Source organism: Melopsittacus undulatus, chromosome 5 (genome assembly GCF_012275295.1).
Source record: "Melopsittacus undulatus isolate bMelUnd1 chromosome 5, bMelUnd1.mat.Z, whole genome shotgun sequence".
NCBI lineage: Eukaryota > Metazoa > Chordata > Aves > Psittaciformes > Psittaculidae > Melopsittacus > Melopsittacus undulatus.
This window is the reverse complement of record NC_047531.1, coordinates 35,315,397-35,888,836: the sequence shown is the minus strand read 5'-3', so window position 1 is coordinate 35,888,836 and position 573,440 is coordinate 35,315,397. Positions and strand designations below refer to the sequence as shown.

Sequence of the window (573,440 nt, the reverse complement as noted above, 5' to 3'; positions counted from 1 at the left end):
GAAAGCGATACTCTCCATTCATACCTGTATGCAAAACCAGGATAAAGAAATGAAGGCCCCTGGGGCAAACCAGGAGTGTGGGACATTGATGTACTGGGGGTTCTATGGGCCTCAGTTCATTTTAAGAGATACTTTTCTTGCGGCAGAGTGACCAGACAGGCCCAGCTGGCTCTATGCTGTCACTGAAGCTGCCTCGTGATAAAAAAACCTCCAGCCTTGAAAAGAAGCCCAACCACATGCCAGGCTGTGTTAGGGAGGAGCAGCCAGAAGAGAGAGATCTGAGTGCCCCAACACTAAAAGTGGATGCAAGTCATTAAACTCGATTGATTTGACAGAAACCACCACCACAATTAGCACTGATGGTGAATCAAGATGGTGTTGCTGAAGCTACCCCCAAAGGGTTAAGCAAAGTCACATTGGAAATAAAATGCTGAACATGCATTCTCAGGGCCATCATTAAGATTAAACTGAGGAGTAAGCTGATAAATCAGCCCTCTTCCCCAACCAGGAAATGTTCCGCCTGCAGGGTTGTTTCTCCAGCTACAAAGTTGCCTGTGTATGTACAAAAATGAGCAGGAAGATACACAGCTTCTCTCATAATAACTTAGAAAGGTTTGGGTTTTAGCTACATTAAGCATCTTCCTTCTTAGGTACTGCTGAAATCTTAATTGAGAGCATCTTGCCCCACTGCCACAAATGAGCTTTCCTTGGATTTTATAACCACTTTGAGGAAAAAATAAACCTTCAGCCCTTTCTCCCTCTGCACTCACTAGTTTGGGTTTATTAACTTCCAAGTAAAATCAGCTCTGTGGAAACTTAATACCCTTCCACAATAAACACACTACTGCCAGTTGTTCCGGGCAGAGCGTGTGTAGTGGTGTCTTGGGCCATCACATGCCACTCTCTTGGCCAGCTGCACTCACCCAACCATTTCACATCATTTCATTTCCCCCAACCCGCTTGCTGCCCGGTTTTCTTCCCTCCAAAAACAAAGTACATGTGGGACAGGAGTGCAGGCCCAACTTTTCTCCTTTTAGTCTCATTTCCAATGCAAAACCATGTTGCAGAGCCTGTTTGGTGAGGTGACAGCTTATACTCTGTGTGGGCACCACTCACTACCACATGGATTACAAATGGCTGGTAATAAAAAGCTCATGCATCTGGATTGTGGGCACATGTGACCTAAAGCAATACTTCCTTGACCTCCCATTACCAGCAACCAGAGTGGCAATCAGAGCAGATCCGTATGCTCATTAGGATTCTTACTCTGCATCCACACAGCCACATCATAGAATCAGCTGGGTTGGAAAAGACCTTTAAGATTATCAAGTCCAACCAATCCACTTATTCTGTAATCAGTTCCTAGTTAAGACTTTGATGGTGTTCAGCAGCTAAAGAAATGTCTGCAGCTGGTCTCCTACCTTTTGGAAAACCTGATGTCTCATTTGCTCCAGAGCCATGAAGATCACGGGGTGGAAGAACACAGTGTTTCCCTTCCCAGTGACAATGTGAACCCTGAGACTCATCATAATCCAGCAGCCCATGGAGAAATTTGATTGGCAGACTCCAGAAACCAAGGAAGAGTGGAAACAGGTCAGTAAAATTAGAACAGTTTCTCAGTGTAGAAGAGATACAAAGGAGGTTACTAATTTTCTTCCATGAAGGTAGTACTCTCGACATACCCAATGAAGAGTCTGCTTCTTCGCCTGCAAGTCTTGCTAATCAGTTGTAAAGAGTCACTTATAAAGAACCAGAGTCGTCCACTCTGCTTCCTGGATCATCTTTGCACATCTCACAGAAGGCTCAGCTTCCCCAGTTGCACCTCATAGCATCACAGAATGGTTTGGGTTAGAAGGGACCTTAAAGCTCCTCCAGTTCCAACCCCTGCCACAGGCAGGGACACCTTCCACTAGAGCAGGTTGCTCCAAGCCCCTGTGTCCAACTTGGCCTTGAGCACTGCCAGGGATGGGGCAGCCACAGCTTCTCTGGACAATCATATCATACACACATAGGATAAGACTGTGCTGCTCTATCTCCCACTTTGGATAGCTGTGAGGGGCAACTTATGCATCCCTGGCTGCACAACAAGGTTGTCCCTCTATTATGGTCCAGGAGAACACAATATGGTCCTCAGCCTAGAAAGAGATCAGTGCAAGTTCTGATGTATGGCGTGTTGAGAACTCAGGTTATCTGGAGAACAGGGAATGTGGGCGGCTGCACTGAAAAGACTTTATACACTTTAGATGTGATACAGCATTGCCCTGGGGGCATTACCTTGGTAATGTATCCCATGAGCTGCTCCAAAGCTGCAGGTGAAGCACTGGCTCTCAGTTCCGAGGCCAAATGAGTTTAGATCTCACTTTATGGCGCAGTGAGGCCCCAGACATGGTTCTTGGGTCTGCAGCTGTTCTGCAGAGTGGTTGGGAATGGCATGAACAAACTGAATGAGAACTCAGTGTAGCCTGTGTCTGCGCAGAAGGTGAACACCTCAGAGTAGGAGCAGTGCAGGTCTGAGCTCTGCTGAACTGCAGAATGTGATGAAGAGTCAAATGCAGGCTGTAAAAACTGTGGTTAATTAAACTTCCTCCCCCCATTCCACTTGTATGAAGTAAGACTTTGATTTGCAGCACCAGAAGCCAAAGCCAGGATTCAAAATCCTTCCTTTGGCACCTATTCAAGTGTCTTCCCATCAAAGCGCTGAGCTTGCAACCACTGTCAGCAAGGTCAGGAGTCAGCCTGGATTTGACATCTCTGAACTGTTAGTTTGCAAAACAGCACAAAAACTCCAAACAAAGGATCTCCTCTGTATTTATGGTCTTTTACCAAGCTCCAGGAAGAGCTTGTTTTCAACACATGTGAAATGTCAAGCCTAAAGAATGTGTCTTAAACAATGGGGTTCCATGCACGTGCAGAGGCTAAATAAGCAGCTGAATGTGGGGGCTCATGGTTTCATGTGTATTTTTGGAACCTGCATACTGCTTATTAAAAACAAAATATTTGAGGGACAGCTAACATGGTGCAGAGACCTGAACTGGAGAAACATACCTGCACAACCTGCTCTACTGGGAGATGTCCCTGCCCATGGCAGGGCATTGGAACTGGATGAGCTTTAAGGTCCCTTCCAACCCAAACCAGTCTGTCATTCTATGGTTAAATTAGTTGTAAAGAATGTTTTAGGTGTAACACGTGTTTAGATATAACAGCACTTCAGTTTAGGAGGCACATACGCACCTCCCAGTGTGTGAGCCTGAACATCTATTGCAAACCAAACAGTAAGAAATGTTTAGCCCCATCGAACCAGGGCTAAACTAAACCATACTGTGCCCAAAATGACTTCAGATGTGTTCAGATTTGCATTCAAATTCAAGCAACTTTTGTAAAAGGGTAGGTGCTGCTTCAGTTAAATGTGCAGCATTTGGGCATACCAACAACTTCTGTATGTCTGTATCCCTGGAGCTCTGCTTACCAGGATCTGGAAGTTTATTTATCAGCATCATCTACATGGCCATTATGCTTGGCCCTGTGAAGCATTCAACAGCTTTGAGGATCTGCAGAGGAAAAAGCAATAGGAAAGAAAATGTGATTTATGCAACACATTGCAAGTAAAAAGAGCTTGCTCATGAGGGTGGACCTACTATCAGCAGTTCTAACCAGAGTAAAAGCCAAGCACAGGCAAACCACCTATAGGTGCTGTCATAGGAGTGGTGCTCACCACAAAGTCCCTTGTCTGATGGAAATAGCTTGATACTTTGGGACTGTAATAATCACTGAGGGATGGGCAGTGGTTTTGTGTTCCTGCACTTGCTCTCCATGGGGCTGCAGTGCGCTGGGTAGGTTTCCCCTCAGAGAACCAATAAAGTGACCTGGTGAATCATTGCTTTTCCCCTCCTCTCCTGCACGCTGCCATGGTGGCAATTCAAAGAGGGAGTCTGAACCTGAAGGCTGATGTGACCTTGCAGCTTTCCTGTGGCCACAGCTCCCTCTGCAGTCACCTGCCTGACATAGAATCACAAAATGGTTGGAAAGGACCTCAAGATCATCCGCTTCCAACCCCTGCCATGGGCAGGGACACTTCATACTAAACCATGTAGCCCAAGGCTCTGTCCAGCCTGGCCTTGAATACTGCCAGAGATGGAGCCTTTACCGCTTCTCACCTGCACCGAGCTGCAGCAAACCAAACCCTAAGAGATACACAGTTATGGTCTGGGGTTTTGCCTGCAAAGCCAAGGGCTGGAGGCTGAGATGAGTTTCTAGCTGTGAATTCCCACTGGTGGGACATGTGCTTTGGAAACCTGTGACTGCAGGATCTCTGCTGGCTGGGATGGGTGGGAACAGGGACAAGAAAGCACTTACCAGGTAGATCCTTTACATGTCCATTTACATGGACTGATGAAGCATCTTTGGACTCCATCCCTTACTCAAATATCCTGTGCAGAAGTGCTTGTAGATCCTTGCTGTCTCAGGGACACAGTCCTGCACCAATGAACAAGTGGCTTTACTGACAAGCAGCCAAAAAGCTGCTGGATCTGGCTCTGCCCACGGTCATCTAAGAGAGAAGGGATCAGGCTCCTTGGCATTGCACACAGTTGAGAGGAGCTTGCCCAAGCTTAATCCTCTCCAGGCTCTGGAGTACCTTGACCTGTTGTTACAGGAGGGAGTGAAGACTTGAGTCTCCCATCAGGTGGGACAACTGCTGAGTTTTGATATTCTGTGAGGTCTTTGATGGGTTTGTTCTTCTGGAAGTGGAAATTTAAGCCTAAATCCATAGGTGGAGTTGCACAGACTTCTAAAACAAAGGTAAAGTCCTTCCTTTCCTTCCCTCCCCCTGCCACAGTAAGCGAATCACAGAAGCACAGAATCAACTAGGTTGGGAAAGACCTTTGAGATCACAAAGTCCAGCCATAATGCAGCCTGGAAGCTGTGCATCTGACGGACACACATAGCTCTTCTCTGTGGTCACAGCTCCCTCTGCAGTCAACTCAGCTGCACCGGATAACATCAGGCAGTGAAGTCTCCACAAACCCCGTGTTGTGAACCAGACAGGACACTAGTCCTCAGAACTCCCGAGAGCACCAGCTGGGCTGTGAGCTCAGCAAAGGCAGCAGAAGAGCCTCCAACCCACTGTAAACCATTCACTTAAGCCTATGCAGCAAGCAGAGACCAGACTGAGAAGCTCTGAATCTGGAGGGGCATCATGGCACATCCCACAGTTATATAGAGGGCATATGGCAAGGGATGCAGGAACCAGGATACTTGAGATCACTCAGTGAGCAGGGCTCTGGGGGCCTGTTCTAAAGTCTCCCCCTCATCAGACTTCTCACTGTTGGGGTCAAACCAGAGGCTACTAAGAGACTGTGTCTGTTTCCAGGTGGGGACCACAGCCCAGACACCTCACCCCCATCACCAAGGGGCTAAGACCAACACAAGAGAACAGAAGGAGCCTTGAGAGCCCATCAGTGCAGCCATTGGTGCTGGTTTGGCACCTTCTTCAGGTGAAAGGGGTAGTGTAAAAGATGATGAGGGTTTACATTTTGCACTGGGGTATTCAATGACGCACCCACTGAGCAGCAGAGATGACACAACACAACCTTGGATCAAGGTTTGCTCTGATTTAATCTGCATTTCAGAAAACAGATTCTGAAAGCAAAAGAATCTTTCAGAAAGCAAGAAAAAACATTGTAAAAGGTGAGAGGATCACATCAGTGTGCACCGCCCCACCCCAAATCCAGCGCATCCCAAGCAGTATCTAACCACCTCCACAACCTGGCAGCACCAAAAGGCACCTTTTCCCAGGCTCAAAGGACTTCCCCCTCATTTCCACAGCTTGGGATTCATTGTAAGGCCAACAAGAGGCTGGTTTGCTGGTCCAGTAACTCCCAGCCCTGTCAGTCACATGCTTCACTTGTGCCAGCACTGCTTGGTAAGAGGCAATGCCAACACCACGTCATATCTGAGGAACCCTAACAGCAACCAAGCTCCAGCCCATCAATCCCATTTTTCTGTGTGAGTGGTTGCTGCTTCCCCTTTATCCAGTTCCTTATGTGGTTGATTCTGCTGGTACAAATACACCCATGTCCATCAGCTGTACCAATACCTTCCCACGTGAGCTCATACTGAGGGCTTGTATGAAACTGACTCATTTTATTTCTTTTGCATAGAAAATGAAGTTGGAAATGCTGGAAATTTTTGCATAAAATCTTACGTTAATCTAGCATCATTCCACAGGGATGTCAGTGAGAAACTTCTAAAAATGAGAATAAACCCATCAAGGAAATCAAGGTGCTATTTCAAGACCTTAATTCTTTGATTTTCTAAGACATAAACAGCAAATCCAGTTTTCTAGGTTAGTTTCCCTTGACACCAGCTCTTCAACCTCAGTGCAATTACTTCATATTAGCATACAATGATTTTGTGATGCAGCTTTTGGCTAAGTTACCAATCCAGAGGTCAACAAAGCACAGGCAGGGTCTGCACCCTCCAATCAGAGAAGCTCATTCTCAGGCACATGGTTTGATCCTGCTCTTCAGGGGTTGTTCTATAGGTTAATTCTTTCCCCTTGTACAAGCCGTGCTCGGAAGTTCCAAATATCCTTTAAAACAAAAATGGGACAAAGCAGAAAACCTTAAGGGCCAGCAGAAATGATGACCAGGATTCCAGTTTACAGACATGGAAATAGATACATATAGATATAGCTGCCTATCCATAGAAACATACCAGAACATTCACTGAATAGCATTCCAAATCCTGAGTATCAAGAACAAAAACACAGTAAGGAAGAGGTGCAACCTCAACCCCAAAGAGACAGCTTGTTTGCAAGGTTGTTGGATGGCAAAATGCCCATGATTCAATTCTGGAGGGGGTCAGAAGAGGAAACATGAGCAACACAGAGAACATCACCCTTGCAGAAGTCACAGAGCCTTCCTTGTGTGCTGTTAGGAGGTCAGAAAAGCTCCCAGCTGACTACACCTTGCATACTGCTGCCCATGAGCAAGAGACAGTCCTTGTGCAGCAGGAACCAAGTAATGGGTATGAATGCAAGTCCTCAGATAGAAGTCAGGTGCTGGGCAGGCATTGCTGTAAAGCAGAGACCACTGCTAGTTGCTTCACAGTGATAAACGTTGGGCAAGCTCCTACCTCAGTTTCTCTGGGTGAGGTTAGTTCTTATCATTAGCCTTTTGAAGGTGAAATGTAAGAGCTATGGAGCTCTCCTCTGGGAGAAAGCTCCACCTGTGGTTAAAAGGTTGAAGCTACACGAACACAGACTCATCTGAGGCTTGAATGGGCACAATGGCATTTCTACTCATGAGAAGGCAGGAGCCTCACTGCGCTCACTTTGGGTTTCACTGCATACCCAAATAGCTCCAGGAATCCAAAGCCAAGCAATGTGTAAAGAACAGGGTTGCAAAACACAGCTGGACACCCCACCAGACCCAGGCACAGCATGGGGAAAACCAAAACACAGCAATCCCCAAAGGAGAGTCTCCCCCAGAATGCTCTTGATATTGGAATAGCTGTAAAATATGTACATTCAAAAGGAAAATCACTGCCTATCCTATCACTTCCAGACTTCACTGCCTCAATACCAGCTGTGCCTGTGTTTGGGAACTGCTGCGGATTAAGAAACCTAGCACATTTCCCCTCCAGTAACAAAGTTTATTGTTCTTCAGTGGCCAAATCCCTGAAGAATTGAGCTTTGCTCTCCATTTCACACAGTGGTTTCAGTTTTTCACCACAAGTCCATTACCCCACATTTAGTTTTCTTTTGAGGCAGATGAATGTTGCTGCCAACATACCTGCTGTAGCCTCCAGTGTAAACAACTGATGGGGGAAGATGTTGAACCAAACTAATGTGGTCTGCTATTGCAGTCAGATGTGGCTGCTTGATTTAAAGGGAAACGCTGCTATTTGGAGGGGAAACCATAAGAACTGTGGCCATAGAAGCTGTGGATGAGCACTGAACTTATTGCACCTTCTTATACTTGAAATTTCAGGGCAAGAGATGACCACATCTTCCTATTTATATCGTGCAGTCCAAATATAATTGCAGAGAGCACTGGTTCAGACAACTGTGAACAAGGAGATGCAGTGAAGGGCAAAGCTTGCATGGACTTCACCTTATTCCTGCCTTGCCATTTTAGCCCACCCCATTGCACAGGAAGAAAGCCAGACCCCCTCCAATGCTCTAAGAAGGGCACCTGAGGAGCATCAGAGCTGAGCCATCACAAGAGCAGTCTGCAGCTCCTCCTCGCTTACACTGCAACATCAATCTCAGCCACATAACAAAGTGCTGATCTCAACTCCACCAGCTCAGCCAGCACTGGAAGGGATCCAGGCATGCTCATAAACCCCACTGTGACAAGCAGAGCTGGAGGAGGAACTTCTAGAGCTCAATGGATGTGAAGGTGCTGCCCAGAGAGCAAGGCCACTTCTCCATCATAGCAAGAAGCAGCCCTATGAACAGAAAGGCCTCCAGAAAGCCTATTGGCTATCCTGTGAACATTAGGTCTTTCATTCTGCCAAACCCCTCTGCATCAAACAGCTTGATGTGTAAAGTGAGCATAGTAAAAAGCACAAACCTGTCACACATGGGATTCTCCCTTAGGAAAGGGAATGGACCTGGATTGTAACAAAGGACATAAAGCCAAGTCTTACCCTGAGCTCCGCGGAAGTCATGTTGTACTTCTTGCGAACCATTTCTGCCAGTTCTTTCTCCAGGTGCTCTTGGGTTGTGTTCTTGACATCAATGTAGTAGCACTCGGAGCTGGCGAAGTGGCAGCTTATGCTCTGTGTGAGGAAACTGAGCATCACTCACTACCACATCAGTTGTGAATGACTGGTGGAAGCAAACCTCATGCATCCCAGAACATGGACACCTCACCCTTTATCATGTCAGCAAATTCCTCCCTTCTGAGCACTGTTGCACTCCTGAGGGTTTCCCCTTGGAGAAATACTCTTGTTGGGTAAATAATCCTGCTTACTGACATGCTCTTCTTCTTTTCCTTCTCTCCCAAACATTCCTTCAGCATGAACTGTACTACTTGATCCAAGGGTGTGCATTGATAGAACAAGGGAGAATGGCTTTAAACTAACAAAGGGAAGATTGAGATTAGATATATGGAAGAAGCTCTTCCCTGTGAGGGTGCTGAGGCGCTGGCAAAGGGTGCCCAGAGAAGCTGTGGCTGCCCCATCCCTGGCAGTGTTCAAGGCCAGGTTGGACACAGGGGCTTGGAGCAACCTGCTCTAGTGGAAGGTGTCCCTGCCCATGGCAGGGGGCTGGAACTGGAGGAGCTTTAACGTCCTTTCCAACCCAAACCAGTCTGGGATGCTATGAGTATCACAGCAGCTAGAGTCAGGGCTGGAGCAGATCTGTGTGTGCCCAGTGAGGGTGCTTACTTTCTGCACCCAGACAATTACTTCAACCACTTCATTTTGCAATCAGTTCTTGCTTAAGCAGAGTCCGGAGGAAATAAACAGAAATGGCCCACTGGAAAAGCTCTCATTGCATGAGCTGTGCCAGCTGCAGGTGAGATCATGCCAGATCTCAGAGGGAGCTGGACCATAACCTGGCTCAGAGAGCTCCAGGGTACTCACGGATTCGCCCCAGAGGCAGATAAATGTTGGGATTTGGCACAGTTATGAGGAAACTCTTGTGTTTCTGCAGGATATTAAACAGGACTATTGCTCCCCTGGCTGAGAAAGAGCCAGCAGATGAGACTCCGTACCTGATGCTCTCTTTTCTTGCAGTATTGCAGGAAGAAGGAATTCCACACAAGCAAACTTCTACAGGGGCTAAAGGAATGGGCCACCTAAGCAGTCAATGTGGGCAAAACCAAAAAACAGAGCAGCCAATGTTGCAGTTCAGGGGCTCGGGGGGAAACGTCTGCATTGCTTCTAGTGGCTGCAGTAGAGGCTACAGTTTCCTAACGTGCCTGGATGAACCCACTTCTGATTAAGGATCAGGCCTCCAAAGGAGGGCATTTTTGCCTGTTTCAGTTAAATGATCATAATGCAATACAAATAGATGGTGTGGGATCAAATCTTACATAGGAAAATGGATTGTGTTATCATATAAACCAGTATTATATATTGGATGATGGAGGGTCCTGCTATCCAGAGAGGAGATACCAAGCAGGCAGGGGTAATAAAGTCAGAGAAGCTCCTGATATTTGGGACAACTAAAAGGGAACTATTGGAAAAGCAAATACAGGCAGCCAGGCTTCAAACACAGATTCTACATCCAATTTCTACTCGTCCTGTTTTTCTCAAGCAGAACCGCAGCATGTGCTTATCCCAAAAGACAAAGATGTTTAAACACAGAGTGTGTAAAAGTGTATCAGTAAGATAAAAACTCATCTAAAAATCATCCACATACTAATGAGCTTATTAAAAATCAGAAATATCCCAAGCTCTATCAAGAGATGTTTTCCTACCTTTCGGAAACCTGTTGTCTTGTTTACCCCAGAGCCATGGATGAGCAGGGGGTGGAAGAACACCGTGTCTCCCTTCTCCATGACAAGGTGAACCCTGGGAATCTTCTCATCCTCATCAAGCAGCCCATGGAAAAGTTTGTTGCCTGCACCCTAGAAAAGAAGGCTGAGTTGAAATCACAATGAGTGCCAGTTCTCAGTGTAAGGGGTGGCCACTACTCTGCCTTTGCCTGGGCAGTGCTCACCTAAGAGCCTGCCAACTTGCTTACAAAGTCTTCCTACTTCAAGCCTGAGCTCCAGCAGAACAACTTCTCTATGTTCTGAAGCTGGATTCGGACAACTAAGAGCATTTTTTTTGGCTGGAGAGAACAAAGAAGAATGCCATAAATGCGGCCTGATATCATCACTGGTCTGCAGCCCTCTGCTCCCAGTATAACCATCACCAACATCAGGCCAGGTTAGGAAATATCCATTCTTAGGAGGAAGATCATAGAATAGTTGCAAAGAATCAAAATGCTGCTTTGCATGTAATTGCATCCAGTTGTTCACTACCCAATTTTTCCTCTTTAGGATCATGCACATGCTCACCAGGCAGCAGTTCACAGGAGGATAGAGTCCTCAGACTTGTGTGTGTCTATGCCATTATACCGTGACACACACAAAGGTGGGAGCAGAAGCAAATCTACCCAGGTTACATGGAGTGATGCCAACCAAGCAACTTGCTCCCAAAGCTTCAAGTCAGTGTTTGCATAAAGAGAAGATCCATCACTGAAAACCCCAGCTGTGACCACCACCCCTCCATGGTGAGCTCTCCCATTCCCTCATGCACACCTTCTTCCCCAAGCCCCCCATGCTGCTCTACCTGCTTTGGATAGCCATGAGGCTTCAGGGGCATCTTGTGTGTCCCTGGCTGCACGACCAGGCAGCCGTTGTTCTGGTCAGCCCTCTCCATGGCAGTCCAGGAGCACACGATGCGGGCTGCAGGCCGGAAGGGGAAGTAGTGCAAGTCCTGATGCATGGGGTGGAGAAAAGTCTGTTTATCTGCAACACAGGTTCAAAACCTTTAACCCCATCAAACATGACACAGCCTTTTCCTTCCCATTAAACCATTGTTGTAATGTGTCCTAAGAAGCTGCTGCTTGACACTGGAGAGACTTTGTGTACACAGTGTCTGCACCAGCACACCATGGAAACAAATGCATTAGCTTAAACCCAACCTAAGGACAAGGAGCACAGTAGCAGCTCTTGGGACAGCAACGAGGACATAGTGAATGCCAGGAGGCTGCATGATCCCACAGAAGACTCCTCTTGCTGGCCATCACCACCATCCCCTGCCAGGTTTTCACCATTCCCTTTGGCTGCTCCCCAGCTGTGTGAACTTTAACCAGCACAGCATTGCACAAACCTTTCCAGTACAAAGACTTACAAAGAGCCGTTGCTGTTTGCAGTCACTTGATCTATGGCTGTGTTGCAAGCGGAACCAGCCCAGTCTTTGCTGCACCCAACACATATTTATTTAGCCTTCATTTAAGAAAATAAATCTCAATTTATAGACTGCAGCCTCCCCAGACAGTCTATCAGCAATCCATTAGCCTTTGCTCTAGAGGCTTTGCTCCCTAAAGTCTAAACAAACATAAATATTTGTGAAGGTCTTTTTGTTACTTCTTTTCCCTCTATGGAAATGGAAACATCATCCACACCAAAACAGCCTTTTACAGCTATTATTCATGTATTTATTTTGCCATTTAGTTTGCTGCTCAAATAGATAAAGTGAGGATGTTTCCAACGGCCTTATTTGCCTCAAAAACTCTCCTGAGATCTGCACCTCTCCTAAAGTACTCCTCGAAGATACTGGATGGAGACCCTGCAAATATGGAGCAGCTTCCCTTCTCTTGTCCATTAATTCTTTGCTTTTATGCTAAAAATCTTCTGTTGAATTTCCAAGCCAAAATGCTAGAACTTTATGTGAGGCATTTAAGATGCCAAGTGGAGATGATGTGAACAAGTCACTGTTTTAATAACTTAAGCATTATGTATCTGCTCAGAAGCTGCACACATGAGAGGAAGAAACACCTTAAGAATAACAACCCGAGGCTCAGGTCTCAACTTTGCTAAACCAAAGCAGCATATGTAGAGTCAAAGCTCCTTTGAAGAACACGGTCAGTCCAGTTCTCTTCCTCGCCCTGCCCCGTACCCCTGCATAAATGATGATCTGTTTTCAGGAGCATGAGCTTGGCTTCAAATTCCTTTGTTTGGCACCTGTTCAGGTATCTTCCTATTGAAGTGCTGAGCTTGCACCCACTGTCAGTGAGATCAGGAGTTTACAACTCCAAGCAAAGGATGATCACTGTAGTTATCTCTATTTACCAAGGTCCACAGGAGCTCTCATTTTCAACACATTTGAAAATGTTAATGAAAAGCTAATGATAATAAGTTCATAAGCTTAAAAAACCATGCCATGTTTTAAAACCTGAGCCAGGTGTGCTTGCATAAAGGACAACAGGGATCTTGCCTGCTCACTTTGAACATGTGAGTGTTTAAAGACATCCAAGACAACCACCATCTTCTGCAAACATCCACTGAACATTGAGAGACAAGAAACTTCATCTCATTAACCCATGGTTAAAAGAAAACAATTAACAAAGTGGGTTCATAAATATTCAGTTACTTGGGTTTGATTTGTCTCACTTATTTTTTCAAACAGCTTTTCTAAACCACTAAGTTAAAGCTTAGCAGGGCAGACAGCACAGCAGCGTCTCTATTTTCCTCTTATCCAAGTTTCCCTTACCAGAATCTGGAAGTTTATTTATCAGCATGGTGTGCATTGCCATGATGTTTGGCCCTGTGAAGCACTCAACATATTTGAGGACCTACAAGGAAGAAAACATTAAAAATATAAATATTAGAAGCATGAAGACACGAGGAAAGATTGCTGAGGAAGCACTGGGACCCAGGATGTTTAAGGACTAGGGTACAGGAGGAGGAAGATGGGATGGAGGGATGCAGGACAGGAGGCAGGATCTGGCATAGCACCCAAACAGGCATGCTGGTAGGAGATGGTGTAGTAGGCTGCTGAGTGGGGGCTTGAAGAGATGGGAAGGGTCATACTTCTGCAAAGCTACTGTGGCTGTCTGCCACAACATGAGCATTGGCTGCAAAGCTGGACCTGCCCAGAGAGCCGGTGCTTTGCCTGAATAAGACATTCAGAAAGTGCTGCTGGTCTGTCCATAGACCAGCATGGTTTGGGCTGTCACACTCCTGACTGGCTCTGTACCGTATGAACTGAGGAGCACTGCTTTAAATATGCCCTGACCATAATCCATCCATCTCGTGCTCATGCAGAACACTCTTAAAAGATAGAATGATATTCCTTCCTTAGGAGTGACATAAAGGGGCTGTAAGGGATAAAGGATATAGCTTTAGCGGAACCAAAATCAGCTTCTTCACACAGGCATTAGAACATAGATACATCCATATAGGCTCTTCCACCACCACTCCCCTTTTAGTGATTACTTTTTCGTTTTACCTCTGGCAGAGTACAGTATCTGAACAACTCTTCGTCCTCCTGGAAGTCTTGCACTTTATTAACCACTTTTTCAGACTGACCAAACTGGGATCTCAAGGACTCATCTTTCATAATCATAGCTCCTGGTGGATTTACCTCCCTTCTACAAATCCTCAAGAACTCCTTCCTGCAAAGCAGAGGGAATGTCCATGGTGGGAGAATCCAGCTTCTTTCAGCTTCCCAGAGCTACCTTGGGGTGCTGCTGCACACAGAAACCTGCAGCACCTTCGGTGAGGGCCCCGTACCTGAAGCGTTCAATGTCATCATCAGAAACGAGCTTCTTAATGAGCAGATACCCATTGTCTTCATAGAACTGCCTCTGCTCTGTGGTGAGGACATCATTGTCCAGGGTATAGCTGAGACACAGAGGAGAAATACATTAGTAAGGCAGAACAGGAGCAACACTGGTGAGACCTGGCAGAAAGATGGTGACATGTGGGGGATTAGAAGCTGCTGGGGAGAATCAGGGGGAAACTCTTCACATCTTCATGTCCATCTCAGCTCTACAGACCTGCAGCATTCTCCATGCTCTGGCATGGTGTGCAGCATTTCTGCACACAGCCTCCTGCCACATCTGTGACAGGATTCAAAGCATCCCCTGTGTGCCCTCCCAAAGCTGGGCTCGGTCCTCAGCAGCCTTTACCCTCAACAGAGATTCTGAACCACATGTGAACAGCCTCTGGAGTCACACTGTCCATGCAGACATTTTCAAGATGAATGGTTGAGCTTCTTTATTAAACAAAGGAGATGATACCCTTGCAAGATATAAAAGGCTACACAATGTCTGGTGATCAACATGTGTGCTGGCATGGAAAAAAAGGATTGAGTTCTGCAGTTTATATTTCTTTTTAATCTCTACAAAGGAAGATTCAGCTTACCAAAACCTCCCTGGTTCAGTAACTGCACTCACTTGGGCTGAAGTAGGAACGCTTGTCTGGGATGGAAATTAAGGAATATACATTCAAGCACTATAGAGTAGAAAAAGAGCTACACACGCATCCTGAATCCTGCAGTGCATTAAGATGAGTGCTGTGCTGGACATGCAATTCATGCTCTTGTTTATATTACTTTGAAAACAGTCTTTCCCACCTTTGGAGTAGCAGGTCTAGCAGAGGAGCATAAAGTAGCAACATAGAAGTCTTGTCCACACATAAAGAAAAGTCAGTATAAAATGCCTGAGACTCCAGAGTACTCCACATGCCTTGATTCATCACTTACAATGCCAAGACACCCAATGAGATGTTCAGTGGAGATGTTTCCTTGCCCAATTCCCCTCCCTATGCTCCAGAGAGCAGTCAGACCTACCCAAAACCTCCACTGCCTGCCTCTGCATCTCTCCCCTCCTAACATCAGAGCCAGACGCCACGTAGGGTGAACTTGGGACTTCACATTCCCATGGGGTGGTGCAAAACCTCACCTTCACTTACCGCAGAGATTAGGTCCCTCCCAGACTTGACATGGACAGCACCAAGAGGAGAGCTATGGGCTTGTCATCCCCCTCAATTAATTTCAACAGGTTTTAAATACACACAAGTGTGTTCTCCTATGCAAAGAGAGGTGTTCTCATTGACAGAGCAATTAAATCCCACTTGTTAATGGAGCCTCACAAGAGGTTTGTGAATGGCGTTGAAGCATCACCCAGGGACAAGGACAAAAAAAGAGCATTTTCATGTATGTGCATCTTTGGAGCCCCCTGTGCTTCGGGTTTTATGAAATCATAGAATAGTTAGAGTTGGAAAGGACCTCAAGATCATCCAGTTTCAACCCCCCTGCCATAGGCAGGGACACCTCAAACTAAACCATGACACCCAAGGCTTCATCCAACCTGGCCTTGAACACTGCCAGGGATGGAGCATTCACAACCTCCCTGGGCAACCCATTCCAGTGCCTCACCATCCTAACAGTAAAGAACTTCCTCCTTATATCCAATCTAAACTTCCCCTGTTTAAGTTTTAACCCATTGCCCCTTGTTCTGTCACTACAGTCCCTAATGAAGAGTCCATGCCCAGCATCCCTATAGGCCCCCTTCAAATACTGGAAGGCTGCTATGAGGTCAAAGACTTTACTGCTCACCACTACCTTTTAAATGTGCCATAAATCAGGCATGCCTCTGGAATAAGAAATAGGTTTCATCACAACAGTTGTGTTTATGGTTCCTACCCCAGGAAGCTGAAGCATTGGCTGGTCAGGAGTCACATACAGTGGGAGAAGAAACACAACATGTGTAGCAAAAATGATGAGCCAGAGGCAGGAAAAACTGCTGACAACTAGATGGAAGAGAGTAGGGTGGAAGAGGACATGGGGAGACAAGGTGGAAACCACCACAGCGAGTCCCAGAGCAAGAGATTCCACAACTGAGGGCACTGCTGCTCCACACACCATATTCCGTGTCAAATTTCACACAAATGGAACAGCTGGCCTGGCCTGGGACTCATGGGATTCAGGCTCCTAAATGTCCACAGGCAGCAGATGGAGACACAGGCACTGGTTGAACCCCAGCTGTGGTTCAACCTCCACCTTCCTGGAGAGGGATACAACAGACAAGTCCACCAAGGGCTGGACTCCACTGAACACCTTCCTCCTGGGCTTTGCAGCACCTCTTCCTCTCACTGGTTTTGCTCTTGCCATCTTACAACACTCAAAGGGTAAGCTTGGGTTGCTTGGACAACTGAAAACAAGAGGTACACAGGCTGGGAAGGAGCTGCCACCTCTGGTAGCTCATTTTGGTAAAGGCAAAACCAGTGCCCTGATGTAACTTATATCATAGAATCATAGAATGGTTTGTGTTGGAAAGGACCTTAAGATAATCCAGTTCCAACCCCCCTGCCATGGGCAGGGACACCTCACACTAAACCATATCACCCAAGGCTCTGTCCAGCCTGGCCTTGAACACTGCCAGGGATGGAACATTCACAACTTCCCTGGGCAACACATTCCAGTGCCTCACCACCCTCACAGGAAAGAACTCCCTCCTTATATCCAATCTAAACTTGCCCTGTTTTAAGCTATACCAAATAAACCTATTCTTATTAGATTCTGTCATTTACTTTATCCACATGCCTTTCTTGCTCCAGCCTAGCTTAGTCCTGGTTTTGTCCAGATCTCTTTACATCAGGACCACTGCAGCTGGATTTAAAACCAAAACAGTGCAGTGCCTCTCCTTCTTTACAACAGGGCTGTCTGGTACTTAGCTCGCAGCTGGGGTTAAACCATAACATTTTCCTTCATTTATTTCTGATGTTATGCTCCTACTTGCACCTTTTCCTTACAGCAGTCTGAGTCACTGCCATCCGTCTTCTTAGTTTTCAATAGATCTGAGGACTCCTACATCCTGTTTGATCACATCCTCTTTGCCCGTTTACTGTTAATTCAGATGAAACGTGTCAGCACTCAGCTCTGAGAATCCGCAGCATTTAAACATATTTTCTATTTAAAAAAAGCAAGATTTGAGGCAACAACTTTAAAAACACCACCTGCACTCAGCCCTCAAACGTTTAACTTGTGGACACGTGGGACAGATCAACATGAAAACTTGTTTCTTCCCGGTTTCCTTTCTCTGGTCTATCATAAAGCTGCCAGTCTCCAACACTTCCACCCCATTTCCCACTCACAAAGCAAACCCTGATGTTTGTCCTGCTGTTGGGGCTAAGCCCCTACCTCCCAACCGAGTCTTGCTGCTCGGTTGCTCAGCCTTGCAGACTCTATCACCCCCAGGCCTCCAGAAGAACCCTCTGCAGGAAACCCCTTTGCTCCGTGCTGGCAGAGATGTGCCATGGAGGGGTTCATCACATGCAATTCCCAGCACCCAGCCGGTTGCAGGGCTGAAGCTCAGAGAGAAAGAGGAGGTTTTTGGGGTGGGATGAGTGCTGAACGCAAAGCACCTGTCAGGGGTGCTGGGGAAGCGCTGCCCTAGTGCATCCCTGCTTGCTGAGGGGCTGTGTGGTACACGGCCCCCCCGCAAATCACCATCCTATAGCGATAGGGATAAGTGGCGTCTCCTTCCCAGGCAGCTGCCCTGGAAGGACAAACCACCACAGAACCCCTCTCCGCACACACAAGCAAGGTGCTGGGAGTCACTGGGCCTGTGGACGTAAAGCCCTGACCCCCACAGGCCCACCATCCCCCCCGCCCCGCTCCCACATCATAAAGGATACAGGAGCAGGGGCTGCTCCCACCCGCGGGGAGAGGTGCCGGAGGATAGCATCCAGCCGAGCCGCCGCCCGCTTCCCGACCTGCTCCATCGCCAGCTCTCCGCCCACCCCGACCTTCCGAGCGCAGCCGGGCAGCAGCAGGACCCCGCTGGCGTCCTTAGCCCCTGCTGCACATGCGCGGCCGGCGTGCATGCTCAGAGCTGCACGGGAAGCCAGCAGGGCTGGCAGGGATTGCGGATGGGAGAGCCTGTGGAGCCTGGGAGTACGTGGGGAGAGCTCAGCGCATGCTCTGACACCGCCCAGCCCTGCCCGTGTTGTTCCCGTTCTGTGCCAGTAGCGCCGGGGGTGGCAGGTTTTCATCAGCCTTGTGTGAAGGCGCTCTCATGAGCACAGACCACGGCCGAGGCTCACATCCCGTATCTCTTTATCTCCTGTCTCTAAGGAGACTGTCAGAGCTTGCCTCATCCATCCATTAATCACTGTGGGCAGTTCTTTATGGCCCCACTGTCACCTTAATAGGGTGTCAGAGTGTGTTTTGCATTGATGGAGATCTGAAATTAAATCCACAAGCAGGGTGTTGTGCTAGGTGGCATTTCTGCCCAGCCTTCTGGGACAGCTCTGGTGCTTTCCGGTGAGAAGGAGCAAAAGGACTTAGGAGTCACAGTGCACTGGGGAGGAAGAAAAAATCTCAGGTGTGGAAAACCTGGTGTAAGGAGAATGGGAAGCAGCATAAAAATAGGGAGCTACAAATAGGCATTGGAAAGAACAAACTGTATAGAGGCTTGGTACTCCTCTGAAGCTGGAATACACTTACAAGGGGCATTTTCAGCATACACTGTCCTTAGCACACTCTCACCTGCTTTAATTAACTCTATGGGTGCATTGACTGACACATGGAAGGAGAAGAATACTACGGGACTGGACACAGCCCCAGGGCCTGCAGCACAGTTCAGAAAATGGATTTCATCATCTCTGCATGTGTCCCTGTTGCTGCTGCACCACAGAGCCTCACACCTTCCGCAAAGTGGACTTCAGGCCCCCTGTGTCATGGTTCAGGCTGCCTTGTCCCATTGTTGTGATGGTCAATTCATCCCCTCCAGCCCTGTGCAAAGCAGATGCTGCTGGAGATAGGGTATCTCCTGATGGAATTTGCAGTCCTGGCCAAGGGGATTCATCTCGGAGCAGGACAGAGCAGGGAGGCGGGGACAGAGGTTAACAGCTCTAAAGAGGGTGAAGGTGGGAGGAAGACATCGTGCTGCCTCCTCCACATCCAGCCTTGCAGGCTGCTCTCCCAGGAGATGGAGAAGTTGGGGATCTGCATGAGAGTAGTGGTAAACTGAAGGCAGCAAATCCAGTAACAAATACCCTATAGTAAGCTGGAGAGCAGTATCAGGACTAGAGGTGAGTTATGCTGAGAATCTGCATTATTTTGCCAACCCAGTATATGCACATAGATCCTCATGGTTTGTTCATAAACCTCTTGCCCCTGAGTGATCCAGCCAGGCCCTGCTTCCAAAGATGCACCACAAAGAGCATATGCCCTGTTGCTCCAGGCGGTCTGATGGTTACAGGGTGTGCACCAGATCTTTACAGCATAGATACTTCAGGAAGCTTAACTGCATTTTGCAGCAGGTTCTTCTGGAACCCAAGGCGACATGTTGATGTCAGCTGTCAATATACTAAGCTTCATGTTGATGCTATAGATAAACAGAAGCCAAGGCATGGATAGAATTGCTTCTGAACTTAACCTGTATCTTAAGAGCTGATTTCCTTTAAAACTCAGTGGCAAAATTCCCAATGATTTAAGTAAAGATGTACCAGAGCAGGCTTACCTACTCCATTTTTGGCAGCTGCCTGGACTGGGGTATGTTCATATTTATGGCTCCCATAGGCAGCAGTTCCATGTATGCTCAGTGGAGTCTCATCCTTAGGGGCTACAACAAAACATGGTCTGTTCACAAGAGTAGGACAAACAAGGTGAGGAACCCAGACAAAAACCTCTCAAACCCATTCTGTATACTCAGAAGTAGGAGCAGTGGCAGCACCCAGCCCTTCATTGCCAACAAGATCAGACCTTTGACTCCAGAGCTATAAGAAAACTCTTAGTCACAGGTAAACAAAGTTATTAAAAGTCAAGTCAAATGCAAGTGAGGGGGGAGCAATCCGAATAAGTTTTATTACCAAAGTCCTAATTAGAACTGCACTGAAAGGTCTCTTTGTAATTCAGATATATGCTGCAATTGGCTTCACAATCCAAACTGAAAGAGAAACCTCAATAAATCTTCATCTGTTTCAAAAGCCAGGTAAGATTTCCATTCAAAAGATAAAGCAAAACGTTACACACACCAGTTCTGACACCAGCCTGTTTGCAATGTAGATATTTCTTCCACTGGTACATGTTTGACAGCATCTTATGCAAAGGTGTCTTTGATACCTGGGAAAAATAAACAAGAAGTGCTTAGTGACTCTGCTGTCCTGATTTAGGAGTCTGAGAACTAAGATGGTTTTATACATACATAATACACATTTACATAGACATATATATACATTTTCAAACAAGAGTGGCCTCAGAAAGCTAATCTCTCTGTGCACTGAATACAATTACTCCTTTTTACTTACTGCTGCTCTGGTAATCTTGATAATACTGCTGGTAAGACCTGGTAATACTGGCTTGTGCAGTGTCAGTGGACCACCATGTCACATCAAACCGCCAAATGATACAGGATACCTCCTCCACCTTGGCATGGAGGAGTGGGTGATTAAGGTGCCCTCACATTCATAAGGACCATGACCAGACTTCAATACAACAAAAGATTATGTCAGGTCTTGCTGGCATCACTCGAGGCTGCAGAGCTAAGAACCACACAGTAGCATCAGCTGCACGACGGCTGGTTGTGATGTAGCCATGTACTCTAAACAGACAAGTGTGTGGACCCAAACCAGTCCAGAGCAATTTTCCAGTCCATTGACAAGCTTCACTCAAGTGCAGACTGAATCTTGAAAAGAAACAAAGAAGAGATTTTCTTCATTAAGAAAACTGATGGTGGCATTCATCCTTTTATTAAAATTGATGGCATTGAAGAGGGGCTGTGCCTCTGCAAAGTATTTTTACAGCTATGTCTGTCGGTTTCCTGAATTTTATGGAACATTTTTATACAGCTGCTTTGCATTTGGCTTTTAATGTTTTCTGTTCATTAAATCACAAAACTAATAAAACCTAAATGATTGAGATTTCTCCAGCAGTACAGGAATGGTCCTAATGCACAGTGTTATAATTTAATAAGCATCTCAATTGACTATTAAAACCCACATTATGATCAGAACTGTAATTCCAAAGATGAGGCCTTTGGAAAGCTTAATTTACTGTGGTGGGAAGTGGCAGCTGCTCCAACCCAGCAAAATTAGCTTTTTCAACTCAGATGCCAGCAAAAACAGATGTAGATGAGACAATAACAAGAACAACAACAAAATCCACCACCAACGCACAGGTTCACTTCTCATCACCAGAAGATTCAAGAAGGACTACTACAGATACATTAACAGCTAAGAAGAGGCAAAGGAATGTGCAGACACAATGAAGAACAAAACGGGGATGTTGGGACAAAGGACATGGGAAAGGTCAATGGTCTCGATGGCTTCTCTGCCTTGGGCTGTGCTGGCCTGGTCTTTTATTTGGCTTCCCTGTGCCGAGCAGCAGGATTTGGGCCACAGAGCATCACCCACACTGCAGCAGACTAAGCTAGAGACCACTAAAGCAGGCTGGGCATTCTCAAGCCCATGGGACCATGTGGGCTTTATCTGTAGGAGCCAATGTGACTGCAAAGCTGCTCTGTCTTCCTTGGTACCAGGAAAGGTTTCTAATGACTGGGAAGAGGCAAATGTCATACCTGTTTTCACAAAAGGGAAAAAGAAGGATCTTTCTTGACCTGTCTCCTAAAAGACAGGCCCAGTAAACCCTCCTGGATTTACTGTGTCCATGTTAACCAAGGACAACATGATTTGGAACAGCCAGCACAGATTTACCAAAGCAAATTGGGCCTGGCCAATCTCCTCACCTTCTGCGATGGAATGACTCTGCGGATTAGAGTAGGGCAACAAGCAGCCTGCATCTTGACCTTGGGAAGACTTCTACCTTCTTGGGACAGAAAGGGCTGTGATGAGCAGTATGAAGTGCACTTGGTTACTAGTTGCATCTCTCAGCAGAACTGAGCTGGTTTACCTCTCTGTTACTGACCTGGGCAAGAATGAATCCTCAGGAAGCTGGGGGAGCCATTCTGATGGCTGGAGGGACCTCAGCAGGAACCCCTGGAAGTTCAGCAGAGTGCTGTACCTGGCATGGAATAACTGTGCTGCAGGACAAGCTGGGTCCCGCCTGCATCCAAAGCTGTTTTGCAAGAAAGGACTCGATGGACAAGTTGAAAATGAGCAAGTGGTGTGTGCTTGTGATGAAAAGGGCTGGCTGTGTGTTGGGCTGCATGGACAAGAGTGTGGTCAGTGTCAAGGGAAGTGGTTCTTCCCTCCTATATGGCAGGTTTTGTGATTACATATGGTCTAGTTTTGGGCTCCCCAGCACAGACACTGACATCCTATAGTGAGTTCAGTGGAAAGCCCTAAAATGAGGGGGCTGAAGCACATGGTACTCAAGGAAAGGCTGAGAAAATAGCTCAGCTTGAAGAGGAGGCTCTAGGGAGATCCTACAGCTGCCTGCTACTACCTGATGGATAGAGATAGAGAAGACAGCCACAGTCTTCTTCAAAGCTTACAGCAAAATTGAGAGACAATGTGCACAAACTGCAGCAAGAAAATACCCTGATATAAATCCTGCAGAAATGGGAAGGCCAGCACTGAAACAAGGGGTGCAGAGAGATTGAAATTCCTGTCTTTGGAGGTATTCAAAGCCTGACAGCACACAGGCCTGACCAACCTAATTTCACTTCAGGATTGTCCCTGCTTTGGACCAGGAGACTGCAAGACATCTGTTCCAAGTCAAATTGTTCTGTGAGTTCAGTTACAGTGGTAGGAGCATCCCCCATGTGACCTACTACATAAGGAATGTGCATCTGAACACAAATCTGTTTTTACCTTGGGAGTCTCAAGACCATTCTTCTGTTGTTATGATTTTGCCCTCTGATGGCTGGAGATGTGGGGCTGCAGCTTTTTCATGCCTCAGAAAGATACAACAGAAAATACGTAAACATTGTAAGCAAAGGCACAAAACAGCACTGGATGTAATATAAGCATTAGCTTAAATATGTCTGGAGCAGCAAAGCCTGTGCTGAAGCCTAAATGCTGCTGCTGGAAGCAAAGCAAGCTTGATTAAAGCCAGTTGAGGCATTGCAAGTGGAGGACACATGGATGTGTTGAGAGACAAGTCAAGCAGCACTGCTTTTCACAAAAGCAAAGTCCTACCTCTAGTTCCTGGCCTCTTCTGAATCTCAGGGTTTGGACAACCCCTGTGCAGCTCCTGAGATACTGCAGCCTGGCTTCCATCTCCCCTGCATGGGAAATGGGGTCTTAGGGCTACAGTGGTCCCTCACCTCTGATCTGTGGGTCCAACATACTCCTATGGACACAGCCTCAGAAGTGCCAGAGATGGCTGGAGCAATCACAGCCAGCTCTGAGCATCAAAAGCTCAAAAATACCCAAGTTTGTTGTTAGTGGTTTGGTCTTGCAATGCCAGCTTAGAGACCTAATATGTGGAAGTCTCCTTCACAGAGATGTTGCTCTGTTGAGGTCCTGAAGCTCCCAGAAGGGATCCCCTTCTCATAAAATCCCAGGCTGGTTTGTGTTGGAAGGGACCTTAAAGCTCCTCCAGTTCCAACCCCTGCCCCAGGCAGGGACACCTTCCACTAGAGCAGGTTGCTCCAAGCCCCTGTGTCCAACCTGGCCTTGAACACTGCCAGGGATGGGGCAGCCACAGCTTCTCTGGGCACCCTGTGCCAGCGCCTCAGCACCCTCACAGGGAAGAACTTCTAATTTAATCTAATCTAATTTAAACTAATCTAATCTAAGTCCTCTCCTCTTTCAGTTTAAAGTCATTCCCCCTTGTCCTGTCACTACCTGCCCTTGCAGAAAGTCCCTCTCCAGGTTTCTCGTAGGCCTCCCTTTAGGTATTTACCCTCCTGACCACCAGCCTTGGAAAAATGCCTGTCCAAAAGCCAAGTAAGAAGGTATTTTATTACCTTTCTCCTCTTCACAGAATCACAGAATCCCAAGGGCTGGAAGGGACCTCGAAAGATCATCTAGTCCAACCCCCCTGCAAGAACAGGGTAACCTAGAGTACATCACACAGGAACTTGTCCAGGTGGGCCTTGAATATCTCCAACGTAGGAGACTCCACAACCCCCCTGGGCAACCTGTTCCAGTGCTCTGTCACTCTTACAGTAAAGAAGTTCTTCCTGATGTTAACATGGAACCTCCTATGCTCCAGTTTACACCCATTGCCCCTTGTCCTATCACTGGATATCACTGAAAAAAGCCTAGATCCATCATCCTGACACCCACCCTTTACATATTTGTAAACTCTTCAGCCTGTCCAGGTCTCGCTGAATGGCAACACAGCCTTCTGGTGTGTCAGCCACTCCTCCCAATTTAGTGTCGTCAGTGAACCTGCTGAGGGTACACTCAGTTCCCTCATCCAGGTTGTTGATGAAAATATTAAACACAGTGGTCCCAGCATCGACCCCTGAGGGACTCCACTAGTCACAGACCTCCAGCTAGATTCTGTGCCATTCACCACAACTCTCTGCCTTCTTCCTTTCAACCAGTTCTTGATCCGCCTCACTACCTGATCATCAAGCCCACATTTCCTTAGCTTATCTATGAGGATGCTGTGGGAGACAGTATCAAATGCCTTACTGAAATCAAGAAAAACCACATCTACCGCTCTACCATCATCCCTCCACATAGTCACTTCCTCATAGAAGGCTGTAAGGTTGGTCAAACATGACTTCCCCTCATAAAACCATGTTGCTGTTCTTAATAAGCCCCTCATCCTTGATATGCGTAGAGATGGAGTCAAGAATAAGTTGTTCCGTCACCTTTCCAGGGAAAAGGTGTTTCCATCACCTTTCAAGCACCAGCCAGAGGTTCTCAATCATATCCTGTGGTCAGAGTGCAGATGCACACCAGGAAGTCTCTTCCTGCCTGTTTACCAGATATTCAGTAACAAATCAGTACAGCACAGGTTGGCCACGGTGCCCATCTGTCCCCCTCACCCACTCAGATTTGCTGCCCTCTCATTGCAGCATTCACAGTAGTTTTTGTATCATTAAGAAGAAAAGGGTCAGTCCTGAATTTGTAGCCAAACATGAGCTCAAAATAACATCTATAAAAGAAAGGCTAAAACTCCTTGGACTTTATATACTGCAACAGATAGTTTTAAAGTGTTTTTCTTTCCTGATGCAAGGGGAAAAGCAAAAGGCAGAGGAAACCACCATATTCGAATCATAGAATTGTTTGGGTTGGAAGAGACCTTCAAGTCCAACCACCCCCCCTGCAGTGGGCAGGGCCATCTTCAACTAGATCAGATTAGAACAGATACTGGCTTTTCAAGTACATCTGCTACTTATTAAACTTGTGATTAGGCTTGTGGATATTCCAATTGTTAAAAGTCTTTAATCTCCACTATCCTCACAGCTTCAATGCAGTTTTGCAAGCAGTCTCCTCATATTGAGGGATAGAAGCTGGTGCAGAGGTACCTGTGTGAGCAAACAACAGTACATGACATTTGTGTCAATGACTGAAGAGAGGTCAAACAACTCTTCCCTGCTGCTCTTATGGCTTTTTGATGCCAGAATCTTAAATAACTGTTTTAAAGGAAATCTTTTAAGAGCCTTTCTTAAACATACACAACTTTGGACCTGGTAGCCCAAGCTGTGCCTTCCTACAGCTTATACAAATGACCACACTCCTGAACAGCTGAGGTGATGCTAACAGAGGGCTTCCCAACTCAATTATCACCAGCCTGCCAAGCCAGGAAGGACTTTGGGATGTAAATTCCAGCCATCAGGAAACATCAGGAGAGGCTTCCACAATCAGCTCACCTGATAGGGGCTTTGCTCATAGCTGACTCCAGCCGCTGCAAATGGAAGTGTTCCTTTGGAAGTCCAAATAGCTCCTGCTAGAAAGGTTGGTGCCAAGGCTGTGAATTTCCATTCACCTTGCTGAAAAAGCAGCCTTCCTTCCTCCCAGCGATGAACCTTCCACCAATGAAGGCCCATGTGGGGAAGGAGTGGTGTTGGTTTCACATCTGGGTGATAAACTAAGCAAGATATGTGAGAAAAAACATTAATATCCACCAACTAGTGTGATTTTCTGCTGAGGGTGAACTTGCAGCTAGCACCAGTTTAAAATATAACAGGTTAGTAACAAGCACTTTCAAACCTAAGTACTCAACTGTTTTGCTTTTTTACTCTAATAAAATAACCTGTGTACTAACACGAAGAAAATAAACAGAAAGCAGCTCCACTATTTTGTATCACGATACAGAACACATTTCAAAAATGGGAGAAAAAAGGCATTAAAATCAGTATCTTTTGCACAGACAACTGGTTTGTGATGCTTTATTTTCAGAACTGCTGTGAAAAAACTTTCTCCAAAGCAAAGGCAAAAACTCAGTTACTGCTTTGAGGTTGTGTGGTGAACACGTAACTCTCAGTTGTCTTCTTCAGGAGCATGAGGCTCTGTGTGGTTTAGGCTACTCACAAAGTAGGGAAGAATGAAATGAACTCTAGTTTTGCAAGGGATACCTGCTGAGAACACGAGTGGAAGAGAAATGAGCCATGGTTGCCAGTTGTCACAGGAGTAAGCCTGGAGCTGTGAACTTTGCTCAGTGTCTGGACTGGTTCATCTCTAGTGACTCACTTTTCACAAACAGAAGCCCCTGTAACTTGCTGGTACCAGTAACCATTATCTAAGATCCTCTTGCTGTTGGGGAAAGCTGGGTTTCAGCATCTGTTCCACTCCCAGGGCTGCTCTCAACCCCTTGTCTGGCAGAACAATTCAGAACCGCTGCATGCTTTACGCTGATAAGTAAAATAAACCAAATAAAATGGATAACATACTTGAAGATAACCTGCCTGCCCCCAGCTCTGGCATGCAGGAGGGAGATACTCCAGATTACCACTGGTCATCACAGCTTGCAGATGTGATCAAAGGAGAAACAACAACTATCAATATAATTACACTTGCAATCAAATAAACCCCCTAAGGAACTCTCCTCTTTCCAGTCCATCATTCAGGTAGGAAGCAAAAAAGTTGATGCACTTCTACAAGAGCAATAAAAAAAATTAAATATTTATTTTGAATAACAAGCTAAAGTCCAAGCTGCAATGTTGGCAATGTAGATTTTAAACACAGATCACAAAAAGCGTGCAGAAAAATGTATCTGAGCAAAGAATAAAATAATACTAAGGAATTATACTAAACCACCGCTGATTTTAAAGGAAGAACAAAAAAAGAAGGCTGGTAATCACTATACAAAATATAAAATGTATTAAACACTACCATCCACAGAACAGAGGTTTATTTTAGTTTGATTATATTTAAAAATTATTTGTGTAGTTATTTATATAGTGACTTGTAAATGAATATTATACAGGAACCTCCTTTTGGTCTGCAAAAACCTTTGTTGCACTATAGCACATCCAATCACATTGCAAAAGAAAGAAAGAATTCTTTTTTCCTTACTCTCAAGAAAGAAAACAAAATCATTGATAATACAGTAAATATTGTCAGGTCTACAAATAATAAAGTTAGAAACTGACTCCTTCTACTCTGAAGTGCTATCCATGCAAAGTCAGCACGTGCTGGTTTAAAGAGAGTGCACTACCAAGCAATGTCCAGGGTTGTGGATGCTCTTGGTAAGACTAAACCTTAAGGAACAACACCAACAAAACCCAAAAGAAATAGAAATAAAAATCAAAGATTGAATGTAATCATGCAACCCTCCTTCTACTGGGTATACCCATGGTGTCGCTTCTCAATTTATTGCCTTTCTGGAATATCACTCAAGGCATCAAAATTAGACTTATGATAAATATACATATAATGAAAGGACACAAACTGCTATTTGACACTACTACCGGTAATGTCTGTGCTACGTGAAAGCACCTTTAAAAAGAGCCTATGCGGCAAGAGATAAGTGTCTAAAGATTCAAAATGAATCAACAGTATTGGATAACAATATAATTCTCAACTCAGAAGCTGCCTCAAGATTAGGTGCATCTTCAGTTAATGTAACAGGAAAAAAAGGCAATGGATTTTATTTCATTAATTGTATCCACTCATAAACTGACCAAAGGCCACCAGATGTGCAGACACAAGTTTTCTTTTCTCTTTACAGTTCTTTAAATTGTAGGATGATAAAGGAATAGATCTATTTAAAAACAAAACAGCCATTTCATCTACATTAAGAGGTGGCACCAGGTGTGGGGTTCACGTTCTGAGTGGCCACCTGAGGCGCAACTTCAATGATCCGAGGCTTGTCGATGATCCGCGCCGTGCGGTTGCCCTTCTCTACAATGCCGATGATCCATGCTTGGTGGCCTTCGCCGTACTTTGGGGACTTGATCTCTGCACAGAAACGTGCTGCCTGTTCTCGTGGTAAACAGATGAGGAGGCCTCCTGTGAAGGTAAACAAGAGTATTAAGTAGTCTGATTGCAAAGTATTTTAACCTTGACCTGCCAGATCCCTCTTTTGACAAGCACCTGGGTGACTTCAGTCTGTCAGACTCCAAGAAAAGACAATGGTGGAAGTCTGAGCTCCTGCTTTACAGAAAGAGGTTTGTGCCTGGATTCACTTTTAGTGGCTATGTAAATGAAGCCAAACACACACAAAAGATGTTGGCAAAAGGACACCCTACTGGTGCCAACAAATGACATACTGAAACAACATCAGCATTGTGAACTTCCAACAGAGGCACTGCAAAGTGCTTCTGCACAGAAGCATTTTGGGTAAAGGTCATCTTCAGACACCTATAGGCACATATTGGTAGCAGCTGATTCTGCAAGCAATGCTCTTGCGCACAGTGAAACTATTCAGCAGAGTAGGGACTATTACCAGAGAAGGCAAGAAAGAGAAAATGAAACGCAGGCTTGATCCAGAGCTCCCTTTTGACCCCTTTGAGACTTTTCTAACCTTTTTTAGCCTTTCCCATAAGATTTTTTCCTCTGAGACAACTGAATAATATTTGATTTCCTACTGAATGTTTTTCAGAAGCAGCACAATAACCAAAGAGCAAGCTCCTCATTCAGTTGTTAAACCTAACAATGCTTCTATTCCAAAACCCAAGAGCACTGAAACAGGCAGCTTGGCAAGTGCATTTACTAGACAGAATGAGTTTCACTGGCAGCTCTGGCACAGACTTGCAGGAGGCTCTGACCACATCATTAAGTGTTTTGGTGCTGCCCTTTATTACAACAGAATCCTGCTTTTCTCCATCCCTTTTTTACATTTATGGTATGTTGCAAACATGTGAAAAACTGAAATGCAGAGCAGTGATCTCATCTGCAGATGCCTAATTAGAGTTTAACTTGAACTGAAAGAAGAGAGATTCAGATTAGATTTTAGGAAGAAGCTCTTCCCTGTGAGGGTGCTGAGGCGCTGGCACAGGGTGCCCAGAGCTGTGGCTGCCCCATCCCTGGCAGTGTTCAAGGCCAGGTTGGACACAGGGGCTTGGAGCAACCTGCTCTAGTGGAAGGTGTCCCTGCTCATGACAGGGGTTGGAGCTGGATGATCTTAAGATCGTTTCCAACCCAAACCAGTCTGTAACTCTAAAGCTCAAAGCATAGCACAGCACATGTCTATACACTGCTATATTCTGACAGACAGTAGCCTCTTGTAAGGGATGTTAAACTACCCTCTTCAATTGTAAAACACTGAAGAACTTGGACAAGAGAGAACATTTACACAAACAGGAATTTGGGCACATGCTGACCCTTGCTTACTCTTAAGGAGTTATTTGACCCCAAGTCTTCTGGTCAGGGCAAAGGGCAGATGGGCATCAGCCAGCAACACGAACAGTGCCACTGGCTCTGAGCCAATCCTGGGGGTGAAAGGGCACCTGCTGAGCCAGCCACCTTAAGCTGGGTGCCACCTCCTCCTCTGTGGCCCCTGGACAGCTTATCATCACCTTGGGCACCTTTATTTTGCTTTTCCAAGCAAACAGTCCTCTCGGTAGACACTGTGAGGAATAAGCAGTTACTGAACATGAGAATTATATACGAGGGTGTGTGGAGCTGTGACAGTTATTTTTCAGGTTCTATATGAAGCAAATGGCTGTGCCAACCAGAAAAAAAAAGCCTCTCTCTTGGAAGACAATATTTAAGGTACTCCAGGTGCAACAGACAAACTGATTGCAAAGGAATTATGTACCACTGCCATGGAAGGCTCTAAATCAAATTGAAGGTAAACTTGTGGTGCAAGTGAATCAGGGAAGAGGTTTACAAGTGGTAGTGCAGAGAAGGTACTAACTAGCCAGAAGAGAGGAACAGAAGTATGGTGAAAAAGGAAGCAAGAAAGAACACAAGAGTAACCTTCACTCCATTATGTTTTCACCACATGTGCTTTTCCTGCTGATCTGCATCACTTGTACACATACCCTGTTAACATTCTTTGGCAAGGTCAGAAAAAATGCACAAAATCCCAGTTTTCAATCAAGAATCACTTCCCACGTGCTGACTGCATCCCACAGTTTGGCCAATAACCCTTATTAAAGGATATGGGCTACTCTCAATGGGCAATAGGATTCCTGTATGTAGGGATTCTAATTATTTTTCTGCTAAATTGACCAGTCTCTTTAACACTTCGGGTAAGTCCTTAAGGTATTGCACTATGTAGTCTAGCCTACATTACCGGTGTTCCCAGCTGCCCTGGGTTTTGTCCTATGGACAACTACAAGAAGTCTTCACTAGTGCAAGGTCAAACCCATCGGGAGTTTGTTACCTTTGGAAAATGAAGCCTCAGTGGCACTTGCACTGAAGCAAGCAGCAGTTCATGGTGCCACGTTTCGAAGGTCTGCATCAGCCACTGCTGAAGACAAAGCACATGAGCTGTAGACTGAACACATGAATGGCTGTGGCAATTTGAGAGCTGGCTGCATGTTGCCTTTGGGGGCTGGAAGGATGCAGGTATTTGGTGTCTGCACTCATTTACCTTACTTTTAAAAATGAAAGTTTTTTTTGGGTAAGAGGCTTTGAACACTGCTGGTTTAACAGCAAGCAGGGGAGTGGACACTGATGACTTCAAAAACAACATACAATTGAAACCAAGTATCCTTGCTCTTACTAAGGGCTTCCTCCCACAGTGGCTTATGAAAGGATGAGATAATTCCTTGCCTCTTGTCAGGCACTACCACAGCCCTTCTTTTCTACCCATCTGCCTATTTCCACAAAATTGGCACAAACACCAAGTTGCTGAGATACTTCTACTACACTAAAAAAGGTGGCTGACACCATTCAACAGCTTCTGAAGTTATCAGGACTGACAAAAATACACACATGCATAAATACCCCACACAGTAACTCTAACTTGTTTCTGCAAATTAGTCAGAACTAATTCTTCTGAAACAAACTGCCTGACCGCAGCTTTAGCCATTGCCAGAGAATTACCTAAAAGAGAGTGTAAAATCATGTAAAATGGCAATCTGAAGAAAATATCATAAGCAAGAGTGTCTGAAGGATGGAACAGATCATAGATCTTTCCAACACTGACTTTTGTCAACAGGTGCCCAGCAAATGTGCACTGGGAAAAAAAACACACAAGAGTCTTAACATCCAAACTGTTTTCCAGTAAATTTCTCATTGCCTTCCCACTGCTGAAAAACATCTGTTCCCAGATACAGAAGCCACAGACAACATTTCTGGAAGTTTAAGCCAATAGAGAAAGAGTATACGTGTACTGTGGTATGAGCAGCCCTGAGCAGCTCCCCCAGAAGGCATCCTCACAACTGAGTATACAGGCACAGCGAGGCAGATGCTTCATGTAAATCAACCCCAGGACATGAAGTGTGTTAACAGCCCAGGTCTGAGTGCTAAGGAGCCATCCCAGCACACTGTGCCCAAACTAACACATTGCTGCAATGTGTCAGGCTATCCAGCATAAGCTGAAAGCCTATGGGAATGCACTTACAGAGCTTTCAGAGCAGAGCTATTGCATCCACGTGGCTATGGATCTGTCTAACACTTGGCAGACACTGCCCTGTAACAAATCCCTCCAGCCACCTCTAATGCGAGAAATGCAGCACTGTGATGAAATCAAATATACATGTTTTGAGGCACCCAAAGTTCACAAATAACCAGATATGTCCTGGTTTTCCCATCAGCATCTATGTTGAAACCTGTCAGCATTTCAAAGACACCTCCTGCTCAGTCCCAGAAGAAATTCTGAAGTCAACTGTTTTCCACTTCCAAGTATTCTGCCAGCAGTGCAGACATCCACGCTGCTTTATATTCCTTCAGTGGAAAGACAGAACTGGATATCCCCAGGGTGCAGGATGGGCAGCTCTGAAGACTCCAGCATTCCATAACCATTCCCATACAAACCTCTGCCACAGCCACTCATCTGGAAAGAGCATCTTGCAATCCCAGGTCTGTGCCCATGCTATGCTTTGGACTCCTTGCAACAAATACCAAATGCTACTAGCACTCTGGTTGTGTAGGCTCCTGGGTAGTAAGAATCTGTCTAGTACTACCAACTGTACTGACACAGCTTGCCAAAGTGCCACCAGATATTTCTGGTCCCTGCTGACTGACACTGGATTTGAACTGTTGAAAGGGTTCACATCCCATATCCTATTACATATCATCTGAGCCACACTGTCTCTGTAGGACTGAATGCCTGTTTAAACACAGATGGCTAAGGAACAGTTCAGCAGATCCTGGTAAGTTGTGTATTCACTGGGGGGAAGTTTATGGCTCTCACTGTGATGCTTCTTTCCAGATCTTCAGACTGTTTTGCTTCAAGGGGCCCCCTCAGTTGTGAGCTGCAGAGAACTTGGATAATACTTTTGGAGAGCAGGAAGAGGGTGGGGAACTGAGATAAGAGAAAAAGACAGATTTGTTGCTACATTGCCTCCATTTCCCCAAAAGAAGCGAGATTAAACAAGAAAAAAAAATAATAGGACAAAAGATTCAAGGGAAAGTATAGACGCTTCCAGGAGAAGACAGTCATCAAGCCAGACAGCAAAGTGGCCTACACTAATAGGGCAACCTCTAACCCACCAGAAGTTCTTACCACCTGATGGTGGCTTAACTGTTTGTCCATAGCCCGATTCTCAGTGTTGTATTCATTGTCACAGAATCAGGTTGTGAGTGGCAACACTTTTAAATGGAGAACTCAAGTGAAATGAGTAGATCAGAGAACAAATTATTTCTCTTTTCTTTGCTGCCAGTCACAGTCCCTTAATGTCAGATTTCATAAATATAAGGGAGAAAAATCTATATTCTTGGGTGTCTGTATGCTGCGAACAGAAGCCCTCAGTCACAAAGACTGGTCCATTCAGCACTAAACTTCACACATTTTCATAATGAGAACCAAACCCATACTCATCTGGCTGCAGGTGGCTTTACCATGGAAAAAAGCCTGTCAGCTGTGCTGGGAATTTCAACTATTTGTTGTTCTGGAGTTAACAGCTAATATAAAAATCAGGTTTTAAAAGAATTCAGAATCATCACTAACCTCTAACTGCCAAATATTCTAGATACAGCAAGAGTCTGTGTAATAGTGTTTCACAAGGAAGCAGAAGGCATTCAGAATAGAATGGTTGTTTGGAAGTTAGACTGAACAAATGCATTGTGGAGAGTTGTGTGGCTAATAATGCTCATTAGCTTGGCTGTATGCCAAACCAACTGTGGTTTTGAATGCAAAACACATGGTTTGTACTTTGTAAAGTTACTAAATTCTAATGTGGAGGTGTAGGGAAGGAAGAGGGTAGTACAAGTGTCACCTACCTGAAGTCTCTGGACAAGTCCCGTGCATGAGGCCAAACATATTTCCACAAGCCTTACTGACAGCAGCCATCTTAGCAAGAACAGGAAGGTTGTGAATAACGAAGGACACCTCATTTCGCTGCTGCTTGGCAAGGTTCTGTGCATGTCCAAGGATTCCAAACCCTGTGATGTCTGTAGCTGCGTGTGCATTGAAAGTGTGCATGAGTCCAGCAGCTACAAGAGAGGGAGAGGAAAAACAAAACCAAATGAGAAAGTTATCAGGCAAAGCAATGCTTCAACAACTTTATGCAGTTTCAATGAAGTTGCGTACCTTTAATTCAAACTGGGTTACTGTTTAAATTAATAAAGTAAGAAATCATGGTTGAAGGGAACTGTAGTTCACCAATACTGATTTAACCCATAAAAAAAAATCTATTTGTATTTGAGGTATTAAATCATACTGAAAATCCAGCACTGCAGTTATATTTATGAGCATGCTCCTTTAGACATGTGCTACTAATATGTATTAGCACATAGAACCAGGGGTTTGCTGCAGATTCAGAGCTGAAAGCCAGCAAGATTCTGAGCTCAGCTTTGCTTCAGTAAGGGCAAGGACCAGGTTTATTCCTGATTCAGCTCTCTCACATCTCTTCCCCTGCCACTTCATAAAACCATCACATCAGAACTTAAGTTCTGAACACTTGAGTTTAAAGCTTAAGATCAAATTCTGCAGGTTCTGAGAGAAGGGCCCCAGCTTCCCATCTATGCATTCATGGAATTCCTAGGCATTTGAAGCTACAGAGCCCTGGGTGGGAGAAGAGCACCTCTGCATAAAGGACAATGGCTCCAGTTTAAAATGTTTAAGTGTTGTTAAAGGTGCCTGACAAGAGTAAGTGGACAAAACAAAACCAATAATGTTTTGCCCTTCTTTGCTGCTTTTGTATATGTGAGTAGGACCCCAGTTCTTTTCTACAAGACAATCCTGGTCATTTATTTGTCCTAGGAGACTTAGAGAAAGAATGAAAAACCAGTGGCATGACAACAAATGCCAAATGAAAACTGAATAAAATGGGAGAAGAGCTATTTCACTATCCCTGTTCCTCCAACTGAGAAGTAAGGAAACGCCTAGTTCAATTCTCCACTCCTCCAAGGATACTTTGAACAAAGAAGGAAAATCCTGGATTAAAATTTCCAGGATAAAAGCAAACTTAAAAGAAACAAACACACAAACAGAACAACACAAATACCTACAAAAACAGAAGAGAAAAACTCCAAAACCCACCAACAACCGTGTGCTACATATTCCACACTTTGGGAAGCACATGACATAATAAAATTAAAAAGCAGTAATTTAAATTGAAGTGTACAAAACTGAAAAGCTTTGCCTTTTTTATTCTGAATTTTTCCAATCAGGCCTCACAAGATCTCCAGGCTCAGAAAATAAGGAACAAATCCAATATACTGCCCTTTAAAACATCCTCTAACTCACTGGGATGTTACTTGCAGCACTCACATGAGTCATAATCATCTCCAGCAGCACTTGTGGTTTTGCTGTGTAATTAAAAGAGGGTGTTTGATTTTAAATTGCTTGCTTCACAAACACTAAACAGAACGATGGGGCAGAGGGGATGAAGTGGCTGTGTCACACTTCCCTGTGCCAGTGAAATGGAATTAAGTCTGGAACTGAATAAACCCATCTCCCATTTGCCTCCCCAACACACACCTCTCTTCTTACCTGTTCTGTTCAGTCGTGCCATATTCATCATCGCCTCCTGGTATGCTAGTTCTACATCTTCTTGCGTTACCACTAGTTTGATTTTATTCCACTTTTCTGGCTAATGGACGAAATAAAGATTATTCTTTTAGATTTGCAGATATGTATTTTAAAATACACCTTTACCACTTAAAAAAATATCCCTTCAGCCAAAATGTACTTTTTTTTTTACTCAGCTAAATGTTTGGGGTTTTTTTAACTCAAAGAGGGGCAAAGGTTCATCAGTCAGAGGTGGTGCTTTACTCTGCTGTTCCTAAGCAAAGTGAATTGAAAGGTCAATTAGGCACTAAGCTTTCAGCAGCAGAGAGGAGTTGAATACCCTACCCCAGGGCAAAGAACTTCTTCAAAGCAACTTTCTGGCAGCCAAGTGAACAGAACTTTGTGGCCGATGTTCAGACCTGTAATCTTTGGCTTCTTGGGCTTTTAAGGAAAAATTCTTGATCTCCCATCTGGATCAAGAAAGGCCACTGACATCCACAAGTCCAGGTCTGAGGAATGCATGCTAAGGCAGGATGTAATTGCTCTAGTGAATTAGGACTAAGGGAGTTTCATAAGCTTCCTTTACAGTTTAATACCAGGATCTCCTTCCACCTGTTCTCTGGTGTCTTGTATGGATTCAAGCCTCCATCAAGCTTTTCATCCCAAAAGGGTCTCAGAGCAATTTAGGAATAGGTACCTTTATAAAGGACAGTTGTTTCACTGGACCCTGAAGTAATCTCAGATTCAGAACAAAACAAAGTAACCATTTAACTGTTAGAAGCAATACTACAAACTTGTTTAATTTGCTTTTTCTTTTGCAATGGAAATAAAGTAAGAGAGAGCTAGAGGTAAGTAAGAATAGGATGTTTGAAGCCACAAGGCCATTCCATAGATATCACAAATGAGGTTGAAGCAGAACTGAAGGTGGAGGCTGGTAAGATACAAATTACAACTCCTCTCCACTATAGCAATTACATTCTTGGGTTAGTAAAAAGAAAACAAAGGCAGAAAAGTTCATGAAAATCCCTAAACAACTTGTAAAAGCAAGCTTAGATTTCCAAAGGAGAAGGGTCTGTAGAACCCTTTCTGAAGGGGCACAGCACAGCAAGCACTATCTTGCTTTTTAGCAGAAAGAGGAAAAGGCAAATGGATGCCAGTTCCCATCTGTGGCCCAGCTGAATCAATCCAGATCATCAGCCTGGCAGCTGAAACCACAGTGAACAGCTCCATCACCTCCAGCACATCCCTAACCCAGCCCTCAATGGGGCCCAGCTCTCTGCATACTCTTTGCAGTCTCTTCCTTTGCACCCTACAGCTGCTGCCAGGAACACAGCTGGGGCCTGACTGCAGTAATGCTGGCAGCCACCAAGCAAGGAGGGTAAGTTTTGCTTCCTTATGGATCTTCCTTGCACTTGTTACCGGGAACTCATTCGCTACTGCTCTGGTTAAAAACCTCAGCTTTTAGGTCATTTTGGTGTTTGTTTTTTGTGTTGCAGCCACATCTCTCTACACTCCAGTTTTTCTTTCTTGCCTATACAAAAACTTGCTGTATTATGGACCTTCTCCCACATACTTTTTGATACCATGTCAAATTCCCTATCAAAACCTGATTTATGGGTGAATTTGTGATGGGTAATTCTAGTTTAACTTTCCCTACTCTTTCACAGAACAAAGCCAAAGAAAAGGCAGCACAGCTACTCAGAGATTTTCCTACCACAATCAAAGATATATTCTGTTTACATGTAATAAGAAGATTGATTTCCTTGTCCTCATTTTTCAGACCAGAAGGTGATTCTGGTTGACAGTCAAGGAAATTAAAAGTACTTGAAATATGTGGAAATTCAGAATGTCCTTAATTTGCAAGTCTCTTTGTCAGCACAATAACACATATGTTAAGAAGATTATGGCCAGAAAACATACTGTAAAATTGGTGTCTTGTTCTTTCACTTCATTTTCATATCAAGATTATCTGAGGCCCTGATCTTTATATCTGATAGGAAAATGCAGGATTCTGCTGAGGTCAGAATTGCCAGGCTAGGCCCTATGGAGAAGGAGAAAAAGACTTTTTCTTGTTGCTCACACTTCAGACTTCAATGAGAGTTTAAGCTGGTTCTTTCCCACTTTTGCCAACACAAGCTGTGTAATTAGAATTCATACGACAATGTAGTGGCTGACTGCCAAAACTAGATTCCAGCTCACTCCTCTGCCAGTCTATTGGCTCAGTAGTCCCAAAAGTAGAAAAGATGGATCTTTTTAAAGTGTAAACTGAGCAGTTCTCATCCTGGAGACACATAACTGGGAGCCAGACAACATAAGCAGATGCCAATTTTGCAGTCACTTTTCAGTTCAGTAGTTACATTTTTGCCTGAAGTAACAGATGGAAGTATGTCTATATACATAATGCTGCTAGAAATATTCTTACTGAATGCACAGGGTAATACATGTGAAACATAGATACATTTCCACATACAGAGGCAGAAAGCCCATGAACACAGACAGCAATCTTGGCCTAATTGCCATAAATAAGCTTTTGCCAATTACTTTAGCAGGTGAAGGAGGGCATAATTTTACCCAGGGTGCCAGTCTGTTGTTCTGTTGATAAACAATGTTGTTTATTACAGCAATGCTTGAGAACTAAGAATTAGATGCAATTAAGACTGGCTCACTAAGCACAAAACAACAAACTGCCTTGATTCCAAAGGAACTTTGTATATAAGCAGGTCAGGCTGAGACATTGAGGAGGAAGGAGGAGAAAGACGTGGTAGATCACTCCCCCTCAGTGTACTTATTACACTGCTGAACTTTGCCATTTTGAGGGACTGATGAAGGTCACCCTTAACTCACACCCCTCTTCCCTAGTTCTTTTTTTACAGTGTACTCACAATATCTAGCCACTGGTGGACAGCTACAGCCACTTGTGTTCCCAGGGGTTTAGTTAATACAAGCACATCTCCTGGCACTGCATTGTCTGGCCTGAAAACAAAGAATTCATGTATCAATTACATAGTGAGATTCATACACGTTATTAGGAATAAGTGCTGATAGTTATGTTTTCACAGACCCATGTATCTTGTTGCACAGATAAACTGACTAATGGCAGGATTACCCTTTGCGATTCATTGCCATGCACATTATTAAGCAAAATGCTGCAAACAAGTGCTAATCTTTCTTGGAATACAACGTTTGCAGTCAGACACATGACATTACATCTTTTCTTTCAGTTTACTGGAGATTTAAGATAGGATAGGGAAAAAGATTGACCTTACTTGGGGCATAAGATAACCAGCACTAGCATCATGAACAAACTCATTTGTATAGTGTAACATGTCACAGTGGGACATTCAAAATCAGCTACTGTTAACAGGACACAAAGCTGTAAAGACAGCAATTCTAGTTCTCTGCAGCCATTAACAGGGTAACTGGGAGATGGTTTAAGATGGATGTATAAGTATGACAGAAATTTATGTCCAAAAATAGCCTTCAGTGCCTTTAAAGGTCAGAAGCATAACTCTCCTGTCAAAAGGAGAATAGGATCAAAAGATACTGGGGGATAGGGAAAAGTAAAAGGACATCCTGTTTAAGAAAGCAAATATGTACACGAGATGTGGTATCTCTTGAGTGCCACGGACAAATGCAAGCAGAAGGGACTGCTTTATTCATCAGGAGACAGATCACAAGATCACAACATAGTATTTAAAGGATTTTTACTGTATCCCTTCAGGCCAGTGCCTTTGATTGTTAGTGATTTAACTTACATTATAAATTCATTAGGCTGACAGACTGTCGTGGCCACTCCTCCTAAAACAATCCAGGGATTTAACACTGTTTGGCCACCAGTAACAGATGTTCCTGCCTCTTCTGCTGCATCCTTGAAACCCTGGATAATTAGAGGCATCACTTTGTCTCTTTCCTAGAGATCAAAACAGAAGTCAGAGTTCCATACACAGCAGTACTAGTCATTTCAAGACTGGTTGAGGGCTTTAATCACTGCAGCCAAATAACTCATGACAGAAAGAGACAAGAAGAGGCTGGCCTCCTGAAAATGGCCATTTTAACCCCCAGAGCTATGGTTTTACAGCTCTATGTAATAGAAATGAGCAGACACTCTCACTGAAGAAACATTCTCCAAAAAGTCACATACAAGTAAAGAAATCAGTTCTGGAAATTCAGAACAACTATCCTGCTGTTGTAACCAGGTACAGCCACAGCAGTGCAGTGCAATGCAATAAGGCAAAGCTGAAACAAGCTGCATTTAGCCTCCACTAACCAGTGAAGTATCAACTTACATCTAAGACTAAACATCCCTTTTTTCTAGAGCAAAACATATGCATGTAACTTCCATGAGGAAGGAGAAAGCAATTTCTTTTTTCCTTTTTTTATTTCAGTTTTTTCTGCTTCAGAGTGATGTTACAGACCAGAAGTGTCTATCTAAATTGATAGAGGAATTGGTAATCAAATGCTGCACTGGAACAATATTGTCCTGAATTGACAATGGAGGCAGACACCCCATTTTGGTGGACATGAAGGTATTAGCAGCAGCATATTAAAATGCCACAAAAAAACAAGCCTTTAGCAAGTGACCTCAGAATGTTTATGAGACAAGACCCAAGCTATGAACTGAAACATTCAATAAAACCATCTCTCCTTTAAGAATTTTCAAATTTTTCAAATTTTGAGGAGAAAATACACAGAAGGTAAAGACATTCTAAGATGTTCAGTTGTCTGGGACTTCCTGCAAAAGAAAGTAGTGAAAATCTTACCCTATCTGTCATTTTATTGCTGATTCCAAGCAGCATCAACATGTTGTCGCATTCCGTGACCCCCATGGCATAAAGGTCACTTAGGACATTGGCACATGCTATCCGTCCCTGGAGAAAAATAAAGACAAAATAAACCTGCAGGAATCTTTGTGGATGTTCAAACACCTGCCAAGAACAACACTCCCAGCATAAGTTTGCACCCTGAGACAGCTGCTTATTCTACACGCTCCCACATTAAGAAACCCAGCCAAGGATGTGGCGTATGGTGCATTTTGTGCAATGCGCACACCTAGAAGTGCAGATATTGGTTTCCTTTACAGGTAAGGAGAGAATTCACCCCATGTCTTGGTCAACATAACCTGGGAATCCCACGCTGAGTTTAGGCTGGCTGCCTGATTTGAGAAGCTGAAGTTAAGCTTGACAAAGCCTAGTTGTGATAACAAACTCAGTTTACTTAATCTGATGTTTCTATTAATTTTATTCCAGCACAGTGGAATTTTATTGAATAGTACACACTGAAGATAATCATTGTATACCATTCACAACTGCTAGGGAGCTAATCCAAAAAGCATACATTGTCATACCTCTTCTGCATTGGAATACTTAGAAGACAGGGAACTTGAAGGGAAAGCTGTTTGCTCCTCTGCACTACCCTGGAGGCAATGTCTACACTCATGGTTCTAGGAGAGTACTCTTCTTCCTGGAGGATACAGCTGTGCCGCAGCACAGAGCCACACTGGGGTGTTTTATCTGTCAGGACATCAGTTAAGAAGCTGCCTGCAAAGAGAGCAAGTGCCGGGGATTGAGGAGCTGAGGGCTCCTGGGAACTGGCCTTGTCACCATGCAGGAGCAAATACAGCTACTGAGTGAGTGACCATATCCATCCCCCACCACTTGTACAGTGAGGGAAACCCGTCTATTCTGTCACTTGCTCAAGTGACAAGATAAGGCTGAATCTTGCTACAGCATATACATTTTTGTTCACTTTTCATAGCATCACAGAATTGCTTGGGTTGGAAGGGACTTTAAAGCTCATCTAGTTCCAGTCCCCTGCCATGGGCAGGGACACCTTCCACTAGAGCAGGTTGCTCCAAGTCCCTGTGTCCAACCTGGCCTTGAACACTAAAGGAATGGGGCAGCCACAGCTTCTCTGGGCAACCTGTGCCAGCGCCTCAGCACCCTCACAGGGAAGAGCTTCTTAATATCTAATCTAAATCTCCCCTCTTTCAGTTTAAAGCCATTCCCCCTCATCCTCTCACTACATGCCCTTGTAAAATGCTCCTCCCCAGATTTCCTATAGCCTCCCTTTAGGCACTGGGGGCTGATCTAATGTCTTCCCGGAGCCTTCTCTTCTCCAGGCTGAACAACCCCAGCTCTCTCTGCCTGTCTCCATAGCAGAGGTGCTCTAGCACCTTTCCTCTCTTTGTATGTGTGTAAGCATCACCCCTAAGAAAAATTGGGCCAAGAGACAGAACTGGTGTGCTGAAGATTCCTCTAAGAAGTCATGATGAAGCTGACAGGACTGAGAAGGCATCACTTGTATCACATGAGCTCAGCTACTCTAATTTTACAGCATTAATGGAGCTGAGTCAGGGTTCACTGGGGTGCAAACCCAATACAGACAAGATACCAAGTTTCCTGATGAAGATAAAGAACTTTCTGGTACAGAATGAGCCCTAGGGCATGGCAAGATAATTTTAAAATACAGGACAAATTCTGTTGTGTTATTCTGGAAAACTCCATACACTTTTAGTAAAACTGGTTTAGGTTTACAGCTGCACAACTGGAACCAACATGTGGTATTACCATTATAAATCTGTGCTTTCATGAAGTTCAGAAGCAAAAGAACCTTGATAACAAACACACATTCATTTGACACAGTTTGGCTTACAGAAAGATGCTTTACTTGGATAGACAAATGGTGGGGTTTGAATCAAAACACATTTCCACCCTCTCCAAAACCCTACAGTCTAATCACACATCCAGGAGTTTTGCAAAGAGATTGGTATTTTCAGGCAGTTACCTCACTTGCTGATGACATGAAATAACACCTGCAAATCACAGATATAATCCATATTTCTTTTATAAATTCAATAGCTTCCAGTGGCATCAGGAGAATCCCTTCCTTTTGTAACTGCAGTATGTTTTAATCGTTTAAATCTTAAGCTATTAAGACAAGAGAGCTGTGTACTGCATGGTTTGATGGATATTGGCTGTTAAACTCTAGATGTTTAAGAACACTAAAGCCTGGCACTTCCCTTTTCTGGAAGGGGACTATCAAACTGTTCTCAGCTATCTGCAGTATTTACCAAGCAAACTGCTGGTTTATGCCCTCTTAGGAATGACAGATAAGTTTTTAAAACCACACTGACAACAGTGCTCCGTTCCAGTAGTCAGAGGTCAGCCTAACACTGCTTTTGCCAACTGGCAAAACCACTATGGAAACAAATCCAGAGAGTGCAAGTCTCGAGGCTGAAGAAGCAGAGGGAACAATGTACAGCTATTGAGCAGTGATAAACAGAACAGGATTCACAAACAGGGGTCAGCCTGGCTGGATCCTGCACACTACTGCTTGCTTGGTCCCCTTGGAACACAAGTATTTATGTGCAATACTAAGAACTAAGGGCAAAGGATGAAGTATGAGAAATCCACCCCCAGTTGGGAGCGGAGCTTCTTCTTAAAAGAGCATCAAGAAGGCTCCTGGAATGGAGGGGGAAGTCCACTCTCAAGGTTTCCTGCTCCTGTACTCTGAAGGTGTCTCTGAGGTGCCACAACAGAGGTCAGTGCCGGTCCTATTACCAGAGGCTTGATACTTCCTATGAAACCTATTTTCAGTTGCTTTTCATTTTTCCAGTATCAACCCATTTCAGCTGAACAGTCCTATGCTGGATAAAGATTTTAAAGTGAATATCCTAGAGATACTTAGCACAACATGGATTGAGTGTTTTCAAGAACAAAGCCAAAGAGAAAGAGCAAAAGAAGGAAGAGGTTTTTGCACATAACTGCAGAACTTTGTTTTAGAACAGGCAATGAGAGAGAGAGGACTGTTTTCTGAAGTAGAAACCTGAAGCTCAGCAGAGTCCACAAGCAGTTCTACCCTCCTCAGCCACAGCACCCTTCTGCCACAGCTTAAGAGTCCAGAAAGTGGACTTTTGGTATTCCCTCCTTGACTCCTCATCCCCCAGCTAGAAAGATGGATCAGATAGGGAGCTACAGTTAAAGACAATGTGCACAGAGAAAGGAAGAGACTCTAAACCAGGGAACAGCCTAAGGTTTACTAGGTAAGGAAATAGAGTAGAAGAGCAAGGAGCAGCATGTGGACTGCATAGAGTGATAACGAGAACAAGAGAGTGGTAACAACAAGCATGGGTCAGGAGGCATCTAGACTGAAAACAGGGAAACCAGGAGCTGGAGGAGCACAGCAGCAGCAGTCTTGTTTTGAAGCGAGGGCTCCAGAGCACACCCTTTATACAGCCTGGACAGAAACTCAAAATTCACAAATCTCACCATTCCTCTGCTCTCAACAATCCCTAAACCCCATGGCAAACTGTATTTGACTGATGTTGGTCCACCCAAGAAAATGACGATCTACGTTGCCACCATGTACTCTAGTCCCTAAGACAGAGAAGTCCAAGTAGAGGATCCAGCAGCTCCAACCCTGCTGGATCATCACTGCAGCTGTCATCAAGCTTTGTGACAGAATCTCTTCTCAGCTAGCTTTTAAGAAGCAATACACATCTACAAGAAGATTAGGAAAGGACAAGCCACCACACTAAAATGAATGTTGACAAGAATGAAAAGTGGGACTTGAGAGCTAGAAAATACCAAAGTTACAGCTGCTGGTGCATGTGGATCACAGTATAGTCTGTAACTTTATTGCAACTACTAAAACTGGACTAAAGCCAAACTTACATTCCACTCTAGCCACACTGCCCTAAACCTCATCTGGACACAGGCTCATTTATCTACTCCTGGGGCATCTCAAACGCTTTGCATCTCCAAACAAAACAGCCCTCCCCCTTCACCACAGCTTTCTCACACTGTCCCACACAAGTTTTTGTTACAAGGTGAGAAAAGAGTTTCTCAGATGATGGATTTGAACAAAGCTCTCCAACAACATATCTATTTATTATTTTCCAGACAAGTTCCCACATGATATTAAAGCAAGCCACTTGAATCAGGTTTCTCAGGTGAGCTCAAAAACTCTGTACTAGAGGCCAGCCTGAGATCTTGTCTGCTCAGTTTGCTGTAAGAGAGCTCCTCTGGGACAGAAACCCAAGGAGCCAGGCTCACATATGTGTGCAACACCTGGGCAAGCATACTTAAGAAATAAAGTCACTCCTGATCTTAAACTGCATGTCTAAAACCTACCCAATGGGTCTCACGGAACAACTAACTACAGCAAATAAAGCATGCAATCACATAAGCAGCAGTAAAAGCATGCCTTAAAGCAAGAGTTGCATCCAAACCACAGGAAGCATGAGTTACAGCATTTCTTAATTTTCATTTAACAACTCCTTTAGAATTCTTTACAGCTTTACTAAGTCCTTCCTTTAAAGTTCACTTGCTTCATCATGACCTTCTGTTCAAGTCAATACTGATCGCCACCACACATACCATCAAAGAGGAATCTTTACTGAGGCCAACTACATGAAACAGAGACACAAAAGGAACCAAAGTCCAAGTGCACACAACTTCCAACAAGTTCTTTCAACTTTTTACCATCTGCAGACAGAGGTAAAATGATGTTCACAAAACACCCTGAAGTTGCCAGGTGTTACTGCCAACTACTGTCATTTAGGCATTTCCAGTTCTAACATGTTGCCTGGTTGTTTCAGAACCTCAGAAAAAGCCATTTACAATGTGGTTCTGCTCATAAGCAGAGTTTACTGTCTGCTGCTTCACAGACAGCTCCTTTTCCCCTTTCCGGGCTTTTTCAAGCCAAATCCCACAGAACAACAGATGGAGGGAAATTTGAATTAAAAGTGGCAGTTCTCCCAGCTTTCAACATATAGAAAGCAGCACTGCAGCATTCCTGGCCAACATGGAAAAGATTACAGGATGAAACTATGCCTTTCCTTCTTCATGTGTATTTAGGAAAGTCTCAGACTGCAGTTAATCGATTAGAATCACAGACTGGTTTGGGCTGGAAGGGACCTTCAAGCTCACCCAACTCCAACCACCTGCCATGGGCCGGGACACCTTTTACTACACCAGGTTGCTCCAAGCCCCATCAAACCTGCCCTTGAACACTTCAGGGAAGCACTGCACATCTAGAAGAAATGGTCAAAACTGCCATAAGACTGGTAAGTGAGAAGCACAAATCAACTCAGCCATATCGGTAACAACTAAGTTTAGCCAACTTACCATCATATAAGGATCATCCACAATAGGATAAATATAATCTGTCGTCTGCACCAACGACAAACCTCCATGCCTTAATGGAATAACGCAGGTGTCCATCCCAATTCCTGCAAGACAGAAATCCAGCAGTGAGGTTAAGTCTGCTCTTAACTACAAGTTCTCTTGTTAGGAGCAACAGATAAAACATGTCTGTGAAACAGAACTCTCAATACTGCCTAAACAGACATGGCAAATTCCTTTCTTAGTGAGCACATAGCACAAATAAAGTGGAAAACCAAGCAAAAAATGACAACTCCTGACTTGAATAGAACTGCAAATGGCTGAACTACAGTGTTCTGATTTTTCTGCGGCATAATAATAGTGCATTAAGAACATCTGTGCTTGAATGTATGTACATTTAAAGTTAAGAGGAACTACATACATTGATACTGTCAAAAGCAAATAGGTTTTCCTGTCACTCAATAGGTGTTCTCAACAAAATCACAGTGACAGTTTTAAAAGGACATAACCTCTCCTAACCGGCATTTCCTTACTTCAGCAGGAACAAAAAGAATGGCCCAAGTCACAGCTGAAGTCCCCAGTGAAAGATGATTCACCCACTTGGACCTTTTGCAACTTGGCTAAGCTCCAAGCCTTACTTCTGTGAGGCTGAGAGGCTGTGAGATGACCTGCTGGGTAGGAAAACTCCTTTGGGAAAGCCACACCATGAAGCACAGCCTCTACCCTGCTGCTGGATAGTTCAAACAGAATAAGCAATATTAAAACCATGTGGCATCTGCTGCGACGCAAGAGCCTGCACAAAAGGTGACAAATTACAACATGCGACCTGAGCTGGGCTCCCTGTCGATATCCCTGTGGCAAGAGCAGGTAGCTTCCCTCCTCCCTGGGCTGGCAGCAAGCTGTGAATACCTCACAGGGCAAAGGTCTTAAACCAGCCAGTTTTCAGGGAGCAGATGCCACACAGTCATTTTTCCCCATGGATTAATAGAACACACTACCTAGCAAAAGCTATAAGCTTTGGTGGTATGCTGTACAGTGATGGAGTGAGCTGCTCCATCAAGTCCTACTGAGGACACAGAGCAGGTCTGCCAGAGAGCAGGTATGTAGGTCTAGAGGATCTCGCCTCTCCTGCCTATGGAAGAGGAGATCTAGCCTAGGAAGAGAAAGGATACTGACAGAAGCTTGTAAGCAGTAATTTAGGGTTGCACACCCTCCATAGAAGCTATCAAGCCACATTACACACTGATGCAGTGTCTCCAGAGAAGTGCATGTAAGGAGTTACAGAGAAGTGGCTTGTGTATAGGAGCCGTTTTCCTTTAGTTAACCTATTCATGACAAACGCTGCAAGACTGATGTCACTGGGAGGTTTTCACAATGACAGCAGAAGTGCTGTCTGACACAGGCCAAGGGACTGTGACAGTCCTTCTGAGGCTACATTTCTGTCCCACCAAGAAAGGACTAAATAAGTTAATCTATTTAGAGAGGTGACTGAAAACAGTGATTTCAAGGTCCATAACAGTTCTGAGAATTAATATCAAGCTCAGTTTCCTACTGACAGATATACTCACAGCAATATTTAAGATTGCTCTGGGTAACACTTGCAGAACTAGCAGAAGTGAGCTTGAGTTTGCTACTGGCCATTTCCCTCTTGACTGCATCTCAAAAGCATTGTGCATATGCACAGGCTGCAGTTACCTGTCTATACCTGATGCACAAGGCATCAGAGGCAAATCACACCAAACTTGTCCAAAGACACATCTGTTAAGAGAATACTCACCACAAGAGCATATTTTTTAAGAGAACTGAACTCTTCACTTGCTATTACTAATAGATTTCCTGTTACATAATATCACACCTATGTATTGATGGCATTAGTCTGCTTTTTACCTTTTTGTATACCTGGAAAAAAATCTATTAGCAGTTCCTTTACTGTTTAGATCCTGTATGTTTGTAAAAGAAAAAAACAAACAGCTAGATAAATTAATCTAAAACAAACTATTACCAATTTTAATAACATGCCAAACTGAAATGCTGTTGTGAACAACTTCATTTAGCAAAAACCTTTAAATAGCAATCTGGGGATAAAAGAAGCTGGAAGTGTCCTTCATTGGGAATATTAAATTATAATGCCACTCCAGCTCCACACACAATTGCTGCTTAGATATTTCATACAAAGATCCCTATTGTTTAAGCAGGAACATGGGCTCCTTACTAATCTCTCAATGAATTCAATCTCTACCAGAGTAATGGGTTGCAACCTGTTAGCCTGCTAATAAGACTATTAGCAATATTAAAATAATTTAAAATAAGATTATTGGACACTAAGTTGATAATTAAATAACTCAGAATAAATGTTACATTGACATTCCTAAATTGAGGAAAAAACAATCATTCTGGGCTGCAAAGCAGAGATTGAATACGTAGGGCTGAGTAAATAGAATTGAAAGTGTCATTAAACACATCTACATTAATTTATCTTTATCAATATGAGGTACAATAACTGGTATCAAAATGCCTCCATTTGCCTTGTTCCCTGTGTAGGTGGCTTGTGCAGGTTGTTTTCCCTTACTGCTTCCATCATTGTTCAAATATCAAAGAGAAACTGAAGCTGTCAAGCACAGAGAGGTCTTGGAAAGACAGCCTTTCCCAGGCATCTTCTACAGGTGAAGCAAAAAGAGTGGGGAACAAGGAAAGGACTGAAAGGGAAAATAGCAACTGGGAAACAATGTGCTCCCAGTCAGCTGAAGCGAGATTTTTCTCTTGCTCACTTTCTCTGACCCAGGAACAGCAGGGAGGAAAGTGAGAGGGGAACTTCACCTGTGAGTCATCTAATAGCTTAAAATTTATTGCATTCATTGCATAAATTTCCAAAGGCAATGTATTAATAGAAAAGTCCAGAAATTAAATGACAGAATTCCAGTTTGCAAAGCATATGCTGGGGAAAGGGAAGAAGAGACAAATGCTTAAGCATGTGCCTATCACAATGGTCACTCCTGACTGATTTGTCTTTGTAGTCGAACATACTGCAAGATGTTAAATAATTAAGCTAATATTCGTGTATCCCAGATGCCAACAAATGACAACACGAGACTTACTCTTCAGACTTCTGGATGCTGTGCATACATCATATAACACACACTTTTCAAACTGATTAAACAAACTGCAAATGAGATCATGTCACCAAGCTGACCCAACATGTCTAGAGAAGCAATTACTTACCCAACCTAGGCATAACTGCCCCCAGGAACTGTTCATCTTCCTGAAAATGGTTTTCTTGTAGAGATTCGAGCAGTTTCTGTAAGACATCCTGTGGCACTTTGCAGCCCGTGCCTTTCAGTTCAGTGAATCGGGTCAGCCGAAAGTTCTTGTCCAGTTCGTAACTTTCTGGGTTAAACGACTCCCGCACAGACATGGTTCTCTCGCACACGCTGCTGGCCTTTTCCACCCCAGAGCTACGGGATCAGTTTGTCTGCTGATCAGTCTAATTAGAAATAGAAATAAGAATTGGGAATGTTAGAAATTCCTAGGATCTCCAAGACAACACATTTTCCACATGGAGCAAAGTTTAAAAGAAAGAGAAAGCACTCAGTGTCATTGTTCACATGTGAAGACAGGTGGGCACATCTCACACAACTCGTTTCTCTAAGACTACAAAGGAACGACTCCTCTTCATACCTTCCAACATTTGAAACTCTGCCTATGCCAGGAGGATCAGAGTGGATTTCTTTTCCAGATACGCCGCATAAGTTTTTCATTTTAAAAAGAATTTAACACACTTAGTGCCCTCATTTAACACAGAGGTAATGAAAGAAGTTATAGTTCCCAGAGCACCAAGGCCAATTTCCAAAAGGCAACCTGGACCCTGATCCTGCAACACACTCAGCAGAGACATCTGTTTGTACTCAGCTCAGTGCAAGGTCATAATTTTAGACATTAACATATTAATTTCAAAAATAAGATGATTTTCAAATCATGGCTTGGCTTCAGTCCTGATGCAAGAAGCTAAAACTCCGTAACACACCTGTTCTCTTTGGGGGAAAACACAATCCCAGTGTTCTGTTAATACAGGTAATGGAAGAACAAAGAAGCTGTATTTAAGCAGACTCGTTTACCTACAAATATGCCAGTTCACCTCTTAGCACAGTTGCAGACATTAAAATGTTGAAAAGTTTCTTGATTCTCGAGCCCTTTTTTTAGGGCTGAGAATAGAGAATTGCCCATTAAAATGTTAATGTAAAAAGACACTGATGCAACTCATTTAATAAAATTCTTAACAATGCATGGCTAATTTTAGAACGTTTTTCCACTCTGACTCACATACACCACACTCCAAAACTAATAAGAAGCCTAACCAAGCCACTGACTCCTAAACAGGGATGGCTGTGATAAAAACCAAGTCGTCTTTCCCAGAAAAGTTTTCAGGAATTACTAAAAACAACCTGCCTGTAGGAGTTTCTTAGAAAGCAGGGTCCTGCCTAACAACAAGCACAGGGCTCAGCAGCATCGCTGACAAAGTCTGATGCTGATGGTCACATCGTTATGAGGTTAAGCTGAAAAGGAAAAGAAATGAATACAAGTGACTGGTATTCACTGAATTCAACTGCTTTATATGTAAGAAAATGTTCACACTGTGCAAGTGATTTCCACTGTACATCACTTGTAACACGTACATCTGTCCCATAAACCTTTAAGTCTACTGATTTATTGAATACACTTTGTCGGGATCGAAGTTTTAAGCTCCCTTAGAGCTTCTGATGTGGAGCTCAACTCCCCTTTACGGTGCTTTCCCTCCTTCTCTGGGAGGTGTGGTGCTTATTTAAAACCAATCTTCCAAAGCCCAGGCGCGGGCAGTAATCCAAACTCTAGCTAGAAGAACGTGTCTTGGATGAGCAATGAATTCAGTTCGTTGCTGTTGTCTTCCAGTGCAAGACACTAAACACTTGCAATAAAAGAAAAGAAGATAGGGTCTGGAAAACAACCTGTCAACAGAAAAGGGAGACAAAAGCTGTTCAAGGAGGGGGATTTCCCACCCTACCCCCTCTTCATTGTTTTTTAACACTTCATTTCAATTAATTCCAGAAATATATAAAAAGCTGCTTGCCCCACAAGGGAAACATTTTCCCCTCATCTAACTACTAATTGCAATATGCTTAGCACCCCCTACCTACTTACATAGGAAAGGATTCAGAGGCCACAGCCTACCAAGAACTTTTTGCAGCCTTGAGGACTGTAAAGAGACAATTTCCCCCCTTGAAAACAAATACTGAAACAAACAAGACGAATTTATTTAATGGAAAACATCCACAAGCGCACAATAACTTTTCAATGAAGACGTGAATAAACCTGCATGCAACTGTGTATTCGGGGGCTGCCATGGGAGCAACCTTCCTCAGAAGACCAAGCTCCTTGTAACTCCTGTCAGTGTGCAAGCATGCAATTTCTGCGCGTTAGGCATCCCCCCAACACCTCGTAACCCAGATGTTTCTTACTTTAAAAGAACGACATGATAAATATTAAAATCTAAAGCTTAACCCTTGCCTCCCTAAAGAGCAGAGAGAAGAAAGCACAGGGGGAAGAACGAGGAAGAACCGGAGCCCGGTACCTACCCAAAACAAACCCTAAAGCAAGCAACAGCAACACAACCACCTGAGACCTACATGGCGAGGAACTGTAACGTCCATTTACCCACGGCATGCGGCGAGGAGGGCTGCGGGGAGGCATGGCTCAGGGACACCTTAAATTCCCAGCCGCTGCCTTTAAAGGCAACCCAGGGCCTTCACTCCACTGTTGCTCTTTGTGCAGCCGGCAAGGAGGAGGAGGAGGCGGCGGCGGAGGGGGGGGGGTGGGTTAGGAGGAAGCAACGCAACCGGCTCCCAGCGCAGAGCAGGTCCCGCACAGCTTCCCCGTCCTCACCCGGGCGGGGGTCGAACCCGCAGCCCCCGGCGCGGGGCGCACGTGCGCGCAGGTACAGTGTCACCGGGGCGGGGTTAACCCTTCGCGGGGCGGGTTAGGACGGGTTCAAGCACGCGGGGGCGGCTCGGGACGCCGGGCCCAGGCCTATTCCTCCCCCTTCCCCGCTTTCCCGCCGCTCTGAGGGAAAAGGGAAAGGGGAGGGGGGAGGGAAGGAGGGAGGGAAAAGAAAAATGTCGGCGGACGAAAAATTTAACCCGCCCGCTGCCGGCGCTGTATTCTTTTAAAGCGGCCGCAGCGCTCCGAAACGCACCCCCCCACACAGACTCTTCCCCCGCCCTTTCCCCGGGGACGGGCTGAGGGAGGGCGGCGGGGCCCGCGGCCAGCCTTCACCCCGTGCAGCGCCACCGCACCACCGCCGCCCCCCGCGCCCGGCCTGGCGTTAACGGCGGAGGCGAATTCCCCTTTAAATCTCCCCGCCTTGCACCCCCCTCCCTCCTCAGGTCTCCCTCTTACCGGCTCGCCTCCTCGCCCTCCGCCTCCTCCCGCGAACGGGACTCCCAGCCCAGTCCCACAATGCACCGGGCGCGACAGGCTCCCTCAGCGCCGCCTGAATAGAAATGCCGCCGCCGCGGCCGCCGCCGGGCACGAAGGGGTTAACCCCCCCCCCCCTCCCGCCGCTCCCCTCCGGTACCCGCCCCCTCCCTCTCACCGGCCGCGCGCACCGCTCTGCTCCCGTTCCCCCTCCGCTCCCGCCGGCTTCCCCGCGCGTTCCCGCGCAGCGGCGGCGCGCGTCTGTGTCCGTCCCCCGCCCCCCCCCCCCCAGGCACCGGGGGTTTATGGCGGCGCAAAACGCGTTTTTAAAGGGGGTTTAAGCGCGGTCTCAATGTTAACGTGTCCTCTGTGGGACTCGGGGGTGGCCTGCAGGAAGGAAAGCGTTGGGTCTGGGAGCTTTTCGGGCGGGAAATCACAGCCGGAGCTGAGGGGAGCCTGAGCAGTTCACACCGGGTGCTGCGTCCGTGTGGAATGTTACCGGAGCTGGGCAGAAAGTTCCGTTTAACATCATGAGATCAAGCAGGCTGGAAAAGACCTTCAGGATGGTCAAGTCCAACCGTTAACCCAAACACTGCCAAGCTCACCACTAAACCATGTCACTGAGGGCCTCATGTCCGTGGTTTTCAGCACCTTGGGGATGGTGACTCCACCACTGCCTTGGGCAGCCTGTTCCAGTGCTTGACAACCCTTGTGGTAAAGAAATTCTTAATACTGAGACAGGAGGCACAAAATCACAAAATGTAATCAGTTCTAAGTAATGTTAAGTGTGATGGCTTTGGAATGGAAAGTAACTGCGGTACTTGAAGGTAGTTGACATAGTTTCAGGTCCTTAGGACCTTAAGACAAAAGGTTTAAGAAAAGCAGAATAGAAAAGCCGGGCCTGGGGATGTGGAATAGCGGGACTAGCAGATGCCCAGGATGGGCACACTTAAACTGGTAAGTAGAAGGACAGGATGATTGCTGTGATTGTGGTGTTAATAAACCCATTAAGCTGGTGTAAACATCTACTGGGGAGTATTGGGGACTAGTTGATGTTCAGGATGGGAGCAGTTAAACTAATAAATAGAAGGACAGGATGATTGCTATGTCTGTAATGCTAATTAAGCTAGTTATGAAGATTGTTGGGGAAAGTAAACGACCCTTAAAGACCACCATCTCATTTCTGTATGCATGCAGGAAACTTCCTGGAAAACGATGTAATATTCCCAGTGACCATAAGGATGGCCTGTATAGCAATGCGGGGACACATGTTAGGAGTCTCCCGGCGCCGCAATAAAGAATACCTGCTTGTCAGCTTGAAACTCTGTTGGTGAGTTTGTTCCTGGAGTTTTCCCCGAATCAATAACCACTCTAAACCTGCCCTGGTGCAGCTTGAGGCCGTTCCCTCTTGTCCCATTCCTTGTTCCTTGGGAGCAGAGCCCAGCCCCCTCCTGGCTCCATCCTCCTGTCAGGCAGTTGTAGGGAGCCATCAGGTCCCCCCTGAGCCTTCTCTTCTCCAGCCTGAACCCCCCAGGTCCCTCAGCCTTTCCCCATCATGCTCCAGGCCCTGCACCAGCTCCGTTGCCCTTCTCTGGTATAGTTTGAACCATATTGTGAACAAAAGATTGGCAAGAAGGACCCCAAGGGGCACAGGCTGACTTGATGGTGGGTAAAATTTGGCCAGTGTTCAATTTTTCTGGATGCAGAGACAGAAGCGCAGAGACAGAGGAGCCCTCAGGTACTACAGAAACATAGAATCAAGGCCAGAGGAGACCACGAGGATAATCAGGGGACTGGAGCACCTCCCATATGAAGACAGGCTGAGAAAGTTGGGGCTGTTCAGCCTGGAGAAGAGAAGGCTGCGTGGAGACCTCATAGCAGCCTTCCAGTATCTGAAGGAGGCCTACAGGGATGCTGGGGAGGGACTCTTCATTAGGGACTGTAGTGGTAGGACAAGGGGTAACGGCTTCAAACTTAAACAGAGGAAGTTTAGATTGGATATTTATGGATATTTAGATTGGATAACCCTTTACTGTTAGGGTGGTGAGGCACTGGAATGGGTTGCCCAAGGAGGTTGTGAATGCTTCATCCGTGGTGGTCTTCAAGGCCAGGTTGGACAGAGCTTTGGGTGACATGGTTTAGTGTGAGGTGTCCCTGCCCATGGCAGGGGATTGGAACTGGATGATCTTATGGTTCTTTCCAACCCAAGCCATTCTGTGAGTCTATGATTTCAGAGTTACAGATATCATGAGGCCCGTTTTACACTTGTAATAGATAAAAAAGGCACTTTGCTTCTTGTAATTTGCAGTTAATTACCTAATTAAATAATTGCTGTTAATTCAAAGCCTACCTTCTCTTTGAAAAACCCTGTCTAAAAACAAACAGAAAGAGAAGAAATTAAAATGTTGCTTTTTTGCCTAATTTTAATTACTCTTTTTATCTGCAAGCAAGCACAGCACCCCTGGCCTGTGGTGCAGAGGACCAGAGGTGCATGGAAGCTCTCAGCACCTTTAGGAAGTCACTAATTATTTTTATAATTAATTGATTTTCAGGCTCTCTGTGTTGATTTCCTGAAGTATTTCAAGCTCGACACACAGGACTTGTTTCTCCATGAGCAGCTGTGGAGCATTGGACTGATGGTTTTGACAGTACAGGTGAATCAAGGATGTGGTGCTGCAGTCCTGACCTAGGATTTGAGCTCTTCTTCAGTGCCTCTGCCTCCTCTCAGAGAGAGGGGGCAGAAGACCTCAACATCTTCTGATTGCCATCGATCCAAGCTGATTTGCTGAGTGTTGGCTTTGTGTTGTAGAATCATAGAATAGTTAGGGTTGGGAATGACCTTAAGATCATGTCTGCATGCTCCTTGGTAGAGGATTTTAATCTGAAAATAAACCCTTAAGTACCTTGAGAGGTGGTAATGAGATGCTCTGATCTAACATTTCTCCAGTATTTAGCCATTGCTTCTACCACCAGTGTCTTAATGTCTCCACGCAGTCTTCTCTTCTCCAGGCTGAACAGCCCCAACTTTCTCAGGCTGTCTTCATATGGGAGGTGCTGCAGCCCCTGATCATCCTCCTGACCTCCTCTGGACTTGTTCCAACAGTTCCACGTCCTTTTTATGTTGAGGACACCAGAACTGCACACAATACTCCAAGTGAGGTCTCACAAGAGCAGAGCAGAGGAGCAGGATCACCTCCTTCAACCTGCTGGTCATGCTCCTTTTGATGCAGCCCAGGATACAGTTGGCTTTCTGGACTGCAAGCACACACTGCAGCTGGCTCATGTTCATTTTCTCACTGACCAACACCCCCAAGTCCTTCTCCGCAGGACTGCTCTGAATCTCTTCTCTGCCCAACCTGGAGCTGTGCCTGGGATTGCTCCGACCCAGGTGCAGGACCTTGCACTTGTCATGGTTAAACCTCATGAGGTTGGCATCAGCCCACCTGACAAGCGTGTCAAGGTCCCTCTGAATGGCATTCCTTCCCTCTAGCGTATCAACAGAACCACACAGCTTGGTGTCATCAGCAAACTTGCTGAGGGCACACTCAATTCCATTGTCCATGTCACTGACAGAGATGTTAAACAAGACCGGTCCCAACACCAATCCCTGAGGGACACCACTCGTTACTGGTCTCCAGCCAGACATTGAACCGTTGACCACAACTCTTTGAGTGCAGCCATCCAGCCAGTTCTTTATCCACCGAGTGGTCCACCTATCAAATTGATGACACTCCAATTTAGAGACAAGGATGTCATGTGGGACAGTGTCGAACGCTTTGCACAAGTCCAGGTAGATGACATCAACTGCTCCACCCCTGTCCATCAGTTCTGTAGCCCTATCATAGCAGGCCACCAAATTGGTCAGGCAGGATTTCCCGTTAGTGAAGCCATGCTGGCTGTCACCAAGCACATTTCTCTTTTTCATGTGCCCTAGCATGCCTTCCAAGATAATCTGCTCCAAGATTTTGCCAGGCACAGAGATGAGACTGACTGGTCTGTAATTCCCTGGGTCATCCATTTTCCCCTTCTTGAAAATGGGGGTTATATTTCCCTTTTTCCAGTTGTTGGGAACTTCACCTGACAGCCATGATTTTTCAAATATGATGGCCAGTGTCTTTGCAACTTCATTCGCCAGCTCCTTCAGGACCCGCTGATGGATTTCATCGGGTCCCATGGACTTGTGTACATTCAGGTTCTTAAGATGGTCTCAAACCAGATCCTCTCCTACAATGAGCCCAAAGTCTTCATTCTCACAGTCCCTGTGTCTGCCTTCCAAGACTTGGGTGCTGCAGTCAGAGCCTTTGCCAGTGAAGACTGAGGCAAAGAAGTCATTCAGACCCTCAGCCTTCTCCAAATCCAGGGTAGCCAGTTCTCATAACAGCTTCCAGAGGGGCCCGTGTTGTCCCTAGTCTGTCTTTTATTTGCAATGTACCTATAGAATCCCTTCCTGTTATCCTTAACATCCCTAGCCAAGTTTAATTCTAACTGGGCCTTAGCTTTCCTAACCTGGTCCCTAACTTCCCGGACAACATCCCTGTATTCATCCCAGGCCACCTGTCCTTGCTTTTACCTTTTATAAGCCTCTTTTTTCCTGTGAATTTTTCTCAGCACCTTATCCATCCATGGAGGTGTCTTGGCCCTCCTGCTGCACATCCTTCTGGTCGGGATGCAACACTCCTGAGCTTGTAGCAGGTGATCCTTGAATATTAACCAAGAGTCTTGGGCCTCCCTGCCCTCTAGGGCTATATCCCCTGGAGCCTTGCTAAGCAGGTTCCTGAAGAGCCCAAAGTCTGCTGTCTTGAAGTCCAGGGCAGTGAGCTTACTGCACACTCTTCTCACTGTCTTGAGGACCTCAAATTCGACCATCTCGTGATCACTGCATCCAAGGCTGCCCTGGAGCATCACATTTCCAACGAGCCCTTCCCTGTTGGTGAGCACGAGGTCAAGCAGGGCACCTCTCCTTGTCGGCTCCTCTGTTACTTGCAGAAGGAAGTTGTCTTCCACACAATAGAGGAACCTCCTAGATTGCTTGTGCCAGGCCATAAAAACACATCCTTTTGATGCAGGATTGTAAGCAGAACCCTAAAAGAGTAGTGATGGATCCAGCAGTCCTGGGGAGAGCTGACACTGCTGGAACCACCTGGTTTATCTGACATTTTCCTGGAGTTAAATAATGGTTTTCTAAAGTTAAAAAATTCTCAAATGGCAGCACTTCCTTCCTTCCTTCCTTCCTTCCTTCCTTCCTTCCTTCCTTCCTTCCTTCCTTCCTTCCTTCCTTCCTTCCTTCCTTCCTTCCTTCCTTCCTTCCTTCCTTCCTTCCTTCCTTCCTTCCTTCCTTCCTTCCTTCCTTCCTTCCTTCCTTCCTTCCTTCCTTCCTTCCTTCCTTCCTTCCTTCCTTCCTTCCTTCCTTCCTTCCTTCCTTCCTTCCTTCCTTCCTTCCTTCCTTCCTTCCTTCCTTCCTTCCTTCCTTCCTTCCTTCCTTCCTTCCTTCCTTCCTTCCTTCCTTCCTTCCTTCCTTCCTTCCTTCCTTCCTTCCTTCCTTCCTTCCTTCCTTCCTTCCTTCCTTCCTTCCTTCCTTCCTTCCTTCCTTCCTTCCTTCCTTCCTTCCTTCCTTCCTTCCTTCCTTCCTTCCTTCCTTCCTTCCTTCCTTCCTTCCTTCCTTCCTTCCTTCCTTCCTTCCTTCCTTCCTTCCTTCCTTCCTTCCTTCCTTCCTTCCTTCCTTCCTTCCTTCCTTCCTTCCTTCCTTCCTTCCTTCCTTCCTTCCTTCCTTCCTTCCTTCCTTCCTTCCTTCCTTCCTTCCTTCCTTCCTTCCTTCCTTCCTTCCTTCCTTCCTTCCTTCCTTCCTTCCTTCCTTCCTTCCTTCCTTCCTTCCTTCCTTCCTTCCTTCCTTCCTTCCTTCCTTCCTTCCTTCCTTCCTTCCTTCCTTCCTTCCTTCCTTCCTTCCTTCCTTCCTTCCTTCCTTCCTTCCTTCCTTCCTTCCTTCCTTCCTTCCTTCCTTCCTTCCTTCCTTCCTTCCTTCCTTCCTTCCTTCCTTCCTTCCTTCCTTCCTTCCTTCCTTCCTTCCTTCCTTCCTTCCTTCCTTCCTTCCTTCCTTCCTTCCTTCCTTCCTTCCTTCCTTCCTTCCTTCCTTCCTTCCTTCCTTCCTTCCTTCCTTCCTTCCTTCCTTCCTTCCTTCCTTCCTTCCTTCCTTCCTTCCTTCCTTCCTTCCTTCCTTCCTTCCTTCCTTCCTTCCTTCCTTCCTTCCTTCCTTCCTTCCTTCCTTCCTTCCTTCCTTCCTTCCTTCCTTCCTTCCTTCCTTCCTTCCTTCCTTCCTTCCTTCCTTCCTTCCTTCCTTCCTTCCTTCCTTCCTTCCTTTTTTCCCAAGGGCTTTTATCACCATCTGTGTGCAAAATCTCCAGCAGGAATTCCGTGATCTGGAGAGATTTGGTCTGATGTCACGAGAAGGTCTGCTCTGCACACCTCAGGAAGTGCAAAGAGGGAAAGACAAGATGGATCCCTCCTGATCTCTCAGTCTTATCAGAGCCACTGACTCCTGTGCTGACATGAGGAACACAACCCATGTCCTTCACCTTTACAGGTGCAGGGTCTGCATTTCTTCAGTCTTTTTCCCTTGGATGACTCAGAGCATGGATTATTAACAGCTCAGATTTCCTTGGCCAAAGTGCTTTGTTGTGATACATCCAGGTTAAATCTAAGCAGTGTTTCTGATTTGTGTAAGCTTTTGACTTGGTTCTGCATCTTTGGTGTGTACAAAATACTCAAGGTTTGAACTCTGCCTTCTCTGTTTCTTAAATGTCAGCAGAAACTTTTGCGTTTAAACAAAACAATGCAGCCTCCCCCTGCAATGTTTGTAACCAAGGAGCTGTGGCACCACAAGAGCATGAGAAAATCTTGCTGATTAAAACCAGGGTAAGAACTGACAGCGAAAGTGATCTTTGTGTTTTTCCTCATTGCAGGATTCACAATGAAGTGGCTGGTAAAATGGGAGCAGCTGGCTCAGCCCTGCTTGAACACCGGATTTAATGCACTGAAACAGCTTCTACTGGTGTGTGGGGCTGGGCATGTGTTTTTGATGCAAAAGCTTTAACTTTGGTGTGATATTTCTCATGTTAAAACACATCTCTCAGCATAGCTTTCCCCCCACCTCTCACTGCTTTGACAAAGCAAAGTGAGTTTGTGTTATTATCAGCTTCCCTTGCCTCATTTTTCTCTTCTTCTTGCTTCTCATTAATACACAAGTGGTATTAAATAAATAATAATGATGCCAGCAGTGGCCTCTGCTGTGCCTCGGCGTTTGCTCCTTTTTGCGTCGAGGAGCAGATGTTCCCTGTCTGTTTTCTGTTGCCAAACGGGGACTTTGCCCCTTTAACCTTTGATAAGGTGCTTTAATAGCCTCTGACGTGAGATTTTATCAAAAGCCTTGGCAAAAGCAAAATAAATTATAACTGCCTCACAGCTTAGATTAGATGTTTCCATCGTGGTTTACAGCAGTTTAAGGCAGGGCAGTTTCCTCTGTGTTTTTGCAGGGTCTATTTATCCAGTGCTCCCTTTGCCTGGGTGCCCTTTCCCCAGCCCTGGTGGGCTCAGGCTGGGCTGAACCCCCTGCACCCAGGTTAGCATCTACCATGGAAAGAGCACCTATGGGAGGGTGTCTGCAGTTGTGGGTGCTGCTCCAGCACCAGCCCCTAACCCACCTGCACTGTGTACTGGTCCAATGAGGTGATGCTGCCTACAAATGGTCGATGGGTTCCAACTAGGCTTGCTTGGACCTCATTTTCCAATGACTGCTGATGTTGGATGGGGAGGGAGGTGTGTACACAAATGCTGCTGGGGTATTGGTGCTTGTTCTCCTCTGTGGGCTGGGCCAGGGGCTGCTGTCTGCTTTTGCACCAGCAGTTAAACACCATTGTGCTTTAAAGCTGCTCTGACTCTAGAGACACCTTCACAATATCCATCTCTTCTTCGTCCCTTTTGCAGTGTTTCCTACTTTGCTTCTGCACTCAGCCATCCCAAAAGCCCCAATAGAAAGTCCACATCCCAGTTTCTATCTGCTTATTTGCCCAGACATCCACCTGGCTCATAGGAACAGCCACCAGCTCTGGGCAGGTGTGGTGAGGGCTCTCCACGGGGTGGGCAGGCTGAGCTGTGCCTCATGTAGAAGTGAGCCTCCTCCATGAAGCCTTGTGAGCAGTTTGGGAAGTTGGTAATTCGTGCCTAGGTGCTCTCCATGCAGAGCTGCTCTTGGTTACTGCCCATTTGGTCACCACATGGGAAGCAAACCAGGCACACGGGGCTGGGCGATGCTCCTCTGCCACACTCCCTGCAGCGCTGCTGCTCACCCTACAGTGAGCCACCTCCTTCCCCTCCAGCCCCACGCTGATGACATCTGCTTTAATAGGCGAGCCTCATGCCTTGCATTGCTCACTACATGCTGCTTGTGTCCTTCACCCTTTGTAAGGCTTCTTTCTCACAAGTCTCATCCCACCATGCTGAGCCTGGGCATTCCCCCATGCCAAAAAAGCTTTGGCAGAGACATGCCCTGAGGAGAGCTGTTTCTGCAACACAGATGGCACTAGCCCAACCGTGTGATCACCATCAGGAGGCTGCTTTGCTCCCGTGCACAGCCCGTACACCCTGTGCTTTCCTGCACCAAGACCTTTTCCAAGGCTTGAGCCTATAAATAATCAAGGAGCTGCTCCTCCTGCCTGGCTTTGTGAGCTGCTCCCTTCTTTGTTTCAGATAGGGCTTGCCAACCTGCCAGCCAGACCTGCAGCCACCCGATACAGGCTCCCTTGGGATGAGCCTTGACTTCCCACATTACCGTCTGGAGCGATGGGTGCAGCCAAACTGAGCCAGCTATCCTATTCCAGCTGCTGGCACTCACTGGAACATCTGCCTCGCCTGCACTGTGCTTGTTGATGGAGCTGTGAGCTCCCAGCATGTCATTTGGGAATATAAATTGAGTTCCTCCGAGCTGGAACCACCTGCTTCAGATAATTTCTTTGGCAAGGAGTCTTCTTACTTACTCTTCATCCAGGATTTTTCTGCCTCCCACTGCTGCCAGCTCGACCGAGTAGCTGGGGGGGGTCGGTGCTGATGGGTGGGAGTTCAGGTGGACCCATGGGAGAAATGCTGTCCTGCTGCCAAAGCACAGCAGAAGGGAAACATGCTGTTTAAACCATGGAATTGTAGAATCACGGAATGGGTTGGAAAGGACTTTTAAAGATTGTCTAGTTCCAATCCTCTGCCATGGGCAGGGACACCTTCCACTAGAGCAGGTTGCTCCAAGTCCTGTCCAGCCTGGCCTTGAGCACTGCCAGGGATGAGGCATCCACAGCTTCTCTGGGTGACCTATTCCTGTGTTCCACCACCCTCATTATTAAAAACTTATTTCTTATCTAATCCAAATAATCTATCCAATTTAAATCTACCCTCTTTCATCTTAAAAGACCTCTCAGACCTTCCAGCAGGACTGGTGCAGAGGGGCTGGGGCTTCATCCAGAAGAGTTTGCTCAAGTCCCATCAAGATGCAGGTGGGATGTGCACCACTTCACCACCACCGATGGCCTCAGCTTGAACTCCGTCTTGCTTTGGGTGCTTTGTTTTTTGAGGTTCCAGGCACTTGCTGATGCTGAACTGAGGTTGGTTGGATGTGGGAGCAAAGCAAGCAGCTCCCAGGGAGAAAAGGAACTGTTCAAAGAGTAAAACAACCTCAGCAACCCTGATTGCTTTGCCTGCTGAGAACCAGAGGGTGGTGATGAGTGCTGCTGCACCAGCTTCCTTTTCCCCTCCACAGGGTGACACACAGCCCTGCAGGTCTGTCCCTGCCTCTGCTCCTTCTGCCCCAGGAATATCCACTGATGAATGTCTAATAAGGATCCATTTAACACGTCTGAATTATTGGTTGCTGAAGTAGAGCTGAATCTCACCCTGGGATCACACAACTGGTCACCCAGAACTTCCGCTAACAGGGAATAGAGGTTTATACCCCCAATTCCTCCTTTGGGAAACAGGCACAATGTCAGCAAAGTGCTTTCAGGGCTGCGGGTGAGGTGCCCTGGAAGAGGCCACATGTGTCCGATGCAACCACTTGTCTCTGCAGGGATCACTGCTGTACAGTGGTGTATTTTTCCCTTTGGAAAGGTAAAAACAAAACAAATCCCTGAGCAGGGGTTCAGTGGTTTGCTCTCCTTGAGGGGCTGAATGTGAGCTTGTTACCATAATAGTCTCACAGGGACCATCAGTGGAGCTGCCAGGAGGTGAGATCTCTCTGGTGGGGCTGGATCTCCCACCATGATGGGACATGTGGATGGATGGATGGATGGATGGATGAGGCACTGGGGCTCCCTGCAGCCTCTGCACCCCAATATGCAGCCCTACACTCTGCAGGCATGCCTGTATCAGTGGGGAGTGCTGCAGCGTGGTGGTGCACATCCTCTTTAAGGGCTTTCTTTTTTCCAGCATTTAGAAGAAAACAACCCACCAAAACACACAGGGAAAGCAATGATCATGCTATTAAATCTTCCCATTTATCCATCCCCTGCATCCCACTGCTTTCCCATCCCTGCTGTAGCCAATTCCAAATGTTTTTTCCCCAGGACTGGCATAAAATAAACTTGCCTTTGCAGGACCTCATGCTTGGGCAGCAGCATAAGCCCATGGACAGAGGCAAACACCCAGGGGCAGCGTGGGGGTCCCTGTGGATGGATATCCCTCCAGGTGGAGCATTGTCCTATGCAGATGGGAAGGCAAAGCTGGCTGTGGGGCAGTGCTTGGGGGAAAGCAGCAAAGCAAAACCCAGCAAACAGCCCCAGTGCCAAGCTGCTTTGATTTCCAGAAATGCAATTAACACCCGCACTGATGCAACTCTGTGCCTGAGAGCAAAGCAGCAGGAAAGAGCTGCTCTTCCCAAATGCAAAGCATTGCCCCAAGCCCCATCCACCGCTTGCTCGAGTGATGCCTGTGGAGTCCAAGGAGTCACTGCAGAGCCAAGTCTGAGCACTGTTTTTAACTAAGTTATTGCATTTAATCCAAGCTGTAGAGCCAAACCTTGCTATGACTAATGTTCTTAGCACTATTTGTGTCTATGGTGCAACTGATGGGTCAGGGAATAGATGTGGGCTCCAAATAAATGGGTTCTCTGCCCTTTTTGGAGGTTGATTTAATTTAGGTGGTTCTGCAAAAGGTGCTGTGGAAGTTGGAGAGTGGGGATCAGCTGTGGGATGGGTGTATTGCAACAAAGAAACATAGGGGGCTGCTGGCAGGTCTGCTTGTGCCACCTAAACTGCCACCAGCCACCACTGAAGCTGCCACCAGACATCAGCCTCATCTGCACCTCCTGATACTCATCAGATAGCACTAGAGACAAAGTAGTGAACCCAACACAAGTTTACCAGTTTGGACAAAGACTGTAAGCACTGGAATGGCTCTTGCTTATAGAATCACAGAATGGTTTGGGTTGGAAGGGACCTTTCAATCTCATCTAGTCCAACAGGGACATCTTCAAAGACATGAGGTTGCTCAGAGCCTGCTCCAACCTGGCCTTGAGTGTTTCCAGTGATGGGGCATCTACCAACTCCTTGGGCAACCTCTTCTGCTGTTTCACCACCCTCATCATAGAACATTAATTCCTTAAATCTAGTCTATCATGCATGTCGTGGTTTAAAGCAAATCCGCACAGTTCGTTCACTTACTCCCCCCCTTTGCTCCCCCAACTCCCGGAGAGTTAGGAAGGAGAATCCAAAGAATGTAGCCCCCACAGATTGAGATAAACACAGTTTAATAGCTAAGGCACAACACAATCACTACTGCCATTACTACTACAGATAATAATGATAAAGCCAATAAAAAGTGAAGAGAATACAACACCTCACCAGCCACCGACCCATAACTCACCCCACCCTGCCCAACCGAGCACCGACTGATACCTCCTCCATCCCCCCAGAGCTCCAGCCCTTCTGGGTTTCTCCCGGTTACACCCTGGGTATGACGTGCTATGGTATGGAATACCTCTTTGGCTAGCCTGGGTCAGGTGTCCTGTCTCTCCTTCCTCCCGGCCTCCCCTCCTCCCTGGCAGAGCATGAGCTCAGAAAAGGCCTTGGACAAACCAAACACCTGAGCAGTAACTCAAAACATACTTGCTATCAGCAAGCATTCTCAGCCCAAAAGTCAAAACACAGCACTGCACCAGCGACCAAGAAGGAGAAAAAATGACTGCTACTGCTCAAACCAGGACAATGCCCATGATGATCTTGGTGGTACGTAACACAGGCAGGTCAGGGTAGTCCTGCACAACTGGTGGTGCTGTCCTGTACTGCATCCCCAGCGTCCCACCCAGGGGCACCATTGGCATGACTGGGATGGGCAGGGTTTGCTCCAAGTGACTCTCCACTGCCCACAGACCCTGCAATGCTCACAACATAGAGTCCAAATATCCTTGTTGCGTGAGTTGACCGCTATTAGAAGCAAAGATAATACTTTAGAGGTGATCTCCTTGAACAGGCAACAATATTCCAGTGAGTTCTAGACCGAGGAGGCAGAGTTCAGGGTAGAAAATTGCTTTTAAATTCAGCCATTTAAGATATCAGTATTAGTTTTGCTTCTAAAACTTCCCGAGTGTGAGCAAGAATCACCTCGGCCACCCACATCCGCTAAATATTTAGTCATTTTTAACAAGTTAAACAAAGCCCTTTGATTGGATTTATGCTAATGGCTCCTCCGTAGGCATTTCTGATTCATTTCCATTTCATTTTCAAATTGCCTGTGTACACTGCTGATTCTCACCAACACCATTAGCAGATAAAAGGAACACGTAACGGGTCACAGGCGCCACAAGATGGCAATAGTTGAAGAGCAATTTGTTTCTGGAGGAAGAGATCTGGCATTCACCAGCACACCCGGCTCTGGAAGGGCACGACGCTGCCTGTGCATTAACCTTTGCTCTTGCAGAGGGGTCTGTGTCGGACGAAAGCAAAGTAGTTTGTGGGTGGGTTCATATTCCCCCCAGAGACAGGGATAGAGGAGTATGGAGATGACGGAGTTGTTCGAGGTCGGCCCAGCAGTGCTCCTGTTTCTTGGAGTAAAACTTGCAGCCTGAAACACAGCCCGGAGATGGATCTTCTGAGTCCTGGCTGTGGGTGCAAAGATTGGGTTTTCCTGGGACTGAGCCTCTTGCAAGGCAGGTGTGATGCTGCATGCACCTACCAACACCTGATGTGTGGGGTCAGAGATCTCAGCCCCACAGTGCCCCTAGACCCAACACGGAGTGGGTTGCAGTGGATTGAAGCATCTCTGATTCTGTGTCAGGGATAGACAGGGAAAGACAGGTTGCTACCTGATGGCTCTTCAAACAGTGTTAGATCCTACAAACTGCAGTGATGGGGTTCAGGACTTCTGTAAGGCCTCTGATACAGTCAACCCCCCAACACTTCTGCTTCTAAATTGGAGAGAGATGGGTTTGATGGGTGAGCTGTTAGATACATGAAAAATCAGCTGGGTGGCCAGATCCAAAGAGTTGTAGTCAACATTTCAATGTCCAGGTGGAAATCTGTGACAAGTGGTGACCTTCCAGGATTTGTACGGAGACCAGCACTGTTTAATATCTTCATCAACGGCATAGACAGTGGGATTGATTACACCTTCAGCAAGTTTTCAGATGACACCAGCTGAGAGGTGCAGTTGATTTCCTAGAGGGAACAGATGCCATCCAGAGAGACCTTGACACACTTGAGGAGTGCACATGATGTGAACCTGAAGTTCAATACGGCCAAGTGCAAGGTCCTGCAGCTGAGTCATGACAATCCCCAGTATCAATGCTGATTCGGGGAAAACTCCATGAACAAACTCGCCAACAGAGTTTCAAGCTGACAAGCAGGTATTCTTTATTGCGGTGCCGGGAGACACGGGGGATAGCTCCTCCTAACGTGTGTCCCCGCATTGCTATACAGGCCATCCTTATATGGTCACCGGGCATATTACATCATTTCCAGAAAGTTTCCCGCATTCATACAAAAATGTGGTGGTGGTCTTTAAGGATCGTTTACTTTTCCCAGCTTAATTAACATTACAGACATAGCAATCATCCTGTCCTTCTACTTATCAGCTAGTTTAAGTGCTTCCATCCTGGCCATCAGCTAGTCCCAGATACTCCCCACCCCCAGGTCCTGTTCTTCCATTCTGCTTTTCTCACACCTTTTGTACTAATGTTCTGAGGACCTGAAACTAAGTCAACTACCTTCAGGCACCACGGTTATTTTCCATTACAAAACCATCAAACTTATCATTACTTAGAACTTACTACGTTTTGTGCTTTTGTGACTCCTTGTATCAATGCAAACAGGGGGATGAATGGATTGAGAGCAGCCCTGCAGAGAAGGGCTTGGGGAGGGATGGGCAAAAAACTGGATGTGAGCTGCCTCACCACCCTCACAGGGAAGAATTTCTTCCTTATATCTGACCTGAACTTCCTCTGTTTAGGTTTGAACCCATTACCCCTTGTCCTGTCACTACAGTCCCTAATGAAGAGTCCCTCCCCAGCATCCCTGTAGGCCCCCTTCAGATACTTGAAGGCTGCTATGAGGTCTTCACACAGCCTTCTCTTCTCCAGGCTGAACAGCCCCAACTTTCTCAGCGTGTCTTCATATGGGAGGTGCTCCAGTCCCTGATCATCCTCGTGGCTTCCTCTGGACTTGTTTCAACAGTTCCATGTCCTTTTTATGTTGAGGACACCAGAACTGCACACAGTACTCCAAATGAGGTCTCACAAGAGCAGAGTAGAGGAGTAGGATCACCTCCTTTGACCTGCTGGTCACACTCCTTTTGATGCAGCACAGGACATCATCATCCTTGCTGCAAGTCCATCACACCTGCAGATACAGCTTCAGCCTGGGCTTTTCCCTGCCACCCCAAAGGGGCAGCCCTTCTGCTGTGGGGATGGATGGGGAAAGGAAGAATGTTACCAAAGAGCAGGAGATGGCAATAAAAACCAAGGGAGAGGGGAGACAGCCAGTGGAAGGAGGAGGACCTCACTGCCTGGCCCTGGCCATGGGGCTGGATGGACCATCCCAGGAATGCCACCCCACTGGGATGGGTGTTGGGAGACCTGTGGTTGAAGCAGGAGTTTACACTGCTCTAAGGCTTCTCCAAAGGGACATTAAATGAGAAGGGGGAGTGATCCATCACACTCAGTGAAGGGCAGTGAAGGAGCCACGCAGGAGCTCACAGCTGTGATAAACTTTAAATGCAAAATCTATGTTAATGCACTGGGGTTGGCACAATTTATGCTCCCCAAGTGATGAAGGTGGGAAGGTGATGCTCTGGTGAGCAGAGGAGCCAGGAAATGGAGGAGGTCTTGCAGCAGTACCCAACACTCCATCCCTGTGGGATGCAGAACATCCACTACCATGTCCTGGCTCCCCTCCTGGGGACTGGCAGCACCTGGGTTATTCAAGGCAGCCATGGGCCATTCACCAGCCTCTGCCTGTGTCCCCTTAGCTTAGGGGGAAGGAGCGAAGGACAACATCCCTGAATAGAGCATCTTCCCATGGTGTTGGATCACATGTGTTACCTTGAATCAGAGGGACAGAAAGGACACATGCCTTGTGAGTCAGCTGGTGTCACCAATGCTGTCCTGTTGCCTGGCCAGACCGTGGTGGTTGGGTGTATTTTATGCAGGCAAAGGGTGTTTCTAACCTGAAGATAAACCCCATTCCCTGCAGTGTCCAGCCCAGCATGGCTGCCTGTGGATCTCTCCACAGCATCAGTAAAGGCAGGGAGGATGGAGATGCAGAATGTGCATACTCCACCAGCATCAGGCAGGACAACGTGTGCTGCAGTGAGGTGGAGAGGTCTGCAGGCTTTAGGCACTGAGCCATTACCAAGCAAGAAGTCAGGAAGACCAAGGGTGGATGGTGTCCCCATTCTCACCAGCCAAACAGTGGGTTGGATGCTGCAGGCAGGACGCAACATCACTGTGTGCAGCTGGGGTCTGAGCACACATGTAGGAGCTCAGGGAAAGGGAAAGCAGAAGGGAACAGAGGTCCAGCTAAGAGCAGAGCAGTGCACACATGTGCCCTGTGCCATAGTGAATGGAGACATGAGATCCAGTTGGTGAATCCTGAAATCTCTTGGGATTAAATGATTACATTAATCTTTGCTTTCCCTAAGCTGTGGTAACGGCTATAGCCACATGCTGGGTCCTGTCCAGGTCCCTCTCTGCTAACTTCATGTTGGGAAGCTGGCATGGGTTCACAGTGTCCTGTCACATGAATGTCCCCCTCATCCCCTTCCAGCCCAAATTTGCTGTCACCTGGTGCCTCCAGGACAATGCTGGGCATGGGGCGAAAGCAGAGCAGCGATGCTGTGGGATGGAAACATTGCTTCCAATGAGATGCTTTGGGCTGATTTCCTTTGCTGGATCACAGGACCACCTCCCAGTGTGTGCATGGGCTGTCTGTTTGATGATCCACCCCAGGGCAGAGAAGGTCTTTGAGGCCACCTGAGTGTCTGTGGATGCCCTGACCTGTCCAGGCATCACCTGAAGGTGATATTTCTCTTGGCTGTGGGTGATGGACACAACTAGGGGCATCCCTGGCCACGGTGGTGGTTGCCACCTCAAGCTGCCTCCATGGCCAAGCTCCGGCAGGAGCCATGGGCCACTGTGGTCCTCCAGCAGTAATGGCTCTTGCTTGGCAGAGGTAGATAAAGGTCTTCTCCCCAGTCTGGTTGGTATCTTAAGGGGCACTGTGGCATTGTGAACACTTTAACACAAAGATGTGCTGGGATGAGCTGCATGGGATGAGCTGCATGGGAGAGCAGCCATCAGTGGACCATTCACCTCCCCAGACCTTCATGAAAGATTATGGACCAATTTGGCAACACTGTCTGCCACACTGGTTCTAATCCTTGACAAAGATCCCTCCAGGGGATCTCACAGGGCAGGGGTGACCCAAAGCAGCTCCTTCTTGGCCTAGGCCCAGTGTTTCCAGCCACAGGGCCTTGATGGCTGAACTTGCTCTCCAGGTGATCCTATTGCCATTTGTCAGTTGCACCCTCCCTGCTCTGCTGCAGTGAGGACATCCAGCGCTGGAGAGCCACAGGGTCAGCTTGAGGTGGGCTTGGACACCCCGTGGGCATTTGAGGGCAGTTCTGGGGCAAAACAGCTCATCTGAGGGCAGCTGGACAGGTCAGATGGGTGCAATGTAGGGCAGGCTTGATGTCTGCATCCACTTGAGGGAGTGAGAGGAGCAAACGGGAGAATGCAGCCTCTTCTCCTCTTACACCCATCCCTCTGGTCAACAGTTACTTGCAATTACAAGCCAGAGTAACATCTTAATTCCTAATTAGCTGCCTTGCTTATCCTGATTCCCCTGTATCTCTGAGAATCGGGGTGGAGGAAGGAGCCTGTGCAAACACACAAGAAATGTGTCTCCCTGGTTTCTGAGTAACCTCAGTGTTAGCTGTTTTCTGCTCCTGTTGGCAGCAATGGCATCTGCATGGAGAGGAGGGGAAGAAGCTGATGGGATTATTTCATATTTTAAAAGCCCAGAGTCAATGTTTACCCACTGGAGCTAAATTATTTATACACATAATGTTATAGGTTTCACTCTGGTGGCTTTTATTAGCATTCAACGGGTGAGAAATCACACCTGACCCACTTGTACCAAGCCCTCTCCCACCCCAGTGTGGTGGGAAGGATGAAGGTGCTTACTCCAGCCCTGCTGTGGGGATGCTGGAGCAGTGGGAGAGGCAGTGGAGGGAAAGGGATGTCTCAGCACCTCCTATGAGGCATTTTGCTGCTTTAGACTGGGGAGGAACATGCACAGGGGGTTTATTTACCTCTGTCTCCCTATGTGCAGAATGTGGCCCCATAGGTTTCTCCTAGGACCATCCCTAGTGAAGGAGGGATGCGCTTCCCAGTGAGGCATCACGACCTCCACACAAGGTAGGGTTTGGGGGAGAAGGTTTCTCTCCAGGAGGAGGTGGCTGTGTCAGGACACCTATCCCCATCCTTTTGTTTCCCCCAGGAGACTCAGCCATCCCTCCCTAAACCAACATGTCACAGGCACTCGAGATGACTTTCTTCTTGTCTCACAATTAATGCATCTTTTATAAAGCGCAGGATCCAGTTTCCTTTCATGTTGCAGCAGGATATCCTTTTTCCTCTGAAGCTTCAGAAGGGTTCTTTTTCACCCAAAGCATTAATCTCTAGTGTCCTGTGCACAGCACAGAGGGATGAATGGCCCCGTGAGGATGCTGGAGCTCAGCTGGAGCCCACATGTAGGTGCAGGTGGTGTATAAACCTGTCTCCTGTTTTAAAACCCAAGCCAAACAGAGCCACACTTTTGGGGAGGACTTGCAGTGCAGAGCAGGTGAGTCAAAATACTTGTTTAGTAAAGGATGGATTTGTTCCATCCAGCTGGAAGATCCCTCATTGTGTAATGGGCTACATTCAAATCTCAAGCCAGTCTGTAGGCACGTAGAAGGCACTGGCAATCACTGTTGACCTTGGGAGGCTGAGGGAGCAAGCCCACATGAAACTCATGAGGTTCAACAAGGCCAAGTGCAACGTCCTACATCCCTGTATCAGTAAAGGCTGGGGGTGAATGGATTGGGAGCAGCCCTGTTGAGATGGCCAGGTAGCCAAGAAGGCCAAGAGCATCCTGGCCTGTATCAGCACCAGTGCAGCAGCAGGGCCAGGGCAGTGACTGTGCCCCTGCACTGGGCACTGGTGAGGCCGCACCTCGAATCCTGTGTTCTGCTCTGGGCCCCTCACTGCAAGAGAGACATTGAGGTGCTGGAGCGGGGCCAGAGAAGGGCAGCGGAGCTGGTGCAGGGCCTGGAGCACGATGGGGAACGGCTGAGGGACCTGGGGGGTTCAGGCTGGAGAAGGCTCAGGGGAGACCTGATGGCTCCCTGCAACTGCCTACAATCTGGTCTAGTGTGAGGTGTCCCTGCCTGTGGCAGGGGGTTGGAACTTGATGAGCTTTAAGCTCCTTTCAAACCCAAGCCATTCTATGATCTATGTGTTACTAGCTCTTCCAGTACTCCCCAGTGACGATGGCTGTGCTGACTCAGGCCATGTCACACCAATACAAGATGTTCAATTGGCTTCAGTAGATCCATGCAGCCACCACACCGTAAGAGAAACTCTCAGTAGACATTTTACCAGCCATTTATCCCTGGTGCTCTTTACACAGAGCACAGAGGTGTGCTGAGCTGCTCTCACACTTCACTGGCTCCTTGTAATTGATGGAAGATTACCAGGAACATGTTTTTTTGAGGAAGTATTTTCCAGGGCTAAACAGTGTTGGATAAGGGTGTGATAATAAATTACCACACATCCCTCCATGCAGCTATTCCAAATTATGAGTATTGGTTTGTCCTTCCTCTGTGTTGTTTCCATAGAAGCAGAGCTTAACCTTTTAAGTGCAGATTATAAAGGCGCCTAATTCAATTAAAATTAGACTACGAGCATATCAGCACTTAATACTCGAGAGTTATTATGCAATTGGATATAGACGTTGCTGTGATTGGCAGGTGGCATGGTTTCCCTCTGAGCCAGCTGGGAAAGTAGTGTTGTGGTGGTAAAGGTTTAGGGTTTTCCACCCACTAATGGGTGCATAATTCCTCTGGAATAGGGGAATGCAGCACAAAACACAGGAACACACGTGCAATTAAAGTTATTTATTGTAGTTTCCTTTTCTTGAACTGACAAAGAGGGTTTCCCAGAGATCCATACCACGCCACAACGTTATACACCATGTCACAACTAGTCCCTTGTCGCTTTATTAAGAACATAGTAATTTAAAAATAGCTAAATATTTACATATTAATAAAACATATATACAGAAGATTGAGACGTTTTTACCTAAATATGGAATGATTCTTCTTTTTCTCTAATAAACCCTATAAAAAGATTTCTGAAGAAAGTCTCAACAGTAGTCACAGGAAGGAAACACAAACGCAATCTTCCAAAGGTACAAAACGCTGACTCCTTTGCTGAAAAGTTACGATACGGACACAACGAAGCAGTGCCCCCTGCCCAAGACAGGCAACTCCAAGCCACGAAGGAAGAAAAGACTCAAATCTTAAGGTTTGCAGTGCACATTCAATCTATTCCACAGCTTCAGAGAGAACACAGGCATTCCAAAGAGTCCACAGGAGGTGTGTGGGGAAGGGCTGGGAGCCTGGTTTCTCAGGTGCCAAGAGACCAAAGCACTCCTGTTGGCTTCAGTGTTATTTGTGGGCACTGGGTGACATCTGAGAAACAGGCTTTAGGATTGCTAAAGAAATTCAATATTTTGACAACCATCCCACTCTGTAATAGCACTTCTGTTGAGACACTCAAAGGCCAAACAGTTTGAAACCCAAAAAAGATGCAGCTAAAATATCCACAGGGAAATGGAGCACAACGGTGAAGGCTCTAGCAGCTCTCCCTTGAATTCCAGGAAACACGCTCAGACTACCTGGTGATGGATGATGCAGGTCAAGACCTGCCAGACTTTTTCTCAACATCTTTAAAGTGAATTTAGTGCTGATGAAGGTGCAGAAGTGAAGGTTTGCATGGAGGACACATACGATTTTACCTTAGCCCCAGCCTGAAAGGACTGACCCTTTCAACGTCTAAGAGGATAGTGCAATGTCTTGATCGATTCACTCATCTTTACTGCTGAGGTATCAATCGAGTGCCAGGGAAAAGGTGACTTGAGCTTCAAAAATGGTTGAACATTGTCGCCAAGGGCAGTGGCTGAAAAATCACAGTGTGCAGACCCTCTTCCTGGAAACCAGCAAACTGATACGGTTTGAGATTGAAGTGCAGGCGAGTGAGGGGGGAATGACCAGCCATTGGCACTGCAAAGATGCTCAAGAGCCATCCCAATAGGACCACACAGGAGAAGTTGTCTGAGGAATAGCTTCTCCTTGCTACAATTAGGACACTGGGCACTGCTGGGAGGAATCCTGGTCACTGGTAACACAACAGCCAGGAGAGGAAAAGCGGGTCTGCAAAGAGCAAGTCAAATGCTCATCGAGCCCCTGGGGCTCCTGATGGAGAGAGATGCCTGGAGACAGGAAGAGTCACGTGGCTGTGTGTATGGAACACTGCTGGCAAGTGTTACAACCACATGGAAAAAGACAATCATGGAGGAGAAACAAAGGCAAGAGGATGTCTTCAGAGTGGATGCCCTGCTAATTAAATAGTGCATTGGATGCAGAGGGAAATCATCTTTAATTAAGATGAAGAAGAGTGAAGTGATCCGGTAGCTTTGTGATTTGAGGTTACATGGAAAATGCATGAAATGACACAAACTTGAGATGAAAGCAATTGGATTGTCCATGTCTTGTGGTACACGGAAGCTCTTGCGCCGATCTGGTGGGAATGTTATCCAAAGGAGAGGATGCCTTTATCCACTACAAACACTGATGCGGGATGTGAAATTCAAGGGGAAAAATCCAGGTTTGTGTCTATCAGATGGTCTGTTGTGGTGTCGAAAAGGCTACCTGAGGGGAGAAACAGTGAGGAAATCAGTTGAAAATACCAAAAATTCAAGAAATCAGTCAATTATCCCCCTAAAGGGAAAAATTAAACTGATGGAAATTACATATTTGAGTCCTAACATGTGCTGGGGCTGAGCAGCTGGTGTGTACACAGGCAGTGGCTGCTGAATCCCATTTAGAGTAGGGCTCAGTTGGCTGAAGAAAACCAAATTGGATAGTTTTTTGAATCCGTATTTGCCAGCCAAGCTCCTCACACAACATCCAGTGCCCTCACTTCAGGTGTCAAGTGCTGCATTAGAGTCCAGAACAAACTGCTCTGCAATGCTCACCCCTTTGAAGTTAGGTTCTGAAGAAGGGAAAAGGCACCACATGAATTTTAAACCTTGAGTATGTACTTTGGGATCTTCTTTGCAGCAGTCTAAATGTACATGGGAGAATACATATATATAAATACCTATCTATATTATATAGAGATATGAAAAGGTGCACGGTATGATTATATCCCATCTTTTTTAAAGCACTTTAAGAATGTGCTTTTTGTAAACAGAACAATGAAAGATGGACAGAAGAATTACAAGGAGCGCGCTAAGAACATAGGGCAAATAGGAGACAGACATCAATCAGCCTGAGAGGCAAATGCAACCCAATGAAAAGGGAAGACTCATACAGTCATGCACTGAAAGGATAAAGATTTATATTACAATAAAGGATTTGTATTTAAGGTTTCGAAAAGGTTTTCTCATTGTTTGAAGTTTCATTTTCTTGATATTGTATTTCAAGAGAAAAGCAGACAACCTGTATAGAATTGCCTCGTTGCTATTTTCTTATCTGGTTCTTTACCAGGAGATTGCTCTCATCTTCTCACAAAACTGTGTCACCCCTGGCCCTGAGGATTGGGATGACAGTGTTGTGCTTTCTTTTAGGGATATCAGAATTCTCTCATCAGAAATTAACCCCAGGGTGGAGAAACTACACAAGCTCTCAGCACAGCTGTGGCCCAAAGCAGGGGTATAAGGAGAGATCTCGCATGGTCCTGGGCTGCATATAACTTACAAGTCCAATATTCAAGATGAGGATGCAAGAACAGGGTGGTGCAGCTGCCTTGCATCTGTTTCCACATGCAGAACTTAAGGGTTACACATTACACCTTCCTGTTGTTTCTCTTTTAAAACACAAGATCCAGGTGCTTTCTGTAAACTGCAGACCAAAGTATGATGAGCCTTTTTGCAATATCAGCTTCTATAGAAAAGACTCTAAAAGCTGCCACATCTGTGAGATAAAGACCTATCTCCCTATCTCACACCTTGCAGGTGCCTGTATCATAAAACCACAGGATGGTTTAGGTTGGAAAGGACCTTAAGATCATCAGGTTCCAACCCCCTACCATGGGCATCGAGAAACTAATCAGTCTTTCTACTTAGTGAATGGTATTAACCCCTGGAGCTGTCTGACCCATTTCAGCCCTGCTCTGGACACAGCCTTCAGCTTCTGGCAGGTGCTGTGGAATACCTGAGCTTTGATAACATTTGTTAGAGACAATTCTAGTATTTTCTTAAGATTTATCTGTTGATGCAAGTTTAACTGCCACAGTGCTTCCAATTTCCTTTAAACACGTTTCAATCAATGGCTTTTAAAGCAAAGGCCCTCCCAGCATTGATGGTGATTTTAAAACAGGAGCATGATTTTGGCTCACGAGTACTAAAATCTAATTGGGAAAAAATGTCTCCCTTAAGTTTTATGGGGATGAACCAGCTCAAAATGTTTTACAAGGCTTTAGAGTTCCAGAAGAGGGTTTAGAAAACAAAACAGCCCCTGTGCTCCTCGAAGCCCAGCACTTTGCTCTCAGTAAGCAGGTTCAGACCCAGCTGTAGGCACCTATTACTGCTCACAGAGCCCAGCCCTGCTGGCACCTCCAAACATGACCTGAGCAGACCTGACCTTCTCTTTGGAAGCAGCCCTCTTCCCACCAGTGATGAAGAGCGCAAGAGCAACCACACTTCTGAGTAAGGTGTCTCCAGTGAAGTGTCAGACAGAGTCTGTGATCCAAAAACACAAGGGTTGAGGCATCGCTAGTCCACATATAGCCAGATCTTGTGAACACTGTCACCAGTGTCACAGGCAGCACTGACTGAGCAGCAAAGGCTGATTAAAGGCATCCTTCTTTTTAGGCACCAGCACTTACCATTGATTCAGATCATCCAATTTGGGTGCTTTTGCTTCACAAGTTTGTTCAATTCTTGAAAACTAAGAGAGCAACCATCTGATGTCTGCCATAGACAGCTTCTGTACCCCTCCTTCTTTCCCCCCCCATCCAGTCTCCTGCAAGACCCACCTCCATCAAGCAACCCAATTTAGTGTGGTTTTATTCTATCAATACACCAGGTTAATCACTGATCATGGAATTATGAATCATATAGGTTGGAAAAGACCTTTAAATCAAGTCCAATCCAGCACTGCCAAGTACACCACTAGACCATGTCCCTAAGGGCACATCTGCTTGTCTTTTAAACACCTGCAGGGACGGTGCCTCCACCACTTCCCTGGGCAGCCTGTTCCAATGCCTGACAACCTGTTCAGCAAAGCAATTTCTCCTAAAAGCCAATCTAAACTTTCCCTGGTACAACTTGAGGTTGTGATTTATTTGCTATTAGCTATCACCTGCAACCAACGCCCATTGCACCAGGCACTGTACAAACACAGTCAGAGACTCTTCCCCAAAGATTCTTCAAGCTAAACAAAGAAGACAGCTGAATAAACGACACAAAGGCTCTCTTTAAAGAACTTTCCAGTGACCACCCCTTTACAAAACCAGCTATGCTGACAGGGAGAGACCACTGTAAAAGTTATGTTCCACCTCTTTTGCTATAGTCCTTGACAAAAAGCATCTGTATTTTAGCTCTCTATCATAATTACTGTAATTACACTGTCTGAATATCACTTTAAATCACTTGCTTCCAAGAACAGTATGATATTACATGGATACGTGCTATAAAGAGGCACTTGCACACATATAATAACGGGTGGGAACCAAACTTTTGGCTTACAGCCGGTGAGCATCACCTCCCCCAGCAGTGTGTACTGCAGAGTGGTTTATTTAGGTGTTCTTCCATGGACAGTATGAAATATACATTGCAAGGAAGTATGTCAGCCCAAAAACTGCATGCATGGATGCTCAGAGGCATACAGGCAAGCAGAACACAGTGGTGATCTATTGTGAAGTGGAAAGGGAGCTGTCTTCACTACCACAACCACCTCAGAACACCATTAGATGTACAACGCGAGTAGTAACTACAGACACTGTGCTCGAACAGCACAACAACCCGATAATTCTCCTTAACACAATCACCAGAGCAATGAAAAAATGCTGCGTCGCATCAGCAACCTTTATTAGGGTCCTCTTGCACGAGAACCTCTTTCCTCCCTGATAAAAGCAACGAACAGGATGTCACTTGGAAGAGACCTTTCAAACCAGAGCTTCCTGCATCTATTATCACAGCCATGCCCTGAAACGCTATTCAGCGCCTGGCCAAGAAAGCAGCACGACAGCTCCCAGTCAGCGCGTGCTCCCAGCCCCCCCTGGGCCCATGCCAGAACCACACTATAGCTGCTTGTCCTCCCAACTGCTTCGCTGGTCCTATTCCTTAGTAACTGCACGTGCTCCGACAGCGGGATTGCAACCGGCAGCGCTCCATGGCTGGCAGCTGCTGCTCAGGCACACAGCAGCAGAGTGTGAGAGCTCCTTCTCTCCACCCCCTATGTAAGAGAGGTTAGGAGGCCCTTGCACAAGATGCTGTGATAGTATTATTACGCTCCTGTCCATCCCCGTAGCCTCCAGGTAGCATGGCCTGAGCTCAGCAATGCTGTCCTGTTCTTCACAGCAAGAGCACTGCTAACTCCAACCACCCTTTGTTGTTATACCTTAGAAACATGATAAGAATGCACCATAATCCATGATATTGTCTGTGCAAGATTCCCCCTCCTTTTAATTTAGCTTTGGGGATAACATCACAGGGAAATGACTTTGCAGTGCAGGGAAATTCCCCACTCATTCTCCCCACGCTCTGGCTCCACTGTATCTTCAGAGGATGGCAGCTCAGCTCCTACCATCAGGGCACCTGTTGATAGACTGACTCTTTAATGAGAGGGTGCTTCAAATTTCAGTCTCAGCCCATCTTGATTTCAACACCATGTGCAACAGCGTGCAAAAACCTTCTTTCCCAGCCCACCCAGCTGCCCAGCTAAGCTGCTGTGCAGCTGCTGTCAGGCTTTTGATGGTGGCTGTACTTCAAGGAAAAGCAACCCACACTTAACTAGCACATAACCATCTCTGCAATCCTTCTGTGAACCCAACATGATTGCTAATACCTTGGACAGCTGAGCACATGCTACAGATGATTGTGTTTGTCCCTAGCAAAAACCTCCCAGAAATACCAGGGGTGAGCACAAGTCTGGCGTAAGAAGGGTAACTTGTTAGCTTAGCTGCTACTACCATGAACCTTGAGGTTTTATGGATATGAAATAGAGGGGGAAATGGTAACATTCTGATGCATTTGTTTTTTAACACAGGCCATTGAAAACTTAAAGATAGCTGGGTCCTGTGTGCAATTACCTGCCTGTATGTGCCATGCCAGGAGCATTGAAAACTGCTTCTGTGCCATAAATAAACCAATACATTGGAAGCTAATAAAAATGTGAATGCACTTTACCTGTTTGTAGGAGAGAAATGTCCAGCTTCTCATCACAGTCAGGTGCCTCTGCTGATTGCAAATATAAACAAGAAATCTCATTACTTTGACTGAATACGAGAAGGCGATTAAAAAGCTGCATATTCTAAAAGTGGTTTTGCATTTTCTATCTACTTTCCTCCACTGCAATTTGCTATTGCTCTGTTTAAAACGTCACTGCTTGCTTGGAGGAAAAGGTCATATAATAAAAATGCAAACTTACAAGAGGGGAGCTGGGTATTCAGAAGCAGTTGTGCCAGCAATAGGATGGAGAAATGCTTGTTCTTGTTAAGGTTTCCGGATATCCAGATGACAAAAGGACTTGGGATCATTTGATAAAGTCATGTCAGGAATGTGACCAGTGGTCCTTGGAAGGTTGGATCTCCACCCTCTGACAGCTGCCATCATGGGGAAAGGCTGAACACCCCCGACACCATGACCACAGATGAGCTCATTTTATGGGGCACGGATTTATAAGGGCAAAATGTCTTCAAAGATGCAGTGATTAAAAATGTACATAACCAGCTGGGAACAAGAGCAGTTACAGTGTGTGTATACACACGTGTGCAAGATCATTTGACTTCATTTAGCTCACAGTGAAGGAAGGCTAAAAGCCTAATTTGTTCGTCTCATATTTGCCACAGGCAAAGGGTATGCATAAAGATAACTGATTTGGCTCAGTGGATGTGCAGCGACTTGTTAGACTGTAGTACCCTGGAGTGTGCATGTAAACCCTGCATAAGCTATAGGCGTGTAACAGGAAATCAGTGCCTAACCTACACAAGCCTCATTCAGAATCCTGTTATCTTTGTCTTCTGGCATTTCAGCAATAGTATTTAAGGCCTATAAAACACAATGAGATCTTTGAAAGCACTTCAGCAAACTAGGTGTGGTTATAAAGGACCAGCCCTTTACATGGTACATGGTCAGTGTGATGGATATACACCTACTTACATCCATTTGTTGCACAATATCCACAGGGATCTAATCTGACCAAGACTACAGATGCACTGAGCAACTTAGTTCAGCTCCCACTTCGAACAAAGCTAACTGTCCTGGTCATCTTTATCATGGCTCTACACATGAGGATGTTGAGTTGTTGCCTTTATGATGATATTGTAAGGACTAAACCAGCTCCTGATCTACATTAATTTCCTAATGTAGACCCATCAACCCTCAGCTATCCATCCCTGGACCAAGAGGCTGCTCTCTCTTCCACAGGCATGGATGTCAGTTGAGTTTTTACCTGTCTGCTCCCTACTCAGTTCAATTAAATGAACTAAAGAAAACAGAAACAACGTAAAACTCCTGATATTAAGCAGCTTTCCTCCCACAGAAGGTTTAAATGGAGAGCACTGAAAAGTACAAGGCACAGACCTGCAAGTGACCTTGTGCCTTGCATCGATACCTGTTTCTGCTTTCTTTGAGAAGGTGTCATGCTGGGCAGAAATAAATCAGGTGCTTGGTACAGCTTACTGTGAAAATATTGAATATTGGAAGGAATGGGTGGCTCAATAAATAGGAAGAGTTTACCTAGGCTGGTTTGGATGTGGACTGGACTTCCAGTGATGGAAGGACTGGATGTGCAAGGGAGGAGACAGCACAGTGAAACAAACAGCTGAGAAACAGCCAACAGGACAGACACAGCTTTAAAACTGACAGTCTGAGGCCAACTTCTATGTTATGAAGAACCTGCACCAAGTCATTCTGCGGCACAGCTATACAGCAGAGGCAAAGATGTAACTGTTCCCTTGGGTTAAAGAGACCCAAGCTATGCAAATGGAGAAGCCAGATCTGAGTGCTTGCAGTGGGCTGAAAAGTCTCCCCTCTATCAATACCAGGGTTGGAACTAACCAGGCTGTCCACTCAAGTGATAGTTCTCTGCAGCAACCCTTGAAGTAGCTCTAGAGATGGAGTTACCTTTCTCCCTAACTGCTCTTCTGACATATACTGAACTCAGAGAAAAGCAGTGATTCAGAAAGAAACAAACAGAAGCTAAGAAAGAAGATAAGACTTGAGCCTCCAACTCTGCAGGACCAGCTTTGTGCCATTTTAATGTGGCACAAGGCTGACAGGTGAGGTCCAGCTCCCCACCAACTGTTCCAGTCCTGTTCCTCATGCCAGCACAAACGTTTATATGGTCACTAAGATCAGATCTCATTAAAAACTGACAACATCACCATGTGAATGCTTGTGCCAGCACCAGAATGGGAGTGGGAACACAGCAGATGCCCAGAGAAACTACTCACTCTTCTCAATAGCTGCCTGAATTTGTTTTATGAACCTGGATGTGTAACTGCAGCTCCAGGTGAAGTATGACACAAAGGCATGACAAACACCTCGACCTCCCAACATGGATGTAAACCACCACCTTTCCATATGTCATTCTAAGCAGGAAAGAAGGTTTGCCTTTGACAACCGCACCCAGAGACTGCCAGCCAAGCTTTGCTTGTCTTGGGCCAACTTGCAAGACAAGGCAAGCAGGAATAGAGCTTGCTGTGAGAATCTGGGGCCTCTTTTCTGTCCTTTGCTTAGATGGAGCTCAGCTCTTACAAAACAATCCCAATAGTAATTTCCTTAGAACCTTCCCCAAAACAATAGGAAAAATAACAGTTTAGCTTCTGATGTACATGTTTATTAAGCATAGAGCTGCTGGTTTGCTCCTTGCTCCGTATCTCAGGGCTGGGAAGATGAATGCAGCAGTCACTCAGTTTAATACTGCTGGTTTTGTCTAAGATATCAGCCACAAAAGCACTGTAGCACATGTTGGACTTGTATCCTCCATCATTCCTGGCCCTCTGTGTACTACTAAGCAAAAAAAACATCAGCTTGATCTCTTCAACATGTAGATATTGTATTGAAGACACAAACCAGGGAAATCAGAAAGATAAAGAAAAAGCCCCTCATACAAAACAATGGAAGGAGCACTTTGAACAAGGATGTGCTTATTTCCAGAAAAGATGGTAAGCATCTTTTCTTCCATCATTCCCACTGTTTTACACTGCAACAAGATGATGTTAATTTTAACCAACAATTCAAGGATGAAGTGCCACAGCATGTAATTTATTTAAATTAATCCTGCCTGGAAAATGTCAGCATGTTTTCTAACATTGCCATATTTTCCTTTACAGACTAGGACAATCAAAAGCTTCCAGGTTATGCACAGGGTAATCATTCTGCATGAATAGCTCTTACACTTTGTACTTTGGGCATACTACTCACACAATATCAGTTTTCCTGTCTATGCAATGGACTACTACTGCTGAGTAATGGCTTAGAGGCTCTTCAGAACATAAAAAGGGAGGAAGAACTTACTGTGAGAGACGTGTGGCCCCTGACCTCCTGCTTATTAATGGATGGAGAGTTTAGTAATCAAAAGGCTTGGATGCTATGTCTGGCACAGAGGTGACTGGAACAGACAGTCATTTCCTTCTGACTGTACCTTGTTTAAGATCTCTATGCTAATGGTCGACTGTCTCCCTCTGTGGTGCCACTGGCAAGGCCACAAGCCACCTACCCATGTACTCTTCTGCAGGGTGAAAAGACCACACCATGGGAAACCCACTGCTGTAAATCCCAAGGCAATCTACATTGTAATTCATGCTGCTTTAAGAGAGGAAACCTTTGCACATGCCTCTGACTCCTCTTCCAGGGCCACTTTGCATCCCATCCCAGCAGCCACAAAGGTTTGGCTTCTCTGCTGGGAGAAGACAAGATCTGGCACTATGAAGCCATGCCCTATACCTTGTGCTGTTGGCATGACTTGGGACCAGTAGTCAAGGCTGAATATTATCACCCTCTTTAAGCATAACATCTGTTTGTAACATTAACCTACAGTCTCTTCCCCCCTTTGTGACAGCCAACTTGTGAAATTCTGAAGAGACTGAACAAGGCCAATAAAAATTTAATGGCAGTGACAGCTTTATATTCTCAGATCTAACAAATAAAAACCCTTACCCTAGTCTCAGATCTCAGGCAAAGAACTAACAAAAAACCCCAAAGCAAAATAAAGAAATGAAGAAAAATATTTCCAGCCATGAAAAATATTGTCACTGATTTGGAAGTTAAAGGAGTTTCTATTTAGCTTAGGATAACATTTCCCAATCTGCACAGGGGAACTATTTGCTAGAAAGCAGCATTCTTTTGATTAGCTTTCAAGTAGGGAGCTTTTCTGTCCTTAATTCTAGGAGATGAGGCAAACATCACAAATAAGGTTGAAGCTGGGCAGCATCTATGTCCAGCGATCATGATTTCATTTAACCTGGAAACAGTCTGTTGAGTACACCCTATACAAAGGGGTGCAAGAAGCAGATCCACCCCACTCACTAGAATTATCTGAAATTATGAGTATCACTGAAAGCAAGAGCAGGATTTATGTTATCAGTCTGAAATAATGTTTCACAGGATAAAGCAGAGAGGGCTGCTCATGAATGCAGTGTCTTACTGCCTGATTTGAGATGAAACACTAGTCAGAGGATGTGCTAAGTAGCTCAGCGGAGACAAACAGGATGGAAAACCTGCCCCTCCTCTCTTAAATACTTCTGCTGTTACAATTTAGCCCAGCTCAGTGGTGGCTAAAATGTTGTCTTGTGGCTTTGGTAAAATAAATTGAGCTCATATTTGTTCTTTGGGCACCTCAGTCTATACCCACAAACTGAGCCAGCACATTTCAGTGAGCAAGGGGAGACAAAACTAAAAGAGAATGACCTTCAAGTATGGACACGAGGACACTTGTTCAGGAGGGCTCAGCCTCTGCCCCACAGTCCACACACAGACTGGAAGAGCTCAGCTGGAAGCATGCTGAATCCCACATCTCAGTGGCTGCAATTCCCATGGTTTTCAGATTCTCAGAAGCTAAGTTTTGTAACCTGGGATCCTGGGACACCGTCTCCCCATAGCGGATCAAACCTCGCTCCATGCCTGCCCTCCCTTTCTGTTTTGGTCTCTAAGTTACACACAGCTGTAACAATTTTGGTACGGTTTCACAGTGAATAGTTAAAATGTGCATAGTTCCCACACCACCACTTTTATATCAGGATAAAGCTGCTGTGGGTTGTGAGTCTGTGCTAGCAAACATTCCAACATGCTTCCCTTGGTCCTATAGACTGCCCCAGGCATCTGCTAACATCCATGGCTGGAAACAAAATATGGGACTAAATGGATCTGTCGCTCCATCAGCTCTACATCCCTCATATCAGAAGCTCAGGGTTGTAACAGAAGTACTAACAAATCCTATTTCAACAAGATGAAGATGTTACTGTCTGCTCCTGCCTTCCTCTGCTATCACATAGGCTGGGGAAGCCTCTCATTTGCTTCAGTGCAAGGGCAGGTTGGGTTGGCTTTGACCACACACTGGTGGCAGTGGAGGGTAAGGTGCAAATGGCCACTGAGGTGCATTCAATCACTCCTGCACCACCAAAAAGGGCATGTATGCCTGTGGCCTATGTCGGAGAGAAACCAATGCACTTCAAGAAATGGCCAATAAACTAAACACGAAAAAGAGATTTTCTACCAATCCAGGTACTATGTACTTTTCAAATAAATAATTATAATTATATAATACTATTATGTATTTTATATCTATTATATAATAGGTAATATATATATTACATTATTTATTTATAAATTATTTACTAATTCAAATAAATAAACCCAAGGGCTCATTGCTGCTCACCCCTCCTCCACGCACAGTTTGTGTAGGCAGAGACAGGTATTGGAGCCTATCTTATTCAGTCACTCTATACTCAGCTTCACTTATTTCTTCCTAGTCTTGCTAGCTTAGAATATCCTCTGCTTAACTCTCCCACCCCGAGAAAGGACCAGAGATGGAGATGGCCCTGTTTGAAAGGCAAAAGCTGAACATCATTGTCATTTTAATTAATATCCTGCAGAGGCACCAAGAAAAGCAAATAAAAGGGGAGGAAGGAAAATAAAAATCAAAATAAAATTAGGTCAATCCTCTTTCCCGAGAGATCTTCTGCAGTCAGCCCAAGGACCCTCTGCTCCCCACATCTCACACTGCACTTGCACCTTACTGAAGCCTGGCATCCCGCATCCACCCTCCTGCCCTGGGGGAACAGCCAGCCTTGGAAGGAGAAGAACTCAGTCCTGTTGTACAACACCAGTAATCTGACACTGTCTTTAAAGAGATTATCTCCTATCCCTCTCTCCTCCCTCCCCCTACACATAAGAAACCCTTTTCAAGGCTAGTGCTGGTTCACTTCTACACAGGGAAGCTTATGTTACTGAATAATGTGTGCTTTTTTTCTCCCCTGTGTTATTTCTGTCTCTGTGTGTTCTCATTTTCCTCATTCTTATGCTTTTTCCTCCTGGCATTAATAACATGTAGAATGATTTCAGATGCTGGTCTGTGTGTTTCAGAGGCACAGCTTTGGACAGAAAGCATCATCTCTCTGAGACAGGGAGATGGAGAGGACATCTCCTGTGATCCTGCTCAGCCACCCCATAGCCACAGGAACCAGCAGCATTCCCTGTGGAGCCATCAGGTTCATCATCCCAACAGCCTGTGGGTGCTAACAGGCACTTAATTGTGGTGACGGGCAGAAGGGAAGAGGGGAAAAGGCAGGCAGTTTTTATATGGTAACAGAGAAGGACTGTGTTTAAGGACATTGGCACACATGATGTACCACAGACAACAGTGTCAGATGCTCAAGGGAGGGATGGGCAAGAAATACAACCACAAGACAGCATTAAGAAAACAGTAGGATAAGATAGGGTAAGTGAAGCTTCATATGAAGAAAGTCCCTTGTAGGACAGATGAGAAGATAGGAATGGACTAGTTAAGGTTTATAAAGTAATTACATGTCTCTTAATCAGTGATACTGCTTTCCCATGAATACTACCAGGGTTTCGAGGCTGCACGTTGCTGTTTGTTGCTGGAGCTGTGTCCTGTTGGGGTGAAAGCTTAGTGCAAAGCCCTCACCGCCCTCAAGCATGCAGGTTATCCCAGCCCAACTTGAGTAGCTCTGCTGCAGCCTCCTACCTACATTACCTGTTACTGCTGGCAAGCTCCTTCCTGTGTATTACAGAACCTTGCTGGCACAACCAGGGTGGGCATTTGTGGGTGTTTTTTGCTAGTGATGTTGTTTCACAAGGAATGTGTGAAAACTCATCCATCCTTCCAGACACACACAGTTTAAAGGGAAAGGGCATTTGGGTTATGTCTTAACAGTACAGTGAAGGACTTGTCATACCAAACAGCACAGAATTAAAGACTTCTACTTGCAAACCTGACTGGATCAGCTAGTTTAGCATTCAGATTTCATGAACACCGGGAAGAAGAGTTTGGGTGCTAATGGAAATGGGTTAGAGACAACATTTGAGAAAGACTCAGCGTTAACTTGGCTGCAAAGACAGTTCCTAAACTTCCTACTATCCCAAACATGAGGAAACACAGACTTTACACAGAAACCTGCTCAAATCTTTGAGGTCTTATTTTCATAGAGTGAACATGTGCAACTCCACAGCCAACAAGAAAACACTTGTGTGGGTACAAAGGCTCTAAGCTTTTAACCTTACACTCACATGTTGCTCTGTATATTTTTACATACCTGAGCCTCTTTTTAACCGTCTTCTTGCAAGTTTAATTTGATCCTGAAGAATCTGGACCCAGTCCCTAGGACCAGGCAGTTTATCCACATGGTTAGCAGTGCAGTATTTTTCTGTAAAGACTGAAATAAAAAGATACCATTTTTTTGAAGTGTTCCGCCAGGATGGACAAAAAGAGACTGGAGAGGATATGAAACAAAATACATCAAATTAACCACTCATCAAAAAGCGTTTAAATGGCCAAATCTGGGATTGAAAGAATCAACTCCAACTCAGCGTTTCATTAGTTCATCATTCAGATGTCATTTGTGTGTATAAATATCACAATAATACCATAGTTACTCCTTACAAAAGCCTATTCCAGAGAAACAGGCTACACCTGAGCTCTTCCATTCATGAGTTTCACACAAAAACATCATACAAGAATAGCAGTGTACTTTGAAAAGAGTCTCCAGATGTGGCAGGCACTTGTAAATGCTGCCTCCCATATGGTACGAGGGAAGATCTACTCATTCAATGGCCTCTTGGTCACGTTCCTAAGGCTTCAGGCAAACAGATGATAGACAGAAAACCTACCTCTGTGCAAACCTTTACAGTTTTCATACTGTCAAACTAACATAATTTTTGTAAAGCTACTAAAAAAGCCTTTTTGGGGAAAAAAGATGCATCCTACAGGTCCAATGTCATATTTGGTAAAAATGCTAAACAGGGGGTCAACATTATAGAATCATAGAATCACAGAATGGTTTGGGTTGGAAAGGACCTTAAGATCATCCAGTTCCAACCCCCCTGCCATGGGCAGGGACACCTCACACTAAACCATATCACCCAAGGCTCTGTCCAGCCTGGACTTGAACACTGCCAGGGATGGAGCATTCACAACTTCCTTGGGCAACTCATTCCAGTGCCTCACCACCCTTACAGTAAAGAACTTCTTCCTTGTATCCAACCTGAATATCCCCTGTTTAAGTTTGAACCCATTATCTTTAATTCTTATGGCAGCTTCAGCAATGTTATACCCAAAATACAGGATTATAAATGGAATGAAACTGATGCAATTGATTTTCATCACACAACTGAGAGCTGTGCAAAAACTATATAAGAGAAGAAATGGAAAAATAATGCATTATTTCTGTTGGCATTGCTATTGTAGTCCTGGTCAGAGGTCTCAGAGCGCAGTGTCCCAATATGGCTGGGAAACAAAGAGAGAAAAGTGGTCCCACATGAAGGAATGTGTAAACCTTGAGGATGAATGTCACACAAATGGGATGCGGAAGCATGAAACAACAAAAAAGACAATTTCAGTATTTTACACACACCCTCTGAAGCAGTGCCAGCTGGTCAGTGTAAGGGGACTGAAAGTTATCCCACCCTCCAAACTCTGTGCATGTTAGCAGCTTCACAAAACCACTGCATGAAAGGCAATAACAATACTTTCCTCTGTAGACTGATCAGTAAGAATGTCAGACCAAATATAAGAGCTTCCAGAGAAGTCAATGCAGCTCCACACATTGCCAGTGTCTGATTTGCAACAATTATGGTCTCTCTGAAAGCAGAAATAATACTTCCCTTTTGAATCCATATGGTATCTGACACAACAGGAACCTGATCGAGGACTTAAAGACCCCTACTTACTTCAGACATGCAACTGCAGTTCCTGCTTGTGACCAGGGCATGAGGACAATCTGTGACACTAGGCTGCACCCAGGGCTGCAAGTGCCTACAGTGGGAACTACACTACTGCTCACTGTTGCCTGCATAGGAAGCCAGAGTCTGGCCATGTTGGAGATCCAATGTTAACTTGCTTCTCTAACTTGCTTCTTCTTCTGAATGAAAGTCAAAATATTGCTCACAATGTGGTTAGGAAATACCAAGGTAAGCAAAAAGGAATGGGAATGAACTAGGAAGGAGGCAGGAGAAGTGAAACCTCCACCTTCTAGTCCACCTGAGCTAACAATCCCTCTATCATAGAATCCCAGACTGGTTTGTGTTGGAAGGGACTTTTAAAGCTCCTCCAGTTCCAACCCGCTGCCATGGACAGGGACACCTTCCACTAGAGCAGTTTGCTCTCAATCCTTTCATCCCCCTGTCTGCATTGATACTGGGGAATGTTCCGATCCAGCAGTAGGACCCTGCACGTGGCCTGTGGAATTCCAGGTTCACATTACGTGCACTCTTCAAGCCTGTTGAGGTCCCTCTGAATGGCACCCCTTCCTTCTAGCAAATCAGCTGCAACACTCAGCTTGGTGTCATCTGCAAACTTGCTGAATGTGCACTAGAAACCACTGTCTGTGTCACTGATGAAGATACTAAATTGTATTGGTATGGATCCCTGAGGGCCACATCACACTTATATTTGAACACAGCTTACTGAGCTCTGCAGAGAGGGACTTCACTACCTGGCTTTCCAGTCAACCACATAAAGGAAAAATAACAGCTTCTGTTTTTTTTTCCATCTTTCTCACCCCCCCCCCCCCCCCCGTGAAAGATTGATGCAACTCACAAGGGGACCTGACTGCTTGGGAGAAACACTGCAACTGATTCAACAAGTGCCACTGCATCCCCAAGGTCAGAAAAGGATTTCTCCCTGGCTAATCAGCCTGTTGCAGGAGCCTTAAATTACTTGTAAGGGCAGCAGTTAAAATGTTTTCAGACGGGAAGAGTGATTTCCAAGCAAATAGATCCCTCCTTTAAGTTCTCTGTTAGATTTTGGCATGAATGTAGCCTTTTGTATCACTGTCATGGAAAAGGACTTAAAGTGCCACTAAAGGATATCTGGGCACGTGGCAGAGGAATGTCCTAATGATAATAATACAAACAAGATGATGTTGTTCTTGTGGAGATTTCATACTGGCTCAGTCATTTACTGGAATAAATGAACCCACAGTGTCCTATAGGCCAGCTCTTGGGAGGGAAGAAGGGTTCTATTGGAACCAGGCTGAGGAGAGATCCACAGGACGTCAGCCCTTGGCATGTTACTCCATCACAGATTTCAGGGATGGGCTCCTGTCAGGAATCAGGCACTAGTACTTGGGCAATACTGTAAATACCAATAAAGATCACTGTCACTAAAGTGGTACCTAGTAGTACCATCAGAGATGAAATTTATCTGTTGGAACTATAACTCCTCTCTTTCTTCTTCCAAACTCAAAGGAAGAGGTTAAACCAAGCCTCAGAATTTGCTCCATCACAAGCTTAGCTCCTGAGAAACATTGATCTCTGCAGTGGGTGATGATGCTATTTTAACAGTGCTGCAGCATCTACTGAAAAACATTGCTTTTATGACAGTGCTGCTCAAATTAGTTTGTTGGGGTTTTTTTTCCTAAGCAATTTTGAACTCCTTTTCCTTCCATTGAACTTATTAATGAAAGCTTTTAAGGAAGAATGAGATACAGACAGAGGGAATTCATCTTCAGATTTCTGAAGATTATTGAGCTCAAGAAAGGAAAGTATAAGAAAGTGTTTGTGATTTAAACCTAATGATAACTGTAAGAAAGTCTGCCAGCAACTCTGTGTTAGGACTACGACATAGCCACACTATAGACTTTATCACACAACTGCAAAAGTTGAAAGGATAGTCTGGTGGTCTCCATCTCCAGCCTGTTGCTCAGAGCATGGCCAACTAGATCACAATGCTCTGGACTTGGAATATTTCCAAGGATGGAGATCCTGCAGCCCTGTTCAACCACCCTTACGCTGAAAAACCTTTTCCTTCTATCATGTGGAAATTTTCCATGTGTCCAGTGCTTCTTGTGCCTCTGAGAAGAGTCTCCATCTTCTCTACACCATCTATCATCTTCCCTAGGTAGTTGTAGACAGCCGTAAGGTTCCTCCTGAATCATCTTCTCTTCCAGTTCCCTCTGCCTTTCCTCACACTTCATGTAAGTAAGTACTTCATGACTTATCTGCTTCAATACCACAAGACTTGGTAGCTCACAACTGGACTCAAGCCAGTATGTCAGTGTTTTTCTTGCATGGTGAGAGGGGGCCACAGAGGTGGTTGCAAAAGGTTCCCTTCCTCCTTTTGCTGTCAATAGACTTACTGAAGCTCTTCTCATTGCTAAGGCAATCCTATATTGGCAATCTGTATCTCAGGACAAGTCACAGGCTGTCTTTTGATAATATGGGTATTTTCCCTGCTATCTCAGATTTCAACAACAGAATCCAGTTCAGAACCTCTGGCCTAATACTAGTTCTTTGTATGTTGTGATCGGAGAGTTTGAAGGTACCTGTGTTCTTCTGGAAGCTCTGACTGCCAAGAATTCCACCCAGCACAGCGTCCTCACACAAGAGAAGGACCATGACCATTCTTATAAGCACCAAACTCATCTCAGTCCCAGTGTTATCTTCCTGCATCTCTCCCCAGTCCAGCCATCAACAGCTCAACTATTTACAGAGCAGACACAATCAGATGCAGAGCAAGCCTGAGAGTTTTGGCTGAAGATGATCAGTTACACTGTCATTATGTTTTCAAGAGTTCTTTGCATCTCTGCTATCCGGAAAAGAAAAATAATTACCTTATAGGAATATTGAGTTTCCAGCCTTAGAGCCTGACTTCACAAACTGGGATCACTGGCTTAAAATTAACACAAGCTCTCCCCGTAGAAGCTATTTTTAACAAGTGAATGAAAGGGAATAAAAATAAGACTGCATATTTTAATAGATTTAACACACGTCAGAAATTCTAATCCCCTTACACTCTCTGTAGCTGAGAATATGTTCTAATTCCCCATATGAAAGAAAGCAAAACCCATACCTTTTATTGCACCCACAATATTTTGGTCTAGTCCTTTCCGGTTGTCATTGAGCCCTCTTTTCCTTTTGCCGTTTGGTAAAGAGTTAGCCAAAGTCTTGTCATCAAAAAATGCACAGACCAGCTTCCTAAAGAGCAGACTTCCTGAGCGAGTATAGTTTGACAATATAGAGTCCAGCTGAGATTTCGGCATGAAGACGTCAAAGCCTTCTGCAAGTTGCACTTCTGGCTACCAAAAGAATACAAATGTTTTAATTAAAGAGGCATTCAAAGACATTATTTTACTTCAATCATGCACTGGTGAGACTTCACAATCATTTAATCAAACCCTGAAGCTTTCGCCAACTATTCAGTACCACAGCAGCCTACTTCATTGAAATCAAACCCCATCAGTGAATAAGCACCTTAAAAGGCAAATCAAATAATCATACTCATGTCTAGCCACTGTAATAGGTAACAATTACTGACATTATTTCTAAGCATGCAGCTAACAAAAAGAACAGAGATACCTTTCAATATTGGATAATAATGACAAACCCGAGGATCATCCCAGAGCAATAATCCTATGCAATGATTTTTGGATATTTATCTAACCATTTTATGGACTTGTTTCACTGTCAAATGACGGGAAAAAAGTGGGCTGTGGGGCAGCCAGGCACTTCCAAGAAGCACAAATGCAGGGTTACTGACTGTTCCACATGGGCTTCCAGCACAGATACAGCCCATAGGAGTAGATGATGAGTTTGAGGTTGCTTTTGGAGTCAGCACATGCTGATCATTCATGTTTCCCTCCTTTCCACATTCCCAAAATGCAACCTTAGAAAAGAACGATGTTAGGTAGACAGCTTATTTCAGCACAGTGGGCAATCACAGGGATTTACACAACCGCTAGAAAACAAGATGGAAGGGACAAAGAGGAAACAAAACCATCCTGTATTTCACAAGTCTCAAGGCAGTGTGGGCCAAAGCAGAGGAAGTCCGTCAAGGAAGTCGCCTTATTAAGAGTCTTTTTGCTGCCCCTGCCTGTACATACCAGAAATTACACAATCAATATCTGCAGTATTCTGTGACTACACAAGATGTCTGTCTGAAGTAATTACGTATCTAGAATGGAGATACATCATGAATAAACTACACTTTTTAAGGTATTATGTGGAAGTTGGGGGGAAGAGGATAACAGTGGTCATGATGTGAGGAAATAAGCTTGCTCCTAATAACTTGCTCCTTTTTTCCCCTTCATGAAAATATATCCATCAGTAGTGGTGTGTTGTCAAAGCTGTTTACAGAGCAAGAGCAAATGCCATCTCCCATCAAATCACCTGCAAATGTCTTGAGTCTAGACAGAAGAAAGGGCTGCCAATCTCTGGAGGATTTGGCTGTGTAACTCTTTTCCCATGGATGTTTAAAACCCAGTATCAAGAGAGTTACAGCAAGCAGCATCTTTTCACAGCATGTTCTATGACTGGCTAGGATTCTATGATATGCATGTGTATTTTGCAATAAAACTGGAGATTACAATGCTTCGGGAAGCCAGGATGAAAGGTTTTTAAATATTCAGATAGCAATTAAAATCTAAAAAGCGTATTTCTCAGCTTGTTCTAGTTGAGAACATTCAAAATTCTAGATCTAGCAAAACAGAGTTACTCTATTTGATATTTGACAGTCTTCTGATGTAGGTGGGTTTTTAACATATTACTTTTGAAGTTTCTAGTGACAGGAACGATTTTCAGAAGTAAAAAACATGGGCCAAGTTTACAACTTGGGAAAGATTCTACTTCATAGTAATCAAAACAAAGAGTGTAGTTGTCATGGTGATGAAGGTATCCTGTCCTATTCTGCTGTTTGGGTCTTGTGTCTCATTATAGTGATTTAAGATAACCTCTATTGTACAAGATGCCTTGGGCAGAAAAACCATCTTCACTAGTCATAGAAACACAGAATCATAGAATTGTTTAGGTTTAAAAGACCTTTTAAGTCCAACCATTAACACAACATTGCCAAGTCCATGTCCCTGATCACCACATCTACATGTCTTTTAAACATCTTCAGGGAGGGTGACTCCACCACTGCCCTGGGCAGCCTGTTCCAAAGCCTGAGCACCCTGTGGGGAAGGAATTGTTCCTCAGCTCCATCTAAACCTGCCCTGGTGCAGCTTGAGGCCGTTTCCTCTTGTCCCATCCCTTGTTCCTTGGGAGCAGAGCCCAGTCCCTCCTGGCTCCATCCTCCTGTCAGGCAGTTGTAGGGAGCCATCAGGTCTCCCCTGAGCCTTCTCCAGCCTGAACCCCCCAGGTCCCTCAGCCGTTCCCCATCGTGCTCCAGGCCCTGCACCAGCTCCGTTGCCCTTCTCTGGCCCCGCTCCAGCACCTCAATGTCTCTCTTGCAGTGAGGGGCCGAGAGCAGAACACAGGATTCGAGGTGCGGCCTCACCAGTGCCCAGTGCAGGGGCACAGTCACTGCCCTGGCCCTGCTGCCACCCTGGTGCTGATACCACTGTGGTAACTTTTCTGAGACCTCCTGCTTAAAACCCCAAAGCCAGGAGGATCACGAGGCCCTGCTCTCATGGTCTGTGTTTTACCATTATGCTCCATGGGAGGTTTCCTTCCTCCCCGAGTTCACCTTAGGAGATCTGTGTTATGCTTTGAAGAGGTGTAACCCCCCACTAATACAACTGTAAAACACACTTCAGACCTTACCAGTGAACCAGCACGGAGGAGTCAATATTATTTCAGCTTTGACTATTTTGTTCTTAATATAGGAATCAATTTATATACCAGTGAAATAATTTGAAGGGAAAACACTGATTTATTCGTGCTTTCCTTTAGTAGTAAACTGTTTTTCAATCAAAGACTGAACTTTATGATCACTTTGAATGCAATTTCTCAAAAGAAAAAGCATTTGTTAGCAGATAATGATCATGGCATAAGGAACTGGTGGGTGAACTATTCATGTATAATAAAATAAATAAGATCTGAATGCCAAAGGCTTTTGCTGTGCTAAAATTAAGAGGCAGTGAATTAGATTTAATCCTAGACATTTTAGTACGTTCTACTACCTAGATTAGAAACAATTAAGTTTTAAGTGAAATACTATAACAGTAAAACAAACACAAGTAAGTTTAAGTAAGAGTAACAGATCATTACATCTAAAAAGCAGGTTCCATGATTCATGGCCCAGAGCAAGAGTTGATCTCACAAAGACTTTTTACACCTCTGTAAGTAGCAGTATTTCATCTCAGCATCCGAACCGGCTGCTTTGGTTTCGGTAGCCTCAGTTTTACACCCATTAAACAGAGATTTTTCTTAAAGTTCAATAAATGTTTTCAAAACAACAGCAGTGCCAGTGCTGGCATGTGACACAGCACACACTAGAGACAACCCGTGCAATATTCTCAAGGGAACATTTAGTTATGGTGCTGTGTAAAATGCCTTTCAGTTTTTTTCAGACACGCTGGTCGTGAGCACACTAGAGATGCCTCTGAATAAATAGGAAAGATAATACTGCCATTCATTGTGAAAGAAGAAGTGACTTTTCTCAGGCTTCTCTCAGTGTTTAAGGTCACATTTTATTTTCACTGTTAAATATATCTATTTTCAGAACACAACTGTTTTCTTTCCAAAGATGAAACAAAATCAATTTGTTCGTCTCGGGCTTCTGGCTCTGTAAATTCAGTCAAACAACTGCTGTGGCAAGCAGGGGCCAAAGCATGGGAGGGCAGATGAGGACCTGATTTATGAGCCACACGTTTTCTCTTTTTTTTTTCCTTAGGTCAAATTGGCACCTTCAAAGAATTGTGTCCAGCAATAGAACGCATTCATAAAGCCAAATTACATTCCATTGCAAGCACAAAACTCTTTTCAAACCTATGTTTCAAGCTGAAAAGAGTGCCACAAGCAAGGAAAAATTATAAGCACAAATTGTGTACTGGAGATAAATTACCAGGCCCTCCCCAGACCATTCCCTCAAACATTATGAAGCATGATACTACAAAAGGAAAACCTCTGAAAAAGCCTCAGACTAGTTACTCAGTATCACTACACAGACTCTATGGCATGAGACTGCAATCTAATTAGTGGTGTGGCTTGCATCTGTATAACTGAATTAGCATGACTGCTCTTTTTCATTATTAGTTCCCTTTTCCAGAAAGGTAGAATATTATCTGCTGCATTGTTTTCATTTACTCTTATTGATAATGAATTTAATTATGTTTTTCTAGCTCATCGTACTTGGGAAATTGGAAACTGCCTGCTCAAAATTAAAAATATATTAGAGAAATTAATGATCGGCTTACTCAACCAGTGAACTGGTTCAGATGGCATCACTCTGGCCATTAAACTAAGCCGATCAGCCACCGGATATATGAAATTTCTATCAATGTGCATGTATTATATGAACCAAGAGAATATGCTTATTGCAATTTTACATGTAAAAGGTACATATTTTTTAGAGGGGCAAATGTTGGACCCTCTAATCACAATGACATCACCAACAAAGTCAAGGCCCTCGTCCAGCATCCACAGCAATGGAGACCAAATAACCGTATTGAGCAAAGAAAGACTGGAGTATGAACTTTATAGAGGTGAGGAATGCCCTGAAGCCAGTGGGACCAGCCAGGCATGAGACACAGCACATAAATACACCTTGGCAGGATAAAGGCATACGTGTAGACTACATGCACCCATCAACAAATGACAGGGCTGTGAATGGTTTATACACAAAGCACTTTTCACAGCTCCTGATCTCATGGTGGCTCTTGGCATTAAGAGGCATGAAGAACAAGTTCCCACTGCAAGCTCAAACAACAGGCAGCCTTGAACTCAAGGGAGAACTACACACTCATGAAAGCAGAAAAACAAACCCCAAACCTTTGTAATCAGCACTTCTCAAGTCAAACCCTACTGTCTAACCCTACCCAAGATTTGCTTGTTTAACAAAAAGCAGGAACATCAACCTGCCTTGAGTACTCATTCTCCTGAATGAGTTTTAAAATCCTGTGATCCCACTTATTAAAATATTAACTTACATCTGATGAAGCTGATTCAAGGATAATGCCAAATCCTGAAACAGGGGTTTCTGGTTTTAAGGGGGTTTCAACTGCTTGTAGACTCGATTGTTCCAAGTTTGCTGATAGTTTCTTTTCGTTCTCTGCAGGGTTGGGTTTCTTATTCATGGTAATTGTCTCAACAGTTTTGAGGGGCAGTTTTTTCTTTTTATTTCTCTTTCTTGCTATTGTTGACTTCTGTGCACAAATCAGAGGAGCAGGAGGCTGCTGTCTGTTTTGAGTCCCAACTGAATGAAAGAAAGCAATGAATTAAACTTATAGGCAAAAGCACACGTACAAGCACACAGACACATCATTAAACTACTGACATACTGAACTTATCCTCTGGATACGTGATATGGTTTTCAGGGCTGTTTGTGCATGTGAAACAGTTACATTTTATCACCTTTGCATAATTTTCTGATCTGTACAATGGCGAGAATGACACTGAGCTCCACTGTGAGGTTTTCCAAGACATGCTGATGAATAGCACATTAGAAAAACTAGGAATACCTGGTTCTTTTTTCAAGTGACCAACCTAGGGTTGGACACAAAGGACCTGAGCAATGATTAATTTGTGTACCTTCTTGAATGACTGAGAATCTCACTGTCTTTGAGCATCTCTTCCTGATAACGTCAAATAATACAAGTGCCAATGCAATTACAGTTATTCTTCTGAATGCAGTTACCAAGTTAATTAGCTTAGCAAGAACATTTCAAGTACCATTATGTCAAGAACAAGTGAAAACACTATTAAATAGTTTAATTTCTAGGGAAAAAAAAGTAACCCAAAGTTGCATCAGTTTGTTTCACTCAGACACAGAAACTGACAGGTCATGTGCTACCTCTGCAATCTAAGAGAGCAGACTTTATCAGTATCTTCCATTTTCCACAATCATTTGTACAAATGAAGGCACCAATCCTGAACAAGTACCAATGCAAACAAGTCCACCAGCAGAATGATCTGCAGATACAATTATCTATCTGGATGAATCAGGAAGATGTAGGTCAAAATAAAACTGACCAAAAGTGCTACACATGCTAATCAAACTCACTCGAGCTAGGAGTGAACTACAATAATCCTCATCTATAAAGCTTGAGGAGAAACCCAACCCTTAGAATACTGCTTATTAAAAGATTTCTGGGATATTTCATTTCTGGCAAGGATTGACAAGACTGTAATTTGTAGTTTATCATTTAGACAGAAGGGTGTTTGAATACTAAAATAAGTGATTACACTTTCACTTATATGTTTGCATTTTAGGGTTTTTTGCTTTTAGCAACACATGTGCCAAACCGTGTTTTTCTCTCTACAAAACCATCATTTCATGCCTACCAGAAAATATGAATCAGAAGATCCACTAATTAACAAGGTATTTACACTCTAGCTACTTAATAAATAAGAAATGTTCCTGCTATTGAGGAGCCAGCTTTTCTGGCATAACCCCCAGTTCTGTACCTCTCACCCCTATGCTATTTTTAATCATGTTCATGATTTCAATGAAATCAGTGCAACTGTGTAAAGAATTCCTTGTCCCAGCAAAGATTGCAAAACATGTGCTTCTTTGCAAATCAGTGACTTTTAGAAAAGCATTTTTATGCATGTCAACTGCTATTACAAAACCTGTCTGATCCTTCCTGTCACTCACTGAAACACTATACACCATGTAGACAAGGAGTTTAGTCAGCCCTTCACTCCACCCATCTGCAGTTAATTACTCAACACTCCCTTTTCTTAGAGGTCTTATCCAGCACTCTTAAGAGAAAAACCACCAGGGCTCCACTCTGCATCACTCACGCTAAAAATCTCCAATGTCTCCAACTTCTCATTAGCATTAACACTAATGTTTAGGAAGCCTGTGAAGACCTACCTAACTCCTAGCTGCCATGCTCTTGTTATCTCGTCATCTCTAGTGCTCTGTGCTGTTCCGTTTCAGCTCCTAACCTAGCAGAAAACTTGGACTTAATAGTTTTTCCCAATGAACACATTATTGCTGGTTCAGCCAGTAGAAGGAACTGGTAAACCAGCCTGAAGAAGGGTGGAGGCAGCAACATGCAGCAGCTAGCTCAGTTGAGGCTACCACAGAGCTGTAACTTGAAAGATCTTTGAAGTGTTATACAATAACTTTAAGTGGCCTTCCCAGTTTCTTTCCTTACCCTTAAGTTTAATGAACTGGTAAGCAGCTAACAGGTAAAGTAGCATTTTGCACCCCTGTACAAATACACACTGAGAACAAACTGGGGATAACTGTCACATATTGACGTACCCACCCAGCTCCCATTAGGAATAAATTTATTCTCATTAGCAAAAAATCACATTACATTTATTTATTTATTTTAGCCTTAAAAGATTCCTACAGGTAATATCCCATGTTACAGGTAAGGATCTGAGAAGTAAAAATGACATTCCAAGAAGCTTGTGAAAATTTGACTTCGAACAATGTGTCAAGAGAGCAGGAAACAGCTCAGGTTTTCCTGAGTCTCCACATAAAGTTCTGTCTTACTAGACCATTCCTCCTAACAAAAAAAGATCATGGAATCATAGAACAGTTTGGGCTGGAAGGGACCTCCAAAGATCATCTAGTCCAAGCCCCCTGCAATGAGCAGGGTTATCTTCATTTGAGATGCTTGTCATGGATAGGCACATCTGGGACCGGCCATTGTACCTGCTTGAATCTGAATCAATTTTCGCATGGTCTTGAGCTCCTGAAGGATAGCCTGCAGGGTTGACTGGCAATTACAGGTACAGCAGTTTGGTCCAATTGATGAATTCATCATTGGGATTTCTCCTGAAAGAAAGTGGAAAGAAACGGGGGAGAGAGGATGTAACCCACAAAAACCACCCAATGATTATGAGCAGGCATTTGAGACTATTATCAATACACCAGATCATGAAAGTAGATCCAAAGCAAGAAGCAAATAATTTTCAGCATGGTGCCTTTTAAGAAGAAGGGACCACTAGTTTTTATCCAATTACTAATATGTGCATTTATATACAGTAGGGAATGCAATGTTACATGGGCTGAAGAAGACTGAGCATGAATACAATGCACTCTTCACAGCAGGGCTCTCTATTGTCAGGCTAGTTCATCTTGAATAACAGTAGCACCAAACCTCATTATAAACATACTCACTTTATCACACACACACAAAAAACCCATCTCCTGGAACAGCCTTACAAAGAATGAAGACAGACGGCATAATAAAGGTTTACGCTGTACATTAAATGAGGGCCTAAGAATTTTAAGCTCCTTGAATGTTACATGTGATACTTTATCATGTGAAGAATTGAGAATGAAAATGAAACACCCTATTCCAAGGGAAAAATACCCACCAAAAACCCAACAACACCCTCTCAAAACAAACAGAATGGAAAAGAACCACAGCAAGAAAACCTTTCAAATCTGCTCTTCTCCCTCCTAGGCTGGGATTGTAGTCTATGTCATGTTTTCCAGCACTGTGACCTACAAGATGGGCTTTCCATAGTTTCCCTTTGAAAACGAATAGATTCAACAGGTACTTCTTTTCCAGTAATCCTTACAGTGTTTATCTGAATTTACGTACTTCTAGTTCTACCCCTTAGCAATGCTTTTATTACTGCCTTGCTTCCCTTCCAAAGCTTTGCATTGTAGGTCCTGAATTAGGACAAGCTGTAACAGCTGGGAGATTTCAAGCTTTACTTGAACAGTTGTATCCTGCATGTTAGTTTAAAATAGTTATATCCTTAGCTTTACTGCTGCAAATAAAACATTCAATATTCAACAGAACACCTAGCAGTATCTGCCTGAATCTGAGGCCAGTTGGGATGCACTCCCCTTCATTTCAAAATGTGCTTAGTCATTTAAATTGATGGCTGTTTTACTGCTCATCAAAGCATGCAAGAGGAGGGATGATCATTTTATGAAGATAGGTACAAATGAATCTAACAAAAATAATCTTGCTTGGTGTCTCATGTGGTGGACTTCAGAGTGTATTTCCCTTTTTTTCCCATAGCCTGACACTTATCAGGTACCCTTTAATCATTACCTAGCTAAATTTAATACCAGGCAACTCATTTAATCTTCGTTCATAAATCCTCCCATTTTTCATTTGCTTTCCTCTGAAGCCAAACCAGTTTATTAATACCTTTTTAGGTCTGGTCTGTGTTCTTTCTGATGTCACACCCACACAGATCCCCTGACTTCAAACCCCATTTGAAATGGATGAAATATGGCCACTGCTAAATTGCTCTCTTTCCTAGTTCTTCCAGTGTCTTTCCTCCATCCTCAAATCTCTCTTCCCAGGCAGATGTTTTCTATGTCTTTCCATTCAGTCCTTCAGCTTTGAAAAAACATCTATCAGACTTGAGCAAACTGGTGGTTGTTCTCCCAAAAGTAAGCTACTTGTGAAGCCAGAATGATGCATTACTTGAAGACTATTGGAATTTTCTGGGTGTCTCCTCCTTTCCTGACAGACGTAGACTGTCCACACTACTACAACTACACATTTTAGTATTTTAAAATAGAACCCATAGACAAAACCTGTTAATACTGCACTAAGATAAATGGAGTAGTTTAAGAATCTCTGCAAGTCTATCAAATATGAATACAATAGTTCCATTTGGGGCTTTTCACCAAGGTTTCAGTTGTAAATAAAACAACTTTTTCAAAGTAAAAAGTGATCTAGAAAACAGGCTGAGTCTCAAATTAAAACAAAAAGAGGTTACTGACTCAGCAGGACTCTGCCCCGTTTGATCTCACCCTTCCTTTGTGCACTGCCTATTCACTGTAAGTTCCTTGAGGCATGGATGGGATTTTATCTTTTCAATGGTCCATAAAGTGTTCAGCCCATTGTTACAGGTACAGAGGGAAACAAAATATATGTTATCTTTAGCTTTGCAGCAGATTACTCAGAATCCCTCAACTTGGCTCCACCAAAACCCTTTACCCTAAAAGGTAAGACAGACTTTAAGGGTTAAAGGTAAGGTAGACTTTAAGGTAGAGGTTAAGGGTGCTAAAGGTAGACTTTTAGGTAGATGGGGTTCAAGGCTACTTGGAATTTAACAGCATCAGCATAACCCTGTACCTGTCAGTAGTCAAACAGGCACCCCAGAAATGGGGTCCTAGGGAATTAGGAGAGTTTTATTAATAGAAGACAAATACATAGTAAGAACAGCCTTTCTCTGCTTTTTCAGTTGGTTTAGACTAATAAGATCCTCAGGATAAAGCCTGTTCTCTCTCTTGATCAGAATCCAATATTCTAGTGGGCTTTTGGAAATGCTATCTGAAAGAGTACAGCAGGAGACAGGGCTGGTGGGCTTTTGTTTCCTTCTTAATGAAGACTTCACATAGGGCTGAATTGCATCTGAAAACTCAGACAAGTTGTATCAGTAAATACCTGTACATCTTTCCTGTTGCAATATAACATGTTCCTAATGAAAGTACCCAGGCATACAGGCTCCTGATGGAAAACCAAAGGGTCTATTTTCCCATTGAGGCATAGGGGATTTACATTATAATCCCCATTAGCATTGATAAAAATTACCCATGTAAATCTATCATAGGTACTGGAAATGGGAAAAGAGACCACCAGTATTTCATATCAAAGCAGGATTCTACTGACTTCATACATATGTATGAGGGTTTTTTATTTTCTTCCCTCCTCTGATCAGTTATTGTGTTATAAGAAACATCTTGTAGAGTGTTCTCAGTCATTGTTCCAAGCACTATCTTTATCATTTTTAGAGGACAAAAGCAACCCTTTTCAACTTGTTATAAATCATTTTTTAATTTTAAAAGGAGAACAGACTTTTTATTTTTATGAAGGGGTCTTTAAAGAGCCATCTCCTCTTTGGAAGCTAGCCAGCAGGCAAATTTGATACCAGCATCTATAGTTGAGAAGGAGATGACACAAGTGCAGTAGTTGCTTCCCCAGTGTGAGCAGCAAGTAGCCCAGGACAGTGGCTCTTACAGCTGGGTCTGCTGAGAGTGAGTTTACCTAGTGTAACGTTGCTACCATGATTTTATATTTGAAAAGCATGCAAGCACAATCCATTGACATAACCTGACATAACTAAAAAGCAATTCAGCTGCTGCATCACTGCCAGATTTGTTACAAAACATAAACTCAAATGCAGTAGACAGGATCTATGAGTTTGTTGTGTCTTAACAGGGCAGACATGCTACCCACTGGTAGTCGCTCCAAGAGGCTTCCACTAAATGCAAAAGGTCACAGGCTTCTAAGTGATGACTTGTGGAACCATTGCCTTAAATCTGGTTCAGAATAAATCACTTTGCTTTCCAAGTATGTTCCTACTCTTCCCTCTGTTGCAGCAATGCCCAGGTCCCCCCATTCGTCCTTTTCCTCTCTATTTTTGACAATATCTTTTCATAGCTGCTTTCTAAACCAACACCTATTAAACATCCATTCCAGCCTCTCCTTGAACCACCTTTACCATGTGAGTAGATAACCAGTTAGACGGACTTGGCATGCTTGTTACAATCAAATTTGAGTAATTCAGACAGCCTAAACCATATATCTTGGCTTCCTATATTGTATCTATCCACAGTGGACAGAATCTGGACTCATCCATCTGCTAATGCCTGGACATCTACCAGTGATGATTTAGACCTGACAGCCCTACATAATAAGCTTACACCCCACCTGAACAGTTTTGTTCTGATGAGTTTAAACACCATGGTAAGTACCAAGGAATAGTATCTTCCTTGAAGTACTGTTCAGCATTTCTACACCCAGCTTTTAAGGACTTTGTCAATCCTCTGAATAACATCTAAAATACCCAGTTAGATGCTCATGCTTCCAATGCAAGGGATGGGGGAATGGCCATCCAGAAGAGCTACGTGCTGGGTGAGGAGCAGTTTCAGAGCTTGCCCATGGCCCAGAAACACATCAAATGTTTTTCATTTCCAGGGACCAGACTTTGGAGCCAAAGCAGCAGAAGTGCCTGGCAGGATGACAACACTGCACTGGAGGCAGACACCTCTAACCAAAGAGCCTTGCAGATCATCTTTTCAAAGGTGGCCAGAGGAGAGGGCTCACACCCATCTTTATGTAACAACCTAAAAGACTGCATTCCTTTCTGTAGCAGGACAGCTGCAGAGGGAGGGGTGGAAGGTGCCTCCTGGTGCACTCCCCCAAGAGATGGGAGCCTGGGCATTCTTCCTCTCCAGCCCAGGGGTCACTCAATCCAACCCTTCTCCTTGTCTCTCACAGACCATTCTAACATGTAAGAGATCATAGATGAGCCGAACCCTTCCTCTTTGTATGAAAAATCAAAGCACTGACATTTTCTTGCATATGTGGCCAAATCCTGTCAACATATTTTAGTTCACATGCTGAATCAGACCCCTGAGGGGACAGAGGTGCTGCTCCACCTACTTTCTGGATGCGAGAACTAGGCATGTGCAGGCTTGGGCACTTCTGTGCATGCAGAGAACTCTCCCTGCCAGTGCCCAGAGACTCTCAGGACAAAAGAGAGAGATGTGTGATGAATTTTGGGTCCTTCCACACTTTCGGAAGGACCTAAAATGAGTGGGATTTTGAAAGCACAGCTTTTTATTCTGGCAGTAAACCCTACATACTGGGGAACTTTAAACAACAAGAGAAATGCATTTTAATGACACACTTGCCATCTACTTCAGGGCAGAATCCTCTGCGAGCAGAAGATGGACCATGCTCTATACACATTGCTCATAGGTAGACTCCATCATCTCTTTTCTCCAATAGTCCCATTGGAATAAAAGCCTAAGGCTGTGATGAGACTTTGTACTTGTTTTAAGGCTGATGCCATCCCCTTCTGAAAGTCAGTAGAATCCTGCTCCACAAGTGGTGTCACAACAGCGCTACATTACTCATTGCAAAGAGGAGTGGTAGAGGTTGACATTTAATTAGCTATGAATATAACAACAATGGCAAAAGCTGTTTTAGTAAGTACTGTATAGAAATTAAGCCTACAACAGCATTGAGTAATTTTGTCCTATCACCAGGAATCCATTTTAAAAGCTAAGACAGATGGTAGCAGAATGCACCGTGCCCACTTTCGCACCTTTTCAAAGTGATAACTATGTGCTCATTTGGTAGACTCTGAACTATAAAACTGCTCTCAGTGCAGCGGTACAATATATCATCACAACAAAGGCAGAAAGTTAGTACAGTACAAGGAGAGAGAGGGAAAATAAAAGTAGCATTCTCAGTAACTAATGCAGATCATACCATTGGATGCCACGGTTCGTGTTTGATTTTGGAACGTTTTGGATCGAGTTCCATATTGCCCTGAAAAATGGCTGCCTTGGGGTGATAATTCATTCCATGAACCGCTCTGTGAAGAATGAAGGCTCGCCTGGGACTCTGCAGGGGAATTCAGGCGCTGGGCCCAGGCTAAGTCTAAATCTTGGGGCTCCTCCTTTAGTTTTTCTCCTTCTTTGCCAACTCGTTGATAGATTCTTCCAGTGCTGTCATTCAGTAATCTTCTCATCCCTGTAATTTGTTTTTTAATTTCCCGGCTTTCATCTCCTAATGAAAACAGAGCCACAATTATCACTGTAAATTAGCAGAAAGGGTAATGGGTAGAGATTAGAGATTTTAGATGCCAATAAGACTTGGAGTATAAAAAGAAATAAAGATGAGACAGAAAAAGATGGTTGGGTGGCTGCTGGTATGTACCAGGCTATGCTTTAACACAGCGATGGTTGACATCTCCCACAATTGAAAGACCTGCTGAACTTGGCTGTCTTGATGCTGTTTCTAAAGCTTTGATGAGTAAGATTATTTTTTCTGCAGAAGGAAATACTAATAGCTACCGCAGTTTCAAATAAACCATCCTTTTAAGAGACTGATCCTATTCAGCTGTCGACATCCGTGGCTATTTTCCCCAAGTAAAGCCTAAAGGATCAGATCTTTTATATATCAGTTTGCTAGATGCAGAAGGTTAGGTCCTACTACAGAAAAATAAATCACAAAAAGCATCATGCCACACAGACACACAGAACAACACTGCATCTATTGATTTTAGTGAGCAGGATCAGTTCCATAGGCCACAGAACTGAACAATACTGGATTATACAGGAATAAATTAAAAGGCAGCTAATACACATATAACCATATACAGCCTAGCATATACTGCTGGAGGTCTTAAAACTGTAGATTATGAAAAAAAAATGAAACTTTAAACAGAAAAATTTGCCTGTTCCAAGTAAATTCAGGGCATTTAAATAATAACAATTACATACTTTAATATTCCTGGCACCATTTAAGTATTAATTTTACATATGAAACTGCTGATAGCACAATGAATATATGTGCTTTGGGCAGATAGCAGCTATTTTGCTTGTTAAAGCATACCTTACATTTCACTAGTAATAGAGAACTGATCACAGCCCCTTCTGAAATAGGAAGTTTCTATTTTTTTACTGGTAATAGAAAAATCAAACATCCTAAGAAAATGGAATAAGTGGAAGAAATTGATGAATCAACCTTTCTTTATAATGCAGTTTATACAGTAATACTGGCTATCCTCTACTGAGTTTACATTTGCATGTCCCAAAGTAAACTTATTTTTGGCAAAGCAATATTGGAAAGGAAACTTCAGAAGGAAACACCAACCACCCAAACCCCAAGATGCAACTTGCATCACAGACTCATGCAATGGTTTGGATCGCAAGAGACATTAAAGCTCATATAGTTCTAACCCCATAACACTTTCTACTAAAGCAGGTTGCTCCAAGTCCTGTCCAGCTCTGGTTCAACAAGACATTTGACAGTGTGTTGATGCCAGGCATATGAGCAATTTTATCAACTCAACAGCACTATTCAGTTGTCTAAACCCAGGAGCACGCTTAGGTAGAATGTCTGAATCAGACAGCTAAAGAGCAGCAACCCCCTCCACAACACAGGCCAAGCTCAATGTGTCTGGGAATTGCTGTGCAAGCCCAGCATACCCAGGGAGGCACCTTAAAGAGGGAGGTTTTGCTGTAGGAGGTGAAGCAGCAGAAGGGGACACAAGCTGTACAATCTGCTCCAGCCTCTGCTGAATCAGAGCATCTCCTGCCTGACCCGGTGCACTGGTTCCCTGGGCCAGAGCCAGCTGGCTCCAGCCCACCCTCATCCAGCGGGAAAGTGGGTGGTTTGCAAGAAAGCTTCTAGTACAAGCTTAGAGAAATATGTGTCAACCCTGCACACGATACTCCAGCACCGCTTCCACTCCAGCTACAGCAGTGAGAAAACCCTTCCTTTGCACGGAAGTTCTGCATTGTGTTTACTTTGTCAGTTTGCCTGTGGATTTGTGTGTGGGTGTGATTTAATTAACAAATCACAGCACCAACTCCTCTAAAATGACACTTTCTGGCCCTGACCCAACTAAGGGTTGACTCTTTGTAGTTCCCAACCTCAAAAGGCCACAGAGTACCACCAGACTCCAATTATTGAGACACTTTACACTGCCTTTCCCCTGTACGTGGCTGTATCTGCCCATATCCATGCTCCAAATGCTGTTTGCTAGAGCAAAGCATGAAGCAATCCCTCACCATCACATCATATCATTTAGTAGTACACCAAGTTTTATGTTGGCAATTTGGATTTGTATTCAACAGCAAAATGTATCTGAATATCAAACAAGCTTCCCACCCACCTCCTCCTGTCGGGTATAGTGACTGTGTGCTACGTGGCTGGTCAGGTGACACGTTGTTGGAAAGATTAAATTTCCCTTTCCCAATTACATAAAATATTAATGTTAATTGAGCTTGTTCAGCCTTGATTCTGCTCCCTTGTTCCTCCATACAGAAGTCTTCCCACTGATGAGCACACTTACCTCTAAATAGAAAAAACCCCTACATTTATGTCACAACAAACCCTAAGCGTGCATCCTACATAAGCATGTCTTTGTGTTTAGGTAGCTCCCTACTTAAAACAGGGAGATTTAACCTTTGTGAACTTATTTGTTAGGGTTTTTTTGCTGTGGTTTTTGGCTTTAGGGATTTTTCTGCTTGGGGTTTTTGGTGGTGGTTTTTTTCGTTTGAGTTTTGGGGTTTGTTTTGGGTTTTTTAAAAGTGTTCTGTTTTGTAAGGAAGGACATAAAAAACGTGCAGGCTATAACTATAACCTTGACTTAGTCTTCAATGCAAGTTTACAATCCCTCTCTCCCAATTATGACTTTTAATCTGTAACTGGCCAGTGACAGCAGGATCCTTCCCGACACTGTCTAAATCTGCAGGCAGGTAGGTAGGAGTAACAGATTTAACTTCATGCCTCCTGGTTCTCTCATCTGGCTATTAGCTCTAAAGCCCAATGATAGCATTTTGTCATCAGCTGTCATCAGCTGATGACTTTCACACATAATAATCATGTAATTTAAGAAATAAATACATAGAAAAGAAGGAAGACGGGGCACAGAAAAAAACAGAGCTCAAGATACTGTGTGTTACAGAGGAACCAGCCTTGCTGTTTAAATGCTGAATAGGATAATCATATAGTTTAATACAGAAAAATCTGCATTACCTATCTCTAAAAGCCCTCCTGAGATGGATGTTGAGGCCTGAGAAGAGTGGTACTTATTTCAGCTTCTCCCTGTGCCAGGGGTTCTCACCACTTCTAAGGGAATGGGGACACCTCTGAAGGGCAGGCTACATAATTTGCTGTTTGGATCCCCCATGTAAACACTTTGATTTTATCTGAAGCTAATGCAATTACTTGCAACACACTAAAAGACTTAAAAACTACCACCCAAAATAGATAAGCTTGGCAAATGACAGCCTTATTTAGGAATTTATATGTAAAGATTATAATGGTCATAACAAAAACATATGAACCATGTTTTAAAATGACTATTACAGTTGCTTCTATGATGGCTCCTTATATACAAACTGTTTCTTCCACATGAAGAAGTGCTTCCACATGCTTCTAAAACAAATAAAAGCAAAACAAAGCCCTTTCGTAAATACTATGTTAAATCCTCATAAAAAGCCATTTCCCTAAAATTCATTTCATTCGCTTTCCTTACTGAAAGGGATAAAAACTTCCAGCTTTGGAAGCTGCAAATATGTTTAAAGTTACAAATGCACAACTGTAAACCAGAACTGCCCTAGGATGAAGTAGCATCCACAGGCTAAGTGTGCACCAGTCTGAAGCAACAGACCTGCAAACAGCTCCACTTAACAACATGTTCTTGAGAATTCATTAATTCCATGCTTTGGCCCTATGTGCCTGACCATATTTTCACTATCATGCTTATTAAGTTTGATACAAATGAAGCACACTGCCTGCAAACAAGTCGTTCTACTTTTGCCAAATAATCTGTCAAGTTACCACAGTGCTACAAAGAATTAGCAAACTATATGCAATCATAACAATATGGTAAATATTGATTTTATCCCAGTATTAGAGAGTGGTAACCACATCGTATTTAATGTGTGTTGTTTTAAGTGTATAAATGAGCGCATAGGGCTAAGGTTGGACTATTGTATAAGTTTGAGGTCTTCTTCCTTTGACTTACATAAACAAATATGTTTATATGTTCTCCTGGCCCAATATTAGGAAACAAGTTCTTTATCTTTTAGCATTTATGTTTCTCATATGTTTTGGGAAATATTAGTAAGTAGTTGACTTTTTTAATGCAGTTTGATTGTCTATGAATTAGTGTCTTAATTTTCTGCTGCGTTTGGGCAAATGAAACTCATGCAGAAAGTTTTCCTTTCTTGGTTATACAAACAAGGCTTTTTCCTCCCTCAGGCTGCCTATGGAAGATCCTTTCTATCTCAGAGATCTGTGTCAAACTTAGCTGAAATCAGTGGATGAGATGAGAAGCTATGGGGAGGGTAGGAACAGCAACAGACAGCTAGACAAGCACCTGTGAAGCAACAACACTAGCTTGGTTTGTAAGGAAACAAGAAACTGAGGTGAGAAACAGTGGAAGTTGAATGCAGAATGCTTGAAAGCTCAACAGAAAATAAATAATGGCAATGGGTTATATAATCAAAGATATTAAATGCCAGTTTATTAGACGCCACTTGAATGCTGCCCTTCCTGGATGAGGGCCAGCAAAACTTGGCTGCTGTGTTTGAAGATTTTATAAGGGCTAATTCAGACCAGCTCCAGGAACCAGGAGGCACATGCATGCAGGGCCCATGTCTCTGCTGCACAGCCAGGCTGAACTCACCAAAAACACCTTTCTGAATGTTACACACTGGATGAAGACACGCTGAGAAAGTTGGGGCTGTTCAGCCTGGAGAAGAGAAGGCTGCGTGGAGACCTCATAGCAGCCTTCCAGTATCTGAAGGGGGCCTATAGGGATGCTGGTGAGGGACTCTTCATTAGGGACTATAGTGATAGGACAAGGGGTGATGGCTTTAAACTGAAACTGGGGAAGTTCAGGTTAGATATAAGGAAGAAATTCTTCCCTGTGAGGGTGGTGAGGCATTGGCACAGGTTGCCCAAAGAAGTGGTAAATGCTCCATCCCTGGTGTTGTTCAAGGCCAGTCTGTACAGAGCCTTGGGTGACGTGGTCTAGTGTGAGGTGTTCCTGCCCATGGCAGGGGGTTGGAACTGGATAATCTTAAGGTCTTTTCCAACACTATTCTATGATTCTATGGTATTCAAGTATTTCCTTCAAAGACAGTTATCCCAGAAGGGAGCTACGCATCCATTCTCAGCCAAAACTATACCCACACCAAACTGGAACTTGCAAAGCTCAAGATATTTTTGCCACTGTCATCATGTATTGCAAGTGGTCCTGAAATAGAAAATTGTGAAGGTCAGTGTGGGGAAAATAGAGGAGCCATGTGCATGATTCCTTATCGGATCAAAGGTTTCCTAAATCAGACAGAAACTTGTGACTGCTCTGTGGATAATTTGAATCTGGCATCTGTGTATCTAAATCGGTGGGGTAAGCACACATTTCTCAAATAAAGGATGCCCAGTCCTTGCTGGCGGTCAATCCTGTCAACCTGTATTGTTCAAATAACACAGGCAACAACATGCTTTGCAAATTAAAACCCCAAGTCAGCAAGGAGAGCAGTGGAACAATGTCACAGAATCACACAAGCAACATGAGTTACACGCTGGGGACTTTGAGTAGCCCAAGCTGATATATAGGGGTATTTAAGCTGTCTTTGTTAAGGCATCTTAGCAGTGCACTAAAACACCGTTTAAAAGCACATACCCATCCCCACAGTCACCACACAAAGCACTAAGATTGTATCTGCAGGAACACTGGATTACCCTCAAATTAGACCCCCTACTCCCAAACCAAGCATGGAAGTACACAGGTTGATTGACACCCCTGCCTATGGAGAGACAGGAAGTTAATAAGCATCACAAGCACTAATGTAAGCAAAGCAGAATCAGACCCTGGGAACACTGTGGCTCTGGGAGGGGGCTCTGGGAAGCTGGATCAGCCCATGTGGTCTGGCCACTACCACTACAAAGTAACTGTTGTGAAGAGCTTGGTGACACAGCTTCAAAACACGCAACAAGAGCAGATACATATGTTACACAGCTTCACACAACGCTGAAACAGGTAAATCACTCAGGAATGGACAAGTGAGCAACTGTTCAATAAATGTATATATTAATGGGGTCATATAATTGAAAAACTAGTAGTAGGTATGCAACAACTTCCCCCAGTTCTCAGAAATATCCCAGGTCAAGATCATGCTTCAGCCCCAAAGGGAAGGTTCACAAAGTGAGATCACTAGAGAGCACAGATACATAAAACAACCTTTTATGCAGTCTTAATTACAAAAGCTATAGTCCAACAGTCTGACTTGGGATACAATTCTATTAAAAGTAACAAGTAGCTTCAGAGACTTGCATTAAGTCAACTTTTTCTCTGTGAATAACTTGCAAAGGCTGTTATTTCTGGGACAGAATAAATTCTTGATATTAGTGAGTAACTTATGCATCGCTCCTCTGCTCCAAGAAGACATTATTTATTTTTACCATAACATAGAGAAGTTATTAATCTGCTGCCTTCCATTGCAACAATGCGAAGTGCTGTAAAATGCACAGACACCTGCATTACAGTACATTTCAGTTCCACTTTATATCAGTCATAAACATCTCTGCTTTGGACATCTCTTCAAAACAAATGCTCCAAGTACACTGTGTGTAGCATTGGGTTTTATGAAACTATAAAAGTTCTTCACTGTTAATTACACAACAAATGTCTCATCACACGTTTGATTACCAGGATAACATAATTAGTTTTCTACATTAACCTTTCCAACATAGAGCCTGAATTTCAAGTTGAAAGCATTGTAAAAACACTCAGGCTGGGGGTATATTATATTTCTGCTTTTTTGTGATGATAATAAAATACTAACACTGGGAAAAAAATACCCCTAACCCAGTGTGGTGTATGCAAAAGATAGATATATACACACAACCTAGGTTTGATCAGCACTGTCCACAAGACATGGGTGTACAGTACCCTCATGGGCTACCAGCCTTGTGACAGAAGGTTTATGCTGATAATTGGTAAAGGCTGAAGTCGGGTCTGCTTTAAATCTTGCCTGTACTTGAGGTTTAATCACTTCACTCTGGGCTGCTTCCTCCTTTTCAGGTTGAGCAGTCTCTCTTGCAATCAGACAACTAAGCCCTTCCCTTCCAAACAAAAGAGATGCCAGTCCTCATTTGCAAAATACAGCAGTGACATTCCTCCCACCCAAAGGCTGTGTTTAGGATGTCCTTTGTCTAGAAAGAAGTAAGTTCTTGTTTATCTTCTTATCAGAACAGAGGACTGGAGGAAAGGACAAGCTACGGCATCTCCCAGTCCAACAATGCACCACATGAGTAGACTTCACAAGCTTACCAAGCTCCATTCATCACAACCATCAGTATCTTGTATCTAGTATCTTGTCCACTAATTGTGCTGAAGCTTCCTCCAACCTTCAGCCTACAAAGTTGTATTCTGCCCATCTATGCTGGTGCAAAAAAGGCCATCTAGGTTCAAGAGGTCTTTTCTGATATTTAAACTTTGTTTAACATGCAGATAAATTAAATGGATTCTTCTTACTTGCTCATTTACCCTAGGAGCTCCCTTCTTCTCAACAGTTCAATTTGAATTCATCCTTCTTAACTGTGAAACCAAAACATGCACATCCCACTCCTGATAGAGCTTCACTCGTTTATATACTGGCATTAACATTTCACCTTTTCTAAAGCTAATAGTTTCAGTGATGTATCTCAGCATCCATCCACATACTAAAGGCTGCATCAGACTGAGGTTTCAGCAGCTGACCCCATGAGCCAGTTAGAGAACAAACCTATACTGGAGAACAAACTGAATTCAAAATCAGCAAATTCGAGTGAACACCCTTCTGGGATGAATTTTGGCATAAACCAGTGAAAACAAGTGAAGAAGCAATTATACCCTGAAGCCCCTTATTAGTGGACAGGACACTGAGCTGGGGAAAGTGTTGTAATGCCACCATCCCTGAAGCACAACAAAATACTACTCCACACACTGACTTTTTTTAAAGGAAAGCTGGAATGCCAAACACCACTCATCCCAGATCCCCACTGAAAGGTGGGAACCCAGATTTTAAGTGGTTTCAGCTGAGTTTAGTCCCTGCCACTGCTTTCCCTGCGTTTCAGATCAGTGTCTTTGTCACTAGGAATCTGGATGAAAGTGGACACCAAAGTAACCTACTGAAGACAAAGTGAGAAGATTATGTGAGCTCTGAGTAAGTTACTGAATTGAACCCAATCCCCAAGGATGGGGAGAGAAATGTCTAGTCTACAAATCTCACACAGTCATTTGTCATTCAGCTTTGTCAAAACCAGCATGCTTTGAGGAAACCTGAAAGTTGGACACTTAGAATATTGCCAGGAAATAGCACCTTTTCATAGCAGCTGAAGGTGGGCCCCCAAGACTGCAACATCACGCTTCAGTACCTGATAAGGAAGATCCTTGATAGGACTTACATTCTTAAAGGTTAAATTCTGACTGGCTCTTGAAATAGGTGAACTTTAGGCACTTAAATGCCACAGCACATTCAGTTGCAATGAAAAGCTGGGCATACTCAAAACAAACCCCAAACAAAATCCAAAGACAACACAGCCAGACCAAAATCAAACTCAATTGGTCTAACTCACAGTACAGATGTCAAAACACAGACTCCTGCAGATTCTTAGAAGCATCCTGGCTTAAGCAGCTAGATGCCTAACTCCTGCCAAAGCTTTATCATGACTTAGGGTTGGAAGACAAAGCATTCAAGGTAAACCTCTGGTGGAGCTCACTCCATCAGGTTTATCAAAGCCCACCAAAAGTGCTTATCAGACCTCACCAAAAGCGCTTACAGAACACGAAATCCAAACACAAAGCACAACAGCCACATTTGCTGCTCTCTGGCAATGGGTGCAGGAAAAAATGTTTGCTCAAAATCATAATGGTGAGAAGCTGAGAATTTAACACAACTCTCAACCTCATGGAAATACTCCAGCCATCACAAGATTCCACACTGCCCAGGACATGCTCCTGTTCTCTCCCATTTACTTCTGACCTCTAGAAAAGGTTGTGGCACTATGAATTAAGGAGACAAAGGCATTTTGCATGCAATGAAGACTGACTTCAGGTGCTGATTCACACACTCCAATGCTTCTTCTTGGCTCCTGGAGGCAACAGACAAAGATTACAGAAACTTTAAATCACTCTTCAAAACGTTTAGGCTCCTGGTGCACTTAAGGAGAGACAGACACCCCTGGATTCCTTGCTGCAAAGGCACCTGCCTTCTCCAAAGCCTGAGCAAAGTGCCCAAGAATTTGCTTTATGCAACAAGAGTCATTATGGTAGCTCTAAAATCTGGCTCTTGCTCCTCTGAATTTGGCCTGCCAAATTTTTGCCAGGAGGTGCTTTACCCAGGTCAGATCCTACATGAGAGGAGGGGGCTGGAAGCAGGGAAGAAAGACGCACTCTGCAGCTGGGATAAAAAGGACGCAGACAGGAAAGATAAAGGCTTGCTGATGACCAGTCCTACCATGCTGGAGTATATATCTTTGGTATATACACTGTGCAAAGCATATACACTTTGTACACTGTATACTACTACTTTGTTGTCTTTACGCATTTTTAACTGTTGATTTAATTTCATTTTGCCATGGCAGGATTAGCAGGCAAGCTACAGAGGTGAAAGGACATTATTACATTAAGACAGCACATTAATCCTTTATCCCACCCAAGACAGAAGCAAAACCAAACAAATAGCAGCTTCCTGGAAATTGAATTTCTGTTATCCAGATGTCAAAGATGTAATACCCCAATTACACAAACTATTGCCAGTGAACCATGCCAGTGAATATGCAATGTAAATGGGGTGAGCACAGAGCTGCAAAACTGCAGAGTCAGCATCTGGCTCTCTGAGTGAGTGATAATTAGCACTGTGTGTAGACACTAATAAACATTTATGTCTGAAATTACAACTTTTAGCAGTGTTAATAAAGGATATATTGGCAATTCGTAGAATAAAAGGGTCTTGAAAAAAATGTCATATTAAACAATGGCAGGTTCTTCCTGTGCTTGCACAGGGAGTTTTTTCCTCCCTAATTGCAAATGGCCACGCTATGTTGCTCAGAAATTAATCAACACAAGCACATACCTAAAAAAAATGGTTGTGTTTCTTTGGTCTCCCCATTAACATCATTGCTGTAGTCAGAGATCTTATATATCTCAGGGTGGTAATCTGGAATGAAAAACGATAAAAAAAATTAGAACTCAAGTGATCTGGAAAAAATGAACACTGAACACATTGCTACAGTTTTACTACATAATTTATCAATATCTCTGCAGCTGATTTCATGTACATCAAATTAACCACAGAAAATGTGCTCTGTATCAGCACCTCCTAAAAAAAAACTTTGCTCACACTGGAGAGACTCAGCTCCGATATTTCACAGATTTTAGGGAATAGCTACGCCTGCCCTAAATTACTGTGTTCATTTTCACAGCAAATTATCCCACCAGATGCCAATTATCTGGCTTCTTGCTTTACAGATGGAAAGCAGATTTATAACGAAAACTTTACCTTCCCAGAGACCAAGGGGAACTTCCAAACTTCAACTCAATCAGAAAATCAGCAGCATACGTTAGGGCTGCGTCATTCAGCTACACTGATGTGCATTTGTGCCACTAGCCTCTGAGTTCTGAGGATGGGAGGATCAGGGACACCTTAGGATATTCACCTAGAGAAACTAAGGATGGCCCTAAGAATAAACACCAGCACCTCTTATTCAGAGATATTACAGGATTAAATAATAATAATAAACTAAAAATTTCACCCTTGGATTTCTATTTCAAATTAAAACGGAGTATTTTGCTGTGAAAGTGTCCGCTGTAAACCCAGGCAGGTGTTCCGTAAAACCAGAGCTGTGTTTACATGTGTGTACAGAGGGAATAGTAAGTCCAAGGAACAAACCATGTCTAAAGGCAGCTCTCCTGGACGCTATTTCTGCCTCTGCTACTGGCACACACTTTGTCCTTCGGCAAATCACTCAAGACTGAACTATCTATCTGGTGTCTTGAAACAGCCACCTCCCCACCTCACTCCTTTAAGGCCCTCTGAGTTCCCAACGCTCTCAGCTACTCCCTCTGTAAACTGGTTTTTATGTTTACCTGCCTCACAAAAAGCAAGGCAGAGATGAACTCATGGAAGAGCACTTTGGGGGATTCACTTAAAAGGCACAACAGAAACACAGGGTGGCAGAAGCAGCTCCTCCTCCTGCAAGCAGCACACCTGCACCGCAGAGAAAACAGCTACAGGATCAGAAAGGTCTCCTGGAAGCCAAACCTTTTTGTTAGGTGCTGTTTATTTGTACAGCACGACTGTCTCGAGGGTGCAAGAGGAGGATCAACCCAGTAGGTAAACGAGAATAGAGCCTAACACAGTAATGCAAAAACAGAAAAGGGCCTGGAAAGAAAATGAGGGTGGAAAAAAACCAACAGAGTTGGAGAGGTTAGCAATGAGGTGCCACACAAAGGGTTCTTCTGCCTGCTGAGCACACCCAGCAAAGTCAAACGGGTAAAGGTGAAGTTTGAGATATGACACCAAGGAGTAAAGGCTCCTTTCGTAAGGCTGAAACTATGGGATTTATGCTGACTGCCTTCCATGGTCCTGTTGAGGAGGGGGAGCAGCTTGGTGGGTACCTGGTGACTAGCCAGGTCAAACTGCCACATTCAGCATTTTCATCCTCTCAAAGGCCTCCAAGATCTGTTGGGAACCAGTGCGTGAGAACTAGGAATTAAAAGACTTACAGACTCATGAGCCTTAGATCTATAGAGTACACGTGGTTTCTTCTCTAGCACTTCCCTCTGTACAACCAGCTGCTCACAATATTCTTCTGATCTACAGCTTCTACCTTTAAGTCACCACATTTCACTCAGAAACAGCTGCAATTCAGTGCAGGAATAGATTTCCTCTCAATCTGGTCATTATTGATCATCTGGATAAGGTGCTCTAAAGTTTTTTTTGGGGCCAGAATAAGCACTATAGGGCTGCACATCGTTAACAGATGGTGTATTACCAGCGAACTGACACAGCATACCCTATTCTCTTTGGTTTTCTTCTGCCTCGGATGTCACACTCCAGGCGCTGAGAAATCTGTATCAATTTCACAACAGTAAACACTAAACTGTGACATTACAGAATGACTCCTGCAAGCAGCAAAGGCCAATTACTAGAGACAACTATTTATACATAATTATCTTTATAATCAACTGTGATAGAAAAAGAATATGTGAGTACAAACTCACATGCAAAACGTGATTTTTATCTCCTCCATTCTCAAAGTACAAAGGCGTAATTTTCTCTCTAGGATATGTTTTTAGTAGAGATTTCTATAAGCCTTTCTACATCCAAAAAGAGACCCCAGATACAATGAGAATTACTAACAATCTACCATCATAACTGAACTTACCTATTAAAACAATGTTAAATAGATTGCCCTATTCACTGAGGCATATCTAAACCTGTAACAAGTGGCAACTGAGAACTGGCAAAATAGTTACCAGTTTCTGATAGTGCACTTATTCTTTTTACAGGTCTATTAGGGCAGAAATAAAACCATGTCTTCAATTTCAGTTTTGCTTTTCCACAGATTTCACTTTCATCCCCCCCAGCTCCTGCGCTAATTCTGCCTCTGAGTCAGGAGCAAGTTTGATATGAAAACCCCACAAACCAAACCTGTTCTCCATAGAAATCAAACCCTAGATAGGTTTGCTAATGCACACAGACCTCCAATACCTTTCAAACAAGTCTGACAGGTCGCTGACCTTCTAGTTTTAACAGGGAGTAAGTGCAGTGCTCCAGACCCCACTATGAGGATATGACAGTCATTATTTACTATTCCTGCCAAGTGAGCCTATTTCCTTCTTTAAATTTCTTTGCATCAGACATTGATTATGCCAAGCTCCTGCAAAGACACTGCTCTTCAGACAGCAAGTCTGGACACTCGCATGTGTGTGTATCCCCCTTCCCAAGTGTGACATTAAACCCAAGCAGTCACCTGCCTTGAACTTGGCATGCAGGACACACACAGCCGTTTCATGGAGATATCCTCATCCAATACTTGGAAACACAAAAGGAAAAACAAGATCTCAAGTCAAATGCATCAGGGCAAAAAAGATCTCATTGGCCAGAAAAGAGATGAATCCCCAACCAAAATAAATCCCTAGGGCTGGGAAGTCCACCTGTTAAAATGCCCACCAGCGGCTGCATCTTCTCCTGTTACTATCATAAGAAACCCCCAACCAAACAACAAGACTGAAAACAGAGCTGTGCTCCTTCCCTGACATGAATCCAAGTTCCCCCCCGCGATGCCTTTTCAAGTAGCTCCTTTTCCAAAAGCAAACACACCCCGAGTGAACAAGTTACACACCAGCGGCTCTCCCTTGCCCACGTACGATCAATTACCTGCGTGGATTGTTAATAAAGCAACCTCTATTCGGCTTTTCTTTGAAACACGCGGATGTACACAGTCGAGGGGAGGAAAAAACCCACCCCAAACACAATAAATCCACAGGAGTTGAATACTAAGAAGGTCCGTTGCTGCTCAAGTGTCATTATTTTTCTGCTCGCTTCCTGATTTTACCTTTCCTCCTCCCCCCCCCCCCCCCCCCCCCCCCCCCCCCCCCCCACCCCCCATTCCAAAAGCAGGATTTACCACAAAACACGATCCAACTTTATTTTGTGCGAGGAAAAAAAAAAACACGTCCACCTTTCTGGGGTGGTTGGGGGTGTTGCAACAACACGGAACACACATGCAGAAAACCCGGTTAAAATAAGGAAAAGGGGGTTAAAAGCAAAGAAAATACACGGCGTGCAATGGTTTCGGGGAGTTGAGGCACAGGATTGCGGAGTTAAATAACAGAGCCGGGGAAGGGGGGAGCGGCGACTCGGGGCGCGGAGCTCGGGCGTTTCATAACGCCCCGCTCCCCCCGGTGCAAAACTCCGTCTGCCCCCGGCGAAGGAACAAAGCCCCGGCCGCCCCCGGCCTCCGCCTTACCTTCGTTGATCAGTTTAAAGCTTTGGGATTTCCTGCTTCTCTTCCTCTGCGTGAACTCCATGGTGCGGGCAGGAAGGAGCGGGGCGGCCGGGCGGCCACCCGCCGGTGGTAGCAGGACCGAGGTCCGTGTCTTTTAATCAGCAAAAAACACGCGGGGGTTGGGAGACAGCGGCTCCGGCGGTGAATAAAGGGCTCCGGGACAAGTTGGCTCCGCTCTTTCCCCTCACACCCCCTTTACCTCCCGCCCTAAACTTTGAGGCAAAGCGGGGTGCGGCGGGGGCAGCCCCGAGGGGGCGATGCCGGGCACCGCCGCCGCCTTCACCCCCCCCCGCCGGCTGCGCGGCCGCGGCCCGGCGGCGAAGGGCGGCCCGCAATGGCTCGCCGCCGGCTCCGGGACCCCGGTGCCACCTGCTGGGGGAAGGCGGCGCGCAGCCCGGCGCTCCCCGCGGCGGTTCCGCCAGCCCCGGCCGTAAGCCGCCACCCCGAGGCTGGCCCGCCGGCACACGCCGCACGCCGTGGGGGGAAAGGCGGCCCGTGCCGCCGGGCCCCGCCGCGGGGGTGGCGGGGAGAGGGGCTGGGGGGCAGCGCCATTTTGTGTGCCCCCTCCCGCCGCCTCCACACCTCCCCATCCCCACACACCCCATCCCCTCCCGGGCACTTTCGGGCTCCCCCTGCCGTGCCCCGCCGCCGCCACAGCTTCCCCCGCCGCGGCCCCAGCGAGGCTCCGCGGCGGGCAGCCGGGGTGCCCGGCCGTGAGGGAGCGGCGGCCTCTCGGTGCGGCCTTGCGCTGCCGCCGGGCGCTCGGGGCCGCGCCGCTGGCCGCGGGCCCCGGCCGTGGCGGTGGGTTCCCTGCGGGGCTGAAGGGGGAAGTGTCTGTGTTTAGTGGAGCCGTTCCTGGGACAAGGTCCGGAGGGGATGGGGCTGCGCAAAGTAGGTAAAGCCGAGAAACGGGGCTCGGCTGACGCCAGCAGCGGCTCGTTACCGGGCTTTATGGTCATTATCGCAGCGGTGTGCCCGCTCGCCTCGCGGACCGAGGCCTGGAAGAGCACGCCGGGTTGGCGAGTTAAACGTGGATCGCTGTGCCAAGAGGGAAAGAGTCTCGGTCCTCCGGAGGAGTGAGATTCAGTGCCTCTCCGATGGTCACCGGGAGGTCACCGCAGCCATACGGATGGCCCAGAGGCTGCCTGGATTTATTCACCACTTGACACTTCCAGTTCTAAATTCGTTTCTGGTTAGTGTGTTTGTTCTTACAGTCAAGTATACTTCTGCTTGTTGCCTATAGTAGAGGAAGGACCCAGGCTTTTACAGTTATGACTACCGATAACTGAAAACACAGCTCCCGATCATCATCTTGTGTTTTACGTGCAGTCAGGCTGTGTTGTGACAAGCAGAAGAGTATGTGATACTTGCAAACGCCTACCCGAACAGATGTAATTGCAGATCTTCCCTTGGTCTCGTCAGAGTACCCAGGAGAATCCCATTGGCTCCAGTAATAGTGACTGACCGTAACACTCGGAGTAACAACATAAAATTAGTGTGAGGAAAGCAATTTGAATATTAGCAATAGTGATTTGTATCCTGACTGCATGTGTGGACACAGCCAGACCTCAATTCTCTTGTGCAAAGTGCTGTCCGAACACCACAGACAGAGCATACCTGGGTCTGAAAAGCAAGGTAGGGAAATAGGTTTAATGGTGAAGCAATGTAAGAAAATACGCCTAATGGTGAAATTTATTAGACTCTGGAAAATTAAATTCATGAGGGAGGTTATTGAAACCTCACAGATTGGGTAAGGGTGTAATTTTCTATTAAATTGCTAAGTGGAAAATCCCAGAGGCAATCAATATGCTACTTTTGGAATTTTCCTAAACTTCGCTGTAAGTCTTTGTGAAAGGAAACTGGGCTAACGTACTATTTAAAATCCTGCTTTATATATTTTTGGGGAAGATGCTGAAGCAGCAAAGGTAGATGGATGTCATAAGCTGTTTGCTAAATTGTGTGGGGCCAGTTCATCTCACAGTGAAGCCGGGTCTGAAATGCAGCAGCAGTGTGCCTATATTTTGTCTACAGAAAAAGTATTTTTTTTCCCTCCCCAAGCAGTCTGCTGATTCCTGTCTGCTAACTTTATTTGCAAGACTTAAAGCATTGCTGAAACTGCTGTGTTTGACTCTCACTCATCCTTGCTGGGACAATAGGAGAATTTGCATAAAGCATAAGGCCTTCATTTGCTGTTGGACTCACAAGATGGGCTTTACCATGCATTTGCCAAAGGAATGTGCCACAGAAAGAAAAAGGTCCTTTCTGTTTTGCTCTGTTTTCTTCAATTTTGTGAAACATTTTGGGGTCTAATTTATGAAAAAGCAATGGCACTGTTCTACCAGCTGCTCTCTCCCTTTAGTTCTTCTCTGCATTTTTTTTTTTGCGTAATGGGACACTCATGACACGAAATGACTTTTCATTCTGAACACTGGACATTGCAGTTTCCAGTAGGGGTTTATGAGAGTTAGCACATCCCCTTTCATTAGTATTTTTCATTTTGCTTCTTGTGAATTAGATTCATTCTTTTCTACATGCAGAATAAACTTGATCCCTCCAAGCAAACCTAATGATGGTTACTTGAGTACATCTTGGGATTTTCATTTATGAAAGTATCAGCCAGTTTGGATACCTCGGTCCTGATCCTGTTATCTCATCTGCATAAAAGTGAATTAGAAACTGGGACAAGGTGACTTTAGGTCAAAATCTTCTAGTTATCCACATGACATGTAGGAGGACCCGGTGGCTGAAAATCAAGCTTTCCGTCCTGTACTGCTGCAGCTTCTCAGCCACTTAGAAATGACCACTTCCAGCACTCAAGGCTCCCATGTACAGTAATTCATGAGCCTGCTGTGGGGCATTTTGGGGTCATCTGCCTATTTGTCACAGGCCACTGTTGCATTGTTTTACCTGGGGACACCCAGAAATGAAACTTGTCTTTATCCCATTGGAACAGCTTGCTTTATGTCACCCTGGATAGTCATTGGCTGCATCACTGTGGCAGCTGAGGGGCTTAGGATAAAGTGCACTGGCTCCAAGAGGCAGTTAGCTTCTAATTTCACGTGTCTCAGTATCCCATTGTTATTATTACGTATTAAGAACCCACAGTTCCTTTTTTTCTGGTGAAAATACGGACAACTCCGAGCATTTTGTATATATTCATGAAGAGTCACAAAGAATTTCCTCAATCAGACCATTAATTGAATAATTGTGTTTTTCGAAATGCCATGAAATTAGCCAACTAAATAAGGGCTTTATCTTGCAACATACCCTAAGTCATTATGATTATCCCTGACTATTTCCTAGTTACCATTTTATTATGCTGCAAGTTACTTTCAATACATCCCCTCCCCATTCTAACTGATTTTCATTTTCCCAACAATCTTCTGGTGTGCAAAATGCTTCTTTTTTTTTCTTCCATTTCAGCTGCTAGATCCCAAACTAACCAATTAAATATAATTAACCCAGTAATGCCTCAGGATTAACAGCAGCAGTACTCTTCGCATCAGGATGTTCCAGACTTTTTCTTTGCTTCCAGAGTCACAGATGTGCCCAGTTAATCGCAGTATTTTGATTATTAGTCAGAAAGTAGATGGTGCGGGATAAAGAAGACTGAAGAATCCTGGAGCTGAGGAGAATTATACTGGAAAAAGTCCACAGACTAGATGATTTGATCTGAGGCTTTATGTCTAATGTCAAGGAATCCACGCAAGGTCAGATGAAGTAAGAGGAGGCTTCTGGCTGTCACATTAATAGCACCATGATTACTACTCATCTTGGGGCCTGGAGAGGTTCAGTGTTAGGAGGCAGAAGGAAGCTGAAGAGGTAAATTGGAGATCGGGAGCTGCCCAGGTGACAGGTTAATTGGTTAGCTATTTTGGTTAGTTATGTGTAGTGAATGTCATTGAGGATTTAGGTGCTAACTGTGGTAGCGCTTTTCCCTTGCAGGTTTCCAGTGCTGGTTTTGTGGTTACATAAAATACATAGGCAGTGTTTTTCTCAGCTCCCAGCATGAAAATAGGTGATGCTGATGCTGTGTCTTACTACAAACCTTACCTTCTGGGAGGCTTTCATGTTGGCATATCCAAGGACTGGTTCATTACAGAGGTGGGTTTCCAGATGTCCTGAAGCAGTCTGAAGCTAGGAGTGCAGTTTAACTTTTCTGACCCCACTTAAGTTTTTCCTGTACCATTACAGTTACAGTGCTCAATGTCCTTCCAGTACCTAAAGCGGGGCTGCAAGAAAGCTGGAGAGGGCATGTACAAGGGCATGTAGTGACAGGACAAGGGGGAGTGGCTTTAAACTAAAAAGAGGGTAGATTGAGATTAGATATGAGGAAGTTTTTCCCTGTGAGGGTGCTGAGGCACTGGCACAGGGTTCCCAGAGAAGCTGTGGCTGCCCCATCCCTGGCAGTGTTCAAGGCCAGGTTGGATGGGGCTTGGAGCAACCTGCTCTAGTGGAAGGTGTCCCTGCCCATGGCAGGGGATTGGAACTGGATAAGCTTTCAGTTTTTTTCCAACTCAAACCATTCTATAATCTTATTATGTCTCTATAGTTACTCTCTTTTTCCTTCAGGACACTGTTTTGAAATGGCTTCTTGTCCATTCTGCTGCTCATTAATCTTCCCCATATAAATTTAAAAGAAAAAAACCCTACAGGACAATGTTTTCATCTGTTTGCCAGCTCAGGGAGACCAAAACATTCCAGAACTGTTTCAATAATAAAAAATATAACTGACTCTATGTACAAAGTGTTCTTTGTGTGTGTGGTTACAAACCCTCTGTATATTTCTGTATCGGAATGCAAACCTCGCTGTAAGTCTGGGCTTTTCCTCCCATCTGTCTTTTTATGTGTGGCCTGGACTAAGACTGCAAGGAGGGGCAGCGTAGTCTAAAGGTCAAAGTTTGCTCTGATCAAATACTTGTAGGATAACTGGATATTAAAGTATTAATTCTTCCCTAGGACAAACCAGTTTTCAGATTTGAATTCTGGGATGAGTGGGTAACGAGGCTGAGCTCTAAGCAGCAGATGTGGTTGGAGGATAAAGAAGAAAAGGACTCTCTACGCTTTTATGAAAGCTAATGTGGAAGAGTAAATGAAGTCCACTCATATACATGCATGCCCTGTGCTTCTCCGCAATATGGAAAAGTCATAAGCTGCACAAATTTTGCCTTGCCTCCCACTTACAAGGCAATGTGCTTCAAGGGAACTGAGGGCAATGTGGGTAGGGCTTATTATTTTGCTTGCAACACTGTTTTTCTGTGCTTTATAAAGAGTAATAGCGCTTAAAATTTTAGTCTGGATGTGTCTTTGCACCACTACCACCTCTATCTAAAGAGATGAAGTGTAAAGCCAGGCTGGCATTCCAGGAAGGGGCATGTTTGAGCTGTGGGTAGTTCAGGAGTTAATCACAGTGGCTTGAGCACAGCTAGGGTAAGCAATCCCATTTCTGATGAATTCTACAGGCACACATTGCAGCAAGCTCAGCTCACGGCCCAGCAGCCCAGTGAGTCCCCAGCTAGGATGAGTTCAAAGAGGGTTATGCTACTAATCATACCTACATTTTTGTGTCAGTTTGCTTCAGTCACAGCAGCTGAAGGCAGATGTAAAAGTGCAGCAGTAGAAAGAGTCAATCACTGGAGCTACAGATGGAAAATGAATGCAGAATCATCTTCAGGAACAATAGCATTTAGCAATGTTAGACAGCTCCTTGAGGCTGCAGGATGAAGAAGCCCAGACAACAGCCATACTCATTTAAGTCCTGACTGAGACTGATGTGGGGACTGTCCCCAGCACAGCCTTCTTGCTGTTCCCACAGTCTCTGTGTCTCAATTCTGCCTTGATCCTTTTCCATTTCTCTTGCCACACATTAGTAAATGCACTTGCACTAAAATCAATGGGAGTTTGAAAACTAAAAGTAATGCGTGCTTTGGTATGCTACTAATCCACTTATTTGGATCCTCTTACTGCTCCTCTGGGCTGCCCTGATCCTCTCTATCAGCCCACCCAGCTGCTCTGATCTGCTCTCTAAACTTCTGCTGTGGCTATATTAGCATCCCTGTCAACTCACAGGGCTGCTGCCTCTATGCCTTCAATCCTCTCTCCCAATGAGAGTCTCTCTACTAAATTATAATCCTTGTAGCTCAGAATACTGAGGTAAGCTAAAATAAATTTATGAAAAGTTGCTACAGCTCCTACTAAGATGTTCTATTTCCCTAAATGTTTTCAAACAGTCCTTACATTTCAGGCTGCAGAAATAGCTTAAGACACATTCATAACCACCTGCCTGCTCTTCAGGTCTAAAAAAACATGAAATCTCATTGCAAGGTACAGTGTAGTTCAAAATCTACTCACACATGCACTTTTTAAAGAGAGATTATGTGAATTTAATATCTGTGTCAGGCTGGAGACTGACAACATCTGAAAATGCTTCTTTTATTCAGCAGTAAGATATATGCAGCAGCATTTTTATTAATGTTCCCACCCCCGATTTCCCCTCAGAGATGTGTAGATACTGAAGACTCCATCACCCATTCAAACCTTGACCTCTCTGCTGAGGCAGAATGGGTATTTTCTCTGAGATGGACACATCCTGCAAGAATCAAACTGACAACACAAAGTATGATCATTTAGTAACATCTTTGAGAGATTTCTTGCCTGAGTTGAATAGAAGCTAATGAACTCTAACTTAGAAATACAATACTTTATACTCGACCATTTATCTTCTGTACACATAAAATTGAAGAATGATAGATGTTTTAATGAGCTTTTCTACCATCCAGTGAGATCTGTTTGGCATTGGGGTGGAGTGGGGTGGGTGTCTCTGTTATGTTTATTCTCCTATAATTTGAATACAGCTAAAGCGTCTCAAACCTGATGTTTCTGAAGTGCAGACCTTGCTTTGGGGAAGGCTGGGAAGGGAGACAACTGTATGGATCTAAAACTCGGTGCACAGAATCTGACAAACCTGTGTGCGTTTGCAGGGATCCTCTGTTGTAACTAGAAGTTCAATCATCTCCCACAAATCCCAGTAAGCCTCTTTTTCTCACCTGGAACATCCTAAATGGTGCATGACCAATTAATGATGCTCAGATTGAATTTTTTTCCTTTATATTTATTTATTTTTTTACAGTGTAGACAATCTTAAAACATAAAAGGCTAGGATGTTTTACAGGTCTCTTACTCACTCTTTGACCCTTCAGGGTAGTCTTGTCAGTACTATGGGATTTTATTCCAAGTTTTTTCAATCTTTCAAGTCTTTCTAAAGTTATTTTATCAGTATTCTTCGCTCCCCTCAAATTCTTCTTTCCAAAGGAAATGATCTTGACTCATCTGAATCTTGGGTATGATTATTAAATTAATGCAGAAACATCTTGATAGGATGATTTGGATCTGCGGGACCTTTAGTCTTGTTCAACAGGAGAAGGCTATTGGACTGGTATTTGGTAATGGACAAGGGAAAGAATGACCCTAATACATTTCACTGTCAGCTGTAAAAAAGTTGGACAAACGGTTTTGTCATCTTGCAGGGATTACTCCTGTATCCTTCTGGGAAAGTTTGCTGCTTGGATAACTGTAGTGCAGGCTGATGCTGAGAGTATGTTCATTGCTTAATGTGAACCTACTGCTGCAGTGCTAAAAAGAACAGCAACAGAAACATCAATAACAACAAAAAGCAGCACGATCATTTTCCTGCAAGGTGTTTTGATTTCTTTAACAGTCACAAATGGCCACTGCTGTCAAAAGAGCACTGCCTCCCTAGTGATGGCTTGGGACAGATTCATTGGGTGCTCTAATGACACAGTGCCGTAGGCTGAGTTACCAATGCAACAGAATTTTCCTAAGGTATATCCTGTAGCAGCCAGTTTGGTCATAATTAGCTCTTCTTAAATGTAAAGCTTTTTAGCAGCAATAGTGAGGTTTTTATCCCACTGCAATTTTACAGATAATAAAGCTGCTGGGATAGGAATTGATCCATGCATCCTATAGACAAGCTAAACAATTCACCTAAACATTCCTTTATCAAAACCTGGTCTAGTGGAAGGAGTCCCTGCCCATGGCAGTGGGTTAGAAATGGATGAGCTTTAAGGTCCCTTCCAACCCAAACCATTCTGTGATTCGATGATTTTATGAAAACCAGAGGATAATTATAATTCAAATTGTTACTTCAAGCATGTTTCTAAAAGCCACACTAGCCTTACTAACCAGTAACATCCATATGGATGTCACTACTTTCCTAAGTCTTTTAATGGTGCATTACAGAGGTCTGTCCTGGCAGACAGGAACTGTAGGGGCCAACTTCCCATAAGAACTAACCAAGCAACACTTTAAAAGGCAAAACACACTGAATTACAATGCCACCTGCTCCTTTCACCCCTAACAGTACACAGATGTCACATACCCTTTTGAAGACTCCTGTTAGAAATCTCAGGAACTTTTTTCTGCCATTGCTTCCCCTGTGAGCATTTCTTGTCTTTGCCAGTGGCTTTTGGACACCCACGGTGGAGTGCTACCTGCTACTTCTTCCTCGGTCTTCCCTCTGGCTGGGTTTTTCTCAGCCTGTGACCAGCAGATTGTGTGTTACTGTTTATGAAGCTCTGAAATTTGTGGGTGACACAAAGCTGGGTGGGAGTGTTGATCTGCTGGAGGATAGGGAGGCTCTGCAGAGGAATCTGGACAGGCTGGATCTATGGGCTGAGGACAATAGTATGAGGTTCAACAAATGCTGGCTACTGCACTTGGGTCACAACAGCCCAATGAGATGTTACAGGCTTGGAGAAGAGTGGCTGGAAAGCTGCCTGGCAGAAAAGGATCTGGAGGTGCTGACTGATGGAGCTGAACATGAGCAGCTCGTGCCCAGGCAGCCAAGAAGGCCAAGAGCATCCTGGCCTGTATCAGCAGCAGTGCGGCAGCAGGGCCAGGGCAGTGACTGTGCCCCTGCACTGGGCACTGGTGAGGCCGCACCTCGAATCCTGTGTTCTGCTCTCGGCCCCTCACTGCAAGAGAGACATTGAGGTGCTGGAGCGGGGCCAGAGATGGGCAACGGAGCTGGTGCAGGGCCTGGAGCACGATGGGGAACGGCTGAGGGACCTGGGGGGTTCAGGCTGGAGAAGAGAAGGCTCAGGAGAGACCTGATGGCTCCCTACAACTGCCTGACAGGAGGATGGAGCCAGGAGGCGGCTGGGCTCTGCTCCCAAGGAACAAGGGATGGGACAAGAGGAAATGGCCTCAAGCTGCACCAGAGCAGGTTTAGATTTGATATTAAGAAGAATTTCTTCACTGAGAAGGCAGTCAGGCACTGGAACAGGCTGCTCATGGCAGTGATGGAGTCATCATAGAATAGTTAGGATTGGAAAGGACCTCAAGATCATCTAGTTCCAACCCCTCGTCCCTGGAAGCGTCCAAAAATGTGTAGATGAGGCCCTCAGTGACATGCTTTAGTGGTGGTTCTGGCAGTCCTGGGGTAATGGTTGGACTTGATGATCTTGAGGGTCTTTTCCAACCTAGCTGATTCTATGATTCTATGAAAGGTAATAAGAAATAGCAAGCCTAGTATGAGAGGCTTAAAACCCTAAATGGAGGAGAAGGGCATGTGCCCAATGCAAGCATTATAGGAAAGTGCAATTTGTAAACCTCAGAAAAAGTGCTACCATGCCTGCTTAGAGCAAACTTTCATGCATGTGGAGGTGACCTGAGGATGTAACAAGCCATATACCTGTAAACAAAGTAAATGTGGGGAAAAAGAATGAGAAACTGGATGGATTAACAACTGCCTTAATAAATGAAGAGTGAGATTGGATGTGGAGCTCCCTTTGCCAGAAGCAGACACATTTAGTCATAGTATGAAGGCAATTTTATCAAATATCTTTCTTTTTATAGTATTTTGAAGATGAATAAAAGGACCCATGTACCTATCTGAAGAAAGGTTTCCAGGAGTGATCTGTGCCCTGCATTACCTAAAATGAGTTCTTCTACATTCTCAGTCAGCTGTAAGGCATCAGTTCTGCCTCCTGTGTACGAGTGAAGGCATACCCTGGCTGAGCTGGGGTTTTCCCCTGTTTTAATATCAAGTAGAAAAGTGAAACTGGATATACATAAAGTATTGAATACAACCTGAAAACAGCTAAATATAAACTGAATGCAACTGAGCATAACCAAAATAATTCTGACAGCTTTACCACTTGGGCAAATATATGACATCTGGGTTGTTTGACTGAGAAGGTGTATTTCTAAGCTGCCTTGAATAAGCTTCCTGTTAGTTGACAACTGGTTTGCTGCATATAAAGCTGAGCAATCACTTAATCATCAGGAAACTGGAATGAAACACTTCATGTATGTTTTAAGTTTGCATTTCTATTACATACATGGCTCTTATGAATGTTTCAAGATTTTGAGTAACTTCTAGATTTCCCTTTTCAGTCTTGGTTTCATATGGAATGTTGTGAAATGAATTACTTCGAAGTATCTTTGTGGTTAACTCTGTGGGGTTGTTCCAGAGGTCTGTGGAAACCTGGATCTAGGAAAAACATGGGTAACACTATTGCTTCCAGACCCAAGCTCAGTTGCAGTGTGCTCTGAAGACTCTGCAAGTGGTTTTGGGAGAGCTTAACAGCCCTAACAGCAACTATAACATTTATGAATCACATGTGAGACAGAAATACGCCAACCAATAACAAACCAGCAGTATAGCCCTGAAAAGCAAGACAGAAGCAGTGGAAAACAAGCTAAGGACTTATAGCAGTGATCTAATTTACTCTAATGAATAGAGTAATGCCATTTATGATAAACTGATAGTTTGAAATACAGCTTGAAAAAGCACCCATTTTACTCATTAAAAATATCTTGTGCATTGATATCAGCAAAAGCATCATTGCATGGATGAGGGACTGGCACAGGGAAGGAATTGCCTGCTTTCGTAACACACTGCTAAGCAGTTTCCACAGTCTAAGGGCTCCTTGGAGCAATGGAGACTCAGAGTAACCCTATTACGGTGTGGATGAACAGTTTCCATGGCGTGGTCCATGGAGCACAGCTCATAGTGTGAGCTTTTGTGTGCACCATGAATTTGTCCACCAAGTGGTGCTCCAGATAACACCCTACAACCAAGAAGTGTGTATGAATGGAGACAGTTAAAGGATGAGATCCATGACAAAGAAGGCAGGGACCATAATGAATTGCCAATATATATATATACCCTCAGAAATATGTTCTGAGGAACAGAGGATCTTTTGAGTCCAGCTGAGACCTGACCCAACCATCTCAATTCTTGTCCCTCAGAAAATGTTGCCCTGAGCCCAGGGCGAAGAGGACTCACACAGATTTGCCAACCTGGAAACCACAGAAGGGGACCTCCTCATGAGTTGTCAGTGAAAGAAAAGGAAAGTACAACCACTTCTTTTACTTCTTTTGTCTTCAAAATCTTGAGGATGGATAATGCCAAAGGTTTGTGTTGTTTTGTTTTGTTTTTTTTTTCCCCTTTTCCCTCTTCAGGGAGATACTGGTGAATACCCTGAGGAAAACCAGAGCAAACATATATATTTTCATACATTAGCTCCTTTGGGAGATGTTGTACATTATAGATTGCCACTTTTCTTCTACAGGACAAGACAACTGTCTTGATTACAGAGGGGATTTACATTAAAGGATGCTTTGATTTGGAGGAGAGAGAGCACAGGGCCAGGAGTACGGGGCACTAAACCGATCATGGAAGGTTTTGTCATTGTTAGTGAACTTTTAGACACCTTCTAGAGCTACAGCATGAATTTCAAACCTAGCCAAAGTTGATTTACCAACATAAACTTTTAATCTGCTTTCCTTGTCCATTCACCCCTTCCTGCCACATTGCTGGTGTTTGCTTTGATTGTCATAAACTAGGAGGTCTTTGGTCTAGGTGTTACCTCAGAGTAACTGCATCATTCTGGTGAATACTGTGGATGAGCTGGCTTTCCTCCTTCATTTTGTACTGTCTCTAATTGAGATATAATGTATGTTGTGGTTTAACCCCAGTTGGCGAATAAGCCCCATGAAGCTGCTTGCTCATTTCTCCCCTGGTGGGATGGGGGAGAGAACTGGAAGAGTAAAAGTGAGAAAACTCATGGGTTGCGATAAAGACAGTTTAATGGGACACAAAAGGAAGGAAATTATAATAATGATAATGGTAATAATAATGGAATTAGAATATACAAAACAAGTGATGCACAATACAATTGCTCACCACCTGCTGACTGATGCCCAGCCACTTCCCAAGCAGTGGCCCTCAGCCAGCTTCCTCCCTAGTTTATATACTGCCATATGGTATGGAATATCTCTTTGGTCAGTCTGGATCAGCTGTTCTGGCTGTGTCCCCTCCCGGCTTCTTGTGCACCCTCAGCCTCCTCGCTGGCAGCCATGAGAAGCTGAAAAGTCCTTGACTTAGTATAAACACTGCTTAGCAACAACTGAAAACATCGGTAAAAACACCTGAACCCGATGATCTAAAAGGTCTTTTCCAACCTAAGCGATTCTATGATACTATGATTTCCCTTGGGGCCCTTCCCTCTCATGGCCAGGCCGTGTACTCCTTGGGTACTCCTTGGGGCCAGAGATCAGTATAATGGAATCATTTAGGTTGGACAAGACCTTTAATATCACTGAATTCAACTGTTAACCTGGGCAGCACTGCCAAGTTCACCACCAAACCATGTCCCTAAGTGCACATCTACACATCTTTTAAATACCTTAACATTCGCTTCCTTGAATATACCTCTGGGCCACAGAGTAAGGACATGAAGGGTATGGCCATTCTGTGAGATGAAAAGCAAGCTCAAGAAGGGGTAAACACAATCTCTACACCACTTATCACTCTTATTACCAGCAGCTGGTAAGCTACAGCTGTAGTTCCAGGCATCCACCCTTAGCTTTATGGAAAGCTGAGTTCTGGTACCTGTGATGGATTCAGCAGCATGGTCCCATGTCTGTCCACAGCAACACTGAGAGCTACAGCTCCACGCTAAAGCTCTGCCCCACACACAGCTCTGGAGCTCTACATCTGATCCCTTTTTAATATAAAAACTCCATAGTGTGTTTCTAGCTGGGCTGAAAAGAAGTGTATAGGTGATCTAGGGTGTCTTCTGTGGGGTGGCATAAAGCCAGTGTCATTTTAGGTAGGGAAAGATCTTTAAGATCAATGAGTCCAGTCATTAGCCCAGCACTGCCAAGTCTGCCACTAAACCATGCCCCTGAGCACCACACCTTTTAAACACCTCCAGGGATGGTGATTCCACCACTGCTCTGGGCAGCCTGTGCAGTGTTTGACAACCCTTGTGGTGAAAGCATTTTTCCCAGCATCAAGTGTAAACCTCCCCTGGTCCAACCTTAGGCCGTTTCCCCTGCTCCTATCACTTGTTCCTGAGAGAAGATCCTGACATCCTAACGCCATCCCTGGGTGCAGCGGCCACCGCTGATGACTCCCCTGTCCCAGTGACCAGCCCCATTCTCTCCCTGGCCCCAGAACACCCACACCCCTCCTCGGAGCATTGCTCGGCCGTGCACACAAACACCGTCGCCATGTCGCTCCCTGTCGCATCCTATTACTTACCCCCCCCAGCGCTCCTCCCAGCCACCAGGGGGCGTTGCGCACGGCCTTGCGGCCCACCCGGAAGCGACGCTGTTGTTTTGCTCCGACAGTTCCGGTGGTGGCGGTGGTGGTGGTTGGGCCGCCATGGATATCCTGAAGGGGGAGATCAGCCGGAAGCGGCAGCAGCTGGAGGAGAAGGAGCTCCTGGGGGTGAGAGGGCCGCCAGCAGCAGCTGCTCGGGGTGGGGAGGGCGGAGGGACCGGCCTGAGGTGGAAGCTCGGGGACGGTGAGGTGAGAGCGGCCCGGGAGGGGGCAGGCGCTCGGGTGAGGGGACCTGGAGCTGCGCAGGAACGGACTTGGGGGTATCAGGAATGGGTTTGGGGGGTCACGAACATCCCCGGGTGGGGTTTGGGGACGAGGAGCAGGAGCGGCCCAGGATGGGATGGGGAAGGAGTTGGGAGGAGTTTGGGGGTGCAGAAGCAGCCTGGACCTTGCCTCGCAGTGTGCCTTCGTCTTTTGGAGGTGGTTTAGTTATATATTTGTGCAGCTCGGCAAAATTGACCCTTAAACACAGGGTGAGCGGCAAAGCATCTGTATGAATGTTTTCAGAATGTAAGAGGACATGAAGAGGACACTGCCCCATCCCTGGCAGTGTTCAAGGCCAGGCTGGATGGACCTTGAAAAAAACAGCTCTAGTGGAAGGTGTCCTTGCCTATAGCAGGAGGTTGGAACCGTATGAGCTTTTAGGTTCTTTCCAACCCAAACTGTTCCATGATTCAGGCACTGAGAGATAATAGAAGGCTGTGTGACCTTTGGTGAACAAAGTGTGGTTCCCTTTCCTCAACACTGCTTTGTTCTGTGCATAGCAATAGTCAATAATAGAGGGGTCTGTGTGTGTGCCAAGAGTGGTAAGTGAAAGTACAGTACAGTGGAGTGCTTTCATAGAATCACAGAATGGTTTGGGTTGGAAAGGACCTGAAGATCATCAAGTTCCAACCCCTGCCTGGGCAGGGACTCCTCACACTAAACCATATCACCCAAGGCTCTGTCCAACCTCACCTTGAACACCACCAGGGATGGAGCATTCACCACTTCCCTGGGCAACCCATTCCAGTACCTCACCACCCTTACAGTGAAGAACTTCCTCCTTATATCCAATCTAAACTTTCCCTGTTTAAGTTTTAACCTGTTACCCCTTGTCCTATCACAATAGTCCCTGTTGAAGAGTCCCTCACCAGCATCCCTGTGGGCCCCCTTCAGATACTGGAAGGCTGCTATGAGGTCTCCACGCAGCCTTCTCTTCTTCAGGCTGAACAGCCCCAACTTTCTCAGCCTATCTTCATGGATGTCTTGAGTTTGGTTTTGGTATTAGTGGTTGAAGAAGGGAGCTGTGGTTGGAAGCTTTTGCAGGCAAAGTATGAAGGAAGAGCTGGAGCACCTCTCATATGAAGGCAGGCTGAGAAAGCTGGGGCTGTTCAGCCTGGAGAAGAGAAGCTATGTGGAGACCTCAGAGCAGCCTTCTAGTATATGAAGGGGGGCCTGTAAGGATGCTGGGGAGGGACTCTTCATCAGGGACTGTAGGTGCAGGACAAGGGGTAATGGGTTCAGAGTGAAACAGGGGAAGTTCAGGTTAGATATAAGGCAGAAGTTCTTTACTGTAAGGGTGGTGAGGCACTGGAATGGGTTGCCCAAGGAAGTTGTGAATGCACCATCTGTGGCGGTGTTGAAGGCCAGGTTGGACAGAGCCTTGGGTGACATGGTGTCCGGAGAGGCATAGCTGCCCATGGCAGGGGGGCTGAAACTGGATGATCTTAAGGTGCTTTCCAACCCTAACCACTCTATGGTTCTGTGTCAATCAAGGGAAATGCTTCAGGGTATCTGGGAGGTCTAATCAAACACATTTCTGTGTGCTTCGTGCACCAGCGAGCTTACAACATGCTTTATGCAAAGGTGATTTCTCCCACCTCCTTAATTTAGTATAAAATGATGTCTTCCGTGTGGTTTATTTCAACAACTTTGGTGTGCTCCAACCTGGGTCTGACTGTGCACATCAGCTTTGTGCTAAGTACCATGGCCTTACATGGCAAAATACATGGTTTGTTAAAGTGTTGGTAAACACACTGCTTTTAACTCTGCTCATCCACGTGCTTCAAAATCACTATATTGCTGATTTTCAGAGGTGCTTCCAACTAGTCCCCTTTAGATGACAGTGTAGCCATCTCTCTGAAAGGATGTAGCCGAATTCACCAAATCAAGTAAGGAATTTTGAGCCATTTATCCCCAAGGATGTGAAACTGAATTATTAACAGCTTTCCTCTCTTTTAGGGAAGTAAAAAATATTTCAAACGCAGTGACTTAGCTAAAAAAGAAGAGGAGGCCTATTTCCAGAGATGTGGCTACAAGGTATGGCACCTGCTCTTCCAGGAGTTTGCATGTTTACTCTGAAGTCTACATTTGATTATCAACAGTATAAATGTTGTTAATGATAATTGTTGTTCTTTGTTCAATCTGTTAATGGTATGCATAAGCCAGTAAATGAGAAGCCACCTGGAGAGGTATGAGTTTCCAAACCCATTTTCAATGCAGGAAAAGATATGCATGATATACAGCTACTTAAGTTTGTGTTATGGTTTGGTTGTTCTTTCTTTTCTTTCTTTATTTATTTTTGTGGAAAGCATGAAGTGGCTTGGGATCAAAGCTTGTCTTCCTTTCTTTTTAAGCTGTGCTGTTAGGCATGAACACTGGATCTGATACAGCCACCTTCCCCCTCTCCCTGCTCCCTTATCGGGAAAAAATGGATATATTTGGATAATTCTATCCATTCAGACAATTTTCACAGTCTTGTCAAATGTCCAAAAGAAATCAGTAGAGTGTGGGTGCACACTGAAAAGAGCTGCCAACTTTCCTACTGTGTATTTGGGTTTTGGCCATCAACCATCCAGCACTGAAACTGTGCAACAGCAACATTTATTGTTTTGCTGGCAAAATATGAGAAAACAATTGGTAACCCAGGGTACATTTTGCAACAAATGAGTGATCTGGAAGGCTTTATCTGCCTTGTGATGGTGTCAGGGCAGTAGTGTCCTGAACTGGAAAGAATGTTTATTTTTGTTTACCTGTGTATGTGTCTGCCTGCTGCCTGATTATCTGTGTATGGGAGGGGGAATGCATTCCCTTTGGAAGATAAAGGCTTGTAATCTTGTTTGCTGTTACTGGGCACAAACAGGAGCTTTTTTCAGCTGAACTTTACTGAGTTAGTGACTTATTCTGAAACCTTGATCTGTCTGTATAATATTTGAACATCAAAGCCAAAATGATTCTTGGAACCTGCAGTATATAGTCATGAAAAAGTGTTCTGTGAATCCAGTCACTCTTCCAAGTGGAAATACTCCATGATGCTTTCTGAGCATTGGTTTGAATCCAGAACCTTCCATGGTTGTTCAAATGGTGCTGTCTGTGCTGCTGCAGCACCACGTTTGGTTTGAAATGTGACCCTCCAAATGGTTTTAAAATAAGTTGCTCTGTTTAGTTTAGTTCCTTTTTAGAGCCTCCCAGATTTCTGCATTTGATCTTTGCAATTTTCATGACATGTAGAATACAGACTGATTTCTTTTTTAATTCAGGAGCTGGTTTGCTTTACTTAGACTTTAGGAATTGTACTAATTTGACTTGCTTGAAGAAAGCACTGAAACAAAAATAACTGGTAAAGATATCACTTGGAGTCTAGCTGACAGAATGGATCAAATCTTTTCCCTCAATGCTGCTGTCTCTCTATGATTTCCAGAGTGTTTGTAAGTTAAACTTTGTATATATCCTTCTGCCATGGGAGTGTACTTCTTTATACCTATATATATTTGCACAGTTCTTCCTTATTTTCTCTCCCCCATCAATTTTTCCTTTCCTGCAGTGGTGGCAGTTTTCTTTTTCCCCGCCCTTTGTGTTAAGCATTGATTGGATTGTCCCTCCCTTGTTTGGAGAAACAGCTGTGGGTGTAGGATTGTTTTCTGTGTTTGCCAGAATAGTTTTGAATATAGATTTGTGGCCGAATCTTGTAGCTGGTGCCATGGGGGTGGATCCTTACAGCCACATGGAGTCATGCTGATGCCTGAGTGCAACGCTCGATCATTGGCCTGAAAGAATAGAAAAGCTTCTTTAAAACCAAATCATGTCTGGTACCTTCATGAAACTGATCAGCCTGAATGCAGACTGGGAGTGACAGTGTGCTGCCCACACAAGGAGAATGCTGCAGAGTGCTGTAGGATTAAGTTTCCCTTTTAGCAAGTATGGAAAGGAAATAAATTCTACTAAGGAATTTAGGAAAAAACAACATATGACTGAGTACTGGAAATGCTTCCTTGTTAAAGAAATACTACCAACAGCAGTCTGCTCATGCTGTCAGAAGTGTCACACTTGAGCTTATAAAAGGATCTGTAGTTCCATGGCTGCTGTCTCGAAGTTCCTTTGATCACGGAGTTGTTTTGCCTTATTAAAATATGGAGTAATGAAGAAGGAAAGCTCTGTTTGATTCAGGGACCTGCTTTTAGATTAAAAAGAGTTGCTAATGAGATCCTGTCCCTATGAGAAGTCGTAGGTGTCTTTTTTTCACTTTTTTTCCTTTAACCCATAAGAAACTATGACAAGTTTGTTAGAAAGACGTTGTTACTATATCCAGGCACTTCTCAAAACCTTAAAGAAGCCATTGATCACTGCTAATAGTACTTGCCTCACTTAAACTGTGGGTAATAAGCATTTTAAGCTGGAATTGCCACCAAAAGAAGCAATCCCATTCTCTCCCTGCCCTTGGATTTTCATTTCTGCCCTTGTGTCCTTGCATGTGCTATGCCTGGTAAGCTGGATGAGGAGCTAAATGAGCTGGGAAGGGTCCTTTCTTTGTGTTTGCCAGGTTGTTTTCTGTTTGAGTCATTTCCCCCATCTGGTTCATCACATGGCGATGCAGATGCTTTTGCATGGGGAAGCAGGAAAGAGCAGGGGCAGGAGTTAACAGGCAAAGGGTGGATTTGCTATTTTTGGCACCAGTGCTGACATCTGCCTGCTAAAGTGGTTGGCAGACTTTAGCAATTATGCCTTCCATTTGCTCTAGAAACTGCTACCTGCAACCTGCAGAAGTGTTAGGTTACTACTGATACTAAAAGCTTTTATTGTTCTGTGGTAGACAACAAAGTCTATGAAACTAAAGGTTTATATTGTTATATTAAAATCTGTGTTCCAGAGTTCTGAATCTTCACATTGCTAGTAATATATAGGATTATTTGCATTGACACCTTAGTAACTGTCTATTGAATGTAGGTACAGGAGGAAGAAGAGGAAGAGAAACCACTGACTTCATCAAATCCAGTGCTGGAGCTCGAACTAGCAGAAGAAAAGTTACCAATGACCCTTTCCAGACAGGAGGTAAAATTGATTGTCACAGACATCTTGATTTTACAAGTGCATCTGAAAACTCTTGTTAGGGCTCGTTTTCCCAGTGAACTGTACTTCTTATAGCAGCTGTATTAAACAATGTCTCAATTGATGATCATTTTCACTCATCAAGGATCTGCTCTCCAATTGAATACATATGGAGGTACAGATGGGTAGAGCCTCTTTGTCATATGGGTATGCACAGATGTGCTATAATATTTTACAGCTCTTTCAGATGGCTTCTGGGTTAGACCCTAAATATCACTATTTTCTTTGGATAATACTGATACTGAAGATGGCATACTGACTTTTCCCAGCAATCCCTCCCCACGGCCCCCAGCTTCTTTTTTTTCATTGGTCTGAACCTAAAAGAAACTTAAGTTTTGGAAGTTCACCTTGATTTGTAGAACATTCCTGAAATCAGAGCAGCTGCTGTGTTCTTTGGGGTTTTTTTGCAAGGTTAAAAATACGTGTGTGAATGTGAGTTCACAAACACATCTATACCCCAAAGCAGAGGAGAAGCAGGAAGCTCAGAAGCACAGACTGAATTCTAATCTTGGAAATGCTGAAATTCACAGCTGAGATAATCCAGTGATGTGACATGTTCCCTTAATTTTGCTGGTTTTCCCAGGGGTATATCATAAGACTTGCAGTGTTGGCTGTTGGTTTCATGTTTGGTTTGAGGCTTGGTCTCTTATGTTCTGTGTAGTGCACACTGTCTCACTGCTATTGGACTACTTGGGTGGATGAGGTTTAGGTGTTGCTGTGCCAGCAGTCTCTCCATCCTTAGTTTTGTGATATATCAGTAAGCCTGTTACCTAATACACTTAAATGAATAATGGTGAAGTATAAAGAGGTTTAGCAGCAATGTGTTAAATAAGGAATCAGGAGAATAAAGCTTGGCTTTTGGTTCTGCCCATGACTTTGCAAATCAGTTGAGGGAGTCTTTTTCACCTCTCATATATCTACTTCAAAAGTAATTGTCCCATTGGATTAGGGACTTTATATAGCAGCCTTCCAGTATCTGAAGGGGGCTTATAAGGATTCTGGAGAGGGACTCTTCACTAAGGACTATAGTGATAGGACAAGGGGTGATGGGTTTAAACTTAAACAGGGGAAGTTTAGGTTAGGTATAAGGAGGAAGTCCCTCACTGTAAGGGTGGTGAGGCGCTGGAATGGGTTGCCCAAGGAAGTTGTGAATGCTCTGTCCCTGGCAGTGTTCAAGGCCAGTTTGGACGGAGTCTTGGGTGATGTAATTTAGTGGAAGGTGTCCCTGCCCATGGTAGGGGGGTTGGAACTGGGTGACCTTAAAGCCCTTTCCAAACCGAGCTATGCTATGATTCTATGATAAATCATACAATGTTTTTGATTGGAAGGAATCTTAAAGCTCCAAACTCCTACCATGGGCAGGGACACCTTCCACTTGACTAGGTTGCTCTAAGCCCTGTCCAGCCTGGCCTTGAACACTGCCAAGGATGGAGCACTCACGGCTTCTCTGCTTAAGAATGAGAACTTTTGGCAAATCATCTTGCAGGTGTGCTGGAACAACCTGCAGCCTGGTAACAGAGTGGTTTTGTTGCCCTCTGCAAGTAGGTGAGTGAGATTATTGTCAGGCTCCTTGGTGATTTTGAAAACAGTTTGTAAGCTGTGCCAGAGGGATGTTTTTGTGTCTTTGTTTAAACAAGTCAGAGCAGGAAGAAGTTAGCCAATATCAAACAGCCTGGGATTTTAGGCAAAACTGGTAATATTTTGAATGACCTTTCCCTGAAATACTGTGGGAATTTTATATTTAGATTGTAAAGTGTCTGGAGCATTTTTCTACTGCTTAAAATATTGCCATTTCCTCTCCAGCCCAGCTGAGCTTGTTATCCTAAGCAAAGTAAATAAATCAGTCATTCTGGGTTGTATTTTGCTTCCTCTACGAGTTTGTGTGAGGGAATGCTTTGATTCTTTTCAGGTTATCAGGAGGTTACGAGAGAGAGGTGAGCCCATCAGGCTGTTTGGGGAAACAGACTATGATGCATTTCAGCGCCTGAGGAAGATAGAAATTCTTGCACCTGAAGTGAACAAGGTAAGACTGGCTTGTTATGAATTAGTTACTTATTTGTAGTGGGATAACCAGTGAGGACCCCTATGAAAATTACTGAAAATCACTTTCAGTAGCTGATAATTTTCAGGAGGGAGGTGTAGTAAAGAGCAAAGAGAAAAATCTGCTCCCTCTTATTTATTGCCTGAGAAGGTAGGCTAAATGTCATCATTTTGTTCACAATTGCAATTCCTTCTGTTAAAAGAGTTCAACCCTCGAAACCTTTTCAGTTGACAAATTATCCTCTGGGTGGCAGTAATAGCCCAGCCTGTGCTGTTAACCTGCTTTTAACCAGCCGAGACAGTCATTTACTGTTAAAACTACCCCGTGTTTGTGATTATACGCATCTCTGAGAAGGTACAGGTAAGAAGGAAGAGGAAGACTGCATCCTGTCTTACTTGTATGTGATGATTTTTCATCAAAAACTTCTTACGGAAACTTCATTTCCTGACCCTTCTCTTTAAAGTAGCAACCAAATAAGAAATGACTAGAAGATACCATAGTTAACCTATTTATTCCTTTTGTCTGAATAGATCAGTCAAATGAGGAGATGCAATTGAGGTTTGCATTCATGGTTAACCACGTTTGCAACCCAGCTAAGAAAATTACAGTTGGGATTTTCTTTCCTAATTTGTGGCAAACTGAGTTGTTTGAAACATTTTAACTGGGGCTGCCCATAAAAGAAAAGCTTTTTCCTGTTCAAGTCTTAAATAAAGATAAACAGATCTAAATGTTGAAGTATTTGAGCTAATGAAAGCTGCCCCTCCAGTGACAGCGATGACAGTATTAGAAAGTAGTGAGCTCATAAAGGATTGTGATGGATTTTTGTGTTTATATGTTTCAGCCACAATGTGTTGCTTAAATGTAGATAGACAGTATAACCGTTTGTGGTTCAGACATTTTTAGACTTCTAAATGATTAATAAAACCACTCCAGACAGCCAACTCTGATGACGGAAGAGGGGAAATAACTGTGCAGAGCTATTCCCAGTGGAGTGGCTGAATTTATCTTAGGATAAGAAATGTCATACTCCTTTACATTTTATGTCTCAAGATAATAATGCCTGTCCTTTAACTGTGACTAAGCCAAGTCTTACTCTATTTAAAAGCAGCTCTGAACTTTATATATGTGGTTTTAAACTGATTCCATTTTTTAACCACCTAAAAACTAGGGGATTTTAAACACTTAATCTATATAAAACGTCCTGCTATGTTTAAATCATAAGTAATAAAGGAAAACTACATAAATGTTTATGGGATAGTACTGAAGGAGTGTTACCTTATTTATAGCTTTTTACAGGTCAGATGGGAAGACTTGTAGAACTGGTGAGGGTTATGGTCTGTTTTCTGTTTGTTTGGGGGTGATTAGATGCATTGCTTTGGGTAAATGTCTTGAAGAAAGTCCTAGAAGTCGACGCAATCCTCCATGGTTTTCTAGTGAAAGTATGGTTTAAAGTCTTTTTCACAGGTCTGAACATTGCAGAAGTTGATGCACCTGTTTTTTGTGAAGTGCTGAAGCAATCCAGAAACTGTTCTCTGAACTTAAGTTTAAATTCAGACCACAAAGCTAAACCTTTATGCACATTTTTACAGAATTTGGCTTCTCTTAAACGGAAGTTGAATGCTCACAGTGACAGTACTGAACTGCTTTTATTTACCTGAGGGGTTTCTTGTAAACTAGTTATCTCTCACCTTTTCTAGGGTCTGAGAAATGACCTGAAGGCTGCTTTGGATAAGATCGACCAGCAGTATCTGAATGAAATCGTAGGCGGCCAAGAAGCAGGAGATGATGACTCACAGAATGACTTGAAAGTCCATGAGGAGAACACTACTATTGAAGAACTAGAAGTATGTGATGGGTAAATTTTAATGAAGGGATTTTAGATGTAGTGTATTGTTGTGAAAAAGCTTTTTTTGTCAGGATTGTTTTGACAAACTTATCTTGTTTTCAGCATTGAACTTGGGCATTCTGAAGTATCCTTAAATATGGTCTTGGGTTGCACCAAAGGGGCCTACAGTATCCAAGTGGTCTTTGTTTACAACACCTCATTGAACAGGGGTAGGAGCTGCCTGCAAGGAAAGTAATGCAGTTAGGATTCCCTCTGCAGAGGGGTTAGAATTAGAGAATTTGATACAAATACATTACCTGGTCATAAATTCTAAAGCCTTTCCAATAAGTATCTGAGAGGCTAATAGGCTTAGTACTGCTGGATTTTCCCTGTACCAGAGAGGTGGGACTCTGAAAAATAGACACAGAAAGAATGTTTGATATAAAACAATCTAGGGCAATAAAAGAAGTGGATATCAGAAGCAGGCAGATCACAGGAAATATCAGAAATGCAGAGACCATGTGTCCCAGAAACTTCAGTGCAAGTGACTCCTCTGTTCTGGAGGCACACCATGGTATTTGTGAAAGTGAGTGCCATGAAATGCATCCAGCACCTGGGATTTCAGGGTAAAGTTTGGAAAAGCATATTAACTTCAGCTGCAGACTTTTACCCTTAATCTTTAAAATCCTTTGCAGGAGTTAATCTTCATAATGTGCCTCCAAAAGTGTGCTTAAGAAATAATCTGATTTATAATGGAAGACTTAAGGCTGTGGTTAGTAGGGCAAGAGAGGTTCTCCTTCCCCTCTACTCTGCCTTGGTGAGGCCGCATCTGGAATATTGTGTCCAGTTCTGGGCCTCTCAGTTCAAGAAGGACAGGGAATTGCTTGAAAGAGTCCATCGCAGAGCCACAAAGATGATGGAGTGGAACACCTCCCTTATGAGGAGAGGCTGAGGGAGCTGGGTCTCTTTAGCTTGGAGGAGACTGAGGGGTGACCTCATCAGTGTTTACAAATATGTAAAGGGTGGGTGTCAGGATGATGGAGCTAGGCTTTTTTCAGTGATATCCAGTGATAGGACAAGGGGCAATGGGTGTAAACTGGAGCATAGGAGGTTCCACGTTAACATCAGGAAGAACTTCTTTACTGTGAGAGTGACAGAGCACTGGAACAGGTTGCCCAGGGGGGTTGTGGAGTCTCCTACATTGGAGGTATTCAGGGCCCGCCTGAACAAGTTCCTGTGTGAGGTACTCTAGGTTACCCTGCTCTTGCAGGGGGGTTGGACTAGATGGTCTTTCGAGGTCCCTTCCAACCCTTGGGATTCTGTGATTGCATTATTATTAGGATATAGTCCTTGGCTTTTTTGTCAGGATACCAGGGTTTTTTGTTTAAAATAACTGTAGTATCAGCGTTGATAGCAGTTGTAATGGGGCTGCATTTTGCCCTTGTGTTAGCTCTCAAAATATCCCCTTTTTGGGATTGTGGGGCAGGCTTAGTTTGAGCCATGAAAGTGATCTTTGGTTTGAATACACTTCAATCTTAATTTTATACTATTTTAATTACATAAAGGCTTACACTGAATTGGGTTCCAAATCTATGAGATACTTTAAAGAAAACTCACATTGTTATTGTGAGGACAATCGAAATAGATTGTAAATACAACTCTATTGCCTGGAAATGTTTCTCTAAAGGGGTGTTAGTATTAGCAGATTTGAGGTTTGGGTATTGGAGCATACTACTGGGGATTTGTGGTGGTTTGTTGTTTTGGGATTTTATTAGATTTGTTCACTCAATTTCACAGTTGCAATGAAATGAAATGGGAAACAGCCCCACTACAACAGAGAATTGGAATAGCTTAACAAAATAATTAGGTTAATTGATGGCTTTGGGGATCACAGCAAATGCAGCGCACCCACAGTTCCCCTACCTGCAGTGCTGTCAAACAGCTGCTAATGATGCCAATAATTTAATGGTTAATGAATGAAAAATTGCTGTTGCAGTGACTTTGCAGAAATAATCATACTGGCTTTTTAACTGTAATGTTTTTAATGGATTAATGAATATCAGGAGCATATATAACTGTTGCATTCTGTTTCATAACTTGTGTTTTGGATTACTGCTGGACTATGTTAGAGCTCACAATGCAGAGAATCATGCTCTGCTGTGGTGGTGGCAGATTTCTAGACAACTTGGAACTAATTCATAGAATCACAGAATTATTTGAGTGGGGAAGAACGTTAAGATCATCCAGTTCCAACCCCCCTGCAATGGGCAGGGACACTTCACACTAGACCATGTCACCCAAGGCTCTGTCCAACCTGGCCTTGAACACTGCCAGGCATGGGGCATTTACCACTTCTTTGGGCAACCTGTGCCAGTGCCTCACCATCCTCACAGTAAAGACCTTCTTCCTTATATCTAACCTGAACTTGCCCTATTTAATTACCTCTTCTGTTCTAGGCTTTGGGAGAATCCTTAGGACGGGGCGATGATCACTATGACATGGACATCATAACAAAGTTCTTGAAGGTAACAAACTCTAATAGATTAATAATTCTGTAGCTGTGTCATATTTTTTACTATCATGCAGATATATCTCGTGAATAGAAGGGATGGTTTTGGCTGCTTGGAGAGAAAAACTCGCACATTATGTTTAAGATGTGGGTTTTTTAAATGCTTTGCACTCCACAGCTTTGGTTAGTCACAATAGTGACTTCTGCTAGAACTAGGAAAGAATGTTCTTCAAAATCTGCTCCTGCTTTCTCTAGACAAAATAAATATGGCTTTGATTTCCATGTGGTTATTAAAGCAGTTGTATGTAGTTGCTTCTGCATACTGCTAGAACATTAAAAGCTTCTGAGGAGTCCCTGCCTTCCTTCCCCAGGAGGGGAGCTGAAATGGCATGTGGTACTGTAATGCGAAATAAGAGCATTTTCAAGGAAGTCCACTGGCTTTTCTGAGGAAACAGACTCAAGTAGATGGTAGAAAATTGTTTCCTTGTTTCCTGGCAAGGAGCCTGTAATGCCTCTTATTTGAGTCAGCTGGTCCTTGTGTAACTTGTGATGATCACAAGTCACAGTAAGAGTTGGAGCTTTTGTTTGTATTTATAAGATACATTGTCATTTTAATGTAGTTTGGGCTGGGTGGGGAAAGCAGGCTCAAAAATTGCTATCCAGGTGGAGAGAAGACACATTTGACATGTTCTCCTTCTGGTGCATTGAATTTTCACTGTGATCTTCACCGTTCCTTAGGCTCTTGTGCAGGAAAACTGCCCTGAAATTTCAGCATCTCCTACTTAAGATTTCTGGTCTTTACGTATCCCTCCTCCTTCCCAGCACTGATACCTGCAGTGGTGTTTCCTTGGGTTTTTTTTTTTGTAAACACCTATTTATACATGCTCCACCCCTCACCCGCATCTTTTTATAATAGGAGGGTTGTTCCTTTGTTCCTTTCCCTCCGTGTGTATCCTTCTGAAAGAGGCTTCTTGCAGCCTTATTTCAGATTTCTGCAGAGAACCTGATTCTGCCCTCATGGCTTAAACTGTTCCCATCTGTTTTGCCGAGGGAGTCAGTAGATGGCACTCTAACATAAATGTGCTTGTTCCTCACACAGTTTCTTCTTGGCGTTTGGGCGAAGGAGTTGAATGCCAGGGAAGACTATGTGAAACGGGGAGTGCAGGGGAAGCTGAACAGTGCCACACAGAAGCAGACAGAATCCTACCTGAGGCCGCTCTTCAGAAAGCTTCGGAAAAGGGTGAATCACTTTTAAATGTCACTATCCTGTAAGACTTCACCTTCTGCTTTCAAATTTAGTGTCCTTTCCTAAGCTAATGTTACCTTCCGTGAACAAGAGAGGATAAGCGAGTTTGTCAAAGTTTCTGCATTTAGAGCCCACGACTTTCCTGTTCTGACCTTTTTATCTTGATCAGTGAGTTCTGCCTACCCAGTGCTTCTCCAAGTGTTGCTTAATGTCTTACCTGTTCATTGGGTTGCAGACAGGCTAGAACTGGGATTGATTGTATTTTGCACTTTGCCGCTAGCTACTAGGTGTAACCACTTAGCCTCTCTTCCTTCAGATCCTTCATCTAAACGTTTTCTTTTGTTAAAGTCCTCAAGCTAGGGTAGTTGCTAAACTCTGTATAAATGCTGAGTAGGATGATTTTCCTGAGCTGCTATTCTGAAGTATGTCTTTTTTTCTTCTTTTTCTCCTGTAGACACTTCCTGCAGACATCAAAGAATCAATAACAGATATCATTAAATTCATGTTGCAAAGAGAATATGTGAAGGTACGTTTGTTTGCACTTTTCCAGCATATTCAGACTGTCTGGTTCTAATAGATGGAGTTTATTACTTCCAACATTCCCATTCTTTTTTGCATTTGGAAGATGCGTAGCTGGAAGTATACACAGTGTATATCGAAGCAAAATGGAAACTGGCTGTGAAACGTTTGGCTCCCAGTAGTGTTTGATCCACAGCCTGTCAGAAGATCTTTTGAGGTTGGTGAAACTGCAGAGCTTTGAGAAGGGAATTTTTTCTCAGAGATGGTTATATTAAGTTGCAGAGAGGAATCCTCTGTGGGAAACCTGATATTAGAAGGCTAAATGAAGGTATTGAATTAATAGGAATAGGGTGTTGATTAATTAATTAGGAATTAATGAAGTCAAACTGAGTTACTGAATAGGAGATGCTGTCCCTTTCTGTGGCGATGCTTGCATTAGCCAGCCTGGTATGGTTGAGGTATGGTAATGAAAAGTCTTTTGGACAAAGTCTGCTTACTGGAGGAAGCAGAAGCACTTTGGCACACAAGATCAAAGGCAGTGTTGGCTTTTGTTTGTAGCTGCCTTCAGAAGTAGAACTCAAATACCAATAACATTTGCTTAAGCAGCTTGTGTATACAGAGGAAACCGAGCTGTGTTTTGCCTTTAAATTTCTAGTATTTCATATTTTTCTTGTGAGGAGTTGGGGTAATTTGTCAAGTAAGCAGTGAGCCTGCTATTGAAAATAACTTCGGATAGCCTAAGGCAAGTTTAATCTAAATCGTCTGAAAATAGAACTGAAAGTGTGGGATTTATGATAGTGGGGTTTTGTTTGGGGGCATTTTATTTTTTGTTGGTTGTCATCATTGGGTTGAAATTCCCTTTCCAATACCTCTTCAAACAAAGTAAGGAATGTGTGGGAATGTGGTTTATCTCATGGGTTAGTCAGCTATGCTCTTTTCTCCTGGGAGTGCTTGGCTTTATGTAAACTTCACAGACTGATTTTGGGGGATTTGAGTGTACATTTGGAAGTTTTGGGCTTTTCTTATTTGTTTGCTTTTTAATTAGGCTAATGAGCCTTTTACTTTTAAAGGTACTCATGTCCTCTTCCATTTTGCTTCCTAAGAGGCTTGCCTTTTACTCCCTGCTCTTGTCTTCTGTGATATTTTGCTTTGTGCAGCCTAGTGAATGCTCAGCCACCAATTCTTACTGCTCTGTTAGATGAACAGCTCGAAAGAGTTAAACTTTGAAATCAGCACCTGACAGCAGGCAAATGCCAGGATGCAAGTTGTACACTCAACCTTAATTAACTCTGTTGTGACAGTCCTGGAAGGGTCTTTACTTGCATGTTCACATACTGGGTTTCATCGTGTAACTATATTTGAATCAGTAAGTAGTTGTTTGATGAAGACTTGAGATTCTGCTTCCTGTTCCTTCTCGAGGTTTCCTTTCAGCTGTCTGCAATCCCCTACTTTGTTCATTATTCACCTCCCACTGCCAGCTGGGAAGAAACTGCATGCACTGGTCATGATTGCTGCTTCTCACTGTCTAGTCTTTAAACAGGAGATGGTAAATGAACTCTACATCAGTGAGTCTTGTGGCTGCATGCTAAAAGTAGAGGAATGTCCTGCTCCACGTCCTTCCTGGAGCTTCTGTGATTGCATGTATGTGTCTGTCCCACTCAATTCCTGATTCTCAGTTGTGGGTTGTTTTAAGCTCTGTATTTCTCTTCCTTTCTCACTTTCTTTCTGTTAGTTTTCCCTTCAAGTTTTATCCCTGTTCTTCCCCAGGGACTTTGTCTGCTACAGCTTTAGAACTGGGATCTGCTATCTGCATTGGGAAATTTCTGATTGATTTACTGCTGCTACTGCTCCCTCCTTAAATGTTGTTACAAATGTGCTTATTTAACCCAGTTTTGTGGAGTGCTGGTTCTCAGCCTTTTTGGAAGCTCCTCAAGGGCTGTCAGGCCCCAGTGCACTTCTCAGGCCCATGCACACAACATCAGCCTTCAATGGTTTCTGCTTACAGACAGGCTTCCTGGTCTAGTCTGCATCTGCAACAGATGTAAAGGTGATAGCAGAATTAAAACTCATGGGAACCTGAGAAAGCTGAGTTGAAAACAGTCCCAGTAAACTTTCATTTTAATCAAGGTGATTAAACTGTCTTATCCAGTGCTTGCTTTTATCAGGTAAGGCCCGTGGTTCTTGCTTCTGTCAGAGTAAACATGATTTGTATTAGGAAGACGCATTGTGAAATTGGTTAATATCATGCAGTGAGACCTGATTCAGAGAGACTGGAATAGGTGTTACTGTATCCAGCAGTACAATGGATGCTTTCTCATGCTCTTTCTGTTTTGCTAAGAGTAGCTGCACTGTGTTTCTTCAGGCAAATGATGCCTATCTCCAGATGGCCATTGGAAATGCTCCCTGGCCCATTGGTGTCACCATGGTTGGTATCCACGCTCGAACGGGTCGTGAGAAGATCTTCTCCAAGCATGTAGCCCACGTTCTCAATGATGAAACTCAGAGGAAATACATACAGGTAAGGATGGCTTGGGGAATCCAACAGATTCCCTTTTGAAGTTAGGGGATCTTTGTGGTGGTGTGGTAAAAAGGTCCTGGAAATGGACCTTAGTTTGGGTCAAGCGTAACATCCATTTAATAGCTTATCCTGGACCTGAAGGCTCCTCAGTGCTGGGCTGGGAATGGAGTCTAAAGGGTTTTTCTACTTCTTAATTGTTGTGATCCTACATGAACACCAAAGTATCTGTGAAGACATGCTCCTGAGTGCCTTCACTGTGTAACTGTGCAGAATGTATTAAATTTAATCTCTGAAATACAGTCCTTCTGACTATTTCTGCAACCAGATAAATGCTTTCATTTTTCAAACATGTCCCTTCAACACCATGGATTCGAAAGTTTCACATTCAGTTCCTCCAGTGCATATTCACACTCATATTGTGAACTTTCGGGTTTGGAATTAGCAGCAGTGGTTTGTTTGTCCTCTAACCTTTCAGTGCAGCAAGTGGACAGGTCTGAGGAAACAAATCTTCTCGTATTTTCACATATATTTGCCTCTTGCCAGCTGCATTTTCATTGAGGTAAAGACCTTCTAGCTTAACGCTGAAGCCTCCAGAGCAGCATCTTGGAGCTCAAAGCTTCTGGGAGGGAAAGCTTATGTAAATGTCTTCCTGCTGCAGCAGAAGGACTCTCTTTGCTCTCTGACTTCTGCAGATGGCTGCGAGCAAATTGCTTGCAGAAAGCAACTTCCCCTTCCACTTTGGGTCTCTTTGTGTTAGGGTTACAAATACAGCTTCTGGTTTCTCCTCAACTCTAGTTTTTAATATCATCACCTGAGAAAATAGCATCTCCTCTCATACTGGAGATAACTTGGGACTTTGGAGGAAAAAAGGTTAATAAAACAACCAAACAAGCCCCCTATCGCAACCCCCAAACAGCAGCCATTTAATTCTTCTTGTTAAGCTTTAAAACCATGTAGTCTGTGAGGTTGGTTTAACAGCTGCAGGTTTATCATAGAATTGTCCTTGTGTTGTTAATTCCTAGGGGCTGAAGAGGCTCATGACCATTTGCCAGAAGCACTTCCCAACAGACCCATCCAAGTGTGTGGAGTACAACGCGTTGTGAGGCTCTGCAGCGGTCAAGCCGTGACTCATGTTTCCATCTCCAGGACCCAGAGAGGGTTGAAGAGGCAGTTTGTGCTTTCACACCAACAGGACATGTGGTGGGCTTTGAGGAAAAGCACAAAGCAGCAGATTTTCCACAGCTCCTTTTTTACAAGCCCCGTTTATTTAGATTTCCCTTTAAATCTGTGCTTTATCCTGAGCACATCCAGTCTACAGCAGAGGGGGGAGGTTTGAAGGGCTTATGACCAGGGGACAATGAATCCTTGCCTTTATTTCATTCTGTTATTCAGGGGACTGTGCAGACTGAATTGTTTCCCATATCTTAAGAGCTTTAGGTGCTACTCAGCCCTGCAAGGAGCATACGTGGAGCTTTTTTGGCTTCTTTCCCATTGGAGACTGATGCGGGGAGGTGATTAGAGGGAAGCAGTTGAAGCTGAATCTTGGTTGTTTCTGTAAATACAAAGACTTTATTGGCTAATCTTTCATGTGGTATTTATCAGGAGGGAAAAAGAAAAAGGTTTATATATTTCTCAGCTCAAAACTACAGCCAGGCTCAGTGCAAAGGGGTTTTGATCTTGAATGTATGTGATTTGGCTTTTTCTTCCTTTTGTAACAGTGTTTTTAATAGGAAACTTCTGGGCTCGGGGGAAGTCATCTCATGGCTCTTGAGGCTTTCAAATCCCATTTTTATACATCTGGAGAAAATCCTATTCTGCTGGGCATTGCAGAGAAAATAATTAGGACCTCCCATGACCACAGACAGCATTTCTGGGAGCCACAAATCTTTACCATTGTGCATCTTGATGGTGAAGAAACTCACAGAAAGAGTGATGTCTGATTTGGATGAACTTTGGAAGTGGTGCAGGCAAAAAGGCTGAATTTATTTGTGAGGGTGCTGAGGCGCTGGCACTGGTTGCCCAGAGAAGCTGTAACTGCCCCATCCCTGGCAGTGTTCAAGGCCAGGTTGGACACGGGCTTGGAGCAACCTGCTCTAGTGGAAGGCATCCCTGCCTGTGACAGGGGTTGGAACTGGGTGAACTTTAAGGTTCCTTCCAACCCAAATCAGTCTGTGATGAAATAATGTGGTTTTGATTGCAATAGTGGTACCTGTGCAACAGCACTGACAGGTCCTTCTCCTAAGGAGCCTTTCTTGGATCTACACAGAAGCTCCAAATGGGTTGTTGATCATTTCGGTGCTGCTCATAACTGCAGCTACACACACTTGTGAGCTTCCAGATCTTGCATCTGTCTGGCCCCCCAGATCCAGTCAATCCAAGTGCACTCCTCTGTCTCTGGAGAACTCTTTCCTGTGCAGTCAGTGGAGGGGAAGATCTGGGTTTGGGTTCAGGCAGGTATTTGAATCTGGCATCCTTTTACTGCTCCTGTGAGGCAGCAGGCCTGACACATCTGGCATGCACAGGCTGTGGATGTGTGAGCTGCTGCAGCTTGGGACAGTGTGAGCAGAGCCACTTCTAAACAAATATGTCAATACTGGAGTGTATTGGTTTGTGGGAGTCCTGAGTCCTCACCCTGACTGGAAGCGTGGAACAGGAACCAGTGCCCTTTTCTGTGGCACAGTGAGACCTGGTGCTAGGGGATTTGTGCTGGCAGCGAGTTTTGGAGATGGATCTCAAGGTTGGACAGAGCCTTGGGTGACATGGCCTAGGGTGAGGTGTCCCTGCCCATGGCAGGGGTTGGAACTGGATGATACTAAGGTCCTTTCCAACCCAAACCAGTCTGTGATTCTTCTGGAGTCTCTGTGTTCTTTGTGCCTCTTTGGCCAAAGTCTGGAGCATGTGACCCCAGAGGGAATGTCAAGAGCTTAAACAGTTTAGAAGTAATAAAACTGAGGCTAATGAGGCCTACCCCGTGCCTGGGGAGGGTTCCTGGGGAATAGGCGGAGAGCTGTGGGGAGTAGCCAGGCAGATGTTGGGAGCATGGAAGAGTTTCATTAACGGTGGTGTCTGCTGATGTTTTTGCAGTGCTCTGCAGACACTCTTCAGAGGCATGGTTACAACAGGAAACATTTATAATGCTGCAACTTTATCCCTCTCCCCACCCAGATGATTTCCTGAGCTGCTTCTAAGGTCAGGACAAAGATTTAGTTTTGAACTCCTTCAATAATTGAGGGACAATATTGTCCCTTGTTCAGGAGGGCTGTAATTTCCCTGGGAAGTGCGGCAAGGGAGCAGCCAGGGGATGGTTTAAGGAGCATTGTAACATCTGTTTGTGATGGAACGGGATTCCTTGGGGCATCTGTAATAGTGTTAGATCGATTTTCCCCTCCCAACAATTAGCTTCAGAGCTAATTGTTGAGGAGAGTTTTAATGGTACCCTGAGTACTGGTTCTGAGTGGGGATGCACTTCCTGTTGGGATGTGAATTTGGGGTTGGAATGTTTTAATCGGCTCAGGTTAGAAAGATTGTAATTTAAACAACGTGCCTCCTTGCTGACAGTCCCTGAAATACAGCCGCTGTGCCTGAATGAATCCCATGACGGAAGAACTTTATCCCATTGCAATCTGTGGAATGGTGCTGCACGGGGAACTGAGGGACTGAGAAGTACTTTCTCACGGCATATCCGTGTAAGAGTTTCCAGCTGTCCGGCACGTGAGAGCCAGCTCCGGTCCCAGAGGGATCGCGGGCGGGGGGGACACTGTTACAGCAGCTGCTTTTCATCATCTTTGCAGCTGGATGGCCCCAAATTACAGCTACCAGAGCCTGAGCAAATAGCCAAAACCAACCCCAAGCCCAGCCGGGCCCAGTGTGGGGACAAGCGGGTGTGGAGCCGCTGTCACACGCTGGAAGGGCTTTGTGGGGAGGGGATGTTTCGGTTCAGCCATTTGGACTTCTCCCTCTGGGCTTCTCCAGATGTTCATTTCTGATAATCCTGGCATTAGGAGGAAATAACTCTGCTGGATGCAAGAGTTGTAGCCTCAGGATGAAGTAATGCATTCGCCATAGCTGTGTCTGGAGGGGTCTGGGGACTTTGGTGTCCCTCATTGTTCGTTGCAGGTCCTGACCCCTTCCCCAGCCTGGTGGTGGAAGGTGCTCTCCAAGTACAGGTTATCTCCTCTGTATTGGTGTTACTGTGCTCAGTGGTAGTTAAATGCCTTCAATACCTTATTTGCTCTTTTGCTCTTTGTGCTGCACAAAAGGTTTTTTGGCTATGCCTGTGTGGGATCAGTTCCTTTTGATTGAGGATCTGGGTTCCTCTCCTGTCAGCTGGCATATAATCATAGAACCATAGAGTGGTTTGGGTTGGAAAGGGTCTCAAGATCATCCAGTTCCAGCCCCCTGTCACGAGTACGGTCACCTTCCACTAGAGCAGGTTGCTCCAAGCTCCTGTGTCCAACCTGGCCTTGAACACTGCCAGGGTTGGGGCATTCCCCACTTCTTTGGGTAACCCGCTCCAGTGCCTCAGCACCCTCACAGTAAAGAACTTCTTCCTTATATCCAATCTAAACTTTGCCTGTTTCAGTTTTTACCCTTTACTCCATCACAGCTCTGGTTCTTGCCTAAGGAACGAACCTGTTTGAGATGTGAATGTCGCTGCTCCTCAGGAGCAGGAGAGAGCCCTGACTCCCAGATGCAGGGGTGAGCACACGGCATTGTGCCCTCCCAGGGGGCTGGCACCAGGCTCACTGCTGGTATGGAATCTGGAGCAGGCTGTAGGTAAAGCTGCTCCTGATGGGCTGTAGGTACTGCAGCAGTATCTGAGCCACTGGCAGTAAATTGGAGACAAAACCCAGGAATTAGGGAAAAGTCTGTAAAATCCCCTCATGGTCATTTTGTCCCTTCCCAAACCTTTCGGGGGATTTATTGCACGTGACTGGCCCCTGTGAAGTGATGGTGGTGGTCGGGATGGGCTCCTGGTTCTGCATCGGTGCCATTGGTAGCTCCCTGGTATGCGTGTGGGGATTCTATGAGAGATGGTGGGGTGGAACAGAGCTCTGGGCAGTGGAGATAAATGGAAAGAACAGGAAGCAACTGCACTGGGCATTGGGAAGCATGCACGGGTCCCATGTGGAAAGTGTGTGGCTGTTTGGAACTGCATGGAGGGGTGCTGGGCACTGCTCTGTCACCTCTGCCTGTGGAGGGGAAAACAGGATAGCAAGTGTCATCTAACGCTGCCTAGGGCAGGGTGCAGGCAGAGCTCCTCCTGAGCTCCAGCCCTGTCTGCCGGGATGGGTTCTCTGTGCTGCTGCCTCCCCAGCTGAGAGTAAACCAGGAGCATGGGAGGTTCTTTAGGAGTTTACCCCAAGGAGCCGGTGGTTCCTTGGAGCACCAGGGATGAGTGTGCTGGTGCTCAAGCCTCTCCTGTGGACCTTTGTGTTGCCACAGGCAGCCATGTAGCTCCTGAACATTCAGTTCCTAAAAGTGAGCGTAGTCATTCCAAATGATGTGTGTTGGAAGTAAACGTTAACTATTACTAATTAACTGTTATGTTTGTTTTGCACTGTGGTGGGGCATCAGTCACACAGTTTCTTACAGCCCAAGGCCTCCTAAGACCAGCAATCAAGAGGACACGTGGTAGAGTGGCCACAGATCCACTGAATCCCAGGGGATCTCTAAAGGACAGGCTTTTTGAGGTGAATCACAGAATGGTTTGGGTTGGAAAGGACCTTAAGATCATCCACTTCCAACCCCCTGCCATGGGCAGGGACACCTCACACTAAACCATATCACCCAAGACTCTTGTCCAGCCTGGCGTTGAACACTGCCAGGGATGGAACATTCACAACTTCTTTGGGCAGCCCATTCCAGTGCCTCACCACCCTCACAGTAAAGAATTTCTTCCTTATATCTAACCTGAACTTCCCGTTTCAGTCTGAACCCATTACCCCTTGTCCTATCACAATAGTCCCTGATGAAGAGTCCCTCTCCAGCATCCTAATGCCCTGTTTCCTGCAACCAGCAGCAAAGGAGCAGGTGCCGTGGAAGCCATGGCCAGCTGTGTGCACATCTGGAGCAAGGTCTGGCAGAGGTGGTGGTATAAGGAGTGCTCAAGGTGCTGTGCCCTCCAGAATAAGCACACTGTAAGGTTTCATTTTGAAAATGCTTTAATAAGGAAGTGTTGACAACACCGTTCTGCAAAATGTAAAGGTAACTATACAAATTCTTAATACAAAAAGAATAAATTAAAAGCAGATCTGTTTTAATTCTGCAACTTTTTCTACAACATCCATAGTTTTTTTCCTTGATTACAGTTGAACAGAATCCAGTCAAATCATTTTCCATGCTCTAAAGTCAATTTCAGGAGAGACCTAATGGTTTTTTTCCTTATTTTTCCTTCTTTTTTTTTTTAAACTAGAGAGTCCATTTTACACAACTTGTAATAAAACTATTGACATTAATATATATGTAAAACTTTACATCTAGTTAACTAAGCAGTAACTGGTCATCTGATAGCACCTGAATGGGGATCGGCTATGCCTGAAACTAAAACTAATACAGAGTGAAAACAAATGGGACTGTTTCAACATCTTCAACACTCGACTGCATATAGGATGATGGCAAAATAAACCCTGCCTCCCTCCAGCACGGCCCAGTGCGGGATTAGCTCCCGGCTGAGCATCGGACACGTAGACTCAGAACGTGATTGTGGCTTTATGTCGGATGGAGCCTTGGAAAACAAAAAAGGACAGGAGGGGTTAAGTTGGTAGTCAAGTGCTTGTCTATAATAGCTATGTATATACCCCTCCGCGTTATACTTAAATATGTTAATCTCATCTGATTAACATTTTATGTACATTTGTGTTTTAATTGAATTGAGCTAAACAGTAAAACCTGTTTTACTTTAATCTGTCTTTACTACCAGACTGGCTGCTCACGTGTGCCTCGACTGCGGAACAGAAAAGCAGAACACAAAGCAAAACTCAATCCGTTTCTAGGAAGCTTTTTTCTCTACTCGAGCCCCTTTGCAATTCCGGCCAAGCACTGGATTCTTCTATGCCTAAGTTTGGGGCTGCCACCTTTTCACCTTTGCTGCAAAACTGCAGAGCTGGTCTTGGAGGAATTAATGTTTCATCCTGTAGTGCCCAGAGGCCTCATAGCGCCGCTGTTGTTGAATTCTTTTTAATTAAGGTACACAGAGAAAACAGAAACCAACCAACCCCAAAGCCACGTACAGGGGAATTAAAAAGAAAACAGACAGTTGCTCAGAGCCCCTAAAAATCCGTGGGCTGAATTACTTGCTGCTGCTTAATTTGGTCCTTAGTTAATCCTTCCACTTTAGCTCCCCAATCTTACCAGGAAGTGTCACTAATCAGGGCTATCTCATAGCTGAAAATCCAATTAGGAGCTTGAGATAATTCCCATGTTTAAGACCCCAAAGCACAAAGAGATGGTGGAACTGGAGTTTGCACGTCCAGGCAATGGGTGCAACCTCACCGCTGCCTGTCCCTCCACCAATGGGTTGTGAGGCTCCAACTACTGTCACAGGGGGTTCGATGCTTCCTGGAGGTCCAGAAAAAAACCCCTTGCCAGGATAAAAACTGCGCTATTTTGTTTTTCCAGAGGGATAATAAATGATGTAGTTCCCTTCCTGGCTCTGCTGTAGATTTCCCTGGACAAACACCAGCCCTTTTGCCCATTCGAGGCCACCTCTCCCTGCCTGGCACAGAGAACAGCACCAACCGTTCCTGGTATGTGCTGCTGTGTGAGCTGCTTGTGTTAATGTATAGAAACTTATCATCTTTCCAAGCCTAATTATGCAGAACCCATTCTCTTTTCAAGCCTGGAATGCAGTTTTCCAGCAATCTTAATACCAAAAGGTGTGGCAGCCCCCCAAGTCGCGGTGTTTCATTGTCACCCTACTTTGTCTGGTAGACGCTGTTGTTATTCTTGGAACACACACACACACACACACACTCACACTTTAATTCTTCTTTTCCTTGAACTAAAGCTAACTTCAGTTTCTGCTTTTCACCAAAATTACCCCCCTCCAGCCGTTTCTTTTAATGCCTTTCCCATAGGAAATCATCGCACAAACGGGGGGAATGCCGGGAGCCTCCCCCCATCTAGTGGCAATAAAAACAGCATAGCACCGCGGTGAAGCCTAGACGTGCCAGCTTCAACATCCACCCAGATTGTGCACTTGTTCGTTACAAAAGTGTCTTTGAGGCCTTTGAAAGTTCCATGGCTTGAACGTGTATAAAGCATTGCTCAAAAGTACGTGTAAACTTGCAGCTCCTTCCATGACGATTCCTTTTGGTATCAGCAGGCAGCTCTCGCTCATGTCCAACACCCCACTGAGTTGCTTCTCTTTCTTGTGGTCGCTTCTTGCACTGGGAGGATCTGCCTCTGCTGCTGGGTGTCGAGCTCTTCCCGACGGACCGGTTCTCCCACCCAGCAGCACTCTGGTGATGAGCCCTTTGCTACACTGGTGCTTAGGAAGGGGAGAGGAGTGGAGCAGATGCGTTAATGTGGCTTCAGGTGTTGGTTTGATTGCTGTGTGCTTTCCCTTTGATTTCACCTTAATGCTTTGTGCAGGTATTGATTAGAATTTATTGGCTGTATCTGCTTGCAGAAAGGGTTTTTTTTGGCAATTTTTATGTTTATCAGAGTATTAAAACCCAATCTCTCCATGTAGTGGTGTGCAACCGGTGCCAGCCCCAATACTCGCCTCTGCTTTAGATAATGCCTCTGTAAACCTTGTTTGTCCAGCTTAAAAGTAGCTTGTGGACAGTGATGCTGTGATACCAGCCCAGACCTCCAGCGGGTCTTCAGTGCAATGGGTTATTTTGCACGTAGGTGGGCTCAAAGCGATGAAGGAAATGCTGTTTGACAGGAGGTGGTTGTGTCTGTACCGAGTTAAAACAGATGTTCCTGCAGCTGGAACCTGCTGAGTGAACTCATCCTGCTGATGTTGGCGTGGTGATCTTTGGCAGTGCAGATCTGACTGTGAGACTGACACATCTCTGAAGCGACATGGTTTTACTGTTTCATAACAGACATGCTTTCAGGACTGTTATATCAATTTCTCAGCATCTATCCCATTTTATCCCCCCTTCAAATTAATGCTTCAGATCACAGGTCATGGAAACCTTACTGCCGTTACGTGCCGCAGAGCAATAAGATTTGATGTAAGCTTTGAAAGGCTTTCATCATTCCAAAGGCAAAGCAGTAGATTGCTGAGTGCCTGTTAGGATGGCTGCTCATCACATGTGCTGCTCTGGCAGCGGGGTGCTGCTGTGGTGGATGTCTCAGGGCCAGTGTGGTGTGGATGTCACTTTGAATTGCATCGTGAGGAAAGTGCTTGGAGTGGAAGCTGGTGCTGGGTGACAGTGCATCTGGGTAAGGCAAATGAGAGGCAGTGAGGTGATCTCAGAATGGCATTGATGTGGTTAACTTGAGGTCAGGGGTTCACACTAGAGTCCCAGGCTTGGCTTTTTCCTGCCCATACCACTGGACATCTGCTAATTCTGGATAGAGGGGAGAATCCAGGAAACAGCTATCGTTGTAGCTCCTGCAGGAGAAAAGAAACTTTGTTAGGACAACCAGGGCTCCTGGAAACTTCAACCAGGGGCATAAAACATTGTATTATGTGTGGAAGGGAACAGAGGATATTCATAGACCCCACTGCACTCTGCAGGTACCCCCAGAGCTGATGTTTGGGGTGCACTGAGCATGCAAGACCCTGCTTTGCCGCAGTTTGCTCTTGCCTGGCAGCCCTGTTCACCCCACAAAGTGCCTGGTGCAAGGAGGCAGGAGAAGGGTGAGCTCCCAAAGCCTCTCTGTGACCAGGATGCCCTGAGTTTTGGGGGTTAGAATGGCAACAGGCAGAGCTGCTGCTGCTTTCAGCCCATTGCTGGTGGGATGCACTACAAGAGAGCAGAGTGTCTGCTGCAAGTGCTTGTGGCCAACCCTACCAGAATCATCATTGAATGGTTTGGGTTAGAAGGGACCTTAAAGCTCATCCAGTTCCATCCCACTGCCTACAACATAACACTGTCCTTTCCACACTGGACCTGGCATGAGTCACTTTCTAGCTCATCCCTGGAAAGCCACATAACTGTGGCATTGCCAGGTGATGCACAAGCCCTTGCCAGGAGCAGAAAAGCTACAGGAAAGCACCACCACCCTCCTCCTTCCCTGTTCCCACTGGGTAATACTGTCCATGGCCGAGATCACTGCTCTTAGGACTTGTCTTGCTGATTGACAAGCTACTGCTTTCTTCCCTGCATGGCTTTTTGTTTGCCTGTACTGAGCAGGTGAGGTAGTTGAGAATTGTCTGTGCTGTATCTGCCTAATAAGAGTCAGAACTGTTGTGGCCCCTCATAAGTTTTGAACCAACTTCCAAACTAGAGATTGTTTTGAGGCTAACAGTGAGAGATGCATTTTCCCTTTACTGTGGGATTCTCACCCCTCATCTCCTGCTTCCTCTGCCCTGTTTTCCACCTGCTTCCCTGGGACCCTGTTTTGGAGGAACCTGAACAAGGGCATCACCATCTGCATGTTAAAGGGCCCTTTGTTTCCCAGCTCTGTGCTGGAGTAGGGAGGTTTATGGGTTATCTCTTGAAAGCTGGGCTTGAAATAGGTGACAGATGCCAGCTGTGAATGGTTGTAGATTCAAATCAGGGTGTCAGACAGCCATGCAGTTTAATTAAACTAGAAATACTCTGAGGAGCTTTTTGTTCCTTCTGCCCTCCCTTGTTTTCCCACAGGAACAGGGCCAGGATCGCTCCTTGTTCCATGAAACTGCGCTGCTGCTTCTAAGGCTCTGCTTCACAGCCCTGCTCTGCCCTAGGGAAGGAGGAGAACGAGGTGCTTGGTGCCATGGCTGCAGCACTGCAGGGAGCTCAGTCCAGGTCCCCTGAGCTCCCACACTCTCCCCATAGCACTTTGCTCATGCTACTTTGAATGTCCCCAGCCACAAATTGTCACTGTTGCCTGCTCTCTGTGCCCCTCTGCACAAGGGCAGAGTAGACTGGCCCAAAGTCCTCTTTCAAAGAGCACCACAGCCACAAACTTGCTGAAAAGGCACAGAGAGGGCATGGAGATGCTTTCAAGTTGTTCTTCCCAGGGCTGAAGGAAGCCTCGTTGCCAAACAAGCAGGGACACAACCACAAGGGCTGCTCCTCTGGGACAGCGGGATGCCGGTTATTCGCACTGTGTTCACGGACTGTAAGGCAGGAGGATGAAAGAACAAAACGTCCCCTTACTATACCTCTATTCATCAGTACTTTGGTGGGTTGGAGACTGAGACTCATCCATAGTGGGTGAGTTGTCTGTTGCTTCTCTGAACAAAGGAGAGCGAAAAAGGAAGGAAAGAGGAGAGAGGAAATGTTAAGAGAAGAAGTGACACAGGCATTGTTACGAGCTTATTAATCCAGTGGGGAAACAAGTTAATGACTCATCTTTAGAAAGAGTTAGTGACACAAAAGCATGTTGGGGAGAAGTGTCAATCTGTCTGGGTCGTGCTGGGAGGGCACAGCCAGCTCCTGCACTTTCTGTTGTGCATCTAACAGCAACCTGGACCTGAATTCATAACTAGGGTATTATGCTCAGGCATGAAGTAAGTGCTGATTTGTCTCCAGCTCTGTTTGCGCTGGTTGTTGGTGCAAAGCTATAAATCTAAGATAACTTCACTTTCACCAGCTGGGAATTTGGCTTGATTCGTTTTTGCTATGGGATATGTAGTGCAGGAGTTTTCTTGAGAGGAAAAATGGGAGTTGGGATTTTTCCAAACAGATTTCTCAGCTGGCTGCTCACCAGTTTTACTGATGAGCATTATGTTGATACTTAGAGGAGTTAGGATTGGGATGGAGACTGAGATTTGAGTCTAGACTCAAACCCTTCACAGTGGAAACTTCAGTGTACAGTGAAGAGAACTGCCATTTGCCTGTCTTGTGATCCCTTGGCCTTTTGTGAAATGGGGCCAGGAAAATGCTCCTGTTCTAAAGCTGGAAGCTCATGCAAAGCCCATGTGAGGCTGGATATCAAAATCCAAGGTAGGCCTAAGTGCGTTGTGGTTATGGTGCTCCTCATCTCCATTTTACAGCGCAGTCACAAGCAGTGCTGGAGTGAAACCAGAGTTCAAACTCGGTCACAGGTGACCAGAAGAAATTAAGGAGTATGAGATTTTCCAGTGGCTGCACAGTGAAATGTTTGTAATGTGAATCGGGACCGGTAGGTAACAGCTCAGGGAATCGTACCTGGTTTCCTATTCAAGGACGTGGTATTTTGAGGCTGTAGTCTGAAACTTTATAGCTGATCTCACCAAACTCCATTTAGGTGCAAAAATCTGGGAGGTGCTGACTTGGAGGGGATCTGGAAATGATCTTTATTTCATGTGGCAGGCCAGAATTACTGGAGCTTGCTGCAGAATACCCATGGGTGCTTACAGAATGCTCTTTGCTTACACCTGGAACTCCCTGCCTCACAAAGAGGTGCCAAATAACCCAGTTACTGTATTTATGTGAGTAATGGCTACCTGCATGGAGTAACTCACTCATGGTAAAGTTAGTGGTAGCTGAAAAAAGGTGCACTTTATAGTCATGAAGATGCACTGCTAGGGAAAACCTAGTGGAAAAACTAGACACAGGTATGGCAGGCACCTAACCCTGCCTTTCCAACAAAGATCCTCTGGGTCTGCACAGACAGTGGGATGGTTGCTACAGGAAAGATTGGCTATTTCAACATAGGAAGACTGGAGGAAGGAGACTGCCCAAGCAGGAAGAACCTGCAAGGCTTCTTTCCCTGTGGATCTGGCACTGCTCGGAGCAGTGCTGCTGGCACGGTTGTGTCTTGGTCAGCCTGAACTACAGCTCCACCACTCTGGATGTTAACTGGGAATGCTCTGTGCAGACGTGCAGGCTATGGAGGACCTGGAAGATGCTCCCCATGTGTGTGCTGTTCCTGTGCTAGTGTGGCACTGAGGTGAGGTGTTTAACCCAATGGCATGGACACTCACCCGGTCTGCCATGCGAGGATGTGGTGCGGGCTGCCCGGCGGCGTGGCTGCTAGCTCACTCGATGGCGTCGAACTCCTCTGGCTGTGAGGTAAGGCAGCTGGAAAACAACCCAAGGGGGCAGGAAAAGAAGCAGTGAGGTGAGGGCGCGAGGGTCAGGGTGGTCAGACCCGCAGGAACATGTCTGGCTGTGAGCAGACACTGCCTGGGAGTCAGACCTCATCCCAAACACAGCACAGGAGCAGCCAGCCTACTGCTGACACTGCTGCGGGTCATGGCTGGATCCATCCTCAGCTCTGCAGGAATGCTTTGTTTCAGCCTGTGTGCAACCGCCCAGACTCTCCTGAGCCTGCCTGGGAAGCACCACGCTTGTCCCAGCATGAAAGCTAATGGGTTTTGCTGCACATCTCCATGGGAGATGGAGGAGCCTGTTCTGCTTCCCTTGGTGATGGGAGATGCTCTGTGTCCCTGTGACAGGATGGACAAGGACACTGCTTCATCTGCAAAGGAGGGCGACACCTCTGAAGACTGCAAAAGCTACAACTGCCTTTCACTGTGCATAGAAAACTGAAGCTGGGTTTTGCTGATGCTACTGCTATGGACCAGAGGAAGGTTCGTCTTCAACAAAGATGGAAACAAACTGGACTAAAAATGTGCCATTGGCAATGGTTCTTGGAGGAGTCCACCTCACCAATCTTTCTTCCTCCTCTCAAATCCATACAGGGATGACCCTCCAAATTTAATATATGCCTAGAAGTATGACTTGCTGAAGGACAGTGTGCAGTCCAGGAGACTTATTGGCTAGGGCTCATCAGCTAAAATTATGGCTGTTTCTACTTGGCAGCCCCTTGTGTGCTGTAAAATTCTTTACCTGCTACCAAATGACACTCAAAGGGAAAACCAAACTCTAATTGCTCCTTGGAGCTGACAGCCCAGGAGCTCAGTATCCTCCCATAGCTCTAACTGGACACTGAATGCAATCATCTACCTGCCAGCTGGTCACCACAAGCTGTGACTACTGAGCACATTCACCACTGTGCTGCCCAGGTATCACATTTAGGTTTAAAGACCCAGCTGGGTGGGGGAATGGGCTGCTTGACAGCAGCTTTTACATGCTTGCCCCTAAACCCCCCTACATTACCTCACTGAACTGATATAGTTTCCAAAGCTAAGCAAGGCAAAGCTTTCCTATGTTCAAGCATTTTCTGCTGCTGGGTGGAAGAGAAATGCTCATTCATAAAAGAGGGGAAGACAGATTTTCATATGGAGACACAGGATGGTTACAGCAGCTACTGGACTGTGTCTTGGTCCACATCTGAGCCTCCTACAAGTGTTGGCATCACACATAAATCAGCCCTTCTCACGCCCATGAGGAGCCTGGTGTCAAACCTCCTCTCTGAGTGCACACATGGGGCTGGATTTGGGGTTTTAGCAAATCCTTGATGTGTCCAAACTGGCTTGTCCAGCAATGACTGATGGCCAGTAAATATTTAACCTTGGGCTGTTTCATAGCACACGGTGGCCTCCTCAGCTTAATTAATTTGGCTGTTTTCTCACCATTTAATATTAACAGCACAGAGCTGTGCAGAGCTCTGTACCTGCCCGATGGGCACAACACTGCACAAACTAAAGTGCTCTGAATTGCAGGATGCTATCAGCAGAGCTGCTGGAGCTGCAAGGGAAAGCCAAGTCCCGCAGTGCACAGAGATGTCATTGCTCAAGCATTTTCACTGGGGGTGGAGGGGCTGGAATGCTCCCCACTTTACCTTCCTCATGCTTTTGGTATTTCACCAAGGACATGAAGTCTCCTGGTCTGTGCTGAGCCCTCACTTGCTGCATCACTCTCCTCACTGTGGTTACTAAGAGTGACGCCCCACTCATGGTTTCTCCATGTTTGGCTGCTACTGCCATCACCCAGAACCCAGCTGCGTGCTGAGGAGACACTTGATAACAACACGGCTTTGGTCCCTCGGTGTCTTTTGAGCCCATCATTGCAAAGTGATGATTTGCATGGAAAGAATTCCCACCTGATGAGTGTGTTGGACAAGGCTTGCCCCCGGTCTTACGCCTACAGGCTTGGTGAGCAGCATGTGAAGGCCAGATAATGTGCTATGGTCTTGCTTTGTTCTCCAGCATGAACCCATGCAGCATGAATCATAGAATCACAGAATGGCTTGGGCTGGAAGGGACCTTAAAATCACCCAGCTCTAACCCCTGCCACAGACAGGGACACCTTCCACTAGAGCAGGTTGCTCCAAGCCCCTGTGTCCAACCTGGCCTTGAACACTGCCAGGGATGGGGCAGCCACAGCTTCTCTGGGCACCCTGTGCCAGTGCCTCAGCACCCTCACAGGGAAGAACTTCCTCTTTATATCTAACCTGAACTTTCCCTGTATCCCTCCACTTTGCCCAGGCTGGGCTCTCACCTGATGTTGCTTTACACATCTGAGGCATTCTCGTGACCCGGCTGTGCGCCACAAAGGTGCTTTGTGAAGATGTGCTGTACTGGGAGCTGCTGTCCGAGGAGGTGGAGCTTGTGTGCGAGAGGCGGCTGTGCTCCTTGTGGGACGCCGTGGACCGCTGGTACCAGAGCCGCAGCTCATCCGACACCGCAGTCCTACCCGAGCCTTTCTCGTGGCCCTCCCTGCCCAGAGATGGAGTCCTTATGATTTGGGAGCGGGAAGGGGTGAGCCTGACAGAGTCCACTTCATCCCCATGCCAGTTCTCCTTAAACATCCCCCCTGCCGTGTAGGAGTTGGAGGTTTTGAATTGTGCTTTCACGCTGTAGTGTCCCTCCTGGTCGTTCTCCAGGCTCCGCACCACCACGGGTGTGGAGCTGCCCTCAATGTACAGGGGATATTCTTTGATCCTGTACTGGGAGGAGGGTTGACTCTGGCTGTGCAGGTACACACGGTGGTGTCCCGTCCCGTTCCTTGCAGCCAGGTTGGGCATACTCCCTGAATTGGAAGAGACCAGGTTGCCTGCTGATTTGTGCCTTTGCCTCTGCCGCTCTCTGGCTTTCGATGGGGAATCCTCTGCCAGGGTGGAGTAGTTGGGGTTCATCTGAGCGGGGTAGTAGTGCTCAGAGCTGGAATGGCTGGTGCAGGAAGAGCAGTCGTCCATGGGGTCAGAGCCGTTACTGCTACGAGTCCTTGGGGTGTAGAAATCAGGGCTCCCTGTCTCATTTTCAGAGCCAAGGAGCTTGCCTTGCGACTCCAAACTAGAGCTCCGGTGTCTAAAGTGCTGAGCTAAGCTGTGCAGTCTGGTTGGGCTGATGTCTACTGACCTGCAAGAAAGAAATCCAGGCTGGTAAGTCAACAGGACAGAGCACTCCCCATCCCCTTCTGCACACAAGACAAGCTTCACAGGCAATGGACTCTGAGGGCATGGAGAACCTGCACCCCTGCCCAGCACTGTGTGGGGCTGCTGCCTGCAAAGCAAGTTGCTTCCCTGCTGCAGGGTTTGGAGTGATTAGGTCCTATTCCTGTTCCTCTCCAATCTCTTTGGTGGTATCATTCAGTCTGCAGCACCATATGGGACATACCCTTGCCCAGCACAATTCCTCTGTGGCTTGCCACCCTGGGAGAGACCCAATCTGAAGGGAAAATGGGGAACCTCAAGCCCCAGCTTTGCTGGTGTGGCCCCGTGGCAGAGCTGTTTGGATCAGCCCCATCCCTGTGTACTAGGTTCACCTCACTCCAGCTCTGCAAACCCCAAAACTTTAGCCTCAAAGGTGGGATTCCCTCACAAGTAGCCTTTGAATGCTCTGCACAGGTACAATCCACCTGATGTGAGACAGACAGACAGAGACAGCCAATACTTAGCCCAGAATGCAGTGATTTCTACCCTGGTCACTGAAAAAGTTGGGCTCTGTTGGGCAGTTCGGTTTTACTGGGGCCCAGCCATGGGTAGCATGTGTAGGACTGCTACTGGGTGATGGCCCCTTCAGGCAACCACCCCAAATCACAGCTTACAGGCTTGATTCATGGCCAAGTCTGGGTGGTCTCTATTCACCCCAGCTGTTTGCAGAGCTTCAGCCATCTGTTCAGGGAGCAGGAACACCCTGCAACGAGCCACACACTGGCGTGATGGATGGCCAAGGCTGGGACATACAGTTCATGAATGAACCACAGAGCAGGCAGTGGTTATTTCAAACACCGAAATGGTCCCTACCCGGTCAAGGCCGCTTATCAAGCCTCGTTCCAGGCTTGTTTCTCATGCAGTGTGGCTCCAGTGTTAACAAACATTGCACTTGTGAAAGGTACTCTCAGACAAGCACTTCTAACACACTTAACCCAGGGTCCTAATGCCTTGTATTGTCTCTGCCCAAGGCTGATGTGTTGGCATGACTCTTGATTTATGCTGAGCTGAATGATGGGAGCACTTCCCCTTAGGGCAGGGTACCTAACAACACACAGCTTTGGCTCAGCTCTGCTTCCTGCAGTGTCCATGGGATTTGTTACAAGAGCAAAACAGCAATGAAGCTGAACACTTTGTAGAAATCCTGATGAAAACTGGACTCAAATTGGGCCATGCACACCAAATCACATCCCTTACACTCTTCAGCTCTTTCCTTTGTCAACCCTGGGCTCATTCCAGTGCCACCTGGATCCTTGGGTGGATCACTTTACACAGGCTCTCTCTCCACACAAGTACACACGCATGCCAACATTTTCTCTATGAGAGAGAACTAGCACTATACACTACAGTTTGTATCGGACAGGAAACAACATGTTCTCTTCAGGGATCCATGGAGGAATTTACTGCAGAGTTTACCAGTAGCTCCATAACCCTTTGAAAAGTGGTGTGGGGTTTGGAGCACCTATAAACAGTCCCTGAGATGAAAGGTCCCATTGGAAGAAAAGGTTGGAAGTGATGAGGGGCAGGATCATGCTGATGTGATTTCAGGCTCTCTCAGTTCAGGAAAGATTCCTTACTGGCAGCAACAGTACATGAACAGGACTGGTTTATTTCCTTTCCTGAACTGGGAATTAATTCATATCCTAGGGGAAGGATGAAGCCAAGAACATTTATTCCAGGTAAGGTGAGAGAAGACTTACCGTGTGGAGTGGACGTAGTGTGGACTGCGTACCCGTAGATCCGGCGTCGATGGCATGCTGGACTGGGAATTCCAGTGGGGAAGGCTCCGGATGGGGCTGTTCTGCAGCGAGCTGCTCCCTCCTGCCTCAGCACAGCTCCCGGTACTGGGAAACCGCTTGTGACTGCTGCAGAGCAAACACCTTGTGTCAGTTTCCAGGCATGGATGGGGGGAAAAGGGCTCCCACACCTCTTTCTAGATCTCAGGCATGTGCCTGTGGTCTTGTGGGGGGGAGCAGGAGTTGGGGCAGCTGGTGCTGCATCCCAGACATTGTGCTTCTGCATTAGCCAGAGGTCAAGGCCAAGCCCTGTCAAAGTCCTCAGAAGATCCACCATCCTTCCTTTCTAAATGGTTTCTACAGTAACATCAAGATATGAATATGACATACCTATTGGCCAAACCACCTGAAAACCTCCTTTTGGCATGGGATGGCTTTGGGAAGTTTGACAGAGCTCACACCCATCCCCTGTGAAAGCAGAGGATATCTCTGGAATGGAACCTCAAAGTAACTGGCTCACCTGGAATGACTGTGTGAGGAGCGCTTCTTGACCTTCTCATAGGGCTCATCCAAGGATGACTCGCTCCACATCTTGGGTTTGATGGGGGACTTGTCGTAGTCGTTGCGGTGGTAATGCATCTGGCGGAGGCCTTCCAGCGACTGTGGGGGGGGCGGCCTGTTGTGCAAGGGAGGCCGGGGAGGGAGTCCTTTGTGTGGGGACTGGAGAGGGGAGATTGTGCTGGTGACCTGAGAGTCCTCTGTGGAGAGAAGAAGGGAGAAAGGTGATGGCTGTGTGATACCTGCAGCGGCAGCACAACACTTTCTGAACCTGCTTCCTCACACTGCTTCCCCTGGCTGCACTCAGGAGCAACCTGGAGACCCAGCTGTTAGTAGCGTACCAGCTGGCATTCCCATTCTGGGAAGGGATGGCCAACAAGAGTGTGCAATGCATTAAAAAAGCTGCAACATTAAGAGGAAATAAGGGGGATTCTGGGACTGTCTTCTGAAAGAATTCAGATTCAATTCAGCAGCAATATTCACTGCTCCAGGCTTGGTGTCTGGCTACAAGGTAGAGTTGGAAGAAACCAAGCAGTTTTGATACTGGGATTTTTGCATGGATTATTACACAGAACAGTTCCTCCTTTTGAGTGTCAATCAGGAGCTCACACATCCTTCCCTTTTTCCTTCCTGCCCTCTAGAACATACAGCAGAAACGTACCATCCTCGAGAACAAGGGCATCTGAGAGGGAGCTGTCTTCACTGGCAATGTTTCCTTCTGAAGGGAAGAAAATACAAAGATGGTCACATTAGGAAATATTGGATATTAGATAGTCAGATGGGAGATTGAGATGAGCTCTTAGGCAGAAGCTCTTCCCTGTGAGGGTGCTGAGGCGCTGGCACAGGGTGCCCAGAGAAGCTGTGGCTGCCCCATCCCTGGCAGTGTTCAAGGCCAGGTTGGACACAGGGGCTTGGAGCAACCTGCTCTAGTGGAAGGTGTCCCTGCCTGTGGCAGGGGTTGGAGCTGGAGGAGCTTTAAGGTCCCTTTCAGCCCAATCCCAAACTCAAGAATCACTGTGACTTCTGAACTGCACTGTGATCTTTGTCCACTGAGTCTGAGCCTTAAGCAGTCACACACATCCTCCTCCTCCCATAGCTGAGGGGCAAGATTCCTATGAACTGACTCAGCACTCTCAGTCCCCAAGAGCAGAGGTGCAGGCCAGGCCTCTCACTAGCAGGCTGACAAATTTAATGAGGATTAAGACATCCCCAGTGGATGCAAAATGGTACGGTACCATTGAAAAGATTTCTATCCCAGGCCTTAAGGACTCTGCGTTTAATCCCCACCTTCTTAAAATGATCATCCTGTTGCTAACTAAAGGCTCACACTAGGTACCAGTTTTGTGTAATTCAGGGAAATGCTTTCTGAGCATCCTCTGTAGCAGCAGGAGCAGCTCTCATATCCTTGTCATGCACACACTGAGCTGCCTTCCCCATCCTGTGTCCTCCTGGCTGCCTGTTATCCCTGACTGTGGTGTAACTTGGTACCCAGGTCACAAATGCAGCAGCTCTAATCTCAGTTCCTGCTACAGAGGCACAGAGAAAAGCTCTGCAAGTCAAAGGGAAAGGGCAAAATCATCAAGGGGAGAAAGAACCACAGCAGCAAGTTAATGGATTTCATGAAAAACCAATCAACAACCCAGTAATCCATGAAGTGCTCTGAGAATTCCATTGTAAAGAAAAAATTAGAAAGGAAAAAAAAAAGCATTTGAACACAGCAATGACACTGCCACACTTTGATTGTACAGATGCCTTTCAGCCAGACAGCTCACCCCAATCTGTGAACATTGATTGTATTTGTACAGCACCACTCTGGAGGAGATGTTAACACAGTGATGTTATAGGTGAACAAAGGGATCACAGTCTGCTTTCATGGCAGGTTTGTACTCTGCAGCATGACACTGCTCCTTGTGCTGTGAACCAGCACATCCCCAGTGCACAGCATGCAGGATGGGAGAGGACAGCACCTGCAGAGTCCTCCAGACAGAGGAGGGATGGAGGATGATCAGGGGACTGGAGCACCTGCTGTATGAAGATAGGCTGAGAAAGTTGGGGCTGTTCAGCCTGGAGAAGGGAAGGCTGCGTGGAGACCTCATAGCAGCCTTCCAGTATCTGAAGGGGGCTATAGGGATGCTGGAGAGGGACTCTTCATTAGGGACTGTAGTGACAGGACAAGGGGTGATGGGTTAAAACTTAAACAGGGGAAGTTTAGGTTAGATAAAAGGAAGAGGTTCTTTACTGTGAGGGTGGTGAGGCACTGGACCAGGTTGCCCAAGGAAGTGGTAAATGCTCCATCTCTGCAGCATTCAAGACAGAATTGGACAGAGCCTTGGGTGACATGGTTTAGTGTGAGGCATCCCTGCCCATGGCAGGGGGTTGAAACTGGATGACCTTAAGATCCTTTCCAACTCAAACCATTCTGTGATTCTATGATCTGTGCTTCAAAGCAAAGATTTTGCTCCCTGCTCTCCACAGACCCTCCTGTGATGCCGTGGGTGCTGTCTCACTGTCCCACTTACCATCTATGATCAGGGAGGCTCTCTGGGTTGGCTTCTTCCCAGACTTGATGCGATACTCATTGATGGCGTTCTCAATTTCCTGCAGCTTCTTCAGTGCATTCAGGTAGGATGTCTTCCTCTGCTTCTTCAGCTTCTTGCTGACATTTGGGTCACTGGCCAGGCGCCGGGCAGCCTCTGTGATCTGGGACTGAATGGCAAACTCTCTCTCCAGGCGCTCCAGCTCTGCCTCCTGGGGAAAGGCAAATGGATTCTGGCTGTGATCAAACTCTCCCAGCACAGCTATGGGGTAGCTCTCACTGAAACTTGCCATGGCCTTCAACCAAGGCCCCCCATCAACAAAGCATCCATGGTCATGCTGCTCCTCTCATCTCAGAGCCCCCCTGAGTATGCCCACCTCACCTTCATCTGTTCACATGAGTGCCTGGAGCACAGCTGGTGGAAGTGATGACCCATGCAAGAGGAATGTGTGTGCTCCAGCCCTAGCCCTGATGTGCTGTTTGGATTTTCTTGCAGTTCAATATGGCCTAGCTCTACTGCTGACACATTCATCCTGTTACATTCACCTGTGGGTGACCCCTGCCTCCTTATCCACTCCTCCCTGTCTCCAAATTTGAGCCCCATTTGAAATCAATGCTACTTACTGATGCAAAGCTATAGCTTTAATCTCCTTGACAGGTTTGCTTGGCATCCACCAAACTCTTTGGAGTAAAAAAGCCAAAGATGGGGTAACTCTTCCCTGGCATATGGATGCCAAATTCCAGGGGATAGTATGAGCTGCTGCAACTCACTGCACCAGAAAATTGTCTCCTCAAGGTACAAGCCAGGAGGGTGATTTCAGAGTGAGCAGTGTGTAACAGTAAGCTTTCTCTATGCCAAACATGACTAGTGCCTCCAACATTAGCCCTTGCAGTGTCTCAGCTGAGTTTTTAAGTGCAACCAGCGGTACCCTGGAAGCTATCTAGTGGTTTTTAGTTATCCTCCAAAGCCAAGGGATTTAGGCCAATGCAGAAGCCAATATAGAGCTTCCTGGTTTGCACAGGGACCCCAAGCTGTGAGCTCCAAAGATCCCTGCTAACCTGCAATGGATTTGGCTGCCTTCCCCTGCTCAATGGAGTTTCTGCTGTTAATCTGCTGGGAAGGGGAACACAGCACATTGCAAATGAAGGGGAAAAAAGGACAAGCTTTTTTACTGTCAGTGAATGGTGGGAGTTCAGATGGCAAGTGCTGATGGATGTGTATTCATGGAGATCCTGTTGTGCAAATTCAGACCCTTTCTCTTTGTCCAGCAGCAGCATATGCTGCAAGAGCTGTGGGATTTGATCAGACTGAAGTTGTTCTCTCAAGTTTTTATTCTGGGCTTTATCCCTTTGCTGTCTGTGGTGAGTCAGCACTGCCTTAAACCCATAATGATCATTTCCCTCACTTTACTGAACACTGAACCCACCCCTCATCATTTTAACAGATCCCTTTTTGCTTTGAGGAGTTTCTAAGCTCTGTTAGTGCCAACTTATTAAAAGTGAATTTAATACCACAGAGTTTTAAGGCCTGAAACCTGATTTGCTGTCTTCTGGTAAAATCCTTCCCAGAGCCAGGAATTCTGGACCGGGTAGAGGCGATTACCAAGAAATACAATAGGACCCGTTTGTGCAAGTCTTACTGTGCCAAAGCACTTAGTAAAGGTACGGTGAGCTTGATGCGAGCTGTCATTTCAGACCTTCACAGATTCAGTTCTAAATCATCCAGTATATCATAGAAAAAACATATTCATTTTCCTCTGGGCCATAACTGTTTATTTTCTTCCAATGAGGCCCCTATAAATAAAGCCTCCGAAAATGAGAGCTATCATCTGCCTTCAGATGGAAGGGCCTTGCTTCAGGTTCTTGTCACAGTTGGTAGTATCAGTCCTGAATTTATGTGCCTGAGGGAGTATTTCGCCTTTTGTTTTGAATGGAGTTTCTGATGTTTGCATTTGCTGAAAAGCACCTGAAAATCACTGCTGGCCTCTCTAAATGCTCTCAAAGCCAGCCAAATAAACAGAGCTCAACCTCATTCCTCAAGAAGAGAAATTTATGGTTTTCAACAGGGTCTTCAAGTTTGACAGATGAAAAGGGACGCAGAGAAAAGCTGAATCAGCGTGTTTGGATTGCTGCTGCCAAAAGGCAGAGTGCCTGCAGTGAGGAGGAGATGCTTTACCTTCCTGCTCTCCCCACCTAACCTTGCCACCGGAGTAAGGAGATTCCTCACCTGCTGGCCCCAAAAGCTGCCCTGTAGCAGCAAGATGTGGGGAAGCTGGAGATCAGGTTCTAACTGAGCAGCCAGCAGACTGCAGGGGTTTCAGGAATAACTCGGCTAAGCCGTGCTTTCCCTTTGAAAAGCTTAATTAAATGTGTTGGTTCATGAATATCTGACTGATGGAATTCCTCTCCCAGGCTCCATTGAGAACACAACTAAAGAGCTCCAGCTGTTTATTTTTCCAGCAGCAGGAAAATGCCAATGAAACGACAAACAGTTAATTCCTTGCCTGAACCGAGCCTTAACCACACAGTCACACAGCTCCAGTCTCTCCTCTTACAAAAATAAAAGGGAAACCCAAGCCTGGAATATACACAAGTGTCTTGAGACAAATGCGTCTCTGCAGACAATAGCTTTTCTGTGGATCCGGTCCCGCCTTACAGCTGCTGCAGGCCTGTTTTCACAGCCATGGTTCAGGGCACTGACCCAGCACGTTGTGGGAGCAAGGGAAGAGAACAAACACTCCCTGGCAAACTTGGGAAAACAGAATTCCAGCTCCCCATAGGTAGGGATGAAGGCTCTTTTGTTTAAGGACTGGGGAGCAAAATGCTTTCATTTTGCTGTTGCAGGGCTAAGATGGATAACTGTGATGCTTTTCTCCCTGCTTAGGGGAGAGGTGAATTCAGATTGCTGCTGAAGCAGAGAGCAAGTGGCTGTTTGCAATAATTCAGTGCAGCAGCGGGGCTCAGATAGCTTAAAGATGTGCTCCCTACTCACACAAGTCACTGCAATTGGTCATCAGAGCTCTTGGACTGTCATGGTCCTGTTGTTCACCCAGGCTATTTGTTACCTGTAGCAAAGCCAAGACTGAACCTTGAGGGTTCCACCTTTAAGTCTGAACTAAGGCCACCAACTCTCATTGCTTCCCCTGCTTTATATCTGATTATATATATATATATAAAGGCACTGTGACCAACTACAGTCATTTAATGTAACTCTGACTGATGCTTCCTATGTGATGCATGGTGGATATCTTAGGAGACCTGAGGTGGGGACACGGGGCTGGAAGGGAAGGGCACACCTCACCTCTCCCTTAGGCAGGATCTTCTGCTCATCCAGTTTAAAGGCAGTTCCTATTCTTCTCCTTACAATAGGCGGCTCCTCCCCAGGATCCAGGGGGTATTCTCGTGGCAGCTTTCCTGTGAGCTCCTGTAAGCAGAAAATGCTGTTAGTGGTCTGGGATGTCCTGCAGCAGGGCAGAGCACAACACTGCTCTTCAACCATGACTGTAAAATGACAGGCGTTCATTAACAACACATCCAGTTCAGCCAGCTGATAAACACAGAATAGAGCACCCGGCCCTGCAAACTCATCCCAGAACCTGGCATTGAGGGTGGGGAGCTTTTCTTTAACCTGTGACTGACTGACTGACTGACTGACTGACTGAATGCAGATTATTCTTGTGGTCTGCCCAGGGTAGGTCTGTAGGTGGTGCCCATCCTTAGGGCACTGAGGCCTGAGGCTGAAGAGACTGCTGCAGGGTGAGCAGGAAAGAGCTTCTGAGAGGGGAGTGAGCAGATCTAAGAGCCCTCATGCAGGATGCAGGTCTGCTGAGTCAGAAAGCCACAACAGCAACAGCCGTGCAGGTTATGACCTGCACAGCAAAACATTCCCACCTGATTCATGATGTGTCTGACAGGAATGCACTGAAAATGGTCACTAAAAGCAGTGCCTGGTACCTCATTGCCTATCTGATAACACTTCATGTATCAGAGCCCCTTCCAAACCTCACTGACCTCATGGGCGGCTTTGGAGCAGTATTAGCTGATGCTTTGTCAGACTGATGGGGTTATTTGCAAAGATTTGTTAAAAATCTGAGGCAAACCCCATAGAACTGAGCAGTATCTGGAACACAGGAAGCAGGGAGCGCCACTACTGATGTTAATGCTGTGGGTTTTTTCCCCTGGACTACACAATACAGCCACACATATCTGAATTGAAGGCATTCAAATGCCTACAGAAAAAGGCAGGAGCCTCCTTGTACTCAAAAGTCTTCCCATGAAGGACAAAAGGCTTTTGTGTTCCTTAGCATCAGCCTTGAGAGGATCCAGCTGGCAGAGTAACCTAAATCATCTGAATCCCGAAGAACAGCAGCTGACCTTAATGCAAGTGCTGTGCAGCTCAGGTCCCTGCCTGCCCCAGCCTCTCCCCAGCTCCCTAATGGGGCTTTTCTTTCACTTCTTTTCAGGTCACTCAGAAACAAGGACCTGGCCTTTTCAAATCCCTCCTTTCAGCAATTCCCAGCAAAAACGGGTTTGAAGCACAGCTCTGTGCCGAGGAGCACAACCCCCTATTGCAGGAGGCACAGTTGCAATGTCTCAGTCCCATTCTGCTTTGCCCCTGTGGGGTTATTTCAGCTTCTCTTCCAAAGTGTATTCCTGCTAGTGAGAAGTGCTAAGTGAAGTGCTAAGCACTTCATCCGGACACAGATTCCTGTATCCCTTCCCAAGGGAAACAAGGCTGTTTTCTTTATAACTCCTAACTTCCTATGAAACAGTGGGGAAAGAGTTAATATCTTCTGTAAAATGCCCAAGAGTGGAGCAGAACAAAATGAATGTGGGCTACCATGCTGCCTCCATAAGCTGAAAACTATTTGCAGGCACGGTCCTGAAATGTAATCTAAATTAATAAGTAACTGGAGTAGTGATGGCCTGGAGTAACCTGATGCCACTGTTAGGAATGTATCTGGCCATGCTGATTTGATTATGCCCCCACTTTTAACTCTTTTTTATCTCCTGGTTTTCAGTCTTCTCCCTCTGCTTTGGCCATTCCCGTGCCAAAGCAGAAAGCACGAAGGGCAGCCTGAGAGGAAATACTTCCAACTACAGGCTGCTGATGGATGAGCTGTAGGGTTGTTAAGACAGGGTCAGATTCCACGTGTCCATCAACTGCCTCTCTTGGATCACCTACAGAAAGCACCAACACTTTCTACCGGCTCTTAAGGTGCTGACAGACGGGCTCTGGCCAGTCATGCTGCAGCACATGAAGGAGATATCGCTCTTTACTAGCAGCTCCATGCCCCAGTGGAAGCTGTTGCAAAGTGCCTGGGTTTCAAGTGGAGGTACTGGGCTGTGAGCTCCTGCAGCTACAGCAGAAGCACATCTGTATGCTGCTGATGCAAGGCATTAATGACTGGCAGTCAGGCAGTGTTAGCTTAGGGTGGTAAGTTCCTCCAGACCAAGTAGAGACCTCCAGACCTTGTCCATCAGCCTCTGAAGAGCACCTGCTTCCCGCAGATGATCTTGGCTCTGTACTCAATGGACTGAGGAGACTGGACCTCTTTCTGTGACCTGTATCAGCACGAGTTGTTTGCTGAAGTCAACCAGGACTGCCCAGGTGGGAAAGGATTGCTTGTGTGTAGTAACATATGGGAACAGGGGCACCAGACACTTCTGCTGACATTCTTTGTTGGGAGGTGTTTTTTCACAGCTTAATATTGGTGTTAAAACTATAGAGCAATCAAAACAAAGTGCAACAACAGCGGAATCAGTGACCTACTGCCCCTGTTTTTGTCAAAGGCAAGATAAACATCACGTATTAAACAACAACTGGAAGATCTCAGTGCCACTGTCTGCAGCCAGCTTCCTCTAGTGTTACACATCACCATTTGTTGTTAAAGTCATATTTTCAGGCCTGGTAAACAAGGGAGGACTGATGAATGACCCAAGAGTACACTGCTGCTGATCTTCACATGCAGCTGCAGCAGCATTGTGACTTCCCCAAACAGTAAACTGATCTCTAAACTGGTCTCCTGTGTACTCCAAGAATGAACTGGCAAGTGAGTGGGAAGGTTATGAGTTCCTGAGCTGTCCTGCACGTCCTGGGATGACCACAGTGGTTCCAGTTCACAAGGTCTGCCACTACACTGCAATTCCTCTCAGCAGTGCCAGATCTTATTGGGTGAAGGGAGTCTACATGAAGCAGACAAGACCTTGTGTGCTGTATGTAAGAATGTGCCAGGAGAAGAAAAGCAAGTAAGGTCAGGCCTGCTTCAATAACAAAGTGCATCAGCCTGTTTTGTTGAGTCTTTTTTTGCTGATGAAGCCAAAAGCATTTGAGAAGTGATTACCAGTGTGCAGGACAGCCTTTCCTATGCCATTTAGGTAGCTGCATGTTCCCACCAAAGTCAATAAGAAGCCTGGCTGAATGCATTTAAACACTATTTCAAACAGTAGACAATGGGGTACTCAGCTGACATGGGGTCCCCTTCTCTGGGGGGCAGACATCCTGTGCCACTGCAATCTGGAGCTGAAACATCCGGACCTTCCTTAGATCTTTGTACAATGGGCCTTATAAGAGGTGACTTTGGAAGGAATCTCTTCTGACTCCACACCACCTCCCAACAAGCAGCATGCTATAACAACGCAGGCGACAAAGTGTTACAGGTATAAAATGTCCATTGCCTACCGCTTCCCGGAGACAGAGCTTCTTCAGCTCTTCCAAGCGTTGGCGCAGTGTCTCCTCCAAAGCTTCTTGCCTGGATTTCAGTGCAGCCAACATGTCTTTCTTGGCAGACTGAGAGCTGTCTGACTCTTGGGAACCTGTCAATAAACAATGATTTCACTAGGCCAGCTGACAGCAGAATACACATCTGGAGCACTTGTAATTTTACCAAAGCCTGGATGCAGTCCTTCCAGGGGGGAATGACTATGACATGAAGCAGGTGTTACCCAGTCATGTTTGTTTATGGCAAATTCTTAATGTTTAAGCTATCAGACAGGGATTGGGCAGTGGGGCACACAAAGATGCTTGTAATCATTATCTGGAATAATAAAAGCAACACAGCCATTCATGTAAGGATCCTAAGAAAGAAAATTATACCATTCCCATGCAAGTTCCCAATGGCAAATAACAAAATAACAGCATAGTTTATGGATCCCTGGAGGTGAATTTTTGAGAAATTAAGCTTAGGAGAAACCATTTGACAATAAAGCTACATTTTAAGAACTGCAGTTTCCTTGTAGAAAACATTTCATTCAATCCACTTATAGTGCCTGTTCTGTGTGGAAAATATAACAGAACAAGATTACCTACCAAGATTCCTGTAAGACACACCAAACAACAATAACCCACAGATCCCTCTGAGACAGTAGTTGGTTCTTGTGAAGGCATAGGTCAAGATATTTACCAATAAATGTCCAAATGGCTTGACTTCTCAAGTGGCAATTACCCAGCAACTTCCACTGAAGTAAGTCCATGCACTAAGTCAGACCCGGTTGCTCAATGACAGCATTTGTAACTTCAGCTCTTTACGGGAACGTACTGATGGTGTTTCTCATGTTATTTTGGTTTGGGATGGTGCATCAATTTCTACCCCAGATCTAGCGTCTCAAAGAAGCAGTGTTGCTTGCATCCATTTTTGGGTCCCCAGCTTGAGCAGCTGATACACCTCTGGGCCGCAGATTAAGAACATGAAGGGTATGGCCATTCTGTGAGATGAAAAGCAAGCTCAAGAAGGGGTAAACACAATCTCTACACCACTTATCACTCTTATTACCAGCAGTTGGTAAGCTACAGCTGTAGTTCCAAGAATCCACCCTTAGCTTTATGGAAAGCTGAGTTCTGGTACCTGTGATGGATTCAGCAGCATGGTCCCATGTCTGTCTACAGCAACACTGAAAGCTACAGCTCCACGCTAAAGCTCTGCCCCACACACAGCTCTGGAGCTCTACATCTGATCCCTTTTTAATAAACTCCATAGTGGGTCTTGAACCGAACAGAAGGATACAGGTGATCTAGGGTGTCCGAGATGTCTTCCATGGGGTGACACAGAATTGCTTTGGCCTCCAAGCATACATTGAAAACACTGGAGGACATTGGTTGCTGGCATTTCACGGAGCTCTGGAAGGAACCTGGGAACAACTCTTTGTTTTGGCACCAAAACAAAGTGAAACTTGTGCTTTCAGCTTCATCTTTCATTGCTGCTATTTCAGCAGACTGTTAAAGATAAACTGAAAGAGGACTGAGGCAAACAGTGCCATGAAACAGTTCTGCATTGGCCCAGAGGGAGCTGAGGATCTCACAGATCTCTTCCACCACTATTTTCTGCAGGTTTCATACAGCTGGCACTTAACTGTGAAACACCACTCCTCTTCCTCACACCTTTTATGTGGCTGTCCTGGAGAGGAGGGTGTGAGCAAAGGGCTTTTGAAAGGTTGAGTGTCATCAGACAAAGGAGGACAGCCCCATGGTAAGATGCTTCTTTAGCTGTTGTAGTCCTCCTCATTTTGTTTGGGTTTGCATTCATAGAGCAGGACAACTCAATTCTGCCAACACATCTGTGCTGCAAGAACTTGACAGGATCTTCTAGAGAAGCTTTGTGTTTGCACTGGCAAATGCTCTCTAGCATTTAGTAATTCTTAATGGTAACCCTGGTGAGCTGTTACTAGTGAAAGCTGAACCGCTCAATTTCTTTACTGAATTGCCAAAAAACTGCTGAGTCCTGGTAAAAACTTGCTCATGACTCCAACAGATGTTCCACCCCTTCTTCTTTTCATTTATGACAGCTTTAATGACTTACGTTTCCCTTTCAACTGCTGTTCCCCTTCCCTTCCTCTCTGCTCCCTAGTTCCACACCGGCCCCAGGTTTATTTTTAAAAGCTGTTCGTATTTGCACTGTGGGTTGCCACAGCAGCTACAGAGATGCTGAAATGTTTAAAAGCATATGAATAGCCCAAACCCTGGCCAGACGCCTGTGCTGAGCTGGGGTATGCTGACAAGAAGGAAACAAATGGCTTCTGGCAGAGCTGGTCCGGACCCAAATCAAGCACAGACAGTTCACAGCATCTGCTCCAGCTGTGCTTACCCTGTGTGAGATTCACATTGGTCTCAACCAGTGTTCGGTGGCAGTGTCCACTGACAGCACATCTGGCCGTCCTTTTACCCCTTCCAGAAAGCAAGGAACTGGGGAGATCTGGAAGCTCATCGTCACATTCTGAGTTAAGCATTGGGGTTACTGCTGAAATCAAACTCAACCCCTCCTTGGCATTAATCATAGAATCAGATAGGTTTGAAAAAGACCTTTAAGATCATCAAGTCCAACCATTACCCCAAGACTGCCAGAACCACCACTAAACCAGTTTAAATCGACCTTTTCCAAGTGTGTATTTGTATCACCAACTCTTCTAGTGTAGAGAGGGTTCAAAGGCACTCAGTTCATGGCTTGTGATCCTGAAGTTTTTTAGCTTGACCATAGATGACTTGGACAATCTCTTGGGCATACTGCAGGAGCTCTTCAGACTTTCCTGAAGTTTCTCCTTCAGAAACCATTCTATCTGTTTGGGGTCTCTTAATATATGACTTTTTCTTTAAAAGCTGAACTATTTTGGGGTGTACTATATGATTTTTATGTGTTGGATTCTCTGCTTGTTCTCACAGGTGAAAAGCAAATGGGAGACCTGATCAGTCAAGAGACTCACACCACTGTGAGATGCTTGTAAGTGAGCAGAGAATAGTGCTTTATATTGCTGGGCTGCCTACAGCTTCCATTAGAGGCTCTTTAGTTATAAATATGTATTAATCCAGCCTCAAGCAAGGTTGTGACCACAGACCCACTTCTGAAGCCAGTGGCAGCTGACCTGAAAATGTCAGAACAAATCAAAAGGCCATAAAAACAACCAGAGAAATAATCAGACCAGCACAAACCAAACCAATCAAGTAAATACTACCTTAAATCAGCCCTATTAAATATGATGCTCACTGAGTCATGGCTGCCCAGTGTCTTCCAAAGGGGATCATCAACAGAGAAAAACCAGTCCTGAAAGATCAGTCCTAACACAAGAGACTCCTGCTGCAGCGGAGATGGTTGACTGGGAGGCTTTCTCAGGTATTTTATCTCCTACAATTAAGGCTGATTCCTAATGCAGGAGAAATGTTGCTAAAATGTGCGATTTCTCTGTATGGCTTTTGAACCTTTCTGTGACAATTATTGAGGCTCCTTGCCATTTGTTGTGCAAAGATTTACCAAACTGCATTTTAACACAGACTTCTGCAGAACCATTTGATGTCCCTAAAAGAAAAAGGGTTGTAAAAATACATCGGGGAACAAGCACAGGACCTTCCCTCAGCAGGAACCCACTGAGCTGGTGCTGGTTTTATAGCTGATGTTATTGGTTTAATTTCAAAGCCAAGTTATTTGTACATTCTCTTTCCTCCTTTCCATACAGGGTGGGACACAGGGTTCAGTGACCTGAACATTCACTTAATACGCTACTAGTTTGTGGATACACTGCTCATCTTCTGATACCCACTTGGCATCTCTGGGGCTGTTTTCTCCATCCACTGACAGTCAGGAGAACATGAGCTGTGAAATGGAGGGAGAATATGGTCCTCCCTTGTCCAACTCTGCAGAACGAATGGCTGAGCTTCTTCACTAGTGCTAATGTGCTGGTTTCTGATCACTCAATTACTGTTGAGGTCGGGACAGTCTTGGTGATGTTGATCGGAACCTGAAGGGAGTCACACTTCCAAAAGATCTGACCAAAGCAATGTGCTGTGCCTGTGCAGATCTCCAGGGGGCCCTGGCTACTGGGTGTCACTTGGTAAAGCTTTGCCTCAAAGCCTGTCAAAGGGATGAGGCCACCAGTATGAACCACCACTTAGAGAGGAAAACCCTACCAGTGACTCACTGGTTGTCCCTATTTCCTCCACCTATTGCAGCACAGTGATGTCAGCTTGGAAAATGTATACATGAGAAGGATGAAAACAAGCAGGGAGGATAGATGGAATGCTGAAGAGCAGAGGGAGACAAGGCTCTAATATCCAGTCTAAACCTCCCCTGGCGCAGCTTGAGGCCATTTCCTATTGTCCTATCAGATGCAACAAGGTAGCTCAGCAGCAGCAAGGCAAAAGCATCCAGGCATCTATTGTATTAGGAAAGTTTCTTCACTGAAAGGGCAGTCAGGCACTGGAACAGGCTGCCCAGGGCAGTGCTGGAGTCACTGTCCCTGCAAGGGTTCACACATTGTGTAGATGAGGCCCTCAGTGACATGCTTTAGTGGTGGCCTTGGCAGTGCTGAGGTAATGGTTGGACTTGATGATCTTAAAGGTCTTTTCCAACTGAGTTGATTCTATGATTCTATTCCTCATTTTATGAGCCTCCCTCTCCAGGAAAAACATATCTAAATATGGCAAATGCTTCACACTACATCTGGCTGCTGGCTTCAGCTCGCTGGCACTTGGCTGATGTCCCCTGTGCATGGCTGTCCCCTGAGCAGGGAGGAAAGGTCCCCCCACGCTTGCTCGGTGCCAGAGCCTGGGCTGACTCACCAAGCCAGGATGTCAGCACACAACAGCCAGTAACCTCAGACAGCCGCTATCTCTCGTCTCGGCCCGACACATAGGATATCCTCCAGCTGGAGCTGCTCCGCACAGGATGCACTCACATATCCTGTGGGAGACTAGTCTTCATGGCCCCCATGTTCACTGGCCATGCGAGTGCTGTTTATCCGCTCCGGCACCCGCCGGGTGATCCAGCTGGGATACAACCCCTCCAGATGGAGAACAGGCTGCCTGGGCTCTCTTGTGGCATTTCACATGTAAACAGGTCCCTGTGCGGGAAACCTCCATGGCTGCTGAAGGAATGGGAGTCACTGAGCCAGAGGATGCAGAGGATGCCAGAGGATCGCTGAGCACGGCTGCAGAGCTGAAGCAGAGGTGCTCCTCTGTGGCATCTCTGAGATGAAGAAGGTAGTTTGGTGTCCAGAACAACAGTGATAGAGGGGCTCATCACTAGCCAGGAGCCCTGTAGAGTTCTTATGGCACAGACTGCTCCAAAGGAAAAACCCACCTTAGGCCTGACTTGATTTTGTTCTGATAATTATCTCTGATGAGGGCTCCTGACACTGAAAGTAGAGCCTTTATTCAGGGACAAACCTTGCCCCAGATGGCCAGGGATGTCCCAGAGGTCCTGAGCAGATCCCTGAGCTAAATCACAGCAGTTCACTGTTCTGGGAGGTCCCTTCAAAGCCAAAACAAGGACAAAAGTTAAGGAGTCAGCTTGTCAGAATGGACCTGGGAGCACCAGTTATCACAATTACAACTCTGCACTGGACAGAGACTGAGACCAAAGGCCTGGGAAATACAGAGGAGTTCAGGCTTTGGCCTTTAACTGATGTGACCATTGTCCCAGTGTAAGACTCCATCTTCCCCCGCTGTGTCTTGAGGCTGTAAGTGATGTGGGGCAGTGAGTGCCTCACACTGCACAGCAGGATCTTCACCAGACAGTGTGACAGCCAGAACAGATTTTTCCTTGCTCCAAACCCATGCCAGTTTCAGCACACTCCTCATGTGCTGACAGCCCCTCCAGTGAGGAGCACTGAGATACTGAGAGGAAATTACTACAAGTAATTTCCAGGAAAATAAAAGGACTGAGAACAGTAGGGAAGTGGGGGCAAACATTCAGTCCTGCCCTTGTGACTGCAAGTCACTCAGGGTATTTATAGCCTGGAAATCTACTGTGGCCACTTAATCATTTGCACTTATTCTCTCCAGCACGCAGGCTGGACCACGATAACCCATCATTGTTGTGACTGTGTGCCGATAATCTCTGGCACAATGGGAGGAAATGCAAAGGTTGGGATGGAGCCACTGACTGCACCCAGTGGGACAGGCAGTGAATGGCCCCTCCCATGCAGTGGGACAGGGCTGGGGTTAGGTCTGCCAGCTGGGATGAGGGAAGGGGCTTTTGGAGCAGAGGATGACTGGAAGCAATCCAGGGTCTCCAATTCTATGGTATCTGTCTGGAATCTCTGTCAGATATCTTCTCTCTCTACTTCCTGGCAGCTGCTCACAGCTGCTGGAAGGCACACAGCAAACCCCACAGCTCTCCTTGATGTTTTGGGGAGAGCCCTGTCCTCACAGCTGGTAGGATATAAAAGGCAGGCCTGAACACAGGGATCTGGAGGGAGTTATTCTCCCGGCCCACCAGCAGCACTGAAACAGAGGTTCACATAGCCCTGCACAGGCCCCCAGGTAGACAGATCCACCTACCCAGGCCTGAAGAAACAACTCACCTGGTGAATGAACTCTGCATGGGTCTAGTCCCTACTGCAGCTCTGCTGAGTCTACAAACCCCATGCTCAGACAGAAAAGCAATGCAGAAATCAAAGGATGGGCAGCTCCTAGTGTGGGATTCCCATCTATATAACCGTGAGAGGTGCTGAAGCTTTCCTGGGCCTAATTTTCAGCTGGCTTTCACCTGGCTAGTGCTCTCTCTGGGTGTGAGAGCAGAAGCAGACCCCCATGCTTCTTTCCATGAAGGCCAAAAGTCAACATATCAACATGAAAACAGGATTACTACCAAGTAGCTCTCACAAACTTAGGAATGGTGCCCAGGAGGCTTCAGTTTTGAAAAGACCTAAAGAACTTCCTTGGGGCACTTCACGGTATTTACTTTCCAGCGGGAGAGCTGGAAAAAATGCCAAACAAATAAAGAGCTCTGACAACCTGACACCGGTCTGGGAGCTCTCAGCTACTGCAGCTCCCTGAGCGATGGGAGGCACAGACGTGGATTGTGTACTTTGTCAGGAAGACTGAGGAGCAGAAAGGCATCTCTGTTTGCAGGCAAGGCAAGGAATGGCACAGCAGGCTGCTCGGAGTTCTGTAAACACTGCACATTTTAACCCCTTGCTGGGCATTTTCCAAGCAGGAAAGTGTGGGTTTTAAGAGACAGGAAGGATACAGTGGTGCAAAGCTGATTGGCTACACCAGTGTGGGTTCAGTTTTAAAGCATTGGTGTTCTTAGATGGACTCTTCCCTTTGTCATGCATGGTTATTCTCTATTGTTACACATCTCAACACAGTCAGTTTTGTTAACTTGATGTGATGCTTAACAGAAGGCATTTAATTGACTGAAACAGCTAATTACAGGGATACCATCAACCTTGCCCTCCTGAAGAGCTGCTCACCTGAGCAGCTTCAAGCTCTTTGCAAACTCAATCTTGCTTTGCTCCTGGAGTGACATTTAGCACTGTTTTACACACATGTTGCCTGGTTCAGGCTGATGTAAGAGTATGAAAGAGATAAAACCTCCTGAATCCCCTTCTCTGGTCCTTCTCTTCTATGCACTAGTTCTCCTTTGTATCAACTTCTTTGTGGTTTCTTTAGCAGATTATTTCTTCCTCATACAGGAAGGTGCTCTAAAAGCCACAAAAGGAAACCTACTAGTTTGGTAGAGAGTGCTAGGGAATAGCTCTTTGGAGCCTGGGACCTCAGCCAAATTTCAACAATAGAGAAACAAAGCAGATGTGCACTCTGTGTGAAGAAGCCACCCTGCCCCAACACTGCTGAGGGACATCAGCAATTCCCAGCTTCAGCGTCCCACTGGCTGGCTGGGGGCTCCTTCACAAACACATCTGCCTAGGGGTGAACTGGGTGCCAAGGGATGATTATGGTAGAAACTGTGAAGACAGACGAGGTCTCATCTGGAAAGTGAGAGGTTGGAGATGACATCCTGGGGCCAAAGAGGAAATGAGTGGTGGTAATGAGAGAAGGGCAGGCTGCTGCCTGTGCTGTTTGTGGAGCAATGTGCTGAGAGACAGACACCTGGATAGACAGAAAGGCTAAGGGGAAGTGACTTTCATTTCTGCAGTGCAGCTCCCCATCACACCATGGCCATGGCCCTTCCCACCATATTCTCTACAGTTACAGGATAAAGGACCTACCTGATGACAGAAGACTCCCGCTGCTGCCACTGATAATCTTGCCTTTACTCCCCATGTTGGCCAGCTTTGAGGTCTTGAGCGTTCCAGTTTCAGTTAGGTCAATCGCAATCTCACTCAGGCTTCTTGCAGCATGAATCTTGGACTGGACATGGACACAGGAGTTAGTAATGAGCTGTTAAAAACTGCTTCTCTAAAGCTTGCAGAAGGAAGAAGTCCTTTTGCTGTGGCAGGAAACAGGCCTCCAGAGCAAACTTGGATTCTTTTATAAGAATAGAAGCAATCTGGCACGGGATTCACTGCTGCACTTTTTACATTCTTCAGTGGGTACAATTCTGGCATTGTTTCCTGTTGTTTATTTTCTCTGCTTTGCCATGCACATTTTTCCCTCTTAAACAAACTAGGTATGGATTCACTGTGTTACCACATACCATAATAAACCTTCAGAAATGCCAACCTGCAAAGCCTGATGGCTAAAGGCTATCTCTAGCATCTAAAAGAGCACAGGAGGGGCCTTTCCAAATCTGCTTTGGACCAAGACATGGTGGAGACATGACTTAAAGGGGCTGTCATGAGAAGATGGAAGAAAATACTGGCAGGAAAACGTATTCAGATTATGGTCCAGACTAACAAGCTGCCCCTACTGTGAGGACCTTTTTCAAAGCATTAACATTACTTCAGCAAGAAACAAGAACCAGTCCCAGCTCAGTAACTGGTCACACTAGGGAAAGGAGTCACCCAGGGTACACTACCAACTGTCACCTATCTGGACACCTCCAGGGGAAAGTAAACACGCATAACGTGTAAATGAGTGAGAGAAGAGAGAAGAGATTTCAGCTGGAAGGGACCTCCAGTGATCATCCCATCCTCTTCACATCTTAGGACGGAATGAGTTGACTTCCTAAGATGTCATCCTTTCATTGCTGGTGATGAACGGATTTGAGAAAACAAGATGCCCATAACGTTCTGGTGAGTTAGCTCCAGAACATTCTCTTCACTGAGCAGCGAGCTCAGATGTTTTTATGCACACAGTGCCATCGAAGGCAGAAAACATTCAGGGTGTGGGGGTTATAGTGGCTGCCTTGCCTCTGCAATACAAACCCTGATGTTAGTAGCTCACCATCTATCTGCAGTCCATTCTCCAGCCTCTAGCAGGTACTTAACAGACAAAAGGACCAAGAACATTCAGTTATATCCCCAGCACTATTGGGAAGAGTCCTACATGTGAGGGTGTCCTGGGTGGCCATGGGTATTTTTCAGTCCTTTTTCTGACCAGTGGAGCCTTAGGATCACCTTAAAATAGCAACTGCCACATCAGAACGATCCTCTCCAGTCCTCTATTTCATTTCTCACTGGGGTCATCTCCAAGCACTTCAATTCTGAACTAATGCTTATGCTGTGAGCCCTATTTAATGTATTGCTTATTGAATTTGCTTCAGGTAACAAGCCATGCTAACAAGGGGGGAACTGAGAGTCAGGAAGAAGCTCACTGCCTGTAAGATGGCACACAAAAATGACTGCTATTTCATCTCCAGCCTGGAAATCAGCTGCTTGTTCACTGACCCTCATGTGTGCTCCTCAGTCACAAATGCAGGGAGCTTGGAACTCAACCCACTGCCCAAATCTTGCAAGCCCCATGCTGCTGAGCTTCAATCACCCTGGCCTCACAGGGCCTCTGCACCTTCTCAGGCCAGAAGAGACTCTCAGTCATACAGTTCGTCATTACAGTGCTAACAAATCAGAAGCTGACTGACATCCACATACCAGCGTGTGATCTGTTCCCACTGGAACTAATATAAGATGGGACTAGAAGGAGCGCTTGCCATGATAGGATTTTCAGTGTTTCACATCTTCAGGAGCAGGAATCATTTTAACAAGAACTAAGGCTGAACTGATGGCTTAATGCTCACCAAACTGAGCTTTGCACTTAGCTCTGTCAGTGATCTGTTGTGGTGCTTTGGGTAAGACACTTAAGTTCTTAGTGATCCCCTGCCTCTGTTTCCACATCACTGAAGTAACAAGAAAAGTAAAAAGTCTCCCTGTTGCACACTGTATTTTTAAGATTAATTTAAGACTGCAAATGAAGACAGCACTGGGAAAGCCTTACACTGAAAATACCCTCAGAAGTATTATCGTCATTTAATACTCTTGGGTATCTATATGCTCCATCATTACCATTCAGAGGTACCCAAGTACCTCACAAGCTTGTTTCCACAATAACCCCAAAAACAGTGTGTGTACACTCAGTCATTTGAGTGCAGAGGCTTAACTACTTGCCAAGATGTCAGAGCAGATCAGGCAACCGGTTCTGACCCTCTTACACTAATGCTACAACCAGTTAGTTAGACACTTCTCATTTCCAACTGCTCCATCCCAAAATCAGCCCCAGGAGAAGGATAGCACTCTTTCAGCTTCTTGGATCTGATGTTTCTGGTCAGAAACAAGGTCTGCGAAATATGTTCTCCAAATAGCTCTGGAAGGTTAGTGCTAGGTGAAGAGGAAAATCACTGCTTTTTATCATGAGATTTCCTGCTACTCAAGTCTCAGTAAGGAGCTTGAGCATGAACTGCTATCTTGCTGCAATGCCACATCTTTGGAAGTACCAAGTCTTCAGAGTGCTGCTGTCCTGCTGATTTATCCCCTGCAGGTGATAAATGCAGGGTTATGAATACCTTGGATAACCCCAGAAACAGCCAGAACTGATCAAACCCAGTATCTGCCTAACTCAATATACTGAGTCCTTGCAGTGATGTTTAGGAAAGGTGCAAATCCCAAGTCTGCACAGACCGATCCTGCAAGGCAGTGGTTTTCCTGTATTTACAAGAGAGTTACAGCAAGAAGCCCTGCAGTTTGTTTCCACTTATGTTCAGACTGCAAATTACAGCACGCTCTGGCACTACCTGTTTGACCAGGCACCAGCTAAAAGTGCTGAGCAAAGGCAAAGCAGCTCCTGTGGTCCTGGCTGATGAGCCAAGCCAACACTGCCTGGATGTGTGCCCTACACAGGGTAAATGTAAACATGATATAACACCATAGCCTGGCATCACTGGAGCCAGGAGAGAGGAAAAGCAAACCAGAGAGCAGGGATCAGCAGGGCAGAGTGAGATTCCTCCACAGAGGATACAATCCAAAGAGAAGACTCCAGGGAGACCTTATTGTGGCCTTTCAGTACTTAAAAGGGGGCTACAAGAAAGACGGGGAGAGACTTTTTAGCAGTGCCTGTTGCAGTAGGATGAGGGTGATGGTTTTAAACTAAAAGAGGGGAGATTCAGGCTAGATGTGAGGAAGAAATTCTTTGCAATGAGGGTGGTAAAACACTGGCACAGGTTGCCCAGAGAGGTGGTGGATGCGCTATCCCTGACACATTCAAAGCCAGGCTGGATGTGGTCCTGGGCAACCTGATGTAGTTGAAGACGTCCCTGCTCATTGCAGGGGACTGGAGTAGATGAGCTTTGAAGGTCCCTTCCAACCCAAACCATTCTATGATTCTATGAAACCTGCTGCAGCCACAGAAGGTTTTAGATCTGACTGCAGTTGTGCTAACAGTGCCCTGCACTCAACAGTGGGAATGAAACATCTCCTGAAAGGAATGGGGTTAATTTCCCCTGCTGCTCAGTCCCTGCTGCCTCTGCTCCCTACAGCAATACCCATCAGCATCAGGTGGTCTTGTGCTTTGGACAGCCGCTCATCAGAGGCAGGAATCAGACCAACAGCTCATTTCATACAGGCCACTGAGCAGCAGCCAGCACAAGGCCTTGGCTAGACTCTGTACTGACAGCACAATAGTGGAAAGCTAGATTACATCCCATTAGCGCTCCCTCAGGCCCTGCAGTCCCTCCAGGCTCAGAACCTTTCAAGCACTTAGCACAGACCTGCCAAGTCTCATTTCCAGGGAGGGATACTGGCTCATGCATGAGTCATTTCAAAGCATGGGGCCAAACTGATCCCCCATCTTGTTCTGACAAGGTCAGAGGGTGAAGACAAATCCATTAGTGAAATGCAAGAGTAGATGGACACTGGGGATGGATTTACAGAATCATAGAACAGCTTGGGTTGGAAAGGACCTTAAGACCATCCAGTTCCAACCCACCTGCCATGGGCAAGGACACCTCACATTAAACCATGACACCCAAGAGAAAAACAGGCAACGATGGGGGCAGGAAGGCAGCCAAGACACTGGAGCTGGAGACCCTCCTGGCTCTTTGGCCCTGTCCAGACTGGGTCTCACCTGCTGGGGCTGAGGCTCACCAAGGGCTCACCAAGAGCTCAGTGCCCCTGCTCCCTCCGCAGCTGCAGGGGTACGAGCATCATCTCTTGCCTGCAGTGATGGGGCTTTGCTGCAGGTGATTTTTTGAAATCCTTGTCCTATTCTCTACTGGTCCATTCAGCCAAAAAGCCTCGTACTTGGAGGAACGTGCTGTTGGAAATTCCCACAAAATGTGACTTCTCAAGCTTTCTAAGCCAAATGTTTGATTGACTCATTGCAGTCAGTGGAGCAAAGACATGCCTTGAAGTCCTGCTGCATCTCTGTTCTGGAAAACAAGGGAAGCTGACAAGCGTTCTGCACACTGACATGTTCACTGTGGGCATCTTCTCAGTCTCCACATTACGCTTTGGTTGCAGGGAGAGACAGATCAGCAGGGAGGAGATGCTGGGAAATGGGTGAGCTGGCAGGAGTTCAATGGCTGGGACCTCATTTCCTTGCAAAATGGTCAAAATCCAGGCAATCCTGGTTTTATTTCTTTCTAAAATCACATTAATGGAGTTGTCTAGTGGAGCAGTGCAGATCCAAGTGATGCCAGTTATGTGAGGAGCACAGAGTTCAAGCTTGCTTTATCACTGTTTTGTATCTCCTGCCATCTAATCTCCATCCCTAGAGTGAAGGGTCAGATGCAGTGAGCTCCAGCAGGCTTTTTCTTCTAAGTCTGTTTTTATTATTCTTTCTTTTGTCAAAACTATATGAAATGGCAAGTTTGGACATAAAAGAAAGGAATATCTAAGTTTTGCTTTGAAGCTGGGGATTCGACTGAAGTGGGGGCTGAGACTTAAGGGGATGCAAGCCCATGCAACCTGAAACTCAAATAAATGTTTGTCTTAAGCCCCTGAGAGCTGAAACAAAGACATTTCACAACACCCCACTCTGTTTCACGGTTTTAAAAAGCAAAGCACACATGAGTACAGTGTCCTGGAGTGACCAGAAGGATGTACTGATCAATTCAAATTGATGGATCTATCAATCTCAACAGCATCACGTCAAAGACAAGGACAACAGAATAAAATACCAGCTCCCTTAAGAGAAAGGGACACAAATATTTCGTAGGCCTTCATTTCAAAGTCTCAGCATGACCACTGGCATCATTTGTGACAAAGCACACTGAGATGATCACAGAAGTGACAGGCTGACAAATGGGGGCTGGTGGATGGTGCTGTCTGTAGGAGTGTGAGAGAGGGGAGATCAGATTGAAACACAAGCTGCCAACAACAAAAGGAGCCACTGATGAGAAGCGCTGGGCATTTAAGAGACCCAGTTTCTTAGCAAAGAAGTGGGAGGAGGAGGGAATCTCCTTTTGTTTGTGGGTTGCTTGTGACCTAAATACCTTGCAGCTAGATCAGCAAATCCAGCTGGCTAAAAGCACAGAAAAATATAAAGTTGTATTTGTTTGCTGAGCTGGTTTTGTTGAGAGTACAACAGAGAGGGCTGTGCATTGCCCTGGTGCAGAGGAGGGGGACAAGAAAGTGGTACTTGGTGTAGGGTGCATTTTGTCCACAGTCACAGCTGGCACTTAGGGGTGGGAAGTTATCTAGGCTCCTAAATTCCATATAGCTCACAGCAACTATGAAGAATCCTGTTTCTTTGCATTAGATGGGATATGGCCAAAGTGAGTGTAACCATATGTGCTGCCCAAGGCACCCAAACATACTATGGTAAACATACTATCCACTCTACAATAAAGTCACAAAGTTCATGATGGGAAAGCAATGTCAGATGGTTAGGAGTGAACTGGACTAATAGCACACTGATGGCCTTCATGTACTTTCAGCAAGCCAAAACATTGAACTGCCAGAAAAATAATGCAGCAAAGAAAAAACAGGAAAAAGAAGTATTTTTCTGCCAGTTTAGTGGTCTGAACTGGATCAGGAAGGGACCTCATATGTCCATGGGCTGTGCAAGGGAGGGAGCAGCCCCTGCCTGAAAATGCGGGCAGTGCTTTCAGGAGTAGCATGTTAAAACTGTTTCAGCCATTTGGAGGACCTGCCATCTCATAGGGATGGGGAACAGTGCAGGCAGCTGTATAAGAAGGTGCTCGTTCAATACAGATTCTGTATTGAGTCACATCTCTGTAAAGTTAAACACCAGCAGGCTCATGTGGAGAGGGCTGTCTGCATGAGAAGTCTCTCTTCTGCCTCAAAGTCTTCTCAAAGTCATCAAAGCGATCTCCTGCTGTTCTGGGTATGCCTAAAGTTACTGCTGATGAAAGGAATTAGAGGAAGAACACCCACTCCTCTGGTTTCAAGGTGGTTTCTTTTGTGTATTGAGTTGCCCTTTGTGCAGCACCAGATTGAGACAGTTTCTTTTAAGGCCAGGATGTCAGAACCTGCCCTCCTTTGCTGTGATATTCTATGTGGAGAGAGAAATAATACCTCTAGCCCTCATTTCTAGGAAATACAACAGTAGAAAGCAAGGGACAGACTCAGAAACAGGCAGAGAGTGTGAAGCTACTTTAAATTCAGTTATTGGAAGCTGCCCCAATTTTATGACAGACTTCATCCAGACAGGGATGTGACCCTATCTGCTTGTAGATGTTGTCTCCTCCATTTTGGCCACAGTTCAGTACAACCTTTCCCTCAATCCTCTCTCCCATAGACATGGATTTGATACAAATTCCCTCAATCTGGCCAAAGCCAGTAGATATATTGAGTTAATCTGCCCACTTTTTTGATCTCAAGTGGAATGGGTGGGCAGGAAAGGAGCCACCATCTGGACTTGACCTTGCTGTGACTTGGGGGAGTTGAGAAGGACTAACCCATCACAACATGCACTTTCCACCTCCACCATGCTTACCTTGCTTTGCTTTCTGTCCAGGTAGAACTGATGTTGACTAATGGCCATAGCCCAGATAGACTTTATTAGTGCTGGACAGGCGTACCACGTATGCACAGCAATGCCACTATGCCCAAAAGTCCTCCTGGTCACAGATGCCCTGGAGAGAAAAGATTTACCTGGGGTTATACCAAGGTTTGTTCAGGTTGTTTTGTATAGCAAAACCTACCACAGGTCTAATAGTAAAAGCTGCTGTCTTTACTGAGCACACCCATATGCTAATGGGAAAAAAATGCTTAGAGAACAGCAATATAGAGCCAATCAGCCAGGAAAGCATTTACCCTAAATAACTCCTCAAGTTAGCAAGCTCCAGAGGGCTAACAGTAAAGATCTTCCAGTCTGTCCAGTTCAGACTATATTCCTGGGTTTGGCTGAGCTGATGCTGACCTGCTACGTGTCCCAGGGGAGTCACCAGTGCCAAAGCATGTGTGAATCGTGTGTGTCTCATCAATTGCTGAGATACCCAAGGCAAAATCCTCAACCCTCCACTACTTCTGGCTTTGGACAGTGGCTCTCATATATTAGGACCCAGGTGACAACTAAAGATCCATTGGAGCAATGGCCGCTTTAGGGAATGTGGGAAAAGCTCTTAAAATACCTTTATTTCCTCAGTTGTAAACAGATGTAGCAGGGCTTGCCAAGGTGTAATGGGAAAGGGGAGTTGTGAGGCTTGGAGAGGGCTGCCTTGTGCCCTGGAGAGAAGAATGTGACTCGGCAATTAGCTGAGTGAATATAAACCCAGGAAAAATGGGAACTAAATGTTTCCTCTCCATGACTCCCAATTGTCCTCAGTCATTAGCAAAAGGAACAGGTTTGGTTTCCCCATGCTTGCACAGCTGTACAGGACTGCTTGAGTATTCCTCCCAGCCCTCAGCTCCAGCCCCTGACACCTTCACACACAGTGTCCTGGATGCAGAGCTCCTTCCACCGCAGGGATGCAGCACTGGCTGGAGTAACCCAAGCAACTGATCTACAGAGCCCCAAATACATGAAGTCCTCCTCTCTAGTTTGTTAAGAAGAGTTGTGGTGGAGTATAATTATGATGTGAGAATCTGTATAGAAGCTAGCTCAGAAACATGGCACTTCTCTTACAGCCTCTAACACAGGGACGTGGATGGTGTAGAGAGGCCAGTGCAGGATGTGCTATGGAGGGGCTGTCACAATCCATAGCCAGCAGCATTCTGTGCAATGCAGATGTGGAGTTGACAATGCAGGACAGCCCAGGAGTTCTGCTGTGGACTGCAAGGGATGGCCAACTCTTTTACCAGTACTTAGAAGTCCTCAAGCCTTGCTAAGACAGTGGTTTCCCTCCTGTACCTGCACAGGCCACCTCTCCTCTTGTGCCTCTGGGCTACTGCCTTGTAGGTGAGTATGGGGAGGCCCATAGTCAAAGAAAGATTTGAGAGGCAAGTGGGAACTTTAGCCTGGGCGAGGGCTGACAGCTCTTGTGTCAGAGCCTTCTCAGTGCTGCAAAATGTGTTACAGTCCAATTGCAAAGCTACAAATTGGAGCGAAATGTCTCTGAGAAAACAGCCACAGCCAATGCAAACAAGGCCTGAAACAGCTGTGATCTCATGTTTCAGTGTTACCCTGTGCCAAGTCCTTTCCATGTGGCTGGAGCAGAAGACCTGGTCCCATTATGAGTATTGGTCGTGTGAGAAAGCTCTCTGGAGATGCAGCAGGATGGCAAGTGATGGTCCTAATGAGGGCGTGTGCTGGGCTGCTTCACCCTGTCACTGCACCCGGAATGTAGGCAGTGCTCTCACATTTGAGGCTGGAAAGGGGATCCAACTGTGGATGCTTTATGTTATTTTAAGGGACATAAACTACCACAGTGTATTAGGCTTTAAGGCATTAAGGCACTTGGACATGAGCTAACGCCTTAATTCTGGTGTCATCCTATTCAGTTCAAATGCAGTTACTCATTTTGAACTCACAGAAACATTCCCTGCAAGCCATTCATCTTCTCATCTTAAAAGCAGTAATTTCCAAACATTTTTCTTTTTGGGATCTGTACATGCTTCCTATCAAATCTGCAGCCCCAGTTAGAAAGCCTGCAGACTTAACTGGTCAGAGCTGTGAACTTGCTTTTCACAGCTATCTTTTGGGGACCTGTGAGACATGGCCCATAGGTGCTCTTCTCCATGACTCCCCTGCATGCCCCTATGGAATTAACCCTGCTGATACCCCCCTAAAGTGAGGTATCATTTCCCTCTTTTACGGGATAAGCAACCGTGATGCAGAGATGTTAAATGTCTTGTTCGGGACAGGAAGCCACGGGCAGAGGCAGGGCTCACAAACACACATTGTGCTGCCCAGCCCTGGCCACAACCATGGAGCAGTGCTTGTTCTCCTGTGACTGTGGCTTCGCTGACTCAGGCTCTGGTTTGGCTACACGGAGAGGAATGTGGAGAGAGCACTATGTTGGCTACTCCTCCACCTCCACATGCCAAACAGCTCCTCGCAGGAGTCCATCCCGCTTGGCCAGGAGGCTACAACCTGAATTGTGTTCCCACCATGTAACTGCAATGTGCTACGCTGCTTTACAGAGTACCGTCTTGACCCGGGTGCTGGTACTCTGTGGGTACAAAAACCAGCCACATTCATTTCCTTGTAATAAGGAAGTACCAGGCTGACAACCTGGGATGGGGTTTTGTCCTCCTGGTGTTGAACACTATGAAAAACGGAAGCTCTTCTGTGTCAGTAATTCCCATCACTTAAATACAAACAACACAGAGGAGGGTCCTCTGTGTGATCACACTTCATGCATGACACTGAGTTGCAAAGATCCTGAGATCCCAGAGCTATTTGGTTTCTTTCCCTTGCGATTATAACTATTTCCTTGCCTTATAATAGTCTTTCAATACCTAAAGGGGTAAATCTGGAGAGGGACGTTTTACAACGGCATGTAGGAATAGCACAAAGGGGAATGCCTTTAAACTGAATGAGGGGAGATTTAGATTAAATATTAGGAAGTTCTTCCCTGTGAGAGTGCTGAGGCGCTGGCACAGGGTGCCCAGAGAAGCTGTGGCTGCCCCATCCCTGGCAGTGTTCAAGGCCAGGTTGGACACAGGGGCTTGGAGCAACCTGCTCTAGTGGAAGGTGTCCCTGCCCGTGGCAGGGGGCTGGAACTGGAGGAGCTTCAAGGTCCCTTCCAACACAAACCATGTTATGATTCTGTGATTGCTGCTCCCAGGAAAGGGCCAGCCTAGCTGCTGAGGAGCTTCTTGCTGCCTGTACTTTGCAGCATGAGTTTCAGATGTTTGGTGGGGAAGGAGTGCAGCACCCACAGCTCCTGTGGCTGGAAGCTCTCCCAGCGTATTTGCAACTTTGCTCTGCTAGGTTTCATGCTACTATTTACATGCTTAATACTTAAGCAGATGCCTCAAGGCTCTGCTGACCTGGAGCTGCACAAGATTCAAACTGCTTGCTCAGTTACTGCTTTAACAGAATGCACCTATGGAGACAGGCACCGATGTACTGGTGTGTTGTGTTCATATCAGGGCAAATAAGCATAGATACTGCATGCAAAATTCTCCTAATAAAACTACATGCATTAGCAGACAGATAGGATGGGAAACAGGTGAAACAGGCTCACAGCTGACAGATTCATACTCATTTTGCAAGTGGGACATTGCTTTTAGTGAGAACACCCTACAAAGCAACACACACGGGTCACTGCAGTCGCCATCCACTAGCACACACAAATGGAGGGTGCAGAATGCACTTGATTAGGTGCAGCTCAGTCACTGGAACTCACTCTCTCCCGCGTCAGGTTTGTAAAGCAAGGGAAAAGAAAGTCTCCCGTGCCAAAAAGACTGATGGGCTCCCATCCAGCCAGCCGGTAAAGCCCTGGTACCGTGCCATTCCTTTCAGTTGCACTACTGAATATTTATTTACAAGGAAACATGTGAGTACGAGATCTGGCGCCCATCTCCGGGCTCCAAGTGCAACACGGGGACAAGGCACCTCTCCCCTGCATGTACGGGGGTGCCGGCAGCCAAAATAGAGGGAAGAGGAAAACAAACACCGCTGGGAGACCAGGGGAAACACATCCTGGAAAACACCCCCCCGAATCCTTAGTGCCCCGCTGGAAGGAAGCGGCAGCCCCCGGCGTGGTGCCTGCTGCTCCTTCATTAGGGCTTCACCGGCTACCGAGCGCAGCCAGCCCCGCATGGCAGAGTGGGGAGCGCGGCTCGGCACGACATGGCTCGGCACGACCCGGCTCCGCACTGCAAAGCCCGGCTCGGAATGGCTCGGCACGGCCCATCCCGGCTCGGAATAGGTCGGCACAATTCAGCCCGGCTCAGCCCGGCCCCGCACTGCAAAGCCCTGCTCAGAATGGCTTGGCACGGCCCAGCCCTGCACGGAATAGCTCCAGAGGGCTCACCCTGGCTCGTCATGGTTTAGCCCTTCTGGGAATAGCTCGGCACGGATCAGCCCAGCTCGGAATAGCTTGGCACGGATCAGCCCGGCTCAGCACTGCAAAGCCCGGCTCGGCACAGCTCAGCCCGGCTCGGCGCGGCTCGTCCCGTCTCCGCACAACTTATCCCTTCTCGTCCCGTCTCGGCGCTCACCTGCGCGGGTCGTGCACCTCCACCGAGAACTTCTTCTCGCGGAAATAGAGGTTCTCCAGCTGCCTCCATTGGAAGATCTGCGGGGAGAACAAGCAGGCGGTGAGGAGCCTCCGCGCCAGCCCTCACCCGGACCCGCTGCCTACCGGCTCTGCGGCGGCCGCTGCTCCCTGCTCTGCTCCGCTCCGCCCCGGCCCAGCCCCGCGTCCCGCCCGTCCCGTCCCCCCCCCCTCCACAGCAGCGGGGGCAGCCCCGTGGAGCGGCTCCGACTCGCCCGGCCCCGGTGCTGGAAGGTGGGGGGACGAACGGGGGAGGGCGCCCGTTTCACTTGGCAGGGTTGGTACGGGTTGGACACATGCACGGCAAGGGAAAACCGGGATTCGGCTGATTATCCCTCCGGGAGCTGTGCTCCGGCACAGCAGCATTCCCCTCGGGGCTGTGGGTGCACAGAGCGGACCTGGGAGGGGTGAAGGTGGCCTGGATGGGTGTGGGAGACCCCCACGCAGTGTCTTATGATGCCCAGCGCTGCTTTTGCCCCATAATCAACATAAAACTCTCAGAAGCAGGGTCAGTTCAGCTTCCCAGGCACTGGCAGACTCGTGTTGGTGTTGCCCGAGGCTCCATCATGCTCCCGGTGATGTGAAATGCAGTAACAGCAAAGGCATATTCCTTCCACTGTTGTACAGGCTGCCCTGTTGGGCATAGCAAAGCAATGTGCACTGTCACCCAGGGGACCTGGGGCATGAAGCACTCATAGAATCATAGAATGGGTTAGAAGGGAACTTAAGGCTCATCCAGTCCCAGCCCCTGCCAGGGCCAGGGGCACCTTCCACTAGAGCAGGTTGCTCCAAGCCCTGTCCAACCTGGCCTTGAACACTGCCAAGGATGTGGCAACCACAGCTTCTTTGGGCAATGGGAGAAGCCAGTTTACTCAGTCATGGGAGTGAAATGCAGGTCTCCTGGGTGCTGGCTGTATGCCCTGCCCCAGCATCAGCATGTGCCGCACTCAGTGTACACTCTGGCTGTACACTGAACGTACACTGAGTGTAGGTGCTCCTGGATGTGCTCACACAGTCCCTGTACCCCACACCTCTGCCATGACATAGCCCTCGTCTCCCCAGCAGGAGGGAGGACTGACCACAGAAGCAGCATGAAGGATGCGGTGTCAGCTCTGCAAACCACTGCACTAGCAAACCACATGTCACTGCAACGGACAGGGCCACCACCACCTCCTCTTTACAAATCAGCCCAAATCCAAACCCTGGCTTCCAGGCTGCTCATCCACAAGGAGGAGGCAGCCTCCACCCCTTGGGCATCCCGCATTTTGGCTTCCCTCACTACCCTTAGCAAGCAGCAGTGCAACCTCGGTGCTGGGGAGCAGAGCCAGCAGAGCTTTCCTGATTTATACTCCTTCTCCCACTACAAGCGGCTTCTGTGGAGTTCCTGTCCTACCCCCAAGGAAGGCGCTGGCTCCTGCCATGATGAGATAAGCCGCTTGTCAGTGTCAGCGCTCTGGAGATAAGTAAACAGGAGGAGTAATTTGATTTGCACTGATTAAGCTGCTGATGGAGGTGCAACCTAGAGAATAAACCAAGCCATGTTGAGGACCTACAATTTCCTCCTCACTTACATCTCTGGAGCAGCAAAACTGAAAATACTTGTGTTGGGAAAAGTTTCTAACCAATTTATTTATCATTTATTTACTTATTTCTTACTTTCTTTTCTTTCGATAGCAGGGTGTTGAGGAAGAAAGGTGAGATAAGGAGGGCACTGAGCTGCTCCATACTCTGAAGCTGTCTGTGTTGCAGGAGGGTAAGGGAGGAAAGGGGCCAGGAAGGATGGGAAGCTTGAAGGGCTGGCTCACACTCTCCTCAGAGGATTATGTTATTCCTCCACTGGAAAATTGAATTGTTGCATAAAAGTTGTCATCATCAAAGGAAGCACAGAAATACCCCCTGTTTTACTCAGGGAGAGAGGACTGGCACAGGGTGAAAGGGTTAAGCCAGGAGCTGGGGTCTAAATCTGAAGTCTGTCTCCCCTGCAAGCCCCCAGCTTCAAAAGCACTGAAAGGAAGTTTGGGGCCTAAACTCCCACTGACAACTGGGGTCAGGACTGAGATTGTGATGTGGGCTGCCGAAAATATCCCTCCGTACTTCCAGATGCCCATCCCAAGATGGGGAGGATAACGTGGCTGCATAGCATATGCAGAGGACGTGTCTGGGAGGCGCTCAGACATGTGGAACACATCAGAGTCTAAAAGCCCAGCAGATCACACCCTTCCGACAGCATCTCGCTGTCCCAGGGTCCCCTGTTGTCATTTATGACTAAACTTCAGCATGATGCAGAAGGAATTTGAAAGCCTTTTTGGAGCTGCTGGCAGCTGTGCTCCTCCCCGTCCTTCTCCCTCAGACTAAGCCAGATTGTTCCCTGTGCTCAGATCCTTTCCTATTCTACCCACTCTGCTACCAAACCTCACTGCAGCTCCGTTTCCCTTCCATGATTAACTCCAACTGTCCAAACACTCGGTGCTCTGGGGAGCTGTTCAGATGGCCAAACGTAGGCGTGAGTGCCGCATTCCATGCCCCAGGGTATCCCGGGATGGAGCCTGCTGTGGCTCCAGTGTGCAGATGTCTTGGATCCCCCAGCAGTGCCTAAACCAGCATTAGACACCTACGTTTTGGGCACTGGAGCCCCAGATTGCTGCATTTTTACATTCAGTTTCTTTGTTTTTCCTGGCAGGGTGCAGAAAGAGGCACCTTTGGGAGGGAGGGGGTGAAAGTGACCCTGCAACCTGAGGCTGTTCCTCTTGTTCCATAGCTTTGCTCTCCAGAATGTGCACGTGCATTTTATGGTTGCTGTAACTGCCTCCCTTTGCTCCCCAAATGTTATTCTGCAGTCTCCCATTCCCTTTGCCCACACTGATCTCAGAAGTCTCAACCTGCTTCAGGGATCCTATCTGCAAAGCTGTGAATACCCACAAGGAAGTATCTGCTTTCCTGTTCACTGATTATAACCCCCCAGGAGAAGCAAAGCCCAAGGTCTCCCTTCAGCCAGACCTCCTAATGTAAGCAAGCTGTTCCCTTCACCAGTTATGTATGGTTTCAAATTGATGTTAATTCAGTGACAGATGCACAAGGTGCCATTAGTGGGTCTTCTTAAATGGAAGCGTAACTTTTACCCATCAAGATCCTTTTACCACTTGCAGCCTTCACTGGGGAATATGAGGCACAGCAGGGAGCTGGTCGTAATTTCAAGAGAGTCTTGTGGAAATGCAGTGACAGCAGATGTATGCTGGTTTGGGGGCTAGTTTGGGTCAAAGCATCCATGTTCATGGCAGGTTTGCCTCTTCCTGCATGAAGGCTGGGCCTGGGTTTAGGTTATTTGGCTTATGATGGTCTTTGGCTACTCTGCAGCACTGAATCCAATGCCTACTCTTGTGAATGAGACAATTCATATGGGCTTTAACTGAGTCTCATTAGGGGTGCAGTGATTTTTGCCATACAAAGGATACCTCACAGCAGGCACTGGGACAGCATCTCCCCAGACACACTGGAAAAGAGGCTCAGGAAAGAGTCAGTTGGTAATACAAGCTGAGAGCACAGCTCCCCTGCCCTTTAGTAGCTGCCTTGACTCGGAGCCTGCAGACAAGAGCACAATTAGTGGTGCTCGTGGTGGGCTGAGCTTCTGTGATGTGGTGGTTTGCCCACTGGGATCTCTTCTGAGGTCAGCAGCCTGATTTGGATCAGGGAGCACAGGGCAGCTTTCAGATGGGAACAATTTTTGGTAGTGGCCATCATTACAGGCTGCACATGAGGTCATTTCATCTTCAATAGATGCTTAAGAAAGTCTCTCCGAGACTGGCTTTTGAGTGTGGCTGCACACTCAAGCATGTGAAAGAGGCTACTAGAAGGGGAGAAGAGCATTACCCTTATTTGCCTCTTCCCTGGGGTGACTGTCCCCAGTGTGGGCCCTGTTTCATTGCACCAATAAAACTGGAACTGACACTATCACTTGAATTAACAAAACTGCTTATCAACCCATGAACATTCAAAGGAATAATTGTTCCCTGTCGGACCTTGTGCACTGTTTAAAATGCACTGGGGTGGGTGGGGAGGCCATGGCGGGGCAGCCAGTGCCAGAAATGGCTTTTCTGCAAAGCTGGCAACTTCGAAGAGGAGCCAGGGGAGAGATCCAAGCACTGCACGGTGCACTCCGGAGGCTTCAGGTGCAAGCTACAGGAATTTTCTCATTGGAAACCCCTTCCAAGAGGCAGGAGAGCTTGCCAGGCACCAGATGTTTGTGAGTAGTTACAAAGAGCTGCAGTCAAAGCCCTTCAGACGCAAGCTTCTTTTGTGAGTGCACTTGTGGTTTGTTGGCTGCTCCCTAATTAAGCTGAGCCTGGAGGAGAGGAGGCCCCGGGATCTGCATCCACTTCAGCCATGTGAGTCTGAGTTTTACCATGGTTATTGACTGTGGGGCTGGTTCTGCGAAGCTTGCACACAGCAGGAGGTAGGGTCAGTGGGAGAGCACTGAAAGATGCTCCTGATAAATAAGGGAGGGTGTTCTGTGAATGAAGCATAGGGAAGTGCTCATGGCTTGGCCACTCCTGTCCTGGGTGACCTGGACTTTGCTGAGGTGTAGGAATGCGAGTTAATCTACATTAGGCTGTGCTTGGGAAAGCCTTGGCTGTGTATCCAGTGGAGGGACCATCTCCTGTCAGTAATGAGACTGTTGCTGGCTCCTGTGTTGCCCTGCAGCCAAGGGTCAGGATGGAGAGTGTTGCTGAAGGGCAACACAGTGCTCTCTGGATTATGGTACCTAGAGAAACATGCCCGAATAGTACCTTTTGTAATAAGTCTCAAGCACCTCTACCCTGGGGTTGGGGTACTAGGTCCTCTTCTCCCTTCTGGACTTGGCACTGGGCAAGTGAACTGAGGCTGTACACTGTGCGAACTGTTCTGTATTTGGTTTATTAAGAAGCAGATACAAATACTGAGGTATTTGGTGTCTTGTTTTCTTTTCTTTCTCTGTATGTGTTCCCCTGAAGAACATGAAATGGGGCACAGGCAGGACAGGGATATTTAGCAATGCACATGCTCTCGGGGGTTTCAGATACCACGGTTGGTGGCTCTTCAGAATCAAACCATCTGCAGAAGTCTACAGAGGATCTACCTGCTCTTTGTCTGCTCTTGTTGGTGACCTGAAGGGGATTTACAAAGGTAATGGAGATAGATAGGCTTTCCTCAGAGGTGTCAACTGAAAGTATAAAAGGCAGTGGGCACAGGTTGCAGGGTTGCAGCAAGGACAATTCTGACTAGATATGTAAAAACCCCCAACCCATATATAAAAAAGCCCCAGTCAGTGAAGGTGGTCAAACATTAGGGCTGTGAGTAACCTGATTGAACTCTGAAGCTGGCCCCAACTTTGAGCAGGAGGTTGGGTTAGAGACCTCCAGAGGCCTTTTTGACCCATATTTTGCTTTGATTCTAAGCATCTAATAAATGACCAACTGTAATTGCTGTTGGACTTACTGACCTATATGGCATCTCCCAGTCCTTCAAGTCTTGCAGCCTCTTAAGGTGATTAATGTTTTGTTAAATCATACCATGCAGCAGGAACAATCATCCCTCCAAATGCATGGGCTACCACCCAGACTGAGTGCTCTGAAAGGCTTCTAGGAAAGACAGGGAAATAACATGGCACATTTCTAACAGCCCAAATGCAACCCCTTGCCTCGCCTACACTATGGGCAAGAGCCAACCCTGGATGACATCCTATTACTAAGACTGGTACTAAACAATGGAGCTGAACAATGACAGCATTTTCACATAGCTTCCATGAGTGTAGCTACAAGCTCCCCAGTCTTTTGTTTTCCACTTTAAAGACAAAACAAACAGAACAAAAAAGAATTCCTCATTGGAAATGTAATTCCCTCCACTGAACAAACCAGTAAGCAAAATTAAAGAGGCAGAGTTATGCAGGAGGTCAGGGTGGAGGTTCTGAGCGGTCCCTTTTTGGCCTTAAACTCTATGAAAATCACAGCTCCAGTGAAGTCAATGGCAGTTTTGTCCCAGTGATTTCAGTGGGGCCATGGTTTCCGGGCATGGATTTGTGTTCTGCCTCAAGCCAACCCTGTTTCCATCAATCATACCTCTGTCAAACTAGTTAAAGTGAAGGAGGAAGGATTTGGTCCAGGCAGAACAACACCATCTTAGCTCAGACAAATAGTTTCTTGTTTCAGGGGCAGATTTACCAAGATATTTCCGTGGGCTGTCACCTATGAGTTAGTGTGACCCATAGCTGCGGGTGCCCACAGGTCATGAGATGGGGATGCTGCACTGTAACATAGTCCTCCATCCTGCCACACTTCCATTCATTCCTGTGTTTCTATTAGTCTGGGGGATTTCTTTTTTCTTTCCCTTCCCAAAACAAAAAATAGAAGGTTTCCTGTGTGATTTGATGTGAGAAACAACCCTACCAATGATCTTCCCGGAGGCTGTCATCCTCCCTTCCCCCATGGAATGGGAGTGTGGCTTGGGTAAGCAAGGCTTGCAGTGGTCTGTCAGCAGTCCCAGCTCACTATCTAATTACTTCTTCCTTTAAACCTCAGAGCTCTGTTTCTTGCCAAACAGACAAACAATTTCTGGTCCAATTTGAGCTCTCTTTTGCTGTGTGCTGTTGTCATGGGACCACACTGTCCCCAAAACCATCTCTGGCTTGACCAAACAAATTGCATCTAGATCTATATAATCAGCACTCTGCACTCATTTCCATGATGCAGAGACAATTCTCTATTAAATTTCAAAGTTGTTTATTGGCTCAGAGAGACAGCAAAGCATCAGATCACAGAGGGAAGAGCTGCTATTTGGACAAAGCATTATTTAGCTACATAATGCAGCTTGATATTTGTGTCGATAACTGTATAAGGACTGGGAGATCAGGCTTTGACTTTATATACAACCAAACCACCTTCACTGCACATATATATTTGCTATATGCTGTTAGATATTACTTTGCTGTCACTATGCTGGATATTTCTAAATCAGTTTATCTACAGGGATTTTCTTTTTTCCTGATTCTTGGAAGTTACATTTTCTCCCTTTTATCCTCCACAAGCAAGTCAAAGTGATTAGATCTTTCTGCATTAAAGATCTTTCCGATATAATTAGATAAAAGGTAGCCAGCCCATAGCTATGAATCAGCTGTGGCATCCTAGAATGATTTATCCTACCCACAAACCATGTACGTGATAATGGGCTGCAATGCCTGACCTTCTGAGTCTCGTGTCCAAGCCACTGACTTAAAGATCATAGAGTCATGGAATGGTTTGGGTTGGAAAGGACCTCAAAGCTTCTCCAGTTCCAACCCCCTGCCACAGGCAGGGACGCCTTCCACTAGAGCAGGTTGCTCCAAGCCCCTGTGTCCAGCCTGGCCTTGAACACTGCCAGGGATGGGGCAGCCACAGCTTCTCTGGGCACCCTGTGCCAGCGCCTCAGCACCCTCACAGGGAAGAACTTCTGCCTAAGAGCTCATCTCAATCTCCCCTCTGTCAGTTTGAAACCATTCACCCTTGTCGTATTCTTACATGCCCTTTTAAAAAGCCCCTCTCCAGATTTCTCGTAGGCTGCCTTTACGTGTTGAAAGACTACTCCAAAGTCTCCCCTTAAGAAGCCTCCTCTTCTCCAGGCTGAACCAGCCCAGCTCTCTCAGCCTGGCTCCAGAGCAGAGCTGCCCCAGTTCTCTGGTCATCTTTGTAGCCTCCTCTGGAATCACTCGAGCAAGTCCACATCCCTCACATGCTGGGGCCTCAAAGCTGAATGCAGGACTGCAGGTGGGATCTCATGAGAGCAGAGTGAAGAGGGAGAATCCTCTCCCTCGACCCAATGCCTCATATTCATAGCCAGTGAATAGCTGGGCCCTTTCCTGGCTCCATCTGCTGATAAAAATTCTGGGGCCTTTGGAGCAGGGAGTCCTGCTGGGCTAAGAGACAGCATCTGAGAAGGGTGGAACACATGGGGAGCCTCCTACCCCTTCAGCGCCAAGCATGAATGCTCAAGGAGGTTTCAGTCCTGCTCCAGATCTCCACCCAAACTCTGGGCCGCTGAGGTCCAATCTATTTCACTTGCTGTTGGAGTGATTTGTCTTTGCATCTTGTTGAAGTTCTTGCTGTGCTGCAGAATCATTTAAGACTTGGCTGCTGCTTTTATAGTGAATTACCCTTTAAGACCTGAATACGACAAATCACTTACAGCCAGGGAGTTTTACTTTGATGAGACTGTTCCTACAGTTAATAGTAGCCATGGGCTTGACTTGGCTGGATCAGGGATGAGAAGTCATGTTGTAGCTTTCATGAATGTCAATTCTCACAGAAATCCCTGGGGACTGTGTGCCTGATGCTATCACCACAGGACACATAAAGTTAACTGCCAAAATACAAACCAGTGCTGGCTTCCTTATAAAACAGCAGGGCCTTAGATTAGTGTTCACAAGCACTGTAGTTGAACAAGCTACTTACTTACTTAGACAACGGAAAATGAGCATGACTGTTCTATGAGTTTAAGAAGTTGCTTTACCTACCCAATCTGTTTAGTCCTGTTTGCGAGAGACACTGAAGCAAAGTTTTCCTATATAAGAAAGAGTGGTGATAATGACTTATACCTGTTAATCTATCCTGCTTCAACCATGGAAAATTTCATGCAGCCAAACTCCTTCTGTCTTATGCCAAGCTATGGAACCCTTGTTTCTCTCCACAAAGTTATTTTCTAGGTTAATAGCAGCTTCTTTCTCTGGCTGCCATGATTTATGCAGCCTGCACCCAAATCCAGCTCCTACAGTTCTGCTGTAGGATACTTGTTGTGGGTGAGGTGGTGAATGGGATTGGGAACTGATCGAGGTTAAAAGTGATCACTTTTTATGGTTGAGCTCCGATCTCTTCTCTGGAACAGTTTCCTTCCCAGCTACACAATTGTACCAGCATGACTGAGGAAGGGGCCCAGGGGAGGAAATGAGCTGTGGTGGCAGGATTGTGATGGGGGAGGAGGGCTGTGAAGGCCACTTCAACTGATACTGCTGCCAATGTTCACTGAATCGCAGCCCAGTGGCATGTCCAGCCAAATCCGGTGGAAATCAGTGTCAGGGACAAAATCCTGCTTTCCAGCCCAATATGCTCTGATTTATTCATCTCCCAGTGTACTTGGCAACTTTGTGGCACAGACATGTGCAGTGGTTAGGTGTGGGGTAGGAGGTGCTGAAAGAGGGAGAGCCTGGTGCTGGATGGTAGACACCTCAAACCGAGGGCAAGAAGCAGCCAGAAAGGTGCAGGTGAGAACATGGTCTCCTATGTAACAAGGATGGAATAAGACATTTCATCAGGGGAAAGTCTTAAACTGTGGCTGCTTTTCAACAGTCACAGGACTGGGTCTTATATTTTGATATGGAAGGAAATTAGGCAAGCAACCTCTATAAGAAGAAACAGCATGGTGAAGAACCTCGCTTTGTCTATGTCTCCCTCCTCCAGTGCTCCACATTTCCAAATACAAACCCAAGACTGAATTACTGCACTATAAAATGAGTTGAACCCGCCGTGACCTGAAGACTGGTTCAGTTTACAGCCAAGTCCATAATCCAAAAAGCATGAAGGATCAGCAAGGGGAAGAGAAATAAAAGCGCTGAGCAGAAGGAGTCAGCAGGTAGTCCTTAGCAGTCAGCTAATCACAGTGAATAATTTATCACTGCTATGCCACTGGGACTCCACTGGCTTTTAAACCAGTACTTCCTGGAAATGTGTTCTGCTCCTCTTGTATCATTTGTAAATTGTGAAGTCTTTTACCTCTGTCTCCAAGGCAAAGATATTTGCAGAGGTCTTAGGAAGTGATGCTGTTCCAAGAACAGCCTGGTTAGACGTGCGTCCAGTATGTTGTATCTGGCCCCAGTTGATTGTGGATGCTCTAGAGAAAGGCCAATCCTTTCTGACTATATCTTGTGGCTCAGTGTTATGCCAATGAGAGAAGTGTTACACATGCTCCATGTCTGACAACAGAAACCAGGTAGCTGCCAAATCAAAGAACCTCCTTGAACATGAGGGATTATAAACCATCCCAAAATCCTGCTTGAAACCAACCAATTTGATGTTAAAACTCTGAATGAAAGGTCACACTCTAAGTCCTACCTTCAGCCCTTCTAAACTCTTGATCTCTTATATCATGTGGCAAGGAGTTATAGAAGTGACTTGGGCTTCCTGTAACGGATTTGTATTTCATGTTTCTTCTACCTTTTTGACTGTCCTGATGTTCTATGGTCAGTCAGGATAGAGACCAATTTGTCAGCTCCCTCCTCCCCATCATTCACTGGTTTCTCTACATTTCACATCAATCCCTACTTAATGTTTTTCTATGTTACTGGTCTGTCATTCCTTCACCACAGGAAGCACAAGTTTAACCACTCCATCAATGCAATTACTGACTTCATTATGCCCTACAGCAGAGCGGATCTCTATTTGTTCTGCAATAAACCAGCTCTTAATTAGGCTGTTGCTCCTCCTGTGTAAATAGCTCATTTTGCCTCTGGAATTGGGAAAGTTCACTCTATCTTTTTTTGTTTGGAAAAGGCCAAGCAACATCACACAATGATCTTTCACTTTCTGGACAGAGAAAGTGCTGATTACTTTGCTCATTCTTTGGACAAGTAGGTGATTCCTCTCTGATCAGACACTTAAAGCTCCTGATTTTACTTTGACTTTGTATTGCATGGTAGGATGTGTCCAACTCAGCTGTTGGTTTTGCATGTTTAAATGGGAAGTCAATCTGTTACTGTTGCTTTGGATTCACAACAAATGAAATTCTTCTGTAATGAGAATCCATAGAGCATTTTGCAGACCTTATGGGAAGGGACAGAGTATTTTCATAGCATGCTTCATTTCATCTCACAGAAAGGATAACACTGGGAAAAACTGGCAGAAACTGATGTTTGGCTGTCACAGGGAGAATCTTTGTCAAGCCACATTCACAGCTGAATTTTGGGATATCTTATTTCCAAAAGTCTTTATTCCCCTTGGGTTCTGTTCAGTTACCCAGAGAATGGGAACACTGATAATGTGCATGAGCCTGAGAAAAAAGGCTCATCTTAGGTTTCATTGCCACTAGCCCTCTGTGAAGAAAATGGGTATTACTTGCAAAGCAAACAAACACTATCAGACTCCACTTTAAGGTGATTTTATTTCTGGTGACAAGTTAAACATTTCTCTGTGTGTTTATTTGCCATATGGAAGTCCTTTGGCTGCCTTTGTTAATCATTCACTCTTCAGCTTGGAGTGAATTGTTTACTAACTGTTAAGCTGTATGCACTAAAAGATGCCTTTGGGCTCTTAAATCAGTGGGAATATCTCACTAGAATGACAGAGATATGCCTGGTGCTACTACAACTGCTTGGGCATGCAGGTCTCACAGCTCCCGGCTATGCTGCTTCTACTGCATGTACAAGTATGTAGGGATGGAGTGGAGTTACATCCCTACCTGCTGGTTAAAATGAGCAGACACCACTCACAGACAATAGAGTCACTCAGGGGGCTGCTGTGCCTTGCTCTTTCTTTCCAATTGCTTTCCAACTGCAATTCCAAAACAAACCCCAAATGACCCTTCATTGAGAATGATGGCTTTGTTCAATGCAGCCTCAGTGGCTTGTGGGAGAGTGGTGCTGGCATATCCTCTCTGAAGACCTGGTTCCAAAGATTTTGCTTTGGTTTATCATAAATATTGGATGGTGCTGATCCAAGGTGGGTAGAGCCCAGCAAGACGACTCCTTTTTGTTGGGCTTTTCAAGGCATGCCAAGCCTTGAAGGGCCTTTTCACAGGGAAGAGTTTGTAGAAGCTCTGTTTAACACAGAGGGAGATGGATTCTACCCATCTGGATGCTGTGTGCTGGTGCTACACAAATGACACTGGTTCTACAAGCCACTACTGAACTTCCAGAATGCCTCAGCATATGGTTAGCAGTACAGCAGCCATCCTTCCTCACTTGACACTCCCTTCTTCTTGTTCAGCTGCAGTGGTGGATTTTGTGGAGTATACCAAAACTCTTGCATTTATTTAATACCTAAAAATGAACAGCTATCAGATCATAACTGATATGGACAGTATCTGGGTTCAAACAGGCAACATGCAAAAGGAAGGCTTTGGCAAGGCTTGCTGAGTCTGTGAGCTAGCCCTTGAACATATGAAAGAGAGAATGATAAGCTTCAAAGTGATGGCTTTGGGTAGCTCCAGGGCTTCCATAGAATTCAAGCACAGGGAGGAGGAACAGAAAAATAGAAGCACTGAGCCACATTAGGCTCCGCAGCCCAGCACAAGCTGCATTCCAGTTTAATAGCCATACATTCCCATCTGAACCACCTGGGACTTGGTGCCAGATCCCCATCTCAGCTGCCTCCCTTGTAATGCTGGAGGACTTCTGCCTGAGTGAGAACAGCACAAGAAAGATCAAGTTCTGGCCTTGTGTCAGCCTCAATTCTCCTCTCTGGACTCATCCAACTTGCTGACAAACCTAGTTAGGTTTCTAGAGACACATGGCTGATTTACTCCAGCAATTGAATAAAACCATGGTTTTGACTGACTGCTAATGGGATTGCCTGAGATACAGGCTCAGCTGCTTAGTGTGGGTTACAGCTTTCTTTGCAAACACAAAAAGCACGGAAGTCTGTCTAGGATAACATATAGGAAAACATTACAAACTTCTTTGTAAGACAAGCAAGGTTTTTATATGCATTTAATGTAAATATATCTTGGTTTAGGTTGGTTTCTTGCTACAATTTTCTGCTTGTGTTTCTTCCAAGGAGATTGATTTTTTCCATTGTAATTTTTCAATTTGTTTCTGGCATTGGCAATGTGCAGGAACACCATAAAAAAGATCAGAGGTGACATAATCTCCCTCCCCCCCCCCCCCCCCCGCTTTGAGCTTTCGAAAAGTTCAGTCAGGTTTACCCCTCCCCTTTGCACAGCAAAGGCTTGAACCAGCCCATGCTGGTGTAGTGAAATGAAGGTACTATGGTAAGCTCCCAGATAGCAAGGTTATCAAGTGCAATTTTACAATCTAATTAGCAGAGGATTAAACCTTGCACCTCACTGAGGCAGTTGAGCTGCTCTTGCCAGAAGGGTTTTACCACCCGTGTAGGGTAAGAAGCATTTTTATTTGCTCTGCAGAGGGTATAAGCACTCCATGAAGAAATAATAAAGCTTCAGTCACTCTATGCAAGTTCTCTCCCTGATTTAGGCTGCACATTTTGGAATAGCCCTGCCAACAGATGGGGTTTGCAAGCATCATGTAACAGAGAAATGCTCATCTAGGCTGCCTTTTCACTGCTGTGGTCTCTGGATTATGGCAATGGACAAACTCAAGCCTGAAAATTCCTGATTTCCCTTTCCACACAACCTTCCCTCCCAGATTTATGACCACTACTGCTAAGCCACAGAAGTTCTCAGTAGTTTATACATAAGGTGGTACCACTGGTTTGGGTCTCCTGGATTTCATACATTATTTTCTCCCAATAAAGAGAAAACTTACAATTTTTTAGGGTTACACTTACAGAAAAAGGGTAGGGGATGCAATAGCCCCTGATTCGAGGGGCAATGTAAAAGCTAGAGGTAGGTTATAGGGACCCAGAGGCTGGCCAAGATGTTATCAAGCACTAAAACCTATGCTATGATCACCCAGAGTGGCTAAGAGGAAGACAAAATAGAGAAGCTGAAAAGAACGCTTGAGTCTTCTATTGGAAATGCCTGTCTCATCTCAGGCAGTCAGAGTACCTGACCTATTCTTTCTTCTGATGCTCTCCATCAACTACCTAATCCCATCAGGGTTGATAAAAATGACTATAGCTTGTGAATGGCTGAGTCTTGTCATGGCAGGGCATTATTTTCCTCCACAGAAATGTTTCTATTACTAAGACTTGACTTCTGAAGGCATCTTTTAAGGACATGTCTTCCCTGGGGGGTTGGCACTAATGGAGACATGTGGGTGCAAACACCTTGCCTGGGCATGTCTGAAGCTATCACATGTGAGTATGGCTTTCCCTGCAGGCAATGATTGATCCCAGACAGGTGTGTCTTTTAGAGTACAGATACTCTGTGAAGAGCTCCTTACTCTCCTTGTCCCTTTCTTCAATGAATAAATAGCCTTCATTGAATAAAAGGCTAATCTATACAACTATTGTTTCCCACTGTCTCCTTAGCAGTTGTTTTCTACCAAAACCTTGATTCTAATACATTTTAATAGAAGATGCTATCTGTGAGCACCAGGCAGTGTCTAACTTGAATGTGATCAGAGGAGGTGAAAGAAAGGGAGGAGGGATCTTGGCACTGAGGCAATGCAAAGAGAAATGCAGTGCATTAATTCAGTGTGGAAGCATTTGCATCCATAGAATTGCTGCCTATTTGACCCAATCATCCAGTTCTGCAGCCTGCAAGCAAGCCTGAAACCTTGCCTTCTGATGTCTTCATGGGTTTGCAGTACAACAAATTCTGTTGCTAACAGACTGTGCATGCCCACCTGCAGGGCATGTGCTCAGAGAGGAGCTCTTTCTGTATTAGATGGCACCCTAGGTAGGAAAATCACAACATATAGGTAGGATAAGCTCAGAGGATCAAAACATTCCTCCTCCCAGATGAACAGGACATTCCTTAGCTGGATTTCTCACAGGCAATTTGGAAGGACAGAGAAATTCTGTCTTTCAGATGCACTGAAAGCTTCACTGAAAATAGGAATAATGAGACCAGACTGACATGGCATCACTGACCAAGCCCTGGGTTTGTAATCAGAACTGTGCATGCCATGCTTGGATTTGTGAGCTATTTCAAAGGAAAATTCCTAAACAAATCAGATACTGGGCACAAACCTTTTCATGCCTTTTTGTTAGGCATATAGTCAAAGTCATCTTTCCCTGATAACTTGACATTAACTCTTCAGTTAGTAAAACTGTTGCTTATCAAATGTAATGCTGCTCCTGGGAAAAAAATGCCGTTTTTTAAACGGAAAAGTCTTTCCTGTCTCTTCTTCTCTCTCTCAGATCATTGGCTTGATAATACACTATCAAGGGTTGGCGGAGCACAATCAATCCCACCACAGGCAGTGGACAGAAAGCCTCCAGCACCCGAGAGAATCAGTCTTTCAGTTCCCATTTATGTCTTATGAACCACGCAAGAAAGAAGTGTAAGTTGAAAGATTAAGTGACATTTATTTACCCCCATACCATATCATTTGATAAACGAAGAGCTACTTTTGTCCATTAATTCTTTGCAGACATTCAGGCAAGTTTGGGAGAAAATCAACATCCTTCAAAATCACATGCATCAATGCCAACATTTGTACATCACACCCTCAAATCAAGCTATAACATGTGTGGCAAGCCCAGACCTTGATAGAAAAGTAAACACTTACCTTTCTTGGTTTCACTTTGTCATGGTAGTCATATTGAAAAATCCCCTTGTAGCTAAGTCCTAACCACCAAGGAATGCCCTGCTTGTCCTGGAAGAGAGAACAGAGGGAGTTATATTGAATGGAATGGGGAAATGCTGGAGATTTCCTAGGTTGTTATTCAAGGTGAGGACTTGTTTTTAAGCAGTATCTCTAGTGCTGTTAAATTTATCCCTGCTGAATTTTCTCAAATCACAAAGCTCCTTGGTGTTTAGGAGAGATCTGTTGCAGTTTTAGCCATCATATATATATAAAACCACTTAAAATGCATCAGATGTGACCACGGTACTCAAAATGCTGCTGAGGGAGGCAGAGAGATTTGACATGGGTCCCTTGTGCTGTGGTGCATCCTCTTTCTCTCCCCTGTAAATTATTCACTTTGAACACTCAGATGGGAGAGAAAGGAAAGCAAAGCATCCATCTGACTTGAATTATGTGGAGGGATCTTAGCATGAATCTTGAAAATGCAGCAGTAATGGGATCTGAGAGCTACCAAGTGATAAGGTCTGACAGGCCTGGACTCAACTGCTTTGTGTCTGAGTGTGCAATAAAATGACCTTATGGAGTAATGGCTGATATCTGATACCAGCCTCTTTGCAATTTACTGAACTGGAGTCCTCAATGAAATTACATTTGTTCTGTTAATGTGATAGAGAATAGCAGGGTAAAATGTAGCAGAATTAAAACCTCCACATCAGTCAGAGCCAAACCTATTATGGGCAATATTTGCTACCTCATTGCTGCTCACTGGTACCTACTGATCATGGGGAGTTCACTGCAACAGCTCTCAGTTGTTTGCAGGCTTGAACACCCAGCCCAATCCACCAGGTTTTTCTTGATCAAGAGTAGTCCAAGAGATCTGGATGCAAAGGTTGCTTGAGGGATCCTGCCCTCCAGCAAAAGATGAGGCTAACGCTTTTCACAAAATGCAATGCACATCAGCAGGAATAGACTAGAAATGACTCAGGTACTGTGAGATATTTGTGTTTTTATGGTACCCCATGTGTTCAACACATTACAGATGTATGAAAAGCCATACAATCTGTGCAAAGAGGTAACGAAACACATCAAAACTTCAGGGGTGATAGATGAGGGAATATGCTCTGGGGAGTGGATCTAGCTTGCTTTAGATGTTTATTGATTTCTCTACTTAAAAAAAAGTAACAAACAGCCTTACACAGCTGGGAAGTAATAATAATTATATGAGACTGGAAGATCTGGTGATAAATCACTACACAAAAGAGAAATTCCATGAATGTCTGCATTAAATCTACACAGAAGCAGAGGGCATGTATTATCTTTAAGAGTATGGGACAATGATTTGGCATTAAAAAGATTTACTATATCTGTATCCATCTACCTATATCTCAAATGAAAGGGAGTTGCAGGTCATGGCTGGCTTTAGTTGCTCATGGATCTGCCAGCTGGGAGAGATCTGACCTCCTGTAACTACAAAAAGGAGGGAAGCATTGAGTCTGCCAGTGACGTGGCACCAGTGATGCTGGTGCTGGTTCACTGGTATCCCCAGAGCTTGCTGCTATTTGTGGTCTGAGTAAGTCCAGCACAATAGGACTACAGGAGTTTTTATCTCCAAGAACAGGATTTTCCTCTTTGGAACTGTATTTACCAAACATTCACTACACAGTTGAAATAAGTTTATCCTACCACAGGAAGTGAAACGAGACTTTAGTAGCAGTGTATTGTATTCTGAAAGCAGGATGGTTATTTGTACCTCCCTCCAACAACAGTTTAATTCAATAAATGACCCTTTTTGTGGCACGTACCTTTACTGCGTAATAATGCACTCCATATGTTGGGAGGGATTCTACAATGCTCATGTAACTGCAAAACAACACAAGAGAATAACATGCCTGAGGAACTGAGAGGATGTTCTGAAAAATGCTGTAATAAATTAATTAAATTAATAAATTTTTAAAAATATTAAAAATAAAAGAAGTACAGAAATACATCAAATAAAGCATTAATGAGATGGGAGACATGGTTACATATTGTATTTACAGCCCTGTATAAATATATTCTGGTAAAACAAAGAATTCACTCTTATTTCACTTACTTCACAATTGCTTGACCTCTTGTCTGTCCATTTAGTTTCTTGTAATGTTCAATGACTCGATCCTCGCTGGAAAGGAAGAGATGAGATGTTTTATATAGTGGCAGACTAAGAATCTTGCCAGAAAGTGTAGAAGTACTTCTGTTAATACAGCTACTGACAGAGGGAATCAAAAGATGCTAAGCAAAAGTGTTAGAGAAGGGGATTTGATGCAGCCCAGGGCAAACAAGGGGGACTCACAGACTGACAATAAAAGTGGTTTTCTAAGAGCTGGTTTTCTGGAGAACCCTTTTTTACTCACAAACACATTATCTTCTTGAACAGACTTTCCCCCCTATGCATTACTTTCCTTACCTACAAATGATGCCTATGATACTACATTGTGTGACAAACAGATCTGTGCTGGAACTGCTCAAGCACTGTTTTGTCCTGACTGGTGCAACTTCTTTCCAAGCCAACTACTTGTCTGAAAGCCAGCAAAGCTTTCAGAAACTGGTGGTCAGAGGAACATCCCTTGGCCTCACAGATTAGTTCCAACTGCGACTGCACAAAACCATGTACAGGAACACTAGTAGAAGTACTCTGGAGCAATCTCTCAGCAAGGATTTGAATTCCTAGTGTCCACAGGGGCAATGTCTGTACCAGCAGGTTACACAGTGGCAGGGAATGTTTCCAAGGCACTCAGACTTGGGTCCCTTTACTGTTAAAATACTAATGTGCCCTTGCTTACTTTTGGGTTGTACTAACTTGCATTCCCCTAGGCAACTCCTGCGTATGTATTGGGAATTAGCACGGTCCAGGGTTCATTCCTAACACTGATTTAGAGACAAAGACATCTATACTAAGATATAGATGGAGGCTGTTCCACACCAGTGGGCCTCTGTGTCAGAGAACAGTTTTGGGGGTGTTTGATACATGCATGTTGAGACATTTGCCTACACACGCTAGAGATGTAGCATCCAAGAGCAGATCAGCATGACCCAAAAGACTAAGAGACATATGTAAGTTCATTTTTAAAGAACGTCATTCCTTCTTCTTCTGTGAATGGATAGCAGGAGAGAATGGGGACAGAGCTACCTGATGTATAAAATAAGCTGTACAACAAGGTCACACTAAAAGCCAAGGATCTCCTTTTGAAGGTTCACAGTGCTCTCTGATTTCAATCACATTCCTCTCTTCAGCCATGCAAGTCACTGCAACCTTCAAGCCTGGTACTTTCAGACTGGTCTGACTTTGGTTCTACTCTAACTTCCAGCAACGTAATGCCCACAGGGCCAGCTCAGTTACACTGGCATGACAGAATACTCAAGTCCTCAGGTTTAAACCCTATCTCTTGCTCTTTATGTTGTAACACCAAAGATGGGAAATCTGTTGAGTACCCCTAGAGATACTCTACAGACTTTGCCAGTCTAAGAGGAAGGAAATTTAAACTACCTTTATGCCACATTTGTGCCCTCCACCTGGCACAGCATAAGCTTCCAGGAGTCTCAAGTGTCTATCTAATGCCATCATGCTGCACGTGGTTTAGGTCAATGTGAACTGGCATTCCTCCCTCCCTGCATTTCCGAGGTCCAGCTGGAGCCCCTAATGGGCTTTTAAAGGCAGCCACATGGATGTCCACCATGTGGTTATTCCTTCCCCAAGCAAAACTGAAACTGTTTTTATTGCTAGACAGTGTGAAGCAGCAGAGGAGTGTGGGGTGGTCTGGTGGATGACCTCACTGCAACTGCTCAGAGATGCCCATGGGGACTTTTGTGGCAAACTGCAAAGTGTTTCATTAGCCCTGCTAACATGGCTGTGTGTGCTCATTGTTGCCTTCCTCATGTGCATCTTTGTGCCAGAGAGATCTGCATGGAGCCAGAATCTCTCTTACAAGGTAGTTCCCCTTCCCCTGCTGGGCACAGCCTTCGTAATACCCTCAGGGATATCACAGGTAGAGGCCACACAAGCTGTGAAATCACACACAGGATGTTCTGCTCTGCGGTTTCACAAAGAGGACAAACTGCATTGTGAGGTGACAAACAAGATATACTGACATGGAGCCTGACACAGGGGAGCTGAGGACCATGCATCCATCCCTGGTGATGCAGGGAGAGGACCAGAAACCTCAGTGTAGACAGCACAGAGCAATTCAAAGTAGATGGTCTGTTGGATTGTCAGCAGAGCAAACTGTTCCCCAACAAGCCTGCCATTTGTCTGATAGTAACTATTGTCCTTACTCGCCAAGTGACTTTCCCCACTCATCCTGCAGAACTAAAAGGGCTTTTCTGGGGGTAAGGTAAAGTGATGTCCCACCAGGAAGCCACAGTAGGTACATGGTGGTGCCTGAGTCAGTGACAAATTACGTGGGGAAAAGAATGGTCCAGCTCTCCCATAATATGCCTCAGAATAATTTTAATGCTTAAGAAATGATCTGTAAGCTGTAAATTCAACAGCTATGAAACCATATTCAGATCACTCATCCAAGCAAGTACCACAGATGTTATGGCCATGCACATGAAGGCAGAACCTGGGTCTCCTGCCATGATTATCATAAACAGGATTACTTTTGGAGCAATAACTGAATTACATGAATGTTCAGTACTGGAAGATCTCCAAAATACATCATTCTTAATAAAAAAGACAGACAGAGAGGGCTTGCAGCCCTTTGAAATTACCTCTTAAAAACACATGTGGATTCAATTCCTCTCTGTCTCAGACAGGAACAAGCAGGAGTGACTTCTCAGAAAACAATGGAGTTTCTCCAGTGGAAAATGCTCATAACTTTGGTTCCTACTCTGTGCGTTTATTGTACAGATCAAGCTTTACTACTGATGCCATTCAAGAAAAGGATAGATGCGCCTACATGCTGATTAACTGATGTGATTCCAGATGTGCTGCTTCCTTAAGAATGATTCTTATAAGCTGATGGATATGTTCCCAGACCATACCCCTTGGGTAGGGAAGCCAGTCGATGGCCCCTTTCTTTCAAAGGACAGATAAGATGTCAGGGATCCTTCCTGAACAGTGGGATGAAATAACCTGTGTTCTCAACCCATACTAGAAGATGTGGGATAGTCCAGGTTCTACCCAGTTTTCCTAAACAAATGAAGGCAAACCTATGCCTCCATTGCTCTGTTAGGATACTGATGATCTCCCTGTCCTTCACATAACGTTTTAAGGTCTACAGATGTTAAAAAGCAGATGAGAATCTTCCTTGTTTCTTCTTTCTTTGGACAAATAAAATTTGATTTATCAATCAAGCCACCAATATTTAAGGATATGCTGCCTTTCACCCTTCTAGAACACTAGGCTGGCCACCCTTTAGGGACAGAAACGGGTACTCCTGAGCACAATTTATCCACTCTATTTCAGGTGGCTTCCTTGGGAGGAGGTTACTGTTGCTTCTCTCCACTGACACTGAAGGGAGATGAGGGTGCCTAGCTCAGATGGAGAGGTCTACATTGAGAAAACATTCCTGGTCAGATGAATCATAGAATAAGGGAATGGTTTGTTTTGGAAAGTACCATAAGATCATCCAGTTCCAGCCCCTTGTCATGGGCAGGAACACCTCACCTAGACCATGTCACCCAAGGTTCTGTCCAACCTGGCCTTGACCACTGCCAGGGATGGAGCATTCACAGCTTCCCTGTGAAACCCGCTCCAGTGCCTCACCACCCTCACAGTAAAGAACTTCTTCTGTATATCTAACCTGAACTTCCCCTGTTTAAGTTTAACCCATCACCCCTTGTTCTACCACTACAGTCCCTGATGAAGAGAATCCCACCTCAGCTGTGTGACAGTCACTGCTCTAATAGTTCTTTGAATGTCATTTCCATTCGCCGTGCCCTGTGCAAGAAGGATCATCCAGCACAGAGATCACTTTCTGCCTCCAACTCTGGAACACAGAGGTGAGCCTGGCATGTGCCAGTGAAAACAAGCAAAACCATTCACGGGTCAGAGGAGCATTAGCAGAGCTTATGGAGGTTGTCCCCTATCACTTCAGCTGTTCATTTTCGAGTGGCTGCCATGCTGCTACTGACAGCTGGGGGAGTGCTGGGACACCCCTGGACCACCAGCTGACATCCCCTCTCCCCCTGCTCTGCCTTGTTGCTGCAGCAGTGACACAGAAACCCATTCATAGCACAGGGCTGACAAAGGATGCTTACCTAATGTGGAGACATGGAGGCTGCCGGAGCACTACCATCTGTCTGCCAGCTCATAAAACATTCCCCCCAGCACTGCACAAATTAATAGATGGATGATACCCTGCAGCAGACAGCTTGGATAGAGATCTCTACAGCCACCAAAAAATCCCTCCTGCTCCAGCAGCTTACAGAACTGGACAGCAGACAAATTTCAAGCAATTGCAGGGCCAGAGTTTCTCATCGTAAGATCCAGACTTTCAAACATAATTGTTCCCCCCCCCCCCTTTCCAGCACACTGAGCTGTTTTAAGTAGCTGTCTACTCATTGCTGGTCCTTACTGCTGTTTTGTTTTCTAACTTGATTTGTCCATTTTGATTATATTAATGAACTTACTAAAGTCTTTATCTGCAGTCATACACTGTCGCACTGAAGCCTGCAGAGCATCTCTTGGGCCAAAGGGACCAAGCTCAGGTCTGCGTTGTGTTAGAGAAACTAAAGATTGATTTTCAGAGGTGGATTTTCTGGCAACACTGATGCTTTAGGTTACTAAAACCAAACTTGCATTCAAAGTCTGCTAGGAGCTGGGAGAGGTCTATCTTCCCCTTGTTCTGTTGAAAAATCCCATCTGCACTATTGTATCTCCTTGCCTTCTTACCGACAACCTACTACTGGGCTGGCTTGCTGGAGAGGATTTGAATTGTGATAAAATGGAATGACAGTGGCTCGAAAGGAGCACTGTGAGTTAACACGGTTTCTAAAGGTTCTCTCCAGTCTCTGTGTTTAGTTTTGTGTCTAAACCAATAAATACTGTCAGTTGTTTCCATGCATGGCAAGAGAAATCACAGCTCAGGGCCCTGGCTCCTGGACTGTGTGGGAGGACCGGAAGCTCAGTTTTCATTTACAAGGAAAAAACCCTAACAAACAAACCCATCAAAAAGCCCCTTTTTGCTTCACCAATAATCAGTGATGCTAAGAGATGCCTGAGAGCAAGCATCTGATTCTTCTTATCTGTAGAAAGCTGGAAATGGCAACTTAATATGAAAATTACAACCTTCCACTTTGGTGAAGTCTACAAACATCCAAGAAGGAGTTACAGTGGAGGATAAGGCCTGCAGCAAGGGTACACAAACAGGAGACTCCATGAAGGTGGAGCTGGAGGCACCAACCTATGCTGATTCAGCCCTTGCTGCATCTAAGGATCCAGGACTCATCCCACTGGTCTTACTGTGTTTGATAGGAGCAACTTTTTAATAGTGTGTGATGGAAGTGTTATATTATTTCATGCAGATCTATCACAGTATTTATTTGATTATCCATTTTATCACCCACCTTTTAGTCCATTTTAGCTGATACAAATATAGCACAGGGCTCTTTTGGTTGGTTATTTTTAACTAGAGCCATCCCATCCCTAATGTTTTATATGTTTCTTTCCAGAGTTGGAAATTCACATGTCACTGCTTTGAGATAATGCTGAAGAACTGCAGCATGAAACTGATTGCACACAGAAAAGAACAGGATGAAATTTGAACAGGATGAAGTTGGTACAGAGTATGCTCTATACACAGTTCTAAAAACCTGTCCTCTTAGATCAATGAAGGTTGATCTGTACTTTAGAGGCTTTGTCTGATTCACCAGCAGCCTAGTCTTGAGAGCATTCAGTGTTTCAGCGGGTATTTATGAAAAAGCCACCATTAAAAGGTAATGAACTACTGATGTGTAAGAGGTCTCAGACCTGATTACTGAAGTGAAATCATAAGGAAGTCACAGGATGTAGCCACTGGTTTTATTACCCCATCGGCAACAACCAGCTTCCCAACTTGCAACCTCTCCCCAGTCACATGAGAACTGCCACAACATGGAGTACAGCTGCAAGAAGTGTTGTCCCTTGTGTGCTGTAAATACATTCCCAGCATGAGGTTTTACATGGCCCTTCTTGCTTCAGGTGACTCAACGGAGCCCAAGCCCAAGGAGAGTGTCCTACAGGCAGCGACAGTCCCAGACCTCACTGAGATTTCCATCAGAAGTCCATAACATTGGTGTATTGACTAACACTCGCCAGAAGTGGGGCAGGCACCTCAAGTCCATGTTGCTGCTGAGGGGCCAGATTTGCCTTCTCTGCCCATGGTTACTTGTTCCCAGCAGTCCTCCTGAGGTGGCTTTTAGTGGGAGCTACCAGTGTGTCAATCAGACCAGGCTGGAAGTGTACTGCTTGTCAGTGTGTGAATTTGTTTGTGGAGGAAGGAAAGCAATGCTCTGAAGAGGGAGCCCATTCTTCCAGTGAAATGGCAACCTACGTTTATCATACAGATTTGGTTTGTTTCTTAAACAGAAACACCAGAAGACTGCGATGATCCACAGCTTTTGTGTCAGTGTTCCTAAACTCAGCTGGGGACCCCAAGTATCTCCTGATGTGCTCAGAAAGTGACTTGGAGACCTCACAGCCCAGCTTGCCTACAGCTTGACACGAGGTACAGCTAATTCTGGTATTGTAGCCATGCTAGGAAAAGAGGATGGCATTCCTGGCAAAGGGAAGAATTGAGATAATAAACTACAAATGGATTCATTTCCCCTTGCCATCCTCAGATTACCAAGATGCAGAAATTAAGAGTAACAGATAAAGAAGTTCACTCCCACCCCCAGGCTTATAGCCTAATAATTTAAAGGGAGACATGAAAGAGGAACAAGCAGAAAATCAAGAGAAAGCATCTCCCCACGTCTTTCCCTGAATTCTTTCCTATTTGCACAGATAAAAGGCATAGGCAGGGTGGCACAAAGAAACTATGTGTGGGGCATCCCAAACTTAATTGTGACCCTGCTCCTACCCTGGATTTAATTTTCAGTGTAACAAAGACAGAGCTCCCAAACATCCACCTCCAAATATCACCTCATTCATATAAAAGGAGAAATGAATCCCTTTTAGTTCAGCTATGCCATACAGAGATACTTGCAAGATGAAACTCAGTTACTCAACAGCAGTGCAGACCAGTGCAAAGCATTGATATTTCAAACTGGGGAAACTCTTTGCACAGATGCAAAGTGCTGGGAAATGAAATGGCACATTAAGCCTCTTGATTTCATCAGGACACTTACATGTTTAGAATGAATATTCCAGCCAGATATTTCTGCAAACATTTGGCAGATGGGGAAACTGAGGCCTAGGGTGGGAGCTCTGCTTGTGTTGAATCATGCAATGAGTCAGTGTCAGACTCGGAGCTAGAAGGCAGGAATCCTTGCATCCCAGTTCTACTTTCAGATCACTTCTTGCCAGAGCCAGAACAGCATAAGACACTGCAAAAGCCATTCAGCAGCATGATACATTACCAGTAAGCAAGGGAGGGATGCTCCTTCAGTGCTGGTGTTGGAAGCGCTGGCAGCTTCTTTAATTCATTCCTTACAACTTCATTGCTGAAAGAGAGTTCAAAAGGAGGATCAGGCTACAAGAAAACAACCACAATATTTGATATGACCTGACCTAGCTGGCAGGCTGCTACTGCCCTACATCTGTTCCTCCTTAACAAAAGGCACTGGGGTTTCCTTTTCCTTCTCTCTTTATTTGTTTTATGGCAGCTCAGTTAACTTCTCCCTCTGTTATCAGAATTAGAGAGAAGCTCTCCCAGATGGTTATGTTGAAGTGCTTCCTACCAGTGACTGGACACAAAAGCCACTATGTCACATTTCATTGAGCAGGGTCCCATGGACATCTTCATACACAGAAAAAACAAGGTGAAGAGAAGCACAAGTGATGCTTTCAGCTGCAATAAAGCACCTTAATTTAATACCTTACAACCTGCTGCAAACAGGAATGATTTCCCTTTTAAGCATCAGAGGTTGTTCTTAGCCCCTTTCCTCCATGACCTGGACTTCACTGGTAAGGCTCCAGCTTTAATTTTTGTCCTGCTACACAAAGTCCTACACGGGACCAGGCACAACCACTCCACCAGCCTCTGGTGGCTGCACTGGTCGTCTGCAGCAGCCTCACTGCACATGAGAGTAGGGATTGCTCATGAAATGGGAAGCAAATTCTCCCAGATGAAAGGAAGACATGGGATTGTCTCTAACCACATAAAGAAATGTGTGTGCATGAAAAAAAATCCCTGAAAAGCCTGGGAAGGAATGCAGTGTTGCTGTTACTTTGAAAGCTGTAGAAATACACAGCCAAGGGGGCCAGACAGGATGCTGAGGAGTACCAAAGAATTAATGTTTATTGGCTTACTTCTTAATAGCAAGTGTTTTTTTCTGCCTTCATGTATCCTCTTTTTTATCCTGCCAAAACCTGTGGTTGTCCTGGAGCTGGGGACAGAGATGCCTCTTATAGAGCTCCAGATTTCCCAGCCTCTTGCTTCCCCTTCAGGGCAGCAGGGCCATTAACTAGGCAGAGAGGTAGTCTTGGCATCCTGACCAGCTATACTAACTCTGTGAAAGGCCCAAGGAGCCCTTGGATGTTCCAAGTCACCCTGAGTTTTGCTCTTGTCTCTGGGGACCAGAACCACAACTTCTAATCAAGGCAAATCTATGACAGAGGTGCTCAAGTCTCAGCTAGATTCAAATGTTGCAGAGTGAAGATGTGTAGAGTAGCACTCACAAGAAATGACTGAGGCAATTGCTTCTATGCTAAGCACACAGAAAACCGCTCAGCAGCACCTCTTATGCTGACTCAAATGACTTCAGACAAAGAGTGTTTGAACACCCACTCCTGCCTAAATCCCATGGTCATTTGACCACCAGATAGATCTTCCTTTGTAAGTGCAAATGCTCAAAACCTATTCAGGTTTTTTCTTCCATGGCAGGTAAATATCTGCACAAGTCTGAACAAGAAGCTGCTCTGTTCCATGTTATCTGATGATCTGGATGCTGTGTTCTGTGACTGACAGCCTAGACAGCAAGCTGTTGCTCTTTGCAGTTTACTGAGTCTGTCCAGGGAAAGCTCCTCCACAGTATGTGCACTCTCACCTCTTACTGATTTTATTGACAGTTTAAAAGAGACCGGGGGAATAAAACACAGAACCCAGCACAATCAGAGCACAAGCAGCAGCCCCTGCCCTCAAGTGAAGATGTTTTTGAGGCTGGCTGCTCATAGAGGGAAGTTGAGACATTTCCAAATCTCTTCTGGGAAAACACTGAGTAATTTCCAAACAGAGTCCAGAAAGCTGACAAAGAGGACAAGACTGGTGGTGGCTAAATATCCTTGAGTCTGGGGAAAACCTGCATTAGTAATGGCTGCCATAAAAGAAGGGGGTAACGTCAGTCATGTCAGTCTTTTCTGTCAGCAAGGACTGAAGCTTGTCTGCGCTGCGATAAAGTCTTTTAAGAATGAGAGAAAAAGACATTCTGAGCGATGCTGTTGAATGGGGTCAGCATTTCTGCTCAGTACCTAGAAAATACTGTAAAGACAGTGCCTCACAACATCTATTTTATTGCAGGTAATCACCTCCAGGAACAAAAACCTGTTTCATGCTATGGTCCCTATATTCACACAGTCTTCTGGCAGGCATTGGCTCAGGACAAATGAATTTAGACTCCCCAGAGGCTGCCAAATTAAGGAAAAGGAGGAAAACAATGATTCAAGTTGCATTTGAACTAGTGGCCACTTTCCTCTTGGCTCCTTCTAAAGCACCAGCCTCCTTCATTTTTAAAATGTTTCCAGCAGGATTGCATGTGGGTTTGTACTTGTGAAATATCTCAGTGTGTTTATTTTATTACTGTCTTTAGAAAGTGCTTGTTTAATCTGGTCACTTGTGCTGCATTTATTTTCTATTCCAAAGTGATCAACTTCCAGGGTATATGGAAGGACACTTTTGATATAGATCTATTAATACATAGAGAAAAGGTTCCAAACACACTTTCTCTGTATTCTCCAGACCACTTTATTTCTACACTGTGGTGGAAATTATGGTATTTAAAAGACCAAATGACAATTTAAAAACTGAACTGGAAAAGCCACCTGCATGGGTTCCTGAAAGTTGGTGAGATAGCCTGAAATAAGGTTGACTGACTAGAGAACAGACCTTGAAAACAGAACTCCTGAGTGCTGGTCTTAGTCCTGGTACTGCCTGTTTAATGAGTCTTGGTCAAATAGTCACTACATGTCAGTATTTCTATCTATGCATGGGGGTAAAAGATCCACCTGGGCACTTCATGAGCTTTTTGTGAAAAACAAGATTTTGGCAAACTGGCTGCAATGATTTTGAGCAAGATTATATATGCAGTTGTTTCAGGAAATCCATACATTTTCCAGCACATGTAACAACAGTGATCAAGAACAAAGCAAACCCGCAGGTTACAGTTATTGACTCTTCTCAGCATGGTCATTCATTCTGGTGAATGCAAGGGGAAATGGAGAGTCTGAGATTCTCAGATTAAACGGTACCATGTTTAGGATCTTCTCCATTAGGTTGCTGAAAGCAGCCTGGGGTTTGTAACCCCTTCATAAGTTCCAACTGGTTAAATGTCACTTGGTTACACAGAAAGAAAAGTCAGCCTGAAACTATGTCAGATTACCATCTGCCCAAACACTGAAATGATTGTGAAATTCTGCTGAACAGGAAACTGGCCATTGCTTTCCACCCTTGTTATTCTCTCAGATGTTGCTGGGGATACATGGAGTTCACTTGAACTGTTTCCTATTGCTTAACTGGAGAAATCAAGCAATGAGAGCCTTTCTGAGGAACTAGCTGCAGTGGTTCATGTTTTGGTTTTACTTAGGGTGGTTAATTTCCCCTTCCCAAACCAAGGGACAAATGTTCAGTAGATGTTATTTCCAGCTGCTTCTACATAGATGCTGTTTAAGGTTGAAGAGCTGGATTCTGAACATGTAAACCAAAGTTGTGAGTTTCCCAAGGATTTTAGTCCATGTCAGACTGGATTCTAAATCTGGTATGATTAATTTAGGGGAATAATCTCAACTATTTTAACAATATGCTATGCCCCCGCCCCCCAGATCAGCTAGGGTGCCCTAGTTCCTTCCTGTACATAGGCCTAAAGAGAGTCACACCTGTAGGATTTGTGTTCATCTAAGGAATTGGAATTTGCCCTGCCCATGCTCTGCCAATCAAGTGTGACTCAGCTCCCAGCTAGAAACAAGATTAGCTTGAGCCAATAACCTTTACATCTGTCTGCAGGATACTAGTTTAGGAGCTTCATACATGTGATTCTGTGCCTTTGAAGTCTAATATCAAAAAGCACAGATCCAATCTTCAGTGTCCTCTTCAACCTGAGAATCGGCTGAACAGGGATACTCAATTGTCCTTAATTCAATTGTATGACCCAGCCTAAATGTAAACTTTTTCCAAGCTTTTCAGCTGAAGCGTTTGGGGATTCTCTTAAATAACATGAAAGCCCACTCTCCTTTAATGCAGAAGACTTCTTAAGGAAAATAACTTCTATCTTAAACCTCACTCTGCCTATATCTCTACCAATCAACTAAGGAAGGTGCCCTTTGTACAATTCTGTTTACAAAACACTGTGTTGGACCAGGCCACTTAGAGCAAACACTGAGAAATACTTTTCTTAGTTGACCTAAATGGCCTCAGAAGCTTAGGAGTTTTGATGGGCTTGGTTTTGATACAAAACACACATTAGAAATGTAAAAGGGCTTGGTCAAATTGTTCCCTTAAGTGCCAAATGGATCTGTCAGGGCTACTGTGGCATCTTAGCTCAAGACAAATAAGGTTGACTCAGACTATGTGCTCTTCAGGCTTACCAAACACTGGGCAGTCATTGTGATGTCTGAGTTAGATAGTACTCCAAGGTGGCAAGAATCAGTGATAAGATACTCATGTATGATGATATCCTACCAAAGGATCTAGAACATGTGTTTGAAATAGCACATTAGCCCCTTCTGGGGAAAGGAAAGAGGGGTACTATAAGCGCAGTCACTATTACGAGGCATGGGATGATTTCCTTAAAAGCAGCAGTAGGAACTGCTGTCATGTCACATGCATCAGTTCAGATGTAGAAAACTGACTGCTGGAGTTAGTAAGATCAGCTCTGCTTTTTTAACTCCCATGAAGACCAAAAAGCAGACTTGCAACTACATTCAGGAGTCCTGAACCAGCTCCCTGTGATGCACCAGTGGGGTTTGGAGATAATCCCACTCTGGCACCATGGGCAGGTGCCAACCCACAGCTAAAATTGTGACAATTTGGCATTGGCTGTGCCAGTCCCTGAGGTGTTCAGCAGTGACTCACAGGAAGGCTTCCATGGGGACCAGCAATTCTCCCATCACTACCAACAAGCCAATGCTTATGCACTTTTCTGGATCAAGGCCAAAGGGAAACTTGTAGACTCACAGGCTATATAAATCTGATGGCGGCAGTAGGCAGGACAGGTGTGGGAAATGTGCGGTCTGCATTCCAAGTGTGCAGCCCTTAAAAATTAACTGATTTCTTCAAAACGAAAGCAGGAGTTCAAGAGTTCAGCCTTCACACTATGTATGCTGCCACGCACAACCTGTTGTCTTTAAATCTCAGCAGCAAGACATTTGCAGCTGCAGAACTTCTCTGTTTCAAAGAGTAGCCACTTCTGTTTTAGACAGCATTTCAACATCAACTAACTTCAGACACTGAAGCTAATTTCAGCCCTAAGAGAAGTCAGAGCATTTGTCTCCATCTGCAGTTACTCTTGCAGGCCCCAGGCTTGATTTGCCTCCCACATTTCATACTGCTGATAAGAATAACCACAAATCTCAGCAGGCAAAATTTTGACCACAATGACCTCGTGGTGACTTCAGTAGCACCTGGATCTCACCCAGCATGTAAACCCATGTCAGTGCACATCAGAGGGGAGCTGCTGAACACATACCCCTGGAGATGCTAAGTCTTCTTCTAGACCATGTCATGGTGACATTCTTCTACCTTCCTCTGGGAAAAGGCTTTAAACTCCACTAATATGGCAGACTGCTTTGCCACCAAAGCCCATTTATATATTAAGATCCCTGGCAGTGTCAACAAGTTGTTACTATAACACCACTTCTCTGCCTGACTTGGATGTAAAGATTTCCACTTCAAACCATTGCAATCTACAGGTACAAAGGACTAAGAGCTAACTGTTCCAATAGGGATGGTGATGACTGCCATACTGATGTGGAGGAAACAGCTAACACTGTGAGTTATCTTCTGTGCTCTCAGAGAAGATTCCTCATTTCTCTGTGCCCTAGAAAAATACACTGTGATAAGCTCAACCATTCATTTTACAAGGAACATCCAGCAGCTTTTAGGAGATGGATGCTGTCCACTGGCTGTTTCCACTTCTGGTCTGGAAACATGATACTTGAAGATAAAATGCTTTTGGTCCTATGACTCCAAGCCATCTGATTCCTTTCTATTCCACATTTCAGACTCTGAATATACACTAACTGGGTGTGTTTTTGCAATGTCCAAGATATTCTGAGAAATATTGATGTATTACCCTTCGTAACAAAGCCATGTTATGGAATGCATGGAAGATGTGATTTATCACAGGTTTGAATGGCAAAACTTTGCTTGGTCTGGCTCTTTGGGTCTGAGCGCTTGGCAGTGCATTGAAAACCAGACTGTAAAGTCAAAGAGCCACATTCACTCCAGTGCCCCGCTAAACAAGCACTGCTGATAGCCGAGTTACTCCAAATGGGGTGAAACTGAAAAATGAAGCAAGACTGGGCTTGTGTTTCTGCTGTCAGATGCATGTCAGGATTTTGTGAGTTGATTAAGGTTTTGAGAAGTGATAAGGCAGAACTTAAACTTCCTTTTAGCACGGGTTACCTTATGTTGTCTCAGATTCCACAATTTGCAATGCATTGTTCCTTTTCACTGATTTGTCCCAATTTTAGCTAGCTAGAGGTCCCAGTCCACCAGAAAGTGGACGCTGCCTGTTTTTTGCAACCTCCTATCGTGCACAGAGTATCGTTACAGTCTTCTCTTAGTGTATCTCAATGCTGACAATATTAAGACACCTCTTCAGACTCACTGCCCATCCACACCTTGTTTTCTTCTATGAAACGAACTTCAATGGATATTGTGGTCCTCCAGCTGAACTCATGTTCAGGCCAGCAAAAGTAATATATGGAGTATGTGACATTTTTAGCATCGGGAGTTCTCCTGAGTTTCAGATGAAGAACATCCATGTTTCTCACATGGAGTATGAAACAGCCATCTGATCTTTGGATGCTGCTAAAGTGCAACTAATAGATACTGTCAACTTCAAGTTCCTGGGCATTTCATTAACATATTCAAGATATGAAACACAGTCACCTCTTACAGCAAGTATGAAGATTTGGCTCAAGGGATAGTGGAAGTTCAACAAAACCTGTTAGCTAAATTGCGATTTTGAGAACTCTGTCCAAATTCAAGCTGAAATATCAATTAGTAATGGAATTTTAGTGTTGCCTCTGGCTGGATCGCTGATATCACAGTGATTGTAGAGTCACTTCCTTAGGAATTTCCTTCTGAAGACTAGTCTATTTCCTGAACTCCATGGGCATATAAAGAGATTTGTCAACAACAAAGTCACAAACAATGCTGTTTGCAAGGCATGCTCTGGTCAAAGGCTGTGTTTTGTGAAGAAATGATTGCAGGAAACATGATGTCTATGTTAGCAGTGCATTCCTGTTGCTACACAGCTACAACTGAGTCACAGCGCTCACACAGTGGTTCTACCAGATTCATTCCCACACCACACAAAGATAAAAACTTTTAAGTTCACCTACCTTGAAAAATCTCCCTTTGCCTCCTGTAAAATGAGGAAGAAAAGATAATAACATAGCATTAAAAACAGAAGAAAAACCAAGAAAATGGCTGCTAAAGAGCTTCCATTTGCAGGATTCATTTAGCAGCAATTTCCTGTTGTAATTGATTCCTCATGCACTTTTTGGAACCAGTCTCGAATGTCAAGTGCCATGATACATGCAGTGAGCTGGGCAGATTAACAAACAAAAGGGTTGTCTAATACAGGGCCAGATAATTTCTCTTTCTACTAGTGGATACCCAAGAAGCAGCAGGAAATAATTCTGGTAAATAAGTAATTTTTGGGGTCAATGTGGTTGTTACATTACTAGAAGATCTCTGAACTCCCAGTGACTTTTCAGCCTCTGAAACTGCAACTCCCCTGACTCTTTTTACAAGTATCCTGGTTATTTTCTAGTGTTCAGACTTTCCAAAAGCTGGCAGATTCTGAGGTGATGCTAGACAAAGGTTTCTCTAATTCCTTGCTGAGTGTTTGGGGGAGTTTTCAGCTCCCTTACTTCTATATCTAGATATTTCCATTTATTAGCATCACAGCCTGATGTTAAAGGGCTGGTAATCTACTCCAGCAGCTAGATTAGTACCTGAATCTTACTGTATGAACCCTCAAAATCTGGTGAGTCCCCTCCTCAATAGATGTAATGTGCATTTTGCATTTCCCACAGGCAATATGAATTTCATATGATGCCTACTAAAGCACCTCATTTGCCATCAGCTACACAGAAAGCACAGTGCAAGTATGTCATTTGTGAGTTTCCACTGCCAAGAGGACAGGGCTTTGCATCCAGGCCTTTTGTCTTTACATCTGCCCATCCACCCACAAAACCTGTCAGCCCATATCCAGTGATGTTTCAGTCCTGAGGCTGGAGTAAAGTTCAGAGTTTTGGTGGAACTTTAATTTGTTCTGGTAACACAACAATTTGAAACAAGGCTGCAGATTAAATCACTTGCATTCTGACAGTCCTTTACTATCTTCCCATTTCCCTGTGAGTGAACTGAAGGGCAGACAAGCTCTTCTCTGGTTCATAGGAAGGAGTCCTTGATCATATCGTGATTGTAGTTCAATATAGAGCAAAACCCAGAGGATATACCCTGGCCTGCACAGGGATGAGCATACTGAATTTAAAATCCAATTTTGTTGGGTATATCCTCATCCTTCAGTACTTTGACCTACATGCTGCAGTCAGCAGTAGAGCAAAATGCAGTATGATCCGTCTTGTTTTGCTTGGATCCTGTCACGAACATGGGTTGTAGTAATTTCTGGATACAGACAGCAGAGGTGTGGCTTGTTTTGACTGTTTCTATTAAGTTACGCATCAAACTACTACAGGAATTCACGTAACATCCTGTGTTTGTGAAGAGAAACAACCAAGGGGCTACAGTGGCAGATCTGGATCTGGCTGAACAACAGTAAGAGGTACACAGCTACTGAGTACTCCAGTTATTCATTAGGATGAGAAGACAAAAGATTCATAATCCCACTGCTGCTTCTCACAATGAGCCTGTTGTTTGATGTGTATTCCCCCAACAGCCAGTATGTGATTTCTATAATGTTCTCTTGAGTCCCCCATCCCGACTCTCTCTCTCCATTTTTGTTACATAAAACAATTTAATGAAGATTCAAATCCCTCTGCATTAATTGCTTCTTTAACATGGAAAGTGCTATAGAAGAGCAAGGCATTGTTATTTTTTAGTGCAGCCTGATGAGATGGCTCCTCTGCTCACATGGCTCCTCATAGGAGCTGTTTTCCTTCATGGCTGATGGGAAACAAAAGTTAAAATGACACTGTAGGAAAGGGGAACAAGGATCATCTGCCAGTTATCTCTGATCTGCTCCCACAGCCATGCTCCTAAAAAGAAAGCTTTCACAAAAAGCACCTCTGCTACCCTGACAAGATTCCTCTTTGGGAACCACATTTCCCAAAGGCAGGGGGTAATTTGCTCTCTGACCCTTTCCCTCTTCCTCAAGAGCAGGACTTTCAAAGGCATTTTTTTCTTTCTTTCTGAAGAAGTTCTTTGGAAACTCTTTAAGCTGTTCTGCCCACATTGGAGAATACAGACAGTGGTGTATATAGAAGCTTATGGAGATTATCAGAAGGCCAAGCTTGCCTGGGAAACAAATGCAAGTCACTGGTGAAGAGCCCTTTGCATATGGATTTCACCTAATAAAGCACATTCATCACTTAGATGTCCTCTGGCTTTACATCATACCCCAGGGTCTTGGATAACTATGTCAGCTCAAACATACATTTATGTATGCAAAGTGGAATGTGCTCCATGCATGCAGAGGTTTGGTTTGAGAGACTTCTATCCTTATTTTGCACTGGTATGCGTGATAAAAACTGTGTAAAGACATCTTTCTCTGCAGCTGGGGGAATCCCTGCATTTCTTATTTAGGATTTGGCAAATCAAAAGATAAAATGCAACATGAGGAAGCACAAAGTGAGAGAAGGCGAGTGCTTACCTGCAAGATGTATGCAGCCAGTTCAAACACCACTTCACTGTCAACCTCAATGAGTTCCTTGAAAGGTGAAGAAAACAAGGAAGAAAAAGAAATTGAGTGTGAGCACCCATAAGAAGGAAGTGCATCTCCACCTGGCTACTGCATGGTGAAGTGTGCAGCACCAGCTTGCTCCCCTGGCTGGGCTTCAAAGCATTCCCTGTGCTCCTGGAGACCAAAGTGAGGGCGAACCTGCCCACTCAGATGTGGAGAAAGCCAAATATTCAGTGTAATGGCATGGTAAATGAAGCGTAACTGGATGTGGCATGAAGGGATTCCTGGGGAGGAAGGAGGAGAAGGCAGGTGGAAGGGGGAGCATCAGAGTAATGTAGTGAAGTGTAGTCTGGGGAATATACTTTTTCTCCCCCAAATGCTTCAGGGGAGCACAGATTGCCCTTGGCTCACAGAAGCAAGGAAATGAGAAAGTTTATCTTCACTGAGTTGTGTCAGAGCCCCTGCAGAACTCATCTGGCTCTTGCCCAGGGTAAACTCACAGGAAATAGAGCCATATTCTCACCTGCAGCAAGGGAGCTTTAGTTTCAGCCCCTTTATCCCCATGAGCACTGGGAGTGGAGGTGCCGTGAGCATGATCTGTGACAGCAAATCTTTTGGTAAACCTTCACTGCTCCATTCTAGAGGATCCACCTCCCAGTGAAAACAATCTTGGAGGGTCAGGTGAAATTGTGAGCATTCTGCTTGGACACCACAGTCCCATGAAGGACACTGATGGTCCCATCAGATTTTCTCAGTGTCCTTCTGTGCCTCAGATAGCAGTCACAGAACCAAGGAGTCCAAGCACTTCTCTGTCTAAACACGTGGGATGCAAACTTGGCATCAAACATGCTTGGGACAGGAGGCATAAGCATTAATCTTGTGGCCAAGTGTGTGTTCCTGAGTCTCTGACCCCTGATTTTGGGAAGCTAGTGGGCTTTTAGAGAGATACTGTTTAGGCTTCTGTTCTGCAACCAGAGCTCCTGTGTTGGCTCTGACGTACGTGGCCATGTAAACTGGGTCACTGTTCAGCTCGTTTCTGTAGTGGCTTTTCTGTTGTATTTATTTAAGCTGCTGTTTTTAATATTCTACTTCATCTGGCAAGAGACGAGTGATCTAAATATAGATGAGTGCTGTGATCCACGCTCCAGCCAAGCCATGGCCACACCTCATTTACAAGCCACAATCGCTGCGTTGGCTTGTCTCTGGCAAAATCAAAAACAAAAGGAACAAAACAGAGGATAAGATCCAGGTGTCCTTGGCTTTCACCAGTGCCAGCTTTTTAATACAAGCACTTCCTTCACCTCCTTCATAACAACTCCTTGAGGAGTGAAAATGAGCTCTGCTGTGAGAGATAAACACACCTTCCCCTGTTCAGCTGAGCTGCCTGGGTCACGCACGCACCAGCACTAATGACGTGTATGTGCCCAGGGAAGCGGCTGGTGTGAGATGAGGATTCAGCTGCAGGCAGGGCTGTGCTGGGGCAGACAGATAGATACCCCATGGCAAAGAGCGATACCAAGTAGGAACAAAGTGCCTGGTGTTCCTCCTGTCTTGAAGCACCAGGCACTGCATGGACAAACCAGCCTCTGCAACCACAAGTCGATGTTATGGTGAGTCTATACGAGTAGGTGAAGTGGGTCAGAGCCCTAAGGGTACATGGCACAGTGTAGTGCATGACTAAACACTCTTCTTCCCTCCCCCATTTCTGGCTAGGATTACCTCCACTGGGTTGCCTCTTGGGAACAGGTGCTCATCCCTGAACAGTGCCTAAGCAATGCCTGGGACAGGGCTTGTTGGCACAGGCCAAAACCTGTGCCAGAACGTGTTAGCAACTAAACAGCCTGAGTGACCGAGGGATGGTGCCTGATGCCAAGGCCTGGTAGTACATATGCGGCTTGGCCTCTCTGAGCAACAGTGGCTTGCTGGGGTTTGGGTGTGTTGGTCCATGAATGCCTCATCATGCAACAGGAGGAGTGGTGAGTACCCAACGCAGAGTCAGCTGGCAACCCAGCGGACCAGCAGCCCCAAACTAAACAGGCCTCAGTTTTATTCCTTCCCAACTGGAGCATGGGGACATTTGATGCTGTGTGTTATACGAACTAACAGGGAAAATCTTAGGTGCTAGCATAGCTTTATGAACCACACATTTCATACACAGTATAGTCTTTCTGGGGTGAAGGTATACATGGTAAGTCCAACGAGAAAAGTGGTGCAACAAGGAAGCTTTCAAGGTTTGGGAGCATACAACACCAACTGCTAGCTGCAGGGGTGACAAGCACTGGCTGTGCTTAGGCACTGAATTTCAATTTCTACACCTAGAGGAATCCTCCAGGAATGCTGACTGGGTGCTCTGCATCCCAGCAGAGATTTTGCACCCAAACTCAACACCTATGTTAATAGCACAGCATGGCTTCCTGTGGCTGGAAGTCAAATGGGGAAGGACCCGCATGGGAGACTGGGAATCCAGCAGGGCTATTTTTGGATAGAGATGACAGTCAGCTCAAATGTGCAAAGTAATGGTTTCAGGAGAGGTCAGACCAAAATAGACCAACCTAGATCTGTAGGCACTTTTTTTTTCCTTCCCCTCTTCTTCTTATTAAGCTTTCTCCAAAAAAAGAACAACAGTGTAAGCTTTTCCTGGCAACGCTTCAAAAAGGAACTTTCCCCAGGAACCAAAATGGGATGCTCACTGAGCTTGTTGCTGCAGAGGGCTGACTAAGCACATCTAATTGCAGCCTCGCCAGCTAGCAAAGCTCTGCACAGCTCAGCTCAGCAGCCCTGCCTCTTTCCTGGGCACTGGAAAAAAGGCATTTTCTGGCTCCTACCCTGCATTTGATGCAAAGTTGGTCCCTGAACTTTAGGACATGCAGATGTCAGGAAGCAAGGCTCTAGTTCGGTATAAGGTAGTTGGCTGAGCAGGGCACAAACCTGCTGAGGGCTGTAGGATGGTGGCACAATCACTCCAGCTGTCTTTTCCTACCACTTCCTCCCTGGCAGATGGAGGTGAGTCACCGGGAATGGCCTCTGCCTGCACAGAGGGAGGTGGGAGGAATCCTCCCAGGGAATCCCAGCTGATGAGAAGCCTTTCCCCATCCTATACTTCAGTGGTTCTGAGCCTGCTTCATTAACTGGGCTCTGCTCTTTTACTTGGACCTATGCTTGTGGCATCAGAGGCTTTGTAGCTCTGCAATGAGAATCCAGTGGGGGAATGAAGGCCATGCCAGGACACCCTTATCTCTGGAATACAATGTGCCTTGCAATGGGCAGCTCTGAGTAGTGTCAGTGACAGCAGACTGCTGTTTTCAGTTGCCTACCAAGCAGGGCTATTTCTGGCACAAAGAAACACTTCCCTATGCATGGCTTGCTCCTGTACAAGGTGATCTTCAGGATGTATCCTCAGACACCCTCACCCCTGCTCAGGCATATATCCACATACTCCGTCGCAGAATCACAGCATCCCAGACTGGTTTGAGTTGGAATGGACCTTAAAGCTCATCCAGCTCCAACCCCTGCCCCAGGCAGGGACACCTTCCACTAGAGCAGGTTGCTCCAAGCCCCTGTGTCCAACCTGGCCTTGAACACTGCCAGGGATGGGGCAGCCACAGCTTCTCTGGGCACCCTGTGCCAGCACCTCAGCACCCTCACAGGGAAGAACTTCATCTCAATCTCCCCCCTCTGGCAGGTTAAAGCCATTCCCCCTCTTCCTATCCCTACATGCCCCTGTGAAAAGCCCCTCTCCAGCTTTCCTATCAGCCCTTAGGTATCAGAAGACTGTTAACAAGAACTCCCACAACCTCTGACTCGTCCTGTCACAAACGCACAGCCGTATGCATCCTGAGCACACTGACACAGGTGCACAGACTCCCAGTTCCAGTCCCACACCCCTCACACACTCGGCACCGCACACCTACACCATTCCCACACTCACACCACCTCCTGCACTGTCACCTTTCCCTTGCACACTCACATGCGCACTCACAGTCTACCGTCTACCCCCCCATTGTAGATCAGAAGATGGCGCCTTCGCCGCAGACACTGCCGCCCTCTTCGGGCCGGAGCCCCTAACTGAGCCCGGCGCCTCAGTAGCGGCTTCATTTAACACAAAACCAGACATTTCCTCCTAAGAACATGCCAGTTTATAATTTTAGCAGCTGCAGATTCCCTCCTGCCAACCACAAGGGTTACTTCGAGGCTTGTTTTACCTCAGAACATCTCTTTGACGTTGAAACTGATGCTAAGTGCAGAGACAGGAGTGAGGGAGGAGGAGGTTGCACCTTGAATTCTGTGTTCAACCAGCATAAACTTTGGGGCAGAAAAAGCAGATTCAGGTGTCTCAGCCCACACAAGTGTCACCCAGAGCTTCCCGAATCCTTACCTTGTAGATGCAGGACTTGGCATTCAAGAAAAACAGCTCAATGGTGGCATTGTCCTTTAGGTAGGAGATGCTTTCAATGTAGAACCTGAAAGGGAAAGGAAGAAAGGTGAGACACAGGAGAACTCGGGCAAAACAAGAAAATTCACTCATTGTGTGAAAAATGTGGTCAATGGAGTCATGATGAGTATACTAAAAATGAAGTTCCTTTGCTTAGGGTGGTGACAGGCTTGTGTGTGCTCCAGGATGTGCTCAGTTACCACCCCCCAAAGGGACTGCATCAGCAGGTGGGTGATTCAGTTTCTAAATGCTGCTTTGTTGTGTTTGAAAGCTTCAAATCATCCTTTATGATTATTTGCTTGTGAGTTCCCCTCCATTCTCCCTCACATTTTGGCATTTCTCCTTCACTCCTTTACCTGACTTGCCCATTTCTGTGCTGTTGACCTGCATCTTGTACAAGTTCACTGAAAAAAACCCCCAATTTTGGGTTCCTTCCCTTGTCCACATCAGCTCTGCATAAGGCAAGTCTTATAAAGGCTTCTCTACATACCTGAGTAGCCAGCATGTAACAGCTATGGCTGCAGAGTACTCAACCAGCTATAGTTAAGGACCATGTGTAATGTACCAGGACTGTGAGTAATGATGCTGGGGGTGCCAATAACCTGGTGTTATTTGAGCTGAGATGACTTCTCAGAGCTCAGGAGAAAGCCCAAACCCTCAATGTCAGAAAACCCCACCCTTTTGCACTGGCCAGTTACCCAGATATTTGTGATTATGTTGAAAGCCCCTGATATGCATGAATTAATTCAGTAGTCCATGTCCTGCCTGCTTTGAAGGTTTGATCCTTTGTCAGTGGACTCCATGAGAGTTTTACCACTGGCTTGAATTGACCCCCAGCTCTTAATTCTGCCTTGAGACCTTTTGGGGAAAAAAGCTCAGGATACTGTCAGTTAATGACTGATTCTTACATATAAGTGTGTTGTGAGTTCCAGTAGTAACAGAGAAAGCCTGGATAGGCTCAGTGAGTGATTAAAGTGAAATTTACTTTGTGTTTTCAGTAGGGAAAAAAACCACATCTGTGTACCCACCCTGTCTTTATAGTGATCTTTAAGTCGCAGTACTGTGGCAGCAATGTTCCTTACATAAATTCTGGTACTACTTTGCCTTGTCAGAGGCAATTAGAATAGGAAGGTGCCAGAGAAATGCTGTCTGCATCAGGAACTTAAAAGAACAAGATGCCTTAGAAACATGGGTTGAGATGCAGGGTCCAGTTACAGGGAAACCTTATTCCTTGACCCTGGGAATGGAGCTCAGAGACCTGCTGGCATTCCTGGGGCTTCACACTATCACTGGAGGGGTTGACCATGTTGAGTTATTTGCAGAATCGAGGGCCTTAAATATAACCTTCTTAGGGGTGAAGGTCAAAGCTTTGTAGTGCTCCTAAATGTCTTCTGAAGGCTCTTCAGAACAGTCTATTTCCTGACAGATACAACCAACTTCATGCTCACTGGAGTGACAGGAACATTTTGAGCTCACGTTCATCTGCTGAGGAGCTCCTGCTATTGTCATCTCCCTCTTCTCCCCCTCCAGGAGAGTTCAAATGAGACATAAAAATAAACCCCAAATTAACCCCCCGACATTTGAATGCAGGAATCACGAAGCACAACATGGTCTTACGTTTTTTTTTTTCCTGGTTTCTACTGGGTTTCACCTCTTGTCTTTAAAACCACCTCTCTCTCATTTTTTGGCAAGTAAAAATACACTGGGCTTTAGAAATGCAAAACCGGTGCTGCATTAAAAACCTTCTTACTAGATCTGTTCTCTTGAGTGCAGCTGGCTTTCCATCTGCTGAATTCGTGGAGGAAAAGGGTAATTTTACACATTCTGTGAGTCTTGAAGAACCTCCTCTGCTTATCACCACTACCAGCGCTCTCCAAGTTGTCACAGTAGGATCTTTAATTCCCGGGTCAGAAGAAAACAGGAACATTTATTCCAATTTTTAATCCCAAAAAGCTGTTTGTTTCCTCAGATCAAACGAGACCCTCCTCACCATCACTAGAGGGCAATATTGCGTTTCTTATGGCTGCTAGGATCTTTCCTAAGGCTTTCCACATAGACGTACTCGAGCAGATCATTTTCTGTACAAGATTGAGTCTCTTGGAGCACAGAGCCTGCACATAATTCTCCATCTTCACAAAGAAAGCCCAATTCTCAAGTGATCCCCAGAATGGAGAGTGTGCTGGGGAGCTACTGGCTCACACTCATGCACCCAGACAAATGCAAACCATGTGCACCAGGGAAATGGTGCTACTTAAAAGAAAACAGATTTGCAGAGAACTCCTGTGGGATTTTCCGTGGGCAAGCTTGGAAAACCCGAACTGGAGCAGGCTCCCCTGAATTCACAGAAAGGGGAAGGGAAACACACATGCTATGCACTGATCCTGACTGTCAGTCCTCTTCCTGTTAGTTCCCCTTCGGGAAAGGAAACAGCACTTCACAATGGCCAATGTCAGTGACTAAGGAGGCAGGCAGAAGCATCCAGCTGCTAAGGCAATGAACCAAGCAAAAAAATCTGGGTTAAATTCCTGATTCGAACACGGGTTTCCTTGATGACCTTCAGAAAACCATTTAGCTGCTTGGGGCTGTTGGGCTGTGTTTGGGAAATACTCCTCCCTCATCTGCCCTCCTCTGCCTGTTTTGCCTGTTAAGCTTTTAAGCCCTTTCTTACAGCATGTTTCAAGATGATCAGTTTTAAGGGGCAACTCTCAGATTTCTGTTGAGGACTCCCCTGAGAATAGCATTCCTCCATGTGGTGTGAAGCTGATACATCCAGGGAATAATGGATGGGCTGAATGGAGAAACAGGCAGTGCAATGTGTCTGACACTTCTGCTCTGCTAGACCTCTTGCAACACAGCCTCAAGCAGCTCCTACAAGAGGTTCCTTGGTAGCCAGCAACTGCTGCTATGAGAAATGAGGTACCCGTGAGAAGGGGGAACACCCCACAAGACTTTGTGAGTGTAAAACCCAAAGAAATAATTTTTTAAACAGTTGAAAAGATCAGCCAATGTTAATCTATTTCTGCATTCCCCCTCCCTTCCCACCCCCAGTAACTTCTAATTCATCAAGTACATTGTCTAAGCTTTAATTAAATAGACCAGTGAATATTATGCTGGGTAATGAACACAAAGTGTCTGTCTTGGCTGCTCCCTCTCAGCAGTAGGAAAATAATAATGAGTACTGCAGAAGGTAGCTTGGAAGCTGCTGCATTTGAAATGTTTAAGGCTTTTTAGCTGCGAGGCCATGTCTCGTACTGCTCTATATTAAGCGTTGCTTAACTGACAACTTGCTCTGAGACAGCTTAAGCCCCCTCACGCCGTGATGAATGGCAATTCCCATCGTAACCAGCCAAGCACAGACATTTATACGGAGGTGCCTGTGAGAAGCAGTTGTGGAAAATCCCGATCCTTGGGTGATGGGAAGCTGGCACTACTGTAATATCTCCCTTGTGTTATAGGCAGGCCTACTTCTGAATTGCAGCAGGGTAAATGCCTGACTATGCCTTGGACTCACCAGTTTGATAACTGGTTCTTTAGGACATGGAGAATCCCTTGCTGCTACTGCCAGCCCCGTATGTAAGCCCAGTTGTGTGTGTGCAGATGGGCAAATTTAGCAGTGTTGTGAAGGTGCTTAATCACCAAAAGAAACTGTCAAATAAAAATGATGAGCATTGCTTCTAACACCCAGCCCCGGACATATCTCATCAGCCTGAATTTGGCCATCAATCACCTACCAGGGGCCAAGCTCTGAGCAGTCTCGTTCCTGACTGTGCAAATATACTGTCATAGCATTTGAGATCACAACCCATGAGTTTATTTCCAAGCAGAACCTGCCAAATGTTAAAATTATTTCCCTGTGGTCTTCAGCATAATGATATTTCGAAACATGACCACAGCAAATGGATGTCTTGTCTACTTCAGGTGTAAATCTGTCCTGGGGCAGTGATATCATCCTACTTCTTGTGAAGTTTGACCGTGGTAGGAACCAGCTGGTCCAAAAGGCTTTTATCCAACAACAAAACCATCTTTTTTTCACCAAAAAGAAGCATCAGAAACTCCCACTCTAGTGCCATGGTGCAAAACAGAGGTGAGCAGTGCCTGGCAGTGATGGGGAGGCCAAGGGTGGCACTGAGGGTGTCTGCTGCTGATCAAGGTGTCTGTGACTGATAACACTGTGGCAGTGAGTTTTTGGGTGAGTTCCTACCTTTTCCAAAGGGCAGGAGCTAGGGGCTCAATATTGGCAAGGGGGGTACCTTCCCCCCAGCCCTGTGATACTGCTTCCATACAGGGAGACAAAACAACCCTCTTCAGCCTATTAAGACTAGGAAATGAGAAAAATTCCAGAATAACAATCCAAAGAGGCTCCTCTTTGCCCTGGTGAAAGCATTATTTTTTCCCATGAAAAAGGAAAATAAAGGGGAAAATTGGATTTCATGGACAAAGTAAAAATGAAGCAGAAAGATTTTGGTTTAGTGGGGAGTCACATTCCCCAACGTTTTCTTCTGCTTTAGGTGGGAAATGCACTCAGACACAGGAGAAAGGATGGAAATAGTCAGGAGTGTCTCCCTTGTCCTTCCCAGCTGCCTTTTACTTTGTTATTACAAAGCGATGGATAAGGGAGAAGACCCCTTTTGTGCCTCATCCATCCTGGGGTCTGGCTCATTATCCCTCCCCATGTCATTCAAAATCTCAGAGGATAATTTGAAAAATATGAGGCAATTTGCTAACCAGGAGAAGAAAAATTACATGTATCGGTATAATGGACTTAAATGTAGATGTCATTATGTCCAATGTCTCATGCTAAATGAGTATTCTGAGCAGCTCAGGCTGCAGAGCTCCTTTTATGTTCCAGCCCTGGTTGCTAATAGTCATGGGTGCACACTTTCATGTGCTGACACTTAAAGCAGACAGTAGTCATCCTAAATAGTTGTCCTGTTAAGTTATCAGCCAGGAATGAGAATAAGCTACACTAAGAAAGCTCCATTTACCTCACCTTCTGCATTTGTTTTGATTCTGATCCCATGCCCTGTTCCCTGTACTTGTGCCATGTTCAGGCTGCCCTCACCCAGCACCTGGGACTGGTATGAGGGGACAGGACAAGGAGGAGAGACCTATGCCAACTTTTACCTCATTGCAAAGAAGCCACAAAACTGGAGGTGAATGTAATTCCAGGAAGACAGGGAATTACATCTAACAATAAAAGAAAAGCTGTGGATATTGTTTCACCTGAGCCTGTTCCCTCTCTCTTTCCCATGAACTCTACTATAGTGTACTATATAAAGGTGAAGCTGTACCTTTATCCACAGCCTGTCCATTTTACTCAGTGTTTGTAAGAGGTTGGCCCACAGAACTCCTGGAAAACCATGTGTTTCTATGCCTCAGCTTCTCCATATACAAAATACTAAGACATCTGCTTAGGAATATATAGAGACCAGCTCTCTTCCTCTCTTCCAGGCTGAACATCTGAGAGTTTTCACAAACTGCAAACTGCTCCAGTATCAACCCAGAGAAGGGAAGGAATCGAGGTGGTAATGCAGAGACATTCCTCCCTGATGTTTGGTTACAGCATCAAGCACCATCTGGAAAGACACTGACCTCAGTGCAGGGAGTCCCCTGTCCGCTCACCAAGTGGGGAACCAGGCCTGACCAAACCATAAAAGTGTCAAGCCAGGTCAATATATTCCACAAACCACTCCACTCTGAAATGTCCTGTGGAGCTGAGCTTGCCAGAGAAGTGCATCTTTGTACAAAAAACTGTTGCAGCTCCTCTTGGCCTGGAGTGATGTGGTTGACTGTGCCACGTGTGAGGCAAGAGCAGTGACTGGATCATAGCAGCATGCTGCCTTCCTCCCCTCCTCTCCCTCCTCAGTCACCAGGGGAATTTCCCCACACCATCCTGAGCACCAGGCCAGCTTTTTCCTGCTCTTTGATCCTTATCATGAGTGACATGTTGGCTATTAGAGGTAACTCAATGGGTACAATGTCTTGCCTAACACCATCCTTCAGTATTTGTAGAGCATCTTTCATTTGAGGATCTTAAACCAGTTTAGAAGTCCCTCCATCCATTCCACCGTGTTGTTAGTAACGCAGAAAGGTATGATTTGGTAGTGAAAGCCAGAATGGGGTTTACTTACTCACTGGCTCTACTCCTTTGATGCCACAGTGATGGCACCCCTCATAGACCTTTCTGCTTGCTTCTCTGATGACAGCAAATCACACTCACTGGTGTAAGGTGCAAATGCACAAATTGCAGTGAAAATGGAAAGAATGTCTGCATGGCTTTGACCCAGTCAGAGAATTTGTGTGTAGGCACTGACATAGCTAGTGCTGCTTGATCCAAATTAGGTACAAATCCTACACTGACAGCATCCATCATTTCTGCGTAGTACCTATCATGCTGTCTAAATGCTTCCCCAAATTAGACAAGACAATGCTGCCAGCATCAACACATTCAAAATGTGGCTCAAACCAATACATTCTCAGAATGCTGCTTTTTTCCTCCCCTCGAGTGGCTGAATGGAAAGCAAAACCAACTTCTCCCCTTCTCTAAGTGCAGCTCGCTTATACAAATACATTCCTAGTTAAGCAGAAAGCAGAAATGATGTTATGGGACTCAAGAGCCAGACTGCTATTAAGATGTGTGTGTAATGGATGGCTTAGCTCAGAGCTGTGTGCTAAGTAGCAGAGCCCCATTAGTTCTCTTCATCAAGCAAAGGTCAGTTTTCACACAAGTAAATCTTCCAACTGGACAGAAGTTTCTCATATCTCTAAAGAGACTCTGAGGAGCAAAGCCTCCCCGCAGGCAATTTATTACACCTTCTCCCGGGTGAACAGAGCAGGGGGCCACCCTGAGAAGACTGCAATAAATTGTCTTCCAGCACAAACAAGGTCTGAGCGGCTGTGTTTATACACTGGGGCTGGCTGGGGTTTGCAGGGATGCTGGCTTTTGGGATCTTCCTGCTTAGCCTACACCAACCGGTAAAACACACGCTGTACACAGACAGCCGGGTTATGGCACAGTTTTGCCAGACTGTGTTAACCCCTGAAAACAGCTTGGTTGGACTGGGTTGATTAACACTCAGGTTTGATGTTCTGATTTTTTGTTGTTGTTTCTATTTCTACAGCACCCCACCAGTACATGGAGCTGTGAGATATAATGTGAGTAGCAGATGGCTTTTTGTCTCCCCTTACATGTAGCATAAATTGACTGGGAGCTTGGTGTGAGGAGTTACTGGCTCAGTACTGGTAAATGAGAAAAGGTGAGGGAGCTGGAATGAGTTCAGCAAAGAGATGGCCAGCTACAAGGATGAGGATGGAGCACCCTGAGGTGCTGAAACATCTCAGGTCAGTGCCCTGAACTTTTCTGGAATGATCAAGCTCCACTATAAAGTGGGGCTCTCCTTGCAGTTCCCCTTTGCAGAGGGGTCTGCAGCTGACAAGAGAAGAGCAGAGAAATTTGTGTATATATGATTTTCCCCCAGCATCTTCTCCTGGGTGCTAGCAGGTGAGATGAAGCATATCCATGGGTGAGAGCAAACTCTGCCACTTCTCTCCCTCTCCCCTGGCTGCAAAATGAATGTATTTGATAATCTCCTTTGGCCTCTCTCCCCAGTTCCTGTAAACCCCCATTTCACACTGTGGGCAGAGAGAAGGCTGCTCTTTCTCCCTCCTCAGAGAGGAGAATCAGGAGCTGGCGATTCCTCATTCCCTGCCTGGAGCAAAGCAGTGGAGTGCCACATACCCCTGTCTGGTGGGGAAAACTGTGGATGGAGAAACACATCCCATTATGTGCGAGACGAATAAATTGCTCTGGTTAATTTAGTGTGGTTCTACTCTGCTCTTCCTCCCATAGCAGGCTGCTGTCATCACCATCCCCTAATCTAATTTCTTGGAGAGAACTGAAGCTGAGTGGAAGTGAGTGGCACACACAGACATGGTGAGCTGGGAACAGGATATCATTACTCTGCACCCCTTATGTGTCTTCTGGCCAATGTGTATTTCAGCAAGAAGTTGTAAGGTCCGTCTAGCTCTACCAACAATCCATATTAGGAACCACTGTCCCCCTTCCAGAGTCAGCTGCTTCCAAATGATCTCCTGCTTCTGTTATTTTTTAACATTAGTAATTTTCTGATGGAATACTAGTTTAAAGACTGGCTATAAAAGAGGGCTGGAAAACTAAAATAGCATAAGGCCTCATTAGCAGCTGAAATCTGGTCCAATTCCATCCAGGTAGTCAGGCAAAGCCTTGGACAGGAAATGCCTCCTCAGCCCTGGCTGTACCAACCCTGTCTGAAATAATAATCTGAATTGATAGGCTCCCTTTGATGTGCACAGAGGGGATTCATCAGGTGTAAAGAAGTAACTATAATGTAGATGCCTGCATCTGAGCAGAGGTCTGGGGTCAGAGAAGAGATGTAGATATCTTAGACTGAAACTTACTGAATTCTGAAGCAGTCATCTAAAGTAAGTCATAGAATAATAGAACTGTTTGGGTTGGAAAAGAGCTTTAAGAGTCCAACCGTTCCCCCAGCACTGCCAAATCCACCAATAAACCATGTCCCCAAGTGCCCCATTTCTATGTCTTTTAAATACCTCTTGGGATGGTGACTCCACCACTTCCCTGGGCTGCCTGTTACAGTGCTTGACAACCCTTGCAGGGAACACATTTTTCCTAATATCCAATCTAAACCTTCCCTGGTGCAGCTTGAGGCCATTTCCTCTGCTCTTATCACTTGTTACTTGTGAGAAAAGTCAGGTGAATTGTTTTTGAAGGTTGTCTGTTTCTTTACAGTGGTTATACTAATTAGCCCTGATATAGGACTGTCTATCAGGTGAACATCTCGGGCTTGGTGTGATCAGTCCCATTTCAAGACATCTGCCTCAGACCTGGAGTACTGGTGGTGCATGAAAAGCCACATTCCTGCAGGTTAAAAGGGGGCATGACACACATGAGCTTTCCAGTCTATGTTTCAGTGCTGCTCTCTTATTTAAGGCCACTTTGTGCAACTGTGGTAACCTGGCAAAACCTCTGGCCTCAGTATTGAGAGTCCTGAGCCCCCTTGGCTCTCGCGCTGACTCCATCCTAGCCAGCACGTATGAACACATGCCAAGCATAGCTGAACACAGGCATTCCTTTGTGGGAATACTGCTGGCCCATAGATACAAACTCTGCCCCACAGTGTGTTTGAGTATTGAGGATTTATTTCACATTTTTTTCCACGCTTTTCTGAAAGAAAAGCCTTTCCACGTGAGAGCTATTCTGATCTAGCGTGACGACTTCTGCAGTGAGTTGTCACTATTCAGCTGGTGGAGCTACCCTGAGAACACATATATCCATTCCTGGGAAAATATCCACCAGCAAAGTGAATTTTATTTGCTAAGCTTGTTCATATAAATTAACAGCATGACAAGCACCCAGAAAAGAAAGAGATGAGCCCCATGCTGGTGGTTCCCTAGCTAAGGATTGCTAATCCCACAAGGCCATTGTTTGAGGATGAGAATTCACTGCAAAGCCTGGCTGACTTTGCTTTCTATGAGCAAAGAGCGTGTCTATGCTCTGGTCCTCTCTCACCTCAAAGATTTACATGCAGGGAGTAACTTTGGCTTCCTTCTCCTGGCTGTGTGAATCAGAGCAAAATGCTTCCCTCCCTGCCAGAAGTATAAGAACCCTTCCGATCTCCTTGTTGTTTGTTTCTCCACACTTTACTCAGGTTCCTGTCCTTTACCAGTACAGTTTTGCTGTCCTCTTTTGGGCTCAAAACACCTCTGTAAAACCAACTGATCAAGCAATCCTTCCTTCCTTCATGCCTGTCCTTTGCTTCTCCTTGGCTTTGGCTGTGTCTTGGCAGATGCTGATGAACCTGTTTCACCAACAATCAAGCAACCAGGGCTTTAGAAAGCCACCTGCAGAAGCTACTTGTAAGATGAGAACTAGCATCACTCCCATCCGGTTGCCAGACATTCCACTACTCCTGCAAGACACAGGGCACTCCCCTTGTTTTCATGTATTGCTCTAAAGCAATGTAAACGGATATTAGCAGCGTCTCATAAAATGACATTGCACAACAACAGCCATGGGGCTGCACAAGCAGGTCTGATTGCTTCCTACATTCCTGTTTGCAGCTTCCAGAGGAGCTCTAGATGTCAACCTGAAGTCAGAAAGGCTTTAGTTAGCTGTGCAAGGGCAGAAGCAATTTCTTCTGAATTCATGCTAAGAACATCCTAATAAAATCCTCCTTCTTTGACACAGCACTGTGAAATTTTTGGTCTTTGAAGTAAAGACACTAGACATCAATGTTCAACCCCAAGGAAATGTGTGACAAAAGACAAAGCTTCAACAGTGCTACAGAGATTTAAGTAAGGGAGGAGAATTCCTTAAAGCCTGTGAAACTTCCTCCTTTAAGCATGTTTTTTCCAAGAAACCTTTGGTTAAAAAAACACATTTCTCTTTAGATGTACTTCTGGAGCAACCTAAAAACTGTGGCATCTTTGGTTGGCATGCTGCCCATCAACATTGCTGCAGGCATGGTAAGGGTAAAAACACTTTGACGGTCGCATAGAAGGTGAAAATGGTTCCCCTGTAGCGTCTGCTCTTCACAAACTGCAATTTACTGTTCTTGCCTGAAGCTTCATGTCTCCAGTCATTACCCAGTGTGGTTGAATTGTACATTTACTTCAACTAGAGGAAAAAACCTCACATGATTACTAACTCCTGATACAGTAAACAGATTTCTTTGTAATGAACATCTGGCACATCCAGTCACTTGTGTTACTGTCTCACCAATTAGGACCTCCAGCACCAGCTTCATCTTTGTCAGCTGCGATGCTTGAGAGAGGTAACGCAAGAAAGGTATCTGCAAACACAGGCAAGCCTTTAGCAATGATATAATAGGTGTCATGGGCACCCAGCACATTTGTAATGAGGTATGGTACAGAACTAGTTATCTCTGCTTTCCACCTCATGTCAGCAGGGAAGAGGAAACATTCAGTTTATGGTATGGATGTGGACTGCATAATTGGGTCTCTTCACAACCTTTCCTTCAGCCCCTGCTTTAGCTGCCAAGCCAGAACTGAAACTGCTGGGTAACAGATACGTGTGTCCTTTCCAACTTCAGCCAGCTGCCTGGAATTGCTTTCTTCTGCACTTTCTTCCCCACTGGCAGATTTGGGGATGGACACAGGAACTCTTTACATGCTGGGAAACTTTTTCAACTTGCCAGCGTCTGACATCAACAGGGGAAATACACAGTAGAAAGGCCATGGTAAGTTAATGCTCATTCATAATGTTTGAGGCGTCTGGCCTTCCCATCCAATTCAGTTTGTAACTCAGTGTAACAATCCACTCATTACTACCACAAATAAGAGCATAATCCCATAATCAGTCTAGTTTTTACACACTGACCTTTCAGATGCCGAATACTGACTTTTCCCCTATGGATTTCCCTGTGGATTGTGATTGTGGAACAGGAGAGGTCACTCATTTACTGTTTTATGGATCTGCAGTTCTAATGGACTGTCTTTTGGCTAAGATCCTGAGAGAACTTGTCTCCACTGTGCTGCCAGCTAAGATAAAACAATACAGATGGCAGTATTTAAGCTTGTTGAGTGGTCTTTAAAATGAACATGAGAGTGGCTCAGTAGCACCAGCTTTTACATGTTTAGCACTCCTAAAATCTGTGCTTGGCTCTTCCTCAGTCAGAGGTTTTCCTGCTTTCCATGGGATCCCTGCCCTAGCATGGAAAACTTGGTCCCTAGGTAAGATGCTTGGTAACAGAGGTACGTGTTCTTATGTCCTTAATGAATTAGTTAGGGTTTTTCTCTTTTAAATTTGCCCAAAAGTCTTTTACACCCACAGTTTTGTGTAGTTCTAAGCCCAGATGGATCTGTATTGCATACACTGGAAATGTTAAGTACATCTCTCTCTGCATCTACCCTCCTGGTTTGAAGAACCCGAAATGTAGTCTAAGAGCTCTTCTCCTGGGACGGAGCAGGCCAGTCCTGCAGTCATGAGGCTTTGTGCACTCTTGATTTGTCCTAAAATACTTCGACCACTAAATATGTGGACATAACAGAACAAAGAGTCTCTTCTCTTGAGAGATCTCCCTTGTAATTGAAGATAAATGAATGACAATCACTACACAGGGGGGAAAAAACTTCACTTAGAGGAAGAAACTAAAAAGTAGGTCTTCATTTTTTGTGGGTAAGATGGAATGAATGAGAGTGATGTCAGATGTAATATAACACTGGGGTGGAAAAGCTAACTGGAAAAGACATGGTAACACTGCACTAGCTACTTCTAGATGTGAGCTTTCCATTAAAACTAAGTCAAAGCCCTCAACTTAATTCTGTACATATGCCATCCTAACCCCCAGCCTCTCTCTGGGTGGTTTAAAACTGCAGCAGCACATTTATCTTCTAAGAATATATCTCCCTTGGAGGCAAAAATGCTTGGAGTACACAAGAGCAGCTTCTAGCGGATTTCAGATACTAAACAGTTCCTTGCAAAATTCCCAGATGGAGAGAAATTTCCCCATACTGCCATGACCTGCATTAAAACCTTTATAGTCCTGTCTGTGAATATGTCCTATGCCCATGCAGAAGCCAACTGGTTGCCATAAATGCTATCATTTGCTATTTGAAGGTAATTCATTACGTGGTTGAGTCCAGGAGGCAAATACAACAGAGCTATACTGTGATTAATTTGGTTCCTGACATAAACCATACCCTGGACACAACCCACAAGAGATGGATGGCTCACTGGCAAAGAAGTGTTTAAGAAGTCTTTGTTGTGCATCCCTACCCAGTTTGGACATTCCAGGAGTTCAAACCCCACAAAAAAAATGTAAACACATAATGTCTGATCTTGCCCGCATACGAGGTTTCTCTGTGGGCAGCTATGGGTGTGTAGTAGTCATGTAGTAGTGTGGCTACTACTTATTTACACTTGAGTGAGAAGAGTTGTCAAAGCCAGAGTTCAAAAGAAACCACTTTAAAAGTGTTTGTTTGTCCGCAGGTGTTTCTGCAGCATGAGAAACCAACAGCCTCATTTCCTGCCCTCTAGGGACAGGTTATCCATAGCTGCATCCCATGGGAAGGGCTTGCACTTACCTGACACAAAAGTACAAAACAACCGGTCCCGACTTCTTGGGGAAGTCATGTTCCAGCACCCGGCGGTCCAGCTGGAGCCAGTTCAAGTGTCCCCTGGCAAGAGAAGAGACAGCACTGAGGCCAGCACCAAAGAGGTTTCTAACTACTCATGGCAATGAGGTCTGAGGTGTTACAAAAGATGAACTGGGTCGCATGCTATTTGCCCCTGGCTATTGCTTGGTATTTGAAAACCACACAGCAAATGTTTGAGGAATGGAGGCGGCATCATCCTGGCAACATTTCAGGCTGGGAATCAAACTGCTAAAGTTCAATCTGCCAGGGCGAAAGAGCTGAGCAGGCAGGACAGCCCAAAATGTTATGAGCTTCACCTTTTTATTACAACCCCCCGGAGCACCCGTATCATTAAAAGTCTGTCAAGATTTTCATTAGAAACCCTTGTTGCTGAGAGTTTTCTCAACCCCTGCAATATTTCACTCAAGGCTAAACCTGACTCTACAGCCCCAGACAGTTTATTTACCACCCACAAGCCTGCAATAGCCTCTCTAGCTTTGCCCAGCCTTCGTTTTTCCTCCTTCAGAGAGCTCCTGAAAAACAGCTGCTCCATGAAGCGTTCCAGCTCCAATTACCACATGCTGCTTTTCTCTTGCCTAGGTGGTACCTGTCGCTATTATTTTCTCCTATAATTTATCCATTCGTGCCTTGCTGCTGGAAGCTTTGCTGAGCAGAAGCTCTGCTCTTCGTCACGTTCCCCACACTGCAGAGCTCCGTGTGTGCGTGAGAGGTATGTTATAAATACCATTATTTGTAGTACAGGCATCTCACTCCCCAGCTGAGATAAAGGCCCTGTTAAATTAGGCACTGTGGAAATACATAGGGTAAAATTCAGGCCCCACTGAAGCTGATGGGAATTTTGCCATTGCCTTTGGTGGTGCTGGGGCTGCATCCTGTGAACATTTTGCTATTGATTTCAGTCAGACCAGATTTCACCCAGAGGGAGAAGCAGCCCTTGCCTTTGGTGTTCTGCTGTCTAGACAAGCAAGGGGAGAGAGAATTGGAGTGATTTTGGGGAGAATCTTGAAGCAAATAAAGCAGGAAATGGAATTCAGATGTCCTGAGCTCTATTCCAGCGCCTATTCCCCAGCTAATCCTCAAAAATAATTCTTTATTCCACTAAAAAAAAAAAGAAAAAAAGTGGAAAAAAGGCTTCTTTCTTAAAAAAAAAAGCATTAAATTAACTTCTAGGGTTGCCACAAGCCTTAGCAATGTACCCTGTCAGCAAACACACTCAGCTTTCACAAGGGTATGCCCATTATTCCTTAGCAGTGCCTGTGCTTTTGACACCTTTGGAAAGTAAGAAACAACTTCTGTTCACCAATGCAAATGGATTTGTAGCTCCCCCACTCCATCTTTTCTGGAAAAATAAAGGGGAAAACAGCAGTTTAAGGAGGATTTGAATCACCTGAATTTCTGTACTGCTGCACTGGCTTATGATGATGCAGAAGAGGATGGGCAGCTCATGGACCTTCCAGCCCTTCCAAAACAAACCTTCCTATGATTTATGACTCAGTCGTTCAAAAGTACTTGTGAGCCCCACTGATCACTCCAGTGAGTTCAGAATCATCAGACATTTAACTTACACAGAAGCTATCTCATCTCAGATTTACTGTATAGATGTTAGATGTTCCATTTAAGCAGCCTTTGCATCTATTTTCCAAGAGTATCAAGTCACAGCTAGTCACAAGTGATACATTTGGAGCTGGGGACTTTTCAAGCTCACCCTGAACATCTGTAGGTGTAGAAAAAGGATCAAAGCCTTTTTTATCCCCTGCTCTAGACACCTGTGTGTTTCTTTCCAAGATATTTTAACTTTTAGTCAGTTTTTTCTCTAGATAAATTTTTGAAGTAGTAATTTCATCTACCTCTTTTGCAGTGTATGGGCTGAGAGCAAGTCTGGGACAGTGCTGTGCAGTGATACTGCCCAGGATCTGGTGTAAGGGTGGCTGTGTTAACTGGGATGGGTGTATGGGCTAACTGGTTGTGTTCTGGACGCTCAGTGTGATGGGGTCTCCTTCAGTCATTTCTGCTGCTGGGATGCAATCACCCAGCTCTGGTGTGCAGTCTGTGCATTGTGCCCTGTTCAGCACAGACAAAGCTTGGTTTTCAGAAGCAGATGCTCCAGGCTGTTAGAAAATAAGCCCCAGTGAAAGATCCTCAACCTCAGCATCCAAAGATTATACGTATCCATATTTCCCACTGCATCACCCTTCTTGAAATCTGTCCTTTCTCCTAATTCTTTTCTTGTCCTTAAGTGCTGTTCTATTTCTTTTAACAGGACTCAGGAAGTCTGAAATGAACTGTGAAAGCCAAAGTACGCATGGGGATTGAAACTAGATGTGCTCACCCATTCCTAGCCAACATACAAAATAAGCATTTAACCGTATAGGCCAAGGTACAAAGCACTGTCAGAGCAAGGGAAAGCCACACTAAGCCTGACATCCTATCCTGAACCTGTCCAGCTGCATTTATATCACCAAAATAGCAGCCATCAGCAGCTGATTGCATTACATGCTGGTTCCCTCCAAGACTGATTTGTTGACAATGGACTTACTGTCTACCTCTATGTTTATTCAACAGCAGTGTCCGGGTTTCCCTACCAGGTACAGCAAAGGGTTGAGAGCCACTTTGCACAGTACAATAATTCACTTCAGGGTATTTCTTATTTTGAAAATACTTGTTCTTTTCATTCTCCCTGCATTTGAACTTGAGAAACTGGTTGATACAATCAGTAAAAAAGGAATATATGCATATACATATGCATACAAGGTTACACATTTATGTTGGACACGTACACGGTTGTGTGTACTGAACAACACAGTTAATTGCCACCGAGTTCTGGGGTTGAAGAGTTTCATTACTCTCATCTGTGTGGAGCTTAAATCCAAAGCTCCTTCAGAGGAGGAAGGTCACTTAAATCACTGCCAGGAGCAAACCGCTCACTGTACTCAATTACCACTTACAATCTTTCATCACTGAGGGCTTCTGCACTGCAGATTGTCACCTAACTCCTTGTTTCCAAGTGTGCATGTGTGGCATGTAGAGAGCAGCAGCAGTGAGCAGTTGCTGGCATCTGCCTGTGAATGTGGTCTATCAGGGAGCCAAACTCTAATGCCATTACACCACAGAAGGCTTTGCTCTGGAAGCTGTCTTCCTGTCTTCAGAACTATTCATGGAGCACAATCCCATGTAAGACAAGGAAAAGTACGGGCATATAACCCCAGGCATGTAGTAATCCTAACAGTTTTCATGGACCAATTTAGGCAGCTTGTACTAAACCATTCATACATGCTTATGTCTAGCTGGATTTCCTTCACGGTTCAATTTAGAGACACAAAGCTTTTGTTTCGTTATCACCATCGATTTGTTCATTTGGGCATTTATATCAGTGTATTCACAAATAATGGTGCAAACAGTTTTGGGTGACTACAAAGAGTTTAAACTGGAAGCCAGATCATTTTTCTCTGTTGGTTGCACTCACACTGGCAGTTAAACTGGTGTGTAGATAACAAATACGTAATTGCTTTTAGAAGAAGAAACTGCATCCATTTAGATTACAGACTGAGTATGGATTTTCGTGCCCAGGGTTTATGTTGTCGATTACATGCAGTAGTTCAGTTTTCTTTTATCAGGGCTTTCAGTAAAGGGTGGTACATCGATGAATCCTTTGCCTCCAGGTGGTTCTGGTTATACAGCTTTACTGATGAGTGTCCAGTTTTCTGAAAAGTGGATCCACACTGATCTGTGTTTTAAAGGTATTTGGGCCAATAAACCAACTCACACCCCTTCAGTCTTGAGCTCATGTTGAGTTGTATGGACAGAAACAAAAAACCTTTTAAACTCACAGATTTTTCTCATTTAAGGTCTTAATCCTTTAACAGAAACACTTTTGAAGGGGCTGAAAAGCTCAAGGAGACATGAGTTTAACTGTACAGCTTTTGCGAAATGGGGGACTTGGTGACAAAGGAACTGGTCTAATGCCAGAGCAGGATGATATTCTGAGAGCTGCACCCTCCATTGGACTGTCTGTTTAACCAGGACATGGACACCTGGTCCATTGTTTTGGCTCTGCCACACGGCTGCAGGGTGGAAATAGGCTTCCCCCCCAGTTCCCAGATATGAAGGAGTATTCCAGGGAAGAGTGGTACAATGCTCTTCCGTTGCCATCCCCTTGGCCATAGAAAACCTGCTTGTGGCCCAGACTGGCAGCATTACCCTTCTGGAGTGAATAGAAGGGGAATCCTGACCACTTGCTCTCAGTAATGCTGGAAGAGCTGATGCCAAAGGAAAGGGCAGTTAGTGGAGATTCATGGATTCTATCTGAAAGAACGATGGAGACAGGAGGTGGCTGGTCTCTTCTCCCAAGGAACAAGTGATAGGACAAGAGGAAATGGCTTCAAGCTGTGCCAGGGGACATTTATACTGGATATTAGGGAAAATGTCTTCACTGCAAGGGCAGTCAGGCATTGGAACTGCCTGCCCAAGAAAGCGGTGGAATCACCATCCCTGGAAATGTTCACAAACTATGTAGACAAGGCCCTTAGTGACATGGCTTAGCAGTGGATTTGGCAGTCCTGGGGGAATGGTTGGACTTGATGATCTTAAAGGTCTTTTCCAACCTAGCTGATTCTGTGTTTCTATGATTCTATAAATAGCTGAACTGAAAAAGAAAAGCCCTTTCTCCATTCTTTTCCAGTCTTAGTCAAGCAGCACATAGCTATTCTGGCTTTATGTGAAGCTTGTCCCCACGTGCTGTACGGGGCACCCTTCCGACCTGTGCTCTCTGCAGTTAATGGTTCACACCATAAAGTGTTCCTATGATCATTAAAATAGGAGGCGGTATTCTTTCCTCCATAATAGTCCGACAATCTAATTTTAGTCACGCTGAATGCAGTAATGACCTTATATTATCACAAGAAACTATTAAGTTGCCAACGCAAAGGTTGTTCTCATTGATTTTCTTCTTAGGTTGTCATGATAGAGCACAACTAATGAATGGAAATCCCCAGTCCAAATAATTTCTAAATAAATTACTCTCTCAAAGCTTTTACTCTTAAATAGAAGAATTGATTTAATACTTTAGTGGCTTTTCTTCTTTCAAAACTTGCAATTTAGCCAACCCCAGACTACATTTATGAAGTGGGCTTGTTCTGGTTTAGCTGGTTATGTGTTCCCTTCAAGGAAGCCACACAGAAACTCAGCGAAGGGTAAAGAAAAGGGGCCTGTGCCACAGAATTAAAGGGTTTCTTTTTGTGTCTGTATCAGCTGTAGGGCTGTGTTAGGTGCTCTGCAAACACACTTTAGGAGACTGTTTTTCCTGCGTTTTGGAGAAAGGGGTTTTTGTTTAAACTTCCATTTCACATTGCAGGCTACGATCACAGCCCATTTGATTTTCTGATGGTGACATGGGACACCCATTTCCAAGTCCACACACCTCCCTCCCCCCACCCCCAGTATATGTTTTTGGCTGTGCTCAGTAAAATAAAACAATCACTGTTTGTGCCAAGTCTATTCAAAGCTTTTTATAACTGAAGAGGAGATATTTTTGTCAATGATATTTTTACAGCACTGAAGGAGCCTCAGTGCAAAAGTCAGACTCACTGTGAGACAGCAGAAGGGCTGCAGACCAAGCTTTGTATCAGCTAGGACTTACTGGCATGTTTCTGGGTTGCATTTACCAGATTTAAGGAGGCTCTCCCCAGATCTTTTATCTGGGCTGACTGAGCATCTTCTAAAATGCAGCCTGCTACATCTTGACTGCAGGGCAAGAAGGTGAGCAAGTGAGTGAATGCTGTCACTTCACCCTTTGTGACAGTGTGCACCCATTGGCATCTGCTGCACATCTCTGAGCAGAGCCACAACAGCTCCTGACAGCTTCCTGTGCTTCCTCCCATCACTAACCCAGATGTTTGCTCATGCTGCACCATGCTAAACCTGGAATCCCAGGGGAGGGTGGGCTCTCTCTAATTGCTGACACCTCCTCATTAGCTCCCCTTGCACTCCCAGGGGAGCCCTGTGCCCACTCAGCAGAGCTGAGAGCTGGGGCTGGCTCAGCTGCTCTTTGGTTGCAGTCTGACATGCGTTTCTTGTTTTGAACCTGTGCTGTTAGGACTATTAAGGGAACATTTTCATCTCTTAGCCTGCTTTAGCTTCCCTGCATGGCTTTCCTGCACCCCTCAGACAGCATCCATTGAGTAACTTGGCTCTCTCCAATCAGAAATAACACTTTTGTGGGGAACCATTTCCTCCTTCTGCTTTTATCAATTGCCACTGCTTCCTGCTGTTCCTCTTGTAAGGACCAGCCCTATTAATATGTGTTGGGTTGGGGATCTCCTGCAGGGCTGAGCTGCTCATGTCAGTGAAATGGGATGGATTCTAGGATATCCTCTGTTTGGGGTCCTGCTTCTGCGTGTGCTTGATGGCAAGAGCTTCTCCATCCTGGGATCTGTGTCCTGAGGTGCCCTTAGGCTGCCCAAGTCAGGCACTTGCCAAAGAAACTGGCTTTGAGGGGTGACCGCAGACAAGATGAATGTGGATATGTTTGTGCAGTTATCCAACAGCCTCTGATTACCTGGATCATTATTCCAGTGGGAGAACAGAGCAGGCTCATGACAACAATATTGCTGACTCAGCTGTTCTGGGAACACAGTGTTGGCTTGAAAATCTTGTTTTTTTAAGAGCAATGTAGGTGTAGGAAGCATCTTTCTGATTAATATATCAAAACCCCCTTATTGCAAACTAAGGTGGAACATGGTAGGTAGGCAAACAAGACATAGTCCATATGCCCAGGACAGTCTAACTACAGAGAAAAACCAGGCAGCTGGAAAAAAAGCACTGAGAGGTAACAGTCCAGGACTAATCATGGCATTTGGCAGCCTTTCAGTGTTTCTTCAGTGCTAATTTTATACTTGCCTTTTAAAGAGGGGGTAGAAATGGCCTGTCTCAATACAAAACCTCAAGTTTTGTGGTAACACTAGAACTCTGGGAGCTGGGGCATAATACGAGCAATTAACATTGCCTGGGGTGACTGCAGTGTCAGGGTCCCATCCCTGAGTTCAGCTCCGCCATAAAGCTGTTGTGGGATTCCTGGCAAGGTCAGATCCTTCCCACATGGATATTTTATGTTTAGAAATGCTCGTCATTCACATTAATTTGGCAATCCCTTCATTTCCCACACTTTCTTCTTTCCTTTTTAAAAGAAACTTTAATCTGAGATCTAAAGCATCAGAAGTAACAGAGCAATTCTATGAGGTTGGTTTTGGGTTTTGTTCTTCCCTTGAAATAATCTAGCATTACTTTTAAGGCTGCTTCAGTGAATAAACTGAGTAACACTTTAATTGAACAGTTCCACCGGTCTGGTAATGATTTTGTATAGTGAGTGGATCTTAAGCCCATGAGAGCTTAAGCTAACATTTCACCAATGCCACATGACACCAGTTCTTTGAACATCAGATCAGGAAGGGATTGGTACTGTCTCTGTATACCTCTGGCCATGCTTAACTTGCTATGAGAGGCTTCCAGCCTTCTGAAGAAGAGGCAATACAGGAAAGACTCCCTAGACCTTGGTTTAGGAGGCAGATCTACACTGGTCATTTTGCTTAGGCCAAAACCACCTACATTTCCCATGATCTAGAAGCTGTCTCTTGGGTCTTTGATTTCTTGCACTTACGTTTCATCTGTGAATGCAATTCCAAAGTACTCCTTCTCCTTCAGGTTGAAATGAGATGCCACCAAATCAAGCAACTCCTTGGCCAAAAGCTTTGGCTGGAAAACAAGAATGAAAGGAAGTGATTAATGAGGAGAACTCAGATAGAACTGCGTTGTGCTTCTGGAGGGAAAGACTATCTTTGAAGGTACCCCACTGCTACTGCTTTTATGCTTCTGCTGGTGTTCAAGCTGAAGCTGCAAGCAACATTAACTCCTCAAAATGAGCAGTAGTTTTCCTCCTAGGAAATACTAAAAACCTGCTTAATGTTCCTGCTGACAGACGAGCTACAGCCTGCCAGTGCTCAGGCCTACCATGTCCAGCTCCCTCATGCCTCTCTGATAATTTTAGTTGTTAAAGCTTCTTATCAAGGACCTCTGCAAACACATTTCAGACACCCACTCTCACACACACAGCGCAGATAAATGCTCATAACACTAAGAAAATACATAGTGCCAAAAGATAGGATGTGACAGGACCAAATGAGAAGTAAATGACAGAACAAAATAGTTTCCCATTCAGTATTGCTTGTCATTTAGAGATAAGGTTATATCCTCAAATTTAGGCACTTGGAAGAAAAGAGGAAAATAACACACAAAATACTGTTTATAAGAGCATGAAAGCTCTTACAAGGTCAGGGAAACTATTCACTCCATATTCACTCCATATGGAGACAGTGCATTACTACCTCTTCTGCAAAACCTTATTTGACTTTTATGTCTAATGTTTCCTCCTTCCTCTATGAATTTCCACCAGTTCTGCTGAGTCCCTGTGTTTCCTTCTGGACTACTGAAGTCTTGGCCACAACAAAGCTCTTTTCCTGACCATCACTGGTAGGAAATGGGGTACAAAGGATCCAGGTAGATGCAGCCCGTGATGCCCCAGCAGCACTGGCACACCTGGGGTCAAGGTGTCAAGATCCCAACAATGTCCTAGTGCAGTTGCCAGCATTGTCCAGACTGCTTCTTTACGCACCCAATGCGAGGATGGTTTCTAGGTCACACCAGGAAAGAAAGAAGCAATAGCTGTGCCTAAATGCAGCACTAGCTTAAAGCAGCCTCCAAAGGGGAGATAAGTTGCTGTGTAGGAGGAACAGCTTGGTGGATAACAAATAGGTGGGATGCAGCTAGCTTCATTTTAATTGCCAAATCAGACTTCTCAGGCACAACCATTGGTGTCTCTACTATGTCTACACTGCCTGCTGCAGTGCCTTTCAAGGGCTTCTGAAATAGCTCATGAAATGTGCTCAGAGCTGAGTAGACCAGGCATGGGGCTACGGTCATGTCCTTTGTCCCCTTGAATCCCTTCAGGGACCCAAGAAAAGACTACACCAGCTACACCAGTCTCTTTGGAGACTCCTCAGACATTTCTCTTCACCCATGGGGTGCCCTGGGGTGACTCAGTTACTTGAGAAATGAGAAATGGTGCTGCTAAGCAAGGAAGCGAGCCATCAGCCAGCCTTGTTTGTGAATGCTCCATCCCTGGGAGCATTCAAGGCCAGGCTGTACAGAGCCTTGGGTGACATGGTCTAGGGTGAGGTGTCCCTGCCCATGGCAGAGGGGTTGGAACTTGAGTGATCTTAATTTGCTTTCCAACCCAAACCATTCTATGGTTCTATGATTCAGCCACCTTCCACACTTCTTTCTTATTTCTGCTGAGTGAGACCTGGCTGCTGATGGTCAGCATGGTGATGGCTTTCCCTTCTCCACTGGCCTGTGGTGGCTGCTCCTCTTCCAGCACAACCTCTTCCTGCCCATGGGGCTTTGCAGGAGCATGATCTCCATTCCTTTTCCCCACTGGCCCTGCCATGGTTCTTCCTCCAAAGTAGCAGATAAGACAGGATAACTCTTTGCCTTGCAAGATAAGGGAAAAGAACAATACAGCACTGGAGCAGTGCTGGAGAGTTAGTTACTGGACCAGAGCCCACCAGCAGCGAAGTTAAGCCCCACTAGTCCCCTCCAAGATTACTTTCTGCTCTTCTCTTAAGCTCTGCAAGGTCATGTCCTTTCATTTCCTGTGTCCTCCCAACTCAGATGGGCAATCTGAGTCTCAGAAGGGAGAGGAAGAAGGTATCTTCTCCAGGTAGCGAAGACTCCTCAAAACAGGCCTGCAAAGCGGGGATGAGGGTAGGAAAACCCTGCCAGGCACAAACTGAACTGCAGCCAGTCCGCCTTGTCTCAGGGGAGACCCATGTGCTCGCTGTTAACAGTTAATCTGCTTGCTGTTCAGGATGGGAACGGCTGAGCAATGACCTCCTTTCATGTGAGCCACACAGACAAAGAGCTCATTAGGAATGCCTGTGGCAAGTTGTTTTAATTCATTATTAATTCCTGGACTTCCTTTTCCAGAGGGATATTCATTTTGCATTAATAAAACTTCCATCACAGGCACATTGAAGAAGATGGGGACTGCTCTTTGAGAGCAGGGAAATCGATAGAAAGTGGGCCTGGGATCTTCTACATCCAATATAAGTGGCCAGCAAGATAGCTGTGAATCCCACAGCCACAGGGATAATCAGGAATAACAAGTGTCATTCAAACCAGAAACTGAACTGTGTCCTCAGTGCTTCAGAGCCAGACTGTGGTGCACTGTGTGCTGCCTGGGCAGCTGCTGAGACCCCTCTTTGGACTTGCAAACATGACACTTTCCATAAAAACTTAGTACCTTAATAGTGGGTCAGTGGATCCACCTGCCAGCCATGATGGCATCAGTGCACCATCCAGTGGATTCCTGTTCATCTGTGAAGTGTGCAGCTCCTCTCTGAAGTCAAACCTGGCTTGGGGACACTCTAAGCTTTCTCCTTTGCTTCTTGGAGAGGCAGAAGAGCAGATATGGACTTGGTTTGGAGCAGATATGTCGTGGTTTAAAACCAAACTGCACAGCTCGCTCACTCCCTCCCCCCTCGCTCCCCCAACTCCCGGAGAGTTAGGAAGGAGAATCTGAAGAATGTAGCCCCCACAGGTTGAGATAAGCACAGTTTAATAGCTAAGGCACAACACAAATCACTACTGCCATTACTACTACAAATAATAATGATAAAGCCAATAACAAGTGAAGAGAATACAACACCTCACCAGCCACCGACCCATAACTCACCCCACCCTGCCCGACCGAGCACTGACCGATACCTCCTCCATCCCCCCAGAGCTCCAGCCCTTCTGGCTCTCTCTCCCGATTACATCCTGGGCATGATGTGCTATGGTATGGAATACCCCTTTGGCTAGCCTGGGTCAGGTGTCCTGTCTCTCCTTCCTCCCGGCCTCCCCTCCTCCCTGGCAGAGCATGAGCTCAGAAAAGGCCTTGGACAAACCAAACATTTAAGCAGTAACTCAAAACGTATGCGCCACCAGTAACCGCTCCCAGCCCAAAAGTCAAAACACAGCACTGCACCAGCCACCAAGAAGGAGAAAAAAAACTGCTACTGCTCAAACCAGGACAATTAGGCCTATCTCCTTATTGTCAGAATGACCTGGACACCCCTCACTGTGCCCTGGGCCATGTTTGAGAGGCTTGTTTGAAATGCTGCATAATGCAAAGTACTTCTGCCTCAGGATGGAGGACCATAGCAAGCACATGGTCAGGGCTCTTCTGCAACCCCAGCCCCTGCAGCCTTGAAGCAGTGACTTCATCCTCTCCCTCCTCTCCTAAACAACTTGAGTTTGTTCAAATAAACACTTAGAGGAAAGGGAGAGCTTTATTAGTGATGTTGGGATGTGTCAGGGAAAGAGCTGAGCATCACTACTGGATCTGACTTGAATTCACACCAGGAAAACATATGAAAAGGTACCAAAGGCAGTGCAGGAAGGCCCATATGGGATCACAGCTGGATGACACTCCCAGCGCTGTCTTCCTGCATTCCCCCGTTGCTCAAAGAACCCCATACCGTGACTGCAGGCACAGGCTGTGCTAGAGAGAACCACACCAAGAAAACTTGGGGGCAAGCAGTGCCCAAGCTCTGCCTTTATCTCCTTGGCTCTATTCTAAGGAGCATTCAGCACTGACAGATTAACCACAGGGGATGAGTCTCTATTCCTTGTGCTGTGCTTATCTTTTCAGAGACACTCCAAATGGGTGCACCCTATATGGGTGTCTATTGCCAATTAAACATGAAGACAACTTCCCTGAACAATGTCATAGCACAGCAAACACTAACAGCAAGTAGGGAAGAGTAGATGGAGGCTGCATGAGGGAGGAGTGATACCAATTCAGTGTCAAAACCCCCTGAATATCACAGCTCTTCCATGTATTTATTGGATGAGCTCTCAGATGCATGAGCCCTCTAACATGGACCCACTGGGGGAGCAGGCTAGGATCTGCTCATGGGAGACCTCCCCACTGCTACAGAGAGGAAAAAAAGAAGGTGAGATGCAGCTGATGCAGAGCAAGGTGTTGCTACACAAGGTAACATGCAAATCCCATTTTGATGCCTCCTAACACCAGCCATGGTCATTGTCACACAAGTTTAATGATCATACTGATATGTTATGGGCAAGTATTGGCCATAAGATGGGAGGAGGAGGAAGAGAGATTCTAAGAAGAATCTCCTGTAGTCTGGAAAAAGCTGGACTCCAAGCTGTGTGGTATGGTTGGCACACCTGAGGAATGGGATGCCATTAAGATGGATCTGGACAAGCTTGAGAAGTGATGCCATGCGAACATCATGAAGTTCAACAAGGCCAAGTTCAAGGTTCTGCAGTTGGGTTGGGACAACCCCTGGTGTCAATACAGGCTGGGAGGGAGAAGGGATTAAGAGCAGCCTTATGGAGAAGAACTTGGGGGTGCTGGTGGATGATAAGCTGAACAAGAGCTGGCTATGTGCCCTCCCAGTCCTAAAGGCCAGTGGAATCTGGGACTGCATCACAAGAAGAGTGTTCAGCAGGTCGAGGGAGGCGATTCTTTCACTCTGCTCTGCTCTCTTATCACACAACCTGGAGTCCTGTGTCCAGCTCTGGGGCTCCCAGTACAAGGCAGACATGGACTTCTGGAGTGGGTCTAGATGAGGCCATAAAATGATCAGAGGCTGGAAGACCACTGCTAGGAGGAAAGGCTGAGAGAACTGTGGTTGTTCAGCCTGGGGAAGAGAAGGCTCTGGGGAGACCTTATTACAGCCCTTTAGTACCTAAAGGGGGCTTATAAAATAGATGGAGACAGACGTTTTAACAGGGTCTGTAGCAATAGGACAAGAGGTAATGTTCAAACTAGATATAAAGAAGAAATCATGTATGATGAAAGTCGTGAAACACTGGAACAGGTTTTCTTGAGAGGTGGTGGATGCCTCATTGCTGGAAGCATTCCAGGCCAGGCTGGACAGGACTCTGAGCAACCTGACTGAATTGAAGCTGTCCCAGTTCAATGCAGGGGAGTTGGACTATATGAGCTTTAAAAGTCCCTGCCAACACAAACCATTCAATGATTCTATCATAAGCTTCTAGGGCAATTAATCTCATCCTAAAACCACCCCAAATACAGTCCTGCAAATAGGTATTTCTCTCTAGGAGGGCATGGTGATTGGTTCTGCTGAGGATCAGCACTGTAATACCCAACCTGACTTGAGCCGTGAAAGGGCAGTGCTGCCATCCAGTGAAGGGCTACTTGGGGGCTACAAACCAGGTAGCCCAAGTGCCCCCATGGGATCAACTGGGAGCAAACCTCACTGAGCCATGGGCACCTCAGCTGGCTTCGTACCTGGGGAGTAAACACCTTCAGATCTCAATCAGCAAAATCAGAGGAGTGCAAGGGTTTCTCCATAGCTTCAGAAGATCATCTGCCAGTCATTGTGGAAAATCGAGCAGAAACACAAGCATTCCACTATTAAATATTCAATCTAATTAAAAGACAATGTTACAGGGATTTGAGCAGACTGAGGAACTCCGGAGTCACGTGTTTCCCCAGTGGAAAGACAGGCTGCCCACTTTTGGCACAGAAGCATGTTTCTCAGTGACAGCTTCCCATTAAGCTTAGAAATGAGTGAGTTATGGAGAGAGATTATCTATCCACAGTCCAGCAGTGTCATGAATAAAAACCAGATGACATGGTATTAGCAGCTGCTGGCATGTCCCTAGAAACACAGGCACACACAAAGTATATTTTATTGTTTTATTAACTGTCAAACAAGCCTATCCATTCCCCCTCCCCCATTTCATAGCTTTTCCCTAATTCTCCATGGCAGAAGGTTTCTGGGAAATGCATAGTTTCAACATATGGACAGATCTGCACCATCCGAATCCATCCAGCAGAGAGATGTGCTGAACAGTGGGAACCAGGTAACCAGCTCACACTTAGAAATGTCTCTTTTCATTAGATTAAAAAGACTGCAGCCATCCACTGTCTCCTTGCTGGAGGGACTTACAGTGAGGTATATCATGAAAATACAGAGATGAGACACTGCTATGCCAAGTGCTACAATACTAAAGACTGTTTGCAGTACTGATGCTCAAGCTGCACTGATTTTGTGCTATAACCCTGCTGTGGTCAGGCTCCAGGACTCAAATCACTGGTATTTCATAACATCCCAGAGTGGTTTGGGTTGTAAGGGACCTTAAAACTCATTCAGGTCCAACCCCTGCCACGGGCAGGGACACCTTCCACTAGAGCAGGTTGCTCCAAGCCCCTGTCCAACCTGGCCTTGAACACTACCAGGGATGGGGCAGCCACAGCTTCTCTGGGCACCCTGTGCCAGCACCTCAGCACCCTTGCAGGGAAGAGCCTCTGTCTAAGAGCTCATCTCAACTTCCCTTCTTTCAGTTTAATTTAACTGTGAGCATGTGCTGGTGCAGGATTGGTCCCCTCAAGCCAAATCCACCAGGGCATAGCCCAGATCAGACACAGTCTCAAGGATGGTAGTCTGGTTTGGGGGGAGAGGTAGTTAACCCCTAGAAACACAAGCCAGGCTGTGCCATGTGGCTTCCAGACCAGCCAGGGAGCCCTGAACTGGTTTATTTATGAGCACAGACACAGCAGATGCTGTCCGGTGAGTTCCCAAGCAGGTTTGGTTTCTGCAGACCATGAAGCATGTCCAGTTCAAACCAGCCTCTCAAGTCTTACTGACTTGGTCCAATTTTTTTATGCATTCAAAACTTGGATTCTTGTAAACCATCTCTCTGGTGGCTTGAGTTGAAATGTAAGCTGTGGGATGTGTGCACTGTGGCCAGTCCATCAGCAGGAAAGGTGAGGTAGAAAAAGGAGCTGTTTGCATGAATAGAGAGTAATTTCTGCCCAGTGCCCAGCATTGTACTGCCAGACAGGAAACAACACTCCTTCTTCCCACCCATCTCTAGCCTTGGGCAGTGTAATCAGGAGGAAATAAAAGTGCAAAACAGTGATTTACACACAGTTCTTCCCCTCCAACAACTGTTACCATTTACTAATGAAGCAAACTCCAGGTGCTCCCTGCTGAATTAGATCATCTGCTGAAACTAGCCACAGAGATGCCCATATAGACTCTTTGTGTTCCCACTCTGTTCCTCCAGGCATTCGTTATCCAGTGGCCAGCAGCTGGAGGCCAGCACACGCTTACACCCACATGCATTAGGCAGTACATTACCCCATGATAGTTACTGACTGTAACTCCCACCCCTGCTTCCTTGTGCCTGAAACATGGAAATCTCTCATCCAGGGGCCATTGAACTGTCACTCACTTGCAGTTCTCTTCTTGTCAAATTGGCTCTGCTAGCTGCTCTGTCATCCCATTGTTTAACCCTTCATAAGCACTTTGGAGAAAAGAAAAATCCAGTTTCACCACAGCAATAGAGTCATAGAATCAATGAGATTGGAACAGATCTTTATAATCATCAAGTCCAACTGTTACCTATAATGACCCTTCCAGCTGTTGTCTCACCCAAATACAACACAATATCATTGTCCCAAACCACTCATGCTGAAGGCTTGGGGCTCTAGAGATTGCAATTCCCCTTACGGGATAGATCCACCATTCCTCAGCTCCGCATTACTGTGTCAATATATGGAGTGCACTAATTAAAGCAGGCTGGGATGTCACTGGATGGAACATTATTCCCTGAAATCAAGATGTGTGAAGAAGGAACGCCTTAGTTTTTATCACGAAACAGCAGAACCCGTCAGTGCTGGGACTGGCAGTGGGAGCGCTGCTCATATTGGCACACACAGAAACTCTCTCCTAGAGTCAGTGGTTGACTCTAAAAGTCTCTTTCCTTCATTTACATAGGAAAATGAGAGCACTTGCCTCCAGCAGCCTCCTCAGGAAGGTGACAGAACACCATGGACGTTTTTCTTGGGAAGTCAACACCCACCGGTTGTGGGAATTAAGATTTATTGGGGTCAGAGAGACAAAGACACAAAAACCTCCCAAGTTTTAGAAGTCTGTTTGGTGAAAGGATTAGAAACACCCCGCTGACAAGTTGCTTTAGAAATATTCACAGATAGCTGCATCTCTGTGTTCAGCTTATACCTGACACTCTGCATCTTAAGTCAGAAGCCATTGCTGACACTCTAATTCCCCTACATATTAGCAATGTGAATCTGCTTAAATATTTTTGTACTCGGAGAAAGCAGAGAGCAGGAGCCAGCCAAGTCTGCACGGCAGATTCATGTCAAAGCCAAAACGAGAAGCAGTTGGTGGGAGGAAGAAAGATGTTTTTGGGTTTGTATCACCCCTCCTCCCCTTCTTGCCTGATGCAGAAGCAGCTGCAAGCTTCCCTGTTCAGATGGGGTCTGCATCAATGCCCAGTGACTCCAATCCTCTCTGATGTCTTCTGTATTGTCCTGCAACTCCAACAGAGCTTTCAGGTGACTACATCCGAAGAGAACAGCCAGATGCTACTGGTGCTGGGATGGGAAATCTGCCCCTTTTCACTGCTCCATGCTTTGAGCTTTCTGCATGACAAAAGCCTCAGTGCTTCTCAAGCTTCCCTTTTTCCTGCTTTCTCCATCTGCCTGCTCCATCCCTTCTCTGTCTCTGTTGGGAGCAGCTAATGTCTCCACATACAGCTTGCAGATCCAGCTGATGCACTGAGGATGGAAGAAGGATGAGCTGAGTTTTGTGGCTGGCCCTTGCTTTGTGTACATGTGTTTTTAAATCCATAGACCTAAAGCACAAAATTTGGTGTCTGCTGGAGCACTACATCCTGTGTCAGAATCCACATCACTGTCTTCTGCAGGGCTGGGAAGAGGATGCTGTGCCTGGCATTCAGAGTGATGTACTGGTCTGCCCTGGCTACTCGGTGTGACAGCAGGAACAGCACACTGTAAGGTATTTCTCCCTGGGATCCCCCATGAGTCTGCATCTCTGAGCTATGCAGTCTGTATATGCTGGTTAGATGCACATTACCTTCATGGAGCACCTGTGCCAATTCCACTGTTTCCCAGTGTATCTCACATATACCAGAGCACTGATGTGTTCCTGCACAAGCAGCTCTTTTTGCACAGGATTTCCAGAGGCCTGAGAATCAAAGGCAAGTGGTCAAAATCCTGATGTTCCCCTTGGATAACATCTCTGGGCAGTAAAGGAGATGGTGCAGGGTAACCTCCTATGCAGGCACCCTTGAGTCTGTTCCAACTGAGTAGTGGCCAGGAGCATGAGCCAAGCGAGAAGATGTGGCCAACTGCAGAAGCAAACCAAGACTGCAAGGGCAAGCAGGCATCTTCTTAGGAGGGATTTGATGGGAAGTGTGGAATTTCTTATGCTGACTGATGTAAAAATTGCTTTTGTAGCATTGCCAAGGTCACTGCTGGCTCATCTAATCAGCCATGAAAACATCACTGAAGCAAGTTAAGAAGTTGCCCCGGGTCAATTTGCGCACACAACTTTTATTACTCTTTATTTAAACATCCTAGGTTTGTTTTTGGGTGGTTGGAGGAAGCAGATTCTTTCTTTATCATCTTTCTTTGGGTTTCTCCCAGAACCTAATACAACATCAAATCTGTTTCGTCCTTTACAAGACAATCCTGGCTGGCTGCTTACTTTGCTCTGTGCTTACTCTAACAAACACTGTGCTTTCAGGAGACTACTCTGAACTCCATGTGAGGTTTTATAGTATTCTCAGGAGATGCATTCCATGGATGGATGCAGTTTAATGAAAATACATCCCAAATTTGGTAGTTTTGGCTGAGATTTTCTTTGAGCTTTCAGGGAACTTAGGGCAAAGGTATGAGCTGCGGACTCAGAAAGCTGGTATGAAAAAGGCATAAATGAGAAGAATATGCACAATAGATCAGCAGAATAGAAGGAATATACCCACATGCAAGTGGGACTGGGCATATTTCGTGCTTGGATCTCATGGTTTAGCAGCACTGGCTTTACCAGTACTAGCAACCAGAAGAGGGCCATAGCATGGACTTGAGTGGTTTTCAGACTGCAGTACCACTTGCACAGTGGGTTAGCCTGTGGGAGCTAAAGTTCACCCAGACAATCCCCAAGCATCATTTGGGGGATAGCATGGGACAAGAACTACTTCCAAATGTCATTTTGAATCTGTCCACCATATTCCAGGAGAAGAGTTTAGACAGGTAGTTACAGCAGAGTCTATGAGCTCTGGGGCAAATTCTGACTTGTTTCTTCAGTTAGCATTAAGCCATCGATTCTCCTCCCCTATGAGCCAAGGCAGAGAAACCATGGATCCAAACTGGCTGTCAACAGTGAAATAAGTAAACCTGATTTGTATCAAAAGGGGCCTACAAGAAAGCTGGAGGGGGACTTTCTGCAAGGAAATGCAATGATAGGACAAGGGTGAATAGCTTTAAACTGAAGGAAGGGAGATTTAAATTAGGTATTTAGGTAGTTCTTTACTATGAGGGTAGTGAGATGCTGGCACAGGGTGCCCAGAGAAACTGTGGCTGCCCCATCTCTGGCAGTGTTCAAGGCCAGGCTGGACACAGGGGCTTGGAGCAACCTGCTCTAGTGGAAGGTGTCCCTGCCCCTGGCAGAGGGTTGGAACTGCATGAGTTTTAAGGTCCCTTCCAACCCAAACCACTCTGGGATTCTATGAAACAAACCCAGATTTCATATATTGCTAAACCAGAAGAAATAGCCCATGTGGTAGCAGGCCTTGTAGCAACATTTTGCACAGATTGCAAGACACAGCTCAGATGTGCATGGCATGTGCCATCTTTTCTGCCTGTCATCTAGCTGCAACCATGGCCAGCCAGCCCCACGCAATGTCTTAATTCAACAGCCAGAGCACAAAGCTTTGTCCCCTCCCCTAGGTTTGGTCCCATGATGAAAGAGACTGCAACCTGGCCAAACATCAGACCTATGTGCTAGTTTGGGTTCAGTCACTAGTTGTGGACTCCCCAAATACAAGAGAAACTCAAGCCGTTGTCTGCTTTGTCTGATTTGTTTTAGGTGAGGGGAAGGAATGTTGCTCTAGACCTGCTGTGAAGCAGGGATATGATGATCTTCTGAGTTCCTTTGGCATAACATGGCTGTCTTTGTTACTGGGCTTACCAGTTTTCTGCTCTGTACAGCTGTTCTTTTAGCATGCTGCTTCACCCTCATATCTTTGAGTGATCTGGAAGGAGCCTGTGTAAGCAGGCAACTCTTCTTCTTTCCCTCGTCCTTGCAAAGAGTCAAAAAATCTCATTTTGCCACACAAAAGCATTTAGGAAGTTGCTCCTGCAACAGAGATCCTAACAGAGACACTGGGTGAATTCTCAATTTCATTACCACTATCTGTAACCAATTTAAGCAAGCAAAGATATTAGTGAGACTCATATCTCATTCTTTTATCACAGAACTGGAGTCCGCAGAGGTTCTTTCACCTTCCTTTGCACGTAAAATACAGCAGTGATGGATACAGAGATCAGATTAGATGGAGCTCTCCAACTGGAGACTGGTGCTAAATTAATACAAACTGAAGCAGCTCAAGATGCAAATTGCACATGCTGTGGAGTTAAGAAGTTTGTGTACAGGGCTTCGGTTCGAACCCTTGTCTTAATGCAAAGAGAAAAAGACTCAGATACAGTCTTCTGTGCAGCATGCTGGGTTGAAAGTTATATGGCCTAGTTTAAGAAAATGCTTCCAACATGGCAAATTTATGCAGATAATCTCTATTGTAAATGTTTGGCTTAAAGTATTTTGGGTTTTCATGTGCCTTTCAGCTTCTGCAGATCTGTATAATCTCGAAAAAGGGTAGTCAACTGCTGTGAGAAAGTCAATTGTATTTCAAACCATCTGACTGTATCACATGTGGCAAATCAAACCTTGAACATGAAGCGAGCTCCGAAGCCAACTTTCTGTGGCAGGAATCCATTTCACACTCAGCTGACAACAGGGTTTGATAAGAAAGAGCTCGACCAGTGTGAATAACCAGCTGCCTTCTCTCTATATATTTTGATTTGGTAGCATCTGTTGAAGTTTTCTATCACTGAGAGCTTGTTGGTATTCTTTTTAAGCATTAAAGCTACCTTGACAAGGTCAACAACAATTCCTACAGAGGTCAGCATTTTTATCTTGAAATATTTGATCATAATTTTATCAAACATTAAAGAAAGAGTTTGGCCGGGGCACATAATGAAATTGGACAGCTCACACAATCCATTTATCTTTTCGACTGTAAACCTCCGAAGCGCTCTAGTTCATCCAGTTTCAAATCAACTGTAGAAATCTCCATCTTCATCCAGCCTACAGAAATTGGTGCTTGGAAATGCTCTTGATCTTGTGTTGCTGATGTGGAAAAGGAAAAAGAATTTCCCATGACACACTAGCTTAGCTGCATTCTTACATTGTGCTTGCTTTTTAAACATCAATCCTGAGTGAGGATGTTTATTTCCATCCTGACTTGGTCACTTCTTCATTGCTGAAAATATTTAATAAGTGAAGAGAATGCTTATTTTTGTGGCACATTTGCTAAACACATTAAAATTATTGATAAAGAAAACATGCAAAACCTACATGACCATCTTATGAACTGTGAGAAGCTAGTCCAGATTTTAGCAAGTCTAATGTCAATAAAAGTAAATAAAATCAATAATTGTGCTAGGTTTGCTGCTTCAAATAGGATCTTCCTGTTTTATCCTACGTGCCATTTGTGAGTGCAGGGAAACTAACTAATCTTAATGAGATCTACATCCCCATGTGCTGAAAATGTGGAAGGAGGATGCCTTCAAAAGCACAATGGGTGCACAGGCTTTTATGCATTCGTTTTCTTTATCCATACTTATACCTAGGGGTGCAGTCAGGAGAGCTGACTCCACTGACAGCTTTTCCAAACGTACAGCAATATTAGATGCTCCCTTCCCTAAAGAGCTTGCAGTTGAAGCATATTGGTCTTCCTGGATGCTCTCATCAATTTAATTATCTGTACACATACAGTTGCTATATTAAGAACATTCCACAACAGTTTGAAGCTTCTGGCTTAAGCCACTCAAACAAAAAGCACACTATGAAAATGCTACACATCAGGCAGACAGTTCTTCCCTTGGGAAGGTCAGGAGAGAGAGGCTGAGTCTCACTTGCCAGATGTTGGTTACTTTGCTTAATGCCCAGTGGCAAAGCTCAAATGCTGAGCAAACTGCTTTAACCTTGAAACCAAGTAAAGGTCCAGCTCCCAAGGCACAGTAAATCAGTACTACTGCACTTACACCCTCATTGATAGTCTGGCCTCTAACCTCCTGTGTGTGAGTGTGGACCCCAGGTTCACTACAGTGATGGCTAGGACCAGCCCATGACTATCCTGGCCTTCCACACACCTAACACACCCTGTCCTGCAAGAGAGGGGGTCCTCTACACTATGGGTGAGCAGCCCAAGGAAGTCTTTGCTTCTTGAGTCAGCAGAAGGTGTTGAACGTAATCAAGGCTTAGGCTTGTGATACAACCATGGTTATTTCACACGGAATGGAGAAAGTCAACATCTTGTCACCTACAAAAACCTTTACCTTCATTGTTGTGAATTAAGTTTAGTTAATTGAATTCCTTTTGGACTCTTGTAGCTTTTGATTGGGTAGTTTTGCTTTGCATGAGTAGTGGCTTCATATGGGCAGCTGAAGCTGCTGCAGCCTTAGGCCACAAGTGGAGAAAACTGAACTAAATTTACAACCTGTACTTCTTTATGTAAACAAAATTGAGGCCATTGCAAATAGGAAGATAAAGAAGTGGCATCTATTAGCAAGGAGCAACAACTGAAGAGATAAGAAGGAGTTTATGGCCTGCTTGGAGATAAGGAAAGAAGCCAATGATGAATGAGGAGACCCCAGACCAAAATTCACCACTGGACCAAGAGGCATGTGCAAGGCATGTGAACACCATGGCATTAGATGTGTAGAATGTAAGATTATAAAACTCTATGAATTTCTTTGTTCTGGGTCCCTCCCAGAGGCACCCAGCTTGAGCCTGAGCTCCTAGTCCTGTACCACTCGATTACTATTTTTGTAAGAATTGGGTGTCTGAGACTCTGCTGTTGCAATCTCTAACATCATGTTAAGCGCTATATGTGGTTTTCTCTAAGGAGTCTATGCATTCAAAATCTGCATATGAAGCCAACCAACTGACCGTGTGTGTCCCTAAGAAGCCTTGAGACACATCAAGAAAGCTGTCTGGGTTCCCTCAGATGGTCCCCTCTTTAATCAAGGCAGTCACCATGTACAGCAGTCACCCATGTCAACAGAAGGACAGGGACAGGGCATTCCTCAGAACAGATTGAGCTGCAGGGGAGAAATTCCAGGCACAGGCAAGTCCTGCCTCCACTTCTACATGTTGGTATTTCATAGAATCCCAGAATGGTTTGGGTTGGAAGGAACCTTAAAGCATATTCAACTCCAATCTTCTGCCATGGGCAGGGACACCTTCCACTAGAGCAGGTTGCTCCAAGCCCCTGTGTCCAACCTGGCCTTGAACACTGCCATACTGCCAGGGATGGGGCAGCCACAGCTTCTGTGGGCATCCTGTGCCAGCGCCTCAGCACCTTCTCAGGGAAGAACTTAAGTTTCTCCTGTGATATCTGCAGGACAAACACAGGGAATGCTGAAACTCTGCAGCTGAAATAGACGGACCATTCTGGTGCACAACAGGACTGCCTGAAGCCCACATGCATCCTACCTCCTCCAAACAGCTCTGCTCCTGACAACTTTGAAGGCACCTTGGAGGTGGATGAGAAGGGGATAAGGATGCCATGCTTCATTCCTTGAATGTAGAATCACCATTGTCATAGAGAAACCCCATAAATAAAGGAGGAGGCAATGGAGAGTACTGATAATTGGCCACAGCTCGCAAGAAAAGAGAGCAAAATAGTACTTGCTTACCACAGAAATTAATGGGGGGATAAGAAAGGGTCATTTCCCCTGATGTTTATAAAAAGAAGTGCTGGTGAAAAACCAGGCTCATTTAAAAGTAAGACAGTGAAATGAGTGACCAGATGAGATAGCGTGCATCTTCTATTAAATGACTAAACATCTTTCTTTGCAAAGAAAGAACAAAGAAGAAATGAGTGAGAGGCATTAGGAGAGAGCTCATGCAGGGGAAAACTGTTAGCTACTGAAACAGCGACTAAAACAACAACTGGAAGATGTAAACGCATACAAATGTGGGTGATGACCCGTGAACTGGCGATAGCGGAATTAGCCCATAAATGTAATGAACCGTGGAAGGAGAAGCTTGGGGACTTTATGGAGAATTGGGGAGGATTCTTCTAAGAAGGAGGGGTAGAAAGCACATAAAGGCAGCCTGGTTTCTGACAGCCCATGGCTGGTGCAATGTCTGTGGGAAGAGAGAAGGAAGATGAGTGTATCAGCTTGAGATAGGGATCTAGAGCCTAAGAAATGGATTTAGGGAAGGATGCTGATGCCAGCTCCACTGCTTCCTGTGCTTGAAGACAGGAGTGCTTCTAAGGCTGCAGGAAGGGGCAGTGGTTAGAAATGGTCATACCTGCTTCTCTGCCCATGAGATTTCATTTCAGGCAATCCTTGGCTGCCTTATTTCCTTTTTGCAGCATGAAAGTTGAGGGCAGGGTTTGTAACTGGCCCTAGTGATCTTTACCCACTGCTTTGGGACTGGGACTGACTTCTTTATGTAGTCTCATTACTGAACTAAAACATCATGGATTTACCCACAGGCTTGGTGTCCCAGGGATGGAACTGGAGGTATTTTCTGCTCAGAAGTACTGCAGAGGACCCAAGAGCGGACCAAGCACAGCATGCACTGGCATGGCACAGGGAGCTGATAGCCCCGGGCTGAGCCAGCTGCAGTTATGGGGTCTGAGACATGCTACCGCAGTACAATCAATAAGTTTATCCCAAGGGCAGCACAACTCTTTGTCCCTCGAAGTATCCAAAAGCTTGCTCAGCAAAGCCAGGAATGGGAAGATGGCTTCGACCCAAACCCTACACTGCAGCCGACACTCTATCCTTGAGTAAAGACTCACCCAACAGTGCCACCAACCCAAACACATCTCTGTGCAGACCCAGGGACCTATGTCCTCCCCCACAACTGGTGATGAGACCACACTTCCCTCATGGGTAGGATAGCAGCTGCCTGTCCATAAAAAATGCTGGAGCTCTTCCTCTTCCCTAAGGAAGAGTGAAACCCCTGTGCCAACATCCAGAGTCTCTTTCTGCATCTCAGCAGACACCTCACTGCAAAGAGAGATTGAAGTGACTAAGTAACTATATCTGTTCATACTTTCACTTAACCCAAAGTGAAAGATGGGCAGGAGCAGATCCTAAAGCAGCATTGCAGGCAAGAGAAATCAGAGAGACTGATCCCAGTCCATTTCTTCAAGTGACAGAGCTGAAGTTTCATGTGTTGGGCCAACCCAGAGATCAGTCATGCCGCTGGCAGATAATTCTGGAAGCACAGAGGCTTCCAGTAAATGATGCTGTAGATCTTGATGGCCTTCTGGGAACTGAAGGCATCTCTGCTGACCAGACAGCAGTCACACCACCTGTGTGACAGGTCTTTCTCTCCCTCCTGATGTTCTACCAGATGGCTGTGGATCCACCCCAAAACTTGCTCCTTGGAAAGAGTAAATGCCTTTATAATTTCTAATGCTGAAAGGATGCAGTTGTGGAGTCACCCTTCATACATGAGGGTGAAGAGAATAATATTTAATGTGGTTTCTGAAGAACCGAGGGATGTGAAATTGGGTAGAATTTGGGTTTTTGTCCTTCTCTTTGATAAAACAGGAGAGATGTCTGACTTGCAGTGGGGAATTAACTTTGAACACTCTGGGGTTCAAGTGCCACAGTGTCATAATCCTCTCTTCCTAGTCCTTTCCACAACAGTGTGATGGTTTCTATACCTTGCATTGAAAGCATGCCATGGACTCAGTGGGTGTCTGTCTCTGATAAGCATTCAGAGCTTCATTATTTAAATGGTGGGAGCTTTGTTTCTTATTGATTTTCCTTTCCAAATAACTTAAAGAGTTGTTGATTCAGTGAAAGCTTTGGAAACTGGGTGGCTGTCATCTGAATCTATCCCCACAATTTGGACATTGGTATTAACCTGGAACATTCAGCCATTTTAAACTCTGACTTGGCATCAGGAGAAAAAAAGGACTTGCCCCATTCCTCCTTCCCAAAGTGTCCAGGTAGTCCTTTTAGAAGCAAAGGATGGGCTGAGTGGGGCTTAGCAGATCCTTGCTCGCAGCACAGGAAACACAAGTATGGGCTGCTGGTCCTTGTGCCTTCAGCAGCAAAGCGGCAATACCCTGTGCCATTAAATCACAACATAGTCTGCGCTGCTTTCTCATGTAGTCCATTTTCGTACTGAATGGACTTCGATAGGAGAATCTTTGTTTTTACATATTTCCCTGCCAAATAACTATCCCTCTGTGGAAACAGAGCTTCCATACCAGCTCCTTGGTCACCTTAATGCCTCAGTGGCTGGACTCAGATTATTGAAGACTATGGGAAACACCATATATCTTTAGAAAGACATTTTCCATTCCACTTGCCATAGGGATCAGGAAAACATTTGCTTGCCTGTCTTCTCTCCCAGGAGGCACTGAAGATGTGAATGCAGTTTATCCTAGGAAGAAGATACCAGTATCTCTTTGAAAAGAAACTAGATAGCAAAGGTATTTCACCCTGCAATGGCTGAATCCACACAGGAACTCTTGCTGGTAGGGAAAAGTTATGAAAAAATGAGGAGAAATCATAAAAAAGCCAAAAGTTCCAAACACAAACTTAGTCTCAGACAGAAAGTGGTTATATGAGAGCAAAGAGATATATTATATCCTTGTAGTGTAAACCACTGCTGTTCAGTAGAGATTCATCCATCAATACCAGAAGAGAAGTTGGCCTATGACTCTTTGCTGCTTTGCCAGACTTTTATTAAATGCACAAGAACGCGAAGTCTGTAATGTCTAAAAGTGAATTTATTTAACAATGAACTCTTTGAAAAGGGAGTCCCAGATGTGTAATTAATAATGAATCAGTGATTTGAAATCTGATCCAAAGCCTACTGAAGCTGATAGACAGACTCACTGACTTCAAGGAGTTTGGGATAAGGCTTTCATTAGGCAAAAGGGGGGGGGGGGGAAGAAATAATTAAAAGCTGAGCCAGCTAGTTAGTTAGAAAAATATTATAGCATGGATTGTGCACTAAACAGAGACACACAGTGCTCTGCGCTCACATAAACCCCTCTCTGCTGACAGGGGGCTCACACATTGCGGGGTCTGAAGCTGAACTTGAAATCTAGGAGATAAAATAGAATTAAAGAAAGCTGTGAGAGAGCCCCAAAAGGAAAACCTCCAGCGGTTGGAACCACAGCTCATTTCCTCTTGGCATGCACTGGGAGATAGCTGTCATGGATGTGTCATTTGGAGGCACCAGATGCTGTGTGCTGGAGCCCTGCGGGTACCCCCACTCTGCTCCAGCCCCGGCCTATGCACCCATCTCTGCTCTGCCTCTTCTGGCTTTATATCAGCTACACGCAACACATGGCATGGACATAATCAACCTGAGATCCCTGCCAAGCCCAGCAGAGCATGGTGTCTAAGGGGGGATGCAGCTTGTCTTCCATCAGTGCAACTTAATTCAATTTGTCAGGGATGCAGATGGTTTGGGGGAGCCCGATCCAGTCACCACCATCCCAACATCCACCAAATCACGCACTTTGAGACTGGGTTGGGGCTGCCCCTGATTTCCTTCTGCCTTGCAGCATGAACTTAATGGGGAGGTAAAGGAGATTTTTGCTGATAAACATTTTAATTGTTCCATGTCTTTTCCTGGAGACACACAGCACCCACATTAAATCATCCCCTGGAGTCAGATATTTTTAAGTACAGTAACACAGCTCATTTTTAAATAATCAAATAATAATTAAAAGTAATTGTCTCTCATTCCTACTGAAGAACCAATGCGTCTACATTGAATTTGCCTTTTTAATAGCAAATTGTAACTCAATCTAAATGTAAATTCCTGGAGAATCTGCTATCTAATTCTCATTATTTCCACTTGCTTAATGCAATTAGAAACATCTGTCACTGATCAACTGTCCACACAGTGAAAACAAACAATAATTCATGCTCTCTGCCTCCATAGTGGTTTTCAGGGAAGGGACTGCTTTAAAACCATTCACTAAAGCCCAAGAGCTAGAGCTGTGGAAAATGCCTGTGACAAGCTCTGAATCACACTGAATGTGCTTGACCATCAGCGTCTCTGTATCCCAGTGACATTTGCTGAGTAAGTTGAGAAAATCTTGGGTACATATAAAAATGATCTGGAAACTGAAGGTCTGAGGTCCCCATCTTCAGGGATCTATTGTGTCCTGTTGGGGTCAGATCTCACCCCATGCTCCCAAAGTCTGGACCCAAAGCTGTGCCAGAGAACGCAGGTGTTTGTATTGATGGAGCTGTGATTGCCAAAGGGGCAGCAGGAGGCCAGTGAGTGGGATATTGGTGCAGAGAGAAAGAGCACTGGAGTCACTGGGGCTTGAGGGTTATCCCAGTTGTTGCCTGTGGTCCCAGTTTGGCTCTGCCTAAGAGAAGAGTGGAGAAACAGTGAGTGAAGAGAAATGGGCACCCAGCCCCATGAGATGAACCACATTAGTGGCATGGAGGGTGATTCCTCCTCTTTAAAGCACATTATAACCTACCTGTGTAAAGTCTCTGGTTGCTCAAAAGGCAAGAAAAATCAAAGAACTAGAGAAGATAAATCTGAACTGAACCTCAAGAAATGAGCTTGTCCATCCCCTGTCTACTAGTGACAGGGATGGAGGAGTAAAGGCAGGCTCTAAGTGAAAAGGGATTCTCATTAGACATCAACTGCTGGAACATCATCAAAAGAGAGAATTAAATTAATCCAAAACCCTGTCTTCCTAGTAACCAAGAGAAGCTCAATGCCAAAATCCCCAATCTTTATGCCTTTTAGATGCTCAGCAGCTGTAGGCTTGTCCCATGCAGCAGCCTGGCTGCTATGTGGAGCTGGTGCATGGGTGCCAAGATGGTCTCCTTCAATAAACATCAGAGAGACAGTCTAGAGATTGTCACAAGCACGAGCAATGCCATTATTGCCTACATCGCCATGTGGGTCAGAACAACTACTCATGAAATGCTCCAAAGAAAGGAGGTGAAATGAAGTGTAAATAGCTTGGCTGGTTGATCTTATTATATTCTCAAAAAGAACAAAGGCAAGTCTGTCCAATTCACTCCTTTCCCAGCAGACAAGTATAACTTAGAGACATTATAATATCCACCCTGACAAGTCCAAGTCACTAAAACTGTCTGGGCTGCCAAAGCAGGAGGATAAGGATGAGCTGAAAGCTGATGGCCATCCGTCAGGGCACATCTAATCACTGCTGCACCTTCTACTCCCAACCCCCTTTGTTTCTCCATCTTCCACCATGACCACAGGATTGTTCACCCAGCAATGGGCCAGAGACACCTCTGCAGCTTGGCAGCCCATTGATCCCCATGGCCCAAATGTGCCATCATGTGAAGATGAAGGGATGATTGTACCGCTCATCCCATGTTATTCCAGTGGGTGAAGGGGATGGCGGTTCCTGAAAGCAGATGTGATGGGGACCAGGCTGCACGACTAACCTGCTGTCTGCTTGCACAGGAAGGATTATTCTTGGTCTGCCAACAGGAATGCTGGAGACAGGCAGCACAGAGGACACTTGTCTCCAAAAATAGAGAGGAATCACTAACCCAAATTCTATACTAGAAATCAATTTTATCCAAGATAAAACCCTTCAGTGCTGGCATATTTCACTGGCCCCGCCTCCAAGTGTCTGGTTTGACCTGCTACCAAGATAGCGTCATCTTCAAAGTCAGAGCAGAGATTGAAGCTTCCTCCTAGGGTGCATTTAGATTTGTGCTTCCTCCTCCCAAATATGGGCACTTTCCTAGCAGGGGTAATAATGGCAGTTTTCATTCAAACGTAATGGTGGTGAGGCATCTCTGAGTGCAGACAGATGGGAAAGTAAAAGACATCCTATCTTTATTAGCAGCCTCTCATGCAAGAGGATTGCTTCTCTGGGAGAGGTCAGGACAGGGATGTAAGGAGAGAATGAGCACATCTTGCTGCTCACGATGAGGACATGCAGTTCCTTTTAAAGCTTGACCCAATTATTATCCAAAAGCCATTTTCTCTGTCCTGAAAATTAGAGAAGCTGATGAGTTTTATGATGACATCCCCTATTGCAGACAGCCCAAATGCCATTGGCAGCCTTCCTGTGCTTGTTCCTTCTCCTGGCACTGAACTTACAGCATCCTGCCCTCAGCAAGTTACAGCATCCCTGGGGAGGAGGGGGATTCAGGGAAAAAAACACAAAAGAAAGAGAAAAATCTGTTTTGATATCAGATTGCCCAAAGCTTCCTCATAAGTAGGAGGGACTGACATGAAATAGAGATGGAAATGGCCAACAAGCCACACACTGGGTATACAGCAAAGGTTGGGGGAAGGAGATGTACTGTATCACTTGAGGATGGGATTTTGCATCATTTCCAACAGATTGGACCAAAAAACACTCCAAAGGCAGAGAAAAAGAATGGAAACTGCAATAGGACAAGGGGCAATGTTTTAATGTAGTGGGGTAATGGGAAGTTCAGGTTAGATATAAGGAAGAAGTTCTTTACTGTGAGGGTGGTGAGGCCCTGGAGCATGTTGCCCAAAGAAATTGTGAATGCTCCATCCCTGGCAGTGTTAAAGGCCAGGCTGGACAGAGCTTTGGACAGCATTGTCTAGTGCAAGGAGTCCCTGCTCATGGCAAGGGGATTGGTACTGCATGGTCTTAAAGTCCTTTCCAACCTAAACCACTCCATGGTTCTATGATTCTATGGCTGTAGAGGGAGAGGTAGGGTGGGCAGGGCTGGGGAGCACCCAAGCCTCCCTCCTCGCACCCCTGCACTGCCATCACCAGCCTCTTGCCCCTTCTACGTGTTAGTACATGTCTCCTTTTCCTAGCATGCTGAGGCACACTAGCCCAGCAACCTGTCCTGGTAGCACTGCGGTGCCAGATCCAACTCTTCTTTGCTTTGCTCAGTGCCACTGCAGGGTGTGATGCTGAAACCCGTGTCTCTGTGGCTAACCAGTCCAATGCATCACTGAGGGCAAACCATTCCAACCTGACACCATGCAGCCACAGCCAGCTGCTGCTTTTAATTACCTGCAGCAAGGGAAAGGGAAACAAAACCTTTTTCTAGTGAGATGGTAACAGTTTAAGATCCTTTTTGCTCATTGCATACAATAACCCTGAGCCTAAGAGCCTCACCCGTGGCCAAGGCTCTCACTGTGCCATGCTGAAGGAAGAGGCTTTTGGCTGGAAGTTGAAAACTTTTGTCTAAGCTGCATTTGCTTGTGGCTGAAAGGGAAAGGGAATATAAACCAATTTTCTATAAGCTGAGCAATGCAGCTTAGACAATCAAGCTTGGCATCTCTCATTCACTATCAACCTAGTATTTGTACTGTGCGGTCTGATGGAAGCAATAAGGGGAAATGCTCCATCCTGAAATGCTGGCTCGGATTGGAAATGCACATTTTTCACCTTGGCTTGAAAGTGGATCAGCTCTGCTGCCTTGCTCATAATGTCTTCTGATCTACAGGCTTCCAGACTGTTCAATATCTCCTGAAATCATCTGGTACATACGTTATTATTTTCCAAAATTGCTTGCTCAGACCATGCTATAAAAATAATTTTCTATTTCTATTTCTGCTGCCTTCCAAGAGACAGCTTCTGCCCTATGCCACTTTTTGCACTTTCTTACTTAAATTTACCATTTGGGTTTCTTGCCAAGCCTGCAGGACATGAAAGGAGGAGCTGAAGCAGGACTGATCTGACCACACATAACCCTCTGTAATGTGAACACCTACCCAAGAGTTAATTGCAGAGTCCTTTGGCAGTCAAGGAGAGAAAAGGGCACGACTCATTTCAGATGATCCATTTGAGGATGAGCTCAGCTGTGCCCTACAAGTGCCCCTCTCTTTCCATTGCCTGTAAAAGCATAGCTCAGCACAGACACCCACACTGCACATGCTTTGAGTTAAATGAGATGAATCTCACCACTGTTATGGACCAAATCAGGCAAGTGCGCAGCGCAGCCAGGGGTGGAGGTGAGGGATGGGATGTGCCACCAGTGCAAGGGCTGCTCTACCATGAAGGAGCAGTAGCAGAGAGCAGGTGGAGCTCTGTGTATTTGAGCCTTATCATCCTGCTGCTAAATCTCATTTGTTTCCATCTTTGTGCTTGGTGGTGCCCCATGGGTGAGCCCTGATGTTGCCTTAGGAAGGGACATGAAGCTGGGAAATGTTGGGTTATCCATGAAAACAGCAGAATCTCCTGGATACAATGATGAATTTCTCAGCTATTAGCAGGTTGGTCCAGCACGAACAAAAGCTCCACTGAGGCCAGGGAGCAGCTGAGCCGGGCAGAAACAATAGTGAATTTCTGAATTTCTCCCAAGTAATTGTGAGTGAGAGGTTTTCTCTGTAACAGAGCCATTAGATGCTGGATGTGCCATTCCTGCACTGATGTATGTGGCGGAAGGCCACCAGGACAGTTTAAATTGCTGATGCTCTGCAAAACTTTTGGAGTTAACTCACTGGAAAGAGCTTTCTCCCATCACCAGATGTTTTACTGGGACTATGACCAGCTCCCCCCACAAGTTTGAAAAGCTCCATGTGCTCAAAATTAAGGATATTTGACAAAATTTAGCAGAACAAACGGAAACAAGATACTGAATATCTTCACCCACATCTGGCCAGCTGTAAAGAATATCCAGTTCTCAGCATAGGCGGTATGAATAAACATATGTCCTCAGCTTATCTCTCTCCTGAAAGCTCATGGATAGCTCCCCAGGCTGTATTAGTCTAAATGCAATTTATTCAGGAAGACTGATAATAGGGATATTGATTACACAGGCCCTTGGAAATCACACCTTTGTTTCATTCCATGGAGGAGTATGATTGCCATTCCCTGTTTATTCTCTTACAAGGCACTTTGCTATGTGATCCTGTTCCCTGAGACTCTTAATGTGGCATCTGATAGACATGCAGGGTTTGGTTACTGGGGTCTTAGGGCATGAAAGGATGAAACCTGCTGTCAGCTCTGTTCAGAATCCAGCAAGCAGCTCAGAAAGAGGGGAATGTGCAGCGTTATTGTGCCAGGGAAGCATCCTCCTCTTCAGTTAACCTCCTCGGGGCACAGAAATTCCTCTCTGCCATAGGCAAGGTCAGCCCTGACCTGCCTCATCCTCCAGGGTCACTTTGCTCCTGGCAGCTATTGCCCCCTGCCTCCATCTGTCCCATCTTCTGCTAATGCTCCTCCCATGCCTGTGCTGACCCACAGGCAGCTCATGAACAAATCTGGAGGGACTGAGCTATCCCTGCTGGGTTTCATTAACCTCCAGTCTTGTCTTTCCTTTCTCTAGAGCTACTTGACCACATCGACCTTCACTGCATAGCAGATCGTTTGGAGGCTCTCCATGCTCCCTGTCCATCTGGGCTGATGGATGATCTATTCCTGCCCTGGAGCTGTGTGCCCTGCTGCACCTCTTCAGATCTTGCTCCTGGTGAATCTCACTGAGAAGCATGACCTGCCACCTTGTTCTACGCAGCCTGCCTTGCTAGTATCTGACCTTAGAGTATGTTCTCCTCCAACAAGTCCATCACTTGAGTGCTGTCTGTAGTTGTGTCTATCCTCACTGAGCATTATGGTCATCAGTGCAGAGCTCAGGGGACCTGGAGCACCCAGCACACCTGAGGTTAGCTTGAATTAACCTTGTAGGGCCAGCACCACTGTTTTGGACTTGATGGAGCCAAGCTAGGTGCACAGCAGAGGCTCTTCTACCCCTAGCTTCTGAGCCCAGCTCAGGATCCCCTTCTGAGATGCTCATTTCACCTCCTATCCCAAATATCTTCAGTTTTGTCCTCATAATTGAGTGGATCTGCTTTGTCACCTTCACCCTGCCTGACATCCCTCTTGGCTCTTAAGCTGGATTGTACATTCTCTACCTCTGAGCATCAGATTTCCTTCGCTTCTGCCCCTATGCTCTTCCATCTCCTAGCAAACACTCTCCCCTCCAGGCTTGACTTCTGTGGACTTCTGGGTTTATTGGAGCCCAAGATGAGAAATGAACCTCCAGCCTGACACCAGATGCTCTGTAGGCCACGGATGGCCAGTGGTGGATGCTTTTTGTGGGGGTTAGTTAGTGAGGCTTTGCAGAGCAGCTCAACAGAGTCATCCATTGCAGGCTGAAAGGCTGGGTTTGGGAACAGGCCTGGCTCTCCTGGTCTATTGTTCATTTATCTTGTCTAAGACAAGAGGTGGGTGTTGTGCAGCAGCTTTGTCTGCAAAAGCTGTGCTGACTGGGAAAGCCAACAGCTCTCCCAGCACCCTATTCCCCTTGGAGCAATGCTAGATGTATTTTCCTAAGGTTGGTAAAGAACCAGCTTTTCAGCAGAGAAGTTCTTGACTCATTGCTCACTGGTTGCTCAGTGAGAGCACAGACAGGGATTGCCACTCTGGGCTCCCACCTCCCTTTTTGCTGAGCAATCTCTCCTCCATCTCCTGGTGACCAAATACAGATGTACATTTGTCCCATTTGCAGCTGTGCTCAAAATGATCGAAACTCTCAAATGGGGACCTCAGGGCCACTAAGAGGCCAGGAGGAGCCTTTCCTGCAGGAGGGAGATGGCTTCACACCTTCATCCACCAGTAGCCCCAGGCTGTGGAGGGGCAGTGGCATGGTTTGTCCTGGTGATGTAGATCCTACCTCTTATGGCTTCCAAGTTGATCCAAAGCTGTGAATCTCAGTAATCTTTAATGCCAATGATGTTAAAAGATCTATTTTATAATTTTCCAAATTATACTTTGCTGAGCTGCACTGGTCTCATTCTTGCTCTAGTAAATCAGGGTTTGTTTCTGAAATCAGACTTATACCAGAGTTGTGACAATGCAGTCAGGGAAAATAAAGCCTCCTTTCCAGAAAGCAGATCTGAGCACCCCTTCAGCTCCAGCCCATTCTAAATTATGAACCAAGTCCAATGTTTGCCCATTTTCTCAGTGCAAGGGCCTGGATCCTAACAGGTTCCTATCAGAAAACCTAATTGAGCTCAGCCTGGTCTCCAGTTATTTGTCTGCCCTACAGAAAACATGCTTTTTGTCTCTTTGGAGAGCAGCAACACACCAATCCACAACCTACAAAGCCACTCAGAGAACAGTTGTCAAGCTAATGCTGAGGCCTTGAATTAAGACAAAGCTGCTTCATTGAAGGTATGGAGAGGCTGGGTGGGGGAGAGCAGGGACTCTTCGTTGGGCACACACTGAGGGCATCATTACCAGCCCATCCTATAGGGTTATGGGACCTGTGCTATAGGGCATGCACTCTAAGCAGCCCTGATAAGGTAGTACTCACCCTCTGCTTGCTTGCTCCCAGCCCAACACTAATGGCTGCTGCTGCTGCAGAGATGGTTAAAGTGGTCTTGGAGCAGAGCCTGAAGGCACTACAGGGAACAGAGCTGCCTCTCCACAAGAAAGGACAGCTACTGGCACCCAAACATCTCCATTTACGGTCAGGGCTGCCCAGCTTCATGTCTGCATCAGCCCTGGAGCTGGTGCCTTTAAAAGGATCCCCAGTTTTGGCAACAGAGCAGGGCTCAACCCCATTTTTCTGTAAGTTTTATGACTTCCCAGGGGAGGTTGATTCAATCCTGGGGCTTGCTTATCCCCAGCATGGGATACAGTGCTGTGGTCCTGCTGTGGTCCTCATGCAAAACCTGTATCCAAAGTTAGACAGCTTCTCCCTGATGGCAGGCAGGTGCCATCCTAAGGGGAACCTCAGCAGTTTTTCCACTGTGCTAGCCCAGGTAACCATCCTGTTTATTGGCATAGAAAGATGAGGCAGCAAGAAAACACAGGGAAAACCCCATTGAGTATTAGTGGAGTGTTCTCAAAAGATTCTGTATCATCCCCAGGACAATGTACTAAGCTTGGCCCCAGTGGGGCTGAGCCTGGAGGAGCAAGGGACACTGGTGAAGTCTAAACTGAGCATCTCCACCAGGACAGCCACCCTGGTTACAGACATCCATGTGGCAGTAAGGCACCAGTCTAGGAGGCACCTCACCAGCCTGGTATCTCCCAGCCTGGCTTGGAGGAGGTTGCTGGGGTGAGACGCTGAAGCATGCCAAACACACTGGAGACAAGTGCTGGGTTCCTGAACTGAAGGAGTCCTGATTAATTCAAAGCAGAGTTGGCGCATGAGGTGGAAAGGTTGGAAAAGGGTATTCTGCACATCCCATTCATTTTGACTGTATGTATACACACACGCACCCCCTGTAGTGGGCACAATGAGGCTGCACCTCAAATCCTGTGTTCTGCTCTGGGCCCTTCACTGCAGGAGAGACATTGAGGTGCTGGAGAAGGGCCAGAGAAGGGCAACGGAGCTGGTGCAGGGCCTGGAGCACGATGGGGAACGGCTGAGGGACCTGGGGGGTTCAGGCTGGAGAAGAGAAGGCTCAGGGGGGACCTGATGGCTCCCTACAACTGCCTGACAGGAGGATGGAGCCAGGAGGGGGCTGGGCTCTGCTCCCAAGGAACAAGGGATGGCACAAGAGGGAACGGCCTCAAGCTGCACCAGGGCAGGTTTAGATTGGGTATTAGGAAAAATGTCTTCACTGAGAAGGTGCTCAGGCATTGGAACAGGCTGCCCATGGCAATGCTGGAGTCACCGTCCCTGCAAGTGTTAACACACCATGTAGCCGAGGCCCTCAGTGCCATGGTTTGGTGGTAGACTTGGCAGCCCCGGGGTAATGGTTGAACTTAGTGATCTTAAAGGTCTTTCCCAACCTAGTTTATTCTGTGATTGTGGGTTTGGATGCACTTGCATGGCAGCTGGGGAATACAAAGGTCTCAAGCTTACCTAGCTTGCCCTGAGCAGCTTGATAGCAAGAGTTGCTTAAGAAGTGGCGACATGGACATACAGGTGGGTTGATCACCCAAATACAAGTGAGGTGCTGACTCCTCATCTCTCTCTATCATCTCCAAATTGGACTTGAGGTCTTCGGGGAGAAGGTTAGAAACAAAAAGCCCAGTTATTTCCTATGATGAAATTTCAGAGCCCTCCAGACCCCACAGGCAGCTCTGCTACAAGCCTCAGATGAGCTCTGTTTCTGCAATAACTTTTCCAGAGAGAAGGAATTAGGAGGCTTAACACTTTCGGATGACAGTTGCTGGAGCTGCTGCCAGATGACAGGCACCAGGAGCGATCCAGGCCTCCTGATTCAGCCAGCCCAGAAAGAAGCCCTGCTCATAAGAACCCACATGTAAAGGAACGAATTGCCAGTTATGCAAAAGTCTGTAAGTAAAACAATGCAAATCTTTCATGTGCAGGAGACAAGTGATACAGCGGGAAATAATATAACAGATAGAGAGGCTGAGAGTGGGGAATGTGAGTAAATCCATTTTCCAGAAGCAAGAGAAGGGACTTGCTCGCTGAAAAGGATTAGCTGGATAAAGCCAAACTGTGTTAGAAATGAAACATGCATCAAACAGAAACAGGGAAAAAAACCCAGGTTGTAAGAAGATCCAGTTCTGCTCCTGCTCAGAAAGAAAATGCTGTCAGAGAAATATCCTATGTAAACTTGCTACACACCCCAGATCGTCAACAGGCATTTATCAAATGAAACACCAAATGCAACTCTTCTTCCTAATCCCAAGTCAAACACGCTTTGGGTTTCAGACCCTCAGGAAGAGATTTCCATATGATCCTCCTCTGTCTCCATTTATGATTAGTCCTAAATTTCACCATTTATCTGACAAAACACACTGGGGAGGGCTTGCTTTCATCCGCAAAGCTTGCGTTTCTGCTTTTCCTTAGCTGCTGCTCTACCATTCTGCAGTCCCTCAACCCGGGAGGAAAAGACTTTAGTCAAGACCCTTTGATTGACTAAACCCAGGATCACTTTCCTGGCAGTGGTAACTCCAAGCCCTTGTGTTATGTGCCAACACCAAAGCAAGCCAGCATTCAAAGGGGTTATAAATGCTGCTTCTGAGCCAAAGTCTTACTTTTGGGGCTCAGTAACGCAAATAAAACACATGTGTGTGGGGGGTCCCACTCGCATTAGTTGTGAGGCCAATTTGAGGGGTCTTAGTAGTTCTGGAAAAGAATTTGTGGTGTCAAAGCATTTCAATCTGGTCTGGTGGAGCTGTCACACAGAGCCAAGGCTGACTCCTATGAGCAACCACAGGAGCACAGTTACCACTTGCTGTCCTCCTGCAGCCCGAGCTATGGTCCTCATTACCCCCTAATGGATATGTTTCAAACGACATATTCATAAACCCCTGAGCCTGATCACAGCTAATTTGAAGACAAAAAGGGGAGTGCATTTGCTTAACACACTGCTTTTTGCAAACACCATGATCGTTCCCAGATGCATCTATTTCTGCCCAGCAGCACTGGAGGCAGCAGGAGAGGAAATCATTTCAGCTCCCCAGAGTCACTGGCCTAAAGCAGTTTCAAGATGCTCCAGGAGCTCTCCTGCATCCATTCAAGGCAGCTCAACCCATCTCACTCCTTTGATCAGACCCAGCTTCTTCTGCTGTTCTTTTCCACACCACAGCACAGCAGCAGGAGCCCTGAACACTTCTTTAAGCAGAGCACTTGATATCACACACACACAAGAGCTGCAAGGCAGTGTAAAGCCAGATCCAGGTTAGGATGTTTTGATCTCACCCATGGCAGAGAATTCAGTTCTACCGAGTCCCAGCAGTCTTTCCTGGAGTGAGAAATCAGCTGTGGAAAAGCTTCCAAGAAAGGTTTAGGTTGGTGGGAAAGGTGAAATTTCACATGGGAATTAAAGAGCCCTGCTCCCAGGGGACTCAAGCCAATGCAGGTCTAGATGCTAAGGCCTAACGCAGCTATGGAGGAACCTCTTTTATGGCATAAAGCAGCAAATCATCCTTCTATTTCAGCCTGTGGCAAGATACCCACAGGAAAACTCAGCTTTGAAATGACAGCCAGAAGCTCAGAGCTGGATGAACTTTTTATTTACAGCTTCTTATCCAGCTCAGCTACGAGATAAGGCAATAATAAGAATAGCAGTGCTCAGAACTTACAAAGCAACTTTTATCTGAAATCTCACCACAAGTTACAAACAATACAGGTCACTTGGTGAGACTTCCCCTTGCAAAGTGCACGTTGCCCCTGCAGGGAAGCTGGTTGATTGAGGACCCTGAGCAGAGCAGCCCTAGGACCACCCCAAAGCTGGTGGCTTTGCCCATGCTTTAGATGCAGGCAAAGCAAAGCATTGTGCCCAGGTCTACAAAAAATATCTATACTGGAGACATACTTGAATCCAAACATCCTCTTCCTCTGTTGGCTGCTCCACCCAAAAGTGATTTATTTACTATTGCCCTGACCAGGGGCTACCTAACAGCACCAAAAAGCCTCATTTAACTAGAAAAGCATCTGAGATGCCTCAGTAGACGATGCTGTACACACAGGGGCATGGTGGTACTCAGAGATCTAGGTCAAGCTACATGCAAGAGAGGTTACCGCTTTTCCTGGCCATGAATTTTTCATAAGCAGCCCTCCTGTCTTCCCCCATTCGTACATTACTTACAAACAGCAAAACCAGTTTATTGTAGAAATAAAATTCAGCCGTTAGTCACTTGCAAACTAGTTAGTGTGATTTACAGAGCAATTCATTGTCTTTATTGATTAGGAGAAATTCCCTTCAAAGGTGTGATCAAACACTTAAAACCCCATCATATTACCTGATACTGTTTCTGCCCACTCAGAAGTGGATATGGAGCTTCCCAAACCAGCCTCCTCTACTGTTATCTTCACTGTGGGGTTTTTTTGTGTTGATAAAACCCTAGAGTAAGCAGGTTGGCCAGGGCAGATTTCCTGCAGTATATTTTAAACTGTGATTATTAATACTGCGAGAAATGCTTTAGCAGAGCTGTTCTCCAGCAGCCCATTCATTTTTAATTGAACTAAAAAGAATTAGAAAGGCATTTATATGAGATAGGAACCCAAGTGCTGCGTCCTTGCGATGAAGGTGGCTGATCTTCCCCCAGGCAACTGCTGAGCATCACTGAGCCCAGTGCAAAGATGCTCACGGTGCAGAGACCATTGGTGTGGTGTTTGGCTTTAATTACTCATCTTGGCCTAGCTGTTCTCTTTCCAGACCTGGCCTGCCTCGTTCATGGCTATCCTGACTGCACTGTCACTGTGAGCTGAGGGATTTCACCTCCTCAGTGACTACAGACATGAAAAAACATTACCATTAACATTTGTTAATGGTGTTTTTAAGTAACTTCCCAGAAAGCAAAGCTGAAAACATGCTTCCTGCGATTGAAGTTGCCTCCAGCAATCCCCATTCAGGTCTGCCTGTGCCGGGCAGGATCCTGCCCCCCTCTCAGCTTATCAGCTGCAGCCTGGGGATTTGGGTGCTATGGGAAGTTTCATTTCCTGCTTCTTGGGCTGCCCGTGGCTGGCCAGCAGCATTAGTAAAAGGAAAGACATTCCTGTCATTCTTACTATTAACCCTTTGGTAGTATCGGAGACATGAGCCAAAACAGGCAAACAGCTAGAAAACAGGATGATCTTTAAGGTCCCTTCCAACCCAAACCAGTCTATGGCTCTATCAAGAAAGACAGGGACTTATTTCTGCTGTTAAGCACATTTGAGTCTATCAGAAAAAGCACAGTTTGGTACCGCTGCATCAGCCCATCATCACACAGCCAGCACAGCTCCCATCTCTCCAAATTTTCCTTTGTGTTTTTCTTTAATAAAAAGTAAGGTGGATGGAGCACAGCCTTATGCTAAAGCATATTTGTGTTCAACACAGGATTTGTGACCTCTGTCTCAAGTAATGCCTGACTGTGGCACCCACACTGCAGCCCCTTCTGCTGGCTGTGCTCCTGGCCGCCACCTCTGACATGGAGCCTGGCATCACAGCCTGCAATTTAGGATGGCAAGGAAAGAAGATAGAAACAAATCAGAATGGTTTAGTCTGAAAGGGACCTTAAAGCTCCTCCAGATCCAACCCCTGCCACAGGCAGGGACACCTTCCACTAGAGCAGGTTGCTCCAAGCCCCTGTGTCCAACCTGGCCTTGAACACTGCCAGGGATGGGGCAGCCACAGCTTCTCTGGGCACCCTGTGCCAGCTCCTCAGCACCCTCACAGGGAAGAGTTTCTGGAGGTATTTTAAGCAATGCATTTCTCAAAGCTAAGCAACGCCTAAAAAAATAGCTAAGTGATATAGTAACAGTGTCAGAAATGACCAGAACTGCTTTTCTATCCCACTGGCAGTGACTGGGACAGCTTTTGGCACAGAATAAAGTGAAATATGTCCTGAATTAGCCCTTCCCACGGATATATCTTTGCAGATCCTTCCCACCCAGCACTAGTGCAGCTTCCCCGAGCTCTGCAGGCAATCACAGCGTGAAGCTGCCAAGAAAAGCAGCTGAATCCCCTTTTCTCTCCCCACCCCAGCAAAAACACGCAGCCACAGCAAACCATTGCATGGAGAAACGTGCAGTTAATACCTGAACGAGCAGCTCCAGCTTCCTGTCATCGAGGAGGTGCACTTGGCATCTGCGGCCCTCCGTCATCTGCAAGAGAGAAGAGAGACGTGTGTCAGGGTGCTCAGCTTTCCAGCCCAGCACGTGGAGCTTTTCATTCACCACAGCGCTTTCAGTCTGTGGTTTGTGTTCTGGTTTTGGGCTTTTTTCCTTTCATTAATCCCCCTTCTTTTGGCCCTGGGGAAAGAAAAGGCTGGAAGGAGCAAAAGAAAAGCCACCCTGGTAGCTGTCATGGAGTGGCTGCAGGAGGAGGCTGTTCCAGTGTGGAAAATGGGGCTCTTTGCAGCAGAAGGGCCCCAGCATTTTGTACCACAGCCTCTGGCTTCACAGAGCAGCTTGGCCAGGAGAGGAAACACCCAGGCAAGTGTCCCCAAGCCCCTCAACAGCCGTGATTCAAGGCAGTGCAAAGCAAGCAAGGGCCATGCTGACAGTGCTCCCTGGGGTTGCACCAGCTGCTCCGTTGGCCTTGAATCCCAAAATGGGCTTGTCCTACTTGGGGTGTCCTATTTATCACAATACTGGTGCAAAAGTGCTTCCATACAGGTATAGTTTATTGCAAGAGTTAACAAATAATACCTATAAAACTTTTTGGTATAGAAGACTTTTATGAGACTTCCAAGCTCCTGTAGATTGGGTGCTAAGAAATAAATGAGCCATGGCCTGAGGAAGCTCCTCTACAGTTGCTCAGGCCCTTTCCTGGCTCTCTTCTTGCAGAGAGCACCATAAGGAACAACTTTGCTTTGCAGTTACAGATACCAACTCAACCCTGCAAAGCCCTTCAGAGTGCACAGGCACAATCCCACTATCTGCTAATGGGATATGGGCTCCCTAAGCCTCTTCGGCTTTTGGAAATCCCTTCTTCAGCATGACTTAGGCAGCATGCAGGCAGCCCCCCTGCTGTGGGCTTGCCCCATGACATTCACACACGTCTGGACCCCCAGCAGAGTGGTCCCAGCTTAGCCCCACAGTATGGCTCAGCCCCACCACTCTCCAGCCAAGGCACTTTCCTGAGCATTGCAGGGATCCCCAGCTTCATTTAATGGTATTTTTTGCCATGGCGAGTCCTGAAGCATCACCAGAATGGAGCAGAGGGTCCTCAGGAGCCTGGCAGGGGGAGTACAGGCTGCTGGGGATGTGGTTGCCACAGCACTGCATTTCTGCCCTCACATCATCTCTCCCCACCAGTGCCAGATGAGCTAAGCCCCAGTGCAAAGCCGCCTTGCAGAGATGTGGGCTCAGGGGGTTAGCTGAGGACAGCTCAGATTTCTGCTTTAGCTCTGTGGGTTAAAAATCACCATCCTGTGGACTGATGGGGCTGGATGTGCTGGCATCCCTCTGGTGTTTGGTGCCCATCAACTTCAACCATTCAAGAGCCACTGCCATGGTATCTGCAACATTGATCATCTCCAGCAGCATTGCCCTTGCCCTGTCACCTCTCATCTCTCCTGGGTGCTCCTGTCCTCCTTCTTCCCAGCTCTATCCCACATTCATCTCCCCCTTTCCTGGAACCAGGACAGACTGAGTCTTACACTGGCCCCGACTCCTTCCCCATAGCAAAAATTCAGATGTGCCAAAACCTCTGTTGAGCCTCAAGCTGGCCATGCAAGATACAGAGTTTATTATGAGACAACTTCAGTCAAAATGAGCTTTTCCCTTCAACTCACTCCAAAGTTACAATCCTGGAATGCACAATCCCATGCGATCCAAGCAGACTTTATCCCCGTTGTTATTCACACCAGCACGCCACTGGAGGATAATGCACGCTAAATAGCATTGCTTCCCTTCTCGTTTTCCATAAGCACAACTGGAGCCCTGGCACTGCAGCCAAAGGAAAGCCTTATAAAACAAGGCTTCTCATAAATGTCATCCAGTTACCGCCATGGCAATAAATTATCTTGCTACAAGGGTTTCATCCGGTAAGTAATGTTATACAAAATATGGCTTCTCATAATGTGTACTGCTTGGTGAGTGAGATTTTTTCCATGAAGTCTGTATTAAACAGCTTTCAGTTCAGCTGTAAAGCTGCTCCAGGGCCTCATGGAAGGGCTTTGGAATGGTTTGACCCACTTGGACCAAGAGTTATATGGCTTGTGATAGCATGGGCACAAGGAGCCACAAGCTTGCTGGGCTTCCCCAACAGATAAAACTCCAAGTGTCTGAGCTCTGCTTCAGCATCTCTCCATCCTCATACTGTCACATGTCTGTTGAGTCCCCAAGATGATCATTATACAGTGATATTCCAGTTTTAATATGAGTTTACTCAAGGCAAGAGATAAAGCAGGGAGTTTATTGTGGTGGTAACACATGATGTCAGGGATGGAAACACAGTCTGGCTCTCATGTATTATGCCCCATCTATTGAAATAAGTTGATATAACATAATAAGTTGATATAATAAGTTGATATAACCATTGAAATAAGAATAAAAGAAGGTGAAAAGAGGAAGAAGGAATATTTTCTGAGGTGTTTGGCTTTGTACTTTAGTGTTTTGGCAAAGCTGTGTGGAGTTTCCTTGGTTTTCCACTCTTTCCCAACCCATAGTTTCGTATCCCCTTAGTGCTTTCAGTACTTAAAGAAATCCCAGATGCAAACAGCTGGTAACATACCATATCTGAATAAAGTGAAGCTCTGAAATGCAGCACATGATGGTTGCCTGATTGCAAGGCATTTCATGAACATCACCTGCAGAAAAAGAGGAGGGAAAGCACACTGCTTCCACATCTGCTTGTCCCCAGCAGTTCTGCTCATCGGCAACGTGGCTGTCAAAGACCACAGTCATGCTCACAGTTTGGTGAGGCAGTGTGTGAGCACACAGCAAGGTGTGTACTGCACTTCTTTAGTGCCATCTTGTTGCTGTGCCTCTCAATGGTTTGAAGGCTCATGCTACAGGCTAATGACCCCAGTTGGTGGCCTGCAGGCTGCTTCTACCTAGGCTTTTCTACATAAGAGAGGGTGAAGAGCTGCTGCAGGAGCTGGAAAGCCTTGGTGGGGAGAAGTAGATCCAACACTGGCCCCTGCTCCCAGCCCCAGGTAGCAGCACAGACAATGAAGGAACTTTTGATTTTGTCATTGCTGATAGCTAGAAGCTCAGACTGCGATGTATGTGGCTGGAGATGTATGGGACCACAATGTATGGGGCTTTTCACTTCCATTACAAACAAATGATGCTTTGCAAGAGAAAAGAAGATAGAAGACAGACTTCCTGCTTGATATAAGTTAAAACATGGGTGGTCCTGCCCTCCCTCCTTTCTGTTTTATTATTCCACCAGGTGTCTGCAGCCCACACTATGTGCGTTTTTGCATCATCAGATCAATACAAACTCTGCTAGTTTGTCAGAGCAAGAAATGGTAAGGTTTCAAAGAACAGTGAGAAGGAACTGATTTAGTGCAGTCTGTCTGGGTGAAAGATTGCACATTGGCTGATCTGCTCTATCTGCTGCTCTGCAATGGATGGGGCTGTGGACAGCTCTTGGGCAACGAGTCAGGGAACCCTTCTGCTTTCCTATGTAACCAGAGAAGGGAAATCAACACCAAAACACTATAGATGGGAACATGGGAGGAAAAGGTGACTAAGCATGAGCTGAGCAGCACCAGAGTTTGCATGGAGGATGACTACAAGTAATGAATCGAGATTCTCCTCTCCCAAGTCTCCTACCCAGAGAAGGATGGGGGGAACTGATAACTAAGAGGCACAAAAGCATAGCTTTGCTTCACCATGGGAAAGCAAAATAATAGCAAAGAGACAAGAAGCAATGGTTGAACAGAGCTGTTGACAGAAGAGAAGGACATTTGGTATGGCAGGGAAGAAAGGGAGTTTGCTCTTGGTCAAGTTCTGGGTTTCACTATGAGCTCAATGAGTGAGTTTTCCTTTACAAAAACAGCCTCCCAGTTTCCTTCTGGAGGGCAAAAGCCCTCCACCTAGCTCCAGAAAGTAAAAAGTCAAGTGTCTATTTCAATCTACCAGTTTAGATGCCCTTGATGCTCAAAGCAGAGAGAACTTTCAGACATTTCAAGACAGTTCTTAGGTGAGCTCCACAGTTATGCCTGCTTCTTGCTCAGCCAGGGTGCTGTATCCACATCAATCCCACAGATTTCCCATTCTTCTCAGGACATGCAAAGAGGTGGGACTGTGTTACACACTCCTGAGTGCTAACAGTTCATCCATATGGCAGGGAGCTGCACACGCTTGATATGAATATGGGCCACGTGCACTTCATGGGCCAGACTCATCACAAACTCAGATGGAGATTATGCACCAAAATAGAGAACAGATTTTATTCTTTTTTTCCCAAAACAGCTCAGATCCTCACATTTTCCTGACAAATCTGTCACTTCTCTCAGTGCCTGCACATGCAGCATGACCCTGAGTGCCTGAGGAGCTCAACACAAGTGCTTTCAAACAGCTCTGTCGTTTGTATACACGAGTGTGTAAAGACTATGGATAATATAGCTTCAATACACAAACACAGGCAGTGCTTGTAAGGCACACGTAAATCTGGAGCAGTGTGTTTGTGCGGATGAGCAAGGCATGCTTGCTTTCTCTGCTCTTTGGCTTTTAAGGATGGGAAAACTGGTGCTGACTTCCTTTGTGGAACATCAGTGACAACAAGAAGTGACATACATGCTTGTTCAATCTAATACAGGGATGCTACAGAAAGCAAACCTCTCTTGTGGTTACTCATGGGATCTTATGAATTCTAGATGTTTTTCTCAAGGAAAGGACGTTTTAGTTACCTTTATCACAAAACTAAATCTCTTTGGAGGCTCCTACCCAAATATTTACACAATGGGTTTCCTAGGGAAGGCCTCCTGGTGGTTGTTTTAATCTGTGGCATGACTGCCCTCCTTTCTATCCATCTTTGCTGGAAAATTGTCTCAGAGAATCCTATAAACTCTCCTTGACACAGCCCAAAAACCCACTCTGTGCTCAGCTTATCCCCATGTGCCTGTCACTTCACCACTGAGTTATCAGCAGCTGCCCACAGTACTGCTCCATCCAACACAAACAGAGAAGGCGATGGGAGGAAACAGCTCCGAAGGGAACCTTTCCCTTTCAAAACCGAAAAACCCTCCCTGTGAAAGCACTGTTGCACTGAATAACTCAAAGGCATCAAATGCAAATGCTGTTTACAATGACAGTCCTATAAATATCTGCAATGCATTTCATTAGCTGGTGACTGCTGGAATAGAGAGGACTATGGTGTATTCTTCCATGACTCAAATCAGAAATGGTAATTGGAGGCAGAATGTTTCCTAAGTGCTCACTGCCTGTATAGGAGGCAATCACTGTGCTGAATGCACAAAAACCTGTAGTGCTTTGCCTGGGTTTGGACAGACCCACTGAAAGCAGATAGGGAGAGATAACAGCACACTGATTACAGTGAACGATTAGATTAAACATCCTGCTCCCACTTGACTGCTTCTTACTGCCTTCTCATCCTGGCAATTCCTAAGCTAGTAGGGGGTACACAAAGGGAGGAAAAGCAGTGTGGATTTGATGTCTGCACAGTTTACTTAGTGGCAGCACTACACTTTGCTGAATCGGGGCTGGTCTTGCACTGACCATGCCTCCTTGCGTGCCTGCGTCCATCTCTCATGTCCTGTCCTACTTTTCAGTAACCTGAAGGAATGGACTATCTTTGTTTTTTATGCCATGTGTTCACAGATCATCCGCCTCAGTTGCTGGTCTGCACCTAATAAATTATAGTGATGGTGACTCTTCACCAGAAGGAGCCACATTCAGGCAAGCTGGCTTCCACCTGAGCCTTGGTGGCTTGGAGTTTTAAGGATGGGGAGATGCTCAGAACAAACTGCTGTTTCTGAATACTGTGCTTATTTCTACCATTTATTTCTACGAGTCTTTCCTCAACCACCAATAGGAAGTCTGGTTTGTAATGTTATTCTCAAGAGGGAGAAAAATTACTTTAATTTGGCACAAGGCTCCAGGCATAGGGAAAAAGGTCTGTAAAACCTGCCCTGTCTGTAAAGGTCAGCAACACAGTATATACCATGGGCTGAGCTTTCTGGAGTAAGCCAAGACTTAAATAGCAGTGTTTCTCACTACAATGCAGAGGAACCCATTAGACACCACTTCTGCCATTTAATTTTGTTCATATGATGATTTCAGATTGGAAAGGCTATTTGCTGCTCTGGAACAGAAGAGGTTAGCTGTAAGATTTTTCCCTAGCAAAAGTATCCCACCCATATCCTCAAGCATCTGCCATCTTCTGGAAGTACTTCTGTAGGAGAATGAAGATGTTGCATATTCAAGGAAACAGGAACATCCTTTTCAGTATTCCTTTTCAAGGGAATTTGGTGGCAAGTGGAACATTGGAGCTGAAAAGGTGGACCCAGGAAAGATGCTGTAGATGTGGATAATAGCAACACAAAAAGAAGTAGTTGATGGCTGATGTATAACCAGACTTCACCTTCTAAGGAAGTGTGTTTCCCTGTTATGGAAATGCTCTGAGGCTCTGTGAAATACATTCACAATCCATAGGTGGATTGAATGGCCAGAAAATATAGGTCAACAATGATGCACCATCTACCACAGGTTTGGTAGGACTGGAGGAACGTATCATGGGCAAGGCCTTTGGCTTTTCATGAAAGCCTCTTAATCCCACCCCTTGAAAAATCAATGTCTTTATCCATGGACTAAGCAATAGAGATGAAATAGCTGAAACCATAGTTACAGATAGAGCTCTTCACAGCCTCTCCTATCCTGCAGGAAGGGAGCAATACCGTCCCTTGGAAGACCTTGATATTACCCATAGCAAGGGGGTTCTGCAGAGGACGTGTTTAAGAGGGGCTGCTGCAAGTGTTGTGATCACTTCTGCAAACAGTCATTTGTCAGGAGAGGAAAGAATCAGCCTCAGCAATTAGAAAGCAAGAGCCCTCCTTGAGAAAGGGGGTGGAACGGTGTCAGCTGTGGTGTCACACCATGAAAGGCAAGACCCAGCCATTGTTTGGATGCCAATGGGGAGCGATGGGATAGAAATTAAGGCGAACTAAAGGCTGAGTGACCTGGTGACTTCCCTGTTTTGTCTTGAGAGCTGACAAAAGAGTTCCTGGCCTGCCCAGGGGCTCCTCGCTTCCTCCACACAGCACTTTCCAGCCTTGCTCAGGCTCCAGCATCACCCGGGGACATCTGCACAGGTTATTTCTCATGCTTCCTCTAAACAGTGCTCAGCACAAGCCTTCTGATTCAGCAAAGCACATAGCTGTGTCCATAAATCCCTTTTATTTCAGTGTGACATAAGCAAGTGTTTAAGTGGCTTACTGTATCAGGGCTGAAATGAAAAACCATCTCCTACGGTCCTTAAGTCCATTTACAACACCGAGCAATAACTCTCAGGCGAACTTTAAAGCTGGGAATGCTGAGTCTTAACCTCAAAACACTTGGTGCTTGAGCCATGTATTTAGAACTAAACCTAATTCCAGTGGTGGATTTTAAACCAAGCAGGGTATTACCCGGCAGACGCTTAAATCACTGCTCTGAGAGCAGCCAGCCTTGGAAGCCTGATTTCAGTTATATCCTGAGATAAGAAAGTCCTTTCCTGGACAGGCCAGCTTCCTCACGAGGATGGAGGTTGTGCTGGTTCATGTCACGTATTGTTTTCTCTCTTACAAATAATACAGATCTCAATCTTTTCAAATACAAAGGGAAGCAGAACATCTCACACCCTCCCTGCCGCCTTCTGATGTTGGTGCAGGAGGAGAGGGCATTCCCAGTGCATAGTTTTCACTACATTTAAGCCTTTCACCCTCATAACTCTTTCCATTCCCTTTCTTGACTGGAAAACAAACCAGTTACCAGCTTAAAAACCTATCAGATTCTAAACATTATCCCCACTATTACAAGCATCCTTGGAGCCTGGAGCTGAGGCTGACCACAGAAAGGTGACATACTTCCAGTGTTATTTGTTATTCTCGCTGGCCACAGGTGTCTTAAACCCAAGAGATTTGCAACCTCTTCTGCAGCAGGAAAAGTGTGTCTTGATAAACCTTGACTCAGCTGGTCAGCTGTGCAGGTGGTTCAACACAGACACCAGCTTCAGGCCAATGTTTTTAGGTCAAGAATATGCCAGAGCTCTTAAAACATTGCTTCAAACTGGGATCCTGTAGCTACCTCATCTACTTTTACCTGAGCATCCTACAGGAAGTGGAAGGAGAATGGCTAGGGCAGCCTACAGCCTCATCCCACCTTATGGACCTTAGAAGGATTCATGCATATACCAAAGTAATGCCTGAAGGCTAAAAATGTGCCACTATCACTTAAAAAAAACATAGCAAAAAATAAGCCCCCCTCACCCCTATGTTAATAAGACCATGGGTAGACAATCTTCCTTGCTGTCAGCTTCCCAGATAACACTCAAGATAACTTGCCCTGGATGTCAGCTGCTCCTGAGATAACTCAGCTCAGCCAAACTGTGTGAAGGACATCTTCATTTTGTGAGCTTTTCTCTCTTTTCCTGCCAGGGTGAACTGATTTTCTAGATAATAATCACTTTAAGGCAAGTTCTGTAGTTTCATCCCAAGTTTGCACATTTTGTACAAATACCATGATGCAGCTTTTGGGTTTCCCATCCCTAATGCAGCCCAAAGGAATAAATATCAGTGACAGAACTGAAATGGGATGCTCAGAGGGAAAGAAGATACAGGATCTCTGGTGTCTTAGCACAAGGAGAAGCAGTGTGGTCCTGGGACAAGGTACTTCATCAACTTTTTTGGCATAGATGTGCTCCAAGAAACCCACAATATAAACTGGCAGGGTCTTACATCCCCTTGAAGAGCTCTGTATTTATGCTGCGCAAATATCCATTCGCTTTCACAAAGGACATTGCATTTTCTAAGGGAAAAGGATCTGGATTTTCTGATAGGACAGCCCTTTATCAATGATGGACTCCACAGCCCTTTATGTCACACCAACTTCCCTGTTGGGACTCTTGGTCACCTTCTGGTTCATTCCCTACTACGTACAGCAGTAAGCACCGTAAGTCCTCATCATGACAATGACCATGTGGCACTAACGTACATAGCAATATATGAGTATCACTGCTCTTCCCAAAGACACTAGCATGTCTGTTAATCTCTCCTACATCTGACCTTTTTATTGCCTTGTAAACATACATAAAAGTGTAATTTTTGTACAGTTTTGCACTTCAAACATGGCATATTTTCAGCAAACTCTTCCAAATATCACTCATTTGTGCATGCAGACAGGATGGTAATTACATGAGAGCATCCAAGTCTTCTGGGAAAACACTTGCAGGAGGTTTGGTTTAGTTATAGAGAAGAGGACAATTTATTTGCTAGTGAAACCAGTGTGATTTGCTGGAGGTAAAAAAAATCAATGTAGGTTCATAAGAAGATGACCAAAGTGACCCAAGGCAGTGGAAGCAGCAGTATGTGTGAAATATTTGTAAAGGACAAATTAAGATATATGGTTCAGTGTTCTTTAAGCGCTCATTGAGTGTGTTGTATCTACTGTATCACTAAGCATTTGGAGGTGTGAGCAATGATTGCCCTGATCAATGGAGCCAAGGCACTGGGCAGTGCATCACTCAGCTATTCCGTAACAGAGCAGGTCAATAGATAGCACTGAGCAGTGGTATATATGACACATAATAGAAAACACACCTGCAGAAGTCATTCCAGATGTGGAAAAAACTTAAAGCAAAATATTAGTGTGCACACAGAGTGTGCTTTTAGTTTTCTTTTTTTCTTTTTTTTTTTTCCTTCTTTTAAATAACACTCCAAGAACTGATATACTTGCAGTGGAAAAGTATGTCACCGGGTTGCTTCCAGCCACCACTAATCAGTGGGTTTGATGCACATCAGACATTAAGAGCCAGGGCTGTGGCTAGTGCCTGGGCTGGGCAGCAACCAGTGGCTCTGCCTGATGGCAGTGCTGGTGCTGTGTGGACATCATCCCCAGCAGGGTTTTGCAGGGAGGACAGGGTGAGATGCAGAGCACACTCAAATGACAAGCAGCTGCCTCATCCCCAGAGATGCAGGTGTTGTCAGAAATGAGCCCTGCCTGCAGAAGTCTGGTTTGGCCATTTCTGTTCCTGCTTCATCCTCATAGAATCACAGAATGGTCTGGGTTGGAAAGTTCCAACCCCTGCCATAGGCAGAGACACCTCACACTAGACCAGGTTGCTTCAACCCCTGTAAAACCTGGCCCTGAACACTGCCAGGGATGGAGTGTTTACTGCTTCTCTGGGCAACCCATTCCAGTGCCTTACCACCCTTACAGTAAAGAGCTTCTAACCTGAACTTGCCCTGTTTCAGTTTAAACCCATCACCCCTTGTCCTATCACTACAGTCCCTAATGAAGAGTACCCCACCAGCATCCTTCTTTCCCCATTCATATACTGGAAGGCTGCTATGAGGTCTCCACGCAGCCTTCTCTTCTCCAGGCTGAACAGCTTCAGTTTTCTTAGCCTGTCTTCATATCTGTGCTGAGCAGGGCAGAGCTGGGGCTAGAAGACAGGGTCATGCTCTGCCTGTACACCTAGATAGCTGAGGAGTATGAAGGGGTCCCACCTGCCTGCACTTATCCTTATGGCTCCTGTTGCAGAGCACTTGTGCATCTGGTGAGGACTAGAGCTAATAGTAGCTACACTCTGGGCTGAAGGAGGAAAAACTACTTCCAAGACACATAGCCTGTGTTTTTATACTCCCATTCATCTTCTGAGTAGTGCCAGGATGTTGCATCACCTGTACTGATGATGCTTTAGCTATTGGTGCAGCAAAACTGGGTCCTCTCTGCATCAGGGCACCTCAGAACATAATAAATATGAGCATCCTGTAACCTCTGCACAGGAGGAACCTGGAATAAATGCCTTGGCTTGAGCTTATCTTTGTACCAGATGACTCTGCCTTTTAAAAGCCAGGGAAGGATGTTCCTTTCTGGAAGAAAGCACACCAGTTCTTTAGTACTGGGCAGAATCGATGCAGAAGAGTTAAGGATGAGAAGTGAAGAGGGATCAGCTTGATGCAATGTCTGCAAACTCAGCGGCTGGATCCAATACTCCCGAGTCCTAAGCTCCCAGGATTCAATACTCGTTCTGGAGCAGCCTTCAAATACACAGTTGTCTGTGCCTGTGAGAGAGGACTGAGAAAGTGAAGACACTTCCCAGTACCTTTAGATCTGCAGATTCCCCCCAGAATTGCCATTAGCATCCCCAGAGCACTTCAGAAGTTCCGAGTTGCAGAACACAGTGCAAGTTGCCTTCCAAATTGATTTTCCAGCATGCTTGCATGCTGGGGTATGTGTATGTGTGCACAAAGAAAGCACTGTATCTAACTATATATCCCCTAAATCATCCGTGTCCCCTTGAGTGCCTCATTTCACTGGGAAATGAGTGTGTCTGCTGGTACACAAGCACACACATGGCAGCCACGTGTTGAGATGATGGGCATCTCCACAATAACCTAGCTGGGGATAGCCAGGAGAGATGCTGAGCAAGGACAAAACTGGTTTTAAAGGTGGAAAGAGCTCCATCCTTGTTCTCCTCTCCAGGACAGGCACCACATGTCAGCTCCAATACTGTGCTGCCTTTCCAAGCTGCTCACTTGATGTGGCAGCTTTCCACCCTTGTCTCATCCTGCATAACCCTGTGTGAAGGCAGCGGGGTCAGCCTGTGGCTGCTCCTCAGTCTATGCAAAGCACTTCCCAGTGTGAAATAGCTCAGCTCGGATGGATGGGATGCCAACAGTGCCTGCAGTCTGTGTGGTACAGCTGCAGCCACGCTTGGCCCCACGTGGGCAGGAAACCCAAACAAGGGTGGGTTTATTTTGGTTGGGAGCTGTGGGAACTTCTAAGAAGAGAAGAAAATACATAATCTAAACACAGAGTGGGTTGGCAAGCCCCAGAGCCATTGTCAGCATGTTACGTGTTACATGCGGACGTGTACACAAAGTATTTCTGTAGCCAAAATGGGAATATCGACTTCTTTTTGGTTTGCAGCTGTCTAGATTTGCAGTGGGCCCTTTTACAGTGAGTTTGAGTAAGAAAGGGTCACTTGTATCCTTTTTTATTGCCCTCCAAGGCTTTTCCCAAAGATTACTACACTAGTAATCATGTGCATCACACCACATCCTACCAGTGCAAATACAGGTTGAAAAGAGCACTTTGCTACCCACTAGTGATCTTTTCTTGAGGGTAGGAGACAGCAACTGTTTAACACCACATGAAAATGTCCCACAGAAGCTCAGGACAAGAGCAGAAGGATGGTGGATCTGTTAAGAAAGGAACGAGAGGGGGTTCTACGCAAGACCATCGTGCATTGGAAATCAGATGTTCCAGCTTTGCACTTTAAATCCGAGCACAGGCTGAAGTCCCACCCCACCCCATGGAGATGCACCAGGGTTATGAGGCACCACACATGGGGCCACAGAGAAGTATGACACTGCCACGAAGCAGGGATCTATTGGGAAAGGGAAGTACATCAGGCTCTTCTACTTATTCTGGCAGGCAGCCCACTACAGCCTAATGCAGGCAAGGAATAAACCTGCAAGCTCCATGGACCTGCAAGTAGATGGAGCACAAAGGTGACTTGGAGCAGAGAGAGGCAGAATCAAACCTTACATGTCTGCAATTCATCAACATGAAAGTGCTCCCAGAAGCTTGCAGCTGATCAAATATTTGTCTGGGGTCTCATCTCAGTGTCAGATCAGAGAGAAAAGCAAAGTCATTTTTGGTCCTTGATGGGATTCATCTCCAGGGCAGAAGACAGGGGATCCAACTCATTGTGCAGCCTCAGAACACTGCTTCCTGGCTTTTTAGGAAACAGCACATACTGAGATTCACAGGAGGGATGAGGATTAATTCGTTAAAATTGTAGGAGAAAGAGAAATATTGGAGGCCATGTTGGGCAATCCACTGCTGGCTTAGGGGGCCGAAAGGCTGGGAAAGGCTGGGACAAACTGGGATATGGAGCTGGAGGAGGCTTGCAAGCAATTCAGCAACAGCTTAACCTTTTCAGACCTTGCTGCCTGCTGGGCTGCTGTGTTCTGCTTGCACCTCCAGCCACTGGAAAGGAGTAAGCCTGTAAGGATGACTGGAGGTTAGCATTGCACTCAGGCACAGCACATCCTGCACTGAAACATGGGGACCCTCAGGTACCACTGTCACCTCCTTTTATGGCTCATACCACAGCTCTGCCTCCCCCCAGGTCGCCAAAAGATGGGGCATTTATGGGATGGCTCCAAGCTAGATGGAGATTTTGGGCACAGCCTCAAACCTAGAGTGCTTGAGTGAAACGGCAATCCCAGCATCCAGGCTACTCCTGTTTAGCTCACAAGAAGTGGGTCACACAGTGCCTTACTGCATATTCAGGGGACATCACTGAGCCCTGCCCCCAAGTTTGCTTGGTGCTGGATCAACACACTCCTCTTATACCTTCTCTGTGTCTGTTACCCCTCTTGCAATGCATGACTCTTCCTTCTCCCTTGCAGTCCTAGCAGAATGTGGCTTAAGAATCCAGTCCCTCCCCAGCCTCTTTCAAATTCTCTTTAATGCAGCTTTTTCTCCCTCACCCATACTATGCAGTTTTACTTTGCCTTTGCTCTCTGCTAAGCTGCATTCAAACCTGTTGTTATTCACACAGCAAGCAATAGTAGCAACAAAGGGGATATGTATGACTAGGATTACCTGTAATACTTGGGACTATACTCCATGACTTGGGAAGTCTTTCCTAGTCTCACGTCCCTACTGACAACACCCAAGGCACTAACCAATGCTCCTGACTTGGCTAAGCAGTCTGACATGATCTCTGTGGAAGATTCTCTCTGCACCAAGTGATGCTGCATTGCCGTATGGTCCCGAGTGACCCGATGCTCTGAACAGGGGTATCACCAAATACTGACTGGAATCATTAATGCAATAACCAGTTCAGACACGGCAATGGGACAATCATAAAACACCAGGAAAAATGGGTAGCTTGCCCCAAAGGCTTGCAAGTGACACCCTGTTGTACCTATGCTCAAATAAGGGCAGAGAACCCCTATTTCTAGCCTGGGTTAGAAACAAAATTCGTATAAGAATGAAATACTTGGTTTACACGTGCATAAATCCACATGCTATGCAACACTGGCAAACTTATCCCTACTGTGGGAACGGACTTGAATGGGGCCACTTGCAATGCAAAGGTTGACCAACGCTAATTCCTTCAGCCTGTTAGGTCCTTCCAGCACCTTCAAAATAGCCACTCTCATGATAAGAAGCAATATATCCTTAGCTCCCCATGGCTTCTGTCACAGCCCCTCTTGCTCAGCAGCACAGCGGGGCTGCAGGAGTTGCCCCATGAACAGCTCTTCCTCCTGCAGCACAAGGTATGTCCCTGGATGACACTGATACTTAAAACCACCTTAAAAATACTAATATCTGGAATAGGACAAGAAATCGGTAACTACTGTGCCGGGAAGGTCACGGCAAGCAGATCTGAGCCACAACACCAAGCTGGTGCCCCATCGCCTGGCCAGCGTTAGCATCGTGGGTTCAAGTCAGTGTGCAGGCAGCAGTGCAGGCAGCAGCCCTCCTGCGGGGCCCTCTGCCACCGCCGCAAGGAGAAAGGGGATCAATCGGACAGTTTTAGCTCGATCGAGATATCTCTGGTGCCTGGCAGGCGGTTACAGGCAGGGAAAACGGCACAGATACCTTGCCGTCAACAGCCACCTCCGTGCATGGACAGGGGATGCTCATCAGACCTCGGGGGCCAATCTAGAGGGAGCTGGGTCCGAGACACCCCAATATCCATGAGAGCCATGATTCAGCCGCTCTCGATACCCAAGGCACCGGGAAAGCCCAGCTCTGCCGTGCCCATGAAGTGCGGCGTGCAGGCACCAGCACCACACCCCCTTCCCGGCTCAAAGAGCGAGCGGTGCCGGGGTTTTTGTTCAGGACAACGTCCTAAAATCCCAAACCATGCCAGCGAGCCGGGAGTTCGGCTTTTCCTGTGACCTGGCTTGCCTGGGAGAGGAGATTTGCGAGGTGGCTCCCGCATCTGTGTGTGTTGCATTGCTAAACCGCTGCCAGGGCTATTATTAGAATCAATTGTCTCTCCTGGAAATTGTATATAGAGGCTGGAAGCAACTTTTCTCATGCCCTCCCCAGCAGCCAGTGGGCTAACAATGCGGCCAGAAACCCTCCTTACGGGAGCATGTCTGCAAGGCTTGCAGAGAGATACACCCATACAGGCACAGTTTGGGGACAGAGAGATTTATTTGTCCTTTCTAGCCCTGAATCTGTAGCAACTTTTCTACGCCTGATTCAGGAAAAGGTGCATAGGGAAAAGGAAAAGCGAAGCAGGGGCTTTACCCTTTGCGAAGCCCCCCCCAGCTCTGCGTTAAACTTGCTGCAGCCATTTGGAAAGGGAAGGAGCAGTCCATCTTAGCAGTCAGTGGGGACAAGCATCCAGATTGCTAGGAGGGAGGTGGTGGTGGGGAGGGTTGGAGAAGAAATCACAGCACCAGCTTCTCTCCCCCACACCCTATCTTCCCTCTAGTGCAATAAACCTCAGCTGCCGAGCTCGTCCCCATTCTTCGCCCATCAAATTCGGGATCCTGGGGTTGGGTTTTCCTTTTAGGAAAGGACAAGGGAAGCAGATGCTGCCCACATTTCTGCTGGAGATCAATGGAGAGAGGGGGGCGTGGAGCCTCCCGCACACTGCGGCTGGGCTTCCCCGCGGGGCCGGCTGGAAGGGGAGCCCCTGCCCGCCTCGCCTCCCCTCCGCAGACAAAGACCCCCGTTACCTTCTCCCTCCCGCTCCTTCGGCGGCTCCTCAGCTCCGAGCCCGGGACGAGCGCATCCCGCTGGATCGCCGGCAGGCCGCGGCTCAGCGCACCGCATCCATCGCCCGCCTCTCCGCGGCCCTTCCCTCCGCCCCGCTGCCGGCACGCTCCCCGGGCGGTCCTAGGGCGGGCCCATGCTCCGTGCCGGGATGCCCTCACCCCCCTTTCTTTCCCCTTCTTCCTCCCTTTCTCCGCCTGCCGGCCCCCGGAGCCCGGCTCCGCGGAGCTCCGCGAAGCTGCGAGGCTGGAGCCGGGAAGGGAGGAGGAGAAGGAGGAGGGAGGGAGGAGGAGGAGGAGGAAGGCGGGAGGAGGGCAGCGAGCAGCAGTTGGCTCTGGGTCATGTGAAACAGATGAACCCGGCTCGGGCCTGCCAACATCTGGGCTCCCCTTTGCCTCTGAGAGGAGGATGAAAGGATGGAAGGAGGATTCATTGCTCCCCTCGACTCACACCTTGTGGTGATAATGGAGAGCAGCGGGGATGCTCTGAGTGCTCATGCAGCCCTGGCAGGTAGGAAGAAGAAGGCAGCAAGGGCCCGGGCACCCTTGGAGCTGAGCAGTCAGAGCAGCTCCTGCCAGGCTGTGCCCTGGGAGTGGGGACACTTTCCCTTTTCCTGGTGATTCACCCCTTCTGCTGGCTGGTAGAAGGGTGCCTGGCCATAAAGTGTCTTTATGTACTGCACTAGCAGTAGCCCTTGTGCAAGGGTAGTACTATTAAACCAGTCAAGAAGAACAATATATGCAGGCCTCCATAAAGTGCTGAGTTTTTGGTCTAAACAAGCACAGTGCAAAGCACCCACACCACAACACCTGCACTTAGAGCTCTGACTTGCTGCTGCAGCTGCTTTGCCTCCACGCCAAAATTTTCTTTCTGAACCCGGGGTTATTTCCATCAGGTAATGCCCTGAGGTGTCCCTGTGCAATCCTCTGGCCCAGGCTGGCCAGGAAGAGGTCTGCTTTGGGAGGGGAGGTGTGGAGGTGAGCCCTTCCTTCATCTGTTTTCAGTTGGCATTCATGCCACTGTGAGAATGCTCATGGTGAGGATGGAGCTGGGGCTTACATGGGTTATACAAAATGTTCTTTTTACCCTGTAGGAAGATAGCAGCCGCTCTACCAACACGATGGCGGTGAATGAGCTGGATGTCTGACTTTACCTGGGGGTGTTTCTGAGTTTGATCTGCTGTCAGACTGAAAGCCAAGACCATACCAGCATGAAGATGCCACAAGACTTGATGTCCTCTCCTCTGCAAATTGAGAGGCCAATGTACTGCAAAGTGCTTTTGGGTATAATAGACAAACACTAGAACACAGTTCCCTATCCTGTGTTTAAGGATACAGCCACAGGAAGGCTCACTCGTCCAGCTTGCTCCACCCAAGGGGCTGGCTTTGAGTAAGAGGATAAATATAGAGGCAGTTCTGACCTCTGGCTGCTCAGGGTTAAGAACCAGCAGCTGAGGTGGCCTAGCTCTGCTCTGGAGATGGTCCAAAGGTCAGGACACAGTGGCAAGAGGCAGCAACGTACCCATCTCTACTCCAAGAAAAGCAGTGGGATGACAGCTACATTGCTAGAGTAAAGACTGGAGTTTCGTGGGTGTGTCTAATCCATGTCTAGATCCAGCCATTGAAGTACCCCTGAGGGGCAAATCACCAACACACAAACCTCAAAACCTCCTGGAATTCTAAATCCATCATTTCAGAGAGGGGTAAAGCTGCAAATTGCCTCCTAAATTCTGGGTTGCCCTTTTCCGTCAGCAGATACCGCAACGCATCTAAAGCAGGTTCTGCCATCTTCAGTGGAGCTGGCAAAGAGGAACGTGTATGCCTGAACCCCAGCAGAAGCCCTGCTGAGAGCTAGCAATAAAACATCACCTTCCCAGGCTGACTTTCACCAAAACAGGAGATGAAGCTGCTTCAAAGGTGCACTCACCATGCAGGTGCCTGCTTGTTCTTGCTGCTCTGTAAGAATATGCCAAGGTAATGGACTTTGCCCTTGAGGTAGGATGATCCTTCAACTAGCAGAGCCCCAAGGCTATTTCCCCACCCATGGCTTTGTGGCACATGCTGCCCATCCTTTCCTGGCAGGATCTGCCTCCAAACCCAGAGCAGAGCCAGGGTGTGGTACAGCACTATTCAGTGGGTTATAAAAGAGCTCACCTGGTGGGTTTAATAAGCAGCAACAGAGGCTGGAAGCCTCTAATTGCAAAGTAATTTGTCTCACGCACAAGAGCAAAAACTGGGAAGCGAAGCCCTCTCTGCTGAGAATTGCAGTTTTCAGCTTTCAGTGCAGGTGTGTGAGCTTTCAGTAGTTATAACTTGAAATTATGGGCTTTCTGCAACAGTCCAATCTCCTCCTTTAGCACAAAACAGTCACGGGTTTGGACTGGTCTGGAGACAGCAGGAAAGCATCCTTTATCGTGCTTCATGTTGTGGTGGAATTATCTACCAGAGGTGCCCAAAGAGCATCCCATCGCTGTGTGATCCTAATGGTGTCCTTTGGGGTATCAGTTGGTTTATGCCACAGCTGGAGTCACAGATCAATTGGCTGACATGTCATGTCATGGAAGCTGTCTGGGGTGGAAATGGAAGGGGAAATCCTTGATTTCCCATGTGCAATGGTTCAGCATCTCTGCAGCCTTTAAGAGCCATCATGCAGAAGAACAGCTGGATCATCGTACCTGGGAAACCACAAGGTGCATCCTCCTCAGGTCCTTTTAAGGACATACATTTCCTACCCATCCAGGACTACATACAAAACACCCGGCCAAAAGGAAGTTCAATAGGATTTGGTACAAAGGCTGAACATTTCCTGCAGTGGTGGGAGATGTTCCTGCTACATTTCCTTAACCCTCCAATTCATGATACAACATTTGTGATAAAAATAAATTATTGGCCTGTGTAATTTATGACTAGGAGCCTGATGGAGCTAACAAAGAGCTCAGAAATGGGGACTGTTTCTTGTAACATGAAAAGTGGAGCACTGTCCCTGTCATGAGGGGATTATGAAAGCTCAACCAGAAAGAGCTCCTTTCCCCAGAACCGGACAAGGAATTTGCTCAGATCTTCTGTTCATCACACCCTTCCTTCCTATCAAACCCCTGGGCACATCTAGACTGGTTCCCTGGTAGCACCATGGTGCTCTTGAGCTACAGGAACAAAGGGGTAAAGGAGATGGTCTGTGGAGAGTTCAGACCAACATTTGCAGACAATTTGGGGTCTGTCAGGAGAGAGGAGCAGAAACTCCCAAAGCGTCTGCAGACCTCAACAATAAGAAAACCTACCCAGGGTGGAAGAGTAGAAAAAGCCTCTAAGAGGAAGATTGTGCTTTTGGGATCCTTCCTTCCTTCCAGCCTTGCCTATTTCAGGTAAATCAGTGAGCTGGGGCAGCAGAAGTTGTTAAAAGCCCCCCTGGATGAAGAGCAACTGTTGTCTGCAGTAACACAGCATCACTTGCAAAGCTCTGCAGCCACAGTTAACTGAGCCCTGCAGCACTCCCATGATGCTGGGGAGAGCTGCCAGCCTCATTTCATGGGGAGGCAGAGACATGAGTGCGTGATGGCACTAAGGGTACCTCAGTGTGGGGGAAAAACCAGCTAATAAACTGGACACACCAAGCCGGGAGGTAGGTGCACCCTGCTGGGTGTACAATCTGGTGTGTTCATAGCTGGAACAGCTTCAGATAGATGCTGGCTGCCAAGAGATCACCAAGACTGGGATCATCAGCCCAAGGAGGACACCGAAGCCTGATAAAGCATTGCAATGCATGCAGGGCTCACTACTGGCTCAGCAAAACCGCTGCTGAAGCCCCTACCAGCAACATTAAAGCCTGCAGAAGGATAGCTGCATCACAGTGCAGCCATCAGGAGTTTGCACCAAGGAGTCTGCTCTCCCCTTCTTCCTCTCCCAGACATACATGCTGTAAGTCAGATTTCCTCAATAGCATCCTTTCAGGAAACAAAAAGCCATTCACCACATGGATATTCCTCTCTACATTTCCTAGTTATAATTCAACGGCACCACCCTTACAGGAGCTTTAGTAATTCCACAAGATCTCTGGAGTTGTCAATGCCCAAACAATACAGCCTGGTAACATGTATTCTGGAGGCAGCAAAGCTGCTGTCATTGCAGTGATTAGAAGCAGGTGATAGGTGTATTTCTTCTAAGCTAATTCCTGTCATGCCAAGTCCCCAAAAGAGAACAGTAGCCCAAATATTTAACTTTGACATACACAGAGGGAAGCCTCCAGCAACCAGATGCCTCCACACCAAAATAACAGCACTCTGATTCCTTTATATTTGTTCCTGATAACAAAGAAGGGAAGAAACTGGAGAACTGCTGTTGACAATTCATTTCCACTCTTGTTAGCAGAGATTAAGGTATTAGAATCCTTTACAGGGAATGTGGTGATAGGACCGTGGGTGCCATCAGAATGTGTGAGCTGTTCCATGAACATTTGTAGTATCTTCAGAAAAGCTTAATGAATATTGTCTACCCCAGAACTGCATTCATTAGCACCAACGGGTTGGAGGAGATGTCATGTCATGAAGCAGTATTCACACTTACACAATGATTTGCATCCATAAGCGGTTCAGTGCTTTACAAGAGCCAATGTCATTTCCCCACGTACGGTACCTCTGAAAACCATGGAAGGTGAGGAAAATGCTTTCAAAGAATATGTAGGATTTGCTGAAGGTACCTAACTGGCTACCTCCCTGTGGGAGGTGTTCAAGGGCCTCACTCCCATGGATTGCACAACTCTTAGCTCCTAATATTTAAGTGGCAGTAAAAGATTAAAAAGCCCCCAAACTTTTAAAGTAGCATGCACCTAAGGAACCTGGGAACTGAAATCCATTTTCAGAGGTTATATAAGCTGCCAAGCACATGAATCCCACTGTAAATCAGTGCAGCTGGCTTATTCTAACCATGATAAGGATCAGCCAGCCCTAGAGAATGAAGCATAAGGTTACCCTATGGGTTAATCCATGTGGGATATAATTCATGGTATAGCACGGTCATGTCCACTCTGATGTAAGTTGGCTGGAGAAGAAACAATGGCCTCACCTCTTTTCATGTTGCAGAATGTGTATCCTCCATGCACCAATGCTCAATGCTAGGAAGCAGAAAAAGGACTAACGTGACCCAGCTGGTCAAGTAAGCCACCAGGATGCCCTCACCCACTTCCATGGACCAAGGCCAACAAGAGAGAGATGGAAGGTTATGTGGACCATTACCAAATGTGTCCTCATCACCTCATCTTCCCCCTGTAACAGGTTGGAATGAATTGTGACCTTGTGAAAATTCATGCTGAGAACTTTGGAAACCAGGTGGAAACCACAGGTTTCTCACGCAGAGAAGTAAAATGCAATTACTCAAGAGCAGGACCTGGCTCATATACCTGAATCTGGATCTGCAAACAATTTAGGAGATAAGACATACAATACTCAATGCACTTCAAACTGGGAAGAACTCCAAGTGTGCTGAGTGAACCACGGGATGTTTCTAGTTAAGCCTTCCACAGAAACATTTCACTTCTGAGATGAACCGTGGGTGTTATTTCCCATGCCATTCTTTCATTAATTTTCAGGACAATCCCTTAAGTAATTGGGGCACAAAAGGGGAAGGGGGGGGGGAAGGGAGAAACAAGACTTTAGCTTTGGACAAAATAAGCCTCCAGGGCCTCTGATTAATTTTCACACAGACTCTGCTTAAAGGGTCTCAGAGAGCTGAAGGGGGAAATAAGAAGACCTCGATGTTCCCAAAGAGCTGGTGTGATAAATCCTCCTTTCATTAGGCAAAGAAAGTGCATGCCAGCAGGATTATTCTGCAGGCAAACAAAGCTTGGTCTCTGCGAGGCAGCTGGAATGGATGGTGGGGAGGACAAGCCAACTCCATCTGGTTGGTGCTATGACCTGTGGGCTGGCAAATCCTGCCTGCTGCCTCCAGCTCTAGCCTGGAGCTCATGTGGAAAGGAACAGGAGGCATGTGTAAGTCGCTCGTGTCCCAGTTAGCTCTGGGTAATCCCAGCATCCAAGAGGCCAAACGAAGCAAACAGTGTGCATAAGGGACTGCAGATGAACCGGGTTTGCCACTAGCCCTCCCTGGGTGACCCATGGCTCTATGGAGTGATGCTGGGGAAAAGGGATGCTCTTGCAGCCGTCTCACCTTTCACCCACCTGGGATTGGGAATGAGGGGAAGAGAGAAGGAAATCTTCCTGATGGAAAGTGCTGAGAGTCATCCCTGTCCTTACAGGAGGAATAAGAGGGATGGGGGAGGCTCTCTATCTGCTGGAGGTCAGGTCCTCACCAATCACTTCTACACTCCCATGAGGCAGAAAGGATATATGGGACCCTGTTGCCCTTCAAAGCTGATCAAAGCTCTACCTCAGGATCTTCTTCCTATTTACACAATATTGCCATTTTCACCTGAAATAGCCTAAAAGCAGAACAACGGTGGAAGGAGCAGATGTGGCAGAGGCCCCTTCCATCCACAGAGAGGGCTGAGTGGTGGTGGGAGATGGGGAGGTTTTTCGCCAAGGGGTAGGAGGAGCAAGAGCTGGTGGAAGAGTGGAGGTAGAGAGGAAACCAGAAAACACTCATGCTGCTGACAAAGGGCACTGTTTGGCTGGATGGGACCTGGACTGATGCTTGCAGACCGCTGACATGACCACAGTGCAGAGAGAGACAAAATGCAGCTAATAAGAGGAAATCTCATTCCTCCAAAAGGAAATGAACCAGCCTCATCAGTGCAAGGGAGCTGCTGTGTTAATGGCAAAAGACTAAATGGCAAGAACTTGAGAACACAGAATCATAGAATCATAGAATAGTTAGAGTTGGAAAGGACCTTAAGATCATCTAGCTCCAACCCCCCTACCATGGCCAGGGACACCTCACACTAAACCATATCACCAAAGGCTTCATCCAACCTGGCCTTGAACACTGCCAGGGATGGAGCATTCACTACCTCCCTGGGCAACCCATTCCAGAGCCTCACCACCCTAACAGTAAAGAATTTCTTCCTTATATCCAGTCTAAACCTCTGCTGATTAAGTTTCAACCCGTTACCCCTTGTCCTGTCCCTACAGTCCCTAATGAAGAGTCCCTCCCCAGCATCCCTGTAGGCCCCCTTCAGATACTGGAAGAGAGGTAAGATTATTCTCCCCACACCATCCTTGGATGCTGCAGTTGACTGGTGCTGCTGAAGGCCACCCAAAAGCCTTCTTGGATGACAAAATGCAAAACAGATAATTGTGAAGGACATCAAATGAGTCACCTGAGAGATCCAAGCCCAGAAATGTGCCTCCTGTTAAGTGAGATCTTGCATGGAGCTACATAATGAAATACTTTCTCTAGTACAGAAGAATAAAACAAAGTGATTGCTGTTTGTTTGGCTTTTTGTACTGAACTAGCCTTTGCACTTCATGTGATGTCAGATTAGAAGACTATTTCTGTAGTTTTACACTGCCTTCTACTGAGGACTCCGAAACTTACACTGGCTGGAAAACTTTCTGTTCCAAAGGGTGCCACGTTCTGCAGAAAGTCCTGAGAACTTTCCAAAATGCCACTGAAATAATTATTAGCAGCTTTTGACAAATAAATCTAACAAAAATCCAAAGCCAGTTACACAATGTTTCAATCGCTGCAACATTGAAAAAAAAGGATTTATGAATACAAAAGTAACAGAGAAATGACAATTTCAGCAATTAAAACCAAAACGACAAAAGAGAGCTTGGTGTAAGCTTGATTTCCATTTTCAGTCAGTTTTTGGTCATAGCTCTGTGTTTCTTTAAATGATTTTCTCTACTCTGTTGCTTGCCCATAAAGCCACATTAAGGAAAGCTCCTGGCTGTAGTAGGAAATAGCTGTTCTAGCCAAAGCTCTTGTAGGTGTGAGTAGGGGGTAGCCTAATTTCAGATGCAGGTGTGGTTTTTCAGGTAACCTTTTCTAATGGAAAGTTTTCACTATCTCTATGAGGCAAGATCATTACCCAAGTTGAACAGATGGGAAAAGGGAGTCATGGAGTGATCAATTTACCTGGGAATGATCCTGTATCAAATTGCAGAGAGACACCTGGGAATAAACCACAAGTCTTGTGACACTAAAGCCTTTGTGCTAAATTGAGACCCCTCTTTTTTCCCCCAGCTGATGAATCAGTGATTAACAAAGGCTGCTCCGTTTCTGACAGTTTAATCAGTGATTTCTATTTTACACCTTGGTTCACTTGGGTTTTTTTAATCTTTAAGAGGCAACCCATGCAAAGAGAGAGAAGCAAGCACAAAATAAATCTCAGAGCAAGTGAAACCCCATGCCATACAAGTGCAAAGAACAGATCCTATTTGCCAGAAAATATTTGTCTGATCATTAATGTTTGCATTTAGGCCCAGTCAGTTGCTTTAACAACAAATACCTAAATTACACTTAATGTGAAAATGTTTAGAACAGGCTCAGTGTCTTCTAAATAAACATAGCACTGATCATAATGGTGCTCTGCTAGAGCCAAAGTCTCAATGTTACTTCATTTTAATGTTTAACTCAGATCTAATTGCTGCGTATCGGACGTCTCTGGGCTTCTATTGCTTGTCTGAACACAGTTTCCTTTTCATTACTGAAGTACACCAGGAATAAACCCCAGGCCTTCTGATACCCTGCCCAGGGCAGTCACCACAAGACCATTAACCCTTGGCTAAGGAGATTGAAATGCTTGATTAATTCACTCCATAAAGGTTGCTCATTTCCCCTCTGCATGTGGTGCTGACCTGGTTTCTGAGCATGCCGTGCTCTGCATGGTGTGCTCCAAGCAATGGCTCTGTGAAATCCAGCTGTGCTTGTATAGGGCTACACAGAACCAGAGCTGCTAGAGACCAGCCCTGAGGAGGGCAGGAGGGACTGGAAGTGGCCCATTGATGGGACTTAGCAGTCCTTGATTGCTGCTGCTTGGGATGGGATAAGAGATGCCTGCTTCGCGGAGTCATAGTGTCTTTCACCTAATGGCTCTAACGGGCCTTGCAGGCACACGCGAGGCTATAGGATAAGTGGTGTTGATACTTCTGCCACAAGAAAGAGATGAGAAGCTCAAATTCATACATTGTGAAGGAGGTCTCAAACCATGGAGCCCCTGCAGGAAAAGGGTGAAGGTTTCACCCATTAGCTGTGCCTTCAGAAATGCTCTCCTTGCTCAAATGTTCATCTCTGCTCCAGTTTTGCAGGGAAGGATGGAGGTGCCTGCCTCCAAGCAGTAGGCTGATTCATAAAAAGTCAGCATTAAACATCCAATCCCCACTTTGAGAGTAGCTCTAACCTGTTTGATGCTATCTCAGAGCTGGGATTTGTAGACAAGGTATAGGACTTGCACCAAAGCACCTTTTCCTTATGACTTCTAGAAATAGGAAGCAGGAGATATATTGTCTCTGAAGACCGATCAACCCCATCAACTGTTCAGCTACCAGCAAACCCAGTACATTTTGGCTATTATCATGCCAGTTTCTGCAGCTCTATGGGCTTGTTGCAGTCTTTGGGCTATGGAAAACTAGGCGCCTGCTTTTAGGACAGGGAAGGATGTGTTTATGGTTAAGTTTTTTCTCCCCCATCTATTTCCCAGTGGCATTTTGCTTCACACTATGTCTCTATCCTCACCTACAGCCCGAACCTGATCATAACACACTTCCTTTTCTCTCAGGAGAACTGTGAAATGTAGCTCATTAAGGTGAATATAGACTTCAGACATAACACAAAGTCAGCTCTTGCTGATGTGATACTTCCTACAATGACTCCTTGGGTTTATTTCATTTAAAAAAGGGAGACAAATGCTAGATTAGCTGTAATAGCATATGCCACTGGTCAGATAAGATCATGCTTGTTGAGTTATACAACAAACCAACAAATGATTGTGGTTTGGCTTTGCAGGAGCACTATGATGGCGACTGCAAACTTTGTTTATAAGTTTTTGAGTACATTAAAAACATTTTCAGATTGTGCTGGAAGGGTGGTTATTAAAGCAATTGAACAGGATTAAATACAATCATGGTTGGTCAAATACATATTTTCAGGAAAACAAGAATTTCCACAGCAGTTTTCATAGGGTGTTGCATGGGAGAATGAAGGGAAATAAATCCCAAATGCTTCACAGTCCCTGATGTTTGCAACATCACTGCTTAGCTGCAGGGTGCAACTAAACTGCACCTCCAAAACAGGGACAAGCATCTGTGAGGAGTCAACTGCATCCATACATTATCCTTTGCACATTTAAGCTGTAACAAGGGAAAATAATGATAAAAGGCTTCCTGTGCCTTGTCTGCAGTTTGCTTGGGAGCCTCCACCATGGATAGTGGCAGGGCTGTCCTGCTCTCTGCAGACCATGGCTGGGATGCTCTATCCGATGGGCACATGAGTGGAGCAGAGTCAAATGTCCCCAATGGGTTTGGACTGTCTTGGAAGGGCAGGGATGCTATTTCTCCTCTGCAGCTCAGGCTCCTTGTTTAAAGTAATGCTAATTTTCCTGTCCTCTGCCTTAGGGGCAGACGTTTCTCCCCCTCTTTGTTCCAGAGACAGCTGCCTTCCTGCAGTGACAGTGACCTTATGATCTGAGAGCACAGGGATGCCAAATCTCATGATAGATGACGTTTGTCTGAAACCCTGCTCCTCTGGGTTGATTCCAGAAGGTGAAGGAGAAGAGATCCCAGTTCTACGAATTTTGTTAATTCAAATATTTTAAGGCAGTTTTAATATCTTCGAGCCTTGGCAATTTTAAAAAGAGAGCATGCTTTAGAATCATAGAATGGTTTCGGTTGGAAAGGACCTTAAGATCATCCAGTTCCAATCCCCTTCCATGGGCAGGGACACCTCACACTAGATCATGTCACCCAAGGCTTTGTCCAACCTGGCCTTGAACACTGCCAGGGATGGGGCAGCCACAACTTCCCTGGGCAACCCGTTCCAGTACCTCACCACCCTCAACTGTCTGCTTTAGATCCAGCCTGAACGTCCCCTGTTTAAGTTTGAATCCGTTACCCCTTGTCCTATTACTACAGTCCCTAATGAAGAGTCCCTCCCCAGCATCCCTGTAGGCCCCCTTCAGATACTGGAAGGCTGCTATGAGGTCTCCACGCAGCCTTCTCTTCTCCAGGCTGAACAGCCCCAACTTTCTCAGCCTGTCTTCATATGGGAGGTGCTTCAGTCCCCTGATCATCCTCGTGGCCTCCTCTGGACTTGTTCCAACAGTTCCATGTCCTTTTTATGTTGAGGACACCAACATAAACTGCTGGTTACAGTCAAGGAGGTATAAGGATTCTGTAAAGAAGAAGTTTTTTACTGTGAGGGTGGTGAGACACTGGAAGATTCTTCCCAAAGAAGTGGTAAATGCTCCATCATGGCAGTGTTCAGGGCCAGGTTGGACAGGGCCTTGGGTGACATGGTTTAGTGTGAGGTGTCCCTGCCCATGGCAGGGGGGTTGGAACTGGGTGGTCTTAAGGTCCTTCCCAAACCAAACCATTCTGTGATTCTATAAGGTAGCCTGATATATTAGTATAAACTTTTTACTTTTTGGTGTTGAACACTTGCATATGCCAGACCCTTTCCTAGTCCATTTAATAATGACAACACCCAGTTTTCATATATTCATCCTTGTTTTATGAGGGGTCACTGTGCTTGAAAGGTTCAAAAAGCTCAGCTGCCACCTTTAAGTAAAGACTGAAATAAATGGGAGCTATATGAGAGGAAAATAGACAAAGCCTATAGTTAAAGGGTCACAGTGGCAACTTGTTTGCAGGAGGAAAAATATTTAATTGATGTTCTTTCTTTATAATTTGCTTGGAAATACAGACTGAAAAACTGCCCTGGGTGGTCTTTTTTCAAAGAAGTTAAAGGAAAGATGTTTTCTTTGTGCAGAGGAGCCTGGAGAAACAGGCACAAGCTTTTCCTGTCCCAGATTGGAGAAAGGAGTCAAGTGTGGGAACAAGTGCTGGGAGGCAGAGGTGGGCAGAAACTGGTGCCTGTAAAAATTGATCCCTGAAATCTGCAGTGATCAACCAGGAGGGCAAGTGATTAACGGGGCCAGGAGCAGGTTTTGTGTTGCTTATGACATGATACTGGTTGTGCGTCCCAAGGACTGGTCTGGGACAATCTTTCTGCTGGAGCAGAGCCATGCAGCCTCACTTGCTGACCCAAGAGAACTGGTAAAACACATTCATTAACAAAATGCCACTGCTATCATCATCCTGGAAAATAATTGAGAATGGAGAAGCTCCCAGTGCCCTCCAGTGCTCTATTTGTACACAGGTCTTCCCCTATTTTGTAATTACTGTTTTCATCTTTTCCCCTTTTTATGGTTATTACTATTATTACTGGAATTATTGCTGTGCAGAGTGTCTTTCTATGTGAGAAGTTGAAGTTACAGTTTCACTCCTAGATGGCAGTATAAATTATTACATAGGCTACCCTATAATCTTTGGTCATGTTGTACAGCAAGGTAATTGATTCCCAAGTCACTAAAGCTAACTAACACGACTGTAAATCTAACGCTTGAGCACTGTTTGCTATTAAAAAGTCAACATCTACAATAGTTACTACACTGCAATTACTGGAAAAATGCTGATTTGCTCTAGACTTGGAGCAGGGAATAATTGCAGCCTCTCTTGAGATCTTGAGTGTGATAATTGGTGGTGAATGGTGTGTTTTTACGCTGGTGATCACGTAGGTTGTCTCCCTGTATGCTTATTCCCACAACACTTATAGTATCACCATTCTTGCAGCCACCAGTGCTGGGCTTGATGCTTCTGCTTGCATGGGGCCAAAAGAAACTATCCTCTAGGAAGAACACCCAGGTTTTGAGCTGGTATAGACCTTCCATAGAGTCTGAGCATTGTGCCAATACACCCCACAGAAACCTGCACCCTTCCACTTCCCCAGTCAAGTGAGAAATCTTATGACCTCTACATTCAGGTCTCTTGGCTTGAGCCCAGCTAAAAATATGTCATGCCATTAGATTTTTATCTTTCAAAGGTGGTATGTTAGATATGTGTAAGGTGTGCTCCAGCTTTTGATTCTCCAGAGCAATGGGGGCATGTGCAGAAGCCATCACTTTTGTTCTTCAACCCCACAGGAGAAGCTCTGGACATCAGGATGTAGCTGGTCTCTAGCCTGCTGGCTTTCCTTGGTACCATATCCATGGGAATGAGGAGAAGGTTACAAAGCTCCCCTTGAGAAGATGGATGGCATATCTCAAGGTTTCAGATCGTTATTTCAGCTATAATTCAGACAGCGCCCAGAACTGGAGAGTGGAGACCCCACAGCAGGGCATTCTGCTACAGTCAGGGAAGGAAAGCACCAACCCTTGAGAGGAGCTGATTTCAGCAGCAGTTTTCCAAACATTTTATGTAGACTTGTGTGAAATATCTGGAGGGAAATCTGGAAATCATCCCCTTTCACTAGAAGATCTTTTTCTTTCTGCCTTCCCCTTGCACAGAAACAAGCAAGCCCAAACAAATAAGCAAGGAACTCTATAGGAAGTACCCCATTTCCTCTCAGCCTTTTATCCCTTTGAAACAAAATCCTTGAACTGGTTGAAGATGCCTTGCTGCTTGTAACAAACAGAACTGAGAAGCTGCCACCACCTGCTTTGATACAAAGCCATCTTTCTTTTCATTTCCCAAACTAGTGAAGACAAGTGATTTCCGCATTATCAAGTGACCAGGGACATTACCACATAAATGGTGGTGCAGCATTGTAAATGTCATTTTTATACACTCCCTGGCAGCAATAGTGAATAATAATAATAGTAGTCGTAGTAGTAACAGTTATAGTAATGGCTTAGAAAAAAATGATTCAGTTTACCCTAGAGTTAAGAAGTGCACCAGTCAAACACCAGCATCCTCCTTGCTGTTAGCTCAGCATGGACAGAGCTCATTGTATATCCTGCTTAGGCTGTGGATGGTCACCAGCATGGCCATGGGCTCCATGTGGCAGCTGCCTGCAGGCTGCCTGCACGGGGACACCTTCCCTCCTTGCAGAACTTGCCCCCAAACTGTCATAACTGAGGGTGGATGCTTGAAATTGATCCTAATGAGCAGGAGAAAACCATTGTGGAGGAAAGGAAGAAAAAGAAAAGGCAGAAAAAGAAAACCCAGAAGAGATCCAGATGTAAAGAATACTCTTAAAAATGAGTCTGTTTAGCAGTGGTTGTGTTTATATTGCATCTGAGCATCATTTTACTTGTGTGGCTGTTCATACATCACTGTGCTAACGAGGCAATGAGTAACTAGGTGCCTGTACACTGCAAGATGGTTGATTTACACTGAGCAACCCAAACCCTCTCAAAATAAGGTTTGAAACCCAAAACCAAACAGCTGGGGTGCTTTGGGAATAGTGGTAAGGGAAGGAAAGCGAGCACTAGATTCAGCTCTGTACCCTCAGGAGCTGGCTGGGGGTCTGCAGAGCACCTTCTCTTGGCTTTCCTGCGCCTACAGACTGACACACGAGCCGTGTTTGCTCTGCTCCCACTGGGTGAATGTGAGAGGAGCAGGAAGAGGCCCCTGCCCTACTCTGGGAAAAAAAAAACAAAACCAGTCTGCATTTATCCCTGATTATCCTGCAGTTGTCTGGGCCCAAGGAGCACCATGACCTGCCCCCTGACCACACTGCCCTGCCACACCATCCTCAAATCCCTCCAAACCTGAGCAATTAAAGCAGCACAAAACAAGGGGCTGGGGCTTAGAGTGGGACTGAGATGTTAATGAATGGAATGTCCAGCGTGCTCATTTATTTATGACTTCTTCAGCCTACAGTAACTACAAGCAGTAATTGGATTGTGCCCGGCAGAGCCAGATTGATTTGCTGCTTAATAATAAACTGGGGTCCTCTGTTGGTAATGAAATCCCTAGAAACAAGGAACTAGGGTGAGAAATGCATTCGAGATGCAATGCTGACTTCGAAAGCTCACGTGGCTGTTGGTGCAGAGCAGGATCTTTGCCAAATGAACATTGGAGACTGTTAAAATATGCCCTTTGTGGCCTCCTGTGCCCTCAGCAGAATATTCACTAACTTTGTCAGGGCTGTTATTTAGAGTTTTCACAAAGGGCAGTAAACACAGTGTATTTTGCCATAGTTTTCTGAAGGTTGTGGCTAACCTCCAGTGCAATGTGCAGTGGCCTCTGGTTGCCTCTGAATGAAATGTGGCATTTAGACTTAATTGCAAAGCAGCACTGGGGAGCTGGACTACCCAAAACCTTCATCTGGAGCCAGCAGAGCCTAAATATAACAAACCAAGCCCTCTGCAGGTGGGTTTTAATGCAGATGGGACTGTTTCTCTCCTTGGGTCTCACCAACAGCTCTGGCAAAGAGATGGGAGCAGGTGGCTTGTGCCCTTCTGCTTCTGTCTTCAACCAAATGCTCTGGCTCTATTGGCAGCAGATTAAGGACCAGAATTATGGCTACAGCATCTTTAAGATGTTTTTAAGGATGCCAGCCTATCCAGTGGCATAAACATAACCTGATTTTCCATGGGCTTTTCCTTTTTGGGCAGCCATGATGCTCATGCTCTTCCCTCAACCATGAGCTCATGGACATGGGAAGCTTTGATACCTGAAGCCACCTAAGGTTTCCTGAAATGATGATATCTCTAGGATGGTTGTGCCTCAAATCACTCCAAAAAAGTGCTTAAGACTGCTTTGCATCTAGCACTGGCTAGGCTGGAGGAACTGACCTTGCATTTTGGATGCTATGCAGGCATGGAAGATGCTTGTGAAAGGGCACGCTTGTGCCTGTGCTACAGTGGTCAATGAAACTGCAAGAGCCACAGACACAGGCATGGCCAAAGCCAGGGGCACTGACTCTCAGGGTATCTCCATCTTTGGCACAAGAAATGCCTGAACTCAGAACCCAATTCCCCCTCCTTGAATGCCCTTGAACAGAATAAATCCAAAGTTTGCTGTAACAAGACTGGCAGTTTGCTTGTTTTATGGACTTCTTCCCATACATATGCATATGTGCAAAATTAATGTATGGTTATTGCTCTAATGATGGATGTATTTCAGCAAGAACCAGGGCTAATAGATGGCTGTGCAGAAGCAATTTAAAAGGCAATCCTGAAGGTGCTGTGCATTGTGTGCCATCAGTTTAATCAGACCTTATGAGTCCAAGATGACTAGAATTGCCCAGCTGCAACAGATTGTGTTTGGGGGGGTTTGAAGCTGTGGGACTGCTCCTTCCCTGCCCTCTACATTGTTAAATGGAGATGAGTAACAAAAAACAGGCAGTGATGTGGGAGAAGCCCTTCCTGTTGAGCACCATGTGGAGCTTGCACTGGGATGGATGGGATGCAGTGGCCGCTCTGCTGGAAGTTAATGGGGAGAGTGGGAGAGTGGGATAGGATTCCTCTAGTCCTGCCACCTTCACTGCTCTCCCCTGAAGTGGGTGGGAGATCCCTAGTCTTCTCCCAGCAGTCTGGGGATTACATGCTGCTCCCTCTTCACTTGAGTCCCCTCGGTATAAAGTCACTGATACAGAGAGCAGAGTGTCTGTCCCCATCCCTGCCTTAGTTATCCTTAGTACCAAAGGAGCAAGGGAGAAACCCCCGAGAGGAAAACTCCAGATTATTCGTGGAATGACAGCCTGTCACCAAATAAATAAACAGAGGAAGAAAACCAGGTCATGCCTGTCATCGCCAGTGCGAATCCCCTCTGATGCTGACAGCCCTTATGTTTCACAGTTTGTGTAGACAGTTGCCTTTCCTTGTGGGATAATTACAGACCTAGCTGGGTGAAGTCTGACCAGGCTTTCTGTCCCAGGGTCACTCACAATGGGTGGCAGATGTCCTGCCTGTGCCAGAGGAGGACCCTGCCCTAGGGAAGAATCCCCAGATGCTGCAGAAATGTTCTGCTCTGCACTGCTTTATTGGTCAGGGTGAAAGGAGATGGGGAGGTCAAGCAAAAATGCAATCTCAGAATTCAAAACACAGGTAAAAGCTTCTATCTTGATATACAAGGCTATGGACTATGTGCATCTAAACCAGCCCTACCATTCAAACCCTGATTTTGGGAAAATGAAAGTAAGGCTAAACTTATGATGTGACTTTACATCCGAGAGGAGTAAAGTCTTCTGACTCAGCCTTGAGCTCAGTGGGACCCTCCTGAGCATCTATCTTCAGTTCGCATTTCACCTTTGGAAATACATCACTCTTGCTCTGAAAATGAAACCCTCCTGGTTTGCACAAAGCAGATTCTTCCATAGGGAACAAGTTCAATATCATAAATCTACTCTCCTTTCTCCTCTAATGAGCATGCTGCTGTGAGGATGGACACAGCTGTGGTCAGCAGGCACATTTGATGCTGTCTGCATGGTCAGACCCTGGGCAAAGAGGCTGTTTTGGTACACTGGAAAAATGTTGCTGAAAGTACTCATGAGAAAGCACTCATGCCAAAATGCCCTGGAAAGTCATGTTGTACTACAAGTCACACCTGTGGTGAAAAAGTGGGAAAAATCCTAATAATCTATTTTGACTTGATCTAAAAAATAATAACAATAAAAACATTCATTTACATTAAAAAAACAGTAAAGAGGAGCATGTACAATAAATGCTGTCACAATAAAGACAACGTGTTTCGATTGTCCCAGATGTTTGGTGGTGTATTTTAAAATCTGAAATGACTTATTCGAGACAGGGCCCAGCATAAAAATGAAGCAAGAAACCCTCAGAGAATGAGAATCCCCTTTCTGACATCTTTCCTAATCTCAGGAGGGTCAACTGTGTTTTAGGAAGACATCACTGCAATAGCTGTGTCTTACCATTCTTGATTACAAACTGTCTCACCCTCAGGGCGATGCACAGCTTTCCCTGCTGACTGCCTGGCACAGGGGGGTAGAACCTCCCAGGGTCTGAGCCAAAACCAGTTTTGTTCTGCAGATTTGAATATTTGAAGTATTTTATACCTCTCTCCCAGTCTGTGCACATTATACATTCTTATCCTTGCATAAGAATATATAATGACAATATATACTTATTCTTTATATCGAAGACAAATTTAAAATCACAGCTACAGGGCTTGATGATTCAGCTCAGGTAGCAAATACAATAGTATTGCTGAGGATGACTGATCCAGTGTGTGTGCCATTGGCTGTGCTGATGGCCATCACAACAGGGGTGCCAGCTGCATCATTATGATACCCTCTGGCAGCAGATCAGCAGCTGCAAGTGTACAGGATTAGTAATAAATCAAATGCATCCTGTGAACATTGTTGCAGGATATGATTCATTTTCACTTATGCCAATAACACAGTGAGCCAGCTCCTCTGTTAGTATAAAGCTGCCCAATTCTTGACTTCAGGATTTGGCTTGGGATATGCTCACTTGAGACTCGCAGCCGGTTTGCCCATATCAGCATATATTATATTGGCTTCTGTGTTCAAGGTCAGGTCCTGGTAAATTTGCAATTTACAGGGAGGGAAAGTTTGCCTTGCAGCAATGGATGGAGATTAATATGGGTTGCTTTGCATGCTAACTATTGCATTTGAGGAAGACATGTAAGATTAGTGCATGCATTCCAGGTAGCAGGGAAGATCCTAATATCTCTCTGCGGAAACTCATCTTCCTTCTGGCCACCATGGATGTCTGAAAGAAGACAAGAGAGAAAAGGCGGATTCTGGAGATATAGGATGGAAAACCTATTGTTTGAGGAGCAGCTCTGCGAGGCAGGCTGTGTTTTCCTGGTGCTTGGGAGGAACTTATCTTGTAATGACATGACTATGTCCCTGTTGAATTGTTGGCCTTTGCAGTGCTTGAATTTCCTGGTGACTCCATTGTGAAGGGCCCTATTCACTCAGGAGTGTTTACCCAGCTGTCGGAGATTCTTGTGGGCTCAGGAGCTGCATGTAGCACCATGGATTGTGGGAAAGAGAAAGCTCAAGAAGAATAAGCCTTAGGAAGAAATTCTGCTGGAAATGACATTATTTACAATGCACAGGGTTGGGATTGGGGCTAACAATCAGTCTTTAGAAGAAGACTCGCACAGAAGAAAAAAAAGGATATTGATTCAAACTCTCTGAGAACCATATAAGCTTGCCTGGTGTACTGGCAAGGCACTGCCTATGTACCAGAGCTGCTTCTAGCTAAGGTCTAGGAGAGGGCCTGAACACCCTTTCCCTATGGAGCCTTTTTCTGCGCAATAGGAAGGAAAGGCTATTCTAACCCTAACCCTAACCTTAACCTGAAACCTAACACTAAACTTAACCTTAACCCTAACCCTAACTCTAACCTTAAACTTAACCTTAACTTTAACCCTAACCCTAACCCTAACCTTGCCCTTAACCCTAACTCTAACCATAACCATAACCTTACACAGACACCCCTTCTATCTGTTCATGCAAAACACAGAGCGTAATGGTAGTCCCAACCCCAACCCAACTGTAATTAATGCAGACATTTAAGATTGTGTGCAGAAGCATTAAATGTGCATGGAGACTTGCAGGGAGGTGCAGTACTCTTGCTTCCTCCCACAAGGTGCAGGATGGTACCCAGACACCGAGTCACTGCCTCTGCTCACTTACCCACACACAGAGACTGAACGGAGCCTTTTGCTTTCACTCAAGAATATGTGTAAAGGAACCTTAACGAGTCCAATCCTTTTAAGCCCAGCTGCTTGGATCGTGGGTAAATCTGTGGGCTGGAGTATGGGGAAATTCCACAGATCTGGATTTCTTCTAATTCACTTTGCTGTGTGCAATCCCACCATTGCCAAAAGGTGACAAATTTCCCATCCTGATGCTGTGCTTGTTTCAGATAGCCACGGAGAGAGAAACACCACCAATGAACAGTAACTGCTTTCTCTTAAAAGAGAGAGCAAGCAAGAGGAGCAGCAGTAGTAATAATAAAAGGACAAAGACACACTCAGCCTCTAAGCAGCTTAGCCTTCAATAAGCAATTCTTTGAAAGGAAATTAATGGAAAAGGTTACAAGCTTTCTGTTGACCTGAGCATGTCACAGTGCTCTGTCACACCATTACTAGGAATGGAACAACTCCCTGGCATTTCATTTCAGATGCCCTGGAAAGCTGTGTTACTCACTGAACCTTGCATTTTTCCTTTCCCTGGTTGCACAATGCACTGAGGAATTCCTTGTGGGTTATTCAGTGGGTGATGCCCAGCCCGACCTGCACACCCACATAGCAATCAAAACAGCATCCTCTTGCTGGATGCAAGAAACTTGCTTACTTCATCCCAAATCTGCTTTGGGAACAGGAAATCTTGAAAAGGAGGGGGAAATATCAGGGTTGCTTGAAAAATGTAGTCCCTTTACCTACGGGATACAAAAACACGTGGCACAGCTGGGAAATGGGATTAAAGATTGGGATGGGAAACAGATCTTGAACTTTGCAAGCACAAAGTTGCCCTTCTTATATAGCTGGGCTCTGTCACTAGGTGGTACTGTGCATTGCAGCTTCATGCCTTCTAGTTCCTCGCTCCTGTGTTTGTCCATCCCCTGGCTTAGATGTTTTGCTGGTAAATACTGTGCTTTGAGAGAGGGAACCTATTCAAGTCTTTTCAGGTACTCCTGACTTCACGCACCCCTATTGCTGAAGGCAATTAAAGACTTCTGACTTGGCTAACATCCAGTGTTAGTGCCTAATTTCGGTTTCTGCTGTCAAACAGCACGTGCTTAATGTGATCTTGCTGAGCCATTTGGTGATGGGTTATGACATCTTCTATCTACAGATGCTCAGGCTCGTGAAAGGGAAGGAAGGTCCAAACAGACCAGAGATGGTTCTATAAAAACAGGGAAAGAAAGAAGATCTTTGAGTCTCTTTTTTTTTAATGAAACCCTTGGCTCTTTGAAAGATCTTTATCGGTCCTACTACTGCCTGGGAAAGGACAACAGAACGCGCTGTTGGTTTTTCACTGCACTCCTCTGGCTTTCTGGCAAAAATCCATGTTCAAGGGATTCAAAAGAACTTGTGAAAAGGGGTATTGCTTGCTTGTGCAATAAAGCCTGAGCAGTTCAAGGGCAGCAGTTCCACACAACACACCTACCCTTGTTTCCACACTGGCTCATGCTGTACATGTTTTGTGCAGCAGAAAAGATTGTTAATCCAACTTTGCTTCCCAATGTATGATTTCAACCCTGCACAGACACTTTCACTTCTACCAGCTCCAGTCATGAGGTGCTGGCACAGGGTGCCCAGGGAAGCTGTGGCTGCCCCATCCCTGGCAATGCTCAAGGCCAGGTTGGACACAGGGGCTTGGAGAAAGCTGCTCTAGTGGAAGGTGTCCCTGCCCGTGGCAGGTGGGGTGGAACTGGAGGAGGTTTAAGGTCAATTCCAATCCAAATCATTCTATGACAGTCTTATGATTCTATGGTGTGGAAGCTGTCTCTTGCACTTGTAAGACAAGCCCACAACTCAGACTGTTTTGCCCATATGAACTCAGTGCCAAAAAACTGTGTTGTCTGTCATTAAGATATCTATTTATTAAATATATTGCAGCCTTTATAGGTTGGCTGAAGTCTCTCATGAAGTGCATTATTATAAACTCAGATTGTCCCAAAACAGGTCTGAACAATGGGAGGAGGAAACAGAGATGCGTAGGAGGCAATGATCATGCAAGATCCCAAAATCCTACCATCTGTGTGGCAAAACTGATTGTAGAGCCCAGTCCTTGTCTCAGGCCAGGAAAATTAGCCCAAGGCAAATTTCACCTGTTAAATTAGCACAGCTAATGCCTGACTTTCCCCTCTTCCCTCCAAAATGAAGCAGCTTATCCTGCATTTCCCAGCATTTGACTACCCCCCAAAAGCATCAGAACAACTGATTTGAGATCCAGCTTTGTCCCAGTCTGAATCCAGATTTTATACTGCTGTAATTTAAAACTCCCTTTAATTTCATAGCTACAAAACTGCCAAAGGATCAGTGATGCTGCAGATCTCCCAAACTGCCAAATGGCCCAGCAAAAGCCTTTCAGAATCTTTTTCTGGGTGTCTTTCATTTTCCAGGAAGACCTTCTGGGTAGTGTGGCATAAAAAGGAAGAGCATAAAGAGCATATTGCTGGGTGATCAGAATTAGGTCAGTGATGACTTAGACAGGAGTCTTCTTGAAATAACTGGTCCTGTGCTCCACAGCTGCTGCTCTACAATGAATGATCAATCACTCAGCTGCACTCACTCCTGGGGTGCACCACGGACATGTGAAGCCGCACTTGGCATCCTATGTGGCATTTGGGTTGTGCCTCAGAGGAGGCTAGAAGCAGTGTTATCTGCAAGTGCTTTGATTTGCTTATGAACGGGATATAGGGTGGAAATGGGGGTGCAGCTCCTGGCAAGAGTAGCAGAATGAAATGTACTGAAAAGCAAGAGAAGAAACAGCAGATGAAAGGGAAAAAAGTCTGCCTGAATACCTGAAAGGGCAGATACATGGTATTTCAAGGGAAGTGCAGGTATTTCAAGGCCACAGTCTTCTCATCACAGGCAGGAGATTGGTTGCACCAAAGCAAACAGAGGCAAAGAATGATAGAGGAACAGCACATCCTGGGAAGAGGTGCAAGTGAACAGAAAGATTTGGAGAAGACATCTGCTTTGAAAAAACCCTTTGGAGGAAATCCCAAGGGACCATCCAGATACACTCATCCCTAAAACTGAACAAACGTGTAAGGCATGGGAGCAAACACCCCACTGGGAAATCTTACATCTGGGCTATATTAATAAAGATTAATCTCTGGAGACCTGCAAGGTGTCTGGAGACCTGTTAGAGGAGATGGAGACTCTTGAACGACTTCCAGGATAATGAGATCCACTGAGAGTCAGGGTAGTGAAATGAAGAGGGGTGAGGTAAACCAGCAGTTATCAGCTCTGACAAAAGTGAGCTCTGCCCACCCTTGAGCATTCACAAACCCTTTCAACACTGAGCATGCTGTATTCCCTCATGCATTTCCCAGCCAGGTTTCATTTACTTCCAACCCTCTCAAGCCTGATGCAAGAGGGAGAGAAATTTCTAAGGGCTATCATGCCTTCCCCATCCCCATCTGACAGCTAAGACATTACCTATGTGTATTAATTAATGTTGGATGCTAGGCCAGGCTGAAGGTGGAATGAGTGAGAGATGGTGCTGAGCAATCCTAAACTTCTACAGGGCAGATGGGTTTATCATTCTTGGTCATCCCAGCACTGGCAAAAGAGATTTTACATATGAACTGCAAGATGAAACAAATCACAGGAATGAGTTTGTGTTTGTTAAAGCATCTGCAGATAAATACATGATTAGTTTTGTTATTACAAGATGGTGTGGCTGGGAATCATGGCCTCCCACTCAGGGGACAGAGGTGGATTACTTCATGGAGCTAGTGTTCATCACTAACACCCAATGATGAATCAAGGCTTAATCACTTCTGGCTGGTTTGCTGTTCACAAGGGGTGTTGTCCTCATGGCTTATCACTGTGATGTGACTCCTTGGCAAAGTCAATGGCAGCACTTGAACTTGGGGCTTCCCTCATCAGAACTAACCCCTTATGAGAAGCAGGTATAAATCAGTGGAAGGACATCATCTCCAGGTGGGGATGGCTCTGAAGTGATGTGCCTTTTGCTGGAACTAGATAACAAAACCCATAGATGGGAAAGGTTTTGGCCCTGCACAAAGGGCTCCTGAGCTAGGTGATCTGTAAGGTCCCTTCTATGATTCACCCATGCTGGGACATCCAGGTGCTGCAGCGTGAGACAGCAGAAAGCAAAAAGCCCCAGGCTGCAGCGCACCCCTCTCTGGTCGCACAGACGATGGCTGTTTACACTGGCTCCTTAGCAGGAATTCAGGATTTCAGTCCTGTGCTATATTTAGGCTGCAACACTACTGATATGTTTTAGGTCATTGGCCCTTGACACACAAGTGTATTTTCTGAGAGGAAAAATTTCGGCTCTCAACTGAGTGGTGGGAAAACACAACCCACAGAATGTTAAGTTTTCTCAAACTGGAGCCAGGAGTTAGGAACTGACAAGGGGAGTTTAGATTATAAATACAGTCTGTGGGCTGAGCCAAATGTTTAAGGCAGCCCCTTGGTGGGGACCCTTTGTCTGGGCTAGCAGCAGTCTTCTGGCTCCTGACACTTAGGACGCCCTGGATATTTACGTTACAGCTTTTACCATAAGAGGAAGAAGAGCTGTTAAGAGCTGATTATCTTGGGACAAAGAGGAAAGGGGTTGAAAATGGGCCACAGTCCTTTGCTGAAACATGCTCTCTGCAAAGCAACAACCAGTGTTTGGAAAGAAGAAATCAAAAACCCAGTTCCACTTCCAGATTCCTGGTCTGAGTGTGTTACAGGAACGGGATCCAAGGGGAAAAGAGTTCTGTGAAAACAGTTTGAATGAAAGAATCCCTTTGTAGGAGGTTATGACTGATAAATTACGGGAATGTTTGTGATATAATAGTGGCAATTAAGAGACATTTCAGATGATGAATGCCTGAGAATATGCAGCACAGCAAACTTCCCAGAACCTCTCTAAGATGAACAGTGACTCTATTCTCACTTTAATTAGAAGTTATCCAACACTTGTGCTGCTTAGTCCCCTTCCTCCTTCACTACCTCCCCATCCCAGTGGCTGCTCCGATACAAGCCATTCCTCATTTGCAGTCTGGTTTTGCAAAGGCCCTGATTAATCAGCTGAGGTTTTGCAAAGCCCAGCTCAGCCACTAGCCCTGCCGACACTCAAAGTTGTTGTCTCAGCTGTGGCTACATACACAAGGACCTGCACTACTCTAGGCTCCTGTGGCTGTGGGGCTGTAAAAAGTATTAAAAAAACATTATAAGAAAGAAAAAAGCAGAGGTCAACTTGAGTACAACTTACAGTAACATAAAAATTCCCAGCCCTCAAACAGGTCTTTCTATGGTGAGCTGCCTCTTTACCAGCATGGAAATGTCTGTACAAACACGTTGAGCCCCTAAGGACATAGAGATTAAGATTGGGCCCCCTGAAAGTGGAGCAAAATGGGTTTGCAATGACTGTAAACCCACATTCCTGCTCTCCTGGAGCTTTACAAGACCCCCCTGAGCCCCAGCGGCCGGTGGCTCCAGCAGTGCCGTGACCAGTGAAGTTAGAGTGTAATTGTACGCAATGGGGTTTGCAAGTTATGCAATGCTGCAGACATGGGGTGACTCCTGCCAGGTGCTGGACAGACACTAATCCCCCCTTGGAGAGCCATATGGAAGTTCACAGTGTGGAGGAATTTGACCTTGGATAACTCTTTGTATTTGAGACGGGTTGTCATGTGGAGCTTTCCCCAGGAGTGACCGATAGGACCTTCCGAAAGTTGTGCTTCATCGTATGAGTCCTCAGTGGACTCACACAGTTAAAAAAGTACCTCCCAAACTGAAAGGAGAGGAAGGAAAAAAGGCAGGGTTTGAAATTCCATGTAATTTTTCCTCCAGCTTGGGTCCATCAGCTTCCAATTTAGGAAAATAGCAACCCTCCTCTGCTGTGAGCTCACATGAATGCATGCAGTGCATGGGAGATTTAAATTAAGAGTGTTATAGATTAGTCAGAATGAGTGGACACTAGAAATGACTCTTATTTAAACTTCAGAAGAAATCGATGGGCAGATGTTGATAAAAGAAGAGGTAGTGTCTTACTGTAGACACTTGTGGGTGTCAAAGTTGCCAGGGGTTAATATCCTCCTCATTCCAACCTGGGAGGGACAGAGGGAAGGAAGGAGAGGCAGGACATACACAGACTTCAATGCCTTCTGGTACAGAGAGCTGGATGGCATTGAAAGCCTTTGTCCTGCTCCTTTTTCTTGCTATCACATGAGATTAATCTTTCAGTGCATAATTTGGGATTGTTTTTTTCCTAAAGCTTCCATGCCCAAGGCCAACTGTTTTTCTCTAAATAATTGGATGTTGTAGGTGGGATGCGAAGAGAATTTCTGCAAGAGTGCAGGTGATTTGTGGCAGCATCGAATGCAAATGCAGTTACAAACACAGTTAAGGCAGGATCACATCAATGACACTGGTCAGCTCTACCTAGGCTTGTGGAGAACATCTGAAAGAAACAGCATCTTTTGCACAAAGCCTTTGGTGCAACAACAAATTTGTGTTGCAAACAGAGAAGGAAAAAACATTTTTTTTCCCCCTAAAATCATCTTCTTTACTGTAAGGGAAGAAACACATACATGGAAGCTCAATGGGAGTGGACCTGTACTGGGCCATATACCCAGGACAGATTTCTCTTTGACTGAGAAGGGGTTGAATAAGACAACAGTTCTTCAGGCAAAACTCCCCACTGCTTTCAATTACTTTAGATGACTGAATTGTTCACTAATGTCTCTCTGGGGAAGGCAAATCTCTTCACTGAAAGCAGGTTCCTGGGTGCCTGTCCCATTACATAGCATGTTGCATCAACTGCAACATCCAAAGCTCAATGGCTCGAGCTGCAAGGTTACTGGGCACTCTGTCCTGATGGATACCAACATTCCTGAGGGCTTCCAACATTTTCCACCCTGGCCTTGGATGACATGTATTTAGTCAGAACAATATGACTGACCTCTTCCTCGCAGGTCTGTGGGTGTTTAATACTTTGGCATCTAGTAAGATTTAGCAGTCTCAGATCTTTGTGGTTTCAGCATGAAAGGGTGGGCATCTCCAGAGAGTGATTTGTACCAAGACATCCATCTTGGAAGAAACCAGCATGGATGAAGTGCCTAAATTTTAATAGCTGAAGGAATGTGTAATGCATCTTATGTCACTGAGCAGAAAATAGCTAAGCTTAGGAAGAAGCAGTTTAGACCTGGCTTCTGTAAACCCAGGGGATCAAACAGTATTTCCCTTGCATTGCTGATAGGTGCATTTCTATTGTAAGCTGGGTGAGCTTCTGATCTCCGTTGAGACAGTCTGTATTCCTTGTGGAGAGCACAGTTTTCATTCCTTGCTATCCAAAGCAAAGACAAGGGCGGGTGCCCCCAAACCATTGGTGGTAGACTTCAAGAGAGCTCAGTTTTGGGACAGATTCAAATCCATCCCAGGGTAGAAACAGCTCAGCATTGCTTGTGCTTGCTCCTTGGCTGGTGGCCTGTATAAGCTGCATTGGTATTCCTAACCCATTTATTAGTGGGCTAGAATTAACACCATGAAAGCCTTTGCCCATGATCATGATGGGAACAGCCAGACTCCTCTCTCATGAGCTCAGACTGGATGTTTCTCGCAAAGAGGCAGATTGGAACAATCCACACAGAGCAGAACAAAGCCAAATACACCTCCCCTTGCAAGAAGCTACTGTATTTCTTGGGCAAGAAGCAGCTCAGTCATGAGGCTTGACCACTCAGTCTCTTCCTACCCTCCCTAATGGTTCATGTAAATGCAGATAGGAGGCTCAGTGTGGGTTTAAAGTCTACCTCATTTTTTTGCTACAGCACATGGAAAGTACTTCAGTGTTGTGTTTGCAAATAGTGAGTGTAAGCCTAAGCCTGGTGCAGCTTCATGTTAGCTTTAACAGCAGCAACCCACAACGTGATGAAATAGCTCGAGATTCAGCCACTGCCCAGCGCACCTCTGGTGCCTGTCCCTGCCCTCCAAGAAACCCCTATGCCCCTTGCCCTGACCCACAGCTACCTTGGGGCAGTGGAAGGAGAGATGAGACACAACAAGCTGCTGAAGGACATAGAAGTTTGTTCAGAAGGAAAAACCATTAGCACCCCAAACTTCCCAGGTGTCTAAGTCCTCTGTGCTCCTCTGGTGACCTCCACCATCACATTTCACCTGGAATCCTTGACCCAGGGCAAGTCATCCCAAGTGGCCCTTTAGCTTTACCTGAACCTGGCTGCTGTTGGTCTATTGCCTGACACAGTGTGGGACAGCAACCAGCCCTGGGCAGGCTGATTTGACATGCCCAGAGTGGGGAGAAACACTCGTGTCTAGCTCAGTGTTAAGGCTTTGACTTCCTCTCCACCAACATCAATGCTCTGTGGGGCTACGGTGGGGCTGGTGACACTGGGATGGATCCTACCAGATTGCCCCAGCCCTTTTCAGCTCTAGAAAGCGAGGAGAAGTTTGTATCAAAAGCTGAAGGCAATTTTACAGTGTGTTGCAAAAATATGTGGGAATAGGAACTTATTGAACACTTCTTGTGCGTTCTCCGTAGAGCTTTGAGTAGAAAAGGGATTTTTTCTGTCTGTTTGGATGCTTTCTGGCAAAGATGAATTTTTAACATTTGTGTGTCCTCCCCCCTCCCCTGCCTGTCTATCCCTCTTTGCTTCTGCCTGTAATGAACACGGGGTGAGTAACTCTGCAAGCCAAAGGCTCCCAAGCGGCTCTCAGAAACATGTGAGGCTCATTAGACCTTCCTGCAGCTCTGGGGCTTTCCGGTGGAGGGTTATTTTCCTCTGTTTTTGATGATCTGTGTTGGTTGCTGTTTACTTTTATTTATTTATTTGTTTAAAGGGCAGCAGTTCAAGTCTCATAAATGCTTAAATATGGAGCAATCAAGTTCGAGAAGTCTCCAGGGCAGCTCCAGAGCCTGTGGACTGGCTCAGCAAAGAGTTCAGGGGGAAAAAATCAGAGTTGCCCCCAGCTAAGAATGGGAATTAGGCTGCAATCTCGGGGGGGGGAGGGGGGTGTTGTTACAATAACCCGTTGGATGTCTTTAGGGGGCCTGCAGCCTCCTGAACACCAGCTATACCCTGGCATTATGGTGCTCTTAGGACAGAGGAGCTGACAGAGGAGTGACACTGATACCTCCATCTGCTGTTATCATGTTATCATAGATGTTATCATCAACAGCCCCACTGAAAAACCTTCTGCCCAAATCCAGAAGAGAAAGGATCTGGGTATTCTGACTTAGAGGGAGCCAGAAACAGCTTCAGCTGCATCCTGAGACTTAAATAAAGGCCAATGCTTTCCACTTTAACTAGTCAGCTAAACCAAATTTTGTTGTCTCTTTTCTCCTGCCCACCCAACGCTTCCACATGCCTAATTCCACATTTCCTCAGCTTTCATCATGCTGGAGCTGACTAGATTAATGGGAAATGCTAATATGACAGGTCTGAAAAGAAAGCAAAGAGCTGGTTCTGTTTGAATTCCACATTAATCTGCTTAGTTATGAAGCTATAAATCAAAACTTGAAAGTTTTACCAATCTGAAATTATGTGTTTAATATTTCAGCCCTTTCCTTCCTCCCTCTTGCCCAATGCTGATTCACACAGCCTTTTACAGTAGCAGGGCGGGCTTGCAATGCTGCCCTTGCTTCTGAATTCCTAATTGTGCTTAGCCATAATGAGACGTCTTCAAGGTAAACAGGGTGAGCCATAATGTTGGAACAAGAACGGACTTCCTAAATGACTCCTTTATGAGGAGGAAGACCATGGTCCTGGAAGGGTACATGGGGGTATAGATGAGACCCTTAGTGACATGGGTTAGTGGTGGACTTGGCAGTCCTGGGTTAAAGGTTGTACTTAATGATCCTAAAGGTCTTTTCCAACCTGGCTGATTCTATGATATGGGAAAATGCAGGACTGGGAAAAATAGAGGTAATGAAGTAGCAGAACAGAAGGCTCAGGGAGGACTTGGTTTGGAGTCTCACATGGCTGAGTATGTTTGCATGTATGCCAATGAAAATCCACCTTCTGGCCTGCAATACATACATACTAGAGTAGTGTCAGGGATTTAAAGCACTGCTAAACACCCTCAATACTAAGGGGCCAGGAGTCACAGATGGCTTTCATAGCTGGAAACCAGCTAGTGAGCTGGGATCTGTGACTTGATTCTGCCTTGCAGGAACTGGAGGTTTCCACAGTAGCAGCAAGCTCCTTCTCATGGCTAGGGATGCCCAGAGCCCCCAGATATCCTTCTTTTATCATAAGACATCAGTTAAGGACCTTGTTCCTGCCGTTGCTCCTTGGGCCTTTATCTTGCTGCCAGCATGGCAGAAGCTCTCTTCTCTTCCTCATTTTACATTAACATCCAGGCACTAAATGCTACAGTCCATCTCCTTCCTTAATCTCATTAGCTAACAGAGTATATGGGGATCAATGAGGTAATGAAGACAATTCTGCATTTGTTTCTATAGCCTAAAGCTAGTAATTTTGTCTGTCTCTGCCTCAGTTTCTGTGGATATTACTTAACCACCTTTCCAAGTACTTGGTGGATAAGAACCAGTGCGTAAAAAGTACACAGCATTACTGTGTACTGTGGAAAGAATTGAATGCCTGTGATTGGTGTTACAGCTCCTTGAAAGACTGCTTTGCATCCAGTCGTCCACCTCCAGCTTGGTAGGAGCAGTTGGTGGGATTTTAAACAGACACATAAACATATTTGTACTGAGGAGGTAGGTCCTTGCCTGCCTGATGGTCTTGGATGCTGCACAGACGTAACTGGGAAACTAAAACATTTGCTGATGGATTTGGACATTAAATAAATAGTGAAATGTCTTCAGGATGTTAAAACGCAGAAGTGATGCCTATCCCATAATAAACCAGCCTTCCCCAGCACTTACTGAAGTGTATGTCTGCCAAAGCAGACACTGCATTAGTTCACAAGGCCATTTTTCAGTAGGTCAGACCAGTTGGACATCTTCTGGGCATTGTTAAAATACATCTGACAGGTCTGTGGCATCTCACACAACTGACTGCCTGAAAGCCTCAACTGGAAATTTATCATTTGATAAGCTCCTCATTCAGATGAATTTTGACCATGGAGTCAGAAAGCCACATGGTGGAACACAAAACACAATTAAAATGCAGCAAGTGCTCATTGCAATTAAAATATAACAAGTGGTGAATATGAGCACTGCTGAAAACAGAGCAAGGCAAGTGGTTTCTTCAGACTGTGCAGAGAAATGTATCCCAGGGAACCACAGCAGACCTGCAGGAGGATTTACTGGCTAGGAAGAGAAATGAGGTCTGAGATAGATGATGGTACCTTGCTTCAGGGTAGAGTACCAAAAGCCTTTAGTTCTCACATGTCCTGAGTACCACAGCACCACTTAAAGAGGAATGGTATTACACAGCATCTCTGAGCCAAAACCCAGTCTGGAGACCAAGAATGAACAAACAAATTTTGGTTGCTTTAACTTATTTATAAGAACACAGAGCACAGCCTGGGCAATCCAGACTTCTGATTACTGAATCAGTTTGGATTTGAAGACTGAAATCTCAAGTATTTGGATCACACCTTGGCCATCACAGCCAGCATCACTGCAAAGTTGCTATTCCATCTATCTCTGCTAATGCATTGCCACTGAATTCCCAAGATCTAAGAAAGCAAAGTTTCACTTGTCAGAAATAAGTGGGATTACACTGATTATGCTGATGCCTGAAGCTCCTTTTCTTTTCAAGAGCCCATTGCCTGTTGCATTAGCAATAAATCTGGACTGTACCCTCTGTACAGTATTGGCTTTGGCTTTATGTATTTTGTATGTGGGACAGCAGAAGGGAATTACCAAACCCATGGATGTTTTTCAGGGTTTGTGTGGTGGGAACAGCAGTCTAGGGAAAGGATACCAAAAAACTCTTCAAGTCAATGTCATACCCAAGCAGCCATGGTCAAGACTGGTGGTGCAAAGGAGGACCTGAATCATCCCACTGATGCATGTACAGCAGCATGGGTGCTGCTCAGCCAGGAAACTGTGTTGTACCTTGCCATAGTACTCCCAAGCCAGGCTCAGCAATGGTGAGCCAGCAGATGGTTCCAGAATGCCACAAATGCACTGAGATGTGATTAACTCAACAAAAAAAAAACCCATGAAGCATGTTTTTTTTAAGTGTGAAATAATTTTGCTTAATTTTAAAAAGTTGATTAATATTTCTTTTTTTTCAAGTATTTTTTGGTTCTGGTACCATGCAAAGGTCCTATAGATGATCTGCTTTTCTTTCAAGATGCAGTAGCAACAGGGACTAATATATAGCAGCAACAAAAGCTAGCATGGTCGAAAGCTTCTTTGATCATCTAAATAATAAACAGGGGAAGAAGTCTCTGTCTCTGGGAAGCAATCAAACTGGCAGACTTTCTGTCCAAGCAATATTCTACTAAAATACCTAGTCAGCATTCAAATTGGAGAATTCTGGCTACTGGAGAAAATGTTGTTAGGATTAATATCTGTGAATGTAGAGTTAGCTATCAGCTTGCACTGGCCACTGATAAAACTGCTGCTGCTGGTTGTCTGCAATGATGAGCTATGCGATGCCTTTCCCAAGCAAACCTCCACCCAGCAGCAACTCTCCTGGTACCTGACGTACCATTTCAAGCTCTCTCCAAAGAGCTGGAAGCTCATCACAAATAAGGTGATGTGGTTTTACTGAGCTTTTGCAGATGTTTACTAATTCTGTCTGAGAAATGACAACTATTCAAGTCCACCCTGCCCTGTGAGTGTCAGGCTGCATCGATGCTTGTTTGGATGGAAAGGGAGGCACCTTTACAGTCCCATTTCACTGGTGGCTCTAGCAAAAAGGGGATAACTTGCCAGGAACATGATATAATGCCATAGGGGATGGCTGAAGATGTGTATGTGCTGTAATGGAAACAGTGTACTTGTGTATGTGCTCAGTGCTCTCAACAGAGTAAATCTGTGAAAAGGCCATCAATCCTGGGAGTTACCACAGGCAGTAGCATCCCCTGATGCATGGTGTGTAGGTTGGGATAGGTTATTCATAACTGCAATCTGGACACACCTGAAAACTAACTAACTCCTTAGTTTTTGAGGGTGGTTTTACATGGGTAGAAGGTAAAAAGGGAGTTCAGTACTGAGCCCTCCTGTTTCCTACTCCCTTTTCCCCAGCCCAAACAAATGAATAGTCTTCAGGTTCAGGCTCCTAAAACAAGCTGAAAGAGGGCGGATGGCAGCTTGGTTCACTTGGAACCATCACTGTGGTATTTCTTACGGGGGTTTCAAAATCATGCTCCAGGGCCACCAGGGCAAACAGTGGGACAAAGGGCTCTTCAGAGTAATAGGCTTTTATTATTTGCTTCAGGCATCTTCTAGGACAAATACCTAAAATAAACACGCTGACCATGGCTTCTGAACTCCAAAGGCCATAAAATCTATTCCTGAAGTCTGCTGAAACCAGAGAATGATTTGAAGCTGGTTCAAAGTTAGCTGAAATTACTAAGAGCCTTACGCTGGTATCCCTCTAAGCAGCACACACAATTTCAACAGGCTTTTAATCTGGCTTCTTCTGTATAACTTGGCTTCACACATGGAGACTTCCAAAGCACAGGAAAAGCAAAATGCCAAGCAAATGGGAGTAGCAGAAAATGCCTTTTCCAAATGCAAACACCGATCAGTCAATCCAGCACCCGGCTTTAGCCAATTTGTGAAGCTGATAAATAATTTAATGGGTTTCTCCCTGCAGCAGAGTCTTGTCTCGGTTGTCTAATGTTGATTTAAAAAGCAGGCGAGTTGCATACTGATTGGTTTACAGCATCACTTCAACCGGGACTCACCAATGGACTGGAATGAGTCACTATTCAAATGGGCATCCAGTTCTAGTGTATTCACTGTGATGCTCAGTCTATCTAACCCAGTTTAGCGAGTCTCAGAAGCACACACAGTTTATTAGGGCTGTATTGTTATACCTCAAGCTACAAACAGCTAACATAACTCTTAAGAAGCTAGTCAACCAAGCCCAAACCTCCCTATACTACATAAACCACACATCAAGTAAAACAAAAGTTTTAGAAGAGCAGATGCCTCGAACCTTGCAAGACTAAGCAGTCAGCAGGCATTGCACAAGTCAAGTAGGGATAACTAGTGCTACTGCAGTTTAAAACACACTGTGTTTGCTCATTTTCCACACATTAGGTGTCTTTAGGCATGCTTTCCTATGAGTAAGTCATAAATGACTCTTGTGCAGCTTCAGGGACAGCTTGAGGATGCAGAACAGCTAAGGCTGTCTGTACTTACAAGTATACGGCTCAAGGAAAAGGGATATAACAGGGTGACCTTTGATTTGCACCCATTTATTCCCCTCTGCTCTGTGGGAAGGAGAGTTTGGACCCGTGTTCACCCAGAGGAGACAGCACCACCATCCTCATACACTGCATTTATCCTCCCAAACCTCCCCTGCCAATGGTGTCTCCTCTGTCCCACTGCCTGTAATGAGACCCAAAGCTGTTGGTAGGAACAGGACAGGACCCTGTGCAACTCAGCACTGGGGTTTGAGAGTCTGGCCTGGTGTTTTGTAACCCTACCTGGTAAACGGCTCTGGAAATGCACCATGGCTTCAGCATGAGCTGCAGGACCCTCAGGTTTCCAAAGCGGCAAGTCCTCAGAGCCCGGGATGTCAGGCTCCACACCAGGCTGTCCCAGCTGTAGAGCAGATCCTCAAAGCCAAAGAGCACAGCAGCCATGCCAGCTCCCCGTGTGAAACACCCAGGACTCCCTGCTCGGAGGCAATCAGCTAATCCCAAGGCGCCTTCTGAACTGCAAAGTTAAAAAGTCACTGCAATTTCCATCAAAGAAGGAGAAGGAAAAGAAAGGGGGAAAAAAAAAAGCCCTAACCACCAAACCAAACCCGACAACAAAAGCCAGCAGCCAAAATAAACTGTTTGGGGATGTCTTTCTCCCTTCGCACACACCCTTCAGGATGTGGTTTCTCCCTCTGTGTATCTTCTCAAAGTGAGTTCTGCTGCACCCATGGAAGAGCAGGGAAGAGGTAAAAAGATCTCTCCTGACTTAGGCAGGCAATTGCATATCCCTCTCAAAGGGCTTCTTCTTTACACTGCATCACTTCCCAGCTCTCTGCTGCAGAACCAAGAAGCAAACTCGCATCCAAAGTCATCACTTTGCAAGCTCAGTCCTGGGATTCCATCCAGAGGGAGGAAAAAGCTGCTTGCTCTCCCTCTGCCAGCATTCCCAAGACATTCCAATACTGGGCTTAACTCTTTCAAACACTGCAGAAGAACATCTGAGCAGACAACTTTGCCCCATGCACGGTTTCATCCTTCTGTTTCATGTGTTGACTAGCCATTGCAGAGTTACATTCCAGTCCTTTTTCCATGCAACTGTCTGTTCTGGAGTCTTTGTATGTTTTGGACTTCATGTGAGACTTACGCAACTGTCTGCAATGCACCGTATTTAACCTAAGGGTGGTATCTTGGAAAGTTGTATGGATTCAACAATGCCCATTTAAAATCAATCTGATTCAGCTGGTGTAAACTTATTTTAACCCTTGCATTTATAAGATTAGGTCTCATCTTAACAAGCCCAGGAGAATGCAATACCTCTGAGCTGGATGCCAAAACACCCTTTTCATTCTATGGATGCAAAGATTAACCTTCCTGAAGTAGGTTTTGAGAAGAGATCAGCCTTTTTCCCCCCAGGAGCAGCTTGTCTGGGTGGAGACTTCAATGTGGTCAGCATCTATGATGGGATGAGGGAACTGGTCCAGTGAGGGTGAAAATACATTTTCAACACAAGGATTTTGCAGTTTGGTTAAATCACCAGAAAACCATGCAGTTAAATTGCAGAAGCTTTTCCAACTAAATCTCATGAGTTCTCCTTCTACCTATGGGCTAAAGTTTAATAACCGAGTGGGGAAACTGAGGTAGAAGTATTCTACCAAAGGCACAGCTCAAACCAGTGCCCTTGGAGACAGCTGCCCATTAGTGCTATTTTTCACTTATTTCACCCTCCCTGCAGAGGAATGTGCACAAAAAAGGCAGTAGGACTTGGAAAGAGCAGATGGGAGTCAGTTGGGAAGTTGATTACATGAGGGCACTTTTTAGAGTTAGGACAGCACCACTTTGAGCTAAAATCATGAGGGACCTGCACACACTGAGCTCCTAAAGCTGTTGGTTTGATCTCTGGTTTATTCTTCCCAGATATGTCCCACCCTGACCCCGTCCATAATTAAATCTTTAAGGACTGGAGGACGTGAAGCGAGCAGTGACTCACAGTAATGGCACAAGGATGCTCATCAGCTCATTGACAGGGCAGGTGGAGGGCCAGGAAAATACAGCTGCAAAATGCATATTCTCAGCCTAATTGCTTCTTCAGGACATCGTTTTTAGAGTGGCATAAAATATGGTAATAAAATCATAATAATATTTCCTTCAAACTTGTTAGAAGCTATTTATTCTGTAAAGTGTAGTTTTCTTTCCTCCTCTCTCTGCCCCTGCCTATCTGCTTTTTTTTGCTAGTCTCCCTGTGCTCACCATGTCATGGTTATTTCTTTGCCTGCCTGTAAACTAGGTAACACTGTTAGCAGAGATGTAGGCAAGGGACCAGGAACGTCTCCATTAGAAAGCCTCATTTGGAAGGAAGGTATTCTTTTTTTCTAATATGACTTGACTAGACAATATTTGCTCCAGGCTACAGGCTGGTGTATAAGATCTCTGCCTGGGAGCACAGGAGAAGCAAAGAAAGAAATGTGTTTGATAAAGGAAAACAGAGGGGGGAAAATAAACCATAGCAAGTGATTGCTCTGGGATGTGACCTAACCCCTTTGGCATTCTGCAAGGGGGAGAGGAGGGGAAATGGAGGATATGCCACAGTTTTAAAATTAGCTACTCCACATGTGCATTGAGTCTTTCCGTGTGCTCGAAAGGAGACTACAGGCCCCTCGTCCCAACTCAGTAATTACTCAACAGATGAAGGAACTTTTTCACTCTGCTGATGACATAATCAGACTCTCTGAAAACAGTTCCCCTATGTATTTATCTAACTGATGGACTGGAGAAGTCTCCTTAGGACTCACTTGAGTCTATAGGAGGCCCAGTGGGCATTTCAGCGTGTAGATTTACCTTCATGATTAAAGCAGACTGGTTGGTTTCCTGCAGAGGTTTTCCTGCTGATTGGACACACACTGTTTTTTGAGGGGTTAAAAGCTGCCTGTCCCACCTCGCAGCTTCCAAGGGAACTGCAACTGTGAATGTTTCTCAGCAAAGATAGCCCATTCCTTCCATATCCAAGGGACACACCACCAAAGATGCTCTTTTCCATGGAGACACCATAGAAGGTACTCTTGTTTACCCAAAAATGTCAGAAGAGGTCATTGCTATGGGGAATGGCAAAAGAAAGGAGAAAAAAATCACCAGTAATCAGGAGCTTGGCTCTTCTGTTGGTGTACACTTTGAGTCATTTCTATAAAATCACCTTATATTTCTATGAAACGCACCGAGCTTCACATTCACTAAGGTCAATTAGGGGAAAAAAAGTACCTTTTGCTCTTTACATCGATTGATAGACATTTGCAGGTCTTTTCAGCACAGCCTTCCTAATTATACGTTGATTATTTCCCAATATTTCTGAGAAAATGTCAGGCAAAACATTTACTATGAAGCCTCCCACGTTTCACTGACAGTCCAAAGGCTGTTACTGGGGCATAAAAATAGCTCTGTACTTCCCATGAAAAAAAAAAAGAAGGAAAAAAACCCCAGACTCTTTGGGCTGCTGTGTTGTTTCATGTGACTGTCACCAAGTCTTGAAGGCTGGGGATGGACTTCTCAACCCAACCCCAGCAGACAGCTCCTCCTCAATGCAGACGCTGCAGTCATTGCTGTGCACTGATGTAGGTAGATGCTTGCCTGCCCTGGGAGCTCCAGAGACGGGTCCATGTTTTGCCTTTAGGCAGATGACTATTTTCTGGCCTCCGAAGGAAAACTCCAGCATTCCTTTCCAGTGCTCTAGAGTAAATCTCTACCCACAACTTTCCAATGGGTGTGCATGTATTTGGGCACATTGAAGACTGTTTCCTTTGAGCTTGCTGTAGACATGCCAGAAACATCCTGCTTCTGCTCAACATATGGCCTCCAATGGCCCCTGAAGCTCCAGACCAATGTGGTCTTTTAGGTCTTATTTCAAACCTATTACCCTTTTTGTTCTTTGTTTCTCTGTAATGAAAGAGGATTAATGTGGTTAGATCCTCTTGTCTGAAGTTCCCTTTCATGTAACAGCTTCATGCTTTCTTATGTTGGAGATGTTTTTTGAGATGTTTAAACAGTTGCATTTTCCTCCTTGTTCCTTGATGGCACATAATTTTCATGGCTGATATGATGGGAACAATTAGACATGACCCACTGCCAAATGATCAAACACATGGAGAAGGAGCCACCCCCTTTACTTCACATGTGCCCATACAGAGACAGGGCTCTCAGTGGGGACCTACAGAAGTGACCTCACTCCTATAACTTCACTAAACCACAAACTCTGCTGAGATTCCCAAATGGATGTTGGGCATCAAATCCACTTGTGAACGTGGGTCTCTGAGTTCCCTAATTTTACCTCAACCAAGGCGGTGTCTCCCCTCATGTTGACCCATTTTGGTTTCTCTCTTTTTTCCCTGACAAGTGGCCTTGCTGCCACCCAAGGAGGCACCATAGAGGGATTCTATGTGTCCAGTGGGAGCTTCCCAGAGTGCAAGGACTGGATAATATTGGCTTTATTTCTTGTACCTTTGCCAGGTTTTATAATTTGTTCATATGAAGAAAGATTTGAGGGAAGGGTTTTAAAGCAGCCGGGAATGGCATTTGAATTGAAGAAGCGAATCCTCATACTTCGAGGGCTACATTTACAACACATGAGCTCTAGGTAAGGAAAACTCACCTGAGTTTAAAAAGAGTTAAAGTGAAGTATGGATGTCTATACTGCGCCTGCTGAGAGCTTTGATTAACAAAGGGTCTGCTGGCCCTGTAACCATTTTGGGTTGCTGAAAGATCATTACCTTAGTTTGGCTGGGCCACAGGACCTGGACAGGGACCATGCCTGAATCTTCACAGACTTGTAGAGGTGGCACTGACACCCCTAGCTCAGCTCTGTGGAGCTGTGTGCCAAGAACCTGTACTGGGAGCTATGATCTGTTGCTCCATGCAAATGTGATGGCTGTGCCTGCACCCCTTCATACACCATCTCACTCTCATCCATCACATTCTATCAAAACCATAGATCTAAACAGCCTCTACCCCTCACCCCCTGGTCTGCCACCACTGACAGCCCTACACCCCCCTGCAGAGAAAATTGAAGAAACCAAAGGCTTCTCTGCTGGTTACATTTTAGGATGAACATCAGGAGTCAGGAATACTGGCCAATTTCCTCAAGATGTTCTCATGCATCCATATGGCCTAAAATGTTCCATAATGAAATGAACTGCCGCTTCACAGTAATAATTGCATGAAAATTTGCTATTGCAGTCATCCACCTTGATCATAATGTTTCTAAAGCTCTTTGAAAATGTAAAGTGCTCTAGCAGTGCTAAGTATTATCGTTATGTGAACAGCAGCTCCTTCTGTGTAAGGCTGTACGTGTCCTCACTTGAAAGAGATTTTTATTGACTGACACAAGAGGCTATGTCATATCCTCAAATCATACGCATTTCATTTCCTAAAGTAAGCTGTGTTAGCGATTTAACAAGGTTTAAAAGTAGGTGAATCCTATAAAGCCGGGCTTGTACTTGTCCCTAATATTCCACTAGCCAAAGTGATTTGCACTTCTACTGTGCGGAAACGTGGAAGAGATTGAGCAGAGATTTGCTATTCAATCCTCTTTCCCCACAAACACTGTGGTGAATGAGTCTGCAGGAGGGGATGTAGGTCAGGATAACGTATTAAGCAAATAGTGCAGAACAGCCGCAGAAAGTGAATGGCAAGATCTTAAATACGATTATTCACTTTGGAAACCCAAGCTTATGATTAACTCTGATCCCGCTAGGAGCTGTAATGTCCTGTGACCAGGGTGTCCAATCAAAGCAGCACGTGCTAGCACATGCCCATCACCACAAGGTTTACCATTGCACTGCTCCCTGCTATTATGTGCAGAAATGCTTGGGAGAACTATTCCTGGCCAAAAGAAAACAGAAAAAAATCACTGCCTACTTAGGAGGCAGGTATGAGCAGAGGGCAACCTAAAGCTCATCCAGCAGCTGAGCTGTTTTCCTTCTGTGTTATTCAGCTTCCTCTAAAATAGCCTCTGGCAAGGTTCAGGGGTGAAGAAATAGGAATCTGAGACAAGCGTGTGTTTGTGCCCATCAGGTGAGCACTGAGTTTCAGACTGTGGATCAAACATACCTAACTGTTCACAGGAGTCAAGCACTTGTTCAGGTACAGTTTTATTGCTTCAAGCTTTTGCTTATTCCTTTGGTGACTGGAGCAAGTATTTGCTTTTATGAGATATTCCCAGTACCCCGTGTTCATATAACATTGAATCATTTAGCTTGTGCTTCCCACCCCAAGATGATGGCTAAGCTGTCAAAATGGCTTTGGCTTTGGAATGTTGTCTCCAGGACACATTGCTTCACATTGCAGGTGTCTCTTAATTGCCACTATTTGCTTAGCAGAGAGGACAAATCTGGTGGCTCATATAAAGACAGTCTGCAGTTTAGCCCTGTGGCAAGATGGATAATGTAATGAAGGGCAGCCTTGCTGTCTATGCAAAACAAGCCAACGTGCAGCACAAATGGCCCATTGCAGCAGAACATTTTCTTACAGCTTATCCTGCAGATATATTTAAGTATTGTGTCGATTGAGACCCAGGGGTAACACTCACTGCATTCAATGACTAATACAAAGTCCTTTCTGTTCACAGACAAGAGCTGAACATTTCATTAAAAAGGAGGAGGGCAAAGGGAACATATTTTAGAAAATCAGTGGCCCATATTTCTCACATTTGATCTTGCTTATGGGTTAGAAATGCTGCCCCTGCCTAAGCTAAAGTGCATATATTTGATTTATTCTGACAATCCTTATAAATGATTACAAATATATATAAACTTGCTGATTAAGATGTAGTTGTCACTGGACAGAGGGGAAAAACAAAATATAAGCATGCCAAATAGAGGAGGAATCTAGTCCTATTGCAGGAAAGTCATCAGTTTCCTGAGCATTAGACGAGTCACATAATTTTATGGGTCTCCATTTCCTCAGTAGATTAATTCACTGACATTTGCCAGGTGCTAAGAAATCTCAGGGGAACTGTTTTACATTAAAAGCAAATATGTGTTCAATCTGCTAGAAAGCCAAGTGGTCATATTCCACTGGAGTTATGCAGCAGAAAGAAATACTTAAGATAGCTTGGATCAATAATGTACCCTCTGTGTTGAAAACTCCTACACTGGTTATCAAAATGAGCATAACTATGGGTAAATAAATGTTCCTTGAGGTGAAGACTGATTATGTATACATACACTCCCTGCAGGAATAGTGTTGTATACATCCAGGCGGTGCTAAACGCTTGTAAGGAGGGTGCCATGGATGAAGTTTATGCCTGGAGACATCTCAGAGGAAGCCATGCTGAGCAGTTAACACCACAAAATGCAGCGCACACCCATTCATGGCATCTGCACTGGGGTCTTTTGGTTGTTTCTATTGCCATAGCACAATTAATCTGCAGATGGGAAACTCAGGAGTCAATGTAGGGGGATTACTATACTGCAGCTGATCTTCACTCTGAGAACATCTCCCCAGCTGGGACCAGTTAGACTTTCTCAGTAGAGCATAAAAGTTGACCTCTACCCTGTTTGCTCCCGAAACACAGACCCCTGTGGCTTGTGCTAATGGAAAATCTCCGTTTGCCTTGTAGGACAGCGCTGGATCCAAGCCATCTACAGTGATAATGCATGCACAGTTGACAGAAGATGATAACTTGCTCTTCTGTTGCTGTTCAGCTTAAAACCCTGTACAAACATCAGCTTCTATTGCCTCATGATGCACTGACAGATCTGTATTTCTGAACTGCTACCAGAGCTGTGGATAAACAGGGACAAGAGGACTGAAGTGCTGGGACAGACCAGCCGGAGGCTGGCAGACATGGCTTTCCCTTTCTCTGGCTGTTTTCTATAGCTACTAGTACACACACCCACCAGCATATCCAGACAGGGTGCTGAGTTTCAGGAGGCATAAATAGCAGCCCAGACTCTATCTGCAGAGGTGGAGAGCAGTTAATCAAAGTCCCCCACACTCTGCTTTCCAGCCTGATGATTTGCAATGTGGAATCCAAACTTGCTGCCTAGCTTGTTTGCTCTTACCTCCTGAAAAGAGGATAAACGGCTCAAAAGCTGCCTGATTGAAGGAGCAAGTCACTCACTTCATTGTCTCTATGGACAGCAGGCTGAATCCGATCAGAAGTTAAAACAAAGAGGATTTACAGTCTTGATTTAGAAATTTATGACTCATTCCCATTTTGGCTGTTAGAAACGGCTGCCATTTCCCCTGCCCCCAAAACATCCATGCCATAAAAACTAAAACCCATCAGCTCTTTGCTATCCTTATCTTGATGCACAAAGAATTCAAATGTTCGCTGTTGCTATCTGAAGTTTAACTTCCTGTTATTAAGAAGGACATCCTAGTATTTAACAACATGAGATTTTTACTTTTTTCCCCTCCTTCAAGCCAGGCAGAATGTCTAATGGTTCTGGGGTTTGTTTCCTGCTTGTAATTAAGTAGGTCACAGCTGCAAAGCAAGAGAACAAGAAAATATTCAGATCACACAAAGCCAAGAGCTATTAAATCATTTGCAGCTGAAGGATATGGCAGATTTTCTTTTTTATTAAAAAAAAAAAACACAACAAAGAATTCTCAAGTCTAAGGAAAATAAATGTAGGAACTTTTAAGAGAATGATGAACTTGGAAGTTCTGCCCAAGCACCCAGTAGCTCGGAAAAAAAGTGATCAAAACCAAGCTAATGTTGTTCACAAGTTAAATAGCTTTATGTGGTTGGAATAAATTCACTTCTCCATTGCTTAGGGCCCTATATTCTATCCATGCAATTCTCTTTGAACCACATGCAAGACTGCCTTCATTTCTTCTGGGCAGTTCCCACCAGGCCGAAATACCATGCTATGCCCTCTCCTGTAGGACCCACACAGCACATACCCTGTGCAACTCCAGATGTGACTCAATCACAGCCCGGTCTCTACCCAGACATGAAGCTCCCATGGGGTTGAAAGTCTTTTGATCTGCACTCATGGCTCTTGGTGTTGTGTTGCCCTGATTTGGCTCCCACTCCATCTCTGTTTAGGATGGAGAGCTGCTCTTGGTCCCTGCAACACTCCCTTTACCTCACAGACAAATACTGTCAGTCCATTCCCCTTAGTAAGCCATGGCCATGTGGGTTGCAGAATAACCACTTAAGGGCCTTGACAGTAGGGGCAGAAACTCGGGTTCACCTCATTATGGACAAGCACCAATTGACAAAGCCATGCTACAGCCTTGCAAAGGCAGGAAAAACTTCCTCTGTAGAACCAAGGTGTCAGTCTGTGTGAACCAGGCACTTGAAGAAAAAGCTAATCCTGACTGACCTGATTTGGGATATTGCAGGATTCAGGAGGAACATAAATGACTGCACATTACCATCTAGCCTTCGGTATAAACACTCTTCCAAGCTACTTCCCAGCCAACAGGAAGGAACATAGAGCAACAGCCCCATCACCCTTACCTTTCCCAGGTACAATGCCTGGCACTGCTCTGCTCCATCATGAAAAGGAGATGAAACAGGGTATTCAGCTATGAGAATAGCCTCATTGGCTGCCAGGGTCTAAGAAGCAATGGAGATATGTCTCAAATGCATTGTAGATGTGACAACAGGGCTGTTATTCTGTGCAGTGAGAGAAATGGTCTTTGGGAAGATTTATGTCTGAAGCCCACCAAAATCAACAGTGTACAGGGCAGTGGTCCAGCCAGACAAGGATCACTGCCTTGGCAGGGAACAGCCTCTATGAATCTGTTTGATTTCAAAATAGGGTGTTTTTGTCAGAAGAGTGATTAAGATATGTGCAGAATAGCAAGAAGGAAAGCCTATTGCTGCTTTTATAAAATGTGATCAGGGGAGGCATAAATCTCAGCAATTATAAATTGGTGATGACCTCATATTTACTCAAGCTTTGATTGGGAAACTGTCATGGGAAAGAAAAGCCCACATAGATAGTATTTTGGGCTCTGTCCCTGTCTGACCAGACATGGTCAGTTCATTCCAGGATAAAAGAAAACGGACCTTTTCATGCTGGTATTTCTTGGCTTCACAAGCGAGGAACTGAGAGGGAAAGATGGTCAGTGCCTCTCCAACAGGCAATTATTATGAAACACAAACAACAGAAGGTTTCTGGGAGGTCAGTGCCCAGGAGTCTGAAGCCAGTCCTGAAGTATTTTCTTGACCTCATGGGAGAGGGGCTGCATGCGAGAGGGTGGTGGTACATACCCTGGGCTGCAGAAGATGTCTGATCCATCTTCAAGGGATTCAGGGTATCTGGATTTGTGTGTTTCCACCTGGAATCTCTCTAAAAGGTGCTGACCTTCAGAGATGGCTTGCTCCCTTTTCCCAAAATGTTTATTTCTTTCCCCTTGAGCCCCTTAATAGAGGACTCTTGGAGAATGAAAGGTGCTGACTTCAAAGAAAACACCAGTGTTGGGCTCTATAGGGGATGTTCAGACAACTCACAGCATCTCTTCACCTTTGCAGAAATGCGTTCATGCTGCCTATACCCCTGTCCTGAATCTCTCACCCATTTCCATTCCAGTCTAGGGTGGATAACAGCATCTGTGGATTAGTATGCAGCAAAGCTCAGGAATTAAGTTTGTAAAATGCTGCTGCAACCCATAGTCTGGCCAGCTCCACACAGTCTGCTGTGACTGATGACTAGGTCACCTGCTGGCATCAGCCTGCTTATCTGTCTCCTAACACCATCGGTCCCAAGGCTACTTTATTCCCTCTCCAGTGTCTGATTGGATGGACTGGAATGCACTAACATAACTGTGCTTTTAAAAAGCAGTGTCCTCTGGTTTTATGACTCTTCTTGGCCAGGTTCCCACTGGCCCTAACTGAAGCAAACCCTTTTTCATCTGCAGGAAACAGCTCCTATTGGTGCATTTGAAAGTTTGCAGGAGGATACACGATGGCTGCATTACAGCAAAGTCCGGGATGGAAAAAGGAAGTTTTCCAGTGATTCAGAGTGGAAATTATGAAAATTAGAAAGCCTCCTCCCAGTCTCTGATGTGGTTTGCCAGTGGGTGGGGTGGAGAGATGCTGGAGAGGGAGGAAGGGGATGTGGATGTGTACTTCCAGCTAACAGGAGCCCTGGAGTTTGATCCTGCTTCAAATACTCCCAGATTTGCACCATGTCACCAGTTCACCTTGGCTTTTACCTTGAAAGCATCCTGGCTGCCAAGTGGGAACAACAGCACTGGCTGGGTCTTACAGAGCTCTGGAGAGGATCAGTGTCCGCAAAGCCTTTGTAATATGTAAAGCCTGATGTATTATAAGGAATCATTTTAAATTGTGACCTAGGATTGCCAAACTTCCTTTCTGCAATAGCCCATCCATCACATTAGCCTTGACAGGTTTTCTTGGATGGTATTTTCAAGAACTGGGAACTCCAGGCTCTGCCCTCAGGCAGCAGTAACAGCTTTGGGCTCAGCTCTGAGGAAAGGAGGGACTGTAAAATGTCTGCAACTCACTTTTCTTGGGTTTCTGTGAAAATCTGGACCTTTAATGAGGACAAACTATCTGTGGGGTTTTAACCTTGCTCCCTATCCTCCCTGCTGTCTGCAGATGCATTCGGTTTGATTAAGGGAAGTCTGAAAGGCAGAAAGTCACTTGTTGCCATTTCATTCAGGTTCCTAAGACGTTCCATAGCATCGTGGATAGCATTATAACCCATGCAGAACAAGCCTGGTGGTTAGAGACATACTGTGGTTACTAAATGTACAGCAAAAGGATTCATACAAGCAAGATGTTGAAGAGTGTTTTGGAGTGCTGTAGAGTAGGAAAAGGACACTGGCACTTACCTCTCTGAAAAGTGATAATTTCTCTGAATCATACTGGTCAGATGAGTGCACTGATCCTGTGCACTTCCCCTGAGCATCTCACAGTGTTGTTACCCAGCCAGATCTCAGCATCTACTTCAGATGCAGCAAATACAGGTATAATGCAGAGAAACTGATAAGAGGTACATATTGCATTGGATATCAGATGGTATCTGCACTGCAGTGAAAGATGGATCTCCAAGGACAGACAACTTCCTTTACAAGTCCCACAACTATCAGAGGTGGTAGTGGAGGACTTCCCAGGACAAATCCTGGGCTGATAAACCAGAGATTCATAGGGCCATGTGCAGAGCTAAGTGAGCACACAGTCATGGGGGTTAGACCTCTGTTGTGGGGATGAGCTGGGCTAGTCCGGATGCCTCATCTGGATCTGGTGTCCAGGAGCAAGCATGCAGAGCAGATATGGCAGAGGTGTTTATCTCCTCTAACTGGAAGTACCTTTGTTCCCTTTATGGTTAATAGAAGATGGACGTCAACACAGAGGAAAATTCATCCCATCCTATATTATCTTTGAAGATGTTAGGATGAGTTGTCACACACATCACTTTTTCTTCTTTGACTACTGAAGAAGCTTAAAATGGCAATAAAAATGACTACAGTTGCATGGCAAACTTGTAAATGTAGGCTGGCTGAAGGTACTAGAAGACAGCTGACATGGGAAATGCACGCTAACAGGAACATAATCTACCTTTAATCTCTCTTAGATGTGTTTCACCAAAACACATCTTGTGCCATCACTTTCTGCTGGGAATTGGCAGGGTGGAAACTCCCTTTGGCAGAAACTTCTGAGTTAAGGCTGGTTTGGTTCACTGTTGCAGTGATTTCTGTTCTGAACTAAAATGTTAAAGCAGTGAAATGGTTCTTGTTCTGCACATAGATCTCTAAAGGGAAGATACTTAGTGCATCAACATTAATTGCAGGTAATTGCTCCTTAGCTACTGTTTCACGTGGAATTTACCTAATAGATGATGATGCAAAACCTGGAGAGAAAATAATGTCCACAGTCCCACCCCATCAAGACTTGGTGGCTTTTCTAGAGGTAGTGCTGGAAACTAACATGAATTTCAACCTCAGTTACGAAACTTGCTCACTTATTCCAAAACATGCACAACCCTAATTGCACCTTCTAAATATATTCCAGAAGTACAGCTGGATTGTAGAGTGTGTGCGGTGACTAAATGGCATCATTTGCAGCCCATTATCTTTTCAAAAGCTTTTCATGTGGTATCTTTGGGAAGTGGAGACTAATTGCGAGCCTTGCCTCTGCAATTTGGAGAGTTTGATACTTTGGTCCCAACAAGAAAAATGAAAGCAGAAGAATTACTCCTATCCATCTGCTGGTAAGATGAAAAGTCACCGTTTCTTTGAAGCCATTAGAAATGATTGTGACAATGAAGATAATATACACTTCAGCAGCAAATAAGCTAAGCTCAGGCAGAAAGTTTGGAAGTGTGTTTGAAATCTAAATCCAGCTTTCTGAACTGGTGTTAAACCAGACTTGTGTTGTTGGCCTGGTCTGGACCAAAGACGTCTCCAGAGTGAAAATGGAAAAGCATAGCATCTTGTGAAGGTGAAGTTTGCTGCTCCTCCACTGTTTTCATAGAGTCATAGAATAGTCTAAGCTGGAAGGGACCTTAAGATCATCCAGTGGGCAGGGACACCTCACACTAAAACATGTCACCCAAGGCTCTGTCCAACCTGGCCTTGAACACTGCCAGGGGTGGAGCATTCACAACTTCCTTGGGCGGGTTTTTTATGGTCTTGTTTTTACTTTTCCGTCATACATTTATCGTGTCCTGATCTAAATGGATCAAAAGATTAATCAAGAAATTAAGAAATAGAAAAAAAGCATGTTTTATAGTTTGCTCTTGATGTCTGAAAATGCTGTTAGTTAGGAAACTGTTGAAGCAACATGTAAGAAGTCGCTTGTGTGGATCATGAATTGACAAAATCTAGAGGCTTTCTATGCCTGGACTTTAAGATCCAGTTGGAGGCACGTGCAAGCCTTCTCAGGAATAAGTCCTGGCTAGGAGCTGAGTTAGAACTAGGTGTTCAGGGTGGGAATCTTGGAAGACATTTCAAATACCCAAGCTACCAATTTTCATTATCTATCAGTTGCTGAGTTCACATGAAGCACGGTCTCTGCATATAAAAGCCCTTACAGGTAGCTGCTTGTAGGGGTGGTAAGTTCTTGCCTTTTGGACTACAGAGCACTACCTCCAGGCAAACTACTCTGGTACTACACCATTATATCTCTTGAGCTTTAGGGTGCTGGTGGGGGTATGATCCGGGCATGGTACTAGTTACCTGAGAAAGTCATTTGATCAGGCTTACTAGCTGGAAGACCAAAAGGGTCCATGAACTACAGGAGCCTTTGTACCCTTTCCAGAGCTTTACAACTGGATTCACATGACCCCTCTTTCTCTGTACCCTTGGCTCATTTCTGGCTCCCAGCCTCTGTCCTCTGGCTTGCCCTAGCTCTGTCCCCCAACCTATCATATTGCTGTTCCAGGGTCTGGCCAACGCAAAGGCAACAAATGCCAAACTGTAATGAAGAAAGCTTTTCATTTTCTGATCACAATAAGAATCTGAAGCACTGGAAATTTCACAGCAGAGCCTCTGCTCGTGAGGTCTCCTGGCCTTGAGAGATTCCAATAATTCAGTTAAGCTTCAACCATTTGAAAGCCAATTTGAGCAGTATCCTGGCTCTGAACTCTGTGGAGTTAACCAGTCACTATCCATTAGTCTCTGCCGTGCTCTCATCTCCTGCACTGTTAACCTGAATGCATTTTGGGGGGATAAAGTCTGGCACGGCTACTGATCCGTTTCACAGGAAAGTCTGTTCTCATTTGTTACACCTTTTAGAAGTGTCACAAAATATTACAACTTCCAGACACCCAAGAGAGTGCACCAACCATTTATCTGTCTAGGTAGAGTTCAAATTAAACCAATTCCACCAAAATACTTGTGAACAGGTCAGAAAAGATAAAGCTCAGATGAAGTAGATAAAATTGATGTTTCAGTAGTCACAAATGATTATACCAGAGCATTACACAGGTGACAGTTATTCTACTTACGCATATCCTCTCATCCTTTTCTTTTAATGATATCAATTAATTGTCTATAAAGCTGGTGAATAATTCATCACAAATAAAGTCTTTTGCAAAATGCTGCTTTACATGTCCACTGCTTTAAGTTTGTGTATTTGTTTCATCACCTTGCAACTTGAGTAAGTTCCAGAAAAAAAGCTAAGAAGACGAGTTCCTTGCTTCAGGGTTTCTGCTCTGTCTTGGACAAATTCTACACTCAAATATAGAATCACGGAATAGTTTGTGTTGGAAAGGACCTTAAGGTCATTCATTTCCAATCCCCTGCCTTGGGCAGGGACACCTCACACTAAACCATGTCACCCAAGGCTCTGTCCAACCTAGCCCTGAACACTGCCAGGGATGGAGCATTTACCACTTCTTTGGGCAGCCCATTCTAGCACCTCACCACCCTCACAGTAAAGAACTTTTCCCTTATATCCAATCTAAACTTCCCATGTTTAAATTGATTACCCCTTGTGCTATCACTGCAGTCCCTAATGAATAGTCCCTCACCAGCACACCTATAGGCCCCTTCAGATACTGGAAGGCTGCTCTGAGGTCTCCACGCAGCCTTCTCTTCTCCAGGCTGAACAGCCCCAACTTTCTCAGCCTGTCTACTGTTCTTTTGTTATCCACACTATCTGAGTAACTGTCACATCAGCAGTGTATCAGACTGGCAGTAATGCTGTCAAGGTTAAAGCCCTGTCCAAAAAATATCACTGCAGGTGCTAAGCAGAGGTCTGCAGGACCTGAGCGCTGGTGTAGAGTTTGCAAGTAAATAGCGTGAACTGGAAAGATCAACTTCCCCTGAAGCACTCACTTTGTTGTGATGTCAGACTGAGCGCCTGAGCACAGAGGCTCACACGAGAGGCTTTAACAAATGAGGACCACTCCACCGTGAATGCCGCAAGGCCTGCCTCATTCCGCCCCGTTAGACCCTGCACTGCAGTCCTTGGTGTGAGAGCTTTCCAACCACTTTCCTCTTCAATCCATGCTAGAAAAAATGATTAATAACAAGCCAAATTCTGAATTATGCTTTGTCTGGTAGAAAAATCAATAACTCAGTCTAGTAAAAACCCTGCTAGATTTGTGCAACAGCAAGACATACCCAAACTCTTTTGCTGGATTTGCTTGAAGGCAACTTTCTCCTTGCCAAAAGCAAAGGTCGCTATAAGCTGCAGAGTAGCGTGGGAAAACCTGCCTCAGACTTGGCCTGCAGAGCAGAAAGACTGACTTTTTTTCTCAGCCCTGGGCTCTCTCTACTCGAGAAATTTATTTATAGGAGGAATGACGTTTCCTGCCGCATTCCTAACATGCTTGCAGCTTGGGATAAGAGCATGGGAGCTTTGTCTTCTGCCATCTGTTTTCTGTGGCAATAAATATCCATTTACAGATTTATCTCTGCCTGGTGTGTTTTAAAGTCATGATATGAATGGGTGTTCATGGATATCCATTCCGAGAGGAAGTGTCATAGGTAAATAGCAGTCCCAGGTCCACACCGGTGCAGATTTACACTTGCGCAATGGACAGTGGAGTTCTGGCTTGGAGCTCTGGCTGCATTTTTAATCTTAGTTTATCTTCTTGAAGGCATAAGAAATAAAAAAGCAATCTGTGCTAAAATCCTGCTGAGCTGCAAGCATCCACTGATACAGCTGGGCACAGGGCCTTTAATTTACTGTAGCTGAGAGCTGGAACCTAAAGCTGGGTTGAAAACTGCAAGACCTAATTTAAAATGGCTTTGCCAGCCATATCTCTCCCAGCTTGATTCGTGTCTTAGAGCATTTCCTTTAGTCTGGAGGTGGCCTTTCTTTCTATACAGCATCTGTAGTACCATCAATTGAGCCTTGAAGGCAGAAGGGAGGGCAGACTTCTTCCTTTTTAATACAAGAAAGCTGCATGTTTTCCCTCAGCTTTTTTACTCCAAAAAGCAATGCCTTGTGTTTGTGGTGAGAAACATTCCCATGGCTGGAAAATAGCCAGTGAGGTCTTGACAGAAGGAGTAAATATGTATTATTCTTTACCAGTGCCTTACAACAGCAGAAAGAGGTCTCTGAATGGTGCTAGGCATTTGTTAGACATTAGCAAGACTATTCATCTTCCTCTCACACATCCGCAGCACACGGATAAAATAAAGATAGCTCTCAGGCATAAACCGTCTCACATTAATAATGCAAAGAGGGAAAGGACTACGTATCTAACGTGCCTCTTTACTGGTGGGAAAAGAAGACCCAGATAAGGAAGATCTGTTGGGAAGGCCTTTGAGTCGAGAAATACTGTGTTAGGGATGGGGTTCATCTCTTGGTTTGAGGGGAGGAGGGCCTCTTCTGACCAAGGGGTCCCTCTATATACTGGCTAAAAGAAAGCTGGCTGGGGTTGAAGAGATCACATCTGCTACCCCTGCAGAGTATGCTGACTACCTCTGCAGTGATCCCAAAAGCAGACCGAGGTGCTGGTCAGGGTGGAGATGTCTCATAGACTTCGTTAAGTATCAGCTTAGATGAACCGAACACATCTTTGAGTCCTGACACTGTCTGCTGGTGTGCCCCATGGCACAAAGCTGAGTTCTGGTTCAGTGAACATGTCTGGTGTTCTCTGTGCCATAGCAACTAATATTTACCACTTCAATTTTTTATTTGAACTTCTAAAAGCCTTTGCAAAACCATCTCTTCTGCTAGTGGTATGCCATGCATTGCACAGATCTCTCACATCTCAGACTTTAAAACTTGCACATTAGGGACCATATTTTGGGGTCTTTCATTCCTGCAGTGGGATTTTGTTGACTCTGAGCTTAGAAACACAAGTTCCATGTGTCTTCAGGACCCCAAGTGTAAGGGACTTGCCCTGCCACCTTTAGCTGGTGGGGACGCTAGGAGAGAGACCATGATGCATGCTTCAACTAGGTTCCCTGCAACTTCATGGGCCAGGTGCCTGATAGGGCAGCCCTATGATGAGGCAGAGAGAATAACAGCAAAGAGAAGAGATTTAGGACAAAAAGAACCCAGCTGCAAAAAACATCCTACCAAATCCTTTGGCAGCCGTCATAGCAAGCCTGACAAGAAGCTCAAACCACCCCAGCCTTAGGTCAAGAAGTGGGAAGGAGAGAAATAAACTGTGGATATGAGTGAAAATAAAACAACAGAACCCCCCCTGACAGCAGCTGGTGACTTGGGTTGTAAGTGGGGCTGTTAAGTGTGTACAAACGGCCAAGTCCCCTGCAGAGCTGGTCGTCCTTATTGTATCTGGTGTTGCCTCCTGTATAAACTGACCTTCTCCAACACCTTCTGCAAGTATCTTCATGCTCTTCCTTTCTCCCCACAATGGGATTACCTCCTGGAAACTGCCTGTGAGAGTATTGCTGTCTTTTACCCCTCTCCATCACATGGACTAAGACACACAGGAAAGCAAAGACTTGGGCAATTGTTGCTCAGGTAGGGATAGCAAGTTTGCAAAGGGGATGTGTGTGTGCATGGAGAAGAGTGCTTTCCCATTTTCTACACTGTTATATGACTTGTGTGTAGCTGATCAGTCTCAGGTACAGTCTGTGGGAAAGCATGAGCCCTTCCAGATGGGCAAGGGCTTGTTGTGGCCAGTAGCAGCAGAGGATGGTGGCCCCACAGCAGCCACACAGAGCTTGGTCTGGTCAAAACATCATCTGCCACCTTGCAGGAAGCTGCCTTTGAAGGAGACACCAGACTTTGCCTTCCCACACTTGCACTAGCAGTTGGTGTCACAGAACCTTGTGATGGGGCTTAGCAATCAGTGTCTCTGTTATAGTGCCTGTGTTATAGTGGTGCTGGGCACTGTATATGGGACACAATAAAACCTGCCCCTGGCCCCTCTCAGAAGCAGTATCTTGAAACTTAAAGCTTAAATTTACCAGGAGGGACATTTCTGACTGCGCTCCAAAGCAACAAACAGCCATCAAACAATGGCAGACCGAAGCTGTGTGAATAATTGATTATCTTTGGTTTGCTTGATGGACTGGAAAGGCAAAGAAAATATGTTCCAGGTTGACACGAAGTTATTCTGCTTTTCCTTCTGCCAAATGGAGTTGGAAGAAAAGCAAACAAACAACAACAAAAAAAGGCTTTGTATTTAACTGAAACAGTTTCCGACCTGCATTTAATTTTGAGGGATTTTTTTTTCATATCCATTTAAAAAATGAAGGCATTTATTCAAATTAAATTACACTGATTGAAAGAAAAAATGGAGTAAAAAAACCCAAAACAACTAGTTTGAAATGTCCAAAGAGATACATTTTTGGTTTTTTGAGTGACACATGCAACAGAGTAAAAGTAAATTCACAGGTTATTTCGGCTGCCACAAACCTGCTTTTCAGCAAAGAGATGCCTCAAGCAAAGGTTTTGCTCCATCCTGCATGGAGAAACTCTGAACTGCTCTGGGCTTGTAGAACTTCTGCACATGCCACCAGGCATGCAGCACCCCTTTCCCACCCTACCTATACCCTCTGTGGCTGTGAACATGCAGAGCATGTCCCTTCCATGCTGATCACAGGGATATCAGCAGTCACAAGCAGAAGGAGTGTGAAAGCTGCAGAGTGCTTCACCGTGTGCATCACCCTCTGAGCTGGGACTTGTGTCCCAAACATCACCTCTTTGCCTGCCTGTCAATACTGCAAAGAGACAGGATCACCTCTGGTTACCTGGGTGCTGCTGCTAAAGCAATGTGCTTCCAGGGAATTAATGATGTAATTACAGCATCACTGAATCCCCCTGCTATGCCTGCCATGACAAGGAAGCAACAGTGTCACCTCAGCTAACCGGGGACTGACAGTCCCACAGTGTCACATCAACTGGCACTGTGCAGACTAATGCTTCACACACTGTGGAGCCCATATTGTGCTGTGCAACTGCAGCTAGGTGTATGTCTCATCTGGGACAGACACTAGTAGGCATCTGCATCCATGTTCACTCAGAGAGCCCTTCCACATCACCCTGAGATTTCCACAGCCATTAACTATTTGACATTGCTATTATTTACTCCCCACTCTACAGGTCGGTGCTGCCATCACCCTTTCTCAATGAGTATTGGTTATTAGGAATTACCTTTTTTTCAGAAATTATTACCTCCAAGCCTTATCACAGAGCCTTTAACTAGTTTTAATTGCTGCCTGTTATCTAACTGTTCCTGCTGGTACCAATTTCTGCTCTAAATTTTCTCACAGGGTCTGAGTAGTATTAATTCACATTCATCATCAGACAGATCCTACCAGCAGTAATTTCTCCATACCATGCCATACACAGATAGTAATATTTCCACACCATGACATAACCCCTATTAGCTCTGACTACTAACCGGACAGAAAACTGCTATCATATGGTCCCCTCCTCATCCTCTGGGCATGCATTCAGGACAAAGAAATCATGGCTTACCCTTTCCACACTGCGTCTCCTCAGTGATCCATATGGTATTTTGAATAAGAGTCTTCGGGTCCTACCCGGAGTCACAGCTGCCTGTATTACCATAGTGCAGAGCTAACTCGGGTGTGTGTGTGCGTGTGTATGTGAGAGAGAGTTCACAGCACACACAGGCTTCCTTTGAAATAACTTACAGTCTCATCTAGATTTCCCAACTATCAAATAGCTGAGTGGGCTTTCACATCAGACCGTATGAGTCAAGATGTGGCTTGTTTGAGAGAAGGAGGGGGGAAAAGGGGAAAAGGAAAAAAAAAGACAGGAAAACCCAAGCCTTGTAACCTTAACAACATGCTTCGAGCAGCGTATCTTTAGCTTCCTTCTGTTTCTCGGTGTAGTTTGCTCAGCAGGATTGCTGTGCCACAGAGGTGGAAGAATTAAGCTTCTGGGGAGAATGTTCCGAAAATGTCAAGCTCGCTTCTTGTTGCTACAGATGGTAACCAGGTCAGTTGTCTAATCAAAGCTCTATCAGAGTTATTATACATTTTGCCATGTGACTGCAGACCCCTCTGGTTTGCTGTACAGTAGATCACATGCTCACCTTAAAAAGAATATCTGGTGTATCACCATCTGGTGCAGAGATTAATGTTAAATCCTACGTTCAGATATTCCTCTCTCCTAGATGTTGGGAAACACGTACCCCGGAGCACAGGGCTCGGGCAGATCCTCCGGCTGCTCAGTGGAACACAAGCACTCACTGATTCAGGCTATGTGGTCTGTATGGCACAGGGCAATGCACGTATAAGTACAAAGAGCAGACTTCACCACTCACATAGGTAACAGTGAAAGCCCACTGGGTGATGCCTACAGCTTCTACGTGCACTTATAAATATTATTATATCAGAATCTATAACTGGGAAGAGTTGCAATCACAAAGCCAGTCTCAACATCTACTTCTTTTTTCTCTTATGAAACCACTTTAGAGACTCGTAGACAATGATATTTCCTTTGTCTGGAACACAACTTTGAAACTATATTTATACTATAAATTGTACACAAGTGTTTTGAAAATGAAAAAAAGACTTTCTTTCCCCTTCCCACAGACTTCCTGCAGCACCAGGAGTCCAGGTGCAATATGTCCATATGTCCTGTATATGCCCAGGTATAATTGTCTGCTTTTGTAAATATTCATTTTGGATGTTGTGTTCATTTCCATGCTCAGTTACAGGTACTGGTCCAGATGCAGTTTGGAATGAATGTATTCAAAGTGGGAGCTTCTCAATGCACCAGCTCCATAGCGGTATCCTGAATTTGCTTAGCCAAATGGAAAAGATGTTGGCCCACACTCTTTTCCTTAGAGCAGTCTATCTGGGAGAGCAAAATCTGCTGAGCTGTGGGGCCAATCCCTTCCTCCATGTATTGTTCTCATTTTAATGCAGAATCAAAAATGCTTTGTTTTGATCCTAGTCCAAAAGCCAGGATGAAGGTGTTAAGGACATGACATTAAAGCAGCCGTTTCAAATAAAGAAGAGAAACTCTGTATCTGCTCAGCATATGCACATGCATTAAAACCAGCCAAAGAAAAAAAAAACCCAGCAGCTTGATGTGGAAAACTCTAAATATTAAAACAATCGGCCTTTGTTCATAATTAGTTCCATATGTCTCTTGCCAAAGAGAGTGAGAGAGGCAGGAAAAGATGGAAATATCTTAAGCATGACTGACTTATACAGGTTCTTTATGTGGACTAGGTGCAGAGTTAGGGTCTGTGTTTCTTGCAGGGTTTTTTTATGATTGCTAATGCCCCCCTGCCATCTCCCAGCTTGCCTACCTGTTTTTCAAGCTGACATTTCCATGGGGAACCCTCACCTATATCAGCAGAGCCACTGGGGATCTACTGGTGGAGAAGGAGAGTGAAGGTGGGGGCAGCCTGCCTTGCTGGGAGCTTTGCTTGAATAAGAACTGAGTCATGTCTGAGTCAGGAGCTCAGAGGTGAGTGCTTCACACAACAGCAGAGTAGCAAAGATCTCCCTGCTCACCCGATTAGAAGTCCTGGGGTGGGAAGATGCCAGGGCCCTTTCCCATATTCCTGCAAGCAAGGTCTCCTGCAGGTCCAGCTCATAGCAAACAAGTCCAGCCTTGTAGATAGGACTTCATCCACTAGAGGGGACAAAGAGCCGTAACACACATCTCCACCTGTGTCTATAACCAAGCAAGCTGTGGGACCAGAGACAGACAGTGTAGTGATACCAGCGTGAAGCACTGCAAGAGGTATGAACCTGGGGACAGAAAGCCAAATTGTGATCATCAAAACTGTGAAAACCATCCTGAAGAACAAGATGTCATCTTCTAATTTTTAGAGCTGTTCAAGGCACACTGGTAGGCAAGTGTAAGGGACAATCTATTGGGGTTTATTTACTGTTAGGGTGGTGAGGCACTGGAATGGGTTGCCGAGGGAAGTTGTGAATGCTCCATCCCTGACAGTGTTCCAGGCCAGATTGAACAGAGACTTGGGTGATATGGTTTAGTGTGAGGTGTCCCTGTCCATGGCAGGGGGGTTGGAACTAGATGATCTTAAGGTACTTTCCAACCCTAACTATTCTATGATTCTATGATTCTATGATTTGACAGATTGGCCATAGGATAGGCAATGTAAATCATGATCTCATGTGGGTCTTTCTAGTTGCTCCCAGAGACAAAGTTTAGGTGTTTGTGGCAGATGTAGGCACGGCCAAGGGTACTTCAGCCCATCAGATGCTGAATTTCCCTATGGAGAGCCCCCTGTATTGTGTAGCTGACTGCAGATGCAGATTAAGATGACCAGACTCGTCACTGAGGCTTCATTCAACTCATTGTCTGCAGAGGCACACTCTGACCAAAGGGCACAGTAGGAAATAAAAGCCAAACTATTCTAAGGGAACATGTTGGCCTCTCCACCACAGACCCTCAAAAGAGACACGCTGTATTTACTAACTGCTGAAAGACAAAACTCTTTAAAGCAAGGGATGCTTTTCCATACTAATAGCAGGCTGCCAGGAACAGTGGTTTACAGTAACAGTGCATCAGAGGAAAGTACATTCCAATAGATTGCTATTTAGAGTAGAATTTCTTTTCTGGTCTTTAATGAAAAAGAGAAAGAAATCATTTACTGCTGGAAAGTGTGTCTTATATTTGCAATGGAGGAGTCAAGTTAAGTCAGTGTATGCCCAGCGGAGATCAGTGAATGGAAACCAGTGACACCAGTGGTGCAGACTGCAATGTGGTATGTGGTATCCTTCTGATCTATCAATAAGACATGGTTTTGTAAAATTGAAAAGTCACCCAGAAAAATCCACTTAAGTTCTGTACTCCATGAGTATGAAAACACAATGAGAGAAGAACAAGGAAAACTTGCAGCTCCTGACAGTATTTTCCATCCTGGATTATATCTATGGTTTCTATCAGTAGCAAAGCCAAATTCTTCCCTGGAGTCCTAGTAGGTAAACCATTTGCAGTTGAGCTCTTTAGCAGCTCCTATTAATCTTGGTGGAATTTCTTACTTCCCACCATAAGACATCCTCCCTAGTTGATTTGCTGGGGCATAGCAAAGCAATAGGAAGACAAAGAGAACAAGCCAATGTTTTGGGATTGCAGTCCCTACAGTGACTTAACTTATGTTTTATTGCACCCAGAATCAGACTGTAAAGGAAACTGCCTCACTGGGAGCAAAAGATAAGCACAGGTTGTCATTGCAGATCTAGCTTGCCTTAAAGTAAAAACAAAACCAAACAATTTTCCAGTCTTACATGATGTTTTACAGAGAAATGTTATGATCACTCTAGCCTGGGGAGGGATGGGGAAAACACACAGAGTAGAGTTCCATTCCTGTACAAGCCTTTTCCATCATAGCTGGCAATAACCCAGCAGCTTGCTAGGGTGAGAGAGATCATTCATGGTCCCCAGCCACAGAAAGCCCAGGGGCTGCCCTATGTGTGACAAGGCTATGTCATATCTGGAGGCCATGGAGACTGTCACCTCCCTGTCTGCTCTGGGCAAGCAGTGCGTGTGAGTGCTTTTGGTGGGTGCAGCAATCCAGGCTGAATATGAAGGTCAGCCCAATACTTGAGCAGGGTTTCTTGCTTTGTTTTACTCTGTTTTGATGCTCTGGGTTGTGCAGGCACCAGTGTTTGAAGGCATGTGCAGCATGTCCATCACTTGTACTGATGAAATCGATTGCGAATTTAGGCTCCTATGATGACTTTGCAGTGTTTGTCTAACCACTTGTAGTTCATAGACATGTTAGTAGATCTGAGTAGCATAAGCCTAAACAGAAAACCAGGATCAAGCACTTCTGGACTCAGAGTTCATATCTGATGCAGACTGCTGTAGGTTAACTCAATGTAATGTTACACGTTCTTAAATTTCCCCATTCACTATTATTCCACCTGCAGTCCTACGTTCAGCTCTGGGGCTGACAACACAGGAGGGATGTGGACCTGCTTGAGAGAGTCCAGGGGAGGCTGTGGAGATGCTGTGAGAGCTGGAGCAGCTCTGCTCTGGAGCCAGGCTGAGAGAGCTGGGCTGGGTCAGCCTGGAGAAGAGAAGGCTCCTGAAGGGGAGACCTTAGAGCAGCTCCAGTGCCTGAAGGGGCTGCAGGAAACCTGGAAAAGGGCTTTGGACAAGGGCCTGTAGGGACAGGACAAGGGGAATGGCTTTAACCTGACAGAGGGGAGACTGAGATGAGCTCTTAGGCAGAAGCTCTTCCCTGTGAGGGTGCTGAGGCACTGGCACAGGGTGCCCAGAGAAGCTGTGGCTGCCCCATCCCTGGCAGTGTTCAAGGCCAGGTTGGACACAGGGGCTTGGAGCAACCTGCTCTAGTGGAAGGTGTCCCTGCCCATGGCAGGGGCTAGAACAAGGCGACCTCTAAGATCCTTTCCAAACCAAACCATTCTGTGATTCTATGAAATATTCACATGGCTGCTCATCTGTTGCTTTTTTTGTACTCAGCCTGGGTTACCTGCTGAGCCTGAACCCAGAATTGCAAAGATCCATCAGCTGGTATGTCCACCAAGCCAGCAAGTTCTTGGCACAGCCTCTAGTGAAAGTCATGGTATGGATGTAGATGAAAGTCATGACACAGATCTAGACACCCCAGAAAATGTCTTCAGGAAAAGGGACAGAACAAGTTCCTTTTCCCCTACTGTCACCAAGCAGACTCTGCAGATGCAGCCTCCAGTTCCCCTCCTCACCCTCCATCCCATGTATGGTCTTTGCTGTGGAAAGCATCCCAGCCTCCATGCATACAGGCAGACAGGCTCTTGGAAAACTCTGCCCCGAAGAACAGTAGCAGATAGCAACTGGGGCCTCTGCTAGATGGAAGGACATTTCCCTTGTGTTTCAGTGTGCCGGTAGGTCGCCTCTTTTCCCACATAACTGAGGTAGACAGTAATTAATGAGGGAGGGAACTTGCCTGACCCCATTGACCTGGAGACGCCCCTGTAAACATCACGAAGGGATCTCAGAGGCCACCTCTGACTTCCAGGGATTATATAAACAAAAGAGGAGATATTTGGCAACAGCACCACATTCCCACGTGGTGGATGTGTAGCGGAGGTTGGATGTGATGCATACAATAGCAGTCATGCAGTCAGCTGGGGTATGACTGTGCACTATTCCTATCAGGGATCTGGTCTAAAGTCTAATCCTTGTGACTGCAAGAAGCACTCAAATACTTGGTGCATCTCAGTATCAAGTTCCTGTGTAGTGCTTAGCACTGCTGATTGGCTTCACTTTCTGAAGAAGTAGGGGTTTGCTCAGGGTGGTATGAAGGGTACTGAGTCTTGAGCTAGATTGAAGCCTTAAACAGGATATGTGACATATGGACTGTGTCAAACACTGGGAAGATAAATGCTTCCTTTTTTTTTCTTTCTGTGTAATTTTCTTCCTTTTAAAACTTCATCCTTGTTACACTTTGCTTTGATTAATTTTAATATCTTGTGGGAAAGCATATGTGTCTATGTGAGGGAAGGAGAGAGAGTTTACGTTGCCCTAAGAGAAAGACACATGAATAGAAGAGAGGCCAACACGTCCCTAAAGAAATGAGGGAAGTAAAAGACCCCTGAGGGGTGTTAGAGGGTTTTTAAGCCTTGCCAGACCCGGTAAAGAGCCTTTCAGGCAAATTTTGTTTTGAAGTTGAGGTTTCACAGGCATGTAGTAATGATGGCTTTTCTATGAGCGAGAGGAAAACTGCATTTGCACAGTTGAAAGAGAAACTGCAAACACTGGCAAAATACAAACCCAATTTGGTTATGCTCTTGGTGGATTTATTTGGACAGATTGAGAAAAGTGGAAAGTGTGACTCTGGATCTTCAGCCTTGGAGTCTCTCCCTGTAATTCCTATCAGTCTTTATTTTATTCCTTCAGCTCTCCTGTATCTGCTAAACTGTAGTACCACCCTACTGCTGTTGTAGGAGACATCCGGAGTGGCATTTACCTCTCCAAACTTTGGTTGTTTTTGTGTGAGCTTGTCATCTGGACTCCTTTTGTCATCAGTGAAGAGAAATGGGCACTTGGAAGGTTTGAGTCACGAGATGTGCTTCAGCTGCCTACTTTACTGGGGGGTGAATGATACCTGAAAGTGTCTATGTCTCCACGCTGATTATAAAGTAAGCTTGATAACTGGCCACTCTTGCCCTTCCTCTCCAGCTATCAGAAGTTCTGCTGTGTCCCTTGGTAGCTGTACTTATTTACCTTCCCTTAGTTATAACACCCCTGTTTGCATTGGTACTCTCAGCTCTTCATTCTCACCATCTTCTTTTTGTGCATTGTTCAGCATGGGTGAGCAAGCCTAGGCTGCTCCACAAAGATCTTCTGTTCCACAGAGGCTTTCTGAGGGTCAACAGCATGACCTGACTCTCATGGGAGCAAGAAGTTATCTGTGGTTGATGGCACTGAGTGCAGCGCTGCAGCACAACACTATGGCTTTTCTTCTGCTCCAGGACTCTTCATGGCAGCTGTGCCTGGAAACTTGGGTCCCTGGGGTGGGTTCAAACAATGACTCAACAAATTAATGAAAGAGCATCTACTGTAAGCTGCTAAATACAAAGACACCAATTCTGGGTCATGGAACCCCTGAGTGCAAACAACTTGTGGTTGGAAGATAACTGTGGGGACTCTGAATATGTACTTGCCCTGTTCTTGCATTTGCCTGTATGTTCCTAATGTCAACTGATGCCCGAGGCATCAGCAGCAGGTCATTCTTTGGAAAGACTTGGTACATAGAATCATAGAATATTTTGGGTTGGAAAGGACCACAAGATCATCCAGTTCCACATAGCTTTTATTTTCTCATTTTCAGAAGTGTTGAAACAAAACCTGACAAAGAGCTACCTGTTTGGATCTCTTTAATGGCACAATCATGCTGAGCAACCTCAGTTTTTAGGGCAGGTCAAGGGGCCTGTTTCTGTTTACCTGGCAAAACTCAGGCTGACTCCAGTGGTGGAGGACGAGGCTTTAAATCACTTGCAACCTGAATACTGAGCATAAACTGGAGGATGCTGTTGTTGCCAGAGGGAAACTCATTAAGAGCTGCTTCAAAGAACTGATTTCACTGATAAATAAACACATGGGATTACCCATTATACTGCAGAGGGTGAGGTTAGCACCCACGCTTTTGCATTATGCATGATTTGTGACTGCTCCAAGCATGAACTTGCTGCTTGCTCTTCCATTAACAAGTCCTGGCAGCCTAGCAAAGCCACACAATTTATTGCCACTAGAGAGGTTAATGGATCACTTTACATGTTGATAATGTCTTATTATTGCAATGGTTATTAAGAAAAATGTAACACAGACTTCAGGAGTTGATAGTAACTGCAAGAATATTTGTTTGATTATGGCAGGGATGGAGACTGCTGTGTGCACGGCTCACTGTGCAATGGTGGTTGAAGCAAGTTCATCACATCCATCTTTCTGCACCCCTCCTTTCTGCAGGTTCAGCTATGAGGGTGGCTACTGTTTATCAGTGTTGATGGCATAAGAAAATAGGAAGTTCAATGGTGTAAGTAAGTAAGTGCTCAAAGAATGGACAAATATAATGCCCATGTATACTAGAGCATGCTAGTACTAGATCCAAATCATGCTTCATCCTTGGCATTGGAGATCTGTGCCCCATGCACTGATGTTTGGATTATTCTGTGATTGTGGCAGAGTGTTATAATCTGTAGGGAAAAAATCAGCAAGGTTGGAATCCAGGTCTCAGATTTCTACTCCTTTTTGAAGTGGGAAGATAGAGGAGAGTGCAGATCAAATGGCTTAATGCCCCTCTGTCTCAGTTTCCCTATCTGTAAAATGACGGGATCACTGTTGCTTCTGCCAATATTTTTCTATTATTAATAAAGAGCTATATAATGCCCCTCTCTTTGCAGCTTGGTTTTAGGAGCTGGAATATGTGGACATCAGTAGCCTCCACTCCAGACCCTTACTAGAACATGATGGGTTTGTCCACCTCATGGTGCCATCCCCATTGCCAAAATCTCCCAGGAAGCCTGGACTCCTTTGTCACCAATGCCCTAGGGACCTGACCCTCATTTTGGACTCTTTAGTGTTAGGGTTGGATTTCTATTCTTTCAAATATCCAACTTTATGTCTAGCTGGACACAGGAGTTTGATTCAGACCTTAATTCCTGGTATGAAGAATGCTGGTAGAAGAATGAGCCAGAATGCTTGCAGCATCCCAGGTAATTTTCTATGACTTCCTCTGATTGCTATGGTATTAGCAACAGAGATTAAGTTTCATGTCCTTGTTATTTTGGTATTAACTCTGCCAGAACTTGACAACATGGGGAGGGTGAAGAGCAGCTGTTTCTCAGGGTGATGGGGAAGGCTGGAGCATAGCAAATCTGCATTGCTAAGTCCACCCAGGGCAAAACAACCACAACCCCTTCTCATGGCAGGAAGCCCTCACGAATGTCACTTTCATCAGATAATCTTTTATATGCATAAGTTTATATATGGATATACACATACTTTAAAAGTAATATTGTAAAAATCAAATATAAATGTTACATATTTTCAATATATATATATACACATGCATGCATTTGTATGAATTTATCTGTGCAATGTGGTGAAAGGAAGGCTGAGGAGCCAGCTATGGAAATACTTGTATGCAGGAATGTAGGAGCATCAATGGAGTGTACTGTGGATTTGGCAGGCTTAGTTGTGTTGGATGGTGTCTAAGACTGCACAAACCCCTGTAGATAAATTGCTTGTTTTTTCCCAGGCAGTATTTGGAGTTGGCCTGGGATATAGTGTACATGGTTTAAAGACTTCATCTAGGTCTCTCTTTCTCTCCTGGGATACCACTGCAGCTCCATCACTCCTGACTGCAGATATCAGTACCTGTTTTGGAACCAGCTGATGCTTGATTATTTCAGGCCCACTTTTCCACTAGGATTATAATCCTTTTGACTCTTTGCTTGAGAGTCTGTTTCTTGCACATCCATAATGCAAGGAAAAACATCCCTCAGGGGGATGTGCCTTGCGGCCCACCTCAATCTTGAATCCTCCCATACATCCCATGCAATGCACCCCAGGAATGCTAGACATGGTGTACCATGATGCTCAGTCTAGCTGTGCCTAAGGCAAAGCTTGGACGGCAGTAAGGTTGGTCCTGAAGTGTACCTCAAAGGCTTCCTTTCACGGACTGCACAAGAATAATTAGCGTGTCCAGAGGCAAGGAGGCTTTGGCTCAGGGATGCTTTTTGCAAGCAGCAAAACAAGGATTCAGATCCTGTGTTTCTTATCTGGACTTCCTTTTCCCCTTAGCAGAGCCAAGGGACCTACTGAGCTTGTCCCTGCACCGCCTCCCTGCTTTGTCTCCTGCATCCCTGTCCAGATTCCTTGAGGCAGCCAAGTCCCAGCTCATCAAGCAGCTTGGTGGCAGCCCGACGGTGATGACAGCTAATTATGAAATATCACATTGGAGGCCTCCCTTTTATCTCTCCTTGTAGAGCCCAGCAAAGCTTTCCAATGCCCTTTGGTAATGGGGGAAAGGAAGTGTCAGTGCAGCAACAGCTGCTTCTCCGATAGCAGGATGACAACGTGGCGGGTACACCACGTCCTGGAAGGAAGTGGCAGTTCATGCCATGTAGATGTGATTCTCTGGTCTGAGAAAGCTGTTTTAAAGATTGTTCTGGTGTAAGATTAGCTTTCCAAAGGATGTGTTAAACATACCTGCTGTCAAGGCTTGCCATCAACCCTGTGAAACTCTGCTGAACACACTCAAGGGGTGTTCCTGCAGGACAACTTAGCTAAAAAACTGTTAGAGATGGCACAATCCCATAGGCTTTCTTCAGTCTGTATTCCTGGATTAGTCTGAGCTGAGTTAGGTCTCAGTTTCTTTTAGAAACTGGTGGTTACCTCTCATGTGCTGTCTGCTATAAACTTCCTACAATGTAAAAAAATGGGCTTGCTGGCTGGGTACAAGCTGTTGAAGTGGGCTTTGTCAGGGTCCACTGGTCTGGGAATGAGTTACTGTCCCTCCAGTCCAAGAAGCATTAAAACTAGGCTTCTTCAAAGGAAGAAAAAGAAAAGTCAAGGCTCCATAGACCACAGTTTCCAAAGTTTATAGGTAATCACCTGGTTTAGAGCAGTGAAGGGCACCTAAGAACTGGAAGGGGAGCATTATGGTGACAGATGGCTTCACTCCTTCAGCAATAAACGTGACACGGATGAAGATGCATGGCACGGAACAGGCTTAGAGATCATTCCCATAAGAGTCCTGTTACCTGGCAGCCCCCATTAGGCCCTGCTGGTCTGGTCCCATGCTTTTCACCCAAGTACGAGGTTGGTTGGTAGCATCAAAACACTTGGTAATGGATTAATGACCTCGGATGAACCTGGATGCTTGAATGATCTGTAACAGCCACAGATTTATGTTTTGCCCTTCCTTCATACTGAATTTCATGTTTACTTTTCTGTGTCCAGTAGGAGAGATTATTTTCAGCATTGCTTAATGGGCAGGTGGTTTGAAATCAAACATGGCCATAAGGCAAGGTGATGAGTAAAGCCTGAACGTTGTGCCTGATAGTGTCAGAAAAAATGACTCTGCATTTGGAATATTTGGGCTAAATTATCCAAAATTCTTCCTGCCATAATTCCTAGGCAGTGTTCAGAAGAGCCCACGTTACTGAAAACACATTTGCTCATCAGGAAAGACTAATTTGCAAAGAGGCTAGATTGGATTCACAGTTCTGATAGTCAAAGCGAGATGTGAAGCCTGGATATGCTACCCAGTCTTACAGTCCCAGGCTCTGCAGAGGGACAAAGGGGGTGAAGCTGTGACACTACTACAGTGTGCCCCTGCACAATGCTGCACAGACACACCAGCTCTTCCAGAGCCAGCTGGAGCTCTGGCATGGCACAGCATGGCACTGCATTGACATGTCCCTGCATCACAGTTTCAGCTGTGATTGCAATGTTCCAGCTGGGTTTCTGGAATCACACATTTGAGGGGCCAGTTCCAAGCACAACCTGAGAAGAGCTCCATCGGTTTCACAAACAGGGCACCAGCACCTCTAGAGGATTAGGAAGCATTTATTCTGTCTACTGTCACCCTCACTGCAAAAAACACCCCAACCCAAATGCAAAAGCCATGAAAAAGACACCTGGAGTAGAAGCAAGGGGTGGACATAAGATTAGACAAAGCCTAGACACAGCTCCAAACCATTGCTCACGGTGGGATACAAAGAGCCAAGAAGAAATGCGTTGCTAGGACCTGTCTTACAGGGCTGGGTGGTTCCCAGCAGGTCAAGAGGCTTTTCATGCCCTTCAAACACAATCAGACACAAGTAGGACTCTTCAGCCTCAATCAAATCAGTCAGCCCTGGCTTTCTAGATCTTGGCAGTCTCAGAGATACTGCTTGGACCTACCCTGCAACTAAATGCCTTTAATGACTGAGTGTTAACGACACCTGCATATGGGGGCTTTTTGTCTCCCAGGTGTCAAGCACTCAGCTCAGTGAAGTGATGCTAAGAACAAATATACCAAAAGGGACTGTGGTGCCAAGTTTATTCTACAGCAACTGCAAATAGTCCAAGGAAAACACCCGTCTCTTCCCACACAGAGTAACCTTCACAGTGTGCTGTGGTCATGAGATGCAGATGTTGCATCTTTGCTTCTCATGGGGATTTAAACCCTTAGGAAGTTTCTCTAGCATTCACAGTACTCAGAAGCAGGGAAAAGAGCTGAACACAGCGTGACAAATAATCATCAGGTTTGTTCAAATCTCACAAGCCAAAAAGTATTTCAACATTTCATTCCTTACATAGAGGCTGTGATAGGGCAGCCTCCAACAGTTTTCCTCTATCCCCTATTTCAGCACCCTGTGGGAAAGGGGAGAGGGCACTCCCCAAAATGCTGAGGGAAGATGCCATCCGAGGGAGACTTGAATCCATTTCACAGCACAGATGGACACCTAAGGAACTGGACCACAGGCTAGGAAGCTGGCAAGATCTCCTGTTTTTCACTTTTGTGGTTGATGCCTAAGATTCCTCATCACTAGACCCTGAAATTCAAAGCGTTTCATTTAAGAGATGCCAAAAATCTCTCTTGAAAATTGAGAATGGCACTTGCCATCTTATTTCCTACAGCCTGAATTCAGAGAGTACAAATCACCTTGACATGGCTTTTTCTTTGAAGAAGATAAACGATCTGACAATCCCTCATTGTCTTCCCAGCATCACCCAAAAAACCTCCCAAACATGGATATCTCCGATCTTTAGGCAAAACCCATCAAGTTGTGCTGGAAAAAGCAGGAATATGTTTTGAAATGTTTTGATATGTTTAAGAAACTTTTAAATAGAGATGATGAGACTGATTCATATCTCAGATGTGCAGAAGCAAATCGCACATTGCTTCGCTGAGCTTTGATGATTTGAAGGAAGCAATTACAGATTAACACAGTGTTTGATATATCCAGGAGGAATAAACCTGATTTTCTTGAAAACATGACTACTTTTTCTTGTTCCTCTATCTCTTACAAAACTAACCCAGAAGTCAAAGTGGTAAAAGACTGTAATCTAATAGCTGTCAACGTCCTAAAGCCAAGGACACTTGATGCTAAGCAATGTATAGCTTAAATGTCTGTCAATGCACTTCTTTGACAGAGTTATTTCTCAAAATGACCAAATTTCTCCTTTAAAATACTTAAAAAGAATTATAGATGATACACAAAGCCAATGTAGAACGTACACTGCCCTGGAATCACACTGTTCCAGTTTTTCATGCTACCACTCGCAGTAGATGCCTTAGCTATACTAGAACACATTGGTAGTGCTGGACACACAGTTTATCAGGAGATGTAAAGGAATTAAGTCAATGCACCACTTGGATACACCATTAAGTTTGCACTCTGCCTTGTGGATTATTAGCATCTCACTTTAAATAGGAAATTGTAGCTTACTTACGAACACATCCATTAGTAGGTGCTCCAGTGTCACTTCAATATCTTCTAATTTAGCTGCTAAAGTCATTGTGAAATCAAATGTTAGCTCCGGACAGAGAAGAGCCCTCAGGAGTCCCAATCCAAACCGTCTGTGGCCAAAGCTGGTTCTCAAACCGTAGCACAGGAGTTTCTCACAGATAAAGAAAACCCGAGGAATCAAAACTTAACATCTGAGTCCAGATGACGCCTGGACTCTGTGCTGGCTGTCAGTCCTGCTTGTGGGACTGAGGATCATTCCATGTGTGCAAGATGGGAGCAGAAGCTGCACTGCGCGTGCTGCTTTCCTTTCAGAGCTCCTCAGTCAGAAACATGGAGTTACATCTGGGAAACCACAACAGAGGGAGGGAGAGACACACACAGAGGGAGAGAGAGGGAAGAAATGGAATAAGCTGCCTTTGACTATGACTGATATTTATAGGACTACTTGTTTTTGACTCCAGTCCATTTCTCTGTTCATTTCTGACCTTTCACAAATGGCTCAGCACACTGGAGCGTATTGTAAAACAGGGGCAGCAGGTCCCACAGAAGTTGGCTGTGACCAGTGCTGGGCCAGTTCACACAAGCACACCATCAATAGCTCTTTGTCAGAGCATACCAGGCTCTGCACTGTAGCTAGTAATAGAGGAGAGCACAGACGTGTAAAAAACAAGGAAATAAAAGTTGTTTGGATACTAATTTTTTCCTAAGTGTATTAATAGATTCCCTTACCCACTCCCCAAAGCATTGGACTACAGTTGTGACTGCTGAGGTTATGTACAAAGGGGAATAACCTCAAATAATCCTACAGGGTTTATCTCTACAAACACCCTGGCACCCCTCTAAAATGTCTTCCCACCACTCAACCCCTTCAGCTCTGCAGCATCCCTGTCCAGGATGCTAAGCACTTCTTGGGGTGAAACCCTTCCTTTTATTGCATTTATGGGAAGTTTAAAGCATGATCCTAAGTGCTTGCTGTTCCTCTGCACATCTGGTCCTACTTAAGTCAATGGAGAAAAGGTGACATTTCTGTTTGCATAGCACTATTTGTTTGTAGCTCTAATAGCACCACATGTAGTGGTAAGGTATTGATGGACCCAATCCAATTGAAGCTAAACCCAAGGAGGATTCTTCAAAGAATTTGGTTAATGCTAGCTGGGAACCAAATAGAAAGGAAACTGAGGCACAATAAAGAGAAATACTGAAAGTCTTGGTATAAAGGGGTGCTGGTGAAATCTCCTGCATCCTAGACAGTGCTAAGTTCACCTGCCTTCCATGATGCCCGCATTATTCAGCCAAACTCATTCTATTTATTTAATATGTACTCAGTTTGAAAACCAAGTGAAATCTTGCATGTGATGTATTCCACGCGGTGGAAAAAAACATGAGGCTACCCTAAAGGATTCAGAAACTGAAGACCAGTATTATTTATAAAGGTGTGAGATGGATAGAGTTGATGGAGCTTAGAGGGACCTCTACTCATAAATTCCAACTAAGCACCCTCAGAGTTATAGCTGAAATCACATTTTCAGACACCCAGCATCAGCATCCGAACAGGAGCTGCTTCTGATGGCTGAGTTTTACTAGGCAACAACATGATAGACCATCTGAGACGTGATATGATGGATAGGTTCAATAGCAAAGAAGGGCATGTAATTCATTTTCCGGATGGACCAACTCTCATTCGCACAAGGCCCTGCATCAGATAATAAGTTAGCTGCTCCAGAAATAAACCCAGCATGGGAAGCTTGTCTACTGCAGAGAAAGATTGTTCATCATCCACTTGCTGCCCTTTCATTAAAGCTTTGACAAAGTGTCTGCCTTTACTACCCTGAGTAGAGGGGTGTTCTAATGAGTGTGGATCAAACCCAAAGGAAACATGTTTGGAAACATATTATACTGAAGGTGGCCAAAACTCAAGGAACTGTAATGCAGTGTGCTGATGAGTGAGCTAGCATGCATTCTCACCACTGCACGAGGCCATGTGGGTACCACTGCAGACAGGATTTCATATGCTCTGCTCTCTAGGAATTATTTGCAGAAGACCTGACTGCTGGTAAGTCTTCCTCTCTTTTGGCAAACATGGAAATTCAGAGATCCTAGGAAGCTACAGTTTCTACAAGAGCAGACTGGGTACAAGGATGCTTGACTGACCTTTTGCAGGTCCCCATCTCTGGTCCACAGCAAGCAGTGCTCAGGCTGTGACAGTATGAGCCAACAAAGGTCCATCAGGGCTGAATCATGTGTTTGTCTGCTTCTAACTAACTGATATCACTGTCCAACCAGTCTGACCACAACAAGAACTTTACTGGAACCAAACATGTGATCCATTGTCCACCCCTCCACCCCATTGACTGCACAAAGGCCATGTGTTAAGTACTGAAGTATGAAATTAAAGATCCTTTTCTGTAGGATCCCTCTGTGCAATAACATGGGGGAGCCACGTCACTTGTGTCCCTTGACAGTCCCAGTAGTTGCATTGTATTGACCATAGAAATAAACAACAGGAGACATCTTCTAGGGTCAGAATGCAGTGTCCATGTAACAGCCTCTTTGACTCCAACACAGGCTCATTTTTGTCTTTACAAAGATGAATTTCAAGATCATTTCAAAACTGGTGTCAGGCACAAGCAAACGGTTTAAGGGAACACATAAAGGCTTCCCTGATGCCTGCTCAAGAAACACCTGGCACTAAAACCACCACGTGTGCCACCAGCGACAGCAAGGAGGATGAATGCGTTGATGGGTTCTCACCCAGGCTCAGCTTTACATGGCCTGGGCTTCCATTATCACAACAATAAATAGCAGATATATGACATATACCAGCTCTTAGACTCTTGCAGTTGCAATATGCAGCTTAGCAATTTTCCCACTGATCAATATTAACTGTCTTCAGACATGGTGAGAGGTTTGGGGAAAATACTGTTGATGTAAAAAGCCGCTTTGCTGAAGTAAGCCCTGTGGAATTTTCCTGACTCTTAGACTGTGGGGTATTTTGTGCCATGGGGTATTTCTCTTTCAAATTTTCCTTCAAATTGCAGTACAATTTCAGATTCAAAGCAAAGCACAATAAGAAAAGTTCTAAAATATAGAAAATGTGCAGAAGATGAGAAAAAAATTGTCTCCTTGTTCTAGTAGATAACTGAAGCAGTTGGTGTGGCTGTGGTACAAAAATACTGATGGTAAAAAACAAAGGTGACCAGAGAGCAGAAAGTAATTTCACTTGCAAAAAGTGGATAGCAAAAATCAGAGTCTCAAAACCAGATCTAAGCAGCAGAACTTCTTCAAATAAACCAAAGCCTGGGGACCTCTGAATCTATCCCATTGACATTCATGTAACTCTCACTTTAATTTACTTACCCCATATGACCTCCTTTATAGAAATAGCTTCTCAACTACAATAAACAAGAAACAGAATTTCACTGAGTTCCCCAGGGATTACTCCCAAACCCTCTGCGCATGTATGCATGTATGCATGTACATTATAAGTACACATGAACGTGAGACCACATGTGATAATGAGAAGTTCTAATTTGGCTGATTCTTCAGTGCAGTAAGTCCAAACACTTTCTTTACTAAATCATTAATTCCATCTTTTCTAATTCCTGAGAATTTATTATTTTGGCCTTTGCAAGCATGAGACCTCTTCTATTTAAAGCAGAGCATCCATCTGACAACACACCAGGGTATTTGTGCAGAACAGGATGTTCTCCTACACCCACATTTTCCCCTCATTTCCTTCCTAGTTTTCCTTACCATTTGGGAATAAGAGCAGAAAAGAGCTGAGGAATGGAGACGGTTGGAACATTTTTTTTCCAAAATGAGATTTCAACAAAACATGCTATTTTTCAAAAGCTGAAATGTTATGTGGAAAAACACTAGGTCCCAGGATTGTTCTCTTAGGGGAGTTTCAGGGGTGAAGGTGACTGGAGATGGTAGGAAAATGTCATCCTACAAAGGCTGGCTTATAAAGACAGTGGTGTGAAATCAGAGCAGAAAGTTTAGTGAGTAAAGCCAAAAGCTGACAAGAAAGGTTTAAAGAGCAGATCTAAGTCTAATGAGTCCCATGCTGCTATGTTTGGGCCAGCCCAGCTTGCAAAGATGGGAGCTGAGTAGTCTGGGGAGAACAGGCAGATTATTCTTGTATGAGGCAAAATGCATGTTGGCCTCATGGAACCCACAAGAAAAGGGAGCCTGGCTCCCCTCCACTGGTTTAGCCAAGGTCTCAAGTCCTCAGTAACATATGACAAATATGTGTGAAAGCTCATTTGGGACAGTGCCTTTGCCATCCCACAAGCTCAGGTGATGGCAACTCAGCTGCAGCAAGCCGGGCCATGTTTCTGCCTAGCTAGCAGAGAGATTTTAAGACCTTTTCTGCTTTAAATTATTAAAGTGAGGATTTAAATATGAGTCTTTTTGATGTCCTGCACAGGTTTTCCTATGGTCTGTCTTTCTGAGAGCAAATAATAGATCTGCTGCAACAAAGTGTGAAGCTGTTCTCTTTGAGGAAGATGAAGAGGGAGGTCCTATCTTCTTGGTAAACTCAGATGACAGGGAAGCATCAGCCTCCAAAACCCTCTTTCTACCTCCAGCTTCCCCCACAAAAACCTGGATGCAGGAGCTCACCAACCTGACACCTCCAGGCTGGACTGCAGTACTTCACTCACTATGGGGCTAAGCATGAAGCTTAGCAGGCTCCAGCTGGCTCAGAGCACAGCCATCTGCCTTCACCTTGGTTCATGATGCTGTAAGTCAACCCCATCCTGCAGTAGCTTTCAATGTCAGTTGAAGGCCTTGATGATAGCTTTCCAACGAATTCAATAACCCTAATGCTTCATCAAAAACCTGTGGCCCAATCTCAAACCTATGCTCCAGGTTGCAACTCATCTGATCCATGACACAACAGGCATCTAGCTATGACACAGTATCTCCAGAGGAGTCCTGTAAACCTTGAATCTGTGCAATCAAGGCAATGAGGAGAATGGGTATCTGTGAGAAGATGTACTAGTCAACCTAATCACAGGCAACCTGAGAAAGGTGGCAAGCAGTGAGGAGGCACAGTTTGCAGGTGACACCATGGTATTCAGCCTAGTGAGAACAAGGGCCTGCAGAAAGATGTAATGAAACTAAGCGAATGAGCAATAAACGAGCAAATTAAACTTAATGTAGCCAAATGTGAAGTAATGCTTATGGCAGGAAAAATGTTCTGAACTTCACGTATAAAATTATGGTCTCTGGGCTCACTCAGGAATAAGATATTTGGATTATAATAGTTCTATGAAATACCAGTTCATTGCTCAGCAGTGGTGGAATAAGCCAATAAAATATTAATAATTACCATGGGGCAAGCCAAAAAGAATATTAATACACCACTGAAGCAAATCTGGGTTCACTTACATCTTGAATCCTTGATCCCTTTATCTCCAGGAAAGATACAGAGATGATGGACAGGATTCAAGGAAAGGCAATAAAAGTGATTAAATGTAAGAAAAATGGCTCATATAAAGAAATGACTAACTAACCAAAGTGGAGTCTTTTGTCTGGAAAAGAAAAAGAAAGATGCTTGAAGGAGAAATTAAGGAGATCTACAGAACAATAATAGGGGTTCATCAAATGAGGCTGTCAGGAGCCACACTCAGAACAAACCAAAGGAAGCAATTCAAGCACAGCTGATAGCTGGCACTCCTTGCCAAAGCATGCAAGGATGCAAAAGTTTACCTGGGTTCAGAAAAAGACTAGGAAAATTACAGGATTATAAAGTCATAGAGGGACACTGGATGTCTAGAGGTCACTCCAACAGGGTGGTTCGCAGGCTGAAAACATGTGGAAAGTGGGAGAACATCCAGGGAAAGTATCATGTATGTTTTCCACTATCCTTTCTGCATCACTCATACCCACTGCTGGAGATAGGACATTGCAAGAGCCCTTGCTCTGATGTGGTACAATTGCCCTTAAATTTCAGTCCCATAAGAGAAGCTGCCCCAAATTTATAATGAATTTCCCCAAATGTCCGAGCTAATTCCAGACTCTGCAATACAAAGTTCTCCATGAAGTACTTGATACCCCAAAAGACAGATATATCAGAGACTCTGTGAAGTCACCAGACCTTGAGATACTACTGCTAGACTTGCATGGAAGGTATGTGCATGCCAAAGCTACGGAAGTGGTGTGACACTGGTTGCTGATCAATGGCATCATCAAGCTGTAGCTCCAACCTACTGAAGAGGAGCTACTTATTTCTCCCACAGCAGATATGTTTTCTTTTATTTATTTTTATAAGAGGGATTTAGGTGTGTTTATTTCCTTTTATTTATAAGTTTTGACTTTGTCCCAGACTGATGATACCCTATGGAGGGGCATCTATTTTGACCTGTGTACTGCTGCTGGCAAAGCTGACATGTGAGCCCATCCTTGGAGAAAGGGGCCGAGCATGGCCAATGCAATCTCAGTTACAAACATACCCTTCCTTCCAGATCAGCTCCCCATCCTCAGCAGCGTGGCCAAGCCTGCAGGTACACAGTGCACTGCCAGGCAAGGTTACAGCACGTCTGAGGGCTGCTCAACAGGCCAGCCGAGATCCCACGTGTCTGTCCATCCCCAGGCTGGCAACGGGATGGAGAAGTCATTGCTTGCAGCTGACGGGCTTGCCAGGCTGGGGCAGATGAAGAATGAGCGTGGGAGTCCCATTCCTGACCTCTTGCCTGCAGTGGGATTGACATAGCTCCATAGCGGAGGAAAAATGCCGCTTCCACACGACAACAAGATAAACGTTTTTATAAGGAGGTTCCCAGATGGGAAGCACCAGCAGCCCTGAGGTATTACAGAGACAGGAGTCACTGCCCTGGCAGGTTTAGCATCCAGGCTCACCCCAGCCTTTTTACAGCCTTTAACAGGGTGTTTCTGTTTGTTTTATGAAGCAAGCTTAGCACCAGCAAAATGGAATCATCCTGCCTTTGAAGAGTCCAAGGTGTTGTAAAGAACTCAGCTTTCAAGTTTAAAACTCATGGCTATCACTTCTATTTTATTGTCACTATATTCAACCAACATCCCATCTCCTTCTCAGGCACAGCTGCCGCTGTCTGACTTGTTCACTGTCCCCATTGCACTACTCTCTCCTCATAGGTGGTCCCTTTTTCCCTGATGGCCCCACACAGCTCTCTGTAACCAAGACATTGTTTTATTTTCATGATTTAACTGACAGCCCTGAAAGCCATCCTTTGGCTAGAAGACATCTGCCTCCTGTTCTTCTCACATGCACTCTCCTTTAAAGGTCACTATGGAAAAGGGAGGGGAAACCTCAAGTTTTCTCTCTTCCAGACTTCCCCCAAGGCCAAACAAGCCACCCAAGGATGAAGGAGACATTTCATCTTTGGCACAGGCAAGCTGAGTGGGTGATGCTCAAATGGGTCTTGTCTGTTTCAGCTGGAGAGAGAGGGCTGTGATCATGGTGAGCATGGAGGAACCAAGAGTCCCCCAGCCTGGTTAGTCTCTGCATACCCAAATCTGCCTCCCATGGCAGCAGTCTTTGCAACACAATTCACCTACCCAAGTCACAACAACACAAACGCACTTTTAATACTATCAAGAAACTCTCCTCTTTTCTGATCCTATTTGCCACAATTCAGTGTCTCACTGGCTTCTCCCTTTGCTTTCCTAAAGCATGGTTCTCCTGTATCTCAAGGTGACTTCTTAGGCAAGGCTTCTGCAGTGGTATCATTTCACTGGGAGACAGCTGTGCTGTGCACACTCTCAGAGATGCCCAGATGCCACTGAGCCACACGAGCCTATTATTTAGCATCTGGGAGGGATCCCTCTTCAGCTTCTATCCTTGATGTAGGAAATCAGCTGCAGCAAATGACTAAAAATAGACTGAGCTTGCCCAAGACTGCGTCTATAATGGATCAATTGCTTTTTATACATTTTTTGGCTCGCTACAGTGCTGCTTTGTCATGTCACTTTCATTTGTTTGGGTGAGATCTTGAAATAATAGGCACATTCAGGAGATATAAATATAGCTATTTGTTGCCTTAAAATGGGTCTGCAGACAAATCACAGTCCCAGCTTCAGGTATTAGGAAGTTAAATCTTCCTCCTCAGTCCTCTCTCTTTTGGACCTCTACCAAACTTTGGGTTTTGCAGCTTGAGGGCTGCTTTATCTTAAGCTATAGGCAAAAGCTCTTCTGCACAAAATTCAGACCCTCATAGATGTCGATTTAAGCACCTCTTGATGCTAGTCGGGATTTGATTCCAATCAGAAATAGCGTGGAGTTAACACTGAAAAGCTTCAGCACAGTCAAATAAAAATAAATGCATTCCATTGTGTAGCTTAACGGGGTGCTAATTTCTTGGGAGCACATAAATAGGAGGCATAGAGCACATCTGTTTGCTGGCATTGGGTCGGGAAAGAGCAAGGGAAATTTGGAGCTCTGTCACAGGGACAGGCTGAACTTTGTTCCCATGTCTTGCAGTACTGCACAAAGTCTTCTCTGTAGAATAGCCAGTTAATTAAAAATGATATTTATGGTCCCCTGGTGATGCATGACTGTAATTCTTCTATTAGTATTCTACAAAGTCTGGCAGAGCAAGAGGTTTGGGGCCTCAGCAATGCAAACAGCAGTCCTCATCTTCAGTCCTACCCATGTGGCTCGAGTCCACACAAGAGGGGCTTTAGGAAGCCAAGCCCCTCTCCATCATACTGTGTTTACCAAAGGGCTTTATTGCCCAGGTCTTCCATAATGAACATCGGACACCCCCTGCCTCACTCTGAGATTCCCAGGGATTTTGCAAGCAGAAGTGAATTAACCTGCCTGATGTGGTTGGTATGATGCTCTCAGCCCATGTTATCACTTCCTCACACCAAGACATGGTGGCACAGAGGTATCCAATGCAGCTAAAGGTACCTACACCATGTCCTGTGCTTGACCCACCAGACTTCACGTCCCATTGCCTTCTTCCTCCTCTATCTCACATCCAGCACAGCTCACAGGAATGATCCTCAGGCACTAACAAGGTATTTCCCTGACACTTCCAGTAAGACTGGGCATTTAGAAACATCTGCAGTGTTTCCTGCTATGTGATGCATGCGTTTTTGGATAGCAGATGACTTGATGACTTGAGAAGAAGCAATGTCCTGAAACTTTAAAATATGCACATGACAAAACATAGACGTGATGGGAGGTGGAAAGGAGCAGGGAGATTTCCAGTCATTTTAATCCCCTTGTTTATGCAACTGCTCTGCACATGGTCAGCAAGAGGCAGAGGTTTTTCTAGGATATACAAGCAGGAAGACAGCAGATGGAGATCAGGGAGGACATTTTTCCAACCTGAGCACTCTCAGCAGCCACTGTGGGCTCTCACTTGCTGTTTTAGCCTGAATTTTAAGACATTTAATGCAGTAAAGCAAGCTCTCATTTAACCTGGCCAGAGGATGTCCCAGAGCTCTCCACTTCTCAGGGAAGAGGTCCTCACTTCCCCATCCCTCTCTATTCCCCTCCCTCCTCCATCTCCAAAAGATTTCAGTTTTGAGAAACTCCTACAGAAGTCCATAATTAAACTTTATCCCATCACTGCCCCCTCCCACCCTTTCACATCTTACATCACCCACCTCCACCCCGGTGCCAGCAGCTCACCTTTGGCAGGGATGTGCAGACCCTGAGCTCGGCGGGTACCCGCGAGGGTCTGCAGAGCCGCGGGAGCTTGCGCCTCATCCTCCTGTACTTTTTCATATCCTTAATTTGTGTAAAAGGTAAAGATAAATCTCCTCTTATGGTACATATCCAGCTGCCAGCAGCATCTATTAATAGCTGTTAATTTGTCCTAATAGCTGGACACTGCAAGTGTGCTGCAGTGATTTGTTATAAGCGTGGTAAACACAAGTTTACAGTTGTTGAATGTTTCGCTGATCCATAAAGACTCTATTCTGATACCACTGAAAAGAAAACTAAAAACCTCTTTAACATTTTATTGGCAAGCCCTTACCTCTATTCCTTTTTACGCACTGCTAGTCAGTCTGCTCATGGAGAAAAAAAAAAAAAAGAGATGAAAGCTAGAGAAACTCCTTGACACACTCTTTTGGCTTTGTGTATTTCACTTTGAATTAGGATGCCAAACCAGGAGAATGACACTGCAGACTTCTGAGCATTAAAAAAACATGAATCAGTGCTCAGCATGACTTGATTTGTTAAAAAAAAAAAGTCTCAAACTGAGGAACTCAAAAGAAGAGAAGACTGTTCAGGCTCTTTCTCATTGTCTCCTGGTTTTGTCAGGCTTCCCTGTGCTTTAATGCTCTTCCCCAGGATCGTAAAAGGTAAAAAATCTTGTTTTCTGACCGAGTTTGGCATTGGCAGGTAATCATTTGGTTGGAGGATTCAAGGCTTTAGGAAGGGTTCAGGGAATGTGAGACTCCCAGAGGGATGTGTCATTCTCCATGACCTGCCATATGGTCCCCTTGGATTCACTGAGCTCCCTGCAGGGGAGTATCTTGTCTAACACAGTCCTCACCTGGCTCTCCATGGTCAAAGATGACAAACAAGCACTTCCAGGGAGAAGTCATTCATGCTGTGGGCTTTCAGCCTTTCCCTCCACTGAACACTGGAGGGAGCCTTGGCAGTTCAATGGGATGAATCCCCTTCCTCAAAGCCTGGCAAGGGCCAGCAGCAGATGGGGATGACCACTTTGGTTGGCTCAGCTACTTTGCAGTCCTGCTGCTAAACTAAACATCTAGGAATGATGTTTAGTTTAGGAAGAGCAGAGAAATATCTTCCCATGGCCCCATCATCACAAAACCCACAAACACTCTGTTGCATATAAGAGTGGAAGCCATGGCCGAAGGCATCGAAGTATTATTAATACTCCTACACAACCATAAGATGCACTAGCCGAATTTCCAGGATGGTTCCAGGGAGCAGACTGGAAGGCAAAGCAGGTAAAGGCACAACACCCCTAACAATATGATCTGGGGAAATGAGTTTCTGATCCCATGTCTGGAGTGTGGCTTACCTCTGAAGGTGTTAGATCACACAATTCAGGCACCAGGGAGAGTGTAACACCTTGAGCTTTGCCAGTGTACCTGATCTTACATCCTCTCCATACGCCAGTTCAATCCCCAGAGTGGGCTGACCCCCATGAACAAATGGATGATCAAAGAGAAATGCATTCCTCTCTCCTTGGCCCAGAAACTGAAGTCTTGCTTATCATAACATAAGAATAGCTTGAACAAGCAGTGGTCTCCTATATCATGGTGTTTGGCTCAAATGGTCAGCAGAGATTCCTCCCCATGCCGCAGTGATGGAATAGAGATGACAAATCTGTCACTGATTACGCTCCATTACATCCTTGCAAGATTTCTTGTGCTGCCTGCAGAGTAGATGTTATTGCTTGGGTTTTTAAAGGATTTTAGGTAAAACAGACAGACAACATCTCTAGCAGCAGCCAACTGGTGTTCTGGGGTTTAATCCTTTCCCAGCTCTGCCCTGTGGATGTACAAAGGCATTGGGGATGCAGAAATTGCTACTTTTCTGTGTCAAAAGGGCATTTATTAGGAAAATAGCCATGAAAAGCCCATGCTCTCTGCTCTTTACACTCCTTAGCAGGAACCTTGCTGCAAACCCAGCCTCTAGTGCGTACAATAGCAGGACCCAAATCCTTTGGATCAGCAGGTGCCTGCTCAGGATGAAAGTGGCATTGGGAGAGAACAGGGCTGAATCCAGAGATATCAATTCAGTCTTAGCAAATCATAGGGACTGCAGTGGCATGGATGGACTTGCTCAAGTAACCAATTCCCACCCCTGAAGAGCATATGTGAAGCAGAACTCTGAAAATGGTCCACAGTCAGTGCTGTAAAGCAAAAGAGTTGCAGGAAGAGCCGATGCTCTCCTCAGTGAGTTCAACAGGGGACAAAGGGAAAGTGCTTGCAGGAGCTAAAGCTAATGGTCGCTCCGGGGAGTGACAGGTTTTGCTGTCACGGGTTGCTCTGACAGATCCATCAGGAGGCACTTAGCTATAAACCCCCAAGATCTCTGCAAGGGAATCCTTGCCCTGCTTCTGTGTTTGTGTTGCTCTGAACTGCCTAGTTAATGCAAGAGCAAAAAATGGCAAAGTAATGGGCCTCTTTAGAAAGGTTTAGGCACTTAGAGGAAAGCAGGAAGCCAAGGCCTGTGTAATTGAATTGCTAATCTCTTATCAGATCTGGCAGGTTACATGCACTTGTTAAAAACAGGATTAAGCCCACAGCAATTTTTGTTTCAACTCTAAGTACAAGCCAGGATCCTTGATTCCTGCAGCCCTGAAATGCTCCTAATAGTGGCGTGCCCTTCTTTAGAGAGCTGCACTCTGGCAAAGCCCAGACACCTGACAGCATCAACATGGTCCTCTTCAACCTTAAAATAAAGTTATTAACAGGTGAAGGTGTTTATGCTCCCTGCTAGGGCACAGTCTCTTCTGAGGCTCCTCTCTTGGTGATGTTCACTCACATCATCTTTCCTCTTTCAAATCTGAGTCACTTGCATCAGGGACCCCAGAGAGCTCAGCAGACTGGTGCAAGGTGTCACACAAACACATGCAAAAGGGTTTTGTTGCTGTCTCTGTGCCTCTGCACACTTTGCATACCCTAAAATAAATATCAATTGTCCCGCTGGCTAACCTGATGAAATGGAGGTCTGTGGGGCACTGACCAGTTTTGCAGCTGAAATACATTCCTTGCTGATACATCCCTCCTCCTATATCTAATATCTATCTATATATCTATATATAGATAGATATATAATATATACCTAATATCTCTCCTCCTATATCTAATGATTGCAGACTACTCTTGCTTTGCTGGGGAAAACAGGCAGATGCAGAGTTATGAGATGGGATTTGGGTTAATTCATCACCTTAAGAAAAGTGACCAGAACAAAATTAAAAGATCCCTGTTCATTTCAGCATCCTGGTCACATACCTTGGTGTTTATATTCCCCTACATGATTCTCTCACCTGCTTGGAGGTCAGGAGGAAGAGAGTCTCCTAAGGAGCATTGTTTGCTGGGAGACATGCTTCACCCCTTAGGTCAAAGAAAGGGGCAGTGCCAGGCTGGAAATCAAGCTGCTCATCACTGTTGATGGGAGAGGTCCCAAACAGTTACATGCAGCCATATCTCCATTGATACTGATGGGTTTATCAAGGTAAAGTGCCCTCATCAAAGGGCTCCTAGAGGCAGAGGGGAAGATTAGTGGCATTGGGTGGTAAGAGACCTCTAAAGATTAAAAACCATACAGCACAGAGATGTTACATGCACTAAAAAGCAGGAGGAAAACACTCAAAGCAGCAGCCTAATGGCTGGGACCACAGTCCTGGAGATCCCTGCTGCTCTGGGATTGCATGGCAAAAGCTTTCAATGCCACCTGAGCAATCAGATGGAGTGCCTGAAATCCCACTTAACATCTGCAGAGGATGTTTGCAACCATGGTGAAACTGCTCAGCCTTTCTGGAAGGTGCATGAGGTACATGAGACCTGCTAAGGACAGGATCTGGGATGGGTTTCATCAGCACATCTACTGGACTGGCCCTGGATGTGGCTGGTGGGAGACACGAGAATTAAACCCTTAGGAAAGAAAATCAATGATTTGTTCTTAGGAACATCATTCCGATGCCTACAGACATTAAAATACACTGTCTGCTTCATTTCAAAAGGTGTTTTAGAATTCCCTGACCCAAGCACCAAGGAAATACAAGTTTTATTCATATCACTACAGCAGTCACCAGTCATTGGCTAAACCAGCATTAAACATTTCGGCATCTCAAGAAGGGGGATGCATTGCAAGAGTTGAAGTTATTGTGGCTTAACAAATTACTAGTCATCAGCTTGAAGATGTTTGCATGCTTCCAGCACATTATAGCAGAAAACATATTACTTTAAATTAATAGTAATAAGTTCCTGATCTTTGATAATTCAGTCACTTGAAACATCCCTGCTTACCTCTTAGTTTATGTGACCACTCTCTCTGGGTTGAGGGAATAGGGAGATATTCACATACAAAGAGACTTGCTTTCTATAGATCTATGATGATGACCCAATCACCTAGAAAAGTATCTTTATGATGTTCTTAAATATACATATTGCACAGAGAGAAGATTAATAGTTTTAGGATGAACAGGCCAATTTTGACAAACTTGCAATGGTTTCTATGAGCAGCACAAGACTTCATTTGTCAGAAGAGGAGAGAAATCTGTGCTTCAGCACCCCAGCAGGCAGAGTGCAGGAGGAGAGCAGTGGCAATCAAGCAGGGCTCTTCCACTTCTCTAGGACCTACTTTGTCACTCGTTTCTTTAACGCAACCCACTGCTTGTTCTTGTTCTGTCTCCCTTTTTTAGCTGTTGTCTCCTCAAGTTAGGAAAGTCTTATTTTTAGTTATTGTTTTTTCCTTTTAGTGTGAAAGACTATTTTGAAAAATGAAAAGGGATGGGAACAGGCAGCTTGCGGGTTTGCTGAAGAAAGCCTTTCTCACCCAATTTTAGAAATACAGCTTCTGAGAACACCTGAGCACAGGGAAGTGAATGAGAAGCACACCCAAACTGTCTAGGTGATTTCCAGCCTTGAGTTATTTTGACTGTCTGGACTGATCATTGCAAATCCTGAGAAACTACATTTCCTAAGGGCCTCTTTGGGAGCCCTGACCACTAAGCACATTGTGGACTGCAGTCTGAGTGCACCAGAGTAGCTTCTGTTCTACGTGGCTTCAAAGAAAAGAAACAAGACCTGTGGCTTCTCCTAACAGGTTTTGCAGATCTGTGAGTCCCAGAGAAGCAGCATTTCTGCCTCCACAAACACATGTCCTGAAGACAGTATATTTGAACTGTCGCATTACTTTCTTGCCTCACGCATTCCCTCCACAGTGCCAGGTGAATACGACTCTTTCCATCCGCTTCCCTCCTCAGTCCTGGAACTAGCACAGCCCACTGCCTACTATGTGCCATCTCAAAGGTATCTGCACTTCAGTACTGGGCAATGGGAATGTATCCCCACTGAGTGATGTAGCAACCCATGTTAAGCTTTAACCATAGGCTCCCTATATAGGTAGGAGACAGTGTCATGTGTTAATAGGTAATGAGTGTTCAGGCTAGGAAAGATGACACGGGGAAGATACAGTAAAAGTGTATAAAATCATGAAGAACACAGAGATGGTTGAATACAGAAGGATTTATTCTTGTTTTAAAAATTCTTTGATTCTATAACTCCAGGACATAATGAGGCTGCAGATTTAGAATGAGCAAAAGCTCTTATTTGAATAGCTAATCGTGAAAATAGGGAAACTACCACGAGTGGATTCAGGGGAGGCCAATGGCATAAATGGGTTGGAAATATAGTTAGGCAAATCCACATAGGAAAAGTCCATAAAGGGTTGTTAAACATGATGAAGTCAGGAAGTGGCTGAACTAGAGACTTCTGGGCAGTGGGAGGATGTACTGAGGAAGCATACTTCCTGACTTGCCTTGTTTCATGCTTCTCCTCAGTGTTTGTGGCTGGCTGCTGCTGAAGGCTGGGTTTTGGGGCAGAAGAACCTGTTTGACCTAGCAGAGCTGTAATGTTATGTCACAGGTCACATTATCTCAGGGTCCTCCTGAGCATGGTTCAGAGCAGAAGTGTGATGCATCTTTGCCTTCCCTCCCACACACTGCATGGACTGCAGAGCAATGTGAGGACATCTAGTTTATTTAAGCACTAGACATCTGAAGTTGGTTAGTTTAAATCTCCCCTTTTCTGAATATGATTTGCAAAAAGCAATAGCAAGTTAAGTGTCTAAACTCCACCACTTTTAATAGGACTTACTACACTTTCTCTGCTTAGACATCTTTAATAATCTCTCTAAGTACCACCACAAAACATCTATGAAAATCAGGCCTAGACTGGCTTCTTCCCTTTTATCTTCTGATGCTCAGATAATACTTGCAAAATGCCCTGTGACCCATAGGTAGAAGCTATGGTTTCTCCAAGCTTTGCAACCATTATTAATGAGGCTTTTCAAAAATTAGATTGCTTGGAAAAAACACCTTTTGTTTGTTTGCAAGAATTATATTAATAAGTTATCTTCCCACAGATTACAGAGAGCAAATGCATTCAATGCAGCAAACTCCAGTGATGCCTCCATCAATCTCTGACTTTTAAAGCTGGTTCTTACTCCTCTTATCTTCCCCACCTTATAAGAGCAAGGTGAGAAAAGAGGAGCTTTCAAGCTTGGTTGGGCAGATTGCATGCAGCCATGGCAAGCTCCAAACAGAACCACAAGCGCTAGAAACATAAATCAGGTCTGTAACGTGAGGCTGCTGGAGGAGAACTCTATTTTATGTACTTGACCTGTATCCAGGGTTCATTTCAACATGACTCTGGTGTAACTCGCTTTATCAGCTGTAAAGACAAGCTCAGCAGCTGTACATTATGTTCACACTCCAAAGCCACTGGAAAAAGCAAAGCCCCAGAGCAGACCTGTGGGAACAGACCAGGGAAGTCCTTTCTAAATCATTTGTTTTCCCTGCTATAAAGCTGAAAGAATTTACCTGAGATGGATCCAAAATAAAATAAGTTCATTCAATCTGGGGATATGATTTTTAAAATAAATATCAAGCTCTATTCTAAGATGAAGAGTTTTATTAAGTAAATAATTTCAGTGTTTCATGTTGAAATGCTAGAACAAAGCTTTTCTGGAAAAATAATGTCCCTCTTTTGGTAGCAGAAAGCATTAGTTGAATTCAGCCTGAGTCCGTGGATAGTTTCAGTCAGCCTGAAAATACATTTATTAGCAAATAAACTATTCATCTGAAAAATGTTATCTTGTTCTACCCCAAATGTTCTTCCCATTGCCTAAAAATATCCTATTTGTAGACAAAGCTATTGTTAAGCATACATTTAAGTTATTGTTGTTCATTGTCTCGTGCAATATCTCCTTGGGAAAGCAAACCAATTATGCTGTTCTATTTTGAAGCCTTGGTGCCTGTCTGTGCAGTTATTACATCTCAGAAGGGACTATAGACTTACAACCTTTGAAAGATAGTACTGCACTTGCTATAAACAAATACCCAAGTTTCAGTACCTTTGGGGTATAAATGGTCACAACACAACTTAGGAAGGCAGGAACAACTGAAATCAGTGGAATATCCTGCATCCAGGTCCCCTGTACCAAAAGTAAGCCCCAAAGTAAAAGCATTGCTCCTAATGAACAAACATTTCATTATAGAGCCAAAAAAGGAGAAAAAAGATTAATGGAGAAAAAAGCCTTAACTCTGCTGCTTGTAACAGTGATGCTTTTCATTATTTTGAGGATCTTCTAAAAGCCTGTTTTCTTGCTTTGGCATTTGAAGTTTTCTCTCTTTATGAAATGGGTACAGCATGGATAAAATGAATCATCCCTGTCTTGCCAAGGTGTCCTGGCCTTCTGTTGCAGGAGGCAAGAAATCTGTGCAATGTGTGGCTTTTGGGATAGGGTGCAGGAAGCAGAGCTGGCTGGAGATGCACTTTTTACTGTGACGATGACCGAACACTGGCACAGGTTGACCAGAGAAGGTATGGAGTCTCCATCCTTGGGAATATTCAGGACCCAGCTGGACATGGTCGTAAGCAATCTGCTGTATGTAGGTGACCATGCCTTGAGCAGGTGGTTGGATGAGATGATATCCAGAGGTCTCTTCCAACCTTCTGGTATGAGCACATACCTTGAGCATGGCTCTTTCTGTCAGCACACTCTGTGACTACACTACCCCCAGGACAGTTACTGGGCAGTGTGTACAGGTCCCTTAACACATGCCTACTCATAGACCTGCACTTACCCTCACAGGGTCCACAGCTTTCATTTCACAGGCAACAAGCTAAATCCATCCACTCATTTTATATTTATTTTATCAAGCAGACAAAAACATGCTTGTCAGTTTTACTGAATCACTGCTTTTGCTTTGCTGAGCTAGGCAGGTGGATGAAGTTTCCAACTGCCTCATGCCCCTGAGTGACCAAAATCAGCCTTCTTACCAGCATCTGTTGGCTGTTACTAACTCAAATGGGATAAAGCCTGATGACCTAAACAGCAGAAACCTCCATTTTCTTACCAGTCTGCTGTCAGTTTTGTTTTGGGTTTTTATTGCTGCATATAGTCTTTGCTTTCCTTTAAAATGCAGCATGATTTAGTTTTAGGTAGTCCTGAGAGGAGCAGGCAGTTGGACTTGATGACCCTCATGGGTCCCTTCCAACTTGAGATATTCTATTCTATCTCATGGCTATTTCCCAGCCATCAGCTCAGAAATGGGGTTAAAAAGGCAGACAAGAGCACAGATTTGTAAATATTACATTTGCATATAAATTATTTGGTTAGCTGTGATGGGAAAGGGCTGTTGGTCAGTTGGACTTCCTGGCTCTGGGACTAGCAGGTGGCTTTTGGGGAGTTACCACTGTTTATCACCTACACATTATTTATGGAGCTCATCTTTTCCCAGCTCTCTGAGATCCACAACACGCAACCTATGGCTCTGAAGCCATGTGAGGTTTGTAGCCCACTGTTAAGGAAGGGTAGTGGTTTGGTTCCATCTGAGAACATGGCTCATGTCCCAGCACATCTGCAACATGCTTGCTAGTAAGTGAAGAGTCTTCAGAACATGATTTGCTGAAAAAAACATTGTCACTGAAAACATCCAAACCCTCCTCAAATAAGGAGTGCTGCAGAGACCCCACAAACAGACAGAAACCAGCAAAGGTGGTCTATGTGTAGGCAGGAGACTGGACAGGAGGCTGTGGATGGTCCCCGCTGATCTGTAGCTGGGTTAACTGCACCAGAGTGGAGTGATGGGGTAGCACACACAGACATGATGCAGCTATATTTAGGCTTAAGAGCACGAGGTGGCACTACTTGCAAAGCCATTTCCCTCCACACTGGTGGTTTAACAATGCCATGGCCTTGTGTTGGTCAGGTGCGGGAGCAATACACAGAATGGTCTTTGAAGTGCCACAGCAGCTGCAACAGCTCCTTGCTAAATTAAAGGAAAATGCTTAAAGCTCCTGTGTGCTGCTCACACAGCAATGCATTTTACAGAGCTCAAAATCCCTGCACTGATTTCATGTATTCATTTAAAAGCCTTAGGGGGGCCACAAGCCGCAGTTTAACAGCGGCAACACAAAGAAACTCTTCTTTGGGAGCAGAGAGTTTTCTTTACTATGCAAGGGAAACAAAGCCAATACACCACTCATTTGAGCTATTTCCCTACTGAGAATCAGGATTACTTTGCAGCAGTTTCCTAAATGCTCAGCCTTAAGGTAGCCTGAGTTCAAGTATTCAACACACTTAAAGCAATACAATAGGCTCCAAACTGCCTCCTTCCCAACCCAGATGGCGTTCATTTGTACACACGGTTGAGCTTGTATCCTAAGAGAGTTCCCACTTTATTTCCCCCTTTTTTTTGGTGGAAATAGCAGGAAGGATAATTAAAGCCTCTGAGCTGTTGCTGTTGTTCATTACTCCTTCCCTGTAATACAAGCAGCGTTATCTCATGTTTGAACTCAGGAGCTCTGGCTCCTTATAAAGATCTGCCCTTCACCTTTCCCTCTGTGCTCAAAGCATTTCAGGCAGCAAATGCAGTTAATTTCCTAGTAAGAACACCCAAAGAGTGTAATCAAAGTTCTCTGCCAACCCACAGCAGAAAAACCCCTCAGTCCCCGCGAGAAACGTGCAATCCAGCCCCAGTACCACTGTACAAGAATTTGGGGAAACAGCACAACCTAGTGTTCCCTCTGCTTCTCACTGCCTCTCGAAGACGGGTGGTTTCGGGCACGTCTGTCTAAATGCTACCCATACCAAGATCCCACAGCACCAGGATTTCCTTCTGTAACCCCAGTTTCTTTTCTTCTTCCCTCTGGAGGTTTATACCTCTACCTTGGGCACGCCTTGCCTATTTGTCCAAAGAAGGAGGATCTTACACAGTCCTGTACAGCATGAATGTATTCAAAAGCAGTGTGCGCTTAAGGGGGAATCTGCTTCACAGGCTCACTGCAAGGGATTTGGGTAGGTTTTCTTTTCCCTCTGTAAGCACTTAGCATGAGGTGTCTGTGAACATCACCCACTGCAGGAGATGCAGTGAATGGGAAGGTGCTGGTACTCTTTGTCCTTTCTGCACCTTATCTGTGTAGTCCATGCACCTTGGAACGAACAGTTCTGATCTGAAACACAGTACTAGGCATGTCACTACACAGCATATGAAACAGATCTGTAAAATGTCTTCTTAAGTCAGTTTAGTTTGTCATCCTTTCAACTATAGCCCAGCTTCTTCTACACTGCTGGTATGGTCGTATGTGTCTGTAATAGCAGGGTTGCCCACATACCCTATCAGCATAACCTGTAAAGAAAGGCTCCATCACAAGCACCTTAATGTGAACACACAAGACTGCCTGGATCTGCTCTGCTTGGCCGTCACTAATACATATAGTCTGGGCAGCTTAGTGGGCAGCATCTGACTACTGTTGTCCAGACAGACCTTACAACAGGCATCTTTTGACCAGCCCTGTTATTCATCCTTTCACAAAGATCTGTCCTTAAGGCATATCTCCACACTGGAAAAGCCTACCTATTCCTGGAGGCTTAGGACCATGTGCTTTAAAAGAAAGCACTGGAATTGCAAAGCAGCCCTAGCTGTGCAATGCTGCCTTAAGGAACAGTGTTTCTGCCTGACTTCAGGGTTGATAACCTTATTCCCTGAGGACTTAAGGTGCCTGAGAGATCATTGCTGCAGCCAGTGTAAATGTTAGTGCTATTCAGGTAAACTCAAAAGCAGAGGAAGGTCCTCCTACATGCTCCTCAACAAAGATTCTGAGGAGATGCACCATTTGACTAAAGCCAGCTCTCCTGCACAAAACCAGATACATAGGGAGCTATAAAAGACCATTTGTGACTTTCTCTGTGGACAAATTGCAACTTGTGTGTGGACACTGGCTGACCTGGAAAGGAAAGGCAGATTGGTTTGCAGATCATCATGGCTGTGGTGGGATGACCACTGTTTATTATGTGACCAATGAGCAAACAAGGATGGAGTTAGTCTTTGATCAGAGCTTCCACAAGTCCCAGACAGGGCCACAGCTTTGGCAAAGGTCACCCCTGCTACATCTGGCATTACAGAGTTGTATGATAGTCATGTATGATGCAGCCTTGTTGTCTACCCTCCAGCTCTCAGCTGCTAGCCCTCTAGAAAGGGGTGTTAACCCTTCACTCTGGCAAGAGTTTCTCTCTTCTCCATTGTATATACACAAAAGTAAATAACCAGACCTCAAAGCAAGACACAGCTTGCCTAACCTTTAATCCAAGCTGGAAGCAGCACTGCCCTGACAGCTCCACCGGCACTGAGCCCCGCATGAGATCTGAGTCGGGCACAGAACTGGATGAATGGATGGCCTGGCAGCAGATAAAAAGGACAACTCCTTATCTATCACCCGCACCATCTGGGAACCTCACTTCATGCCTCCCCAGCCCTAATTATTCTTACTGCTTGATCTCAAGAGGTGTTTGTGGCACTACCCGTAACCAAGCGAGCCTGCTGTTTCTTGTCCTCTCTCTGGCAGCTGGCTTTTCAACCACTTTATTTCCATCTTCACCTGTGAATCAGATAATTGCTCATGTGATCCCAGAGTATTAGTCCTGCTTGTGTCGTTGCAAGGGTTTGGACATTCCAATTTTCAGGGGATTATATGCAAAGTAGGAAAGACATCAACCGTGCCTTTCATGCTTTCCTCCAGTCTCTCTTTTCCCTGAGGACAAGTCTTTTATCTCAGGGAGACTTACAGAGAAATCAGCAATTCAATTGCACTATTTTCTTGGCCTTTAATTTCAGATACTTATTCCTGTTTGATCACGTCACGCAGCAGCTCACAGGAAAAGAATGAAATTGTTCCTAGTTGCAGATGCCAGTTGCTTGCTAAAACAACAGCAGATTGCAGTCTTTTGTCTCCTCTGCTTGTATTTTATGCAATCTTTCAACCTGCCAGGCTTGAGGTCTGTTTCTGTGAAATGCAGACTTTGACCTGCTTTAGGTGTGAGTTCACCACATCTGACCTGGCTTAGCTTTAAGCTCATACTGGAATCCTGATTATGAGCTTCACTGAAAGGAAAAGATAGGTCCATGAAGTAACTCCAGCCTGGCTCTGAAAACCCCAAGCAGAAGAGATGATAGAATCAGCATTACTCCAGCATTACACCCCAGAGCAAGAGGCTGCTCCTGTGGAAGAGTATCTTCCTAAAACATCAGGATTTATTTACAGTTAATGTCTCTTCAGCCTCTGTGAAGGCTGTGGTTGTCATAGAGTCATAAAATAATTAGGGTTGGAAAGGACCATAAGATCGTCCAGTTCCAACCCCCCTGCCATGGCCAGGGACACCTCATACTAAACCGTATCACCCAAGTCTCTGTTCAATCTGTCCTGGAACACTGTCAGGGATGGAGCATTCACAACTTCCTCGGGCAACCCATTCCAGTGCCTCACCACCCTTACAATAAAGAATTTCTTCCTTATCTCTAACCTGAACTTCCCCTGTTTCAGTTTGAACCCATCACCCCTTGTCCTACTTCTGGAGTCCTTAATGAAGAATCCCTCTCCAGCACCCAATAGGACTGGGAGCTGGTGGGGCAGGAGTGAGGCTGCAGATCTGTGTTGTGTTGAGGGCAGATTAGCTGGTTGTAATGATCCCTCCTGAACACTTCATCTATAGTTAATCAACATGGTATATTAGATACCTATAAAACAGCTTGAACATGCCTCTGGCCCAAGCTGCTAACAAGCATAGATCTCAGCTGTCTGCCATACAGCCCTCAAGGATGTGGACCTCCAAATACTGTCACTGTGTCCACTGCATCACTGTGAGGTGACAAGGTGGCTTCAAACCCTCCTATGTGGGTCTATGTGTGTGAAATAAGGGTTGAGGTGTGGGTGGTTGATCTCATAGGGCACTGCCTAGGGTGAAGTCTGTAGAGCAGAGGCAAATGAGAACACCCTACAAGATCAGGATGATGCTTGTGACCTGTCCTCTGCCATGTGAGGGAAGCTCAGCCAAGAACAAACCTTACCAAAACCCTGTGCTGAATCAGGGTCTTGATAGTAAAAGGCAGAACAAGTTTGTTAATTGCTGTTCTTACTGGTAAATCTCTAACTGAACTGAAAATTGTAAGGCAAGTAATTTATTTTTGCACAGATTGTATCTATTTTAATGAGATCCAAAAATAGAGCTTTTAAAGTGGTGGATTTAAGCTCTGACGTTACACAAGGGTTTTTTTCATGTGAAATTTTCCAGGGTGTTTAATGAAGCTGTTTTTTCCTATAGATAAAAAGTCTCTTTTTGTGTCACAGCGCACTGAAGGGACCCATGGACTGAATCTTGCCTGACTGGTAAGTCAAGGACTTGGGCTGGTCTTCACGGTTCCTCTGATTCAGGCCCTAATCCTACATTGCTGTGAAACAGATGGTCTCAGGGTGCAGAGGTAACTTCATGGTCTGAGGCAATTCCAGCTCCATCATGTGTTTTCATTCTCCTGTATGTGAGAAATCCGTGCCTCAATTCCCCATCCAAAGTAAGAGATCATAGAATCACAGAATTGTTTGGGGTGAAAAGGACCTTAAGATCACCCAGTTCCAACCCCCTGTCACGGGCAGGGACACCTCACACTAAACCATGTCACCCAAGGCTCTGCCCAACCTCACCTTGAGCACTTTCAGGGATGGGGCAGCCACAGCTTCCCTGGGCAACCTGTGCCAGCGCCTCAGCACCCTCACAGTAAAAACTTCTTCCTTACATCTAACCTGAACTTCCCCTCTTTAAGCTTGAACCCACCACCCCTTCTCCTATCACTGTAGTCCCTGATGAAGAGTCCCTCTCTGGCATCCTTGTAGCTCCCTTCAGATACAGAAAAGCTGCTCTGAGGTCTTCACACAGTTTCTTTTCTCCCAGCCCCAATTTTCTCAGCCTGTTTTTTATGGGAGGTGCTCCAGTGCCTGATCATCCCCATGGATGGTAAAACACAGGACTGTGTTCCTTGGAGATGACCTCTGAGACAGTGATGTACACCTTGGCTGTACCAGCAATGCCCTGCCAGCTTGCTTGGGACTTGTAGGAGACTCCCATTAACATTGCCACCCTGTACTTCATACAAGGGGCTACAGAGGTATGTTTAACTAGACTGACAAAGCCGCTGCGCCAAGACCCACCAGACAAGACTAAGATGAACAGTTTGGGATGTTGCTTTAGCTTCTCTTGGAGGAGGCTCCTAGAAGGTTCAGCCCCCAAGAGCTGAGGTAACCCTTCTGTTATGAAAGCAATGGTCACTGCAAAGGGACTATCAAGGATTTCCTTGGGGCAGGGGAAGGGAAAGGGATGCTGCGAGCACACAGCCTGCTCCATCAGCACAGTGTCTGGGGATTTCTGGATGGCATTCCCCACACAGCTTCATTAATGTAATCAAGGCCAGGACTTATTTAGTACTCATCCAGTCAGTCATTGTGAAAGGACCGATTTCAGGCTGCTCTCCTGGGGCACTATTTCAGTCTGGGACTTGATGGGGAGAGGGTATAAATAGCATGGCAAACTGCACTGAGGAAGTATTCCTATGTGACAGAGAAGCTAAAGCCCATGTCAAGGCCTTACTAATTGCTCAAATTATTGCTGCTGTTAACAGGGCAGCAAATTATGTCAGGGAGCCTTTTAGTAGTCACATTACTCCACCTAGAAATGATATACACTCCTGAATTAATCCTGACAAACAATAATAAAAAGGGGTTGAATTAATAAAATCTGAACGCTGGGAATAAACGTCAAATTAAAAGCAAACAACACCTAAGATATTGACTTTGACAAAATAAAGTGATACTAAGAGAAAGAGGAAAATGCTATGGAGATAAAATTAAGAGCACAATTATTCTCAGGGCAAGCTTTACCAAGCACTTTGGAAACAGAGCTCAGACATGCCCATCTGCAACCAAGTTCTGGTCTGCTGATTCAGCTTCAAATGTCTTTTCTTGACAAAGGCTATGAGAACTGGAGAAGTAACCCCCAGAGCAACACCACAAGGCTTTAGTGCTGGAAGTACCCTCTCTTCTTATGTTCCTGGAATATTAAATGTCACCAGTTCTTCTACTTCTTTTTGGGTGGAATTCTTCCACATTATCATGTCAACAGACCCAACAGGTCAGGGATGTATAGTCCAAGTAATACTGTCATTCTCTTTTAGGAGCAGAATGGTTCCCCCCATTTTAATGCTGGGTAACTGGAGTTGAGAGATAGGGAGCTTTGCCCGGGGTAACTGAAGATGTCAGAGGAAGTAACAGGAATTGGATCTGTCAAATCCTACCTCTTCTTTCTTCATGGGACAATCTCCTGCTCCTCTAAGTTCAAATAATGATAAATTCAGACTAGTGTAACCACCATGGATACAAAGGACCTGGCTGATCTCTCATTTACAGTATTAAAAAGCAGGACTAAGTTATCCAAACCACTGACTTACATTGTTTTAGATCCAATCCAGGAGGAGACCCTGATCCACACTTGCAGCTGCCTGTCCCTTAAAGATGGAAGGTGTTCAGGTCTCATTCCTGTCAAGTCTGACCTGAGATATGAACCGTCTCCTTCAATTTCCCATTGTTAGAGCTGCCATAAGCAATGCAGTTCAGCATGAGCTATTCTTTTAATAACACTCTGCCCGATCTTCTTGCCTATGCCATCAGAGGTTGTCAATGTAAAAGATACCAACAGTATCTTCCTCCCCCCACACATAGAAATGTGCAGATGTCACAGTACTTTGAGCAAACTGTTAAAACTCCTTTGTTTCATAGTATTGCAGAAATCATGATCTTACACTGGACCACATCTAGCTTGACTACCTGTATGTATGAAATAAATACAGCTAAACCAACATGGACCCAAAACATGTTCCCTTTGCAAACACTGGAAGCTCCAGCAGAAGCAGAATTGGACTTTTCGGTGACGCTTGGGGTAAGTATGTGTTGAGACAGATTGAACTGATCTGCAGAACAGGCACAGCAGAAGCAGCTTTTTAGCATCAGTTGCTGAAGGAGAGATGCTCCCACACATTACTGTAGTATTACAGCAGGGATAAATAAGAGCCTCAACCATCGTGTTATAGTGAATCCCACTACCAAATTGAGGTTGAGATTCTTCTTTCACTAAGCAGTGCCATTACTGACATTATTTGGGTAGGAAACCTGTCATTATCTGTTCTGTGTTATCAAAAGGCTTGGATCTGGGCTGCCAAACATATAGGAACATGCTGCCCTAAAGCGCCTAAGACCTGGAGCATGTGGCACAAGGGATGAAGAAGGGACTCCAGGGGCCAGAGACCTTCTACTGTTTTTGTCATAAACTTAATTACTTGAAGTTTTTTAAGGGAGCTTTTCTTGGTTTTTTTTTGAGAGGGATCTGAGAGTAGGGACTTCTGAGTCTGATTTATCCAAAATCTAGACTAAAATCCAGCATAGTGCCATGAGCCATATGCTCCCCTCCTCCACTGAATGATGTCATCCCATGAAACCGGTGGCAATTGATATATTCTCAAGAGCATGTGTTAGTAAATCAATGTGGTTGGCCACAGTGGAATGAGGGACTTTGCAGGTATCCCTTGGTGCATGCAGTAGGTTATCCCTGCAGGCTATAGACACCACTGTGACCATGCTGAGTAAGAGCTCACCTTTAGTCATCCTCCCTGTTTTCTACGTCTTCTACGGAATGGGGATTTTGGGTTTCTCTCGAGGGCACTAGAGTCCCTAATCTCATTAGCGAGTAGCAGGCTGTATTTCCGTCTTCCTACATGGCAACCTAAGAGGTTTGTTGTAAACAGCTGCTTGTAAGGACAACACCTATGAATAGAAGGAAATGATGATGCTGTCCATTTCTCAGCTGTATTCTCAGTTCTTTGCTAGTTTTCCATGTACTCCTTTTTACCTGTGGTGTTAAAATGTACCACAAGCCTCTTTGCTTCCTAAACCAGTGCAACCAAAGGCTGAAACAATCCTCACAGTAGAGACCAGTGGCTTTGCAGTAATTAGCAGCAGAGTCTTGCAGAAGATGTAGGAGTCCATCACTTGCAGTAACCTCACTTTAATATGTTTAATCTTCTTAGTGAGGTGTAGGTTACATCACCTCAAACCAACTTTGAAAGCTCCTGATCAGCCACATCAATAACACAAGCATTGCAGGCAATTCCATGCTCTGGTCTTTGCTGAGCTCTGTAGTAGCAAATTAACACGGCACAGCTGGTGCTTTCAAAAGCTTCATGTTCAAAGTAACTGATGCAGATTTGGAGTCCCTGATGGGTTTTGAGCAGAAGACGGTTATTCATGCTCAGGACTGAGGAGTCTGATATTATCAACATCAGTGTTATTACTGAAAGTTCATTTTTGCCTCTCCAGACAAATCCAAGCCCTGGTGTTGCTTGATCGTAGTAATTTTAAGAGGCTAACAGCAATGAGATTGAAAGATTGCTGAGGCTTCATGGGGTAACAATTCATGGCTTCATGACAGGTATGTATAAAGAATAGCTCTGTTTAATATATTTATTTCATTATAGCAACTTCATTGTAAGTGGGCATAAAGGACAAAAGAGAGTAATTTCCTACTCTCAGTACTTGCCCTGGAAAGTCATAGGATTGTTATCCTCAGTGTCAGTGAGGCTGATAGAACCTTGCACAACCAACCCCCCAGGAACAGCCAAGATATATTTCAGGGGATGCTGCCTCCCATGAAACTAAGGTCAATTTTACACAACTGAAAAATAGCAATGTTTTGTTCATCTGTATGACACTCCAATGTCCTGCAGGAGGGGAAAGGGGTTGAAGAGTGAGATATCTCCATGGTGTTAACTAAACTGTAAATCTAAGCAACAAATATTTCACTTGAAGCCAGGCTTTAGAAATGAAATTCAACTAATAACAAATTCTGAGGGCTATAATAATGCCAGGGAGGATTTGGCCTTGCAAAGCTACTTCTGTTTATAAGAGAGATTGATATAAGACATACAGCTTTGGGCTTTGGGTCCATTCTGTCTCGTTCATGCATTATATCACTGAAATGTGAAATAATTAGCCTTCAGAAGGTCATCCAGACCGCCTAGAATAACAGTCTATTTTCCCCCAAAAAGCCAACAGAGAAAGTGGCCCCAACAGAGAACTTCACCTCCCAGGTAGCACTAACTCAGTCTCATGATTTTAACCACTGTCATCTCTCATTAGCGACAAAGGTTGTGAGATTGGGCTTCCAGGGCTTCTCTGAGGGATGTTGCAGTTGGTGCCCATGAGGAATGCTCTCACCACCAGACTCCTGGGCTTTCTAGGTGCAGACACCCTCTCCAATCCCATGGAAGATGAATCTTTACTTGGCCATGCAGAAAGAGCCACAGATTCAGCAAGAGAGGCAGTGAGAGGGACTCTTGCCTTTAATTTGGAAATGCTGGGACAAACAAGAACTGCTGTTGTATTCCAGGTCTTGGTCCTCTGAATCTGTATTAGGTCACATTTAACTCTGATATAAATGACAGCAGATGGTTCTCTGTAGCTCAGAATTCATCCTTGCCCACTGCTCCAGTGAGCTCTGTGTTGACACAGTCTTAGCTCATTGCAAAAAATGACATTCAAACTTTGTATTTGCACCAGAGCACCCTGTTCCAGTGTTCCCTGGGTCTGACATGGAGCTGGGTGCTTTGTGTCTTCATGACACAGAGGGTTTGGTTAGTTTGCTCCTTTGTGGGCCCACGATGAGAGATGGCCAGAAAAGAAAAAAAGACAGAAAATTCCCTTCTGAGCAGAAAGATGAGATTTTAAATGTGGTTTTTGTTGTATTTCTGCAAGAAACAAAACTTGAGAGACTTCTGTCCCTTTCCTCAGGCACCTGGAGAGGTGTCCCTGGGCCAGCACTGTAAGCCCTGCCTCGAGTGGGATGGGAACTTGAGGATGCTGTCTTTCTGACTAGTGACCCTGCCACACTCCTTCCCACTGCTGGCCTGGGAAGTCTCCCTTGGTGAGCTTTGTTAAAACAAAGCTATTTTGACAAATTCAGGTTTGGCAATCCACCATTTCTGACAGCACATCCCACAGTGACTTCTGCCTGGCTCTCCTCAGCCTGCTTTGACAATGTCCATGGGGAACCTGCAGGGAAAAGTCTCCTGGCAGCAATTAGCACCTTCTAGTCCAACACAGTGAGCAGTTGGATTAAGCTCAGATATCCTTGCACACCATCTGACACAGTGCTGCAACTCCCAGACAGCACACATGGTGCAGAGCAGGGCAGTGCCACCAGCCATCCAGACAACAAGGATGGAGAGGGGCAAGCCGGGTGCCCAGCTTCACATCAGAAGGTTACAGCCACCACTGAGCTTTCCCATTCAGACCAAATGGCAGATGCTGAACGTCTGATGGGCAGTTGGGGCTGTTCAGCCTGGAGAAGAGAAACTGCATGGAGACCTTAGAGCAGCCTTTCTGTATCTGAAAAGGGCTACAATGATGCCGGAGAGGGACTCTTCATCAGGGACTGTAGTGATAGGACAAGCAGTGATGGGTTCAAGCTTAAAGAAGGGAAGTTCAGGTTAGATGTAAGGAAGAAGTTCTTTACTGTTAGGGTGGTGAGGTACTGGAATGGGTTGCCCAGGGAAGTTGTGAATGCTCCATCCCTGGCAGTGTTCAAGGCCAGATTGGAGAGAGCCTTGGGTGATATGGTTTAGTGTGAGATGTCCCTGCTCATGGCAGGGGGGGGGTTGGAACTGATTGATCTTATGGTCCTTTCCAACACTAACTATTCTGCAATTCTATGATTCTATGAAAGACAAACTACCCTGCTGGCACTGAAAATGCTGCTATGAGGCTCATGTACCCAATGCCCTGGGAATGACAAGGGAGGCTCCCAAGGTATTGGGCATGAAATGTCCCTGCACTTTGGAGACCCTTTGAGGTTGTTTTGGGGTTGCAGCAAAACTGGACCCCAAAATAAAAATTAAAAAAGAGCAATGAACTGTCAAACCAGCTCTGCAGAGGGAGAATTTGGGAGGCAAGCTTCTGCATCCCTGTAGAAGAGCTGGAGAAGGCAGGAGTTTTCCATCTCAGAGGCCAGGTTGGATAGAGTCTTGGGTGACATGGTTTAGTATGAAGTGCCCCTGGCCCATGGCAGGGGGATTGGAACTTGATGATCTTAAGGTCCTTTCCAATCCAAGCCATTCTGTGATTCTATGACAACCACAGTCTTCACAGAGGCTGAAGAGACATTAACTGTAAATAAATCCCGATGTCTTACGAAAATGCTCTCTCATAGGAGCAACCTCTTGCTCTGGTGCGTAATGCTGGAGTAAGCAGCTGGTCTCGGGTTTACTGAGTCCTAAAATGAGGTTTCTAATATGTTTGCCTCTGCTTACTGCCATCTAGTGAAGCTTGCTGGGAAGACTATTGAGCCCTCCCTTCCCCCCCCCCCCCCCCCCCCCCCCCAACACATTAAAAAGAGTAGGATATCCTTTCAAGCAACAGTTGTTCCAGGCAAGTCAGTGTGCAGCAGCAGATGAGAGGCAGAGAGGCAGGAAGATGCTTTGTACTTGATCCCATTTCCGAAAGGTTTACTGACTCTGCAGAGAAGATTTCAGATCAAAGAGCAGTTTAACCAGCTGCCTTGCATGACTTTTGCTCGTGTGCTGATCCATGTGGATACCTCTGACATAGGTAAAGCTATGGATCATTTAACTGAGCTGTGTGGAGAGCCTGTCTTGGGGCTGTGATGGCGAAGGGGAGCTGCCAAAGTAGTTTGTGTTCTTAAAGCAGGTTAGGAAGATGGAACTTTTTTTTTTTCCCCCCAGTTTTTAAGCTCTAGAACACTATTATGGATACTGGTGTGCTCAGAAGATGGGGATCTGGGTGAGGGCTATGGGCAGCTAGGAGCACAAGCTGTTGCATGCTGAGCTAAGCTCTGCAAAGACCAGACCTAAACCAAGGAATGCAGGCTGAGAGAGAGTCCAGTGTGAAGGGAGGAGGGATCCCACCCTGCTGAAGGCTAGAAGATGCCAACTTTAAATTCTGAGCATAGAAAGAGAAGTTTATTATGCAGAGCTCCTAATCAGAATGCTTTTATTATAAATAAAGCTACATTAAATTGTGAAAGTCAACATGCTTTGTTGCCTATTTTGCTTTTTTTTTGCTATTTTAAGCAATGTCAAGGATGCTCAGAAGTAGGCTCTCAGAGTAGATGAATACGTAGATAAATGTGGTCAGTGTGCAACTTTCAATGCTGAGTTTCTAGGAAGGAGGAAGGATAAAATTTTTCCAAATCTAGCACCTGTGAAAGCCATCAGCAGGTGGTGGAAGGGTTCTACAGGCTCACTCTACACTAAGATGCACACAAAGCCCAGCTGTAGCCAAAGGCATATGACATTGTCAAGCACCATAAGTTGATCTTGTTACAGCCCACTCTCACTGGAGGTACTTTGCATGTTGCAGAATCACTCCTTCCGATATCTGAAGGGGACCAATAAGGATGCTGGAGAGGCACTCTTCATCAGGGACTGTAGCAATAAGACAAGGGGTGATGGGTTGGAGCTGAAACAGGGGAAGTTCAGATTAGATATAAGGAAGAAGTTCTTTACTGTGAGGGAGATGAGGCACTGGAATGGGTTGCCCAAGAAGTGGTAAATGCTCCATCCCTGGCAGTGTTCAAGGCCAGATTGGACAGAGCACTGGGGGACATAGCCTAGGGGGAGTTGTCCCTGTCCATGGGTTGGAACTGGATTATCTTAAGGTCCTTCCAAACCCAAACCATTCTGTGGTTCTATGATTGCTCAGTCACAGAGCTTTATTTTAGTACCAGACCAAACATTTACAGTCCCATTCTGTATAAAGAAAAACCCTTTGGCATGCATGCACACTGAGCATGCCATATAGTTAAGTACATATAGTGGTCTCCAGCACACTGACTTGTGTATCAGGTCCTTCATTACACCAGATTTTATTCCAGTGGTTGACGATATTGCCCTTCAATGAGGCCTGAAAGCACCAAGGGAGCTGCTGGAGCCAGTGCTTCATCCAGATCAATATAGAGGAGAAGGATAGTATGATTACCGGTGGATTAAAGTGGACACAATAGCAATATCGTGATGTATTGGGAATGTGGAGCATTTCATCATGAGGAAGAGGGGGGAAAAAACCCAATATGTTAAAATTGCCTTTGAAAGAGGAGGAATGCCTGCATTCCTGGGATGCCTTAAGGATGTTTTTATAGATTCTCAAGGCTACCATTCGACAATTTTCATTATTCAGCCTGACCCGTACACATCATCTCATAGAATTTTGCCTCATCATTCCACCTTTCAAAGACTATTTTCATTTTTACATTAATTCAGTGGCAGAACCACAGATAACAAGAATTTCCTATTCCCACTGACCCCTTTTGAAATCTTCTGTAGGAAATATTTTCTAGAAGCTTTCCAAGACATTTTATATTTAATTTATGACCTTTTTACAATGCCCTGTCCTGGAAGTAAAGTAACAACACATATTGATTTAGCATTTCTGAAAAGTAACCAAAACTATCTGTAATTTTGGATAGAAAACTATCTGCAATTTCGGATAGAGCTGAGTGAGTTGGTTTACCTACAAGAAAGGAGAAAACTAGCAAATATGCTAGAATGTTTTGCCATTTCATTTGGAATTGTGGTAGATAGAAAATGTTCCAATGGAACGAAACATTTTTGAACTAGGAGCTGCTATCTGACTGCAATTTAGCACAAGCCATATGCATGCCTGACATGGTCCTGGAAGCCAAGTATTTACTTCAGGTTTTATTTATAGGCAATAGTTGGGGTTTTTGACTCACTGCTGCCTCTGCCAAACAGATATTTTAATAACTTCATAGTGTTTCATTACACAAAAGGTATTATAATATTTGGAATGACCAGCTTTATTTAAATTGAAGGCCATTATATTTTCCAATCTGCCAAAAGTTTTTCAAACCATCCCCTTTTAAGGCCAGCATAGTATGCTTCCTTTGACCTGAGCAGACCTTTATGTGACATACTTCAGGGGTTGACACCATCAGTGGGCTTAAGGGTGCTTAAGAGCAAACTGTTTGTTCATAAATACATTTATGAAGAAACAGGCTGTCTTCACATTTTGCCTCTTGAAGTTTCACCTCTGGTATTGACAGGTATTTCTGCAATAGTGTTACACCCCTAAAAGCAATGCCCATAATGAATTTACAGGTTTTATATTGTTTGGAGCTATTCTGGAAGCTTTTCTATTTTTAATACTCTGAAGATATTTCATCTCTGCCTCTGCCTTGTCTCAACCCCTTTTTGGAAAGATACAGTATTTTTGACAGAAGGATCTGACCCCACTAACCTCTGCAGATCTGCTGGGGGCTTGGGCAATGGGAGAAAGACACTATTTCACAGATCACAGTGAGGCAAATGGCTTTATCAATGCTATAGTCATCTTCCATCATTTGCTTTTGGAAACACTGCTGTGGAGTGCAAAAACCTGACGCCTTGTATTGCAGCTCATCTCCATCACGTCTCTTCCATCACTTCATCCTCCCCTGGGAACAACTTCTTGTCTCCACTAACCTTGAAAAAGCCTACTCAGCACAAATTGTCCATGTTCATTTCACTGGGAATTAGGCAATGCTGAATACAGATAATAGCCCATTTATGGGGACTCTTGTTTTCCCACCTTGTAAACACTCTCTGGATTTATATTCCCGTTGTTCTTGCTATAATACTGTTCCTTTAGCCATAAAAAGAACAATTCTAAGCTTCTTGACAGCTAATATTTCTGTTGAGATATATTAATGCATTGTAAGTCTGACCTTAATACTGATGCATCACAGCCTGATCCTACTCAGTACAGAGTTCATACTGTGCCTCTCAACGTGCCCTGATGTTTGTGGAAGGTGAAGGTGTTCAGCAATCTGCAGGATTGGACTCCAAAGCAGTGGTAATGGCACAAAACAGAACTAAGATGTTGACTGTCACTCTCTTGTAAATGTGACACATGTGATTGCAGGAGCCAAACTGTACCAGGAACAATTCCTATAAGATACAGCATCCACTTGGGATACATATCAGCAAGAAAATAAAAAGCTTTACATCTTTATGCTGCAGTGGGCAAAAGCAATATGCAAGTGGGGTCTTTGTAACGTGTAATTCTAACTAAACACCAGTGGTTCACATGCACGGCACGTTTGTGTGAGCAAAGTTTAGCTTTGGATATCTTTAGGTCTACAATTCATTTTTATGTTCTTAATAGCTTTTCAGTGTTCACACTACATGAAAGCCATGATGACATTTGGAATCACAGTTTGTCTGAAGAGCAACAGGCGTCTATTAAAGAAACAATTATTATGAGCTCTAAACACACACTAACCTCCACATGTCCTGCATGACATCCATTTCTCCCACATATACAAGAGCCTTTTGTACCTGAAACTAATTTACACACAAAGACATTCCAGCTTGGTTTCATTGCAGTGGCCTTTAGACTAAAGGCATCAAACCCCATCAGAAATAAAACCAGAGAGCTCACTTGACTGACCTGATGGACAAAATTAAGCTGTGATGTTTGCTTCATTCATTTCTGTGCAAAGATATTTCTAAGTACTTCTTGAGTTGTAGTACTTCTTTATCCTTCCCCATGCCCACCCTCCTTTTTTTGGGGATGGGGCTTAAATTTTAGTGTTCTTTAGGCCCTGAGAATTTCATTGGCAGAGACATGGAAGATATCCATTGAGAATTTTCCCTTCCTTCTAAAGGACCTTAATGCAGTCAGAGCTGTTTGAAGTTAGATTTGTTTCCTGGCTACTCCTGCACTGATTGATAAAGTCATTGGGTTAATGAGGAGCTTGGCTAAATAAGAATTAAGGTTTCAAAAATTAAGGTTTCCCAACTGTATGCTGGCAGGGTTGGCTCTGCTCTGCATGCTGCAAAGCTTTCCTACACTGGTCACCGAGGCTGGTGACAGCAGAAGTAGCTTTCCCCAGGCCAGTTCCCTTCCTGATCAGCTGCTGGTTGTATCCCAGATCCTGTAGGTGGGGAAGGCAACAATAAAGATTAAAACCTGTGTTTTCTGCAATAAGCTTCTTGGTTGCTTCCCCTCATCTTGTCATCTCACATTTGAAGCAACACCCGAATTGGGTCCCTGGACAATTTATTAGAAGCTGAAAGCTGCAGCCAAAGACTGACACATTTGGGTACTTTGGAGGAATTAATGGATTAACTCCCAGTCAAAAGCACTTTAGCATTCTCCCTTCATAGTCTGCAAAGTTAAATTACTCTGGGCAGTGAGGTAGAGCCCTGCCAGCTTTAAAAAAAAGCCAGAAACTCTTTTTCTCAAGCATCCAGTAGAGAGTGGTAACAGTTCTTTGCTCCTATGGCACTTTGCAGTGGCATCTTTCTAAGCTATGCATCAGGCAGAAGGAGCTGAGAACATGGTGCCTGTGTCAGGAGCCAGCACCACCATGACTCATTGGTTTTCAAGGAGGAAAGGTTCAGGGTAGTGCAGGGCTGAAAGAACAGATTCAACAGCTGGGTATGGCAGGCACACAGTATCGGACTGGGAACGTGGCACTCGTTTCTGACTGACAGGGATGCTGTCTGTGCAAATGGATGTCCCAGGTTGTAGCAAGGATTTGCCAGCACCTGAGGCTTCATTTTTAATTCTTGTTTTTAACAGAGATCGATGTGGCTTCTCCCAGAGAAAAGAGCATGAACCCTGTATGGAGATGCTTGTCCCCCGGTTACACAGGGATGCAGATCAAAGTCTTCACTGGCCTATATCTGACTTTAGCAAGCAAGTAACACACTGAGGAAATGCCCTTGTCTCTTTCTCCATTAACCAGGCTACAGAAATGCTGTTTGCCAGCAAACCAAGGGGCCACTCAGCTTGATTTTCAAAACAGACCTTTCCGCATTAAAAATCTGCGCCTCCATGGTGGGAAACACAACAGCAAAGGGAAGGGCTGAATGAAACATCTGCCATCATACCTATGACAGCTTAATGTGGCTTTTCATGAAGCAGGGACACTTAGGCATGCTGCCCTGGGCATTATCACATGCAGGTCACCAAAAGCATGTCAAAGCAAGAAGGGAGTGAGATGTAGTCTCATTCATTTTGTCACAGACACCCCCTCACACACACAGAAAATAAGGTTCATGTTTGCAGCCCATGGGTGTTTTAGGCTAGAAACTTACATGCATCAGCAACCATTTGACTGGCAAATGTTTGCACACCCATGGTTTAGGTGGAGAAAAATGACGCCCACATTTAGAATTGCTTCCTGAGCATCTGTCTTATGCAAAAGACTTTTTTAACATCTCTCAAGTACTTTGGGATGCCTGCCCATGGTCTGCTGAGTCTGGAGGCTCCTGCTTAGATTTCCTTTTTTCCCTTGAATGCTCTGGATCACAGCTGCCATGTTTTGCTGCAACACTATGTGCTGTCACTGCTTACTCACTGGGGTCCCCCGCTGAGACATACATACAGTTCATGTCATTATTGTAGCAGGTAAAATTCTAAGTGCTGTGATGTCCACTGCTGTAAGTCAGTGTAAGGTAACTGCTATACTGAACATGTCCAGGCCTCTGGGTTTTTCTCCTCTAGGAACTGTGCAAGACTTTGCTGCCCTAAACCAATGTACAGTAGTTGGGTGTCTACCTTGTACCTTGAGCCATCTGTGCCCTGTGTTAGATGATGTGATCCTTAGATCTCTCACTCTCCCAGGCCAAGAAGAGGTATCCCATTTATTCTCTACAAGAACAAGGATGTCAATGCTGACCTAACTTGTACATCCTGGATAAGAAAATCAGCTGTGTTTTCTCATGCTAAGAGAACTCCATTATAGCATCTTATTTGCATGTAGGCTAAAGCAGTTTTGCATCATTTTTCCTAACTAGAAACAGTCATAAGTGTAACACTGAAACCCAGAATTCAGGTCCTGAAGGTTTTTGTTGTAAATGAAGCATCTAAGGATATCCCTATCCACAATATGCCATTGTCAAGCCATTAGACAGAGACAGAAATGCTCTCTTCAGCATTTACATCTGGAAATGCATCTTGCTGAAAGAAAAAGACAGAGTAAGGAAGCTGCAGAGCAGTGAGAGGAGAGAGATAGCTGAAAGCCTTCATTAAACACATTGAGATGACACACTCTGTGCCTTGCACTTAACTGAAAAGCTCATTTCAAGTTTCCCATGTACCATGTTAGAAAATTAAGCTGTCAGATCTGCTTATGGGCAACATGCTAACCTATGAAACACATTTTCTGTGTTCACTAGGATAGTGCATTGGAGCAAATTTTCCTTCTATTATTTCCTCAACATTGTTATTCCTAGAATGAAAGTCATCTTTGTTGAGTGGGATGTTGCGGTCTGATGCTCAAGGTACTCAGAGTTGGTAAGTAGCGATAGTGCTGTAGGTCTGAAAGATGCCAAGGACCCACATCAGTTTCACACCAGCTCTCAGTCTCAAGCTGAGTACAAATATACCGAAAAAGGAAGCACTTGTGGTATTCAGCTTGACTTCTGCTCCCTTCCCTGGTACTCTCCATGGAGTATAGAAGGTGCCTAGGGCAGACAGCACTTCTCAGTTATGTGTTTCAGATAAAAACAGCTGTGATAAATCCAGAATACAGCTTCCTGATGCTCTGCATGTGCTGAACACAGAAATTTATCCCACTCTCCCTTACCCCAGGGGGTGGCTGTAGTCACAGGAGGACACAAACCACCGAGCAACGGGCTGTGTCTCTCTATTAGCTGTAGAGGAGCCTGGTTTCAAATAGCCCTACATTTGTATGAGACAGGAAAAGGTCTGATTTTTGTGGAAGTGTACAGCCCTAGAATACATTTAGCTCAGTACATGTTCCTGTAGGTATGATTTTCTTCCATCTCAACAACCTGCGCTAGAAATCCATCTAGAGCTGTATTTCACCATTCCAAAGAAATTAAAATTACTGTGCTAGTGTCCTCCTTCTTATGAGCAAGTTAATGGAATAGGACAATCCCAGCTGTAACGAGCAAAGCAGTGTCAATGAAGAGCATAAAAGACAGTTTGGCTGAAAGGATTTTGATGCCAAAGGGATTAGCTCAGGGAGCAGACTGGGTTGCAGGAGGGTAAACTGAAAGGTTCATCATCAGATTACTCTTTGTGTTCCAAGAGCTATAATATGTTTGTGAATGTACTGAATATCTAAGAGCTTTGAAGAAGTTTACCATGGATAATTCTGCATGTTCCTTTGGTTTTGCTACTTTCCTTTTCAACAGGAAGAAATAAAAAGGCCATTGCAGGAAATCAGGGATATCAGCATTTTTAGGGTAGGTTCTCCACTGGTGTAAAATAGCTGCACCTCTTTTCATCAAAATAGAATCTGTGATGGAAGTGAGATGACTTAGAAACAACTGACCAACTGAGGTTTGTCAGCATAAACTAGTGAATAATTGGGCATAAGTAATGTGTTACTGCAGGCAAGAGCAGCCTATGGTGCCCTGGCCACGGCCAGCATCCACCTGGCAGAGGATGAACAGAGATCTCTCTGCGAGGTCTGGCACCAGTAACAGTGTCGGAAATGATGAACAGCACTTCGTTTTGGTCACTGGCCTCTTTACCCTAGCCCCATACACTCAGCTCGAGTAGAGCACCACAGTTAGAAGATGCTGCTGTCCCTGATAATAGGCAGAGCTGTAAAGAAGGATTCAACTACTTTGTTCTTTCACTGTAAATGCTTATCATTAGTAATAACTTCAATAAGCATTGGCACTGAGAACTTCAGATACCTCTCGCTCCTCATGTGTCTTTTCAGCTGGCCAAATATTGTCATCAGCACCAAGCAGCATAAATGCAGAGAGAGAAGAGGTGGGACCTGCTGGACCATTTTGCTAAGTATAATTCCTGCAGGAAACTGTTTCAATACCCTACATTAGAAGTGGGCAGATCAGTTTATGAACAACCTGTGGACTTGGAAGAACTGTAATTTCCACACTGATCTGCAGAGCATTGCTTTCAAAAGCAGTGAGTTTAATTTTCTTAATAGGAAATAAGAAATAATATTTTTATTAAACAGAAGAATATATAAGAAATAACATTTTTATTAAACACACTTCTGTCTTGCCCTTTTTTGTCTCAAACAGCACTGACACTGCTGCTAAAATGTAGCTTGCAGAGAAGTGTGTAATTAACCAGAGGGACTATGGATGTGTAATGAACTGGAGGGACTATGGTGCTAATTTTTAATGCCTGTTGGTTCATGGAAACCCATGAACTCCAGGCTTTTACCTGTAATCCTTTGCAGAGCAGTCTCTGCCAAGAAGTACAGTGTGTTGGTGATATGTGAGCAGTTAATAAAAAGGGAAAAAACTAAATAAAACATTAATTTTGGGGAGCAAGCAGTAGATTTTAGCCTCCACTGACTCAGCCACAGGATAACTTTGCTTACAGTTCCTGTTGCCTGTGTACTCAATTCATAGCTTTCTGCAGTCAGGGTGCATAATCCCAGTATTCGAGTGGCTTGCGGACTGGGAGAAGAGTCAGTCCTTGGAAGGGCCTCACAAGAGCTTTGTTTCCATGTGTGGTTGAGCACTGCATGGTTGCACAACCTGGTAGCCTGTATCTGGAATCTCCCAGCCAAATCCCGGGAAGGAATTGGTTAAAATTCATGTGGTTCTGCACCACAAGGACATCCTGTCGGATACTCTAGTTCTGCTTTCAGTCACTGGCATAATTATAATCATTACGTGGAACACACAGAGGGGTTATTAAATAGCTGTACTGTTTGAGTATGCACTAATTACATAAAGCACAGTACAAGGACAGCACAGAATGTCTTCTAATAAGAGTAGCCTGCATCTCTGGCATCCATCTAAATTAAAAACCTTCTCAAAATGATAACCTTAAGTAACTGTGTACTTCAGAGGCAGCTGTGAAAGAGTTAGAACTAACTGAATCAACTAAATTATGTGTAAATGGCTCCATTTTTATTAGTGGTCTCCAAAGTATACAAATTTCAGTGGTAAAACAGTCACCACTAATAGATTACTCCATTATCTATTATCATCTCTTTCTGTCAAAGCATTTTTCCAACCCTAAGGACTAGCTTATAAATAAAAAAAAACCCAAAACCCAAACAACAACAGTAGCAACAAAAATACAAACAGAAAAAATATATCCCTGCTTAAAACTCCATCTCTTGGTTGGTTTTCCAAAAGATAAAATATGCACTTTGCACTGGGATATTTGAAAATGCTGTGGAGGGAAAGCAAGAAGCCATTTTTACTAGGCACACTTCGGCAAAAGCATTTCAGACAATGATGATACTTGTAAATGCAATCTACTCCAAAAAGTACTTGTATAAGAAATACAGGGGAAATAGAAATTCCTCATCAGCTTCTCTTTTCTCTCTCTAAATAGAGGCTGCCATACCTCCTAGCAGGAAAAAAGGATCAGTATAAAAGAGATTCTCATTGATCCGCAGTAAGGATGGGACTTCAACAGCTTGCACATAGCTGCCATATCAGGTAGTATGTAATCTGGGCAATGACAGGTAACTACAAGGTTCATTGCCCAGGTGGTGACTATATATAATGAAAGGGATTGGATGCACTCTGAAGACGTATGCTGTTACGAGAGGCAGAATATCAAAGAGAATAAATACCTGATCGATCCAAGCAATTTTTAATTGAGATAAGGAAGAAGAAAGATGTCTGCCAAACTCAGTACCAAAATTTAGCCTAAATTCGATTATCAGTTTCCTGAAACAGAAGAATAATGGTGTGGAAGGGATATAATTTAATTGGTAAAGGTTTTCAAGGCCAGCCAAACAGATGACCTGTGTTAAGCCGCAGTAATGGGTCAATATTCCTTTTCATACCTTATGTCTGAAAGTCCTAATGCAACTCCAGAAGATGCAAATGTGTGTCCCACTGTGAAGGGATGCATTGGCACAGCCATGCTTTTTAACCTGTAGATATTTTATGGTTGCAAGAGAAGCTCATTTTGGATGTCCCATAGGTGAGGCTGTGATGTAGAAAAGCAGCCATGGTTTAGTTCTGTGGGCACATGCATGCTTGTAGCAGAAGATGCTTTAAACATCCTTGAATAAATTAATGTCTTAAGCTCATGTTGCACCTTATGAGTGAGTTCCAGGATCTCTATGTGGAAAAACATCTTTGCATACACGGAAGTATATTCATAGCTGTTTCCTCTACAACTTCCATGGCCAACTAATGTCAGAGGATTAAAGTTGTAAATGAAGGCAGCCTGGGAAAAGCCAGAGCAGAAAGTAGGCTCCAGTCCTTAGTAGACTTGATATACTGCATTTGCAAGTGCTTCATTCTTATTTGTTTTCATAACACATCACTCCCTCGGAGTTGCCCATTATTCAACCCAACAAAAATGTGCCAAGAGTAAAGCAAAGAAGAAGCTACTATTTAGTTCAGTAAGACAAAGCAGGCAGAAAAAGAGAGAACTTGTCATGTTTCACAGATGGGGTATGGAAGGATGAGGGATAAAGAAAACCAAAGACACAGAAAATCTCACAGTGGGGATGGAGCCCAGTTTTGCTGCTTACCAATCTAGCATCTAGGGTCATATATTTTGCAATTGTATTTCTAAACCTTGAGAGTAGATGCACTTCTCAAGCCTGTCAAGGTCCCTCTGGATAGCATCCCTCTGGCTAGCATCCCTTCCCTCCAACATGTCAGCAGAGCTTGGCATCATCAGCAGACTTGCTGAGGGTGAATTCAATCCCACTGTCCATGTCATCAACAAAGGTGTTAAACAGTGCTGGTCCCAGTGCCACACTCTGAGGAACACCACTCATCACTGGTCTCCACTTGGACATTGAGCCATTGACCACAATTTTTTAAGTGTAACCATCCAGCCAATTCCTTATCCATCCATCTATCTCCAGTTCAGAGACAAGGATGTTGTGCAGGACAGTGCCAAATGTATCCACAGGGATCTCTCAAGATTGACCTATAAAGGTCATTAGATAGCAGCAAGGGGATGACCTCCAAAGTTTGGGGTAAATGACAGGAAGTGAAGTAACATGAGTGCCTCTATCAGCTTTTCCAAAGGCCTGCTGTGTGATCTCCATCTGTAAAATGCAGATAATAACTCTTCCTGTACATCATAGGGTTGTTGTGGTGCTTAATTAAAGCATCTACAAAGGCTTTCAGAAGCCTCAGTCTATAACTGTTAAGCGAGGCTGTTATTCTTCTTCTCCATAGTTACTGTCAATTGTTTTATTGATCTAGTCCATTATAGACTCAGGAAAGCAGTTGTTTATTACAGTGAGAACTTACAATTGAAATACTTCTTTTCTCCTCACTAGACTCAAAACTTGCTCCCACAGATGTTTTTAATCATCAAACATATTGACTTCAGTCTACAAAAAGGGGCAAGATTGACACTGGGTATCATTCCCTACTAACTAAGAGCCTTTTTTCTGGTCTTTTTGTAAGAACTGACATGCTCAGTTTACTGGCATCTATTGGAGCTTTCATACGAAATAACAACAGCAAAAATATCTCTGTCTTCAATTACAGCTGGATGAAAAACTTGTTGATAATAATAGGAGGCTTCCCACTGTTACACAAGGCTTTAAATCAGATTATTAATGTCCTGCAAGATGATGGTACATAAAAACCTCAAATGATTTCACTGAGAGTTTTCCATGCAAAGAAATCGCAACATCAGTCCTCAGTATTTAAATGCTTTTAGGACAAGTGAATTGATGCCAGCATAAAGAAATGATTAATAGCAAAATATAATTCAGCTACAAGCAGCTAAATTTAATTTCTCATTGCTATGACTGTATATTCATGCTAAAAATCACAAACATTTGCTAGCTCCATGCAGAAGCAGCATTTCTAAGATGTTGAAATATCTTGGTAGTCCAATTACTACATACAGAATCCCTAAGAATTCTACCTACTTACATTATTCAAGGAACTATTTTGAATTAGTTCCCTAGTTAGGCAGCAGCTGATAACATAACATTTCACATAACATTTCAGAGAAAGCTGAGTAATAAACAGGTGCTTCTTTACTGCACTACTTTCTTTTTCAATTTCAGGGAGAATAATGTTTTTACAAGGAATCAAGCAAAGGTTAATTTGCAATTAGAGCTTTATGATGGGAAGAGGCTCTGTTGGTGAATTCTATGACCAGAAGTCCATCATTGAGAGACAAAAAGGAAAAGGAGGTTAATAAATACTCCACAGCCATGTTCTGATGCTTGTCCATTGGTTGGCAGTTCCTAGCTCAATTTAGGTCCTATTAATGAGGCATTAAACATGTACATCAGAGGTGGACTCTGGAGAGTGAAGATGAAAATTTACCAGCATAAAATAGAGATTAGGAGAAAAAGTGTCATCATTCTTTGGCATGAATGGGAAACTGTGAAATTAGGTGGTTTGCCAAAAACTGCAGCAGGAATAGGAAAAAAACTTCTACCTGGCTCCTAGCTTGGTATGTCATTATAAGGTAAATTCTGATTCTTTGTTCTTTCTTCTATGGTCCTACATAAATCACTACAGACTAGGTGAGGATTTGAATTTACAGGATGGCAGCTGATCTGCAGAAATAGTCCATAGCCACTTACTGTCATGTACTGGAAGGAATGGGGAGGAGGTGTGAACCTGTATTCAGCTATCATATATAGCTGAATATGGGAGACCCGCTCTTGTGTGTCCGTACCTGTAGAAGCTATACCATTGCCTGTATGGCATCTTAAAAGCTCTGTGCATTTTACCTGGGTTCTGAGAGACACTTGCTTACCTGCAGTGAAATAACTCTGCAATAATGACTAATGCCCAGTCATTCCCAAATCCAGGATGTGTGCAGAAGAGGAAGATTTTCCTTAGAGAGCAAAGTCTAAAATATAATAAGGTGCAGTTAAGCCCTAAGAATCATTTGTAATGGGATTCTGTGGTCTACAGTGTCCTTGGCTGACATCAGCAGCCCTTCCCTGATCATTATGATAGGAGGACACCTCACTCTCTGTCAGGGCACTAATCAAAGGTAATCTGTAACCCTCCTTAGAATGGAAAATCATCCTTGTTCCTCCTGACAGACAGGATGCACATCCTTCTGCTGCTGGTGGTATGGGCCTGTTTAATGTGCAGAATACTGCTATGGCTAACAAGTCTGAGGCTTCTGTCTTTCCTCCCGTAACAGCAATCTGTGAGTGAGATGGCAGAGTAGGTGTGTTTGAGACTGGAGCTATGTCTGTGTTCTGCCACCAAGGGCTGGGAAAATGATTACAACTCAAATCAGTCATCAATTTCTTCATTCTATGACAAAGACTGGATAGATCTGTAAGACATCTTTGTTGCCCAGCTAAACCTTTTGAACAGTGCAGTTCAGGCAAATTTCTAACCAGCTTTTAGAATGGCTGAATGTGAACGATTGCCAGGGGCTGGCAAAACCAAAGCCAGGTATGGCCACACAATGGCAAGCAAAGCAATTATGCAACATAAGGATATACAACCTTGGCAATGGGAATCTTCTGCCATGAAAAAGGAGTGTGCAAGTGCTACGATTACCTTGGCTCAATGGTCTATGAATATTTCTGCATAACTTAAGGCATTGATGTTCATCATAAATCAGGAAAAAATAGTAATGAAAAACACAACTTAAAGTTTGTATGTGCTATCTGACCTTTAAGCCTGCATTAATCCTCAGGGTTTTACTGTTAAGCTTCTTCTAACAATCACAGCTAAATTGTGCTTTAAAACTAAATCTGGGAGACGACTTCCAGTACAACTTGACTCTGGGAGCTAAGGATCTAAAAACAATTCCAATAACATAAGGTTCATTCTAAAATTATTTTGAAATTCTGGGAGTTGGCAACTGCAAACCCATAAACTGGCACTTTCAAAGTCCTTAACAGAAGGGGGGGAGTAAAAAAAGGGAAAAACTAGTCTGCATCCAGGTTGGAGCTAACATCCACCTACCTCTTCCTCACACCCTCATTCAGCTGGAGAAGAGTATAATGACAAAGTAAGAAGCTTTATTATCAATGCATGCCTGTTCTTCCTCCTCCTGAACCCCAGACCTGGGTCTTGTGTAGGAGTTTAAAGAAGGTAGGAAAATGACTTCTGCTGTGTACTCAGGAGCTGAGCAGGTATGAGCAGCCTTGTGGCAGCATGATAAATTACTGAGCATCTCCTGAGTGACTGTTAGAAACTTAAATACACTTCTTTAGTATAATGAACCATCATGGAGCAGGGTTAAGCTAAGGCATCATCCAGCACTCCTGAAAGCTTGCACCACTGCAGAAGATGGTTCCAGAAGAGGAAACCTTGATAGGCATAATCTGAAGTGGAGCAACTTCTCTTCAGTCGCCCTAAGTCAATGTTGTTTCTAGACCCTTACTTGTTATCTAGCTTGTGATTTTGCTTGAGTCTATGGCAGGTTTCAAACTTAATGATGAAACTTAAAGCAGCCCAGAGGAGCTTGAAACAAATCATGGAGTGGCACAAACGCTGGGTGCTCATGGGCAGGAGGCAGGGTCATCCCTTGCTGTGATTGATGGCCAATCACGAAGGTTGGGCAGTGTGCACGCTGCCACACAGCACCCTAAATCAGCCTGTCTTCCTTTACATTTACAACTTCCCCTGATTAATGGTGCTGAAAGGCTGATAAATGAGAATCAGCTGAGTTGTGCATACAGATATCTATGCAGATTAAATAATTAATCATCCTGTAATTAATAAAGACAGATACTGGCTTTTTCTGAACTTTCCCTCCTCCTCTCCATGCACAGACTTTCAAAAGGTTTTTGACAAAAATAACTATAGACACCAACAGCTAATCCTGCTTTGTGGGGGAAGGGGGCCCCGTTGCTTTATTAATGTGGCAAAATCAGCGCATACATTTGAGCAGTAATGAGATCTCCAGGGCAAAGTACAGCATCTGCTCCAGAACTTCCAAAATGCAGGTTAATTTACACCAGCCAAACTTCTCTGAAGCCAGGCGGTTTGATTTTTACATGTGGACTTAATGTAGTAGCATCTGACAAGCATCCAGCCCTCAAAGGCCTTGCTATTGCTTAGCTCCCAGTAAATGAACCTATCAAAGCCCTTTAGAAATAATACAACCAAATAATCCATTGGCAAAGGCGCAGCTGAGTGCTTGGGCATCATCATTCAAGTGGTCACTTGCCCCAGAGGTGGCTATGTCTACAGGGATGGACCAAATGCTCACAACATTGTCATTATTTCTACTGTGATCAAGAAAATCAAGCATGTGATGACTAAATAAGAAATGACATAAGGAGGACCTAATAGAGCTGGGAATTAAAAGAAAAGGTAAAACTGGAAGCTGGAATTGTTTTCCTTCAGGGCAGACCGAGATACTTAATTCCCCTTACTTTCCTGGTTAAAAATGTGTGTTGTTTTTGTTCTTTTTAAAAAAAAGAAGACTGGTTACAAGTATCAAGAACAATTTACTAGTAGATATAGCATCTTACTGACCATCTGCAGACCCCCAAACTGCTTATTCTGAAAACATATGCCACTGCCCTTTCAAAAATTATGGACTCAATGCTGAAATTACTGTATGATTTTCTGATGCAGAAGGATAAAGGCTCATAATGCTTTCTGGCCTTTAAAAGCCATGAACTCACAAACCTGAATGAGCTAAAACAATTGAAAAATACAGGTTACTAGGACAAAAATGAGGAATGAATCAGGTCCAGATGTGTCTTAGGTGAATCAATTTATTTCCCTGTGTCTGCAAAGCCCTTCCAACAAATTATTTAATGAGATTATTCTAAATCTTTTTCACAAAAGTCAGTCTCAAATCTGATTTCAGAGATTACCTCCTGTAATAATCCAGCCATAATTCCTAAAATGCACCCAGGAATGCTGGGTCAAGTACAGGACATATCTAGGCTACAGAAGAGCTTGTATAGGAAAAATCTAGGTTACAGAAGAAGAGCTACAGGACCACAGGAGGTCCTGCTCACTGGGGTTCTATGGGAAAAGGTGCTGTTTATTTTACACATTTGCCAAACAGAAATGAAATTGTTTTTTTAAAAGAAGCAAAATTAATGGAGCAATACAAACATTATTAGGAATGCAGCAGGAAGTAATCAAGTACAAGATCACGTTGTTCCGTGACTGTTGCCATGACATTCAAAAAGCACTTACTATTATCATAGACTATGAATATTCTGTTGACTGATTGATAGTCTGTGGCTTTTTTTCCTTGTAAGCAAATGCAATGACAATATTAAGCAATTACCGATAATGTCACACAGCTGCTTTCCTTCTGCTGGCTGAAGGGATTTCTGAGCTGCAGAAATGACAACAAATGTATTAAAGCACAGGGCATCCCACTCTGCTAACTGACATTGCATTTGTCCGGTTACAGCACAGCAGAATGTTTCATTATAGCAAACGAAAGAAGCACATCATCAGTAAACTTTACTGTGGGAAGTACCATGGGGCTTATTTAGCTTTGATTAGATCAATGAGACTCTCTAAACACAGCAATTAAAAATACAATTGGTAACAATGTAGCCTGCTTTAAGGCAGCTGCATGCCTAAGAAGTTTGTACAGGAATAAACTTCCCGAAGTACTTTTCCTGATTAGTAAGTAATCAATATGCAAGGTACTTGGTAGATTCACACAGAACAATGGTGAAGGCCAGATTGTCCTCAGTTAAGTGTCACACTAGCAACCTGCCAAGAGCCATTGTGTTGGACTTAATTTATGGGTGATTTACCAAATTGTGCCCATTTTTTCCCTTAATTATCCAGCAAGGACTGTATGTCCCATGCAATGCCTTACCATGAGCCAAGCAGTTTGGGCTTGGATCAAAGACCGAATGTTGGCTCCTGTTGTTGCTGGGTGCAATGGAGCTATTGGAAACATAATGAGAAGGTCGGCAACCAGCCTTGGTGGGCAATTTGGAGTTGTTTTTTGGCTACAAGCTAGACCTGGATCTACTGGTCGGCACTGAAGTATCAGCATCTCATGTAACTACCTACAGTGCTGAGGACCTGGAAAATACCTCTGTTATGTCATGCTTGAAAAACATGGAGTTTTATCTGCATTTGTGTGAAGATTTATTACTTGTTCTGGAAAAGAGAAGTCCAGGTCACACTTCAGAGATGCAAAAAGGCCATCTCTTACCATCACTTATATTGCTCCCTCCTTGCACACATGAGGTTTGCAAGGTGTGAGATCAGGTCCAAAGTGTACAGTCCTTGGCCCTGACAAGCACAGTTCCTGTGGCATGTAGTAGAGATTAGAGGCTGGCTCCTCACTAGCTGTGAATTGGTATAGCTATAATGAAGTCTAAGCAGATAAAAGTTACACAAGCTAAAGATTTAGCCCTAAATTCATAGTGGTTTGTTTGAGTCACTCTAAACCCCCATAAAACATAACAGAGATGATTATTCTGCTCATGGGATTGCAGAGCATTTTATAGCAGGGCTTTTATTTTATATTAATTTTTATAGGATGGTTAAAGTAAACCTGGAAAAATAATGGCATTTTCTGTTAAATTTTACGCACTTTGCCAATAAAAATTGGCATGTGGATATGCGTGGAGAGAAAAATATTGGAGGTTGGCAAATTAGAAAAGATGTGAAAGGTTTCACAACAATGAAAGGTTAACAGTTTAGTAGTAGGGTAAACCTTCACAACATAGAGAATATAATCTATATTGCAGTGTTTAGAATCACAGACTTCGGGAAGAGGGCAGTTGGAATGATGCGACCATTGAAGAAAGGTTAAAGGATGTAGGTTTCTGTGGTTCAGAAAATGGAAGCCTGAGGGCTGTGAAACAGTTTGTCATAGAAAGGTGGTAGGTAGGGCAAGGATTAATTGCAATCTGTCTTACTCTGCAGCTAGAAAAGAAACGGGCATTAGGAATCCCTCTTTAACCTTAAGTCTAGTTAACCACTGGGAGACGAGATGGTTACCTGGGAGTCAAATCTCCCATGCTAGAAGCATTGAGAACAGTTTGGACAGACTTGTGCTATGAATTGTTTTGTGTCTATTTTGTGTCTGAGCCTGAGTGCCTTCTAGACCTATTTTTAAAGTAGATTTTGCTATATGCAGAGAGAGTTTGGAACAAGCTATTTCCCAAGCAGTTTACAAACAGACAGAGCTTTAGAATACTCCCCTGAAAGGTGAGTAGGTGGGCAGGTATTACAACTTCAGTTTAGAAAACTGGGGGAGGTTAAAACACATTTAAGTAACTTCCCTAGGGGTAGGAAAGCAACAAGTGTGTCAAGAGAGGTTCAACTACAAGTGATTCTGAATCTATTAATGTTTGGGAGCTCACACACACCCTCAGAGAACCAATCTTCGGAGCTCACTTTTCATCTGGTTCTATTTTCATGTAATTGCCTGGCAGCTTCCTTGTTTTTTCCTCCTTAGCACTTTGCTAATCACCACATTAATAATGGCATACCTTAACTTTGTAGCTGCCTAATTACTGATGAATACAGCTGCTAACCAGCCTTCCAACCCTATTATCAAAGCTCTGCTGAGCTGCATAAAGCATAGGAGTGACCCATGCTTTTGCCTCAGTAGGCAGAAGGCTGTCACCAATGATACCATCAAGGCTTTGGTACCAAAAACTTCAGACCGTGACCTGGTTGGGACTGGAGAAGAGGTGGATTTCTCATCTGGAAGATGGTCTGTCCAGCAGATGTTAAAAGCATACTTATCAGTGTTCATTGCTTTTCTGACCTGTTCCCTTAAACAAACACCTAGAAGGAAACCCTTCCAGCCAGCTCAGATTACCAGTTTCAAAGGGGAATAAACAATCTTTAGAATCATAGAATCATAGGTTTGGGATGGAAGAGACCTTAAATCTCATCTAGTTCAACCCCCTGCCATGGGCAGGGACACCTTCTGCTTGACCAAGTTGCTCAAGGCCCCATCCAACCTGGCTTTGTGACGACTTTAGGCCTTAATTGAATTTCATTATAGCATTGGGATAAGGTGAGGGCTGGTCCCTTGTGAGTTTTTGGTGAAGGAGTTTGCTTGCTCTGAGCAAGCCATGAATACTTTTAAAATAAAAGCCCTGTCCACCAAAGCAGCAAGCACAACAATGGCATCACTTCAGATTGACTGCCATTGTTTTTATTCTTTATTCCCTTCATTGTTTTATCCAATTCATTTATAGGATATCCATGGCCTTAGGAGACTAGGAACAATAACATTAAGAAATAAGACAGATGTAATTCAATACTTTTGACTCATTCCTCACTAACGTTCATTCACCAAAACATTCTTTCACTTTCTTCTGAATTTCTACATAAGGTATGGAATTTACTCATGTTTTGTTAGGTTTTAATTAATCTCTCATAATCAGCTGGCTGGAGAACCCTATTATTACCATGGTTTCTTTTGCATTACAGTCAAGCTAGAAAATCCTTATGCCTTGTGCCTGAGGATTAATACCAAACTATGGCTGACTTCTCTTTGGAATTACCTCTTGTATTTGTGTTAATACCAGAAGAGTTCTTCCCAAGCAGCATTACCACTGCTCACACCAGCAATTGCAGCTAATTTGTACATATGCTTCCATTGGACAAGAGCCATGCAATTAGGAGGACGCCCTCGAGGCATTAACATTTCTCGTCTCTTAGTAAGTGCAGTGGGAGAACACAGTAGAAGTTTATAGGGTGTTATCCCTGGGAGTGTGTTATTTCAACAGTATTTCTATGAATCTGTGAGGTCAGCTCAGAGCTGGGCAGGGAGCCAACACAAAGAGGTTTCTGAGGCCACAGTGGAAATCTGCTGGGAGAGTAAGACAAGGCAGAATGGGACACTGGTAGTGCTGGACTGGAATACTTTCTGTACTGGCCTATTCCCTCTGGGACCTGGACACCAGGACCTTACTCACACTCTTCAGGGTGTTTGTAAACCATAATCCCAGCAAAAGGCTTATCCCTGTGAAGTCCTGGATACAGAAAGGATATCAAGGTCTTCACCCCTCTTGGGGAGGAACTGTGATACTTAACAGCAAGGCCACCAGTGTGCTTCAAGGACTCAGTACCAAACCAAAGGGTCTGCAAGCCCCAAAGGGCCAGAGCCAAAACCTTGCCATGCTTGGTCCTTTCCACCAGAGAAATTGTGGGATGCAGGGTGCCTAACCCTAACCCTAACCCTAACCCTAACCCTTGAGCCCCTAGGCCTGGGGAATCCACCGTATGCTCTAGGATGCTACTGAAACCTTGATGTAGGCAGTAAGAAAGTCTGCTGCTAACATGTTTTGAACAAGACATCTTGGAAGCAAGCAATCTGGAAAACCTTTGACAGGAAAATTTTAAGCCTGATTTCCACTCTGTGTGACTTTTAGAGACTCTGTGAATCCCATTACTCTCTGGCAGAAGGATCTTGGCATCATGGTCCATCCCAAGCTGTGTTCAGACGGTTCATCTCTAGGGCCACCTGTGAATGGTAAAAGGCTTTGCCTTTGCAAGTCTGGCATTGGCAGGACTTTTTCTATCCTCAAGGAAAACACTTGAACACACTCCCTTCTCCCTATCTCACTCTTACACGTAAAAAAACACCAAACATATGGAATAAATTAGTTCAAATACTGTACTTTCAGCTACACTGATTTTGAGAGAATGACATTCACCCCCCACTATCAGTGCATTTGTCCCCCAGGTGCTAAAATGATGTCTATTGAGGCCTCAGTGCTACTGGCTAATTTAAGAGTGTTGTCATCATCGTATAAGGAAGGAAATCAATTCAAATTAAAAGCCCACAAACAAACTATGACCTTACTCAAACAATTAAAAAACCCCAATCCCAACCTCTGACAGCTATGGTAGGCTGTCAGAGAGGCTGAGAAGCCATGCAAGATGCACACTATTGATTACTGTGTAATAACGATTTCCCTTCAGCCCACAGACTCCACCATATACTTCATTCTGCATTCCAGAGCACGTCCCTGAGCACCGCTGGGGCTGGGAAGTAACACACAGCAGACATCGCTGGGGGTTGCAGGTTAAGTACTGCACTTAGATTTTATGGAGCAGAAGAGTAGATAAATTCTGTCAAATGAATGTTAATGCTCAGCATTAATTTTTGCCCCTGAGAGTCTTTAACCATTTCCTTAGGTTTTTGGGAAATGTTTCTAAGATTTGTCATTTTGTGAATGGCCATGAATCTCTCCTTAGTTCCGGGTTTCAGTTGGTTTGATTTTGGTTTTGTTTGTTGATACCAGCACAAATATTCTCTAGAAGTGAAGGTTTAAGAGAATTCCTAATTTTTGGTCCTTACTCTGTGCTAGAAGTGAAGATTTAGGAGAATTCCTAATTTTTGGTCCTTACTCTGTGCTGCCTGGAGCATCACATAGACAAAGGAGTGGCCACATTCCTGAGTGAATACAAACTGGCACAGTTCCTTCAAGGTTGGTGGTATAACACAAGTTTGCTTTGCTCAGTCTCTGCCCTGTGTTTCCTTCCATTTGGGTTTGGTCTTTTCTCCACTGACATTAATTCTTTTGCAACATATGTAATAGGCAACATAGTGTTATTTCATCTCCCTGTTTGTACTGTGGGTGATATCTCCCGGGAAAGATTAATGGTTTAAGCTGATTTAATGGTGTACTTAGTTTTCACAGTAAAAATAAGAAAAAAAAAAGTAAAGAAATCTTTTCTCTTTTTCAGTCCAGATTGAAAAAGGTTATATTTTCTTTATATTTTCCTTTGATATTAGTTGTTTTCCAGCCTTTGATGGCCTCCCAGACAACTTCACCATCTTTCTGTGCGTCTGTGATGTTCCCATATTAATGTGAGTCATTCTCACAGACAAGCCTGGGACTCAGTAGTGTATATGAGGAACTACAGTTTATCTCTACTGAGTTTCAGGAGCTGTGCCAGCAGAGATTCTGACCCTACGCAATATAATTTCAGTCACCTGCCTGTTCTGCCACCTGTCCCTTCTCTTTTTGCTGTGTTCAGGAGAAACGCTGTCTCACTTGGCAAGGGAGGTTTGTGATGCCTATGGGAGAGGCTTGAAACATTTGGCTGTCATTTCCCCTTGTGCTTGCTGAAGCATCAGAACACTGTTATCACCCATGTAAGAGAATCTTAAAGAAACCCCTTGAACCCAGACATATGCGAAAAAACTGGTGTAAGCAAAAAAAAATGTATTTAGAAGCTGGAAAGAGCTGGTTGGAAGTTAAATAAATGCATTTTGTTTAATGCTTTCTTCTTAATCTACCTAACAATCCACCTTAATAATACTGTGTTTACTAATAAAAAAAAAACTGCACTCAACAGGATTGCAAATGCCATCACTAAATGAGTGATTTAAAATAGAGTAACTACTGGCATATGCAGACACATATTTCTAAAAATGAGTTACAACACATTGTTAAAGTCACTCCCATTTCATAGAGCCTTTTTTTACTATCCTATCAAATGAGGACAAAGAATCAGATGCAGCTTTTCTCGTGGACAAAGACATCTATACAGAGAGATGCATGTGGAAGGACACAAATTCACTCCCCACCATCAGCATATGGTTCTGCTACAGTGCCGTGTTTTGATTTGCGCATTCAAAAGCTGCCTGGCCTTTTCATACAGTCAGTTCAGCTCTGCTCGCATCTACTCCCACGACTATCTATCTGTTTTGTCAGTCTGTTACTCCAAGAAGGTGCAAGGAGGAATGATTGACTGCAGTGAATTTGCTTGAATTCCTAGAATTAATAACATGAGGTTAAGGAAAAAATAACCATATGACAATAGTCGTGTGGCTGGTGGTATGATACATGTGGAATCTGCACTGGGTGAATATCAGGGTGAAAAGTTAGAAAATACCAGGCATAAATGGATGATGCGAGTTTTAATTGCATGATGATATACTCCCTTCACCCTAACCTCTGCCCCTATGGTTTCCTTCCTTGTGTAGGGTGGAGCTGTCTTAAGGATTAATCACTGAAGGCATCTGCTTTCTAAAGGGCTCTTTGGCATTTGTGGCAGACAGAAGGTGCACAGGGAGCTGCAGAAGATGAAACAGTTTTTGGGTGAAGACAGTTGGTGATGGGTGATTCACATATCCCCAAATTTTGCTAATGACCCCTGACATCTAAGTTTTGTTTTCAGGTTTGTGAGTGCCACTCCTGGCATGTGACCTGAAGAGAGCCTGGGCTTTGCCAGAAGCAAATGGTGAGGGGCACAATAAGCACAGAAAGCACTGAATAATGTTAAGGATGCAAGAAAGTCAGAAATGGTTCAAAACTGGTGGAGATCTTTAAGATTCCTTCACGGCTCAATTCTGCATCAGTTAAATAGGGACAAACGCAGAGTCTGATTACAGGTTTTGATGAACTTTTTACTGTTATAATTAGTGCTACAGAAAAAAGTATATGAGAAAATGAATAATTCTGTTTTCAGGGTAATATTCAGTGAAGAAGACCTAGGGTTACTTACTGAGGAATGAGGAGAATACAAAATCAGGAATAGCTGCTCATTATCTGAGAACTGTCCATTTTATGCACAAGATGAGAAGAAACCTGTGGGAAAATGGTATGGGACTACATAATTAGATGGAACAGGGCTGCAGGGATGTCCCTTGCTCTGATATTTCCCAGCTTTGCATCTTGATGGTGCTCTCTCTTTACAAAGCATCTTTACACATGTGCATTTTACTACTCACATCAAGCTGGGACACAGGGTCTGGGCTGAAGGAGGTTTCCATGCAGTGGACACATGTCCTCCACCTCGTATATGACCTCCATTGCTCATCCGTCCTCTCCAGACCTCATCTATTTAGTCCTGGTTGCTGCTTCTCAGACTCATTCCTCCAGCCGTAATCACCTCTCCACAACCTCCCGTCTTCTTGACTGTTTATTCTAACTTGGATTTTGCTTCTGCTGCACTTATGCTTTATTTTCCATGCTCCTGCGGGTGTCAGCAGGGATCCAGAGGATGTAACACAGGCTTCATGCTCCATGTGTTGGGAGTCACTGGTCTAATAGAGATAGGGACAGATCTTGGCTTAAAGCTCAGTTGAGCTGGCTTTGACCTGAATGTTTCTCAGGCACCACTACCCCAGTAGATACCTACTGGTATCCTTACCATTCTACCCAACTACCAGCAAAGGTGTGACGAAAATCATTGAGGCACTGGTGCCATGGAGAGTTATCTGACTTTATGAAGACACATTTTATCTCTCATCTCACCTGATCTCTCTTTAAAACCACAATATATTATGGGAGAGTTTGTGCCAGCTGCAATGAGGCCGATTATTGCCCTATTTGTAGCGTATAGTTCCTGGGCCTAAGCATGGAATATTTACTGAAAAGATTAGCCCTGTAAGTAGTTAGTCTTGCTGGAAAAGAGTTTCAGTGGCTACAGATAATACTCTAATTCCCTGTGTCCAAAATAATTTAATCTCTTCTAAATGAATTCCATTTTTCTAAAGAAAAAATGACTTCCACAGTGTTACTCCAAACCTGACTGTGGAGGGATCCAGCTTTAGATGAAGCAGTAATGATTTCACCTAACTTCGCTTTCAGCTCCTAAGCTACTGGAATTAATTGAGCGTGTAATTAAGGAAGGGTTTTCTTACCAATATGATCATGCCTATAATTAAAATCTCACACAAATGTGCATGTGGAAGAAGAATAGGGCAGGGCAGAGCAGAGGAGAGACCAAAGAGTCTGACAGGTTTACATCAAAGGACCTGAGCTCCTGCAGCTCTAAGCCAGAGGGAGGGGAGGAAGGGAAGACAGGACTGGCTGATAACTGACTTGATATATTGTTTTTGACCTCCTGTCTTCAAAGCCCCAAGTGGTTTAAGTGCTGTCTATGCAGCAGATTGCTTCTACCTTTCATGTTACTTCAGCAGAGTCAAGCTTTGCCAGTGTTTGTGGTACCAAGCCCCGGATGAGCAGAGAGAGATAATATCTGCCTGTTTTCAGAGAGAGCACAAAGGGGGTGGCTGTTGCTTTGGGCTGTGCCTCACCAGTGCTGCAGCCCAGGGGACCTCATGGCATGTCACAAGAGCCACTGCTTTCCTCTGGGTATTGTTGCGTGGTAGACCCAAGAGCAAGATTTCATAAAAGGAGTGGTGATGTTTATTACTGTTATTTATACTGCCTTTCCTATTAAATCAGCCTTTAATAGAGGTGTTCAGTAGGTGATGTGTGACCCAGGTCAATGCTTCTGACCAGGGACAGCAGCATTTTGTGAGGCTTTGCTGCAACATAGCACCTCCACAGGAGCAAAGGGACAGAGAAGGGACAAAGGCTTTCCTTAAAAGCATCAAATGGGGACTTGAATATTGAAAAGAAGAAAGGATTAACTTAATTATCTGGTCTGCCATATGCTATCATACCCTATGGCAATGTTAGGGAGGGGAAAATTCCTCTTGGATAGTATAGCCAAGTGAAGGGCCAAGTCACCAAGGAAAACCATAAGTAAGGATAGGTGTTGCATGAAAGAAAGCACCTTGAGCAGGAAACCTGCCCTCTTGCTTGTTAGATACCTGCTGTGCTCAGGGAAACAGGACTTTGTATGGTTGTTGACATTATTATGTTTATAAATAACATCAAAAAGGCACCTGTATCTGTCTTCAGGTCTCCTCTGAACTGGTACAACCTGTAGGGCCTTGGATTTTTGTCTTGCTGGTTAAATCCCAAATGGGGTCAGACTTTTGGTCTCATAGGTTTGGTGGGGTTTATATTGCAGTATAGACGAAAGAGGAATGGAGGGAAAGTTAAAGTACATTAGGTATGCATTCTCAAGAAGAAAGCCTATGTGCCCAGCTTCAGGCATAGTTTTACATTCATCTTAGGAGAATATTATAAGGAACAGCTGATCACTACTGAAGTGTGGGCCGAGGTGCTTAAAGTCATGCTGGTATGCACTGCTCATGGATCAGACTGTATGTGCAATACGCAGTGTGCAAGTGCTTTATTGCATTCCGCATAGTCCCGAACATAAACACAGAGTCCTTACCAGTAACTGCCTTCAGGATGACCTAATAGATCAAATAGCCATGTAGGAGAGCTGTTTTCTTCCATAGGTAACTACTATGCTGACATTTTGGGACAACCATCACTTTTATTTCATAATCATCCTCTCAACTTCCCCATTTTTTCAGCTTTCCCATTTTTACAGCAGTGAAGTCTCTCTGACTTTCCCCAGTGGATACAACCTGTGATTCACAGCTATCAGCAGGCAGCTCTGTCTGAGTTCTGCTTTTGAAAGGATGGTCAATCGCCTTCCCAACAGCCTCCCATTAAGCAAACTGCTTAATGAAATGACTAGGAAGATGGGTGCTCATCAGCGCATTTTCTCTGCACTTATTAAAAACCCCTGAAGCCTGTAATCCACACACCGAGCTAGTGAGCATTATACTCATAATGCCTTGTCCTAATGCATTTTAAATCTCACTATTATTATAATTATTTATTATTATGCTATTATTTATTTGTTTCTATTATTAATTTCAATTTGATATTATTGTGGTCTTTACATAGGCCCCCAGTGCGCTTTTCTGTGAGGTCCCATGGGAGCCAAGAGAAGATCCTTGGGCACTTCCAGGCAACCTCAGCTGCAGGAATGATCTGGGGACTTTAGATGTTCCTGAGAACCTCTGCTACAGCCAGGGTTTTGCAATGGCTGAGTAAGACATGGAGAATTGAAGCCAGGGTGCAGGCTGTCTTGAGCTGGGACGTGGTGTCTAGACAGTGAGAGGTGAGTGGGGCACTTCAGAGAAGTTCCTGTTTCCATCCCCTGAAAGGACTCAGTGGTATTTGATACATGAGAGCTTTGGTCAACAAGGTATGCTGTGATCATTCCAGGCTCCAATACAATGGGGTGCCAAGCCTGTTTACATCTCCCAGTGATAGGAATCCTTCAGCTGATGATGGCAGAAGGGGGGATCCCAACCAGGTGACCATACCTTCTGTGAAAGGCAAAGCAATCCCAGTGCTGTGGTCATCCTGGTCCATCTTAAGGGTTGTCATCATGGGAGTGCTTAGCAAGAACTGAACCAGCTTAATGTGGTGTGAACCCAAGGATGCCTCATGCTATGATGGTATAGTTTGGACTCAGCTGTGCTGCTAAGGATGCTGAGAAAGAACAGCATCACCTGGACATTGAGTTATGGGTGAGATATCAGAATCTGCACTGCAAACCTTCTTCCTTAAACAACAGAGGCAGAATGCCTTCATTTTCTCTCAACCTTCAGAAGGGAACATATGGGGACAAGGATTGCCTCCTCATCATATGCTTGGCCTGCAGTTGGCAAGTGAGTCCCAATGCTGGACTTTAATTTCCTGGTGCTACCACAGTGCAATTCTCATTAATGGCTCAGTGTCCAGCTCCTGCCCAGGAGGATATGGACGGATGGAAGGATGCATTCCCCCTGTGCAATAAACAATCATCCTTGCTTCAACTGTGTGTGAGAGCAGGACCCGGTCAGGCATGGTGTCTCACTGTACTGATGCAAAGCACAGCCGGGGAGGAAGAATAACCTTTCAGAGTTATGTTCAGTGATATATTGCTTGTAAATCTGAATGGGTTTGGGAAATGTTACAGAACAGAAAGAGCTCTGCTTTTCCAGAGGCATAACATTATGGAAGAGTTATTTCAAAGCCAAGCAGTGCTCTGAGTTATGCCCTTACATTCTCTCTCGCAGGTATTTATAAAGTTATGATTAACGGTAGCAGACACAGGACTTCATTATTTCTTGAATTGCCTTCTTTTTTAACAGTCTACAAGCTCAGAGAATTACATATGGCCTCATTAACCTCTGTGTCAAACAGCTAATAAGGCAAAGGAGGAGATTCCCCCTCAGCTGCTTGGCAGACAACGTGCATGCCCCATGGATGGGCTGCCGAAAGAGCACTGGCACTTCCCACACCACACTATGGATGTCACATGGCTGTGTCAGCTCATGGGTGGTAGCACAGGAACCTGAATGGTTTTGGTGCTCACTGTCTATGTGAAGTTACTGCATCTGAGGGGTCTGAATCATCAAAATGACTTAGGAAATCCCAGTCTCTGAGCTTCATCACCACCTGTATGAATTTATCTCAGTGGGCTCTTCAAAATGGGAGTTAAAGACACAGTGGTATTGAAACAGGGACCTGAGGTTTCAGAGAAGGAATGCGCATGGTTCTTGGAGGACAGGTGCCCCATTCTGCCATTTTGTCTTCTGTCTTTGTTAGAAAAGCCACCAATGTTCTCACAACATATAAAAAGGACTTTGCATCTCACCTTGTACAAGAATGCTGTAGGGTGAATTGAAGATGTGTAGCTCTCCATAAAGTGCAGGATCCTAACTTCAACTTTTACAGGACAGTTTGAGAGCTTAAAGTTAAGAATCTGTTCAAATGTTTTCTAGATGTGCCTTCACACCGTGATAAAAAGATGGCACATGTAAATCTCTCTTCAGTTAAAATCCAAGAGGGTTAAGGACTACAGCAAACCCATCCATAGGTGTAGTGCAGACTCCAGGCTTCCCTTTCTCTGGGGTAATTTTCCCTTTAGATTTCATCCCCTGGTGATCTCAAAGGCCAGCTGCCACAACCCTCTGCTCTTTAAGATTCACAGGGGATGTAGTATCTCCTAAAGTTTCTCTGCTTCAAGCTGTTGTGAACTTCTCTAAGTAAGGCACAAGGACAACTTAACCACTCTTTTTGAGAGACTGAGTGGTCAAAAACTAAACTGCTTTGAAAGCAGAACCAACAGGGTTTAATGAGTGAACAGTAACACCATGGGAGTGTACTAATCCCCCAAATCTATACTAAACAGATGAAGGTAATAAGATTCAATAAGAGAGAACAACCCCATTAACGTTTTAAGAGCACTGTCTAAACATTACACACATTATTTACCGTGTTCCCAAGCTGAATTCTCTGTATACAGGAACACTCTAAATTCATTATCTTTGGATGCAAAGCTTAGTAAATTCAACGGTAATTAATCTCCATTTACCCTCTGTGTATGTTTCTGAACAGACGAAAAGTTCATTGAAAAAGTTCTTTCAGACAGTCTGAAAGAAAAGCAGTGCTTTGATAAACAAAAAGGCACCAAACACAGGCCTCTCAAAGGGAAACAGAGCAGCTAGCCAGTTTCTGCGTGGTTCAAGCCAGGTGCTCATTGCAAATTCAGTAGCATGCACTGGCAAGTGTCAGCGGCAGAGGAACTGAAATGACTGAAATTCTTATGCCAGTGTAATTTGCTGAAGGCGATGAACTGAGGGTTAAGGCAAATTGTGCATGTGTTGAGGATTATAAAACAAATTAAAATGGAGGCTAACAAAAGGAGTGCAATATTTATGCATTTCTTCATGCTTTTCACTCCATGGTACTCAATCAACTTCACAGGCTCTTAAGGTGGCATGGGGACATTGCTATTGTGTATATTCATTTACCCCTAAAAAGGCAGCTCAGATGTAGCAGGCTACAGAATGCAGCTGATTCTGTTAATATTTATCAGTATCACTGTTAACCCACCAAATATTTACAACCCACAATTACTTCTAGTCATGTGATATTTAATCAACAACAAAAATGCAGGGAGCTTTCTGTTCAATGCATTCCATTTAACTGTTTCAATTTTGATATGCCAGCCCATTTTACCATGTATTCCTCCACTTCCCCTTAAATTCCTGCATTCATGGATCCCAGTTATACAAAAGTATAAATGCATTAATCACCCATGACTTACTGCAGTGGAGTCTATTACATGGTGTAATGCATTTAATGTTTGATCCTTAATTTACTTCAACTTTCTAAGTTATTAAGCACCCCACTGTATGATCACCCAGCACAGCCCAGTAACCAAATAGGTTATCACTCTGTGGAATGGGAAACGAGTCCCCTATGAAATATGCTTTTAGTTATGTATTCCCAGCCCTCTGCTGGCAAGACTTGCCATGGAGCTGAATACAGATGTGAGGATATGTGCCCATGTCTCTGCCCTGCATGGATATGTGCCCATGTCTAGCCCTTCTGCACCATAAATTGGGGTTTGAAATCAAGATGTGCCCTCTTGTTCCTTTTCCAGTGCTGATGTGAGGTGGAAACCTCTACAAGCAAAGGGGACCAAAGAGGTGATAGCAATTGCATTTTCAGTTGCCACCACAATATTCACCCAAGACCAGCTGCAGTGATTTGGACCTTCTTTTAATTACAGAGACCTTTGCATATTTGGCTATGAGAGGCACAGGCACGTTGTCCTCACCCTTTGGTGACAGACTGTTAGAAGTGCCTGCAAGAGTCACCCCTTCCTCCTACCCAAGGAAACAAAGCAAACTGGGTGGTTTTTCATTTTCTGTCTACATTTGAGCAGACTGAATACCACTACCTGAGACACTAAAGATAAAACAGAGTTTATTTCCATTTCACTGTAACATGGAGATATTTTCACACTGGTTAAAGTCTTGTAGCTCACAGATGCTCCAGGCTCTCCTCAAGCAGCGCTGCCAGAGATGACCAGGAGCCCACCATCCTTCATCTCACTGTACAAACCAAAGGACAAAAAAACTTGCAACTAGCCTCCAACAGTTGCAGCCTAAGTGTAAAACAAGTGACAACAGATGGGATCAGACAGACGGGGGAGGAGAGGGGGAAAGATGAGGTAATATTAAGGAGTGTGACAGGCAGGGGTCTCGGCACATCGGCAGCCTTGCTGTTGTCAAGTGTTTTTTTTGTAGGCATCACATATTAAGGTTGTATTTGGAGAATTATAGATTTTACACTTGATTTTCTGGCAGGGAAACAGGGAGCTGCTGCCAGCTACGAGGCATCTTGGAAATGAGATTAGTTTTTGAACCTATTCAAGGGATCTTCTCATTGTTATTTCTCTGTAAGGACCAAATCCTGATCTTAATTACACAAAGTTTATTTGAATATCTCTATCAACTTCCATGGAGCTACTCCAGATTAACAGAAATGTAACATCAACGTCAGGACCTAGATTTTCAGGAGAAGCATGACAGTTTTACATCATTGTAATTTATGGTTAAAAAGTCATATTGCTTTGGCTTGAGAAGATTTTCCCATACACAAAGAAGGTCAGAATCTGCCCCATTCTTTGGTATTAGAATAGATTGGGATCCAAACAATCAAGTCCATATAAGCAGATTCTTCTATAGCATCAATAAATAATGCAATAGTAGTAATTGAGGTTACACTTTATGAACAGCATTATTAGGATTTACATTCCGTATGAAGCAAGTCAGATGAACAAACATAATACCCAGTCCCGGTCCACTTCCCTTACTCTGTCATTTCTACAGCTGCCCACATGCTGCAGGTGCTGATAGTACACACATCTGACTGTAATCCACGCGTCAGCCTGATAGCACACTAGTTCTGGGAGAGACTGCCTCCAGCAATTATTTCAAGCCTGGTTAAAGCAGCAGAATGGAATAATCAACTCAAATGTTGAAAGTTACATGTTCTAATAATGGAAGTGAGATCTGCTGGGTAGTTTTTCTGTTTCCTGTTCTTTGATGAAAAAAATAAATGAGAAATGCCTTACAAAGACTCACACTAATGTATGTATCCCTCAGTAATGAGAGGTATGAATGGCTGGGTCTATAACCCCTTATAAATCTTTCATTCTATAAACTGCCCGATAGCATTATTCTCGGTAATGCAGATCTATATGAAGTTGGTAGGTCCTTTTTTTATCCCCAACTTACTAAGCAAAACAAAAAAGCTGAATTACAGTGGAAAAAAAATTACTCCCCTGGAGAATTACAGTACAGCCACTTGCTGACAAATTGTTATTATTTAAATCACTTTTCTAGCTTTTAATATTGAAAATACTTTCAATCACTGAAGAGCCTTTAATTTAGGATAGTGGATGGCAGGGATGTAATCGAGGAGACCAGACTAGCTTATCTGCCTCAGCACAAGGACTGGACCAGATGATTTCTCAGGATTTTTTCTAGTCTGGCATTTATATGAAACAACTCTGGTGTGACTACACCTTCCAAACTGCATGTAAGATGTATGAAGATACCCTGTTGCCAGCAAGACTTGTCACTAAATTCCAGTTCTCTGACTTCTGAGACACAATAGCACAGGGTTGGGTTGCATGTGGGGATGGACCGAAATCAGAAAGATTTACCCTAGGCAGCTACCACACGGGATGGAGGCAGTGGCTATATAAACAAAATACAATCAGGATTCAGTCTATCCCCCAGGAACACACAGCAATAACAGCACGGAAGGTGATTTTACAAACCAAACCACCACTGTATTTGTCTCTGGCTTTTCCATGCTGGAATTCAAGTTTCTTTAATACCAAGGATTAATGGCAAACCTTTAAAAAGAGTTGGGAGCACAAGAAAGCAGCAAAGTGCAGCAATTCCTTATGTCTGCACACTCACTTTCTCTTTTGCAGCTTTGGGTCCATATCAAGAGGTCTCCCACCCTGGCAGGGTATTGATGCACAAAATCACCCTCTTTGCTTGTCGAAGCATCCCTTGCTGCTGAATACCCTGTACTGGGGTAGCCCACCGGCGGCATCCCTCCCTGCGCTGCAGGTAGCTTTCCCGTACAGCTCCTTGGGGAGCACGCACAGACACACAGACACAATGAAAGCCTCCGACTGAAAATTCAAATAAAAATATGGCTGTCTACTCCAAAAGGCAAACTCATTTACAAAGGTCATCTCTGTTGAGGAAGAGTGATGGGTTACTCCCCTCTTGGAGGAGACTGCTGTCACTCCGTTGCCGAGTTACATTCACGAGCATAGTTTTGAAAAAGAAGAAAGAAAAAAAGAGAGAGAAAAGAAAAGAGACAAAAGCTCGGCAAGCCCCCTATTCACAGAGCTAGCCCCACACCTCTCCTTCCCCTCCTCGGGTAAAAACAGCTTCAAATGACATTAACATCTTCCCCTACCTTCGTTCTCATCGGAGACAGAAGCCCTTCCATTTTGGTCTGATCCTCATGCCAATCCTCGTGCCCCAACTTAGTCTCTCATCCCTGTCTCAAGCATCCCACACGAACAAGAGCATGTCAGGGACCGCCAGCGACACCCTCACGGAAGCTCGGCCAGCAGCCAACCTGCCAACTTGCAATCCTCAGTTACGTGGAGCACTGTTCCTGGAGGGAGAGACCTTCCTCCCTCTCTCTCCTCTCTCTCTCTCTCTGCATAATCTGCCTGCAGCTATGTTTGTACCATCGCGGCTGACAAACGATCCCTGCCTTACGTAATGCATTCAGCACAGGACAAGCGATCCCAGCCCAGCCACGGGGATCCGGTCGGCAGCAGTGATGGGAAGGTGTGGGACTTTGCGCTGCCTATTGTGCCGCTGGGTTTAATCTGGCAACATCCCCCCACGCGGGGCTGGCGCTCGCTGGCTCTCTGTGCTAGCTAAGAAAGCACTGAGAAAACTTCGTCATCGTGGGAAGATTGCGGATTCCCTGGGATTGAAATAAAGAGGGGTAATCCTGATCCCAGGCTTTAGTTTTCTCCGCTCGGGAAACACCAACAGTTGGAACATTTTCTGCTGGGCGCGTTCGCTGTCAGCAAGTGACCGAACCCACGCTTGAAAGGGAGTTCCTGTCAATTGTCAGCCAGGAATTGAGGGAGAGAAAGGAAGAAAAGAGAGTGAAACAAAAGGAATGTAGTCTGGCAAAGTTGGTCAGCAAAAGATACTCACTGGATGTGTTTCTATTAGCATTTTAATTCAGATCAGAAAACACTTTTGTGGAAAATTCCCTAATTGCTCCCATTGTCCTCATTTTGGTTTTGCATCAGGGTGATGCTGGCATTGAATCTCTTTAAGAGAAAAATCCAACAGGAAAATAAGCTTTGGACCTACAAACACAGAAATATTTGGTCCACAGGGTCACAATAGGTCAGTCCAAACCTCTGAGATACCATCCAGTGAGCACCAGCTGCCAGTCACTGCTCCAAAGGTCACTGGTTCCTCCTGGGGCCACCCCATTTCTATTAAGAAACAGCCACAAATAAGGCTCCCCTTTCCCTGCCCAGGGGATAACCTTCCACATACCAGTACCCAACTGCTGTCCAAAGATCAAATTAAAAACCCTGTTACACCACCAGAACCTGATTTGCAGTGTTAGAAAATCACTGTCAAGCTGGTTGGAGCATACCACAGGTGGAAATTTCTAACGCCCTTTAACATCAGCTCTTCTTTGATGCCCAAAGGTACACACTCAGGGGGAGTCACTGCCTGAATAAGGCACTGAGCTGGGACATGGTTAAACTTCCGGCATTGCCACATGTTCCCTAGATGACCATGGGGATTCACCTCATTTAGCTTTCATCTGCAGAAACTCTGCCCTCTGGTCTGAGACAGCCACTAAGACTCCTGCAAAGCCAGTGAGAGAGACAGGCTCCTTGCCAAAGTGATGCACCCCAAATGTCCAAAGCCAAAGAGAATCTTGTCCTCAGGTCCTCTGTGGCTCCTCAGTCCTCCATACTGTGGTTTCATGCTTTGGCTGCTCAGGCCAGGAACCATCTCTGCACATGTGCATCCTTTATGTACATGTACACCTCTGCCCATGTAGCTCCTGGATAGCTACACTGAGATAGAGAAGGTAAGAGGGAATATGTTCATGGTGGTGTATGAGGATACACAGTGCACAGCCTGGGATGAACCCAGGGATAGACATGACTCCTGCCCTGGCAAGCCTCAGCAAGTGACACAGATGAGGGTGTTCGACCCCACACATCCCTTTTCCTCTCTGTCTCTCCTGATACTTTCAACCCTGTAGATCATGCAGTTTTAGGGCATTTTTCATTTTATTCCTTACTGGGTGAAAACAGGGAGGGGAGGTGCCCCCTACAGTGTTTAATATTAATTCCAAAGCTAATTAACTGTTAGCCAAGCTCAGGCCCTTATTAAATGTGAACAAATCTGATTATATCGTATTGAAGGCAGGTTTTCCAGAGCTAAAGAGGCACTGTACAATGCTGGCAGCCTCATCTCTTTCTTCTTTGGTGTGTAGAAATATGCTTTGTTGCTGGTACTTACAAGACTTTAATAAGACCTTGAATAAATGGCATCAGGAATTCCAGGTTCCAGTAAAACGTGACCATTGTGATTTTTCTGCTTTACAACATCATGTCAGACTCTGATGTGAAGTTTGCACATCTGTGCATCTGTAAAACATCGTCTCCGTATCATCCAGGGAATTTGACTCTCCGAAGTGTCAACAGGAACAAAAAGAGACACGAGCATTTGGGAATCTTGGAGATCTCAGGCCATGTGGTCAAGCTCTGATGCAATATAATAATGTGGATGGTGCACTCAAGGTAACATAGAAAAACCCAGTTCTCTTTTACATTTCAGTTCTGCTTTGAGCTAGGATAAGCCATGGCCTCATGAGGTTTCCTGTGGTATCTTTGTTTACAAGTGGAAAAAAAAGTAGTTTTCCTAAAGGCCAGAAGAATAATTCAGTCTGGGACCAGAAAAGCAAGCCAAGGCCTTTCCGGTTCAGCAGCACTCAAAGCTTCTCTGATGTGAATGGACTGGGGAATTGTGCTGATACTGCATGAGTCAGAGCAGAGCCCAGCTCAGCAGGATGAGCAGGGAAAGAGGATGGTGCCGTTTGAGCAGCACCCATGGTTGTGAGCCAGCCGCAAACCTGCCCATCCTGGAAGCACAGACTGCGACCCCCAGCTACATCCCAGAGGATGCTCTGGGCCTCTGGGTCTGTTATGAGCCCTCATATAGCATTACTGTGAGCCACAGCTGAAGTGGTATGTGACAGAGAGGTCTGTCCACATCTGCCTTCACCAGCAGGGGTAGAAAACCCAACTGGCTTTGCCTGGGCAAATTTCAGCATGGGTGAAAGCACTGGGGTTGGCAATGTCCAGCAAATGTGAGAGACGAAGCAGCAGTGGATAGAAGTTTCACACAGTGTCCTCCCCTCATTTTCCAGGTACCAGGTAGGACTTGAGCTCTACTAGTATCTAGGCATATACTCTGCTTTAGCCTATGCAGCCATCAAACTGTCCTTCATGTGCTGCAGGAGCAGGATAACCACCTTCTGCATGCATCCAGCCTGTTTGCAAAGTCCTTTCACAGCAGAGCAATAACTTTACAACTGTGGGGGCCAGAGAAGTTTATTCTCATTTCAAAATGAAAGTTTAAGTTGCTGTAGCCAAGAGAGCAGTGCCACGATAGTGTGTGCCATGGTCTGACACCTTGCTCCTCCCCTAGGCTGCAACTCATGGCAGTGCTCACATTGCCACAGACTTGTTTAACAGCCTCCACTCCTGCGATTTTCAGATCAAAGGCACTACAGAGGCAAAAGGAGCATGTGAACACTTGCTTTATCATTCTCTTTCTGGGGAGGGAAGCAGCATTTGACTCAGAGCTTGGTCAGCTACACCCAGCATATCTCAGGTTCTTTATCTGGAGAAGAGGGGACTGACTTGTCTGTTACTTGGAGATGTTGCAGAAGTTCATCTGGTCTTGGATTCAACCCACCTCATCTTAGAAGTGTTTAATCTGGGAATATAATTACTCTTGGCTCCTTAACTAATCATGGGAGCAAGATACGTACCTTGAAACCCCTTGTATTGTCATAATCTAAATATCTGCTTGATCTAGAAAGAGGATGAAGGTAGATATCTTTCTGGAGCCAGGCAGATCTTACCTGGATGCAGTCTTATAGCTGAATATCTTCCTAGGCTCTGCTGACTGCATTGACAGCTTTCCATAGACCAAAATAAGAGCAAACATATCTGCTGACATTTAGCCAAGTAGATGTAAGTGGCCAAATTTAGGTGACTGACTCGAGCTGAATCTAGTAGTGAGGAAAATGGCCCCAAAAAGCCTTATGTTCACTGCTGGCTATTGGCTGAGTGTCCTGGAAGCAGCCTCTGGCTTTCAGAAAGCCTTCAGCTTTCCTCTTATTCACTCAATGTGGGTGCATCCAAGCTGATATAAAGCTTCTTTAAATCAAAACCCTTCCTAAACTTTGAGGTGGGAATCCCAACACAGAGCCAAGTTGTGCCGCCTGTATCAGTCCTGGAAAGCGGAGAAAGTCTGGATTTGGGCTCAGTCTCCATTGCCCTCTGCTGCAAAGAGCTGTCACCACTTCCTGCATGTGTACCCCTGAGCTGCTGGTGGCCAGGACAATGGGATGTGTGTTGCTGCAGCATGGCTGTATCATGAATGCGCTCCGCTGGCTGACCTCGCAACTGGTCATCTTATCCAGCAAACAAAAGGTAGCATCACGGTGTTACCATGACAACATCCCTACATCCTGATAGCTATGGCATCATATAAAGGAGGGGGAAACATCCCAGTCACATACCGGAGCTGGCTGAAACGTATCTTATATTTAGAACAGGCAGCACGGGGAATACTAATGAATATTTAACACCCGGAGCACCCTTCCTGCTTGCTTTTTTATTTTTGTTGCATACTTTCCATAAGCACAACATTTATCTCCGTATGGCTTGAATAGTATTGCTGCCATGCTTCTCTTGTCACTGCTCCTCCACGCTTCCCCTTGCTTTTCACTTCTCTTCTGTGAATGGAAGTGGAAACCAGCACACAGCCCTCACAAAAGTAACCTTTGCAAATCAGGACTGATGCCTCCAGCAGGTCAGGGTGTTGAGGAGGGAACTGGGATGTTTGTGTGTTCCAGTTTCCCAGCCTGGCTGTGCTGTGTTTAGGTTGTGATTTTTATTACAAGTCTACTGACAGGATAACAAAGGCAAAATCTTCATGGGCTACCTGAAAATGGACAATATTTGTTTATGTATGTCCTACAAGAACCAGCCCATATTAGAGCCCTTTGTTAACTATTATTATTTTCTTCTCTTTAAGAACAGCTGTTTCCAACAGTTAAATATCTGTGTTGTGGATAAAAATAAGTTTAACTTTGTTTCATTCATCTAGGAAAAACACACTCTAGAAAATGTCCTGAAATTGCTTTCACGGGTTGTGCTGATGGCTGGGTGAATCCTTTCAGGGATGGCATTGCCTCTCCAGTCTTCTTTTCAGCTATAGATTAAGTTATAAAGAGGGTTAAAAAATGTGGCATTTCATATCTAGTTCTGAAGTCACCTCCTGGCATATATGAAGCTTTGTTCTTAGAAAGGCCAGATTATCAGCAGTGATTTTGAGAGTGAAATGTATGCTTTTTACTAGACACTGACAAAGGTATTGGGGTCTTTTTTGATCCTAGAAGCCCTGCAAAAGCTTCTGGGTTTCTGAAGGCTTATCTATGTGTTTCCTGTTTGGTACCACTCCAAGGCACCACGGATACAGCCACAATTCAGCTGGCAGCTTTGTCAGTGATGCAAGGGGAGGAACTGTGCTGTACTGGGTGTGTTGCTTTGGCAGCACTGAGAAACTGGAGCTATGTTTATTTGTTGCTGGTGTAGGGTGTATTTACAAAATGGAGAACGGTTTTTATCTCCAAGATTGCTGGTGCAGTCCTTTACCCCATGGCTTCAGAGGGAAAGGGACTTGCCTCTGGGGCAGTAAACAAGGGGCAAACCCATGCTCTTTGAAAGCTGTTCCACTGATGCAACATTTGCACAAATAAATGCTGTCAAAAACATTTGCCAACTTAGCCTTGTATGGCACCAGTTCTAGTGAGGACTGGAAGCAGCAGTTAGTTCTCTGGAGTTGATCTTTAAAGCTCTGCTTTTTCCAGAACAGTTATGCTTTTTGCACAAAATCAAAGCAATTTGATGAATATTAAAGTCTCAATGTATTAAGATTGATTCAGCTGCCTTCCTGATTTAGAAGGCAGACATAAATATGTCAGATCTGAAGATCATAGGTGTCTGTACAAGTCTGAGAGACTGACCTACAGCTAAGCCAGTTTAGCATCTTGTCCTGCTTAGCACAACCATCAGGGTCTGTCCATCCTCCCCCAACAACTGAAAGCCATTTATCTCTATAACACATCAATGATCTCAGCCATTATTACCATGATTCCTGTTAATTCAGTGTGGTAGTTCAGGAAGGAAAAGCTATGTACACCCAGTCTGTTTGCAAACCTCTGTTGACCATGCAAATAAACCAACCCAGTGGAGATGGGGATCACTGTATTTGAAGAAGAGCTCATTCAGCTCAGCAGGGTCCTCAGGACCAGGCTCCATGACCTGGCTAGGGCTCTGATTGCCTTGTTTCTCCTTGCCTCTGTCTCAGCTAATCAGGAGGATCTATAGATCCTTTGAGGATCTATAGATGCTTTGAAGATCTATACATGAAAAATGGGAGCTATTGATGAAGCTTACAGATACAAAATAATGGCTGCTGTCCAGAGTCTGCCCCAGCAGGGAAAATGGCCTTGGGCTGTCCTGGCTCCCAGCAGGTGCAGCCACAAGGCTTGAGCATCCTGCTTAGTCTTCTGACAAAACATATGCTGGAAATAAGATGGGGCTTTCTTCCCTAAATATTAACTGGAGCTATATCTTCCTTTCACTGCTAGGTATATTTGCCATTCTGGATGTTAATAGTCATAACACACAAAAACCCTTTTACTACAGCATTAGGTCTATGTATGTATTTTCAACAGTTAGATGATTTATTCATCCACTTCAATAACCAAACAGGGCACAATGTTCACTACAGTGTAGAAAGCAACAAACACTGAGTGTGTTTGGTTTACAAGAATAAATCAACAGAACAGGGTAACAAAAGCTCTTTTTCCAATGCAAAGGACTCCGCTGCCATCCCTGTTAATATCTCTGTCAGATTAAACACTGTTTCCCAAAGATACAACTCCGTTAAAGCATGGCTATTAAGCTCTCAGTTAGAAACCTGATTATAGTCACTTTATGTCTGTAAAAACACAACCTCTGACGGAAGGTGACTCCCAGATGCTCTGTAAATGCTCATAAATGCACTTGATGCTCTATAGACACGTCCCTGTGTGTACTGGGGGAGGAGGCCCTGCTCTCTCAGGGCAGACAAGTGAGAAATTGTGATTCCTCTGAAGTATAATGTCATTACAACATTGCAAATCCTGGACTGTGGTCATTTTGGCCTGGGGAAGAGGAGTGAGGAGGGAATGAATAGAAGTGCTTAGGATAAAGCTGAAACAGAATGCAGAGGTGGGGGGAAGAAAGAGGTTGACAAAGTACAAAAGAATAATATAATAATCTGGGGTTGCCCAAGAGCAGCCCTATAAAATACCATTTCATGCTGAGATTCTTTAAAGATTTAGTTAGTTTCGAAGCAAATTAGAACCACAAAGGAAAGCAAGCAGAGACCATCTCTACTCCAAAACATCCCTGCAATTTGAGGGTGAAGGCTGGGAGACCCAGCGCACAGAAGAAACATCCACATGAAAGGAAAGACCCCTGTATGCAACAGGGTCACCTGTATGACAGAGTCTCAGGTAGATCCTCCAAGCCTTTTGTTTGATGGAGGCAGGCTGCCTCACAAGACATTTCCAGATGCGTGAAAACAGGACTCAGGGAAACAAATGATAGCTTTTTTTCTTCACAATGGTCCTACAGATTTTCATTTTACATATTTATCTTCGTTTGGTCAACCCTAATGAATCCCACCCTTGAGCACCCATGAACTGTTTGTAAACTCAGAGTCATCTCTATCTCTGTTAGATTTACCTGCTGGCATAGGGGACAGACACCCCTCCCTTTCAGCTCAACTGGGGCCCCTGTCACTCTCCCAGATAAAGGCTGTGCTCAGCTGATGCCAGTAGCATGTTGCTGCCTTGTGCTCTAATGGATATTTCTAGCTATACACAGGCATCTGCTTCAATAGCTGCCTGTGAAACCCTTCTTTGGTCACCATCCCCTGTGAGCTCCTTAGTGATGCCTTTGACTGACCAGCTATTGGCCACTTCATGTCCCAGCTCTGATGGTTTCTGAGCAAGGTTTCACTGGTGCTGGAAAGATGAAAGCTAAGGTGACCCGGAGGTTGGAAGTCACCTCTTTCTTCCTTGATCATCTACTTTTCTGAGCCCATTCAGCTCATTTAAATCCTTGGTCCTCTCAACCCCTTTCACTGCCTGGATTCAGTTCTCTCAGGCAGGGTCTTTAAGTGTCTGCAGATGTGCCAGCCCCTTTTGGATGTTTGTCTCTGCACAACCCACAGTCATATAGATATTCTTTTAAGAATATTTCCAATCCTAGGTCTCCCTATGGTCTCATTTCTTCATCTTTACCAGCTAATGGGACATTTATTCATCTCCCAGAATGTCAATAAAGATGTAAAATAATGATGCTGGCACGGCATCCCCAGCAAGGCACAGGAGAGCTTCTACATATAATGAATACATATCATCAGCCTGTTTTCAGCCTAAGCAACAATCCCCACTTACATCAAAGCCTCATCTGAATTAATATTTGATGCTGAAATTCATGGTGCCATTAGACACTGTTAAAATTCAGAGACCCCAGTCTTTCTTCATCTGGAAACAACAACAGAACTCACTGAGCCGGGTCCATCTTCAGAAGTGGGATTCATCTCAGCTGACTTCAAATGTCTTTGGTGTGACTGGCTCCAGCTCAGCTGCTTCATTGTTGTAATTTCTTTATAGTAAGTGGAATGAACTGGCACTTCTAAGGCTTAATTTCCTTGACCTGTGTTAGGATAAAGTGACAGGTGTCCTAGCTGCCTAACAGAATGCATGTTTTGTGTTTCCAATGCCACAGTTCTGGCAGAAATAAGGATGACAAGACCTCATTAAGGTCATTAAGGTCTCCTCATTATCCTAACACCTTGATTGTCCATCTGAGTTATCTTGCATGCAGTAAGAAAGGCAGTCATGTGCTGGTGGAGATCAGCTTCTAAAAATAATGGTAGCTGATCTGTGGTATGGGACAATGGCCAGAAACTGTGGTTGGAGGAGAGGGGGTCAAATTGTACCAGTTGCCTGAAACCTGCCTTTTGTGTATCATATTTGCAAAGCAGTTCAGTAATTTAATCAGCTAATTCACACTAAAGTCTTACCGTCACCTTGAATTAATGACTGCTGGACACCCTATTTTTATGAGTGCTTCTTCACCCGCTTTTTATCTGGTACTAAATTTGCAGTGTCACCAGCACTTCTTAACTATCCATCCCTCTTTAATTTACTTTGCTGATTAAAACAATTTAAAAGGCAGGATAATTCTAGAAACACACAACTGAAGGTCTAAGGAAGGATTCCATTTAGTCAAAGAAAGAAATCTGTTGCAGGGGAGTTGTCTCCTATTGATTCAAAGGAGGCCAATGCTTGTCTTATGTTAGCCCTTACATTAGCTATGCAGACATAACCCCAAATATGTATCATGTGTCTCCCTCTGACTCATAACAGGTAAAAGTCTCTCATACCTTCCAGGTGAATGAAGTTCAGCCTTACAACTGGAGGACTCATCTTTGATCCACCTGAAGAACTGTAGCCAGGGCTGTTGCATTGATCTCTAAAACATCAACACGATCAATACAGCTAGTGCTGTGGTGCAGTTATTGATGCTGGGGTAACTAAAATTGAAAGGTAACTGCATAGAATAATAGAATAGTTTGTGTTGGAAGGGACCTAAGATCATCCAGTTCCAACTCCCCTGCCATGAGCAGGGATGTCTCACACTAAACCATATCACCCAAGGCTCTGTCCAGCCTGGTCTTGAACACTGCCAGGGATGGAATATTTACCACTTCTTTGCGCAACCTGTTCCAGTGCCTCATCAGCCTCACAGTAGAGAACTTCTTCCTTATATCTAACCTGAACTTCTCCTGTTTCAGTTTTAACCCATCACCCCTTGTCCTGCCACTACAGTCCCTGATGAAGAGTCCCTCCCCAGCATCCTTATAGGCGCCCTTCAGATACTAGAAGGATGCTCTGAGGTCCCTGTTTTTCCTATAAGCCCTTTTTTAAGAGCTGAAAGGGTGCAATAAGGTCTCCCTGTAGCTTTCTTTTCCCTAGGCTGAACAACAATGTGTGATGGTAGCTGTAGCATTTCTCTATGAGCACTGGCTTAACTTGTGCCTCAGGGCTCATATGGGTGGCACAAGAGAAGCTCCATGCTTCATGCTCTGGCCAGACACAGAAAGTCCTTGCTGAACATTTGGGGCATTGCTGACTTCCACAGAGTGCAGCACAAGCTCTTACCTGCATGGAGCACCATTTTTTGTGTGTCTCCCTAGGAAGAGGGAGCCCACCATGGGGGTGCAGAGCAGGGACCCAATTCTACCGTGTCCTCCACCTTGTAATCCCCTTGAGGGTTTAGAGCAAGTTACGTCAAAAACCCCTACGCATGCATTTTTATCACTGTGAAAGTGGAGATAATCTATACCTCAGAGGAACATCGCATGGATAAGTCAATTAACCATGAAATCACAGATGGAAGATGCAAAAGAAATGCAAAGGATTAGTTCTGCAGAGCAACCCTGCCAGGCACAAGTACATTTTTAGATCCTTTATTTTTTTCCCCTAACTAAAAATCACTAGCAAGCCGCTCCTTATAGTCCCCCTTAACCTGTTAATGGGACATCCATACTGATCCCAGCTACATCTCAAGCTGACTGTGGAAAGGTGAGAGTGAAGCCACCTGGGCTCAGCACAGTTATCTGGCTGCCCAGCCTGTCCTGTCACCAGGTTACCAGTTTGCCTGGCTAATACTGCATGTCAAATAGAACAGCAACCTCATGCAATAGACATGGACCTAAACCAGGCAGAAACCTGTATCAAGAGGCAGAAAACTCACTGCTGGTGTTCAAAGGTGGGATGAGCTGAAGGGGACCCCACATTATGGACTTTGGCTCTCCTGGGGTCCCCAGTAAGGTCAGGTATGGGCAGCATCTTGCTAAAAAGATTGTCTTTTATGCCGAGCAGATAAATGATAGGAAATATTATCAACAATAAGTTCTCAATAGCAATGAAATAGCAATAGCAATGGGGAAACTACTGAACCGCTTCTTGCCTGTAATCACCACTAGCTTCACGTTTGTGGACTCCTTGTTCTTTTGCATGGCAGTGGTCTCCAACAAAGTCAGCTCTGGTACTGCAGCACTGACACCCACCTGGTGCTGTCCCATTGCTATTATTAGTCACTGCTATTACATGGATCTGCTCTTGGAGAGCCAGAACAGGGGTTTTGTTCCTGTTCTTGTCTCCCTCTTCCCTAAAATGAATCTCTTCTTCTTCCACTGGAGCTAATCTTTCTCCAGCCAATGGTCCTTTGAAGTAACTTTGCTGTGTGCTCCCCAGAGAGTCTCCACTACCTTGCTGTGGCTGGGGTTGGAAACATCCCCTAGAGGCTATTGCACCATTGCCTTCATCCTCACCTTCAGGTGTGTTTTCCTGCCAGAGCTGACCACTGCTGAATAGCTATAGTTCCTCCTCAGGGTGCTTTTTATATCTGCAGGACCTCACATAAGTAATCTGGAAACCTATTAAAGGATTTTTTTTAAGAATTATTATTTTAGTGCATTTTAAGAACATCTTTAACATCTCAGATGTTGAAAAAACTGTACCGACTATATAGGTTTGCTCTAAATCAGTGTCTCATAGGTAATTAAGTGGCCCTCATTTTAAAAGGTCACTTAGAAACACCACTGTATTTATTGCTCACTACTGATAACCACCTGGGAGGTAAAATTATCTCACCCAAGGAAGACTCATCCTGTTGCAATGCAGTCTGTAAACACTACTGCAGACATGGAGACTATGGTTTTGTGGGATGATTTATCTAGCAGCAGTAAGTGAAGGGGCTCCTGTCCTATCTCAGCTTTCCTGAACCTAAATACATTCCTCAGTCACAGAGCTGGTCTGCATAGTTGTCTGGGAAATATTGGATTAGAAAAATAATCTCAGCTAAGAGAAAAAGATGGAAAGGAAAAAAAACCAGAAATTAATAAATGAGGGTTATATTATATTTATATTATTCTGCTGTAATAGTAAGTTACAGCAGAAGGAGAAAGCAGCCATGAGAAGAGGAAGGCTTTCATCTGCTTTAGAGAAAGTCTAACTCAGGACTCCTATTTCTACTTACAGTGTTGTCATTTTTTTTTCAGATCATTGGTGAGAAGCAGCTTACTGTATTTTGTTGGTTTTATTGGGTTTTTTAAAATCATTTTTTCTTATATGGGCAAAGTCCTTAGGCACACCTGCACTGGCTTTTGCTAGTAATCTATTTTGATAGAAAACTTCAGTAAACCACAGCAGACAAAGACCTCTTTTGCCCTGGGCTGCCCAACCCAGGAGGGTTGGGCTGTAGATCAAACCTTTACCAACAAGCCTTTAATAATGTGGAATAGGCTATTGTGCAGATTAGCTGAGTTTCACATAGAAAAGAAAAACGATTTAGAGTCCTTATGGTAGCCTCGGGTATCTAAAACTTCAGTATCACTACATCTTTTAAAATAGGGAGGCCAAATACTCAGTTGGTTAGATGTTGAAACAGTCCACAGTGATTCAGTACTCAATGCGTATCCTATAAACATGCTTGCAATAGGAAAACAGGAAAATACTCCAAAGTGAACAGTCTGCAGGCTGCTTTCATACCTACTTGTCTGTCTGAGTTTGCTGGCAACATTTCCAGCTGATGTGAATAGCCCACTCTTACAAAAACGACATTAGCTTGGACCTGATACTGACATTTCCAGAGCAAATGTGCATTCTCTCTGCATAAACATAATGATTCCTTCTCAAAGATGTTTTGTTACAGAGACAGGAGAGTGATTGTGGTCCAGAGAAGACCATTCTCTTGTTTCTTGGTGCTGGAGTGATGCTAGTTTTATCAGACCTCAGTCTGTGATCTGATGGATTTAGAGCAGTTGGCCAAGGGCTTTCTGGACCCCACATTATCCCTCCTATAGGAGGGCTGGCTGAGCTGGATGGGGGATGACTTCCCATTCATCCTGATTTAAGTGCAGCCTGCCAACATAAACCATTGACAACATTGCAGCCCTAGAAACTTTGCGAAAAGGAACTTGGTTTGCATGCTCTAACTATTGGTAGGAAATGCAAATATGAGTACATTTGCAAATATAATCTTCCTTCCCGAAGACACTGCTTCCTTCTTCTTGTCATATCCCTTTTCCTTATGCTCTCTTTCTCAGACTGCAAACAAAGAAATGAACCAAGTAACGGCCATACAAAACCTGGACTAATGCTGTATACGGCCATGACTTCATCCTATCTCATGATTTAGCATACTTGGCCCGCTGCACACAATGAAACCCTCAGTACTGCTTCACAGGGCCAGGCTGTGAAATGATTCCTTGCACTGAAAGAGAGCAAACTCAGGCAGAAATGACAATACACTGAATGTTGAAAGCCAGGGAGATCTGTCTCTCCCATCACATGTGCTCATCCTCCAGGATGGCTGTGAAGCCGACACCAATGTTCGGGCAGTTCCATCTTGGTTTTCTAAGCATTTGCTTATAACATTGAACACTATTTGGTTTCAGAGCAGAAGCTTCTACTGAAGTATCTCATCCTTCCAAGTAGTGTTGCTCCTCATTTCTCTCCTGTTGTGTTGGTACTTCAGTTATGCCAATAGATGCTCTCTAAAACCATGCCTCCCTCATCCCAGGGAAGAGTTTCTTTACACAAAAAAATGCTTATCAGGACAGAAAAAAAAGTGGATAATCAACAGTCTAGTCTCTCAAAAGGCATTTACCAGAAGCCAAATGATCAAACACATAAATTAATCCTAATTGTATGTCACCATCTCTTGAAAAGCACCTATGGCCCAACTCCGCCTATTTCACCTCTTTTCTGTTCTCTTGTCTCTTGTGGATAAATAAGGTTTGGTCGCAATTATGTGTTAGAGCAAACTGAAGAAAGCACCCATCTTTCTAAGAAAATACATCATTAGTGTGTGATCATGGCATAACTGTTATTATTTAAAGCAACATCTTCCTACCTGCTTTTTTTTCCCCTACAATTACATTTTTAACAACCAAATTAAAACCTGCGCATTTTCCTACATCCAGATATTGTTGAACCTGTCACACCTAATAAGAGCACGAAAAAACAGATGAAAGCACCGTACTCATTTCTGAGCAGCTGGGAACCTTGCTGAGAAAAGCACAGCAATTGATATAAAGAGGGAGCCTTCACAGTGCAAGGTAACCCAGCTGCTTGGAAAATCAAATCTATTGAACATACGGATTTCATGCAACAAAACAATGCTTCGCTAATAAAGGAAAATAACAATGCTCATGCAGAGCTGTATAGACTTCGATTCAATTTGGAGATAAATGGTCAGTCCTATATTTTTCCTCTTTAGAAAAAGTCAGAGTTAGCTTTCCGATTGTGACTGTTCATTGCCTCTTTTTGCCAGCTCTGAAAGATAAGGTCAGAGTTTTTCATCTGGTAACAACATGCCCCACAATTTACTGGAAAGGGCACTTGCATAGGAAGGTAGGATGTGCAAATTCCCTTCCAGGGTCTTGCACTGGCTTTAGATACCTCCTCCAGCTCTCCTTCCCCTCAGTCTTCCTATGCTAAAGAGATGTCAGTGCCTTTGTGAAATGTGTTGACATCTCTAGAAGAAAAGTGGTGTACTACTATCCCATCATTTCTGTGCTCCTAGATAATTCATGCCAAGAAGTCAGGAATAATAACAGGGTATACAAAGCTGATGGAAAAATGTTTTTCCCTCTGATGTAAGCTGTGTACATCACAGGGTGCTACAATTTTCTTTGAAAAACACTATCTGGGCCCAATTGTTTTTACTGTAACTACAGCAAATTTCTGGTCCAGGTATAAAGTGTTGATCATTCCCACCCATTCTCCATTCTTTTTTTCCCATGTGGAAACTATGAACACAAAAGCACTTTTCCAACAGCAAGACAGTCTTCTTTCGCAGACTCGAGAAATACATCAAACCCTGAACAGAGGGTTATAAAACTCGCCTTTTCTTTCCTTCAGGAGACCCTGTTTTCAGTAGCTTTCTAATAACCTAGGAATGTGTGTAATATTGATTGAGAAAAATAATACTTCTGGAGTTTTAGCTGGATATTGAAGAAATAGAATAGTCTTAATTCCTCTAAACGAAGCCTTTTATATATGCATGAAAAGACACCTAATATGTTCCCTCTGATAGCCTTTTGTTAGGTATTTGGCATTGTAATAACTAACTAGTCATTCCTGCTCTGTTTTAATACCCTGGCCGGTGTTTTTAATCAATGACACAATACTTTACCTTTCGCCAAACATCTCTGGTTTCCTGACAGCCTTTGTGAGAAACTTCATCAAAGAGTTTGCAAAGTCCAAAGAAATTATTGCTGACCACTTTTCTTTCAAGTCATTATTGCATTGGCACAAAAGGTTGGGGGAAGAATATCATGCTCCCTAGAGTAATCTATGCAAGTCACAGGTAGAGTCCCCTGCAAAAAACTACTGAAGGTGCCACAGTCGGAGTTCCTCCTTGCTCTTGCTTAGACCAGCAATAATAAATATTACAACTTGTAGCCCTGAAATTACCCTCTTGGGATGAATTCCTAGCACCATGAGTCCTTTCCTGAAGGATATAATTAACAATGTTTTGATTCTCCCTCCTTTCTTCCTGGCAAATCTGGATTCTGGCCTTTACATCTTTGCCTTGGTATCCTCCAGCCCTTGTGAAAATGATGTGAGTTTTGGCCTTAATAACAAGCCATGTAAAACCTACATAATTGACCCCTTTTCTGAAAGTATTTCAAAGCTTTCTCTTTAATCTTTGCATATGCATGTGCAGAAGGAATGCCCTCATTTCAGTAGACCCCTGTTGCATATAGCAGCCTCCTTGGTAGCATACAGAAAAAACAACTAGAGAGTTGTAAGAAATAGGGGGGTTTGCCTACCAGATGCCCTACTTATGCTTTCTGTGTGATTTTATGCAAAGGAGCTCAATCTCTTTATTTCTGTCAATGCATCAGTAACACTACTGCACATATAATCCATATATCCATAAGATATTAGGGTGACAGGGTCCCATATTGAGATCTATAAGCCACTCTGGGGCTTGAGTGAGTTTCCATAGTCATTTTACAGCACCACCCAGGATCACAAGTGACAGGTTTACACCCATGTTTTCTGCCTCCATGTCCCTTTTCCAGGAATGGTGTCACCATGGGAATCTTGTGTGACTGACTGTGGGAACAGGTGGCACGTACCATTGTGAATATAAAAGAGAAGATTCCTGCACTGTAAATGGGAAGAAAGGGAAACTGTTGTAGAAATTCTGGTGGGGGGACATCCAGACTGCTCTATCCAGATATGGCTCATGGCTGGGGATTCATCCATAAGCCATAAGTCTACAGGGGACACTTTGCAAACCATGAATGGGAAATCACACTTCTAAGTTTTCACCGATTGTCTTTCCCAGCTTCTCACAGCTTTGTTTCACCAAAACCTTTCTTCTGTTTCCCTTTAACATTTCTGTATCATTCAGATGTCAACCTCTTCTCAAGCACCAGATCATGGTTCACTTATCAATTGCTTACACTACTCTGTTCATTGTCACCCTTCTTTTATCATTGCATCTAAACCACTTCATTCTTCATTCAGTTACAAAGCCCTGTGTATGTATGCCTTTATGTGACAACAGGACTGAAAAAAAAGATGCTGGAAGCAGACTGTGCTTTCATATCTGTGACTAAAACCTGTCTTATCCAGTTCCAGAAAGGAACTTCCACTAATCCATCCTTTGGAGCCAGTCAGTCCTTCTACTTGTTAAGAGACAGCTTCTCCAAGTCAATACTACTCACGTGTTTATTCAAAATCAATTCTGCTTATTACAGCTTCTGCAATTGTGTCTCACTATCACTGTCACCTAGTTAGCTCACAACATTCCCAACAGTATACCAGCTTGCTGTGAAGTGATGGAGTTGCAAGATTGAGAAAAAGAGATCATGAAGTCAGACAAAGACAGAGCCCTGCTGATGGGGGATGTCCCATAAGAGAGGTTGACAGAATTCCCTACCTGATTCTCATTCCCTCTGCTCAGACACATATGGCCAGAACGAGAGACAGTCACAATCTTTGAAATCTCTGCATTAGTAACAGCTTCTGTTCTCCCTCCTGAAAAACAGAATGTCATGAAAATGCTCTGAGCGCTGGAGCACCTCTGCTATGGTGACAGGCTGAGAGAGCTGGGTTTGTATAAACTGGAGAAGAGAAGGCTCCTTAAGGAGAGACCTTAGAGCAGCTCCAGTGCCTAAAGGGGCTACAGGAAACCTGGAGAGGGGTTTCGGACAAGGGCCTGCAGGGACAGAACAAGGGGAATGGCTTCAAACTGACAGAGGGGAGACTGAGATGAGCTCTTAGGCAGAAGCTCTTCCCTGTGAGGGTGCTGAGGCGCTGGCACAGGGTGCCCAGAGCTGTGACTGCCCCATCCCTGGCAGTGTTCAAGGCCAGGTTGGACACAGGGGCTTGGAGCAACCTGCTCTAGTGGAAGGTGTCCCTGCCTGTGGCAGGGGTTGGAACTGGGTGAACTTTAATGTCCCTTCCAACCCAAACCATTCTATGATTCTATGATCCTAAGTGATAACTTGTACTTAGTTCAGGAGTCATGACAATGATCGGATGATTCTCAGGAAAAAGCACTTCTAAACAGCATGTAATACTTTTATACCTTGAGGTTGCCCTTGCTGAAGCAGATGGCAAGCTCCCATTGACTTTAATGAGGCCGTAAAAAGCCCGTTATGTGCATGCAATATGTAACAGCTCCTCTTGCAGCCCACACACTGTGAGTACTACTTTCCCTTTTGTTGTCTCCACAGACTGAGCAAACCTCCACCGACCCCCTGCAGAAACCCAGCCTCCTGTATATAGAGCTGAAGAAGACCAGACCAAATTCACAGCAATGGCTGTGAATGTTCTTCCACCTCTGTTATTTCCCCTTTCTGTTAAACAACCCCAGAAAGGACACAAGTACCACAACTTGGAGGCGACACAAATCATTCAGGAGAGTCAACTCCATAGCCAATTTTAAGGAGCTACAAGAGTATCTTGGAGCACTGAATTACACAGCATTAAAATAGCAGATGAAATTCAATGTCAATTAGTGTAAAAAGAGTCATGGGAAGAAAAATAAAACTACCTACACGTACATGATGGTGCTTTTAAAGTGCTGACTTCAGTCGTGAAAGAGATGCTGGAGACATCATTGGCTCATGCTGTGTGGTGGTGAGAAAGGCAAAGTGAACATTAGGGAACCTAAGAGAAGGGTTTGAGGATAAAATGCAGACTTCATTACAGCCCTGCAGAAATCTCTGTGTGCCTGTATTTTGAAGATTCTGTGTTGTTCTGTTGACTTCATCTTGAAAAACCAGAGAAGACAGAGATGAGAGGCAGAGATGATCAAAGGTGTAGAAGGGCTTTCACAAAGGAGGAAGCTGAAGAGAGAACTTTGGGGCTTGGAAAAGTGATGAAGAGGACCTAAAGACAGAGGTCTGCAAAATCACAAGTAGGACAGCAAAGAGGAATAGAAAAACAGTACTGGTTTGCTTCTCATAATATAGGAACTAGGGGGCATGCAGCAATATCACCAAGCATTAGTTTAAAATGAACCTAAGAGAGCACTTTTCATACGGTATGTCACTAAAACAGAATCTGTTGCTCTCACCTTGCGGAGCTGAAGATGTAAGTGATTCAAAAGGAAATAAGTAAAGGAAACAGCTAAGTTTAGGGTTCTCAAGTCCTTTCATGGCTGTTAAACACAAGGGTCTGGCTGCATCTTTTAGCTTAGGAAGAAACCATATTCATTGCTGGGAAGCAGTATGATGTACATGCTTATTCCTCTCTGCAAGCACCATCTGTGCACATCGTATGATGGGGCGTGATTGCTATTTTGCCCCACAATTGTGGGGTGCCTCATACACCTGCACACATTATAAGCCCTATCGTACAGAAGTAGTACAACTGCAAAGCAGAGTTCTCTGTGACGGCAAAATAAAGAGACATCCCTTCTGTCACCAACAGAGCTGCTGCGGTCTTGGCTCATGGGCAGCTCATGAAACAAACATTTTGTGTGAATGCTTCCAGGGAAGACCCCTGCCCCTTGTGCTGGCAAAAGGCAGGAGTAAATGCATTTATTTTGAACCCTTCAGACTTTGAGCCTCATTTTTCCATTGATTACCTTAAAAAAGAGGGGCTATTTATACACATTACGGTCTATAACTGTCAACCTCATGACAAATCACCCACCCAGTGCCTTGTCAATGATGTGGAAAATAGTGGCCATATAAACAGATCAAATGAAGTGGAAGTTAGACCGTACAATGGTGTCAGACGGGAGCCTTTGATCTTTAAATGCCAGAGGTCAAACTTGTCTGCACCGAGGAGTAAAAATGACTTGGGCAGCTCACCCTAGTACGCTGACATCTATGAACCAACACCTCTTCTTGGGAGAGGGACAGAGGTAAAGTCCGGGGTGCATATGAAGTTTTGCATGGGGATTGGAGGACCTCTAGTTAGAGAAGAGTAACTCCAGTGTTGTTACCAGATTTCATGAACAGGAAGGTATAAGTACTATAAGAAATCTGAATATCTTGGAGAAGTCATATAATAAGAGGTTTGTGAGGAAAAGATGCTCCTGTGTGTGGCATGTTTCAATCAGGGGATAACAGGCAACAGTACCCAGAATACAACCAGGACGGTCTCTTCTACTGGTGTGTAGCAGTTCAGTTTTATGCAGTTACTGTGGGGCACCTGACAAGAAGCAGTATCAGTAAATCACTTCACTACTGCTTCACCTGTGTTTTAATATATAATGAAATATCCTTGACTACTGAGGGAAAAATACATAATTTTCAGACAAAAGCACTGGCTTTTCTGTGCCACCCAGGGGACCATTCCTCTTATTTATTTTTATCGACCCACTCTCATTTTCCCATCTGATTTGCAATGCAACAGCTACTAACTGCACCTTTAACGGTTTCTCCTGGCAGCTTTCAACACATGAAAGTTACATACTGGGACAAAAACTACGTTGAAAGCCATTGCAATTTTAAACACTAGCAAACCTACCAGCCCTCAACCTTAACTCTTTCACCTATATTTCCTATTGCATTTGATAAACGTGTATTAACTTGGATGCTGTGCAGTGCTTGCTGTACAGAGGGGAGAGGCAGAACAGACAACACATCCCTCTTCCACGCTTGCTGCTTCCATTTCCACCTTTGGGACAACAGTGACCCTTGGCTGTATTCTGCACTGGATGAAGCATCACAGGTGCAAAGGATCACTCTAGTCCCTCATTCCGATCTGCCCAAGGAGCTCAGAAAACCTTTCACTCTGTTGGAGCAGCCAAAGACAAGGAAATGTGTTTTCTTGGATTCCAGCCTCTGGGGGGGGTAAAGCACTTGTCCTTCTGTTTGACAGCAGACCACCTGCTCTGTTACACACAGTGAATAATCAGCTCCATGCAATGTGCCATGGGACTTGTCTGGCATTAATTCTCTTGCAGTCACGTGTGTTAGAGTTAGCAGTCAGGTACAGCTGCTGCCTCACCTAGGCTGTCATCGCTGCTTATCAGGTAGGAAGTTCATGGCCCAGGGGCTCCCAGCAAACTGCTTTTTCAGTGATGGTGAAGTTGATCTAGTGTGCCAACACAGAGCAGCCTGAAGCCATCTGGCTCTACAGATGCAGTGTGTCAGAAAGGAGCTTCTCACAGCACTGAGGGACCTCACAGTTTGCTTGGGGAGCAGATCTACTGGAACACTGACAGACCTCCCAGACCCTCACCTCTGTGATCTACCACTGCAGTGGGACAAAGGGATAGGTCTCCAAACTTTCTCTTCCCTTTATTCCAGCCAAAACAAGGGACAGTCATCATCTGGCTCTGAGAAAAACTCCAGTATGCTCTGGAAAGACTCATAGAATCATAGAATAGTTAGGATTGGAAATGACCTCAAGATCATCTAGTTCCAACCCCCCTGCCATGGGCAGGGACACCTCACACTAAACCATATCACCCAAGGCTTCATCCAACCTGGTCTTGAACACTGCCAGGGATGGAGCATTCACAACTTCCCTGGGCAACCCATTCCAGTACCTCACCACCCTAACAGTAAAGAATTTCCTCCTTATATCCAATCTAAACCTGTGCTGTTTAAGTCTCAACCTGTTACCCCTTGTGCTATCACTACAGTCCCTAATAAATAGTCCCTCACCAGCATCCCTGTAGGACTCCAGACATTCAAGACAGAGCTTTCCCAAGCCCAGCCTAGAGGTGTGAGTTAGGCTTACTCCAAGTAAATATAGTCATTAAGGAAAGGATTTCTCTCTTCTGGACTCTGACATGTCAAAGTCAGATGCCTATTTTTAAGTTAGTCACCTCACACTATGCTTCCTTCTAGCCACAGGTATTCAGAGGCCACTCAATCTGGTCTTAGATGCCAATTTTAGGATGAGATGAGCCTCCTGTTGGAGGCATTTACTACTTGCCATTGACTATAGGGAGACAGTAGAGTGAATAGTGCAGAATTAGATGTCTTATTTTGAGACATCCCGAACTAGGTCAGAAAAATCACCTCTGGCCCTTGTGGGCAGGGCTTGAATGCTTGGGCCAATGCTCAAGGGACATGAGCACAACTAGAGTGGATGGTAGCAACAGGAGACTGGATGAATGGAAGGACATGATTGTCCTGTGCTCTGAATGAGGTGAAGGGGAGTCAAACCTGAATGAGCTCTGGTGATGGATTCAGACTATATAATCAAATATATACAACATATAATCAAATGGGGTGCACTAGTTTGGCGATCTATCCAATGAATGCAATCTCAAGATGATAGAGCACCAAGAGCAGACAATGCAGCAGAGGAGAAGCAGCTAGGGTTAATCTAAGTGCAGGGTTATGATATTTTTTTTTCTTTTCACATATTCTTACCAGCTTTTCACCTGTGTTTTCTGCTTCTGGTTTTATCTGTTTGCAATTTAACAAATAGAGTGTTAAAGGCATTTTAAGGAAAATGGGTAAACATTATGGTGGAATAGCATAAACGATATTCAGGGTCTGGATTAAGGCATGACTTCTCTTTAGTATATTGTGTTTTATATAAAAAAATAAATATATTTTAACCTCATGGTCAGCACCTTGGTGACTAGCAATTACAGGCATATGAAAAGCAGTGTTTTCCAGTGAACACTGTCAGCCTGGAAAGCACTCCAGCATGTGGGAAGAGAGTAAGAAACAATCCTTAACACCCACAGTCTCAAAAGGGCTTGGCCACAGCCATGAAGCGAGTGGCTGTATCATGAACCAAAGCAAAGTGGGGCTCATGGGGTTACACTAATCTATTCTTTCCCAATCAATTGCTTCAGTTTGATTATTGCAAACATGATGGATTGGATCACTTAATCCAGTTAGACAGCAGCTCAAGTGGATGAGTAAATAAGGGGAGCATGGAGTCTGCTGGCCTCTGCTGACCCGGAGCAGCAAATAGTCGAGGTGGCAGTTTTTAGTGCTTATCTTGACCTGTGTCTTGGCATTGACATTGCTAACAAAATAAATGCAAGTGACACAAGAGGTGTATGATTTCAGGCGAAGTATCTATCATAAGAAGTCCAGAGGATGGAAAAGCCAGTGGTAGCTCTTTCTTCCTTACCTCATGCACTTTTAAGAACAAGTGAAATATTTCTCATTCACCAAATCAGCAACAACAAAGAGAAAGAAGGATAAAGCTTGACAACCCATTTAGCTTCTCCTGCATAAGATAGAGGACAGTGCTTTGAATACAGGGCTGGAAATGGTGATTGCACAACTGGAGTTTGGAAGGTAATGTAGCACAGCTGAGCTACATTTAATGGGGGTGTTCTGACACCACTAGTTCCCCACTGTAGTCAGTCCCTTGTAAGCAAAATGCAGTCACTCCTGCTTTGTGTTATTTGGTATTAATCAGCACAGTCACTTAAAATTTAAAGCCTGATTTAGAAAGATTCTGATCATTAATGACTGCATGTGATGCCGCACTCAGCATGAACCATCAGATAAGCATTTCCATTTTGTGTATGCAAATCCTGCAGCTGGAAAAGGCAGCATTGGGGTTGGTTTCTTCTTAACTGAAATAATTCCACTCCTTACACTTGGTAACACCAATGAAAAGTGTGCTACATTTTGTCCTCCTTCCTAACAGAATAAAGAAAGATGCTCAGGGTGGAATTAAAGCATGAGTCTGTTAATATAACATAAGCGACTCATTATGGTCTGATCGATGATGAGATGTGGCATTCAACTGCCTTCTTACAAAGTTTTATTACATGGAAGAATTAATGCTTAGGCTGGCAAAAAGGAGAGGGTTGAGATCTAGAATCCTGTATGCTTGTACTGAGTAAGAGGACATCAAAGGACTTTTCAAGTAGGTTTTGGGTGAGGATTTTGTTTTGGAAGGGTAAGAGCAAATCTTCCTTCAAAAGGCCAAAAATGAAGGGAGAGAATATGCATTTTGCTGACACCAAACATTTAACTGCCACAGTCAGAAAGTATAACCAGAGCCAAATATAAAGGAGAAATAGGAGAAACGAGTAGCAGGAATCCATTCTCCTTGAATAATCACCACATACATGGGAATGTAACTGTATAAATACATGGTCAAATATATTGAGCTTACAGATGTTTTCAAAACTTTAAAAATAAATAAGAGGGTTTTATAGTCTGGCAAACCCTGCATTTTGAGATAATTAAGGCTGATTGCTTTCAGAGCAGCCTGTTAATAGGCTTTCCTTATTTATCAGGGGTCATTTAACACTCGCAGTGTACAAAACATTCCCCCAAATCATCAAACCACTTTCCATGAGCAAGCCTGCTTAAATAAATGACATGATGGGCCTGCATAGGACGTCTCTGTGGCTCACAATGCCTGATGCAACTGCTCAATTTATACTGCAGTTTCCACTCTGAGCACATGAGAAACTCCTCATTATGGGTACTTTGAGATGCCTTGCCCTTAAAGCTGCCCATGTGGGGATTTCTCATCTCTGTGGACTTCAAAGTTTCCTCCAGGCTGTTGACCTACCTCCTTATAGTAGGGGCTATGACTGTGGTGTCCTTGGGTAATACGGGCAAAAAGCTCAGAGTCATGTCCAGTAGCATGAGATGAAAATTGGGCTCTTCCTATGTCAAGTTTGCCTTCAAGTCAGCCAGAGGAGCAATGCCAGGCCCTCATGGTCAGAAGGAGGAGCCAGCAACCCACTGGCTCCATGCTAAGCACATCTAAGCACTACAGACCTCAGAGGCCATCCTTGGAAGGTTTCCAACAGGAAATTGCTGGCCAGTGGTGGAGCAGAAAGGCTGATCTGAACATGTGGGGTTGCAAAATGTCCTGGTCTTCAGGGTGGTGAGGAGCAGAGCTGTGCTCAGATCCGTGGGAGCCACATGACTAAAGGGGGCTGTTCTCAAGTGCTGCCATTCCCAAGAGCAGCCAGCCTGCAGGAAATAGGAAGCAGCTGTTTTATGCAATTATTTCTTCATAATACAAGTATTATAGGAGAGGGCACGAAGATGTGTGTTTCCACTAAGAACCTCTCTTGTGAATAGGTAATCAGCAGTAATTAAGTAACTCCAGACTGTTTCTTGCGGGGAAAATCCAAATCATACAATGACAGGAATATGAGCGCAAAAATTTGCTTCCTCTCCCACAACCGCAGCTTTTCTCTAATGATCTGGCAAAGTCATGTAGGCAATTCAACGGGTTTTGTCTGAAAACCACACAAAATTCTGCCTGTTTTCTGAAATCAGCTCTTGTCTTAAGTATCTTAATTTATCAGCTCTGCTCTCCTCTATAGTTGGATTGCATTTGCCAAGTGGAGAGCAAAAGTGTCAGAGGAACACTAGAGAAAACACAGATAATACTTGACTGTGAGGGAGGGTGGTAGAAGACTAAGAGATACACAAGAATAAGACTAAACCAAAATAATTTCATCCCATTTGAGCACTGCCAGTTTCCATCATTGTACTGCAAATCTTACAGCATTTCATATTTCTTTTTCTGAAGGCCCCAGAGAATACAAGCCTCACTTTTACAGACATAATGTCTTGTTGTTACAAGGAAGGCAATGAAAATAACTGCATGAATCTAAACCCCAAACAAATAGAAGGTGGCAAATAAACAGACCTAACCCTCTCCAACTTTATTTTGTACCCACTCTCCTGTTCCCTTAGGACTCTGATGTGGAATTTGGCAGCTTGAAATACATGATAGCAGAATTAAAATGGAAGCTTCAACCTCTGTGGAAAGATGAGATTTAAGGCAAATTAAACTTTTCCAGTGATTTTGCATATACATTTAGGAAAGTTTGAGAATGTTTATTTAGTTTGGTTAAAATGCCGGAGCCTGAAAGCCAAACCAACTGGTGAAAGATACTCAGCTTTAAAGTGTGCAAAACCAATCCAAAAGAAACATAATCATGTTTTATTTAAAAACACACATACACACTCTCTGATGAATAATATAAGCTGAATGAAAATAGCTTACTCTCAATACAGCAAACACTGAACTCATGGACTTCATGACACGGTTGCCAATCCCTCATTCTCATAGAAGACCATTTGCTCCTGGGTCTCAGCTCGAGAGGTTACAGACATGTTTTTAGCATTTTTCAACATGTGCATGTCCTGCCATTTCCCTAACAGCCCCAGAATGGCTGTATTTCTCTCTCTTAAGGGACAGGTAACAATTAAAGTGTCATTAAGTTTCAGAGTTAAAATCCTCCTGAGTTAAAGGGGTCAGGATGCCTCTTCCATGATTCTGTCTCTAGATGCAGGAACATGCAAGATCAAATCTCTTCTAGAAGGTTTTCTTCATGAGCAGACAGACATGACAACTTTTAAAGAAAGATAATTCTGAAAGGACTGATGGGGTCACTAAAGAAATACTGACACAGTGCATTAGCAAGGGCCAGTCTGATGTGACCTCTGCCTGTACCATTGAGTATGGTGGGACTGCTTTTAATATCGACTGTTCTTCAGGGAGCAGGAGGTCACGAGCTACATTTTTCATGCTGCATGTGAGTGGTTTGCAGATGACTGATGCCTGCTGATGGCTGGGGCTGCATGGATCACTTGTGGTGAGAAGCACCATGTGTGATCAAAAATAACTCTCAGCTAACTCAGGATTGTTATGGGGCAAAAGGTTATTAAACCTGGCTAAGTTAATACTGAGATGGTCTAGGGGCATTCACACGAGCTAAGGCAACTGAGGTTTGGTTGTTGCCCCAACAACAGCAGGGACATCATAAAATTTCTCAGATTGCGCCTGTGAGAGTACATCCACCTTCAAATTAGCAAAGCAGTCATGCCATAATCAATCTTCTTTTATTGTGAAAAATCACTGCCAAACTCTGAATATCCATTTCATAGGACTATCTGTTTGCTCCATTGCTGTATCTTGTAGGGCTTACCTTGCCAAACCTATGTCTTAAACAAACTTTAATGTCCATAACTTTAAGATCCATATCCTATAAAATACCGACAAAGGTCCTTTCGTGTCTGCAGTCTGATTGGTCGAAGTAACATATTTGCAAGCTAGATTACAACAAACCTATCTCCTCCAGCCTGTAAATTTGACTCAGGAAAACAAAAAAGCCTAAGAAATCTTTTGAAATCATACTTCTTGCAGGACCCTAATGGCTATCCAAAAAATGTATGGTGGTGCTAAGACCTATACCAACATGTGGAGTAGGTAGAGGAAGGATGTTCCTCCATACCTAGGTCAGCATAAGGTTCACAGCAGCCTGAAGGTGTTACCAGTGAATCAAGTCGTTCTCAGTGACCTGGGTCTATATCAGTCCAGATGAACCTCATCCTGTTTAATACCTGCTAGCATACTACATGGCCAACATCACAACTAGAGAAGAGGATGGAGCTCATGGGTTTTTCTCAATAAGGACGACTGACAAACATGGATTCTCCTCTCTTTGGTTTGACTCCCTGTCCATTTCTAGTCCATTCTGATCTTTTTCTAAGTAGCTGAGTACTTTCATTCTCACTGAGGTGTGGGACAATCCCTGCTAATCAGTGACGTTATGCTCTAGAAGCTCTCATCTGTGAAACCATGAACCACCCAACTCATGACAGATCCCAGTGAGGATACAACAGCCTCTCTAACCATTGTGAGGACCAGCAACACAGGTATTGCCAAATGAAGGAGAAGAACCCTTGCAGCTCTGCCAGAGAGCACAAGCATGAAGCCAGCCTTCTTTGCCCAGACCAACCACTGCACCTTGCCAACAAGGAGTGTGTGTAAAGTCATGTTTTATTTTACACAGGGAATGCTCTTCTGGAGTGAATCTTCTGGTTGTCTCCCCTTACTGCTGTGTGGTTGAGCTCACGGAGTGTCCTTTGAACAAATTATCTGGATTTCTTCCGGGTGAACCTCAACTGCAAGATGCTGCAGAAGCATTGCAGGAATACATCTGATGTGCTCCAAACACTGATGGACCAGATGGTTCATGGGATGTGGCTAGCAGTAGTCTGGAGTAAATGCCTTGAAATGATTCTAGTGTATCAAAGGGGTCCCTAGCACCAACCATTTATAGACCTGCTGCTGGTGGGTCACACTACTTGCTAAGGAAACATGGCCAAGGGCTTCAAACACTGCCACTGTGCCATAAGACACATTATTTGTATGATAGAGTGATATTATGGTCTGATTACAAGACAATTTTCCCCTAGTACAGAGAAAAGGATCCCAGCTCTTCCAAGTCAAAACACAGATGCAGTAATATAAGACAACGAATCTGTACTAGCTCAGTCTCATTGGCATATGAGAGATGCTCATGAGTTTATCATGGCAAAGACCTCAGATTCATATGCTGACAAATGATAAACCACTTGTCACTGCATCTTCTGTGCTCTTTTTTTACGCCACTTATCATAGAAGTAGTGCACACTTGCCTCTTTTTTTTGCCTTATACATGTTTGAAGTTGTCAAGGACTTTCCAAAGGTTTCAGAGGTGGCATTAAACAGTCAGATCTGGATGTCAACAGGTTGAAGTACTCTTGACTGATGAATATGATAGAAAATGCTGGGTTCAGTAACTGAAGAACTAGGGGAAGGATGGACTGGTGAATGAGGGCTTGGGCTAAAATATGTGATAGGTGCGATAGCTCCATACATTGCATAATGGAACAGAGTAGCATAAACAAAGCAGAGGGGTTGGAACTAGATGATCTTCAGGTCCTTTCCATCCCTAACTATTCTGTAATTCTATGACTATATACAACATGTATTAGGCATTTTCTTTGTTGAAGTATACAGCAGTATGATATTGCTTGTATATTGAACCCATTGTTTGGGACTTTCAGCTTTGTGCCTGATCCTTTTTTTTTAAAGCCAAGCTCTGGGAGACAGGGGATTAAAGTTCCCAACATTTGTCATTGAGGAATAAGCCTTCAAATGGGAAATTCCTAAATGCTGGTGACAAAAATAAAATAGAAACAACAACACAATAAACCACAGCCTTTCTGCTAATGTAATTTTTTTAACCGATACCATTAGGGAAGGAAATGACTCATGATTTGGAGTGTATGGACCTGGCACTCCATTATAACACAGAATTTAAATGAGCCCTTTCTCATACGATGGTTCATCTGTCTGCAAGTGGCAGTACAGTTAATGTACATGTGGTGTTAGACTCTTGGTAGGAGCACAACTTGAACGCAATCGAGACCTGCAGAAAAAATAAGAAAGGGGGCGTTCATGAGGAAAAATTCAATTTCACTGTGCCCGTGGTTCAGCTCTGACCCGAGGTGTCAAACAGGCTGTGCAACACAACCCACACCACTTCCACAGACCGTCTGTAGCCAGGAGGGGCCCACAGTGGAGACTGAAAAATTAATTCCATCCACCCCTAAGAAAGAGGCAAATGTCACTGAGTTAGGAATAACAGAGAAGGGTCATTGCTGGGGTCTCTCTGTACACGGTCTAACCCAAGCACATTAGGATGAGAATCACAGACAGAGATGCACTAAGACCTTTCATTTCTCCTGAGTAAGAATGTGTTTTATAAACAAATGCATAGCTCCCTGTATATACTGTTTAATTTAGATCCTGTTTTCTTATCATAAAACCTTGCTTTCTTGTGGCTTTTAACGATGTCTTATGTAAACTCCTTGGACGCCTTATCCCAGCCTGAGCAGCTGCAGCAGGTTGGTTGACTTCCCGCACCCAAGAATTGGGAAACAGGAGATGCACTTGCGTGGGGAAAACATAACCCATGTAGGATTTCAGAGCGCCTTTGAGAAGCGCATCACCAGCAGTCCCAACCCAGCTCTGGAAATCTGCATTTCCAGGAGTGTGGAATCAATGTCCAAACCAGAGCCCCATCCAGGAACCTCAAAGAGCAAAGTGCCTGGAGCATAATCAGATATTAAATTCAGGACAAGGAGGCTGAGTCAACTCCACCACCAGCCTACCACAGGCACCAATTGCAGCAGTCTGCATCTCCTTCTGGAGGCACCTACCTTTCCCTGCTGATCACACAGGGATTTTCTGCCCTCCCTCCTAGGGCTGGGTTGCTAGGCACTTAAATTGTAGATACAAATTGGGAGTTGAAATTAGGCAGGCTTAATCCCACACCTGGTATTTATGTACTGTGAAAGAGTCTTTCATTACATGATCACCTTTGTTTTTTCCACCCTGGAGGATTCATTTAGGATGTAGGATGGTCAATCACTGAGCATGAATTGTGGGTGAGTAACTGAGGAGTGTGATGCCCATGACCAACTGAGTCTGGGAAGTGGGCAAAGAGTGTGGCAGAAAGGTATGGGAATTGAACTGTTTAGGACGTGTGCAAGTGCAGGCAGGCTTATAGAGAGCTAAACAAGGGCTTGTATCTTACACAAGGTAAAAATTTGGATTGATACCAGGATGGTGAGATGAGTTAGAATAGAATCATAGAATAGTTAGGGTTGGAAAGGACCTTTAGATCATCCAGTTCCAACCCTCCTGCCACGGGCAGGGACACCTCACACTAAACCGTGTCACCCAAGGCTTCATTCAACCTGGTCTTGAACACTGCCAGGGATGGAGCATTCACAGCTTCCCTGGGCAACCCACTCCAGTGCCTCACCACCCTAACAGTAAAGAATTTCCTCCTTATATCCAATCTAAACCTGTGCTGTTTAAGTCTCAACCTGTTACCCCTTGTGCTATCACTACAGTCCCTAATGAATAGTCCCTCACCAGCATCCCTGGAGGCCCCCTTCCTGGTCATTCAAACACTCCTTCCTTCCCCATAATGCATCGATCACTATTTCAGTATAAACTTGGATTTTAACTTCACCAGAAATGAAGAAACTTATCCAAGCAAAAATATCAGTTCAGAATGAAAAAGAAACTGTTCATCTGAAAATGTCACAAGTGGCCATTTCAGTCATTCATATATTTTTTTCCCCTGCTATGTGGAAATATGTTAATATTTCCTTTTTTCTACAGAGAAAGTCCATTTTAGCTAACCATAATTTTCCTGACCATGACACACTTTGACACCTCTGTTAAGTGTTCCTTATTAGATCTTGCTGAACACCCTGGGGGAGACCAGAGCTCTGCCCCTTCCTCTGCCACGGGCTTCCTGCATGGCACTGGGCATCTCACTTATTTAATCTGCAGCACTCCCATATCTTGCACTTTCCTCTTTCTCCAGGCTGAAATCAAGAGGAAATCTAATCTGGAATTCAATCTGGAATGACACTGAGTACTGAAGTCAATCTTAGTGGTGCTTCGAGTTTATATTGCATCATATAATGCTTTGAAAAATCAAGTTCTAGGTGTTTCCAATAATGTAGCTAAATTGAGTGGACATTTTTGACCTTAAACTCTCTTGTACTGCAGCTCCTTATCTGTAAAATGGTGGTAATAGCATCTTCCCTTCTCAGAGAGCTGTTTATAAAGCTGACATTTATGAAGTTTTCTGATAATACATAGAAGGGGTACATTAAAAGCACCCATGAGGCAATTTATAATCCTGCCTTCAAAGCAGCATTTCAATAGCACTCAGTAATAGTGTGCATCATTTTATACCTTTTTCTGTTGGAAATCATATCTGATTTTTCAGTGTCAGTCAAACAAGAAAGTAGAAAAGTTTTTCTAAGTGGTATTTTTCTATATTCCAATGAGATCCAAACTACCAAGGAAATTACTTGGTCCTAATTGTGCTTTGTGCATATAAATCATCTGTGAAATAATTTGGAACTCTTGTGTGTTTGGGATCTTTATCAATGAGGCAGAATAATTATCAACAAGCCTCCATTAAGCCTCACTTTAAAAAGAACTCATTATTAAATATGAACACAATTCTGCACTTCAAAGTCAGAATGACTCCCCAGCGGATTGCACAAATACCAAGGCCTGTATGCACCAGTGTGCATATCTCAAAATAAAAATTAAACTATAATTATTTTGTGTTTAAAATAGGAAATTCCCTCCTTTACCTTTTATCAGGACAAGAGATTGCTGTGACCTAGAAACAAAGTTAAGCTTGGTCAAACACAACACAGCAGTCAACCAGCCAGCTGAAATGTCAATAAGCATAAAACAAGCATTGATATAATTCTCAATAATGCAGATTCTCAATAAACATGGAATATTTTATCTTCCCAGGCAGCAAACCGTGTATAGATCAAGCGATAAAAGACATCAGTTTCTCTCTTCTATCTGGTCCAGTGAACAGTGATAATAGATTTTGCAAGACAGCCTGAAAAAGGTCTGTTACTGAACATCAGCAATGAAATGTTAAATTAAAAGTTCCTATAAACAGATCCAGAAGGCAAATAACAACCTCACACACAGCTCAACAGAAACCTCACCACCCTTTTCAGGGAAGGTAAATAACCTAACCCTGATTTTATGGTTGATGAAACAAGTGCTTGGGAATGAAGACTCCTGCTCTAGTGTTGTCAGAAAGCTCCTTCACTGCCTCATGTCCCCATGTGCTGGCCATAATCCACCTTCTGTGGTGACCCACAGTGCTCCCCACATTTACCATCTGCAGTACAGGGGCCCATCAGTGCTAGGAGGTACTGCAAGATTTGCTCCCATAGACTATGGATACAGGTGGAATCCCAGATTCCCTCCTAACTTTTTAGAGCTTGTCACCCATTTCACAGGGAAGCAATAGAGACCCCCAAACGCAGTGCAGCCAAGGAGGCACTTGCAACTCAAGGCCAAATCTTGCTCCTGCCTTTGAGAAGGGGCAGTCCCTGTTGTCTCCCCATGTATCCCACCTGAGTCTGTCTGTCCCCCTAGGCAGGCAGTCCCCATGCCTGTGATGCCCATGCAGAGCAAGGGATGTTGGGCTCTGCATAGGACTTTGCAGGCTGGAGCTTTGCCATCCCGAGAAGACAATGCTGCAGGCACAAGACACACACTGTTTGTGTAGGAGCAATAAAGGGGGGACCTGGATGCACTCCTGGCTCAGACAGCTGGGCAACCTTCTGGGAAAGCCTGTACCACAGCTCCCTCTGTGGGCCCTGCCTCCGGATGGTTAAAAGCATCCTCCCTTCACACCCTCCTCCACTGTCCAAACACAGAGGCTGAGGGGTGGAGGGGGTGCTGCCCACCCTGCCCATGACACATGGTGAGGGGACATGGAAGTTCACAGGCAGATATATGCTTGCAGATCCTTATGATATCCCTTGTGTAATAAGTGAGGTAGTAGGACGATAACATTTGCTCCTGTGAGTTTTAAGGATTTATCACTTGGTGAGGAAGAAGCAGCTCACTTTCAGGATGGAGCCCACATTTATAGATAGCAGAGAATTTTGGCTTAGAAAATGTTTAACCTTTCCACTGGACTTATCCCCCAAATCAGTGTTGCCTTTCTCCTCACTAGAACAGCTTCTTCCCTCGTGATCTGCCTGGGAGAGTGCTGTATCTCAGCAAATATGGGACAAATCTAGCTCTCCTTCCAAACACAAGCTATGTTGTGCATGTAGAAATCAGTATTTCACAGCACACCTGTGGGCTCCTCAGCAAACCTAAGTAATTGCGTTACCTTACTATGCCCTACTCTGTGCCTCAGCCACCTCCTGCTCTCATTTGCAAAGGTGAGATTCAGCTAAGCTCCTGTTTGGCAGAGGATGGATGTCTGCTCTGGCTCCCAGCTGGGCCTGGTCTCCCCAAACACACCTTGGGGTGCTTTCAGAGACAGCACACATGGCTGCCAACATAGTTTCTCACCAGAACTGGCTTGGTGTTAGAAGGAATATTATAGCAGTAGATCTTTCCTTTTTTCATGAGATTATTGCTTGGCTCTGACAATAAAAATACTCCTGATTGCCCACAGAGGAGTTGTTCTCACACAAAACATCACTTGCATGCTTTCTACAGAAAAGAACATGAATAACTGTCGTAAAGGTGAAAAATGAAAGGTGTTATAAATGGGTATTTGGAATCAAATACAGGTGCACGTTAACATTTCGTTATAGATAAACTCCACCTCATATTCCCCAGTCATACCTTTGTGCTCACATAAGGGATGGGAGGACAGGATACGTTGCCAAGCTAAAGCCACCTGATCCAGGATGTCATCTCCCTACTGCAAAAGCAAAACCTCTTTTTTCAAGCAGTATTTTGTGGGCATCGAAGGAATCCAGGCTAGTTCCATTCTCTTCTTTAGATCTCACTATTCCCCACCAGTGTAGAGGTAAACCTGCTGTGCAGACCCAGCCTCACGCAGCACTGACAACCCTGTCACTGCCTGTCACCCCACTCCTATGATACACAACAGCTCCCCAGCCAGCTCAACAGACAAAAGGGATTCCATATTCCCCTAAACCAGTCTCTTGCCCCAGGCATCCTCACCCGATTTAATGATGCTGGGTCTCCCGAGGACAAGGATGCTGGCTCAGCCCCTCCTGGCTGCTGTGTCCTGCTGTGACACCCATTGACCTGGCACAGGGCTTCCTTCAAAGTCCACATATGATCATGCAACCGCTGCACAGTTAAGCTTTAAAGGCTTTAAGTCTAGAGGCATTTTAACACTCCTATTGCAAAGGTCTCACTGCTATAGCAGCTGCAAACCTTACATTTCAAGCACATAATTTCATTACTGAACCTAGGCCAAGGGTCTCCTCTTCTGTGGTCTCTGCCTTGCAAGTATTGATTTGAGATCTACCTTCCTATCTTTGAGTAAATGTAATTGAGATCTGAAACAACCAGGTCTAGCCTATTTAGAAGCATTAATGTTCTGTGAGGATGGAAGCTCCATTACTTTAACATCCCACAGCTGAAATTCCCTTGTAGCTGTTTATTGACCTATAAAGATGTGACATAAATGCATCCTTGACATGAAGAAAATTGTGAGGCAGGTATGACATTTCTCCCCGAGGCAGCTACTGCAGCTTCAATTATCTTATCTGCAGAAAGAGTGGCTACAGAAACCTAATCACTGCTTAATTTACTTATAGCTGGCCGAAACCAGAGCACTCAGAAACTGTTCTTGGCTCTCTGTCCCTGTACACTGGGAAGTGATTATCAGGTGTGCTAACAATCATTGCACAACTAAAAAGGGCATAATTGGGTTGCATGGTCATTTCTGACAAGTTGGCATAATTCTCTAACCCAGATGCTGCTACAATATAGGACATTTGAGGGAAAAACCCCACCTCACCATCATGAGTAATCCACTGTCCCTGCCAATAATGTTTCATTTGGTCCTGAATTAACCTGCAGTTTAACATACTGTATGAGCCCTGACATGAATGCACAGATTATATTGATTAGCTAAATCGGAAAGGGTAATAGGAAGAGGGGAATTAACATTCAGGCAGTAGTTAAAGAAAAGAGCCATAGGAGAAAGTAGAGACGTAGAGGCACACTCCCTCCCCCTTAGATACCCCTCTTCTAATTACATTTAGCTAATCCGTTCAATTAACATTGATGAATTTTATGATGAAAAGCATAATGAATCCATTAAATACAAAACAAGTATTGGCATAAATCCTTTTCACCCCAGGAAGTGAATTATATCAGAAGAGCTACAGTAATTTACTAATAAAATGATCTAATGATGAAAAGAAGCCATTCATTTTGTGGCCAGTTACGATCCAGGCTGGCAGAGGCTGGATCCTCCAGATCAGATGCTGATGCTGAGGGCCTCACTCCTCACCCAAGCTGCAGCAACTGGCAGCAGAATTAGGCCAACATGATATGTCACTCACTGCTACCTAATAATAATGTTACTCCGACACTGTCAGTGTTTTTCATGCCCGTGCTCCTGTTAGACTCTTCTATAAAAAGCCAATTCGTTAAGCACTTAGGCACTGCTTTATAATTCAGAGACTCTCCCAAAAGTTTAAATGAGAAACCACCAAAGGAGGGAAGTACGGGCTGAGATGACTATTTATAAGCCAGCTAATATCCTGCTACAACAGCTTACTCTCGTGACGTGTGCGTTACATTTCTATCATGTGCGGTACTAAATTTATATGTCATGCATTCCCTTAACAAGACTATTCATACAACTATGATAAATAGGGCCATAATCTGCAGCGATTTCAATCCTTCTGTATGCCAGCAGAAGTCTCTTAGCAACGGTTGTCAGGGGCAACACCAGCATCCAGCATCTTTTGTCAGATTCAGCAGCAACTGAGCTTCCACCAGCTTATGATGGAGGCTCCAGCTATACCTCAGAGAAAAGGGAGCCTCCCTCCCCCTTCCACACATCCATGCTACCAAGCAAGACTCATGCACAGTGCGTAAGGCTCAGCAATTATTAAAAATTATCAGTTTAGCACAATCCAAGTGGCCATTCTGGATGTGACGTGCATCCCGTGTCCTACTGCACTAGAGGGCTATTAGCTTGTTTTGCGTGATCACAACAGCCTTGTCCTCTCCCTAGCCTGCTTAAAATTCATTACATTGTCTTTAAACTGGGCTAGGGAACCTCTGTAATGTGATACAAAGAAATCCCTTTACTAGTTCCCTGATGGGATATGTCACCGATGCACTACCAGAGCTGTGGCGTGATGTGTGTGCGCCTGTGAAGTGCAACCATGATCTTAATGCTCCTTTAATTTTTTATTCCAACTGTAGCCTAATGGCATTCCCTAATCGCGGAGCATCCCCCACAAGAGGAGTTGCTACAATTCATGTGGTTTTACAGGATGCCATTTTTTATTCAATGGGAACACAGCCAGTCTTTTTGAAGCAGGACTCCAGATCATGCCACAAAACCAAACAGTTGTCTGGATTAAAGGAGATGAAAGTAAAATCTGGTAAAACCCAACCAAAAAAAGTGATGGGGATCCTATGCCAATCAAACCGAAGTGTGTATTGAGCACCACCAGCTTTAATGATGACATCTGTGATATGGGCTGAGAAGGGTATTGGGCTGCCTCTTCCCTGGGGATTATATGAATATTTCATCTCAAATCAATTACTGACTTGCTATTCCCACTGCTGTCCTTAAGGCTGTCAGCCAACTCACTCTAAAAACCATGCTCCGAGGCAGTTGACATCTCAGCCTTAAAATGAACCCAAAAGCCACACACACAAACCCTACTCTGGCCTGAAATTTGGTATCGGAAGAGTTTATCCTGAAATCACAGCACACTGTTGGAATGAATGGCAACCTTTTCTTCTTTTAAAGAACTCCCAATAATTTTCAAATGCGTTTTTCTTCATTTGCATTTAAATTACTTCATTAGACAGCATGCTATTTTCCTTATGTTGTATTTGTCTTCTAGGAACAATTTCTTTCCTCTATCTTTTAAACTTGCAAGTTTTGCAAGTTTAACCCAAGCCCAATGTTGGAGCAATATTTTGATTCAAACCAAAAAGAGCAAGACACGTCAAAGTTGTGGGTGACACTCTCTTCATTGTAAGCAGTTGCATAGCTGTCAGATCAGTGTAGGAGATGAAATACTATTTGCCATAATACTTTGGCATTGCCAGTTGATTTATGGATCTTATGTCAGACTTAGATTTTAATTTCCTTGTTTATCCTTGGGTTGAATCATGAGTGTCTTGTTGCTCCCTCCCACGAGAGCTAGTCAGGTATTTCAAACTTCTAATTGTCAGACAAGGAATCTTTCTGCTCTGCTTGGAATTAACATCACTTGCTCAACCTCAGTTGATTAAATATCTTTCTGTATCTCCCAGCCTTCAGTCCTCATCAGACCTTCAGGATACAGCAATGAACCTAAAATCGCCTCTCCACACCTTTCAGAAACTTTTAGGCAAGGACTTTTCTCAGCTAAACTTTAGAGCTCTCTAACATAGATGTTATAACCTAACCCTGAGCCAGTCCCTCAACCCTTTCTCAGAGTGGGTTGGAAGGAGTGAGACCCAGCAGCTCACCCGTGGGATGAGTGGGATATAAAAGCAGATGATAGGGCCTTTTGGCATTCAGGTGTAAAAGTTTAGGCAAAACTCTCTGCCTTTATCACTAAATGGAAAAGCAGGATTATGAAGCAGAAGATACAAAGTTAAATTTCAACTGTAGTATGGCATTCTCCAAACAATTTAGGGTTAGACACAGTCTTTCCCATCTGAAAAATGAGAAAGTCCTTATTTTCTCCCAGTGTTTGTCTCGCATTTAAAAATCTGAGCTTTTTTGGGAGGTGCTTTGGGTGTCTTTGTACAACACCCAGCTCTGTACAGCCTCCTCCTGGAAAGGATTTCTGCATACTGTTCCAAGAAGACCCTTGGGCTGAACTCAGCCCTCCACAGTGACATAGACCCCTGTGCAAATGAGGGTGAGGAATTACCCAAGAAAAAAACATCTTGCTTCAGCAATAGCTATTCTATGATTCTAGGGTACTAAGAAAAAATGAAGTGTGGAGGTGATGGGAAGAGCAGAAGCAGTGATTAACCCCTTTTCCCCTGAGCATCACAAGCAACTGAAAGAAGCAGGGAAAGACTTGATCTTCACTTCCAAGTGATCACAGTCACCTGATTATTTATAGGGTAATCACAGATTTGTTCAGCCTTAACTGCAAAGCAATTTAAGTCCTGGGAAAAGAAGGGAGAGGAAAGGAGGGAAGAAAACAAAAAGGGACAGGGGAAAGAAAAATAAATAAATGGGAGGAAGAAAGATTATACTTCATAAAAAAACCCCACAACCCTCTTATAAACACAAAGATAATTTGTCTCTAGATGCCATCAGGATTCCCAGGTGGGTTATTCTTTGTGTTTCTTTATTTTTAATTACCCTTCTCAATTAAGTACACCTACAGATTGAATTAGACTTTAAGGATGCTTTTTCTGAAGTTTCTCAATACAAAGAAGTTTTAGAAAACAATAATTAATATAGTACATGTTAGACTGACTAGTACTCTCAGTGCTAACTGGTACCATCTCTTTGGTGTGTTTAATGTGGAAGTTCTTTCTAAAAGGCTGTGCATGCTCCCAGATGTATTTGATTTCTTGCATTTTACATGAAAAAGCAGCCTTCAGGAAAATTGTAGCTGTAGGTTTGCATTAGCTATAGAACAGATACAATTTCTTTTGTGACTGGAACTAATGCAATCTGCAAGAAAATCAATGCAGGTTCATGAGGAAATAACCAGACAGTTCTGAGAGTGTACTGAAGTAGACAGAGACATGGTCTGCTAACACTGAAAAATGCTCACTAGCCATTCTTTTGATCTTGCCTGCCTCATGTGCAAGCCTTCCAGGCTATCAGGAGTGCATCATGCAGCTTCCAAACATATAAATCTTTCACTCATTTTTATTGTGTTCTCTGGTATTTTTGTTGTGATCTGATTATTCAGTGCTGGATCCAGGAGTGTTTTCCACGTTCACCTGGATTAGCAATGTGAAAAATCATATTGGAAGGGCTAGAGACTAATTATTTTAAGCTTCTCCTTTACAAAGGTGCTGGCTCTAATTGCTCCACACCTCTTCCAAATATACTAAAGCATCTCTTCCTATCTGCAAATAAGAACTTTGTTCAGGCATGGTGTTTGTATGTAAGTCCTAGAGATTCTTTTCATGCTCATTTTAAATTCAACGTTGAGATGGGTGGTTTCTAAGTTTAAAAAGGCTCTAAAGCAAAGGTTTTACAATGTCAAATCTGTATGGAATGAAGAAAAAATAACTGGTCCTAAATCCTCAGGACAATGTTGGAAGAAATGCATGCCCCAGAAGGGGATAAAAGAAAAGCGAAAGCAAATGGTGTAATTCATGCAGAGCTGAACATGGTCCTGGAAAGATGGAAAAGGGTCTGCAATACATAGAGAGGAAGCTTGGTTGTATTCAGGAAAAGAAAGTATAGCTGACACAAATGGATTACCTTTGCCTATGGGACCACAAGACTGCTGGTGTGAAAAGCCCAGAGGCAGAAAATACATCACTGCTCTTTGAAAATACCTGTATTTTTGTTAATCTGTAAAACACAACATGGAAAAACCTGCTGCTGTATTTGGTGAATGGAGAAAGAGCAGCAAACTTTTGGTATGAGTGGATACTTGGAGGTCAGGAATAACTTGCTGAGGACCACTATGGAGATAGTATACTATTGAGGGTGTGTGTCTCTCCTGAGCTGGAAAACTCCAGCTTGCTAATGATTTTCTCAGGTTTAATAATTCAGGCTGAAATTTCCATTCTGGATGATTATTCCCTCCTCCCCCTAAATTCAGGCAGAAGTTACACTTGTTTATGAGAGTAGGAAGTGAGGGCAATGAGGGGGGTGTATGAAGGCATTTTTTGATGTTCCCAGTGATGAGTGGAGTTATACAAACCTCAGGCCATGCAGCGACCTCCTGAAAGTTGTTAGGCACGATCTGTGCACCATAATCACACTAAAAAGTTTTGCTATTCCATGGAAATCTGCCCCCTCAGTTAAACTATGAATCTTGGCAAATAAAAGCAGTTTGCATTTGTTTGGTAAAGACGAGGTAGGTCCAGTGTGGGTCCCTCGTGGGGTCACAAGTCCCCCAGCAAACCTGCTTTAATGTGGACTCCTCTCTCCATGGGGCCACAGGTCCTGCTAGAAGCCTGCTCCAGTGAGAGTTGCCCACAAGGTCAGAGCCTCCTTTGAGCATTCCTCTGCTCCACTGTGGACCTCCGTGGGCTGCAGGACACATCTTGCCTTACCATGGTCTGCACCATGGGCCACAGGGGAATCTCTGCCCTAGTGCCTGGAGCATCTCCTGCCCTGCCCTCCTTCTACACTGACCTTAGGGTTTGCAGAGCTGTTTCTCTCAGATATTCTCACTTCTTTCTTCTCTGGCTGCAATTTCTTCTGTGCAGTAACTTCTCCCTCTTCTTAACTATGTTATCCCAGAGGTGCCACTATCGTCACTTGTGAACTTGGCGTTGGCTGGTGGTGGATTCATCTTGGAGCTGCTGGCATTGGCTCTATTGAACACAGGGGAAGCTTCTGGCAGCTTCCAACAGAAGCTACCTCTGTAGCCCTCCCACTAGCAAAACCTTGCCATGCAAACCCAGTACAGGAGCATACACCAGCAGGTCAGGGCGACAGCAGGACACAACTGGGTAGGTTATTTCTGCAGTTGCTTGCAGCATTTCCTAACTTTCAAGTACATGACCACGCTGTTTAATATTACTCATTCCATCTATTTCTAATTACTGTATTAAAAGCCAAAGAACAAGAGATTTTCTTGAGGCAAGAGCAAAATCTCTCTCAGAAATCTCCTGAGATTTGTTGCAGGAAGCTGTATTTAATACAGTGTTTACTGATGCATGATGATGGATCAACAGCAGGGCAAGAATCAGTGCACACAGGGTATGGCGCAGAGGGCTTGCTGCCATATGCCAGTGCAGCATGTTTGGTATCTAGGACAGCTAATAGCATCAGACTCATAAGTAGGCTTTTGGAGATGTGGATGTATCACTGTGTCCCCTAAACCCAAAGCTTCTTGGCTGAGTAAGACAAAGCCACAATAGGCTGTTCAAAAGGGACCTCATGTTAGGTCCTCAACCATCAAGTCCCTGTAGTACAGAATGATGGGTCTGGTTGGATTTCTTGGAAACACTAGGCATGGGAATTCCCTTCAACAGAGCAAGCAGGGAAATACTTGCTGAGATTTGTACAAAACACAAGAGGAGGCTAACCCACAAACCCAACTTATCCCCTGTGGTGCTCAGTACTAAGGCACTGAGCAGAGACCTTATCTTGCAAGAAGAGAATGTGACAGGCTGATCAATGCCCTGCAGCAGTTCCAAGAACTACAGTGAAGATGAAGCTGACATTGAACACTGCAATAACACACTAAAAAAGAGTAATTTTTGCCTCCAGTTGGAACAGCAGTTGAATAAGCAGTTTTTAAGATGAAATAAGAACTGAGGTCCATCAGACCTCAGCAGGGCAGCCTGCTCCAGGATATATGGTTTATAGACACTACATACAGCAGGTTCACTATCAGCTTGGCATCTGCTCAGACTTGATATGGATATGAGCACGTGGTCTGTGTGCAGACACCTTCTGGAATCTTTCTGGTTTTAGGCACTAAGCAGGATCAATAGTGATGTATTGAGAGAAATTCTAATGCCTCGAAAAGGATTTGAAAACTAGGAAAAGATTATTAATTGCTGAATATGGATTTCAGTTCTGAGAGGATCAATTAAGCAGTATAGGCTTTCCTGAGAGCGCAGAAGTGCCAGAGTCTGAATTGAATCCCAAGCAGGTTAAATTTACTCTCACAAAATTACCTGGGAAAACTTTCAACTAGGTACAGATGAAAGATGATATCAGCAAGGCCAGTTACATAAACATCTACCAGCTCTCTACTGGAGGGATTTATGGCTCCTGTAAGATCCCACTATTTCATTATTATCAGTACAAAACTGGTTAGCATCAAGCCAGTCAAGCTTTGGATTTGATCTATAGTTACATCTTGCACAGCACAACGGCCATAAACTCCACCAGCAATACCTGGTTTAATATGAAACATCAAAGGAGCTGGTTTTAGTTCTTAGCCATAGGGAAAAAAAGCAGGTGCACTAAAGCAGATTAAAACCACCAGCTCAGTATGCAGATACAGGAGCAAGCAGATACAGACTTCCTTATATTTAAGGTAAATTAATTTGCAAAGCTGCAGACTGAAGACGATAGCAGCTCCTGATTTGGGATCCAGCCACCAAATTGAAAGTCTTCATACTCAAGGAAAACATCAAAAGCTTTGTCACATAAAGCCATAGTCTCCAAGCCAACAGCATGGACCAGGCAGTGGGGCTGTTCTGAAGCTTCTCATGCAGCAGGTTGCCTTATTGCTTGGTGAGAGCCTTCATGGGGACACAAGCAGCTCCTACCATTAGAGGAGCCCCCAAATCACAGTCATATCTCTCCCCCTGTATGAGGTTGTAAATTCTGTCATGAAGTACAGATGACCTTTAACAAGCATGTTTTCTCCATATTCACAGTGTCAGTCACAGTAAAACCCTGTTGGGCTGTGGGATTATGTTGGTCTACAGCTATTACAGCAATAAATGTGATTAACTGCAGCTATAAAAAGCAATTTCATTCTGACTGCTAACCCTATGAAAGAAAAAAAGGTAAGTAAACCAAAGAACAGGATGCAATATGTCATTTTCACATCCACATTAGTTTATCTTCTACCTTTGGATTGTGAATCTGATGGCTCCTAGTGGGAACAATGGTTGCTTTATCATGGTCGGCCTTTGCTGTTAATGCTCTGTGGGATGAAGATGCCACAGGTAATTTCCATTATAAGAAGAAGGGAACTACAGCAGTTCTCCAAGACTGTTGTAGCCATCAGCAAATGCTGGTGACAATCATTTTGTTCTGGTGAACCAAAGCAACAGGGGTCCTTTGGCAAAACAACTAACTCAATCTTGCAAATTCAGGTGACAAGTAAGCTCTGCTGAATGAATGGAGCTGAAAAGGGCAGGGCTGAAATTAACCCTATATTTACTTCATCTAAAATACAGGCTCTTTAAAGGAGTCTGTTGCTGAGGCTCAGAGTATATAATGTCATGAACGTACATCCAATTGAAACTGCATGGAGAGTACAGCCCTGTGTAAAGTAGCTCCATTTTCAGAAAACTTCAACCAAACTGAACTTCAAACTGGTATTTTCTGTTTTCTTTTCTTTGTAGCCTTTCACCAGATAATGCACCCATCAACAGACCACAATTTATCTCTTTGTTCATCTTGAAGAATTCACGTAACATAAATGACTTTATTCAAGAGGTTTATTTTTAATTTAGCAGGAATTGCTGTAACAATATCCAGTGGCTGAAAGCTGAGGCTTGCAATATAAACTGAGATGCATATTTTTAACAAGAATAATTATTGGAACAACGCACCCTAGGGTGAGTTTCTCTGTCAGTTATGGCCTTTAAATCGTATTAGATTTTTCTGCAGGATTGGACATGTCAATGTCCGATGTTTGGAGTGAAGACAGGAACAAAGACCTAATGTGTATGTGCTATGCTGGAGTAATTTCCTATGACCTACATGACTGAAGATGTGATTTTTCCCGTGCTTTTCTGTAGGTTTTATAGCCCCATTTACCAAACTCTGTACACCATCCTCTTAACTTTGCTAACAAAGCTGTATTTATCATGTCCTAAATTAAAGGGAAACTTGAATAGGCACTTCATACAAAATATTCATAGCTGCATAAATCGACTCAAAGAGAAAATTAGGTGTTTATCAACAAGAAAACATAAGCTGTAAGAGCATGCTTTGTACCTTCATTTCTTTGTGCTTCTCTTGTAAAACATTAAGGATGTCCTAGGATACGAGGTAATTAGACAGATAGTGTATAACAGCCAAATAAATGCCACAATACTCCCTCCTCTCTGGGCAGCTTGTAACTCACTGTTTATTTCCTCACTATGAAGGGTTCTCTGCAAAGTCTGCACTGCCCTGATATTGTGCAATTATTATTTTACTGTCCTGAAGTTGTAAAAATATTTAAATATCAGAATTTATTATGTGAAGACCATTGAAATGCACGTGAAGAGAGGCAATCAGTGTTTAAGGTGCACGGGAAGCAAGCAAAATCTGAAATGTGAACCAGACAAACGTGTCTGCACTAAGCATGCCTTCATCCTGTCAGCTTAAAACCAATAGAAAATAGCCACACATGGCAGCATGAGTTTCACCCTCTGCACCAAGTTGATACCAGGGGAAAATAGAATCATAGAATGGTTTGTGTTGGAAAGGACCTTAAGATCATCCAGTTCCAACCCCCCTGATTACAGTATGGGATTGTGCCTTAGGTTTTCTGAGTCAGGGGAGTTGAAACCAGCATTGGGCTCTTATTTCCTATGAGAGGGATCCCACAGTCCTGCTCCTTCCCACTGCTATCCCTTTTCTCTCTCTCATCCTTCTCTTGGCAGTCCTGAAGGGTTTTAAGGGGAATGTGTTGAAGTCCTGGTGAAAGGTTTCACTCAGGCGCATCCAGATCAGCCCTGGTGAACAGACAGCAGACCCCTGCCAAGGGGATTACGTTGTCAAGACAATGTTTCACCTGAAACACTGGACAAGACAGACCTTTTATCATGTAATGGGATTATGTTTCCTCAAGTGATCCTCTGTCATTACTTCTGTACTTAAGAAATGCAGTGCTGAACATCTCCAGATAGACTTTAATTGCTCACCTGGGCTCTTTCTTGTGGTTTCCACACTTGTAGCCAGGACAGCTTCTCATGGTGGGCATTTGTTCCTCTGCAGGAGTTTCAGCTTTCATTGCTTCTCCCATCCAACCAGACTGGCTAGAGAGACCAGAGATGCTTGGAGAGAAGCAGGGAGGGCAATGGGTCAGTGACCCCTTTGGACATCCAGCAAAACCCCTTTTAGATAGATTACAGGTGCTGTTAGACCAACCTGGAGGCAAAAAGAACCCAGAGAGGGTCAGCAGCTACACAGCTAAATTAGAACAGATAGCTTTGGAGAAAAACCTACAGATAGACTTGACTTCCCAACTAAACTTGAATTTATCCATTCATGCACTCAGGTATTTAAGGCAATTCCAAACACTCAATGTATCAGTGTGGGCTCTTTGATTAAAGGGGATTCATATCTAAACCTTTTTCCTTTTATTTTATATCAGATTATATCAGGATGGACTGGATTGCAAGTATGGCTATGGCAGAGAATTTCAACGAACACTTCTAAATTCATTGCATGCTGGTCTCATGAACAATGGTGTAGGCTGCACTGAGGTCCACCTCACATGTGGGGAAGAGTGGAGAAACTTCTGTACCATCAGGGGTCCATGCACATTTAAGGATTTTAAGGGCAGAAAGGAGGAACTTTATCATCCAGGAGGTCTCATTACAGAAAGAAGTCATCATCTCTTCTCAGTCAAGATCTCAGACCAAACCTTTCTTTCAAGTGCTGAAAGCACATGTGTATCTTAGCTGTATTTCAGACAAGCTGCTCTGCTTTTAGTCCATGGCACATACAACTCCACTATTATATTCTGTGTTATCAGAGCCATGTCTGCAGTCCAGCAGTAACTGATGGAAAACCAGAAACAACATCACATTTATAAGATCACCAGGTCTCTTTCTTGGGTGGATCTTTGACTCCTCATTTCAACTGGAAGAATTAATAATTTACATTATTAACCTCTACAGGGTCCTCCTGATGACAGGGGACTCCAGTCAAATATCCCAGGCTCTCACCCCAGAGCCTTCAGGAACATCACCTCTTTTCACCCAAAAAGCTCAGTCTCTTGGAACAATTCATTGCTCCCACAGGAAATTTATTGAGCAATACTTTGTCCCCATAAAAAAAGAGAAAGGAAAACAAAGGACTATTTCAAAGGTTCTGTCAATGTACGGTAACCCAAGATGTCTTCTTTATGTACACTTTCCTATTTTGTACCCCCTACTACTCAAATATTAAAACCCAATTTCCTAAGGGGTTTCTGATGCTTTCTCACATCTCCCCAAAAAGAATCCGTTTCCAGGCTGTGATGCCATGAGAGTTTGTTTAGCAGTTACCTCTGTTTGTCAGCTTGTGAGCATTAAAAATTCAACTCTAAACACAGAATGACCCCTTCTTCCCAAGCTATGACAACTCATGCATTATGCCCATACAGTAAACCAGCCTTATTATAACAGTCGCATTGCGTGGTTTGTGCTTTTCTCTCTCACAGTCTCTGCAGGGTAATAAAGAAGCAAAGACAGTTAAGACATAGGGCTAAGATAGATGTTGATTTTGGCCCCCGTTTATATCAGAGTGACCCCACACTTTAATTATTTATCTGTGTTATCACAGTCTTTAGGAGCAGCTGCCATGTTGTTATGACACTAGAAAGACATTATTTTTCTAAGTGTTTCCTCACATGAAGGATTTAGAGCCTGAGACACTACGAGGGCAGACAGAATGGAGGAACCAAGAGACAAACAGATAAGCCATTTGGCCGCAGTGAGCTGCTAGAATTGCCAGCTGTGCTGTGTCAGCCCACAGCACAAGTCCCTCTTAACCCAGCGCTGGCTGCTCAGACCCAAAGGTATGCTAAGTCTGTGTATCACATCTTCATCAGGCACAGCCACTTCTTCCAGACAAGTTTCTTGTTTGGACTTGATGAACTGCTATGGGGTTTTTGTCAGTGAAGTCAGAGCTTTGGAAATGTGAGCCCTGGAGGCTGTTGTTTCTGTTAGGAAAAGCAGGGACATTGCTTCCTAAGGGTTGTACCTCCAGCATCACTGGAGGTCCTCCTGTGGGAGCGTGATGCGAGGGCTGTTCTTGACCTCCTGCCATGGATTGTACCACTGCCACATCCTCTCTGCCATCAGGAGAAAGGTCTATGGAGCAATCACCTGAGCATCAGAGAGACCCAGCAGTGATGGAAAGGATATCTGGGACAGAGCAGTGACTCCTGCTATCAACCTTGCTCTACAGGCAGCAAGGAGAATGAGGTCAGGCTTATCCTTACCCTCAACCACCCAGGTGAAGCTGGAAGGGGCAGCCAAGATGTGATTATTCTGAACTCAGCTTTCAGACATCGACAAGGCTTCAGAAGGAAGTGCATTTGGTCGTGCTCGTTTGATGGGTGACACACTTGAAACATATGCAGTAGTTTATATATAAAGATGTCTCCCCAGCTCTCCAGGCAGCTGAAGTGAAACGCACCAAGAATTGCTGTGTTAAAGCCTCAATGCCAATCATTACCTGAAAAAGGTCACCGTAAGTGATGCAGTTGGTTGGACCCCCTGTGTGGTTAGGCTGTTTACTCTGCAGGGACAAAATGACCTGCTGCAGAGGAGGAATTTCACTTCCCAAGGCCTTTCTGATGCAGAATTGGTCATAATTTTCCTCATCGATATCTGCCTTTGCAATTTACTCCACGCAGGATCACTGTCAGCCTCATTTTCTTCACTTTTACATCCATGCAACTGGGATAACAACTTCAGTACAAAAGGTCAACTGTGTAAAGACAGAACTGAAAGGCCACTAAAAGCAAGAGCAGGCTTTGAATAGGCTCTGCCTTGGAAACCTTTCCAGCTGTATTTCAGGCTGACCTGGCATTTATTTTTTCACAGATTTCTTTTTTTGTCCACTCAGTTTATCCCACCTGAATTCTGAACAGGTTGTGCTTGCTCTCATGCAAACTAATAAAGAGGATTTCAGTCGCTGCAGCAGAACAATTTGGCACAAGGGGACAGGCCAGGTTTCTCTGACAGATGCAAATATTTACACCTGATAACAAACATGTCACAGGGTCCAGTAACAGAGCAGCTGCAGTACCAGCATAAAACCACCTAATGTTCTCTTTGGCTCCAGGTTCACATAATTGATTGAATCAGCAGATAATCAGTTACATTAAACACCTACTAAATCTTTTCTTTGTCAGCGAAGACACAGCTTCTTATAGAGAGAGACGTTTAAAGGATGAGGTAAAGCTATTTCCCAGAGTCATGTGTAAGTACAAACGTTATTATTTAAAGTGCACATTGCACACAGTTAAACCAGCCTCTGTGACCTATGGCACAAGGCAGGATACTCATAACCTGATTTTCTCTACAAATTCTTTTGCATAAAGAAATGACAATTTCACAACACAAATTTGGAAAGGGATGTTCCCAGCTGATCCAAGCTGGCTGCCTGAGCTCCCTGTTCTCTTAATGGAAACAGGAGTGTTTAGGTCATGAACTGTCTTGTCCTATTTTAGCTAAATTGGGATGAAATGAGTCAGGTCCTTGAAACATCTGCTTCTCTCCTCTGATAATACAAGGTGTTGAGACAAATAACTCACATGTAAGCATATATATTGTAGAGAGTGCACTAGGTCATGAATTCCCTGCTCAGCATCCAAATGAGCCTTGCTAAGCACTGGCAATAAAAAACTAACAGAGAAGTCCCTGTGTTGCCAGGTTTGGTCAAAATACTGAAGTTCTATAGAAATCTGTCTTCCTACTTGGCTTATTTCCCAAGTCTCATTCCACCTGGTTGTCCAGATTTCTGCTTTTGTCTACCCCAGCTTTCTGCTAAAAAGCACCACCTCTGTGCTAAACCACAAATGCATTTGGTAAGCCTTCATCCTGGCTTATACATCTCAAGAACTCATTCCTGCCACACTGTTCATAGCAACACTGGTTGACTTGCTCAGAAGAAAACCCTCTTTTACTTGTTGTTTCTCTTTCCTGATAGCTGCCAAGCTACTGTGGTCCTAAAGTATGATATTCCTAGGGGACACACCACCATTTAAGAGAAGACTTTCAGCATCTCTACAACATCCAAGTTACATATGTTAACAACCAGATCAAGGCTTACTGAAACACTGGTGAATCTGGGCCAGTTTATAGAGGTACAGTAGTATATAGTCTGTACTACTATAGAAGGTAATACAGACACCTGGCTTGAGCAGTTCTGCTCTGATGATTTTCAGGACATACATCTTAAGAAGAAGGCTTTGACTCAAAGGGTACCTTTGGGGCACTCCCAGACAAAGACAACACATTTCTTATGGCTCCAGAGCACAGTTAAATGCTGGGATTTCTTTTCACCTCCTAAAATACTTCTGCCCAAATTGAAAAATTTAACACAAAAAAGATATCCTTCAAAATGAGCTGATTCTTGAGACATGAGGACTGGTGGGAAGATTTAAAGGTCCCTGCTTGGCTCGAGAAGTGTGCTGAAATCGGACTTTACACGCAGATCAAGGAGATCACATCCATGCAAAGCTATGCACTTGTATCCTGAAGCCTTTCCTTATATTCATACATATCTCCCAATCTTCACTCCTCTTCAATATTTATTTGGCTCCTTCTGTTGTAGAGAAATATTTCTCTGTAAGCCAATATCTATGTGAGCTTAGATGGAAGGAAAAGAGGATGAAAGACTTACACTTTGCAAATTCATAGATGACAAGACGCTTAAATGTTGCTTTGAACCTGTATCTGTGTCTCCACAACTGTTTCCCTTACCTGCAAAATCCGCTCTAGTAAGAAAAATACATTCTGAGATCAGCTGAGGTGATTTCAGTGATGCTAGGACAGATCTGTGGTTAGAGTTTTGAGGACAGCTTTGCAGGATGCTGCTCCCCTTTAACATACAACAACCTTTCCATTAATGATGAAAGTTTCCTCTTGAAGAGCTAAGGAATAAAAAGAAATCCAAACCATGGAGTCGCTTTATCGTGCTTAAGTGGGAGAATGGAAAGTGTCAGCTACTGTTGTCCCACAACATTTTCCTTTTGCTGGTTAATCATTTGAGCATTTCCAGGAGAAACAACAGTGTAAAAGGACATGATGTTTAAAAAAAGGAAACCCCAGAGTTTAAACGTACGGCTCAACATAAATAAGTCATGAGCAGAGGTGCTCATTTCAAATTCATAGAGAGGTAAATGAAAGGAAGTCGGGAAAAAAATCTGCCTTTATGCAATAAGCTTCACATCTCTCTGAGGTATAAAACCCCGTTGACTTCAATGGAATTGCAACAGGGATGGATTTGGTCCCATATATTTGCCTTAAAGAGTTTATCTGCCCAAAGCAATAGGTTGTCCCTGAGGATGTGGTAACAGCTCTGATGTGTTTAATGGGGGAGGGTTGGTACCTTGCTGTCTGAATTAACCAAGTAACATGATGCATTAGTGATACAGGAGAGGACTCTGGAGGAGACAGGTTTGCAGGGGGATGCTCTGTTTTATAAGAGCAATTTGTATTCAACAGCAGCCATGGGCTACACACATTGCCTGTCTCATTATTCCCTCTGTACCTGGAGATGAAATGAGGACACCTAAAACTGAACAATCTGCAGAACCGAGTTTGGCCCTTAAGTAATTCCTGCTTCTGCCCCAGGTCTGCTTCAGGTGTGAAGGTGAGGCCCCACTGGGTACCACATGGTAAGGCCAGATCCAGTCTTTTTTTTGGAGCATTTTGACCAATCTCTTTATGGTTCTCCTACCTTTCACATGCTCATCTTTTTCTGCAGTATTTCAGTTTATCAAAGCTCCCCTTATTTGTGCTTTTGTTGTTTTGTGTTGTTTTTCCCCTTTGGGGTATACAAGACATAGAGGTTCAGGCCATCTTGGACTTCAGTTTCAGTCCTTGCAGTTCAATAATTTGCTGGGAGTTTTAGTTATAAGTGGCCAAGGCATTTAAGGGGAAATAGTAAAGGCAAATCTGAATCCATCATCTGTAGAACTGGCAGCTGAGATTAGGTATACAAGGTATTCACAGAGGTCTAAGCAAATGTTTCTGTAATAGGTTTATAATATAAGCAGAACAATGTCAATTAATACTAACAAATGCTGAGAAAAAGGAAATAGCTAATGTTCTTGCCAAAGACCATACTGGCACTGGCTGGCAGAAACAGGAATTCCTGCAACCCTCATCCCAGCATCCTCAGCACAAGATCATTCCTTTGCCAGCAGGATCCTCTTTTATAATATCATTACTTTGTAGCACTGTCCAAAACTGTGAGTCCAGAAACAATCCACATAAAATCACAGAATCATAGAATTGTATGGGTTGGAAAAGGCCTTAAGAACATCCCGTTCCAACTGCCTGCCATGGGCAGGGACGCTTCACACTAAACCACAGTGCCCAAGGCTCTGTCCAGCCTGGCCTTGAACACTGCCAGGGATGGAGCATTTACCACTTCTCTGGGCACTCTGTGCCAGTGCTTCAGCACCCTTACAGTAAAAAACTTCTTCCTTACATCTAACCTGAACTTCCCCTGTTTAAGTTTTAACCTGTCACCCCTTGTCCTGTCACTACAGTCCCTAATGAATAGTCCCTCACCAGCATCCCTGTAGGCCCCCTTCAGATACTGGAAGGCTGCTATGAGGTCTCCACGCAGCCTTCTCTTCTCCAGGCTGAACAGCCTCAGCTTTCTCAGCCTGTCTTCATATGGGAGGTGCTCCAGTCCCCTGATCATCCTCGTGGCCTCCTCTGGATTTACAAACAACTGCATAGCTGAATGTGACCTTCTCATGAGTCCAGGTCTCAAGTTCATCAGACGGTACAAGAGAACAACAAGAAAAAGATACCTCTTGATGAAAAAATAAATATATACTTTAGACTTTGGAGAAGCACAGACCTGTGTATCGGAAGGAAGACTTGGGGACTGAGCTTAGGCTCTGAATAAATAAAATTGTCTGCCAAAAGAATCAAAGCTGGTGTGCCTTTTTCCACTTCATGTTCTAAGGCTCCTCAGACTCTATTACACTACTTGGAAAGAGGGTAAGTTAAGTCATTACTTACCTCATAAACAAAGCCACGGGTGAAAGATGGGGAAAAAAAAGAGGAATCTGGTTATTTGCCTACTATATTAAAGAGAGAAAGGCTTCTTTAGAGTGACGCCTCTTGGTCAGCCTGGGAAGAAGAATCGGCAACCACAGAAAGAGAGCTAAGAGGATAGATGCAACACTGGTAAAACAGAAAATGGTTTGTACAGTGAAAACACAGCAAGTTTAATGAAATCTGTCACTGCCCTGCTAAAGAATGCCTTTGTGTCCATAAAAGCATTGAACTACTTTAACAGTATTGATTTCGGTCAAAGTATACAAGCCCTCCAACTTGGGGATGCTTATGTTGCTATAAAGAGGCTTTATTTCAAATGCAGGTATCTGGAAAGGCAAGTAACTTTCCTGTATTGTGGTATTCAGTCTGGAGATTATCTTGGTATCAAGATTTAGGTTAAGCTTTTCTTATTTGAGAAAAAAAAAAAAGGCAAAAAAAAGCTGAACTAAAGTAGCTAAAACACTACCCAAAATATTAAAAACCACTGCAGAACTAAGACTAAGTACAGATTTTTTTTCTAGTTCTTGAATCATTAATTCTACTCACATTATCACAAAAGGTTTTAAAGTATGGTAGTTCAAAAGGGAATATATCTTCTGTTTAGTTGTCCCAATGGGAGGCTCACACTTCCTGACAAAAGAATCTGCCAATGTAGCAGCCACACTGACCATCCAAGCTGCATCCACACACATATGAGAGTGGGACCCTTCAGTTTAGTACTGTCATTTATAAGAGACTTTAAAGATTTATTTCAAGAGGGAGGGTGTATGTTGCCTTGCAGATGAACAGATTAACCATCCCCATTGTATCTCAGTCTTTTCCTCTGTCTTTGTCCTGTATCTCTCACTCACACAAGAGGGGGTGCTCCATAAGCCATGAAGACTACTTGCAGAAGTGAGAGCTACCTGTAAGGGAACAGCAGCTGGGTCAGGCCCCAGAACATTTACAGAAGGAGATTAGTGCTTAATGGGTAAGAGTGTATCTTTGAGACTTGGGAAACATAAGATAAATAATATATCCCCAAACCAAAATCCCCTTTTCAGCCCAAGAACCACTAAATTGTTTCATAAGACTCTCTAGGATTATAACAAATATGATTCAGAATACATCCCAGGGACTCTTCCTTGCAAATAAATAAGCCAGATGAACATGCTGTGCCACACTCCAGTTCATAAAGAGAACCAGAGGGCGAACTGTAAACAGAAGGAAATGGCAAGAAGGCCAATAAAATGCAATTCTGATCTCAAGCCATTAGCCGGACTAGGCAACAGGGATAAATAAAGTCACAGACTTTTCCTGTATTTATGATTCCTTATTGTTGTGGAGCTCTCCTCAGAACAAAAATGAGTGTGGAAGGTCATACTCTTTTCAAATGGCAACGTTTAAGAAAGGAGAACCATATGGTTTTAAGTTGGCTCAATTGTGGCAGCCAGGAAACTAATCCACAGATTTATTAGAGCTGGCATACGTAACAGAGTGGCAATGCTGCTTTCATTTGCTGCCAGAAAACCCTCTGTGATGCAGAGCTTTACCTTGAGCAGCAATTGCTTACTGGGCATATGGGCCTTGTTTCTGCAAATGGGAGTGGAAGAGAGTCAATTTGCAAATCAAATTGGTATTCTCTTCCTCCTGCCACTCCAATTTACTACTCAGACTTTATTCACAGTTGAAGAAGCCTGGATTTCTGCCTCCTTTTTCTCTAATGGACTTGTTATCTTTATTTAGCACAACCAAATGAGAGGAATGATGAAGATAGAAGCATTCATTTAAATCATTGTCACTGACCACATAAAAGTTATTGCAATAAGCACTTTACCTAATAGCTTATTGCATTGTGCCCACATGCTGAAAGACCCCTAGCTATTATCGTTAGAGTTCCTGACATCCTGTTTTTTTTTTAAAAAGGTCATATGAAAATGGAGAATGGCAGATCAGAGTCACTAATCTGTCTAAGGTGTATATGAGCATCTTTAGGTGGCTTTTTCATCTGGGATATAAAGTGCAATAAAATTCTCAAGTATCCTTTGGGCATATCCAGAGAAGGGTTTTCAGAGTTCCCATGGGCTTACCTGGAAAGAGCTATCAAAGGCTTGACTTCTGAAGAGAGACAAGGTGGCAGGGGGTGATTGATAGATGAACTGCCACATTAGAAGTGCAAATGGAAATATGATCGGGGTTTGGAATCAGCCCCATTCACCTGGGGAACATGCAATGCTGCATTGAGGTCTGCAGCAAGGCAGGGAGAGTTTCAGGGGAAGACAGATGATACAGTAACATTAAATTTGTTTCAAAGATTTCCTATAAGCAACAGCTAGAGACAAGAAGAAATGTATGTAATTTCTGAGGGAAGCTATACCTCAAAACCATGTTGATCTATTTTACAGGAGGTACAGCATTATTGCCTTTTCTTCAACAAAAGAAGAGAATAACAAAAGAAACTGGAAGCACTTTGCTAGTCAAGATCAATCGTTGATCATACTGTAAACCTATTGTGCTCAGTGTGCAAGGTACCAGACACATCAGAGAAAGGTAGGAATGACTATGCATGGAGACTTCTCAATATACCTCTGTGAAACTTATCTTCATGCCCATTCCCCAGGGGTATGTGTCTACAAACATCAGGGTATCCAGTAACAGCAGTAATCTATGAATATAACAGCTCCATCAGCCCTGGTGCTAATCAGCAGTAGTCTGCAATGAAATAGGGGAATAAATCATCATGCTTTTAAAGGTTAATATTTGCCATCTCTCTCTGCAAAATGATTCCTTTGTGAGGCTAAGCATTGCTCTCAACACAAAAATATTATTGAAGAAGTTAAATGGTCTTCTGAAGACTATGTTAAAATTAAAGATGGCATTCAAACCAATACAGTATGAGGTTCAAAGCAGTCAGCAAAGACAGTCCAATCTACAGGAACTCCCGCAGGTCACCCAAGCCTGCTGTGACCTTGTTTTGATGCTCTTATAAAATGAGTCAGAACAACATTTCTCTTCAGCAATTAATGCAGGTATTCACAGTTCTCTCCGTTCATTACTTCCTACAGGTAAAAAACCAGAAATATATCATCCGATGTGAACTCAAAGGAATGAAAAATAGATCATATTTGTAAATTATCATATCTATATATATGTCAAAGTATAAAAGAGATGCTTGAGTCTAGGGGAGTCCAGTATTCAAGCAGGTATAAAGGGGTGCTTTGATTTCTTTTGTCTGTCAAAGCTACATCATTCAACACAGGTAACAATAGAAAGCTAACTGCAGACAAACACCGTGGTTTTCATTCTCCCCTCATAAAGAACAGGCTTTGGGTCAACACCTCAGTTGGAGTCAGTTCCCATTCATGTGACAGGGAGTGAGAACGAAGTGAGATGCATTTTCATACCTGAAGAATCTCATTGTTATATTGAATTGCCCATAGGTAAAACTGTGCATATCTTTTGTTTTGCCTACCAAAGAGGCAATAAAGCGCATATATGCACATACAGACAATGAAAAATTAATTACATGGGATTAATTTCCTATTTCACAACCTTAACATATCATTTTGGTACAGATGGCAGTAAAAATTCTTCATTTTGAAATAAGTATCTGCACATACATAAATATATTAGTCCATATATTTGTGCCACTGAACTGAAGTACCATAAAGGAAGATTTGTATCATCCACCTCATGAAATTAATGTTTCTTTGACCATATAAATGATTTTATTTCAAGAGGTGTTTTTTGAAAGCAAGTGTCTATAACAGTTATAAGCCACATATGTCAGAATTTGTCTGCAATTTCTGTTATGAACATGATGAACAATGAATGATAAAAAAAATCAGCTGTCACAATTACCGCTCACTGTGCAGGAAAAGGGAAGCAGAAAACAGTATCTTACATCTGTACCATGTTGCTGAAAAGCAGCACATGAGCTAACATTGGCCCATGGTAGCCCTAATACCAAGTCCTCATCCGAAAAATAGAGAACAAAACCAGTCTGATAAATTCACAAGAGACATCTATTCACCAATGAGAGAAGATGCAGACACTGATGTGTGTCCTTTGACACTGCTTGCAGGAGGATGTGAGCAGACCAGAAACCTTCACATTCCCAGGCATCAGTTAATGTGCTTTCCCTCTCTGAACTAGTGAATTTAATAATTTGGAATTCAGAATGAGATCACCATCTAATGAAAGAAACAAATTGCTTTGCACATGCACATGGTAGGGGTCCCATTCCTTTTGCTATAGAGTACTCTTTAAAGAAGAGACTGTCCTGACCCTTCCTAGCCTAATCCTAGGGTGAACAGTCCTCTTCCATTTATACGGTGTAGTCAAGGAATGGTCCTCTACTGCCCATGCCTGGCCACTGTCTCTAATGGGACTTCCTGCTGTTCACTCTACCTATTGAGGAGTTAATCAGACAGGGCGAGCACTGAGGTGGTGGGAATGCCCTGCCCTGGTACCCAAGAGAGCTGACCTGGGGTTTATACATGGACAGTGTCACCATGAATCTCCATCAGGGCTAGGAGCAAGCGAGATAAAGCAGAGGGTGAATGCCTGTCTGCCCAGCTCCACCGTTGCCTTCTGCAATGGTAATCACTCAGGGAATTCTCATTTAAGCAGGCATAGCATTATTCCAGCATATATAACTATAATTTGGTTCTGTTAACTATGAAGCACAGCTTTTGCAAGCAGCTAAGCAAGAAATATTTAGTGTCAGAGGCACTACATACATTATTTTAATTGCAACATTTTGAACTCACCAAAGATGTCAAGTGCTGGTCTTGCAGATGTTAAAGCAAGAAGTTTGGTTTGCAGCATGGAGAAACAATTTAGGCATTTCATGTAAACAGGCCTTTTATTAAAAAGGGCTACTGTGTCACCTAGTTTCAATCTTTTAAATGTAATGATTGCTTGCAAAAAATCAAGTAAAAGAAACCCCAAAACCTTGAAGTTTCTAAAAGATTCTCCTCTGCTCACTCCATGTTTAAAATAAAAGAGCTTTGTTCAGTCCACAGAGTCTTCATTTCACCCTGGCAGTAAAAGAAAACCCTTCAAAGATGTATTCTACTGCTGGTTGTAATCCATAATCAAAATGAATGACAGATTACAGCAGGATTTTTGTTTGCAGATCTCTGAAATCAGTGAACAAATCTTAACACCTCTCATCCGTATCACTTTGTCCCCGGACATATTTGCTTGTTACAAACAGGCCTGAACACCCTGATTTAACAGATTGCTGAGCTCTCCCGCTCACTTCTCTGCTCATTAATCTTCATAAAAGAATATGGCAGTGAGAATTGCAGGAGTTCTCCCTATGCCACCTGCTGCACTCTGAGCTCTAGTGAATAAATGGAGAGTATCTAACACATGGTTTAAGTCTGTATTGTTTTATGCATTGGAATGTCTGCAACCTCAGTCCCTGTGGAAATGGAAAGCTTTGTACAGACTGATTTTGCTATGCAGTGCACATTCAGCAGGACCAGCTGAAGGCATGTTGCAGGGGAGTTAAAACAATGAAGTAAGTTACAGGTAGCACAGGGATCCGTGCAATGTATAAACCAGCCTCTGCCACATGGTGGGATTGTTTTCTTCCAGGCAATAGTTGCACTAAACATACTTCTAAAGGGATTCTCCAAACCTGTTCTGTTTAGTCCAATGAAAAGATGATTCCATTCAGTCTTTTGCTGCAGCAAGGGCATCTGCAGTCTGCAAAACTCTATCCCAAGCACAGACTTGACATGCATGGAGAGTTTCACGCACGGCTGGAAGCCCCAAAGGAATCAAATCACCTGACTTCATGTCCTACATCTCAGAGTGGCAGGACTGCTGGTGCAAGCCCCAGGAGGATGCTCTCGAAAATGAAGCAGTGTCAGCATATGCTGCCAGCAGGCTGCCGAAGGCAGGCCTTGCACTCTGCATATGAAGCACAAGCGTGGTTGGCCTCAGCGTGTCACCTTGAGCTTTGTTCATCATGTCTCAGGATGCTTGAGGCAGGAAGGCACCTCTGAAGATGATGGTGTCCAACCTGCTGCTCAAGGCAGGGTCACCAACAGCAGGTTGTTCAGGGCTATGTCCTGGTGGGTTTTGAATATCTAATAGAGACTCCACCACCTCTCTGGACAACCTCAGTCACCTCTACAGCAAAACAAGTTTTATGTCTAAACAGAATTTCCTGTGTTTCAGTTTGTGCTTTTTGCCTTGTCCTGTCACTGGGAACTGTGGAGAAGAGCCTGGGTCCCTCTTCTTCAGTTCATCCCATCAGGTATTTACACATACTGATAAGACCCGCTACCCTGAGCCTTCTCTTCTTTAGGCTGAATAGTCCCATCCTTTTCCGCCTCTCCTCATCTGACAAGTTCTCCAGTCCCTTCATCAGCTTCATAATCCTTTGCTGGACTCTCTCCTGTATGTCCATGTCCCTCATACTGGGGAGCCCAGCATCCCAGATATGCCTCCCCCATGCTGAGCAGAGGGGAAGGATCACCTCCCTTGACCTGCTGGCTACTCCACCTAATGTGGCCCTGGTTTTGCTGCAGGGGCACACTGTTGGCACATGGGGTTATTATTCCCCATGTTTAAGACTCTGTATTTCACTTAGTTGAGCGCTGTGATGTTCCTGTCAGCCCATTCCTCCAAGCTGTTGAGCTTCCTCCAAATGGCAGCACAACCCTCGTGGGGTATCAGCCTCCCCTCCAAGTTTCTTATTGTCTCATTTTGAACATTGATTTGAAACCTCAGTAACCCCAAATTAGGAGGCACAGTTGTCTGTCAAGAAAAATTCTTCTCACTCTTGGTGCTATCCATCTGACGTGTTTTACATCTCTAGAATGGGCAAAGGCAAATTTATACAGCGTGTGACAGCAATTCCATGAACCTAAAGTACTCAGCTTAAGCTAGTAAAATGTGGCAGCGCTAGAGATGTAGAGAACATTCCAACAATGTGTTAGTATTAAAACTGCCATGTCTTTTGTCCTAGTTCAGAGACAGCAGGCTTCATAGGCTTAGTCAGATACAGATATTCTCACACAGGAAATATTGCTCAGGGACATGAATGATATTGACTCTCCATATTGACAGGAGGTAATAAGGGACTTGAAAATGCACCAGCTACCAGTGCCTAGCTCAAGAGAAATTACATCTTGAACTATATTGGACATGTCCTAGATGGTATGGAGATAAAGGCAACTTGCATGATATCCATCAGACCGCTTACTCCCACATGTAAATGGCAGTTATTTACCTCCCCATTTAATTAGAAATAGGACTTCAAATTAATTTCATCCTAAAAAGGCACATGAAATCGTTGACCTATGCTCCAAAGCTGCCTATTTGTCTGTGCTGTCTACAAAGGGAGGTCAGAGCACCTATTTCAGGTGACTCAGGGGCTCATATCTGAATGAGAAGAGCAAAAGGAGAGAAAAAAAGGAAAAGATACAATACTTAAAAGTAAGACAGAGGAGGATTGTGCATGTGCAAGTGCTATTGCTCAGCTGAGTGTCATACCTAAGAAAGAATTTTTCATCTTTTATGGAAACACTGAAAAGGGATATTTCACTGCTTTTCATTTTTTAAAAGGCTATATTTAAAAGCACAAAGTGCAATAAAGACTGCCCCTTTCTTGAACAGGGAAGAAAAACAAGTTTTGATTTTTACAGCTTTACTATAAACTGTTTCGATATGAAATTGCTGATCAATAGTTACATCACAAGAAACAGGAGCTTTCCTATAGAGGCTCATTGTGAAAGATGATATAAACTGACTCAGCTTGCTTTTGTCAATATATATCTTACTCTGCACCCGTGCTGAAATTCTGATATCCCGTGGTTTTAACTTTTCAGGATGCACAAGGATAGGACTCTCCTGCTTGTTCAGGGTAGATCTTAAGCCATTGATAAAAGGACATTTTGCATTTCAAAGCCTTCTGCAATTTTTTTAGTTGTCTTTTAAATAGATCACAAGAAATAAATAATTATCATATTCCTCACTATTATTCCCTCCCAACACTTCCTCCTTCTCAAGCCCACATTTACTCTGCACCTTCTTCAGGGTATACCCTGCTTGTTTGAACAAATTTAATTAGCAAATGTCAATAAGTATACATGCTCTCACTGCAACAGTGTCTAATCATTGGGATTTCCTTGGAGCATTACTGTGCTTGGTATGAGAACAAAAGGTTTTATACTCTTAACTGTGAAGATTTGGGAAACGGATCCATTAAAAATAGGTATATTGATACATGATAGATTTTCTTTCTAGGAAAACTGTAGTTTTATGAAACGTGTCTACTTCAGTATTAATATACTTTTATTGTGCATTTTTAAACTCAGTTTGTGTAATTTTGAACTCAGATTAACAGTGACTTAAATTTCATGGCTGTGCTGAGGCCATAGAATTATAAAATCATAGAATAGACAGGGTTGGAAAGGACCTTAAGATCACCCAGTTCCAACCCCCTGCCATGAGCAGGGACACCTCACACTAAACCATGTCATCCAAGGCTCTGTCCAGCCTAGCTCTGAACACCAGACCAACATCAAGCAGTTTTTGAAGGATCTGTATGTGGGAAAAGTAACCATTATGTTTTCTCCTCCACCCTATGAAGCAATAGAGATTTGTCATGTACAGCAGAAGAACAGAGATGACAGAAGCTTTATAAAGGACTTACAGGACAAGAAAACAAAAGCAGAAACACACAAAGCTTTGAGCAGAAGAGGGAAGAAACAGTATGTTTTTGTAGCTAAATGGTAGATTAGAGGGGTTGGTACTTGGGGGTTCAAGCTAAGAAGTGCTCACAAGAAAAACCCTGTGCCACAAAAGAGAATCCAACACAGACTGACAAAATATGACTGAGGAAGGAGGGGGGAAATCAATGAAACACACAGAAAGCTTCTTTATACCCAGAGTCTCCTGTGCCTCTCTCTGCTGAGCAGAAAAGAGAGATGTTTGTGGAAGCAAGGGCAAGTATATTGCATCAGTATTTGCATTAACATTTGTAGCACCTTCTGAAGGATTTAATTTGCAACCCAGATTAGTGTAGGGAACAACACAGCTATATCCCAATGTAACCTTTTGTGAATAGATGCTGATAGAGTATTTCTGCTCCAAAAAAGAAGGTTCCAACATGCCAAACAAGGGAAAGATCTGAGGCAATACACTGGGATATTTAAAGCTCGTTCTTTTCACCTTTGTAGCACATATCACAATACATGGACAGAACAGATAGGTCTGTCTCTGGAGCTGGACCAAAGCAAGCAGAGCGCTGCATGGGTGAATCATGCATTTGTGATGCAAGTGTCTTGTTCCCAGAGCAGAGCGTGGGCATTCGATGTCTTGAGTTTAGGAGGAAAAAAGCAAAGGCTGAGGGTATGAAGGAAAGCTTTATTTCAACCAAGGCTCTTTGATATAAAATATCATAGGCATAGGGGTAGAGCAGGGGGAGAGAAAAGAAAATGGAAGGGAAGGCAGAAGAAAGCAGGGGAGCGAGTGAAGTCTTGATGTGAATTTTACAGCTGAAAAGCATCTTTAAAACACATCTCTGATCTGCCATTTATTAGGTAGCATGTGTCAGGGTGATAGAGTCTGCTCCTGCTGTTTTAAACTATACACACTGCCCAGGCAATGCACCTCATGTCAAAGGTTACCCATAAATGCCAGATTCCCCTGTGAGAGAGGCTATTGGGTTACAGAAGGATGTTGGCTGCACAGATCAGTCCAGACTCTATCAGAGGGGCTCTGATCCTCCTCCTATAGGATGTGATGCATGGCCAGCTCTTAACCTCCGCATTTTATCCTCACTGCTTTACAAAATGATGTTGCAGAAGCATCATGGCCTTTCATTGCGCTGATGAAGCTTAGGAGATGTTTTGTCCATCACACAGGTCAAAAAGTATTTTCTCCAGCAAAAAAGGGTTGATTTGGTACCAGAATGCAGCAGACTACCATTCAGAGAGCAGCCTGAAACTGCATCCTGTCCACCCCTTTGTCCCTGTCTTCGTTTATTGAGTTAAGATGGTTTAAAACACCTTCATCTTGTCCTGTGATTTGCAGAGTTTTTCAGCTGAAAAACGAAAAATACCCAAAACAACAACCCCCCACATCTCTCACCTTTACTGAAGAGTAGGAACAAGAGACAGATAACTGGTTATTTTATGTACAGAAATAGAGAAAAATGAACTCAGGACTCTCCTAAGGAATGCTGCTACTAATATTGCTAATCTCTCCCATATGACGCAGTCAAGCCTGGACTGTGGATTTATTTAATATTCATGTTTACTACTAGCATCCCAGGCAATCTTGTATACTCTCAAAGTGGAAAACCAGGTAAGCTGTGGAGAAACACTCAATAAATGTTTCAAAAGCACAGTATTTGGGAGGTTGGTGGAAAACATTGCTGTTTTCTAAAAGCAAAGTTGCATTTTCATCTATTTTCTGGATAAAAATTACTAATTTATCTATTTGAATATAGATTACCTCAGTATTTTTTGCAATCCCAGCTCTTGATACATAAATGAGGGGGGGGGGTTTCTCCTCTAATGAAAACCAAGATTTTTTGCTGTACTTGAAAGAGGACTCTTTCAGTTGTGAAGTTCTTGGTGAGAAATCAGCTCTAAACTTCATAACTAATACGGCCAGAAGTTTTCCCATGTGCATACCAAGAGAGTTTCATAAGATCCAAAGTAGTCATGTACAGTCTGGTGGCTGAGGACTTGAATTAACTTCTTGAAGGGGAAAAATTTACACTTTGAAATTACACCAAGAGATACTTGAGCTGTCTATAAATTAAGACACCCTCTCACAACTCACAAATAGAACAAATCCTTTAACAAGTGTTAAAAATTAATGGAGAGAAGAGATCAAAGCTAAGGTAGATGCTTCAGAAAACTGTCAAAGCATCAACAGAAGAAATCTCTGAGCTTGATTTCTTAAGAGACCAGGAAAGCATTTCCCCTTTGGTGGAGTGAAACAAGTTTAAATCAAATAGAAGAGAATTTAAAATGAAATGTCTATAAGGAAAGAAGTCTCTTAATTCTCCTACTGGGGAAAACTTGCTTGATCTAAAATCAAAAGTGGTGAACTGGTCATTCACTTTCCTACCTGTTGGGGGTCGAGCATGGGCGCTTTAACAGGCTTGCAGCAAGCTGTGAGAAAGTGAACCTCTGACCCCAGGCTGGAAGAGGAAGCGTCAAGATCAGCAAAACAGGAATGCAATAACAAGATGCCAGAAGCATGATGTAACGCTAAGCTGAAGCGAAGGTGTGAAACCAATCAGGAGAGGCAAAGTGGAGCGTGTACCTCTCGCAGGCAAAGTGAAGCAGCCAATCAAGTAATGCGTGATTGCGTGTAAGACAGTATATTAAGAGCAGCCTTGTAATCAATAAACGGAGCATTTTGTGAACCTACATCGTATCGGTGTTTTCTCCCCTCCACCTGGCCGCAGCACCTACCTGAAATGTATACAATTGCCTTCACCACTGAAGAAAGAGAATACATGAAATCCTTTAGACCAGGATGCACACATTTACTTACAGAACACGCACTTACAGCTGCAGAATTATCCCACCAGGATGCAATGATTTTGGAAAGAAGCTATTCTAGCTGCAGGGCCCACCTTCCAGGGTCCTCAATGCTTTTTACAGAATAAGCTTTCTGCATAGACTGGCCATGTGCTTGTTGTTACTCATCTTGGTTTATTCAACAACTGACACTGTTGGGTGATGGGTGCCATGAGCCATTACTAATACCCCATCACTGCTCCTGGATAGAGCTCCCTTTTTGACACGTTCAAAGAAAAGGACCCTCAGAGGATTGGTCAGATCAGCAGTTCTTGGAGATAAGGACCAACCACAACTGTAAAGTACTTCGAACAGCACAACGCAGGCTTCAGAAATACAGTGAGGAAGAGGGAGGAGGATTTCTACATTAATAGAATCACAGAATCATAGAATAGTTAGGGTTGGAAAGGACCTTAAGATCATCTAGTTCCAACCCCCCTGCCATGGGCAGGGACACCTCACACTAAACCATGTCACCCAAGGCTCTGTCCAACCTGGCCTTGAACACCACCAGAGATAGGGCATTCACAATTTCCCTGGGCAACCCATTCCAATGCTTCACCACCCTTACAGTTGAGAACTTCCTCCCTATATCCAATCTAAACTTCCCCTGTTTAAGTTTAAATCCATTACTCCCTTAGTCCCTAATGAGTCCCTCTCCAGCATCCTTATAGGTCCCCTTCAGATACTGGAAGGCTGCTATGAGGTCTCCATGCAGCCTTCTCTTCTCCAGGCTGAACAGCCCCAAGTTTCTCAGCCTGTCTTCATACAGGAGGTGCTCCAGTCCCCTGATCATCCTCGTGGCTTCCTCTGGACTTGTTCCAACAGTTCCATGTCCTTTTTATGTTGAGGACACCAGGACTGCACACAATACTCCAAGTGAGGTCTCACGAGACCAGAGTAGAGGGGCAGGATCACCTCCTTCGACCTGCTGGTCACGCTCCTTTTGATGCAGCCCAGGATACAGTTGGCTTTCTGGGCTGTAAGCGCACACTGAAGCTGGCTCATGTTCATTTTCTCATCAACCAACATCCCCAAGTCCTTCTCCACAGGACTGCTCTGAATCTCTTCTCTGTCCAACCTGTGTAGCTGTGCCTGGGATTGCTTTGACCCAGGTGTAGGACCTTGCGCTTGGCATGGTTAAACTTCATGAGGCTGGCATCAGCCCACCTCACAAGTGTGTCAAGGTCCCTCTGGATGGCATTCCTTCCCTCCAGCGTATCAACAGAACCACACAGCTTGGTGTCATCGGCATACTTGCTGAGAGTGCACTCAATCCCACTGGCCATGTCACTGACAAAGGTGTGGAACAAGACAGGTCCCAACAGCAATCCCTGAGGGACACCACTCGTTATTGGTTTCCAGCTGGACATTGAGCCATTGACCACAACTCTTTGAGTGTGACCATCCAGCCAGTTCTTTATCCATCGAGTGGTCCACCTATCAAATTGATGACACTCCAATTTAGAGACAAGGATGTCGTGTGGGACAGTGTCGAACGCTTTGCACAAGTCCAGGTCGATGACATCAACTGATCTACCCTTGTCCATCAGTTCTGTAGCCCCATCATAGAAGGCCACCAAACTGATCAGGCAGGATTTTTCCCTAGTAAAGCCATGCTGGCTGTCACCAAGCACCTTGTTTTTTTTCATGTGCCCTAGCATGCCTTCCAAGAGAATCTGCTCCCAGATTTTGCCAGGCACAGAGGTGAGACTGACTGGTCTGTAATTCCCTGGGTCATCCATTTTCCCTGTCTTGAAAAAACTCCAGAATGCAGAAGTCCAGATGTTAGGTGTTGGCCAATGTAGCCATCTGAGCTCACATTATAGTTGGAGAGAAGTAGATGTCCCCAGAGGGAAGCTTGTCCCATTTTTATATAAATGTCTAAAATAAAGGACTATTCTCTTTCTCTCCCTCCCATATGCGAAGTCCTCCATCAAACCAAAGTCAAAGTCTTAACAGCTGAGAGCCTGACACTGGAAGAGAGGAATCTCACCCCATACCAATTCCTTCCCAACAGAAGCAGCTCATTGCAAAGACAGTTCCTAAATTCCAGTTGAGCTCAGGCAGTTCTTTGTCACTGTTCCCTGGCAACAAGACAGGACCCAGACTCAGAGCTTGCATTTAGCTTTGCAGCCTTTGCCTGCATTGTTAGCAGAGACTCATGCAGCCCATGACAAGCCTTGCAGCATGTGGATAAGCCAAGGAAAGATGAGGGCAGGTCACAGAACATATGTATAACTGCTTTAAGGAAAAATAAGGAAAAGGAAAAAAGAAAGAGAGTTGGTTCATCTCGATTTTTCACACCAACTACATTTTATTTTAGGTCCATCTTGCCAACAAGTATTATTTTGATTTCTACAAGCAGAATGAAGACAATTAAGCTTCCAAACCCAGTATTTGGTAAAAATAGCCATGGTCTTATTTAGCAGTGTACAGCATTTCTAAAGAAATGTTCTAGCTTCCATCCTCCAGTTAAAGGGAACTTGCTTTTTTCACTGCCAGAGTTATCGACTGTTTTCTGACTTGAGACCATTAGGGAAAGGAAAATGACAGGGAGCTAAGAGTTGTCCAAGATGTGTCGAAAAGGTAAGAGTTACTGTTTCTGTTTGAGCAAGTACCAGTAATATACTGTACAGCCCATGTCTCTTGGAGAGTTTGATACAGTCTAGCTTCACTGAACCACTTCTGATTTACACCCGCACTAGAAAGGGGATGGGGAGAAAGAAGTCTGACATAGTAAATCTTTTCACTGAGTGACATTCTGAAGGGCTTGTACATCACTTGGAAACTAAGGTCTAGACTCACAATACAGATGACCTGAAGAATGGCTCATATGCCCCAAAGTCTCATCTCTTTTCCTCAGATATCATTTGCTTTAGTAAAAGGTATTAACTCTTCTTACAAATCCTATCTCAATGGACTTGCAATGGCATTTAGAAGCCAAAGTCCCATTGACTAACACCTACAGGTTATTTACGTAATACAACCCTCTCATATAAAAGGGACAAGATTTTCATGAGTGTTGTGGTTTAAACCAAGTCCCCCAACTCCTGGAGAGTTAGGAAGGAGAATCCAAGAAATGTAGCCCCCACGGATTGAGATAAGAACAGTTTAATAGCTAAGGCATAACACAATAATAATGATACAGCCAATAACAAGCAAAAAGAATACAACACCCCACCAGCCACCGACGCATAACTCACTCCACCCTGCCTGGCCGAGCACCGCGTGCTCCCTACTCCATTTTCCTCTAGAGCTCCACCCCTCCTGCTCTCTCTCCCAGTATGCATCCTGGGCATCATGTGCTATGGTATGGAATACCTCATTGGCTAGCCTGGGTCAGGTGTCCTGTCTCTCCTTCCTCCCTGGCAGAGCATGAGCTACTGCTGAACCCATGACAATGAGTTATACAGAAATTTAACAGCCTGATTTTCTTTGGTCATCAAGGGAATAAAGTTTCTAAATGATTTGCAAAAGTATCAGCCTCTATAGTTCATAATTTATACTGCACAAATGAATCACGAGTTGGCAGTGCATGATCTGGCCATGCAAAGACACAGCTGTGAGCGGAAGGGATGTTCATCATGCACTCAGTGGCTTTGCCAGGGTCTCTGAACAAGAAACAAGATGAAGCTGTGTTTTATTCAATGCAGCATAGCCCATTTCCCATCATGTTGGAGTCAGAGTAATAGAAGATGTGTTAATGCAGCCTGCTCTAGCACATGCATTTTTTATACAATAATATCAGATTCTTTGTCCATTTGCCATACACACCTTCCACACAGCTTAACAGTTCCTACAGATCTGAAAACGAAGGCAATGTCTCAGCAAAGTGTTTTCTCCAGATCTCCATTTTCCAGCTTTGATTCCACATGTTTGAGACACTTGAATTAAGTCTTGCTGCAGTAAGTATGCTGAGCATCATTCTATTCAGCAGCACTGTGTAAGACCTCAGTTCTGAATATGCATTTGGGCAGAATTCAAAGTCTTCTTTAGGCTGAGACTTTGGCATCCAGACAGATCGAATGGAAACTGTTATGGAAAGACAGAAAGGTGCTGAACCACTTTCAACAGAACACAGGGACTGCTATATTATGCAGTGTTGTAATAATGTGTAGTTTTAATGAGTTAATGGTGGAGAAAGAGCTTCCAGTCTGGTAATCTTCTCAGTGATAGGATCTATGTCACTTAAGATTACATGTCCACGGCATAGAGCCAAGCATCTGAGCAAATTATCTGAGACTCCCCTGGTGAAACTCATCTAGCCAAACCTACACTGCACTGGCAAGAGTTTGTGTTTGAATAGCTCTATTTCTACTATAAAGGAATCCTAGGATCTCTTAGATTTATATCCTATAGGCACAGCAATATTTCAGATGAATCCCTGAGAGTTCCAAACAACTAAATTCTGATTTATTGTATACAGAAAAGGATTAAACCTACCCAGCTTGAATGACCCAGTATAAGATTAAGGTGAAGAAAGTGTTAAGTCCTCAACCACAATAGAGCTCAGCTACATAAGCACATATGGCTTTAAACCCAGAAAAATCCACAAGCACCAGCATGATCAGCAGACAGCATACCAAGATACCCCCACACCAGCACTGAAACTTGTGAGATTAAAATGGAGCTGCAAGTATCCATTACCCCTAACTCAGACATGAGGCTGACACACTATACTTGACCAGATGTCATATTCAAGCTCAGAAGTTTTATGTAGTAGTGATGATAAAATTACTGATCTGCTGGTGACAATTTTATTGGTCCTTAAAACTGCATTAGCAATTAATCTACTGAATTATTAAAGATAATAATTACAGCTCCAGCACAGCATACCATTATATGGTGCTTCAGAGGCTGAAAGCATAACCAATTACAGATGGAATTTTGCAGCAAATACATTGGTAGGGCTTGAGCCAATATTTAAAGACATGTGTAGGCAGTTACAAATACTTCCAGAAACCTGAACAAAGACTTTTGCAGAGGATTATAAAACTAAGTCTTTGAAGAGCAGAAGTGGTATGTTAGCCATGTCCCTTCCTCACATCATATTACTACACTGTCACTTACTTAGCAATAGATTAAAGCACTTTGTACTGGAATCCTATTAGTTGCTCACACCAACGCAATACAAATTCTGTGTCTTGGAGGTGTAATGTTGCAGATATGTCCTGCTTATAGCATTGGAAGAAGTGATGAGAAAAAATGATTTAAAAAGTACAATGAAGTTAGAATATCTTAGCATAATTTTTAAAACTTGTGTCTGTTGCTGCCATTTTCCTACCAATATATAGCCTCTGTGTTCAAAACTAATAAGCACACACATAGAAAAATGTTAATAATCCAGGAAAGAGGGCAGTTAGGGTAACTTGCACTTATTCACAAAGGCTTGGTTGTGTTGTGTGCAATCTCCTTACATCTTCCTCAGGAAAGGGCTAGCATTCAGGTGCCCTGCTCCAGTGGAGGTCTAAGCCTCAGAAACTTCACTTTGTTAACTTTTCCCCACATCTTTTTTCCCCATAGCCCAATCTTTATTCCCTAAGCCTAACTTATGGCAGACCTGCCATAACTGGTTGCACAGAACCAGGAAGCAATCTTGCCCTGAGTTATTACCAGGATTCAGAGATTTGCATCACTATCAGGATGGTTCTAGTTTCTTGTCCTGGACCCTAGGATGCAGATTTAAGCCTCAGCCCAGACTCAAAGACATGGCTGACACAGAAATACACCTGTAGAACCTAAGCAAATACAAATTAGATCTGGCAAACGTGTATCTCATAAGATGTCCTCAAAGCCTATGTTTTTTATGGTGAAAAGTAAGACTGAGGTTTCTCAACTCCACTTTTACTACACAATAACCTTCTGAACACAGTCCAGGTGCCTGCAGATAGGAATGCAGGTCCTTTCAGCTGCCTTTTGGGATTTTGCCCTGCCACCAACTGCTACTGCAGGGGTCTGGAGGTCACATCCTCCTGACACAGACACCTTGGATATCTTAAAGCATTTATAGTGGAGCTGGACACCTATGACTAGTTCACCAAATCTCATCCACTGCACATTAGTCAATACCATTAGTAGGGATTCAGTTCTACCTAAAGTAGATACCTCTTGTTTGGACCATGTCTCAGCTCCATTGTCTAAATCTCCTCTAATGGTAATAACATAAAGTTGTACTGCACATACAGCTATCCTAATGGAGCATCTGAATTTATAAGCTGCATCTTAGGGAGCATGGATCCCAGGCTCAGAGACTTAAAATCTCTGACAACTGATTTTTTCTCTTTTCTTTAAATTTTAGTATTCTACAGACACATATTTCTTGAGTTTGGACTAACAAATTTACTGTTCAATAATTACTACACCCTCCACCTCCCCCAGTTGTTTACACTCTCTTTAAACAACATTACAACTGATGCAAACCAGAGGAGTGTCCAGGTAGCCCAAGAAGTTTTTGCATACAGATTTGAAGTGTTCAAATCAATCCATACATTATAGCTGCTGGATCTGAAGTGCATCCTTAGTAGGCTGACAGCTAACCTAACTGCGTACATTGAGGGCCACGGACACATCAACTTGCAAATCTGAACCAGACCCTTCTGCCACTCAGATCTCAGGAGGAACAGAAGGATGAAGTGTTCAGTATCTCAGCACATCAAGCCAATTGCTCCAAAGAGCAGTAAACCTTTTATTCTACTGCAGAAAAGCTACAATTTGCCAAAACAGCAGCAGCTTTCCTATAGCCCCATGGAGCATCTTGCCCACTGTCACCAGAATATGAATCTTACTGAGGTTGCCTGTGAATTTCACTTCCTTTGGGAGTTTATTTAGGAGAATCTTGCTTAAAGCCACCGAAGCAATGCAGTTCTGCAGTCCTTGTTTACATGTCTGGTATTATTTCTCTTTGTCAAGGTAGATTCAAAAAGAATAAATCACCCAATAATCAAGTCAACCCTGATGGTATTTTCTATCAGCTGACACCCAGATTACTGTTTAATTTTAGCCATAAAACAGTTTATACAGAGCCTTTCTCAGCCGCATTGTCTAACAGTCAAAGCAGACAATCTTTTAAACTTGGCTGTCTGCCATAACAACTTTCCTGGTCCAGTTTCCATTCATTAATATTTAACTTTGCAGTTTTTCAGGCTCTTCACTGTGAAATAGAGTGTTACAAAGAGATTGGAAGTGTCATAAGAGACAAAAGCAACATCATGAAGAGCAAAACAGCTCTAAATTTCCAAGCAAAAATCTGTATGGTACATAGCAAAAAAATGATGCAGTTGCATTTCTCAAGTAATAGCATCAGTACCTATAGTCCCGAGTGTCATCATGTTATTTCAGCTGCAGAATATTGTTTGTAGAGACCCTAAAGAAGAATCTTTGGGGATAAAACTTTCTTCTGTTTGCCTGATAACATACAACAGGTTGGCAAACAGGACCTAGTTGAATCATCAAGCTTTGCTGATCAGCCTTCTTATTCAACCCTACGTACAATTTCCCTACACAGTCAAGTGATGTTCATAGCCGAGACTAAACCAGCTAGACAACTTCATTCACTTTTGTAGGCTAGCTGGGGCACTAAAAATCAGATATTTTCCAAAAGAATTAGTCTCCTATTTAACGACAAACAAAAAGGACTTTTTATTTATATGTCTCTTTTAAATAGTACTCAGCACCTTCACACGCAGCAGAAAAAAGAACAGAAAATAGTTGCTGGAAGATTTGATGGAATTCCAACTTGAAAACGTGATTCAACAGAAAAAAATGCTACTTTTCTTGTAAAGGTTATGAGGACCTTTTTCCATGTTAGGGACTTGGTGTCTTGCCTTTCACCCTCACACAATCTGGGGTTGCAAGGGTAGGTAACAAAGGTAGTTCATATCACAAGTTTATAGGTGGACAACCTGCTCTGGTTTTGAGCATTTTAGGAAGCTTACAGTGATTTTGCTGATCTTGTAACATGAATAAATAATAAAGATCTGTGACAACTGCACAGTAAAACTGAGGACACAATTTCACAACTAAATGTGCATGTTTACTGCTTACTCTAAGTTACAATTCTGTTTAAAAATTAAAGGCTAGCTCATTAGCTGGTAATTCACTCTTTATTTCCACCTAATTTATGAGTCCTGAGGTGTTTGGACAGGGCTTAACATGACCAAAAAAGTTGGCTATATTCAACATCCTTTCATTTGCTTTTGGTGTGGTACATGAAATAGTCTCTTTATTTTAAAAAGGTTTTTCTTTATGAATCAACATCATTAGCAATCAAAGAATCAGCTATGAGCATTCAATGCAAATGTTTGAACTTCTATAATTTGCATGTCATTAATAAGCAGGCTGACAGAGTTTGGTCATGAAGTTTACTTTGAAAGTTCCTATTGCTGTTACAGCTTGAGTCATGGTAGAAACACTGAGATTCTTGATTCCAGCTAATGAATGGGTTTAGGAGTCACAATTAGAGCAGCGGATGGCAGCCTGGGGGTTGTCCTTTGTGGCATAAACCTCTGCTCAGACAAGTCTCTCTTGATGAAAACACAGAGTTTGAATCCACTGGAGCACAATCTTACTCTTTTTTGCTATGTGTACATCTTTGTGCATAGTCAGAGACCTGTTTTATTTCTTCTCTCTCTTATTATTGGATTATTGGGCTGCCAAAATACCTGCCACACTGGAGATGTGCAAAGTGGTCCTGCAAAAAGGGCATTGAGCCCATTTACAAAACCAGAACATAGTAAGGACTGAAGGAGACTGCCCAAGGGCATGCAGAATATACATGCCAGTGCTTGAAAAGAGGTCCTCAGAATTCAAGCCTAGTATCCAGAGGCTTAGAAACCAAAGAATAAGAGCAGGTAGCTGTCACTAAATTATTGGTAGATCGCCTTGGGAAGTATCTCATACAATCCAGAGCCAGACATGGAAAAAAATCAAACATCAAGTCAAACAAGACTAGTTACTTGAGCTGGGCTGATTTCCTAACTCTAAACTTTGTGATCTGGATGGTTATTTTCATCATCTAAGTGGGTTGCAATTATCGGCAGAGGGACAAGGACAAAACTGACAACTGAGGCAAATAAGTCTGATCCCTTTGATGAAAAATAATCAATAATGCATCGTGAATGGCTTCATGAGGTGGGAAGGGCTGACAGCTTAGGGGGACACAATAGAAAAGGCCAAGGGAGTGAAACACAGAGCAACTTTTCCCTCCTCTCCCACAGCTGCTGGCGCATGGAGTGGGGACATGGCTGCGGTTCATAGGCACATGTGATGACTGTGCCAAATATTGCAATCTATAGTTCACTGACCCCAAATGATTGCTGTTCTCCCCTCATGTGTTCAGTAACTTTCTGTCCTGATTCAGTGGGATTCAAGTGGGTAGCCAAAGAGAAACAGACCCTTTAGCCCTGCTTAGGAAAGCAAACATAAGGTGGAATCACACCCCCCCTGTTTCCCTTCTGAAGTTTTTAGTGTTATGTTGTTGAGCTGGTTTTAAAGCCTCTTTCAAATCTAGCACAAGAGTAGCCACCTCACTGATTCACTATGAAATGGTCTCGTCGGACAGGCAGCTTGAGACAACTTCCACACACACGTGTGCCCCAGCTCAGAACCATGCCGAGGGACAGGCTGAGCCCCTCCAATCACTCTGGTGCTCCCACACCTTGTGGAAGCCCTAAAATCCCCGTCATGGTCAAGCAAATAGTATGGCGTTCAGACAAAGGGTTTCTCCAAAGAGAATAAAGTCATAAAAGAAACAAGAGCTCCAGGAATTTGCACAGGCAGAATTTGGCTGCTGAAGTCCACAAACTTAAAATTGCATTGTTTTTCCTTTGCATTTCAAGAGGAAAAGTGAGCGGGGTGAGGAGGGCTACACCCAAAGAATACCAAAAGCTATTTTTTGTTTGCTTGTTTTTGTTGATTTTTTTTTCATGTAGAATTGCCCACATTGCTTAAACACAAGACAATGTCACCAAATAAGTGTTCCGAAGATGTGTCTGCCCCCAGCCATGGGAGTACCATGTCCTCTGCTCAAGAGGGACTTGGGAAGCTGTGACAACGCATCCTCCTGCAAGAGGATATGAATGTATTTGCTGTGACATTTGGACCCATTGCCAAACTTAAGCTGTGCTATCCTTGGGTTCAAACTTAAACAGGGGAGGCTTAGGCTGGATATAAGGAAGAAGCTATTTATTGTGAGGGCGGTGAGGCTCTGGCACAGGGTGCCCAGAGAAGCTGTGGCTGCCCCATCCCCATCAGTGCTCAAGGCCAGGCTGGACAGAGCTTGGAGCAACCTGATCTAGTGGAAGATGTTGGAAATGGATGAGCTTAAGGTGGTTGTTGTTGTTGTTATTATTATATTTAAAATATTAAACTGTTCATATCTCAACCCATGAGTTTTCCCACTTCTATCCTTCCAATTCTCTCCCTCATTCCAGTGGGGAAAGGGAGTGAGTGAGATGGTGCTGGATAAGTGGGTGGTGCTCAGTTGCTAGATGGGGTTAAATCACTACTGTCCTCTAGGCTTGCTTGTCTTGCCATCTGTTCCAGCATGTTCCCATAGGTACCAGTCAGATGGCAGGCTACAAAAACCACCTTCCTTAAGCCAGCCCCCTGGCTTAGCCCGAGGCCAGAAAGCAGCAGTGAACAGACTCTTAATTGTTCAAATATTCCCTGTATGAAGTAAAATTTCATATGAATATTTCATACAGGCAATTTTTACGTAAATTGCTGCTCTCCACTGAATCTGTTCTATCCAGCAGGTGCCACGTGTGTTGGTCACTCCGAATTATAAGAACACTGCTTTTCCCAATGCTAGGTGAATGGTTTATCTGCAGCTTAATATTATCTCCTGCTTTTACTGTAGGCAGCAGCATTCCCTGTTGCTAACACTGAAATCCAGAGGAGTTTTAATTCTGTTCAGCTACACAAACACATGCACGTTTCGCCAGTAGTCAGCAACAAAAGCAAAACAGATTCACCTTCCATAAGCATCAAACACAACCCACATACCTGAGATACTTAAAAACATTTGGCACAGTACAAAATTTATATCAACTCTTTCAGTGCAAGATGCATCACAGCAAAACCCTGATTTGACAAAGTGTTTGATATTCTCATACAGCCACTACTGCTGACAGGATCCGTAAGTCACATTCCTTTAGCATATGTAACTTTAAAGGGGACCACTCACTTCATATTTAAATCTTACTGTAAATTTCCCCAGAGGAAAACCAGCTAAGCATGCAGTCATCCGTACCAGCCAAGGGAGACAAATGTCCAATTTACAATGATCTAAAAGATTCGGACTTAAGGATGAAAAGGAAATATTGAATGTTTTCAGCAGGTTTGCAAAGCTGCTGTTACAATAAGGCTCCTGCTCCCAACAAGAGTCTAGGTGCCATATTGATGCAAACACAGTAGCAGTGTCACAACCCATATATGTTTTACTGTGAGCAAGCAACTAAGTTTTAAATGATCCCAGCTGATTACAGGGATGTGGGAAAGCAGATAGCAGTGAAATCCTAGCAGGAGGTTGATTCCTGGATATAAGGGGAAAAGAAAGCAAATCCATGTACCACAGTCGGTGGTGCTCCATCCTGTGCTAAAAGCTTAGGTGCACCTTCAAAACATGGCATTTCTGTTTCCTTAGATGGTTGCATTAACAGTGCAATAGGGGATGATAAGACCACCTTAACCATTAGAGTTGAAGCAGCTGAGGTTACAGCTCTTCACCTGACACCTGTGGGTTAAATTTTATCTGCTACAAAGCAAAGCAAACTCACTCAGACTAGAAGATATAAAGAGCAGAAGGAGAGCATCCGCCCTGCCAGCTATTGCCTCTCAGATGGGATGCAGTTACTGCCTACACTGTGCTGATCCCTTGGATGGCAAAGATCACCCCACAGGATGCCATCCCTTGTTCCCCACAAAGCTTAATTTTCAGCTACAGTTATCTCAGCTTCTGTCCTGAGAAAGCTTTTTTCCCTGCAGCTAGAAGAGATTATTTCTTAAGAAAGACAGAGAGCTCCTAGGACAAGAGAGCATCGATTTCTGCTTCCCAGCAAAGCCCTTTCCACTCCTAAGGGAAACTTTTGACAGGAAACAGTCCCCAGAATTGGGGAACATAATATTAATGTGTAGAAGCAAAAAATAAAACCTGTTTCATCCATGGCCTGTATCTTGAGACGCTTTATATTAGTTTTTAGATGAGAATATTGACAAAACCCAACTTAACTCAAAAAGGGATTTAAAGATCTAATACCACCTCTCCTGTACTCTCCAATTTAGGACTCAGTAGAGCTCGCACTTGCTACTTAGCAGCAGGACATCTTCAGATGATTTGATTCTGGGAATAGCATAATGCTTTTTCTACTCGTGGCAGACTCCCCTACCAGATGTTGTGCTCTGGAAGCCCTTGCTGTGGTTTCTCGCGCTGTGGTGCCTTTGTAAATGCTGCAGCTCATAGCTGCCGCAAACAGCACCACATGAGAGAAATTAAGACACTTTATGTGAAGCTTTGAATGATTTTCTGAGGGGAGGCTGCCTTCTTATTTAGACTGGCAGAACCAGAACTGAATCTAATAGAGCTATAGTGGAAGAGACGTGGGGGAGAGAAAACTTGCTTCTTCCCACAGGGAGGTCTTTCCAGTCCACTGCCTGGAGGAATGAGGGACTCTAGGATTGCTCACGTATTTTTGGAGATTCAATGGGAATCGCAAGCTGCAGTTTGTTAACACACAAAATAAACTGAGCAGTGCTGCAGAGGATCAAAACAACCTTAAAGGCTTCTCATGAACCTATATGTTTATGTGCTGTTCACGCACTACATGTGCTATGAGAATGGAGCCTTCCCCTTGCAGGTCACCTTCTCAGTAGGTATAAACCAAACCTGAAGATGAACCTTTATGCAACAGGTATATTCGAAAGCTTGTTACACAAATTAGAGGGGAAAAAAAAGGTTTAAATAAATAGAATAACAAAATAAACCCCACAAGAGCACACAAACAACAGTGTGAAACTTCTTTCCTTCAGATCTTGCCCTCTGTACACGATATGGAGCCCAGATAGATCTCAATAAGAAGCTGCACAGGTAAAATTAACCATACATTGTGCTGTAGCTGGATTTTTGTTTATCACAGAGCACCCAGCATGGCTGCGGTTAAACATCTTATTGAGAAATGTAGTACATCTTCCTGCTTCAGACATTTAACAGCATTAGCATAGTCAGATTTACAGCTTCTACCACATTGTCTCTGTTTAACTTGGTGGGTTTCTTCAGACAGTAATAGAGATGTAAAAGAAAACTTGAACTGAACCAGACTGATCTGTAGTGCACTGCACTCCATTTCCTTAGATCTGACAATATCTCCCCATCCAAACACTCCCCTGCACCTCCTGTGCTTTCCTTCTGCAGTATTCTTTGCTCTTTGCTTGGTCCTTTCCTTATACTTCCATTAGAATTACATGCTGTAAACATCAGCCACCATGCCCTTATGATTTAGACTATTACCATTAGACACATGAAATGAGAGCAGGGATTCAGCCTTGGGAAGATACAAGGGGTCCTTTTAGATTAGGGTGGTTGCCATGTTCAGGCAATGGCTCATGAAAAGGGAAAGAGCTGAACAAGATGGACCTTGGTTTCTCTGAGTGCCCAGAGAGCTGGCTTTTCCTGTGAGCTAGGCACTGGCTCAAGAAATGATTATTCAAAACATCACTTACAACAAAACAAGATTCGGATTGTATACCACCAGTTTTTCTTTTCTTCCAAGCAGAATGCAAAGCCCTGCACAATCACTGCTGCCTCATTGTGAGTTTAACTAATGTGCTAGAAAGCCACTGCTGTCAAAAGGAAGGGCAACAATATAAAATAGAGCCATTGACCTCCTGCCATTGAACTTACTGGTCACATTTGCTCTTATTTCAGCATGAGAAGACTCAGGTCTGGAGCATTCTCAGAAGGAGGATCTTAGAAACCAGTCATCGGGCAAAATTTACACCTGCTGATTGATCAGGATTCTAGTGATTGAATTTCCTAAACGTAATGACAACATAAGAAAAAACCCCATAGTAGCACTTCTGTCTTTTCCCATCCATCCAGAACTCACTGCTCTGGTGTTTTTGGATTAAATAATCTTTGCCCTAGAGAAAATAGTTACTTTGGCCTTTTAGGAGGGAAAAACAAATCCCACTTTTTTCCTTTAATCCCATCTATATCCTACATTTAAATTAGTGCACAGAAGTAACCAGGTTTGGCATCAACATTTTATGTTTTCCCAACAAGCTTTTCCGTATTAAACCCTGACTCTACAGGAATGAGCACTCTTTTTTGAAAACCTGTTTCTCACTTGCTGGATTTATATGAGATTTTGGTTTAGCCAATTGTAAACTATCTTTTAATGAATCCACCTTCCAAGTATTCGGAATGGTACTGATGCTTCTGGTAGGGGACACGTGAGGAGGAAAATTCTCACATGGGTATTTAGGATCATACTGTATAGACAGTTACAGCATTCAGTGTCTGCAGAAAATCAAGTGGCAAATCAGCAGTGAATATCAATTATACATCTGCTGCATCGCAGAGGCAGATGGCACTTTAATTGTACATCCAAAACATTATGGACAATTTTCCTCACCCCAGCCTCATTGAAATAGGGGCTTTAACACCTAAAAATACCAAGGCAGGATATGTGCACAATGACTCATCTAAGAATACATTTAAGTTTGGAAATAAATATTCCACCAGTAAACCGATAATAATCTCCAAGATTCACAGCTCATATGCAGCAACTTGTATGTATTTTCTTGATCTAGGTAAAAACTTTTATTGAAGAAAAGCAATAGGGCAACTGTATGGGTCACACCAGTCAGCTCAGAGTGTGAAACTGGCAAAGAGTTTGAAGATCAATGAGCAGATTGCATCTGTAGAAATTGGAAATGTTGTGGAGATAAGTGAAATAATATGGATTTACACTCTCCTCCCAGCTTGATCTTAAAGGAAGAAACATCAAATCCTTCTCCCTTGGACATCAACGGTGTTCTGCAATGGAAGAAGTTTTATGAAACTTAAACAGACTCAGCTATAGCTAATGACCACAGAAAAATCAACTGACACCAGTCTACATATGAAAGAATGACTCTGGCTACCCAGAGACAGTTGTGTTAATGCACCAATACCAGAAGTGTTGTGAATGCTCACTTCATTAAAGATTATTAAAAATTAAAACTGGGTGCTCTCTTGTTCAGACATGACTCTTTATTATTCTGTTTGCATACGCTTTGTCAATTAAGCCCCCCCTGCTTTATGATACAGGGACAATGACGCAGATTTCAAATAGGATTTGTTCTTTACTCGCATTTTATACAAAACTGGGGTTTTCATTCCTCTGCATGGTCATAAAATCTCAAAATGTCCAGTAGGTCTCTGACATCAGTTTACTTCTCATCATGCAAGTGGGTAGCACTCATTTCCTCCTCTCCTCCACAAATACATGTGGGGCTAGCCACAACAGATGTGTTTTATCTGCACTGTGAGGACAGATACATTTCCTTGGGAGAAATGTAGGAAGTTAATACCAAAATCTGTATTTACAAGTGGTATCTCAGGTAAATCACTACACAGAGACAAAGCAAAAAGGCGTATTCAAAAGACACCAAACACCTCTCAACTTTGCAGCTAAGGTTTAATTCCTACCAGTGATTCAAAGCTCGCAGGTAAATTTCACATGGATGATTCTTTATTTAGCTCTTCAAATTAAAATGGTGCATCCAAACCCAAGAAACCCCTAAAATGACCTAAGCACTGCATGGCCAAAGTAAAACTTTGGTGAAAAAATCAGTCAAAATATACCCACAATACAAAAATATTCGTGCTGGAACTAGTCTAAGCAGCAGGCTTAGCTTTTTACTTCTTGCAAATGGACATCAGAGACTGATTCTGATATTAGACACAGAGTAACAAGAGAATTCAAAAGAAGCAATCCATTGGTAGAGGCATCTGAACAAATAATCCTTTCCTTATGTACTGCAGTGAGGATGGCGACAAACTGAGGTTTTATATTAATCAATAGGGCAATACAGGTCTCTTCATATGGAACTATTTAACTGCTGATTCCAATACAAAATTTCAAAGTGAGGGAGAAACAACACTGCTAGGAGCTTCAGCAAGTTACATAGCTTCCTCATCCTTTTCTTGTGGCATAACTGTACCTTCTGCTGTCTGCAATTTTGTCTATTTAGAGCTGAAGTTTTTTCTTGCCATGTCATTGAAGCCAGCAGCCTCAGAACACTGACGCAAGGGCATTTGTGCGCAAAATACTGTATTTTAAACATGTGATCAGAGAAAATAGGATTCAACATAAACCTGTGTTTAATATAGTATTTAATACACTATAATTTGTGTTTAATAAGTGCATTATTATTAACATCTTTTTAAAGGAAGGTACTAAAAAAATGTTTTGCGCTATTCTTTCAGCTTCATTACCACCATCTCTAACTAGAAAATAAAGAATTCACAGCCATACCAGTTTGTCAGGGGAGGAAATACAACTAATCCTCCTTAGAACTGTCAGGTTTTAATTCTAATTTTCAATAGAAACATTACCCTGCTGCTCTGGAGACTCTGACCTACAGAGCAGTTTGAGGGACAGCACAAAAGCAAGTCTCCCTATAGCTCCTGCTTGACCTGGAAATCACAATCCCTGCCCGAGGCAGTAAAATAACTACAACAAAGGCTGGTTTTCATGAGATGGCTGATTTTGGCTCATCACCAAAACCTTGAAAACTCAATCCAAGCCTGAGATATCAGGACACAAACACATGGTCCAACATGTATCAACAACAACCCCATTTTCCCTACCCAGTGTCCGCTGCCTTGTTGTTAAAGAAGCCAACAACAGAATTTGGTTGGGTTTTTGCTCAGTTGTTGTACAGCCCTTGGGAAGACCACCAAGAACCAGAGCCAATCCTTTGGGAAGGCCAACATTTTTGCCCACATAAAACCAGATCATCATCCTCTTAATCACTTCAGTTGATTGCTCTCTGTTGTTAAGAACACAGCCAAAATCTAATCCCTTGAAAATCAATGTAAATGTGGAATAATTGGGAACAGCCTTTGTTCCCAGATCTCTGAAATGAGAGCAGGACAAGAAAAATGGGTTTTTGAAAAGCTCATGCCAACTTCTTTCTATTACAATAGCTTGTATAGCAGCAGTAATAATGACCTTCACTAGATATTTCCGTGAGTACTAATGACCTGGGGTTAATGGCCCAAGGCATAGTTTTATGCAGTCCGCTATCACAGACAGCAATAAATTACCATGAAATACAATGTGCTTTGACCACTATGGCTCGATTAATATTATATTATTAAAAATGTAAAACATTTCAATCTTATTTACTGTGAAGCTGTCCTGGATTTTACTTTACTATGTTAGACAAATAAAAAAAAAACCTTGAACCTATATTAAGCCAAACATATGTTCTACAACACTCCTCCATTAACTTTACACAAATTATGGGGAGCCAAAACCTAGCGTCTTGCAACACAAGGATTATCACAGCCTGCCCACAGATAGGAAAATATTGTGGAGCAGAGCTCTGTGTGAATTCTGCTTCTGCACCAGAAAAACCTCCCTGAAAATCATTTTCAGCTCTCTGGTGGCTGTAAATGGATTGAGAGAAGGGAGGACAGTGAAGGACACACTGCAGAGAACAACCCTTCATTGGCAAAAGGTGGGTAAGGATAAGAAGGGAATGGGATAGTCTGTTTCTACCTATATCTCTCTAGCTGACTTACTTTTGCATCCAGATTCATGTTTTTCCAGTTTACTTCATTACATTTTATTATTTCAGTGAAGCTTTTGCAACTTGCCCTGAAAACAAAGCACCTCGGGCTCAAGTCTCATGGCTCCTGGTCAGTTGTTGGTATTACAGCATGATCATTAGCTTGTTGGAGACCTGAAAGGCTAAGGCCAGGCACTAGAACTAGCATTTGAAGGTGCTGGCTTTAATTTGGGGGTTATCAGCTTTAATACCATGAAGGGTGCATAAAACTGATAGGATTTTGTGTGTAGATCCATTCCTCTAAATAAGGTTCTGACATTCACTATGGGTTTTGTTCCATTAAATACAGACAGGCACTTCTGTGTGACTCTTCCTGTCTAGGAGGCTTCTCAAGTAGGGCATTGAAAATACCACTTAGTCTCTGCTGGACAATTGCATGCTAACAGAGCTCTCAGTAGGACTACCCAACACAATATGACCATTCAAACAGGTAAGCAGGAGCCTTGCTGCATGTGTTTTGACTTTCAGCATCAGGCCAACCAAAGAATTCATATAAACAAGAAAATTCAGCTCTCTTGAAGGTGATGATGGGTTCGGATTAGTTTAACACTCAGTGCCATTAAAACCTGTTTGTGAAATGACTGATTTCAGATCACTTCTGCAAGTTTCCATGCTTGTTAATATATAAAAGCAGAGAGAATTAAGACATTCTGGGGGGGGGAAATGGATGCATCTTCCTGGAGAGGTGTAGGGAAGATGGTTATCCAAGGTCTGCCAGTGATGGCAGGGATGGAAGCATCCAATCCTCAGCAGCATTTATGGTGGCCATGGAGAGCCAGGGACAGCACACTGCCTGAGGAAAGCCCTAACTTCAGTCCAGTCTCTCTGACAGACCCCACATCCCCCTGGTGGCTTCTGTTTTCAGTAAGACATGAAACAAAGCAGCCATTGCTGATGTTAGAAGACTCCATAAGCACCCACAGAACCATCCACCTGAACACAGAACCTATAGGCACCAAACCACAAACCCCTGCCTTTTCATGGGATGTACCAAGGAAGGATCCATGTGGGACTTCTGTACATCTTCGAGCCCTGATATGCAAACCACACTGGCCTGTCAGATGGCTGAATCATTGCCTTGTTGAGAAACTATGAGTACAGTAATTATGGGAATATGACATTTGTAACTAGAAGGCAAAGAATTGAGAAATTGCAAGCGCCCAATGTTACAAGTTTTTCCTGTGTATTAGCAGCTATTCACAGCCTTGCATTTAAATTGTGGCAATTACAGCATTTTTAACATTTTGTTTTGCTTTAGGGATATCAGTCGAGCTTTCCAATGCATTTCATTTCTGAAAAGTGAGAGTGACATTATTCTTTTATATATTGTCAAAAGGAGTTGTCATATTTAGCGATCTTTTCAATCTGTTAATCTGTTACTTTCCTCCTAATTGTAGAAAGACTCCAATTAATCATACTGATCATTTATTCAAGTGCCCACTAATTCTCTTGTACAAATAGCAATGCTGTAGAGCATCGGGGGAAAAAATCAATGGCCACATCCCTGATGAGATAATTTTGTCAGTCATTCAGAATGAGCAGCTGCAAAAGCCATATTCATAATAAATATATATATAATAAATCAGTTATCTTTACTCCTGCTTTAAAGTGTAGTAATAATGAGAATTCAGATGCACAAACATTATGGTCTGCTTCTTCCACAGCATGTTCATGCAGAGAGACAAGGAAAGGGAAATTGATGGCATGCACTGGAGCAGAATCAAAGGGATAACAATTTCACAGCCCTGCAGCTCAGATGGGTAAAAGGTGACATCCACCACAGGGAAGCCAAGAGTAATTCCAAGGAGTGTTTAATGTCATTCAGCTGAATTAAATCACAGTTTTTGAAGCCTTACTGTTAGTTTATGGAGGAATATAGGAAAGCTCATATAGAATTCCATGCTATGGGGGAACTTATCAAAAAGAAATGGCTAAATTCCCAGTCCACAGTAGCAAGCAGCCACAAAGCACCAAGCAGGAATTTGCTACTGCCATCCCATCCTCTAAAAGAGCAACCAGCACAGCTCAGCTGGTGCTATTTGTGAAGCCCATTAGCAAATTACTGCCTGGCTGGAGAAGGAAGGAGCCACAGAGGAAGGGAGATTCCTACTGGCACAGCTCCTTCCCAGCGACCTCGGGTGCCATAGCGCATTATCATCTCCTGGCCAGACCTTCTGGGAAGCCTGTGGATGAGGCCCACACACCTGCACGGTGGAAACATCTGCAAAAGGAACATGAAGAGGGCTGCATAAATCAGTGTTCAAGTATCGTCACAGACTTTATTTTGGGCATAAGGCTGAAGAGGACCAGATATCAGAAATGCAGCTGATTCCTGCTGGAAGGCATTACTCATTCCCAAGCAATGCTGCTCACACTCAGACCATGTATTGGTCATGCACTGCTGACATGTCACGCTCTTTCAGCATCAGATGAGAGCCGCATTAACCTCTACAGCATTCAATGGCAAGGAATGAGAGGGGTTTGTTTTCATAGAAGGAGCGTGCCAAGAATAGGTTCCCTTCAAGGTCAACGTGGTCTGCAAATGAGGTCACAGCAAGGAGATTTAAATGTCAAGGGCTTTTGCATATACTGTCAACACAGAGATAATTTAAGCTTGAGATGAGAGAGGCAGAAAATGACCTCATCCTTCCACTGTAACCTTGCTGCTCCCAAAGGTTTTAATATGATCCTCCAAGCTGAGCAATACTGCTTCAATCTGCCTAGAGGTTTCAGTGGGACAGAACATAGCTTTATGGTGTGCAGGATCAATCCTAGGTCTAAATGGAGCTAGAAGCTCTATAGCTTTTTAGTTACCAAATTTGCCTTCACAAGTTGTCCTGGTTTAAATCATGACAGAAAAGCAGACTTTCGCCATAAACAGTAGTCAAACATATGAAATTATTTGTGAAATAGTTTATGAAATATCCAGAATGCTGTTAAGTCCAACACCTCAGAATCCAATCAAGCAGAGTGTGGCCCTCATGGCATTTTGTAAGGATACAGTTAAATCTGAGTGTGTTTTAAGGGCAGTTCTACAGAGTTCAGCGCTATGCATCAGAAGAACAATCAGATCAAGAAGAATCACCTTGTTTTGAGGACTCCAGCTTGAGGGGGGGAAGGATGATTCAGGAGAACCCCCTTGGAAAGGGAGACTAGAAGCACAGCAGCAAACTGGGGTTTTCAGTGAACGACACTCAGATGCCAGTTGTGTATGCTAAGGTTTAGAAGCAGCAGTTTTCACATGTCTTCCTGTTGTAGTTGTCTGCCTTAGACATCCTTTGCAATGCCTTCAACCCAATAGGAGAAGGAAACACCAAGGCTGGCAGCCCAAAGAGTGGGCTGGCTAGCTAATTTCTTGCTCTTCATCCTGGGCATTGTAAATACCATGGGCTGAGTTAATGCTCCAAATTCCCTGTTGGCAGTGTTTTCCTTCTTGAACAAGAGATAACCAAGCCTTATGTGGTGAAGGTCACTTAAGATATCTCACCTGCAACTCTATTCCAGCCTCAGTGAATGCAACTCAGACACAAAAGAATGAATTTTAGAGTGCGAAAGCATCACACAGTCTTCTGAAATGAAAGATGCTCCTCCAAACACAAGCAGTTACCATTAATATACAAGTGCACTTGTTTTCTAAAAAGTAAATTGCTAATTCTTTGAGGAAAGATTTATATATACGGACCAGAGAGAAAAGCTGGATTGTAAACATGAAAATACTTCAATTGGATAAGAGGGGGTGAGAGCCGGAGCTCCAGCTTTTCGAGAAACAGAAAACCATGCTCTGCTTCCCTACTGTTTTAAGATCATTGTAGATTAATTGGTGTACACTGAGCTGTACACCTTGCTTACCTGAACCTCCACTGACATTTAATGCACATTAATTAGTGTTGGTGTTATGACCTACAGTAGTTTGAAGGTCAAGTCCCTAAGATCTGTTTTCATGAGAGGCAGTAATGCTGTCTCAGGAGACACCAAGTATCATAACTTATTGTGCTGTTAAAATCTTCACAATCAATAAGTCTGCAGCTTTAAAATTTTACAATATACTAATAAGAGAGGCATAAAATCTTACTGATATTCCATTTACTCCCATCAGCATTAATGATCTTAACACAGCAGGTGTTGCCATTCCTAACAAGACACGGTATTTGCTATTTCATGCTTAGGTGCTCCCTCCTCTTGGTTCACAGAAGCTGAGGAAGCTCTGCTTAAATGATTTGATAATGCTACAGGCAGAGCCACTTTGGGCACAGTTCAGCCCAATTTCCTCCATGAATTAGGCAACATCTTTCATCGACTGTGATCTTTGCAGCAAGGTAAGGACAGGAGTTCCACAGACCTGTCACAGTCCGGAGTCATTTGTAATACAACTCATTTAACAGAATGGAGAAGCAGCAGTTCTATTTGCAGATTGTAGTCTTTGTACGGAAATAGTACATTTGTATCAGGAAAATATAAGCTTAAGTTCTTCATTGAGCCTTTTCCCTGGCCTAGGACTAAAAATAAGGGGAAAAGAATCATTGAAAGCAGGGGAAAAACAAACCCAAGCACCTGAGTGTAAAGCTGGCTAGAAAACAAGATCAAAATAAAAACAGATTCAATTCTGATAGTTCATTGTAAGGTCATTTTTTTTCCACTAAACTCAAGCAGGACCAGCTCACATAAGGCTTCAGGTTTAATGAGATCTTCTGGTGTGCTGATGGCTGCAAAAGCAATGTGCATCTCCTCACTGACCTTCTGTCTGGGAACTGCTTTAGGCCATGTCAGCTCCATGTCCTGGGCAGCATTTAGCAGGCACACGGAAGTCATTGTGAGCTGTCATCACAGCAGGCACCTGGAAATCCACTAGGTCCCATGTCCAGCTTTAGCTACTGAGGCATACTGATGCTTGGTACCTGTGTCCTATAGATGGTCCCTTTATAGGAAGGAAACCCCATACCTTGGACATGTCCCTCTTTCTCAACTGACCAGAAAGAAATTTGGGATAAGCAAGCTCCTAATTTGAATCACTCAATTCACTGCAAAAAATTCCAGGGAAGTCAAATAATGGCTCTGTACCTGGGTTTCTTTACCTGCAACACAAAGTGCTTTGAGATACCCTATTGAGAAGGAGATATTTTCAGACTAAATATGATGCAGCACTGCCAAATGCTGCTGATGATTGGTTCTCATAAAAAGTGGATGGTTGGATGCACATACTGCATCCTATTGCAGGGGGAATGCAGTACTGAAATATTCCTCATTGCTACAACAAAACTCTCTCAATGGAAAAAGCCTATCAAAGTATTAAAAGCTACTTCTGCAGACTTCCTGAAGACATCAATTCCTTTAATCTCTGGACAGTGGCAGCTTTAGAAGAGATGCAATTATAGCTGCTCATTGTGGGATGCATTATGCAAGAATTTATTATTGATTCAAGGGGAGCCTGCTCAAGCATGCAATCAAACCCAAGGCAGAGCAGAAGAAAAAATATGAGGTTTCTATACTTATCTGAACTGATTCACAACCCAAGAAGAATCTGAGGCAAAAGAAGCAGTTTTCGAAGAGAAGCATTTTACACACCAAATCACCCTTTTCACACTCAGAACCAGTCTCTAGCACCAGATCATCCCGAAGCAGAGCGCAGAGAGTTACACAAGTCCTCTCAAAACCCCAAAATACATCCCCACCACTGCAACCATCCATGGGGTCAAAAGCGAGGACTCCTTTTTTTGTGGACCCCCAACCCACCCCAGTCCATCCTTATTGGGCTTGGAGACCACAGCAGCCTTGTCCAAGGCTGTGCCTAAGGTGATGAGACTTGAGGGACCCAGGTTACAGGCCAAAGCTGTAAAAACACCCAACCCATGTCAAAATTTCAACTGGGACAAGGCCATGTAGCCACAGAAAGCCACATTTTAAGGCAAAAAAAAAGTGGTCATCTTGGCACCACACTGGAGTTTGACAAGGTCTGTTCAAGGAGCACTGAGACTGGGGGAGGAGAGGTTTAACTTGAGAATTAAGAGGTTAGCAAAACTAAAAACATGTACAGCCCAAGCAGTGATACAGGGGTGATAGGTACCCATCAATTTATCTTTGAAAGGGAAACAGAAAGAGGCATTTAAAAAGGCAGGAAGGCCAGAGGTAAGCAAGAGGGAATAAAATGAGCTTAGACAGCAAGTCAGTCACTGGCAAATATAAAACAAACCATGCGGAGGCTTAATAACATGTTTAGCATTTTGAGTAATGGACATAAAATTTGCTTTCCTCAACTTGACCTTTGTTAACAACCTTAGGCATGACAGGGCTATTATCCTGCAGCATTCCCTTTACTAAACTCATCATGTCCCTGAGTGCTAGGGACCATTTCTTAATACGATCAGAAGAGAGATCAGTAATAATAATTATATAAATACATACATAATGCATATATCTCTCTGCATTCACACACACACACGTGCATGCACACGTGTTCTTTGCTTATAACAGCTCTCCAGTGGAAACATTAGTGACATCTAGGCAGAAAAATATCCATCAGAGATCTTATATTACCAACATCCCTGATACTGCTGCATAGAAAATGGCAACAAGAGTAGGAGAAAGGGAATAAAACATAAATCAGTAAAGCTAAACAACTCCCTAATGCCCCCCCCCCCCCAAAGGGTTTATTTTCATTGCAGCATGACAGTGGCATGTTTCTGGGCTCAGCCATGTGTTTTGCTAAATAATCTTCTTTAAAATATTATAAATATGCAGAACTTTGAGAAGTAGGTCAGTGGCTCAACATGTTGCAGCAAATAGTTCAGATAAATACCAGTCATTACCCTGTGGTCTGCAGTCAGTGGCAGGTCTGACACACTCTGCAGCTAGTTGCATGGTGATTCACTGCATTAGAGGACCATACCCCAAATGACACAACACCTGAGTACCTGGTCGCAGCTAACAACATAACCCACAGAGAAATCAAACTCTCCCTCTCATCATTTAAGTTGTCACACAATCAGCAAGGGCAAAAGCAGGAGAAAGCAGAAGGACGTGAGGATTTGACACTGATATAATGAACACAAATATAAACCACTGCTCGGGATAAACCCCAAATACAAGCGCCAGCTCTGTCAGAAAGGTGACTTCAAAATGCTGCTTAAAACATTGGTCCAGATGCATTAAAACCCATCATGGGAGGAATGTCTCTGTGTAAGCACCAGACAAACCCTTTGCAAAGTTCCCCGGGACCTGTAAAAGCCAAGTGGTGGCTCCTACAAAATCCTCCCATGGATTTGGTGCCCTGAATCTGTGCGGTGCAGCTCCCCTCACCCACCCCCCCTTCCCAAACGGATTTCAGCAAGCACTCACCATCAGCAAGCTCAGAGCAGATTCGGGAGCACGCTGCACAGCCATCTCCTCTCTTCCTATGTACAAATCCTCCCCACGACTCAGTCAGCCCTCGGCCCTCCGTCACAGTAAAGCATCCACAGAGCCCACAGCTAACTGCAGGGAGAGAAACCCCAAATCAGGGTCGGAGAGCATTTGCAAGAGGAGGAGAGGATGGATGAGGGGGTGGGGAGGAGAGGAGGGAAGGAAATAACCTTCTCAGCCAGGGAAAGAAGCCTAAGCTAGGCCAAATTTTACACTAGAGAGAGGAGGAAAATGAAATGGAGAGCCTGCTGGAGGAACAAGATATCAGGAAATGCAGGATATTTAAAGCTCAGGTGCATGCCGTCACAGCAAGAAATGCAGGACACGTATCAAATACCTACATGACAGGTTAGGTCCAAGCCATCCTCCCCCTGCCCCAGCACACAGACTATAATGAATTGCTATTAATTGCCACTCTCCTTCCTCCACTAAACAAATGCCTGTGTAGCATAAAACGGCCATGCCCCTGACTTTGCATCTCCCTGCTTGCCCTGGCGATGTTAGCGCAGAAACAATGTCAAATATCACAACGTACCGCTTCCAACAGGGTCAAACCTCTTCTCTCTTCTTGCAATGCCCTGCTTCGGCTGGTTTTGAAAGCAGACGCCTGCATAATACAGACATGAGCAATGAGTGAGAGGAGCCAGAACCAGGAAGCACCCGGCGTTCACTTGAGAACAACAATTACCTTTATCATATTCAAGCAAGAGCTGGGTTACACGCTGACACTTTTCACCTTACAATACCCCACCACCAAAAGAAAGTCTCTTCCTCCTCCTCTCCAAATGGACTCAGCTCCCTGTGGAGCTAACACACTTCCCAGGAACATGTAATTACACAGGCTGTTGTGTTAGCGCTCTGATCACGCTGCCTGTACCACATGGAAACGGCAGCCAGGCAGCATCCCCCCCCCTTCCCTCCCTTCGCAAGGAGACATGCTGCAATCCCCCACCGAGCTCCTGTGGCTCGGGGAGCTGGAGACAGCTAATTGGGAAAATGGGGCTGGTTAAGACACAACGACAAATTAGCCTTGAAAATAAGCCCCTTGCTTAAGCATGAGCTGTAAATGGGAGAGCGCTAAAAATAGAGCATCCTGGTAGGAAGGCCAGTATTCTCACCCACGTGTCCTGCCTGTAGGACCCCTGTTTTGTAGGGCTCATAATCCTCAGTGCATCAACTCTTGCATCTCCCCTCTGAACAAGCAGAATTTTGGCTTTGTTTCCTAAAATGTTAGGCTTCATGTAATGACAATGTCTGTTCATCTGCCAGCTCCCACCTGCACATTCCCCCTCCCACATGATTTTGGAACCCAATTAAAAGTTTCAGACAAATTCAAGCAAAGTTGAATTCTCTGACACGTGTGATTCGTGCAACTGTTATAGAGATTGGTACCAGGGCAGAAAAGAGAATCAAATAACTGTCTCCATGAAGGTGGGTAGCAGTAATCCAGCCCTTGTGCTCCAGAAACTACATCTGGTAGGCCGTCTGTGGCATGTACCTCACTGGAGTATTAGTATCTATTTATGTATATATGTACATGGATGTATTTGGATGTATTTGCCCAACCCTTGTTGCTCACTTATCACCAAGTTTTAGCAAAGAGGACGTGGGAGGTTGCAGACATTGCCCTGGAAAGGTCATTCTGATCAGGCTGAAGATGTCCCTGCTCATTGCAGAGGGGTTGAACTAGATGACCCTTGAAGGTCTCTTCCAACCCAAACTATTCTATGATTCAGGACATCTGTGGCAGACCCGTACCTCCCAGCACACTACTCCTGAGCTGGGGGACCACTCTTCTTGTAAGGCACGTATAGCATGTGGCATATATAATAGTTTGGGGTTTTTGCATGTAAATACACGGACCAGTAAAGTCCTCCCCATACCATGAAGCTGCAGCACCAAGCTGGGTGTTGCATGATGATGGCAAGGGCTTCCTTATCCCAGCAGGTTCTCCACCAAGGGATCTGGGAGAAGCCATTTGTACACAGAAGGGACACCTCTCGAAGAAAGTGTGGACTCACTTATGTGCACATGCACAAGAAAGCATCTCCTGAGGTCCCTCCTCCTTAATTCTGGGTGACAGACATCAACACTCAAGGATAGTCCCTTGTGTCATGCCTGGGGATGACATTTACTACCTTGTTTCTGAGACCTGACCTGCACTGCAGTGAGCACACCTCCTATGAAAGCCCACTTGTGTCACCAGCCATACTTATCTCCATCTTCGGATATAAATCATTTCCATTGACAGAGAATGGGGGCTTAGCTTCTCAAGTGCATTAAGGTACCTGAGCACCAAAAGAGCCCTGATCTTCAATCAGACGAGGGAGCTGCAGCAGAGTTTCACAGTGCTTTATAACAGTAGGGCCCACCTCAGCTCTCTGAAGTGGGTTAAAAGTGGGTTATTCTTTACTTCACAGTCATCTGACGCTATGAGTTATAATACAATGTGACCTGCTCCCTTCCCTCTAAAGAGATTTGTCCTCATCCCTGAAGATGAACAGGTTGTTGACTGTTGCAAGAAGTGGAGAAGCAGGTTACTTAAATGTCTCTTCAAAGTGGAAAATATGTAGAATAAAAAAAGAATGTAAGTTTTAAAAAACATCTGAAGGCATCAAATTATGAAATACGTAACTAAATCTTTTTCAACAGTATCATGACAAACATCCCAAGGCTATTACATTTTTCCCTACATTAACACACTCTGAAGTGCTGTAAGGAGATGGCTGCAGAAACAACACTTTCAGTAGCTCTCGAGTCTGACAAGCAAGCTTTCTCCTTTGCCAAGTGTTTTTAAAGAACCATCCCTACAGTGTTGGACTCGGATAAAATGAAGAATCTGGAATTGTGCATGTCTCTTCCACCTCAAGGAATTCACTCTACAGTTAAGCAAGGTAAAATTCCAGTCAGACACTAGGAGCTAGCTGTGATTTTTGGTGTCCTTGAAAATATCCTAGCTTTTTCCTGAGCTCTGCAAGTCTTCGGGGTAATGATCATATGTAGGGAGCCATCTGTGCACAGGTATATGATCTATAGCTTCAAGGTACATTTTCAAACTTACCTACAGGTTTGCCACTTTCTACTCTTTGGGTACATGAATTTCATAGTGTGAGAGCAGGAAAAAAATATTATTCACTGTTTCCATTTCTTGACAACCTACAATATAAAAAGGGAACTTATTGGGTAGATGGTCAAAACTAGACTTATGTTTTTCTTTCAAGGCCTAACACTATTGCATTAGCAAAAGAAAAAGGTTTACTAACTGTCTTTCCCCCCACACACACTTTAAGAGAAATAGATGCTACAGCTGGTTGATAAAGTAATTGCTTACAATCACACAAAGAAAACATATTACGACAAACTTTGGATTAATTGATACCACTAAGAAGGCATAAAGCCCTTGCAGATTGGTGTATATATAGAGAGATCCTCTAATTCCAGTGTTATTCACTGGCAACTCTTTGACAGCATTGATGTGCTGTGCCATAGCGGGTCACTATTGTTGGAGCTGGTGGTTGTTGGTGCTGTGATCTTTGGTTCTGGCAATGCAGTGTAGGATGAAAGCTCTCTGCTAAAAGCACATTGTCTGTTCATGGACATATGGCACCTAATAGGCACTTATTGTCCTCAACACGCTGCTTTATAAGCCAGGAAGAAGGTGGTATTATTAATGTTACAAAGGCAAGACAGAGCTCAGGGTTAATTGCAAGACTTGATTTCAGCTGGTACAGAACTTAAATTTTTAATTAACTTTTTAATTCAGCAAATGCAAGCTCTAGTTTTCAGTGAGATGCAAGTAAATTTCCTATATATTGCTACAGTATATATATATTTTTTTTAAAAAAAAGCCACCTGTAACACTAGTGAGAGATCAAAATCCTGATAAGAATTTTGATTTTCCTTCTTGAATCACAGATGTGAGTGAAATGTCTAGTGATAGGACAAGTGCCAGGAGATCACTTATTTAAGCAAAGGTGTGTACAAAGAAAAGTGTTTGATCAAGAGGAGTTCAAGTTTTCAACTCAATTTACAAGGACTTAATAAGATGAGTCCTACTATTTTTTCTTTCTTTTAGCAGGAAAATGGTCAGTTAAAGTTGATGGTACCGCCATAAGCAAAGAAAACCAGAGTCACACCCTTTACAAGACACTCACACATAGAGTCATGGAATGGTTTGGGTTGGAAAGGATCTTAAGATCATCCAGTTCCAACCCCCCTGCCATGGGCAGGGACATCTCACACTAAACCATGTCACCCAAGGCTCTGTCCAACCTGGCCTTGAACACTGCCAGGGATGGAGAATTTACCACTTCTTTGGGCAACCTGTGCCAGCGCCTCACCACACGGTAAAGAATTTCTTTCTTATATCTAACCTGAACTTCCCCTGTTTAAGTTTGAACACATTACCCCTTGTCCTATCATTACAGTCCCTAATGAAAAGTCAGTTTCTGACATCCTTGTAGGCTCCTTCAGATATTGAAGATACTGGACATTCCCTATTGAAGGGAAGATATATCCATCTAAGAAACCAATGGAGGACCCAACCAGCATCTCTAGAACTTGAAACATATCAAAGTTTATGCCATGCTTGTAAATGCTTAACATCAAATTCAAAGGACAATGAGCTTGCTGGAACTTAGATGACTAGTTTCAAGTATGTGCTAGTCAGAGAAATCAGACTTGCGTTATGAATGGTTATGGCAGAAATGCTTCTGCTTTAATCCACAAAGGAAGAATCACTTCATACAACAAACTGCAAATAGCAGCACAGCTGGGATATCTAAGATGCTTAACCAAGCTATGGAGAATTACACAAAAGGAAATATTCACATAATTCAAACAGACAAATTTGAGGACCTACATTTTGCTTGTAGTATATTCTCAAGGAAGATAAAAGCCTGATGACAACAAGTAAATTATTCATTTTGAATTATTCACTCAGCTTTAAAAGAGATCTGGAAGGAACTTACTGCATTAGCTCTGCTCCTTACTTTCCTACGCTCCCTTCCATCAATCCAATTGCTCCAAAACTCCCTTGTCAGACCCACAAACAGATCCCAGCAGGGCTGGGACTTTTTCTTTTTAAAACTCTCTTTGAAACTTTTGATAACTACAATTGCAGTGATGAGGATAATTCTCCAAGCTGCCAAAGAAATACTATATAGGAAGAGAAAGGGTGTTCCTTGAGCCAGCAGACTGTCAAATGAAGCCACTGCATGTGGACGTATGAGGGAGTGTTTCATCAGTCTCTTCCTCTACTGGATGAGGAGGTTATTGAAAGGCTCCCTGCCAAGTGTTTAGGAAAATATTTCCTTGCCTTTCTCAAGGAGGAGCTATCACAGAAAACATTGCTGGAAGTCTGTCTGGGTTAGGTGGACACCTGGATTTATGACACAGGCTAAGAGAAGGATTCATCTCAAACTCACCCCTAATTTCTAGTTTAACACTGATTGGCACATTTCCCTTGCTTTGCTTTTTTTTTTTGGCAAGAGTTCACAAAGAAAATAGTGTTGTTCATAAGTGGCATAAACCAGAGGCTCTGCTCTTATCTGAGTGCTGAATGCTTCCCTGATTAAACCTTTCATTTGTCTTTAGAGCTGTACAAGCAACTCACAGGCTGCACATTGCTAAGCAATCCCACTCCTGAAATGACTTACTTCTGAGTTCTAATTAGCTTTGATAGGCACTGCTTTGGAATAGTAAGAATCCTAGAAAGATCTTACTGTAAGGACAAGGGCAAGATAGCACAAATTTTCCACCATACCTGGAGGCAGAGAGATTCCTTGGACCCTCTGAAGACACTTCTTCATGACAATGACTACCACTGGAGAGCAAAGATCCCTGCAAATAAAGGTCATTGCACACCTATTCCACATGTGTGAGGGTGAGAACTGGCAAAGCAAAATGACTGTCCCAAGTCCTCTAGCAGATAGCTGCCTGGGCCACAAAGAGAACTCAGACTTCTTGTGGACTCTGTCCCAATCATGAGGCAATACCCAGCCTTAGGCTACTTTCAAGAGACCTAAGCAGGCCAGGAAACATTCTTGTGTGTAAGTAAAAGAACTGGCATGTCCAGAGTTATGCCAGAAATAAGAGCTCAAAGTAACAGACTTACAGAATGTATACCATAGTCACATACAAGAAGTGTGTTGGAAGAGGTGGCTTCCCATTAGAAGCAGCGAATGGACTCTGACTTGCGGGCAGACCTATTGCTCTTGGACAAGGCCCACTGCCTCAGCTGGTACTGCCTCTCAGTTTTGAGATGAGGTTAGTCTACTTTTGAACTCCTGTCTTCCAGGTCCCTCTTCAGCCTATGCTGTGGAAGACTTCAGGAATCCTGGTGTTCTACACCCGGTATCTGGGAGACAAAGCATCTCCTGCTGAACTGTGCAGTGGGAGCTGACACCAAACAGCACTTCCTGCATCTCCCATCCATCAGTACCACTCTTCTGTTCTGCACTCAGCAGGGGCTGGACAACCTTAGACATGAATCACTGCCATCCTTAACAGGGACAGTTTTAACTGGATGTAGCATCTCACATCAATTGTAAGTGGCTGTTTCAGCCCACATCAGGGCTGATCTCTGTAACTGGTTGGCACTCATACATCTCAGACCTATCTGTGACTTTGATCTGATCTTTCATTACTTGGTATACCCACATGCAGCTATCACAGCCCACATCGAGCAGGCCAGAAGAAGCCAGTTCTTATAAAAACTCTGAATCACAGAATCACACAGAATCCTGAGGGTTGGAGGGGACCTCAAAAGATCATCTAGTCCAACCCCCCTGCAAGAGCAGGGTAACCTAGAGTACATCACACAGGAACTTGTCCAGGCAGGCCTTGAATACCCCCAACGTAGGATACCCCACAACCCCCCGGACAACCTGTTCCAGTGCTCTGTCACTCTCACAGTAAAGAAGATCTTCCTGATGTTAACGTGGAACCTCCTATGCTCCAGTTTACACCCATTGCCCCTTGTCCTACCACTGGATATCACTGAAAAAAATCTAGCTCCATCATCCTTTACATATTTACCTCTACCTCATGATACAACCTGTGGCATTTAAACCTGTTGCAAGAAAACATGTAGGGTAAAAGAAAAACCTAACATAAAAGTATTCTGATAGCTTACCTCCAGTGTTCTTCCAGTTTATGCTCTATTTAATTTAGCATTCCAGTACTTAACACTAATGGTGCCCTGAGACAATCCTCATTTAAAAAAAACATGAAGGTTAATAACTAGAAAATAAATATGTCATAACTCAAAGCATGATTTAATAGTGGGGCAGTAATTAACATTCAATAACCAGCTTATTCAATTTGAAAAACCTGACTTTCATATTATGATTGCTTAATATTAATTTGACATTTATAAGGTGATGGCCTCAGCAGACTGAGATATCGTGAGTCCAGAGGCCCAATACAGGGTGTGGAGTCTGCAAGTATGCATCATTGCTATGGTTATATCTGTGCATTCCTTAGTGCTGTCACATGGTGTATTGAGCTATACTTGAGATACTTGACCTGATTTGCATCTGTGCAAGTGTAATCTAAGTGCAATAAAACAGCACTTTGCAACCAGTTCCATTTGCAGTTTTTAATTTACTTTTTCTATTTCCAGTGTTCATTTAAAAGAGCCTGTGGGAAGTGATCCTTCATCAACAAGGTGAGTTCCTCTTCCAGATTCAATCTCTGCAGAGCCCTGCTGAAAAACTTACCAGGTTTTGTTTTACTGTGCATTTTTAACTTCTAATCTGTATTTATTCAGAACCAGTTCTTAATCTTTGTGCTGACACTGTGTTTCAACGGAAGTAGCTCTAGCTTCTAAGGATTTATCTCTAGATGTATTTGAGATAACCAAATTTCTTCTGAGCCTTTGTTTTGACACCTGTGGGTTTCTAGTATGCTGCCAAGGAGGACACTGTTTCTTTCCATTAGAAACCCTTTGCTACCAACAGCAACTAGGATTTATCTTCCCTGAACGGCATTCACCAGCACCATCTACATTATTTCAGGTGAGACCTGACATCTTTTTTATACTATGCCGTGTATTTGTGCATATCATGCAACTGCCCTTTCCTCTGGGAAAAGCATCTGAGTATTTTTCTTCTCAATGTATCTCATTAAGCCCTCACCTCTTAAATACGTTCAGGTTAATGCATTTCACCCATCTCTAGACCCGTTAAAAAAAATCACAATACAAACAGAGATGAGTACACATGCACAAGACTACATGTAAGTGGCTTTGCCCCATGCACTGTTCTTGGGTCTGAAAGATGTATTTGACCTTTTAAAACTTTTCTAACAAAAACTAAACACACCAAATAGACCAATTTTCAATGCCTGAAAAGTGAAGGTTTGAAGGCTCTACATGTTGAACTGAAGCCCCATGGGTCTTTTTAAGGCAGCACTATAATAAGAATAGCCTGTATTCTCAAAGAGAGTCTGTAATACAACCGGGAACTGGATGTCCATTTCTTCAGTCCCACCTATACTACCCCTGTGAAACCCCTTTCTTCTTCTCACAGAGCTTTTGGCTTTCAGCCTCAGAATAGCTTCTATACAGTGTGGACTTCATAAAGATCTTGTTGGCTGGGTATTACCTAAAGTGACTTCTGCTACACAATGCCTTAGGGCAGAAAGTCAGTCAAGTTAAAGCCAAAGAAACCTACTCGAGTGCAAGCGTTACTGAGAGCAGTCTATTCTCAGCTTCTGTACTTAGACCAGGAGTCACCTAACCTAGTAAAAACAAATTATGAGTAAGATGTCTAGCCAAAGACAGCCAATTAAGGCTTCTTCACCAGTCAATGGACTAATACACACAGCTCCAAAGGGTAGGTTACACACCCCATTAATCTTCAAATGGGATGAGTGCTCTCTGGAGAGCCTGGACTCTCTCTATTGGCTACTGCAGAATCCTAAATGATTATTTTAACATTGTCAGCAAATCTCAGCTTGTGCATCAGCCTCGGGAGCTACCCTCAACTACCAGTGTTACTGGTTTCATGTGTTAAGAGCATCTCAACTCAGGCCAGGAAAGCATCTCTCCAGTGCTGGATGCACAACTGAGGATGCATACAAGCCACAGGCTGAGTGAGTCCCACGTCCTGGAAGCTGCTGACCACTCTGGATGCTCCCAGCATCAGTCTCATCTTCCAAAGGTCACTTGCCTTCCCTTAGGTTTACCCTCTTCTCCTGGCAAAACCTGGGGTAAGCCCAGAATGAGCAAAAGTGGTTATTAGGAAGGTTCCCTTAGACAAACAAGAGGACCACATTGAGAGCTGTGGCAAAGGTGGGCTACTCAAAGAGGTAGGTCATCTGCCTTGAGCTGAGGAATGAAAATAGAACAGGCTTCCAGATGAAAGCCAGAATGAACATCCATTCTTGACCTCTTTGCCAAAATTGTTTGTACCATAGTTGCAGTTTAGATATCCATCAGAGATTTAGATGACACTGTAGTGTTAGACATTGCATGCAAACCTTACTAGACCTGAGACATTATTATCAACTATTTGTTACTACTTACACATCAGATCAAATCATGAGTGCTCATCTGCTTCAGAGCAAAGTCTGGGATTAAAGAAGAGGAAAGTGATAAATACTTTGACAATGTATTCACCTTACTTCCAGCACAGCACTGTAACCTCTCAAACTACCACGGCTATTTCAGCAGTGATTGCTGTGGCACAGCCTAAGTAAGATGCATTGCTCACACTGAAGGGTTGACAATCCACAGCAAGATGAAGGGACTAACAGTGTTTTAAGAAGGGGGAAAAAAATGCACTCACAGCAGGAAAATGGAAAGACTTTCTGCCCTTCGAATATTCATAGCAATCCACATATTGACATTTGCCAGAGCAAGTTATCAAAGTGTAAAGAGTTTATCATTCATTTGCTATTTCATAATGTGGTCAGAGTCAGTGTCAAATTTAACAGAAGCCAATTTTAAAATAAAAAGGAAAATTAGTTTTATTCACTTATGAATGACTGTTTCAAGTAACTAATTTATAGGAATAGTAATAAAAGCAGAACTGTGCTCACTAGGTAACATCTATAGTTCTGGAAGAGGATGTCCATTAATAAAGAGAAGTGAGTGCAGAATTTTAAGTACCCTTTCTTAATCTAAAAATATGTTCTGTGAAAACCTCACATAAAGGAGTGAGCAATTCAGCTCAGCCCATTTATTGCCCTAAATATCATGGCTGGTAATCTGCAAATTAGATTATAAAACCTCATTTCATATAAACAAATGCTAAGATAGATTGCGTCTGCTTTCTCGGCAATTAGTTTGCAAAACAGTTACTGTATTTTATGCTTAACAGTATTAAAGAGCCAACAGTGATTTCACAGTAAGGCAGCTTCATAATGAATATTGTTTTAATGAATCCTGAGTCCAGTTGTTACATGCTTATGGTTGCCCATGTAACTCAGGTTTGAAAGACACTTCTGGTGTTCACTTTATCTAATCAGATCCTCTTCTACCCCACTTCTGGGCAGCCAAGAACTGGTGCTTAGGCCCATGTAGGGACATTGTATGTAGAGTTTTCCACAGGTGTGGGGGGTTTTCTCCTTGTCAGGAACAAACTGGTGGGACATTGACAAGTTTTCACATCATCCACAGATTTATGGGCATCTGGTGTCTCTGACAAGTGAGGCAGACAGATAAGAGCTGTGGCTGGGATTCTCTGCATCTAGAAATTGGGGTGTTCATAGTGCGCATAAATTTCACATCTGGGGAGGAGTTAAGAGTAATTGCATTCCTTCCTAGACCATAGCAGTTAACAACTAGGTCCACAGAGTGACCACTCCTCCAGATGCTGCAGGTGTAAAGGCCTGTACACATACCTGTTCCTCACTTAGTTTTCCAGATTCAAACATGGCATTAACACAGCAAGTTCTCCTCCATATCAGACACAACTGCTTGATGTGAAAAATATTGTAAACCTTGCACCAGCAGCTTAAACATGTCACTTCACTTAAACAAACAACCGAACCCCCATGCTTTGCTCCTTCCAAAACAAATAAATGTGAAATAATATTTCATCCTGCATTCCCAGCTATGCTGGGAGTCTAAATTGGGGTCTGCTGAGTCCAGTAGATTTTGCTACTAAAATTAAGGAGGACTTAGATCAACTTCTCACTGAAAAAATACATTTCAGCTCTTCTACACACACACAGATAGAGGATAGCTCAGAGTTGTGTATCTCACTTGGAGTGCCTTCCCTTGGATAAGCAAATGGCTGTTAATTTCTGCATGTTGCCACTCAGGGAAGCACATGCTTGAGCTGAGGGCAGTGTTATCTCTGTGACATTGCACAGTCCCAGTGCTACAATGCCTGAGTGCTCAGATGTGCAAAGGCCATGCTGAGATATAATATTCAGGCCATGAATTTTGCACCATTATCACAACTTGACAGCTCCTATTTCCCCAATGTCCTAGCAGAACATGAAGTGGTGCAGGAAAGAGTATAGAAGAGCAGTGCCCTTAGAGTGATCATTAACAAAGACATAGTCAAAGCTTGAAAAAAACATGGTGTTAGCTTGGGACAGTGTCACTGGGAAGCAACACTCCTCTGGCACGACTAATATATGGGATTTTCAGAAGAGAAGTTTGTCACCACATTTCCTTGAGTGCTTTAACACAGTCCCTCCAAGGACATCAGCACATGGCTCAGGAGATACCAGCTGGACTCCACACTTAGAAATGAGAGTGCTCTCCCTTCTCACTGGAGGTCTACACCAATGCTCAACCAATGCTCTCATGCTCAATGTGCCCCTGACAGCCTTGCTTGCCCCCAGTCCTTGTAACTGTTGAGACATTCAGGACAAACCCAGGTTCAATGGCAACAGCCCAGTTCACCCCGCACTCTCCTGAGCAGGGCACGTCTCCAGCCCCTTAAGATAGACGCCCCCTGTTTACCCTACTCATGTTTAGCAGGAGCGTTACTCTCTTGGGCAGTATTGCTTATCAATCTGAGCACACAGTGCACAAGTTGTGTATGGCTACATTTGATCTTCGCCTATTTGAACTCCTTATCGTTCCATGGAAGAACCACCACAGAGATAAGGCGTCATGGGATACCAATTGTCGTGGTTTAAACCCAGCCACACAGCTAGTTCAATCACTCATCCCCTTCCTCCCCCAGCTCCAGGAGAGCTGGGGAGAGGAATCCAAAGAACGTAGCTCCCACAGGTTGAGATAAGAACACTTTAATAACTAAGGTATAACACAAATCACTACTGCTACTACCAATAATAATAATGATAAAGGAAATAACAAGTGAAGAGAATACGACACCTCACCACCCGACCAATAACTCACCCCACCCCACCTGACCAAGCACTGACCGATAACTCCTCCAACCCCCGGAGTACTAGCCCTGCCGGGTAATGCTCCATTACATCCCGGGCATGCCGTGCTGTGGTATGGAATACCTCTTTGGCTAGCTTGGGTCAGGTGTCCTGTCTCTACTTCCTCCCAGCTTTCCCTCCTCCCTGGCAGAGCATGAGACTCACAGAGTCCTTGGCCAGACCAAACATTTGAGCAGTAACTACAAACATTGGTGCTATCAGCACCTTTCCCAAGCCAAAAGTCAAAACACAGAACTGCACCAACAACCAAGAAGGAGAAAAAAATGTCTGCTGCTGCTGAACCCTGGACACCCATTTATATAATATAACTTTCTATAACAAACAATCAACCAACCAAAACCCCACAAGCCAAGTTCGATTGGCTCAACTATAGTTTCCATGGCCAAAGAGTTTTACCTGTCTGTTGCAAATGGAGTATCCTTGGGAAGGAAAAGCCAAGCCCAGCATTTAGAAATCAGGAATCAAGCAGCTGAAGGTTAGGCATGAAACCTACATCTCTTCTTTCCTGATAAGGGAAACGCTAATATTCTATAACCCATTCAAGCTGTTGCTTCAGGGTGTCAGGTTTTCTATGCAAACATAAAACTGCAACCTCACACCAAAACAAAGCTTTTTTCGAGGCCCCTGAGGTAATAGAAACCTCACTGGTATTTCTGTTAATAATTCTTATTCTTTCCCAGAAAACAGCCCAATTATCCCTTGCCACACTCCCTTATTTAAAGTCTTCAAAGGAGTTTGTAATCATTGGATCAGTCTGACCTGGGAGGTGTCAGAAGAAGCACAGGTCTGGCCATGCCCAAACACCACCAAAACACCAGGCATCTCCTGAGAATGAGGAAAAGATGCCAAAATGCCTTTTTCCTTGTAGCATTAGACAATTCTAAGGCATTTTGCTATAGTATGTGCAAGCACCAAGCAGTGTCCAAGTATGCAGATGGGTACAGAAGGTCTGACTCCTTTGGTCTGACTCCATGTAGTTGGAGCAACCTCAGCCTGCTGGGTGAATGCATCAGCAGTGTAGTACTGCAACCATACACCTACTTATTAATAGATGGACTTGTCTTTGCTTGAGGAACAGTATTTGAATAGATAGCACCATGCAGAGATTAAATAGCCCCTTTCCCTTCTTGCACTGTGTTTAGCAAGAGACAGGCAAAGTAAATGCAGAGAGTAAGGAGTTTCTTTGCAAAAAAAAATTGTGCCAAAAAGGGATGTTGCTTGAAGCTAATAGCCAGTGAATTCTCACTGTACACCAGTTAGATCTTCATATGTGGATGCCACTGAGAGACCACTGAAATCAGTGTCCTACAGCACCTTGTCTAAGCTCTCCTCAATACCAATGGCACAGAATCTGTGGAGGTCACACATGCCTCCTTCTTCCAATGATGAGAGCATCTCAACAGCTACTCCTAAATGCATTTAGTCACTGACCAGTTTTTGAGGCAACAAAATACCCATATCACTGCTCTGTAGCCAGTGAACTTAAAACAAGGGAGAAGCCTGAAAGTATTTAGATGGGCTCCAATGAAAGCATTAAGGAATGCAGCCACACCACCAAAAGACACCAAACACCGCCCCCCCAGCACTAGATTGACTGAAGGTATTCACAAACTGTCATCACATTTGGCACACAGTGTCCAGGGGAAAATTAATGAGACAAATAAAACAGAAACAAAATGTTTTGTATCAGTAAATTCTATATTTTATAGTGAGGTTATATTTAGAGATGTATTTAATATATCGCCATAATAAAGACGTGTTTTGCTTGGGAAAAAAAAAAAAAAGTTTAATTTGATTTGAAAGAGAAAAGAATGAAAATGAAAAAGATTACTTGTGGTTTAGGTTGACCTCCTACTTCTGAATTTAATCAAACAAACAGAAAATCAAGAAAGTCAATTATATGCTAAGCCTTGTGAGTGACACGCACACAGAAACAGGCAATTGAACTTCAGCCTCTCGGCTTTATCTTTCCATCCTCCCTTTCTTTAGAGACAAAGCACACTGCTTTCATTACAACATAGTTAAATAATTCTACTAATGCAAATCTTTCCAAATGTATTTCATAATTCGAGGGGGTTTGCTCAGAAGTATGTGACCTTTTACAGCGCTGGATCTGAGTGAAATGAAAACTGTTTTCTTTACAGTCATTCTGAACCGCTCTTCATGAATTAGATAATGACAATTTCCTTTAAAATGTCAGACTAACTTAAAATCAATTTAGTGCTCCCAGTTTGCATTATAACTCAAGTGTTCTTAAGCAAGTTCTTACCCAGACAACACATTTAATGCGATGTTTTCTGCAAACAGCATAAATAAAAGCTCACGTTAGGTACTGCTGTTTGTTAAACAAAAATATGATTTATTTGTTTTGTGTTCTGGGAATGCATCTACGAAGCAATTTGCAGCCTCAATATTACCAGTGGCTGAGTGATTGCTGTGTGCCTTTTAGCAAATAATGAGCCAAAATGTCTCTATTGCTTTGCTAATTAATACAAAGTTTAGTTTAGGGCTCTAATTTAACATGAGATGTCATGTGTTTGCTCAGTAAAAGAGTGCCTGAACTTCCCTTATTGAGTTGTAAGAGGAATATAATTTCTACAGCACTTCTAGGGTGCTCTGTGGAAATCAATAGCTTGGCTAAAATGTTCTGCTCTGTTTTATCAGAGACTGTGAAATGCTAAAAGTGAAATGGGGACTCGTGTCATTGCTATTGCTACGGGAGGCATTTAATAAGGCCAACAAAAAAACCCACAAGAACAAAAGAAATGAAATAAAATAAAGACAAAGAAAAATCAGATGAAAAGTAGATAAAGGAAACGTTTGACAACACTTTTTCAAACAAGGGAGAAAAGGCATTGAAAAAACAAAGGGTGAAGAGAGATTTTAGCAAAAAAAAAAAATGGATTTTGGCTGTTTCATCTCCAAGCTTCTTTTTAAATCAGCAGCTCCAGTAACTCACTCTGGACTCAGCTGACACTCATCAGCATGTTTTGAAGGAATTATAACAACTGATGTGTTTGTGCGTGCCAGAGATGTAATAGGAGGGATGTAAAGAAAAATAAAATGAACTCTGGGAGATCAATAAAATGTAATCCTTTGACCTTGTAGATGATCCCTATCTATTTTTCAGAGTTAGGTGATAAAAACCAGTACAGTATAAGGTTTTAATCTGGCCATTACTGCGACATTGCATCTGTGAACTTGTGCATTCATTTGCTACACAGATCTACTTTTAAATGTAGATATAGTGCCTCTAGAGAAGAAATCAAATTCCCAGTTGGTATTAAAAGTGGCTTTGGTAAAATTAACATTTGTGTTCAAACTGTTCCAGTTCTCAAAGCTTATTTCAGAAAAAAAGAGAGGGCTCCATCTTCTCTGCTAAGGGGAATAAAAAAGGCAAGATAACAAGAAGCAGAGCAGATGGAGTAAATTTTCAAAGCTGTGTGTGGGAGTCAAGCATTCAGATCCCATTAACTAATATCAGAGTTGGAGGATCAGACTCCTACTCACCAGGCTTTGAAAACAACAGGTTCACATTTCTCCAGCTTCACTTGCTTCTTACGTGTCCCTGACGCCGCCCTGGCTCCTCTCTAACAGGCTGACATTTACACAACAGCACAGGGCCAAATGTGTCTTTATATTTGGGGTAGGGCTCCTCATCCAGAAACAAGAAATGGAAATATGTGAAGTATGTTTCTAAGCTTATGTACATACCATGTGTGCCTATGGATGTGGTATGGAGAAGGACCAGAAACATGCAGCAGCTGCATCCCACAACCAGAAGCAAGCCACATGTCATCAGTAGTTCAGTACAGATGCTCTTAGAAGTCATACTTTACTCCTTTAGGACAAATGAATGGTGAAAAGCAGGCAGATACAGCCGGTATGGGTGCTTGGTGATGCTCCAAGGTCTGTTATGCCTGGCTGTATGCATCTATTGCAACCCCTTAATATTGAGAAATGCAAAGACCTCTGCAAGTAAATATGTCTGCTGCCATCCTCCTGCACAAGATCTAGTGAGCACAGCTTTTGCTATTTACATCCATCTCCTGTGTGCTATATGAAGAGAGGTTATAAGCATCATCCAGGACTCATCTCCCCCAGGTCATCTCCACAGTTTTCTGATTTGCAACTAAACATCCCCTTCTGCCAAATCAGGTTCTCTGTCCTTGGTAGCTAACAAGAAGCAATTGTCTTCAGCTCCACTGTATTTTATCATGGTAGCTTTAACTGACATTAATCACCCAATTATTAAGAGTGGCACAACACTTACACCCTATCATTGTACCTAATTAATTTCCAATCCCATAAATCAGTCTTGTACATCAAGTATGCAATATCTATGGTCTGAATCTCTTATTTGCTTCACAGGGATAGTCTGCAGCATCGGTTATGAGCAAAATGTGGTACAAAAGGCAACAAAGCACTTCTTGAAGAAGACATGGATGAGGCCCTCTAAACATAGATAGGAACAGACTCATGTTCATTAGGGACTGTAATGATAGCACAAGGGGTGATGGGTTCAAATTTAAACAGGGCACCTTCAGGTTAGATATAAGGAAGAAGTTCTTTACTGTGAGGGTGGTGAGGCACTGGAACAGGTTGCCCAAACAAGTGATAAATGCTCCATTCCTGGCAGTGTTTAAGGCCAGGTTGGACAGAGCCTTGGGTAACATGGTCTAGTGTGATGCATCCTTGTCCATGGCTGGGGGTTGGAACTGGATGATCTTATGGTCCTTTCCAACCCAAGCCATTCTATGATTCTGTGATTCTATGCAATAACACACTTGAACAATCTGGTTATAGGGAAGTTAATTCTGCCTGGTTTCTCTGTGTCTTTCTCTCACAGCATCACAATGACTTGCTGCACATACCATCCTGATGCACCCTTTGTCAGGGGTCCAGTTTGGACTGCATCCTTGAGAGAACCTGTTAGACAGCACTAGATTTTATAATTTCATTTTTGGAGCCTCGGGAATGTCTGGCCAGATTTACTCTTTCATATTGAAAGATATTTCTTTCTAACTTCTTTAGACAAAAAAATAACCCTGATGTGGCTTTAATAACAAGCATTGTTCCACTTCATTGGAGATGCAAGCACAGCCTTGCTAGCACAGATGTCACATCCTTAATACTCCTTTACTCACTGAGGGGGAAAGTTTCCCCTCCCTCCTCTCACTATGGACTGTATCCACAGCCTGAACCTTATTCTGTATATTCATCTGCACAATAGCTCATATAGTATCAACATGTAAATGCAGTGACAAAGCTGACAGACTGCAAAGATGCTTTGAGGCTGTGGGAGCAGTCAACAATTCCTGAATTAAAGCATGGAAAGTAGAAACGAGGAAGGGACTTTGACTCAAACGGGCAAGGAAATAAATGCCATGGGGTTCAACAGAAGCTGTGTTTGCACATAAGACACTCACTGCAGAAGGACCAGGGCTCTGATCTCATCCCCAGAGGGAGATGATGGCCTGGAGTTGCAAGCAGAGCATAAACAGCAAGAAGGAAACTCAATATTGCTCTGTGAAACTGCATCCTCACACCCTCAGCCTGCAATTTTAGTGGATGCAAGAATGTTCATCTATCACTATACCACACTGTAATGCAGCTCAGAGCCTCTTGGCCAGCCCATGGTGGCTGCGTTGCTGCGAGCTTGCTCACTCCAGTCACATCCAATGAAACATGATGGTCTCAGTGAAATATATTTTGCTTCCCTTGACTAGATGATCAGTGCTCCTAGCAAATCTGACAGTTTCAACCACCATCAATTACAGCTTTCACTATGCAGTGACTCTTCCTGTGTCACACTTTCTATTACAGAGACCTTCAAAATCTGTTTTATTTAAAATGGGTAGAACTAAATCAGGAAAGCTCAAAGTAATTCCTCTTTTCAAACCCATCTCCTCCTAAAAATATTTCACCTTATAATAATAGGAACCCAGTAAGTCTCACCTGATGTGGGAATTCTTCCCCACAAAGCTGGCAGGCTGCCTGTTAGAAAGATGTTCTCAGAAATGCAAGGCTATTACCCCTGTCATTTTGTTCTTATAGCTATGGGTTCACTGCTGAGCAGAGTGAAACTGCCAAAGAAAGGTCCTTGCCTGCAGAAATACCTACATCTGGTGGTGTTCATGGAGAATCATTGTTCCCCTGCCCTCTGGATCCTTCTATAGCAGGTCCTGATGCTGCTCATCACAAGAGCATAGGTTTTGTGTGATGACTGAATACAAACTGCCTGCCAGGCACTAAATCGATGCACTACATCTCCATGCTGCATGGCCACAAGGAAGGTCTCACAGCGTTCCATCTCCTCACTGCGCAGAGACACCTACCATGTAGGACCACCATCCCAGGAGGGACAATAAGACCTTTGCCATGAGTAGTGCATTGAGGTGAAAGAGAGCCAAAGGGTTTCACAAGGACATGCCTGAAAGACTTGGCCATTCCCCACTTCTCCACATCTCCATTCCAGGAACAACCACTGCAGTTAACTACGATGGCAAGGCCAGGAAATGTGCCAAGGATGAAGCAAAACAGAAGAGTGGAAAATCACCTTGAGAGGATGCCATGCTTTCAGGCAGCAGCATGGTAGGATTATCTGCCATCACAATTGCTATGTGGGAAGCAGAAGAGCTTCACTCTTGGGAAATAAACATTTGCTCACTTCAAACAAAAAGAAATCTGTGAAAACACTAAGTTGGTGTATACACAGAGATCAGAAGTCTCAGCTGTGAGGCTGAGCTCACGTAGGCTTCAGAAGACCTGGGCTCTGTTTCTGGCAGAGCCTTTGGTCCTTAAGTGACAGAAGAACAAATTGTTTTCCTGCTCCGTGCCTCAACTGCTCCTCCCATGAAGTGGGGCCAGTGGTACCAGTTTGATGTAAAATCTACGGGTGAAAAATCTTATATAAGAACTGTTACTATTATTATTTTTCCCCACCCAAACACAAGCTGTGAGGCTTTTTTTCAAGTGTCTTTAGCAATAAAGAAAATATGATCTTGTTCGCCAAGTGCAGGTCTGTGTGAAAGCATTTCATGGCAGCTTTTCCTCAGAGTGATCCACTGGGGTCTTTTTGAGGAATGTGGTTTTCCTTCTCAATTCCTTGCTTAAAGATTCTTCATGACAGCAGTGTTATGTTTTTGCATATAAAATAATGAGCTACCAGCTACTCCAGCCAGTGTGACCTTTCATTTCCTAATGGAAAGGACAAAACAAAAGCCAGCAAGGAGTCTCTACCATGCAGAGGAGTGTGTGTCCCAGCTCTCAGCAGTGAGCAATACTGGCATCTGTCTCCAACTCACCATCTGCCTCCCAGCAAAGGAAGGTGCAGCACAAACATCCCTCATGTAAGGCAAACAAAGGGGGAGAGGTCTCCAAAACATTATTTTACAGGGTCTCATTAATGAAAGGTGCAATTGAGAAAACTCCTCAAGCTGTAGCCCTCTCCATGGAAGTCTCCTTCAATACCATTATCCACAGCTCACACTTAGATCCATACCAGCCATCTTCAGAGATACTTAAATGCTGTGGTTAAGGTTGGTGTTAAGTTTTGCATATGGGAACATCTTGCAAACATTGCAAAACTCAGTAATTAAGCAACCTCAGACTCTGGGATACTCAGGGGCCCAAACCTGCCTCTGTTACAACTTTCTGTCATAGGAGGCTACAACTAAAGCACCCAGATGCCTCTTTTGTCTGATGCATGCAGAGCAGACATCACGGTATGACTCCCAGGGCTTCAACTAGTCCTCAGGTCTTCATATATTCTAATCACAGTGCAGTATTACTCCCCTTGTCAACAGTTAGGGAGGAATTGACAGATTCTGGTTTAACTATTTAGCTCTGCCAGGGGTAGTAAGTTCTCTCATGCATTAAATTAAAAATGACACTTGAAAATAAGTACATTATGGACCAACTGCAGCACACAATTGGGGGGGGGGGAGGGGGAAAGATTTAAACTGCTGCCTAGTAGAGAATTGCCAATGAAGCAACATGCACCTCATTGTCCAGACTTACACTGAACACATCCGCCAAGAAGACCCTTTGCGTACAGATGCATTTGCTGTGGGTGAATGCCTGCTATCAGCATGGACGAACACAACTGTTTATTTTCCATTGTAATAACGTTTGAGTTTAAAAACTCAAGCTCAAGGTGCTTTAGGACTCCTTATGGTGGGCAGACTCTGGACGAGGCAGCCCTTGCTCAACCTCAGGCCCCATCGGTTTTGCCTTGCAGCACAAGGTCTGTTAGCAGAGCTCCCCTTCTGCTAATGTCTGGCAATGGATGAGTGAGCTGATAAGACACACTTAAGCTGATAGGAGAAGCAATAACATTAATACAGACAGATTTTATTTGTAAGTGGAGTGTATTTCTTTCAGAGCAAGGACATTACAAGCTTTGGGTCTTGAGCTATGCCACCTTCTTCCACTGTTACTGGGATTTTTCTTTCTTTTTCAGCAGTGTCCCCTATGCAGCTGCAATTTCATACACAGACACATAAGTCTGTTCCCTCCTAGCACTGGTGCATGTTTCCAGTCCATTGATAAGCATCTGGGGTGGCTTTTGTACCTCTTAATTAAAAAATACAGTCATCTTTCTGTGAGTTGGACTCCTTCATAGTCAATGGAGAGTTACAGGAATTTAAAAGGAACAATTCTTCTGGTCCTTCTGAATGAACTGATTTACCCAGCCAGTAAGTAGGTCGTATGAGCTGAATCACTCCATATTTTTCCAGGTTGCCAAACAGCAGTAGGAAGGGAGGACTGTGATAGAAAATACTGTGGACAGCTGAGCCAGCTGGCTCAGGTTAGTCATCTATTCTGCAGACATCTGAAGTTAGGCAACCAGAACCCCTCCATGTAAGTTATGCTTTTAAATGAGAAGACACTTCCAAAGGGAAATGCTGGGTGAAGAACATGTGAAATATTAAGGGCCATTAGGATGAACTGAAAAGCAGGAGGTAAAAGGAGATGCTACGAAGACTTAAGTTTGCCAAAAGCTGAGAGCTGGAGTTGCAAAGGCCAGGAATGCTGGCTCTGTGCTGGGTCCATCTGTTCCATGAGGAGGAGAAAATAAACACCAAGTTATTCTTACAATTGCCGCTGGCTTCAGATCTTGCATGTCTTCTCATAATTGCTTCGTATCTTTCATGTCCTTTGAGAAATAGTCACAATTGCTAAGAAGTTACAAACATTTAAAGAATAATATTGAAAATCTATCTGATATTGAAAGTTGTCTATTGAAAATGTGTTCTTTAGTCAGTGGTGGAGATTTGTCAAGTAAAATGCTTATTGATTGGACACCCTTTTAATTCTATGAGGAATATAAAAGGAATTATCTGAATTAAAGCGATCTAATCAAAGCACCCATTACAAGGTTGCAAGAAGATATTGAGACATTTTGTTTGACCAAATGCCCACTGAAAGTAGGAAGAGACATGTATGAGTATTTTAGGGGTCAGACCCCACACATCATGCCACGTGTGTGAAGTTACCCATCTCTAGAATAAATAAAGACATGTGTTCCCACAGTTACTGAAGGATTTCTAATCAGGGTCCACAGCCTGGGTTTGGAAGTGTCCTCCTGAGCTGTGAAACCAAAAAGTGATAAAACAAAGGAAAGAGGAAAATCAGCAAAACTAAACTTAAATGTCAAACAAAACAAGTCCCTCTTGAAGCTTGTTTTCATCCCTCTTCCTTACATCCAAGTCATGCTACCAAGACAGTAGATATGTAAGAGAAAGCAGTGAGTGTTCCCACTCATTTTGCTGCAGCACACTGAAACTGGGTCCCCTCCTTCTAGAGACTGAGGGGACACCCCATCACACCATTCACAGCTATGTCATTACTTTACATTTGCTAAGCTGGTTCACACTTCTTCTGGCAGAGCATCCCTTCTGACTGGTTTTTATGGGCTATCCCATGGAATAAAGATTTGGCATGACCCAGAGGGACACACTGGCAGTATCGAGGGTCCTGTGGGACGTGGCATACAAGAACTCCCTGCAAGGGACACTTGCCTTTATGGGTCCAGAGGGGAGAAATCAAAATCAGTCTCTTCTCAGCAGTGCCTGTGTCACATCTCAGCTCAGTGCTGCCATGCCAGGCTCTCTTGAGCAATGCCTTAGGTGCAAACAAAACTCTTCAGAAATCCTTTTGTGGATTACTCAGAGACATTCATATTCATTAGCGGTTATCAGCACAAAAGCAAGACCCATATTAATTAAATATCTTGCCATTTGGGAATCGAGGAGTTTGGTCTTGTTTTGTTCAAGTTTGCTTATTGGAAGGAGTATTAACTTATTCTGACCTAACTTTCTCTGACATATTTCCCTCTTACAGGAACACAGGCTTATAGGCAAGATATTTGATAATGCATCCACAAAGATGCAGACAGTGTAGCAGAAACACTGCGAATGAAAACTCCCAACCTCCATTATTTAAAGCTCATTTTAAGGCATCAAATGGGAAAAACACAGGGGAAGTCCTTCCCCCCAGCCCCCCCCGACTCTTTCTCAGGAAATCTTTGTACCAAGAATGTTAATTACCTCTGAACCAGCTTCTAAATTAATTGCTTCCATTACCAAAGTAATTCATACAAATTTAACTATTGCCGTTTCTTTAGACATCTATTCCCAGTAGTTAATAGCACTGTGGTCAGGGGTGTGAACCTGCTTGCAGACCTCTTGTATAAGGTGAGTTCCCATGTTCAAAACCAGCATTTTCACAAAGTTCATCACCTAGCTTTATTTTCTTTAATAACATCACTCTTCTTTGTTGCTTAACACAATACCATTACCTAGATGGCCTGCAGGGTCCCATTTCAGCAATAATCCTGCAGTGACTGCATTTTTGGCATTGATTTATGCTTGCATTTTGCAAGATAGAAAACCTTTCTATTGTAACAGTTTCCTGTTTACCGAAGGGCAGAAAAACCAGCTAAATTATTTCAAAAGCATGAAGTAATTTGTAACAGGAGCTGTTTCTCACTGACATGAAACAACTGCTCTAATGGGGAATAAACTGCAGAAATATTAACAGTTATGCAACTTTGCATCACAAAGAAACTGCAGAACGAAGCTCAAGCCTTCCCCATCCATAATGTCACACCTCTGTCATTAAAATGCCTCATGCAGCCTTAGTTGCTGAAATGACTGAGGATTTGAGACGATGGTTGAGATTTACTATTACAGGTGACAAAGTGATACAGGAAAAGCCTCCTAATGCTGCTGGACCAGGCTTCCACAGCAGATGATGGGAGATGAATGGGAAAGAACAAAACATGTCTCAGTCCCAAGAGGTAGGGAGGAAGATTTTCACCCTAGGAAATCACTGCTCTTTCCTTACCCTTTTTGCACCCATACCTATTTCTGCTGCTTCTGCACTAATAGTACATGACACTTTCCTCTAAGCCACAAGAGTTACAGATGTTTTATCCATATATTCATAATGAGGTGGAATTTTTATTAAACTTGTCTGTGGAAGCTATTGTGGAGCCTGAATTTTATTTACTAGAATATAATAAATTTCCAAAGCAGTGGTGACACCATGGTAACAATATTGCTCATGTAATTATTCTTGCCTCTAAAACAGAGTCAAGTCTTTGTAACGTGCAGCAATGCTATACAATAATTGAATATGATTAGGTTTCCTTTCTTCTAAGCAGGAGGTGAGGAGCTGAAAATATACTTCTCCATGGTAATTTGAATCAGTAATTATTTACAGACATCAATGGGAAGAATTACCCATTCACGCCCATAGTCTTCTGTCTGGCTGTTTTTTTCTAACTCAACTAAAAGTGAACAGGCAGGTTTTGATCTGGGCATCCAAGCAGTTCAGGAGTGAGGATGCTTGTTCAAGGTGTTTGCACACACGCTGGGAATCATAGCTTCTGCCAATAATGATTTGTGCAGAGTTAATCAAATAAAACCTTTTTCATGATTTACATTTTAACATTGTGTTGCAAATTTCTGGAATATAACGACGTATATAACACATAACACTCTTATTTGGATAAATCATACATACTTTGATGAAGTAAATACTTAGTGGTACTGCCAAATTTAACCTTCACATGGAAGTACCTAAAAGGATCTTATAAGGCTTCTTATCAGTACTGGGATAAATGTCTGGATGAGGAGGATCTATGGAATATCACCAAAAAAAATCATCCGTGAAATGACAAATGTCAATAAAACATTTAGAAGTCAGAGATAATTTTTTACTATTCTCATTATATTTATATCAGTGTGACTGTGATCAAACACTTCTGCTCCTGTGATATAAAACAAGGGATGAACAAATGGGCACCTGAGCCCCTCAGGAAACATTAGCTTTGTAAGCGTGCACTTACATATATGGCTACTAAATGAATGTGGGAGCTACTGTGCTGGAAAATACAATGCTGTGGCTCAGCTCAAGCTGATTCAACTCAACTACAATCTGCACCAGAAGGTGCATCTTTTTTCCTGCATTTTGCTAATGAGAAGAGAGAAGTCTTTCTAAAATTGTCCTTGTTAAAAAATAAGTTTCCTCATTTAGTTTCTCTTATGCAGAGAGAAGGCATTTGCTGGAATGGGATGGAAAATCTCATGGAAGAGGGATTGGGTTGGTCTGTGGAATTCAAACTGGCTCGTGCCCACCCTCTGGAGTTAGACCTTGGACTCAGAAACAGTAGGAAAACAAGAATACTACAAGGGCTGTGAGTAGAGGAAAAAGCTGTATCCCATGTGGACACATCTTAGTCCCTTGAGCATGACAAAGGTGTTGGCTGCATTTTAGAAGGTGTATTCAGTGGTCAGCTTTGTCCATGTCCTTCCAAAGACTGCTGAGCATTTGTTACTCCCTCGGAAATATGGTCAGGGAGCACCTGAAGGGAGGCAGAAAAGGGACCTCTATCAAAGGAGGCTGTTTTTGCCAAGTGCCCATTGCAGTCAATAGCATTACTTGCATGATTAATGTTAAACATGCACTAAAGTGCTTTGCTGGACACAGGCCAGATGGATCAACACTTTGCAAAACTGAGCACCAAATGAAGCTTCTCTGGGACCTGGCTGTCCTTCAGCATGGTCCTCCTTGGCCTTGTCACACCGCAGATCTTGAGAGATGGAATGCAGACCTGTTTCTCATTTATATGATTCAGAAATGACCTAGCCTCTGCTTTTGTGATCACAGATCCTCCAGAATTTCCTAAAATAAATAGATGCAAATAATGCATCTCTTAAGAGAATATTAACCAGGGAAAGTTCAGTTTAGATGTAAGGAAGAAGTTAGTTACTGTGAGGGTGCTGAAACACTGGCACAGGGTGCCCAGAGAAGCTATGGCTGCCTCATCTCTGGTAGTGTTCAGGGCCAGGATTGGCAGCAGCTATGTGAGTTTTAAGGTCCCTTCCAACTCAAACCCTTCTATGATTCTATGACTGACAATTCAGGGGTATTCCTGAGTGTTGTTCCATGTAAAATATAACAAAGGTGCTGTGCACTGACAATCACTCCAGAACTTTCCTTTTTCAGACAGATATTCTAACTGCCAAGCTCAGTTTCTATGAATACGCTCTGATACACTGCTTTCTTAGAGATGCTGAATTACTTTCATTGGATGGCAATTGATAAACTCCAGCATCTCATGGTTGGGGTGATGTCACGTATGAAATGCTTACTCAGCCCAAAGATGCAGTTTCAGAAGTTCAAGGGCAGGGGAGGGAAAATGACTCTCTTGCATAACACTTTGCACTGAGAGCTTACTTGCAACGGAGGTAGATAAAAAGAACATTATAGCTTCTCACCTTAAAACCCTGTCCTTTAATTTCTACCCCTATTGCTAAAGTGATTCAGACAGGAGCTGTCTGAATGCAAAGATAAGGATAGATGTGATGACTGGTCTGTACACAGTGATATATACTTTATTGTCAAGCAGGGTGCTGTGTGAGGTCAATAAACCACATAGCTATTGATCATGCTGGAAAAGGAAATTAATGCAGACACAGCTTGTTTTTGCAATATAATAGGTATGTCTGTACATCATCACCTGCCAGCCTCAAGCTGTTTGTTCTTGTTTGAGTTGGATGGGATGGAGATATCCAAAATCTGGATAAACAATAAAGACCAGTGGTGACCTTTGAGAAACTTCAGAGTTGTAATCAGAATGCTGGGAGAGGCATTTGGGACTTACAGGATCTTTTCTGATCAGCATGGCACATCAGAGTTAGAACAAGCGCTGTGAGAAGTGCACCAGCCAACAACAATTTGTGGATTTCATTGCATCCTTTTCAGATCTTCATTGTTTCTTCAGCACTCAATAGGAGGAAACTGCTCTTCATGGTCCTCTCCATGGCATTCTTACATAAGCCATCTCCAGGACTGTCACCAGCCTCACTCCTGACACTACGAAGGAGCAATGTATGGAAAAGCAAGTGGAGCAGCACCACAGAGGTTCTTTTTGTCCCCCAAACCCAGCCCAACTCCTCTGACATGCTCATGAATGAGTAGGTCCTCCCCTGCAGTCAAGATATTTAGATGGATGGAAGGAAACCCTCCCTCTGTTGCCACTCATATCCATCATACTGTAAGAGATGTATGATTTTCATGAGTTTGAAAGATCAGCCCATGTGTTTTCATTTCTGTAGGCTTAATATGTGGGGCTTTGTTGTGTGGCTCTCAAGTGCTGTTTGGAAGAAAGTGCTATTGCAACTGTCTGCTTCTAGCACATGAGTTAGACACCTCAAAGAAGTTTAGGGCTATTTGAAATTAAGCTGTGCTGGGGGCATATGTAGGTGTAGAATGCCCTGAGTTCCTTAGCTTGTATTTGAACTGCTCATAATCATGGTAGTATCCCACTTCTTCCAAACATTGACATGAGTTCCTTAATTCATATTTACACCTTTCACAGTTGTAAATCAGAGCAGTATTCCACTTCTTCCAATGTAGATCAGTATATTTATTCATAAGCAGATCTATAGATATCAGCTTCAGATGAGGGCATAAAGTTTGCAAAGCACTTCCTTTACTTTCTTCAGTGTGTTTATATTAATAATGTTACAGATACCATAATAAAGGTCCTAGCTGTTTTTACACTTTGGTACATTCTTCCAGTAATCCATCACTAGCTATGTCAGGGAAAAACCCACAAAACTTAATCAGGTGGAAGCGGTTTGTTTTTCAAAGGAAGAAATTTCCTTGAAACCACAGTGCATTACAAATTTTCGAGCCCTGGTAGATCGACAGAATGATATTTGAGTCACAATGAGAAATGGAGTTGCATGGTTGGATGAAAGCAGTAAAAACAATCAAGTGCCTTGCTGAGTGTGTGGTGTTGCTGCTCTGCTTTGCGCCGTCTCTCCAGGAGTTATGATCAGCCTTGCTGCATCCAAAAAAGGAAGACACTTTGCAAAACAACTGAGCAGAAATATCCCAAGTCTGAACAGATTTCTGGACTTGTCTGGTAGGTAATTTAGATGAAAAAAGGTTCTTCCATCAATCTTTCCATCTACCAGCTTGCAATTGCTATTTCTGGCTGGTATCACACAATCCGCAGGGAATCAGCATATACACACTCAAACCAAACCTACAAAATCAAGTGATTATACCGGTGCTTGGCATTTCACTTGCTGATCTTACAGCAGTGCAGATAGCATTAGCAAAGCCAGTGGTAGTAAAGCATGTGGTTACTGCTCCTTGCATATCACAAGGCATGAACCATGACCCCTTTTTTATCTGCTTTCACAGCCCTGACAAGTGTCAGGCCTGCAGTGGATCTCTGCACTTGTTCCATAGCTTGTCCTGCCCTTGGGTGAATCACACACTTGTTGAGATAGGAAATACGAGCTGTCAGGATTTGCCTTTTCCAGAGCAGGGAACCTGCTTCACAGTGCAGCCCGTGGCTTCGTGAAGTGCTGCAGACAGGGGAGTGGGACGGGAATCATCGCGTGATGATAATTCTCATTTACAGCCGTTACAGCAAGCTTTAATCTTTCCTAAGCAGCCCTCTATGGCTCCAAAGGGACACATCTGAATGGTCCTAATAGGCTGTCATCATTTCACTAATAGGGGTTTAGCACCTGACTTATGGACAGAGACCTAATTCCATTTCTCATTGATGCCCTGCAGAAAGAGCAGCCCTGCTTCACCTTTTCCCATGTCCCTCTGCCAATAGGTGTGATTTTCCTGACATTAGGAAGGACTTTGGATGAAGACCCCAATTTCCTTCCGCAACCTAACTAAGCAGAGGACTTTGGCCATCAAAACTTTTAGTAGAGTTGGGTAGGAGGAGAATTAAAATCTTTCCATGGTAGGATCCATGCAGTATTTCTATTATTTGTCTTAGTAGAACTCCAGATACCTATGAAAGCCACACACAGTGTGAGGTCCAGCATCTCATTAGGAGCAGACAGGCAATGGCAGGAGGCACAATGAGAGGAAAAAGCGGGACTATTAAAGGACACTGAGAGGCTCTATATGCAGAGGCTTCAGAGAGTGAACTGGGCACTTCACTAGGTCTCCATTGAAATTTTTCTCCCTGTTCTTGGCAAATAGCTGGAAATCTTTCACTGGCATCATATCTAGCTACTGCTGTGCCTGTGGCTATTTTCTGTATTCTTTAAGAGCCTTCCATTGGAAGAGACACCAACATTTTCTGGCATTAGGAAATAAATATTTTCAGGCTCCAGCAGCCAAAACCTGCACTAAAGCTTCAAGAGAGCACTTCTGCTGCAGGATGCCTTAGGGCTGTATGACTAACACTGCCCCAGTGAAGACATTTCTTTGTCTTGTTGCTAGCTCTCACTCTACCTGCAGAAGAGGTTGTGTCCTATTCCTCCTTGAGGAATACCTTGAGGAAGGTATTGGGAGGTTGGGGCTCAGCATTCTACTTTACTATATCCGATGAGACAGTCATTTGTCAGGAATGCATAGTGTAACATGGGCAAAAGTTATTGAACAAATGCTGGAACAAAGAAAGGTACAACTGGCTACAAGAAAATAATTATAAGAGTGGTTAAGGACTGGAGGAGGATGCCCAAAGAGGCTGTGTCACCTTCATCCCTAGAGATTTCAGCTGGATAAAAGCCACAAGAAACCTGACCTAATTCAGAAGTTAGACCTGCTTTGTGCAAGAGATTGGACTACAGACTTCCTGAGGTCACTTCAACCTATATTGAATAATGAGCCTATGACTCCATGGGTGGTTCAGAAACTGGGCTATCAGTATTAATACATTCAGAATTATGGAATATCCTGATGTTTAGCCTGGTCCCTTAAAATCACCCTAAATTTCAGATAGATGAAGCTTAATCATAAATCTTAAACACAAAATAAACAAAGTAAAACAAACTATCTACTTGTTCAAAGACTAAATTCCTTCTCTATGTCCATGTGGGAAGACGAAGATCTATCTCAGGTAGAGTACGGTACCCCAGCCTCCATGCATACAGTATATCAGGGCGCAATTACAGGTGAGGAATCATCTGTTGCCAGGAGATCTTCATATTCAGTCATTTTCTTGGAGTGTCCTATGATTTCAGTTCAGACTTTTCCTTCTTAATCCTTAATCTCTTCTGCAGGAAGGTTCATTACTCACCTAGGAATGCCTGTGATCATTTGGGCAGACAAAATCCATACAAGGACTCACCCCTATTCTATTAAGAACTGATGCAAACCTTTTGTACGCATGATATTTCATACCAAGATGTGCTTGCACAACAACCCTTTATCCAGATATAAACAAGAAATTACATTGTGCTGCTGCTTGCTGACTCTCACTTAAAGCAAGTCACAGTGATAATAAAATAATTGGAGGTCATACTGGGTTAGGCATGACTAAACCCAGCTTAATCCCCAAACCCATCTTTTGATTACTCCTTAATTTAGAGAATGTGACTTATCCCTCCAGCAAAAGCTGGAGCTACATTGCATTTCTAGTCGATAAAAGGTGGGGGTACTACAAACATTAGCAAATGAAAAGGCTGAGGGTGTTAGTCAGTGCTTAAACCACAGCACACTGCTCAGCATGGACTAATTGACCCAGTTTTCAGCATCACATGATAGGCTAAATTACCCGAGAAACAGTGCCCTGACCTTACACCTTCTGCTGAAAGAGAAGTCCTGCATCAAACCCACGTCCTGAATTCACTGGGGGCCCTTAGGAGAGTGCAGAACATATTAACATTAAACGGTGTTAATGCACGTGTGTTAACCCAGCAGTGGGGATCAGCTGATGAAAAGTGTATCCAGAGCAATGTTGTAATTGCCAAGTCCTGCTTATGCCGCCCATTATTCCAGCTCAAAAATCATTCCCTAGGCTTCCACCTGTAATTCCATCTCAGGTTTCCCAGCTATGACTTTTGCAGTAAAAATGTGAGAGGTTTCTACCCTGTGGAGCAGGCAGGAGAACTAGCTTGGGGAAGCTGTAGTTACCCTGCATCCACCATATGAGCTGAAATTGTTTTTTCCTCCCAGTTCCATGACCCTGTAGTTTTAATTCACTGATGTCACGTTTTTTAACTCTATGTGCCATGGAGTGTTGTGCTCGATTGCCGGGAAAGCAAATCCATTTTCTTTAATACCCTATACACATAACACATGTATCAGTAAAGAATGCAATTTCCCCGTAAAATCTATGTGTTTCATTATGTGCACCATATGATCTATATGTTCTATCACGAAACGTTGCCCTCTGTTTGCTACTTTATGTTACATTTCTCATGAGGTTATCTTGACTTTCATGTGGGTTCTATACTAGATTTCTTTTATGTCCATATAACCTTTTAAGATATACATGTTTTTTTGTTACAGGTACAAAAGAGTTAGGTTCACATATTGCAGCTTTTATTAGTGCTCACAGAGAGGTCTCATCAAGCTGAAAGAAACAATAATACCTGCTTTAAGGAGAGGTTTTGTCTTTTCAATGGCCATATATGTTCCTATTGTCTGCAGAGTAATTTTTTTCTTTTGATACTAAAACAGGAAATGTGCAGAGAAAAAAAATGATCTTTTCTTTATTGACTTCACACAGGCTTTTCCACATCATTTGAAGGGATGTAAACCATAGCAAAGGCAGACTTCACATTGATAGTAGGGCAGCGCTTCAGACAGACAGCAGTTCTTCAGACTTCGCTGCTGAAAAATCAATTCTGGTCCATTCGAGTCAAGAGACTACAATGGTATAAACGCGAGGCAACTGACCTATTTTCTTAGCACAACTTTTCTTAGAAGACTAATTAATTGGCTCATGGACACCCTTGGAAATGGCAGCCCTTTGTTTTCCATCACCTTGTCCCACTTTTAGACTGTTACAACACCACCAAAGTCACACCGGTCAGAATAGAAGCAAAAAAGTGCTGGACCACTGTCACCAAGTCCACAACACAGTCTTGGATGTGATGGCCAAGAAACAGCACAATTTCCTTGGCACTGCATGAAGTGGAACAAAACTCAATTTCTTTAGCAGGCTGCTGTGCGCATTAAGTAACATCAAGCACCAGGTAATGAAAGGCAACTGACATACACGATGTGCGTAATAGTGGACAGTCCCTTATTATGAGGAGCTCATAAGTCATCTTTCTGTCTGATATGTGATTTTGTGGAGCAAAACCATTTATGAGATGTTCAAGTGCCATACTGAAAAGCTTCACAGAGTTTATATGGAAAGAGGGGGGAACTATCGATTTTTTACTTGAGCCATAATACACTGAATTCCATACATTGAATGAAAAACACATGAGGAAAGGCAAAACTGCTGCAGTGTACACTGAGAACACATGTTCTCATATGTTAAAAGGGCAGAGTTAGGATTAACAAAGTCATCCTCATTTTTTCCTTTATTAACTCCTGAGCTCAGGGTTAGGCTTGTCTGCCCTGGTAAGTGGAAGAGTTTCACCAGGAATATTAATAAGAAACAGTTTCTCTTTTTCTTCTGTGCAATTCCTACCAGTATTAATGGGCAAACAAATACAGGAAGTAAACAAGGAATGGTCAGGGGAAGAAGAAGGGGAAAGGAGCAAGGACAAGAGAAAAGGAAAGAGAAGGAATTTTCATATTCAGGTATTAACTTTCAATCATAGAACTGAAAAACTGAACTGTGCTTAAGCACTGCCCTTGGCACAAACAGAGCCCGGTGTCCTCAGTTTTCCTTTGCCTTTCAGCTGGGATGCTCCCTGCACAACCACAGCAGTATTCTCATTCTCTTAAACATATTTTATGCTCATTTCCTAGGAGTCATCTACTAAGAAGACGGAGAAACAGAAGAAAAGCTCTTAGGATTAAGAACAGGATTCACATCTCCAGGATGATGCTTCTCCCTAAGAAGAATTTACTCTTCAAAAACATTCCTAAGCAAAATACTCCAAGCTGTTTAAAGTTCATGTTGCTGAAAATGCCTTTTGTCTGAAATTCCTATCATGTATTTACAAAACCTCTGCTGCTACCAGATAATAGCAGATTACAAATTACAGATGAATGCAGCTGTATTTCATTATTAATTGTAACATGTTCCCAAGCTGTTAAGCCTCATGGTCCACTGATCATGCCTGACCCACAAATGGAAGTATGCAGCGCAATAAAATTCTACACATTCTCAGTGTCCTTTCTAATTAAAGAATGAGTCATGCCCTAGATCTCCAGAGCGGAACTGCTCTTCCTTTTTCTAAGAGCATATGTATAGATCAGCATGCAGATATCAATTCAGAGTGTTGCACAGGTTTGGAAGAATCAGCAGACTGGGACCTAAGTTTAATGTCAAAGCTTCAAGTACCTCTACATATCTCCTTTTGGAGCTCTCTCCTAAATCTGGCTTGGGATTTGATCTTTTCACATTAGGTACATTAGGGAGGTTTGGGTGACCCCATGCTTGTCCTTTCACTTGCATGTGTGACAGCGTCCTTCAGCTGGAAGCGGATGTAGGGAGGCTGTTTCTGAGGGTGTTCTCTGAACATGCCTACATGGTGTACACAATTAGTTGTGACATCCAAATCACTGCTCCAGCTCAAGGGCTCACTGCTGACAGCGGTGACTCTCTGTGACTGAGAGGACTCAGTGCCAAACAGTTCCACTGCTCAGGAAGAATAGGCTACTTTAAATGAGGTCACTAAGTCACTTGGCCAAATTCACACCCCTGGCATTTGTCCTAGATGACTCCTCCAATTCTATAGCACAACTGTAACTGAAAGCTGGATTTTGCCTGACAATGATACAAATCTCACCCCTCCAAGCTCTCTGAATCACCAAGAAACTTGTAAGCCTCAGATGCTGATGGGGGCCAAAGTGACCCTTTTCCCGTACCCTGAGGCACTGCCAGAATGCCCATGGCATAGATTTATCTCCCTAGACAACACAATGCACAGGCAGTGAGGGATCGCCCATTAAGTTACTCCAGCAAAAGCCCAACTGCCTTCTCTATCAAAGCTTCCAGATGGGTTTCACCTGATACCTGATCAGAAGGGTTATTTCTGACCCATTATCCCTCCTTCCTTATTCTACAGCTGACTGAATCCCCTCTCTTAGCTACCACATGGATTAGAAGAGAGCAGCACGGGCACAGCAGAAAGGGAAAATAGTCCCAGGTGATGGATTTACTCCAACCTCATTGATTTACTGGACAACAGAAGATGAATTTTCCAAGTTTGCACAAGAAAAGGACAGTTCTTCAGAGTAACACCAGCTGAATACAAGCACCATCACTCCACTGGGCAATTGCGGTTTGCTGTTGGCTGTTCCCGACACCAAGCTCTGTGAGAGCACAGGAACTACCTTTCTCTGAGAAGAGGTATAGGATTGCACAGCAGCTTTGTTTTTCAGCCAAACTGATGGCTTCCCATTGCAAAACCTTCATTCAAGTTCAAAGAGCTCAGTTGTTTTGCTCTGAAGCTACTTGACTTCATCATCCCTGTGTCACCCCACATGCATAATTACCACAGAAATACACATGTTGATATAGCAAGGGCATGAAAGAGAAATGGAAATTAGGCTATCTAGGATCTAAATGGCACTAGTATAAATTAAAATGTTATTTTTCCACAAGTCCTTTTCTTTCTGCATAATTTTTTTGTTTTACAGATCTCTCATAAAATTCCATCTTAATCTAGTTGTGTTTCTATCAGCTCACTAAATTTCCCTGGTGGAATTCTTATCCTCATTATTATCATCAAGTGCAGGCAGAAAGAATGAGAAGGAGAGAAAAACACACACAATGCATGTATGAGGCTGAAGTGAGCTCTCGCATCAGGTTACCAAGTATTGTCCCCAACAGATGGGCCATAAATGGAGCACAAACCACAAAGCATCATGTATCCTGCGCAATGTCTATGGGTTTTGGCTGGACAAATGGAGCAGCAAGGTATGGGGGTCTTGGTGTACAAGGAGGAAATCTGGGGTCTCCACTCACCTGACTCACTGTCCCTCTTTTCATCTCAGACCTTCCTGGGAATGGTTTGATTCATACAAATACTACAAAATGCCTTTGAAAGTCATCTCTGTGTGACTTGCTTAGAGCCACGTATAAGCAGTGACCCACATCTGTGCCTTCCCGACTCTGTCAACGTCTCATGTAAGTGAGAACTTCCCAGGGGATTTTCCTAATGTCATTGGGGGAAAAAAAAAGGAAATTCCATGAATGTTTCCATAGTTTCACATGACACAGGCTAAAATGCTTTACCAAGACACATAAGTAGAATAGCTAACCACTTTCTCATTCTCACACTCCAGATTCCCTGACAGTAACACAGGGGAAACAGCTAATTCCCAGAATGAAGAGGGACAAGCTCAGTGAAGCTAAAGTTAATTACACTATGGTAGATGTAGGGCTGCGGTGATTTAGATCTGCCCAATTTAAACAGCCAGTTCTCAGGAGATGTGCCCAGAAGTAATCACCTCTTGATGCTTCTGCCAGGTAGAAGAAACCAAAACCGCCTTCACTAACATCCCACTCATAAACTAGGAGCTCCAAATTCATCACATATAATGATGGCTTGACACTGGCCTTTTTAGCCATCAGCACTCTTCATCACATAGAAGCTTGGGGGGATGAATAATTCCCCACTAATTAAATTAAAAGTAATGTTTTAATACTGCAAGAATTTTACAAAAAGTGGGAAAATGTCCAGGACTTGATATAAATTTGAAAGATCCATTCATAAATACATAATAATATAAGGTGGACATAATAATATAAGGTGGAATTCACTCCCCAAGGCCACAGCCCAGAAGCAGCAGCACCAGCCAGATTCTGATAATTGGTAGCAGTTAATGAGACAGTCCTTAATAAGTCCATTGTTCCCCACTCAGAAATGTTTATCTACCATCAAAGGGATACAAAGAGAGCTCAGGTATCTCTGTCAGCCATAAAGGACCTTCAGCTCTCAGTCCTGGTTGAAGGGGTGATTCACGTGGAGTCACTGCTGAAGCTGCAATTCCATCAGACTCCTAACTAAAGGCTAAAAGTGGTTGGAATGAATTCCCTTTTTGAACAGTGGTTGACATGAGTTCTTCATTTTTTAAATTAAATAATAACACTGCCACATCGCACCAGGAGCTGTGAGGCATAATAAGCATTTTAAGGTAGTTAGTTATTCAGGTAGCCAGAGCCATCTCTGTGCAAGAAACAAGCATCGCAGATACCCCTTCAGAAATATAGAGACGCTTTGTATCATAAAAGAATAGGCCTACAGGAATATTTACATTGAAGGGACCTTGGGAGGTCTCTCTGTTCTCTGTATAAAGGTGGGGTAAATTTTTAGTTAGATCACGTTGCTCAGGGCTGCGGCCAGTTAAGTGCCGAAAGTCTCTGAGAACTTCCATCCATTGTGCGACCATTGCATCTCTGAGAAGAGTCTGGCTTTGTCTCCTGTATAAGCCCCTCCAAGTGTCAGAAAGCTGCTGTTACACCCTTGCTTATCTCTCCCAAGTTAACCAAGCCTGGTTCTCTTTGCCTCTCTATACCATGTGCCCATGGCAGGGGAGTTGGAATTTGATGACTTTAAGGTCCTTTCCAGCCCAAACCATTCTATGATTCTCCGTGCTCCAAACCTCTAGCCGTTTTAGTGGCCCTCTATTTGGTGCTCTCTGATTTACTAATAAATGCTTACCTTGGTATAGAAGTACAAGGTTTCTAGACCCACACTTTAGACCTGTCATACAATTGTGTGCTTGACTGCTAGTTTAGGTGAGTTCATCAGCTTCCAAATGTATTAGCTATGTATGCCTTTATTTTAATCTTCTTAAGTCATGTAATTTGGACATTTGGCTTTACAGATGGCCAGGCAGTAAAAATATAATAAATATTCCTGATACATCTGCTTAAACATTTGCAAAATAGTGTCTCCTTAAAACTTACAGCACATGCAGCTTATTGCTGATACTCATCATTTATAATAGCTTCCAAAGGCACCACACCGGGGGTGATTCTTTCTGGGTGCTGCATTCCTTGTGGGAGGAAACCAAGTTCTCTCAAAGAGCGCAGCCCAAACTGAGCTTGCAAACTCAGCTACAAAAGGAGAAACAGAAGAGGGAAATGGAATATCTTGTTTACAGGAATTATCAACTGCTGTGTGGAGACCTCATAGCAGCCTTGCAGTATCTGAAGGGGGCCTATGCGGTTGCTGGGGAGGGACTCTTCATTAGGGACTGTAGTGATAGGACAATGAGGTAATGGATTCAAACTTAAACAGGGGAAGTTTAGATTGGATATAAGGAAGAAATTCTTTACTGCAAGGGTGGTGAGTTACTGGAATGGGTTGCCCAGGGAAGTTGTGAATGCTCCATCCCTGTCGACGTTCAAGGCCAGGTTGGATGAAACCTTGGGTGATATGGTTTAGTGTGAGGTGTCCCCGTCCATGGCAGGGGGGTTGGAACTGGATGATCTTGAGGTCCTTTCCAATCCTAACTATTCTATGATTCTAAATAAGACCGAAGTCTTCAGACTCAGAGATCACTCTTCTATCTGCATCTTCTTTTTCTTTTGCGCACCTTCTAGGGCTTACTTATTTTCTATCTCTCCATTTTTGCTATTTTCTTCCTATTTTTCTGGATGTTTCTGCTATTTTCTGTCCTAGTAGAGCAAGGGCCAATGCTGAACACCATAATGCTATTTTAAATTTATGTATTTGGAAACAGATAGGGAAAGTATGTTCTTGGATTAATTTTAGACACATAAATAAAGGGAATATTGCTGACCTTCAAAATGAAACTTTGCTCTTGGCAAAGCTGACTGTGAGGCTGAAAGGGATTTGAGAATTCAGCAGGAAGGTATTTGCACCAACAGCCATCAAATGGATGTTTGACACTACTTGGTAGGAGCACGGGACAGCAGGAACACCTTGACTCTCCGGCTGAAGACAGATATGGCTCTGACGGGCAGTTGTGTCATATGATCTCATTTAAAAGTTTGAAGTTTTTCTCCTTCTTCCTTTATCAGTTCTGTATTTGGAAACCAACATAGGTAGAGGAAAGAAGGCTGCCAAAGCCAAAGCACCACATGGGATCACTGGGTATGAATAATGGGACTTTGTGCAGCTTTCTTCTGTCTTTTCTATATGTTGATCAATTAGTTATCCCTTGACATATCCATGGAGTCTACTCTTTATAGCTCAATAGTCCCCCCTCCCATCTTCACATCATCTCTTCATCCCCTGAGAAAGCCTGTCATATTTAATCTAAGTAGATGCTTTTCCATACAGAGGAGGGCTTCAATTGCAGGTGGCTGTTTGGAATGGGTTAAAACTTAAACAGGGCAAGTTCAGGTTAGATATAAGGAAGAAGTTCTTTACTGTGAGGGTGGTGAGGCACTGAAATAGGTTGCTCAAAGAAGTGGTAAAAGTCCCCCCCCCCCCTTGGCTGTGTTCAAGGCTAGATTGGACAGAGCCTTGGATGACGTGGTCTACTGTGAGGTGTCCCTGCCCATGGAAGGGGGTTGGAACTGGTTGATCCTAAGGTCTTTTCCAACCCAAACCATTCTGTGATTCTATGATTCTACACATAACTTATGCTGGTGTTTCAGATGCGAGGTTAATAATCTTCATGTATCTCCTGATGTTCATTCTCCTCACCGAGGTCCCACCAGCTGCAGTTGCTGTACATTATCTGAGCACCTTGATAGGTAACTCTCCTTTTCCTTCGTATGAGGAGCCCAGCAGTAGTAAGAAAAGTGATTTTAGACAGTGGCAGATCATACAGGCAAGTGGCAGGCTGGAGATACCTGCTCAGAGTCTGGTATGTTTTAATAACTCTCTGCTACCCACGGTACCTGCAAACACAACTACTTTAATGGGAAGGCAAACCGCAAGCAGAGTGAGTAGGGACCAAAGTAACAAATCTATTTCATCTGTGAAATAAAGCTTTTGATATTGCAATGCCAAATGAAATAGCCAGGAGAATGTGCTGAAAGGAAACATGCATCTCCCCTTTCAATATTTATATATCCCTAGCTATACATATATATCCCTTCATGGGAGTGGATTTGTCAGAGTTACAGTGCTGAGCATCCTTTTATGGTTAGTTTCTCAATTTTATGCCTATCAATAAATGGCAGCGATGTTTTCTGTTAGAAACACACAACAGCTGGATTTGGCATCCAGTTCAAAATCTGATTCAAAAAATGGCAGCAATTTATGAAGCTTTGACAAAAAATGCATCAATTGAATAAGAAAATATTGATTCTTCCAACTTCCGCTTCACAGATTTGACACATGCACTTACGGCCCAATATAGATGAATTATTGCAACAATCATAATGATTAATTTCCTTAAAGTCCTTTCAGACTTCGCCTCCTAAATTCTGTATAGCTTTTTCTTACCTCCATTAATGCTCAAATTCCTGCACGTTAATCTGTCTCTTTATATTATTGGTTATGTTTGCAACATCTCCAGAGGCTGCAGAAGCTTAAGGCTGCATTGTTAAAAAATGGGACCTATTTGTTCTGTTGCCAACACATAGTCTCCAGAACAAAAGAGTTTATGACCTAATTACAGGTGAGACAGTAAAAGCCAAACATATACATGAGAACATTTCCCATTGTCTGTTGCAATCTGCCTTAAGTCCTCATCTATGTCTTTTATTCATCTTGTCATACTTTGTATGGCTGGGATGTTTTCCCACTATTGGTGTACAGGATCTGTATCAGCTGAATTCAGGCCTTAGCATAAAGCACAGTTCTTGGTGAAACTTCTCATTGCCAACTCATCAAAGGAAGACTTCATGCAGATAGAAGCATCATGGTTAGGATCTTAAATTTGTGTCAACACTCAGCATCAACCCAAGAACTCAGGATTACTGTTGTAGGTTTTGATATCACAGCTTCACCTGGCCAAGAATTTGCTTCCTCCACAGATAAGATGTGAGATAACACTGACCAGAAATGCTGGTAAGAACCACTGTTTCTTGTTCCAATAGTTAGCTTTGAATGAATACATTGGAATCCTGGGAATCTGAATTATTTTTTCAGTGAGGTTTAAGGCAATTTGCCCAGAGTGAGAACTTTGGCTGTCTTAAAGAAAGATGAAGAGATTCCATAGCTGTCCAGATCAAAGAGGAAAGCTCAGAGAAGTGAGCTAATGCACAGAAGTAAAATCCATAAGATAAGATAGATACAGCAAAACCACATTTTCTTCTTATTTATGAATGATTCTTTTTTTTTAAATCCTCTTAATTCTTGGTCCTCTTTGATGTTTTTTTAAGGGCATAGATCTGACAGCATGGAAGTTCAGATTCTTGGTCTGGAAATCAAAAGGAACTTTAAAAAACTGGGATTTGTCATAACTTGTGTTGAGTTGGAGACTGAACAAAAAACAATGGCTCACTGGATGTTCTTGATCAGTGCTGAAACCAAGGATGTCCATAGACATTCCCAGGAGAATTAATTAGTAAGAGCCCAATGAGCCCTTTTTCCAACCACAAGTGAAGAGTTTAGAACAAAGTCTTGTCTTTTTAGCTAGAAATTATAGACTCTTTAAACTTGCATTTTATTAAAAAGTCTTTAGAAGGCTGGAAAATTGACATCAAAGAATAAGCAAATTAAATGCCTAAAAGGAGAGATGATTTTCAGCTGTTAAAAACACTACTGAATTCCAATATACCGAGCACAAATATTGCCACCAGGCTCAGGATTTCTGCCTTATTTTTCCATGTGATTTGATTCATAGTCTTTCATATACCTGAGGAAAAATTGCTCAAAATAAGACTTTGATAGAATTTCATTATGACCCTTAATAATGGTTAGGAAATGTTTATAATATGCATCACAGATCACTGAGTCACACTCTGAAATCAAAGAGCAGAAGTGATTTCTTAATGTATTAAGATGATAAGAAAAAGGGGCATCTTTCTGAGAAGAACCAAGACAAAAGAACTTCCAGACTTCTTTTTATGCATGGAGAAAGGCAAACCACAGGGGAAAAACCTGGTTCCTTTCTTCCTTTGTGAATTACCTGTAACTACTGCAGAATGTCACCACTGGGTTGCAAGTGACAACTACATCACACCTTGTCTGCTTTGCTGTTGTTATGCTTCCTTACTGCTCCCCTCTTAACAGGGAAGGCAGGAGACAACAGGCCAGCAGTCAACAGCTTTGTGATGAGATTGCTGTGCATCTTTGGGCTTCAATCCTACATCATTCTTACCTGCTTCAGAGTAGCTCTATTGATTTCGTCCAATGCCCTGGTATTATTTGTAAGGTGCTTTGAGCTCCTGCAGCTGAATCTACTTCTGTAGTGAAAAATATTATTGGATTGCCTTTTGGGACTGCAAAAATCTGTGTTTTAAACTATGATTTGAGAAAGAGAAATAGATGGAGACAACAATCTGACAGCTATGTCCATCATATGACTTCCAGCAACAGGGTTTTTTAATACACCAGGTGTTTAACGATATTTCTGATAGATCAGACTACTCATTGATATTCTGAAGGGGCTCTATAGGAGAGCAACGATTATTTCTTCCATCAACACAGTTTTTAGCATCTTCTTAGGATGTCTGACATATTATGAATATATGGTTGTGGAATCAAAAATAGATTAGAACTGAGACATACACTTCTGACATTTGCCATATAGACTGAAGGAATTTTACTCTCATAGGAATCCCAGCATCCTTTTTAGAGGTGTCAATCATAAGAAAAGAGAACCCCATACATTTCCTAGCAAGCCTTTTAAATATTAAAACCAGCACTTAACATGTATTTAATTTCCTCTCCATTCCAGTAGCTCATTAAATGGTCCTTTTGATTAAAAAATGTAATATTTTTTATAGTAATGAGGTTTGCCGTGCTGCAAATGTGAAAACAATAAAATCAGTATCTATTGAGTTCCATTTCCTTACCACTGCTTTCTGCAGAGCTGACCTCCAGGCAGACCATGGACTATCCATTTTTCTAGAGAAATAAAGATTTTAAAGCAAATCTGCTATTTTTTTCAAGGAAACAAAGGACTTCTTACAACTCAGTGGATCAGATATTTCCTATTGAAATAATGATACCATATAACACCCCCTCACAGATTAGGGAACCTGGGGATGCAGGGATGGAAGCTGGAGTTTAAAGGTGATTGCCTGGGGAAAAATGTCCTTAGAGAAATGCTGAATATTCTGGCTTTATAATGCACTGCTACCTTCATAATGCCAAGGAATCTTCAAAGTAGGCTTCCTTTGCAACAAGATCTGGTTTTGATCTCACTGTCCAGTGATTACAGATCCTTGTGCAGCTTTCAGAAATGCCTGTGCTTTGCTAAGGGAAAAACTGTTCTCAGTGTATCAGGCCCAGTTTGAGCAAAATCTCCTTTGTGGTGTGGTCTTTCCTTCCTAAAGAAAGCTATGCACCGAGTGGGTGCTTTGAAGGTGAGCTGGTTGGAGGAGGCAGGCTCTGTACCAGTGAGAGAGCTGGTAGCTTTGTAGCTCATCTTAAACCAAAGACTCAGACTTCTGCTTACACTAGGCTTACCATGTTCAGGGAATCAATAGCCACTACCACAGCTGCATCTATGTCAGTGCATCATTTTCCCACCTGTGTATTTAGGTTGGAGTCATACCCTTACATGACAAAATGTTGGAATTGCTGAAAGTAGGTTTTCATAGGATGGCGTTTACAGCAACTATCTACAGGGGCCCCTACAGCAATAAGGGCTATGATAACATTGTCTTATGTAGTCTGCTGAAATGGACAGAGACATTTGAATTGCCCAAATAGTTTGGACCAAGGTTCAGCTGATGCACTTTTATACAACAGCTAATACTGAATATTAAGAGATAAGAAACTGTGTGATCCTTACCCTTGGGACCTCTATAGACCTTCTAACCACCATCAGTACAGTCACTTCCAGCATATCAACCACACCACACAGCTTAGTGTCATTGGCAAACTTACTGAGGGCCCATCAGTCCCACTGTCCATGTCATGACAAAGGTGTTGGAGAGGATTGGTCACAACACTGACCCCTGAGGGACACCACTCATAACCAGTTGCCAGCTGGACATTGAGCCATTGACCGCAACTCTCTGTATGCAGAGAGAGTTATATGTTCCTCTAGGACATTTATTCAGGTGTCCACTGATTATTTTGTGTTACAGTTTCAGCTGATTTTGCTGGTGTGGAAGCCAAATACCCTCATCACATACACTAGTAAACAGACATACTAGCACAGGTATAGTATATAACTATTTTAGTCCAGGTAATAGTTCCCTGGCCTCCCCAGAGTCCTTTTTAATGCAGAACTGATTTTTAACAGAATTCCTCTGCCAGAGCAATTGATTCCAGCGATAGGTTACACACCACTGCAGGCAGTGCAGCAATTTCCTATAGGAGCTCCTTTAAACTGAAAACCTCCTTTGGCTCTCTTCCATCCACATACCCTTCAGAAGATCTGCAAACCAAGAATTTGGGATTCACAGAATGTGGGCTCTTTTCCCCCATGCTAAGCACAGTGTCTTCTCTAGTCCTAGGCAGCTGCTGATCAGTATAGAAGGGTGTAATCATCTATTATCAGGAGCTATTCAGGCATTTAGGTCCTAATTACTATCCTATTTTAGCTAAGGCTTCATCTTCAGTGTCAAGTAGTTCTGTGTGGTGATATAGCAGGAGATGGAAACTGTGATGAAACCCCTGCAACTCTTCTATGGGCACTTCAGGGGGATTCAGTTTAGTCCAGTGCCTTGCACTGAATGTCTCCACTAAGCAGATGTTTTCAGGATATCTGGAGGCAACTGTTGGAACTCTATGTCCCCATGAGGAGATGAAGAGCATTAGCACTGGTGGTGGAGCTTGTGTGCCCTCTGAAAGGAATCCAATCCATGCACACCAAACTCAGTCTGAAAACCAAACCAAATCCTGTACGGGGAATGTTTCTGGCGGATTCACTTCAAAAGGTGCCCAAGGCTCTGAAGCAAATGACTAACGTGGATGTAGCTTTAAACTGCACATCTCTTAAGTAGAGTTTGCATCTTACAAAAACAAGGCTTTGTTCCTTGCTGGGGTTGCTGCATGCAACTTTGCTACACATTACCATCTTGATAATGCCACTCTGTCCTTTGGGAGCAATGTGCACATCTAATTTTGCTTCTACTTATGCCAACTGAAATAAGAATAGGTTCATTTTCAGGGCCCGAAAAGGGCCATTGGATCCCCATCAGCGTGGCTGGAACTTTAGGGGATTTCAAAGCTGCTTGTAGGAACATTCCCAAAACTCCTGCCCTTATTCAACAAGCATTTGCAAAACAGATTCTTTGTCTTGCCCAGAGCAGTGTGGGTCCACAGGGTTCCTGTACCATGTTCCCCCCATGTGAAAGTTGATCCTGGTGTGTGGCCGCTCCTTTGTTGGTTGGGAAAGGGGATGGTTCCCTCCTTGCTAAATGGCTTTGGAAAGGAAGCTGGAGAGAAAACAAGGCACCGGCAGCACAGCCTGGTCAACAGCTCCCTTCTCAGCTTTGTTCTTCACCACCAGCTGTGTTTCTGCAGCCAGATTTAAGTCTCTTGGGTGGCCCCTGACCCTGTGATGTGGGGGAAGAGGTGAGCCTGCCCCACAGAACAGGCTGAGACTTCCCGGGTGGTAGATGTTAGGAGTTTCCTATTCCTCTCTGTTAACAAGGCAGGATCCCTGGGGCAACCGATCCGCTTTCAGACTCTGGAAACCCAAACAGGAATCTGAATGGAGATGGGCTTTTTTTGGAGCCTTTTCATCCCTTGAGATGGGGATGTTTACAGTGTGCTCAGCTCCCCTTCTTAGCTGGGCTTTCTAGATCAACCCAAGTAGAGGGGGCATGGAGTGATGCAGGGATAAACACCCCCAGAGCCCTGTCATAGAGCAACTGAGCTAGGAAATGATGTTGATTACCCACTGCTCCTCCAAACCACAACACACTCAGCAGCCTCCTTTGAGGTAAGTTTCCTTCCTGCTCTGAATCAGTGGAAGGACAGTTTGGGAGTGCTGAGTCTGGCCAAAACTCCACAGAAGAAGGAGGACAAGGAGCCTCTGCGCTGACTTCAGTGAGTTTAGGGTCAGTTCTGCTGCAGCTCTCTTTGGAACACACTGAGCTCAGTTAAAATATACTCACTTATTCCTTGTTACTGTTTGAGGAGAAATCACCCTTGTTCATAGCCTAAGGTCCTTCACAAGGTACTTCTCAGGTAAGACTATGAAACAGAAATAACCTTCCTCTTCAAAAAGAGTAAGCATAAGGATGGGGCTGACACACACAAGTGCTTCCTTGACTCTCTTCTAGCCTGCCATGACTTGCACCCTAATGACTTGCTGAGCTGGGGTGATCCCACAGCACATACATGTTGTGTCCGAATGGCATGGCCATAAGGGTAGCAAACAGCAATGCATCTGCCTGCAAGAGGGACACCACCAAAATCTAGAGATCTGCACATCAGGGACAAGAGGTTGTGACTATTACAGCATCATGGGGATGTTCAGAAAGCAACAGGATCATCAGGCCATTCAAATCCAAGCTTGATTCAGAAGTGCAGACTGTTGGTTGCTGTATTGATTGAGAAGGCAGCTTCAGACATGTCTTTCGGGAGCAGTTTTGTGTGACATTGGTCTGTGTGACATTTATTCCCGGGAATGAAAAGGCTGTTTTCTCAAACCCATATCAGTATAGAGCTAGAAGATTAGCCTGTTGCTGTGGGGGAATATTTGGTGACCTTGGTGATTCCTTTAGTCCCCTGCTTTCCTCCCAAGGAGGCTGCCCCTCTAGCAGAGGTGGCCTGGTCCAGAGGGATGATGTTCCCACATGGGGACTCCCCTGCTGCCTCTGCATGCCTGGGATGTGCCAAAGCAAAGGATGGCACTGGAAGGCCAGGCTCTAACAAGATTAACCTTTCTTTCATGTGAGCTCTGGTGGTTCCTAGAACTAATAAACCACAGAGGCATCAAAAAAGACAGACTACATAGAGCTGCGGGAAGCAAGTTCCTCAGAGGGCATCGTGGGAGAGAGGGACATGTATGATACCATCCACAGAGAAACCTTTCATGTGAGCTGTCTAGGGACACATGGGATACTGCTCTGAAGGGCTCTATTTGGCCCCTTTAGCCACCAGATTAAACACTGTTTGCTGTCTTTGCAATCACCCATGGGTGCAGCAAGCAAGGCAGAGCACCATGAGCTACCAACCGAGCTTCACTCATTGCTCTGCATCAGAATGACAGTCAATCACACAAGAAGGCATTGCATCAGCTCACATGGCAGGGATCACATTGGGTTCTAATGCTGACCCTGCCCTCTCCTAATTTAAAATGCCTGGTTCCTCCCAGTTAATGTTTCAAAGCCGTATTTCATATGCTGTGTTTCAGGAGTCAGGTGTTTGCATACCCACCTCTGTGTCTCTGCACCTCAAGCAAACACAGACTCCATGCATATCAGATGCTTAAACTGCAGTTGGGGATCACAAAGCTGCAGAACACGGGGAACCTCATCTGTCAGAGAAATCTCTTCATCAAGGGATGGGTCCTGAGCATCACCCAAGGACAAAGCAGCTCTGCTGCCTCATTCAGCCCTGACACCACACCCGTGGCCTTGTAAAAGTAAGATGTTTGCAGATGACAAATAGGAGAAGGGAAAAGAGAGAGTGATGGGGGAGGAGGTGCTGGGGAAGAAAGTAAGCAGCAGGGCTCATTAGAGACAAGGGGAAACGATGTCTTTCATACCTGCCCCGCTCTCTTTTGCTCCTTCCATTCTTCAGACAAATGAGATACCCACGGCGCACACAGTGTTCTGGCACGATTCCTCAATTATTAATGGGAGATGCTTTGTTTTATTTAATGCCATGGTTTTGATTAGTTTATTCTCCTGGGATGTGCTTCCCCCCTCCTTCATCTCCTTATTTCTCCTCCTTTCTTTAGTCTACCTTTAACCCTTTATTTTTCTTGCATAACAATGTATTCACATTGCTGCTTCTGGCATCAGGTGCTTTGCTAACACGGGCTCAGGTGAGCCAGGCATTTCTCCAAAAGACCATATATTGCCATAGCTCCTTCTTGAGAGAGAGTGAGGCTTGATAGAAAATAATGAGAACTGGCAGGTCTGATGATCCAAAGCTGAGAAACATATGCTTGGGCTGCCTCCTTCATCTCTGTAATTGGGTTTTTCCACTCCTGTCAATTAGGGCTTCTTTTCTCTCTCTCCCGCACCGGCTTGTCTCCTATGCAGGGCACTGTGCAAGTGGCTGATCACAAGGGTGGCCTTGGGATAACTGGCACCAGGGCAATGTGCAGGGGTGGGTTTGTACAGGACCATGGAAAATCCTCTGGGCATATGGAAATGGGGGTATTATATTCTCTTCTTGTCTCCAGCAGCCTGGGTGCTATGTGGTGACATACTTACAGACAATGCACGGCTTTGTCCTACTTCTGCTTCAAGCCATGAAGTTTCTTTCCAGTGGTGCACATAGTGGGGATTAATCCTAGCTACAGCAAACACCCCCACTCCTGTGTCAGTGGTCAGACAGGGGCTTCAGATAGGGTAGTGTCTCTTTTCGGAAAACAATGACTTCTTACCTCCCCTAGGTTTGACCTTGCACCTTTTCTCTAGCCCTAGCCCCATCTCTATGCAGGCAGCAGCCAAGCCTGTGGGCCAGAGCTGGGGGAGGATGAATGGAGGAACCATCCACCCAGTGCCTCCTAAAGACAAGCCAGGTAGAAAACATATTTCTTGTCATTATTTATATTTCTCAAGACTTCTACAAAAAAATCACTGATTTCTTCCCATGAACATGCTGGGAAATGTCAAACTCGACAGCTCAAGAGTTAGTAAAAAAGGTGAGGAATGCATTTTAAATTCTGCCAAATAATTTGGATGGGTCATCCCATTGCTGAGCAAGACAAGATTCCTCACTTTCATCTCCCATCGCACACAACAGCTCATTTCAAAGGGGAATTCAAGGCTGCAGACCCTGTGTTGGCTGCAGCAGTCACCACTGTGGTCACCTGCTCAGCCACTGCTCTGCACATGCTGTTACAACTGGAAAATACTGAACTGGATTTGAAGAGATTTTTGACCTATAAAACCAAAAGAGGTAAAAGTTATTAATTTTGAAAAAGTATTTCAAACTTCACATTGCTTAACATGAGCTTTTTCTTCATTTTTATTGGAAAAGTAATGTGAGTATTTATTATTATTATTATATTAGCAGTAGCAGTAGTATTTTTCTTGGCAACTGCAAAACAAGTTTCAGAAAGGGCAAAAATTCCCATTATACATACAGCTGCAAAATGCTGACAAAACCTTTCCTTCTTCTTGCTCTCTGCTTGTGCTTTTTGAGCTGGTGTTCCGAAGTCTGCTGAAAGTATCTTGTGACCTGAGACAAATATAAGGCTGCTTGAGGACCCTTCTGGCCTATGCATTTAATACCTGGGTGTTTGCACTTATGGATCCAATTCAGCAGAGTCCAAACTCTCCTCAACCGCCCAAATGGAAGGATACTGATTTGCCAGAGAACTGGGTTACATTACAAATGTTGTAGCTAAAGCTCTCCTCTCTTGACTAAACAGTGGAGTCACACATTAGACTTACAAGATTGATTTATCTGTTGTAAAGAAGAATTCTCCATGAATGTTACTGTGGGGCTGTGCCTGCAAGGAGCACACCAGGGTGGGCTGTTCACATCTATGTATGCAGAGAACGAGTCAGCACAAGCACTCTTCATGCTCCACCAGTTTTTCACCTGAAAAGATGCTGAAATGGCCAACTACGATTGTATTCCATATAACACTCATGTCTGCACAACTAAATACGTTTATCTGAGGAGCTGTCAGCATCAGATATCTGGGGGTAGTTATACATCAGCCTGGCTGGTAAAAAACCTGTGGTCAGCTTCAGACAAATT

At 44.4% G+C, this 573,440-nt stretch overlaps 5 protein-coding genes and 1 long non-coding RNA gene across 17 annotated transcripts; 1 reads left to right on the top strand and 5 right to left on the bottom strand.

The window, feature by feature from the left end:
* Positions 1–5,594: 5,594 nt before the first annotated feature.
* PHYH (phytanoyl-CoA 2-hydroxylase) lies at positions 5,595–18,343 on the bottom strand. The gene is made up of 9 exons (XM_005143335.4): positions 18,147–18,343; positions 14,871–14,926; positions 14,238–14,348; positions 13,954–14,119; positions 13,216–13,297; positions 11,290–11,468; positions 10,431–10,580; positions 8,653–8,784; positions 5,595–6,589 (listed from the first exon to the last, which is right to left on the bottom strand). Exons 1-9 carry the CDS (start codon positions 18,333–18,335, stop codon positions 6,536–6,538), a joined length of 1,119 nt encoding a protein of 372 aa, XP_005143392.2. The 5' UTR covers positions 18,336–18,343; the 3' UTR covers positions 5,595–6,535.
* Positions 18,344–27,413: 9,070 nt separating this feature from the next.
* Positions 27,414–52,462, bottom strand: SEPHS1 (selenophosphate synthetase 1). Of its 4 annotated transcripts, XM_031043964.2 has the most exons (10): positions 51,608–51,781; positions 50,394–50,500; positions 49,170–49,431; positions 45,954–46,057; positions 40,587–40,694; positions 39,582–39,736; positions 38,709–38,799; positions 35,809–35,908; positions 34,095–34,307; positions 27,414–28,769 (listed from the first exon to the last, which is right to left on the bottom strand). In XM_031043964.2, the coding sequence occupies exons 3-10, from the start codon at positions 49,360–49,362 to the stop codon at positions 28,555–28,557; spliced, it is 1,179 nt and encodes a 392-aa protein (XP_030899824.1). In that variant the 5' UTR covers positions 49,363–49,431; positions 50,394–50,500; positions 51,608–51,781; the 3' UTR covers positions 27,414–28,554. The 4 variants fall into 4 exon arrangements, with proteins under 4 accessions (XP_030899824.1, XP_033918838.1, XP_030899823.1 ...); XM_034062947.1 differs by lacking the exons at positions 50,394–50,500; positions 51,608–51,781 and adding an exon at positions 52,377–52,462; XM_031043963.2 differs by lacking the exon at positions 50,394–50,500 and having other exon boundaries at positions 51,557–51,782.
* Positions 52,463–72,062: 19,600 nt separating this feature from the next.
* BEND7 (BEN domain containing 7) lies at positions 72,063–118,776 on the bottom strand. 3 transcript variants are annotated; one of them, XM_005143339.3, is made up of 9 exons: positions 118,459–118,776; positions 114,558–114,641; positions 104,185–104,484; positions 98,640–98,762; positions 95,956–96,221; positions 90,939–91,164; positions 86,185–86,304; positions 78,596–78,646; positions 72,063–73,892 (listed from the first exon to the last, which is right to left on the bottom strand). In XM_005143339.3, the coding sequence occupies exons 1-9, from the start codon at positions 118,517–118,519 to the stop codon at positions 73,831–73,833; spliced, it is 1,293 nt and encodes a 430-aa protein (XP_005143396.1). In that variant the 5' UTR covers positions 118,520–118,776; the 3' UTR covers positions 72,063–73,830. The 3 variants fall into 3 exon arrangements, with proteins under 3 accessions (XP_005143396.1, XP_030899834.1, XP_030899835.1); XM_031043974.2 differs by having other exon boundaries at positions 78,596–78,643; XM_031043975.2 differs by lacking the exon at positions 78,596–78,646.
* A 13,388-nt stretch (positions 118,777–132,164) lies between these two features.
* PRPF18 (pre-mRNA processing factor 18) lies at positions 132,165–149,758 on the top strand. Its single transcript, XM_005143340.2, has 10 exons — positions 132,165–132,259; positions 134,375–134,452; positions 137,357–137,461; positions 139,428–139,541; positions 141,257–141,403; positions 143,841–143,909; positions 144,993–145,133; positions 145,594–145,665; positions 148,021–148,176; positions 149,199–149,758. The coding sequence occupies exons 1-10, from the start codon at positions 132,194–132,196 to the stop codon at positions 149,277–149,279; spliced, it is 1,029 nt and encodes a 342-aa protein (XP_005143397.1). The 5' UTR covers positions 132,165–132,193; the 3' UTR covers positions 149,280–149,758.
* Positions 149,759–154,322: 4,564 nt separating this feature from the next.
* Positions 154,323–436,688, bottom strand: FRMD4A (FERM domain containing 4A). Of its 7 annotated transcripts, none has more exons than XM_031043981.2 (23): positions 436,364–436,688; positions 289,056–289,121; positions 256,119–256,213; positions 248,396–248,488; positions 235,235–235,319; positions 230,830–230,886; positions 228,332–228,354; positions 220,972–221,055; positions 213,527–213,592; positions 213,237–213,294; positions 211,417–211,503; positions 195,994–196,070; positions 191,378–191,516; positions 184,318–184,459; positions 176,063–176,196; positions 172,682–172,804; positions 169,364–169,592; positions 167,506–167,562; positions 166,807–167,044; positions 166,251–166,415; positions 163,617–164,476; positions 161,195–161,291; positions 154,323–157,747 (listed from the first exon to the last, which is right to left on the bottom strand). In XM_031043981.2, exons 1-23 carry the CDS (start codon positions 436,394–436,396, stop codon positions 157,645–157,647), a joined length of 3,111 nt encoding a protein of 1,036 aa, XP_030899841.1. In that variant the 5' UTR covers positions 436,397–436,688; the 3' UTR covers positions 154,323–157,644. The 7 variants fall into 7 exon arrangements, with proteins under 7 accessions (XP_030899841.1, XP_030899840.1, XP_030899839.1 ...); XM_031043980.2 differs by lacking the exon at positions 436,364–436,688 and adding an exon at positions 372,482–372,562; XM_031043979.2 differs by lacking the exon at positions 436,364–436,688 and adding an exon at positions 359,054–359,179.
* An 82,265-nt stretch (positions 436,689–518,953) lies between these two features.
* On the bottom strand, positions 518,954–525,620 carry LOC115945544 (uncharacterized). The gene is made up of 4 exons (XR_004079852.2): positions 525,455–525,620; positions 525,302–525,373; positions 524,704–524,838; positions 518,954–519,592 (listed from the first exon to the last, which is right to left on the bottom strand). It is a non-coding gene; the product is annotated as an uncharacterized lncRNA (long non-coding RNA).
* Between the last annotated feature and the right edge of the window lie 47,820 nt (positions 525,621–573,440).

Coding starts and splice junctions, on each gene's coding strand:
- PHYH (XM_005143335.4), bottom strand. CDS start 18,335: ATGCACGCCGGCCGCGCATGTGCAGCAGGGGCTAAGGACGCCAGCGGG. Junction 13,298..13,953: donor GATACTGTACTCTGCCAGAG/GTAAAACGAAAA, acceptor TCTTCCTTGTAG/GTCCTCAAATATGTTGAGTG. Junction 10,581..11,289: donor CTCATGGCTATCCAAAGCAG/GTAGAGCAGCAT, acceptor CTTCTTTTCTAG/GGTGCAGGCAACAAACTTTT.
- SEPHS1 (XM_034062947.1), bottom strand. CDS start 49,362: ATGTCTGTGCGGGAGTCGTTTAACCCAGAAAGTTACGAACTGGACAAG. Junction 46,058..49,169: donor GGCAGTTATGCCTAGGTTGG/GTAAGTAATTGC, acceptor TCTGTCTTGCAG/GAATTGGGATGGACACCTGC. Junction 28,770..34,094: donor GACTTGTCCAGAGACTTCAG/GTAGGTGACACT, acceptor TTACCTTCACAG/GAGGCCTCCTCATCTGTTTA.
- BEND7 (XM_005143339.3), bottom strand. CDS start 118,519: ATGGAGTTCACGCAGAGGAAGAGAAGCAGGAAATCCCAAAGCTTTAAA. Junction 91,165..95,955: donor TTGAATCAGCTTCATCAGAT/GTAAGTTAATAT, acceptor TTCTTTTGGTAG/CCAGAAGTGCAACTTGCAGA. Junction 78,647..86,184: donor ACGGTTAAAAAGAGGCTCAG/GTATGTAAAAAT, acceptor ATTTGCAATCAG/CAGAGGCACCTGACTGTGAT.
- PRPF18 (XM_005143340.2), top strand. CDS start 132,194: ATGGATATCCTGAAGGGGGAGATCAGCCGGAAGCGGCAGCAGCTGGAG. Junction 137,462..139,427: donor TGACCCTTTCCAGACAGGAG/GTAAAATTGATT, acceptor GATTCTTTTCAG/GTTATCAGGAGGTTACGAGA. Junction 141,404..143,840: donor CTACTATTGAAGAACTAGAA/GTATGTGATGGG, acceptor CTTCTGTTCTAG/GCTTTGGGAGAATCCTTAGG.
- FRMD4A (XM_031043978.2), bottom strand. CDS start 339,171: ATGGCTGCTGTGCTCTTTGGCTTTGAGGATCTGCTCTACAGCTGGGAC. Junction 256,214..289,055: donor AGCTGGAGCTGCTCGTTCAG/GTATTAACTGCA, acceptor CTTGTTTTCCAG/CCAAAGCTTTTGGCCAAGGA. Junction 169,593..172,681: donor AGATCCTGCCTAAGGGAGAG/GTGAGGTGTGCC, acceptor GCCTTTCCCCAG/GAGGCAGAGCTGGAGCGCCT.